Source organism: Mus caroli, unplaced genomic scaffold (genome assembly GCF_978045245.1).
Source record: "Mus caroli unplaced genomic scaffold, Mus_caroli_1 scaffold_8, whole genome shotgun sequence".
Taxonomy (NCBI): Eukaryota; Metazoa; Chordata; class Mammalia; order Rodentia; family Muridae; genus Mus; species Mus caroli.
Window position 1 is genome coordinate 57,022,749 of NW_028227263.1, and position 576,716 is coordinate 57,599,464.

Sequence of the window (576,716 nt, forward strand, 5' to 3'; positions counted from 1 at the left end):
GTTACACGTGAATTTCTGTATTTTCTTAAGATTTTGAATCTACGATTCAGGCATACATTATTTCAGTAGCGAATGTATTTGTGCACTTTCTGGAGGCAGAGGAAAGGCCAAATCTTTCCCCAAATACCCACATTTTTTTAATTTTATCTGTCCCTTTTTAAATTTCCCACTTTAAAATTACTACCTCACCAACATCAAACCCCTTCCTTGCCTTCCCTAGGTCATTGTCCTCACAGAAGTTACAAAACCTGGCATCCCGGGGCTGGAAAGATGGCTCAGCAGTTAACATGACATACAACTCTTGCAGAGGACCCAAGTTCTGTTCCCATTACCCATGGCAGACATCTCAAAATTGCCTGCAATCCCAGCTTTAAGAGATACGATGTATGCTTGGGAGATGGCAGCAGTTAAGAGCACTGACTGCTCTTCCAGGGGTCCTGAGTTCAATTCCCAGCAACCACATGGTGGCTCACAAGCATCTGTAGTGGGATCTGGTTCCCTCTTCTGGTGTGTTCCTGAAGTTTAAGTGTGACAGTGCACTCGTAAACACACATACATAAATAACTCTTAAAAAGAAGAAAAAGATATGATGTCTTTTTCTGGCCTCTGTGAGCATCTGCGCTCATGTGCACATACACACCCAGGGACACTTGTATACATGGAATGGACATTTTAAAATAATATTAAAGTGAGATTTTTAAAAGATCTGCCATTTTACATATTTTACTTAAAAACAAAAGTATAAGTCTCCCTAATCAGAATATAGGCTCTATGTAAACTGAGATTGTTGGATATTCATTTCATAACTTCAAGCCCTGTTGCCTAAGACACCAAGCAGGTGCTCTGGAGGCTGACTTCCAGAGTCTATGGAACAGAATACCTACAGTATTACTTCTCAATGGAGGGATTACAGCTCCTCTTCCTCCTCCTCCTCCTCCTCCTCCTCCTCCCCTCCCTTTCCTCCTCTTCCTCTTCCTCCTTCTCTTTTGCTCCCTCCTCCTCCTCTTCCTTCTCCTCTTTCTTTTCCTGTTACATGGTGTCTGGCCTTTTAAACAGGAATATATTAATTGTATTATTTAAGAAAGCTTTTATAATTAAACATTGGAATATTGTTACCTGGTTGTTGATAAATGGGACTCTGAGAGAAACCACAATGGAAAGAATATGAGTTTGTGGGAGTCAAGCCAAGGAGTCTCAAGAAACCTGGTGGGCTGAAGACAAAATTCCCCCAGTTCCTACAGTCTTTTCTGTCACCTGTTTTTTGTTTTTTTTTTTTTTTCCAGACACTGGGATAAATGCCAAGTCAGGGGTCAATGGCTCACAAAGGGTCTTCTGCTTCATAGTTTCTCATCCTCAAACAGTGGAGCCCAGAAACTCACCCTCATCTTTCCACCCAGCCAGTGTTTTCTTTTTTGCATCTGGTTCCTACTTAGGTTTCAGCCAATTCTTTGTTGAGCCACTGGTCTCTTATATTCCTTGGGAACTGGGCTCTGTTTAGGCCATAAAAGGGATGAAATGCATCACCTGATACCTCTCTATTCAGCTATTGAAGCCATGTCCCAGATGGAGGCCTTGAGGGCCACGCTCTCCCATTGTGGCAGCAGCATCTACACCCAGCCCTTTGAAGACGGCACATGTGAAAATGAACTCGGGGCTTTTGCCATTTTTCTCTCTCTCTCATTTTCTCTCTCTTCTGTTGCTGGTTGCATTGAGTGACCAGGGAGATCCATAGCTCATCTATATGTTAAAGTGTAGCCTGCCCTGGGAACAATAAGGGACAGTGGCCATCATGGCTCAAAAGTTAGGGAACATGGATTCCTACTATTGCCCTACCGTTAAATTGCTACATGATCCTGCTGAGACCAAGTAGATTTTGCCCCGTGTCTTCATTTGTAGACCTTCGAGTTGTTTCTATAGCCCTTACCCAGCTCAGCTTTGTTAATTGAGGACGACAGTGACATCTGGTGGTTCATTTTGAGCCATGCCTTTCATTTCTCCACTGGACAGCCATAGACAAACAAGTGTCTCTCTGGCCTGCTCTCCTTTCTTGCCCCTGGTTCACCCTTGTCAATCATCATTGCCCTCATTTTGTCTCCTGACAGACTCAGAAGAATTCGTCGGCCTTCCTCCACAAGTTGCTTCCAGTCACACTCTGGCAGATGCTAGTAAAGTCAAGGTAAAAACAACAGACATACTCAGGAATGAGAGAACTTCAGCCTTGGGTGTTATGTCAGCTGGCAGGTCAGCTTTAGAGAAGATGTGGATGATCACTGTTAAAGTAGTAGAAGTAGAGATTTGTTTCCTAGGGTCTAGCTTATAAAACTATCAGACTCCAAACTGCTTCATGCTCTGGTTTCACTATGTACAAAATAAGAGAAAGTTGCCTCTGATACTGCCATCAATCTTTAGTTTATTTCATTTTTTCATCCTCTGGATATTTAATGAGCATTGATGTGCACCAGAATGCAAATTTAAAGACATAGATAAGAAAACTCTCAATACCGGGTGTTGTAAGGTAAATGGTGTGAGAGATGGAGACATGGCTCAGCAGGCAGGAGTGCTTCCTACTGAGGTATGTGGATCTGAGCTGAGATCTATAGCACTTGCATTAAAAGCTCAGTGTGTCTGCTCTAGCCTTTATAATCCCAGCATTGTGAGGATCAGAAACTGGAGGACGACAGCTACAGGTGCAGTGAGAGATCATTTCCGCAGAGTAAGGTGGAAAGTCATAAAACAGGCTACTTAGTATCCTCTTCTGGCCTCCATTGGTGTGACTTGGAGCACACACAGATACACACACACACACACAGAGAGAGAGAGAGAGAGAGAGAGAGAGAGAGAGAGAGAGAGAGAAAGAGAGTTCCTACTCAAAATGACTTGTTTACTGGATGACAAAATGAAACATTTAAAAAAAAAGGGAAATTATTTAAAGTGACAGTATAATTCTGTAGGTTTAATTTTTTTTTTCTTAATTTTTCGCTCGATCCTGTTCAAATTCATCCAGGCAAACCTTACAGGTTGTGACGTGTTCAGTGTTTCAGGATGTGATCGAAGCCTCAAAGACTTTACCCTTCTATAGTAAGTGACTCCTTCCCGCCCTGGTTTCTGTAGTCTACTGAGGAATTTCCCAGGATACCTCACTGAAAGTCTTGATAATTCCGGGTTCATGAACTTCTTTCTGTGTGACCCTGATGTCTGTTTGTTTTAGGAAATGCTGTTCCTGCAGCAGATCATGTTCCATCTTAGTGTGTATTCACACTCTCATATGTTTACCAAACCACACCATTCCCCAGTTTCCAGAAACACGAGACAGAAAACAATGGTCCAGGCTATGGAAAAGGAAAGGCTTCTTAGCCTAGCCCATTAGCACCTGCAGCAAAGGAAGCTGTCGGCAGCACACTCAGTTCAGAAAAGCCGGTAAACTCTCTTCGAAGCAAACTTAGTTAAGGCCACAGGAACAGAGGAGCTCCCAGAACCAAGAGGAACCAAAAAATAGATCATCCTCATCTTACTTTCTCAGGAAAAGCCTTCAGGAAGGGGATCATTGGTCTCCTGGGATGGACCACCAGCCACATTAATCAGAAATCTTTAGGGATACTTTATAAATAGGCAAAACACAGCAATGATTGCTGAAATATTCTTCTCTCTTTTATCATGTGACATTGGTCAACCTAAACAAAATCAGTTTCTGAGCCTGGACTCGCTCTGGGTTTGCTGAACTACTTGACACTTGGGCATTGACACTGAGTCTTAATTTCTTCCCTATTATTTCCTCTATCCTCCCTCCCTCCCTTCCTCCCTTCCTCCCTTCCTCCCTTCCTCCCTCCCTCCCTCCCTCCCTCCCTCCCTCCCTCCCTCCCTCCCTCCCTCCCTTCCTTCCTTCCTTCCTTCCTTCCTTCCTTTCTTCCTTCCCTCCACTTTTCTGTTTATATTTTGGATTTTTTTTTGGTTTGGTTTACTAGATCTTGCTATATAGCCCAGGCTGGACTTGAACTTGTCACCTTCCTGCCTTAGCCTCCCAGGTGCTGGGATCAAATCTTGTGCCACTAAGGAGTCTTTAAAGTAGACAGAATGTCCTTGTCAATAATTATTAGTTTTAAATCAGATAATTGTCTAGTGCAGGGCACAATACCTGGTTTTCTAACCCTTCATGCCTGAGTAGAAGAAAATGCTTTAGAGATCTCAAAACTTGATCCAGAGAATTTTCTTCTCATCTTGCTCAGACAAACACACAGACAAGTGATCTGGTGACCTAGATAAAGAGAGACTTGCACCCTGGTTCATGGTTCCCCATGTTTTTCACTTGTTCACTTGATGTTTGTTTGTTTGCCTTCTATCTCTGTATCTCTTGAAATGTGGGGCAAGTAATATGTATAGGTAGAGAAGGCTTAGGGGCTTGAGCAGCAACATACTCATAACTATAAAGCCCTTGAAAGACAGCTAGCTTTAATTTTGCAAGTATAAAACGCATACCTAGTTTTAAATATTTGGCAAAAAAGTAAAATATTGTTAATAATTTTATATTAATTATACAATGAAACAATATATTTCATACCAGTGAGTTAACTGAGATTTAATCTTAATTTTATCCATTTTTTCCATTTGTTTAATGTAATTATTGTAAAATTTTAAATCCTGTGTATAGCTGGATTTCAGTCAGAGCTGAGGATACTACATGTCACTAACTAGGTGAAAGATCATTGAATACACCCTGGACTTCAGGCTCTGCCCTCCACACTTCTAAGGTTGTAAGGCACTTTATAAGTTACAGTATTCTAGGATATTATAAATGTTAGGATGTAGATTTGTTTGTTTTGAATGGAGATTTAGTAAATTACTACTATGAGACAAATACCTTTACATGAATTGGCATTTAGTCTGTAGAATAAATATAAGAAGAAAAAAATGGCTTTCCCTTTGCCAACGAGAAAGAGAATACCTGTAGAAATTAATAGATTTAGCTATGGTGGGTGACCTTGCTCTAAAGAGGCAGAGATAGCCTGGAATCTTCATTTCTAGCTCTCCCACTCTCTAGCTCTTTGTTAAGTTCGCAATAGAAAAATTAGTTCAGGAGCAACCAGGGATACATCCACGCACTTGCCCCTAAGGTGTGTTTTCTTGTTTAGTAGAATCTTACATTGTTGGGAAAAAATCTTACATGGTTGCAAAAGAATGTTTTCAAGAGGCTCCTTGAACACTGGAAAAGAAACCCCCGTTCTTGTCAGCTTTGGTAGATCATTGACGCCTAGTAAAAAAGTATTGAAAGCTTCTAAAGGAGAGAGGCTCAAAAAGTGAGCAGGCAGAGGAGCTGCTGGTGGTTAATTGTTCACTAGCTCTGGAAGACGTGGCTGGGAGGGCGGCAGGAGTGAAACGTTGACCAGCTCTGATTTAGATGCAGGAATGTACTGGGGAGGCAAGGAAGGTCATGGGAGCAGTCGGCACCTGAGACAGCTCCCATGGGCAAAATTCCTGAGAGGAAAAGGGAGTGTGCTCAGAGGGGAGGAAAGGGCCTCTGGCCTCAGAATTCGTTTATTTCCCTAACTCCTATGGTTGTTTCCAGAACTTGATTTAAAAAAAATAGAAATTAAAAAAAAAAAAAGTGGTGAGGTCATCTTTGGCTTTCCACCCCAACAAACTCTCCTAAATTTTATATCTGGAACAGGAGAAATAAAGATGAATTAAGAAGATATTTGCCCTGGCCTCTGAGCCAAACTGAAGAATGGAATGAACTGGCTTAGAGGCCCTTGGACCTGCTGGCTCCGTCTCACCAAGCAGTCTTAGGTAGTTCGGTAAGTCCCTGTATCTCAGCGTACTAAACTGGAAGAGAGCTGTGATAAAGCTTCTCTCCACGTGTTGCTACAGTGGTTAATAGATAAGGAGAAAGCTCCTGGTTCCTTTTTCAATTGATGTTTAGTTGAAAGGTGGGAAAGGCAGTATCTAGCTGTTTAAAATAGCCCAAGGACTCCCACAGCTCCTGGGGGAAGTCTCTGTGATCCATCTGATCCTAGCTCATCTATAGAGCATCTCTCCTCTCTACCTCCCCCTTACCCCCTCCATGCCCCCACTTTGTGGAAGTTTCTGATCTGTGACCCTTCTAGAATCAACATTCTGCATGGTGAGGCTTCCTTAACATTTTTTGAAGTCCCTTTGTCACTCAAGGGAATTACCCTTCAAAGGCCTCCCTTCAAGACAATCCTCCAAGCAGCCTTGGTCCTCTCCAGGGCTTAGAACCTAGTCCCCTGTGGCTGAGCTTGCTAGCCACAGATATAAATTGACAAGGAGCTTGTTGCGTTTCTCTTAAAGTACGAAAGTTTGCTGGCTGCCTGCCTGCCGAGTTTCTGTTATAGAGACTCGGATTAAATTTCTCTTGGACTAGTTTATAAAAGCCCTAGATGCTGGATGGAAAAGTGATTTGCATTTTCTCTTGGCAGGGAATTCTCCAAGTGAGAACAGCGTTGAAAAAACAACTGTTTAACTAGAGCTCCAGCATGGTGATGATGTATGCATGCGTGCTGTGTGTGTGAACATTCACATGCATGTGCCTGAGTCTGGCCAGGCCGATAAGCTTCTTCTCATTGGTTGAGAAACTCCAGAGGCAGAAAATCAAGATAAGGAACAATTTTGTAGATATGATGACCCTACTGGCAACATAGTTTCATGGTTGGGTTTCAGAGTTGATGTTACACTCCCCCACCAATTGAGGCAGATGAGAAATCTTAACCAAATCATCAGAAAGAAAGATTCTTGACCATTCTGGATGTAGGGGGTGGGGTGCTATTGAGAGCATTACAGTAAATGTTATTTCATTTTACTAAAGACCTATTATGTGCCAAATGCTTGTTTAATGTTTACAACTACACAAACTAGGTTTTCAATTTTTTTAGATGGGAGAAGTGGACTCAAAGGTGAAGAGTCCAAAGGTAAGACACTCTCCAACTAGCAGGAGCTAGATCTGAATTACCACCTAAGTATGTCTGTCTCCAGCGATTACTCTATAGCCTCAGCCTGGGGGAGGGGTGTGTCATGCAGTGTTTTGATAACAAATACAACCACTCTTCGTAGCTGTTCAACTTCCAAGGAGAGGTGTTTTTTTAAACTTTGGGGTTCAGTTGGTGGCAGTGTGGAAATCAGTTGAACTGAGAAGTAAGCAGGTAAACAAGGCAGGCACCCCTAGAAACTCCTCTTTTAGTCTACCTTCAAGGCATTTTTCCCCTGTAGTAGCAGCTAAAATCTTTGATGAAAAAGATGCTAAGTTGCATGAAAGCATTCCTGTTACTATCTTTAGGGTACAAGCTAAACATGTCCAAAGTAATTTTGTCTGCCATCTTTTTTGTTTTCTTGAACTATAACCTTATGCTGAACATGCTCTCTAGTGAACATCTTAAACATGGTCCAGAATGTGGCTACCTTCAAAAGGCTTTCTCATATAAATGTTTAGGTTCCCCCTGCCCAAGAAAACACCCATTCTTCTTTTCTTCATAGAGAGAGTTGCTTTGGAAATAGTTACCACAATCCCCTATCTGCTTCAGGTAAAGAATCTTTCTTCACTCTATTATTTCTTGGCTGTTTGCTTTGGCTTTGCACAAATAAGATGCTGACTTCTTGCTTTTTACTGGAATGACTGAAGCTTGACGATTCATCCCATCCTCTCTCCCATCAAAAGAGGAAGACTAAAATGAAGCCAATGTTGAGTCCATTACACTGCATTGTCTGCAACCAGTTTATTTTCAAACCTCACCAAGACACAAGCCTTACATAGAGGGGACCTACATTATAAGAAGTTTGCTCGAGGGAACTCAGGGATAAGAAATGTGGCTGCGCTTCCTAAGAAGGTTGAGAAGTCAAAGCTGGGAAATCAGGACACAGGTGAGAAGAGCAGCTTCCTGGTGCCCACTGTCTCTTGAGCCTGGTTTTCTCTGCATCTCCACAAGAGGCAAAGCCTCTTATTTCCCAAAGACAAAAACTTCAGTTAGGGTTATATTTTTGAATTTTTGTTGATGACTTGAGAAAAGGATCAGACCTTCATAATTAAGACATCTCTACTTTCTTTCTCCCTGGAGAGACCTCCAAAAGGCCACACTCTCCCTCCCTCCATTAGGGTCACCAACAAACCTGTCTCATCAAGAGTTCTACATTGCTACACTACTCGTGTTTAAGCAGGAAAGGCTGATGTGTTTCTGTTCTTTTAATGATTTCCATCCCTTTGCTAGTTTGGAAGTTAAGCAAGGAAAGGAGAGACCCCATATCAGTTCCCAGAAAGTGGTAGTAAGTAGCCAAGTGTACTTATGCATGGTCTCAAACTACTTCTTAGATGAAGACTTACCAGAGTCCCTTAATTCTAATTACGGATTGATACGAAATCGCTGATTGACCTAAGTTGGATGGGTTCATTCAGTCCTGTCAATTTTGCTAGAGGCTATGAGTCACTGTATGTTAACAGGAAGGAACATGACAGAAGAAAATGACCTGGGGCTGAGCAATGAGCAGACAGCAGTCACCTCAAGGTCTTTCTCTCTCTGTCTCTGTCTCTGTCTCTCTCTCTCTCTCTCTCTCTCTTTCTCTTTTCCAGTAGGTAGAGAATTATACCTTAGAGAGAATACAATGTCACAGATTACATATAAGTAAAATTCTTATCTTGGTCAAATGCAGCTTCTGAGGCCCCATAAGCTGGCTCCAGGGTGGACACTTTCCATTCATTGCTGAATAGCATCCCTGTAACAGTGACACTGATAGCAAGGCTGATCTAGGATTGCAGCAATACCCCCATCTCTTTCTTTCTCTTTGTGGACTATTCAAGAAGAGTGGAGTTGTAAAACACTCATGGAAACTTTCCATATATAATGCCATTTCCAAATTCTGAACACTTAAGTCATTCAGGTTTAACCTTAAAGTCTTTGATCATCAACTCAGTTTTTCACCCATTTAACAAATATCTACATTAGCATATAATGTATATGCCCATTATATACCAATGCATGAAATATATATCACATCATGATCTATATTGGTATGTAACTACTTATGTCATTATTATATCAATAGATACATTGGTATTACAGGCCAGTCACTTAAAAATACAACAAATTTTGCCAGATGCTCAGTTGCCACCCTGATAATTGTATGTGAAAATTCACTATCCTGGGATGATGTGGAGATGTTCTTGTTAGGAACTGACCAACAAGAAGGAGGAGCTGAGTCTGATCACCAGATTTAAAAAAAAAAAAAAAAAAAAGCCCGGAATGGTGGTTTGCCTTCCTAATTCTAGCAATCCCATTGCTGAGACAAATGGATCCCTGGGAGTCACTGGGCTGCCAGCTTCCTTACTTGTAAGGTCCAGGCCAACAAGACACTATGATCAATGAGAGACACCATTTCAAAATGAGGTGGATGTCACCTGAATAACAAGTCCTCTGGCCTCCATATGTGTGTGCACACACATGAACAAACTCATCAGACACATGCAGCCAAGAATTCCCATGAACATCTAAACACATGTAACCCATCCTGGGGCTGAAAGATTTCAGGAGTCATAGAAGTGGGACTATAGTTGGAGAGTGAGGATCTTGTGAAGGTGTTTGTACAGCAAAGGCAAGGATGTCTCCAGAGTCACCTTCCTGTTTGATATCTTTATTCTTCCTTGCTCCACAAAATATAAGTAACTCTCCCTGGGCATTTTGCATTATTTCCTTGGGGAAGTGATTTCCGGGGGGGGGGGGTCTGATGGTGGGTCAGTTTTGCAACGTAAACATTTCCTTCAGGGCCTGGTAGCTGAGACATTTTCCAGGAAAATGACAGACACTGATGGTTGATCTGCAGTAGCTTGGTCCATGAAAGCCAGCCACCTTGTATCTTCAAGTGCCATTTACACCTGTAGAATCAGGAGTTGTAAGGTTGGATGAGGCAGGGGCACAGTGTGTTTGGAGGGCAACTGGAGATCAGCGAGCCAGACTGAAAGTTAAATCTTTGTCAAGCTGAGCTGGTACAGCTGGTAAAGATGGAGAGTTGTTCACATTCAGGGGGCTAACCAGAGCTGACGGAGCCGAGGCCACAACCGTACAATGAAGTCTCCATTCAAGTACACCACTTAAAGTTCCAGGAGTGGTGGCCAAGGAGCTGATTATACTTTCTGACTGGCCAGGCCTGCTTGCTTCCACACTAACATGTCAACTGGTCTACTTGTGGACATGTGACTCATCTAGGCCAGTCCAGATCTTGTGGATCTCCTAGTCTGCTCCTTTCACACAATGTCAAACCTCCAGGAATGGAATGACTACTTTTGTAAATATAATGGAACAGAGCCATACATAACTTGAGCCTGCTGCTGACCCATGAAGGGTAAATAGCAAAACTCTCTTCCCTAGAAACAAACAAGAGCAATAAAAAACCATGGAGGTGGGGGTGTGGGGGTGGGTGGGTATTGCACCATCGTTACCTTACCTTTCCTGTAACTCTGTGATGTTTCAACAACTGGTTTCCCCAGTGGTAAAAGCACAGAAGACTTAGTTAACCCTTCCTTAACTTTTTTTTTTTGCTTGAATCTAAATAATGAGGAAAACAGACAAAATACACTAAGTAGCAAGGCCCTTTTTCTAAGCATATGTGATAGCCTTGAGCTGGTAGCAGGCGTCCCTCATTCTGTTCACCTTGCTCTACTATGGTAGGAGGAGAATGAACCACACCAAAGCAAAGGAAGGACACTTTGTTAAAGATTATCTACACAGAGATAATGTTTTTTCTGTTCTCAGACTGCCTAGTGTCCAAACATTCTGCAGCACACATAGGAGAAGTTAAGAAGGTAAACTATGAAGAGGGACGTGAGGGGAACAGCTTTGGCAGGCAACCTCCCAGCCTATTAAACACAAGCTCATATATCCTTTGTAACAGCAGTTTGGTTGCTATCTAGGGGGTATGGTTTTTTTTTAATATTCTCACATTCATTTATTAGAGTTCACATTCATTAGTAGTTATACATGCATGGACATCTATGTAATGTGTATGTTATTGTGACATTTTGCTTATAATTGTAAAAATTGGAAAATAACTTAAGTTGCCATCAGTTTAGCTCTCGATCAGCCATAGAGTAGAATACAGGGACGAAGATTAATTCTGAAGTGAGGATTTGCAAAAGTATATCAAAGAGCAGAAGCCACGCGCAGATGAAAGTGCCAACCTGTGTCATGCAAAGTTTACATGTAACGGTGTTGTCACTACTAAGGAAAGCATAGTAATAGTATTAGCAGAAAACTCATAATTCTATTATTTGTGCTGATACAGTCAAGAGGTAGATAATTATAATCACAATAGTCTAGTATGTGGATGTATACAATTTTGTATAAACATTATAAAATGCCTAGGTGGGGAAAATCAATATCAAAATGTTTGATTTTGTTTCTAAAGATTTGTTGTTTACAGTTTTACAGCAAGCTCTGGCTTTTAGAACCCTTCTGCCCTCTGTTCCTCCACAGCATCCACTGAGATTAAGGTTGTGAAGTTTTTGGTACATGAACTGAACAGGAGCAGCAGTAGATATGCTTAATGGGGGAAGCAAGCAAGAGGACTGAACAGTCTAGACAGGTGTATGGAGGGCTTTGGAGAAAGAAAGGGGAAGGGGAATGATGTCATAACATTATAATCTCAATAAAATAAAATAATTTTAAAATATCTTTACGAAAAGATTTTTTTAAAAATTTAGTTATGTGTATGTGGGAGAGGTACGTGTCCTCCAAGGTCAGAGGTGCCAGATCCCTCTGAAACTGGAGTTACAATGTAGATGTTGATCTATCTCTCCAGACCCTCTCTTATCTTCTTTCTTAAAGTATAAAGTGGAAAACCCATTAAACAACGGGGGAAATTTTGGAAACAGAACTTTTGAAAGAATATCATGTGATAATTCTTAACCACATAAATATAGAACTCTTCGGAAATTCAAATAAAAACAGGCAACTTTTGAAAAAAGAATGATGTAATAAACACTAGGAAAGTGTTCCCCAGGGTCCTCCCAGGAGACTACAAGAAAGAACATAGGTCAGCCTGTAGAGCCTGGGGAACATCCCTAAGAAATTAACCTCAGAATTGGAATGGGAAGAGTAAAATAGGCAAAGGGTAAACAGGTGATGTGAGGCTGTGCAGAAAAAAAAAAAGGATCAGAAAAAAGGGATCCAAAAAAGGATCATCATCAGCAACAGCAGCAGCAGTACTACCTCTCCCACCAGCCCAGAAAGAGCCATCCACTCAAAGAACAGAAAGATACACAGCTGACTGAAACACACACAGCGGCAGGCAGGCTGACAGAGGCTTCAGATGCACAGCCTATGTTTTAGACGCGTGACTTTGTTCTAAGAGCAGCACAAAGCCATTGAAGAGGTGGAAGCTGGGGAGTGATGGGATCAAGGTTACAGTTTAAATGAGCCTAGAGCCAATGAGGGGATGAGACTGGAGGAAGCAAGAGGGGATGCTGACAACTCATAGAGCTGCCAAATCGCTGTAGAGAACGGCTTGGCAGTTTCTTTTTAAAGTTAAACATACATCTACCCTATGACCCAGCAATTTCAGTCTCAGGTTTGTATTCAAGCTAAATGAAAACATGTGTTCACAAAAGTATTTGGACAAGATTTTTATAGGGACAATAATTTGCAAGATCAAAATCTATACAAAAAAACCTGCCAATTTTCTATCAAAAAATTGATAAGCAAATAGTTGTGCATTTATATTCTAGGATACTACTCACAACTCAGCTGCACCATAGATGATTCTTAAATCAAAAAAAAAAAAATACAGCAGCAGTAAGTATATGTCCGCATATACCTCATGATTTTACGGGTGTGAATGTAGTTCTTGTATGGAAAAAAGTAATCAATAGTCATAGAAGTCAGAGGAGAACACTGGCTAGACAAAAGAAAAGGATTGTTGGAGGATGGTAGAAATGTTTTGTGTCTTGTGTATGGCAATTATACAGAATTTGCAATTGTCAGTATTGTCAAGGAGAATAACTGGGTTTGCGCCTTCTATTGTCTGTCAATTAAAAAAAATAGATATTAAGAAAGGCAGGAAGTGAGTTCAACAATTCAGGGAAGCATGATGGTTGCTCGGCTGCCTTTCATGGGGATAAAATAGTGTATATAAGTTAGCAAGCTCTCTATAGTTGCAGTTGTGACGCGTGGCTTTCTGTAAGCTATGGGGCTCAGTGAGGAAGCATGAACTTGGCTTAACCTCACCTATTTCAGACCTCGTTGGTGAGGCTGACCTCCAGAATTCCCCCCTGAAACAGTCCTGCTTGTCTGCTGTGACCATCTCGGGGTGATTCGTCATGATCTCCTGGATGGTTTGTCACAGCTAGCAGGAAATGGAAGCCACTACTGCTGAGATGCATCAGACTGCTTAACCTTGGGGCAAAAAAAAAAAAGAGTGGCGAGGAACTGGTTTTTCTAGGGGTGAAGGGCAGTTTTCTACTGAAAACTGGACTTTCCTCAACCAAAAAAAAAAAAAAAGCATCAGTTGTTGGGCTCCAGTCTTGAATTTACTTATTTATTTATTTAGAATAATTAAAGCCTGAAGGGTACACAGCAAAAAGGAAGCAGACTGTCTGTTCCCAAGGCAGTGACTCTAATGATCAGTGACACCGGCCACCCAGGGTTCAGGGGAATTTGCTTGTAGCTGGAAGCAGATAGTAAATGCATGTGGGCTGCTTGCAATCACATGCCTCAGTAAGAGAGGCTTAGAGAAAAGGCTAAGTGGAAATCCATCGGAAGCTCTCTGAATGGCTGGGCACCAACAGTCTCACCCAGTTCAACACTTTTGAATACATTTTCTCCCAATGTTAATAATTCCACATTTATTTTAATTTCATGGTTATTTTTTCCCTCTAAACTCCTTTACATGAGCAGACAGCGTTTTGTATCCATACCAACCGATACTAAATGTCCTGGTTGTATACTTGGCCATTTAACCTGTGAAAGGAAGACATCCTTTCCCAGGACAGGGTCTTAGACTCCTGATCCTTAAAGGTTATTCCTCCACTACAGTAGACAGATCCATGTTCTACTTTTATTCTCTGATGTCTGCTACCTAATGTTTTCCCCTCGTGGGTTGACTTCTACTATGGTGCCTCTTCTTAATACGAGGTAAGATATCAAAAGCAGACATGATCCGAGACTTTCAGAGGAGCAATGAAAGATGGTGGTGGGTCTCACTGAGTCACCTTTTCTAAAGCATCAGGGCAGCCATGTTGACGAAACTGTTCCTGTCACATCATTATTGCTGTGGTTCCTTTGACTAGGCCCTGATGGTCCCCTGATTTCTACTCATTTCACAGCTTGATGTCCCTATTTTACAAATCCCTTCTGTTGTGTTTTCTAAAAAAGATAGAAAAGGAAAGAATATGTTTGGTAGAGGCGTGGTATGGTGTGGGGGAAGGGTAGCCTCTGTAGGCCCATGCTGAGGCATCCCTTACCCCTCTGAGGTACCAGCCACACAGTTGTGTAGTATAGAATAGAGTTTATTCAGGGAATGGGGAGGTGAGTTGAGGGAGAGAGAGAGAGAGAGAGAGAGAGAGAGAGAGAGAGAGAAGAGAAGAGGAGTAGAGGCCAGCCATGAGACCACGGAGAGAGAAGGAAGGGGAAATGGGGAGAGAGGGGAGCAGGAGAAAGAGGAGAGAGCAAGGAGCAAGAGGGCAAGAGAGAGGAGGGAATGAGCAGCCTCTTTTACAATGAGTCAGGCATACCTGGCTGTTGCCAGGTAACTGTGGGGCAGAGTCTAGACTAAATGGCAACACGTTCTCTTCTACTTATGCTGTGTAAAAATCTATTTTCGTTGCTGAGATTCGAGATGGTATACAGTCCCCAAGCATCTCCTTCCCTGTCTCAAGCCTTCCAAGCAGTGCTCTCAGAAAGCATCTCAGTCACTCGGATCCCACACATCACTTGGGTGACAAGGGTCTTGTTGGACACCTCAGAGAGAGGAGCATGAAGTATGCTCAAAGTAAGAGCAAGGGAGATGCTAAAACCTGCACCTGACGCAGGGCTGCATTGCATGGCTGAGGTTATGCAGTTGCTCCACAGAGGCAGAAGCACTCAAACACCAGGAGTTAAGGTACCCTGATACCTCATGGTAACAGCAGCAGGAGGGAGGTATGGCGAAGGGTATAGTGAAAAACAAGACTTAGTGAGGCTAGAGGGCCAGCCCTAGGTCACACAGCACAGAACTCTGTGATTTGCGTACTGGAATTGGAGCCAGGTCTTATTCGTACCTGGGGTTGCCCCTTTCCACTCCAATAAATCTTCTAGGCAATGAAGAGTAAACCATATGCCATCTCTGCCTTCTAGATTTGGATTTCAGCGTTGCATCCTTGATTTGGAATGAATCCACCTGAACCTAATGATGTAACCAGATCACTGGATTATAAATGTTTTTATTTATTTTTAAAACACAAGGTTTAAAAAAAGAGAGAGAGAGAGCGAGTCCCCAAACCCACTGCAAGGAGAGCTGGCGTGTCCAAGCCTGTTTTGATTTAACTGGAATAGACCCAGCTTGAGTGTAAATTTGAGACTGTTTGCTTATGTCACACTCTATTTTTCAAATTACTTTCACATGTCCCAGTTCACTCATTCCCCCCACTTCTGGATGAGAAAACTGAGGCCTGAGACTTAAAACAACGTGTTCATGTTCAAGTGGCAAATGACCAGCAGAGCCAACACTCTCCCTTTCTGCATACTCGGAGGACAAGGCTCGTGCTAATTAGTGAGGTGACCTGGACTGTGCACTCTGACTATTTCATTTAGTCCCTGGGCTGAGTCAGGTAAACATTAGCCCGCTTTTCACTCCTGCTTCACCTCAGTCTTTCTCTATGTGTCTTTGGATTTTTTCCCCTTAATTATTTTGATTCTGTATTCCACTTCACCCTTCATTCCTCCCCTCTCCCTTTCTGTGTATTAATCTTTCCTTGTCTTCTCTCCTTTTTTTTTTTTTTTTTTTTTGCTTTACTCACAAAAACATTTGTCTGTCTCACATAGGGATAAAATCATGTGACTGAGTGGCCTTTAAGGTCTTGGGAGCAGGGTATTTTCTTATGGATTTTTTATTGTTTAGGTTGTTTTGTCAGGGTAATGAAAAAAGACTCCCAGGCCCCTTATCTCAGGCCTGCTAGAGGGTGCTTGCAGTTTTGTTTTTCTTTCCAAGCTGGTTCCTTACAAATGCATGCCGAAGGTCACTCCCAGGTCCCAGAGATAGTGTTGGGTAATCAATCACATTCAACACAACAGCATCAGCAGATAATGTCAGAGCTGGAGCAAGAAGCAACAGTGGAAACAGTCCTAGGATTGCGCGCTCAGCACAGGTCATCTGATGGGTTGCTTTATGTTCTCTAGAAGTTCTTTGAGAGTCAAAACTATCTTCTAGCTCAGTGGTCCTTCCTCCTTTCTGTTTTTATACTCAAAAACAACAAACAAACAAAAAAACAACTGACAACAACAACAACAACAACCCAATAAATATCCATCTATAAAAAAGGCTTGGGACCTTCACAGGTAATCTCATCATTGCAATTCTGAGAGCAATATAGACCTGTTTAATAGCTCCAAGGGATGGGTCCGCATGGGGCCCTCAGCAATGATTAATCCTTTCAAAATATAAACAAACAGAACCCCAGAAGGAACTCTGTGTTGCCTTTGTGGAGGGCAAGCTTTGCAAGCTCGATTAAGTCACGTCAATTCTCTAGGCTTCATTTTTCTTAACCATAAAATAATGAGCTAGTTTATTTCTTGCACAGTGGTGAGCTCAGCCATGCATGTGTGCTTAGAAGCCAGAGGTCAACCCAAATGTCTTTCTCCACCTTATTTTTTGAGACAAGATCTTCCCATGAACCTGTAGTTCACTACCTCTTCTGAATGGTCTTACTAGGAAGCCTTAGGGATCCCATGTGTCTTTGTTTCCCTGCCAGGATTACAGCACATATCCATCTCCTCCCCTGCCATGGCGGGCAGGGAGACGACTTTTATGTGGGTTCTAGGGATTTGAATACAGGTTCTCAGGCTTCTATATTAAGCACTTTGCCTGTCAAGCCATCTCCCTGGACTTAGTTTACTCAAACTAGCCTGAGCTACATAGTGAGACCCTATTCCAACTAACCAACCAACCAACCACCAACTAACCAACCAATTAATTAATAAGAAAACAACAACTACTTTGTAACTTCTTAAAGTACAGTGTCTGACTAACTAACTAATAACCAACGAATGAACGAAACAACTCCTTTGTGACAGATCTTAAAAGAAATATAGTGTGTGACCTCAGGGGCTTTCAAAATGGAATAGAACAAACGGGTGTATTCAGGTGAAAACAATATCATTTAAAATTGTTATTTCATTTCTTTATTGTGTGTCTGAGTATGTAGGCAGGTGTGCATGCACATGTGTGTACATGCATGCCAGAGAGCACATGTGGCAATCAGGACAACTTGTAGGAGTTAGTTTTCTCCACCTTCTCTGTGGATCCCAGGGACCAAACTCAGATGTCAGTGTTGTTAGCAAGCAAGAGTGAAGATAATCTGTAAAACACAGAAATGTCTCTGGCTAGTTTTTTTAGGAGTCCTCCAGCCTTAAAAGCTGACATATCTGACTTGTTTGTCCTCATTCGAATTGCTTCTTGCACTAATGTATTTTGTTCCTCTTTGATTGCTTGTTTTAAAATTCCTTTTGTTCTTCTCATCCATAAGCAATTATTGTATCAAATACTGTTCAATTGCCATTGCAGCTATAAAATTTAGATAACATAGTAACCAGACCACCATATCCAATAAGAACAGCAAGGCTTAGAGAGTTCAACCTATTCAAGTTCATGCAGCTATTAAGTTGCAGAGCCAGTATTCGAACCCCCAAATGTCGATGTCTAAACTCATGCACCTTCTACTACATGGTACTGCTTCAGGTATACGCAGCCATGCTTCTAAATTATGCACTTTACCCATCAGCAACATAATTTGCAAGACCAGGTATAAAATTAAAGTACGAGTCTCTGGGCTGGCAAGACAGCTTAGTAAGTGACACCCTGAATGACTGCCCAAGTCATTCATCCACGAAGCCATACCTGCCAGTTACAGTGACTTAGTAAATGGTACCTACTGCCAAAGAGGAGACACATCCAAGCAGTGCATAGGCCTTGACTACAGTGACAGGATATTTCAGTGACCAGTTTTGCATGCAGTTTTTCTGATATCCAGTGTGTGTCACCTGAGTGGGACTTGTGGGCTCTGTATGTGACTTTCCCAGCATACTCCCATTGTTTTATTGGGCAATACTAATATTTCCAGTAAAGGGATAACTGACAAAATGTGTGTGGTCAAGAGCACTGGCTGCTTTTTCAGAGGACCCAAGTTGGAGTCTCAGTACTAATGTGGTGACTAACAACCACCCTTAACTGCAGTTAGGAGATCTGACACCCTCTTCTGGCCTCTGCAGGCACTACATGCACCACACACACACACACACACACAGAGTATAAAGTAAAAAATAAATGTTTTTTTAAAAGTTCAGACCACACCCTTATCTTTATACTAAGAGCCTGACGATGAGTACTGCAGAACAAATAGCTCACGGCAAAAATCCTCTTAAAATAAAAATCTTTTTTAAAAGTATACTTGGGGACCTGAAGGTATGCTCTAATGAAGGACAGTGGAATGAAATTTGCTAGACTCTGAGCCTCCCTCCTGCAGCATGAAAGAGGAGGATAACTCCCAAAGATCCATTGAAGATCAAGTGTAGCTGTCTACTTCAGGTGCTTCACCACTGGTATTTAGTCTTCCAACATCACAGATCTTGTTTATGAAAGATATAGACATCTTACCAGAAATAATGGCCACGTGCATGGGAAAGCTTTATAAGCAATTCAAGAAGTCTTGAAATGACTCCAGATCTTTATAAACCCTGTTTTCGATGGTGAGTTCTATAACTATAGAATGACCATATTAAAACTAGATAGGAACTTAGAGCTTAGTCCTCAGGGGGTGAAGGCTGAGGTCATTTGGGATAATAAATTGTTATAAGTGTTTCAGAAGACCTAGATATCAGAGTTCCGACTCTATCATTGGAAGTTGTCACCCCGCAATAGTTTGTTTCTACTTAAACATTATACCAAGTGGAACAATCTCCTGCTACAAATCGCTGCTGCTTGAGCATCAGTGAAAATTTATGGAGCTTTCAGACAAGCCAGAGTGTCAGCTGATGGGAGGTTCTTGTCTATGGGACATACCTAGGAGGCAAACACACAGAAACAGTATAATGTAATTGGACATACTCTGGGAGGCAATGCAAAGGTGGGTGTCACCAATGTTCTCTGTCTGACCTTGGAAAGGTTCCTAGTGCGTGTGCGTGTGCGTGTGCGTGTGCGTGTGCGTGTGTGTGTGTGTGTGTGTGTGTGTGTGCAGAACTGAGAGGAGTTGGAGCTGGTTGGGTCACAGGAAGAAGGCATGGGAAATCTGGGAGACAGATGAACAGCCAGACTTCAGACTGTGGACATCACACCACGAAGTTGAACTTTTAGGAAAAATGTTACCTCTTGCTGGGCACGGTGGCACACACCTTTAATCCCAGCACTTGGGAGGCAGAGGCAGGCTGATTTCTGAGTTCGAGGCCAGCCTGGTCTACAAAGTAAGTTCCAGGCCAGCCAGGGTGATACAGAGAAACCCTGTCTCGAAAAACCAAAGAATGTTACCTCTTGTGATGCATCGTAGATCCTTTCATGGCCACGGCACAGGAGGTCACCTGCCCTGGATAGTCCTCTATCAGGTATGGGAGGACTGTAGGTGAATGAATGAAGGATATCATCTTTGAGATCCCAATCATCCATTTCCTTAAAACATCAGACACTTCCCATGTAAAGCAGTTCAAAATGGCAGGTGCTGCTCAGGCCTTAAATGTGTCTTGAAGATGCCCATGAGATGTCTCCAGTAGTGAGGGACTATTCCCTTCCACTAGCAGACATCTGAATAGGAAGAGACCTTCTCAGATTGTTCTCTCTCTCTCACACAGCATCTCCTTCTAAGAGCTTCACAGTTTTCATCCTCTCTTAACCTACAGCCAGTCTGGCTCTGAGGAGGAAGCATCATTTCACATGACAGGAAATGCATTAGGAAAATGTTTGCTGTCACCTTCCTTCTGCATTCTTGGGCCTTAAGTGTACTCAGAAGTGCTCTCAAGGAGTGTGTTTTCTTCCAAGAAAAGTCATAAGCAAACAAACAAAATGCCTGTTTCTGCCCTAAAATTGTTCTACCTTGCATAACCAGTAGGTGTCAGAAGACTCCTATTTTAAAACAAAACAAAACAAAAACAAAAGCACTTCATAATTACCGACCTAATAATAACAATTTTCCAGTGTTTGGGTTTCTTAGTTTTTTGTTTTTCTAATTCCACAAAAGGAAATATTGCAGCTGTGTGTAACCTACCTCTCCAGAAACATCCTTGACTGACAAAATGGTTCTAATTCCTCTGACTACCCACAAATACTATGAGACCTACTGGGGAGGCTATGGCCAATAGCTTTTTGTTGAAATATCCATGGTAAATTGACATTTTGCAGGAAATTCCATTGCGTTTACACTATTTATTTAATAGAAATAATCTCTGCGATTATTTGCATTTATTTCTGAAGGAGGATGTTTTCCCTTCCTTGGAATAGGCTCAGGAAATGAGTGAACTGTTCAGGAAGTTAGCTAAATGCTGATGTAAACCCAAAAGGAAGATCTGCTGTTGAGGGACAGGGGCGGGGGGCTTACAAAAACAAGAGGGCCTAGGAAATGAGACTCTCATTCATTATGGAAAATGGTATCCAGAATTCTGATTTCAAAGGAAGGGAGAGAGGGAAAAAAGATGTGTTCCCGTGATAAATATCAGAGGATCTGTCAAGCACCTCAGCTTTTACTGATAGCAGCAGCTGGTGAAGAAACTGTTAAGCAAGAAAATCGAGATAGGCAATGACTGGGACTAAGGCTGCATTAAATGAAGGCTTTAATAGGAAATTGTGTCAACTATTCCAGGAAATAAGTCTGGCAGGAAACTCCCGAGTCCTGAGGTGCTGGTGGGTCCCTGAGCACTCCATAAATGAATAAACATTTTCTTCTACCCTAAGGAATCTGTACCTTCTACTAACATGGTGTGCCACAGACCCTTGGCCGCACAGGGGAGTCTCATAGCGCAGCGAAACCCATGCCCCGAGACACTCTGAGTTGGTGATTCGACCCCTGTGACCTTGCATGCTATTAATCTCTAGTTGGCCATTTTGAGTGCACTGTATCAAATGAACAGAGCAAACAACTAACCTCTGAGCCAGAGGAGTACATTTTAGAAGTAAAGTCTTAGTTCACAGGACAGGGTTGCAAAGGACAAGATTGCATCTTATGTGAAAACTGCTGATCACTGACCTCTGTGTCCCTCAGCACCTACTTTTCTGCCTTCACAGTTTTTTTTTTAATCCAAGCTCTTCCTTGAATGTTTTCCAGCCCACAGTCTACACAGCAGCAACAGCAAAGCCCAGAAGGCCACCAACATAGACTTTGCTTGCTTTCCACTGACTCCCCAAAGCCAACCTAGAAGAGACCACCTCCAGGCCCTTTCACAACTTGGCCTCATTTGTCCTTCCCTCCCACTCCAAGAATCTCAGACTCCAGTTATGCTGAAAAGACTTGGTGCCCGGTGTCCCTCCAGGCAACACAGGGTCAAGTTTATTCACACATTTATCATTTTAGCTTGGGTGAAGGCAGGCAGATGGCCGTGTACCCCCTTAAACATCTGTAGAACAATCTAACTGGGGTTCTAGAATTGTGGCATGACAGTATTGACAGAAGCAACTTCCAAAGATACCAGGCAGAGTCACCTATAGAAATTCCCTACCAGGCACAAATGTTATAAATCAACATGTATTTGGAAAAGATGTCCAACTGGAGGTACTTATCAGAATCTAACCATTCAACGTCTCTGACGGCACATCAAGGCGGGTTAGTTTTTAGCTTTCATGCTTTACATGCAGAATTTAGAGGGTCATTAAGAGGAGCAGAGCCAGGCTTCTAAGGGTCACCATGTCTGTTACACTCACACTTCCCTTCCCCTTCTCTCTTCAAAGTTGTGTGAGAAAAAATTGAATGGTGAGATAAGAGCGGCCAAGAAAGGGTTACATGCTGCTGAGTATCCAAAAGCCATTCTCTTATCTAAGCTGAAGCTAAGGCAGTTTGGAAGGTTGTGTCAAGAAGAAATAACATCATGGGTACGGTAAACTCCTTGCACCAATTTGAGGGAGGGGTCAAGGAAGGTATATGTTCCTCACAGCACCTTCCCAGGACAGTGGCTGGCCCATGGTGGGCACTCACTCAGCATTTCCAAAGCAGTGATCTTTCCAGGTTTAAAGCCTACTAACATAAGCTAAGTTTCTTCTCTGTTCATTCAACTGCACTTGGGGACTCAAAGCTAGAGTTTATCTCTCATGGTTTTGTTTTGTTTTGAATCACCGCCCTTCTCCATTTCTGGCCTACTCTCGTGTTGAATATGCATCAGACACTCTGCAAATATTTGTTAGGGCAAAGAAGAAATGGCAAGGAACAGAAACCTAGAATAAGTAACACTGTGTGGTAGGTCTTTATCCTGTAACCCATTTTGAGGCTAGAGAATGTTCTTGAAGGCTAGTGTGCTAGCATCTCCCAAGAGAGTCCTGCCATCCTGGTGGCTTTTGTTACCAGTGATTTTCTTTTGTGAACCTCATGTCACTCAAGTTCCCAAGCCCTGCCTTTCTCACTTGCTCCTCCCCTCTCCTTTTCTCATTTTGCTCCCCTTTTGCCTCTTTCTTCCTCTATAAGCATACTGGAAACCTGTGTTCTCAGACAGATGCAACTCTAGGCTGCAGAAGTATGTAGAGAAACACTGTTGGGTGCTCAGAGGCTGCAGGGGCCCTAATCTAGTGAGTGAATGGATACAGACCATTCCGGGTGGCACAGGAAGGCTCCCAGATTCAAAACAAAGACCAAGACTAATGAAGTGAGAAGGAACAGGGGAAGTGGCAAGCCAGAAGACCAAGGACATCTTCCCAAGACAGAGAAGACAGGAGTTTCATCCTGAAGACAGAACACACATAAGCTAGTTGAAAAGACAGAATAGGCGCTCCAGACAAGGGGGGAGACACACCCATCCGCACATACATGCATACAGACATACAGCTACAAAGGCACAGGCAAGGAGGTGAGCGGGAAATCTCAGTTAACTAGGTCCAGTTTTCCTCTGTGACTTATCACTCCATCACATGGCTCTTACCCTGGCCACTTACAGCCCAGCAAATGGAATGATGCAATCCTCAGGCCTTTCAGGAAATTCAGCTACCCAATCTTTTAATCTCTCATTAGGAAAGTAGCCTGGCCACAAGATTAAGTACATTCTTGGGTGAAAACACGGTTGGATGTGAGGGAGTCAGAATCTCACACAAGCGCTCAACTGTTCCTTGGCCTGCCTTAACCTGGTTGTCCAGAGAAACTGCAACTTTGGTAGGGTGAGGAACAGAAATGGTTCCAGAAAGCTCGCCTTTGGAGAGAGAAACTTAATCTGTCAGGATTAGTAAATACCAGAGGCAAACACAGCCTTTTCTGCTGTTCCTCTGCCCCCCCTGCCCCCCTCTGCCCCCACTTCCCATCTAGCAGAGATCCATCCATACAGGGAAATAAAGAAACTGGGAGTGACACCTGGTCCAGCGAGACTGCCTGTTGCCAGCAGTGGTGGCTTCCAGAATACACACCCACCTTCCCAAGGCTCTTGTTCTCTGATTCCACCCTCTTTTACATTTGTCATAGCCCATGAAAACCCCATTCCTCCCAGAAGCCCTGTCCCCTGTCTCTTTGTTATTATTTATGTAAAGTTAATGAGTCTTATATTCAATTTGTATGTAACTACCATGTTTAGGCACTGTGGCAAAATTTGTGATCCTTTTCAATTTTATTGCCATTTCCTTCTTTCTTTCCCTCCACCTCCAAACTAAGAATCCCTAGAGGAAGCCTTTAAAACTTCCCTCTCAGTGGGGACAGGATTCTTGGAGGGAGGAAGGCCAGCGGAACTCAGGCAACTGATGGACGATGAAATGTAATTCACTAGGTTCTCATTGTGGGAATGTAGGTCAGAATCCTTTGCCATGACAGGCTGCCAATCAGCCGGCCATGGATCTCATAACCTCAGGATGAAAGAACCTGAAGGAAGAGAGCAGAGCTCTCTAGGAACCTCAGGTGATGGCAAGGTCCATTTTGAAGCAGTTTGGATTAAATCTTTGCAGGGTCAACACATTTGCAGAATATAGGATAGATCCTCCCAATTCTACCAACTCTGCTGCTTTGAGAAGGAAAGCTAAGAAGTTTGAGCCCTTCTCTCCGTGTAGTTTATTTCTGTGCACAGAACCTCCAAAAACAGGAGGCTGAGGCTGACCTCTTTGGTCAAGAGTCAGCTCAACTTTAAAATTATGATCGCATGTGAAGGCTAAAAATGGGAAAGGGAAAACTCAGTTCTCAGCACAGAAATGCTGGAAATCCTTAGCCTACATTCCAGTTAGGGTCTTGGCCCTGTGAGCAGAACTCCCACTGAGGGTAGGTGGGTGGGAGATCAGCCAAGTTCATTTTGAACTAGCTGAGTGTCAAGGATCATGGAGTTTACTCTAGAGGTGGCCAGTTTATGGATAAAACTATTTACTGTAGTGATTATGCTTCATAATCCCTAAGAAACAGAAGCTCAAGGCAGGACTCATTATTGAGAAGAATGCCTGCCAGTCTTCACATAGTCTCAAAGAACCTTCTACATTAATGAAATTAAAGGATGGAGTTCATTTCAGTTCCCTAAGGTCTCCATAGCAAGTAATCTCTACTGGCAAATCAAAAACAACAGAAACTCATTCTCATATAGGTTTAGAAACTAGAAACCTGAAACCAATGATTCCTTCTGGAAGCTTCCAGAAGAATCCCTCAGGACTTTCTCCTTCTTGTTTCAGGAAGCCTCTAGCAAACTTGCACGTTTCTTTCTTGACCTATAGCTACAGAACTTCAAACTCTTTAAGTATGTGGCATTTCCCTCTGTGCCTGGGTCTAAGTGTATCTCTCTTTGACAGACAACAGTTATGGGGTTAAGATACACCTCCAAGGTAATATGAGCTTCTTTTTATTTAATTGCATCGACAAAAACCCCCTTTTCCAAATAAGGTGATATTCACAAATATCCAGAATTAGGACTTCAACACATCCTTTGAGGGGACACGATGTAAACCATAGGAATATAAAATGAGACAAAGTCCTAGGTAAAGGAAAAGCAGAATCCCAAGTTCTAGACATGAGACCCTCTGGCCATCTGTCTGCCCTACTGGGTTACTCTTACCCTCTGAAAGTCTTGGTTTCTCTCTCTGCAAGCAACGCTTGCCCTACTTACTCCAAAAACACCCTGGCAATAAAGCAAAGTCGCACATAGTATTTTCTATTGGAAAGTGTTTCTACAAGTGCAAGGGATTAGTGTGAACTCGTTCCAGATTGTGTTGACTTTCCCTGAACTTCATAACTACTTAATAAGTGGGTAATGGAATGAGAAACACAGCCTGACTTACAGGGAAGAGAATTTAAATTACATGCCTCCCTTCATTTGGGTTTGAGATAAAGTTGTAACAGAAATCTGCAGATAAGGAGAGTAATATTACAAAGGCTTGTGCAAAGCTTTTTACTCACCCCCAAGAAGGGTGGTGTTCAAATGCAGCTAAAAGGTGGCAAGCACTTAAAGCAAAGCAAGAGGGATGATCTCAACGGTGACATCAGCAGCTGTCCTGTTTTCTGTGTGGTCCATATTACTGGATCTGATGACAATGTCCTGCTGGTTTTGTTTTGTTTTTCAGTGTTAGGTATCAAGCCCAGTCTCACATGTGCTGGGCAAGCATTCTACTACTGAGCTAGCTACACCTCACCTCCAATGCTCATATAGCTGCCTAGTCCAAAAACTTTTCTGGACAAAGGGATAGAGACCACCCACCTTAGAAAATTAGCCCAAAATTACTCCCCACCCTGGAAGGATAGGATAGACACAAAACAGAACCATTGTGAAAGAGATTTGGAGCTCCAGCAGCAGTAAGAAATCTGTTTTTAAACTTCAAATGGAAAGATGAACACTCTTGGAAATACCAAGGGAGAGAAGGTATCATTGGGGTAACAACTTGAGAACTATAGCTATGTCCAAAGCAACATGTGATCTACTTGCTTTTAGTGACATTAGATTGTGGGGGGTTGATGACCCAGGAGAAATCCCACAAGGAAAAAAATCAGCATGAGCCAAAGAGCTTTTCTCAATTTGCCAAACCAATTGACCCCTCTCTTTCTCAGTGCTGGGCATGTATGCTTCCCGTATACCTTCAAAAACACACCAATGCACACACCAGTTAATAAACAAAACTTTATTTTCCTTTAATACAAAAATTAAATAGCAAGTTTTTTTTAATACAGTGATAAATTAGAAATTTACAGTACAGACATCAATGCAGACACACTTTTGTACATCCTTTACAGGGGGATCTATTTCCTTGGAAATTCAGTGATTTGTTCAGAGAATGTATAGCAGGGGTTTGCCTGGTACCTCTACATTGTCATCTCAATGTCCCCAGGTTGCCTTCTGGTTTCTGGAACTAGTGAGAAGCATGAGGATCCAAGAAAAAGGCAGAGGGCAAGTAGGTAAACTGCTGCACAAAACAGCTCTAACTGTATTTTATATTCTTGCAGGCTGGGATTATTATTTTAGTTCATCTTTCTCATGAAGAACCAAGGGGCCTCATCCTGAGGCCTTCTATAGCCTCACACCATCTCTGTGAGGTAGAAGAAACTCAGAAGTGTCTGGGTGTCCCACTATGGAAGCTCTAGAAACCAACTTACCTCTCCCCACAGCCACAGTCAAGTCAAGGCCTCAGCCTGTTAAACTCTTAGGATTTTGAAACGGGCACAACCTGGGAGGAGAGACAGACCTAGCCTTTGTGGGACAGAGCTGCTGTCACGCTGTTTCAGCTTTCTGGGATGACACTGATCATTAGCTGAACACCTTGGGAGATCCGGCAGGCACAAGTGCTGTGAGGGTGTTGTTCGGAATTCTAAACAAACTCTTTACCAACTGCTTGGGGGACTACAAGGAACTGAGCTGAGCGCTGCATAGAAGGGAAATAAGGCAAATGAAAAGCAAACACAAGTGAGGATGACGAGAGCAAGTGTGATTTTTTTTTTTTAGGAGAAGAAACATATCAGGATGGGGTGGCAAATGATATACTTCCTCTTGGTACTGTGCCATTGTTGCACAGGCTGCACGGTGAAAGGCAGGAACAGAGCACTCTGTCCAGGAGCCAGTGGAACAAGATCTATTACTTGGGGCTTCAGTATCTGATCATTTGTAGGAGCAAAATGCTCTCCCCAGGAGTTCCAAGATCTTTGACCTTGGCATGAAGGGTAAATGATAACCTGGGTCCTTTGACAGACATACTGCAAATTCAGACAGGGACTGTGAAGTCAAATACAATAAGAAGACAGAGACCATTGTCCAACTCCTAGGGCTCATCATGACTGGCAGGGACAGCAACTCTCTCCATTGCCCTCTGTCTCAGGATGGAATTTACACATTAAGCACTCCCTGCCAAAGTCTGTGCCTTCTTGGTTCCCCTTCCTAACTGCCACTATGGGACCCTTAGCAGATACATCACAGGGGTGAGACCTCTTTCAATTGTGCATGTTCTTTGAGGACTAAAGGTGTCAACTTCATCACAGTGTTCCATGGCCCAACTTGGCACTCAATACCAAAGACACTAAATTCTGTGCACGAAGAGCTGAGTACACAGCTGGAAGGGTTAAATAGAACCACAGATCAGAACCTGATAATGCTAAGTCTCTGCTTCTAGCTTTAGGGATACAAAGGTTAGGGTACAAGTGAAAGAATGACAGAAAGGGAACTCTTAGGAAATAGTGTCACCTGTCCCTTGTTTCAGGCCTCTGGGCACCACGCCAGCTAAGCAGCCATCTCAGCAACCAGGAAATGGGTCACCATAAAGGAAGAAAGATATGATCAGCTGAGTAGTTCAGCCAGTGGCTCTGGCCACTTCTACACTACCCAGTTCCTCTGCCCTATGGTTCGGCTTTTATGATGCAAGACCAAGGAGTTTGTCAAAGAGGAGGTTACACAGAGGTGTCCTTCGTTGTGCGCTTAGTAGAATATCTGGAGCTTGAGGACTTTTCTTGAAAATTCCAATCACATGCACTTTTTCCAGACATCAGAGGACAGGAAACAAACCTCACTTTCCCCTCAGCATGCTGCTGTCCTCACATATATCTGTGGAAGTCCCATGGAACAACCCAAACCCTGACCCTGCCATCTCCAAAGCCACAGTAGATGCTGGAGCCAGTCCTTGGGGCCTACTCTGTTTTCCTAGGGAGTTTATATGGAGATTGTCATGAACCAAAGCTGGTGCTTTCTGTCATTAATTTAGAAGGCATCATAGGAGAGACAGAGACTTAGGAAGAGATTTGTGGGAATGATGCGAAGAAGTGATTCAGATGCTTAATGGGCATTGGTAAGGGACTCCCCAGCCATCAAGTTCATTTCCTGGAAACTGGAATCCCTCTCCCCCATCTGAGATAGGAAAGGAAAGACCAGACAACTCTGTGTTGTTGCTAAGACTATTAAACCAGTCTGAACTGCCAGGCCCCTTCGCTCAAACATAACTTCCCCTAAAAAGGCAAATTGCCTGGGAAGATAGAAAAATTGTCAGTACACTAGCTCTAGGATCCAGAATGCAGGTGGCTGGTTTCACCCAAAGGGTTGTGGTTGTCAAGGTTATTGTTGATACATGCTCAGCACCTACTGCTCTCTCTTTGGAGGTTGCAGTTTTGGTCCTACAATCACTGAAGCATTACAAAGAGAAGTGCATTACAAAGTCTGCACAGCAAAGCTAGTCAGCTACTGCTTTGCTCTTCATCCCTTTCCTGTGCTAGAGTCACTACACAACTCCCAAGACACCAAAGCAGAGCGTGAGTAAGGGCAGAATCTGCCCTTGGGTGCACACTCCAGGGCCCTGGACAGCTATGGGAACTGTCTGTAAGCAGTGCAGGCGTGTCCATTTCGCCTCTCATAGGCAGCTCATTCAGGAGTTAAATTGGCCCTTCCATGGACTAGTTCTCCTGCTCCTGGAGCCTTATGCCCTAGTCCAGTCTAGGTACTCAGGCTGCATAAATCACCAGGGGCCACCCAGGTCCATGAAGGTCTTTATCTCACCAGCCTCAAGACTCTCATTTCTAAACACACAACGGGCCTATAGCATCTTGATATCAGATATCTACAGAACTTGCAAAAACAAAGGTTGTGGGGAGAAAATGTAGTCAGAAACAAAGCTCAAACTGAGAAAGAGAGAGAGAGAGAGAGAGAGAGAGAGAGAGAGAGAGAGAGAGAGAGAGAGAGAGAGAGAGAGAGAGAGATTTGTCTATTTGGGATTTGGAATCCATGAAATGTTTCTCCACAAAGTAGGGTTGGATAAAACATTAAGAGCTCTCTTACTAAAAGCATGAATCAATAAATAACTGCAGTTGCTGAAGCAGACAGGCATGAAATACAAGGAGAGCAACCTGTGACATGTACAATGTTTTGTCCCAGAGATCTGGTGATTAAAAGACCTAAGGCAGGTTAAGAAAAAGGCAAGTCACAATTTTAAAAGAACTTCAACTTTTGATAGGTTGCTAGCGGGTACCCCCTTGTGAGGGACTTAAAGCATAAATTTTAAAGGCTTTGGATATCCCAGCAAAGGCAATTAAGACTCGTGCTGTTAGACTTTGCAGCTCATTTCACTCTGTCTACACCATATCCCCTGCTAACCAATCCAGCCTCTGGCCGGCATTCTGGAGGTTCATTAAGCATCATATAAATACTCCAGGCCACACTGCCTCCAGTGAAATCTTATAAGAGCCTTTGCCCATTACTAAGGAACAATTACGCACCAAGTATTTGGATCTGCTGTCCTTAGTTGCCTTTGCAAAGTTGAATAAGTCTCCATTGTGGCAAGTAGACCAAACTCCGATAACATTCTTATGCTACAGGGGGAAAGGCACTATCACACTAAGAATGCAAGTTGACCACAGTTTTAAAGTCAATTGAGTATACTATGTCATGGTCCAAGAATGTGCTTTTAATTGTAATTGACACACACAAATTACACAGTTAATCTGTGTGAATGCAAAGTTGCCAAGAAATTTAACATTTCAGTTCTTCCAGACTGGCGTCTGCCTAGATGCAATCACACAAACTAAAATATTTTAAGTCCCAATTGCTTAACATTGCTTAATGCAATAGGTCTCTAGGGTCGGTAAGGTAAGTCAACTTAGCAAATCTCATTTTCCTCTGAATTAAGTGATTGTCAGAAAGTGAATCACCTTTCCTTTTCCTCTCATTAGGCATGCTGCAGTGCAAAAAAAAAAAAATCCTATAAAAATAACCTTTTTTTTGAGTCATTAGTTTAAAGTGAAGAAAACAGGGGCTGCCTAGAATTAGGGATGTTGAAATTTCAGGAGAGAGAAATCCACTGGATACCTTATGTGTGTTAGTACAGTACTTTTGTTTGCTCAAACAATTCTGTTTTACGACAAAGGCACTGAAGGATTTTGACACCACCTCTTGGGAGTACGCTGCAGAGTTCTAAACAGCAGACAGTGTAGGCCAGAAGATGTTTATGTTAGACCAGCCAAACTATAAAACTCTGCAACACGTCTCCCAACCCAGCATTTCCAGTGTTTATAGATCACTTTGCTATCTGCAAGACCTAGTTACTATTTAAAATTTAAAAGGGTTTTAAAAATTAATCTTTCTCCTTGCATGTTATCAACTCACAGCTGAAATCCCACCCAGTAGGAGCAAACACCATCACCCTGGACTTCAGGAATCTAGGCGGGACCTCCACGGACTCCAAGCTGTGACCTGCTAAGGTGATCAACAATTTGATTTTTCACAGCTTTGAAAACCTCTAACTGGCTTTTCCATTTTGGACCAGTGAAGCCATTGGTCTGCAGTGAAGCCATTGGCCTTCTGATGCTGAGTTGGGTGAGTGGTGGTGGGCTGACGTGGGTGTGTGTGGGCTGAAGTGTTTCTAAGTTTGTTCAAACTGAGATTCACTGCATCACTTCCTTCACAATGAGGAACGAGGAAGCTGGCTAGTCTTATACCACAGTCTCATTGCCTTTCCCTGGCTTCACCCAACCATTCCCCCTCTTCTCTCTCTTTACCTTCCCAGAATTCACCAATCGGTTAGAACACTTTTGCCACGTGTGAAGAGTTTTGGCAGACCAAATCCACATGCCTGAGGTGATGCCCACGAGCAAAGACATAAAAATTTTCAACATTTCGACTGCCATGTTTGAGTCATCTGCAGAATATCGAAAGAGTGCCCAGTTTGAGATTTCATAGAAATAACAGGCAATCACACAGGTTGCAGGAACCGTGTACAGTACTGAGAAGACCCCGATCTTGACCATTAGCCTTTCCAACTTGTCTGTCTTTGTCCCGTCTTTTTGAAGATTGGACCGAATTTTGAATAAGGCCACCAAACCAGCTGCAATGAACAGCGTTCCAATCACCAAATACGTAAAGAGAGGAGCCACCACAAAGCCAGTGAGGGCATCTAGGTTTTGGTTCCCAACATAGCACAAGCCAGTCAGTTCATCGGCATCCACTAGTCTCATAATCAAGATGACAATGGTTTTCACTGCAGGAATGGCCCAGGCTGCGATGTGGAAATAAGAACTGTGCATTTCAATGGCTTCATGACCCCACTTGAGTCCGGCTGCCAAAAACCAAGTGAGTGTCAGAATAACCCACCAAATGGAGCTGGCCATTCCAAAAAAGTACATCAGCAAGAAAATTATTGCACATCCTGTGTTCTTAAGTCCTTCTTGGATGAGAACGGGTTCTGCCGCCTCTTCAAAATCACAGGATATCCTTTCCCGGCCTACAGTCAGCCGAACAATATAAGCAATGCTATAAATATTATAGCACATACTGAGAAATATGATGGGGCGCTCAGGGTAAGAAAACCTGGATGAATCGATCAGGAAGGTCAGCACAGTGAAGGTGGTAGAGATGAAGCAGAGGCTGGCCCACACAGCCATCCAAATATCCGTGAACTCCTTAGCTGAGCGGCTGTACAAGCCAGCATCGTAGCCACACTTGAGAACACAGTTCAGGCTCCTCTTCACCCAGATGTACTGATCAGAATTGCTTCCCACTGAGTGGCACTCTTCCCCAGGCTGGATGGGAGTTTTGTGGGGCAAGGGTACCTCTTCATCACCTGGTCCTTCCATGCACATGTGGTTGTGGTCATTCTGGGGTGGGAACTTGCTGCAGTTCAGGCTGTCCGGCCAGGCAAACCCAAATTCTTTCAGGACTGGTTCACAGCGTCTCTTGACTGAAAGACACATGCCACCACACGGGCCGATGGGGATGTTGATCTTCTCTGTGCACATTGGCACATAAACCGAACAAAGGAAGAACTGGAAAAGTAATGACAAGAACAAAGAAAACAATGAGTGGGGTTTGACCAAAAGCACAGAGCTGAGCGAATGCTTCCAGGCAGTGTACGTATCTACTTTTAAGCCAGCCTACTGGGAATATGTCTGTTTACTCTGACCTCCGACGCTGCTGCCTAATAATCCATCACTTTTACACAGTTTCCTTAGTTGGGTTCCAGTGCTCCTTTTCACAGGAACATAAATGAGGAAATAACTAAAACGTGTCTGAAGAATTACATAATCTTTTTTCATACAACCCTTACAAAAATAAACTTTTAAAAAGTGACTTCCAATAGCTCTCTCCTTCTAGCTACCATTTGAGAGACCTAAAGAGTCTAATAAAGTGACTTGGTCACTTAGGTGATGGATGCTTGGCTTTTATCCTTATTTCTCTGTCGCTTTAAAATATAGATCCTGTGACCATTTTATTATCCCCTAATTTACATTTTAATTTTAAAAAGTCAATCCTGAATTTAAACAGAAAATGTACTAATTTGAGACTCTTGGATCCAAAGAGGAAATATAGGTTGGGGGTCTTTGGTCTCCAGGGATTTGTTTGGCTAGCAATTCCTCAATGATTAATAATGAAGCACAATAGGAAGATGTAAATGTTAAGTCCCTGAAACTGCAATAGCAGCAGGGGAGAGTCCAGTTGCTGTCCTCAATTCCTCCAGCATTGATAAACAGTCTCCTTGGCTCCTTACAGATGTTGTCTATGAAGTCTAGAGTTACAAGTAACTATTTTCCAGCATGTAAAGGGATCCAGTCTTGTCTTTCAAAACAACTTGGCTGCCTCCCCAGGATACATGTAATTAAAAATATATATCCCTGCAAAAGCTGTTTCTCCAACCAACTTGCCACTGATGTCAACCGTGTGCTGTTTCCAGGCTGAGAGTGAGAGGATCATTTCCTAAGCTTCTGTAACTTAGTTTGGAAGCCCTGAGACTTCCACCGGGATATTTCTCCAGCAACAGGTCTAATCCCAACCATCTTCCCCAAACCACAACTCAACTTTTACAGTGACCTATGTAAAAACCCGAGCCTGTAAATAAACCGTATGTCTGTTTCTTATCTCGCTACAGCCAGAACGATAGATTTCTTAAGGTTTCAACCTGGACAACTCTAACCTCCATATTTTTCTTCTTCTTTTTTTTATTAAAGCCACTCAGCCTCACCAACCAAAACATGGAGAGTGTTAAGTTCTTAAAACTTCATTCCAATCCACTCCACACTGAGTTGGCTGTATAAGAGAAATTATAACTATGTTATATATGCAAATTACTTTTCACTTATTATTGTAGGGAGAACTTCTATATCATTACACATTACCAAGGTTTTAACATCTTAATGACTGTTAAGAAAAGGAGGGAAAAAAGAAAAAGAAAGAAGAAGTTCTTCAAATATGCACACTACCTTCCTGGAGCTTTTTTCAGTCCCTCCAAAAACTAAACCTGCCTCCAACGCTAAGGACAAGAAAGAGCTCAGGCCAACCTAACCACTCTTTCCTGTATGACCTCTAAAAAGTGCAGGACGACGACGGCGGGGCATTCTGCAGAAAACAGGCAGCGATGTTTTATTTGGTAACCTACACCCAAAAACACAGGCAAAAAGGAGGTTGATGAGCGACCTGGAAGGGCGAAGTTCTGTCTCCTTATCACTCCTTCCAAGATTTAGGTGCAACGGGCTGCCCTGCCAGGACTCGCCCACCAAGCAGCGGCTGCCGGAATCTTTGGCAAAGATAGCCCTCAACTCCACTGGGGTTAGGGGCTTGGCCAGACATGGGCAGGGGAGAAAAACGGAAGGGCGGGGTGTAAGAATAGGTTCTTTCGCGGGCCAGATGACTTACACAACGTTTTGGCTTCCAGTCTCCAAGAGGGACAGAAAAGTGGGGGGTGGGGTGCGGGTTGGAAATCACTTTCCCAAGAGTTGTACCCTCAAGTTAGGAAGGGAGCAGGGGGCTCGATCTGTCAGGGATTCCAAGGAAGGAGTTTGGGAGTCTCTGTCTACCGAGTCCTCCAGGGATGGGGGTAGGGGCGCCCACCTGCAGCTGGCTGGAGCAGCCGTACTGGATGAGCGGCGTGAAAGTTGTCAGCTGCAGCTCGGCGTCTGTCTGCAGCTCGTGTCCCACTAAGTTGGGCATCTTGGTTACGTTGTAGCCGAGGTTCTGGCACATGGCGATGCGGATGGGGTCGCAGCGCCGCTCCTCCTCGTCCCCGAACCCCAGTGTCGGCCGCAGGAGCAGGAGCAACTGCAGCAGCAGCCCCAGCCTGAGCCCGACGCCTCCAGGCGCCCCCCGGATGCTCGGCCCTGTGCCCCGCCAGGCCATGGCCAGAGCTGCGGGCAGCAGCGGCAGAGGCTGCTCTAACAGACACCCCCAGTTTGCACAGGGGCGCCGGTGGCCGCGCTGCTCCCAGCTCCGGATAGGGAATGCGGTAAGGCGCCAAGGGCGACAAGGGGGCAGCAGTCGCCTCTCCAGCAGTTGTACGAGAATGTGCGGGATATCAGACGTCCGGAGCCGGGGCCGAGGGATGGACTGCTAGGGTCATGGCTGCAGGCGGCGATCCCAGAACTCGGCGCCGGCCGAGTCCGGCTTTTCGGCGAAGCCCGCCTGCACTCTACGCCGCGCTGTTCTCACCGCCCCAGCGCTCTGTGGCGCTGGAGGTTCGCAGGGCGGGGGGCGGGGCGGGACGGACAACGCGACTGTCCAATGAAAGCCCCCCCTGGTCAGAGGGGGCGGGAAGGGGCGGGGCCCCTCTCCTGCTGTAAGGGTCAGGCCCCCGCCCGCGGCTTGATCCTCTCTCCCTTGCTCGCTCCAGAGGCGCCCCGCCCCGCTTGGCTTCCCGGCGCTCGGCGTCCTCCCACCCGGATCCATTGCACGCTGTGGCCAGGCGGCGATGGAGCCCAGTGGCTCCTGCCCAGCCAACCTGCTCTCCTCTTTCAGGTGAGACGTGCTCCCACATCCATGCCCCTTTCACGTCCTTCCCCTTACAGCTGTCACCTCCGGCCCCGTGGTCACCTCTGTATCAAGCAAAATAATGAACACAAAGAACACGGTATTTGGGGTTTACACAGATTGTGGCTTTAAATCCTGGCTGTGTGACCTTGAGCAAATTGCCCAACCTCTCCGCGTCAGGTTCCTCATCCGTAAAGTGACTTGGGAGGATTAGCGATAAAGCCTGAAAGGCTTAGAGCTGGTGCCTGGTACAGCGCGAGTTCGCAGAAAATTTCACCCCTAGCCAGTGGGGCTGGCGCCCCCCCCCCCGGCCCCGCCCCGCACTCGGCGCGACCTGCGCCGGGAGCAGCCGGTCTCCAGCCCCGGTGGGGGAGGCGCTCCGGAGCAACAGAGCAGCCGATGGGCTCGCGCTCCGATTTCCTCACCGTACGAAATGAAATTCCACAGGGGGATTCGAAAGGAAATGAGGCCGGGACGCTCCGTGCTTCTCGGCCCGCCGCCCTTCCTGTCTCGGGGACACGGTTTCTAAATAAGGTTGGGAGGGTGAGAGCGCGGGAGGGAAGAGGCTTGACCTGTGCACCCGAAGCGAGGAAGGCGCACAAGCCACAGGGACGCCCCTTCCCAGACCCGGGACACCCTTCCCCTGCATCCTGCACGTTTTTCGTTCCCGTTCTTGCTCTCCGTGGCACTCTGGGGGGCGGCAGATGTTTCCACCCGTGTTCCAATCCAGCTTCTCTCCTCTTCACCCACAAAGAAAGGACTTTGTATTGGGTCCACCTTCTCTCTGCTTCCCATTTGGCCAGTGGAACTCTCAGCAGGTGATTTCCCAAACCATGTACTTGTTACTTGGTGAGACTAATAGGAGCCTCCAACGGGCCACGCAGTAGGCCAATTTCTGAGTGAAGTCCATGCTCTCCTGTCACATAGCGGTTCTCAGTACCGGAGGTAATGCCTGCAGTGTAGATCATCTAGCACAGTGACCGATGAATAATGCTCGATAATAACTCGGCTGTCACTTTTTGTTTATATCTGGGACAGATCGTGAAATGTAGATCATAAGACTACCCCTTGCGTATCGGTCTCATGCTAAATTCTGAGGATACTGGTAATAAGTAAAGGGATTCCTCCCCTCTCCTTCAGTTCTGTTTGCCTAAGCCCCTGCCTGTGTTTTTCTGAGTTCTTTATGCCTTTCCATTTCAGTTAGTCTTCTGGCACACAGCTGAGGTAAGGTATAAATTGGAAGGATACATGCACTCAAATTTTGTAGCTTTAGCTTTCTTATTGTTGACTGGACCTGGTTGAGGGTAAAGAATGGAATCGGCTGTTTTGTGTATTTGCCTCTGTGCCTGGAACTGGCATATAAAAGCCAGTCATTTCAAGTCATTGTCATAATCTGGTAAAGAATGTTTTGGCCCTTTAAGTAAACTGGGGAACTGAGGCTAAACCAAAGCAATAGTTAGCAATGATAGGACCCACCAAATCAGAGCCCAACCTTTTTGAAGCTGGAGGGCAAGATTCCAGGAGTTCAGGACCAGGTTGAGTCCTCTGTATACAGGTGGCACTGGCTTATAGGATTGCATAAATGATCAGATGAAAAAAGCAGTGACCTATTCATTGTTTGAGAGGAACAAATTAGATGAATAGATTAAATTGATATGTGATCCCCATTTTCTAGGATCACATAGGAGACAAATAAAACAAACACACTGGGCATAGTAAGCCACAGAGAGCCATGAGCAAATTGGAGGTGGAGATAGCTGAGTTTGGAGAGCTACTCAAAGAGATGACCTGCAAGACTGTGAGCTACTTTACAGAGTGGGTTAGGAGTGCAGCTGGAACATCGCCTAGGGCAGGGTGTCAGGGTGTCAGGGTGTGTGTGTGGTTTATGAAACAGTGAACTTCCTGAAGTCAAGGAGGATGATGGGTCTGTTACTCACAGAGTGCCTGGCAAATAGGCAGGACATGGTTGGTGCTGGCTGAAGGGGCACTATTATCGAATCAGTAACAGACTTCATAAGAAACCCTATTCTGCACCAGCGTTCCTTGACTTATACTCATTGTATTTAATTATTTGCAACCATCTGAGAAAGGTCAGACAATCTGACCAAGGTGCCTCACTGTGTAGCAGAGAAGGACTCACTTGCCCATTTGCTCTGGTCTAAACCCTGTGCCCATGTTCCTGTTCTCAAAGAGGAAAACGCTCAGTTCTCAGTCTCGTCTACCACTCAGGATGACCTTTCCTGGGGGGAGGGGGGTCCTGACCTCTTTTCCCAGGCCTGGAATCTCCGCTTAAGCATATCTGAAGCAGCGTGTCTCCTCTGAGAACACATGAAGAAGCCCCCTTTCCATCAGACGCTCGCTCTTCCTGTCAACAGCTTTTCTTTCTAGCCAGGGAACTCATCACAGGTATTTTCCAAAAAAAGAAAGCCAGGGGAATCACATTTCAGTCTGAATGTGGAGAGAAAACAAAGAGCAGGACTTCAAGCTAAGTCTGAATGGCCCCCTGGCCTCCTTCTCATGGAGTTGTTCACACGGTCCATAACCTCCTCTGGTATCAAATACAGTGTGCTTGTCTTTGTTACAGAAAATACTTCTCTGAGGGATTCGAGCAGAGAGCTATTGCCCGGTGACAGGCACAGTGTGTCTGAGAGGAAAAGATAGACATGCAGGACAAGAACCTTCAATTACCCTAAAGTACAGGTCACCAGCCCCTAGTGACTCTGTCCCAAGTGCAGGGCAATTTCCTTGGTCCAGCCTTCTAGTTTTTAGGATGCAAACCCTTTGGAACGGCAACAAACATGACTTCTGTGGGTGGCTGGGCAGCTGGAGGGCTCAGTATTTGCAACCAAATGAGAGGCTGGGATGCTGTGAACTCCTGTGATGTGTTCCGTTTTCAACCTGCCATTTCTGCGCTGATATATTTGTGTAATGGTGCCTGAGTTAAAAGCTCCATTCGGAGGCCAGCAGTTAGGCTAAAAAGAAAAAAATCTACCACCTAAGGGGCTGGGTGCAGTAAACATGCTTTCCCTCCTAGGGAAAACCTCTTATTTGTAGTTCTTCGCTAACCCAATTAAATGTTGAAGTGGTCACCCCAGAGCCTGCTTTTTATTTCCCCAGAAACAATCCAGCTAATCCATATTCAGTAGCTTCTAAGAAAAGTCTTATTCCAACCACTCATGAAGAAACCAGCTTCTTTGAATCTAGACAGAACATTTAGAAATCACAAAGAGCTGTCTTGATAGAAAATGCAAGAGAGTGATTCATTATTACCCTGGTTGGTTTGGGAGGGGAAATTCACTGGGATTAATGCATGTACCTATTGGGAATTTACTATGGCGCCATCAAGCTCCCAATTTACATTGGGAGACACCAAGCCACATCCCATCAGTTTACAAGTAGCTTGGGCACTACATTTACACCCAAACTAATTATAAAACAAAAACATGCATGCTGGGTCAGGTGGAAGAGAACTTTAATCCCGTTCCAAGCTGAGCAATTGTTAGTCCTAAAAGACTAAGTAACTGCTATTAAAAGGCACAAAGTCCCTTCTTAGTCCATTGTGTTATTAGCCTGCATATAATTATCACCACAGGACTCTTGATGCCAGGTAATCAAGACCTGTTCCATCCACCATACTTTTAACAAGTATGAGAGGAAACATTGGAAATTCTTATTAGTGGTAATGATACAGTAAACAAATGGGCACCCACTAATGTCTGTGGGAGGCTAAACTTAATGCAAATGTACCATATGCCTCCCCAGGCTAAGCTCATCGCAGCGTTCACTTTCACAGCATCAGCTCATATATAGTAACTGGTTGTTGTAATTGGAGCTGGGTACTTGGACAAGGTATATAGCCATATACAAGATGGCCCCTACATTAAGGTGTTTAGAGTTCACAGTCACATGAGATCAAAAGAGAAACACATTTCTTTCTGGTTGGTGCTTTTTCTTGGCCTCCCTTAACTTCATCCACTTCCATTGTTATGCACAAAATTCTGTCTGTCTTCTAAGGCTACATACCTTGTTTACTCTGTCTCCATCAGAGGCAGTGCCATGTTCTTCATTGGTCCATAGAAGTCACTTAAGAATGTGGGTAGATATAGGAAACTACCATAATGTAGTTAGGTTCTGCCCTTCCCATAACTTAGGTATGATTCGTGGTGTCCAGCTTTTTTCTGAACTCGGTTGACAATCATTTATCTTTTTAAATTTTACTGTGCCTATTCTTAAACACTCTAAGATGAAACATTTGTCTGGGTTGAAATGATGGTTTAAATTAGAGGCAGATGAGTTTATTTGCTTTAAAACTCTAATATTTTCTTATTACTGGGTATTAGCCATTTGAACATTGTCAGTTAAAGTCATTGAGAATTATATGTAGAACAGTACAGATTAAGGCTATCAAGCTGAGAATGGTGTATGTCAGGGGATGATTTCTTGGTAAGGTTATAGAAAAATGAGAAGGAGAGTTTAGTTTTGAGGAATAAGTTTCCAAGAGACCAAGGGAAGGATGGCAGTGAAATAGTAGTTTCAGAAGTACACTCAGTGAAAATGAAGAAGAAATAAAAATAACCAGCAAAGGGTAACCCAGCTACCATTGTACACAGGCACTAGTGAGAAGATAAAGGGATGTCATATCCTCTGTCAAGGGAAGAGGAGGGACTGCTGTGTCCTGTGAAGTCAAAGCATCTTTGCCATTTTACCATTACCTTAATCTGCAAGCTAAGTGTGACCATAAAACGTGTTTGAATGCAGAACTGATACAGAGTGGAGTTTTATCGATTGGTACTGTGTCACTTTGGCTAAACTGGAAGATTCTTTGGCATATTTCAGGAGTGCATGTGAATGCATGTGTGTGTATATGTGTGTGTGTATGATATGTGTACATGCACACTTGTGTATACATATCTGTGTGATGGTGCATTCACCCATGCATGTGTGCATGTGTGCACGTGTGTGTGAAGGCCAGAGGTTGACATCTGATGTCTTCCTCTATTGCTCTTAACTCCTCGTCTTCCTCCTCCTCCTTGTCTTTCTCCTTCTTCTTCATCTGATGTCTTCCTCTGTCATTCTTAACCTTCCTTCTTCTTCCTCCTCCTCCAACTCTTCTTCCTCTTCTTCCCCTCCTCTTCCCCCCCTCCTCCTCCACCTCCTCCTTCTTTTTCTTTTTTCTTTTTTTTATTCTCCCCCCTGCTCCTTCTTCCTCTTCCTTCTTCTTTGAGACATCGCCTCTCAGTGAACCTGGAGTTCAATGTTTAAGCTAGGTTAGCCAGCCAGAAAGCCCTGGGACTCTTCCTCTATCAGTCCTCTGCCTCGGTTGCAGACTTGCCACCCCAGGCTCTCATATGGGTACTAGGGTCTGAACTTAGGTCCTCATGATTGTACAGCAAACACATTAACCAGCAAAATTGTCTATCCTAGCCATAGGCTTGACCACTTTTCTAAGAATTTCCTTCCCTATATCATTCCAGATTAATGGTGACCCTAAGAAAAATTAGTACGACATTGAAAGTAAAGAAGAAGCAGTTGTTTGATGCTCTGAAAGCCAGGTGTAAGAACAAGACAGCATGAACACTCAGACACTGTCACTCACTTGTTGCCACACCTGTTAGCACGCAACAGCAGCTGGATTTGAAGTTCCTCCAAATGCTAGTAAGTAAGCCCTTCTAGTCACTGTTGACAAAGCCTGGAGGTGGCTAAACAGTCTATCACTGTGAGTTCCATTTTGCCCTGGTTTTCACACATGCCACACCCAGCTTCCAGCCTTTCTCCCTGATTGCAGCCCTGGCTGGTCTTAGGTGGTTTCAGGAACAACAGGCAATGTCACACATGGAGTATTTATAATAAACTCTTTATTCTACCTCACTCATAATTCCCCTGACTAATAAGTATATCTCACAAAAATATTCCTTGAATGTTAATACATGGAAACTGCTCCCCAACTTACAGGGGAAGCTGTAGCAAACACATGTGACTTTCCTACGTGGTATACAGAGGATTAGTTATTCATTGGACCTTAGAGCTTTGACCAAGTATGCATCAGATTTTTCTTTGGTGTATGTATGTGCCTGTAATCTGCCTGTTAGACTAGATCCTAGCATCTGCAGCAAGCATTCAATTGACCGAGGCACTTAGTGATTTTACATATGTTATCTTGTTTAATCCACCATACCTCTAGAACAGATATTAAATCTGAATTACTTCTCTCCATCTCCATGAGTCTGAACTGCCTAGTCTGCTTCTCTGGCTCTGTCTTTGTACTGCTCACCTGTGATTCAGTCTCTATACAAGAGTGAGCTTTTAAAACCAAATCTACAGCTTATATTCCTTTTAGATTTAAAAGTTCTCAGGTTTTTCTCATTGCAACTGGAACAAAATTCAACAGGCATAGAAAGAGAGCTCCCTTTTCAGTGACACTTGCTTTTTTATCCTAAAACTTTCTAAGCTAATACCTAGATGTCTTCTCTGCCTAGAATGTTTCCTGTAGTCCTTAGACAGGTGTCGTTGTCTCCAAGATCTTCCCTGGACATTCATGTCTCACCCTTCCCTTTGACCATTTACTCCTTGACCCCATTTTGCTTCTTTCAAAATTGTTCCTCCCCTCCACTCTGAAGAAACTTGCCTGAGGTGCCACAGCAAATGGCAGAAACAATATTCTGACTTGGGCCCATTTGGCTCTGTGGGGTGTGCTTTATCTATTATGCCCCCCTTCTGCCTTTCTTAGCTTTATTTTTCCTGCAGGTCTTCTATGCACCAAATAAATAAAATACCCCATAGGGCGTTAGAACTGAATGGAACATTTGATAATTAGCGATTTCCTTGTGTAGTCATTACAGTAAGGTGACGACTTAGCAACCTACTGATTGAGGTTTCACAGTATGTATTGCTCAGGTAGGTAGAACAGGGTATACATTGTACATCACTGGCTTACATCCTAGTGATTTCCAGGTATCTTGAAACAACAAAAAACCAAAAACCCTGGTTTTGCTTCAGTAGCCCTTGAGCTCTGAGTCTCAAGAACCTGACGGAAGCTGGATGTAGTGGGGAATGCCTGGAAATGTGTGACTGAGGAGGCTGAGGCAGGAGGAGCTAGACTAGCAGGGAGACCCTGCTGCAGAACAAAGAAAAGGGACTGAATTGTAAATGCCTTTTGTTTCCCTGTTTATCTACTTTGTTGTTGAGAACCCAAACCCATGATGTCAATTCTCTAAATTCTAAAACCAGGCAGAGGAATGCCTTTTAAGAAAATGTTTTTCAGGCATATGCCAAGAAAAGACAGGAGCCATTAGCATCTGATAACCAGAGACCTGAAAGTACATTTCCAGATCCGATGCTGCAGAGCCCTGCTTAGCAGATAAAGAAGCTGGGACCCTATGTGACTCACAGAGCAGGGCTAGAGCCACTGTGTGATTCACGTGCTACATCAGTCTGTCTTTCCTTTACCTCCTTTGGGCAAAGGCCCAGCAGGCTGACTTGAGGTTTCAGACAGTACAGAGAGCTAGTAGATGCATTGCCCTTCCTTGTGTGATAGTACTAATGCCCATACATTCATCCACACACTATGAACCAGTGCCCCACTTACCTGCCTGCAGCGACTAATCACTCTACCTCTGCCATCAGCACTCTTTCTTCTTATCAGAAGATTGTTTCTCAGAAAAGTGCTGTGTTTGATTTCTGCTTCTATGGTTCTATTTACAGCTTCATGTTGGGGCAGGCTAACGAGGTCTAAGTTACAGCATCTATACCCCATCAGGGTTAGAGACGTTGGGAGCTCAGAGGATTTCGGAATTGTTGTTACTGCCGAGGTCACAGACTTTCTTATCTCCCAATTTTGCAGATAAGTGATTCAGAGAGAAAGGGGAGTATCAGATAACTGTCTACATTGCTACTGCTAGGATGACAGCATGCAAGGCCCGATCCGAGGGCACCTGACTTCATGGTTCTGTACTTCATTATGCTGTGATGATAGTATAATGCAATGATATCATACTGACCCAGGAAGAGCATCTTCCACAATGGGAATTAAGAAATTCTATTTCCTTTTCAAAATAAAGGCCTGCCACAGTATCTGTCCCTAAGAAGAACAAAAGCAAACATAATATGTCTATGTCATTCTAATAATTTTATGAGAGTTAAGAGGTGGAAATATGAAATTTCTTGCTTTGGGGTTTAGAAAATGCTATTAGTTCTCCCTAGTTCATTTACATGATAAGTGAAAATGTATATATTAATGGTGTGCAACATAATATTTTCATATATTTATACTTAGTGAAATGATAATCAAAATGAAGCTAATTAATAGATCCATAACCTCACATAATTACCTTTTTATATGTGTATCAAAAATACTTAAGATAACTTATCTCAGCAGAGGTCAGGTATATAATAATACTTCTACTAATTATAGTTGCCATGCCATACAGATCTGTATAGCTTAATCATCTTGCATAAGATCTATGTACTTGCATAATATTTTACCCTTTGACTAACACTTCTCCATTGATATAAACATCACATCTTAGCAATGCTCTCTTTCTGTGAGATTGGAGATCTTAGGTTGCATGTGTAAGTGAGAACATACAGTATCGGTCTCTTTGTGCCTGACTTACTTCACTTGTCACAGTGTCCTCCAAGTTCCTACTTGGAGTGTGACAGGATTTCCTTGTATTTTTATAAATCAGACTGCTATTCCATTCCATATGTGTATGATGTTTTCTTCATTACATTCATTCACTAATGGATGCTTACTTTAATTCAATATTTCAGCTATTATGAGCAGTGCTTCAGTCAATGTAGAGGTATTGATATCTCTTTAACAAACTGATTTCATTTTCATTGGAGGTGTGTGTGGTGTGTGTGTGTGTGTGTGTGTACTCAGTGAGTTTATTTAAGGCTGCTAACATGAGCACAGTGGGAGTTGTTTACTGAAATATAACAATCTATCAGTAGCTATACCACGGACAATAACAACCTCTCCCATGGTATCCATTAACTAATTATGGACCTGGCAAGGGGAGCAACTCGTGAGTCCCCCTCTATGTATGATGAAATATTGACAAACCCAGCTTCTGTAAGTAATCACAGCTTCAGCGAGTTTGTGAGTGCAATGGCCATGCCATGCCCAGAAGACACCTTTGCAGGACACCTCTGCAACCTCTGACCCTTAGTGATATTTTTCTATTCCCCCTTCAGTGATGTTCCCTGAACTTTTGGAGGTAGTACTGATATATAGAATACCAGGTATGAGCTCTGTCCTGTAGAGTAGGCATCAAATCAAATGAGAGGGTAATTGGTTGCCACTATAATTGTCATGCCACCATTGCATTGTTGGGCATATCTTGCCAGCAAGTCATTACTGGAGTTAGCATAGTAAGACTGTTAAAAACTTTTCTTTTCCAGAAGTCTACATAACTCCTTTCAGCACCACAAAGTTAGACAGCAAGGAGGACTGTTTTAGCTCAGTTCCAGCTTGCAAAAAATCAAAATCTTGCAACCCCAGTATGTGGTGTCATCAGAAATAGGGTCTTATGATCATATCCTGGTGGACAAACAAGAGCATTGTTCATTTTATAAGGATTATGCCCAAAAATTCTATTACTCAGATAGATGTCAAAATATTTCCCTAGTGTTTAATAGTTCCAGGTCATAAATTTGACTCTTTATTTAGAGTTTTTGTTTTCTAAATAAGTAAGGATCTCATTTTACCGTTACTATATGTATATTTATATTTTACAATATAATTTATTGATGAGACTTTAATTAAAATTCTTCATCTTTGACTTTTGGAAAACTGATTATGCTTTCAGGAAGTTCTATTTCTATTTAACCTATGAATTTTTTGTTTTTGTTTTCATTTTGAAAAAAAATCATATTTCTCCTTTGGCACAACCCAAATGGCCTGGTGCCTCCAACAGATGCAGAAATGTAAAAGCCTTAAGTCCTCCAATTCCAGGTTATTACCCCTGGGAGTACTAGCTGTAATGCCAACACGGATATACTATTTTGATACTAAACACATTTCTCAGAAACTCAGGCAGCATGCCATTTCACGGAGCTAGTTCCCACGGTGTGGAATCCCCACTGCCGTCCTTCAGCCTAGGCTTTGTTGGCTGTGGAGAAGAATTGCTCTGTTTAGCATTGCCTCCCACACGTGTTGGGAAAAAAATACATTCACAAAATCCAAAAGTTATTTGTCTGTTGAGGCTTTCATCCCTGTGTAAATAACTTTCCCATAAGAAAATTCTGCTGTAGGTCAAAACCTGAGATGGGGATTTGTGTTCAAGTGACTTCTTGAGTGTTGTCGAGGAGAAGGCAAGTGAGAAAAACATATTAAAGCACAAAAAAAGATCTTAGCCTTAGATGATGTCTTAGTTCAGACATGGAGTATGCTGAGGGACCAATTACACTACAGAGTGACTCCCAGGCTGTGGTGAGGCGAGCTCACCTTTTGTAACCCTGACATTTAGTCAGCGATCAGGTGTGTGTGTGTGTGTGTGTGTGTGTGTGTGTGTGTGTGTGTGTTTATGTGTGGGTACAAAGCCTCCTGATCAGGTTGGCTCACACCTTATTCAAGGTCTCTTCTTTTTGGCCAAGAACAATTTTCAAAGAAGGGGATACCTGTCTATTATATTGGACAGCATCTTTCCCAGCATCCGAGGGCACCTGCCTAGGTTCAGTGGTTGGTAGAACAGTCTGAACAAGATACCAACCACAATTCTTATACAAGACATAAAATCTCTTAAACATGACTATTGGTTCACCAATCTTAGAGTTCCCAGAGATGCCTCACTATATATTCCTCTCCACAGACTCAATTAGTGAGTAAATAAAGGTAAAAATTATATAACAAAACAGTCTCATGGTTTATAGTAGCTACAACCAAAGTTGATATCCAAACACAGCACTCTATTTCTGTATTCTTCTGGCTTTTATCGAAATATATAACTTTGAATGTTACACCATAAATCATATTTTATATTCATTTATATTATATGATACTGCCACATAGTTCAAGCTTATAGAATGACCAATAGGTGGCACCAGAAACACCACACTTAACGGCAGCTTAGTTTGTGCAATATGTATTTATGTCCTAAAACTTCAGTCTCTTTCAGCATAGGTCTGCCATATTGAAAAGGGATTCATAACATTGACTCCAGCTCCAAACTTGGTAACTTACAGTTCAGCTATTTTGCTATTTGAGTTCTTTCTATGGAGTACTTTGAGTGGGGGTGGGGGTGGGGAAGGATGATAGGGCTAGTGAATTCAGAAAGAAAACATCTATTCATTAGCTACAGGAAGGAAAAACACTGGAGACCCGCATCCTTTAACTTTGAGGTCTCTTGAGTATATAAATGCTGAAGATTATTAGGAAATATTTGAATAACAGGATAAAAAAGTCAAGGATTCTGCTTCCAAAACATGAACTCTATTCTGCACTAAAAACAGACTTGGATGGCAACCAAGTCGTCCAAGGATCGCCCTTGCCGCTATCTGACCACAGGGTTCCACTCTGGAAAAGGGCTTTGAGTCTGGTGTTCATCATTTTCAGATTTGTTTCTTTTGAAGTTTGCACTTTATTGTTGATGAAGGGAAGTAAAGGAGGAAGGGCACTACCTCTTCCAGATTAGTTTCCTTTTTTGAGAAGTCCAGCTTCTAGCTTCTTTCTGAGAGCACACTATTTATTCTAAGGAGCAGGATGAGTTAGTGGGAAAAGTGCTGGGCTGAGCTGGGCTGCAGAGCACTCTGCATTTGCTGATACCTCCCTAACCATCACTTGACCTTCCAAACATATTAAACATTGGGATACTGAGTCCCAGTTACTCAATCTAGTTTCCATGACTACAAGGTCAAGGCTAAAGCTAGGATGTGCACATCGGCTTGCTCTGCAAGTGTGGATTGATCCTTTCCAACTCACCAGGCTTCAAGTTCATCCATAGCTTCAGGCACCTTCCTGCTAGAAATCAGCAGATTCTGAACAGTACGTGTGGAGTGCGATGTCTTGTGTACTGATTGGGACTGGAGGTGTGGCTTGGCACCAAGGTCAATAGGAAGGGAGGGTAAATCTCACTTTGATAACAGTCCAAGGTGGAAGGTGACACCGCTATTATACAATGTGTTAAACAGCCTGGTTCTCGTGTTTTGAGGGAAAAGCAAATACCAAGACCTGATTAGCCTTTCCTATACCTATCACCAGCTTATTATACTGTGAACATTATGTCTCTGGGAGCTTTGGAATGCCTTTCCAAACGAAATGATTCCAAGCTTTGGAATGCCTCTTTACATGGTATACACCCTGCCACCCTGCTAAGCATTCGTCTCCCTCTCTCCCTCTGAGACTCTGTTAGTTTTGCTCTGCTGTATTTACTCCCGCCGCTACTTTTACTGTCATTGCTACTATTAAAATGGAGCCTTATTATGTAGCCTAGGTTAGCTTTGTACATAGTTCTCCCGCCTCCTTTCTCCAAGTACTGGGATTCCTGGTGTATACTTGCTTTTCCCTTTTGACAGCACAGTTGACTGAATGGAGTTTGTTTTACTTTTTACATAAAAGCTAGAAACCAAGCCTGTGGCACAGGTCAACAGAAGCCAAGCCTGGTGGCAAAGGTCAATAGTCCTAAATACCAAGTCAGAACAATGCCAAATTCAAGGGCTTTCTGGGTTATTTAAGTACGTTTGAGACCAACTCCAGACACTTAATGTGATACTGTCTCAAAACGAAAATAAAAAAATATTGATAAAAAGGGTGGAATATGGAGCTCCATGGTAGAGTGATGTCTAACATACATGAGGCCCTGGTTCCATCCCTAGTACCAAAAGGAAAACACAGTAAATCTGTTCAAGGACACATGTACACTATTTTATTACATATATGTATGCATGTGTGTATGTATGTATGTATCCATATATACATATGTTATCCCTAGTACAAAAAAGGCAGTAGAACTGTTCAAGGACACGTGTGTGTGTGTGTGTGTGTGTATCTCCCCACATCATGAACAAGAAAAGTCAGGACAGAAAAAGAAAGGACAATAATCCTAACTTAGGATGTGAAAGGCCCTCTGCTACATCTATTAGATATCTTATCCCTTCATCTCTGAGATGGGAGCTGTGCTGTGTAACGGTTTTGTGGTCAGGAACTAGAGCCAGACAGACCTGGCTTCCCACCAAAGCCTTGATTCTGCCTTACATGTGACTGGACAAATCTATGTGACCTTCCTAAGCTTTGTTTCTCCACTGAAATAACATGCGTAACATTCTTGGTATTGCTCTAGAATAACTGCTCAGTGAAGGTTAACTAACATCATTGCAATCACTCCAATGAGCAGATCTTATCTACTTTATACTACTTGAAAAAATTCAAGGTCCTAAGAAGTTAGACAAAGTTAGTTTCAAGCCAGTTCTGATGTAATGTTTGGGCACCTGTTATTTCTTTTCCCCAAGAACTCATTTCTATCCTAAGAAACCATTGCCATTCCTCTTGCCCTTTATCCCATTTTGTTCTGGAACACATCGTATAAAGGTCAAAGGAGAACTCTGGAGTCAGATGATCTGCTCCAAGGTCTCTCTATGCTACCTACTAGCTGTGTGATCTTTGAAATTCTTTAACTATGTGGATTAGTTTCTTCATCTATCAAATGGTTGATAAAAACATTTGCCACTTGGATTCTGAAAAAAAAAATATGTTAACACAAAATGCTTATAGCATAGTCTGATGCAATGCAAATGTTCAAGTGTAAATTATTCGTGCTCTCCAGGGCTGGGTGGCTGGCTCTGATTTGTCTGGTTGAGAGCGTCCTGCATCCTTGTGCATCATGTTCGACCTAGGACAAGATCAGGAACACTTTCTTATAAAGATAAGATCCAATTTTTTTGGCTTTGTGGCTATGCCATCTCTGTGAATTTTATTCAGCACTGCTGTTATGGTAGAGAATCAGCCATAGGCAGTCCATCAAGAAATATCTATATTGTGTTCTAACTAAGTTGAAACTTAAACACTGGAATTTATTTGATTTTTCAGGTATTATTAAAATATTATTCATCATGAGTCCTTTTTGCAGGTATTTACACATGACCAAACATTTTATAGTTCATCTGCTATTGAAAAACAGGAGCCAGGCTGAAATGGGTCTATCATTGAATGCTTTCTGATTCCTGGTCTGAGAGGTGAACATATGACCCACAAAAGACAAAGTCCTGTTGGGATGGAATTTGTGCCTCTTCCTTTTCAGCCATGATTGTTGATGGAGAGAGAGATCTGACCTATGGTAGAAGAAAATGAGATGAATAGTAAGAAGAATCAGATCCAAGAAGAGCCATCTAATAGAGGAAGAGACACCTGGTCCTGCAGACTTTACCTCTAAATTAGCTCTATTTTGGTTCCATGTGCCCACACTTCTCCCTCACCCACTGATGGCTAAGTGAGATTTTTGTTCAGTATGATTCAGTTCTGGTACCTTGATATAACTTGTTCTCTTCACACTGTTCACAGTTATTAAGAAACCTTTACTTGGCATTTGCTTGGTACTCACCATGTGCCAGGCTGTTAGTACACGCTTTCCCATGTGATCTCTTTCTAAATGTGTTGACCATCTCAAGTTGGCATTGTGACCATAATTTGACCAAGAACACAGACATATTTGTTGCCAGTCCACTTATCCTTTTTAAGGATGTAGATGGACATTTCAGGTCCCTTTTCATGTCCACCTCAGCCTCCAAGGAAGAGAACTGGATGGGAAACTTTGTCAAGGCACACTTAATCCCTCTTCTGGGAAAAAGGGCATGTCCTGATCAGGAATCCTCAGTGCTCCCTTTGGCCCTTTTAGGCAGTGGGGAGTGGCAGTCCTGGAGTTTTTGCCCAGCTGCCTGGAAGAGAGTGGATGAGCAGCTGAGGCTGATAAACAGCCTGGGTTAATCCAGGTTGCAGCTTGTAGTTCTCTTGCAAGACCCATCAAGGATTTCCCTTCAGCAGTATCGCTTCACAGCAGTTGGCTGACTTGTGGGTCCGGACAGCCTGACTCCTGGCTGTGCGTGCGGGTAACTTCAGCAGGTAGAATGTGGTTAACCTGAGTAGACACATGTTGAGCTCTGAGGGGAGAACAGGAAAGCTTGCATACACAGGGCTTTTGTGACAGAAGCTGAGAAGGAAGTCAGGGGAAATAATTAATCCCCATATCCATTTAACAGTCCTCCTCTGGAACATCAGCTCTTTGAGTTTTGGATGGGAGTCAAAGAGCTGCCAAATTAATACTTTGTATTGGACAACTTCTGTGTCTCGTTCCATTTCTTACTAAAGTAGCTGTCATGGTTTATGCTAGGCACTTAACCTACATTACTTTTAATTATCTCAGCAGTTCTGCGGAGTAGATAGAAAATGTCGCCAACTAAAGAGATGAACAGAGGTTAAAACATAATGAAGACTGGGAGGGAAATCTGCCTCTGTTTACACAACGGTGGGGGAGGCTTGTAAAGGAGAGTAGAGGGCCCTGCTTTACTACTGTCAATTGCTCAGACAGGTCAAGACACCAGAGATAGAAATGAAGCTTCGGGACTACACCTTCTCTTAAGTTCTCTGACTGAAAGGAGCGAAGTTCACTACTCTGTGTTTGCTTGAGGTATCATCAGCACATGACTAATACCAGGCCCAAAGCAGGGGAATCAACACATTTGTGTTGATTGCATGAATCAATGGGTCCATGTGTCTGCTTTTAAAAAAAAATGTCAACACCGAGGTCATGAGCTTAAGTTCTTAACTCCACAGTTAAATTCTTTCTGGAATTCTCACCACTTTTGAAATAAACTTTTATTTATGTAATGTTTTAAATTGTGGTTTGTGTGGTATGCATGTGCGTGTGTGTGTGTGTGTGTGTTATGTGTGTGCATGTGTGTTATGTGTGTGGTTTGTGGTGTGTGTATGTGCTTGTATGTGTGTGTGGTGTGTGTGTATGTGTGCTTGTGTGTGTGAGTGTGTGAGACAATGTGCACATGAGGGAAACAGTGACCAGCAAAGGCCAGAAGAGGGTTTTGGATCTCCTGGAGCTGCTGCTACTGGTAGTTGTGAGTCACACTACGTGGCTTCTGGGAACTGAACTCTACAAGGGCAGTGCATGGTCCTAACTACTGAGCCACCTCTTTAGCCCCCATAGTGCTTTGTACTGCAAGAGAGTAGAAGGTTTCCCAGTTTACAGGTTACTAGTAAGGTACTGGCTTACTTAATGTAACCCAAGTGTCTGCAAGAGTTATGCATCTTCCAAAAGTTACTCTCATAGGCCTTCTGCTCACTCAGCTTTTGTGTGTGTGCGAGAGAACAGGTGCATGAGCATGCTCACGCATGTAGAAGCAAGAGGAGCCATCCACCATGACTTTTGAGACAAAGTCTCTCTCTTGACCGGGAATTAGCCACATAGGTTAGGATGGCTAGCCAGGGAAGCCCAGGATTCTGCCTGTCTGCCTCCTCTTCAGCCATGGAGTGCCAACATGTCCTGTCTTTTTAAATGGATGCCCGAACTCGAGCTATCACAGTAAATTTAAATGAATTTTTGTTTTTAGACAAGCTTTCAATAGGTTACCTTGTTTCCCAGGTTAGATCCAATTCCTCATTTTCTGGCCTTAGCCTTTCAGATAGCCAAGGGTATAGGCCTGAGCCACAGTGTCAGCCCTGGAACTTCTGGAGTATTAAATAGAGGAAAGAATCTGACTCCATGGTTTTCATTCAGGCTAGTGTGTGTGTGTGTGTGTGTGTGTGTGTGTGTGTGTGTGTGTGTTGAACCTTAAGTAGACAGTTACCAAGTTTTGTCTGCTGAAAAAGTTAAACAGAGACCCTTACAATGCAGGCCTTTAACAGGGCTGGTATAAGGCAAGAGGGAAAATTTCAGACAGCAGTGGTAGGGGTGGGGGGGAAAGCTGGAACTTTGCCTAGTCCTTGCTTCACAGGCAGAACCCCGGCCCAGTTCCCTTTTGCTTGCTCTGTGGGGCAAGGCTGCATTAGCAAGCTATAAATTCCACCAGTATAAGTATGAGGAATGTGGAGATGAATGTGAGGAAGTCTTTATTCCAGAGGAAAGGGCATGATAGTGGGCCAGCTGGAGATGGAAGACAGAACAGCTCCCAAGTGTGAGCCAGCAGAGATTTGAAATTAGAATCTCGGCTCAGCCTGCATCTGGATTTTAAGAACTGGTTGTAAGTGATAGGGCTGACGAGTAACTGGAAATAAGTCTTCAGAGACCTGAGGTGACACGGGATTGATTTGTCAAGAAAAATTATTAGTGTATTTATCTGATCATTTGAGACAACCTGTCCCTCTGGAAAGAAAAGCATTTTTGGAGGGAATTAAACTCAGCAAAGAAGATTAAAAGTAGCAGAGGGCCCATAAAGATGAGCAGACAGTCAAGTATCCAGAGACAGCCATCTGGGGTTGCCATCAAAGGCAACTTGATAGAGATAGGGAGTGTAAGCAATTGGCCTACTGTCCCGTGTATTGTAGGTGATGTCCTCTCTTCAGACAAATGATTCCTACTCTGGAACTAACAGAGAAGGATCATTTTCCATTAGGAAATGAGTTTTAGAAAGGAAAACTGTTGACGACTGTTTAGAAGATGTGTGCTAGCTGAACATTTGCTGGAACTTATAGAAGGTCTCTGGGTTCTTGGAACGTTAATAGAATGGCCTCTGCTCTTCCCCACAGTTTGACTAAGTGTAAACAAAGGCTTATGTATAAAGGGAAAAAGAATTTAAGGGCAAAGATCCACACCGAAGCTTGCTTTGAGTGGAAGGATTTAAAACTATGCTATTTAGGGAGCTGAAGAGATGGCTTGGCCATTCAGAGCACTTGCTATTCTTGCAGAGGACCTGGATTTGGTTCTCAGAATCCACATCTCAGCTTACTTGTAACTCCAGCTTCAGGGGAGCCTATGTCCTCTTCTGGCCTCCATATGTACCAGGCATACACGTGGTACCCATACCATGTATTCCTTCTATACCATGTAGACATTCATGCATACACATAAAATTATAATAGTTTAGAAACCCACCAAACTGTTTTCTAGACTTCACCTTGTCACAGAGTACATGTGTAACATCGCACATCCATACACACTAGCAGCACTTGTGCCTCCTACAGCAGTACCAGACCACATAGTAGAGGTGCATGCACATAGTTACATTGCAGGCATCTTTCTAAGTTGTTCTTAGGGAGCTGCACAGGTGACTAGTGATTAAGAACACTTGTTACTCTTCCTAAGGACCCAAGTTTGGGTCCCAGAATGTTCCTAGCAGCAATGCACATTGGAGCCCAGCTACAAACATGCAAAGGACCATCAACAATAAGATGGATAAAGAGTGATGACCAATGTATAACTTACCAGGCACAATATGTATGAAGCAAGCAAATACTGTTTGGTTCTTTTAGAGCTAGAAAGGATGCCTGGTTCATCTGTGTTTGTTGGTAAAAGAATGGAGGTGATGTGGAATGGGGGCGGGGAGAGACTGAGAGGAAGTGAAGATGTGAGGGATTTCTGGGGCGCTGGTTGCTTTATTCCTTGAGCTAGAGGCTTATCTAAGGGCTGTATAGTGAGTTGCACATGCTGGAAAGTGGGTCTTTCTGATAGCTCTTACATTTCAGTGAAAAAGCCAAATATGGAGGCAGGCATTGTAGCACACTCTTCCAGTATGCAAGAGACTGGGGCAGGAAGATTGAGAGTTTGAGACCATACTGAACTACACAGCCAGCTTTAGGGTAGCCTGGTGTCTTAGGGTTTCTATTGCTGTGAAGAGACACCATTGCCATGGCAGCTCTTAGAAAAGACAACACTTCATTGGCTTATAGTTTCAAAGGTTAAGTCCATAATGTTATGGCGTGGCGTGAAGCATGGCATCGTGCAAGCAGCCACAGTGCTGGAAAGGGGCTGAGCGCTTTACATTTAGACCCTTAGGCAGCAAGAAGAGACTGAGACTTACTTCCTTCAACAGTGCTAAACCTACTCCAACAAGGACACAACTCTTTTTTTTTTTTTTTTTTTGGTTTTCGAGACAGAGTTTCTCTGTGTAGCCTTGGCTGTCCTGTAACTCACTCTGTAGACCAGGCTGGCCTGAAACTCAGAAATTCACCTGCCTCTGCCTCCCAAGTGCTGGGATTAAAGGTGTGTGCCACCACGCCCAGCTCAGGACACAACTCTTAATAGTGCCACTCCCTATGGACCAATGGGGGCCATTTTTATTCAAACTACCATACTTGGCTTACACAACACAGTTTTGTCTTAAAAGAATAACAGCAGCAAAATGGAAACAATTCAATGGGTGGAGGGCAAAACAAACTATGGTTCACCCATCACATACTGCTCCATGATGAAAAGAAATAAATTTGTAGCCGGGCGTGGTGGCGTACGCCTTTAATCCCAGCACTCGGGAGGCAGAGGCAGGCGGATTTCTGAGTTTGAGGCCAGCCTGGTCTACAAAGTGAGTGCCAGGACAGCCAGGGCTACACAGAGAAACCCTGTCTCGAAAAACCAAAAAAAAAAAAAAAAAAAAAAAAAAGAAAGAAAGAAAGAAAGAAAGAAAGAAAGAAAGAAAGAAAGAAAGAAACTTGTATCTTGGGTATTTTAAGTTTCTGCCCCCAATGAAGGAGCAAGAGAAAGTACCCAAGGAGCTAAAGGGGTCTGCAACCCTATAGGTGGAACAACAGTATGATCTAACCAGTACCCCGGAGCTTGTGTCTCTAGCTACATATGTATCAGAAGATGGCCTAGTTGGCCATCATTGGGAAGAGAGGCCCCTTGGTCTTGCAAACTTTATATGCCTCAGTACAGGGGAATGCCAGGGCCAAGAAATGGGAGTGGGTGGGTAGGAGAGTGGGAAGGGGAGGATATGGGGGACTTTGGGATAGCATTTGAAATGTAAATGAAGAAAATACCTAATTTTTAAAAAAAGAAAAAAAAAAAGAAACTGTGGATGTGGGCAGCATGGTTGGAACTATGGCTGGAAAGATGACTAAGCCATTAAAAGCACTTGCTCCAGTGCCAAAGGACCCAGCACCAATGTTAGGCAGTTCACAACTGCCCCGAACTCCAGCTCCAAAGGGCTCCAACACCCTCTTTTGGCCTCCTCAGACACCTGCAAACATATGGCATACACACATATACACAGACACACACATAAACTCACATACACATAAATGAAAGTAAAAAAAACAACAACAAAGAAACAAATGTGAATAGAAGTTACGTATTTGGATTGAAAGAGACCATGAAAAAGAGTAGAAAATTGATTTATTTTTGTTACGTAAAATGGGCTTGAGAAGCTGAGTTTAAACCCAAATGCCATCGTGAATCACCTGTACACTGTGGGACGTGGTTTTTTCAATGCCACAATTTTCTGGTCTCTAAACGTTTCATCAAAGTATTGATTGATTGAGATTGAATGATGTATATTAAATGCCTAACATATATGAGATTTCATAGATTCTCTATGTTATGATTTTTTTTTGAGAAATATCTCTCTTTGTAGTACACACTGGCCTGGAACTTACTATATAGCTCAGGCCGGCTGTGTTATCCTTAAGGCTAAGCCTCCTGCATATTAAGACCTGAGATTTGGCTTATGACTCTTATTAAGTGCTGGTCTTGTTAAGTGCTGGTCTAGAACTTAACCAGGCATGTGGTATGGTAAATGCTGCTGGTGGATAGACAGTCATTGTCTTGATCAGACAGACTAGTTAGTTAGGAAAGCTAACTAGAGACAGAATGCCTCCTCTTGCCCCCCTGGGAAGTAGCTGAACAACACAGAAGGGAATCCAGTCCATGCAAAACAGCCTGCTCTTAACTGGACTTAGATCCACCTGGGGAAGTAATTTTGTTTTGTGCAGAGGACACAGGGAATGGGTGCTTTTTTTACAGCATTGAATGCATAGGCGGAACAAGCCTTGGCCAGGATTCCTCCTCAGTTAACTCTGGAGCAACCATAGCACCACCAGAATGATGTTCTGCCAGAAACCTCAAAGTTAGGGTGGTGTCACTCCGCCAGTTCACCACAGGAGATTGTACCAAAACCATGGGCAGGAGCCCACAGCGAACAAATTACAGGACAGAGAACTGAAAGTCCAAGCACTAGCAGAATGTGGAAGAATCTCTCAGTGTTGCTCACTGCTGAGAGAAAACTAGCTACACAGGGGTGTTCATCAGTAAATACTATGGCAGGGTAACAAAATTGCTATAAGCTTGCCAGAAAACTTATAAAATACCCAGATATTTGTTTTTCTAGCCCAAGGGTCTACTGGTTCCTTCTTAATATTTTTCTGCACATTATATCTTTTTTTGGAGGCAGTTCTATTTTTGTGTTTAATGAGTTCCTAAAAATTTTATATGAAATATTTAAAAGTGAAATAATAACCTTACCTATCACATGAGGAATTTTATCCCCAAGAACTAAGCAAATTACACATTTCCCAGGAGTCATTATACATGTTTTAATCTCAAGTTAAAAATAGAAACCTGAATGCTGTATCATATATTTGATTATTTAAAATGTAAAAGCAACATGAATAGGAACAACAACAACTACCCAGACTAGAGGCTGTGGAGGTGGCTTGGGGAGTGTGTTCAGTGAGTCAACACGTGGACCTGGATTTGAATCCCCAGCACACACTTACAAAGTTGATCCTGCTCATGGCATATCTGTAACCCCGAGTTACTGCAGGGTAGGGGTTCTGTGTGTAAGGGGTGTCGGTGTGGAAACAGGCTGGCCAACCAGTCTAGCTGAAATAGAGAACTCTGGATTAAGTGAGAGACACCCTCTCTCAGAAAAAAAAAGTGTAAGAAGAGAAAATAGAGAGAGCAATATAGATCCTCGACGCCGTCCTTCTTTTGCATGTTCATGCACAGGCTAGCTATTTGCTTGTATATGCATGTGCACATACCTGTGCAGGCCCTCCCCCCACCCCCATGCACACGAAAATTACTTATTTGTAGTAATTTTCTACTTCAACTTCTGCCTGTTCTTGGCCAACTTGTAGCACTTACATTCAGTTTGGTTGACCCAGATACTGGGCGAACATATGTACAAGTGCTGAGAACACAAGGACAGGATTAAAAGGGACCTGAGTCAATCCATTGTGGCTATAACTCTCGAACCTTCTAGAACAGCAAAGCCAGTTGTGTGCCTGACCTCTCACCATCACCCCTGAGTAGCCCCAGCTCACAGCAACAGGAGCCCCAGACCTTCCGTAGAAACCACAGTAGAAGAGTTCTCCAAGTATGTGACCCTCTGATATTGAAGGAATAGTGATATCTAGGGAGAGGGCTGAGGCAAATGAATATAAAAGATTCTAAAATGGATTAATAAGAAACAATTAAAAAATACATCTTTGTTAAGAACAAAAATCCACTGAAGCCCTGCCATACTAAAGTAAAGCCATTTTTCTTCTACAATGAGGGGATAGTGGAAGGCGGAAGGGAAAGGCAAACCCAGCAGCCGGCTGTCCTGTGCCCATGCTTTCTAAGTCCCTCCCTCGGTCAAGTTCTCCATGCACTTAGACTCACACCACAGGGACTCTTTCTTTTAGGCCAGCGACCTTTAGGGAAAAACAAGTCTGAACAGGGAGCCCATGCCAGATACCTAAACTTATAAAACTGACAGCTAGGTTCGCCAGGCATAAAACTGAGAAGGAACAAGAACAGACTGAGCAGAGGAAACAGAAAAGAGACTGAAAGAACTACTGATTCGTGAACAAGGAGGTATGTAAGGCCATCGCACTCATAAAACAAAAATAGGAGCAGTCACAACCCAAGCCTGCCAGAGAAATATAATAGGAGCTAGAGATGACTAAAGACAGTTTTCTCCTCTTGTTTGCTTTGCAAACAATAGTGGTAAGCTGCAATAAAACACACACAAGAACTTCAGACAGGAAAAGAAGTGACCTTGCCGGAGCCAAGCTGTGGCTGGCTGGCGGTGCAGCCACAGGATGCCTCAAATTGCTCATTAAGCTGCAAGTGTATGGAATTCCAGATTTGGTGTGGGAAAGGCATTTTAGGGTGGCATGTGTAATGTGTGAAAATTGGGTTGTATAAAAGTTAAATATGTGGAAGTTAAGAGCCATCTGTGTCCACATTCCACTTGGCTGTCCCCAGGGCTTGGTAATATAAATCTTCCATCCTAAACTCAGGGTCACCATAACAATGACTAATTTCTGTATACAAGTTCACCACTTAGTAGTTTATGGAACTACTTACTAGTTCTTCTATTTATTCCTTATCTCAGAAGGCTACTATATCCACAGTTTACTATTGAGCAAAGAAAGGGAACAGACATTTGTGTCTGTAAATTTACAGAAAATGTTTCTCAGAAAGGCAAATTTACAATTTACTTCCCGAAAGATTTTCCATAGATTGTCAATGGCTTAGGACAGTAGTCCTCAGATCTTACTGTGAATCATAATCTTGTAAACATTTAAACACACACACACACACACACACACACACGGCTGTTCTAATATCCTATTTCTTATCTAGTAGGAGCTCTAATAACTTTCTAAGTACGTTTGCTGGTGAGGATATAAGATCCACGCATCAAGAACTATTATTGATGACAAAGAGACTCCTGTCTCTTTGAGGAAAGTGTTCCCAGGTCAAATTGCAAAGTGCCTTTTGTGAAACAGAATACAAATAGCTTTGGTTCTATAAAGAAAAGGATGAGTAATATGAAAATAATTGTAGTAGAATCCCAGAGTTGTGTATAACTCCAGTCTGGAAAAAATTTTTATATACCACAAAGTTATCTTCTACATTAAAATGGAGATGCTTATGTTGTACTAAAGATAATAAAAATAGAAGATGATATTATTACACACTGAAATCTATATATTCTCAGGGGTCTGGGAAGTGTTGATGATGGACATTAAGCACAGGTCTTAAGATGGAGCTGATTTTGAGGGACTGGGAGGAGAAAGAAGGAAACTGGGTGGAATTCCCTCAGAATTGTTACATTGATGGTCTCTGGATCTGGGCTTAGGGGTAATGTTTAGCTCTTTTTTAGTTATATAGGGAGTACATATTATTTATACAGCAAGTAAATAAACCTGTCTTTGAAGGTTCTTAAAGACTCTTAGGTCCTCCATTTAAAGGGAAAAAATACCATTTTCCCCTCTTTAGGCCTCTGTTAAATCCTCTCCCTGTTGTTTAAGCAATCTCTCTGATACAGTTACACACTTCTCGTAACATAATTCATATAAATGTCAATATGGGACTATTTACTAGTCCAAAAGAAGGATTATATCACTCAATCAACTAGTGTTGAATTACCACATTTCATTGCATGGAGGTTGTTATTAAGGCAAGTCTAAACTACTCCCCCCCCATTCCTCTCTCCATCCCTCATATTAATCTAGTTTCATCTCTGTTCCTACAACTCCTATGAATTTTGTTGTGCTTTGTCTATAAACTTCCCCAAAGATACAGGCCACCTTCTGATACCTGTATATAATAAAGTTTCACTTCAGTAAAAGAACTATAAACCTGTGCATGTTGTGGTGGAAAAAAACCCTGTAAACCTGTGCATGTTGTGGTGTGTTGTCTATAGCTTGTATCTGTAGCAGAAGTTCATATTGTGCAGATCTCAGTGTAGGGAAAATATTCTCCCTAGAGGAAGAATAAATAAATGGTTCAAATACTAGCTTCATTTAAACAAACATTTCCAAGACAAACTGAATATAGTGGTTTTGTTTTGGCTATAGATATTTTAACCCAGAAACTGTTTAAAATCATTCTTATATTTATAATGTACTCCTTTGAAAATTAAGCTAATACTGTACGTGAGGTTTACAATTGTTTCCTCCCTTAAAAAGGTCTATGTAGAAGCTGGGTGTGGTGGCGCATGCCTTTAATCCCAGCACTTAGGAGGCAGAGGCAGGTGGATTTCTGAGTTCGAGGCCAGCCTGGTCTACAAAGTGAGTTCCAGGACAGCCAGGGCTATACAGAGAAACCCTGTCTCAAAAAAAACGAAAAAAAAAAAAAAAAAAAGGTCTATGTAGACTATTAGAGATAAAAATTTGTACACATGAATCAATAAGAAACAAATAGTAGACATTGTAAGTAAATGATTTAATGGACCTAGTTCTACACCAGAGGAGGATGGGGATCTGTGGATGTGTTTTGTGTATGCCTACATGTACATTCTGTGTGTATGTGTGTAGAGGTCAACCTCTGGTGTTGTACCTCAGGAGCCTTCAACTTTGGTATTTTTGGGTCTCTCATTGGTTTAGAGGTTCCGTGCCAGTCCTGTAGATCTGCCCATCCATTCTTCCCCAGTGCTGAGTTTATAATTCAAATTCTTTAAATATGAGAGTGACAGATTTTTGGTAGTTCAGAATGCTTGACAGCATAGCCATCCTAACCAAGGCTGTAAAGTTTATTATACTGAAATGAGTCTTGCTTGCTTGTCTGCAGGAAGGAGGCAGCCCCCACCTCTACCCCTCAACATCACCTCTCACCCTGATTCTTCATTTTACAGCTACATGCATGTAGTATACCAACAATCCTGGGGCTAGACCAAGGTAAAATGTTGCTGCTTAGGGAAACATGGCCGATAGGAGGCTTTGGGTTGCAATTAATGAAAGGCTCACATGTACGATGTGAAAAGGAAACCTCCCAAGCCACGAGATAAGAAGTGCTGAGTGAATGTGAGCAGGAGGCTCAGAAGCTCCTCCCCTAGAGTCAGGCTTTCCTCCTCTGACCAGTGTCAGGCTGGAAGTGATGCTGCGTGTCTCGGGCTTGACCACCACCCAGACAAGGACAGGCGACCTGACCCAAGGACGTGACCTGGACCATTGCCTGATTTCATAAGTAGGATTTATGGGATCACATCAATGGGCATTCTTTTATAGAATATCTGTGGCTGTATTTGGATCAAAACAGATATGAGTAGCTACAAGAGAATATGAAAATTCCGAATCAGGTCAAGACAAGAGATAGCCAGCTCACTCACTGCTACTCATTGTTCATGTTATCTGTTTACTGTTTCCAAGGGGCCATTCTTCTATCCCAGCAGTGACTCATGCTTCCACAAGTGTTTATTAAATGTTCTGTCTCTGTCTGTCTGTGTCTCTGTCTCTGTCTGTCTCTGTCTGTCTGTCTGTCTCTCTCTGTCTCTCTCTCTCTCTCTCTGTGTGTGTGTGTGTGTGTGTGTGTGTGTGTGTGTGTATAGACAGGCAAGCAAGGAGCTTCTAACCCTTCTACACCCTCACACTATTCCTGCTGTGACATATGAGATTGCCTCTGTACTTTGTGTGAATAGGCTTTTCTTTTACTTGTATAAAAGGGAGGAAAGAGGAAGAGGAAGAGGAAGAAATATACATGGATACATATATATGTGTGCATGAATATATATATGTGTGTGTATGACTATATGTACTAAATATAGAATACATATAATGACCTTGGGCATTTCTAAACTCTTGTTCCTTGTTCCCAATTTTTGAACGAACAATTCTCTAGCTTCTTCTCTATATTCAGGCTAAGGGTATCTTCTTCATGGGGCTCCCTTTCATACTGCAGAATCCCAGACTGAGAGTGCAAGGTGGAAAGAGAAGAAAGATATGGAATTTGTACTGAGAGTCTGCTGTAAGACAGAAGTTGTGCAAGGAAGCCTACACACTTCCTGTCTTCACATCTGAAGGCAGCTGCAGGCCAGGATGAGTGCTCTTTGTATGCAATGCAGTCTGGGTCAGCAGAGGGAGACTTTGATTCATAATTACTGAGTGTGTCTGGCAGTCATCTGCCAGCTTTCATAATTAGACTCTTGCTAAATGAGATGTTCTTTCTAGCCCTTCTCTTTCTGAGTTTGAAGTCTTAGAAATGTAGAATTAGAGGGAAACTAGAGATGATTCTGAAAAATAATTCACATGAGGGGACACTTTCATAAAAGGAGATGATGCAGAATGTTCATGCTAATCTGAAGAGAATGGCATCAATTTTCTTTGATACACACTTTAGAGAAAACCGACATCTACTGAACATTTTCTCTGTGGCATGCATATTAACATTCACAGTATCCAATGGACTATTATAATAACTTGGTAATAGATCTGGCTTATAAACAGAAAAATCTGACTATAGAGAGTAAAAAACATTAGGCCCAAAGAGGCTGTTATCATTTGTTCCACTTCTTAGGGAAATATATCACTACCTTTAACACAATAGTGGCTCACAGTGGCCTCAAACTTGGGATCTTTCTGCTTCCATTTCCCAAATTGCTGATAGTACAGGCAGGTGCCACAGCAGTTGGTTCTTTTTGTTTTGTACGTAATACTCAGAAGACTGCATCATCTCTAGACTTTACACATCTCTCAGTTGAAGGAAAATGATATGGTTAGCATGTTAGACTTAATTTTATTAGTAAAACAAAGCCTTTCACCTAGCCTTCTTCTCAGACTTATATTTAAGATCAGTGGTTGCAACTGGTCACATGGATACTTACCAAGAAAAAAGGTTCACTAGCACTTCCAAGGTCACCTCACCATAGACTAGATGTATCCAGATAACATCCATGTCTGAGCCACCACCAGGCTTTCTGCCTTCATCTTGCAACACAACCAACATCTGTGTGTATTGTCTCTGTTTATGACCGTTTTCACATTACAATGCCAGAGCTGTGACCAACAGAAGGGCTTCAAAGTTCAATGGATGTACAATCTGGCACTTGCCAATAAATTTTGCCAACTCCTGATTATTTCTATTATTGAACCAGTACCTTTCTCAAGCCAAACTGGGAGAAATTCTGATAGAAAACCAAAAACCAACCAACCAAACAAAAACTCAAACAACAACAACAACAACCACCACTACAACAACAATAACAACAAGAAGCACTGCCATTTAGGCCATTTATTTGCAGCAGTTGTTACTTTTGCTCAGAAAGGCTAAGTAAACACAGAGCATAAGTTGAATAAAGATAATCCCAAGCAAAAACTCAGTGTTCTCCGACTTCACATCTGTCATGGTTTGGATACAAAAGGCTCATGTGCTAAAGGGTTGATCTCCAGCTGCTGGCATTCTTGACAGGTGCTCGGATTATGAAGGTGCTAACAATGGAACAATCATTGAGGAAGTCATTTTTCCTAGGCTATCAGGACTGGTTGAAAGCACTAGGTCGCCAGAGGCACATTTTGAAGAACAGATGTTGCCCGTGGCCATTGCTGTCTCTTTCTTTGCCTCTTGTCCCCCATGAGTTGTCACGTTGACTTCCTTCTCCTCACCTTGGTGTTCTGCCTCACCATGCATAGGGTCCAGAAGCCATGGAACCGAGTGACCATGACACAGTATTCTGAAATTTTGAGCCAAAATAAAGCCTTATTCCCTCATGCTGCCTTCTCATGTATGCTATCCCTGTGGTGAAGAGCTAACTCAAACAATGTTCATTTGACTATATTATATTTAGGGGAGCTTTTCATTTGCAAAGAAACTATAAGATCTGTCTTATAGTTAGTTAAGCCAGAAGATATAAAAATCAGTCCATCTAAATAGCTTCACTAGACAATCATTTTTTTTCATATTTTTTATTGGGTATTTATTTCATTTACATTTCCAATGCTATCCTAAAAGTCCCCCACACGCTCCCCTACCCACTCCGCTACCCACCCACTCCCACTTCTTGGCACTGGTGTTCCCCTATACTGAGGCATATAAAGTTTGCACGACCAATGGGCCTCTCTTTCCACTGATGGCCAACTAGGCCAACTTCTGAATCATATGCAGCTAGAGACACGAGCTCCGGGGGGTACTGGTTAGTTCATATTGTTGTTCCACCTATAGGACTGCAGATCCCTTCAGCTCCTTGAGTACTTTCCCTAGCTCCTCCACTGGGGGCCCTGTGATCCATCCAATAGCTGACTATGAGCATCCACTTCTCTGTTTGCCAGGCCCCAGCATAGTCTCACAAGAGACAGCCATATCTGGGTCCTTTTAGCAAAATCTTGCTAGTGTATGCAATGGTGTCAGCATTTGGAAGCTGATTATGGGATGGATCCCCGGATATGGCATTTTCTAGATGGTCCATCTTTTCGTCTCAGCTCCAAACTTTGTCTCTGTAACTCCTTCCATGGGTGTTTTGTTCCCAATTTTAAGAAGGGGCAAAGTGTCCACACTTTGGTCTTCGTTCTTCTTGAGTTTCATGTGTTTAACAAATTGTATCTTATATCTTGGGTATTCTAAATTTCTGGGCTAATATCCACTTATCAGTGAGTACATATTGTGTGAGTTCTTTTGTGATTGGGTTACCTCACTCAGGATGATGCCCTCCAAGTCCATCCATTTGCCTAGGAATTTCATAAATTCATTCCTTTTAATAGCTGAGTAGTACTCCATTGTGTAAATGTACCACATTTTCTGTATCCATTCCTCTGTTGAGGGGCATCTGGGTTCTTTCCAGCTTCTGGCTATTATAAATAAGGCTACTATGACAATAGTGGAGCATGTGTCCTTTTTACCGGTTGTAACATCTTCTGGATATATGCCCAGGAGAGGTATTGCGGGATCCTCCGGTAGTACTATGTCCAATTTTCTGAGGAACTGCCAGACTGATTTCCAGAGTGGTTGTACAAGCTTGCAATCCCACCAACAATGGAGGAGTGTTCCTCTTTCTGCACACGCTCCCCAGCATCTGCTGTCACCTGAATTTTTGATCTTAGCCATTCTGACTGGTGTGAGGTGGAATCTCAGGGTTGTTTTGATTTGCATTTCCCTGATGATTAAGGATGTTGAACATTTTTTTCAGGTGCTTCTCAGCCATTCCGTATTCCTCAGGTGAGAATTCTTTGTTTAGCTCTGAGCCCCATTTTTTAATGGGGTTATTTGACTTTCTGGAGTCCACCTTCTTGAGTTCTTTATATATATTGGATATTAGTCCCTATCTGATTTAGGATAGATAAAGATCCTTTCCCAATCTGTTGGTGAACTTTTTGTCTTATTGACGGTGTCTTTTGCCTTGCAGAAGCTTTGCAATTTTATTAGGTCCCAATTGTCGATTCTCGATCTTACAGCACAAGCCATTGCTGTACTATTCAGGAATTTTTACTCTGTACGCATATCTTCGAGGCTTTTCCCTACTTTCTCCTCTATAAGTTTCAGTGTCTCTGGTTTTATGCGTAGTTCCTTAATCCACTTAGATTTGACCTTAGTACAAGGAGATAGGAATGGATCAATTCGCATTCTTCTACATGATAACCGCCAGTTGTGCCAGCACCATTTGTTGAAAATGCTGTCTTTTTTCCACTGGATGGTTTTTGTTCCCTTGTCAAAGATCAAGTGACCATAGGTGTGTGGGTTCATTTCTGGGTATTCAATTCTATTCCATTGGTCTACTTGTCTGTCGCTATACCAGTACCATGTAGTTTTAAATCACAATTGCTCTGTAGTACAGCTTTAGGTCAGGCATAGTGATTCCACCATGAGAAGAGTTTTTGCTATCCTAGGTTTTTTGTTAGTCCAGATGAATTTGCAAATTGCTCTTTCTAATTTGTTGAAGAATTGAGTTGGAATTTTGATGGGGATTGCATTGAATCTGTAGATTGCTTTTGGCAAGATAGCCATTTTTACTATATTGATCCTGCCAATCCGAGAGCATGGGAGATCTTTCCATCTTTTGAGATCTTCTTTAATTTCTTTCTTCAGGGACTTGAAGTTCTTATCATACAGATCTTTCACTTCCTTAGTTAGAGTCACGCCAAGGTATTTTATATTATTTGTGACTATTGAGAAGGGTGTTGTTTCCCTAATTTCTTTCTCAGCCTGTTTATTCTTTGTGTAGAGAAAGGCCATTGACTTGTTTGAGTTAATTTTATATCCAGCTACTTCACCGAAGCTGTTTATCAGGTTTAGGAGTTCTCTGGTGGAATTTTTAGGGTCACTTATATATACTATCATATCATCTGCAAAAAGTGATATTTTGACTTCTTCCTTTCAAATTTGTATCCCCTTGATCTCCTTTGGTTGTCGAATTGCTCTGGTTAGGACTTCAAGTACAATGTTGAATAGGTAGGGAGAAAGTGGGCAGCCTTGTCTAGTCCCTGATTTTAGTGGGATTGCTTCCAGCTTCTCACCATTTACTTTGATGTTGGCTACTGGTTTGCTGTAGATTGCTTTTGTCATGTTTAGGTATGGGCCTTGAATTCCTGATCTTTCCAAGACTTTTATCATGAATGGGTGTTGGATTTTGTCAAAAGCTTTCTCCGCATCTAACGAGATGACCATGTGGTTTTTGTCTTTGAGTTTGTTTATATACTGGATTACATTGATGGATTTCCGTATATTGAACCATCCCTGCATCCCTGGGATGAAACTTACTTGGTCAGGATGGATGATTGTTTTGATGTGTTCTTGGATTCGGTTAGCAAGAACTTTATTGAGGATTTTTGCATCGATATTCATAAGGGAAATTGGTCTGAAGTTCTATATCTTTGTTGGGTCTTTTTGTGGTTTAGTTATCAGAGTAATTGTGGCTTCATAGAATGAGTTGGGTAGAGTACCTGCTGTTTCTATTTTGTGGAATAGTTTGTGAAGAACTGGGATTAGATCTTCTTTGAAGGTCTGATAGAACTCTGCACTAAACCCATCTGGTCCTGGGCTTTTTTTGGTTGGGAGACTATTAATGACTGCTTCTATTTCTTTAGGGGATATAGGACTGTTTAGATCATTAACCTGATCTTGATTTAACTTGGGTACCTGGTATCTGTCCAGAAACTTGTCCATTTCATCCAGGTTCTCCAGTTTTGTTGAGTATAGCCTTTTGTAGAAGGATCTGATGATGTTTTGGATTTCTTCAGGATCTGTTGTTATGTCTCCCTTTTCATTTCTGATTTGACAATCATTTTTACATTGATATCGATATTCATTTCCCATTCTGTTCTCTCTTCCATGCATGTGTACATATTTATATATGTATGTACACACACCACACACACACACACACACACACAAGTTAGCTGACCTGAGCTATGGTAGGATTGTTTTCTCCTTTCCTTTATTTTCTAAGTACCTGAACACACAGTAAAGACTCAATGAAGGTGTTATATCCCATCCAGTTGTTAGCTTATATCAAGGATATATATTTACCAAGGATATCATATGTATGTATAATATTCAGGTTTGCCTGTTGCCTTGCACATGAGGCTGTGTAATCATCAGCACATGTATACTCTATACTTGACATATGTGTTACAGCTGGATGGCATCTGACCTCCCATTAACTGGTCCTTTGCAACTACAAATGATTGTGGTTGCAGTTTGAAGGTGACATGGTTGTATTTTTAACTGTGGCCTGGCTGATCCATACCATTTTTATATGATGGGCACAGGATCCCTGTAGGTTGCAGATCACTGCCTTGTCTTGTTTCTATGACTTCATTTGCAACCTTGCAAGGGCATCTCAGGTAGTCAGAGAGCTAAGAGGTATATATTCTGGAACAAAGGAAAGGGTGGCAAAGTGTGTGGCTTTATAAAAATCTGTGGGGAGTTTGTTTTCCTCCTCTCAGCTTTCTCCATGCATCAATCAGAGTGGAGCTAGAAATGTCACTTGTCTACTTCCTGTCCTTCATTTAATCCTTGATAAGCATTCTCCAATGATCTCACCTCTCATGCATGCCTTCTCCTCTCTCTAAGGGATGCTTCCTCCATTCTGAAATGCCCTACACCACTGGGATAACTCTATAAAGCTATGCTTACAGCCAGATTCCTCCTTGGTAGTTGAAAGTGACCCTAATATCATAGTAGATGCATCCTGTGAGTTGCATTTAATTGTCACCCTGTTTGCCCCTTGTATGACTCTATTAGCAAAACCCATGAGGAGTCAAGTGGGGCTTATCCTTTGCAGTCAGTAAGTAATTAGCAAATGTAAGAATAAGGCAGAGGTGAAACAAACAAACAAAAAAACACAGGGTTCCCAGAGTTTCAATAGGTCATGCTAGGGATTTCTAACTCACATTTTGTTCTCTACCACTCTCTAGGAGGGTTTCTTTGCTCCTTAAGCCTCGGAAACTGCTAAGCAGAATAAGAGATTCTGTTTGGAGATCTTATCTTCTTGCCTCCTTTTTGGGTGTCCCTTTTTTCTTCTCTCTCACCAGCCTGGCATTCCTCCTCCATACCTCTTAAGTGCCAGATTCTGTCATCCTGGATGGAGTGCAAAAGCTACAGTGTAATCTCACATTCTTTCAGGGCCACTGACCAGAGGAAACACAAGCTAGCCCGACCAGCCTCTCCTGATGCTGACCAGCCAATGGCCCTGCAGTTTCCTCTGTGTTTAGAATTCCTTATCTGGCATTGCTAGCAAATGCTCAAGCCCACAAGTCAACTAGAAGCTTATCTGTAGGGCTGGAGCTTCAAAGAGATAGCCATACACTGTTCCTTGGGGTCAGAGGCTCTGTGACAGTGTGAGATGGGAGGCTTTTGGGATCAGTCAATTTAACACGGGTAACACAACTCATTCACTTCTTTTGTTTTGAAACAGGGTTCATCTTCCCCTTATTGTACAATCAGAACAAAGGTAGAGAAGTTTTGTTTTTTTTTTAAAACAATTTAGTACATTTGAATCTTGTATTATTTAATAATTTATATTACCTACACTTTGAAATATGTATTTTTTGGACTTTTTAAGTATGAAAATAAGTTGGAAATAATTCCTCAAGATTTTATACTGTTGGGTAATCGAGATTTTAATGGCTGATTCTTGTTTATTGTATGTATATTGTGTATTCACATATATTGTATATGTAGAATAAATTGTTTTATTTCTTTATTTAGCTTGGGTAGATGTTTTGCTGGTTTCTAATAGTTTTCATTTGTACTGTTGTAATGGCCTGATGAGAAAGCCTTTTCCTACATGCAAACTACCTTTCTTAGCTTGAATTTCCTGGAGTGATAAAATGATAGCATAGGAAAATGGCAACGAATAGGAGACAATTTGTCAGAAAGTTTCTTCTCATTTATTCTTCTGCCAAGGATGTGGCATCACCACTGTATTATACAGTTGTCTTATTTAATAATGACCAACAGTTTTCTCATTAGAATTATTATTTAAAAAAATTAAAAAATTATTTTTAAAAATCCATTTATGCCCCTTTCCTGTTTCCATTTCCATTATTTTTTTCATTTGTTTTTGTGTGAACTGTTGATCTCTGTTGATACTACAGGCACACTTTTTTTTTTCTTCCAAATTTGAGGTTTACCGTTGATTTCGATTTGTTTGGGTCATAATTTTTTAAATACTTCAGTTTTATAACAATGTGTACTTCTTCTGTTACTTGTAAACCCAAGTTCTCCCCCTCCTGAATATTTGATGATAATTTTTGTTGTTGCTTGTGTGTTTTGAATCCATTTTTCCTTCTCTGCGTTATTGCCCATTTTCTAAAGCCCAGCCCACTGTCTGGCTTTACCTCTGTCACTCAGTCTTGACCAGTGGGATCTCCACATCCCTCTAGTCACTGTGCTAAATTTAGGAATAAGCTTGCAACTAAATGCAGATCACTGGGTGACACATACAAAAAAACACATGCAAGAATTGCATCATACGCTTATGGAAGAGAATCTAAAATTTCTGCTAGATATGAAAATTGGAGGACGTAGAGTAGAGTTTTACTAAGCCATCCTCCCATCATGCAGATTGTGGGAGTGAAGCTTATACTTGGAGAACAGACCCAGAAGGAGGGATTTGGACTCCCAGTGATACTGTGTAAACCCTTCCATGAAACCCTACTTGAAGACAACATAGCTAGACTTTTTATACAATGAACCAATATTACTTTATTATTTTTTTATTAGATAATTTCCTCAATTACATTTCCAAGGCTATCCAAAAAGTCCCCAATACACTCCCCCCCCCCAGTCCCCCACCCACCCACCCCCACCCCTTGGCCCTGGCATTGCCCTGTACTGGGGCATATAAAGTTGGCAAGTCCAATGGGCCTCTCTTTCCAGTGATGGCCTACTAGGCCATCTTTTGATACAAATGCAGTTAGAGACAAGAGCTCTGGGGTACTGATTAGTTCATAATAATGATCGAACTATGGGGTTGCAGTTCCCTTTAGCTCCTTGGGTACTTTCTCTAGCTCCTCCATTGGGGGCCCTGTGATCCATCCAATAGCTGACTGTGAGCATCCACTTCTGTGTTTGCTAGGCCCCGGCATTGTCTCACAATAGACAGCTATACCTGGGTCCTTTCAGCAAAATCTTGCTAGTGTATGCAATGGTGTCAGCGTTTGGATGCTGATTATGGGATGGATCCCTGGATATGGCAGTCTTTAGATGGTCCATCCTTTCTTCACAGCTCCAAACTTTATCTCTGTAACTCTTTCCATGGGTGTTTTGTTCCCAATTCCAAGAAGGGGCACAGTGTCCACACTTTGGTCTTCATTCTTCTTGAGTTTCATGCGTTTAACAAATTGTATCTTATATCTTGGGTATCCTAAGTTTTTGGGCTAATATCCACTTATCAGTGAGTACATATTGTGTGAGTTCCTTTGTGAATATGTTACCTCACTCAAAATGATGCACTCCAGATCCATCCATTTGCCTAGGAATTTCATAAATTCATTCCTTTTAATAGCTGAGTAGTACTCCATTGTGTAAATGTACCACATTTTCTGTATCCATTCCTCTGTTGAGGGACATCTGGGTTCTTTCCAGCTTCTGGCTATTATAAATAAGGCTGCTATGAACATAGTGGAGCATGTGTCCTTCTTACTGGTTGGAACATCTTCTGGATATATGCCCAGGAGAGGTATTGCTGGATCCTCTGGTAGTATTATGTCCAATTTTCTGAGGAACCGCCAAACTGATTTCCAGAGTGGTTGTAAAAGCTTGCAATCCCACCAACAATGAAGGAGTGTTCCTCTTTCTCCACATCCTCGCCAGCATCTGCTGTCACCTGAATATTTGATCTTAGTCATTCTGACTGGTGTGAGGTGGAATCTCAGGGTTGTTTTGATTTGTATTTCCCTGATGATTAAGGATGTTGAACATTTTTTCAGGTGCTTCTCTGCCATTCGGTATTCCTCAGGTGAGAATTCTTTGTTCAGTTCTGAGCCCCATTTTTTAACGGGGTTATTCGATTTTCCGGAGTCCACCTTCTTGAGTTCCTTATATATATTGGATATTAGTCCCCTATCTGATTTAGGATAGGTAAATATCCTTTCCCAATCTGTTGGTGGTCTTTTTGTCTTATTGACGGTGTCTTTTGCCTTGCAGAAGCTTTGCAACTTCATGAGGTCCCATTTATCGATTGTCGATCTTACAGCGCAAGCCTTTGCTGTTCTATTCAGGAATTTTTTCCCTGTACTCATATCTTCGAGGCTTTTCCCTACTTTCTCCTCTATAAGTTTCAGTGTCTCTGGTTTTATGTGGAGTTCCTTGATCCACTTAGACTTGACCTTAGTACAAGGAGATAGGAATGGATCAATTTGCATTCTTCTACATGATAACCGCCAGTCATGCCAGCACCATTTGTTGAAAATGCTGTCTTTTTTCCAATGGATGGTTTTTGCTCCCTTGTCAAAGATCAAGTGACCATAGGTATGTGGGTTGATCTCAGGGTCTTCAATTCTGTTCCATTGGTCTACTTGTCTGTCGTTATACCAGTACCATGCAGTTTTTTATCACAATTGCTCTGTAGTAAAGCTTTAGGTCAGGCATGGTGATTCCTCCAGAGGTTCTTTTATCCTTGAGAAGAGTTTTTGCTATCCTAGGTTTTTTGTTGTTCCAGATGAATTTGCAGATTGCCCTTTCTAATTGGTTGAAGAATTGAGTTGGAATTTTGATGGGGATTGCATTGAATCTGTAGATTGCTTTTGGTAAGATAGCCATTTTTACAATGTTGATCCTGCCAATCCATGAGCATGGGAGGTTTTTCCATCTTCTGAGATCTTTAATTTCTTTCTTCAGGGACTTGAAGTTCTTGTCATACAGATCTTTCACTTCCTTAGTTAGAGTCACGCCAAGGTATTTTATATTATTTGTGACTATTGAGAAGGGTGTTGTTTCCCTGATTTCTTTTTCAGCCTGTTTATTCTTTGTGTAGAGAAAGGCCATTGACTTGTTTGAGTTAATTTTATATCCAGCTACTTCACCGAAGCTATTTATCAGGCTTAGGAGTTCTCTGGTGGAATTTTTAGGGTCACTTATGTATACTATCATATCATCTGCAAAAAGCGATATTTTGACTTCTTCTTTTCCGATTTGTATCCCCTTGATCTCCTTTTGTTGTCTAATTGCTCTGGCTAGGCTTCAAGTACAATGTTGAATAGGTAGGGAGAAAGTGGGCAGCCTTGTCTAGTCTCTGATTTTAGTGGGATTGCTTCCAGCTTCTCACCATTTACTTTGATGTTGGCTACTGGTTTGCTGTATATTGCTTTTATCATGGTTAGGTATGGGCCTTGAATTCCTGATCTTTCCAAGACTTTTATCATGAATGGGTGTTGGATTTTGTCAAAAGCTTTCTCCGCATCAAACGAGATGATCATGTGGTTTTTGTCTTTGAGTTTGTTTATATAATGGATTATATGGATGGATTTTCGTATATAGAACCATCCTTGCATCCCTGGGATGAAACCTACTTGGTCAGGATGGATGATTGTTTTGATGTGTTCTTGAATTCGGTTAGCGAGAACTTTATTGAGGATTTTTGCATCAATATTCATAAGGGAAATTGGTCTGAAGTTCTCTATTTTTGTTGGGTCTCTATGTGGTTAAGGTATCAGAGTAATTGTGGCTTCATAGAATGAGTTGGGTAGAGTACCTTCTGATTCTATTTTGTGGAATAGTTTGTGAAGAACTGGGATTAGTTCTTCTTTGAAGGTTTGATAGAACTCTGCACTAAACCCATCTGGTCCTGGGCTTTTTTTGGTTGGGAGACTATTAATGACTGCTTCTATTTCTTTAGGGGATATGGGACTGTTTAGATCATTAACCTGATCTTCATTTAACTTGGGTACCTGGTATCTGTCTAGAAACTTGTCCATTTCATCCAGGTTCTCCCGTTTTGTTGAGTATAGCCTTTTGTAGAAGGATCTGATGATGTTTTGGATTTCTTCAGGGTCTGTTGTTATGTCTCCCTTTTCATTTCTGATTTTGTTAATTAGAGTACTTTCCCTATGCCCTCTAGTGAGTCTGGCTAAGGGTTTATCTATCTTGTTGATTTTCTCAAAGAACCAGCTCCTCGATTGGTTGATTCTTTGAATTGTTCTTCTTGTTTCCACTTGGTTGATTTCACCCATGAGTTTGATTATTTCTTGCCGTCTACTCCTCTTGGGTGAATTTGCTTCCTTTCGTTCTAGAGCTTTTAGGTGTGCTAATGTGTGCTCTCTCTAGTTTCTTTTTGGAGGCACTCAGAGCTATGAGTTTTCCTCTTAGAAATGCTTTCAATGTGTCCCATAAGTTTGGGTATGTTGTGGCTTCATTTTCATTAATCTCCAGAAGGTCCTTAATTTCTTTCTTTATTCCTTCCTTGACCAAGGTATCATTGAGAAGAGTGTTGTTTAGTTTCCACGTGTGTGTTGGCTTTCTATTATTTATTTTGTTATTGAAGATCAGTCTTAGTCCATGGTGATCTGATAGGGTGCATGGGACAATTTCAATATTTTTGTATATATTGAGGCTTGTTTTGTGACCAATTATGTGGTCAATTTTGGAGAAGGTACCGTGAGGTGCTGAGAAGAAGGTATATTCTTTCATTTTAGGATAAAATGTTCTGTAGATATCTGTCAGATCCATTTGTTTCATAACCTCTGTTAGTTTCACTGTGTCCCTGTTTATTTTCTGTTTCCATGATCTGTCCATTGGTGAAAGTGGTGTGTTGAAGTCTCCCACTATTATTGTGTGAGGTGCAATGTGTGCTTTGAGCTTTACTAAAGTATCTTTAATGAACGAGGCTGCCCTCGTATTTGGAGCATAGATATTCAGAATTGATAGTTCCTCTTGGAGGATTTTCCCTTTGATGAGAATGAAGTGCCCTTCCTTGTCTTTTTTGATGACTTTGGGTTGGAAGTCAATCTTATCAGATATTATAATGGCTACTCCAGCTTGTTTCTTCCTACCATTTGCTTGGAAAATTGTTTTCCAGCCTTTCAATCTGAGGTATTGTCTATCTTTTTCTCTGAGATGAGTTTCCTGTAAGCAGCAAAATGTTGGGTCCTGTTTCTGTAGCCAACCTGTTAGTCTGTGTCTTTTTATTGGGGAGTTGAGTCCATTGATATTAAGAGATATTAGGGAGAAGTAATTGTTGCTTCCTTTTATTTTTGTTGTTAGAGTTGGTGTTCTGTTTTTGTGGCTGTCTTCTTTTAGGTTTGTTGAGGGATTACCTTCTTGCTTTTTCTAGGACCTGGTTTCCGTCCTTGTATTGTTTTTTTTTCTGTTATTATCCTTTGAAGTGCTGGATTTGTGGAAAGATAATGTGTGAATTTGGTTTTATCGTGGAATACTTTAGTTTCTCCATCTATGGTAATTGAGATTTTGGCTGGGTATAGTAGCCTGGGCTGGAAATTGTGTTCTCTTAGTTTCTGTATAACATCTGTCCAGGCCCTTCTGGCTTTCATAGTCTCTGGTGAAAAATCCGGTGTAATTCTGATAGGCCTGCCTTTATATGTTACTTGACCTTTTTCCCTTATTGCTTTTAGTATTCTATCTTTATTTAGTGCATTTGTTGTTCTGATTATTATGTGTCGGAAGGGATTTCTTTTCTGTTCCAGTCTATTTGGTGTTCTGTAAGCTTCTTGTATGTTCATGGGCATCTCTTTCTTTAGGTTTGGGAAGTTTTCTTCTATAATTTCTTCTATAAGTTGAATATATTTGCTGGTCCTATGAGTTGAAAATCTTCATTCTCATCTACTCCTATTATCCGTAGGTTTGGTCTTCTCATTTTGTCCTGGATTTCCTGGATATTTTGAGTTAGGATCCTTTTGGATTTTGTATTTTCTTTGATTGTCATGCCGATGTTCTCTATGGAGTCTTCTGCACCTGAGATTCTCTCTTCCATCTCTTATATTCTGTTGCTGATGCTCGTATCTATGGTTCCAGATTTCTTTCCTAGTGTTTCTATCTCCAGTGTTGCCTCAATTTGGGTTTTCTTCATTGTCTCTACTTCCCTTTTTAGGTCTTGGATGGTTTTATTCAATTCCATCACCTGTTTGGTCTGGTTTTCCTGCAATTCTTTAATGGATTTTTGTGCTTCCTCTTTAATGTCTTCTACCTGTTTAGCAGTGTTCTCCTGCAATTCTTTAAGGGATTTTTGTGCTTCCTCTTTAATGTCTTCTACCTGTTTACCAGTGTTCTTTTGTATTTCTATAAGTGTGTTATTAAAGTCCTTCTTAATGTCCTCTACCATCATCGTGAGATATGCTTTTAGAACCGGGTCTAGCTTTTCCAGTGTGTTGGGGTGCCCTGGACTGGGCGAAGTTGGAGTGCTGGGTTCTGATGATGGTGAGTGGTCTTGGTTTCTGTTAGTAAGATTCTTACGTTTACCTTTCGACATCTGGTAATCTCTGGGATTAGTTGTTATTGTTGTCACTGTTTAAAGATTGGAGCAGACTCTGTGTTCCACTCACCAGAAGTCTCAAAATCCTGTGGCAGGTGTTGTGGGTAGCTGGCGGGTGTCAGCAGACCCTGTGCTCTAGCTACCCCGGTGCTGTTCAGACTGGAAGAGGCTTGTGGCCCTACTCAGGCCGGATTTCTGCCTCCCCAACCAAAGCAGTCTCAGGTCCCGCGTGATTGGACTGGAGCAGAAGCTGTGTTCCACTCACCAGAAGTCTCAAAATCCTGTGGCGGGTGTCGTGGGTAGCTGGCGGGTGTCAGCCGACCCTGCGCTCTAGCTACCCAGGTGCTGGTCAGACCTGAAGAGGCTTGTGGCCCTACTCAGGTTGGTTTTCTGCTTCCCTAACTAATGCGGTTTCAGGTCCCGCGCCCAATATTTCTTTATTAATTTAAGGCAGATTAAATGGAGTTTACTTTCAGTGAACACCAACAAAGACCAAATGCATGGTATATTACTGCCTATGTTTTTTGTTTTCTAATGGAATTTTGGCCACAGTGTCCTGATCCTGCCATATTTCTCTTTCTGTTTCTGCTGTATGGCAATTTCTTCAGAGATAATACATTTTCTCATATAGGGAAACTCACTAAGATTCAGGAGGTTTCAAAATAGGCTAATTAAGACTCAATAGAGAAAACAACTCAGAAGCTTCAGGAAGTCCCTGAAAATGGCAAATACACTAGATCTCCCCTCTGTCCCAAGCATGTACAAGCTGTAAGGACTGCTAAGATACACTCTTCACCAAGCCTAGGCACGCAGAAGAGTCTCAGATCAGCCAAACAGCCTGGAAGACAGACAAATGAGGGGCTCAGACTGACTGAGTTGCCTGAAAGAGACACTCTCACGCCTATAGAACTGCCTGCAAGTTGTGCGAGAGCTCCAATGTTTCTGGTTTTGGAATTTATCACCCATGCTGGGGTGGGCCTTGGAAATGCAGCTCTCTGAACTATGTTTGCTTCTGTAAGTAATCTCAATAAACTCACTGGTTCAGCAGCAGCTTCCTTCTCACCAGTGCATACGGTGATGTCTTATAGGCAGCAATGCTCGGTGAACAGATGGAGTGTGTTGAATGAGATGTCAGCACATCCCACATTCTCTAAAAGTTGCTTTTGAAAGCCTCCTGTTTGTAAGCTTGCTAAGTACCACTTTTGTCTCTTAATCAGAAAAGTAATCTATAGAAGAAGTTTCAAATATTTGATCTCTCTGTGTTTGGATCCACATTAAACTGGATCTGAGTGTAAATATGTGCTTGGAATGCTCACTGCCTGCTTCAACAAAACAGAACAGGAAGATGTAGCATGGCTCACTCTTGAATCAGTGGCTCAATAAAATGTAATGTTTACTTTCCATCCTTTGTAGAAAAAAAACCAAACCGGTTTTTCTTTGGAGCTTGATTCCTTTCACACAAAGCCACTGACATCGTCTCAAATAAAAGAGGGGCTGAGAAATGAGATGTTTTCCTGGTGATTACCATGAAAACTTGGCAGCGATTCTGTACCGAAATGACCATGAGCTACTGCTATTGTGTGCTGTTTAGGAAGCTTGCTCTTTTCCTTTGTACCCATTAAACCAAAATGTCATAGGCAGAGTTTGGAAACACTTGCAGAACACACTGGGGAAAGACATTAAATGACATCATTGTGGGGACAACTGGCAATTCTTGATGTTTCCTCCTTTAATAACTATTGATTTGGGGTTCCAAGTGAACTAGGGACCATCTTCTGCCACATCATTATTCAAAGCAAATACTAGAGTAATACAGTGGACTGATCATATGACTACCCATGTCACCATAACCCTGACTGTGGCTGAACTTGACCATTTACTATGTGCCAGACACTACCAAGCAGCTGACACATTTTATATCTGTTATCATTCCATCATTCCTTCCATCTTTATCCATGGCATTTGAATACAGTGCAGTAACTTAATGATTGTGTGGTTTTACAGGCCAAAGTAGAAGAGCTAGAATGTATACCAGGTAGTCTTGCTTCAGAGCTCAGCTGTTGTGTTTTATTCGTTCTCAGGATATGTCCACAGATAAGTTGATAAGCTTGTGGTAACAAAAGAATGTGGTCTTTGGGGAATAGTCATCTTTCAAATCTATTGAGATTTTAATTACACTTACATTTGACTTACAGACATGGGATTTACATCTAAGAATGTTTATTGCAACATTGTTTGCAAGAGCAAGAAAGTGCTGAATGTTCATCAATAACTAAAGGTTTACTTAACAGTGATATGATCATATTTGTCTGGAATCTCTTGAATGAATTAGATCTAGATCTATTGACTTGGAAGTTTATTCATAGCATCATTAAGTAACAAAAGCAAATAGCAGAGAACAATATGGAGTGAGAGTCGTTTTTATCAAATAATGACCAAATATCCTTAGTATTTGAAGAAGACAGGGAAGGAAGTAGGTTCAAACATGGTAAGAAAGTGGAGGTGGAGGGAGACAGCTTATTGAGTAAAACATGATATAAGCCCAAGGAGCTGAGTTTGCCAGAACCCACATAAAAGACAGGCACAGTAACACATGTCACAATGCCAGGGCTCTGGGGTGAGAGCAGATGGAGACAGCAGAACCTCCAGAAGCTCAAAGGTCACTTAGCCTGAGATGTGCAGCAGTGCACAGCAAAACAAGTAGTTGTCTCAAGCAAGGAGGGTAAGAACACCTGAGGTTGGCATCCCCTTTCCACAAGTGCCATGGCATGTATACACCAAAACATACATATGTGCACACGTGCCATACAGACATTTACAGATACCCCACACATACTTACACATACAAAAAGATGTGAAAACAATGACTAAAACAACATAGCATCATGGCTAATAAAAATCTCCACTATCTTCCATAGTATTATTGCATGTGCATAGAAATTGACCTTGTCTTCTAGAAAAGCTAGAAAGCAGAAAGGACAATTGTTATTCTAAACATTTATTTACAAATGACTATGTTCAAATGTATTCTTGGACTTTGATCAGTTTTTAATAAGATTTATTTTTTATTATTAAGGATCATTGTCATGTGAAAAGGATTATAAATCTCTATAGTAAAGGGACAAGTCTCAGATCCAGAAGTGGAGTCAGACAAAAATGAAGAAGTGTAGCCAGTTTACTACAACATGGTATCTAAGAAGGGAGGTGGAGGCAGCTTTGCCAAGTTTCAGATTGGGACCCGACTGGTATGAGACTAATGTTCACATCCCTGCTCTGTGACTTACTTAACCTCAGATCATAGCTACCTTGACTATATATATTAAAGTACCCACTAGGGACTCCATAATTTTTGAAACTATGTCTGGCCATTACCATCAATCCCTCTACGTAGGTATTCAACACAATGATGGTGGCATATCTGCATCATCCAGGAACATGTTCTGTGGGGAGATTGCCCCCTACTGCAGAACACACACAGACTCCTTCCTCTCAGAGACCTTCTTTGTGCATAAGCATCTACACATACCACGCCCACTATGCAAACAAACAAATAAAGGAATGTTGTCATTTCTTTTTTTGTTGGGTTTGGAGCCGATATTAGGGGCCCTATCAAATTCTCAGTATCTGCCATGACATGTGAGGCTTTCCACCTTCTGACCCTGACCTAGTTTCTCATGATGCTATTCTACATCCTGCCCTCTCTCAACACAGACACACCACATTTCTGATTGTTCCCAGATCACAGTGTGATTTTGTCAGTTGTTTGCCATCGAGCAAGGCAGTTATTAGGCCTGGAAGTGCCCTTCAAGGATCAACTCAACAGTCATCTTCGTGAAGCCCATACATAGTTCCTTTATCAGAGAGTTCTGAAAATTTTCAGGAATTTCTCTATTTTAGTTGTCATATTACAAGTCTGTAGTAAATTTAGGAAATGGGAAATCAGCAAGGCTAGGTTGAGCTTGCTGCATAGCAAGACTCTGCCCTCAAGTTTTTAAAGAAGTTGTTAATCTGTGACATGAGCCACCTGTGTATTGGTGAAGCCTATGCAGCAATGAATAATGATTGAAAGCAGACAAGAAGAATTACCATAAAGATACAGATGTTCCTGAACTCATAGGATATGACTATATAACTCTGGGAGACATAGTTCTGCTGAAACATATACATGTGCAAACACACATGTATATGCACATGCACATGCATGCATACATGTGCACACATGAGTCTGAGAAGCAAATGTGAGTGACTCTCTTTCTCGAATTGCTTCAAGGGGTGAAGCAATTTCTTTGCTGGAGATAAGATTTTAAACATTTCTAGATACAAAGTCAAAACCACCCCTTCTGTGCATGTGGATCAAAGGGATTGTCATTTTCAGGGCCATTACCAAAACTGTTTTTATTGTGACAGCAATGAATCAGAAAATGTCATTTTGGCTCACAAACTAATGTTGTAAGTGGAATTCCTATTTATCTTAATAGCAAGGAGCAAAGGCATCGTCCAAAATATAGCTATGTTATTATTATCATTTTGTTTGGCACTTTTATTTTTATGACATCTATTAAACGAACATCACAGTATCTATTTTGCCGTGACGTGCCTTAGATTCATCATTACTCAGACCACCTGAGTATCCCTGGACATTGGTTATAGCAAGATTTTGGAAAATGGCAGTCATGGAGACATTAGCAACTGACTTCCAGCTGTTCTTCTGCCTGATACATGGTGAATGGTATTCACATGCCCTTTCTCGGGTCAGTCGCAGGGTAGTATGATTCTTAGTGTATTAGCTCCCATGATTCGTTTCCCCACTTACGATAAAGTGTATCAGAATATAGCGAGTACAGGGTTGCTCTAGAGATGACTTTAAATTTGCTGGACTTCTGCTAGTTTTGAAATAGAGTCTTGCCCTGTAGCCCTGACTGGGTGGCTCGAGCTCTCTGTGTAGAACAGGCTGGCCTCATACTTGCAGTAATCCTCCTGCCTCTGCCCTCCAGATGTTGGGATTACAGATGTGTGTCACCACACGTGGCCTACCTTAAAAGTAAATTACCCATGCTCTTTTCTAGCAGCCCCACTATGGTTCTGTTCAGCTTTGAGAATGCAGTTGGCCAAGGAATTTACTAGGTACTTTAAAAATACAAACTGATGGACCTAACAGTTGCTGCTGGAATATTTGAGGAAGACTCAGTGATGTCTAAATCAAGATTGTGCCCTAGAGGATGGAGAAAAGGGAGTGGTTTGAAGTTTTAAACAAGAGAACTCAGAAGGTAGATGGCTATTGATGGGGAGAGTGGTAAGGAAGAGCAAGGTTCTGTGTGCATGTGTGCACATTAGCGTGGCATATGCACTTGGGTATGCCGGGATGTGTGCATGTTCAGAGTCCAAAGCAAGTCATTGTGTGTCCTGCTAGATATGAAGCTTTCTGCCTCATGCCACTGAGACAGAGCTGGCTTGAATCTAGAACTAGGTTGTTATTCAGAAAACTCTGTCTCTGCACCTCCTGGCATGGAGATCAAAGGTTTATGTGCATGGCGGTACTGGGCTTTTTAGCATGGGTGATGGGGTCTGAGCTCAGGTTAGCAAAGGCTCTTACTCATAGAGCCATCTCTCAGACCAACCTTTGGTTAGCTTAAATGAATGAGGACCTATAGTAAACATTCTTGTAGGAATTGACTGCAGGGAAGTGTTGCTTGGGGGTGAAAAACAGATTTTCTGTTATATAGTCTAAATTCACAGTGGGAATTCAAATGGAGCGGACAAAAATACAGGTCTGGAGAGTAAGGTAGAAGTTTAAATATGTATTTAGGAGTAATTAGCCGTGATTGCAGCACTTGGGAATCTGAGGGAGAGAATGTAGAAATTAAAGCCATAGCAAGACTTACATAGTAAGAAAATGTCTCAGGCAGAAAGAAAGAAAGAAAGAAAGAAAGAAAGAAAGAAAGAAAGAAAGAAAGAAAGAAAGAAAGAAAGAAAGAAAGAAAGGAAGGAAGGAAGGAAGAAAGGAAGGAAGGAAGAAAAGGAAGAGAAAGAAAGAAAAGGAATAATTAGATTAGAAATGATAATTGAGGCAAGGTGGCTGTTTACCAAGTGAAAGTGGGGACAGGTGGAGGATTAGGGTCTGGGAAAGATGAAATGATTGGGCTGGAAGAAGGATCCAGGTAAGAAAGACAGCAGGGGCACTGAGACCCATCCAGAGAATCAGAAGAGGTTATCAGGAAACAAAGGGAGGAGAGACTTCTATCAGAGCAGTAATGGGGATATCAAATACTCAATAGAAATCAAGGGAAACAATAGGAAGTATTCACTGGCCTTGGCAATCAGAGGGTTGCTGAAGACCTTAAAAGGACATCAAAGTACTCGGGCAACAAAAGCAGAACCAAAGACGTGGAACTGCATCCGAGGTTGCATCAGAGTGCAACCTTCTGCACAGGCAAAGAACAATCAACACAATGGAGAAGCGACCCCTGGACTTGGAGGAAAATGTTTACAAACCATATAGCCAATGAGGGGATAATGTTCCAAAACAAATACAAGGCACTTCTGCAACTTAATAGCGCAAATCAAATAATCCAATCTAAAAATGGGCAAAAGACTTGAATAGAAAATTCAAAGAAAATTCCTACCCTTCCCAAAGGTGTTCAGTATCACAAATCTCCAGAGAAATGCAAATCAAAGCTGCAGTAAGACATGATACTACCTGTCTGAATGGTTATTAGGAAAAAGACAAGAGAGCCAGAATGATGGCTCAGGGGCCAAATACTTTCTGTAAAACTCTGGAGATTCAGATCAATGCGGAAGAAGAGACGACCCTATGTAGTTGTTCTGCGACTTATACAGAGGCGCCATGACACTTAGGCACCCATCCAAACACAATCATAAGTGAATGAATGAAAGAATAAGAAAAAGTAAAGTAATCTAACATTTAAAACGGTAAGAGCTCACGGTGTTGGTTAAGGACGCAGAGAAAAGAGAATCCTCGCACACTGCTGGTGGGCATGTGAATTGGTAGAGGCATTATGGAAAAGAGCATGGAAGAATTAAACAGAGGTCCAAAATTAAAGGGAGGGCCACCATATCACTTAGCACTCCCATTTCCCATTTTATTTTGTTTCTAGAAAATGAAATAAATTCTTCAAAAAAAAAAAAGTATGGACTCCCATTCAAATCGCAACAATCTTTACAGCAGTGAAGACTTGACAACGGCCTTCAGTGTCTGCTTTTAGTTGGATAGATTAAGAAACTGTGTCATATATACAATAGACTATTATCCAGCAATAGGAAGGTCAGTGATCACCATGAGCTGAGCACATACGTAGGAAAAAAAAAAAAAAGAACATTGGAGAAAACCCAGTCTTAGCTGCCTTGTCCTTACAGGAGGAGCGGCAGGCGAAGCGTTGCAGGCTTCCAGGTCAGACCTGAGCTGAAAGGAACTCAGAAAGGTACTGTGGCTAAGGTGCCTTCGTGGACTGCTTCACATTGGAAATTCTCTCTCTCTCTCTCTCTCTCTCTCTCCAGATTCCACATGAAAAGTTGTGACTTCCTTGGTTGCACCCACTTGGTGCTAGCTGTGTGCCAAATGATCTGAGAGTAGGGTTGACGGTAAATGGTCTAAAAGCTCCAGGATCTCATTTAGCACCCAAATTATTATCTCTTTAATTTCCTCAGCTAAGGGTACTATCTCCCAAGCTTTATTGGCAGGAACTCAGCATCTCTTCCTCCTGAATTCTTTAAGAATTCATTTCTTTGGTCCAAAGTGGGTTATGACCAAAATGCCAGGTCTGGAGACCAGTGAGATATCGACCCAAGCACTTCAGTGTTCTGTTGTGTCATATTGGGTCCCTGCTGTGTGTCTTCACGGGCTCCTGGGCTTGGGTTTGGTTGATTGAGTTTGGTTGATTAGTTTACTAGTCTCACCTGCCTTTTAGAGGCACGTCAGAGCTCTTTGGACGGAAGCTATGTTTTGATTTTTTTAAATAATTCTGAGAAGACGCTACTCAGATCCAATGCTGTCTACAGGGACTTTACTTGTAAGATTTAACTCCTCAGAGGCCTTTGTCTACAATCAGCATCCTTCATTATTTCCCAGTAGCATGCAGCCTTCTTCAGAAACCTTTGCTGGCCCAGCCCTATGCAGATGGTCCTTCCTTTATAACAAGAGCTTCTTAGAAGCCCTTGTTCCCAATCCATTTGAGGTGATATAACCAGGAACCTCAAACAGGCCAGAGCCTATTTTCCTTTTCTCTGAGCTGCCACTTTGAACAAGTGCTGTGGCCTCATCCATAGTCCACCCTTTATAATATATCCATCATGCATAGTGCCCCTTGGATAATATAGCTCACCACTGACTCACATCCTTAACCCTATCTCAGCTTTCTCTCTACGGGGAATGGGAAAGAAGAGACACATCTAACAAGAGACACTAGATCTCTCCCATTATTCCCTTATTTCAAGCCAGTGGGTTTCTTGCAGTTGCATAGTTTACTGATGTGACTTACAAAGTAAAGATATTCTGTTTCAGTGTGATTTTCTTAAGTTTTTCATGTTCATATTTAGGAAAAGCTTTTTGATTGTCTAGGCACCTCATTATAAAAATAATGACAGCCATCATTTGTTCATCAGACATGGTACCAATAATTTACATTCGTTATCTCATCTCTATTACCAAAGAATTACGAGTCTAATAGAGGTGGTAACATGTGCGGAAATGATAGTCCAATATAGAATGTGAAGAAGATTCCAGAATGACGTACATGGAATGCATCAAGGGAACTCCTAGAGGGCAGGGATCATTTCTACCCAGAGAGATTCAGTCAATCAATATTGTACATTAAAAATTGTGTGCATTTTATGTCTTAGTCTCAAGAATCTCCCAGACTATGACAGAACAGACAAAAGTACAGATCATCCCCAGAATGTGATGTCATCTGGTGGTGGCAATCAAACCCATTTGGGTAGGCTCCTTGAAAGAGGCAAACATGACAGCTACATATGCTGGACTTGTGGTAAAACTGAAGTGGGGATCCCTGGCATCCCAGGGTTACATCTGGATGTCATTATGCTAGCCCTACCCCCCAGGAGAGAGAGAGAGAGAGAGAGAGAGAGAGAGAGAGAGAGAGAGAGAGAGAGAGAGAGAGAGAAGCAAAGGGTAGTAAAGTTCTCCCCTCTTGTCTCTCCTAGGCCCTAATTTGGAAGCCTGTAATGGTAACCAGTCTTCCCTTCCATACAGCTGGCTGCCTTCCCACTGCAGCTCACACTTCACTTTGCTTTCTTTAACTCTGCGTAGTTGGTGACCTCCTCTCCAATTTACCAATTCTGGGTCACATGTCCCTTCTTCCCCCTACAGAGAAGAAACAGCCAGTTTTTGGAGTTCCAAACTTCCTGGACAAAGGCCAAGCTTCCATAAACCCCAGAATATTATTGTGTGAATTAAAATGTTCACATGCTATCAGCCATGCAGTTACTCTGACATTTATTTTGGAAAATATTACATTTGGAAAATGGGAAGCCTTCCAGGGCATTCCTTTACCTTAGGATATCAGTGAACACAAGGGTATTTGGAGATCATTTCTTGCTCAAAAATTCTCAAATAATCTGTATAACTAGACACATGAAATTGCCTTAAGTAACATTATTTAAGGACTCTGGGGCTTTACAAAGTTCCTATAGGGTACTTGTTGAGAAATACAGAACAGAGTCTGCAGTTCTGACACACTAAAGCTAACTTTCATAATGCCTTTGAGTTAATTCCCACTTGGCTCTTGCACATTTCTCTTCCAATCACCGACCTTCCTTGTTGCATTTTATCCAAGATTTTACATGCTTCAAGCTCTGTCTTCCTGACTGCAAGAGGGAAAGCAGCCCAAGTCCTGGAGTGAACCACATCTAAAACCAATGGTTTAGGGGCCCAAGGGCTCCCAAATGTCCATATTTCTCCCTCAAATCCCTTTCTATATTTGTTTCTTCTTGGATTGGTTTTATAATGCTAAAGCTTGAAGAGAGAGCCAAGGGCCTGAGAGCTTACTAACACACCTTGTTCTTTTGAGTGGTTCCATTCCCAGTTATTATGATATGTTTTCAGTGGCTACAATACAAGCAGTGCAAGCAAGATAGGAGCAGACGGCCTTGAGGGAAAAGGGCTTTAGTGTGATCGGCAGAGTGCAGTTCTTCTGAGTGTTCTTTGGGCTTTGAAATTTGATAAAGACTGAAAGTTAGCATTGTTCATCATTTCATTTATGAAAGCAGAAAATCCAAAACTGTGGGAAATGTGCCTGGGGAGGGAAAGAGAAAAACGATAGAGAAAAAGTAGTCGAACGTATTTTTAACAGACAGCAACCATTACCTATGGGAAATGGAAGATAGAGGTAAAGACAGACCCCGGAATTACATAGAGTTCTCTAATTTTTTCCCTTTATGTAATGTGAGGGATAAAATATGATTAAAACAAAAAGCATTTAAAAAGAATAGAATATGCAATTCTATACATTAACATAAAAAGCTAGCCAAAAAACTGTCAAGTTAAAAAAATAGTAAATCTGAAGTGATTTCCTAAGTTCTATGTGGGGGAAGTGTAAATACACTAAGAAACAACTGATGCTAAGCTGAAAAGTGAGGCTCCACTTGTGAGTGGCAATAGCAATAAAGAGTAGTTAACCTCTACGTTGTGCAGTTCCTATACTATTTGAAATTTTAGTTTTAATGTGCACTGATTTTCTTCTGATCAATGAATTGGCTGACTGACAGAGTATTTTGACTTCATTTACTTTGCTCTCAGTGAACTTTCTGGCTTAGTTCTCTTCTCTCTCTCTCTCTCTCTCTCTCTCTCTCTCTCTCTGTGTGTGTGTGTGTGTGTGTGTGTTTGTGTGTGTGTTGCTGGGAATTGAACATATGGCCTTGTGTATGCTGGTCAGCTTTTCCACTACTGAGCTACCTCCCTAGTCCTTCCTGACTAATTTTACTGGACGAATATATAACACCAGGATGATTGGCCTGCGGTGTCATCCCTCAACAAAAATGGTTGTGGCAGAGTTTCATGTTTGATAAAGACCCCAGCCTTTACACCTTGTTTACCTTAAACAGGAAGTTCCTTCCGCTACATGTCCCTCCTGTCTTTCCCTAATAGAACTCCTATTCATCCCGTAATTTTTAGCCATTCGTTTTCCACAACTTGTAAGGTTCAATTTCTGCTTTGTTCCTGAAGCATTTACAATGCACTTCTAATGCCATAGTATTTATAAGGTCTTCAGTTAAAATGTTCATTTCTCCAGCCTTTCCCAATGAAAGAGTTTTAACTCTAGTGAGCTCCAGATAGAGCTGCAATCAGAATCACCAGCAGAAGACTCACCAGGAGAGACCCAGACAAGGCATTATGCTGTCACAACTCGTTGCCTTCTCTCTGCCTCCAGAAAAGGTCTCTTGCTGGCCCCTGCCCGCTTCCCAACAATTAGAGTAGGGTCTCACACACTGTGCATATCCAGTAGTATTTGTAGAATGAACAAGAGATGAATGAATGCCTAGGGTGCCTTAATAAATCCCCTGCTTACCAGGCCAACTCCTAGAATGCTTTCAAGACTAATTTCAAATTCTTGGAACCCATCCTGATCCTTTTTTCAGACCCCCAAGCACTTGAGCTTTTACCTATATGTGACCATCTATTTTATAGTGTCCGTGCTTTTTGACGGATATTATACTTATAATGGAAGATGCTGAGTGTAGACAAAGGAGGAGCTGAATCTTATACGTAAAGTCCCTATAGTCAACATAAGATCTTCTTGCAGAAGAGAACTCACAAAGTCACGCATTTACTTTCTTTTAATCTTTGATAAAAGAATGTCTTGGAAGGAATGAAATTTGGGGGAAGGATTATTGAGGCACAAAAGCTATGGCTTCTCAAGAAGCAGGAATCCTGGGATTTGGAGTTTGGGCTCTTACCTCAGGCTTTCTAAATTCCATTTGTAAGGAAGAACCTTCAGCATGTAAAGGTCAACGAAGAAATGATGCCAGGAGAGTGGTGACCCTGTAGACCACCAAAGATGTCTCTTTAGCTGGAGGCATGAAAGGGCCCCCTGTCTGAGAAAGGAGTGAGAATAGGGCCTTTGTATTTTTAGGGTTAAAATGCAAGGGAAGCTGGTCTCTGGTTGTGCAGTCTGTGAAGTGCAGTCTGGTTAGCATCTGAGTAGCTAACGTGAGGTTTCACAGCTTGATGGTGTCTGAGGGAGAGTGATCCCATTAGATGAAAAGGACTCAGATCAGAATGCTACAGACAAGAAGATATAGCACAGTGCCATTTTCTACTAGGCATGGCATCGAGAGATGGGCTCAGTCATGATGTAACCTCCATACCGTGAGCTGATCTGGCAACATGATCAGAAGGAAGAGACCACGTTTCAGTAACACCACAAGGTATCATTCAGTAGTAGTGGATGCATAGATACAGGACTTAGTTTGAAGTGAAAGCCAAAGAGACCATGTAATTGGTCTGTTCTCAGCAGAGCATCCTCAGAATACCTAGAAGAAAAGGGATCCTCATGAGAGAGAGTGCCTCCACGTTCACCACTCATATGAACATACTAAACATACGATCATAATTCTACCTTGAACTCTGAAAAGTTTACATTGGACCTGTTCCTGTTTCTTCTGCACTGCTTGGTACCTGATGGGACTTGGTATGCTATTAATAAAATATAGGTCAAAGGGCGATGTCCATGAAGCAGTGAATGTACTTTCCATAAATTATGAGACTCCCATAGGGTTTGTTAGATTGCCCAAGCCTTACATTAAATGGCCGCTCAGGTACAAAGATGTATTTTATGGTGCATTCTGGATATGTATAGCCAGTTTTCCCTGACTCCACTACACTGTGATTAGAGATGAGGTCAGGTTTGCCTTGTCATGTCTGAATTACTGTGGTTTAAACTTTCATCTCATCTGATGACAGCAATGTCTTTTATGAGGCTTTTCTTTCACTGGTCTGCTATTACACCTTACAGTTGCTCGTATGTCCCACTCATCCATACTTCCCTGGCCACCTGCACCTCCAGATTCTCACCATTGCTCCATCGCTCTTCTTCTTTCTTCCTACAGTCTTAGACCTGATGACACCTCAGCTATATTGGACTCAGTGGGTGAGGAAAGACATTTGTGTTCTTTGTTAGATATTCCCATTGCTGGATCTGTGTTATAGGATGGACTTATTTTAAAAATGACTAATCAAGAATGCTCCAAGTTCTTCAAAAGCACAGACTGTGTAGCTTGGGATTTTCAAAAGTGCTTCTCTCCCTAGTTCCTCATATTGGGCTATCTGGCGAAGTCTGCTTATCGGCTTCCTTTGGGACTGACCTCCAGTGTATTTTATTCTACTAAAAGTCCCAAACAGAAGACAGAGTGTGTTCCTTGAGTTTCTATAACCTCATTTCCTGCCCACACTCTCTAGGAAGCTCTGGTAATTCGCAGTTCAAAGCCCTGTAGCTTCTGTGGGATCATCACATAAAAGCCAAATATCCTATGGGATTACACTACCAAAGATCATGTCTGAGTGACTCTACCTATGGGATAATAGCAGGCCAGTCTTTATACACCAGGCCTTGCCCAGTCCCATTTGTTTTTATGGCTTTTTATCCAGTGTGAGCTTGAAACAGGAACTGTAGTTTTCTGTCATCCCAAAGTATTCACTTCTGAAATCCCTTGTGAGAAGCTGTTTAGACAGGAAGCCCAAGCATTTCTACTAAAATAAATAGTGCATAGTAGACATAGAAATGGAATATTCTTATTCCAAAAAGCTTAGCTCTCTGGAAACCCATCTGTCAAGTTTCCACTCCGGAAGCATCTGGCTCAGTAAAAGCAGAATCACCTGGCCCATGTAGGTCACTGTCTCCAAACCAAGGGCTTATCTGCTTCAAGATAAATGACAGCTTCCACATCTTGAAAAAGCCATTTGGAGATCTGAAATGAAGAAATATAAGACACTATTTCTACTCGAGCCTTAAAAATAACCCTTGGCCTGTTTTTAGATAGAGCTCAAATTCCAAGTAGGAGGACCATCTATCACAGCAGCCTGCGCTTTTCTAAGGTTATCATTTGTAAAAAGAGTCTAGCTGAAGATCCAGGCAGAAGGAAAGAGCCGCCCCTTTCCAGGGACCACAGCTCTTTCTCTGACACACAAATATGGAACTAATTTTGATTTCTTTTTCTCAACCCATAGATATCTGGCTTGTCAACAATAATTCAAGAAGAATTTTGTGCAAGTTAAAGAGTTAGAGTTAGCCAAATTGTGAAACTGCGATTCTTTGGGGATTCAATTTCTGTACTCATAGGTCATGCAGAATTAGATAAATTTGGAGGTGTAAATATTAGTGGGTTTAGATTGCAGAGAGTGTCAACTTAGATAAATTGGAATAAAAGGGGTGGATTTTCAAAATACATTCCTGAACAGACTTAAGACTTTATAATCAAAAACAGCCAACAAATGCTTATATGTTTGTTTCCATTTATATTGGTTACTAGTTGGCTACTAGCCCAAACAATAAAAAAAGGGTTTTATCAATCATTTAAAATTACCAATAAGGAATGCCATCAGATTAAATTGTGTGTGTGTGTGTGTGTGTGTGTGTGTGTGTGTGTGTGTGTATGTGGGGAGAAGGGGTCAGAGGGCAAACGTACAAGACTTGGTTTTGCTGTTCATGTTGTCGAGGCAGGGTCTTCCTTGTTTCTGCAGCTTTTCTCAGGGCTAGCTAGCCTATGAGCATCCAGTTGTTTCTTCTGCTTCTGCACCCTATCTCACTGTAGGAGTAACTGAGATTACAGATGTAGCCATCACATCTGGACTCTCTCACAGGTTCCAGGGTTATTAGGAGCTGTACTACAAGTATTTTGATCCCATAAGACCTCACCCTGGCCCACATTTAAAAATTTGAAATACAAACAAATATACAGTATAACAAGGAACCCATGGTTCTTTTTTTTTTTTTTTTTTTTTTTGCTCAGTTCCATTCGATCAAATATTTATTAAATTACAAGACAGTGTGCATGTCTGTATAGTATGCCACAAGATGAAAGAGCCAATGTTCATTCTTACTCTTGGCCACTGTGTAGATATCCAAGGAGGGTGGCAGGAAACTGTTGACTAAAATACTGAAATTAAAAGACTATTGTTATGTGGTATTAGAGATGTGGATCTTATGGTATTTTAATCCTATGAAGTTTTAAGTGGGGGTCAGGGTAATGCCTTATTGGATAAAATACTTGTAGTGCAACACTAACAGCCCTGGAACATATTAGTCTCTGCTAAAAAGTACCTAATTCTATACAGAAGGCTTCATAAAGAAGTTGTATTTGAAAGGAATCTTGAAAGGTGAATAGAAAGTCACCAAAAGAAAGGAATAGGAATTAGCTATCTCTCTGGCATCTACAACTGTTAGAAAATGGACCAAGTTTCACATGGGTGAAAACTGGGTCTTACTCAATGCTGTATCCTTTGAGCTCGATTGGTCCTTGCAACACATCAAGTGTTCAAAGAGACTTTTTGCCTAATAGATTGAACAGTTAGAGAGAAGCATAGTTATGAGAAAAACCAAAACCAAAAACAAATAGCACACTGTGGTTTTTTTTTTCTCCTACTAGGAAGTAGATTATACCATCAGCATCATTAGCTCCTGGAAAGGTAGGAGATGTATTTAAGTAAGGAGAAAGGGAAAACTTTACTGAAGAGACAGGTCCACATTTAATCTCGGCCCTGTTGTCAACTCATAATGTGGCTTTGAATAAATGCTTAATCTACAGTGCTTTCACTTTTCTCATTTGAGGAACACCTCTTGGTATATTAGTACAAGAAAAGTGGGGACAATTTAACAGGAAGTGGAAAGAACGTGGCACTAGCCTTTTCCAAATTCAAATTTAATATGCACATTCCAGTTTTACGATAGCATGCTGTGTTGCATACTGGTTATTTCCTCACCAAAATTATAGTCCTTGAAAAGGCAGATTAATAGATGGCCAAAACAAGAACTGGTCCTCTTGGATCAGAAACTGGGATGGAATGAGAAACCAAAGCAGGAAGCTTCATTTCTTCCCATCCCAGAAATGCTGAGTGTGGCCATGTGCACGTCTTACTGGAGTCCTCTAGCTTTCTCTAAACTGGTCATAAAGGGAAAGTGATGGAAAGGAAAGCTACCAATGGAAGGCCAAGGTGTATAGCATTTGCAGAGATTTTTTTTTTTACAAGAAAGCTAATACAGTCATTTAAATCATAGGTATGGGTCATGGGTGTATTGAAACTTTAGGGACCACTATAGATCTCTTCTGATCATACTACTTTGAAATGTATAAAGTAGAATGCTTAGGATAATAAGAGAAATCAGTTATTTAGTTATAAAAATACTAATTTTTATGACATTGCAACAACTATAAGTCATAGAATGCCTGAGAGCTAATTGATGATTTTTTTCCAGACATTTGTATTAATGGTAACATAAATGGATCTGTGACCTCTATGGTGATAATGTCATAGATACTGAAGTGCTGTTGCAATTATTGTCTATGACCAAATGGTGGAAAATAGTAAATCAGATCTAAGCTAGTGAAAATGAGATTGCTATTTTTATTTTAGTGAGCGTGAAGTTACAGCTATTTGACTCCTACAAGATTAGCAAAGTGCTCTTCTGGGTGTGTCCAGGTGTTTCCGGTCTGATATAGGCCCTGAGGATTCTGAATTGATCAGTGGATTAACTCTGTGATGAACTTATAATATGAAGGCATTATTAGGAGCTGGGAAAGGTGGGAGATAAGGGCTACTTGGAGGCATCAGGCCACTCAGGAACTTAGGGCTCTACTGTGCCTTGCCCTCTTCCAGGATACACCTCTCCTTTCCCTGCTTCTTGTCTGCTGAGGTAAGAACCACCTCTGCTGGCATCTGCTCCTTCCAGTGTGATGCTCTGCCCAAGAATGTGGAGACAGGACTGAAACTGTGAGCCAAAAGAAATCTTTCTTCCTATGGCTGCTTACATCAGGCATTCTGTCCCAGGGAAGAGAAAAGTTATGAGTACAGACTTGAAAAAAAGAGGACTCAATAACATTCCATTTCTACTTAACAAAATTCTATACAAGAAAACAAATACTTTTAAAATGTGATGGAGACTTTATTGTAAATTCTAATTCTATATGTAAGCAAATATTGTTAATATTTCAGCTTTGAATGAAAGAAAAGTAAAATATTAATTTTTGGACATTTAATGATTCAGAGCAATAAACATCTCTGACCTAAAAATAAATGAAAGCAAGAGAAATATTTGTAAGTATTGTTGTTCCCTCTTTCCTCCTCTCTTAACTGCATAGCCTGCCTTGTGATTGGATGGGTGATCTGAGAAGGAAAGAGAGGCAGGAAAGGCCAGGGGGATGGAAACCTCAGGCAGCTGTGCACAGACTCTCCAGAGGCAGGTTTCATTGAGCAGCTTATTTAATTGGGAGAAACATAGGCTATTTAAACTTTTGAGGGTGAACAGAGGCTATGGGGTAACTGAACATCATTGGTCCCAGCCAGGGTGTGTTTATGGGGTGCCTTGTTTGCATAAGGGGGAATTCCAAGCACTAATGGACATGACCTTATAAGGGGAAAGGAAGTAACCTGTAACCTGGCCACTGGACTATGTGACCTCTTCAAGTGTCTCGAAGGTGTGGGTACAGGTCTACTGCACTGGGATATGCAGGCCTGGCGCAGGTAGGGAGGAGTCCTTCTCCTGATGGTCTCAGGATGAGATTTCCAGGGTTTAGACATGCCTCGATCCCATGCTTACTCGAGACCTGTTCCACACGGCTGTATGGCTCCCCCAGCCCCATAAAGTATAATGTATAAAAGTTAGAAAAATGACACACATAAAGTGAAAGGTGAGATGCTCTCACATCTCTTTGTATATCCATGCATAATACTTTCAATGATTATGCAAACATGCTTGTAACTATATGCATAAAGTACTCCTTATTCAATGAATGTTATGCAACAGCTTACAATTTTATTCTTTTTATATAATATAATGAATATCCTCCAATATGTGTATGTCCACATGTTTCTCCTTTTGATTTCTTCATTGTTTAATGTTGGTAATTACATCATAATTTGTACATATCTACTTAGGATGAACATATGCATTTTTGCTACTTTTTTGTTTTATAAAAAGGGCTGGAGAATTTTTTGTTCAATATATCTGTAGAAAAATGGTCTAAGATTAGAATTGTTGGACTAGAAGATCCATAGATGTAAAATGTCAATATATCTGCCAAAGAAACATACCAAAAGATTTCTAATTTTCAGCCAGATGAGAAGTAAACACAACTTAAGGGAATTAGATTTTGTTAATTACCTGAATTCCTGCTGCATAAACGAAGAAATCTTCAGAAAATAGATGCTGAATTTTATTGAGAGATATTGTTTAAAGCAATAGCTTGAGAAAAAATGGCAGCTGACTATCTCTTATATTACACTAGTTTTCCTAAAGATCTCCTTCTACCACAGCACCAATCCTAAGAGATTTAGTGAGCAAAGAAATGATAAGCTGTTCATTTTGTTCTTCTTCTGTTAAAAGCAGGCCAGGAAATAAACTCTTGTATATAGTCTTACATTTTACAAGCTAATACTAAAGAGGAGCACCCTGGCCTTTGCTTGATTCTATCCACAATGGAATGCTGATTTATACCAAGAAAGTAAGAGAAGTGAAGATGAATTTGAAGTAGAGCCTGCCTTGGATGAGCTTATGATCATAGAAAGGTTGATTAAAATAATCTAAAGTTATTTGAAACTGATCAACTTGTATTAGTTATAATGATGATTCATTAACAATAACAATCACATTACTCAAACGGATGAAAAATAGTCAACCAAGATCTAGCTGCGATGCAAATGTCTTGATGCTCGTCATTGCTGTTTACAGCAGATATAGTCAGCCTGAGCTTACAAGTCTCATTTCGTCTTCTGCTGGTGATGTAGAAAGGACGCCACACAAAGCAGTTCCTCTTCTACTTTAAAGCTAGGCTGGGGACAAGTGACTAGATTCCAGAAACGGAATGTAAGCAGAAATATCATTAAACCAATTCAACTCATGGATCACAAAAACCAGAACAATGGATGGCATCTACCAAAGTTACACATGTAGCTATTGCCATGAACCAATATCTTTACTGCCTGGTATATACCCAAGAGAAACAAAAGCATATGACTTCAGAATGGCAAACAAAAGCACATGTAGGTCTGGGGATGTAGCTCAGTTGATGGAGTCCTTGTGTGAAGTCTTGGGTTCCATCAGCACAACATACACTACATATGGTGATGTATGCCTATAATCCCAGCAGTGGGGAGACAGAGGCAAGAGCATAAGTAGTGTAAGGTCATTCTGAGTTACTCAGAGAGTTTGAGACTGTGTTAAAAACAATAAAAAACAAAGAAAGAACATTCTCTGCTGATTTATTCATAAGAGCTTCACACATCCCAGAAGGTATAATCTGTTTTTGATACATACATTAAAATTTGCTCAGCAATAAGAATGAATGAACTGTAGCAACACATAGTAATATGCAGTACATTTTGAGTAGAGGGAGCCAGGTACACAAAATTTCAATTTTTGCTTCTGTTAATACAACATTTTAGGAAGAAGCAAAGAAGTTAGAATAGCAGTTTTTTGGGACTGGAGAGATGGCTCAGAGGTTACAAGCACTGGCTGCTCTTCCAGAGGTCCTGAGTTCAATTCCCAGCAAACACATGGTGACTCTCAACCATCTATAAGGGGATCTGATGCCCAATTCTGGTGTGTCTGAAGACAGCTACAGAGTACTTATAAACATTAAAGAAAGAAAGAAAGAAAGAAAGAAAGAAAGAAAGAAAGAAAGAAAGAAAGAAAGAAAGATCTGAGAAAAAGAGATTCTAATCTTTAAAAAAAGAATAGCAGCTTTCCTTTTTTTGTAGGCATATTTATTGAAAAGGGGCAGACAAGAAATTTCTCTGTGGTTGAAAATATTCTTTTATTAATCTGCTTGGAGTTTCAGGAGTAAAGGAATAATTAAAGACTTGCCAGCTTTATTCTGTAGTTTTATATATTTCGCTATGTATGGTAACTGAAAATTACGCATACACACATCATACAGGCAAGAAGAAATATAAAGGAAGAAGAAAGAAAGAAGGAAGAAGGAAAGGGAGGAAGAAAGAAATAAGGGAAGAAGGAAAGAAACAAAATACAAAAGAAGGAGAACAAATTATAGCCCAATTTATACAGGGTAATCCTTGCTTTTTTTAAGCTCTGTGAGCCTTAGGATGTATGTGTTACCTCAGCACTGCCTACACTTTCTTGACTAGCTCAGCAGTTGTCACCTGCAAAGTACACAGGCTGGAAACCTTTGCTAGTGCTATGAGGGAGACCTTATTTCTCCCAGTCGAAGTGACACACTCAAGCTTATAAATGGATGCCCAAACCCAATGCCAATGTATACTGAGAAAACCAAACACACCATCCTTCCCAGGGTCTCACCAGAGACAGAGCTACATAAGAGGCCAGACCACAATGTGAGTCCATTTGGTGCTTCTGTGTTCAGAGAAAGATGAACTTGCTAAGTCAAATGTTTAGTGACATCCATTCAGGAAGGCATGTGGGTCCATTTTTATAGGGGAGAGAGTTTTTGTTGAGTCCGGAACACCTGGGGGCTCAGGGCAATCTCTCTAAATGTGATTCTGTTGTCTTGGTAGCCCCTCCTTTTTGATTCCAATCCTATACTAACACTTTTAGAAATGTCCCTGTCTCTTTAGAGATGTTGCTGACCTCTGACTCATTCCTTCCACACACCTCCTCTTATTCAGTTTATACTCATTTAGCATTTTTCTCTTCAAAGAATAACCATAAATTATCAAAATAATATAGATAGCGGGTATGTTATAAAAGTATAACCAAATATTGTCAGGTTGTTGAGAGTGTTTTAGGCAACTCTTGAAGGCTTGTGAAGAACACCAGAGACTGGAGAAAAAAAAAAAAGAAACCTGCTCACATAGTAGATTTTCCAAACATCATTGCCTCTCAAAATGTGGACTATGGAAACTGTCCAATGGACTTCTGTCTTTGGTTAAGGAAATTTCCAGATAGAATGTTGTAAGTATCTGGTTTTAAAAAAACACATGTATGGTGAGAAAAGAAGCAATACGGTACAAAGAATCTTCTCAATTTTTTTTTTTAAAGAATTTGAGGAGAATATCAAAAATTCTAGGACTTTCTAGTTTAAAACAAGGCAAAACAAGAAAATGGCTATTTTTCATTCCACGTGTCTCTAGATGGTAATAAGTTCTGAAAACAAGGTTTTGTTTAAGGAAAAGCTCAAATCCAGGTATAGTCATGTGGATTCTTTGTCAAGGCTGTGGGAGTTTAGAGATTTTTCTCCCTGGGTCCTTTCAAGTTGGACAAAAGTGCTACCAGGGACATAAAGACATTTTTCACTTAACTCTCAATCCAAGACAGGAAGTGTTTGTTTTAATGTTTCTTTGGGAAAATGTATATTTAATCTTTTAATTTTTTGAAGAGTCTCTTACGGAGGGCAGGCTGGTCTGGTATTTATTGTATGACTGGGGAGGATGATCTGCCCTTGAGATTTCGGTCCTCACAGTCTCATTTCCTGAACGTTGGGACTGCAGGTGTGCACTGCCATGTCCGGTTTGTGTGATGCTGGGGATCAAACCCAAAGCCTAGTGCGTGATAGGCCAGCACTCTACTAACTGAACCACAGCCTCTGCCTACATTAACAGCTTAAGTAATGTCAGAGAGAACGGAGAAAAAAAAGTAGAAAACATTGCTTTAAATAAGTTGATTGTGCTGTGTGTGTGTGTGTGTGTGCATGAAACCATGTTGAAACAAATAATGTGCTATTTGTAACTATTTTGAAAACATTGCATACTTCCAACAAAGTATATGTGAATACCAAATATTGTAGAAATAAAGAAGTACTAGGGTCTACTTAGTACCACAGTTTGTATCATGCTTGTGTCTGAATATATGTTTAATGGCTTCATATATATCTGAACTCATTCTGTGCTGTTAAATAAATGTTCTGCATCACATCTTGAGGATACCTCCATTCTTTTCCGTCGACACCTGCCAATATTGCGAGAGCAACCATTTTCTTTCTTTCTTTTTTAAGATTTATTTATTTATTATATGTAAGTACACTGTAGCTGTCTTCCTACACCCCAGAAGAGGGCGCCAGGGTGGTTGTGAGCCACCATGTGGTTGCTGGGGATTTGAACTCAGGACCTTCAGAAGAGCAGTGAATGCTCTTAACCACTGAACCATCTCTCCAGCCCCAAGAGCAACCATTTTCTTTTCTTTTTTTTTTTTTTTAGCACTGGAAACTACAAAGTACTTTATTTTATTTTTTTTTATATTTTTTTTATTACATATTTTCCTCAATTACATTTCCAATGCTATCCCAAAAGTCCCCCATAGCGCCCCCCACTTCCCTACCCACCCATTCCCATTCTTTTGGCCCTGGCATTCCCCTATATTGGGGCATATAAAGTTTGCAAGTCCAATGGGCCTCTCTTTCCAGTGATGGCCGACTAGACCATCTTTCGATACATATGCAGCTAGAGACAAGAGCTCCAGGGTTCTGGTTAGTACATCATGTTGTTCCAACAATAGGGTTGCAGATCCCTTTAGCTCCTTGGGTACTTTCTCTAGCTTCTCCATTGGGAGCCCTGTGATACATCCAATAGCTGACTGTGAACATCCATTCCTGTGTTTACTAGGCCCCGGCATCGTCTCACAAGAGACAGCTATATTTGGGTCCTTTCAGCAAAATCTTGCTAGTGTATGCAATGGTGTCAGCGTTTAGAAGCTGCTTATGGGATGGATCCCTGGATACGGCAGTCTCTAAATGGTCCATCCTTTCATCACAGCTACGAACTTTGTCTCTGTAACTCCTTCCCTGGGTGTTTTGTTCCCAATTCTAAGAAGGGGCACAGTGTCCACACTTTGGTCTTCATTCTTCTTGAGTTTCATGCGTTTAGCAAATTGTATCTCATATCTTGGGTATCCTAAGTTTTGGGCTAATATCCACTTATCAGTGAATACATATTGTGTGAGTTCTTTTGTGATTGTGTTACTTCACTCAAGATGATGCCCTCCAGGTCCATCCATTTGGCTAGGAATTTCATAAATTCATTCTTTTTAATAGCTGAGTAGTACTCCATTGTGTAAATGTACCATAATTTCTGTATCCATTCCTCTGTTGAGGGACATCTGGGTTCTTTCCAGCTTCTGGCTATTATAAATAGGGCTGCTATGAACATAGTGGAGCATGTGTCCTTTTTACCGGAGCAACCATTTTCAACTCATGTCTTCAAGTCTTTGAATTCTACCAACGCTGTTAGATTACTCCCTTTCCTCCATTTACTATGCCTCTTCTCTGGGGAAACTTTGGTTCCGCTGATGACGCCCAGGGGTCGAGTTGGCTCCTTGCTTCATGTTTCCCCTCCTTCCCTCCCTTTCTTTGAAGAAACAATGAAGGCACAAAGAGAGTATCTACTGTCACAGTCCAGCCCAAAATAACAAATCGCCCATGCAGAGGGAATGCTCACATCCACATTCCTTAAGCATAATGGTAGTGTGATGACAATCCTGTTTTGGAAACCAGTATGATGCTCTATATCTTCTTATACTCTATAAATTAAAAATATAAATTACTGCAAGCAGAATTGCCCAAAATTTTATTATTCTAAGCTATAAAGCCTGTCTGGGTCACTGTTCTATTGCTGTGATGACATACCATGGCCAAGGCGACTAGTATAAATGAAAGCATTTAATTGGAGCTTGCTTACAGTTTCAGAGGGTTAGTCCATTATCATCATGGCAGGAAACATGGCAGCATGCAGGCAGTTGCTGGAGCAGTAACTGAGAGCTACACCTTAGTCTGTAGGGAGAGGAACAGACTGTGAGCTTGATATGAGCCTTTGAAACCTTGATGTCCAACCCTAGGGACAAACTTCCTCAGTCAAAGCCACACCTCTTAATCCTTTCAAGTCATGCCACTCCCTGGTGACCAGCCATCCAAACATAAGAGACTCTGGGGGGCATTCATATTTAAAGATCCCTATTTTGAGGACTTTCTAGTGCAGTGGTCTTCAACCTGTAGTTCATGACCCCCTTTGGGGGGGGGATTTCTTTTCACAGGAGGTTGCCTAAGACCACTGGAAAACACAGATATTTACATTATGATTCTTAACAGTAGCAAAATTACAGTTTTGAAGTGGAAGTGAAAATAATTTTGTGATTAGGGGTTGGCACAACATGAGGAAGTGTATTAAATGGTTGTAGCAGTAGGAAAGTTGAGAACCATTGTTCTAAATACTATCTTGGAGTCTCTACAACAGCAGTAGACATGAGAACCCTTCTTTTCCCGTAATCCTAAGAGCGTGACTCAGATTGTCCCGTAGCTACCCACCTATCAGCACCACTAGCTTTGGCATCAGTGACAATAATCTTGTTCTCAAGTTCCTTTGAACTCTAAGACTCCATTTGATGGTTAGTTAATAAAAAGAAATTGCACATTTTAATTGTAATTTTAAAATATTTTTATCTATTGGTATGCAATTCCTATACCACTTGGCACACACTGTTTTTGTATAAACTATGCAAACTCTATGATCTATCATATTCAGAAGTAACTAATTGTTACCAATCATACTATCATATGGGGTGGTGTGTGTGTGTGTGTGTGTGTGTGTGTGTTGCTGGGAATTAAATCTAGGTCCTCCAGCATGTTAGGCAAGTGTTAAACTACTGAGCCATATCCCAACTCTAACTTGATGTTTTTAAAAGTACCATGCAGTCACCATCAGAGAAGCTTCCTCCTGCAGCAGATGAGAATGAGTACAGAGACCCACAACTGAGTGATATGTAGAGAGTGAGAGACCTTGAAACAGTCACAATTGGGATGCTGTTATCAAACTCTTCCGCTGAGGGCTCAGGGAGTTATGCAGAAGAGGATGCAGAAAGATTGTAAAAGCCAGAAGAGATAGAGCACACCAAGAAATCAGTGCCTTCCAGACACAGCAGGACTGATGTCTGTGTGAACCCACAGAGACTGCAGTCGTTATGCACAGGACCTGCCTGCACACGTTTAAGCCAGATGGGGTCCTGGTGCTGAGAGGGGAACTGGACACGAAAGCCCTCATCCTTAACCCAAAAGCTATCTCCAATTGACAACCGCTCATAAAAAAAAAATTAGTTTTTCCATGGATTCTTACTGGGTATACAAATCACCCTTAAGGGAGGTCCCATGTGCGGCAGTAGATAGCCACCATGAAGCACACTTAATGGTCTTTTTGAGATGTATTGCCTCACAAAACTGTGCATTTTTTAAAAAAAACTTACTTGTCTTTTCCTTATTTATCTTCCCATTTTATGTGTAATGGTGTGTGTGTGTGTGTTTGTGCTTTTTCTTTGCTTGTTTACTTTGTCTGTCTGTTTGATTTATTTTTAAAATTTACCTTTTTGTTTCCAAAGAGAAGGGGGGGGGAGAAGAAAGCATGGAGTTGGATGGATGGGGTAGTGGGGAAGATCTTAGAGGACACGAAGGAGGGAATATGCTGTATGAAAAAATCATTTTCAATAAAAAGAAAATAAAGTGCTGAGGATCACCGTATGATGGTCTCTTATTTATATTTAATATTTTACTTCAAATAATCAAAGAAGGGAGGCTTGTGTATAATGAACTTTGTCTTTCACCTAAAATGTTTTTAACATTGTTTCTTGTAGACCCTCAGGCTTTCAGGAATAGATTCTTGATGTTAGTAAAGTAAGCTTGAGTTGTAATTCCTGTGATTGCTGGCACAAGCTTACGCTGTGTGTTTCTGATCCATGTCCTTTCTGAGCTGGAGAGCTTTTTAAACACAGTGATTATTTTGTTCCCATTTTTGATTCTATATTGGGCATGTTGAGTGGGGTGACAAAATGGACAGCAGATCTTCAGGGAGATCTTGAACTTTGAAAGGGATGTCATACCATTGGGCACTTTCAGTTCTCTCTCATGGGAAGTACATTCATCTGTGGGGAAGAATGATGTGTCCAGATGTTTGAGTAGCCAGAGGCGACTATGGCTGATGCTATTAGTGTCTCTAGTATCTGTTTTGCCATTTTGTGCAGTGATATAACTATCAGCCTTTAGCTGCCAATTGCCCAAGTTGACATCGTGTTACACAAATGTTAGCTGAGATTTGCATAGGCTTACCTAAAAGTTTCTATCTTTTCTTTTTTCCTTTTTGAAAAAGCTAAGGTCTCTTGATAGAGTCCTAGGCTGGTCTCAAATTCAATGCATAGCTCAGCCTGGCCTTGAACTCCAGACCTGTCTGTTTAGCCTTCCAAGTGCTAGGATTACAGATGTGTGCTGCCAGGCACAGCCTGAGAAGTTTTTCTTCCCTCTTCTTTCTCTGGCCCTTTTGGCTAGTGTGTGGATGTCATGTTAGTGAAGTGGTCATTTTATAAGCAGCACAGCAATCAAAGGTGATAGCTAGCAGGGTATTTAACATACAGCTAGGCATCTTGCAGATAGTTTACACCTATCTTATCTGTTAGTTTTCTCACTTCTGGAACATTAGTTTCTTGGTAGTAGAAACACAGCTTTTCCACATCTGTCTGTCCAGGGTTTCAAACAGGGGCTGGAAAATCATATTAGTTTAGTAAATATTGTAGAAGGAACTGGATAAATATGAGAGATTGATCTAAAGGCAAAGCCTTTCTGCTTTAAAAAGTACAGAATTTACAAGTCCAAAGAAAGCAGGTTATTATACACAAGGGCTATATGGCAGGTGGATTGTCATGGCAATCAGTTTTAGATTAAGCTCTCTAGCCAGGCAGGAGTTCTATTGCACTGCAGCTGCCTCTGCTCTGTATGTTGCTTGGGTGATAAGCACTTGTGAAGTTCTGTTGTTAGGACTCTATTAGGGGCTGGCAGGTCTCTCTACTGTCTCTTTCCATATAGCATGCATTTAAACACATCTAAATTAGTATTTTCAAGACTTCACAGGCACAATAGAGCTTAGGAGGTTGAGCAAGTAGCGAGAATGTTGAAGGTTCTGTTGCAACCGTAGGTAGTCTTAGGTGAACCAATGGGACGAGGGACAACAGTGGTGCAAGTGCCTCCATCTCCCAGCAAAGATACAGAATCCTTTTGTTCCACTACCCTCTGCTCTTTTTGGCCAGGCTTTGACAGGACAAGGGCTGAGCTATATAGCCCGACCCAGGCGGGGTCCACCATCACGCTCCCGGTTGTGCTTCTCTGAATCGTGCTCCCATTCGGAAGGTGAAGGTGCTCGCTTTCTTTGCCCGTCCGGCGCCCGCCCACCCGCGGGAGCGCGCATGCGCCTCCCCTCCCCGCCTCCGTCGTGCGCGCCCCGCCCCCTCGCGCTGCCTTACGCGGACGGCCAACATCCGAGGACTCCGGCCTTGAGTAACCTGCTCCCGTGACCTTTTCGCACCCCTCACGCCGAGGCCCGCGCGGCACCCGCCTCGCCCTTGCGTGTCTGCCGCACCCGCCGAACCCTGCGTTCCCCTGACCACGCGCAGCTGCCACCGCCGCTCGTCATGGCGGCCCTCAGCAAGTCCATCCCTCATAGCTGCTACGAGATTGGCCACACTTGGCACCCCTCCTGCAGGGTCTCCTTCCTGCAGATCACTTGGGGCGCCCTGGAGGAGTCCCTCAGGATCTACGCACCCCTGTACCTGGTGAGCAGGGCTGGCGCTGGTGCAGGGCCTCCCGGGGCTCGTTGCTCCTAGGTCAGCTTTAGGGGTGGTGAGAGAGGCCTGGGGGGAGTCCTAGGCGGAAGGAGGGGGAGGGAACCCCGAGGGTGAACTGTCACCGGACGCCTGTTGCTAGGATGGGGATGTGCTCTAGACAGGTAGGGTCAAGTGCCTTACACTTGATCGAGAACCTGGATCCAGAGACTCTGTGATGGAGAGATGTTGGAGCTTTGTATTTATTTAGTCAATGCATGCACACAGTGTCCCCTCAGCCCACTTTACCACCCTCCGGCCCCATTTTCATATGAAAAAGGGTGTTCTGCACCCCCCCCCCCCCCAAGCCTGCTTAGTCACAGATTTTGTCCTTGTTTGAGATGACAGAGATGCCACTGGACGGTTTGTTCTTTCGTAAGTTCCCGGAGTAGATTCCTGGTTTGAGATTTTGTGCGGTGATTTCGTTGAAGGTGTTTTAGTGGCCTGCTGCTGAGGTCATTTTCTTATACAGATTTACATGTAGGGCAGCTTAGAGAGAGTATCTGGAAACCTACCAGTAACATCGAGAACTGATAAAGATATCTTCTCCTAGTGAGTGCCACTGTGTGGGAGAAAATTTCCACATCCTGGCACTGAAGATGTGCAATTTGGCTACTGAAGTTCATTGTCATTTTCTCATTTGTCTGTATGCTGAGAAGGTAGACATCATATTTTGTATGTTTCCTAAAAGTTCGTTCAATACTCAATGAGTGATCCATTCTTATTTCTCATTGAGGTAGTAATTTGGGCTGATGACATCTTTGACAGTATGATTATGTTTGTAACTTAATGGAGAAGTCTAATTTGTAATTATAGACAGAACACAGGAAAAGACAGTGACTCCCTCAGAGGTTGCAGAAGCCAAGTTCCCTTTTCATGATGTAAACTGGTGCTTCCCCACTTTAATGTATTTTGAGGAAACCCCAGGAATCATGTTAGAATGGGATTTCTGATTCAGTAGGTCTTGGTGGGGGCTAGAGAGTACATTTCTGATAAACTCTAATGTAGTGTAGACACTGGGGAATACCAGCCTTATTAAGTGAAGATCTAGAGCATTGGCCAATATAGACGTTTATCTGTATCTATATACACACATTCCCTAAAGACTGTTGTTACTGGCTTTTCTATATGAATGTTGGCCAGCCATTGTTTCATATTTGTTACTATGTTATTATTATTTTGGTGTTGCTGGGATTCTAACCTGTTGTCTTGTGCTTTCAAGATAAGAGTCCTGCTGTTGAACTCTGCCCCAGATTTCTGTAAACATTTATAAATACATTGGACTCTTAAATAGCAGTACAAGAAGACTCTTCTAGTCTGGGGACTTAACTTAGTAGCATGTTCAAGGTCCTATGTTGTGACTCCTAGTTTTGTTCCTCCACCTCCTACCCCTCAGAAAACAAAGGCAAGCAGAACTATTCCAGGCAATTTGTTCAAAAATTACTCTTAACCTCAAGGATTAGGAACTAGTTGAAGTGTTTATAATGCAGTTTCTCCTGAAATCTATAGCATCGTTCATTCATTCATTCGTCACATATTTGTGGAATGCCTGGTATTATATCTACAGCATAGACAACTTACTGATTCTATTCAGTGTTAGGGGAATTTAGGGAAGCAACTGGAGCAGAGATTCTCCTACTCTAACAAGATAGGATTGGTGGGGATCAAGAAAGGACTTGTTTCACTCTTACATTTTCAACTAGATTAAATACTACTTGAGAACAAATTTCCTATTTTATGTTGCTGCTTATCAGTGGCTGTGAAATGGTTAGTGAGAACTGACTTGTATTTTATTTTAAGTAAAGTAGAGATTAGAAAATTTTAGCTTATTTCAGGTACTAAGGCTAAGCAGTAGAATTTGACTTTGGCCCTGATTGTGTGTGTGTGTAAATGTGGTAAGATAATTAATTCACTGGTGACCTCCAAGTCCTGGGATTGCGAATATGCATCATCATGCATGGTTTATACAGCTCAAATGCAGAGGCTTATGCATGCTAGGTAGGCAGTCTACCAACTGAGCTATAGCCCTAGGTCAGAATGTGTCTACAATATGTAATTTTTTTGTCTTTCCTTTCTCCTCCAGTGCCACTCAGGAGTGAAGTTGACTGTAGTCTGAGTTAGTGGAATTTCATTTTGACGTTGAAAATAAGATTGGGCATTTATTCATGGTGTAGATGTGTGGAGTGTGTATCCGTAGAGGGGGACAATAGTGTGACCCCAGGGAGAAATCCAAGAGTTTGTAAAACCAAGAGCCTGTACATTGTCTAAATCCAAAGGCTGGAATGTAGTTGGGAACTATAATTCCTCTTGAACGTTCTGTGTTTGCTTCTTCACACGTTTATCCTCTAGAGCTGCGACTCCATCTGCAGATTATCCTCACTTCATGCATAAGAAAACAAAAAATTAGAGCCATTAGTCTTGCTTCGGGTAGTAAGAAAAAAAGGATAAGCTTATGGTGGTTACAGGAACACATGCTGCCGAAAGACAAGGAAACCTGCATCGTTCACTAGTTAGGAGATGATGTAGCTGCTTTACCTCGTGGTTGAGAGAGGTTTAGCTCACATGGAATCCCACCTGTGCATCACTTGCAGCATGAGCGAAGGACAAATCTCTGTTTCTAAGGTGCTGGAAGATAATTTCCCATGTTTTAGGGCTGTTGTTTGGACTTGGAGTGGGGTGGCAGTGTGTAGGAATAGCAAGTGACATAATAAGTCCCCAATGTGGTGGACTTGCTATTGAAATCCTGTTAGAGCAGGCAGCTTTTATTGAGAACCAGTCCTATGGGGAAGTTGTGAATGAGTTCAGGTATGAATGGGTAGGCTGAAGAGTAGAACAGGAGCAGGGTGGCATTTGGCATCTGCCAGAGAAAATGAAAGGGCAGTTTTAGAGGCATTATTCTCACTGGAAGAATCAACAGGACTGGAGGATGGAGGATGTGGGGACAGCATGGGGACCTGCTGATGTTTATAGGAGTGTAAGTCAGGTGGAAGCTGGTGTCTTCAGTGATAGAAATGGAGACATCTGAAGGGCAGGTGGCTTGCCTGGAAGACTTGAGGAAGTATATTGCGGAACCTGTGAACTGGGCCTGACAGTCTTGTCTCTTGTGCTTTCCTCACAGGACTCTCTTGTTCTCTGCATTTGCCTTCAGGCTTCTTTTCATCTTAGAATTTACCTTCCGCTTAAAACAGTTTTGAAATGTAGACACCCCATTTTTTATTCTGATGAAGAGTTTGTAATTCGAGTATAAAAGGAATATAAAATGCCAAATATGATTCAGTGATTAATACAGTCCACTTTTTGATAAAGAGAAAGATACATTTCAGGAAGTTATAGCAAATCAATTCATATAGTTCTAATCACACAGAGTTCCTCCCCCTCCCATGAGAACTTGATTACATTAAATCCTTTCACTTGGCCATCCTGGGGTTATTTAATGCCTCTAGCATTAAAGTCTCCAAGAATGGCTGTTAATATGAACCATTAGTCTCTAAGTAAATATATTGACACATATGATCTTATCTTAGGAAGTATGGAGTCCCTAAAGAGAGATCAAACTTGAAAAGACGAGATTCAGCGTAGCTGTAAATGAAACTTGGGTCTGTGGCTATGTGTATGAGTGACTTCAAATATACACACGCATAAGTGATAATGACTCCTTATTTTTTTTCCCTTTCACCAAATCAATCATGCATTTTATTGAAACAACCTGCCTCCAAAGAACTATATTTTATTGTTTTTGTTCCTCATCTTTAACTTTTTTCCTTTTTGTTGACATTCACGGAAATGGGCTGAGGTTTTAGTTAGTTAGTTAGTTAGGAGTAGGATTATGCTGCTAAATGGGCTGAGGTTTTAGTTAGTTAGTTAGTTAGGAGTAGGATTATGCTGCTGCAAGTGCAGGTTACTTGACTTTCTCATTTTCTACTTGTAACCATGGGCTAGAGAGAAGGACATATTTCTGTATATATATCCTAACTTTTTTTGATCAATGGTATAGTTTAACTTTGCAATTTCTGTGTTCATTTTTAGCTTCAATAATATATCCAGAGAAGACTGGGTTACTCAAGTTGCCTAGTACTCTTGTATCAGGACACACTTGACTTTGAAGCCCTTTAATAACAATAATAATGATATTTTTATTATTCTATTTATTTATTTGTTAATAGTTATGATTATTACTATATTATTATTAAGATGGGAATCCCAGCATCCAACATTCAACACATAAGTCTTTACAATTTTATGTCTTGATGAATTGTTTACTTTATCAATATGTCATGGACTTTGTCTCTACTGATTAACGGCGGCTTGAAGACTAGTTTATCCAGTGTCAGAATAGCTACACCAATTTGGTTTTGGTTTCCATTCTCATGGTAGACTGATTCATATCTTGACCCTTAGACTATGGGTGTATAAGTGGGGAATGATTTTCCCAACAGATTACCTGGCATGATATAGTTTTTAACCCTGTCAACTGGCCTATATCTCTTTACTGGGGAGCTGCAGTGATTTACAGTTATAGTTATTACTGGAAGACCTTTACTGACCCATATATGTTTGTTGGTTGCTTTTGTGATTGGTTGAATGATTTGTTTGTTTCTTTCTCGTGCTGGTATTGTGGGTTTGCTATTTTATAGTAAAAGATATATATTATATTTAATATGTTTTATTGTATATTTACATTAACATATTAAATATATAACATATATAATAAATTCCATTGACAAAAAGAACTTTGAATATATCTACAGAAATGTAGTCTCCTCTGCAGTTCACATAAAAGCTCTTTCCTGCTGTCATGAAATTTATCTCCATTACCTTTTTAATTTAACATAGTAGCTTTGTTGGAGGTTATTTCATTGCAGGGTTTGAAACGTATTGATTTATGCTTCCTGGTTTTACAGTGGCTAATGGGGGATTTGATGTTTCTCTGATGAGCATGCATTTGTGGGTGAGCTGGTGTTCTTTCCTTACAACTCCAATGGTGTTTCTTTTGCTTTTGTCCTGTGATTATAATATATTATGGAGGGGTTCATCTCTTGTCATGTGTATTTACGGTTCTGGTTGTATTTTCTTATGTATTGTTTCCCTAGATTTGGGAAGTGTGCCCCAGGGTACATTCTGTATGCTGTTAGCTTAGTCTATTTTCCTTATGTTTAATCACAACAATAAAACACCTCAAATAAGGATAAGTCAGAATTCAAAATACTACTAACTGCATACTAGAAAAGAGGCGAAACAGCCCCCTCAAAGAAGAGAAGAAAGAAAAAATGTCCAGTAATTAAAAATATGTGAATATAGTCTTATAGTTTTATGAAAAATAACACAGCTATAACATAAAAAAAGCTTAAAATGTCTTAAAAGGCATTGCAACATTATATTGAAAAAAGAAAGGTATATATAGGACCAAGAAAAGATGGCATGTATATTAGAGAGGGCTCCTTCCAGGTCAGTCTTAAGTGTTGAGGACTGCTGAGTGTGGTAAGGGACAGGGTTGTGTCAGATGAACTTGTAAGGTCTTAACTATTAATAAGACTTATGTTGGTGTGAGCCTGTTTGGAGAAGTGTGTGCTAGCCACTGGTGTTACCCTTTACTTTGTCTACCAGGGCCTTCTGCTGACCAGACTCAACTTTGCAGTCTGTGGGCTTAGCAGATTCTTCCAGCCTGCCCAGACTTCAGTTGTAACCTGGCATGGCCAGGGGTCTAGGTGGGATTGTTCTGCATTGTGTAGGGTATCAGGGAAGCAACCATCACATCAACATCTGTACAGGCAGGTGTCTGCGCACCTTCAAAACTTGCAATGCATCCATCACTCTATTGGGATGTTAGATTTCTCCAATTCCACAGCAGTGAGCCACACAGCAGTTAGTCTGAACCAGAGGTTGACAGGCTACCAGACCTCAGGTTCTGAGCTCTTCTATTCTAGAGTAACTCTCTGCTGAGGAACTTTGCTCCAGGTTCTAAACATGAGGCTGATTTCCTCTAAGTGGTACATTTTCAACCACTTAGGTCAGTCCTGTACATGTCAACGCTTTTTGGCTGGTCAGCATCTGGACTTCTTGTTTTCTGTACCTGTCTCCCCAGGCAGTGTCTCAACCTAGAGCAGTGATTCTCATCCTGTGGGTCATCACCCCTTTGAGGGGAGCGTCACATATCAGATATCCTGCATATTAGATATTTACATTATGATTCATAAAAGTAGAAAAATTACACTTATGAAGTAGCGATGAAATACTTTTATGGGTGTGTGTGTGGGTCATCGCAGCATGAGGAACTGTATTAAAGCATCATAGAATTAGGAAGGTTGAGAACCACTGCCCTAGAGTATAGTACTTAAATTCAGGATCTCACATTTGTGGTGGGTTCCTGTACTCGGGACCCAAATGTAATTCACTTTTTTTTTCTTTCTTTCTCTATTAATTTTTTTATTTATTCACTTTACAGCCTAATCCTAGCTTCCCTCCTTCCTCTCCTCCCAGTCACACCCTTAAACTCCCTCCCCTTACTTTCTCTCCCCTTTTCCTCAGAGAAAGGGAACCCCCCCCCCCATGAGTACCCACCCACCCACCCAGGTATATCAAGTCACAGCAGGACTAAGGACATCCTCTCCCACTGAGGCCAGACAGAGCCGCCCAGCTATAGGAAAGGGATCCAAAGGTAGGCTGCAGAACCAGAGACAGCTCCCGCTCCTATTGTTAGGGAACCCACATGAAGAACAAGCTGCACATCTGCTATAAATATGTGTGTGTGGGGCACTAGGTCCAGCCTGTGCATACTCTGGTTTGTGGTTCAGTTTCTGTGAGCCCCCATGGGCCCAGGTTAGTTTACTCTGTAGGTCTTCTTGTGGTGTCCTTGACCCCTCCTGCTTTCTCATTCCTTTCCCCGACTCTTCCCCAGCCCTGCCTAATGTTTGCCTGTGAGTCTGCATCTGTTTTTATCAGCTGCTGCGTGAAGCCCCTCAGAGGACAGTTATGCTAGTTTCCTGTCTGCAAGCATAGCAGAATATCATTAAAAGTGTCAGGGATTGGTTCTTTCCCATGGAATGTCTCAAGTTGGGGCAGTCATTGGTTGGCCATTCCCTCAATCTCTACTCTATCTTTATTCCTGCATTTCTTGTAAGTTTTGTGGGTTGGTTGGTATACTGGCTGGTTTTGTGTGTCAATTTGACACAAGCTGGAGTTATAACAGAGAGAGCCTTCCTTGATGAAATGCCTCCATGATATCCAGCATTTTCTTAATTAGTGATTAAGGTGGGAGGGCTCATTGTGGGTGGTGCCATCCCTGGGCTGGTGGCCCTGGGTTCTATAAGAAAACACATTGAGCAAGCCAGGGGAAGCAAGACAGTAAGCAGCATTCCTCCATGGCTTCTGCCTCAGCTCCTGCCTCCAAGTTCCTGCCCTGTGTGAGTTCCTGACTTCCTTTGGTGATGAGCAGCAGTATGGAAGTGTAAGCTGAATAAACCCTTTCTTCCCCAGCTTGCTTCTTGGTTATGTTGTGTAGGAATAGAAATCCTGACCAAGACACTTGGTGTCACCTCCCTCCACTAGAAGTCTTGTCTGGCTGTAGGAGGTGGCCTCTTTAGGTTCCATAGCCCCCACTGCTAGGAGTCACAGTTATAGTTATGCCCAAAGACTCCCAGGAGTCTCCTCCAGACCAAGAGCTGCCTCCCCCACCAATTTCTGTTCTCTTTCCCAGCCCTTTCCTTCCTTTCCCCACACCTGATCTCCACCTCATTCTTCTCCCATCCAGTTCCCTCCCTCCATCTTCTATAGATGTCTATTTTATTTCTCCTTCTGAGATTCAAGAGTCCTTCCTTGAGCCCTCCTTGTTTCTTAGCTTCTTTGGGTCTATGAATTGTAGCGTAGTTATCCTGTACTTTATGGCTAATATCTACTTAATTGAGTACATACCATGCATGTCTTTCTGGATCTGGGTTACCTTACTCAGGATGATATTTTCTAGTTCCATCCATTTGTCTGCAAATTTCATGATGTCATTGTTTTTAATAGCTGAGTAGTAGTCCATTGTGCAAATATACCACATCTTCTTTATCCTATTTTCTGTTGAGGGATATCTAGATTGTTCCCAGATTCTAGCTGTTATGAATATGAATAATACTGCTATGAACATAGTGGAGCATGTGTCCTAGTGGTATGGTGGAACATCTTTTGGGTATATGCTCAGGAGTCGTATAGCTGGGTATTGAGGTAGAACTAACTGTTCCTAATTTTCTGAGAAAGTGCCAGGTTGATTGCCAAAGTGATTGCAGAAGTTTGCCCTCTTACCAGCATGCACTGTCACTTGAGTTATTCATCTTATCTTAGCCATTCTGATTGGTATAAGATGGAATCTCCAGGTCATTTTGATTTACATTTCTCTGATAACGAAGGACTTTGAACATTTCTTTAAGTGCTTCTTGGCCATTAGAGATTCCTTGGTTGAGAATTCTCTGTTTAGCTCTGCACCCCTATTTTTAATAGGGTTATTTGATTTGCTGGTATTTAATTTCTTGAGTTCTTTATATCTTTCGGATATTATCCCTCTTTCAAATGTAGAGTTGGTGAAGATCTTTTCCTTCTGTCCTATTGACTGTGTTCCTTTGCCTTACAAAAGCTTTTAAGTTTCTAGAGGTTCCATCAATTAGTTGTCAGTCTTAGTCCCTGAGCTGCTGTTGTTCTGTTCAGGAAGTTGTCTCCTGTACCAGTGTGTTCAAGGCTATTCCCCACTTTCTGTTCTACTACATTTAGTGTATATGGTTTTATGTTGAGATCTTTGATCCTCTTGGACTTGAGTTTTGTGCAGGGTGATGACTATATCTATTTGTTCTTCTACATGTAGGCATCCAATTAGAAAAACACCATTTGTTGAAGATGCTGTCTTTTTTTCCATTGTATGGTTTTGACTTCTTGGTCAAAAATCAAGTGTCTGTAGGTGAGTTTATTTATGGATCTTCAATTCAATTCCATTGATCAGTCTGTCTGTTTTTATGCCAATACCATGGTTTATTTTTGTTTTTTAAATTACTTTTACTCTGTAGTACAGCTTGAAATTAGGAATGGTAATACCTCCAGAAGTTCTTTTATTGTACAGGATTGTTTTACTATCCTGGGTTTTTTTGTTTTTCCATATGAAGTTGTGAATTGCTATTTTAAAGTCTATAAAAAAGTGAGTTGGAATATGATGAGAATTGCATTGAATCTGTAGATTGCTTTTGCTAAGCTGGTCATTTTTACTATGTTAATCCTGCTGATCCATGAGGGTGGGAGATTGTTCCATCTTTTGATATCTTCTTCAGTTTATTTCTTCAGAGACTTGAAGTTCTTGTCATACAATTGCTTGTTAAGAGTTACACAGTGATACTCAATTTTAAACAATTGATTCCTTCCAAGATGGCACCTGGCCACGTGCCACTTAGCTAGTGGTATGCCTGTTTACTTCTGACTTGTTCCTGTGCAGTGGTCATTGTCTCCCCAAGACTGGCTTTGCCCCTGGGCTGGGCCATGCAGCTCCTTTTTCTGGAGAGGCCTTCCTCTCCTTGTGGCTGATGCTTCAGCTCCCCTGCCTGGGAACCTCATGGCTGGAGCTCTAGTCAGGTGTCTTCTTTTCAATCTGCACCTTTTTTTTTTCCTCTCCATCTTCATTCATTGTGGGGATTTCTGAAGCTCCTTTTCTTTTGGGAAGAGTCTGGTTTTTTGCCCTTTTTTTTTTTTACTTATTCTGACACTTTTTCTTTACTGGGTCACACAGATGTTGCTTCTATTACCTATCTTACTCAGTCTTACACTATTCTTTATAATAGTAATCTTTGTAATTTTTACAATTGTGAGAAGATTGATGCTCACTAAAGTTCACTTGTATTCTGTAATTTGTGCTAACAACATATATTTAAATAGACTGTTAAAATTATATTTTAGTACTGGAGGGAGTCTCAGTGGCTAAGAACACCTATAGCTCTAGCAGAGGACTCAAGTTCAGATTCTAGCATCCACATCTGGTGGTTCACAGCCACTTGCACTTCCATTTCTGAGGGATCCAGAGCCTTTTTCTGGCCCTCTCAGGCACTTGTATTCATGTGTACCTAACCGTACACAGACACATGCATACACATAATTTAAAAACAAAATTTTATTTTGCACTTTGGGTGTTAGCTATTACTTCACATATAAAATAAATGGTGTTCCTCACTTTCTGCACCTACCACAGTCCATTATGAAATGTAAGCCCCAGACAAAAATTAAGGACAACATAGCTAGCGCTCATGCTGGTGTAGAGCATAGCACCCATGCTGATGTGGTATTTTAAAATGCATACTTGCACACTGGGAGTATGAATTCTGTAGTGTTCAATACTTAGGAACATTCTCTAAGAAGGACAAGTTGTTCATTAACCTTTTAAAACTATTTCTTAAGCGGGTTCTTTCAGGACTGCCTGACCAGTGTGCTAGATTAGAGAGCTCCTTTGTTGAGTCAAAGTACACACACTCTTTTGCACTTTGGGGAAAGAATACTGTGTTTTCGTTCTCCTTTAGTTATATAGGTCTTTCTTCAGAATATGGAATGTTTGTTCAGTATTTACTTGGACTGTAATATCTAACAAGTTTATGGTTAAAATCTCATAAGCCTGTCTACATTCAGGTCATTATCTTAGGCCTTTAGTAAATATTTAACAAAGAATTGGGATTCCTAGAGATTAAAAAAAAAAAAAAACCAATTTATCAAGCATCCAGTTACTTTGCAAAAGGTTTGAAAACCACCAGGTATGAAGTCAGCTCAGTGATATGGATGGAGGTTTTAAAGGCAGAGGTTTGCATCGTTTCTAAAGAGAAAAAAGACCAGCGTTGGAGTAAATGTTTGGTAATAGGCTCCCCCCCCCCCCCCCCCGAGACAGGGTTTTCGTATGTAATCCTGACTGGCTTATAACTCTCTGTGTAATTCACATTGGATTTGAACCCACAGAAATGCACGTTTGTGTCTGGTATTAAAAGTGTGTTATCACATTATTTTTTAAGAGGTTCTTTAAAAAAATTAAAAACAAAACTAATTAAGAATCTTTGAAAATCATTAAATAATGGAAACTGCTAAAAACTGTCTTGCTTATCTGACCCTAGGAGATCATGGAGTCATAAATTGACTTCACTTGAGGTCTCATTTATGTAGTGTAAGTGAATGACTTATTTTGTCTTTGGCTTCTTATTAAGTCATTGGTGCCTCTTCTTGCTCTGTTACTGTTCATTTGTAAATGTAGCAATGTCTTTTTTTTTAAAAATAATGAGCATATTTATTAACATTCCAGTTTGAGTCCCTTGACCTTGTTTTCCTGAATGACTTCTTGTTATTCTTTTTTTCTGATCTGTCGAGTGCAAAGTACGACTGCCAACAGATCACTTCTAGTTGAGAGTTGAGAGCCTGCTATTGCAGTGAACGATTTCTCAATCCAGCCTTTCCCTTATCAGCTACAGAGTGTAGGTGGCTCAGGGTTACCCCCAGTTGCTCCATAGGTCAGGGAAGAAGTAACATGGATTTGAATCCATATTCTAGATGATAATATAGTATCCTTCCTTCTGTTTTGGAGTCAGCAGATTCTCATTAAAACATGTATTTGTTTGATTAAAAGGAGCTTAGAAGGCCTTTAAATCCTGAATGTTTCTAAACATTACTTTTGTGTGGTCATTAGGAATTCTCTTCAAGTAAGAGTGGTCTACTTGGAAAAATTTATGTACTTCAAAAATATATTTTGAAAATGAAAGTACATTTTGGTAGAGGAACCCTTCTGGTTTCCAGTCCAGGGGTATTGCCCGCCGCTTTTTGTGTGTCCCCCTGGTAAGAACACGCTCAGGGCAACCGGAATCTTCTGCAGCACAAGCTTTATTGCTTACCCCATCAGGAGCCAGTGGAGAAGGGAGCCAGAGAGAGAGAGAGATGGCGGAGCCCCCTCCCTTTTATGGAGGACTGTCCTCCGCCTCGGACGTGTCACTCCCTGATTGGCTGCAGCCCATCAGCCGGAGTTGTCGTCACGGGAAAGGCAGAGCACATGGCGTGGAAAGCTACCCCGGCACATGCGCAGCTTGCTTGTTTACTACTTAGAACACGGGTGTCAGTGCCATCAGCGCCATCTTGTAATGGCAAATGTGAAGGCGGCTCCTTACATCTCCCCCTTTTCTTTTATATAAGAGCAATAGGCCACCCATATTAATGAGAGTGGAGATAGAGGTCAAATCCCCAGTGTGTAAAATAGGGGCTTTACACAAAACCTCCTCCCAGGCTCATCACCCAAAGGGGTCTTGGTCCGCTCCCGTGTCGTTTTTCCTGGGGGAAGGACACTTGGACACTCAACCTTCTTGAAAGATGACATGTCTCCCTAGAATAGGCTCATATATGCCACAGAGCCCTTCTACTGCAGTGCTTAGCCGTGCAACTCTCTCGGGCTGCTGAAGCACACTCACTCTATCCCGTGCAATGAGACTAGCCTCGTGGGGTGCAAGAGCTGAGTGGCCAGCGACCTATTGCTTAAGCATAGATAACCATATATCAGGGGAAGCACCATGTTCTAGAGCTGCAAGCGCCTGGGAAATAACCATGTCTCTCCTAGTTTGGGCCTTAAGCTTACAGACCAATCAAAGAAGCAACACTAATCCACAGCAAAGAACAGCTCCAAAAAATTCCACCCCCACCCATTCTTTAAAGAAGGAAAATGTTGAAAAGATAGTCCTTAGGTCAGGGACAGGTCCAAGTGCGTGGGGCAAGTCTCAATTTTCAAAGGGTCTGTTCAAATTTAGCCGTCCAATTCTGTATCTCCCAATGCTGCTTTCCCTTTGTTGTTGTCGCACTGGACATCACCAAGACGAGGGACATCAGTATTCCCTTGGTCAGTCTGGATTTTTCGGGTGAGTCTTTCTGGTATCCAAAATGGGTTGTCTTCATTCTGTGGAAAAACACAAACAGCTCCCCTGGATCTTATCAAAATAGGATCCGGGCCTTTCCATTTGTTATTTAAAACATCTTTCCATTTAACCATCTCTTTGGGCCTATCTGGCTCTGAACAATGTCGTTCAGCCGCGGTATGGCCATGAGAATCAAGATTTAAAAAATTGAGTGTAAAGAGTGCTGTGGACACAGACACTCTTGGTACTCGGGGTAGAGCCTCCTCGACTCCCCCTTTCTGTTTTATTAGATAGGATTTGAGGGTGCGGTGCGCCCGCTCAATAATACCCTGTCCTTGGGGGTTGTATGGAAGTCCAGTCAGGTGGGTTACGTCCATCTGACGGCAGAACTGTTGGAATTTTTGAGATGTATAAGCTGGTCCATTATCAGTCTTAAGGAGTTTGGGTTTTCCCCAAGCACTCCATGCCTCAAGACAATGTTGAATCACATGTGAGGCCTTTTCTCCAGTTAAAGGAGAGGCAAACATGATGCCAGAGTATGTGTCAATGGACACATGGAGATATTGAAGTTTTCCAAAGGAAGAAACATGTGTAACATCCATTTGCCAGACCTGTAGAGGTCGAATACCGCGTGGGTTAATTCCCACATGAGGAACTGGCAAGAACTCACAGCAGCTTTGACATTGAGTAACAATGTCACGGGCTTCTTTTCTCGTCAAGGAGAAACGGCGGCGTAATGTTTCAGCCGTCACATGAAAATTGTTATGAAAATTTCTTGCAGCCTCTATCGGGGATGTTAGGGCAGCAGCCACCACTTTAGTGGCTTTATCTGCCAGATCATTCCCCAGAGCCATGGGGCCAGGTAGGCCTGAATGGGCTCTAACATGAGTAATATAAACAGGAAATCTTCTAGATAACAAAACTAATTGTATCTGCTGAAAAATATTGGCAACTTTACTGGAAGGCTTAATCACTCCAGCCACTTCTAAAAGATTTACAGCATTAACCATATAACAGGAATCTGACACAGTATTAAGGGGTTCTAAAAAGGTTTTTAAAACTTCTAAAACCACTAAACACTCTACCACTTGAGGTGAATTTTCATTATATTGTTTGGATACTACTTTACCATTAGCCACATAGGCACCTATGCCAGTTTTTGATCCATCAGTATATACCACAACCCCATTTTTAAGTGGGTTTCTTACTGTTATTTGTGGAAACACAACAGATTGATTTTGGGCGAACTGTAAAATTCGATGTTTTGGATAATGGTTATCTATTTGTCCTGAAAAGGAGGTAACTAAAACTGCCCAATCATTAGATGTGGCTGCCAAGGTCTGAACCTGTGCAGCGGTATAAGGTACAATTAAAAGATAGGGATTTCGTCCAAAATGGGTGATCGCTGCTTTTAGGCCTTTAAGGGCGAGCTGTGCAATTGCATCAGGATACCAATTTATTATTTTAGCTGGAGATACATTTGGATGGATCCACAATAATGGCCCATTCTGCCACAAAACTGCGGTTGGCAATTGTGCTGTCTTAAAGACACATAAACTAAAAGGCTGCGAATCCTCAATACGTTGTAATTGTGTATTCTGTAAGGCATCTTCCACCTTTTGTAAGGCCTGGCTAGCAGCTAGAGTAAGAGCCCTAGGGGAGGAGATATGAGAATCTCCTTCTAAAATATCAAACAAAGGCCTTAACTCAGCGGAAGGAATCTTCAAAAAAGGTCTGAGCCAGTTAATATCCCCTAACAGCTTCTGAAAATCATTTAAGGTATGGAGGTGATCTCTTCTTATCTCTACCTTTTGGGGCACAATTTTATTTGGGGACACCACAGAGCCCAAAAATTGTCCTGTATCAGAAATTTGGACCTTTTCTGTGGCTATCTGTAAACCCCACTGACTTAAAGTCTTAAGTAGAAAAGGATATGCCTTTTGTAGTATGGTAAGGTTTTTATGGCATAGAAGGATGTCATCCATGTAAAGAAGCAAAATTAAAGAGGGGAATTGTTCCCTCACTGGCAAAAGAGCTTCTTGCACATAAAGTTGGCACATTGTAGGACTATTGGACATTCCCTGTGGTAAGACCTTCCATTGATACCTCTTATCAGGTTCCATGTGATTAATAGAGGGGATGGTAAAGGCAAATCTGGGCCTATCCCTTGGACACAAAGGTATAGAAAAGAAACAATCTTTAATATCTATAATAATTAAATTCCAGCCACGTGGTAAGGCGGAAAGTACAGGGAGACCTCTCTGTACGGGGCCAAATAAGTTCATTTGCTCATTAATGGCTCTGAGGTCATGGAGCAGTCTCCACTTTCCTGACTTTTTCTTAATTACAAAAATTGGAGTATTCCAAGGTGAGGTAGATGGTTCAATATGGCCCAGTTTTAATTGTTCATTTCCTAACCCTTTTCCCTCTTTATAACCCATCTTTGCCATGATATTTCTTACTTTAACCGAACACCCTCCCGACGGGGCATTCTCATTGGACAAAACAAGGCCCAAATGCTGCATAATATCCCTCCTCCAGAGGTTAACCGGGAGTGGGAGCACATAAGGTATGAATTTTCCTCGCTGCCCCTCGGAGGATTCCCATGTCAAGGCAACAGAGCTTATAGTGGGACATGATTGATATCCTAGGCCCTGTAATGAATGAGATGACTCTGTGGTGGGCCATGCTTTGGGCCACCAATGTGTAGAGATTATACTTTTATCTGCTCCGGTATCAAGGATGCCTTCAAACTCTTTTCCGCTGATCTTAAGGCGGAGCTTAGGTCTATCATTCAAAGATACAACCAAATAGGCAGAATCATTTCCAGAGGAGCCCATTTTCTTTGTCTCAGGTCCTGCAGATTTCTCCCTGGTATTATCAGGGAGGAGCAGCAGCTGAGCTATCCTATCTCCTTTACTAATAGAAAAAACGCCCTTAGGGCTTGAACACAGGACCTGTATTTCAGGGGAATGTTGACAATCCATAACTCCAGGGTGGACTACTAAGCCCTGAAAGGTGAGTGAACCCCGGCCGAGAATAAGGCCCATGGTTCCAGGGGGCAAAGATGGTATAGGCTCCACCGGCACCGGCTGAATACTCATTTGAGGCATTAGTAGGAAATCGGAGGTGGCGCGCAGGTCCACCCTTGTGGGTCTTCCTGGGTCGCCTCTCTGACTGCTTCCTGGGTCCTGACAAACCGGTTCCCATATCTTTGAGGGCCCTGGGACCGAGGGCCCGATAGCCCGTTTTTTTGACACATCAGCTGATTGGTTATCAGGTGGGGGAAGGAATCTGCCCTTTATATCCCTCACAGAGCAACACTGGTCGGCTCTATGATAGCCCTTGCCACACTTAGAGCAAAGAGTGAGGGTCCCCCCCTTTTTGTCTGGAGCTCTACAATCTTTCTTAAAATGCCCAGGCCTCCCACAGTTAAAACATGTCCTCCAATCATTTCTGCCTATGAAGCGTTTTTGGGATTGGAGGATGGCAGCCGCTAAGCCTGCATTGGTGAGAGGTCCCCCGAGCTCTCGACAAACCCTGAGCCAATCCTGTAAGCCTTTATTCTTTCTTGGGGCTATGGCCGTTCGACACTCCTGTGTGGCTTGCTCATAAATGAGCTGTTCTATCAGAGGTGCGGCTTGCTCTGAATCTCCAAAAATACGCTCTGCTGCCTCTGTCATTCTGGCCACAAAGTCTGAGAAGGACTCCTGGGGTCCCTGGATGATCTTTGTTAATTGTCCAGTGGCTTCACCTGTTCGGGAGAGCGCCTTCCAGGCCTTAATAGCCGCGGAGGAAATTTGGGCATAAGCTCCCCAGTGATAATTTGTTTGATCAGCGGTATAAGCTCCCTGACCCGTTAACAGGTCAAAGGTCCAATCTCTCTGCTCTGGAGTCAAAGCAGCAGCATTTGCTCGGGCCTGAGTTTGTGCAGCCTCTTGCCATAGTGCTCTCCATTCCATATATTTGCCCATACTGGGGAGAGCGGCTTTTGCAATCATTTGCCAGTCGGCAGGAGTTAGTGCCATGCCAGCAAGCCTGTCTAACTGCACCAAGGTAAAATTAGCATTGGTTCCATATTTACGGACCGATTCAGCAAGCTCTTTAATCTGTGTATAATCTACCGGAGCGTGAACACGCCCACCCTCGGCTCCTTCAAAGACTGGAAATGCCTGTTGCATCTTCCTTTGTTCCTCTCTTGGAATGAACGAGTCTGCGCACTGCCTCTCTGCGCAGGGCTGACGCACTACGCAGGGCGGGGGCTCCGCATAGGGCGGAGGTGCACTATGACCCTGAAGCCGACTGCCCTGAGGCCAAGCAGCAAGCTGGCCTTTGCCAGTCGCTTTTGGCTTTTTTCTTGACCTATAAGCTCGCATTTCTCTCTCATAACAAGCTGCTTCCTCCTCCAAGTCTGTTTCCTCAGAAGGGCTAATTTCTTCATCTGATTCACAGCTATTAAGAACTGGCTCCTTAAACTCATCTTTTTTCTCCTCTTCCCTTCCAATCTCTCCCCAGGTATTCTTCCCTGACATTAACTTTTCCTTGGGTTCAAGACCCGTGGAAAGGCCTGTATACTTATTTGGCGCACCATGTTTCCTCTTTTTTTCTGCTCTCTCTCCCCGCTTTACTTCTGATAGACTGTCTTGAATTTCGTTCAGAATTCTCCACCCCATCTTAACTGCTTGTTGACATATGAAAAGAAACAAAAAGGCTTTTAACACTAGAGAAAGTTCAAGACCAGACATACCTTGTAAAGCTGTAACGCGCCGTCCGTTCCCCAGCTGAAGAGTTCTGAATCTACGTCGGATCCTTCTCAACAGTCTGTTTCCGGGAACACTTCATTAACCACAGTTCCCCAGCTGATGAGTTCTGAACCTACACCGGGTCCTTCTCAACAGTCTGTTTCCGGGAGCACTTCATTAACCACTCCTTCTCCGTGATGCAGTAGCTCGCGGGTTCCGGCACCATTTATTGCCCGCCGCTTTTTGTGTGTCCCCCTGGTAAGAACACGCTCAGGGCAACCGGAATCTTCTGCAGCACAAGCTTTATTGCTTACCCCATCAGGAGCCAGTGGAGAAGGGAGCCAGAGAGAGAGAGAGATGGCGGAGCCCCCTCCCTTTTATGGAGGACTGTCCTCCGCCTCGGACGTGTCACTCCCTGATTGGCTGCAGCCCATCAGCCGGAGTTGTCGTCACGGGAAAGGCAGAGCACATGGCGTGGAAAGCTACCCCGGCACATGCGCAGCTTGCTTGTTTACTACTTAGAACACGGGTGTCAGTGCCATCAGCGCCATCTTGTAATGGCAAATGTGAAGGCGGCTCCTTACACAGGGGAGCTAAGTTCACTCTGAAAATGCATACGGTGACTTGGTGCTCAGATGCTGTTTTATACCCAGCATCCTGCTGGGGTCATTATGCTGCAGATTGTTTGAAATAACCCAGCCTTTGCTTTTCTTTTCAAACCTGCACCCCAGAAACAGTCGTGCACAGGAGACCATGAGTTAATCAGGATAGTGTGGATTTCTTCATGTGTCCACGGCCTTATCTACAGCCTGCAGAGCGGAGTGTAACTCTTCCCTCAGGCTTCACTTCCTATCACCGTGCCTCTTATCCCATCATTTCATTCGTAAAATATTGTCTATAGTAAGTTAGGAATTCAGGGCTGGAGGGATCTGGGATTATAGGTAAAGGGGGATGCTTCAAAACAGCAAAGTTGTTTCACCTGGAGTAAGGGCTATTAGGTGATATACAGTGTTACTAGGTTTTTAATTTGTTCTAGTTTGCAGGGCTAGGAACACCCCTTTCCCGGGGAAATGATCTAGTGATATGACTGAGTCAGGGAATATATGTGAGGCTTCACGTTTCACCTCAGGAACTCTAGCACAAAGAAATGGAGAAAAATAAGGAATCATTGATTTTTAGAGTTCGTTGGACAATTTCCTATGTCTAATACCCTGGTCAAAAATTTGACTTTTTTTCCTTCAAATTTGATATCTTTTTTATACTTGAAGGCAAAGCAGTAAGAAATGTTACCTTAGACCATATAAATACTGTAGTTAGAGCTGTTGAGAGATGGAAGCCTTCTTCTCAGATCCATATTTTAAAGTGTAGTAGACATATTTAGTTATAAATGCTAGTAAAACCATTTTGAATAACTTCTGTTTCTTTACACTCCCTAACAGGTAAATTGAGGGTTTAGGTAAAAATAGTGAAGTCTTAAGACATAAGCATGTGTGTGTGTGTGTATGGTGTGGTGTGTGGTATGTTGTGTATATGTGGGGTCTATGCACGCATATATAGGTGTGTGTTCTTGTGTATGAATACAGGCACATGCTTTTTACAAGGCACATGAAGGTCAGAGGATAACCTTGGGTTTTAGTCCTTGCCTTCTATGTGGTTTGAGGCATGTAGTTCTTGTTCTTTACTGCACAGACCATGTTAACTGTTAGCTTTTGAGACATCTCTCTATACCTCCCATCCTGCCATAGGAGTGCTGGGATTACAGACATTCACTACTGCATCTAGTTTTACTTAGGTTGTAGACAACCAGTCAGGTTGCAGGCATCGGGTCTCAGATCATCATCCCTATGTGGTAAGCACTTTACCCTCAGAGTCATAGTCCTGACTCACGAGTGTCTTTTAACACTTTCTTTTTCTGGGCTCTTACTGTTTGTTTATCCTAAGTCGTGATTAATTTTCAAGGTTAGTTTTTTTTTTTTTTTCTTTAAACTGGTTGGTTTGGATAACTATTTTGTTATCTTGTTAAAAAAGAGTTAAAGATGTTGTATCTATCAGTTACTGAGGACTGCTGAGCAACCATTAGACCCCGAGCAACCATCTCCCAATCTCCTCACCTCCCGTCCATCTGTTTATTTAGTGTACTCAAATTGAACTCAGGGTCTCAGGGATGCAAGGCCAGCACTCTGCTACTGAACTCCATTGCCGTACCAACAAACGGTGAATTGGTTGGTACTTTTTAGTCAGGACATACCTGTGAGCATCTGTGATTCTTCTGTCCCACTTGCCTGTCCTCCTGGGTGTGAACTCTTGGTTTGTTTGTATCTGCTTTGAGTGTTCAGTGCATTAATTCACATTGTTAGTCTCATTCTTTTTGCTGGATGAACAGTAATGATCAAGCCACCTTCTGCTTCTCATCTGCGTTAAGATGGTTATTGAGAAGGTCATTATTAGAATATTATTGGAAGGGTGTAATAGCATGTCAGTCTGCAGAGTTCTGGGTAAAAGTTGCAGTCATGCACGGTAAAGCCCAGTAGAAGCTAAAGCGACACTTCTGTGTTTTCAAGGTTGACCCTCTGGTGCTAGGGGCATTATCTACTCAGTTTATGAGGGTAATGGGGCCGGGCTTGCCCAGAATCTTAGTCTTGATCATATTTTTGTTTCAATAATGTATCTTATGCACATTCCCAGGCTATCTTTAAATTTTCCCTTATCTTCCATTTAAAATGGAAGTAGAGGAGAGAAGATTGATTAGAGGTGAGCAGGGTGAGGCCTACTGATCACCATCACAGCTTTGTGTATGGTTTTCTTTTATAGCAGGAAGTTAGGATAAACTTTGAGATCTTTTCCCACACACTGTTAATGAGTTGTCCTAGTGTTTAGTCTTTACTTATTTTTACCACATATATTTAGTGTGTGTGTGTGTGTTTGTGTGTGTGTGTGTGTGTGTGTGTGTGTGATGGTATTTGTGTGGAGTCCAGAGGAGAAATTTTGTGATTTGGTTCTTTGCTTCTACCCTATGTATTCATGGGATTAAACTTGGGTCGTCAAGCTTGGTGGCTTGGGAGCCATCTCTTTGGTTCTTATTTAGTTTTTAACAATAAGATGGTTGCCTTTATCGGATGAGGCTGTGCAGTGTGATGCATTTACTGTAAGTTTTACATGATCTGAGTTTTTTTTTTCCTTCTTTCCTCTGTGATAGTGTGATTTCCACCTATATAAATAGAGTAATCATGCCTTCACTAGTTCATGGCTTGCTGTGAGATGCTTGTCAAATACTATGTAAATGAAATCTTTGAAAACAATAAAAAGATGTGTAAATATGTATGTTATTTGGTTTGCCACTTTCTTTTGAGCATTTCAATCTGGCTTTTATAGCTTGTAAATTTTAACCTTATAAGTAGGAATGTTGGAAGCAATTCAGATGTGCGTGTCAGTGATTTTAAAGAGTAGAGTTGGTGTATGTATGTGTGTGTGTACATTTAGTCTTCTTTATTGGTGGATATGTGTCAAGTGTGGATTGAAAATGCACTTACATGTTACAGAAGACATTTTAGTCAACAAGAGAGTGCGTGCATCAACAGCATCTGCCTTGTGTATCCGTGAAAGAATCTTCCACCTTCCAGTAGGGCATTCAGCTAGGGATAAACGTGGGTCTTTGGAGGGATATTTAAGTTGCAAAGTATTTCATTCTGACCTGGCACCCAGAGACTTATTTCCTTCTCACAGAGCTAAATGCATTCCTGCTGTCTCTGAGAGTTCCTTCAGTCTTTCATGCTCTGCTAGTGCTGAAAGTCTGAGACTCAAGGCTCAGCTGGGCCTCTACAAAGGGTAAAAGCAAGGTGGTATGCTTCCAGGATACACAGAGTAAACATTCCTAATCCAAAGAGGAGGTATTCAGGAATAAAACATAGGGATTAGACCAAAGCAAGACTGGATTGGAGCACAGCAGAACCTTACATCTTAGTTCTTTATCTGGCATCTGGTGCCTGTCCTGGTTAGCTAATTTGAAAAGAACAAAGATTATTGACAGTCCTGGTCAAGCATGGTGCCCTTGTGTAGACACCCGCAGCTACACAAACCTTGTTCCTGAAGGGGAGGCTGGGGCTATATTGAGGAAACAGTGGTAGAAATAACGAGACCAAGACGAGATACTGATCAAGGCCCCAGAGTTTACTAAGAGTCTGAGCTTATAAAGGGGTGGGGGTGGGCCCCCCCGCGCCCCCCACCCCACCCCCCCAATGCCAGGCTCTTGATGCTTTGTCTTTAGGCTGCCAGCACTTGGTCTCCAGGCTGTTGCTTATTCAGGAATGTCTCAGGAAGACAGGTTCAGCCTCTCAGAGGGTAGCAGCATCTTGGAGAAGTGCAAAGGTGGGAGAACAATAGACCTGTCTAGGTTGGAAGACTCCATCCTAGGTGGTCTTGTTAACAGTGGCAGAACAGGTCTGAGCCAGCCTGCTCAAGGCTGGGGGAGGCTACAATTCCTCCCTAAATATATGATAAAAAATTAGCTGGACTGGGGCATAAAATTTACTTATGCTCCATGGTCCTGTCTGGGAATTATGGTGGCTGGCAGCCGTGCCTGTCTTGGGACTTTGGTCTTCAATGAACTTATTCTTGTCTGTCATGGAGAATATGTGCAGCTTGCTTGTGTTTATTTGCACAAACATGGCTCTATGGTGTTATTATGAACAAACCATGGCCTCTTGGCATATGCCTTTGTCTTAGATTGAATAATTCAGAGACCCAGTGGTGCATCTTTGGCTGCAGGGCCTCATAGCACACCCTTTCCCCAATCAGACCAAAGCCACAATATGCATTCAATGCATCTCTTCATACTGATGAATTTCTGCCACCTGCACTTGCTGAAGGTGAGTCTGCACACTTGCTGAAGATGGAGCCTGCAGGGAGGTAACTGACCTGCTTGAAAACAAAGCCAAGAGTTGAAAAGCAACAGGATTAAGGCTCTCTGTGGGGAAGTCCAGGTACTCTATTCAGTTGCAAATTAGCAATGGTCAAGCCCAAACTCTGGCCTCCTGGTGTTGGGGAGGGGCTTTGGGAATCAGAAAAGCTGTTACTTCTCATGTAAATAGGTTATGCTCCAAGTTAACTCTGCTGGCTAATAAACATTTTTAGCTTTCTTCATAATAGAAATCTAATATTTGATTTATTACTAGTCCAGTTCATGATTGAGTCAGAATAACTGGTCACATTAAAGGAAAGAGAAGAGTCATTATAACTCCTCCTCTTGATTAATTTTTCTAAGTCAGTTTCCACAGTCTCTATGTTCTCTGTCCCATAAAGTTCAAAAGCTTGAAGCAAGGCAGCTTAGCTTGTTTAGTCATCTGGGACAAAGGCAAGCAAAGGTGGGTCAAGAACATATACCCAATACAGCTTTCTTGTCACCATTGTCAGGGCACTCAGCAAGCTCACAGGTCAGCCTGTTCCATGAATCATTCTGGCAGCTGACATGCTCCTGCAGCATTCTGTGGAGAAAACACAAGCATGCCCTCTTCCCCATATTAAATACCTGTTCAGGATCATGCCATATGCCAATAAGTGGATCCTTTTCATCTCACCTATGCATGAGTATGCCTAGTTTTAAGATACTATAAGACATTCAGCAAGTTCTTTGACATCCAAATTTTCAAATTTCAAAAATAAAAATGTGATTTAAATAATGTGCACAGAGATATAATTCCTCCCCTTCTTTGTTTTTAAAGAAGATATAGTTTTTAAAGTTTCACAATACCTTGTCCTTGAGAATTATAAAAAAAAATCTCAGTAACATGGGTAACATTTGTTGACAAAACATCTCAGATACTTGTCTGTAATAGCCAGTTCCAATATCTGTTTAAATCTTATTTGGAACACAAAGCATAAAAAAATTTAACTTTAATTACACTTTTATTACACTTTTAGTTGCTTCTCTTGTTAAAGCAGTTGCAACTAGAAAGCCTGAAAAGGTATCAATAGTCACATGTGCATATTTTATTTTATCTTTTTTTAAAATAAGAAATATGAGTATCTATTTGCAATAATTGATTAAGTATAAGTCTTTAAGAATTAACATCATTATGTGGAACAGGTAGAAACTGAGGACACTGAGAACAAGTCTTTTGATATGCACATTCTCTAAAAATACCAAAATATTATTTCAAGCCCTTACTATTTTGATGATATAAAGAATGAGATTATATGGGCAATTATTTTTGTGTAAGGCCTATAATCTGCCTGAGATATAAAAGTAGCACGGCATCTCCTGAAGAGGTCTTGTCTAGGCAATCTAGAATGAGTTCTTAAATGCCTAAAAGACAGTCTTTTAAAGGAACAGCATTTTTTCTTATGAGTTGTATATGCATAAACAATTGTAAATTTGAGAATTCATAGTATCTAAGAAATGAACAATTTTAAGCAATTGTAAGCCCTGATATATATACTATTAGTATACAAATTAAAGCTTGATTATTCCCCATTTAAAAATACTGGCTACAGCACACAATTTAATTATCTGTGCTGAAGCAGAAGGAAACTCAAAAGAATAAACATGTGATCCAATCACATATACTTTTCTCCCATAGAAGGGCTATTTTAAATACAGTAAAAGGGATGCATGCATGAATAAATTTACAGAAAATATAAAAGCATGCATAGTAGCAATCTTTAACAACTTATCTTTTGGATAATGATTATCAATTTTACCTAAAAAGTTTGCTATGCAATAGGCCAAATACCAATATTCTGTAATAACCAATTTAATTGCTGTTTGGAACAAGGAACAGATGCTTCCTCAGGTTTTTAAGACACATTTTTTTTGTTGTTGTTGTTGTTTTTCTAAAATACCTTCATGAACTTAATCTTAGAATTCTTTATTAGCACCACAGCAGCCTTATAGTAGGATGTTGAAACTTTACTTGGAGATGAAGAAAGATGATTTTACATTAATGTTCTCTTTTGCCAAAGAATTGCTGTGGGCATATTGAGTAACAATAACTAAAGTAAGCAGCTAATGATTATAATTGATAACAATTAATTATAAAAGCTTCCTCTATTTTCTGCAAAGCCTTTTGTTTTTCACCAGTTAATTTGTTCTCTAGATAACATCCAACAAAGGCTTAAGTCACCTTAAGACTTTAAGGTGAGGTCTTAGCCAATTAACATCTCCTGGAAGCTTTTGAAAATAATTTGAAGTAAGCAAATGATTTTTTATTTCTTAAATTTTCTGTACTTCAATTTTCTAGGATAACTAAGACCCTAAATATTAAAAAGATATTGCCTCTGAATCTTTTCTGGAGCAACAGCTACTCCCCAGAACTTTAAAGTGCATTGTGTGAGAGCAAAGATTTGAAGTAAGCTTCCCTTCAGGGGCATTAGCTAATAAATTACTTTCCATTTAAGAAACAATATACACTGAAAGGTTGAAAGTCTTAGCTTTGTGTATTGAAGCAGAGAAAGAAAAATTTTTTATTACATAATGTAAGGCTATTGCCCATACCTAGAGGCAAAATTTTTAATGATCACAAGCTCATTAGAAGTGAACCCTTTACAATTATCAGGGTGCAAAGGGAAAAAAACAAACTTCCAAATCTATAATAATTTTATATGGCGTAGGCAAGCCAGAATGTAATGCCTCTATAAGTGCTACAGCCTCATTGACCTTTCATATATCTTAAGTTTTAACTTTAATTTGAACAACACCTGGATAGAGCTGCAACATTGTTGTTTACCTAAAAAACAAAACAAAACAAAACAAAAAATTCCCCTGAAGGCAAGGAGAGGCTAGGTCCCAATAACTTTCCACTGCAGGGTTTGCAAAACAAAAGAAAAGGCACACAAGCCTCCCTGAGGCTCCTCTGAGCTTTGCATTAACTCAAATGTAAATATTTCTTAATCTGAACATACTGCCTGAAGCCTGGCCCAAATATTATCTCTCTTGTTGTGAGGAACAATTTGGCTGTCTGTTTCTCCAATTTTGGACAGTCTTTCTTAAGGTGACTTACACTTAAAACATTCCTAATAACTTTAGTACTGTGAAAAAACTGCTTGTACTATAGTCCCCTGCAAGGCAGCAACCATAGCCAAGCTGACTGTATGAGAGTCCAATTTCTACACAAAGACGAATATATCTAGATAGCTCTGTCTTTGCTTTGTATGGCCAGATGGCCGGCCGCAATGAGCTGATTTATAGCGCTCTCATAAGATGATTACTCTTGTAATCATCCTAATTACAATATATGGGTGAGTTAAAAATCTTAAGTTTGCGATCAAGCTGCAAACTGCAGTCAGTGGAACACTGGCAATTTTAACTATAATTTTAAAGCTTCTTTTGCAATGTAGAATATATATATATATATATATATATATATATATATATATGGATATATATATATATATATATATATATATGGATATATATACACACACACATATATATGTAGAATATATATATATATTCTACATATATATATATATATATATATATATATATAAAACTTTTGGTAAGCAAAACCCAATTTAAAACAGTTTATTTTCTTTAAAAATCAATACCAGAAACATCATTTTCATGTTATGAAGTTTGGCTGCCAGTTCATACATATGAATGCATGACAGTGCAAATTTTAATGCTTCATTAAAGAGACATTGTTTTATATCTTATCTCTTATAGGTCTACTTTCTAGGATAAGAATTACATAAAATATTATCTCAATTTGGAAGTATCCTTAGAGGCCTAGTTTCCTGGGCTGATTTATGCTACGTGTTGTTGTTTAAAACGACTCCAACCCTGAGTTACCAGTTTTAAGCTAACTTTTTTGTTACCAATGTTACACCTTTTTAATCATACCCAATAACTTATAAGCCAATACTCTATGACCAAGACATGCAGAGCATATTTATACCTTTAAGACTGGTCAGAAACCAAATGAAGTGGCTACATGAATCTTAGAAATTTTGACCAATCAAAGAATTTTATTTTTTCTAGCTATAATTTCAAGATAAAAAGCTCTTTGCCATTTGCTAAACCCAATAATCACAATTGCAGAGAATTTTCTAGGAGAAAACAACTATCAGCTTATTTGCCTTAGAACTAAGAAGCTGCAGACTCCTTTTTTTAAAAACAGTTTTTTGGCAGGAGCTATCCTGCTGTGAGTTACTCCTGGCTAAGGTGTGGGGCAACTTTTTATCAGCCTCAGCTGTGTAAACTGAGACTGAATCAAGAGATGGATATCCAGCAGATAAAGTTTAACCATTTTTTTTTCTTTTCAACATGAAATATAGAACAACAGTCATTCAGACAACGAAAGAAAAACAGACATGAATTGACAAGTGGACAGATTGGTGCACCAAACACAGACAATACAGAGAGGGTAGATAGCTTGATGTAACCAGAACAAAGGGTTTCTCCTCTAGGGGCCCGAGAGAAAACAGGATGTCTCCAGATTTCCCTCTGTCCCTGGGAGAGTTCCGAAATCTATTTTCCTTCTCTCTTGATCTCTCTCTCTCATGTCATTTGTATATCTAGCATCTCCCTATTTTTTTAAATTTTATTTTACTCTTTTTATTTTATTTTATTATTTTAAGCCCTACTCCTCTCCCCCGATGCAGTTCTTGACTTCGGACAAATGCCTGTTTAGAATTTTTCACTCCCATTTTCCATTGTCAATCCCTAGCTGATATCAGCGCTGGGCCGATGCTGACTCAGTCTAGCCTGTATCCTTTTTGCACCCTTGCAATCAACAGGGTTCAAAAGATGACATTTGTAGCACTAATATTAATGCTGTATGTTGCTTACTGTGCAGGATACATCTTCTTAATCTTCCCGTAGAGTTCCACCAAGACAGTGTTCCCTCAGTTGATCCTTCCGTATTCAGGTATTCAGGTCCCTGTTTAGGCTCCACCTGCGGCTACATGAACCAGGTTCCTGAAGGGGAGGCTTGGGCTGTATGGGAGGAAATAAGGAGACCAAGACAAGATACTGATCAAGGCCCCAGAGTTTACTAAGTGTCTGAGCTTATACAGGCCCATCCTCCGCCATGCCAGGCTCTTGATGCTTTGTCTTTAGGCTGCCAGCACTTGGTCTCCAGGCTGTTGCTTATTCAGGAATGTCTCAGGAAGACAGGTTCAGCCTCTCAGAGGGTAGCAGCATCTTGGAGAAGTGCAAAGGTGGGAGAACAATAGACCTGTCTAGGTTGGAAGACTCCATCCTAGGTGGTCTTGTTAACAGTGGCAGAACAGGTCTGAGCCAGCCTGCTCAAGGCTGGGGGAGGCTACACCCTGGGGTCCATTCTCAACAAAAAGTCCTTAAAACGGACTCACTCTTGCCCATCTTTGAGCCTATGATGACATGGGTGGTGTCCTGCTTATTTCTGAGACGTTTTCAAGGTATTTTCATCCTATTTTCCAGGATACAAAGTACTTGAATTCTTTATAAAAATATTTAAAAAATTTATTTTTATTCTATAAATAAAATAATTCGGCATTTGTCTGGGTATCACATGTGTGCAGTCCTGTGAAGGCAGAAGATGCCTGGTGTCAAATGCTCTGGAACTAGAGTTATCAACCATTGTGACCTGTATAGATAAATGCTGGGTCCTTTGGAGGAATAGCCAGTGTCTTTACCTGCTAATTCATCCCTCTAACTCCTACTTGGCTTTTGCCAAGCCCTGTCTGGCCTTGGTGGGGACAGAGTGACATCATTCCTGCTCCTGGGACAGGGCCCTGGAGTGTCTGTGGCTGCTGTAGGATAAGGCTGTTTTTATTTATTTTTTTTAAATAATAATGTACATATTTCACATTTCTCTGAGGAGTGTCCTCTCTGTTAATGTTATTGACTCCATGATAATCACAGACATGAGTCCAGGAGCTGAAGGTGTGGCTAATGTCTCAGCAAAATGGTAAGCCCTGGGACCTGCAGGACAGCCCTTAAGGCTATAGGAAAGAGATCTAAGTACATGAGTTCAATATATATATATATATATATATATATATATATATATGTATGTATATATGTATAAATATAAAGATGCAATATGAATTATGAGGGACTTCATGAATCTAAAGGAATAAAGACAACTACACTATGAAGCAGTTTGTCAGAAAGAAACAAAGGCAGACAGATTCCTGAGAGTTCAGGGTCAGCCTTGGATAGAGCAAGGTTAGGCCCAGTTGTGATAGAAATGGTAATTTCAGGGCATGGTCCCACCCAACTATTTTATCATCTGTGCTTAACAAAGGCAGACAGATCTCTGAACTCTTTTGCAATGTTAAGAAAAAAATGTATGCTTCTCTTAAGAACTGGCGTAAATTACTGGATTGATACATTAACGACTGGACCTGTGTTCTGTAGGTCATGAGCTAGTCAGAGAATTATTTAGGATAAAAAGAGAGAACTGCTTAGATAATAGACACAGAGACAAATAGACAGACAGACAGACACACACACACACTTAGAATTATTTAGGATAAAAAGAGAGAACTGCTTAGATAATAGACACAGAGACAAATAGACAGACAGACAGACAGACAGACACACACACACACACACACACACTTCTCTCTCTCTCTCTCTCTCTCTCTGAGAGTATTCAAACCTTTCTCCTGTGTTCCCAGTTCTTCAAATGTTGCACTGCCTTGAAATTTTCCAGTAATCTAGTTTATCACCTCTAATCTCAGTTCTCCACAAAGTTTCAGGCATGAGCAATGCCATTTCTCTTTTCTTTTTTTGTTGTGTAAAAAGTTTGGCATTTAGTAATTTCTTGTGGAATCTTCATTCTTATTTGAAAGTTCATCTGCACAGCCATTTCTGTCTGTGTATCTCTCAGTTTATTGTTTTTTTTTGTGCCCCACAGAAGCAGCTACTATTTTTTGCTTACAGTAGTCTATGCCTTTTTTCACCTATCCCACCTAATTGCTTTCCCAGATTCTTCAATGAACCAATTCCATGGTCCTACTCACATCATCTAGGCATGTACACAGCTCCAACCCTACGGCATGATGACAGTTCTCTCTGTGTTTCCATAATAAAACACCCAGACAATCAGCTTAAAATGAGGCAGGTGTATTCTGGTTCATGATTTTGGTGGTTTCAGTGACTGGCTTGCTTGGCTCTGTCAATTCTGAGTCTCTAATTAGGCAGCAAATACATGAATGAGTGCATGTGTCAGAAGACTCCGATCTGATGACAGTAGGAAGCAGAGAAGATTGGAGGGGACTGTATCTTATGTTCTACTTAAAAGCATACCTCAGTGGCCTAAGGCCTCTGACTGGTTCTCATCTTTTAATGTTTCCATGTTCCTCAAATATACCACAGGCTGGGGATTGGAACGGTCATGAGTCTTTGGATGGCATTTAAGACACAGTAGTAATATTCAAGATGCGCTTGCATCTTTAAAACAGTTGTTCTCAATAGGGGGCTGTTTTATTTCCAAAGAGATGTTTGGTGATGTCTGCATTGTTTTGGTTGTCAAAACAAGGGGATGTGGTTGGCATCCTGTCATTAGGAAGGAGGGAACAGGGGCAGGGATGGGGGATAATATTAATTTTATAATGCACAGGAAGGATAGCTCCTATGTGTTAGTAGTGTAGCGTTGCTTTGAGATCTTGCTTTAAAGAAATCTTTATTTAAAAGTGATTAAGAATAGATACAACACAGAATCTGTTACTGTAAACTATTTTATTTTTCCAGAGAAACTAGATTTGTTTACATCTAGAAATGGAGTTATTTTCAAGAGATGAATGATCAACCTGTGGGCTAAAAGTGAATGTTAATTTATGGCTTGTTACTAATGAGTCTAATGCTGTGGTAGGCCCCTTTGAGAGTCAATTAGATTTGTCCATGATCAAATGCTGCAGTGTCAGTGCTGGTATGCTATCTCTATGGAAAATATATGACACTCATCACATAGGGGAATCGTAAATGAATAGCAAGGGGATACAAATGCGTAAAGTGAAGGGCATGTGGCCTGAGTGGATGCTGAGTGACGAGCGTGTTGTGGACAGGGACTTTGAGGCCTCGGGAGGGTATGTATCTGTAGTGCCTACACCTCCAGAGGCCCCGGCTTTACTAAGATCTTCTTAAAGGTCTGGAGGAAACCTTAAAGTTGTCACCTGGCCTCCCAATTTTGTCTCTTCTCTACACTGAGTGGTTGGCTTAGTCTACACCGGCCCTTCATGAGCTCACTCAAGCTGTCGCTGCACCTTGACACATGCTTGTAAATGTTCACAGAGGTGTTTGCTTTTGTTTTAGATGCTTTAATATTTTGTGGTTTTATAACTTAGGTCTGAGGTCCATCCCAGAGCACTTTTTGTGTGTAGAATGTAATTGTATACATATCTGCTCATACCTGATGTTTCCAGTATCACTTATGTTAAAAAAACACCGTAGTTTTTTGCAGAGGAAAAAAGAACTTACAGTGTTACTTAATTTAACTTCTTTATTATTTCTTGATTTATATTTTAAAAAAAGATTTTTATTTTATGTGTATGAGTGTTTTGCCTGCGTGTATGTATGGATGTACATCACAGGTGTGCAGTGTCACTGGAGGACAGAAGAGAGAATCATTGCACCTGGAACTGGAGTTACAGACAGTTGCCTCATGGGTTCCAGGATCCAAACCCAGGTCTTGTGCAGGAATAGAAAATGCTCTTACCCTGAGCCATTGTTCTAGCTCCTTAACCTCTTTAAGAAGTGAGGAAACTGGCCTCTGAAGGACGGTAAGCAAGGATCCTCTATACAGATGGCTGTAGAGTGGAGACTAAAAATTAATTAGGATTCTTTTTTTTTTTTTTTATTATTTATTTATTACATGTAAGTACACTCACTGTAGCTGTCTTCAGACACTCCAGAAGAGGGAGTCAGACCTCATTACGGGTGGTTGTGAGCCACCATGTGGTTGCTGGGATTTGAACTTCTAACCTTTGGAAGAGCAGTCAGGTGCTCTTATCCACTGAGCCATCTCACCAGCCCAAAATAGGGTTTTTTTTTTTTTTTTTTTTTTTGTTTTTGTTTTGTTTTGTTTTTGAGACAGGGTTTCTCTGTGTAACCCTAGCTGTCCTGGAACTCGCTCTGTAGACCAGGCTGGCCTCGAACTCAGAAATCAGCCTGCCTCTGCCTCCCAAGTGCTGGGATTAAAGGCATGCGCCACCATGCCCAGTAATTAGGATTCTTCTATGGTATATCTTTGTGGTTATTGCTATTTCCTAGACATATTTTTAATAACAGTTAATCCTCACTTTTTCACACTTATGTCTTCTCCTTGTTATTATAAATTAGAACATTTTATGTTATGGGATGATATATATATATATATATATATATATACACACACACACACACACATATATATATATATATATATATATATATATATGTATATATGTTATGACCAAGATATATGATGGCAAAAAGAAGAAAATTAAATTAGCAATTTACATACCATTTAGTGATAATAATGCATAGCACTTTAATATCTGTCATATATGAGCCTTATAGTTTTACAGTCTTTTTCCTTTCACATATCTTATTTTTAGATATCACTAGTTTTCTAAAACATTTCATAAATATAAATTAAATTTTAATATAGTTTAGCCATTATTTTATGCTAGGCCTTGTTTTCTGCTAAGTTTTCATATGAACCAGGGAACCTGCATAAGGAATTAGCATAGAGTTATTAGCATATGCAAGTAATTAGCATAGGTGACAGCAGCACATGCACAGCACTAAGGTCTTTGATACAAGAAGTGATACCTCTGAAGGTGTTTGATGATATCACCTGGGTAGGAGGGTTTTAAAAATAACCACAAGGCTAGCTAGCCTAGGTGCTGCTATATTGTTTGCTTAGCCAGGGTTTTAAGCTGTTCACAGTGCAGCCCGCTGTGTGTATGGAGAATGAAAATGGCGTGTTGCACACTGGGAAACTTTTGTGATCACTCTGCCTGGACTCCCAGGCTTCTGGCCACAGACTGCTCAGAGATCAGTGTCTCAGCTACTTGTAAACCCTGGCTGTAAGCTTTGGTTAACAGCACAATGATGATTAGAGTCCTGATTTCTTGAGCTTTGTGTCAGGATTTCCATTCTTTAAACAGACTGACTGTACAGTTTAATACCTATATTAATACCTATATTGTGTAGATGTAAAATCTTCACACTTTACTACTATTGTGGACGTTTAGATTGTGATGGTATTTGGGATTGATTGCAGATGCCGGAGAATAGTCTTTTGGTGAAGAGAGAGCCAGCTATGGAGTTGTTCATCATTTACAGTATTGTCAGCAATGTGTGAGGTCTGTAGTTGTGCCGTGTTCCCACCAGCTCTGTGTCTGGTCTTGCATTTTCTTGATTTGGTGAATAGGTTTCATCAGGTACTTCCTGATAGAAGTGAGAAGTGTTTATTTGTGAGTACTTCTGAAAACGAAGAATCCTTCCTTTGATGCAGATGCAGATTCACTCACACAAGAACGAAATATTACTGATTCCATGAGCTTTTTATCTTGTTTCTTTCAATGGCATCCTTTTGCGAGACACTGCTACAGTATGCAGTAAAAGTACTGCCATTGATGTAGCCACAACAGAACACAAGAAGGGAGATGTCTCAGTTGCTCATAAACAGGGGGAACTGAGCAGGGTGTAGGGGCACACATATTTAATCCCAGCACTCAGGCAGCAGAGGCAGTGGATCTCTGTGAGATATCTACATAATCTTATCTACATAATCTACATAGTGAATTCTAGGGTAGCCAAAGCTACAAAGTGAGACCTTCCCACTTCCAAAAAAAAAAAAAAAATCAGGAGAACCTGAGTTTGGATTGTTACCACTCAAATAAATTTCTGTGCATGGTGCTTTGTACCTATAATCCCAGTGACTGGGAGGCAGAGACAGGAGGACTCTGGGGAATTCATTGGCTAACCAACCAGCATTTCTTACTCCAGGTTCAAGGAGAGACATGTCTGTATGCTTTCAGATGCATACAGACATGTTTAGTTGTTAAGACTACTGGCTGCTCTTCCAGAAGACCTGGGTTCAATTCCTAGCATACAGACAATGGCTCATGGTCATCTGTAACTCCATTTCCTCGGGATCAGGCTCCCTCTTCTGGCTTCCATGGACACTGCACACATGTGGTGCACAGATTATGTGCAGACAAAATATCACTATACTTAAAAAAAAAACAAAAAAACAAACAAGACCTGGAACATTTTTGTTAGGGCAGCCATCCTTGAGTTTGCTCTTTTCTAGCTGTGTTTCTTTGATCTTCTTCACATCCTTTTCCCCTTGGTTTCTGTCATCCAGCCAGCAATTCTTCCTTCCTGTACTTTGTCATCAGAGCAGTGTTATACAAGTACAGGGAGCCATCCTTTAAGATTGGCCTCTTTCTCTTAGCAAATGTTGTTTTATATTACTGTCTTGTGTCTTTTTTCCTTTTAAAAATTTATGTATTTAAAATTTCATATGTATTTTCTTAGGGTTATTCTTGCTGTGATGAAATACCATGACCAAAGATGAGATGGGGAAGAAAAGGTTTATTTGGCTTACACTTGCATATCATAGTCTATCATCGAAGGAAGTCAGGACAGGAACTCAAACAGGGCAGGGTCCTGGAGGCACGAGCTGATGCCGTGCAGGGCATAGAGGGAGGGGTGTTGGTTGTTGGCTTCCTTATCATGGCTTGCTCAGCCTGCTTTCTTTTAGAACCCAGGACAACCACCCCAGGGATGGCACCACCCTCAATGGGCTGGGCTCTTCCTGTCAATCACCAATTAAGAAAATGTCCTACAGCTGGATCTTATGGGGGCATTTTCTCTGTTGAGGCTCTCTCCTTCCTTATAGCTCTAGGTTGAGTCAAGGTGACATAAAACAAGTCAACACACATGTATAGAGGGTATCTTAGTTAAATTCCACTTTTCCATCCAGCTCCCCCTCCCTCCTACAAGATGTATCCCCCTTCCCTGTTATCTTCATGTAGTTTAAAAAAAAACCTACGAATTCCATTTAGTGCTGCTTCTATACATGTGTGTGGGGTTATATACTCGGTCGTGGGTAACTTACCAATGGGCATCTCCAACCCTTAAGAAAAATAATCCTCCATTCCCTCAGTAGCCATCAGCCCCTCAGTCAAGGGCAGGGCATCAACAGCCCCTTCCTTCTCCACGCTGGCTTTTTACATTTCTTGATCTTGTGGAAGTCTTGTGCTCTGAGCTCATGAGTGTGACAACCATGCTGTGCCCAGAGGGCAGCCTTTCCAGCACTCTTCTCCACCTTCTGGTGCTTGTATGCATTCCACTCCCTCTTGCGTGATATTTCTAGAACCTTTGTGGGCCAGAGGGCTTGAAATACAGTCATGGTTATGTATTCTCCACATTAACTGGTAGGTACCCTGTGCAATACAAGGCTTCTCTGACCAAAACTGAGAACAGTGATTTTTGTTTTTTGTGCCTTTAAAAAATTATTTCTAGGTAGTATTTATTCCATAGACATGTAGCAGTTTGTTAAATCACTCACCTGTTGAAGAACATCTGATTTTATAATTTGATAATTATGAGCAAAGCTGTTATAAAACATTTGTATACAAGGGTCATGTTAGCATGAATTTTCAATTCTTAGAGATAAATACACACCCATGATAGCAGGACATGATAGTTTTTCATCAAACTGCCGAACTGTCCTATAGCGTATCTTAATCATATCAGGTTTCTACTAGTAACAAGTGAGTGCCTAGGTTGTCTGAATCTTTGCCAGCATTTGATATTGTGGTTGTGCGTTGTGTGCATTTGTAAGATGTGCGTGTGTGTGTGTGTGTGTGTGTGTGTGTGTGTGTAGGGGGCGGGAGCTCGAGTGCTCTTAGCAGTGCATATACATGTGGAGGTTATGATCAGTGTCAGGAGTCTTCCTCTGTCACCTCTCCACCTTACTTTTTGAGACAGTGTCTTTGATTGGACTTAAAGCTCCATTTCAGTTTGACAGGCTGGTGAGGGAGCCCAAGAAATGTACCCTGTCTCTGCCTTTCAGGGCTGGGGTTACAGATGCATAACACTGGTGTGGTGCCTTTTAAAAACGCCTGGGTGCTGGGATCTGAACTCAGGCCCTCATGCTTGCAGAGAGCACTTTGAGCCATCTCTCCAGCCCTGACATTAGTTTTCATTTTAGCCACTCTAATGGTTGCATAGTGATAGCTCACTGTAATGTAATTAACATTTTCTTACTCATTTGTTTGGTGTTTATATATTCTATTTGGAAAATATCTCTTCTTACCTTTATTCTAATTGGATTGCTTTTTTTACTGTTGCCTTTAAGATTCACACACACACACACACACACACACACTCACACACATTCATATATTAGATGTTAGTCTTTAATTAGATGCAGACTTTATGTTTTCTCCTATTCTGTAGCATATCTGTTGTTCTCCTAATAGGTCTTTAACCTCTTTTACCAAGAAATGAAGTCCAATTTCTCAAATATTTTTTTGACCATCAGTTTTGAAGTCTGAAACCTCTTTGCTTTGCCCCACTGTCTTAAAAATTTCCCACATTCCTCCAAAGTTTTTTTTAGTTTTCGATGTTATATAATGTCTGTGACCCATTTTAATTACTTTTTATACAAAATGTGAAACCTAGCTTAATATTTCTTTCCTCTCTTTCTAATTTGTGGATAGCCGTTACTAACTTATAAATGGCACTGTCTATTGGAACCACTTTCTTTCCTTTGTGGAATTGTTTTTGTGCCTTTATCAAAAATTAGATGTATTTAGTTTTGTATTTTGTTCTCTTCATGTGCTTGCATTGTTAGTATTACACAATTGATCTAGAGCTAGTTTTTCTGCATTTTTATAATTGTTATTTATAGCAATTCTACTTCCTTTGCTTTCTGTGTAAATTACAGAAGTCTAGTTTTGTTTTTATGGAGGTCCCTGTTGAAGTGTGTAAAGAATTGTGTTGGATCTGCATTTCACACTTTGTACAGTGGACATGTAATTAATGAACATGGCTTGTACAGTAGCTTGGATTTTGAATCTCCATAAAGGCCCATGTGTTGAAGACTTAGTTCCCCGACTGTAATGCTATTGGGAGATAGAGGCAGACTTTGGTGGGCCACATGGAAGGAAGTTAGGTCACCCGGGGTCACTAAAGGGAATATTGGGACCTTTGCCCATTCTTTTCTCTCCCTCCCTTTTTGGTTGCCACGTGTTCCTTCTCTGATTGCCTTACTCCACACAAAAGCCACAGAGCAGACTCATGGGCAGAGACCTTTGGAACTAGGAGCTCCAACCTATTCTAGTAAGTTGTTTCCCATAGGTGCCTTGTCTTCGTGCTGAGAAGCTGGCTAATAGCTTGTGTCTCGTTTCTTCACCAGCATCGAGTAGTTCATTCATTCCCGCGTTTTCATTAGCAGCACTTTAGGATTGCCACACTGCCGTATGGATTATGGTTTGTTATTCACCCCCACCCCTGTCGGGACTTCATATACCTAAAGATGGCCCTGGGCTTCCTTTTTTTCATTCTTTCTTTGTATGGCTGGCAGCTGAGTTGAAGTAGGAGAGATGGTCAGTTTCAGAGACTCCGTGGATGAAGTAAGACCTTAGCAGAGGCCACTGGACTCGCTGGCCTCCAGCTTTAGGAAGTGTTATTTCCAGAGAGATTGGGGATGAATGGAGAGGCTGCCATCCTTCCTGCCTCTCCCCAGTGTCTTCCTCTCTTCCACCCCACTAACTCCCTAATCTTGCTCTTCTAACCTTTGTTCCTCTGTACTGTTTCCGAACAATGAACAACGATTTCCGGCTCACCTGTGAGGAGTCTGTTATCAGTTCCGCTCCTCTCCCTCCTCTGAACCTGTGGTCAGCCCACGACACACTCAGTGCAGTGACTCTGCACAGCCCTGTTTTTCCGAGTGCACACATGGAATCGCCTGCTCTACGTAAATCCCTATCGTGAACGCACTATGGTTCTCTTTTGCTTTATCCCCGGTAACATTGCTAGTACGCTCACTGAGTAGTTTCACATCTTGATTTTTATATCATCTCACTGTGCCAGGGTTTTGGTGGTTTTATTTTAATCTAGAAATCATCCCTTTAAATTCAAAGTCTATGAAAACCCAAGCCAAACAGGTTTTAAAACCAAAACTAAATCAAACAAACAAAGAAACAAACACATAGGTTTTCAACTTAAAACATAGAAGTTAATATTTAAAATTACTAGGTGAGTCTCTTATTTTTAAATGTCTGTGGTATTTGAGGCCTTGCCATGTCACCATGGGAGGACACCTTATAGGGGTAGATTCTCTCTTTCTCCCACATGGGTTCTGGGATGGAACACAGATCATAAGGCTTGGAAGCGAGCACCTTTATTCTTTAAGCCCGCTTGTTGGCCTATCATTAATTTTTTTTTTTTCAGGGCTCTAGAATGCCAGAAGTCATTAGCCTGCTTATGCCTCCCCGTTATCCCTCACAGCTGCTATTCGAATCTCTGAACCGTTGCTTAGCTTTTGGTGCCAGACAGAGGTTCCCCGAGATGGTGGGCTGGGCTGGCAATGGCTAATGGAGCTTCGTTGTAGCATGTGATTTTATTTGGGTTGCAATTTACCTTTTCCTTTTGAAACTATATTTTTCATTTGAAAACTTTTATGGCTTTACATGTAGCTACCTTGGAGCTGACTTATCTTGTGATCCATGTTATAATTATATTTGTGATATTTTTAAATTAATTTTGTTTTTATTACACTTACCTACCTTGAAGCTCACTTGTCATGTGACCATGAGATGGTGGTGGTGATGATAGTGGCGGTGATGGTGATGATGTTCTTGATATGTGCCTGCCTTGGAGCTAACTCTATCATGTGACCCATGCTGTCCCTGTTTTTTAACTTAAGTGAATGCAAGCACCTTCTGTTCTAAAACTTTGCTTGTACAGAGGAGCTAGGCAAACGGCATAGATTTTTACTTTAGTCTTTCACACATGCTTTATTCAGTAGCTTCCATATAAGAGCGAATGTAAGTGGAAACAGTTGGTTGGCTTAAGTAACAAAGCCTCCTCCTTTCCAGATTGCAGCTGTTCTCCGGAAGCGGAAGCTGGAGTATTACCTGTACAAACTGCTTCCTGAGATCCTCCAGTCCGCCTCCTTCCTGACTGCTAATGGGGCCTTGTATATTACTTTCTTCTGCATTTTAAGGTTGGTACTCATAGCCACCAATCCAGGTTAAAGAATTTGCTTTGTTGAAATGGAAACAATCTTAGTTCCTGTTGTATTGATGTGGAGAAACACCATGATTGGGGCAGCTTACAAAAGAAGTCATTTAAGGAAAGCCCATGGCCTTGCATGCAGCATCAGCGGGGGAGTCCATGATCAGTATGTCCTGGAACATGGTGGCAGGCAAGCATGGTGCTAGAATAGTAACCCAGAGGGAGGGAGAGAAGAGGGAGGGGGAGGAGGGACAGCAGAAGGGAGAGTGGGATTAAGGGAGAGGGGAAATGGGAGAGTGGGCTTGGTGTGGGCTTTCTAAACCTCAGAGCCACATCCCAGTGACAGGCTTCCTCCTCCAAGGCCACACCCTCCTCCTAGCTTTTCCTAAACATTCTACCAACTAGGAACCAAACATTGAAATATATCAGCCTATGGGGTCCATTATTATTCAAACTCTACAGAAAGAAGGATCTATTGGCATAATTGTTATTCAGGTTACTCTCTCTTTTTCTACTTTAATCTGTGAAATGACATTTACCTACAAGATAATTTGTAAAGTCAGAAGCCTAGGTCTTGTCCTTATGATGTAAATTTCAAAGTATTGGCATGATTATGCAATAAAAACTCTTCAATATATCATTCATTTTCTGAAGCCTATTGTAGTTTTGAAATTGTTGGCCAGGATTTCTGATCAGAAGCAGAATTCAGTAATTCTAGCCTGATATTCAAAGCAAAGTCATGTAAGGTTGGGGCCAGAGCAGACACCAGGCTGGACATCCTAAATAAGCCCCTGGTGTCACCTCCTCCTGGGCAGTGATTCAGGCACGCACTGCTTGCCTGTGCTGCCTGCCTCCTGTGGGCACTGACTGGTGGATGCTCAGACTTTTGAGTGCTGCTCTCAGCAACCCCTCCCTGCTGTTGGGAGCACACGTTTGTATCTGTCAAGTTAGAAGCCATTTCATCTTAGCTTCATCCTTGTGCTGTTTATGGTCATTTTGTATATTTTAGTTAGCATTAAACATATAATTTCCAAACTGTCTCATAGACTTTTTTTCCTTGGAGCACTAGTACTTATAAACAACACATAGCTGAGGTAGGAACCAGCAAGGCTTCATGCTACGGAGAAGATTGCTCCTTTAAATTGACATGGACATGTGTTTAAAGAGCTTGAGCCTGTGAGCTCAGCAGTGGCCCGACTGCCTTGGAGGCTGCTGTTACGGCACGCTCTTCTGTGCACCACCTGGTCAAACAGTGGACGTGGAGTATAATCAATAGAGAGAGGCTGTCAGTGTCCTCTCTGGAGCTGTCTTCCCAAGCCCCCTCCCCCTAGAGCTTATATGCAATAACTTGGTAGATCCTATAAGGAAAACCTACCTATAGGCTTTTTAGGCAAAAGGATTTTAATATCTCATAAATGCCTAAGTTGAATGTTCATGGCAGTTTAATAAGCCCAAACTTCAATTAAAAAGATAAGTTCCCAGATACTTGATCTTATCCCAAAAAGATCATTTCTCAGATTTTTGATCCTGTATTGTCCCAATATCCCTCCTCCTCCTTCCTCGCGCTCTCTCTCTTTCCACATATATATATATATATATATATGTGTGTGTGTGTGTGTGTGTGTGTGTGTGTGTATATACACACACACACATACATATGAATATTTAGAGGCTGGTTCTCCATTTCTTAGGAGCATAAACATCTATGGCAGGGTATGGTGGCACATGGCTTTAATAGGAGCACTCAAGTGGTTGAGGAGTTGGAGGCCACCTGAACTATGTAAGTGAGTTCCAGGTCAGCCTTACAAAATAAGATCTCCCTTCTCAAAAACATATATTGCATGTCTCTAAATTTGTTTGGAAACATAAGCAGCTAAGATATTTTTAACATCTTCAGTACTTTGCAGATCTCTGCTTTCAAGTGACAAATAGTAGTAGATAAGAAATAGTTTCCACATAAAGCTAAAAAATATAGACTATTAGCAAGCACTGTAAGGAATCATGAGGGCGGTAGAGCATGGATGGAATCCTTTTTAGCATACCTCTGGTGAGTCAGGTGGGTGGCACCCACTGAGGTCAGGAGAGGAAGCCGAGGTCTCCTGGGGCGGAATGGAATACACAGTGAAACTGTCTCAAAAAACCAAAACAAATCCAAGCCAAACAATGTCCCAGAACTACTGTATCACAAAGAACACAGGCAATGCTTAGAGAAACTGTTGCTTTTTCCTGAAAATTTCCTGTTGAGTCCTGCCTAGTTCTGGCAGAGAGACAGGGGGTCTGGTCTAGGACCTGGTGCATTTGGGGTACTGTGGGACATTGGGATAGAGACATTTGGGGTATTGTGGGACATTTGGATAGAGAGCAGGTGGAAAAGAGAAAGTTCTTTTAGCGCTAAAATGATTAACTAGGAATTTTATACAAAAATTACAAATTTGAATTTCAGGAAGATCCTTGGAAAATTCTACTCATGGACTCCTGGCTTTGGTGCTGCTCTGCCAGCCTCATATGTGGCCATTCTAATTGAAAGAAAAAGCAGGTAAATTTTACATATCTACATGTTTAATACAGAATAAGTTACCAGGGAGAATTTTATTCTTGCCTATTACTTATTATTGCCCAGGGAGGAAAAATCTGTCCCTACATATTTTTCCATCTTGCAGCTATTTGGTTGGAAATTAATTTTATGTGAACACTATGCTTATTGTATATTTATAAAATAAATATATTATAAATATAAAATACTGAAGTAAAGCAATATAAATATAAAAATAGAGACTAGACATATCAGCTTCTTTTTATTAAAGTAATAGAAGGTTCTGTGATAACAGCCTAACTAATGTACCTGAATATGCAAATTCCAGTGGAAGTCTGTTTCTTTAGCCACACAGCATCCTTGTCATATCTAAGAGAATTAATAATAAATTTTGTTTTGCCATCCAGGTCTGTTCTCTGCTGCAGGCTCATTGACTAACCTGTCATACCAGTTGTATAAGGAATCTTCTCTCTCTCTATGTGCATGTGTGTGTGTATAATATGTATATATACATACATATTATACACATATAATATATATGTATACTATATATATACATACACATACATGTGTATACATATATATGTGTGTGTGTGTATATATATATGTATATATATATATTTTTTTATTGTTAGTCATGTAAAATTTTCCATGTGAACTCATTCATACTATAGAACCTAACATAAATGGTGCAGTCAGAGGACAGTTGATGTTAAAAGCTTTTTCATAAGAGTGTATTTGTCATTACATGGGTTGGCAGAGACCTGGTAGATGTTGTAATGTCTGAAAATTCAAAACCTGTTTTATTCTGCCTCAAAGGACAGCATAGTACAGAGTTCAGGTAGACTCTGGAGCCGGCCTGTGGCTTAATAGTCTGGCTCTGCCATTAACTGTGCCACCTGCTTGTCTCATTCTTCACCTGAAAAATGGAAGCAGTGACATTCTGTCACACTTTCATATAATTTAGTTAATATATGGAAAAAATAATTAGAACAACACAGTTGTCTGTGTGGTAGGTATTCCTTGTTTTGTTTTCCTCGCCTGTAAGTAATAAAAGACGTACTCTGCTGATGACATCTTAAATCAGTTTTAAAATGTGAATTTTGCTTTTGAAAGCATATCAAAAGATATGTGAAACTTTAAGTCTGTTTGTTTGTTTTTGTTTTTCCTTTTGGGTGGGAGATTACTTCTTAGTGCATGGGCAACTCATCAGCAGTTGCAGGACTGAAAAAATGGCAGCCCTTTCTCCATAAGCATCCTTTAATCAGCGTGCCACGATTGACTGTTAGCACCTACGCAGGGTTAGTTTTATACTTATGTGCCCATTTCAGTAGGGCACGTGGCACAGATTCCCACATAACCACCAGAGTCAGCTGTTTGCAGTTCACAATTTCACTTTATTTGCATGTGATTGCACATGTGTACATATGTGGCTACGTGTGCTTATCATGTGAAAGCATGTTGTAGATATTAGTACCCTTTATCTGAAACTTTATCAAGACAATTCTCTGTATAATTGCAAATGCTCCCACATATAAGAAAACTCACAGTTCTTCCTTACTTTTGTGTGTAAGCATTATTGTTTGAAGTTGTGTTTATTCTAATGTTAAAGTTCTTTAGCTTTTAATATTTAAGGCTTTGGATATCCTTACCATTGCTATAAATAATTTATAGATTATGATTATAATAGATTCATTTATGTTCTTTTCTGGAAGTTCCTTCATTATAGGCTATATTACTTCCTTGATAAAGAATTATTTTGCAGTGAGTCTAAAATAATAAAAAAGCCTGTTGCTGTTCACACTATTTTATTGCATCCTTACCCAAGAGTGTTGCTTGCAGAATTTCCTTTGCTTATAACTAATTAAGGTTTTCGGTATAACTTAATTTATATCCAGCAAAGTGGCCTTTAATCCCAGCCTTTAATCCCAGCACTTGGGAGGCAGAGGCAGGCGGATTTCTGAGTTCACGGCCAGCCTGGTCTACAGAGTGAGTTCCAGGACAGCCAGGGCTATACAGAGAAACCCTGTCTCGGAAAAAAAAAAACAAAAAACCAAAAACCAAAAAAAACCCCCCAAAAACAAAAACTCAAACAAATGAGTAGCTTTCCTTTATACAAATGATAAATGTACTGAGAAAGGGAGAGATAACACCCTCCACAATAGCCACAAATAATATACAATATCTTGGTGTAACTCTGACCAAGCAAGTTAAGATCTGTAAGTGTGACAAGAGCTTCAAATCTCTGAAAAAAGAAATTGAAAAAGACCTCAGAAGATGGAAAGATCTCCCATGCTTATAGTTTGGTGGGATTAACATAGTGAAAATGGCCATCTTACTGAAAGCACTCCACAGATTCAATGCAATCCCCATCAAAATTCCAACACAATTCTTCACAGAAATGTAAAGAACAATTCTCAACTTCATATGGAAAAATAAAAACCCAGGGTAGCAAAAATAATCCTCAACAATAAAAGAATTTCTTACTTAAACTGTACTACAGAGCAATAGTGATTAAAAAAAAAAATCACATTATTGATGCAGAAACAGCCAGGTTGATCAATGGAATAGAATTGAAGACCCAGAGATAAACCCACACACTTATGGACACTTGATCTTTGTCAAAGAAGCCAAAATCCTACAGTGGAAAAAAGAAAGCATCTTCAGTAAATGGTGTTGGTTGAACTGGAGGTCTGTATGTAGAAGAATGAAAATAGATCCACATTAATTACCTTGCACAAAGCTCAAGTCCAAGTGCATCAAGGACCTCAATGTAAAACCAGATGCACTGAATCTAATAGAAGAGAAAGTGGAAAAGAACCTTGAACTCATTGGCACAGGGGGAAAATTTCCTGAATAGAACACTAATGGCTCATGCTCTAAGATCAATAATTGATAAATGGGACCTCATTAAACTGAAAAGCTTCTGTAAGGCAAAAGATGTGTGTTTTATGACAAATTAACAACCTACAGATTGGGAAAAAAAATCTGTACTAACCCTACATCCAGTAGAGGACTAATATCCAAAATACATAAAGAACTCAAGAAATTAACATCCGAAAAACCAAATAACTCCCTTAAAAAATGGAGTACATAAAGATATTCACAACAGAAGAATCTTGAATGGCCCAGAAGCACCTAAAGAAATGTTCAAAGTCCTTAGTCATCAGAGAAATGCAAATCAAAGTGACCCTGAGATTCCAAGCACTCACAGCAATCAGAATGGCTAAGATAAAAAACTCAAGTGATAGCACATGCTGGCAAGGATGTGGAGAAAGAGGAACACTCCTCCATTGCTGGTAGGATTGCAAGCTTGTACAACTACTCTGGGAATCAATCTGGTGGTTCTTCAGAAAATTGGACATAGTACTACCTGAAGTCCTAGCTATACCACTCCTGGGAATATAACTCAAAGGATGGTCCACCATACTACAAGGACACAGGCTCCACAAAGCGGCTTATGTGTAATAGCCAGAAGCTGGAAACAACCCAAATGCCCCTCAACCTAAGAATGGATACAGAAAATGTGGTTCATTTACATAGTAGAATACTAATCAGCTATTAAAAACAAGGACATCATGGATTTTGCAGGGAAATGGATGGAACAAGAAAATCCCATTCTGAATGAGGTAACCCAGACCCAAAAGAACATGTGTATGTGCTCATTGATAAGTGGATATTAGCCAAAAAGTACAGAATACCTGGGATACAACTCAAAGGCCATAAGAAGTGTAACAGTCAGAAAAAGGCCCAAGTGAGGAGGCTTCAATCCCACTTAAAAGGGGGATAAAATGGGAGGCAGAGGGAAGGAGGGACCTGGGTAGAAGAGGAGAGGGGGAGGGGAAAAGGAGAACAGGAGAGAAGCCCAGAGGGCAAGGAGAATGAATGGTAACAAACAGCCTTGGGGATGGGGGTGTGCGGTAGGGGGACCCTATAGAAAATATCAGAGCCTTGGGAGGTGAGATACTGTAAGGATTCAGTGGGGGTGACCTTGGCCAAAATGCCCAACATTGGGGACAGGGAACTGGAAGAGTACACTTCTAGTAGTTAGACAGGGCCTCAAGTGGAGGGACTGGGTTACTAACCCACAGTCAAAAATTCTTACCCAGAATTGTTCCTGTCCCAGAACTTCAGGGACAAAAATGGTAAAGAGACTGAATGAGAGGTGCTGCCCACCTTGAGATCCATCTCATGGGGGTGGGGGCACACTGAGACCTGACTCTATTACTGAGACTATGATGTGCTTACAGACAGGAACCTGGCATGGCTGTCCTCTGAGAGGTTCTACCAGCAGCTGACTGAGAAAGATGCAGATACTTACACCCAACCATTGGACTGAAGTTGGGAACCCCTATGGTTGAATTAGAGGAATGATTGAAGAAGCTGAAGGGGAGGGCGACCCTGTAGGAAGACCAGCAGGCTCAGCTGGACCCCAGGGAACTCCTAGAGACTGATTCCATACAAGGGCTGGTTCTGAGGCCCTTGGCACATACATAGCAGAGGTCTGCCTGGTCAGGCCTCAGTGGAGAAGATGGGCTTAATTCTCGAGAAAGTTGAGGCCCCAGGGAAGGGAGAGCCCTGGTGGTAGTGGTGGGGACCAGCCTCTTAGAAGCAAGAGGGAGGAGGAGTGGGGTGAGGAACTGTGGGAGGGGGGACAGGGAAGTGGTGGTGGGGCAATGACTAGAATGTAAATAAATAAAATAATTTTAAAAAGTATTAAAAAAACCCCAATTTTATGAATGAATGAAAAATCCATTCTCTCTTCCTGGGGCTTAAAGAAATTCCTAAGTTCTGTGCTGGTAATTATATAGAATCTATCTTCATCTTGTGGTAGAGTCTCTGGTATTGAAATATTTGGAAGACTTGGCATCGTGGCACATGCCTTTACTGACAGCACTGGGGAGACAGAGGTGGAAGCAAAAGGAGTGTTCTCTGAGTTTGAGGCCAACGTGGACTCCTTAGTGCATTTCTGGTCAGCCAGGGCAGCGTTGTAAGTCCATGTGTAAAACAAACAAACAAAAAACAAACAAACAAACAAACAAACAGATGTTTCATTCACTTTAGCTTGAGTTCTGTCTTATTTTATAGATCACAATCTTTAGTTTTGCTTAGTATGTCTTAACATTTTTGGAAGCAGTTTATGTATCTCTCATTTTGTTTGGTGAAACAATTTAAAAATATTCGTGTTTCCATGAATATGTATATTCACATTATTTTAATTATATCTAATTAATATGTATATTTACATTGATGTTGTTTCTTGATATCACTATCATGTTTGCGTTTTAATTCTGCATAGCATCCTCAGTGAAATACTGTTCCACCCACCTGCTCTTATCTTTTAATGAAAGCAGTGCAGGGCTGCTTTTACCTCAGCCTGCTTCCTCATTGCATCTACTGTGGGAGCATAGAGTGACACTAGGAAGGGGGTATTGCTCTCAGCTCCCTGTAGAGCTTAGTATTCCTATTTTAACTGCACTCATATGTGTACATGTGCAATTCTGAGCAGCTTGTCCTCATGACTTGACTTGTTTAGCATTACTGCTGTCTTTACACAGTAGGATTTCTTCACCACAAAGGTTGCCTGCCCCCTAGGGCACTTGCATGTCTTGTTGAGGACTTGAACAGTTACAGTAATGATATTTTCTTTCTTTTTTTTTTTTAATTACATCTTTTCCTCAATTACATTTCCAATGCTATCCCAAAAGTCCCCCATACCCTCCCCCCTACTTCCCTACCCACCCATTCCCATTTTTTTGGCCCTGGCGTTCCCCTGTACTGGGGCATATAAAGTTTGCATGTCCAATGGGCCTCTCTTTCCAGTGATGGCCGACTAGGCCATCTTTTGATACAGATATTTTCTTTTTAAACTAAGCATCATGCAGTTGATCCATCCAAGTTTCAATCCTTTTCTATTGCTTAGTTTTCCATTATAGAATTATACTGGTGTGTATTTATGATTTATTTATTCTATTATCATTTTAGCCATGAGTGAACATGGTGTTACTTTCCCTCTGTTTTGATATTTTTGAAATTCCATCAGCTTTTGTCATTTGTAAGATGTAACTTTCATACCCTGTTTCAGTACAATTATAGTGTTATTATTGTAAATTTTATTCATCCTTTTAAAAGTATAGTGGTTTTAAGTATATTTATAAATTTGTTCAACCTTCACCACAGTGAATTTCAAGAATTTAATTTTCACCTGCAGTGAGGCCCCTTTAGTAAGTCATACCCATTCCCCAACTGACCCAGTCCTAGCTAGCCGCCAATCAATTTCATGGCTACATTTTTTTCTTCTAAGTGTTCCATGCTAGTGGATTCACACAGTATCTGGCCATTGGTGAGTGATCCTGTTTGCTCAGCCGATAGCTTGGAAGCCAGGCTGTCATGTGCATCTCTGCATCACTATTCATTGCTCTCAGAACACCCGTCCTCTGGAGCTTTAGGCTTCCAGTTGAGAATGATGCTGCCTTAGTCTTGTGTACATTGCTGTATGGACTTGGAGTGTTTGCACTTCCCTGGGGAGTGAACCTAGCTGCAAAATTGTTGGCTTACCCTGGCAACCATGTTTAGCCTTTTGAGGAACTGTTGTTCATTTAAGTGGTACTTGGCGTCTATTCACTCCAGCCATGTAGGGAGGGTCTTTTGCAGAGCGGAAGGTGTGTCTCGGTGTGATCTTGATTTGCATTCCTCAGATGGCTATTGATACCAGACATCTTCTAATTTATATCTTCTATAAAGACATGCCATTTTCTTATTGTATTATTTACATTTTAGCTATTGAATGTGACTATTTTTAGATATTTTGAATGCATGTCTCTTGTATCTGGAATTTGCAAATACTCTACTGTGTTCTGTGCATTCGTCTTACTACTTTCTTGGTCATGACTTTCAGAACACAAAAATATTTTGATTAAAGCTAACGTGTCATTTCTTTTCTTGTCCTTTTTTTCTTCCCTCCCTCCTCCCCTCCCTCCTTCCTTTGACAAAGTATTCCTGCACAGTCCAGGCAGACTTTGAACTCACTGTGTATCCCAGGCTGGTCTTAAACTTGTGATTCTCTTTCCTCAGTTTCCTGAGTGCTGAAGGTGCAGATATGTCTCACCATGTCTGTCTCATTTTTATTAAACTTTTATTGATTTTGTTTTTGGTATCATATTTGAGAAATATGAACAACCCAAAGATGACTTTAGCTCTAACATTTCAGCCTTTCATCTGTTTTGAGTTCCTTTTGTGTGTGATTGGAAGTATGCAGACATAGGGTTTTATATCTCATCTTCGGTATGCCTGTTACTATTGCATGTATGTGCCCTTTATCTTTTGGTCTAATCTTGACTCATGGCATTTCTGAACTCCTTTGTTCTGCTATTGCTGGCACAGTCCTTGGGAATTTCTACAGGAGCTTTGTTACCTGCGGGTGGGAGAGCTTTGTTTCTCTTCCACTCTCCTAGCCCCGATCCTGGTACTAGCAAATGGTACTCAGTCTATTACCATAAACTGTGATACAGTAGGCTTGAGTATATTTAAGTGAGAATTATCAGCTCTATAAAGTTCACATTTCACCCAGTCTGTTGAGAGAAACTTTACCATGAACAGATCATAGTGTTTTTGCCTTATGCATATGTGGTTTTTCTTTGGCCAGGGTTGATAATTTTATATATAGCTGAATTTATCAACCTTGGCAATATTGACAGGCTTTCTTACAGAAGATCCCTTTATGGGGAAGGCTGTCTTGGGCATGAGGCCATCCATGCTGTTGGCTTTTTCTTCGTCCTTACACAACTGGGACAGCATCTAAAGCATGTCTTTAGATATTGCCAAATAGACACCTGGGGCAATTAGCCTTTGAAAACCAGTGATGTGTTTCTGGTCAAATTCAGAGATCTCAGTTTATAATTTGCTGAGAAAAGCGTAAGACCTCTAGCTGTGGTTGGAAATTGTCTACTTCTGTCTTTAAGTCAGTTTCCACAGTGGTTTTTCACATATATCCTGTTTGTATATTTTTCTCAGTATTGGTATTGTTAGTGCCAAGTGTTTTCCTATAGCTCAGATAGTTTGCTTGTTCTGAAGTGCCTTTATCTGTATAGAGAGTCTCATTACCAGTCATGCTAGCATAGCTGCTGCTGCCCTTGAACACTGGCTGATATATGGTATGTGTTTTTAAGATTCAAGCATCTGAGCCTTTGTGTTTTTCATCTATCATGTAGTTGAATTTTTGTTTTTTATTATTTATTTAAAAAATTTATTAGATATTTTCTTTGTTTACATTTCAAATGTTATCCCCTTTCCTCACTTCCGCTGTTACGAAACTCCCCTATCCCATCCTCCCCCCGCCCCCCTTCTCAACAACCTACTTACTCCTGCTTCCCTGTCTTGACATTCTCCTACATTGGGACATCAAGCCTTCACAGGACCAAGGGCCTCTCCTTCCATTCATGTCTGAAAAGGCCATCCTCTGCTACATATGCAGCTGGAGTCATGGGTCCCTCCATGTGTACTGTTTGGTTGGTGGTTTAGTCCCTGGGCGTTCTGGGGGTACTGGTTGGTTCATATTGTTGTTCCTCCTATGGGGCTGCAAGCTCCTTCAGCTCATTTGTTCCTTTCTCTAGCTTCTCCATTAGGGGCCCTGTGCCCAGTCCAATGGTTGGCTTGAGCATCGACCTCTGTATTTGTCAGGCACTGGCAGAGCTTCTCAGGAGGCAGCTGTATCAGGCTCCTGTTAGCAAGCACTTGTTGGCATCCACAATAGTTTCTGGGTTTGATAACTGTATATGGGATGGATCTCCAGGTCGGGCAGTCTCTGGATGGCCTTTCCTTTAGTCTCTGTTCCACATTTTGTCTCTGTATCTCCTCACATGGGTATTTTGTTCCCCCTTCTAAGAAGGACCACAATATCCACACTTTGGTATTCCTTCTTCTTGAGCTTCATGTGGTGGTATGTGAATTGTTTCTTGTGTATTCTGAGCTTCTGGGCTAATATCCACTGATCAGTGAGTGTATATCGTGTATGTTCTTTTGTGATTAGGTTACCTCACTCAGGATGATATTTTCTAGTTCCATCCATTTGCCTAAAAATTCATTGTTTTTAATAGCTGAGTAAATGTACCACATTTTCTGTATCTATTCCTCTGTTGAGGGACATCTGGGTTCTTTCCAGCTCCTGGCTATTATAAATAAGGCTGCTCTGAACATAGTGGAACATGTGTCTGTAGATCAAGGACCTCCAGATAAAACCAGATACACTGAAACTAATAGAAGAGAAAGTGGGGAAGATCCTCGGGCACATGGGCACAGAGAAAATTTCCTGAATAGAACACCAATAGCTTATGCTCTAAGATCAAGAATCAACAAATGGTACCTCATAAAATATCAGAGCTTCTGTAAGGCAAAGGACACTGTCAATAGGACAAAACAGCAACCAATGATTGGGAAAAGATCTTTACCAATCCTACATCCAATAGAGGGCTAATATCCATTATTTACAAATAAACTACACTCCAGAGAATCAAATAACCATATTAAGAAATGGGGTACAAGCCGGGCGTGATGGTGCACGCCTTTAATCCCAGCACTTGGGAGGTAGAGGCAGGTGAATTTCTGAGTTCGAGGCCAGCCTGGTCTACAGAGTGAGTTCCAGGACAGCCAAGGCTACACAGAGAAACCCTGTCTCGAAAAACAAAACAAAACAAAACAAAAAAAATGGGGTACAGAGCTAAACAAAGAGTCTTCAACTGAAGAATATCTAATGGCTGAGAAGCACCTAAGGAAATGTTCAGTGTCCTTAGTCATCAGGGAAATGCAAATCAAAACAACCCTGAGATTCCACTTCACACCAGTCAGAATGGCTAAGATCAAAAACTCAGGTGACAGCAGATGCTGGTGAGGATGTGGAGAAAGAGAAAAACTCCTCCATTGCTGGTGGGATTGCAAGCTGGTACAACCACTTTGGAAGTCAGTCTGGGGGTTCCTCAGAAAATTGGACATAGTACTACATGAGGACCCAGCTATACCACTCTGTGCATATACCCAGAAGATGCTCCAACATGTAGCTGAGTTTTTAAATAGCATTTCTACTTCTATTATATTATTTAGTCCATTAACATCTGATTTATTTACTGATGGATAGGGTAGATATGCTATTTTCTTATTATTTTTATTTTTTGTGTTTTTTGATTATTCATATTATTAGACTATTTTAAGACTTAGATTTCATTTTATTTATTTTTGCTTGCTTTGTCTTTAACTTTTCAGCTTCTCAGCATTAATATTTCATCACCTCATAAAATGTAGAAACTTATCTTGGCTTAGAAGCTGATTGTAGAATATTTAAGTTATAATTGTTTATCTTCTACAGTATTAACATGAGTTGAGCTATAGTGATACCAAAGTCAAAATGTATACGGACCCAGCCAGCGTACCATTGGAGGACAGAAGAGTGGTTGTCAGGAAGTTCAGTGATGGTGGGATGGGTACCCTGAGTATGTTTTTTTAATGCTCACTTTTGATTGGTGCTATTTTAAAGCTTTTTGCTTATATTTCCTCTAAGAGAGCTTTTTTCGTTAGTGTTTCAGTCTTAGTAGTTGTTCACACAAGATTCCTGGCGTTATAGATTATTGTCCATTCTAAATAGTAGTTGAAGTGGGTTTTATTTGTTTGTTTTTGCTTTAACAGCAATAAAATAGTTTTATCTTCTTTTTTAAATTGCTTTTGTTACTGGAAATTTTGGAAAGTTCTACTAAAGTCCTGTGGCAACAGGGCCTTCCCGATGGCTTTTTTCGTCATTAATGAGAGAGTAAAAGGACAGACTGCACAGGAATTTTGCAAAGGACAATTTTACCAGAATTTAAAAGAAAAACCTCAGATTAGGTAAGCTGTAAATCTCAGCAGCTGTTGGGAGAAGAGAGATGGAGAAGAAGCAGAAGACCATATAGTTTAAGTAAGTAGATATGGAAGCCAGCCACATAGCCAGCCAACTACATCCACAGAACATTAGAGAAAGTGAAAAAGCCCAACAAATCAGAGAAAACATCCTTAGGTTCTAGCCAGCATTCAAAAGAAGACTAACTGTAGGACTATGAAAGACAGCCTGGTTCCTGGTTGAGCTAAAGCTAGACTCCGGTGACCCTGAAGGGATAGGAGGTGTTTTGCCTGTTTCCTGGACACTAGGCTCCTGACACAAGGTCTCAGTCCTCCATAGATTTGTGACTATTAGTCATGTAAGGGCCCCAAGCCCCTCCACAGGTAGAGGACATGGCCACAGGTCTTGTAAGCTCAAGACAGATCTCCATTTTAATGAAGTACATAAGGTCCTGGAGGGCTTAGCAATAAGCTCTCTTTCCCAGACACTCCTGCCTGCAAAAGGTCTTTAACCTCAGGCCTGCCCTGAGAAAGGGAGGTACGGTTTTACTCAAGACAATAAATGCCTTAAAACCATGGACTGTCTCTTTTCACCAGTATCTGACGTGGGGAGCAGTGGAGCAGGCCTTCTCTTAAAGAGCTGCTGTCTCACCATCCATAAAAGACCTCTCTAAGCTCCCAGCCATGGCTGCCATCAAGACCAAGCTCAAACCCCCCACCAACAAGCCATGTACTCTCTTTCCCACGTGACCCAGCTGGAGTGCCCCTCTTTTACCCCTTAGCCCCGGGCTAGATCCAGCCCTCGGGTGCCCACTTAGTTCTCAGTTCTTCCAAGGCTCCTAGTGGTTCCTGGGTGCTCAAGAGCCTGAGAGCCAGACAGCCCCCACCTCCTTGTAGGCCCAGGGACTCCCGAGCCAGCTCCAGCAATCCCCAGGACTTCAGACTGTGTTCCCCCAACCTCAGAGAGGTGTCCTGGGCTTCCCCATAGTCGGACTCCCACCTGGTGCGGTCAAAACTCCCATGTCTTACCTTCTTGAGTGGCCAAGCCTTGTGGCAGAGTGGATACTGGACCCCACCTAACCTACAACTAATGAGAAGAAGGGCCCTGTAAGATGGGTTAACCCCACAGAATCTCCTGGCCAGTTATTTGTAGGGACTATGGTCTGGGAAGGGAATTCTTGGAAGGAAATTACATTAGCTCATTAAAAATATTGGAAATATTCCTTTGTTTCTTTAACATGTCTCAGTGTGAACCCACCTTCATAGGAATGCTTTGCCTTCCTGAGAGGTGGCCCCTTATTAATGTCATTGTCCTGCCCAACCACAAAGCTAGGTCTTCATTCAGGCTAGAGATTTCATTCTTTTGTCCTGAAGGAAATATTTTTTCCGTAATGAGGTCTTAACTGCTATTATGATATTACCATATGGTTGAAGAAGGAGGAGGAAGAAGAGGAGGAAGAGAAGGAAAAAAAAAGAAGGAAGAAGAATTTATACATATATATATGTATATATATATATATATACATATATATATATATATATATATATGTATATATATATATAACACTTATTTCATATTTTATGTGCACTAATGTTTTACCTGCTAGTATGTGTGAGGGTATTGGTTCTTGGAGTAGCAGACAGTTGTGAGTTGCCATGTGGGAGCTGGGAGTTGAACCTGGGTCCTCTGGAAGAACAGTCAATGTTCTTAAACACTGAACCGTCTCTCCAGCCCTGCTTTTTGTTTTTCTGTTTTTTTTTTTTTTTTTTTTTTTTTTTTAGGTTTTTTGTTTGTTTTGTTTTGTTTTGTTTTGGCCTAGTGATACCTACTTACCTACATCTATCTATCTGTCTGTCTGTCTGTCTGTCTATCTATCTATCTATCTATCTATCTCCATCCACCCATCCATTCATCCATTCATCCATTTATCTGTGTGTCAGTTGGTATGCACAACTTTATTTGCATGTACAACTTTAAAACTGAGGAAAGTAAATATATATATTATCTCCTTATAAGTTATTTTTCTTTAAGTTTTATTTTAAAGAAATTGGTTCAGTGGTTACCTAAAATTACTCATTTGTCCCTAAAAACGTATATTTTATATATTATCAGTTTATATTTAAGGTTGTAACAAATATCAAGATCCCTAAAAGCTTATTATTAATTTGTAAATATAACTTAAGTTAAACATATTTCAACATCATTGGTTTAGTACTAAAATGAAATGTTATTGTTGTTATTATGGGAGGAAGACAGACTTTTAACTGTGGTTTTAGTTCACAGAGAAATCAACAATGTTCATTCAGGTAGACGCAGCCAGTAGGCAGCCAGAAATGTGATTCGATTTAGGGTGAAGGAGGTGGTGACATGAAATTGGAAGCTTTCCTCTACACTGCCATAGAAAACCCCAGGAAAGAGGCTGTCTGGGGTTGAAGCCTAGGAAAGAATATCTTTGAAAGAGTGGGAGAAACAGGGAAATAGGTTAGGCAGGGATAGTACTTGGGTATTTTATTTGTTGTTGTTTTATTTTGTTGAAGTACTAATATTTGTAGTCTCAGTTTTTAAACTTGGAAACATTTATTGACAGTTGAAAGCCTTTCTCTGATGATGGAATCATGTGATGGTCAGCTGTGTGATCATTTTAGTTTCTACTAGATGCAAATGTAGAAAGTAGATTTATCTGCGTTTTCTCTCTGCATAGTACATACCTATGAATGTGTCTTATGTTCTCCCGTGCCCTCTCTTCTTTCTTCTCCCTGTTCTTGTCCATTTTACTCTGACATCCTAGCCATCCATCAGTCCACCAGTCAGTCCTCCCAGAGTTAAGGGCTCTTTGCCAATTAGTTCCTCCTACCAAGGAAAAGAGGGACACTGAGGTGAGTCCTAATCACATCACTTTGAGCTTCTGAGAGAGCTTTGAAGTTGTTTCCAGGGCTGCTTTAAGAAACATGTGCCACAAAGAACAGGGTTCATCTTAGCTCAGCTGGAAGCCTGGTAACACCTAGCATTACCCGAGGGCTGCTAAGAAGGAGCCTTTCTGACTCTAGGAAATGCCTCCTAGGCCAGAAAGAAGTTGTTCTGATTGTTTTTTTTTTTTCAGAATTGCTGTGGAATTTGCTTTGGTATTTAGTTTGGATAAGTTAATGCAGTATGCTTAAAGATGGATTAACTGAAGACTGCAGTTTCATTTTAAGCATACTTTTTGATTGAGTTATTAAGCAGTAAAATACTTAAGAAACATCTAAGCAGACAGAGCAAAGATAAAAAGGATGTAATATACAAATCAAGGGGCCCTGTGAGTTTGCTCTCTAAGTTCGTGATATACTTGTATTTCTACAGCAAGGTTTTGCCACCAACCTCTAATGTGCTTGTCCTGTTCAGGGAATGGGACATTCCTGTGACCGAAAGGGGTCCTGCACTTGTCCTTTAGACTGAGAGTTTGTCTTACACCTTATATTTTAGAGGACAAGTACTTACACTCCTTTGCCATGTTATACCTCAAATGATTTTCTGAGGTAGTCAAGTAGAGTCTTAATAGAAATAGACTTACACTGTTTGGAAACTGTCATTGTTTCTGTACTATCTCCTTTTCTCTTTGTGAGATGTAAACATGCTTTATATGTGTTGTTAATAATAACATATGTATGTATTTAGAATTGATAAGTTACATTGTTCCTGCTAGGCCCACCAGTAACCTCAGGATGTGCAGTACCCAGTGTCAATCTAGGGGTTGGCTAAAGAACAGTACAGTTCAAAATGCAGCCCTGCTGTTCCTTCATTGAAGTGACAGTAGGGCTGTTGGAAGATGCCACTGTTTAGGCTCTGGGCTAGATGTACTTTTTAATCTGCTGAAGTGTTATACAGATTCTTTTTCCTATAGGTGTGTTGATGCTGTGATTACAGGGTCAGTTGATGTAACAGTGATTTAGTGTAGCTGCTAAAATGTATTGAGAGAGAGAAGAGGGAAGGAGAGGGGAAATGGGAGGGGAGAGGGGAGGGGAGGGGGAGAAGAGACATTAGCAGGGTGAGTGGGAGTTGGGACTGTTGGTATTGGTTTGGCTCTCTGTAGTCTCTGGTCAGCTGCTTAAGGGAAAGATCTCCAATTCTCATGGATTGGCAGGATTAATATACTAAAAATGGCCACCTTGCCAAAAGCAATCTACAGATTCGATGCAATCCCCATCAAAATTCCAACTCAATTCTTCATAGAGTTAGAAAGTGCAATTCTCAAATTCATTTGGAATAACAAAAAGCCCAGGATAGCGAAAACTATTCTCAACAATAAAAGAACCTCTGGGAGAATCACAATCCCCGACCTCAAGCTGTACCAGAGAGCAATTGTGATAAAAACTGCATGGTACTAGTACAGTGACAGACGGGTAGATCAATGGAACAGAATTGAAGATCCAGAAATGAACCCACATACCTATGGTCACTTGATCTTTGACAAAGGAGCTAAAACCATCCAGTGGAAAGAAAACAGCATTTTCAACAAATAGTGCTGGTTTAACTGACTGTCAACATGTAGAAGAACTCGAATTGATCAATTTTTATCCCTGTACAAAGCTCAAGTCCAAGTCGATCAAGGAACTCCACATAAAACCAGATACACTGAATCTAATAGAAGAGAAAGTGGGGAAGAGCCTCTAGCACATGGGCACAGGGGTGAAAGTTTCTGAACAGAACACCAATAGCTTATGCTCTAAGATCAAGAATCAACAAATGGGACCTCATAAAATTGCAAAGCTTCTGTAAGGCAAAGGACACTGTCAGTAGGACAAAACAGCAACCAATGATTGGGAAAAGATCTTTACCAATCCTACATCTGATAGAGGGCTAATATCTAATATATACAAAGAATTCAAGAAAGTAGACTCCAGAGAACCAAATAACCCTGTTTAAAAATGGGGTACAGAGCTAAACAGAGAATTCTCAACTGAGGAAACTCAATTGGCTGAGAAGCACCTAAAGAAATGTTCAATATCCTTAGACTTCAGGGAAATGCAAATCAAAACAACCCTGAGATTCCACCTCACAGGAATCAGAATGGCTAAGATCAAAAACTCAGGTGACTGCAGATGCTGGTGAGGATGTGGAGAAAGAGGAACACTCCTCCATTGCTGGTGGAATTGCAAACTGGTACAACCACTCTGGAAATCAGTCTAGGGATTCCTCAGAAAATTGGACATAGTACTACCTGAGGGGCCAGCTATACCACTCCTGTGCATATACTCAAAAGATGCTCTAACATATAACAAGGACACATGTTCCACTATGTTCATAGCAGCCTTATTTATAATAGCCAGAAGCTGGAAAGAACCCAGATGTCCCTCAACAGAGGAATGGATACAGAAAATGTGGTACATTTACACAATGGAGTACTACTCAGCTATTAAAAACAGTGACTTCAAGAAATTCACAAGTAAATGAATGGATCTAGAAAGTATCATCCTGAGTGAGGTAACTCAGTCACAAAAGAACGAACATGGTATGTCCTCACTGATAAGTGGATATTAGGCAAAGAGGGTGGAATGCCCGCAATACACTCATGGACTACATGAAGCTCAAGAAGAAGGAAGACCAAAGAATGTATGTTTCAGTTCTACTTAGAAGGGGGAACAAAATAATCAAGGGAAGCAGAGGGTGGGAGGGACTTGGGAGGAAGAGAAGAGGGGGAGGGGGAAAAGAGGGGAAGAATCAGGTATGGGAGGAGATGAAGATGTACAGAGGGTTAGGAAATTGTACAGAGTTCACACATCCCATCTCACTTGGCTCTTGGGTACTAGGTTTTGGTGTTTGGCAGAGGACCACTCCTGAGGGTCCTGCAGGGTTTCTTGAGCTGGATCTTTCCAGACAGATGTACAGTGGGAATTTCTTTGCAGCTGTTCATTGTGGCCCCAGGGCCACTACAGCTCCCAGTCCTGTCAGTTCAGCATTGTAGTTTCTTATGAACAAATTGCACAGTTTCTTTTGTACAAAATAACAAGGTAATCTAATGTTTTGATAACATTGCATTTGAATTGTTCTGGCCTTGACTTTTTGGCATGGTAAATCCCTTAGAATGTCTTCTTACTGAATTATGGATCCCCTAGCACAATCAGGATATAGCAAGTGTGTCAGAAGTACCAGCTATTCTACAGGGCTGCTTGAATCTAGACATTTGAGACCTGCCTAACCAATAGGGACTCCATCTCAAAAAGGAGAAAAATCTTTGTTATTTTCTAATAACAAAGCAATATTAACTTAAGATACTTAATGACAAACAAATAGAATCTTACTATGACTTCTTATATTACTAGAATGACCTAGAGAATCAATAGGATCAGCTCAGCACATTCAAAGGAAAACGCAACACAATTTGCTAACATGTTAGTATTAGTGTGGTTTTAGACTCCTGATAATTCCTTTTGATAGATTTTTTTGATAATGGTAAAGTGATTAAAAAGTCAGATCAAAGCTTAATCTTTCTTTTTTAAAAATTATTTACAGGAGAGGGCTGCTCACAATTTATATGGCCAACTTGGTAAGTAAAGGGTTTTTTGTTTTGTTTTGTTTTTCTTTTTTCTAAATTAAAAAAAAAATTCCAAAGGGTTTTCTTTCTTTCTTTCTTTCTTTCTTTCTTTCTTTCTTTCTTTCTTTCTTTCTTTCTTTCTTTCTTTCTTTCTTTCCTTTCTTTCTTTCTTTCTTTCTTTCTTTCTTTCTTTCTTTCTTTCTTTCTTTCTTTCTTTCTTTCTTTCTTTTAAATGGAAGAAGGAAAAACTTGAATTTGAGCATTTCTTGTATATTTCAATGGCTAGGCTAGTGTTGAATGGCTGGGAGAACCTGACACCACTTCATTAGTTTCTGTCAGGGACTTTCACTTATTTGAGAACAGAATCAGCTCACTGCCATCTGCCCTTTGGCATTCTTCTTTTCTAGCTTTAAATCTTTGATGGGTTACAAGTTTGTACCTGTATATCCAGCTCTCTCACCCCCTGTTTAATTCCCTACTCTGCCTGTGCTGTTGTTTTAATGGGAGAAATGAGTTAAGGATGAGTTCTCATGATAAACCTTTTACATTAAAACCTGAGTGTGATATCTTAATCATCTCAGTCTCCAAGACTGCAGGAATGAAACCAATGCCACGCAGTATCATAGTGCACACATAATCCAGATGCTGTTGCATATTCACAACTTAACCTTGTCATAGCATTTTTCTTTTTTTTTAAATTAAATTATTTTATTTATTTACATTCCAAAGGTTGCCCCCCCCCCCTGGTTTACCCTTCCAGAGTTCTTCACCCCATCCCTTCTCTCTTTTGCCTGTGAGAGGGTATTCCCAGCCCCCCTCACATCCCTCTTCCCCTGGGCATCAATCTCTACAAGATGATTAGGTATAGCCTCTCCCACTGAGGCCAGACAATGCAGTCCTTTGCTGTATAAGTTCCAGGTGTCAGACCAGCCCATATATGCTCTTTGGTTGGTAGCTTAGTTTCTGGAAGCTATGAGGGGTCTGGGTTAGTTTATATTGTTGTTCTTCCAATGGGGTTGCAATCCCCTTCACCTCCTTCAGTCTTTCCCCTAACTCTTCCATAGGAGTCTCCAACCTCAGTCCAGTGGTTGGCTGTAAGTATCTGCGTTTGTCTTAGTCAGCTGCTGTCAGAGCCTCTCAGGGGACAGCCATGCTACGCTCCTGTCTGCAAGTATAACACTGTATCAGGAATAATGCTAGATTGGTGCCTGCCCATGGGATGGATCCCAAGTTGGGCCGGTCACTTGATGGCTGTCTTAGTAAGGGTTTCTATTCCTGCACAAACATCACGACCAAGAAGCAAGTTGGGGAGGAAAGGGTTTATTTGGCTTACACTTCCATACTGCTGTTCATCACCAAGGAAGTCAGGACTGGAACTCGAGCAGGTCAGGAAGCAGGAGCTGATGCAGAGGCCATGGAGGGATGTTCTTTACTGGCTTGCCTCCCCTGGCTTGCTCAGCCTGCTCTCTTATAGAACCAAGATTACCAGCCCAGAGATGGTCCCACCCACAAGGGGCCCTTCCCCCTTGATCACTAATTGAGAAAATGCCTTACAGTTGTATCTCATGGAGGCATTTCCTCAACTGAAGCTCCTTTCTCTGATACCTGATAACTCCAGCTGTGTCAAGTTGACACAAAACTAGCCAGTATAATGGCCTTTGCTTCAGTCTCTCTCTAGATTTTGTCCCTGCATTTCTTTTAGACAGGAACAACTCGGGGTCAAAAATTTTGAAGGTAGGTGGGTGGTCCCATCCCTCCATTGAGGGCCATGTCTATCTACTGGAGGTGGTCTCTTCAAGTTCCATCTCCCAACTGTTGGGCATTTTGGCTAAGGTCATCCCCATTTAGTCCTGGGAGCCTCTCATGTCCCAGGTCTCTGGGACTTTCTAGAGGGCCTCCCAGCCCCCAACCTCCACAGCTGCATATTTCCATTCATTCTCCTGGCTCTCTGGGCTTCTCTCATGTCTTCCCCTACACCAGATCCTGCCCCCTTTTCTGTTTCCCTCCACTCACACACCCAGGTTCCTCCTCTCTGCCTTCCATGATTATTTTGTTCCCTCTTCCAAGAGGGATTGAAGCATCCTCACTTGGGCCTTCCTTCTTGCTAAAGTTCATTTGGTCTGTGAGTTATATCATAAGCATTCTGTACTTTGTGGCTGATGTGCACTTATCAGTGAGTATGTACCATGTATGTCCTTTTGGTTCTGGGTTACCTTTCTCAGGACAATATATTCTAGTTCCATCCATTTTCCTGCAGAGTTCATAATGTCCTCCTTTTTACTAGCTGAATAGTATTCCACTGTGTAAACAATCCACATTTTCTGTATCCATTTTTTCCTTTGATTTAAGTTTTATTGTATTATGATGCAAACAGATACATAATTTAAATTTATCTGAATTTGTTAACATTTAAAAACATATTTTGAGTAAATAGACTTACATCACATTCTTCTTTCCCCTTTGGACCCCAACTCCTCTCAGAGAGCCCCCTCAAAACCTGCAATACCTTTTGTTTTTTTTATCATATGCTTTAAAATTTATAAAATATTGTAACAATAAAAATGAGTATTATAAAAGTTGTTTGATATAAAACAACAATCAATTGAACAGCCTTATGTAGATGTTTGTTTACAGGAATACTGAAAAAATATGTTCAATATAATTTTTTAATAACTCCGAATATATTAACTGTATGATATTTTAAAATAATATATCACTATTAGTTTTTTAAATGACCATACATAGACAAAGTCTTTGTGTTTGTTTGTTTGTTTTGTTTTTAGTAGAGCTTAAAATCTTGGCTCTTACTGTAGTACAAACAGAAAATAAGAACAGTGTTTGGACATTGAAGTTTATTGTAATAAGGCATACTTGAATGTCCCTCACATCACCAAAAGATTTTACCTCCATAGTAGATAAGCTAAGAGTTGACAGTTCTGCTGTGCCAAGGAATGAATTGTAAGCACACATTTCCTGCTACAGTCAAAGCTATTTGCCTTGAGTGATTGTCCTCATTCTCAGCCCGCAGGGAATAGGTTGCATTTATTTAAGAAATGGTGTGTGTATTAAGATGCTCTACCCATGAAGTCATTCATCAACTGTTTCAGTGAACAATGGCTATGCTTGCAGGATGGTACAGATGTTAGGTGAGGGTAAGATTCTGGTTCATTGGCTGTGATGATTTTGAAAAACATTCATCTCAGAATCAGAGTAACATAATCCGGGCGTGGTGGCGCACGCCTTTAATCCGAGCACTTGGGAGGCAGAGGCAGGTGGATTTCTGAGTTCGAGGCCAGCCTGATCTACAAAGTGAGCTCCAGGACAGCCAAGGCTACACAGAGAAACCCTGTCTCAAAACAAAACAAAACAAAACAAAACAAAACAAAACAAAACCCAAAATAAGAGTAACCTATAAAGTCCTCTTCAAAATTGATACAATAATCATCAATATCAAGCAAAGCCTTCAGTCTCACTCTTTGTTATTCTCTTATAAGCCACCTCCCAAATTAATTGTCTATATTTCTTTTGACTGTATAAATCATTTTGAAATATGTAAGCTGTCCTGAAAACCATTGTATAGTGTAAAGACATCACATAAACAATCCTACTGATAGAAAGGCTGAGATAGGAGAAGCATGATTTCAAGACCATTATGTGGCACACAGCAAGATGCTGTCATGTACAAACAAGCAGAAAGTGTATATGGATTGTACAGTATTGGACCTGTTTCTCCCATTACCAAATTAGAAAGACCATGGGATGACAGCCAGTACATTTCTAATTCCTCATATTTTTGAATTTCATTTGATTAGAATATGTTGATAATATTAATTTTCATATTAAGAAATATTAAGAAAAAGTGATTGTTACTTCCTGTTAATTTTCTTGTTAGTGGTGGAATTATGTTTGTGTGGGTTTGTTGAAAGATTACTTTCTTGCTTCTTCTAGGGTGTAGTTTCACTCCTTGTGTTGATGTTTTCCATCTATTATTCTTTGTAGGGCTGGATTTGTGGAAAGATATTGTGTAAATTTGGTTTTGTCATGGAATATTTTGTTTTCTTTCTCTATGGTGATTGAGAGTTTTGCTGGGTATAGTAGCCTGCGCTGGCATTTGTGTTCTCTTAAGATCTGTATGACATCTGCCCAGTATCCTCTGACTTTCATAGTCTCTGGTGAGAAGTCTGGTGTAATTCTGATAGGTCTGCCTTTATATGTTACTTGACCTTTTTCCCTTACTGCTTTTAAAATTCTTTCTTTGTTTAGTGCATTTGGTGTTTTGATTATTATGTTACAGGAGGAATTTCTTTTCTGGTCGAGTCTATTTGGAGTTCTGTAGGCTTCTTGTATGTTCATGGGCATCTCTTTCTTTAGGTTAGGGAAGTTTTCTATAATTTTTGAAGATATTTACTGACCCTTTAAGTTGGGAATTTTCACTCTCTTCTATACCTATTGTGTCCTGGATTTCCTGGATGTTTTGGGTTAGGAACTTTTTTTTTTTTGCGTTTTTTTTCCTTCACTGCTGTGTCAACGTTTTCTATGGTATCTTCTGCACCCGAGATTCTCTCTTCTATCTCTTGTATTATGTGGTGATGCTTGCATCTATGACTCCTGATCTCTGACTCCTGATCTCTGACTCCTGATCTCTGACTCCTGATCTCTAGGTTTTCTATGTCCAGGGTTGTCTTCCTTTGTGATTTCTTTATTGTTTCTATTTTCATTTTTAGATCCTGGATGGTTTTCTTCCTTTCCTTTGTCTGTTTGATTGTGTCTTCCTGTAACTCTTTAAGGGATCTTTGTGTTTCCTCTTTAAAGGCTTCTAGTTGTTTACCTGTGTTCTCCTGTATTTCTTTAAGGGAGTTATTTATGTCCTTCTTAATATTTATGTCCTTCTTAATGTCCACTATCATCATCATGAGAAGTGATTTTAGATCTGAATCTTGCTTTTCAGGTGTGTTGGGGTATCCAGGACTTGCTATGGTGGGAGAATTGGGTTCTGGGGATGCCAAGTAACCTTGGTTTCTATTGCTTATGTTATTATGCTTGCCTCCTGCCATCTGGTTATGTCTAGTGTTACCTGCCCTGGCTATGTCTGACTGGAGCAGGTCCTTCTTGTGATCCTGGTTGTGTCAGAACTCCTCTGAGTCAAGCTGTCTCTGTGATCCTGTGATTCTGGTATCCTGTGATCCTGAGATCCTGGGCATGTCTGAGCTCCTGGGAGGCAAGATGCCTTTGGGACCTTGAGATCTTGGTGTGACCAAGCTCCTGGGATCCTGTGATTCTCTGAGGGTATGTTGGAGCGCCAGGGAGTATAGCTGCTTCTGAGTATTGTGGGGCTAGCTGTGGAGTTTGCACCTAAGGCCTGCTCAGGGCGCTGGCTCAGACAGACCAGAAGGAACCCATGCGACTGGTCTGGTGGAGTTCCTGGGAGCCTGGGTCCTGCTGGTCCCAGTTACTCCTGGTGTTGGGGACAGATGTTGTGTCCTCCTCACCTCTGCTCCTCTGATCCTGGGTGCATTGGAGCTCCAAGGAGTGTAGCTGCCTCTGGGAGTTGTGGGGCTGTCTGCGGAGTTGTCACCCAAGGTCTGCTCACGGAACCAGCTAAGACTGATTGGCTCTGAATCCATTCTTTAGTTGAGAAATATCTGGGTTGTTTCTAGCTTATTACAAATAAGGCTGTTATGAGCATATGTCTTTGTGCATAGCTGGTTCTTCAGGTAGAACTATTTCAAGATTTCTGAGGAATCACCAGATTGATTTGCAGAGTGGTTGTACCAGTTTGCAATCCTATCAGAAGAGTGTTCCTTTTTTTCCACATCCTTGCCAGCTGGTGCTGTCACTTGAGTTTTTTATTTTAGCCATTCTGATTGGAGTAAGTTAGATTCTTAGGGTGGTTTTGATCTGTATTTCTCTGATGACTAAGGATGTTGAACAGTTCTTTAAGTGCTTCTGGGCCATTGGAGATTCCTTTGTTGACAGTTCTTTGTTTAGTTCTGTACCCCATTTTTAAATTGTATTATTTGGCTTTTTGGAGTCTTAACTTCTTGAGTTCTTTGTATATTTTGGATATTAGCCTTCTATCAGATGTAGGATTGGTAAAGATCTTTTCCTAATCTTTTGTCTTATTTACAGTGTCCTTTGCCTTAGAGAAGATTTTAAGTTTCATGAGGTCCTGTATTAGTCAGGGTTCTCTAGAGTCACAGAACTTATGGATAGTCTCTATATAGTAAAGGAATTTATTGATGACTTACAGTCTGCAGTCCAACTCCCAACAATGGTCAGTAGCAGCTGTGAATGGAAATCCAAGGATCTAGTAGTTGCTCTGTCCCACAGGGCAAGTAGGCAAAGAAGAGAGAGAGAGAGAGAGAGAGAGAGACTTCCTTCTTCCAATGTCCTTATATAGTCTCCAGCAGAAGGTATAGCACAGATTAAAGGTCTGTACAACCACATCTTTAATCCCAAATGACCTTGAACTTGGAGATCTCCCAGTCTTAATCTTCTGGAATCTATAGCCACTATGCTTCAAGCTCTCTATACTAAGATCCAGGTCAGAAACTTCTATCTCCCAGCCTCCAGATTAGGGTCACTGGTGAGCCTTCCAATTCTGGATTGTAGTCCATTCCAGATATATTCAAGTTGACAACGAGGAATAGCCACTACAGGTCCCATTTTTCAATTGTTGATCTTAGGTGAGCCATTGTTGGTCTGCTTAGAAAATTTCCCCTATACCAATGTGTTCAAGGCTATTTCCTACACAGAAAGACCTGCAGGGTCCATGTGATGTAGGAGATGTCATGTATTAATAAAGCCCAGGCTCTGCAATTGGCTAAATCATAAAAACATCTACTGTAGGAACTTCAGGGTTCTAATCTCTTTTAATTGGAATGAAAAAGAAGTTTCAGGATACTAGGAGAGCACAGACCAATTTAAAGGATTAATTTTTGTCTTTACTCTTTAGAACAAAATATTATTCTGGTCTCTAAGCTCTGTCCATACAGGGACTTTTCCTGTTTTATGTCTTACTATAACCATGTAGTAGAGTCTGACATGAATAGAATTTGATAAATGCATGCTGAGATAACAATAATCTTGTTGGATATAGAATTCTAGACTGCCAATGTCCTAAAGATGGTAATCCCATTTTTTTTTTTTTCTATGCAGACACCTTTTGGAATCTGTTATCAGTCTGGGTTTACTTTATTTTTTTTTTTTTAGGAAATCCTTATCTTTCCTTAGTTTTAAGCATTCCTGTTGAAGAACTCCCCTGGAAAGGATGTATGTAGTTTTGTTTTGAAATCAGAACTTAGTTTGCTTTTTTAGTTGTACCCTGCTTTTCCTTGGTCTCTGTATTTAAACCTTATTTTTTTCTCTGTTTTCTTATTTATTCTTTAGTGCTTTTTCACATTTTCTATCTCTGCTGAATCCTGGTTGTATTTCATATCTTTGCCACAGTTTAATCACTCCTTCTAACTGTGTATGCACACTGGGGTCTGGAATCTAGGGTGTTGTGTCTAATGTGCTGCTTAGTTCATTTCGCATTCTTTTGAATGACTTTTTTTTTTTTAATTTAAAAAGATGATACAAATCAGACATAATAAAACCTGGAAAATCACGTCTAGTAAAACAATCACCTAGCATACATATATTTCTTATTGCTCTCTTTAACTCCGGCAGCAGCCGACAGTGAGGGCCACGCTGCCTTGAAGGTTACTGTGTGTTCCAAGCGGGTCATGACTTCTTAATTCTTCTGTTCTAGGTATCCAAATGCTGTGGTTCTTAGCACACATCAACCCTAGCTATATTTCTTTTTCCATTGCTCATTGTTTATACATTTTCAGTTCCTCATAAGATGATTTTATGTGATTTTTTTTTTGACTAGAACAGATAACATAATGCAGTCTTTACTTTTGAGTTATTGGTCAAATATATTTTTAAAATTATAGGCAGTTTCAATAGTTAAAATTGTAACTGATATACAGGTTTACTCTGTTTCAGACAGTATTAGTTTTAAAAGACAGCAGTTCTAAAAATATAACTGGTTATTCAATTTCCATCAGAAATTAAGACTTCATAACATTTTGATGTTGATGCACTTGTAATAATTGTGATTGCGTTCACATCATTTTCTTGACGAGAGATCTTGTATCTAAGGTGGGTCTAGATCAACACCCGGGTCTCTCTGTATCACTTCCAACGTCTGATATTGGGAAGAACCTTTGTCTTCTGGCTCAGTGCCTGCCATACATTTCTTTCCGTTACCTCTGCCCTTTATTGGACTTGGCATTTTTTTTTTAAAGATTGGTTTTTATTTACATGTTTATGCCACATGTGTGATAGTGTCCACAGAGGCCAGAAAGACAGCATCAACCCCCGTAGAGCTGGAATTCTAGGAGGTCATGGGTCACTATGAGTTGACGTGGGTACCAGAGCTGGACTCAGCTCAGGCTGAAGAATATGGTTTTGTTTCTTTGTTTTGGTGTTTTTCTTTCTTTCAATTCTTATTTCTTTTCCAGAGAGGGTTTCTCAGAGTAATTTTGGCTCTGTAGACCAGGCTGGCCTTGAACTTCGGCATCTGACTGCCTCTGCCTCCTAAGTTTTGGAATTAAAGTCAGGAGCCACCACATCTGGGATAGGAACTTCCTTAATCACTGAGGGATCTCTCACCCAGAATTGGAGTTCTTACAATTCAGAACTAGCATTGTAAATGAAACTCTCTGTAATAGAAGTTCACTAAGGTGCTTTGTACCTCTAATCCCTGTGCTTGGGACACTGTAACAAGAAGATAACCATGCAGTCCAGGCCAGCCTGATGTATAGAGAGACCCTATCTGAGCAACAAGAAAAAGGGGTGCATCTATGTGGACGTTTCTGTTTATATGTAAGAGATGGATGACCTGAGATGAAGGGACATATTTAGTTGCTTTTCCACTGGCTTCAGAGCCAGCACATCATCATCTGTTTCTGGGTACCTACCTTATGCCTACCAGAGGGCTTGTTTTATGGATACGTTTGAGTAGTATCAAAGTAAACTACAGCCTGGGAACTCCTAATTCAGAACCATGTTTCTTTCTCAGAAAGCTATCCAACCCCTACCTCATACTCAGTGTCCATGAACACCAACCACACACACACACACACACACACACGCGCACACACACACACACACACACACACACACACACACACAGTATACCTAAACACCCAACCTCCCCCCCCCCCGCCCCCCCCCACCCCCCCACCATGCAATATAAACAACAGCCAAATAGTTCCTTTCTGAAAAGAGAACTTGTTAAAAATAGCCCTGGGTCTGTCTTTATTCTTCCTCTTCCCTTTATCTGCAGTGTCTGGGCTTGGCTTCTTAGGACATTCCTCTATGTTAGTATGGCTTCTTAGCCTTCTCTCCTTTGATGACGTGGTAAGTTGGAGCAGTCAATAGGAGAGTATTCGTGAAAAGTGCACTTTTATGGACCACTAGCAATCAGTTGTCTGTAGCTGGAAGCAACTGGAAAGTAAATGAATATGAATGCATTTTGATAATCTCTATGAAAATATGTCCTGAACTGAACTAGCAGTAATTGATCCCAAAATGTCTGTGTTGTTCACAAAAAGTGCAGTATGACATGTAAATCAAAATATAATGTTAGTGATTTAACATTTTGTGGTTAAAATACCATAGCTTTGCAGATTTTGTGAAGACATATGACTTTAAGCAAATTATGAAGTTGTTTTCTTAAGACTTGGAAGGGTTCTGTGAAAGGTTGAAAGGGTTCTATACGCTTCTTCTTCTTCCCCTCCCAGTGCTCTTTCTGCTTCCTCCATTCTGCCCACCCTAGTGAAACATGACAGGCAACCCCCTCTGTGGGACCTTGGTATCAGCTCTTCCTAGTCTCCAGTATATTTGCACAACTTGCTGTTTCCTTCTTTGATATGCTGAGTGTAAGGTCTGGCATCTCTGTTCCGCATTGAGTAACAGTCCCCGCATGTGCACAACCCAGCACATGCATTTTATTTGTTTCCCTGTGGAATTTGTCAATATTTGAGGTTTTGTTTTTGCCTTCCTGTCTTACTGACTTCCCATCTGGGCATTTAAGTTTGATGTAAGCTTTGGACATTGCTGTACTGTGACTGGAGATGCACATGACAGGTACTGCTGAGTGGATTTGGTAGATGAAGTGTTTGGTCACCACAAAGAATAATTTACAGGAGGGATTTATTCCAAAGCTTGCTACACTTAACCTATGCTAGTGTGATATTTTGATAAAAGATTATAAATACTAAAAGCTGGTGATCACCTTTCTACTTTGAACTTTGGAGAAGAAGGCCATGAAAATACCTGGGTCATAAACACATATTACTGTTAACCTAGAGACTGAAGCTTTATCTTCCTGCGTGTTACTAAATTTTGTCTAAAGGTTGGGACAAAGAGGAAGAATGAGAAATATTGAGCATCTGCAAGTTAATTAATTTTAGCTAGTCTACAAAACCACTAAAGTACAATGTGCTAGGTGATGTCTTAATTATTTGCGAGAGTGCTATTATGCATTTTGCTGTGTTTGAAGTGGTGCTGCAGGTGATAGGTAAAGAGATGTGAACTCTGTGCCTGGAATGTCTCTGCTGATGTTTTAGTTTTAGCACAGGGTTGTCTCTGTTGACATTTGCATTGTAGAAATGTTCTTTGTGAGCACCCATGTAGCTAATCTTAGTACTAACAAAATTCTTCCCAGTAAGTTTCAGTTGCTAAAATACAAGTTTGTGTGGCTTTAATAATAAGCATTAAATATAGGCTTACAGCAATAGAACTAATATTTGTTTAATTCTCATATATTATTTAACATATACTTAAAACAATACCGTTTTTTAGATTCCCAAATTGACAGTAAAATATTTGTCAAAGGTCAGATTAATAAAAGGCATATTAAAATTATAAAATAAATAATCAAGTATTTTCTCTGCCTTTGTCACAAAAAGTAAAATGATGGAATGTTTTTCTGATGCTAAAATCAGTTATACACGTGAGAGCCACTGCTAAGATTCTGCTTCACCACACTGTACTGTACAACACATGATCTTCCTGAGCTTTGCTTACATGCACTTGAGTTTTCTTTGTTACATTGTTGTGCCAATGACTAAGGTTTCTAGTCTTTCAAGATCATCATATGCATCAGGTGTTTAAGAAATGTCAAGTCTTATTCTTTATTTTTAGTTTAATTCTAAGAAAAATATTTCAGACGTGAAGTTATAAAGACGTTTCCGCAAGGACTCATAGAGGATATTTACTGTCTGAGATTCTTTTAGAACTAATCTAAACTGAAGAGTAAGACTTGACATGTTTTACAACACCTGGTTAGCATATGATGATTTAGAGTGATTTCCAAAAGGAAACTTTGCTTTATAATTTCATTTATGCCATCAGTAGTTTAATGATGTGTGTATTTTAAAGTTATAAAGATGCATATACATATGTGTTTGTGTGTGTGCAGACTCCTACAGTACTTGCTTTTCCATGGCAAGCATGCAGTGCCTTTGATTAAAGCATCTGTATTTAACATTTTAAACATAAGGTTTATAGATGTTGACACAAGTTTTGTTGTAAGACCACTTCAATTTAATTAAATTTAACAAATATTATCAGATGTGCGGGGCACATGAAGATATAAAAAGAAATACAAGAAAGATTCTGAAGTAGTTAAGAGAAACTTGATAGATGGGTCTCTAAGAAATAAGATTAAATTTAAAAAGCAGTGATGAATATTATCTCAAATTGCTCCCCCAAATATTATCTCAAATTGCTTCCCCAAGCCTCTCCTATTGTGCCATGTGCATCAAACATCCATCTAGTGGCTTACACCATGAACTCAAGAATTTAACACTTTCCTTTCCTTTACAGTTCCTTACATCCCACTGTGTGGGGGCTGGGTATTGAACACAAGTCATCAGGCTTGGTGGCGATTCAATGTGTAATTGTGACTAAAGCTTAGGCAATCAAGTACTCATGAAAAATTCTCTGTTGAATGAATAAAGAATAAGAGGGTAGGTATTTTTAGTTCATGTTTTCTAGTATGAGGGTAAAGTGTTTTGGAATGTGAACAAACCTTACTTTGTATTCCAAGAGATTTCTGCTTCTGGTCTGTGTGGCTGCTTGAATAATTTCATCATGCTAGGAACTTACTTTATGGCTGGAGATTGAAATCTGAAGCTAGTAGAAAACCTATTCTGACTGGCTTGGCAGTTTACTCTGGGGTCAGCTGGACCTGTGGTGAAATAACAATGTGTTTTTCCATTGGGCATGTATCATCACATATAATCTTTGTATATCTTTGCTTTCTGCCTGGAGTGGAAAGATGGTCAAATGCACGTAAAATGAAAAAGATGAAATGTAAAGAAACTCATTAAAGTGAAATACGTGAATATTAAAAAAAGGAGATGTAAAGAAGAATTGTATATGGGCTATAAGTAAAAGTTACAAAGAAAAAGAGTACATGAGGTCAGAAAGGAAAGACAAAAACCCAAAACAGCGAAATCCTGCCCCACCTGGAAAAAACAAAACAGAACAGTGGAGAAACAGTTTCTGTCGACAGGGTAAAGAGCATGTTGGGTTGCAATGTTTGTTGAATTGCCCCTGTGGCACCCTTAGGATATGGGCCACCTAAGAGTTTAGGTCGCTGGGCCCTTCCTTCATCAGTAGGTTAGAGCCTCCCTGAAGGAGTGGTTTCATGGAGTGTTTGTTCCCTTTGCTGTTTCTCTGTCTTCCCTTTGCTGTCTCTCTGTATGTCTGTTTGTCCTCTCTGTGATGTGATCTCTTCTGATGTGTCCAGATGTATCCAAAAGGCCTCGACAATGTCAGTTCTTTTTAATTTTTGAGATTATAATTTACTTATAACTTTTTTCCTTCCTCTTTCTCCCTCCAAATCCTCACATATACCCCTCCCTGCTCTTCTAATTCAGTCTTTCTTTTTTTGCACCAATTGTTACTGCATATGCGTGACTATGTGTGCGTGTATGTGTGTATGTAAAAAGAATCTGGTCAATCCATGTCATGTCCCTGTCTGTTTTCAAGGCTGACCATTTGGCTTTGGAAAACCCTTGAGAAGAGCACCTCCCTCCTCAGCTCCCAGCCTTCCTCAGTCAGGCTTCGTGGGCTTTACTCTGCCACTTTTGTCATGTCTGTTGTTGCTGCCCTTGTTCAGCTCATGTGTACGCAGTTATGTTGTGATACATTATGCATGTCGCTTCTGACATTCCTAGGAGATATACTCTTGCAGCTTATTTCCTGACCCTCTGGCTTTTACAGTCTTTCCAGTCCCTTTTCTTCAATGTTTTCTGAGCCTTACATGCAGAAGTATTTTGTAGAGGAATCCTTTGGGACACTGTTCCACATCTCTTCATTTTGTGTGTTTGCTTGTTTTCTGTAGTTGTCTCCAGCTGTTGCAAAGCTTCCCAGCACCTAGACCATTGAGGCAATAAATTTATATTCAGTATAGATGACTAGTTTTGTATCATAACATAGCAAAACACACCAAACGAGGGCTGTAGCGCCTTAATCACTGTGGGTACCACTTGGTGTCCTGTTCTTAACTGGACTATACTTCTCCTTCTCAGAGCAGGAGGGGCAGAGACCTTTGTACTAGCTGCTGGACATGAATGTCTCACTTCTTCATCTCACATTTCCTGATAGGTTTGTCCACTGGAAGTATTGAGGTTCACTGCTACAGCCCATGAACCCCGGGACCTGGTCCTTGGCAGGGAGGGAAGGGTCACCTTTTCTTTTCCCTGTACCGTTGGTAGGAAGAGTTAAAAGGAAACTTAATAGTTTATGTGTATAGTGAACACAGGTTTACAGCTGTGTGTAAAATTTATCAAAATATACTCTTAACTGTGGAGTTTATTCTTGTAACTGATCAACGGTGTTAAAATTTTATTATTAATTTTTTTACAGTAACAAAAGTTCCTGTAGTATCCTAGAGTTTTTCATGCTCCAGCAAAATATAGTCAGCTTTTTGTAATAGGTTTGGAATACTTTGAAATACCAAGCTAGTTATTTAGTCTATATTGTATGTCAGGTGGCTTTTAAATCCTTTGTGTTAATGAGATAAAGAAGCAAACCATGTTGGGATAAATTTACAGGAATGAACAACAGAATGACCTTTTGTGTCGCCTTTCTAATGTCCTGGCACCTCTCCCTTTCTCTTTGTCAGATTATTTAGTCTAGTTTTTGTGTGGAAAATGGTTATGCAAGCACTCCATTTTACATGTTAGATTGTAGCCTCATCGAAAGACCTGCAGATTCATTCTATTTCTTATGGAGAAAACATGGGCTTAATTCATTTCATCTGCATTGGTCATTCATGGCCTCCTTGAAATCTTGGAGCTGTGAATGGAGGAAGTCTCTCAAGAATAGCAGAGTTCTCTGGGATGTTCATTGGGATAGTGCAGTATATGTGGGAGGTTACAGGAGGTTTCCCAACTCACATGGCAGCAACCAGGAAAGACTGAAGTGGTTAGGAGCATGGCTGGGCATCAGATGAATTCAAATTTCAGTTACAACTTCATGTTTCTGAGTTACTGAGGCAATGAATCATTTCCTGGAGAAAGGAAAAGAACAAAAAGTATGTTTGCTTATTTACAGATCAAGAAGCTTTTAAAGGAATATCTCTACCTATATCTGTCTCTGTCTCTGTCTCTGTCTCTGTCTCTCTCTCTCTCTATCTATCTACACAACTATATATGATATATAATGTATGTATATCTCTTATGTATCATATATTATTATACCTTCAAATGCCAAAGTACACCAAAGCAGAAATAATGCATAAGTGGCTAGCATTGCAAAATCAGACTTATAATGCATGGTTAATATTTCAAACAGTTTGCTGATTTCAACATGTTAAAGATGTGCAGTACTTTTTTTGAACTAAGATATTCATCTTTATAGTCCCGTGTTCTTTTACTAAATCTGAATAAAGCAAGTCATTGGTCCTCAACACAAGTTTGGAAGGTGTGTAGACCTGCACTAGGAAGTGATTCTCAGTAACAAGGACTACGGCTATGTTTACTTCTTTATTTCCCTCTCCTGCAGTCCCTAAAGAATCCACAAAATGCTATTGAAGTGTATGTGGGTTTTTTTTTGGGGGGGAGCATTAAGAGAAAAAGTTCAGCTTTAAGATACTTAATACATGAGAATTTATAAATTTGTTTTTATTCTTTCGGATTTCTCTCCTTCCTTTGTAATGTTATGCTAATGATCTGAGAAGTTTGTGTTTGTTTATTGTATTATGCTTCGTGGTAATATAACCCAGTTTATTTATTGCATTATAACATGCTCTTACTATATGTTTTTGCATTTAACATGTCTAAACAACTCTGTTAAATAGATCTGACAGGTTTTCTTATCTTGTACATAGATAAAGAAAACTACTCAGAGGGGTATATGCAGTATTTAAGTTTCTACAGGTCATGTATAAGGCTCAGAAATCTCACGCCTTGGTGCAGGGGTGAGTGGTTGATATAGGCTACTCTATTCTGTCTAAATATTCCTTAACACTTGAGACTTCTAAAAAAATATGTGAGAGCAAGAAATGACTATTAAACAGTCGCAGCACAGAACTTGATTGTTTCATTTATGGCCTTTAATTAAAGTTATATCTGGGGTTCTGGAATGTAATAGCAGTGGTTTAAAAAGTTTTGCACCAGTATACCAGCCTTAGGCAGTCTCATGGGACAGAAACATGGTTTACCTCTGTGTATTAAATCATTTTATGCCACCACAGTCTAAAAGGGAAACACTGCTGACACATTTAGGGATTAAATTATTTCCATCATGTGATTAAACCAAATGGAAAAATAACTTATTTAATTAATGTTCATTTATTCATCTAGCAAATTCCTAAAAACATCTTATTTTGTAGCTCTTAATAATATTCCTTAGTGCTCTTATGATTTTTATTTACCTATTTTGATATAGCTATAATTTACAATATCTAATGATTCAAATATTAAATACTTTATAGATAGAAGAATGGTTTGTGTGTGTCATATTTATTCTCTTTTTGGTGAGATACAAACTCTGTAATTTAATGCAACTTCTTTATTATCTTGAATAAACAAATTATAATACTAAAGTCTCCCCTTGGAAAAATGTGCAGAAAATGGTAAAAACACGAATGTACACCTTAAAACACTATGTTTGATATTTTGTAGGACTTATATAGGGATGATTCATAATATTGTTTAGCTTATCATTTGCTATATGACATGTGAGAAGGAGGAAATGTTATTTTTTTCCCCCACCAGTATTACCTTGTGGTATTTATTGGGATGCCTTAGCAGACTTCCATGGAAACAGTAAGAATGCAAGAGAACACTTAATTACATTACTTAATAGAAATGGGTTATTGCTTGTGGAATTATTTAGATGTATTTTGTAGTACTTAGATTCTGGAGTTTCTAGTACTGGTACATTGTAATTAGTTTTATAAAGCTGTACAATGAAGAAATTTAAGGGATATTGGGTTTAAAGTTTAGGTAGTAGTTTATTTAGAATATGTCTCATGGTAAGCTATCTTTTAATCTCCAAAAGTGATTAAGAAAGAAGATGAAAAAAAAAAAACCACTTCAATTTAATATGTCATTGGATGAAAGTCTAGAAAGTTACAGGATGCAAGCAAGCATTCCTTTTCAGGAAATTTGATCATGTATTTATGAGGGACTGTTTATTTAAAGAAATATAGAAGAAACAAAGTAAATGTTTGCTAAGAAATAGAGAAGGAACAAAGTAAATGTTGTCTAAAAAATGTGCAATGGCAACATAAGCAGAGGCTTGTCTTAGGTTTCTAATCATTTTTCTTGGTAGATGATTAATAGAAACAGTAATATAATAAAAATGTTTCTAATATCTGAAAATGTAGCAGCAACCTGATACAGGCCAAAAGACAGACTAGGAGGACAAGGGGAAGGCATGTCAGTGTGGGCCTAGAGACCACAATTCTGCTATCTCTTTCACACCTACTAGTTTCTACATAACCTAATTACTTGCATCTAATTTGCTACTCTGAGAACGTGGAGGCCCTGTCAGTACTTTCCAGTGCTACTTGAGGGTTCTGTTTCTTTGAAAGATGTCTAGCTCCCACCTCTTACTGGCTGTACAGTGATCTTGGTCATACCATTTTACTTGCTCATTAGTTTGTGAAAATTATGATTTTTGTATTTTATTGATAGTATAAGAAAAATTTAATTATTAAGGAATTAAAATAAATTTCTAATAGTGCCTCATGAAAAGAAACTTAATAACACAGACAAGTCTTGACAGCGGGGCTATGTCAGCCACTGTTTGGTTTTGTTGTTGTATGATGGTCATAGTCTAGTTTGTGAAGTCTTCATTCCATGGATGATAGTGTCTGTATTTTTAGGAAAGTACATACCATGAAGGCATAAAGCATCCTTATATTGAGAGAAACATCCTTATATTTTAATATGGTTTTATAATACCTAAGGAATTAAACTTAATTTACATACTTGAGACACATTTGTTTTAACTCTCCAGGTTTCTTGTCTTTTTATTTGCATAGACATATAATATAATGATAAAAAAGCAGTTGGTGTTCTGTTTTTATGATTATAGTAGTTTGAATGAATTGAATATATGGTTATTGGTGTAATGTAAATTGTAAATGTCTTTCAAGTTTAAAATGTTATATAACTGTAACAAAACCACTTTTCAAGACTTAACAGATAGATGCTTTTAATAACTGCATTTATTCTACTATGGAGGTAGAGTAGAGGAGTTGAGAAATGTTTTTTCATGACAAAGGAAGTGCATATTTTAATTCCTTAATAATAAAATTTTTCTTATACTGTGAGGAGCCGCCCTCACATTCGCCATTACAAGATGGCGCTGACATCCTGTGTTCTAAGTATTAAACAAATAATCTGCGCATGTGCCGGGGTAGTTTTCCACTCCATGTGCTCTGCCTTCCCCGTGAAGACAACTCGGCCGATGGGCTGCAGCCAATCAGGGAGCAACACGTCCGAGGCGGAGGTCAATTCTCCATAAAAGGGACGGGTTTTGCCTTTCACTCTCTGCCTCCTGAAGAAGTAAGCAATAAAGCTTTTGCCACAGAAGATTCCGGTTGTCCTGAGCGTGTTCTTGCCGGCAGGGACAAAAGCTCGGCGGGGACAATAGCTCGGGATATTATACTATTGATAAAATACAAAAATCATAATTTTCAGAAACTATCTTGTAAATATAATTGAGCTTTCCTCCCTAGAAAGCAAACATGGCCAACAAAGAACAATAGGCTAATCAAAGAAAGTGATGTGAGGTGTGCTTTGTTAATTATATCTGCATGTGAAATACAGGTTGTAATACTGGGAAGATGCCATATGACAGCAAGCTTGGCCATTAAGAGGATACATCTTGGAAGGAGATTGTATACTGGTCCATCATTTACTACTTCTGCCTGTTAACCTGTTCCTTCAAGTCTCAATTACATGGTAGTGAATACGTTAAAAGGAATTTTTGAAAATAATAGAAGAAACCAGAGACTTTGATGAAGCTGGAATCTGGAATCCTAATAGTGTTACCAGAAATAAAAATCCAGAGAGGGATAAGGCACATTCAAGTGACTGTTATAAGAGGTTTGGAACCAGTCTTGTTGGAACTCTGAAGAGGCAGTCTAGGGGCTTAGGAAAGATCAGGACACATTAATTAATGGGATGTATCTGGAAGAGTGGAGTCATTCCCCTTAGGGATGGGAGGGAAGAGTTGGATGGTGCAGAAAAACTCCATCCAAGAATAAAAGTATTGAAAGATTTAAGCAGTTGGAAAGTCTCCACCTCCAGCTTGCTTACTTATCTGCTCTTTTCTCATCCCAGTAGAGTGAGGTTTGCCAGTCACCATTCCCAGCTCATGTTTTATTCCAGTTTTCATTTCTTCAGAGGAAAGTTAACTCGATAAGTGCAGTGAACATTTTATTTTACATATTTACATTCAGTCATGTACATGTGATTGTGTGTATCTCTCTAATTTTCACCTTAAACATGAATAATAAGTCAATATTAAGAGACATTTGAAAAAAATCAAACATTACAAAACAGAAAGCTTTTGTTGAGTAAACATTTGATTTTAGAAAGAAACCCCATAAAATCCAGAACTATGCTAATGCCCCTCATCAAGTTTTTAAATAATTTCGAAAAATGATAGCAATTATTAAACAAGAATATAATAAACGTTACAGAAGTAAAAGACATAAGTTCTTAGATATAAACAAAATAATTGATTAGAAACAACCATCACAATGAGGTAGAACAATAAAGCTGAAGTTGTTGCTGTAAACATAGAACATAGGTGGAGATGTGAAACCAAAAGATTATGAAGAGATAAGTTAGACTAGACAGACGAGAAATTTAGTGAAGAGAAAATAAGATGACAGGGAAAGAGTACACAGATAATTGGATATAATTTCCTTGAACGAAGAAAGCCATTAGTTCACACATTGTAAAACCAACTTAATGTTGAACAAGATGAATGAAAAAAAAGAAGACTCATTTGCCACATTCAGGTGGGGTTTTAGAACTGTAGGGGTGGTGGAATCTTTTTGGAAGCATCCAGAGAAAATACAGATGTAATCCAATAGCATCAGCAAGGCCTGAAAGACAGTGGTGGGATGGCTGAAATTCTGAAGGCAGGCAGAGTGGTCTGGATTTCCGTGTACAGTGAAACTGAGTCAAGGACAGGCGTTTTCAGACACTGGAGATTACTCTTCATGAAGTCTGCCTTGGAGAAAAAAATAAAAGTAAAGCCAAAACGCTCACTTAGGAATCCAGTCTGTAATCACAGTACTTAGGAGGCTGAGGCAGGAGGATCACAAGTGTCATCGCAGCAAGAGAGCTATGGTTTATTGCTTCTCTATTTCCTGCCTATGGCATGAAGCTATAGAGTATGTCTTTTGTCACCTTTGCTTTTATATTTCTGCCTTAACATTGCTCCTGCTACTTTTGAGGTCTACAAATTGTGTAATGACTTAAATGTAATGATTCTATTGGAATGATGTTTCTATTAATATTTTGTATCTAGCTCACCTTATATAACTAAATTTAGAAATACTTTTGATTAGAATATTTGTGATTCATTTTCTGGGAGTATTGATTTATAAGAAAATTTTACTTTTATTTTCAAATTTTTCACTAGTGACAAGTTTTATTGTAATCTTAAACATTCACATGTATCAAACCAGTTAAGACAATTCAACTAAATACATCCAAAATAAATGTCATGATTTAATAGTATTTAAATAATTAATTTAATTTTTAAATAAATAGCATTTTTAGTTGATCATAAAAAAGGTAAAGCCTGCCATATTTAAATTCATGATGAAAATGTTTGAGTCTTATTCGAGAAGATTTGAGAGAATGGTATGACATATCTTAAAAGTTTATCAACTTTAAATTTATTGGTACAGAGTTTGTCATTTGAAACTTTTTATCTCATCTCTGTTTATATTTGTGTGTATGTGTCTGTGCAATGCCTACATGCTGCTACTGTGTGCATATGGAGATGGGGAGCAGCTTGCAGGAGTCAGTTTTGTGCTTCTACTATGTGGTTGCAGGACTGAATTTAGGCCTCAGGTGTGTCCGCATTTACCTACTGGTCTAATATATATATATATATATATATATTTTACTAATATAGATGAAATGTGGTTTAAAAAAGAGACTTTAAATTTACTTGCCAGTTGTTAGTCTTAAAGAAATAAATGTTCCTTCCGTGATATGGTTTTCCTCTCTTCTAGTCAGTGATGTATATATCCCATGCATACGTGTGTTTACATATGGCATAAGTACATTCCTTACTGTAGTCTGGAATGTAAAATTCTATTTTTTTCTATATGTGGAAATGACTGAATTCATGTGGGTGATTTTTGGCCGTTACAGCTTTACTATGTTTAAAATAAGAAAACAGTGACATTGAAACCTCCCTTCTCTATTACATGTGGCTTCAATTTGCATTTTAATCAGAGTATGGAAGTCATTACTCTGACATCTGAAACTTTGGTAGCCGTAAAAGTTATCACTCACAGGACAGCAGACATAGTTTATTTTGTGTTTATTACTGGGTGGCCCTCTTGAAACTTTCCCGAACCTAATTGAATCCAGATATTAGAAAATTAAATTAATTATTTAAATACTATTAAATCATGACATTTATTTTGGATGTATTTAGTTGAATTGTCTTAACTGGTTTGATACATGTGAATGTTTAAGATTACAAAGACTTACGGCATATATGCTCAGACATCTACTTGATTGTATTTCCAGAAGATTTCAAGTGGATATATTTTCTGCCTAATTTGTACACAATAAAAGAAATCATTAGTTTTATTCTTTCCATTATACATAGTTTCTTCATAACTCTTGACGTCATATAAATTTATTTCTTAAACCCATCAGACTATTATTGATAATTTCTTTGTGTTTTACTATGCTTTCTGTAAATCTTGCTCTATTTCAAAACTTTAAGCCAATTCTCATGATAAAAGTCTCTAGTTCCTTGTTGTCCGTTCACTTACTTTTTTTGGTCAGCACTACTTGGGCATATATTTCCTTGGTATCCAGCAAGTCTAAGAAGCTGATCATTCCTGCCCTAGGCATTTGAGCTCAGGCCTAGGAAAGGACAAGCCTTTGTTTTTAGATTGAGATGGTGATGTAGGTCATGTGATCTCTATGTCAATGTCAGCTTTGCCAGCATAGGACAGAACACCCCTAGAATATATATAAATGAACGAACATGGATGCATTCCAATAAAACTTTGTTTACAGACACTGAAACTTGAAATTTTCTAATTTTCACATGCCAAGAGAAATAGCATCCTTTTGTTTTGGATTTTTGGAAGTATTTGTGTTATCGTCCAGGGCTGTCATAGCAAATAACCACACACATTAAATGGCTCATTACAAGAGGCATTTATTTTTTCTTGGTTTTGGAGGCTGGAAGCTAAACGCTGTGTGTTGCAGGACCTTGCTGTCTCTGAGGTCTCAGTTCAGTAATCCTCTCTTGACAGCTTCTGGCAACTCCTTCCAAAAATTGCTGTTCTCTGTCTTGTCACTGTATTGTTCTAAATCTCTGTCTGAATCATTCTGCTGTTTTTTTGTTCTATGACTGCATGATTCTGTAAATGAACCCTCTTTCCTTTCTCACATAAGGATATCGGTGAGTCATTGGATTTAGTGCTCAACTCAGTGCAATGCATCTTTAACTTTTATACCTGCAGAGATCCTGTTTCCAGTAATTTCACATCACACGTCCTAGGATCATAGTGTTTTACTTGGACAATATTCAGTCCAAAAGTCAACTTTAAAAATAATATAAAAGCTATTCCTGTGTGTGAGCCTTGCAGAATCCACAAGGGAACAGTCTTGCTCATCTATTTTCTGACTCCTGACAGAGTTGACTTTTATTTATTCTTTCATTAAGCTCATTCTATTTTGGAAACCGGGTAGGAATTAAACTTTATTGAGGCCTTATTGACGCTTTGCTGTGTTTTTAATGTCTTTTATATTGTTGAATTTTCAAGTAGCAGCTTACGAATGATATTACTGAATTAAGTCACCGAGACTCATATTACATAGATAGCAAATAGTAAATCTAAGATTTGAATCCACATTTGAAACCAAATGATGTTAGAGTTTTTCTCTCTTCTCTCTGTGTTGTTTCCTTCTCTAACACTTGGAGTAGGCCCGTGTCCTAGTTACGCATAGCAGCTCTAAATTTCTTTCTGTTCCTGTGATAAAACACCCAGACCAAAGCAGCTTTGGAGAGGAAAGTGTTTAGCGTACAGTTCCAGGTCATAGTCCTTTGCTGAGGTAAAGTCAAGGCCGGAATTCAGAGCCTTGCATCCATGACCTGTGCTGCTGCTTTGCTTTTGCTTCTAGCTTTCTTTTGTTCTTTATAGATCAGGACCTTTTACCTAGGGATTAGTGTCACCCACAAGGGGCTGAATCTTCCTATTGCAATGAAACGTCAAGACAAATCCACGCAGATATGCCTACAGACTAAACTGGTGGAGATAGTTACTTGAGACTTCTTTCCAGGTAATCTTAGGTTGCATCAAGTTGATAATGGCAGCCATTATAATCCATAATTCTTAATATCTTGGTTTAGCTCTTCATGAGGATGATTTCAAGTCCCTAGTGTCTGGGGCCAGAGAACAACTTGTGGGAGTTGGTTCTCACTGCCATTATGGATCCTGGGGATAGATGTCAGGTTCTTAGGCTTGTGTTATTTATATGCCTTTATCCCACTGGATTAATCTAGCTGACATAGAACCCAAATCTTAAAAACAAACAAACAAACAAACACTTCTGTGAGAGTATTTCAGGAGAGTGAACAGAATTTCAAGGTCTTACATGGGAAGAACTCGGCTCATTTTGTTATATTTAAAGTCACTGGTAGGCCCTGACAGAATGGTTTAAAATGAGATTAGAAGAAAGGCAAAAGCCTGATCATATTTAAGACGTTGGTGGCCATGGTAAAGTAGTTAGCTTTTTGGTGTAGGAGACCACTGGACATTAAGGATATAAGATAATGTAATGCCACTTGTATTTTTATAACAGTTATTCCAGCTAGTAAGGGAAGAAATAACTAAGGTTTGTGAACAGTTGTTCTAGAAGCTCCCGGCCCATCTGTTGTCAGGTACTTCTATGAGTTGTAAGAGACTTAAAGCATTTATATATAAGTGTCTTATGAACTAAATTTGATTGAGTTTCACAGAAATTTATTTAGATAAAAATACACTTTGGTTGACATGTAAGATTTATACTAATGTATTTTATTCTTAACAAAACAAATTTTGCAGTCATTTTCTGGAATTTATACTTTTCTCTCTGCCATTTCCACAAGGACTTTCTCAGTTTTCACAAAACAGCAGTGTATTGATATGTGCAGTACACCACACTCCAGCATATCTTTGCATGTAGTTGTAAAAATATTAGAATTACTTTTTTGTTAATAGAAATTATCCTGAATTGTATGCTAGTCCCCAGTCGAAAGGATGTATGAATTATAGCTGGCGTTACACTAGCTGTTCTAACTAACTGTGGAAACACCTGTGAGTGTTAGGTCATGTGAGGGGACACAGGGCAAGAAGGGTTGTAACCCGAGCGCCAGATGCACTTGAGCCACTTTAAGTTCTTTAAAGCCAGAATCTTTTAAGTTAGAACATTTTATGAATGTGATTTGCACTTTTATAATGTAAAGCAATATAGTATGTTAATTCATAGCATCAATAAAATGCTTGGTTATTCATCTTGAAAAATAGGTTTAAACATCTTTATTAGTACTTTATTAAATTTTGATTTTCATAGCTGTTTTTTAGAAGTCTATATAAATGTTTCTTTTTATATATGAAGTAGGATCAGAATGTATTTTTTATTTTGCCCTTATAGTTTAATATCTTTTGTTAAGTTAATGACATCTTTTCATTAAAAGTTACTAAACAGTTATATTACTTTATCATGAGAAAGTTCGTATGTATACTTTGCTTTTTTTTAAAAAGATAAACTTAATCTTGCTAAAAATGTATAGATTTAGAAATGCTATTCATTTAGTCTTTATTAGTACCCTGCATATATATGTGTGTGTGTGTGTATACACATATATATGTGTGTGTATGTATGTGTATATATATATATATATATATATATATATATATATACACATATGCATTGCAGTAGAAAGGAATTTATTGACTGCATTTAAAATACATTTTTTTCATGTTATAAATTGTTAAAGTGAATTCCTATCAACTCTAGAGTGGGAACACTTAATTGGACTAGAAGGGAACATCACATTTAGAGAATATAGGTTTTAATTACTAAGTAGACATATATAGTGTATGTATTTATAACATTTATTTTTGAATTCTAAATTCTTGTTAGTATAATTTATGATGGAAATAGCAGTGATGGCGGGGCAGACTACATGCAAGGGATGGTGGAAGGTCCTGGAGATGGAGACTGACTGGAAGCTGACATCCATCTCAGGACCTCAGGTAGAGGTGGCTGTAGGTGGAACAAGGGGCAGTTTCCATTGCTTCTGCCTCCTGTTTACCTTGTCAAGTATGTAGTAACAAGGTAATCTTGTTACTGTGACTTAAGGTAAAGGATTCTCTATTGCATCGCTATGTACAGGCAGTGAAACAGTCTAGATTAGTGTCTGAGGAGAATGGTGGGCATTGTGTTGAGTGAGTGTGAACTGACCAGTTAATTGCCACAATTGCAAATCGGCTTCAGCTAATACAAACACTGACGCCTCTGTTCCTCCCCTTGCTCTGTGTGGCTGCCGCCTGGCCTGCAGCAGCCAGACTTGGTGGCCCGTGAAGATTCATGGCCTTCAGATTTTGCCACCTATGTATTAGTATTGGGAACTTTACTTATTCTACTCAGAGGCTTCCCTGTTTTCTCTCTCCCCCATTTTCTCTACAATGTGGATCTTGTATAATCCTTTAACACAGTTAGCAGTGAATGGTAGCTTAGTAGAGAAAGTTAAGTAACTAATAAACAGGTATTTATATATATATATATAGGTGACCTTAACACAGTGGTGAGTGGTAATTTAGTGGAGTGTATAGGCCTGTTATTAAGTAAGTAACAAATATGTAAACTTATGTAAAATAAATTCTATAAAAACGGCAGTTTAGCATGTTGCTCTTCAGCCTTCAATAAAGTAAATTTTCTTGAGTTCAAGTAAGGACCCCAGACACTTTTTTCCCTACTGTGTTGGGTCAGATAGGCTAAATTGATAGGTGAATTGTTTCTCCTTTGCCCTTTCAGCATTTATCTCATTTCTGTACCTCCAGGTACTTATCTTTGTAAGTTTCCTATGTTTAGGCATTCTTGAACTTAATGAAAAATGAATGTCTAGTGCTAGAAAGCAGTAATATAAATGTGGTTTCAGACAGTGTCAGAAACAAAGTAGGTTAGAGGAACTGCAAATATTCCCCAATATGTAAAGCAGTCCTAAGCAGAAAGAGTAACACAGAAGGAATCTCACCGTATACTGCAGAGGCATGCCACCGAAACTAGCACAGTGCTGGCCAGCCAGCCAGCCAGATGGATAGACAGATTTCATAGAATAGAGCCTAGAATTTAACTCACACAGCTCCAGCTGTTCAATTTTTAGTAATGTTTTAAAAAACATACATTGGAAAAAGAACAAAAATATCAATGAAGTCAGGTTGGTTAAGAATGTCCTTCCGAGCTTCAATGGTTTTGTCCCTGCTGTATGTCAGTTATTGTAGTGGAGTATAGTCTATATAGTGCTTGTTCCTGCTGCTGTCTAAATCTTTGTGTATTTTAGAGTTTATTTTCTTTAGCTTTAACTCAAATTCCCGAGAAAGCAACTTAAGGGAGAAAGAATTTATTTTGGCTGAGGGTTATCAAGCATTTGTGCAATGGTTAGTTGGCTTCATGTGTTGGGTCTTGCAGTGAGGTAGTATATCATGATGACAGACATGTATGGCAAAGGCTGTGTAGAAGTAGGGAATGGTATAACCTTTAATCGCACCCACGGTGACCTGCTTTTTAAAAGTAAGCATCACCTCTTAAAGTGTTTAACACCTAAAGTAGCATAATCAGCTAAGGACCAAGACTACAGCACCAGAGCCCACTGATAACATTTTATATTTACAGCCCAAATGCAGCCTCCATTCTTAAATGTAGGATATATATTATATTTCCTTTGTAAATTGAATTATTTATTATGACTTATTTCTAGGATTATATTCATGCATAAAAAGTCAGTCTCAAAAGGAAATAATTAGTACACATTTATTTATACCAATATTGATGTTACCTTTGTAGCACCTTGACTCAAAATACCTGACAGAAAAAACTGAAGCCAGGAAAAGCCTGTTGGCTCAGGCTTTAGAGGAAGCTTGGATCAGCACAATGGACAGTAGAAGTACAAGGTGACGTCTTGTTCACATGACAGCAGACAGGAAGTAGAGCTTATGCTAGACCTAGGGCTGGTTTTAGTCTTCAAATTTCTGCCTGTGAGGCCCCTCCTCCTAAAAACTCCATAGCTTTCAAACTAGCAGGAAGACCTGGAGACCAATTGCTGAAAGTATGAGCTTATGGGAGACATTTCTGATGGAAACCAGAGTAACCACTGTCTGCTTAAAAATCAAGAGGAATTATCTAAATACAGTCACCATTTCTTAGAACAGGGGCAGGGGAAGGAGGGAGGTTGTTGACTCGTCATCTAACAATTATTTACTACATGGGTTAAATTTGTATACTTTCAAAAATATTTTAAATGACAACTCAGAGACCACATTAAGTTTTCTGGTTGAGAAAATTCAGTTCTATAATTGACTGAGCTCTTGTTTTGAAAAAGGATTGAAGTAGTAGAACTCTGTGTCTTGTTTTGTGCTTGTCATTTTGCTTGTAATATTATTTTTTGTGATGATTATTTGAAGAAGATAGGATTATAGGGGAAATAGGTTTTTCGTTTGATACATCTTATTATGCTAAAAGAAGACAGGAACATAGCAAGGTACATGATTAGGTCATGTCATACTGAATAGAACATGACAGGACATATAGTTACAATAGTACTCTTCCTTAGAGCCATCTACATTCCTGGAGAACTCATCAGCCCACATCTCTAAACAGAAGTAGCCTTCCTCATAACCTTGGACTGGCCTCAGTCCATTGTCTCCATGTGTAGCAAGTAGTCCCCGAGTTCTGAATGAAAACAAATTATGACATTTATGATGTCTAAGAAGAACAAGTTGATTTCATTAACATGAAAGACTAACAGATTATATTTCAACATTTGAGATTGTTGTAATACAGTTGGGACATATTTATTCACACTCTGGTTAACCACATATCCCAAAACAACCAGTATATGAGCACTTACTCATACAAAATATGAGCAAACTATACAGTATGATAAGTTGTTGAGGGGTATAGATTCAAGTATGCCTTATAAATTTCTCACTTAACAAATGCTGACTTGAACAAAAACAGAGGTAGTGGCAAGTGCAGGGAAGACTTCGTTTGCTTGTTTTCCATTGGGTAGCTCCTGAGTATGCTATTTATTTCCTCAGACTATCCAGTATGCACCAGACAGAGCTCAGCTTCTTTTTTTTTTATTAGATATTTTCTTCATTTACATTTCAAATGCTATCCTGAAGGTCCCCTATACCCTTCCCCCCACCCTGCTCTCCTCCTCATCCACTCCCACTTCTTGGTCCTGTCATTCCCCTGTACTGGAGCATATAAAGTTTGCAAGACCAAGTGACCTCTCTTCCCAATGATGGCCGACTAGGCCATCTTCTGATACATATGCAGCTAGAGACATGAGCTCTGGGGGTACTGATTAGTTCATATTGTTGTTCCGCCTATAGGGTTGCAGACCCCTTCAGCTCCTTGGATGCTTTCTCTAGCTCCTCCATTGGGGGCCCTGTGTTCCATCCAATAGATGACTGAGCATCCACTTCTGTATTTGCCAGGCACTGGCATAGCCTCACAAGAGTCAGCTATATCAGCGTCCTTTCAGCAAAATCTGGCTGGCATATGCAATAGTGTCTGCGTTTGCTGGCTGATTATGGGATGGATCCCCGGGTGGAGCAGTCTCTTGATGGTCCATCATTTGGTCTCACAGAGCTCAGCTTCTTAAGCCGTGCTTACAACCCCATGTATGTAACTGGACATGGGAGCTGTGCAAAATTTAATTACTCAATGACCAAAAAATAATTCAGAATTAATTCACAATGAAGCCAATGTATTTCTGGCAGTTTTTGTCTGTGTTGCCTGTCGTGACTTTCTGATTGTAAACATATAGACTATGCACTGGACATGTCATAGCTCACAACACTTACAGATGCCTCATGAAATGAGTGTGCTCGTATTCAAGTGTATTGTGTTTTGAATCCTACTGTTTTCACTGTATAAAGTTTTCTGCTGTGGCAGAGACATAATGGTTTAATTATGGAAAGTAAAGACTTGTCATATTTGCCTGTCATCATTGCTCAGAATGTAAACATCAAATTAGTGCATCTTTGCATCGTAGTGTGGTAGAGTGTGTAATTTTCAATATCACTGATTGTTGACTTGAGTTTTAGATTATCTTTAGACACATAAGTTGTATTGGGCATGTCATCTGGCTCTAAATTGGAAATTCACATACTTCATACTCAACTCCTCCTCCTCTGTCACCACCACCACCACTACCACCACCACCACCCTCCTCCTTACCATTATCATCATTGTCCTTTGTACATACTATGTTCCCAGGCATGAGCAGCAGCCTCTGCTGTCTGTCTTCTGATTTTGCATCTCTTGTGTAGGAACTTTTGTTAAAAGTTGCCGTGGCGTCTTCTAGCAGGCCTGCAATTAGTCCTAGATAGGGGCCAGTGTTAAAGGTCCTGGAGGTGAACCCTCTGTGATGCTTGCCTACAGGCCCGATATTTCTCTGGAATTCTTCCAGTGACTAAGTCTTTTCATTTTTCTTTTCTGGCTTTATGTAGATATTTAACCAAGAGCTAAGCTTTCTGTTCTATTTTTACCATTTCCCTTGTTCTTACCCCAGTTTTCTTTCTTGGTTTCTTGCTCCTTTTGCTCCTTCAGCTGTCTTCAACATCACTAGAATTCACCAAAGGTTGGGAAAACAAAAAGTTAATAAAAATTCTTGTATATAGCCCACGTTTTCACTCTAAGGATCTTCAGCAATCTTCTGCTCTCATTGCATAGTTTTCTAGAGCCATGAATTGAATGCTAACATTCTCTGGGTGGTTCTGGTACTTGAAAGTCCAGCTAGCTGTTTGACCACAGGTTTTTTTTGGTTGGGGACTGCTATGTAGCAATGGAGAGTCCAACATTGCCAGTTCAGGAATTGGATTGTCCCATCTCACAACATTTTTGTATATTTGCAAGAAAATGTATATCAAAAAGAATTATTATACTAAGAATCTAAAGAACTTTTTACCACTTCTTTTGATTTCTCAGTGCTTTAACAGGGTTTACTATCTGCTCAGTGCCCTAGCACAGGGACAGGCAGACCTCATCTAATAATAGTGAGTTAGAGAGTTCTTCAAGTGGTTTCTCTTACAGAAAATAGGATAAAAGCTCGAGTATTAGAAACAATAGGAAAAACAGTCAAAGGCACATGGGAATTTCCCCCTTCTAAAATAGCTCCTGGCCAGTTTCTCATCCAAAATTACTGAATGAAAGTATTTATAATAATTTACACACGAAGACAATGCTTAAATTTAACTATTAAAGGTACCAATCATTAAGTATAAAATTCTGAAAATATATAATTCAGGATTTAATTAATACGTGACTGGTATTGTTAATTTTTTCAGTTATTTTTGTTCATCTTATATTATGTCTAATTTAGAAGTTATAAATTTCCATAAAAATATGTGAAAGCATTTTATGTGTACATGCACATATGCATACATGCATATATAGCATGATATTCTCTGTAGTTTCATCTGTCTTCTGGAGTTTTAGGACATATCCTGTTCCCTGGGTAGAGAGCAACAAATGGACAGGATAAAGAAAATCCCCTGAGATTACTACTGCTGTTTCTTCTCCATACATTTCTATAGATGTTTTTGACACTCCCACATGTACACACAGGCACATACATTCACAGTCTTAAACTTAGTATTGCATCTAGGATCTATAAGATTGAATTTCTTATCTAGTATTATTATTAAAAAGCAGTCTTTTTTGATAGTGTTTTATAACAAGGATTTGTAGATATCTACCCACCCATAGTCACATAGGAAATGTCAAAAGAATGGCTAGTATTAAACATCTTAAGTGGAATGAAAACTTTAGGAGCGGAACATTTTTAAAAACAATTTTCTGTGAGATAGTTACAAGTACTGACAGTTTTCAACCCCATCCATTTCCCTCCCACACTTGTTAGCACTGGCTTAGGTACAAGTAAATTAAAACCCTTTAGGTAGAGGTCAGAGGAAAGTTACACACTCCAGTGCTTTCCAATAGAACCCAGGGCAGCTTAGCCTTACTGGCAGAATGCTGTTAGATTGAGACATACTTAAACCACTAGTGGAAAGAGGTGGCAAGTCAGTAGATTTGAGTACTAAAGATGAGATTTGGATAAAGTTCATTTGGATATTAAAGAAAAAGAATTTTGTCTTCAAATCATGTCTCCCTAGATAGCTTTCCCTTTTATCTGTGATTTGAGACATAAAAGTAATTTGATCTGGTTTTGAGAAACCATTGTTTACTTTATCTCAAGTGATTGCTTGCTACATCCGCCTTCCATGCTTCCTCTATGAAATCACCTTCCTGAGTTGTCTGGTTTTAACAGAAACTGGAAGATGTATGGCACACTGTGGCATGCCCGTCACCGAGAGTAGAATAAAAGCAAATGCGTCATTGGTGACAGTTTTACAAGTAGATCTTTCAGCTAGTTTTATGTGCTTCAGTAAAATCTATCGGTGAACTCATTGATGTATAATTTATGTTGGGAGTATGTGAACAACTCCTTTCTCAACAATGGTCTACTTTGAATCTCTTATCAAATTATATTGAAATTGTACTGTATTTTTGCAACTTAGCAGACTGTCCTAAAAGATTTTAGTTTTTAAATTTTTTTATGTTCACATTTTGATGTCAGCTCCTCAACGTCCCAGATCTATGTGTGTTGGCTTTTGCATAGGAACTCTAAGGATTGTAACCTCCCATCTAAACAAATGCAGAAAAAGTTGCTCTTATTTACAGATTTTGCTTTACCAGTTAAGTCCAATTGACAGTCCTACCCAGGCCCCATATGCCCTATGTGTAGACTTGCTTTGCCTTCACAACTTTTAAGTTGCCTCCCTCCTTTGTTGTAGCTCTAGATTTAGTCCAACAGCAATGAATGTTTTCCAGCCTCTGCTTGACTTCATTCCTAGGCCACCTCCCTCTCTTCCATCTCCTTGTTTTCCTTTTGCATATGCTATGTACTGTCACCCTGCCTTAAAGTCATTTTTGTCATTCTCCTAAGATTATTCTGTCTTTTTTCAGAGAGAAAAGAGGAGCAAAAGGGATTGGGTAAAGCAGAGATAAAGCAGGGAGTAGGAGGGAGAGCTCAGGTTTATTTATGGTTTCCTTGTGGCACCATTTATAGAGTGCTGTGCATACTTGTAACTCCAGCCTCTGCAGGTTCATTCTTGCTCAGTCTCTGACTCCCTCTGCTCCTCCTTACTTTCTGGCCACCCACTTTCTACCTGACCATTAAAAACTCAAGATGTAGATTTAAAAAAATACTGTGACCAACTCAAAGCCTTAGGTCTGGGCCTGGGTGATAGTTGAGCTGGTCAGTTTATCACTCTCTTGCACCTACCTGCATCACAAAGATGAGCCCTCCAGCACTACCCTGGCTAGCTTGCTCAGTGTTGCAGCCAGCAACAGATGGGTAGAGCCAGCTCTCTTGCTCTCATGCCCTCAGGGCTGGCTTACCTGCCCATGCCAGCAGGGCTAGTTCTAGTGTGCTGCCCATGCAAGGGCTGGCTTGCTCTTGCTCTCCTGACTGCTCAAGCTTGTGAAGATACATGTCTGAGTTTTTAATGGTTAAGTAGAGTCTCCATGACATAGGGCAAAACCTGGGTAACCTCTGGAGAGGAGTCCTAGTGAGGTGTCCCTTCTGTCTCCGACCAGCAGAAAAGAGCAAGGACACAGCGTTCTTCTCAAAGCAGTTTATTCAGGAACCTTTCAATATGCAAGCAGAAATCTCCCAACACGCAAGCTGGAATCTCCCCTAGCCCCCAATCGCAATCCCAATCTCAGTTCATTGGCCTGATCTTGTGTCATGCTGCGCCTCCGCAGCTCTCACGGTGGACATGGCTTATTTTCAGGTGTATGAGGAAGTCAGGTGCAAGTCATAAGACTTGGCTGCAGTCCCGGGCGCCATCTTGGGATTACTGCCACACCCGCTCCCCACAGTGAGGATCCAGTATTGCTAGCGTAGCAGAAGCCAGAGACCTCAAAGTAGACCAATAACTCATTGCAGTGAACATTTACAAGGAAAGAAGTGTGGACAAAAGAGCATATACTGTGGGGCACACGGAGACACACTTCAGCTTCCTTGACAAGAGGTTTTTCTTTTCTTTTTTCTTTTGGTAGTTTGGTTGCAAGGGCAGAGGCCAGGTACAAAGGGTCAGGCAAATGAGTGAGATTAGTCCATTGATGTGAAATTTACAAGGAATCAAGAAAGTTAAATAATAAAAAAGATACTGTGACAGTGTCTATCCTCTCTCGCTCACCTCTGACTTTCTAGCTGTGACTCAGTCTCTCCTCACGTTTTTGGTCATCTTAAAGGATGGATGGCCCTCCGCAGCCTTGTTCCCATTCTCACGGAGGAAGCTGCATCCGTGGGTCAGTTGACATTGCCTAGAAAACGGTTCGCTGATGATCAGATGACTTCTTTGAAAGTTTAAAAACCTTAAAGTTGCATGACTCTGAGTCCTATGCGTGGGGTTTAAATGAATAGCAGGCTGCTCATTTCTTGCCCATGTCCTTGCAGGCAGCTTTTCATTAACTGAATACATTGTGGTCGGTAGTTGTTTTATTTGGGGGTTCTGAGACTCTTGCCTCAGCCTTCTGAGTGCTGGGATTTCCTATGCTCACCATCATTCCCACATTTGCTCTTCGTGATTCCATTGTGGCTGCTGTTGACTTTGTGCTGTAGATGATAGGAGCTTGGTTAAGGTGTTTGCATCATGGAAAAACAGAAAATGTGCTTAAAATAGAATTTAATGATCACTGGATCCTATTCAAATTTACCTTGTAGCTATTATTTATAACCAAGCAAATCTATACTTTTTCTCACCTTCTAATTAGGAAGTTTTCAGTGACTTTTAGGCATTTTTATAAAATAAAGTTATTGGAATTTTATAGGGATTGAATATCTAAATTATTTTGGATAGTTTTAACACCTTAATACCAAGTCTTCCAAACACAAGAACATAAGATGTATTTGCATTTATTTGTGTCTTAAAGTTTGGATTTTGTTGTTTATAGTGCACACTTCTTTTAAACCTCCATGATTAAATTCTTTTGTTAAGATTTTTACTTTTTAATGCCTTTGTAAATGAAATTGTTTCCTTAATGTTCTTTTATGATTTTTGCTGACTTGTAGAGATCAATGACTGGGTTGTTATCTCTGATATTTCCTTTTTTTCTCTCTTTCTTTTTTTTATAATTAGATATTTTCTTTATTTACATTTCAAATGTTATCTCCTTTTCTAGTTTCCCCTCCGAAAATCTCCCCCCCCCCTTCCAACAACCCACCCACTGGTCCTGGCTTTCCCCTACACTGGGGCATAGAACCTTCACAGGACCTCGGGCCTCTCGTCCCATTGATGACAGACTAGGCCATCCTCTGCTACATATACAGTTAGACCCACAGGTCCCACCATGTGTTTTCTTTGATTGGTGGTTTAGTTCTGAGGAGCTCTGGGGGTACTGGTTAGTTCATATTGATGTTCCTCCTATAGGGCTTCAAACCCCTTCAGCTCCTTGAGTATTTTCTCTAGCTCTTCCATTGGGGACCCTGTTCTCTGTCCAATGGATGGCTGTGAGTATCCACTTCTGTATTTGCCAGGCACTGGCAGAGCCCCTCAGGAGACAGCTATATCAGGCTCCTGTCAGCAAGCTCTTGTTGGCATCTGCCATAGTGTCTGGGTTTGGTGGTTGTTTATGGGATGGATCCCCAAGTGGGGCAGTCTGTGGATGGTCTTTCCTTCAGTCTCTTCTCCAAACTTTGTCTCTGTAACTCCTTCCATGGGTATTTTGTTCCTTCTTTTAAGAAGGATTCTTAGCTTCTGGGCTAATATCCACTTATCAGTGAGTGTATATCATGTGTGTTCTTTTGTGATTGGGTTACCTCACTCAGGATGATATCCTCCAGATCCATCCATTTGTCTAAGAATTTCATAAATTCATCGTTTTTAATAGCTGAGTAGTACTCCATTGTGTAAATGTACCACATTTTCTGTATCCATTTCTTTGTTGAGGGACATCTGGGTTCTTTCCACCTTCTGGCTATTATAAATAAGGCTGCTATGAACATGTGTCCTTATTACATGTTGGAGCATCTTCTGGATATATGCTCAGGAGTGGTATTGCTGGATCTTCCAGTAGAACTATGTCCAATTTTAAACTCAGGTGACAGCATATGCTTGTGAGGATGTGGAGAAAGTGGAAAACTCCTCCATTGCTGGTGGGACTGCAAGCTGGTACAACCACTCTGGAAATCAGTTTGGCAGTTCCTCAGAAAATCTCTGACTTTTCTAAATTCCCCCTACTCACGTGTATTTTAAAGTAGATAAGTGGTTTGAATGAATTCGTTAGAAAATAACATTCAGAATAACCAGCAACTTCTGAATTGCATACAAAATGTTGTATTCTGCTAAGGCTACATGTCTCAAAGTGAACATATTTGAAATGCTGGCACATATGGATGTAGCATGTAAAGAACTTGTAGGAACCTTTCACATCAGGTGTTTAAAGCCCGGAGCCTGAAAGCTGCATTCTGGGGATAATTTAGAACTTGTCACTCTTCAAGGTACTGAGTATGTTATTGTATTGTCATTTTACAGTTTTGGTGAGATATACAGTTGTGTACACATCGTACATTTAGTTATTTATATCTTTTTATTTATTCACAGGCCACAGAAACACTATTTAGAATGGGTGTTGCAAGAGGAACCATCACAACGTTAAGAAATGGAGAAGTAAGAACCTTAATATCATTATGACTTGTTTATTATTCTTGCATTAAGTCTTGGTTAGCAGTGTTTACAATATATCCTGTGGGCACGGTATCCTGTGATGCAGAACATTGTACTTGATGTGTACATCCATCATTGCTTCTCCATAGTGCTATCAGAGCTTAGGCTGGAAGTGAATTGCTGAGTCATTTCATCTCTGGCTCCTAATTTCTTTTATAGACATTTCAGTAAAAATCCCATTTGCCCTTTATGCTTGCTTTTTTGTCAGAAGTAGGATTCTCACCCACACCTCCAGTGGAGCTACAATCTGAACTCAGTGCCTTAGACTCTGCCATCCTGACTGCTCTGCTTCCTTTTGATGTTATGCAGAACGGCTACTTATTTCCTGTGACAAAATTTACAATATTTAGTCTTCATTGGCGAGAGAAAGTGGGAGGGGGAGAGATGGGTTTGTTTTGTCTTATTGAGTCAGCTTAGTTAAGTTATAGGCTATAAGTTTTGATGTTTCTATATGTCCCTGGCAGTTAAAAATAGTCTATCACCTGGAATAAATTTCTCTTCAAAAATTAGCAGCCTGATGGCTACCCTGTCTTAATTTCCTCCCTCAATAAGACATATTTAGGTTGCAGATGAATGTAATTTTGTTGCGTTATTCTTTCTGTTTTACTGTAAATGCATAATGATAAAATATAGTGTTTTCAATCCTGGAGTTAAGTCCTTTGTTATTTAATATAGTATTTCTAATTGAGTAAGTTCAATATTTAACAGTGGCAGAGACTAACAGGTAATTGTAAATCTGCCTAGAAAGCTCGACAGTGAATTTCAGTTTTATTAGTTATTTTATGCTCATTCGGAAGGGCTGATATGCACTTTTGCACTTTATCTCTTGTCTTGTAGGAAGGCTTTCTAAGCAGTTATTTGAGTGTGTCAGTATATACTGAGGATATGAACTTACTTTATTGAATGGACAGTAACTAATATGCTGGGTTTTCCAGCCATTCTTCCCTTTTTACTGGCAATTACTGAATCCGACCAACCTGGATTAACACTGGACCAAGTTGTTAAGCACTTTGTCTGTTCTTAAAACCAGTAAAATACACATTAGCTTTTCTATTTTGGGAGCTCTTAAAATGGAATGTGTCATTTTATTAAGGAAATTATTGAAGGGCTTTGAATACTATGTTACAGATTAAATGTAGGAAAGACATTTTGAGCAGCAGAATGCTATGTTGTGTTTTTTAAAGCTCCATGGTAATCATATATGGAAGAAATCTTACTGGTCATATTACAGATAACATGGAGGCTCGGTGAAGTTAGGCATTTTGCCTGAGGTCAAGTAGATAAGAGATAGGAGAGCTCGTATTGGAACTACAATCTCCAAAACCCATTCTTTCCCCCATACTATTTGCTTCAGTCAGGTTCCTGTAGACAAGAGCTTTCTAGTGATCAAACAAGATCCCTAGTGAAAGTATTCGAATATCAAACAATTGTATTTTTGCTAAAACTTCTAAGATTAATCAGCAAACATTTTTATATATTCTAAATTGCTCCTTTTCATGTGTATAGAAAAATATCTGGCTTAGCATAAGTAGGAAAACAAAGTATTTATTCCTTTAGATGTTGAGCTAATTGAATAGTCACTTGTGGCAAAGTATTTGTAAAATCTATATTAGCTTCTTGGCTTAATCATTTAACTTAGAAAGCAGATCATGTTTTGGGTAGGTTTTAAAAAATGTGTTTGTCTGTTTGAATGGTGGACTCTATTCACCTTAGTAAACAGTTATGGGCTAAAAGATGAAACTTTTGATAATGCTTCAGGAAAGCTATCATACTGTATTCTACCATCAGTTGTGTCTGTAAGATGAAAAGTGTACTGTTATGAATTATAAACATCTGTGTTTTCTGATGGTCTTAGGTGACTCCTGTTAAATGGTCATTCAACCCCACCCCAAAGGGCTTGTGACCCTCAGGTTGAGAACTACTTGTCTTTAGACATGCTGAATTGATTAATCTATTGTGCCTCTATTAATGTTTTTGCAGAATTTAAATTAAAAAAACCATCTATTTACTTTAATGAAAAGTCTCACTTTAAAAGACAGTTTTGGGCATTGCATTTGACATATTGGTGGGATTGATTTCCTGACCAGAGCAACTTAGTCATGTTCTTTCATTTGGGAGTCATTTGTTGATGATGCTGTATGACTGACATTCTCTTAGGTGCCTATCATCTGCAAGTGAGCGAAGTTGGGCAACAGCCCTATACTTGGTGAGGATGCGTGCTGATCTAGCAATCACTTCTTTTTATTAGGGAGGCACATAAAGGAATCAGGAAATACCTATTTACCAAACTTCAAAATCAGGTGTAAGCAAGCCTGAGGCTGCAAGTACAAGTCATTTGAACCACAGTGGGATTCAGTTAGTGCTTTGCCAAGGAAATGCATCTTTACCTGCGCCTTTATGATAGGCATGAGCAGGGCCGAAGGGGAAGATTTTGAAAGACAGACACTCTGAAAAGAAGCAAGGTGGAGAGCTCTGGAGAGCCACTGGGGACACACAACTTTAATTGGAGAATCCAGGAGGATGAATGTTTGCTGAAGTAACATTTGTTGAGGGTTTATATTCTAAACACATTATAATAAATCTCATTTATACACCAGAACAGCTTTCTTCACAAAGCATTATTAGGAGAAATGAGAGTGAACACAGATACACAACTATTGATGGGTTTGGGACCCAGTGTATGCCCATGCTACCCAAAGCATTCCACAGACACAACAACAGCAAAACCCAAAAACCCTAAAATACATTTGTAGTCATAGAAAACTCTGAACACCAAAACTTTTCTTGAATGGAATGAAAAAAGCAGGAGATGTACTATTTGACATCAAGTATGCTGCAGAACTACAGTCATCAAAACAGCACATACTGGTGTAAAAACAATATGTAGGCCAATGGAGGGGAGCCTGGAAGTAAACCCACACACTGACAGCCTGGTGATGTTGACAGGGATGAAAGTAGTTCACACAGAAAAGAACAGCCATTCAATAAATGGATGCTGAGATAATGAGGTATTCACTTGCAGAAAAGTGAAACAAGGCTGCCATCTCTCACCATTTATAAAAATCAAATACAAATAGACTAAAGACTTTATTTAAGCCCCCAAACTGCAAAACTCCCAGGATTCATAAGGAACTCCTGAATCAGAAGAGCAAGTCAGTATTGATGGCTTTGGGAGCTAGTGTATGCCCATGCTACCCAAAGCATTCCACAGATGCAGTGAAGTATTTATATGCTAATGACATTCTCCAGAAAACTAGAAAACAAGCAACAACAACAAACCCCAGAAAACCCTAAGATACATTTGGAGCTATAAAAAATGCTCAGCACTAAAAAGTCCTGTCCCCAGAGAAAACCCAGTGAAAACTTAGTAAAATGTGTACAGTGAGTTCTGGTGAAGATGGAGATATGACCCTGACATGCACACTACTGGTGGGAAAGCAGATTACAACCAACACCATGGAACACTCTATGGAGGCTCCTCAGGAAAATGACATGACCCAGCAGTCATTCTCTTTGATATATAGGCAAGGCAAATGAAATCCACATGTTGAAGAGGCATGCACCTGTGTGTTAATTATAGCACTCTTTGTAAGTAACCAACAAATAGAATCCAACAAATAGACTAGTACCTACCTACTGAGGAGTGGAGGAAGGAACTGTGGTCTGTATGTGTCAATGAAAATCAGTAAATCGTTCAATTTGTGACAACATGTAGAGAAGTAGAGATGAGTGACATAACAGACACAGAGTGTTAGGCATCGCATATGTCTCATGTTAGGTCATTAAAAAGTTGATCACACAGTAACTGAGAGGAGACAGATGGTTGCTTGAGGGGAGGGAAGGATGGAAAAGCTTGAACAGTACAGACTAACCTACATTTCAATAGGAGGAACAACAATATGAACTAAACAGTACCCCCAGAGCTCCCAGGGACTAAACCACCAACCAAAGAGTATACATGATGAGACTCATGGCTCCAGGTGCATATGTAGCAGAGAATCGCCTAGTCTGTCATCAATGGGAGGAGAGGTCCTGGGTCCTGTGAAGGCTGAAGGCTCTTTGCCCCAGTGTAGGGGATGCCAGGACAGGGGAACAGGAATGGGTGGGTTGTTGAACAGGGGGAGGGGGGATGGAATAGGGGGTTTTCATAGGGGAAACGAGGAAAGGGGTTAACATTTGAAATGTAAACAAAGAAAATATCTAATAAAAAGAATTTCTGGAATGCTAATGCCAAATAGTGCGACTATAGATAACAGTAATATATTGTATATTTAAAAATGCCACAAGAATCTTGAAAGTTGTTACTGTAAAGAAATGATTAATGTTTGAGAAGAGAGGGATATCTAATTTGATTTAAAAATTAATGCAGTCATGTCTTGAAGAATCACTTTTTGTGTACTCTTTAATATGTACAATTTTTATATTTCAGATATAAATTAAGAATTATAAGAAAATCTAGTAACTATTAATTTTATGCACTTAGCACTATTTTTGACAAGAACTTTTAGGTTAAGAAAACAAACCTTAAATTGAGAATTTCGTATGTGAATATGTCACTGAAGCCATAGTACAGGGATTAGACTCATGTTCTCCTTGGCTTAGGCAGCCTCTTGTCACCAAAACCCTGCATCTGCGTAGACGCAGTTTCTCTTTCTGCGTTTCCTAGTTGTGTCTTGGGGTAATATACTTAACTTCTTACAAATTGGTATTCAGAGTTCTGAGAATGTGCATTAGATGAGGTTTATGGCTCTGGATGGCTTTGACAGTTTCAGCTTCTAGGAAGATGTGTATGTGCTGCCCACCTCATGCATGCAGGTTTAGGTTGCCAGCCTTGCCTGTCCGTGAGAACTGCTTTGAAACGCTATGAACTTGCAAGGCTGGGCCAGTCTGGTGTATACATCTTATTTTTAACTAGTGACTTATTTCAGTTCATAGCTGCCTCTCTAAAACATCTTGAAATGTCTTTCATTTTTTACTTTTTGAACTTAAGAAAGATAATAGTTTAAGGTAATATAAAGAAATAACACAATACAGAGTGTATTTTAAAGGTTTACTACATAGAGAATACAGCCGTATGATTTGTTGCTGATTTGACAAGGTGTTTATGGAGTTTGACTCTGAATCTACTTGTGGCATTTGTCTTAGTGTCATTTCCTGTTGCTGTGAGAAAATACCCTGGAAAAAGCAACTTAAGACCGGATTTACTTGGCTTCCGATTCCAGACTATGTTCCATTGTTGCATAGAACTTAAGGCAGCGGGAACTTGAAATGACTGGTTGCATCACATCCACAGTCAAAGAGAGAGAGAGGAGCTAATAAATACGTGCATGGTAGTGTTCAGCTTCTTCTCTGCCTTTCATTCAGTGCATTGTACAGCCCAGGGAATGGTGCTGTCCACTCAATTAATTCACTTGAGAGCATCTCCAGCTGACCTGTACACATGCCCACAGGACATATGGACAGTCCCTCATGAGACTTCTCAGATGATAGCAATTATGTCATGTTAACAATTTAAAACAAGTTATTCTACTTGGCTTACTAGGGTGGGAGCCTTTCATTTGTAACTTTCTAGGAGCCTGCTTTAATAATTTATTGGGGCTGGCCAGTGGCTCACATGTCCGGGTTCGAGCCTGGAAGTCATCTTGAAATCTGGAAGAGAAGAGGGAGCCTAAGCGGGTTGAGAAATAATAGAACCAAGACATGCTAGTCTGCTCAAGGTTCAACTTTAATGTCAGGGAACACGCCTTATAAAGAAAAGGGGAGAAAGTCCATTCCCGCCAATTCATCCTTGGAGCCTGGAACCAGCTGCAGGTGATGACATGCAGAATAGGGCATAGTTTCCAGAATATCTCTGGGGCCTCTCAGCTGGTAGCAGTATCTTGAAGGGGATCAGCAGCAGTGGTAGTACAATAGAGTGATCTAGGGAGGAAGGCTCCACCCTAGATAATCTCCTTAGTGGCAGCAAGGTCAAGTTCTGGATTAGCCTGCTTCAGGTTTATGGGTGGCTACAATAACTAGTGCAGAATACTCTACTATAGGATAGGCATAGCAGTGAGAATCCCTTGTTCTAGAGCTATGTTTCATGAGTCAGGAGCCTGGAGGATGATAAGGATCTGAGTGTTGGATGGACAAATATGTAGATGGATTTACCAAAGGCTTCTGTGGCAAATGCTGTTTTATTTCTGTTTAAGACAGATAGTAATATAAATATCTTCATTGACATTTTTATGTTTAAGTGTTAGTACTATATTAATTCAAAGATTTGGTGCTAGGATCCACAAGAGAGGGAACTTGCTGGATTTATCCTTCTGGATCTGGGTTACCTCCCTGAATATATTTTCCAGTTTTCATGCATGTTCCTGTAAGTTTCATGGTTAGCTTTTCATTACAGATTAGATGAATTCCATTGTATATATCTACTAGATTTTCATTATCTCTTTCCTAGGTATTGTGAAGAGAACTGCATTGAACATGCCTAAGCAAGTATCTCTCTAGTAGGGTATTGAGTCGTTTGGGTATATGCCAAGGAGTGAGATGATAGATGTATTTTAACTTTGAGAATTTTCCTCATTGATTTCCATAAAGGCTGTACCAGTTTGCATTCTCACTAGCAGTAGATGAGGGTTTTCTTTTCTAGCATCTTCTCTAGCATTTGTTGCCAGCTGAGTTTTTAATCTTAGCCATGATGACTGGAGTAAGACACAATCTCAGATGGTGAAAGAACAAAGCGTTAGTATTACAGACAGGGGTGGCTTTGAGGTTTGATGACAACAGAATGCCAATAACTGGAAGCAGATATTTTTAAAGCAGTAATATTAGACAGATCTAGCCTGTGGCAGTGTAGTAGTGTCTAGCCCTTCCTCTCTCCCCTTTCTTCTCTTGAATAATTGTGTGCTTGTAAGATCTTCGGTGCTATTAAGTTACAAACAAAACTAACCATTTAAGCTTCTAGGATACCTTGTCTACTAGTTGAGCCTAAATTTTGCCACATGAACCTTTTCTCTCAGTGTCTTTTCTGAGATGAAAGCATTGTATCTTGAGAAATATGATCATGTATCTATAAGGCATCTGTTACAATGTCTAGTATGAACTAAATGTGTTAGATTTGTCCTATGCTACATCATAATTATTTTCTTTTAATAGTATGGTTGTGTTGTGATTTTTTCATAGTGTGTAAGTTGAGAGTCCATAGTGAGAGAGTTTAAATGATTTCCTCTATAGTTGCATTAACAACAGTGTTCTGCTCCCTTCCGAGTCAGTCAGTTACTTCCTTCAAAGTCATGCTATTTAGATTGGCATGGACTGTGGTGTATGCAGTATGTGTTCAGTTACAAACTTCCTATACTTACTCAACCAAATCCTGCTGATTACATCTTTGTTTTTATACAAGTAATAAACACGTCAGGAAGTGCAGTGACAGAAGAAAAACTGACGTGCAAAGAGTGCTGTACACAAAAGAGGGTAAAGTTACTGCGTGTTGAGTACCCGGTTCTCCTGAAGTGGAAATGGTTGGTCAAAGGTCCCACTGAGGTGAGACACTAACCTTCCACAGACACGGGCTGCTTCTCTGTTGATCTTATAGAGGAAACTGGATAGCTGCTTCTGCAACATAACCTTTGATTGTTTTTTTTTTTTAAACAGAAATAAAGTATTAAGATACCATATCTACTGACATGGAAATATTCTCTTTCTTAATTTATTAGTTTCTCCTCATTTGCCTGTATCTTTCAAGAGAAGAAAATTAAAAACAAACGTTCTGACCTTTTTAGAATGTTCCCAAATGCCATATTCTGATGGTTCTTCTTTTCTTCTGGACTGATTTCCAAATTATTTGTTTGGAAAGCTGTACAATAATGTATTAGATTTTATCTTATAAAAGTTATACTGTGTTTAACAGGATCCAGAGAAGGACAGATGTAATAGTATAGGTTGGTTGCAGGAGTTATGATGCAGAGAATTCCCAAACTAGTTTCTGTAATGTATTGGGAATAAATGAATCTCAATGACAAAGCAGAAAGTTTGAGGTCAGTAAAGTCTGCTTGTCATCACATCTGGGGATAGTGTTAGTTATCACAACTGAGTGATGCAGTGTTAGTCATCACATCTGGGTGATGCAGTGTTATCACATCTGGGGGGTTCCAGTGTTAGTCATCACATCTGGGGATACAGTGCTGTAGGTGGCTTCAGTAAATGTGGATTTCTATCTGGTTGTATAGAAAACAAATCATGCTATGAGCAACCTGCATGGGATAGGTACTTCGGTTGGTGACTTGTTTATAGTAATGTCTCAGTCCTTTCTTTTCTAATTCTGTTAGTTGGAATAATAATACATTTAGTAGGTGGTTAAAATTTCACTGTTTTACCACCTCTGGCAGACAGTGTATAGTATCTGTTGGAATGGTGTCAAAGATTGTATTTCAGAACTTGAATTTTCATGTTGTCTGACATTTTAAAAAATTTAACCTACTATGAATAACTCATAACTCATCAAATTATATTCAGTGATTTTTCTTCTTACTCTAAATGTACAGAATTTATTTAGCAAACGTTGGTTCAAAGAAGTCCAAGGACTGAACCCAGATTTTAAATACCTTTTCTATACTAACTATGTGTGTGTGTGACTTTCTTTTCTGAAGTAATATACCCTGCCCACAATTCACATGTGACCAGGCTTCTCTGATCCAAGGCTCCAGTGACCTTGCTCTCTTAGTCATCTGAGTAAGCTGAGGGTACAGGTATGCCGGATACTGTAGTCATCTACCATAAAAAACAACAACAACAACAACAAAAAAACAAACCTCATTTACTTAATTAAACAAAACTACTTTTGATTTAAACATAAAAGTCAATGTCTTACACTTTTTCCTTAACCTAAGCAATATCTGACCAACTATCAAATAGGTTTTATTTTTTCAGAAATTGGAAGGATTCTTAAGATAGCATCAGCTTATTTTGATCCTAATACCAGATTTAGGCTAGGAGACTAATACTTTCCATATGGGTATTGCTAGTCCCAAATACTTCTTCTCAGTCAGCTACCCTCTAAACTTAACTTGAATGCATGCAGAAGCAAATATGGTTGTAAACATTAAAACATTCAGGGTTCATTTTCAGTTCTTTGTCTAATGTCAAACCACTTGAGCACTGTCTTCCCACTCCTTTTTCGGAAATGATAAATTGGTATAGTGTGTGAATTTGGTGACTTAAGTGTTAGTTTCTCCATATGTAATGGAGTGTTCTCATAGTAAAACTGTTATTTTTCAGTGTTTATGTATTAAATTTCTTGTTCATAGTGAATCTATAGGAAGATGAAATGTGATAAACACAACTTTTTAAATGCCTCGTGTAATCTTGAAAACGTGATTAGTTTTTAAAATGGATTTACTAATCACAAAAATAGAAATTACCTTCATTGAAAGTATATAATTTAATGATTTAATTTTTAATTTTCTGAAACTAATTAATTTTAATTTTATTAATTTTCTGAAATTCTCATATATATGTATACACACACACACACACAAACAATGTATTTCAGTCATAGCTCCCTAAAATTTCCTCTAACCTCTAACAGATTCACTTGCTACCTCCCCACCCCTTCTCAGCTTTCTTCCCTCTTTATTTTATAGCTCACTGTGTCCAATTTGAGTTGTTCGTATACTCATGGGTAGGGGGCCATCCAGTGGGACTGTGGTCAATGTAACAGGGACCATACCCTTAAAGAAAGCTGACTTTGCCTGTCCCAAAGCCATCAATTCATTAGCTCCCCAGTTGGGGTAGAGGTCTGTGTGTCCTGCCTATTCCATGCTAGAATGGTAGCTGTCATCTTGTGCCTCACAAGCTGTGCTGAGTGTAGGCATGCTGCCATTGTGTCCAGAAGGCACTGTTTGACAGTGATCCTCCTTAGCTTATGGCTCATAATGTCTTTCAATCTTCCCTCCCTCTCTGGTCCCTGAGCCTTGGAGGTGGGTAGAGTGATATAGATGTCCCAGTTGTGGCTGAGCTCTCCGTGGACACTGTAGTAGATGAAAATGGTCCCATAAGCTCACAGGAAATGGTGTTATAGGAAGTGTAGCTTTGCTGCAATAGGTGTGGATTTGTTGGAGGATGTGGGTTACTGAAGGTAGGCTTTGAAATCTCAGATGCTCAAGATAGGCCCAGTTTGGCATTCTCTTGCTACCTGTGGATTAAGACGTAGATATATCATTCCCTTCGTCAGCACCATGTCTGCCTATATGCTGTCATACATCCCTCATGATGATAATGGACTAAACCTCTGAAATGTAACCACTGCCAATTAAATGTTTTTCTTTATAAGACTTGCCATGAAGTCTTCTTCACAGGAATAGACTCTCTAACAAAGACAGAAGTTTGTGCCAGGGACTTAGGTATCACTGTGATATGCTGGACCACATTTTTGTTTGAGGAAATAAGGATTTTGGGACTTTGGATTACAAAACCAATTGAATGCTTTAAGCAGGGCTTCATGGCCCCTTTGGAGCATGGAAGATGGTGCTGAGGGTGATTTGAACTTCTGTGACGTCTAACTTCAGGAGAGGTTTTATGGGAGAAGAATTTTGCTATGTGGCATAGGGACTATTCTTACAATATTTTTGTGAAGAATGTGGCTGCCTTTTGCCATTATCCAGAAAATCTGCCTGAGACTAAATTGATGAGTTATAGATTAATAGCTTTAGCAGAGGACATTTCAAAACAACCCAGCATTGGCTATGTTGGATACTTATTAGTGTTTACCTTTATGATGACCTATAATGAAAAGGAGCAAATTGAGCAAGGAAAAAACCAAAATGTACAGTTCAAGGAGAAATGGGGCACCAGGAAGTGGAGTGTACAAGGGGATAAACCGATTAAAGAAAAACTTAATGTTAGATGGAATAAAGGGCATGGTGACCACTGGGCAAAACCACACCCTGCTAAGCTTCCAACTTGTGAAAAGAATTAAAGAAAAGCTCAGGGAATGATGTGGTGATGTACACCTTTGATCCCAGCAATCTGAAGGTAGAGTTGGAGGCCTGCCTGGTCTACAGGCAGTGAAGGAAACCCTGGAGAACAGAAAGCTGGTGATGATGCAATTGAACAAGGGGGGTCATGTTCCAGTCCCAGCAAGCAGCAGAACTTGGCAGCTTCGGTCAAGTGGTTCTGGCTCTGGAGACAAAGATAGAAGAAAGGGGTTACAGAATCTCCCTGCATGACTAAGGAAAGCCACTAAGGCCAGGCATGCATGTGTCAGGAGTGTCCTTTGTAGAGGTCTAGAGAGGCCATTGTGTGAAGCTGTGAAGTTAAAGCCTAGATTTCCTTGGAGATCTTAATATGGTAGAGATGCCAGAGCCATGGGATGCTTGCCAAGGAAAGCTGCTAACAGGGAGTAGAAACAACCTAAGAGAAAGACGTGTATTGCAGTCAACAAAGCTGAAAGGAATTGAAAGAGACTTTTGCATTAGACTTGGAGATGCAGAGTTTGGAGTTTGTGCAACTGTTTTGGTATTATTTTGGCCCAGAATTTTCTCAGTATGTTCTTTTCTCCCTTTTGAAATGGTAATGTTTGGCAGTGTATGTCCTGTGCCATTACATGCTGGAAATATGTGATCTACTTTTTCATTTTGATTTTTCAGAGGTTGCATGAATTTCAGAAGAAACTTTGAACTTTGGAATTTTAAATAAGTTTGAGACTGTTATAGACTGTAAGGACTTTTAAAGTAGGACTGCATGCACTTTTGCATTATGATATAGCTATAAGCCTAGGCGATCATTGAGTGGAATGTGGTCGTTTGAATGAAAATGGCCCCTGTAGGCTTTTAGGGAGTGGCGTTATGGGAGTTATGGCCTTGCAAGAGTAGGTGTGGTTTTGTTAGAAGTGAGTTACTGGGGATAGGCTCAGATGCTCAGTCTACGTCCAGTGTGACATTGTCTTGTTTGTTGTCTGTGGCTCAAGATATAGAACTCTCAGCTCCTTCTATAACACCATGTCTGACTACATGCTGCCATACTTCCCTGACATGATGATAAAGGATTAAATGCTTGAACTGTAAATGTTTAAAAATTTTTTTTTTTTTTTTTGGTTTTTCGAGACAGGGTTTCTCTGTGTAGTCGTGGCTGTCCTGGAACTCACTCTGTAGCCCAGGCTGGCCTCGAACTCAGAAATCCGCCTGCCTCTGCCTCCCAAGTGCTGGGATTAAAGGCGTGCGCCACCACGCCCGGCCCAAAAAATTTTTTTATAAGAGTTGTCATGGTCATATTGTTGCACAATAGAAACGCTATGACACTGCACTGTGAGCAGTTGTGAATTTCTACATTAATTACTATCTACTCCACAAAATTCTCTGATTAAAGTCTGAGAGTTCTGTAATCCAGCAATGTACACTTAGAGGGCAGTTTGATTCTATGCCTGATAAATAATAGTAGCAGATTTGCTCCTAGGGCTTTTGATCTTCCCTACCATGGGTTCTTGGCCAGGTTTACAATGCCAGGTATGCATTTTCTCCAGTAGACCTTATCCTATACCCAAGTAGAAAGTAGTTGCTAACTTTACAGTATTCACGCCACTCTTGCAGGCAAGGACATGTACCATGCCAGTCAGTGTTGTAGCTCACAGAGTTCACAGCTGGGTAAGACTGTTGGTCCATACCCCTAAGCCGACATAACACCTTCTGGTATTACGAACTCTAGCTAGCCAAGAAAAAGCTTTTTTGTTGTAACTATTTGCTTTCTTTATGTCCTAAGACCAAAGTGTGTGGTGTCTTTAGCCATAGGGTTTTACTCTAAAGCTCTAGTGGGCAACCAAGAACAGTGGCAATAGTCTGCATTGTTTTGGGAGTCTCTGAGACACATTTAACCAACACCTCTAGGGGAAGTAGCCCACACCTGGTATTGTGATTTTCATTTGGCAACCTGTGGCTTCTGGAGGGAACATTTTCCCAGAGTGGGGTAACTCCAATTAAACTTCTATATGAAATGTATATGTAACTTATAAATAGTAGGCATCCACATTCCTTTTAAGTGCATCCGAAGTGTCACTTAACCTCCTCCTCTGCCCCACCTTCCTTTGGTACAGGCTCAGAGTTGTAGAACCACCATCAAATAGTCTTTAGAAACATTTGTCATTCTTAAAAATCCCAGTTGCTTTCAATATCTCCTGCTACCCCAGGCCCCAGGAAGCACCCACTTTTTTGCCTCTTGTTTTGCATTACAACACTGACACAGTCTATTCAGTGTTAGTATCAGATTGTTAGTATCAGAGGACTTTGTACTCCAGAGGGCTACTCACATTTCAAATGCCAGTCACACATCTTAGGAGATACTTGTCTTCTTATGATTGTTCATTTGGAGGTTCCCTCACCTCTCTTGGTTTAATAATCCTGTAGAATGATTTGCAAAATTCTCTATACATGTTATGATTAGAGTTTTAATGTGACATATAGGATAAGAGCCCCGAAACCTTTGCTTTCTTCTGTAGGCTAAGTGATCATCACTCTCTCTACACATCATGGTAGCTACCAACGTTGAGACTCCTCTGTATTCAGAGGTTTCATTATGAAGGTCTAATTGACTAAATCATTTTCTGTGCAATTGACTGGACAACTCAATCTTCACCCTTCCATCTTCGAATGCCTGTTGTACCAGCTGCTGCTACTACTACTATAGGCACCAGCACTACTACCACCACTACTACCACCTCCTCCACCAAGAACAATCTCATTGTAAGAACTGTACTGGCTGTTTTTGTATGTCAACTTAATACAGCTAGAATGACAACAGAGAAAGGAGCTGCAGTTGAAGAAATGTCCCCCATGAGGTATAAGGCATCTGCTCCATTAGTGGTCACTGGGGGAGGGTCCAGCCTATTGCGGGTGGTACCATCCCTGAGTTGGTAGTCCTGGGTCCTTTCAGAAAGTGGGTCTAGTAAGCCATGGAGAGCAAGCACCCCTTCATGGTCTGTGCATCAGCTCCTGCCTTCATGCTCTTGCCCTATTTGAGATTCTGTCCTGACTTTCTCCAATGATGGACTATGATCGAAAGTGTAAGCTGAATAAACCCTTTACTCCCAAACTTGCTTTTGGTCATGGTGTTTGCATTGTGCAATAGAAATCCTAAGACAAAAACAAAAACTCAAAGAATTTCAATAGTTTTTGAAGCCAAGAACCAAGGACAAGTCCAGGAATATTCTTCTATACCATAGTATACAGACTTCTTACTTTCTCTGCAGTTATGGGCAGAATTTTATATGTGTCCTTTTATGTCTGACTTTCTTCCTTGTAATGTGTTTGAGAATTTGTGTCAGTTTTTTTTTTTAAATTTGATAGCATAGCATTTTATTACTTGAGTATTTTATTTCTCTTTTATGTTTTAATGAATAGGATGGTTAGTTTTCATTGGCAACTTGAGTGGCTTTGTGCTCATATAAGAAGTATACCTATCTGTGGAGGCACTTTCCCAGAGAGGGTTTACTGAGGAGATGTACAGTCTGCCCTAACGTGGGTTGCCAGTGGCTCCTGGCTAAGGTCCTAGAACTAATAGAAGCAGAAAAAAAAAAAAAATGGAAATTCAGAGGAGTGTTCCAGCTGTCTCTGCTCTCTGATGTTCTGAGATGTAAACAGCCTTACACATTAGCCACCACTACTGAGAGCTGTTCTAGTCCCTTCTGCCTGGATGCACTCTTGTCTCAAATGTTGAGCCAAAATAAACCCTTCCTCTTTAAGTTGCCCCCTCTCAGCTATTTGGTGACAAAGATGAGAAAAGTAGCAAATGTAATGGACATTGTTTCTAGGTATTGGGAATAGCAACGCTGCAGTCATTGATGTGGATACATTGTTTTGATGTTTTATGTTATCCTAGGTTAATACTAGAGGCGGTTTGCCGGGAATTCTGAGTAACTTACAAGAAAGGTGATCGGACTACTTTGCATTCCCACTGGCAACATCCATGTAGTCAGGAGTGTGGGCGTAACATCCATGTAGTCAGGAGTGTGGGCGTAACATCCATGTAGTCAGGAGTGTGGGCGTAACATCCATGTAGTCAGGAGTGTGGGCGTAACATCCATGTAGTCAGGAGTGTGCGTGTGCGCAGCAGCACTGCATGTGGCAGGGGTTTCTCGTGGGGTGTGCAGTGCTGTGTCCTCATGGTTAGAGATTCATCTCCCAGTGCTGAAGAATTCTTGGCTTTTCTTAGAGCTTTGTTATGGGTGTGCTTTGTGAGATGTTCACCAACTATCTTATTCATTTCCTCCCGTAGGGTTTTTTACTTCAGTTGTAAGAGGTGATTTTCATCTTTTCATTTTAGCATAAGGCATTAAAAATAAACCTGGGATTTGAATATTTTTCCTATATTCTAGATAATGATTTTCAAAAAGACATAGTTCTGAAATTTGATGAAGATTACATTTCTTACATTTTTATGCATAATATTTTGGTGTCATATAAAGAAATGTTTGCCTTCTCCAAGGTTACAGCAGTCTTTTTTTCTCCTTAAAGGGTCTGTTTTGTCTGTTTTGTTTTCCAGTTAGAAATGGGCCTGTGACCCATGCGGAGTCTGATTTTGGATGTTGCGTGAGCAAACGTTTAAGTTTGTTGTTGCTGTTATCATTGTCACTTATTACTATTTCTGCTGCTGCTCTCACTCCTGCACAAGGCGGTCCAGTTTTCCTAAGAGCACTTGTTAAGGAAGCTGTTGGCCCCTATTCATTGCCTTGCCACCCTTGTGAAGATGCAATTGACCATAATTGTCAGGGCTTATTTCTGGAACTTTTGTGGTTCTGATTATGTAAGGTAGAGCAAGCATGATGCTTCTCTCTCCTGCAGATTACAACTAAAATCCCTGGACAGAGCACAGAAAGCAAGTGTTTGAAGTTCCTGAAGACTCAATAGTACTGGAAGGATTAGGAGGTATATCAAAGCTGAAGGGCCACTAATGCTGGAGAATATCTGCCCCACCTCATTTAACTCTCAGCACGGACTCCCGAGTGGCCCCTATTCTTGCTCTGAACAATGGATAGAGGAGTAAAGTGTGCAAGAGAAATCCTGTCTGTGTTCACAGTCAGAGGGCTGGGCAGGAGGGCTCCTCAGGAGTAGCTTGGGTGGGAGATTACTGATCCTTCTTTGCCTATTATTTGAGCTTTGTTTTTCTCTTTTCACAGAACCCCGGGGGACCCTAATCTTGAGTCTATCCTTCTGTAATGGTGGTCCTAATAGAAATGCAGAAATCTACAATTCTGAAATACAAGATTTTTGTTTGTTTGTTTGTTTGTTTGTTGACAAGACAAATTAGAGAAGGGACTTCTGAAATGCAAAGGCACTGGGAGAAAATTAGTTCCAACTTTATTTCTTTTTTTTCCTTTTCTTGGACCCTTGAAGAGGGACATGCAGTTTCAGGCAACATTTCACAGTGTAAGGAGTCAGAATGCCACATTTGTAGACAGAGAGTTAAGACAGGGGACTGGGAAATGAAATACAGGGGAAATAATGGAGGGAAAGGAGGTAGAATAAAAAGATGACCTAAGCCTATCTGTAAAGTATCAGACTCAACCCTGTGATGGGCATGTGTGGAATTTATCCCAGCAAGGATAGTGAAGAGTGGAGAAGCTGAGCGAAAGTGTCACTAGACTCCTTGGGCCCTTGCTCAGGTTAGACCTTAGCTAACATATACGAGGCTAGATTGTACAGCCCTGGAAGAGTTGGGGAATGGACTGACATTAAATCATAGCGTCTAAGTGTAGGCTGTGGAGTTTTTTTGTTTGTTTGTTTTGTTTTGTTTTTTTTTTTTTGAATCTGATAGAGTTGATGGGCCACAGTAACTACAACATTAAGAACTAAAATGGCAGTGAATCCATTCTAAATATTCTTCAACAGGACTACTAGTGTAAAAATGCAGTCTCTAGGATGCAGGCTCACCTTATCTGACATATCAACACATCATCAAGCCTTGTATAGAATAGACTAATTTGACACATGCTATCCATGCGATGACCTTCATGTTAGAATTATAGGACAGCATCCTAAGACAGTGTTTATGATTCTACCATGAAGTCATGGTAGTGTCTTTGAGATGGATAGGAAGACAAGTTCTAAGAAAGTGTAAGAGCCAAATAGAAAATTTTAATTAAAAAGTAAAATAACTCATTGAAATAATTAAAACCTGAGTACTGAGTTTAGTAACCAGTAGGTTTCAACCTTTTGGGGGGTGGTGGAATGACCCTTTCACAGGGTTTTATATCAGATAATCCTGCATATGAGATATTTACATTATGATTCACACCAGTAGCAAAATTACAGTTATGGAGTTGTAATGAAAATAATTTTATGCTTGGGGGCCACTGCAACATGAGGAAGTGTATTAAAGGTCACAGCGTTAGGAAGGTTGTGAACCACTGGTTTAGTCCAAATGTTACATGGAGTTTCTACTTCTGCAAACATCATTAAAGTACAGAAACGACAAGTTGTGTGATCTTCAAGTATATTTCTTTGTCCTTTCCTTGGAGCCTTTGAGAAAGCCTTTGGTCAGTCTGACTGTGCACATGTTGTATATGAGAAGTATGATATTTTTTGTGCTTTCTACTTTATGTGTTAAAGCTTGTAGCTTCAATCTCCATGCCCACCTGGGATGCCAGAGCTATTAAATAGCATGCCTATAAGCAAGTATTGGCTTATCATGTATTGATGTATTCAAGATGCAGTTAATAACGATTATTGAAAGTCAACTTGTCAATTGTTTTTGCTAAATTGACATCTTAGGTACTAGTACCTATGTTTTGAGAGAATATATCAGTTAATTTTTATTATGGAATATTTTATATTAATAAACAGTGTAGAGGATAATTATCCCAAACTCATACTAATCTCACGTTCATTACTACCATCTTATGGACAGTGTCTTGTCCATACCCTACCCTGGTCCTAGGATGTCCCCTAGTAGCTCTGAAGCAATTTCATCACTGAAAACAGTCCCTGCCATAAAATGTTGAGAACTCTCCTTTAAAAAAATATAATCTGTCAATTTTTCTTACATAAAATGTCTTCCATGGCTAGGGGTGTTGGTCAGTGGTAGAGCTGTGTGCTTGGCATGCCTAAGGCACGGGTTCCGTTGTTCTTAGCACCAAAGGAAAAAAACAACAACAAAAAACCCTTCCCAAACAAACAAAACCACCCACAAAACCAAAAAAACCACTCCTTAAAGCCACAGAAGCCCCATTCAGTGGGATCAGCACCATGAGATTGCTGCTTATGCCTCTGCCTCTGCCTCTTTCTCTTTATAGTTTGCTAAAGTCAGAATCCAAACAAGGGCCTGCATTCCAGGTATTCGGACCCTTCCTAAACTCACTTTCATTGGTTAGCTCCCACTTCTTTCTCTCTTTACTTTAGTAGAAATTTATTTATTGAAGAAACGAGACTGTAAAGTTTTTCACAGTCTGATGTTGCTGATCCGTATAATATTGGTTGACTGAGATTTATTTTTGATTTGTTTAAGTTTTTGTTGATAATGTCCTGTGAGTTTCCTGGAAGTTAATTACAGGTGTAACAGTTGGATTAAATTCAGGAGTTTTTTTCCTCTTCCCAGAAATACTTTGTAGCTAGTTTTGTTTGCTTTCACATAGAGTTACATAATCTGTAGTTGACTTTGCCTGTCTCATTAGCAGTGACTGATGACTGCTCCTGTTGAGACATTTATTAGAAATGAAAAATGGAGATTTTATTTTTGTTGTTTTGTTTCTTTCTTCTTCTTTTTATTTTTTCAGTTAGAATACTTGCAGAGAGGGGATCACTCCTCTTTGCTTGCTTTTCATATGGAAATACAGGAGGAGAAAGGCTTAATTCTTCCTTGTTTACTGGTTTTGGAAATGATGAGCTGACTTCTTAAAACCCTACAAATCTATTTTGTCTTTATACAAAAGCATTCACAGTTGGATAACAAGGTATAAAGAATGCTATTATGAAGTTGTAGATTGGCGCATCCCTTTTGTCTTACACAATCTTTGCTTCTTCTTGATCATTAGTTGGGCCTTCCTGGCCAGGGGAAGCCTGTAAGTTAGGTGCTAAGTAAGTACTTATATGATCCTACAATGTTTCTGTAAGACAAATGTTTTCAATCCGTCTTGTGAACTTACTCAGTCATATGCCTCCTTTTGATTGAGGTGTGAAGAGTTAAGAGAAAGTTATTGCATACAAGTGTCTAATAAAATCAGGAGCAGTGTTTACACAGGATGTGTTGAAAAATATCATTAATTCTGTATAATAGGATGAATAGAGTAGTTTTGTAATTTATAGTTACATAGGTCTTAGCCAGAATGATACTGTCCAGATGCTGATGTCTTTATCATGCAGACAGCTCTTAGCTACAATATATACCAGAGGTTATGCAGGAGACCTTCATAGAATTGCTCTGAAGTAAACAGTAATAGATCACTAGGGTTAGCCATGGAAAGTATATATACTAAGTCCACTGACCACACTTTGATTAATGTGTTCACATAGAATGGAATCAGGATGTTGAGTAGAGTTATGGTCTGTCATGAAGTTCTGTGCTTGGGTTAGAATTCTTACTGCTAGTTCTAATATATCCTATTGAGTCCACTGTAGCACACCTGACCCCTTTCCCAGATGCTTCAGGAGTCAGAAGTCCTTAACCTTTACCAAAACCTCTGCTACTTAAACCACTCTGGCTTTGAGCTCTATCAGGATGTGGTTCGTTGTTACAAGTGTAGAAAGACTGCCCAAATATGCTGAGTGTGTGTGTGTGTGTGTGTGTGTGTGTGTGTGTGTGTGTAGTATAAGCTACTGCATGATTTTATGTTTCAGGCTTAATTACTTTGCACTTAGAGTATTTTGTGTTAATTCTTTTGATAGTATTTCGTAACTTTAGATTTCAAAGATTGTTACATTCTTTTTCAACTAGACTACAAAATTGGTTTAAAAAATGTCTAGCCATCAAAATATTTTGCTGTTTCAGCAACATCTTTTTGTGATTAACATAAGCAGGTCATAGTCCTTTCCCCTTCTTCATTCTGACATTCTGTAGGGGGCATATTCTTTCCGTGCCATGTATAGTTAACCTCTATGAGACGATATTATGCTTTTCAATTCTGTTGCTGTTGCCTTTATATGTTTTCATTTAGCAAAAGTGATTACCACCTGTGCTGTATGATAGTTTTCTCAACAAGGTTGTTTGTTGTCAGCTGCAGTCACAGAATTGTACAGTGAGAGTGCGATCTCATGGGCCACTCAGTTGTGGCAATCCATCAGTTGCTGGGCACTGTGGGGTGAGTGTTTCTTTGGAGCACTGCAGAGAGGGGGTCATCTGTGGTCACTGTGCTGTCCCTGTCTCTTCCTTTCAGTTTTGGGCAGAGACCATGGTGACAAACTAAGTCAAGGGCTTTTCTAGGTTGTTGGAGCCGGTGTGAATTCAGCTTTGACATTTTTTTAACCTTCCCTTTTGTGTTGTTTTTGTTTTTAATCACCTTCATCATATCCCCTTTTCTTTTCATGCTTTCATTGCACCGTTGAAATTATTAAAACCTGCTACTTGACAGAGACTCAAAGTGCATGGAAATGTATAGGGTGAGATTTGGTCTTTTTATTTCTTTTATTTACCCTGTGGACTGAAAACACTGTTGACAGTGTGAGTTTGTATTCATCTGAACTTTTAAATTTTTCTTCTTCATGTATATTCATACATTTACGTTACTATACAAAATACATATATGTGTTTTAATAAATATTAAAATGAGCACAAACTCTTCATAAAGTAATTTTTTTCACATGAAGTGAATTAGGTATGTCTTTCTAGGTAGTCTTATGCCAATCTAACCTATTCTTCGTTAACTCTGGCTGTATTATGTAGGACAAATAAACGTAATTTATTTGTTCATTACTCATAGGTACTTTTGTATATTCTTAGGTAGAATAAATATACGGAGGCAGAATTGCTAGGTCAAAGCCTGTTGGCTACTTTTAAGACCTGATAGGACAAATTGCCTTCCTAAGAGTTAAGACATCATATATTGAGAAACATGTTTTCAGACCTTTTTCAATACTGGTACTTTAACCTTTGAAATAAGTTGTTTTTTTATATCCTCTGAATTATATTTTGATTTGCAACATTGTGAAACTTTTAGAAAATACAAGTTATAGTTGCTAATTTTGCTGAAATAAAAAGGTGAATGTGTAACCATGGTAACGCTCCCTCATTAGCCAGGACCGTCTCTGTTATTTGGGATGATGTCTGTGCACATGTATGTTGAATCTGACCTATTCATGCACATTTGCTAAATTGTGCTAATTTGTGGAAATTATTCCACATTTAGTAAACCTGAGAACCTTCTGGTTTAAATTGACCGTGTGATTTTGGAAGATTGATTTTATAATAGCGATAAAGCAAGAAATATATAACGTATCTTCAGGATTTGGTAAAGTGTAATACAGTAGCTCTACTTAAAAAAAAAAATCTGGTCTTCTTTGAGGATTATCTAAGGTAAGGAGATGATCTCTCTAAAAGACCTGTTTCTATTACTCAATCTGCAGATAATCTTTTATCATTTCTTTTCTTTTTTGGGGGAGTGGGGGGTTTGAAACAGGTTTTCTCTATGTAGCCCCAGCTGTCCTGGAACTCACTCTGTAGACCAGGCTGGCATTGAACTCAGAAATCCGTCTGCCTCTGCCTCCCAAGTGCTGGGATTAAAGGTGTGCGCTACCACTGCCCAGCCTGCAGATACATCTTTACAGTGAATTTGATACACACTGTTATCATCAAGTATGAGTAGACGTGAGAGTTGCTTTGTTCCATAATAACATATTTAAAATTTCAAATTTGAAGAAATGACATTTCAGTTAATTGTACTTCATGTAAATGCTGCTAACTTTTTGAATAATAAATGATTAGTATGTGAAATCTTCCTTGGTGGTCAGTTTTGAGGCTTGACCAGTTAGTAACCCTGGCTTCTTGGCTTTGAAATATTCAGATATTTAAAATACTTAATTTTCATTGCTACTTATGGTGTACTTAAGGAACCCACAGAAATCCTGTAAAAACACATTACAAATGCATTTCTGGTATAGAAGCCACTACAACATAAAATAAAATTTATGCAAAATGGTCTATTTAAAACTACAGGATGATGGATATAGCTCAGTGGCAGAGGGCTTCTACAGCATACGTGAACCCTTATGTTCCATACCTAACATTTTTTAAATACAAGTTCTGTGAAGCTGAAAAGTGAAAATATGTTCCTTGTGAAGGAATGAAACAAGTTCCTTTGGGCTAGGGGTGCAATTCCAGATGGCTACCTAACCTGCATAAGGCAGTGCATTCAGGCCACAGCATGTCCCCAATTTGCAAATAACCCCAGAGCAAATGGAACTGTAGTTATACATGTACATTTTTATGCTTTTTATAAAAGTTGAGACTCTAGTATCTTAATGTCCATTTCTCTCTACATATTCTTTTATGCTGGTGACTTCACCTTAACCTCATATTATTTTTTTTAAAGTTTTATATAACCTCATCATAAATACTTTAGCATTGTTTGAATTACAGAATATTTTGGTGCATGTCCTTTTCCTGAGCACATGAAGTAAAATAAATGTGATACAAATTTTGTACATAAGTGCTATTGATATAAAGTGTCACCGATCATGTGTCCACTCTGCTTATGGCCAGCCTTACACTTGAATCTTAGAATCCCTGATGGCTTCTGCACTTTGTAGTCATTGGAAACACATAAGCTTTTACAGTAATGATGGCAGATAGCATGTTTTGTGAGGGTGGCACTAGTCAGCAACATTTGTTTGGAGAAATATTTCTAGATTTTTATTTTTTAAGGAAATTATGAAACCACTAATAAAATTTGATTTTTTTTTGAAAAAGAATTGTTTCCATTTGTGGTGAGTTTATGAAAAACAAGGTACAAATTGACACATATACCATTAAAAAACATTTGACTCATAAGGGATATAATGACTGACATATATTTCTTAGATTTGGGATTGTTTAAAACCACTATTTTAATTAATTTGGGTGTAGTGTATTCATACATGTGTGCTCACATGCACATTTAGAAGCCAGAAGTTGATGTCAGTTGTTCTCCACATCAGTTTTTGAGACAGTCTCTCATTGAACCTGGAACGTGGTGTTTTCGCTATACTGCTTGGCCAGTGATGCTTGGGAACACTCTGGCCCCAGCACTTGTCTTTGAGATGTACACTATTATATCTAGCACTTTATGTGCTTCTGGGTGATGTGAGCTCAGATCTCCATCCTTGCTTAGCAGGTCTGTTACACAGGAGACATATCCCTACTCCAAAGTTAACATACTTTAGATATGCAGGGGGAAAAAGCATTTTTGAGTCTCAAACTTGGGTCTTAGGATTGTCTAATACAAACTGTTTAGATCAATCATTTCTAAAGGTCAAGCAGAGAGCAGCAGACATAAAGTCAGTATTCCTCTTAAAATCAGTTGGACAGAACAGAGAACTGCTGTATAACTGAATATAGTGATAGGTAAGAGAAATGTATTACATAAACTTGGTATGTTTTTATTTCATAACCTTGTCAGATAGGACCAAAGTTGATTCACTCCTTAAATTCTTTCATGGTTGGAGATATCTCTACACTTCAAAGCTACTGACTCCCTGATAAACATGATCTCCATCTTTGTGAATTCTGTCACTGTTAAATCCTGGTGTATCCTTGGCTCTGTCTATAAAGATGCTCCCAAGAAGTGAAAAGTGAAAGCAGGCTTTAATAAGAATCAAGTAAACTCTCATATTCTTTTTTGGGGTGTGTGTGTGTGTGATTTGGTATTTTGAATGCTTGCCATGTAAAAAAATCCATAGCCATCCTTTTGAGTAAGGATGATAACATTTGCATTAAGGAGACTCAGGATCTCTAATGAGGTTGCAGACCAAATTATTGGCAAAGGCTGCAATCAAGGCTTGATTGGAGTTGAATTTGTCTTCCAACTTCAGAAAGCACTTAATTCTTTGTTGACTGTTGTAGAAGGCCTATTTTTTTCTTACAATGTTAAAACATCCACAGTTTTGTCTGAATGAGTCAACCAGAGCTCTGTGATTCTGCTAGTCCCCCAGGCCATCCTGCTCTGGGGATCCCCTGTGTCTGCTCAGGAGGCTGGAATTCCACCAGGGCCGCCATACCCACCTGGTGCACATTGCCTTCTGGGTATCTGAACTCCTTCCGGTTCCTAGGCTTACACCAGAAGTGCTCCCACGCCTCATGCATAAAGCTTAAATAAACATTTGGTTTTAGATTTTCATTGTTTGTCATTTCTTAGTGAAATATTACACTTCGTTATTAAAACGGGGTGATAAACCACAGTGGCTGGAACATGGCTCATGCTTCAGTTTATTGTAGAGTCAAATTGGACTGTGGTAGAAAGACCAGACTGAAGAAACATTGAGGAACTATTAGAAATGTGCAAGAAAAATTTTCATTATAGTTTTCCTGGATTAGAGCCCCCCTTTCTGTGTGTGTGTGTGTGTGTGTGTGTGTGTGTGTGAATGTTTGTTTTGAGCCAGGGTTTTATGTAGATCACATTGACCTTCAATCTTCTGTGTAGCTGAGGCTGGCCCTTCACTCTGATTGCCCAACCCCCACTTGCAGAGTACTGGGGTTATTCCTGAGTGCCTTCCTGTCTGACTTCAAGTTTTCCTCATTACTCCATTTTTCTGGTTTTACTTGCTCACAGGATAGGAAGGCTAATGCAAACATCATTCATTTGCTTTTAAAAATTCTATAAAATACTTTGAATTGTTTATCTTATGGAGTTTTTTTTGTGTGATTTAAAAAGAGTTGTTAAGTTGATTTTTGCTTAGATATTGCTGAATGAAAAAAGGAACTTCCTCACATTTAAGAAAACATTTTTCTTCTTCAGGCAAAAAAAAAAATTGAGTGACTGCCTGGGAAAACTGCCCTTTCTTACACATATTTTTAAAATAAACCTAGTTCTTCCAGAAGGCATCTGACATCTGTGGCCGTTACTCCAGATACTCCCCCTGCTTGCTGAAGCCTGAAGTGTCTTAGTCCAGTTAACTACAGAGTGTGCTGCAAAATTTAACTTCACATTTCCTTTAGCACCAAATACTTCTATACTTCTTCCCAGTGTAATAGATGAGGTCATTGCCACTATTTTTAAAAGTTATTCTTTATTTTTTGAGAGTTCTATATTTACATTATTGTGTTCCAACCTTCCTCCTTCCAACACAATTTCTTCTCAAATTCATGGCCTCTCATTCTTTGAGTATTATCGTTATGTACATAAGTTGTAAATGCCACATGCCATCAGAATGGCTAAGATTTATAAAAAAAAAGATCTGACAGTAAATGTTGGTGAAGATGTAGGGAAAGGGCTGTCATTCGCTGTTTGGTGGAATTGCCAACTGAGGTAGCCACTGTGGAAGTCAGAGTAGTGTTTCAGAAAGTTAAAAATAGATTGCCATCTGAGCCAGCTATACTACTACTCTTCACATGCCCCCAGATTCGTCCTGTTACAGAATAGGGGGGTCCAGCAGTGGCCACTGTGCTGTTAACTGTTGGCTCCTGGAATTCTCTTTCTTAGTGTTTTTATAATTCGTTTTATTTTTAAGCATGGCTGCACTGGCTAGTTTATGTCATCTTAACACAAGCTAGGGTCCCTGGAGAGGAGGGAGCCTCAGTTGAGAAAATGCCTTAAGTTTGGACTAGATGCAGACTTTTAGGGCGTTGGGTGAGTGAGGCCACCTCTGAGCAGATGGTCCTAGGTTTTATAAGAAAGGCAGCTGAGCAAGCTGTGGTAGAAAGCCGCTAAGCAGCACCCCACGCCCTAAGGCCCGTGCATCTGCTTCTGCCTGGAAGGTCCTGCCCTGCTCGAGGTCCTGTATTGACTTCCTTTGTTGATGAGCTGTGATGTATGTGGAAGCCGAAGTGGTTATGCTGTCTCATCACAGCAATAGTAACCCTAAGAGAATGGGATTCTTATTATATTGTCTAGTGTAGTCCCAAAATCCTGGGTTCAGATAATGAATGCTCTTGCCTCAGCTTTCTGTAAATATAAACAGAAACATGATCACAAATGCAATACAACCCTGAAATTTATATGGCTTAGCTTTCTGGCCGAATGTCTGTTTTTTCTTTTCCTCTTCTCCTTCCTCTTTGTCTTGTCATTTGAGTGCAGTCTGTCAGAATGATACATTTGAAATCATTTCCCTGCTTGCACAGAAATCCTTATTTCTCTGTGTCTGTTACTGACAGCCTCTAGTAGCATGGGGTGCACCCTTCAAAGCTAATGTTCGTTAGTGTTGAAATTGAGTAAGATTGGAAGACATTTCAAAGCTGTAGGAAATTTGCCTGTTAGTATTGACATGTTTTCAAGCAGCTTTCATTATCTGCACAAGGTATCTTATGGCTCTTATAGACTTGAGTAGTATGAAACTATTCTATTGGTGAGAATTATTATTAAAATAATCTCCAAATTTCTCTTTCTGGTTTTGGTTGGAGGATAAAATCATGTTATATGAATAATTGTGGCATTATTTTTGGAAAAATGTTTAGGCATTTTTCAGTAAAATGTTTATAATTTTAAGGAGATTTCACAGTGATGAGATTTCTACAAATTATTACCTTAAATACTGGGTTAATATTACAGATTTTGAACAAACTGAACTTACGCTATCATTTAACAAACACATTAAAAAAAAGAAAACCAACCACATGCACAATAGTTGATCTACTCCTGGCCCATGGTGAGGAAGTAACTTAAAGAACTCTAAAGCACCAGCGTGCATGTTTGATTATTGCAGGCCTTGCCAGCCTTCTGCCTTAGAAAGTGATGTTAGTTTACACCAGGCTTAGTACTGGCGGGACGGGACTTCCTTTCTTCTTTTTTTATTTTTTTTTACTTTTTTATTAGATATTTTCTTTATTTATATTTCAAATCTCCTTTCCTTGTTTCCCCCCTGAAAACCCCCTATCCCCTCCCCCCACCCCCTGCTCACTAACCCACCCACTCCAAGGAGAGAGAACCTGAAACCCCAGTCTTAGGAAAGGCCTCTTTAGAGCTGTCAGGAAACATTCCCTGAATACAGTGAGTGTATACACTCTATAGCCACTGACTCAGTTTCTTGAATTTTAAATAAGACAAAAGTCCTGATTGGGTAAAATTTCCAATAAAACCTGACCTCTCAGACTTGAATGCATAATCCTTTATTTGGAAATGTAGTATTCCCTGACCCTTTAAAATATGAAAAAGAAGGTAAAAATTATTACTTGGGAGTTAATTTAAATTGCCTTATGAATATTTGCATTTTTAGAACACATTACTTTTGGTTAAATGTTGGTGATTGTTACAGATGAGAGATTTGCAATCTTAAAGAGGTATTTATGCAAGCAATTCTCAAAACTTAGTACTATTTACTTATAATCCCTAAAGAGTATACCTTAAAAGTAGCCTAAGTGTATTTTATCTTCATATAAATACAATTTTTATTTTTATTAATACAAGCAGAAAGTGCAACAGTTTCATGAGTCTGTATTTTGTGATTTTTTTTTCAATGCAAAAGATTCTAATGCATCTTAAGTGGGAAAGAGTTTGACTCCTCTACAGACTATTATTAAATAATATAACAGGAAAAAATTTTCCAAGCTGCAGAAGAGCTAAATATTTGTGTGCTGGAGTCAGGAATGAAGATGGTGTTCTGTAATTTGACATTTTCAACTGGAGCTCTCTGTGAGTTAATAATTTGTTAAAGTTTTGCTATGAGTGGCATGTAGATTACTTTATATTTGCTTTTACCAATTCCACTAAAATTCTACTTTCTTGTCGTTCATTTGTGGTATGTTTTAATGTGCAGCTTGGTCAAAAGTGACAGTTGGAGCCGTAGGGTTGACGTGAGTCTAAATGTAAACTATAATTTCATATTTAACTATTTAACATGTTTGTAACAAGTTGATTTATCTGGGTTTACATAACTCCAATGCTAATTCAAAGGAAAAATGTAAGAGTCATTTGTATATTATCAGAGAAGAGAGTGGGCATTTGGACTTACTGGAAAAACAATGAAACATAGTAACAAATTGTTTCCTTACTCGTTTTTTTTTAATTTTTAATATTTTTTTATTACGTATTTTCCTCAATTACATTTCCAATGCTATCCCAAAAGTCCCCCATACCCTCCCCCACCACTTTCCAACCCACCCATTCCCAATTTTTTGGCCCTGGCATTCCCCTGTACTGGGGCATATAAAGTTTGCAAGTCCAATGGGCCTCTCTTTCCAGTGGTGGCCAACTAGGCCATCTTCTGTTACATATGCAGCTAGAGTCAAGAGCTCTGGGGTACTGGTTAGTTCATAATGTTCCACCTATAGAGTTGCAGATCCCTTTAGCTCCTTGGGTACTTTCCCTAGCTCCTCCATTGGGAGCCCTGTGATCCATCCAATAGCTGACTGTGAGCATCCACTTCTGTGTTTGCTAGGCCCCGGCATAGTCTCACAAGAGACAACCATATCTGGGTCCTTTCAGCAAAATCTTGCTAGTGTATGCAATGGTGTCAGCATTTGGAAGCTGATTATGGGGTGGATCCCTGGATATGGCAGTCTCTAGATGGTCCATCCTTTTGTCTCAGCTCCAAACTTTGTCTCTGTAACTCCTTCCATGGGTGTTTTGTTCCCAATTCTAAGAAGGGGCATAGTGTCCACACTTTGGTCTTCATTCTTCTTGCGTTTCATGCGTTTAGGGAATTGTATCTTCTATCTTGGGTATCCTAAGTTTCTGGGCTAATATCCACTTATCAGGGAGTACATATTGTGTGAGTTCCTTTGTGATTGTGTTACCTCACTCAGGATGATGCCCTCCAGGTCCATCCATTTGCCTAGGAATTTCATGAATTCATTCTTTTTAATAGCTGAGTAGTACTCCATTGTGTAAATGTACCACATTTTCTATATCCATTCCTCTGTTGAGGGGCATCTGGGTTCTTTCCAGCTTCTGGCTATTATAAATAAGGCTGCTATGAACATAGTGGAGCATGTGTCCTTCTTACCGGTTGGGACATCTTCTGGATATATGCCCAGGAGAGGTATTGCTGGATCCTCCGGTAGTACTATGTCCAATTTTCTGAGGAACCGCCAGACTGATTTCCAGAGTGGTTGTACAAGCTTGCAATCCCACAAACAATGAAGGAGTGTTCCTCTTTCTCCACATCCTCGCCAGCATCTGCTGTCACCTGAATTTTTGATCTTAGCCATTCTGACTGGTGTGAGGTGGAATCTCAGGGTTGTTTTGATTTGCATTTCCCTGATGATTAAGGATGTTGAACATTTTTTCAGGTGCTTCTCTGCCATTCGGTATTCCTCAGGTGAGAATTCTTTGTTCAGTTCTGAGCCCCATTTTTTAATGGGGTTATTTGATTTTCTGGAGTCCACCTTCTTGAATTCTTTATATATATTGGATATTAGTCCCCTATCTGATTTAGAATAGGTAAAGATCCTTTCCCAATCTGTTGGTGGTTTTTTTTGTCTTATTGATGGTGTCTTTTGCCTTGCTTTGCAGTTTCATGAGGTCCCACTTGTCAATTCTCGATCTTACAGCACAAGCCATTGCTGTTCTATTCAAGAATTTTTCCCCTGTGCCCATATCTTCAAGGCTTTTCTCCACTTTCTCCTCTATAAGTTTCAGTGTCTCTGGTTTTATGTGAAGTTCCTTGATCCACTTAGACTTGACCTTAGCACAAGGAGATAGGAATGGATCGATTCGCATTCTTCTACATGATAACAACCAGTTGTGCCAGCACCATTTGTTGAAAATGCTGTCTTTCTTCCACTGGATGGTTTTAGCTCCCTTGTCGAAGATCAAGTGACCATAGGTGTGTGGGTTCATTTCTGGGTCTTCAATTCTATTCCATTGGTCTACTTGTCTGTCACTATACCAGTACCACACAGTTTTTATCACAATTGCTTTGTAGTAAAGCTTTAGGTCCGGCATGGTGATTCCACCAGAGGTTCTTTTATCCTTGAGAAGAGTTTTTGCTATCCTAGGTTTTTTGTTATTCCTGATTAATTTGCAGATTGCTCTTTTTAATTAGTTGAAGAATTGAGTTGGAATTTTGATGGGGATTGCATTGAATCTATAGATTGCTTTTGGCTCTTATAGCCATTTTTATAATGTTGAACCTGCCAATCCATGAGCATGGGAGATCTTTCCATCTTCTGAGATCTTCTTTAATTTCTTTCTTCAGAAACTTGAAGTTTTTATCATACAGAACTTTCACTTCCTTAGTTAGAGTCACGCCAAGATATTTTATATTATTTGTGACTATATATAAAATATCGTTACTCGTTTTTATTAAGATACCTCTTTTAAATCTACTGGGAACAGAGCTATACATTAGATCAGGAACAATGGAGTCCTTGAAAATATTTTTTTAGGGACTCAAATAATAACAAAGGGACATTAATAAGGACACTGTGCTCCTCAGACATCCCTGCCTTGGTTCGCTGGGCTGGTTGCTACCTTTTCCTCTCATTCTTTTCTCCATTGCTTCTTCTGCTGTATCACTCTGTTCTTCTCATCCTTCTCCTTCTCTTATCTCTCCTCTTCTTATCTACTTTTGCCTTGGCCCATAAATACAGCAAATGATTGAAGTCACTACGTGAAGGCACTGTATCACATAGTAAGGACACACACAAGAGTGGTTTGTGGTGGTGGTTGTTGTAGTTGGTTTTGTGTGTGTGTGTGGGGGGGCGTTGTTTTGTTTTTGTTTTTGTTTTTGTGACACAGGGTTTCTCTATGTAGCTCTGGCTGTCCTGAAACTTTCTGTGTAGATAAGGCTGGCCTCAGACTTATAGTCATCTGCTTGCATGCCTCCTGGAGACTGGAATTAAAAGTGTTTACCACCATGCTCAGCAAGTAATACTGTTTTAAAAGATACCTAGCGATGAATATTTCATAAAGTTCCTTGATTTAAAAAAAATATCTTAAACAAACATTGTCAGCCTTTTCTGTTTATTGTGATAGGCTCCAGGGATTGATTGTTCTCAAGTAGTGCAGCCTTACATCTAGGCAGTACTATAGCGATACACAAACGTCAAAGATACAGGAAACACATCATCTTAGCATTTGAGGAGTATTAAAACAGATCACCAGGTAAAGAGGCTTGCTACTATACTTGATTCTTGGAACTCACATGGTTTGGAGGAGAGGACCTACTCCAGAAATCTGTCCCCTGCTTTCTGTATGCATATGAATGTGTATTCATGCATACACTAAATGTTAAACAGCTGTTTAAAGATGTTCTGAGTTAGAAGCCAAGTCTAAGCACATCTGTGTGGTAAGCAGTAATTAAGACTAGCCTTTACAAATCTGAGCCTCTGCGTTGACACTCTTGACCTTAAAGCATCTCTGCTTTACAGAGTGAAACTAAAGACCAGAGGTAGACTGAGAAGCCTGGACACATGTTGATTCTTATCTGCCTTCTATTTCTTTATTTCTTTTTTTCCTTCCCTCTCTTCTTTCCTTCCTTCCTTCCTTCTCTCTCTCTTTTCTTTTCCCTTTCCTTTCCTTTCCTTTCCTTTCCTTTCCTTTCCTTTCCTTTCCTTTCCTTTCCTTTCCTTTCCTTTCCTTTCCTTTCCTTCCCTTTTCTTTCTTTCTTTCTTTCTTTCTTTCTTTCTTTCTTTCTTTCTTTCTTTCTTTCTATTGTGATTTATTTATTTATTTTATGTATGTGAGTACACTGTAGCTGTCTTCAGACACACCAGAAAAAGGCATCAGATTCCATTATAAATGTTTGTGAGCCACCATGTGGTTGCTGGGATATGTACTCAGGACCTCTGGAAGAACAGTCAGTGCTCTTAACTGCTGAGCCATCTCTCCAGCCCCCTGCCTTCTATTTCTTAAAGGTATTCAAATAAAGGAATTTTATCTAGGCATCAATTTCTTAGTACTACTATTTTCTCAATGCAGCACATAGAATCAACCATAAGATCACTTAAAACCTTGTTGCAAATGACTAACAGTGGCCAACCATGAGAAAGTAGGCTGGTTCTTTACCTAAGGCAAATAATTAGGAAGGGAATTACTACAATTCTCTAATGGGAATTCTAGCCAAGTATTAGTAGCAAGTTTTTGTTTGTTTTCGTTTTTAGTGATAGTGTTTTGTTTTTTTTTTAATCCACAGTACAATATCTCAAAGTCTGAAGTTCATAGCAGTGCTGGAAGTCTTTTTAACTATGTTACCACAGTAACAAGTCTATATAGTGGTCTTTCTTAAGTTTACACTAAAAGCACCTATAGAACAGTGGGCATGTGGTAGTTTTTACAGATATTGAACCGAGAATGCAAAAATATTGTCAGTTATTTGGGATCACTTAAAGTCATGCCTTATTTGAAACAAATCTAGAAACTTATGTTTGAAAATACCATTAATCACTCCATTATGAACTTATGTCTAAACTATGGACCTAAACGGTTGTTTGAATTAATAGCTAGATGAAAGTTTTTGCAATAATTTGCTGTTGTCTTCAGCATGTGTGCCACTGGCTGATGTTATGAGAGGAATACAGCTTACATGTTTATGCTTCTCCCATATGTTAATTGCCTTTATGGTTAAAATTTTCCCTCATTGTAACCATTTACCATACAATAGAATCCTTCCGTGTTTGTGTATGTTTCTTGGTAAAAACATCAGTTCAGATAAACTTTGGAATGAAAAAAGGAATGGCTAGCACTGCTTTTGTTCTGTTTTCTGTATTGGGGGGGGGGGGAGTATGAGTCAACCCCTTCTGGTGGAAATTAATTTGTGACTCAGTTCTGTATCACATTTTCTGTTGGTGCTGGTGTCTTCAATGGGATGGTGGCACACTGTTGATATAAATGACAGTTTTATCCCTGCTGTGTTTTGGGTGAGGAGTGAGAAGGTGACCTCAGGCTCTGTTTCCCAGCATGATCCTTGTTCTGTTCTACTTACACTGACATGCTGTAACATCATCTTTGGGAATTTGGACTCTCACTGGATAATGAATTTTAAATTCTTTTTTCAAAGAGCTCTGTACAGAAAGGGACATGTTCAGTTTAAATTACACTTGGTGCTCGGCTAGCATGTGCTTCTTTCTTCCTTTCTAACTATTTGCCTTTAGTTGAAGAACTCTGCTCTTTTGTCAGCACTGAAGACAGAAATTTCTTAAGTCTAGACATGGGGACCTCCTTGCGTGCTAGTACAAGTGGCTCAGCGTCTCTGAATAGGGCAGGTTATAGGGAGTGGTGAGGCAGGGGAAACTCCTGGTACTGACTGCATTGAGACAGTGTATTCATGTCAAACTAATCTAGTGCAGCTGCAAGATTAACTGTGCGAGGAAGCCATAAACAGAGGGAGTTGTCCCCCTCCTCGGAGCTGGTTCCTGCCTCAGCATCCACTCTGGCTCTGCTGAGAACTCTGATGGACCACCATTTGCTCTGCAGAGTGTGCAGTAGGGGCATGGTTGGGGTGCGGTGACTCTGCTCCTCCAACATGACTTCTAGCTGAGGCTGTGAACAAACTGGAGCCAGTCGAAGTAGGAGAATAGAAAAGAAAACAACTTGAGTTTTTTAAGACATAAGAGCATTTGGCCATTTCAATCCTTCTTTGATCACTTTGCTATAATGGAATTTTACTTTAATCTTCAATGTACTTTGCTTCTTTGGCTATGTCTAGTTAATAAATGTTTTAAAGTACTCATAAAATTTGAAATTATTAGTAGTCTTTCTTGAGTACTTGTGTTAAAAGAAATAAAATAATGTTTCAAATTTTACAGCATATTTAATTTTATTTTTAAAGGGAATATTTTACTCAAATATATGTAATTAATATGGAAATTCCAAAGGTTTTGAATTTTGTCTAAAAGTACATCAAATTTTAATAGAAAACAAATATAAATGGATATTTGAATTATTTTAATAGGTTGTTGTGACTCTGTGAATTGAATATTGTTACATGATTTCTCTGAAGTCTTTAGGTTATTTTAGTATTTTCTTGTCCATTAACTGGTCTTATGCTTTAGAGTAAAACTGTTTAAGGCAAAGTTGAGTGGAACACAACAAGGTTCTTTTGTATTTTTTGCCTTCTGCATTGATAGCTTTGTGTTTACCCATTCCCCGTGGAAGGACATCTTGCTTGATTTCAAATCATGGTATTATGAATAGAGTTTCAATAATATCTGCATGGAGATTTTCAGATTATGATCACAGAATCTGTAGGAAGAGTAGTGTCAGTGAACGCAGAGACATGAGGTTGGTTTCTCATGGGCTGTGAATAAGTCGAGTACTTAGTCCTGAACAAAATATTTATGCTATAAGGTTTCAGGAGCAGAACAAGGGGCAGACAGAATATAAGGGCCAGATAGGAACAGGGACTGTGAGATGCTGTCTTCAACCAGTCATGGATCGTGTGTTTGTCTGGTCTGTATATAGTAACTTAGATATTGGTAGGCAGCATGCATATTCTAGAGTTAAATCTGATATCTGAGCAGAATCTGGGTGTGAAGTGGAATTAGAGACACTGCTCTTTCTGTAGAGAGACATAATTATTAACCATGTAGTCAGTTACAAACATCCACAATTACTAATATGTGAAACTGACAAAAGCCCCACAGTAATGGCTTCGCCTCTAACATTGTGTATAGAACTGATATCTTTGTAAGTTTGATACACTAAACTATGTTATAGCCAACTTTTAAAAAGATGAGCTATTTGACATTTGTGATATTAATGTTCTGGGGCCCAAGAGTTACATAGATGAATAATACAATCTCCTAATATCTGTATATCCTAAAATAGAATTTAGCTAAATATAGCATGATTTTGTTCTTGTTTTACCTCTCATCTGCAGTCTGGAGCACATTCTCCACGTCTCCACTTTCCTAGTGTGTTTCTAGCTAAGGGATAGGGATGGGGGAGCTGAGCGCAACAGTGACAACCGTATCCCTGTTCCTTAGAGGATGGATGCTGGGACTCACTTCCATGCTGCTGCTGCTTTCCCCAAATCACTGGGTTTATCTGCCCTGCGGCTATTACTAACTCCAAACAACTGGTTATTTGAAATGAGACATTCTGTGATGTTTTAATTGAAATCACCTTTGGAGTAGCACTTTCTAAAGCGAAGAACTTACAGGAACCTGTTCTGACAGGATTATACTTTGTTCTGGATGCTTGGCGAGACCCAGAGCTGTGTACTCTGGATAATGCTTGGTCTCCCTGTTTAGCAACACAAGAAAGGTATGTTTACATAGAGTTGATGAAATTTGATATTGCAAAGATTTGTCCTGTTCACAGATTACTCCAAGACCACAGAGAAGCAAACAGCAGCACATGTAACTAAGAAACCTTACCTGTTCTGTTCTCACTCGAAGTATAAATTACTCCCATAACTACTCAGTGATAAGAGCTTAGTAATGAAGTAATGAAATAGTATAAGAAGGAGTCTCACAGGAGAGGCCGATTTTACTGTCTTAGCCACACTGTATCTGTTGGCAATATTTCCAAGAAGGTAACCAGAAACATGTTTAAAATATTAAAATCTAATGTTGTTTAAGGATTTTTATTATATCCACACAGTGCATTTAACCCAAATAAAATGTTTAGTGTACCTGAATTTAATATTTTTGGTATTTTAATAAATGCTAATAGTTTAAAAACTCTATAGTAGGTACTATTGTTGTGGGCATTTCAGTTTATCACTACTTACTTTAAATGCTTTACAAATATTTATCATTTTATGAAGTCATCAAAACAGCTCAATAAGTATGTATTTTAATATTCTTTTTATAATTTAAAAATGCAGACTCAAGAGGCTGCTGTGGTTGTACGCAGTCAGGGCTTGAGCATCCGAGCCTCAGCATTTCCCAGTAGAAAATGTTGCCTTGGCATATGAGGTTTTTGATGGAGTTGTGATTTTGTTGTTTCATATAAATAACAAACTATCTTCCCACTACTCTGCTGGTTGTCTACTAATCAACCTTGTACCCATTGACTTCATTGCTAGGAGACCTTAAGGGAGTGTATTAACATCTCTGATAATGTCCCCACTGTATGTGAAACAGGTGTATAATAGCAGTGATTCATGCAATTATTCCCAGGAGACAAATCCCCCTATTTATATAACATTAAGCTTGATGTATAGCAAAGATTCAGTACTCGGAAGTGAATTTTGCTAGTGAAACTGGCCTACATCAAAGCCTTTGGCTTCAAATAAAAGTTCACTTTTGTGCTTGAATTTACTATTGCACATTTTTCTTTCCCACAAGAGACTGTAACTGTGCATCTCTTGACACATTTGTGAAAGACAGTGAACTAAAAGATATGTGTTATTAATCTAAAGAATTGGTTCTCAACCTTCCTAACACTGTGACCCTTTGATACAGTTCTTCATGTTGTGGTGAGCACCAACCATAAGATTATTTTCATTGTTACTTCCTAAGTGTAATTTTGCTACTGGTATGAATTGTAAAATAAATATCTGTTTTTCAGTGGTCTAAGGTGACCCCTGTGAAAGGATTGTTCAACCCTGAAAGGAGTCATGTGATTTACAGGTTGAGAACAGCTGCTCTAACGGGTCAAAATTGTTCTCTTGGGTCTTGAATAGTGTTTAAGTAAAAGACAATTGAAAATCCTAATAATTCTAAGATAACCTTGTTTTATGTAGAAGAATTAGGTTATTCAAAAAAGGGAAAACCAAAAAAATCTCAGGTCAAAGTTCATCAGTACTGAGTGACAGAGAGTTTTCCTAGTATGCATGAGGCCATGGATTTGATCTGTGGTGCCAAGAAGAATAATATAAATATTTTGTTATAATGGAAATGGTGACTTTTCCTTTAGTTTCTTAATTTGATGCCACTGTACAATACTATATACAAAGTAGTTCATTGTACTTTGATCTTGTGTTTACCAATAAATCTTATTGCAATCTTAGAGATCTTATTCTCCAGGAAGAATATTCATTGATAAAGGCTTGTGGATGAGCCAGAGTAGAACTTCTGGCCCCTTACCTTACGTTGGGTAGAATAATCCTATGGTCCTTGGTTTTGTATACAGTTACTGCTGGTGTGATTTTTGTTGTTGTTGTTTGATCAATGAGTCTTTTTGCTTAAACAATAAAGCTTTAATACCAGTATTTTAGGTAATTAGTTTATTTTGGATATGTACGGATAATTACATCCATAAACACAAATGATTTATAGTATTACTAAGTAATTTTTGCTTTAAGATACTTTAGTACACATTTTCCAAATGGGGAATTTACATGCTTCAATTTTATACTTTCAAACATATTCTAAAGCACAGCAATAAAATTTTAGAAATCAGTTACATGTAGCACATTATATATAGTTAAGGGCATACTTACATGTACACAATACATGTGAAAAAAAGAGCTGTCAGTGTTTTCAGGGAAGCATACCATCTATTCCACCATATGTGAGTAGATTTTTTAAATACAGTCAACAGCAACATTGACAGCCTATTTAAGTGCAAAGACAAAACTTGAACAGTAAAAGGGTTAGGGCTTTTGCAGATGTAAAAATGAAACCACTGGGCCTGGAAGTCAGGTTTCAGTACTCATAGTAGGTAGCTCACAGTCACCTGTAACTTTGGATCTAGAGGATCCTATGCCTTCGTCAGGTGTGTTTGGTTATCCATGAGAAATTGTGCATTCTCAACACACAGGCATATAGATATACATATTCATGAAGATAAAACTTTAAAAGTGAAAATAGTTACAGGTATTTTTTTGTGTGTGTGTGTGTGAAGTTTTGCTGGACTTATCTGGAGACAAGAATTAATCTAATTGTTTCATACTCTCAGGGATGGTTTGGTGACTCCTTAACAAAAGGCATATTGAATGTTGAGATGGTTTGTCTGCCCCATGTATCTCTGATCTGCATCATCTTGAATTTTGAAGGGATGTTGTCTTAGTCACTGTTCTGTTGCTGTGAAGAAACATTATAAGCACAACTCTTACAGTTGTGCTTACAGTTTCAGAGATTTAGTTCATTATCAGCATGGCGACACACAGACAGACATGGTGATAGAAAGGTAGCTGAGTTTTACATCCAGATCCTGAGGCAGCTTGGAGTGAAGGAGGGGAGGAAGGGAGGAAAGAAGAGGAGGGAGGGAAGGAGGAAGACATAGAGAGAGGACAAGGAAAGAGAGACGGAGGGGGGCTGACAGATAGACAGACAGACAGAGACAGACTGACTAGGTTTGGCTTGAGCTTCTGCACCTTCAAAGCCCAACCCCCAGTGATATACTTCCTCCACCAAGGCCACAACTACTTCAGTAAGACCACTTCTCCTAATCTTTGTAAGTAGGGTCACTTCATGATGACTAAGCATTCAAAAATACACGCCTTTGGGGCCCACTTTTACTGAACCACCATAGCTAACCAGCTAAAAAATAAGAAATTAAGCTTCGAATTCTGGATATACTAAAGAAGAAGGCAAATTTTAATGTAATAGTTATATAAAATGGATTTCAAACAGCATTGTCTAAAATAGAATTGACTGCTATTCTAAGATGTATTTAAACAAAGATGAACAGTGATCTTCCCTCATCAGTAGATAAGTAGGCATTTAGAAGATCATATGGCTGCATGATGTTCCACATTTTAGTCTGTGTAAGTTCTAAGCTGTGAAGATTAGTTTAGAGCAGTGGTTTCAACTGGTTGAGGCTTTGCTTCTCTTCAGGAAATATCTGTCCAAGTTTGTACATCTTTGGGTTATCATCATTGATGAGGTGAGGCAGGGGTTGCTGTCTAGTGTGTAGACACCAGAAATGTTGTAAACATCCTATGGTGCACCCATAAACCACGCAGGATTATCTACTTCCATTTCCCAGTCATTAGTGCCAAGGTTGAAAAGCAAAGATTAGGAGATTTGGCTGAGTGAGTGACTTAGATGATAGTCCATTTAATCTTTGAAACTGGTCCAGGCTTGGAGTTACTAGGGCAGCTGATACTAACCTTAAGCATATATGAAGTAGGAAATGCTTGAAAATAAATTGTGATGCTCATCAAATTTGTCGCTCTGTGCAACATATGACATTGTGGGGCGTTTGTCCTCCATGGAGTATGTGTGGAGCTGAGAGTAAAACTTTCAGAGTCAGTTCCAGGGAGATTGAACTCAGGCCACCAGGTTTGTGAGGCATGTGCCTTGGCCTGCTGAGACATCTTCCTGGCTTGACAGGACTTTATTGATGTTTCCTCATATGTCTTGTCTTAGTGGAGGGGGGGGAGGGAGGAGAAAGAGGAGAGGAGAGGAGGGGAGGGGAGGAGAAAGGGGGAGAAATGGGGAGGGAGAGGAGGAAAAAGATGAGAGGAGAGGAGAGGAGAGGAGAAGGGGAGAAAAGGGGAGGGAGAGGAGACTGGCAGGACCTGATTGTTTAGCATGCTTTTCACTTATAAAGGTACTAGCTCTTGGGTTAGGGTTCAACCTTAAGGGCTTGTTTATCTTATTTAACCTTAAGATCCTCTCCAATCTGCAGATGTAGTCAGTCTCATTCAGGGGTGAACTTAATAATTGTTAGAGAGGACAAAATCATTCTAAAAAAGACTGATTGACCGCTAATTTTATTTACATATTATTAGCTTTATTTAATGATTGTTAGCTATATTTTTATATTGATCATTAGTTTTATTGACATAGTACCTACTGAAATAAAATAATCATGTGGTAGTTTTACGCCAAAGCTTGGTTGTATAAATAAACTGTTCTGATGTGTGTTATGGTTTAATGACATAACAATCCAAAACAAGAGTGTGTGTCACTGTATTGTACTGGCAGAAAGCCTTTCTTTCAGTCTTCTGTTGCTACTAGGCTCTGAGTAGGCCATTGGAAATTAGGCTTTTCGTAGGTAGTTTTCAAAGCATATAAAAGTCTAAGTTCTAGTGAAATTTTTATAGTAGCATAATTAACAACTTCTTAGTTTTCATTAAAATTGCCAGTTTTGTATGTTTTCTTTTTCTTTAAGCATTAAATCATGGTTCTACAAAATGTCTATTTATATGTTTTGGCTCCTAACTTCATTAATGTGAGTGAAATGTGTGCTTAGGATAGCTCAGACACTGAGGCGGTGTGTACCGAAAGCCACCTGCCTTCCTTAGAGGCATTTTCCATTAAAATATTAATCACACTATTTGTTGTTAGAGACAGAATTTCCATGTGAAAATTTGGCTAACATATATGTGTACCACACTTTTTTGCCATATTCTATATTTAATGCACTAAAAAGAACACATTTAGAAATGTTCTTCAGAAGTTTCCAGTTTCCCAATTAGTCTGCTTTACTGTTACCAATTAAATTTTGAAGACTGAGAAGTCTAGGGGATATCAGTTTCATATTGCATTTGATGTTGTACAGGCTTATTTGTGAGAATTGTACTCTCTGACTTCCAGTCCTCTTCCCAGGGGATTATGTGGAATTGTTCTGGTCTATCAGTACACCACTTGTTCATCTCATTCAAGCTTTGTGTGTGGAGACAGCAGTGTCATTGAGACATGGTGTCACGTGTCCTAGAAATATTCAACAGCTTTAAACTAAGCCAGCCATTAACTTCCAAATTTTGTGGTTACAGGCATTAGCCATCACACCCTGGATCCACAGAGCATTTCCTTTATGAAACAGTTTGAGAGGACTTGCTTTCTCAGTTGTATGATGCCTTTAAATTAGGCATCATAAAATATCTGGGTGAGAAAAATGTGTATAATTTACATTAGAGAATAAACTTAATATTCTTGGTCTTAGCCACAAAGTGTATACCCCATATGTCTGTGTGTCTAATTATGTAAATCTTTATGGTACTACTTTAGACTATAGCCAAGACCAAGTACATAACAATGATAATGGCATTTTTCCTTTTGTGTTTTTTAAAACTTTTCACTGACTCTGTGAGTTTCTCATCATGCACCCCAGCCCCAGTCATCTTCCTGTTCCCTTGTATCCACCCTCTGCCCTTATACATTCCCTCTTAAAAAACAAAAACAAAAACCAAACAAGTGACAACACAAAACACAGAGGAAGCATCTCATCATGGCCATTGTACGCTATCACAGCACACCACTCTGCCAACACATCTTCACTTGTAATGAAACGTTGCTCTGGCTCCAGGCCTCTGGCTTCTGTGACACCATCAATTTTGGATCCTCACTGGGACTCCTCCCAGTTATTCTGTTGTTGCCCTGTGCAATGGAGATCCTGCAGCTTTGGGTCAGCAGAACTCGCCCTTCCTATGCTGCAACAGGTCATCATAGATGATATATTTTGGGGTGGGCCAACTCAAAGCCCTGGGTCTGTACCTGGAAGGTGTCTGAGCTAGTCAGCCTGCTGGCTATCCAGCATCCCACTACTAGGGTAAGCTTCCAGCACTACTCTGGCTAGCCCACCTAATGCAGCCATCGGCAGAAGCAGGGCCAGCTCTCTCTCCTGCTTTCAGGCCATTTCAACTTCTCTGTACTGCTCCATCCAGGGCTGGGGCACACTTTCCCATGGACTACAGTTAGCCTCACACCTTCAAGGCATGCTCACCCACTCTCCCTCCACCATAGCCAGCTTTATAGTGCTGCCCCTCTCTTGAGTGCTACACCTGGTGGGAGGCAGGGCCAGTGAGAAGATGAGATACTGGCATTTTAAAATAAAAACTAATATGGGCATTTTCACAGAGGGATACAGGAAAAGCAAGCTAAAAGTTGCCAACCTACTACTTCATACTTGAAAAGGACACACAGATTAAAGTACTGAGAGAAAGCTGACTGACACCTCTGCCCAGTTCTCCCCATCTGCCACCCCACCCTATGGTGGTGTGTAGTTCAGGCTTGCTGTATTACCTTGAACTTTTGGTTCTTCTGCCTCCACCTCCCAAGTATTAGTAATTCAAACTTGTATCAACAGGCTTGGTTTATGCAGCTCTGGAGTTTTATGTTACATCTCCAGCCTATATTCTACTTTATCTTTTAGTGATATTTTCTGGAGAAATAAACTTAATCTAGAGAACAATTTTTCTCCCCTGGCAGTTTGTAAGATGCTTTTGGGGCTATGATCATATCTATGGAGCTAAAAGATGAGGTGAAAATATTTTTTCAACCTAAAACTTGCCTGTCCTTTTAGACTCAAGTTTCATGAAAAGCTAGGTAAGGCAGGTGTTATACGTAGATTTGTGCGCATATTGTTTTGAATTAATTCGGGGGAATGCTTTCCTTCGGTGCAGAATTATGAAAGGCAGGTGTGTATGTGCATCTGCTTATTCCATTAACCTATATACAGTGAATATAGTTATATATATATATATATATATATTATAGTTAATATAGCTATAGTGTGTTTTTTACAGATATCTTCAGATACCAAAGGCTTATGCATTTGAGTATAGGCAGAAATCAACCACCTTACTACATTTTAGGTCAGATAGGCCAGATCCATTGATGGGAAGGCTTACACCACTCTATGGAAGATCCTGACTGTATGCAGCTGGCATACACAGTGGTAGATAAAGGTCACTTCCTGTCTGTCTCCTTTAATCATTTTAGAATTAAGAGAAGATGATGCTAGATAAATGTGAATTTATACTTGTGCTATGTTGTTTTCTGTTTATTACTGTTTTTACTACTAAAACAAGAGCTGGTAAGAATTGAACTTTCAGAACCATCAATTGTTAATATTTTTTTACACTGTCTTATTTACAAGCCCTTCTTTTGTATGACATTAACAAACCATTCAGATCACTGTGTATTTTAGTATTTAAAATTGATCTCGCTGTGTTGTTAATTGGAAAAGGGGAGAAAGGGTAATATAGTTTCTTAGCTACAAGGCACAGCTCAGAACCCTGGTCTGTTGCTTCCTTTCTGTAACAAGTGTAAGGGGCTGAACTTAGGAGATATCATTACACATCTGAGTCCCATCGTAGGTCAGATTGAGACATTCTATTAGCCCATTTGATTCTGAATTCTAACATGCACTCTGTGCTTTGAGACTAATGCTGTAACTCTAGATTCAGGGGGATGTTGTATAGTATGAAATTTGCCAGCTTAAATATCAGTTTCATGGGGTTTTAATAATTCCCCAAGACTAACCTTGTCCTCAATATTGATCTCTTCTCATCACCACGTACTCCCCGCCTCTAGGCAACTACGATTTTATTTTCTGTAAATTGCTTTGCCTATTTTGAAATTACATATAGAAAAGGCATAGTATACAACACATAGTTTTGGTTTCTGGCTTCTTTTACTTAGAATATTGTTTTTGAAGTCCACCCATATTGAAGTGTAATATTTAAAAAGTCATCTAAAATAGTAACTTCAAAATTGTTTAAATTAATGTCTGTGAACCTTGCAGAGAATTTACCTCTTAATAGTATTTATTTACTTTACAAATATTTTTACACTTTATTTGTATTAGTGCTTTTCCTGCATGTATGTATGTGTTCCATGTATGTGCTTGGTGCTTGTAAAGGCAGAAAAGGTGTTGTATCTCCTGAAACTAGAATTACAGACAGTTAAGTTTCTATATGAGTACTAGAAATTGAACCCAGAAACTACAAACTGCAAGAGCAGTGAACACTCCTAACCATTGTGCCATCTTCCAGCCTGGAAAGCATTTACTGAATATTTATAATGCACTAGTGACTATTTGTTAGGCTTTCTATATATTATATTATTAGCATTTCATGCATGTAGCTTATGTAACTGGCATTATAGTTTTTAGAAATGAACAAATTAAATGATGATTATTTGTTAATTTATAGGAAATTGTAAAATGTAAGGTTAACAGTGTACCAATTCATACTTTATATTTAGACTTACAATATGTGAACTGCTGTAACTTCATCATACTAACCGATGAAAATGCCATTAGCTGGCCAGAGACGTTCAGTTAGACTTTTGTAATGATGAAGGTGGCTTGTGCCTGTCGATTTGTGATGGTGACTTTTCTTCTATACACCTATTAATTGCTCCATATACAGCACTAATATGAATGAGAAAATAAATTTAATATTTTATAGTCATTAATTTTACTTCAATAACCATACTCTGTTACTTCTGACCAAAATACATTAATAGTGATTGTACTTTCTCACTAAACAACAGAACAGCTGCAAATAATTGACAGAATTCATAAACCAATGGTATTAGGCATCAAAGAGCAGGGGTACCGTGATATGAGAAACAAATGGTCTGCTGTATTGTTACCCTAGCTTAATGTTTTGAGATGATTCCCAGTCATGAGGCAAGGAGGAGTCACTAGATGAGGACTCTGTGAATGAGGAAATAAAATGAGCATGTGGGCAGATCACCCTGGACAATCTTGACAGAACAGAAGGCTGGAGTAGAAAGTACTCAGCTCATTATGGATTAGGGCATTACAGAGGAAATACTCAAGTCCCAAAGGTGCACCCTAAAAGATTAGTGGTTCTTAGTTGTGTCCTGGGCATTCAGGCAGTTGGGAGTATAGTTTCACTTCCTATCTGCAGACATTATAGAAAACTCTTAGCGTATGATGTGGTAAAGCACAGGCATTCAGTAATGGCAGAATTCGCTCCACAGCAGTCACTATGCGGTCTGTCCGAAAATACCTTCTAAAAACTTCTGAAAATATTAAGTTGTTCCAAAGTAATTTCTTTGTGTATCAGAACAAAGGCTAAGATTTGTTAGAGCCCAGAAATACCTAAGACCCATCAAAGTGAAGCTCAGGATGCCAGGCATCAAGTAAGGAATTACTACTGAGCAGTGGGAAGCAGGACTTTCTGACTCATAATAGATAATCCAGTCCATACCAGGCCAGAACTGAGAGCCATTTAGCAGACAAGTGTTGCATGAAATATATATTTAAAAAACAAAACAAAACAAACAAACAAACAAACAAACAAACAGGCACCCACACTAGCGCCGGCTATGTTCTAGCATTGAGGTTTCCCCACCAGGATCTCCATGGTCCGCCCAACACTTTCTCTTGCTGCAGATCCTGCTCACATTTCCAGCCATTCATCCCCAGTGGTTAGCTGTCACAAATCCCTGTAACCTGGTAAAATCAAAGCTCTAGAGGCTTGTAATTTGTCAGTAAGATTTATATCAGTAAATTCTCAACCCACAAAATGCCCACCCAATGAACTCGAAACTCAATTGATATAAACAAAAGCTGCACACCATGACGGTGCAAACACAGCCTGCTCATTATTTAATGATCTGTCTAGGAAATTGCCAATACTTAGGGCTCCCAGGTCTGCATGGTTTGGTTCCTCTTCCTTTCCCATAGGTTCTGTCTCGTCTCCTCCTCTCCCTCTGTCTCTCTCTGTACTAGACTCTAGCCTAATCGTTCACCTGCTTACAGACAGCAATCTACATCGAAGGACATTGAGAAGGGTTGTTATAATTAAATCCTATAGCTTTAAAAAGTTAGAACATGGCAGATAGGATAAAACCCAAGTCACACTTCTAGAGGTGAAAAGTTTACCATTATGATAATTGTCAGTTATACATTGTGGAAAAAAAATCTTAATGACTGTCAATGTAAAACAATTTGAGAAAGTCTAAAATAAAACATATAGAGAAAAAAAGAAAAGGAGATTTTCTTTTCAGAATAAAGATGGCATCCATGAATTCTGTGCAAATTTCTGATAGCCTAGTATTATGTAATTAGATTTTCTGATGGAGAAGACAGCAGAGCAGGAAAAAAATTTCCCATTTGTTCAAATAATGAGTGAAAAGTTTCAAGTGTGATTGAGACAGCAAACTTAAATATTCAAGATACTTTATGGAGCCCCATTTCAAACAAGTTGTTGGGGAAGAGGGTCACTGAAAGCACATCACAGTCCACAGTAGAAAGAGCAGTGTAGGAACAGGTCTCACCAAGCTAGAGTTCTATACCCAGCAAGAATAGTTTTCCAAATAGTGGGAACGTTTCAGACACAGTTTAAAGGAAAAGCAATTAATATGTGGTGTCCAGTTTGATGCACAGCTGGGGTTTGGTGACAGCAGTGACATGAAGACAGCTGGGGAGAAAGGGATGGGAATGTTCCCTGTGAAGTTCCTGTAGACGAAATGGTACAGTGTGGTGGGGATGTGGGTTAGAAATTAAAAGCTACTCCAAAAAACATATCAGTATAGGCAGCCAATGAGAGGAAGTAGTACCATTAGTTCAGGTAATAGGAAAAAGGTAAACAAGAAAATAGAAGGGGCAATATTGAAATCAACGATATTTTTAATCTGAATATACTAGTAGGTACATCACATATATAAATAGTCCAGATATTCCAATTAAAAGATAGATCTTTACTAAGTGCTGAGCATGATACTCCATGCCTTTAATCCTAGCACTTTGCATGTTGGATGCAAAGACAGGCAGATCTCTGTCAAAACCATCCTGTTCTAGAGTGAGTTCCAGGCTAGCCAACTTTACAGTACACAGGGAGAGCCCATGTGCAAAAAATAACAAGGCAAGAAACACACACATGTTGCCTATAAGCAATACACTTCATATATAATGATCACAGAGTGTAAAAAAAATGAAACACTAATGAAATAAAAGGGAGACCTCCTGTCACCAAATAATTAGAGAACACCATAGATAAATACCTCACTAGGTGTGATGAATATATTCCTTGCCTTTATTATGCTGCCATGGAGTGTAGTACCCTGTAGAATCTCTGCGAATCAGCATTCATTTACTGCAAAAAGTATCTGCCATCACTTGTCTTTAAGGACCTTAGTTTCTGTGCATGGTGTGTGTGTGTGTGTGTGTGTGTGTGTGTGTGTGTGTGTGTGTTTATTCTGAAGTTCTCTTCAACTACAAACTACTATAATTTGTAATATAAAATATCTTTCATCATCCACACAAAGATGTACATTTAATGATCTGATTCACAGTTTGAGGATCTGGGTTCTTACAGACAAGTTGTACAGGTGTTCATTGTTGAACCTTATTCCCACCCATCTAGTCCATAGGAGTCCTCTGGGCATAAATGTTTGCTAATAGCTTTGTGTGTATAGTTGGCTTTATGTATCAGTGGGTCCCATATCCATAAATTCAACCAACTGCTGTTTAAAATATTAATAAAATTTGATAAACTCTACTGAACATATATAATCCTTTTCTTTTTACTCCCTCAAAAATATAGTCTAGCATCTATGTAGATTGAATTTATATGTTTTACTGCCTACTATAAACAATCTAGAGATGATATAAAATGTGAGAGGATGTATGTAATTCATATGCAGATAGTATGCGATTTTATATAAGATTTTATCATTTATGGATTCATGTATCTGTAGGCTAGTTGGCTGGATTATTTTTAAAATTAGTCTTTCATAGATACTGAAAGAAGATTATACATATACCATATGTGTATAGTATAATTATGTATACTTACAAGTCCGTTACTGTCTTAATGCAGTGTATTTGAGAGGTACATAATCTTTTATGTTGATGTACATTGTAATGAGAGCCTCTGTGTCACTGCATTGCACGAAGCCTGTGATTTAATAGTGGGTATTTTGTTTTTGTCAGGCATAGAAGTGATGATGTCAGTCAGTACCTTTTGCAAATAATCCGTTTCCTCCTTGTTGCAGGTCCTTTTGTTCTGCATCACAGCGGCCATGTACATGTTCTTTTTCAGGTATGCTCTATTCACCAATTTATTTCAGTATCAAATAGTATCTAATTCCTTTCAACTAAAGTATGCCCTCCCGCAAGTCATTATACCAGTAAATGGCATAGATTCCTGCTCACTTAACCCCAGGAGTTTAAAGGACAATCCTACATCATTATTAGTAAACAAACAGAAAGAGGAGAAACATTTTTTTGGAGGAATGTGTTAGTTTGACTCAAGTAAGAATACAAAAGGTGTCTGTCACCTTCCTATGACTAGAGCGGTATTGAAAATGATTCTTTTTTTTTTTTTCTGTTGTAATTCTTTTTTCCTTTAATTGGATATTTTATGTATTTACATTTCAAATGTTATTCCCTTTCCCTGTTGGTTTCCCCTCTGGAACCTCCTTTACCAACCCCCTGCTTCTATGAGGGTACTCCCCCTCTCACTGAGCCACTCCCTCCTCACCACCCTGGCATTCCTGTACACTGGGGAATTGAGTCTTCACAGGACCAAGAGCTTCTCCTCCTATTGATGCCAGATAATGCCATTCTCTGCTACATATGCAGCTGGAGCCATGGGTCCCTCCATGCCTCCATATGTACTCTTTGGTTGGTGGTTTAGTCCCTGGGAGCTCTGGGGACTCCGGTTGGTTGATATTTTTCCTCCTATGGGGATGCAAACCCCTTCAGCTCCTTCAGTCCTTTCTCTACCTCCTCCATTGGGGGCCCAATGCTAAGTCCAGTGGTTGGCTGCAAGCATCTACCTCTGTTTGTCAGGCTCTCAGGAGACAGCTATAACAGGCTTCTGTCAGCAAGCACTTCTTGGCATCAGCAATGGTGTCTGGGTTTGGTGTCTGTATAGGGGATGGATCCCGAGGTGGGGCAGCCTCTGGATGGCCTTTCCTTCAGTCTCTGCTCCACACTTTGTCTACGTATTTCCTTTGGACAGGAGCCATTCTGGGTTAAGAATTTGGAGATGAGTGGGTGGCCCCATCCCCCAACCAGGGGCCTTGTCTGACCTCTGGGTATGGTCTCTACAGGTTCTCCCTCCCCTTTGTTGGGCATTTTAGCTAATCTCATCCCTGCTGGGTCCTGGGAGCCTCTTGCTTTCCTGGCATCTGGAATTTGCTGATGGCTACCCTCAGTTCCCCATCCCCCATTGCTATACACCTCTGTTCAAATTTCTGACCCTCTCTCTGTATATCATCTCTGTCTTCTCTTATACTTGATCCTGCTCCCTTTCTCCCCTCCCTCTCCTCTCTTCCTCCCAAGTCTCTCATACCTCCTCCTTCATAATCTTCACTTTCAGCCATGCGAATTAGTTTGCATTTATAGCCCTCATAGGATACTCCTTTAAGTAATTTTTATTGATTTGTTGATGTTCAGTCATAGCAAGAATGTCGAAGCTTTAACATTTGTCCTTAGTTGATAGAGGCAGCGGCAGACTTGTAGTAAGATGTAGTTTCAAATAAATTAAACATACAAATAATGTAAAGTACGGATTTATTACCACAATATCCTAGCAAATACTTAATAAAGCACAGCATGATAATTTTAATTTAGTTTTACTGTTACAAAACAGAAAATTATGATTTTGTTGTTTCTAGGGAGGGTATCAGATAGAGACAAAGCAATAACGCTGTGTGGCAGAAAGGATTTCATCTTCAAAGAGCTGATAAAGATGCAGAGGATTTTATAGTAGGTCTTAAGTGTTAGACATCATTGGAGCTTTGTGGTATTGAGGGCATGTGTCTCTCTCCCTCCCAGTTTTTCTTTTCTTCCTTTGGATTCTTTGTTTTGATTGAACTCAGAACCTGTGAGTGGCAGGGCACTCCTCTGCACTGATTCGCACACCCCGCTTAGGGTTCACTCTGTATGTGCCCTGCTATTGTAATTTGTAGCACACTGGTTCTTGTGCTTTAATAAATCTAATTTGGTAAGCTGAATTAGAAACCATGAATATTGCTTTTCATCAATTTCCCCATACTCCCTATTTGTGTCATTGACATTATTAGAATACCACTGTAAAAAAACCCCAAACCTTTGTCTGCTGTTATAAATTTGTGTCCTGACTTGTCTGATGATATGCCATACCTATCAGGAAAATCAGTTTTCAAAATGTTGCAAAGTTAGAAGACCCACCTTTGTTGCCATGCATAGGAGTTAGGTGCCATGTAAAGTCAATTTCTGTCTTGTGAAAATCTTAACAGGTCATAAAAGGAAACAACCCTTCAGAAAGGGACTGTTCAGTGTAACACGTATGTTTAATGTTTAGTATTTCTTAGTCATAAGAAGTCTGTGGTTTAAAAGCGTATTGTATATTGAATACATAGAAAAATATCCAGTTTGTTGCCTGGTTGTAGGGAATTATATTTTGAAAACTGTTGCCATTAGCCCAGTATTTTTGGTGCAGAGGGAAAAATCAACCCTATAAATACGTGTTTTGGTGCAGAGCTACAGAACCGTTCCTGCTTCAGTTACAAATGTCTGAGGTAAAAACAACAGTTTAAATACTTTCCAGAAGTCTCAATACAAGGTTTAGGAGCCAAGATAAACACTTTCAATTTTCTGAGGAAAAGGGGCTATTTTTCTCCCCAAAGAAGTTCTGTCACTGAATTTGTAGTGTTCTTGGCAGAAGTCTGTTTGAATAACTCAGCTGAATGGTAAAAATATAGCCCTTTAGAAAGTACTACAACCAAACACAACAGTGTTCTGTGCTTTTCTGTACCCTGGCTTGTGTTTGCAATGAATAGTTATTTTACATGGCATTTAGCAAATCTGATGGCATTTTAATATAAACACAGGTATTTGTGGGCATATTTATTCAATTTATTGTTAGTATTTTAAAGCTAATTGCATAAAATTGGATAATTAAATATAAAATGATATTGTCCTCAGGTCTACTTTTAATGGTTAATGTCTTTTGGCAAGAGGATAAAGGAACATTTTTATGTGCCAGTAAATCATCTTATGTTTTTATCCCGATGTATAACTTGGAAAGACAAAACTGAGACCCATTCAATAAAGATAAAATGTACTGGTATGATTTTTCTTTTTCTTTAAAAAGAACTTAAGGAATAATTTCGTAATTTTTTTTTCTGATGAAATTCATGTCTCTGGTGTATGAATTTACTTAAAAACCAGCACACTGAGTTTGCCATTCAACAATCTGCTCACCGAAACACCGGATGAAGAACTTCACCTTCACGGGTCTCTTAGTAGATTTTTAAATGGTTCTTCACATACATTATCTCGTACATGGTGATTGTGATTTTCCATAGGATTTTCTACAGGCTTATGTTAAAATAGAATCCTGGAATGCTTTCGATGTCTAGGCTGGGGAAAAGTAATAGTTGGCAGTTGTAGTTTTGTTCAGTCTTTTTGCTAGCTGCTTGACTAGTGAAGGCATTTGGATTTTATTGATACTACCTGCTATGGATCCCAGTGGAAATTCAAGTGCAAAGGAGGATGAAGCATGTTTTGAAGGTACTTTGAATGGGTGTTCTTCAAATGTCTCACTAGGCATTCCTGATGTCTTGCCTCTTCTGTTCTACTGCTTAGTCAGCATGCACACATTTGTCCTGAGGGTGTGGTCTGGGGCTGTCAGTGCAGACTAAGGAGTGAGGGGTAAGAACTGATATAAACTGTTTTCTCTTAGGGACCACACATTGGTTATGTCCAAGTATATACTAGTGGGTATATACTTTATACCCACTTTAAGTGGAAGTATAAGTATTATACTTATAATACTTAAATATTAAGTATTTGGAAACAAAAAAGTCACCAGATACACCACTTTGTTCTGGCTGTAGCCTCAGTTGACCCTGAATAGCTTAGGTAGACCTCAAAATTACAGCCATCTTCCCTTGTCAAGCTCCTGTTTGTGATGTCGGATTTCAGGAGTGAAACACTATATCAGATTTAGGATCAAAATGTTTTTATAGTTGAATGGGATTTTTTTTTTATTTGAAACATGAAAGAATGAACAAAAACCATAGTCAAACATCTAGCATTTAATCTTATTGAAAAATAAAATTAGGAATGATAATTAATCATGGGTTTCTCATCATCAGGTGCCTGTGTATGAAATGTTGCTACTCTTTAAAATCAAGTAAACAGCCCCTTTCTTTAATTAAACATAGTGTCACAGAGTAACTTAACTTGTCACAAGTTGTGACTACTAGCTGGACTCCTTCCTACCTTCCCCTGTGGAGGCAGCAGGGAGGGCAGCAGTTTGCTTAGGTGTGGAGCCTGTGAGGCTTAGACTTGGCATAGCTCCTCATCCACACATTATGTAGAATTGTGCCACAATACACAAGTGGTAAATCATCTTCCATATGAGGACACACTGTGTGTGTGTGTATCTATCTGTGTGTGTGTGTCTGTGTGTGTGTGTCTGTGTGTGTGTCTGTGTGTGTGTGTGTGTGTCTGTGTGTGTGTGTGTCTGTGTGTGTGTGTGTGTGTCTGTGTGTGTGTGTGTCTGTGTGTGTGTGTCTGTGTCTGTGTCTCTGGTCTCTGTCCGTTTATATTCCTTATTTTTTCTGCCATTTGTTGAGTTCTGGTCAGGCACGTATAAGAAGCCGTTTTTGTCATGCTCAGGGCATAGATTTAGTGTTTGTATTTAAAGGAGCATGCTGCTGCAGACTGTCTCTCCAGTGAAGGCATTTTCACTAGCTTACCTTTCCGTTCTGGAAGTAGCTAATAGCAAACAAAGAAGTATTATTCTCATTTTTCACTTGTTTTATACAGCTTTTGATTTTGCCCTCTGGGGATGCTTAGGGATCTGGGTCTCAGCTGCCCCATTTGCTTCTGCTGTGACAAGCATGTATGCAGTCCTTGACGATCTGGGACTCATTCACATACCACAAAAGACTGATATTAATACTCAGGTGACAGAAAGCAATGGAGCTGATGTTTGATTTCTGTGATAGTTCATAGGAGCGTGGGCCTTCATACCGGAAGCACAATGCCATCCCAAATTTTGTTTGTTCCTCATATATGAAAAATGCCCCTTGAGTTGCAAAAATTGACATTCATTTGTTGTTGGTAAGCTTCTTTGCAAGGTGTTTAGAGAAAACATCTGTCTGTGTTTATAAAGCACAGAGAAATGGCCAGTGATGCATTGTAACAGCTAACATTCACTGACCAGTTTGTCATTTTAAGTGTGACAGATGTGTCATGAGAACATTCTAGAACTTAATTAGATTTGTTACTATTGCCTTATCTATTTTTCATAATATGTTTTCAGAAAAAAAAACCTATTGGCACACATTTATGTTCACTTCCAGTTTTCATCAGGAACTGACTGCTTTATAAATATATGCACACATGTCTACTGAGGGTTCATTGATGGTAGCTGTGGGTCCAGTGAGGTGGCTCAGCAGGTGAAGGAATTTGCCATGAAGTCTGATGTCCTGAATTCAGTTCCTGCACATACATGGGAAAAGGAGAGAACTGATGTCCAAAAGTTGTCCACAAGTGTACGCTCATGAAATAATTCATTTGTTAAAACTAGCTGTGCCATTTAAGAATCCTGGCTGTTTCCTTTGTACACTGTGAATCTAGCTTTAAGCTCACTAATATAGTCAGTTGACATTCAAATTTAATCTTCCAAAATCTATGGTGAGTTAATTTTTGTTAAATATTCTGTTTTTTAGCTTTGCAGACATACTGACTGTTTTTGTTTGTTTGTTGCTTGCTTTGTATTAAAGTTCATTTTGTTGAAAAGTAATTGGCTAGACCTGCAGACAGCTTTATAAAGCGTGATGGCATGCTGTTTTTCAAAGCTGTGGACTAGTACTTTCGAAAGATGGGTCACCATGGAGAATACAGTTTTACATCGTTATTTCCCATATCAAATTGGGCATAGTACTAACAAATAGTAGTTGAAATATGAAACTTTCCCATAAGAAACCGGAACTTTTCTAACAGCTGTTGTCATGAAAGATGGACTAGAAATTTACTGTGTCTATGAAACACTGGCTGCTGCCATCTTCCTGTGAGTCCTTTTTCGGTTAGAATTCTACTTTCATTGTGCTTAGTACTGACTTAGTTTTTCTTATTCAGTCAAGAATTAAGTAGCTGCCATTCTGTTCACATCTACTCAAATAAAGTTCTGTTTTAGGTAAAAGAACTCTTTTCCAAGCCCAAGCCTTTTGGTTAACTGTCCTTTCTGATAATCACTTCTGAATCTGCAGCTCTGACTCTGTGTTCTCTGAACCTGGCTATTGAACCTTTTCTTTGAATTCAGCATCTCTCCTCAGCCCCTTCTCTCTACTTCCTCTTCCCTTATCAGTCTTTTCTGTGAGAGGGACCTGGCATATCCCGTCTGTAAGGTGAGTCGGCTTTATACTTCTACCATCCATACTTTGATTCTGTGCCCATTTATTCAGAGGACATATTAATTTTAAAGTGCTAGATTACCCTAATTAGGATCTGTCTGTACTGTCCTTGTGTTTGTGGCACCATTGCTACAAAATGGTGCATAAAGCTTGATTTCTGCATAGGTAACTGAAGTGAAAGAAGGTGTAACTTTGTTTTGAAACAGTTAAGCAAGGAATGAATTCAGCAAATCTGGGAACAGATGCTTGTTTGAGTTTTATCATCTTTGGAGGATTTGTAGCTAATGGGCCTTTCTATGTAAAGAACCTATATATCCATTATTGGTGTAAACGACACACAGTATCAGTCTTTGTCTCCTGGAGCTTCACTGAAACTGTTTGCCTTTTTTTTGTGGCCGAGAAGGCCTTTGAATGGAATGGTTTGGTAACAGAAAGTTATATCAGCTAGCTAGTATTTATTGAGTGCTTATTGTGTACAAGGCTCTGTACTAGCTGCTTTATGAATATTCCTGGGATAAACCTTACTGCAACTTAAAGAGAGTAGGTACTGAATTGTACTGCCTTACAGGTGAGGAAGTTGTGTAATGCGAGAATTTGTGTAATGTGCCAAAGACTGCACAACTAGAAACAAAACACAGATTCGAATTTTCTTCTCTTGAACCTCAGAGGCTGTTCTTGTCATTGTTCAGTTAGCTAACATAACCAGTACTTGCCAGTGTTCTAAACCATCACATAAAATATATGGAATATGTTAGCATATTTTTATTGTATGCATATGCTGCGCAAAGCTAGTGGCAACTGGCCTAGGAATTCCATTTGGACCTGTGAGAAGTGTCCCTTCTCTCCATCATCAAGCCTCCTCTAAGAAGGGGGCTAAGAGCTTCTCATTGTCTACACGAGTATCTTCCTGGGAAAGAAATGGTGAGAGACAAATGCCGCAGCACAGTGTGACAAGTGCCCCCAGGCCCCATATTTCCATGGATCATCTGCTAGGAGCTTGAAAGAGCTGATATTTTTCTCAGTTGGGTTATGTTCCTTTCTGTGACTTCTTGTTTTTTCCTCTTTTTGTCCACATTTTTTTTTTAATGGTAGTAATCACACAACATTGATTTTACTTGGGAAATGGTTTTTGGAATGTCCTTTGGTATCTGAAGGGAATAATACCATCTATACATAAAGTATATGGCATGTGATATGTGGTATCATAAAACAGTGGCATGATCATTTTATAATAAATCTGATTCACACTGCACATGTCTCAACTAGGGAGTATGGCAGATGCTGCATTTATAAGTGGTATTTAAAAAGCCTTTAAAGGTCATTTCAGCATAATCATAATTTATCAGAGGTCATGAGACTGGGGCTGAAAATGACTTATAGACAGAGTTACAGCATCAGGATACAGTGATTAGAGGTGTGAATATGTTGAAAAGAAAGGGAGGGAGGCTTAGAGGCATGGTGGAGAGAATCTGCTGTCTTCCTTCCAGACACTACCTTTTTGTCTTTCCTTCTCTTAACATCCAGGTTTTTCAAATTACTTGTTCATATTTGCCTTTTGCTGTTCTTACATGTCACTGCAATGCGATCTCTACCCCTTGAGTCTCCAGAATTTCTCTCTCTGATGCCATCAGAAACAGCCTTCCTCTAGTGGATATTTACCGTTCCTTTCATAGAAGGTCCTTCAGCTACCTAGAGCATCTTGCCCCCTTTTCTTATGACGCTTTCCCTTAGTTTTTCTAAGATGATTCACTCTTGACTCTTCCCTCTCTCTATTCCTTTCTCCAGCTCCCCTTCATTGACTTGGGTGTGTATATATTTGTGTGTGTGTATATATTTGTGTGTGTGTATATTTGTGGTGTGTATATTTGTGTGTGTGTATATTTGTGTGTGTATATATTTGATACTCTCTTTTTGGATCTTAGTGTTTCTCAGTGTTTATACTGTCTTTTGGTAAATTGTACACATTTCTGAGCTTTTACTTATCATCCATATATTAATGATGCCTAGTCTGTCTAGGTCATGTTGGTCTCCTAACTTTGAAAGCCACATTTAACTAGTGACATGGTTATTTTACTGCTTCTTAGACTGTAGTCTCACCAGTTGGACTTAACATCTCAAGTTCAGCATTTCTAGCCCTTCCTGCAACTTTCTGCTTTCCTCCAGATCTCTGTCAGTCAACAGAAATGCCACCCACCAAACTGGAAGTGCAGGTAACTGAATAGCTCCATGTTCTGTCTCTGTCTCCACTGTCAGTGCTCAGCCACATTGACCATGCTATACTTCCCTCCTCCCTGCAATCTGCCTGCATCTGCCCTCCCCTCTCCAATTCCTTTGTAACAACAACAACAACAACAACCACCACCACCACCACCACACAGTTATGGCCCCGTACTTCAGTTTAAATCTATTCTTTTTTTTAAAAAAAAATCTCTTTATTTTAATTTATGTTTCTGCAAATCTCTGCATCATAGAATACACACATGTGAATGCTTGCAAAGGTCCAAAGAGAGTGTTAACTCACAAGGAGCTGTAGTTAGAGGCAGTTTTGAGTCTCCTGATGTGGGTGCTGGGAATTGAATTTAGGTCCCTGCAAGAGTAGCCAGCATTGCTTCTCAACCACTGTTGAGTCTTCTCTCCAGACCCCAACTTTTTGTAGGTAGAATGCAAGGTTCCAGGTAGCATGGTTTCCTGTATGTGACTAGCAAGGCAGACATTTGAGCCCGTTGCCTGTATTTGAATCAAACTTACTTGGGGATCTTGGGTAAGTTACTTATGTTACCATTGTCTCATCTCTTCAATGTGTTTAAAGTAAGTTATTCTTAGAGCCTTTAGTTATAGCTGGAATTGAATGACCATTTCCCTAATGAGTAGTCATCACTCAATAAAGGTAAATTCGTACTGTAATTGTTATCTAACTTAAATAGGTTTTGAAATTCAGTCTATTCTATGTATAGCCTTGAGTTATTTAATCTCGTGTAGCCTGTCTTAATTTATAATGTGACCATAGTTCCTATTTTGCTGATATGTTGATTACCACCCACACAAGGCTTTCAGTAGGTGGTGGATCAAATTCAGTTTTCTCTTTTCCTGTTCAGCAGCATGTTCAGCGTGTTCATATTTGTATATATAAACTCTGCATATTTAATATCATAGAAGTACTGTATTCCACTGAGTGATTCCTGTAAATAAATTCAGTCAATATGTTGTCTGTCCCATGTTAATCTGGTAATCCAGTCACTGACAAAATGTATTTGTAGATAAATCCCATTTCTCTATAGTATTGCATTTGAAGACATGGTACTTCCTTGTCTACATTGTTGCCACCTCAGATTAGAGGCAGCAGTTAGATTAAAGAAATCACGTAATTTTATTCAGAATATAGGTAAAAACAGTTAAGACACACTGTTGAATTCTCTCTATCATTAAATGATGAAATTTCTACATTTTGAAACACACAGTTGAGGCATAGGTGGTGACTTAAACACCCATCAGTGTGAAAGCCAGGGGGGCCTCAGTGACGAGTGCTAGGCTGATGGGAGACCCCACCTCTAAAACACAGGGGTGACAGCTCCTGAGGTTGACAGTGCCTGAGGGTTGACTTCTTGATGCACTAGCACACACACACAAGTACAAACATGCACACATGCACACGCTAAGATACTATACTATGTATGAGACCATATGACATCAAAACTTAAGGTTCCAAAATAAGTCTGCTTTGATAAGCAGACCTGGAACAATAGAAGCTTCCAGTTGTGTATAAGCACATTCCTGCAAGGCAGAAAGAACACCATGAGTTCAGGGCTAATCTGAGCTAACAGTGAGTTGAAGGCTTGCCTGGACTACAGTATGAGACCTTGTCTCAAAGACAAATTGCCATTGCTAATATGTTATTTTAATGCCACATTAAACATCAGCATTATGCACAATAAACAGAAATATGGATGACATAACTATTTACCACCACCCTCTTTTAAGATATTTATAAAGGGAACATGTTTATTCACAGTAGGAAATGAGCTGCTTGCTTCATAAAGCAGTCACTTGTGTTTAGATTAGAACTTTTAAAATTGTAAATTTTACCACACATGAGAAGTGCTCTGTGGTATGTGCTCCTGATTTCTGTTAATAAATAATGTCTTACAATGCTGAAGAAAGGAAAATACTCATATTTCCTTATTTTTCATATAATTAGAATACTTTTAACCAATCAGCATAAATGCTTTTTTTCTTACTAAAAATGTTATTTTTTAAAAAAATATTTATTTTCTTCTAGCATTAGATTTTATTTATTTAGATTTAAATAAGTATATTCAGTTCTGGTTGTACAATGTGTAGATTTCAAGTCAAACTCAGCATTATCTTCTATAATACTAACAATGTAAGTATTCACTATCCAGTCTGTTCTGGTAAAACAAACATAATAGTTGTAAGATGGTAAAGTTTGTTGGAATTCTTGAATTAACTAAATTGCAGGATTATTTAATGTGCATGATTAAAATTCCTGTTACTTAGATATTGTGGAATAAAAAATATGATTTACTTGTACAGAAAAGTATTTTGGCATCAGCAGTTACTGATTAGAACTGGACGCCTTGGATATGTGCAAGCATCTGTGTCCATATGTACCTCCTGGGAAACAGCCAGGCATCTAAAATAGTTCCTGATAGTTCACTTACTTTCCACCGAGAAAGGATTTCACACTGAGGTCAGTTCTGGAAGGGAGAAATTAGAGCAGAACAAATAATATTTAATCGTCATTTTACAACTCAGTAGTGAGAAATCTAGCCGGGAGCCAAGACTTTCCTTCCTACACAACTGCCCTTGATACACTTAGCATCCCATACTCTGGTGGTATGTCTGTTAAAATACTTGAAAATATTGTCTACCAAATTTATTAAGCAGGTATGGAGAAATATCCTGAGTCAGGCCAAGCTCCTGTTATCCATGAGGAATCTGGACTTTACTTTCATTCAGTGAGAGTAAGTTGGGTGCTTTGAGAGCCATCTTATCATATGTCACGCGAACAGAGTACTTCTTCCTCCTCCCTTCCCGTTTTGCACTGAGTCTGTTAGAAGAACAAATTTTAATAGTAGTCTTAAGACCTCCAGAAAATAATTGGTATCGTTGATAAGATAGATAAATGTTCTTTCAGACACATTTAAACATCAGTGGCCATTGTGACATAGTATTTAAAGAAACTGAGAGGCATAATCGATCTAGAAGAAGTATTAGATGGCTTCTATCCTGTTCCAAATCCTCAGAGAGAAAAAGTGACACCATGGCATTCCTCCTTCCGTCTCATCCCTTAGGCTTGTTGTTAGCCAGTGTGCAGAAAATAACAGAGATAGTCATAACACTCAGTTTATTTCCCACTGGGTACCTTCAGTTTATTTAGATGTTCTGTAAGATGCCAGTAAAGACATTTATCTTTTCATGAATTTAATGAGTAGAAGAGTCCTCAACTGTGAATTGAAAACGTGGACCTTTTGATGAAAGATTGGATTGAAAATGGTTCTGTTTTTTAACAGACTGAATATTTTCATGACTCAGAATAATAAAATGGAAATATTTACTTTGAGGATAAGCCAATTTATATATTGTTGGACATAACACAGACCACCCAGGCCTGGACCCTACTGTTTATAGTTACGGATCTTAAAGTCCATATGCTCTAGATGAGTCAGATCTATCTCTGTTCCAAGTAGAAAGGTTTCTGTCTGCAAAGGGCCATGATTTCACCTTCCCCACCCTCGTTCCTTACCCCAGCTAGTAAAATTCTGTCGAGCAGATTATTTTATTTCTGCAAGCAAAGGGGCTTATTTGCAGCTCAGTAATGATAACACTGCTGGGCTTTTCTCGAAGGACAGATGTTTAATATAGTTGGAAAACACTGGAGTTATACTTGCCTTCAAGGCAGTTTTGATGTGTGTGTGTGTATGCATATATATATATATATATATATATTTATGCACATATTATTGTAAAATTTGAGGTCTAGTGTGAAGCTACATATGTGTGTATATGTGTGTGTGTGTATGTGTGTGTGTGTTTATGCACACATATTTGTAAAATTTGAGGTCTAGTGTGAAGCTTCATTTTCCTTTATCCTTTTTACAAAATTTTAGATTTTATTTTTCAAACTTTTATTAGTTCTATTTTCTTTAACATTTCTATTGCGTTTCCTCTTTATGCCCTGAACTGACTTTACTATTCATTCAGATTTATTTTTGTTCTCTTTGAGTCATTCAGGGGTTTGTGTTCCCTTTGTCTTTACTGAATCTGCTTATGAGTAATCATTTTAATTCTCTATATGGGCTTTCATCCAAGTCACTTCCACTGCAATCTATTCCATAGAGGTAATACTGTTTCCACTTTCTCATACTTCTTACATTTCTGTACTGGAACTTGTACATCTGGGATTAGCTCAATGAGTGAAGGGGTGTTTTGCTTTGTTTTGTTTTGTTTTGTTTTGTTTTGTTTTATGTTAGCTCCATTCTTTTAGTTGAGATATTTGCAGTGTAAGATAGTAAAGGATTGAGTTGTTCTGTCCCCATGGACTGATTGGGGTTTTAGTTCAGTAGCTAAACTCCCAGCTCACAATCTTTTTGGAAGGACATTTGGTAAAATCCACTGTAGACTATTAATTGCAGAAGCAGCAACTACAGCTGGACAGGCCCAGTCTGCAAAGATCATAATAGTCAGTTACAGACTCAACCCTTTAACACCACTAACTGTTGGATGAAGGCACAGTGTGAACTCATATAGCTGGCTGACGAGATTAGGAATGGGAGTCTATAGCTAAAGATTAGTATCAGTTGAGAAAGGAATGAGGAGACAAGTAGATGAATGGGTAAAGCTGGAGTGGTTGGTGTTCCCATTAACAGAGTATAAATATTATTAAAGCTGTGGAGAGTTGTAGCTAAGAAGAAGAATAGGGAAGAGAGTGGAAATGAGATAGGAATTAAAAAGTGTATGGGTTGTGTGTGGAATAATGGGATAGTCCATAAGAGGTCAAAAACCTTACAGAACAGTCATAAAACCTAATTAACCATTAAATAAAGAAGCAAAATAACTAAGAGAATTTTTGCAATAGTGCATTTTTTAATTTAAAAGACAGTAAAATGTAAAATAGATTTTTTTTCTTTTTAGAAATTACAGCATCAGTCACAGTGATTCATTTAGCAAACTGAACTGGTGGGGGAGGGGAGAGCAGTTGTGGCTCCAGTTCAAACCTGTTAAACCAGATTTGCTGGCATACATTATCTTGGTGTTTGAACCAGTTACCTTGTGGGTTGAGTTTCTACTCAGCTGTCAGCGGGTCTCAGCTTTTCCTTGGGTTTTCCCAGCCTTCAGCATAGACTGATGCTTTGAGGAAATGTCCAGCCATTATTCTGTATGTAGTGGATGGCCAGCCTTGTACCAGTTGGCTTTCAGTGTCTGAGGTTCTTATGTGGTCATGTCTGTGCTATTGTGTACCATTTCAGCTGGAAATGTTCATTTTACCAGGGTTTTGGCTCTCTCTCTGTCCACTTTAGTATTATCTGTGTTGCTGCAAATCAGGCACATTCTCACTTGTCCTGAGTTCAGCAGTTGTTTCTTAGTTACTACCCTACCTCCCACCCCCATTTTCTTGCCCAGACAGTTGCAAGGCACTTCTTTCTTAGATTAAAGTGTTTCTTCCAAGGTACCCACAGAAAATCTTAGTTTCTTGTTTGTGGATCACAGTTCAGTCTCCCTTCCCACACCCCTTGTTATTACTTGTCTTTGTGCCCAATTCAGCCCTTGGCTGCATTTCCCCAGCCTTCCTTTCTTTGACACTGGTGTTGGGGTAGGAGGATGTGTCTGTCTTCTTGGTAGTCCCTGTTCCCTCAGCACCTTTGTGTCAGAGTCAGTGGGGGAATCTCCTGAGTGCTTCTTTGGGCAGTTCTTTGGTTTTAGCTGTCATCGCTTATGATTATGGCTTCTTGAGCTGACCTCTCATTTATTTCTTGGACCAAGGGAGCTTCTATTTTTCATTTTACCCACAGTCCTTTCATTTGATTTTGTTCAAAGATCTTTTTGTAATTCTTGATAACACTTGACTTCAGGAGTACAGTACTTTCTGCTGCTTTTGTTTGTTTGTTTTGTTATAATTTCAGCTCCATCTCTTCTCCATTGATATTTTTGTTTTGACTACTAATAACCCCTTTAATGATGTGGCTATAAAATAATAGAACAAACCTCTTATTCAGATGCTCTGACTTATGATGGAATTATGCTTTGATAAGCCCACTGTGAAAATATGTAAGTAAAAAAGGCAGTTTATCCAACCTCTGCCATGTTGTAGCATAGTACACTCATCATGGTTCCCATTGCGACTCCAAAGCTCACTGGGAAATAGGGCTCACTGGCCTTACTCAGCATCAAAGGAGCCTTGTGTACTGTCTTATCAGTAGTCAAGGGAAAGATGAAAAGCCAGAATTTGAGTTGTGGTTCATTTTAAATGCTGTAACAATCTAGCATTGTTAAGGGCTGTTTCACTGAGCATAAGTCATTGCTTGGAACTGCAACTAATTTTTTAAAATTGTAATTATTAACTAAGAAAAAAATAAAACACTTGAATACCAAGAGAAGAAAATGCTATAAATGTCAGGAAAGACATTCTAAGGAAAAAGAAAAAAGTACCTTAAAATGTACTAAATGAATATCTACCATAGTCTAGGCTATGATCTTGACCAATGATTTACAGACAACCTCACTGTATTTCCTTCTTGAAACCATCCTCTCGAGTAGTGGTTTTCAACCTGTGTATTGAGTCCTCTTCAGCAAACTTGTATCTCCAACAATATTTTCATTGTTATTCACAGCAATTGTAGCAGCAGAAATATTTCTATGGCTGGGGTCAGCACAACAGGAGGAGCTGTATTCAAGGTTCATAGCATTGACAAGTTTGAGAGCCACTGCTCACTGCACTCTATGGACATTGAGTAACTGGCTTCAACTCGTGCATCAGAGACCAGGCTGCACAGTACAGCAAGACTCCTCCTCCAACTACTTTAAAACGAAAACTAGGGGGGCTGGAGAGATGTCTCAGCAGTAAAGAGGATTGGCTGCTCTTCCAGAAGGCCTGAGTTCAATTCCCAGCCCCACAGGGAGGCTCACAACTGTCTTATAGCATCCAGCTCCCTCTTCTAGTGTGCAAATGTACATGCAGATAAAAATCCACCTCCATTAAATAAATAAATAAATAAATAAATAAATAAATCTTAAAAAACAACAACAAACCTAAACTAAACCTAGGTGGCTAGAAGGATGGGCTAGCGGTTATGAGCACTTGCCGGGGCTGGAGAGATGGCAGTGGTGAAGAGGACTTGCTGCCCTTGCAGAGGACTAGCTCTAGTCCCTGCATCGGGCACCGAGAGTTCATGCACATATGTGTAGACACACATATAAAACACAAAATAAATAAAGTTAAAGGCCTCAAAGGTAATAGGCATGATCAATAATTTTCTTTTGTTCTGTCTGGTTTCTTCTTACTGTTTTACTTTCTCTGACATTGTTTGATAAACCCTGTACATTGGACATTTGAGTTTTGCACTAATTATGTAGAGAGAGATGGTTTGAATAAAATAAATGAAATCAGAGCTTTAAATATGGATATCAGACATGAAGTATGTGCTTTGTACCTTTTGGCTGTTGAAAGAAAGGCTTTCAGACCAGTCTTAGTTGAGAAGATGACTGAGTTTTACTTCCTGAGTTAGAAGTTTTACTTCCAGAGTTAGAAATGCCAGCAGGACTTGCAACTCTGAAAGTTTTGCAACTCTGAAATGAAACCCTTCCCAACTCCTGGTTTGCTTCCCACATCCCTTTAGGGCCAACACAGGCTACTCTGCCAGCTGCTTCATTATAAATCTGTGAGTTATGCCACAGCTTTCAGGAATAAATCCAGCCCTATTTGTCATATCCTCCCAAATGTGGTGTAGAGCAGTTTTGGCCTGCTTCTCCCTCAAGGCTATCTTCCCTGGTGACATGGCTCGGCATATTTCTTCACAGTGGGCTGCTGTGACGTTCTCCCTTCTCACACTGTGCCAAGCTGTTCCCACCTTCATACTTTTTGTTTTGTAACAAGAACCAAAATATACTAAAGCACAAAAGCTCTGTGGCAGAATTCCGTATGAACCCAAGTGTAGAATTCTTGAACTCGCATGCTGTATTTTCAGTTCCATGTCCCTTCATTACAGAAGGCTGGAGATGTTTATGTTACGATAGGAAGGGAATTAGATTCTGATGAAGTCTCCTCCATTTAGAGAATTCTAAGAGGTATCTGTTGTGTTTCTAGGCTAAATAAAATGATTCCTTGTTTGTAGTGAAATACTATTTAAGAAATCTTAGTATCTGTGTTCAGGACCCTACCATTTATCTCCTTGAAAACAGGTACGTGAATATTATTACATTGAACAATTGTATTTCAAAGACTGGAATCATCGTTGTCTGGTGAGCTCAGTGGGGCCTTTTCTGGCTTCACTTGATTCTCCTTTCTGCCTCCTGGGCTCTGGCCTCTGAAGCACGACTTCCCCATTTCTACAAAATGTACAAGTAGAATAAGGTGTGTCTCACAGTCAAGAGTAAGTTCCTGTATTGAAGACTGGCAACCAGTACAGGCTTTTTGAGTCCAAAGCCTGTCTGTCAGACACTTGACTGGTGGGTGAACCCAGGCCTTTGACTGTAGGAATGTGGAGCTCTGACGCACTGTTGCCCAGACTGTGAGAACACATCACTCATAAGATTGGATTTGTGTCTGACAGGATACTAAAAGCTCAGAAACGGTCCACATGCAGATGTATTGGAAAGCAATGGAGTTTTCACCACGGTAGAGTCTCAGAGTAGAAGAACCTAAGCTCCTCTGGATCTTAAAAGTTTTCACCTCACTTCACTTTCCCCATGCCCCACAGAGGTCCCTCGTCATGCAGCAAGGACAGTTTGAAATAGAGTAGTTGCTTTTTTCTTTACTCTATTTTGAAGTATATATGTAGTAGAAAATGGTGAAATTGTGATGAGATGGTTTTGGAAGAAGGAAATAGATGTACTTGGAATTCTTACAAAGTCCTCATAGCTCAGCTTTATCCATCTTAAAGGAGGAAAATAGATGAACCCGAATGGTGTACATGTATGGATGCACATGGAAGCAAGTGTGGAGACACAGACACAATCCAGGTAGCTGCTGCTGCTGCAGGGTGGGGATGGAATCCAGCATGTGTCCTATGCCAAGCATAACTACACCCTAAGTTTTATTATCATCTAAAAATGTTTTAAATCATTTTGGGGGGAGTAGGCTTGTTAATGTTCTATTCTATTTACTTGTTAATTGTTGGATAGTATGATTTTCTTAAAACGACATTGTATGTATATCTTTCCCTTTTGAAGCTAGGAAAGTGAGAGCATTTTTCTAAAACTCACCTATTTAGCAAATGCTGAGTGTAGTTCCCCCTTCATAGTCTCTATACTTAACTCAGAAATGATAATCCACACACAGAAATGATATCAATGTCTCTGGAGCTAGGTAAGCTACCTTGAATTTAAATATTTGAGTATTTAATTCCCTCACTAGTATTTAGTACCTTTATGTTGGAGAGACTGGCAGTGTGCAGCATCCTACATAGAATAGATAAGGAGATATCTTCAGTGCTCTTTTAAATTAAGTATTTCAATCTTTCATATACAAATATAGTATATATTCAATAATAGTGATTTAATGTAAGGCTTAAAATAAAATTGGGACCATATCAAGTTTGAGTGAATCATGAATTTGCAGGAATTTTAAATTGTGAAGCTTTTCATTTTCCATTTATGTATTTAGACTATGTATATGTGTGCATGTGTGTGTTATCGTGTGTAGAAGGCATATCTATTGTATTTCTATCATGGGTACTAGAGATTCAACTCAGGACATCATGCTTGGCATCAGATGCCCCTGCTGAGCCATCTTGCTAGCTCCAAGTTATGAAGAATCTTAAAGACCATTCAATCCACACTCTTTATATATATATATATTTTTTTTTTCAATTTGGAAAGTTCAAGGCTCAGAAACAAATTTATTTTTTAAATTCCTATAGTAAGGTAGGGAAAGGGAATTAAAATGAGTTGTTTGGGGTCTAACCACAAGTCTAAAATGGTAGATGAAGATTGGGATCAGTGAAGTAAGCCTCTCGGCATTGTCCCTAGGCCACATGTCAGTCTACACAGCTAGGGGCAATTCCATCCTTTCTACAGAAAGTCGGGGTAACCCTAAGACTATTCTGAGGGTTGAAGTCCGAGCCTCCAATGAGGAAAACCAAGTAGCAACAGCTGGCTCTCCTTTCTTACGATTGGAATTATAAGTGATGATCTCCTGTCGCCTATGGAACATCTGATAGCTTAGCTGTGTTGAGTGACACTTCAGTTGTAGTTGTAGTTGGCCTCTCGTGTCTCCACTTCTACCTGAGGCAGGTTAGGAAGAGTGGTTGCTGTGTTGCAGTGAGAATGTGTTTTACGTTGTTATGGGTAGCTTTATGAATGCAAATGGCTTTGCTCAGCCAGTCTTGGTGGTGTAGGCAGTGTGACCTCACTTAACCTGGCGGGCTGAAAGGACAAGTCCTGCCTGGGTAACTTAGAACGGATGTGACTAAAACAGTATTTTAAAAGGAGCCTGGTCATGTAGCTCAGTGGTGAGTACCCTCTAGGCATGTGTGAGGAGTGTAAAAACGTATGTTCAGATCCCCGTACTGGAAACAAACAAAACCAACTAAGTAAAAATTGTTTTAATCTAGTTTTTGGCCTGATACACAGCTCTAGCCTTAGCAGACTATAATCATTGACCATTTTATAAAAATGTAATATACATGTGAATGTATATAATTTGAAGTTGGAAAAACTTGCTATGCTCTCAACTTTGGAAAAGCCTCAATTTACAGTACTGAGTTGATATTGTGTAAAAATCAACAGCTTTTCCCACTTTATAGGGTCATGCACCAGGTTAAATGTGTGGCACCTTACCTTCTTGGGTTTAATAAAGCATTGTGTCAATCTGAGGTGGGGCGGGGAGGGAGCTGCAACAGTCCTCTAGCATCCCCTGCTGCCCTCCAAACAGATTCCAGTCCCCTATCACTACTAGCCCCAAATCTCTCCTGCAGTGTCCCATGCTGCAGGTCTGGCCTTCAGAGTCCATCTCTCCAGGGAGACCTTCACAGAGGAAGCTGACCTACTTTGTCCTTCCTTTCCAGGGTTGTTTTCTGATTATCTTCATGGCTTCTTCCTCTCCCTGGGGCTCATTTGTCAATTGTGTCTTACTAAAAGGGTTATTACTCTGAACACTCTAGAGTTTTACAGCTCTTTCCTTTAGTGACTTACTGACTTACCTTGTACTTCATTGTTCTTGTTGTAAGTGCCCTGTACTTGAGGTTGGAGCCTCCCACCGTCCCAGAAAGGTTTCTTGTTCTTTTGCTGTCGTTTTTTCACCTCTGCTTCCCTCACACTAGAAAAATGTGGATCTATTTTCTGTCACTAGAGATTTGGTTTCTTTTTCCTAGAATGTCATATGAATGGAATTATGTCTAGTGTCTCTAACTGGCTGGCCTTTTCTCGGCTTTTTTAAAGATGCTTCCCTTTACGATAATGTACTTGCCCTCTTCATTGTTGAGCACTATTCTCTCATATGGCTCTGTCACAGTTCATGTCTTCATGTGCTGATGCAGGTCACAATTTTGTCTGACAATTAATATTTCATGTATGTCTACTTACAATTTGTAAAGTCACTGTATGCTAAGTTGATTATATATGTATTTCTGAAAGAGGCCTTTAATTATGAACCATGGTAAAATCTATACGGTATTGGTTTCAGGAAGATATTATCTATCTCACCATAAGATTGAAGCCAGTGAGCTTGCTGTAAGTCAAGGCTGTTCACTGTTCCTGACTTTTGCATGTAAGGTAGTAGTGCAATGCTGGCTCAGTCTCTGTAACCGTGATGTCTGCAGTAACAGCAGCGGTGCCAGCAAGTAGCATTTGAACAGTATGAGATAGGCTCTATTATTTAGTTTCAGTTGGAGAAGCCGGGACAGAGTTTAAACAGCCTGCTCATCAGTCTGTAACCCTCTCCTGTCTCTAACTTTATAATTACACATTGACAAATGAATAATTGTTCAAACAAATAATATTTGCTTCATCATTCCTTGGGAGTAGTGTTAATTACACAAGACTGAAGGAAAACCAGCTTCTCCCTCTAAAATGACACTCTTTGTTGTCCTTCCTTCTTCCCAGAGTAAAGAAATGAGGTCACTATCAGTTATATGCACACCATAGAACCCATATTGTAGTTGGTGACATTGAGGGTTTTGGGGACAGGGCAGCCTACATGAATAGTGCTGAGTTTTTTGGTCCTTTAAAAATAATATTACTTACATTTATAGTCAATTAAGTTTGATATTTTATCTTCTTATGTTCATTTTGCTATAGTCTTGACTTATTTTTAGCCATATTTGAGTTTTTATTTAACATTGTTTGATAAACATTAACAGAGGTTATTGTGATTAATTAAATGAAGATTACTCCGTGGCTTCATCTTTTATCTAAGAAACAAAATAAAGGAACAAGTCACACTTTAGATGTTTTTAGTATCTGTTGATTTCAACAGAATTTAGTTGGTAGGTTACTATTTTGGAACCTTAAGTAGATATTACTAATGATATTACATTAAAGAAAATGGAGTAGTTTGAGAGGGAGATGCTGTGAGTCATTCCTATTTCTACATGGCCTGTACCACTTTCTTTCTGTGTCCTCACCACCATGCTGTAGCCATCTTAAACCTCCAGTGCTGCTGACACCCAGTTACCTCTTGATCCAGGGTATCTGTACCCTACCTCTTCTGGGTCTACTTTTGCATTATGTTGTCCCTTGACCTTGATATGGAAGCCGAGGTTGGGTATCCCTCTATCGTGCCTTGCTAGCATCATATTTTGTATATTACAGTTTTCTGTACTATGGTACTGGTATTTATGTGTGTGACTACTTCTCTGGATAGTGACACTAATGCAGGGGAGTGATGCTGGTTGTTCCCAGCACTTGAGGACTTGCATGGTGAAAAGTAATTGTCAGTATTTAAGGTTGAATGAATGCATAAATGATGAAGCAATGCCAGCAATGTCCCAACATGCAAACGTTATGGTCTCATGTCCTTTGCTGGATTGCAGTTTCTGGTAAAGTGGTAAACATGCCTGCCAGCAGTCGCCCCACCTTTTAGACCTGATACAGTCATATTACAATGGCAGTTTATTTCATTTTTAAAACACCTCTGCCTAAGAAGAGGCTGGAGCCCTCTGTTTCTGACTCACATGCTTATGTCCATGTGCTCAGCAGAATGAATAAATTAAAAGAGCCTGTGTGCTGGTTGAGTGCTAGGAGCTGTTGATAGGTATTCAGGTTGCTGATTCAAAACTAAATTGTTTCAAAACCTGAAAGTCAAAATAGACAAGCCCCAGAGTTTCTGCTATAGGAATGAATCCAAGGTACTTGGTGCCCTATTTGGAATATAATTGCTTCACAACTGATAGATTTTTTCATTTTTAAATAGATTACATTTTTCTTTCAATATATTTTTACTAAGTGGTCTATCTGCTGTGCAATATTGTTGTCAGTTCAGTGTAATGATAATGCTCTGAACTGTCTGAAGGACTAAGGAATTAGTAAAGAATCTTAAACTGTACACACAGTGTATGCACAACTGTAAATACCTAATGTGCTATAGAAAAGCCTGTTACCAGAAAGATCTTTTATCTAATCACCCTGCTTGAAATTAGTGCGAGAAACATGGATTGATTAATGGTATCACGTTCTGTAGAAAAGAGGAATTTTGTTTTGAATTTCTTTAAATATTCTAAATAAACATAATTGATTCTCAGCAGTTACATGTTTGGCATTAATAGTAGACAGGTGCTGCTGTTTGCAGACTTGTGTGGTGCCTCCATAGGAAAGCACACATTCCCTCTCCTGCATCCACCGTACCTGGACTTGGGATGTGCTTTGGCTGAGTAATTTAAGTGGAAGTGACTTATACTTAATTAGAAGCAGGAGTCCAGTTTTCTACATTTTCTTTCTTTCTCCTCTTGACAACTCACATTCATTCCAGATGGACATCTTTCTGTCACACTAAGACAAAATAAAGATGGCCACTAGTCTACCAATAGCCAGCCCTGATACACATGTGGCATGAGCATAGAATAAACTTGTTAGAAACCATTGAGATTTTGTTTCTGAAACTTTCCCCAGCCCCCTAGTTCCCAGTGTTAGCATGAATCTGCAGGAGAACCATTTGGAGGATTTCTTGTAACACAAGTTGCAATACATCCTTTGACTCCACTGTTGGAGTCTCCAAATTCTGTGGATCTAGAGAAAGAGTCCACGCCTGCAGTAAGTCAGTGATAGCTTCCAAGGCTTTACATTTCTCATATAGAAAGTAGCTGTTTTGGAGGGGAGGCAGTGCAGAAAGGCAGCCTCAAGTCTTGACCAAAGCATGATTTCAGGCAAATCATGGTTTGAAAGTATGGAGCTGAGCGCCTGTTCCTTTAAGCATGCCCTTTGTAGCATGTAAAGTTTGTGTAGCACCAGCTGAATGACTGTCTTGCTTTGTATCTGTGGTTATCTTTGGACACTTACAGATGCTTATCTCTCTATGGTATTTCTTCTTCACAGTCGGAACTCAAGCTAGAGAGCAGCCATTTGAGATGGACTTCCTGTTGTCTTCTGATAACTAAACTCTTTGGAGGGAGTTTTCTTCTTTGGCATACATTTCTCAATAATGAGAGACTAATGTTAATATTTTCAGGTAGCTGATCACTTTGCTCACTGTGAAAACTCATTTGCTATATTAGTGACATAGATACCAATATATTTGAAATACATTATTATGATCTATTTAAAATATTTTGTTTCATCTTTTTCTCAATAATTATGGGAGGAGAAAAAATTCATAGTATTTACCAGTCTTGAGGTCCTTTAAAATAATAATGGTTATAATTAATTGCATTTACTATAAAAACTTTTATTTCTAGCAATGCTACGAATTTGAGGCACTTGCTAATTTTTTTCTTGAACTTGTGTGAAAAGTAATTTCAGTCTTATTCCTAGTACCTTTAATGTGCCAAGTGTGAGCAGGCATTCCTGGTGAGGAGCCTGCAGCCAGACCCTTCAGCCTGGGTCCTGGAAGTCGCCTTCTACTCCTTCAGGCTTGACCACCACAGCTCTACAGAAATGTATCCTATTGACATTTCTCTTCGGGTGATTCTTGGCTTTAAGCTATTGCAGAAAGCTTGGAACACTACTTTTCCTAGTGCTTGGATTTTAAGCAAAACCCATCGAAGCTTTTCCAAGTTTAAGGAGAAATCTGATTCTGTTGGAGTTGTTGCTGTGCGTTTAAGCCCAACTGTTTCTGATTTGTATGTGGGACACAGCAGACGGCAGTGCACAGCAATCATTTGGAGGTTCACACTTGGTTCCCTGTAAATGCTGCCTGCCTCAGCGGCATTCTTTGGGTTCTTGGGGACCAACCCAATCCCCAGGGTTCCAGGCATGAAATGAGCATTCAAAAAAATATTTATGAGAGTAAAAAGCAGTGTTGTTGATTCACTTGAAGGTGCACAAAGAGGATTTATTGAGATTATTTGGAGTAGGATTGCTCATGGAGAAACAAAACAAACTTTCCTGATGTAACTGCTGTTCTTCTAGCTCTGGACGGCTGTGTATGGCATAGCTTACAGTAAGAACACATGGCTTGCTCTATTTGTCATGTTCAGTGGTATATGGAGGCTGAAACAAAGCTCCACTGGTTTTTGTTTTTATTACTTATTTTAAGTTTTTAAAAAAGATTTATTTATTTATTGTATGTATATGTGAGTACATTGTCGCTCTCTTCAGACACTCCAAAAGAGGGCATCAGATCCCATCCCAGATGGTTGTGAGCCACCATGAGGTTTCTGGGAATTGAACTCTGGAAGAGCTGACAGTGCTCTTAACTGCTGAGCCATCTCTCTAGCCCCACGAAGCTCTAGCTTATTGTTCAAATAATAATAGCTGTAAGGAGAAGGTTCTGCAGTGTCCATTTAGGCATTGTAATGTTTTAACCACACATATCCTAAGTCTGAATAATAACTTTGAAGCAGTCAGCTTAACCTATTTACATATGCACTTATGATTAAGACATTACAAATTTAAAACAAATGTAAAATGCAATTTATTCTATTCCAGTTTTTTGTCATTTGCATGATAAGCAAATGTAATAAAATATACAACTATTGGTCAAATCTCATATTTTGAATTATAATTTAGTACTAAGGTATAATCCTACTTTTGAAAATGAGGTAGAAAATAAACTACAAAGCCTTATTATTTTGCAAGAATAAAAATTTAGTTTATTAAAAACAAACTACTTGAAATTGCATGTTTTAGATTTACTTACTCACTTCTCTTATATAAGTGAGTGTTTTGCCTGGGTGTATGTATGCACACCTTATGTGTGCCTAGTGCCCATGGAGGTCAGAAAGGCTGTTGGCCTTTCTGGAGTTACTGATGGGTTTGAGCTACTGTCTTCCCGCCAGGAACTGAACCCAGATCCGTTGCCTGAGCAACAGGTGCTCTCAGCCACTAAGCTATCTCCTCAACTCCATGAGTTTCCATTAGAATGAGCAGTCATGACCCCCAAAATCTGAGGCATTTAAGTATATGCATTCATTCTTTTTAGACTTTAAAAAATTTCCATTGGATTTATTCCAAATTAATTTGTGGTTTTGGTATCAATGATACAGCAATTGAAAAACTCCAAATTTTGTTGATACATGGCTGTTATTATCATTGGTCATTTTTTTCATAACATCAGATTTGTAAAAATCTCAATATTTGAACTCTGAGCAGTTTCTTTTAAAACCAGTTTTTCTAATTTGTCTTTCCTTTTTCATCTCTGTACCACGTGAGTCATAATTTAAGTCTAAGGTTGGAAGTGATGTTCAGGTACTTAAGGCACGATGCAAAGGTGTCTGCAGTCCCCGGTTGACCAGCAAGTTGCCTGTTGTGTAGCAGATGCTCAGTTAATTATCACTGAGGGGATTAAGGTAGAGTGTGTACCCTTAGCTACGTGTAATAGTTCGGTTTCATGGAAACTGTTCAATGCGTCAGAGCCAGCACAGAGCACCGGAGGATAGTAATTGATACATGATAACTGTCCTCTCCCCATAGTTTGGAGTGTGTGTGTGCGTGTGCATGTGTGTGTGCCTATGTGCATGTAAAAATAATTGAGCCTTATAATTCTTTCAAGGTTGGTTAAAACAATTATATCTATAAACCTTGTAGCTATCAAGATTTTCCTATAACGTGCATTTTTTTTTTCACGAAGAAATAGTGTAAGTGAAATTTAGGGAACATTTTATATTGATTACATTAACTTAACGGAATCGTTGAAAACTAAGCAGAAAAAACAATTTCCATTCTCACTGTTTTCAGTGTCTTGGGGACTGTAGTCTGACTGAGGCAAAAGTGGCAAGTCACACATCCTGCGACCAATGCAAACTATTTTACAACTCTGAAATTACAGAACTATAGAAACAGAACCATCAAAACTCAGATATCATGATATTTATTTAACAAAGCATAATCTAACATTTTCCTAATGATATTTTGAATTCCTTGTAAAGTGCATTTAGAGGAAAGCTTGCCAGATATGTTGCTTCCTTGGCACAAGTTCTTCCAGGGTGGCTCTGTAGTGACCTCTGCTGGTGAGGGCTGTAAAGTACAGCACAGAGTCTCATGCAAGTCGTTTCACAGGAATTAAAGTAAGCTTGGGGGAGAATTGTACAGAATTGTACAGAATTGTTTCTTTTACCATTACTTATACATCTAACTCAAAATTTGGACATTTGATCAAGGATGCTATTTTGATAACATAAGTATTAGACTCTGCTTCCTGAAATGCAGCCTATAGTTCCAACCTGAGTCTTTGATAATAGTTGTATATCTACTGAGATTTTTGCTGCAGAGCTGAAAACCCCTTTCTCCTTTGTCATCATTGGCTTCTTCTTATTACACCTCACATTAGCATAGAGCCTTGCAAAAGTGACTGGGGGCTGAATTGTGTTAGTTTGTGTCGTCTGCACAGACTAAATAGCAAGTTTAGTCACACATGGCTCAATGCATTAGCTTGATGGACAGTTGAAAGTCAAGTGAGACGTTATTTTAGAGAAATTGATGAAATGTCTTTCTGTGTTAGAGCTTATGGATAAATCATGTATACATAGACATGCAACCTGACATTTCTACACCTGTACTTGGTTCCTTATTTGTGGTTGTATCTAGCCTCCTGTGTTTACACACTGTGTAAAAAGTTGTCCCCCATGGTCCCCAGACCTTCATAGTCAGCTGCCTGCAACCTTTACTATCTGGTATTCAGCTCAGGCACATCTCATACTTATATTTCCAAAACAAAGTTCATTTTCTCCCTGAATCCTATACAGTTTCTCAAGTCAGTAGATGGCTATTGTATTCTCTTTGCTTTAACCCAGATCTGTCAGTAGGTATAGAATTCTCTCTTGTTTATTCCACATTCAATCTAGGAAGAAATTTTGATTGCTCACCCTTGACATATATTCACGTTCTTCTCCTTTCCCTTCCAACTGTGGCCACCGTCCTCAGGCCTCTAACTCAGCCTTCCTATCATCTGTTTTCCACTCAGTGGCCGAAATACTTCTCATATAACTTTAGACAGATCCTCCTCTACTGAGATCCTTCCAAAGTCCTTCCCTTGCCCAAAGGTGCCTCTGCATGGTAGAAACTTCCTCCGTTTTCCGTGGCTATATTTCCTACCATTGTGCCACTCACCTCTTTCCCTCAGTTCTAGCAACTTCTCTCTCTGCTGTGTGCACTCAGGACAGCTCTGTACTTGTGGCTTCCAATTGAAATTCCCTCCCTCAGTTCCTTAAAGTTTGGAACTGATAATCATCGTTGCCTTCTTAAAGCTTGACATATTCTATCCCGAAAGGAAAAGCCAGGTCCTCCCTCCCCTGCCTGGGAGCCCCCCCCCCCCCCCATCAATTATTCTGGGTCTTGTACTTTGGAACCTCTCCCGCAAGGTGCATGTCAGATGAGAGTGTGATGTTCTTGTGCCCATGGACGTGTAATGGAACCTAAGCCAGTTCCTGCACATGGTAGATACCCAGTAGGTAATAGACACTTAGATGAAGACTTGATTTGCTCTGCCTTGTTGAAATCTTTGGGTCATGCCTTCCACATTTAACATAGATTCTCAGTAGTGTTTCACAGTTAAGTTAATACCTGCACAATACATTCAGTGTCAAAATGTGGGGCCACATTTTAAAGATTCTTCTTGCAGAATAATTACTTTATTGTTCTTTTGACCCTCAGTTACCTTAACAAACCTTAGACACGTGAATGGGAGAAAGAACAACCCCTTTTGAATCCATGTTAAGACTTTATCAATATGAAATGCTTCCCACAGGGTTCTACTGAAGAGCCAGACTTTGATCATAATGAAATTGCAAACTCATTTGTATACGCCCTCTTTATGCTTGAAAGCTACTTTTTGATGTTTGGTCTGCAATGAAATGTATTGTGCAGAGCCACAAATATGCCTTGCTGACTAGACCAGGTTGTCAGAATCTTTTCACCATTCAACACTGCACAAAGACAAATGGACATCTTTTAACAATAACATCCCAAGACCAAGATTTATTCCCAGATGTCCATAATCTTTTAATTGATCTATTGCTTTCTTTTTCCTAGTCAATAGGTCCCTTGCCCACTCCGTCACCACCCCACCAATCTAGATTATGGGTTTTAAATTTCTTTGAAACACTTTCTTTTGGTGGAAAAACATAAGTTTAAGTAATGTAATTTTCCCAAGCACACGGTTACTTTAATTTATAAATCCCTTTGCCTTCCTTCACATTCTGTGTAGATAGTTATGTCATGTATTACCTAAATGTAAACTTTTGGTTACATTTCCCACTGTCAACATGACCACTAAGTCAGTCACCATGTTTAACTGGCATAAAGCTTAACTGTTTTAAAACATCTTCACGAGGCTTAAATATTTGTAAGATTTTAGGTCACGTACAAATAAAATTTATTTTAAAATTAAGGCAGTTGTTTCATATATTTTCTTTATGGCTTGTCATACAGGTGACGAGCAGAATGAATTATCCACTTACATTTGAAGATGCACTTTTTAAATTTGAGTCCAATGAGACTGTCATTTTGTCATTAATCATTACAGATTTTTTTCAAGAGATTTTGATAATAAATTCTCCAAATCCCTTTTATGACGGATTATATCAAAGGTTCCTTGTTGGTATAACCTTTTTTGCTGAAAGGGCTTTTGAGTATTTCTAATGTCTTTAAGTCTATTTTAAATACTTAGTGTTAATCTGAGAATTTTAATTACAACATAGCCTGCATCTTCCCTGGCTAAAGACAATGCAATTAACAGAAGGATGGGAGGGAGAAATGCTTGATCATTCAGATTATCACTGCCACTACCCCTGTGCACCTGGAATTCTGAATTCGGTTAGTCTGTTAGTCCTGTGGCCTCCATGAGGTAAGGTTGTTGCAGGTCTTAAGCACCCACGAAAGTACAAATGCACACAAGCCTACCCCCCATGGCTGTGTTGTTATCAAAGGAAACCTGACTAAAGCTCCCAAACTGCACAGCAATGATAAACATTCAAGAACTACTATTTGAATTCTTCTCCTTCCAGTCTCAGTCTGTGCCTATCCCATGTTCTCTTCCTGCTTGGCCTTAATCAGTGGCTTTGTGGTATGTTGCAGTGAATTTGAAGCCTTTCTGTGCCTGCTCGGCCCCTTGTTGCACTCCACCCTCTGAATTAAGAGGCAGGAATTGGCGTGGGTGAGATACTCAGAGAGTGCATGTGCTGCCCTACTTCGTAGGGACTCAGCCCACAGGGATCAGGAGGGATGAAGAGCGTCATAGCTGTATTCTAGATCCAGCGGAGCCCTTAGGAGATTGACTTTAGCATCCCTTTCCCCAGCTCTGAGTATTGAGCCCTGAGTTGTGTTCCTATGCCAGAGGAAATCTTTAGTATGCTAGCTGTTTTGTGGAAGGCGACTTGCTGTATTTTTCATTGCTTATGTCATTATCGAAAGTTTTTACACTTTAAACCATTTTTAGGAAGGAATGCTATTTTATATACTACTTTATATTCCAAAACATGTCATTTTATGATTGCGAATTTTTGTTTTAGGTGCAAAGATGGCTTAAAAGGCTTTACATTTTCTGCACTTAGGTAAGTAACATTCTGTCTTTGTGGTGAGAGAAGTTGCAAGTTAATCTTCTAAAAATATTGAGTGTATATAATTCCAATAAAGTTTCGTTAATTTAGTTTTTAATCTGACAGTAGTCATAAAAGTCACAATGTTACATCCTTGAATTTATGGATAGTTTATTAAGTAATTTCTTAGACTAAGTTGAGTTTATGGGTGGGACTTATGGACTGTCAAGCACATGGTCTAAAGTGTTCTTAGAGCATTGTATTTGTTCACCTCATCTATTAACATGGAAATTGGACTATTATATATACTGTATAAGTTACTGTATTAGTTATCACCATTATTATATTTTATAACTCAAAACATCTTAACAAAGTAGACATTTTTTGCAACCACTCTGCAACATTTGTCATATGTTTAATGGAATATTCTACTAACATCTCACCGGACATACTCAGTCCAAATCCAATGTTTTCCCAGTTTGTGTCAGAAGTGTTACTTATTTTATTTTTCAGTGTCCATGGAATACTTGCCTAGTGAAGTTTGGTAGCATGGCATTCACTGCAAGTTTCAGAGAGAAAAGTGTGGGCATGCCTTGGGGACATCATCTTATATGGCCATTCTGAGGAGCTTGCCCATAAGTTGCTCTAGTGCAGGGCTCACACTAGTGCGCATTCAGATCACAGACTCTCCATCTTTTAGGGGATGTGAATTTGAGGCAGAGCTTTAGATAAGGAACAATGAAGAAGATCACTGTTGGTAAAGCTGAATCAAAATGTCTGCTGGGGAATAAAATATTAGTGGTATCAGAGTGTTTAAGACTGAAGGGTCAGGGTAGGGAGAGACTGGTTTGGACTTATTAAGTGGGTAGTAGACACCTAACAGTGTCTGAGGGGGGTGGTTAACAGTGAATTTGAAAGATGAGTCCAGCAGAAGTATATGGGACATTGGATAACAGAGAGCTAGAGGTAGGAAGATAAGTACTGTGATTTGTGGGGTAATGGGAAGGTTCAAGAGAGAAACTACAAGTTAAATGGAAGAAGGTGAAGACCAGTGGACCATTTTCCATTTCCTACAACCTGACTCCCAGTGTAGCACTGAAAGCTAAGTGTGCTAGGGAGGATGGCAGGAAACTGTGTGATGGTCAGTTTCTCAGGGCTTAGTGGTAGAGCACCTGCCTGGAATGTGGGAGGCCCTGGGTACAATCCCCATGGGGGTGTGCGGCGAGGAGGGGAAGAAAAGTTGTAATAAAACTTTGATAACTAGACTTCTGAAGCCATGATCCATGGAAAATGGTTTACTTTAAGGTTTTCATTAAGAGATATATGAGAAAAAAACCTTTCCTTTGTTCTTAAATGATGATGAAGCATGTTTTAAAAACTGAAAGTCAATGACAAAACCAAAAGATGATTTCCTGAAGAGATAACCTTGCCTCAGTTTCCTAAGATGCCAACCAAATCTTTAGAAAATCTTGACGATACTTGAGATAGTGTTGTATCCCTTCTTCACATGCACTTTGAGTCAGGGCTGAGTTTGGAATGCTTGTGCTTAACTTTTTCTGGGCTATAGGACAATATTCTAGAAAAATGCTCATTGTTACAGGAATTCTTGTTAAACAAGGTTGTTAAGCATTGCAGATGTTTCTGCCTTTCACAAGTCAGCCTTCTTCCTTCTGTCCTGTCAGCCATCCTCTCAGAGATGGGAAGGCATCAGTGAAATGTGTGGCCATTTCCTGTCTTATTCTCTACCTTTATTCCTATCCACAACTTGGAAAGTAACAATGTTAGTTCTGGCTGAGAGATACAACCAAAAAAATCCAGTCTCCCCTTTGTAATATCAGCACAATTTTAATTAACTGTCCTCTCCTCAGCCTCTGAAGGCAGAAATACATCTGACTCATTCATTGTTGTATTCTTGACACAGTACACATCTGGAGACAAAGTAAAAACATAACCAAATAAATACTGAGTGAATGTTATTCAATTTTCATACGGTATATACAGCATTTATATGGTATATGCCCTTCAACTAAACAGGGTGGATTTCATTTTATATTGCATTTATTGTCCATTGATTACTCCTAGATACTTAAAGATAGCACATAATTCTAAAACAAAAGCTAGATTCTGTTTTAATTGTCAAGTTTCATTGCTAGAGAGTAATGGGTTAATGTACATTGTTTTTAGAGGTTTCCTAAAGTGTTACCTGGCATGAATTTCTATTCTGCACCTTCCCATCATCCCCTGTCTGATTGTTGTTACAAATGCATATAATGAGATTATAGCCTGTCAAAAAATTCAACATTCAACATTAATTACAGAAGGGAGGGAACAGAAAAGTACTTGTGGTGGCCAAACTTAGCAAGTATGACTTCCTGACAGTGGTAAAGTTTATGAGAAAAGAATATTCAGCGCTTGATAGGTTTGAGGGTATTGGCCATAATGGAACATAGATGGACACAAATAGATACAGTCACCATCAGCCTTGAAGGAAGCGCCCATCCTCGATAGATTGTGATTACTCTACCACAAACACACATTGTTTTATAGAGGATAAGTCTCCTCCATCCAATGCAACCATTCATAAAGCAGCAGAGTTTAATGTCCCCAGGCCAGACTCAAGCAAAAAGCTTTAGAGCATAAAACTTGACTCTAATTTAGCACCTGTAGTTTAATGCATCCTACCTGTAAAAGAGTCCATAAGCTATAAAGATATCATCCATTCAGTATTTATTTGGTTATGCTTTTTCTTTGTCTCCAGATGTGTACTGTGTCAAGAATGCAACAATGAATGAGTCAGATGTATTTCTGCCTTCAAAGGCTATAGAGAGGACTGTATTAATTAAAATTGTGCTGATATTACAAAAGGGGGACTGGATTTTTCAGTTGTATATCTCAGCCAGAACTAACACTGTTGCTTTCCAGGTTGTGGATAGGAATCAAGGCAGAGAATAAAGCAGGAAAACTGCCAAGAATACTTACAAGATTAAAACAAAACAAAACACCCCCAAAAGCCAACTTCTGTAATAGAGCAAATTAAGTGCTAAGTCATCATTTTCCTGATGGCTCCCCCACCCCCATGAGAGGAGAGCAGTTGGCAGTACAGAAGGAAGAAGGGGACTTTTGAAAGGCAGAAGAGGAATATTTAACAAACATGTAGGAAAGAAAGATGCAGACAGCAGCACTAAAGCTGGTTTACCTGCAGATCTCAGCCTGCTGAAGGTAAGGGCAGTCTGGTTGTCCAGTGTTAACTCAAGAGGCTGGTGAAGTTCTCTGATGGTGAGAATATCAAGTTCTGATCTACACTTTATGAAGCTTCCTCAGGCAATTTTAAGGAGAAAGTCTCTGCAGATAGGAATAGAAAGGCACTGGAGTAGCTGGAGGCAAAGGGGAAGGACCCTGGGAGAAGAGTCAGTGCAGGTGTTAAAGAGGCGTGGCTCAGGGTTATGACATTAGACTCCACAGCAGTGACCTTCCTAATGCTGTGACCCTTTAGTACAGTTCCTCAGGTTTTGGTGACTCCCAACCATAAAATTATTTCATTCTACTTTATAACTGTCATTTTGCTACTATTACAAATTGCAAGTAAATATTTGATTTGTAGGATATATTATGTGCCCCCCCCCCCACAAAGGGGTTACAAACTACAGGTTGAGAATCACTGTTCTAGACAACTTTCTATTTGTTGCTGACAATGTGAATCTTATACACAGGGCTGTCCTTTATTCAAACTCATGGGAAATACAGTACCTGTAATATTACTGTGGGATTAAGTGACATAACATTTATGAAATGCTTGTTGACTCTGTGCCAACATTTTCAATTGCATTGTTTTGACAAATGATCATCTCCTATATGTATTTGATTTTTCCAAAGGAAAAATAAGATTGACATGTAATAGGTATATTGCATGTTGTTACTATATTCATTCATTCATTCATTCATTCATTCATTCATTCATTCATTCATTCTTACGATGTTACAAACACTTGATGGCAAAGAAAATGGACAGTTTCACAGTCCCCACTCTTTAGCCAGGGATGCATACTATTCAGATGGTGCTTATTGGGGGTGCTTCATAGGGCTGTTAGGCTACAGGTAAAGGACTACTCAGTCACTTGCATAGAGACAAGGACAGCTTCTCCAGGGAGTCACCTGTACTGTGAGATCATCAGCACTGGCCAAAAGGGCAGTAAGTTCCAAAAAACATTAGAGAGACTTCCTAGTTTTATCTGGTTGCTTATATAGAATTGAATGCAGACCTTAAACTTTCTAGCCACAAACACAAATAATGAGCAGATTCTTTTGTGGTAAAAGCTCCCAGGGCTCTCAGCTGCCACGTGATGGGAGAAAAACCCTTTGCACACCCAGTTTGACTCGGAAAGCTAAATGTTTTTCTGAGTATGCCAGGGCAGGATGGGCCAGTGGTTAGTTATAACAGTGTTTTGATTTTATTTTCCAAATACTGAAGTTTTCTTATTTTGTTTACACCGGTCTCAATCCTGGAATATTAGTGAAGAATTATTGATCTTCTCTCTTTGAGTCAATACACTAGATATGGATAGACTTTCTGAAACTCCTGAAGGTGGGGTTTCTTTCGGTGGTAAGTTCAGCTGTTCTTTGTATCAGCAATGACTCTTATGGTGTAGTTAGAAAGAGCTGTGAAACTTTTGAGATAGCTCCCTTCCCCAGTGTTATCTAGTGGTAGGAACTCTTTCAATTGCATTGTTTTGACAAATGATCATCTCCTATATGTGTTTGTTTTTTTCCAAAGAAAAATAAGTAGATTGACATAATAATAGCAATAATGGAATTTAAAATTTTCTAAGGAAATATGAGAATAGGTAATTTTGGTTGTTTCTATTTTATAGTTACCACTGTTTTACTGGGGACCCAATGTCCTTTCATGTGCAAGTGACTTTACGTAAGGCCACTGCTCATCAGTAAGAATGCTGCTGTAAGTGAGGGCGCAGGGAAACCACAGAACCAAGGAAGGAAAGGCAGGCTTATTGGGGAATTTCAGGGATGAGATGGCTGTCTCTTGGGATGGAGAGGGAATAGCATAAGGTAGGAAAGCCTTGGTTTTAAAAGGAGCAGGTAGCTGTAAACTGGAGTCTGTAATTGGAAACAGCCTGGCAGTTTGGAGTAGCAGTGGGGAGCGTTTGTAGTCAGGAGAGCCAGGACCTTTGCTGTGTGTTATAGGAAAGTGCTAGCCAGGACCTTTGCTGTGTGTTATAGGAAAGTGCTAATAGAGAGCTGGAGGCCCCATTGCTGGAGCAAGTGTAGGGGAGGGAAGGGAAGGGAGGTGGTTGCACTTCCTGACAGACAGTCATTGCTTCACAAGCACCGAGGCATGCCCCCTGTAGGTCTGTCCTCTAGCACTCTCTGTTTACCTGATCAGAATCCAGCCCAGCTGAGCCTGTCATTCTGGGGTTTGGGGGCACAAATCTCAAATGTTTGGGCCTAACTGTTTGGACCTAACAGCCATGTGGTATAAACTTAGTTTCACTCTGAATGAGAAACTTTATTATGATTGATTATGAGAAGTTATAATTATGATCAACCTGTGGATCCAGACTGACCTGATTCTCTTGAAAAATTCAAAGCACACTGTAACACCTTTAAAAATGTTCTAGCTTAAAGATTGCCTCATAGAAGTCCTATAGTATATTGTAATTGATTAATTTGATTTAAAAATATCATCATGTCAAGAAAATTCTTTGTTTAGAGAATATTATTTTGTGTACGTTGTGAGAAGAACTATTTTAACTAAGAAGTTAAACTGTAGTTGTATGTAAACATGGTTTGTTTGTTTTCCTGTGGGCAAGGACGACTAACTCCGTGCTCTGTCCTCCAGGTTTATCGTGGGGAAGGAAGAAATTCCCACACACTCTTACTCACCAGAGACAGCATATGCCAAAGTGGAGCAGAAGAGGGAGAAGCACAAGGGAACGCCGAGAGCAATGAGTATAATCGCTCTGGTTCGGACTCTCGTGGACTCCATGTGAGTGCTCTGTCCTGTGCTTCACCTATCCCTGTCTCGTGGTCACTGTGTATCGTAAGGCTTCCTTTTTCTCTTCAGGAAATGATGTTACTCTTTTGTTCCCAGCAATGACTATACCTAGAGTTTATAGAATGCAGGGAATGGCAAGGGGATGTTGCTCATGCTTTCTCATTGGGTACCGCATCATTACATGCCTTTAAAACAGAGTTCGTGGAGTTGGAACCATTTTCTGTTCCTTCTGGGCAGAGTTAAGGAGGCTGGAAAGGGAGGAGGCCGGAGACACTGGTGCATGCTCAGTGGCCGTGTGGACTGTTAGAAAGAGAACAGTTGCTGAGAGAACCAAGATGATACAGGAGTAAGGACAGTCTTCAAGTAAAGGGTGTTCTCCAGCAATGACAATCCTCTGGGCTCTGGGATGGAATATTTATTTGTATATTATACAGAAAAATAAGTCTTTACATTCTGAATATTCATTTTTATATTACCACAGACATTTAATAAACTAAATTCAGTGGTTTGAAGTTATGCCATCAGCCCTTGAAGCAGTCATGGCAGCGATGTTAGAACAGAGTGAGTGGGCGACAGTGAGAGGAAGTGCGTGGGAATTTCCTCCTCCCCTCCAATAAACCTGAAGGACAGAGATGGAGGGAAAAAACCCATGGTTAAATATGAACACAGTTTAATTTCTTAGTTAAAATAGAAAGCCTGCCTGCCTTCCCCTATCATTTGCCTCTACCAGCTTGTGTCTCTGGAAAAATGGTTAAAGTACCATGCGTCACAAAATCCTTGTCATCTGTGGTTGGCACTTGTGGAATTGTCTGTTGGGCTCTGTAGACATAGGTGATAATCACATTTGGCCAAATTCATTTTTTTTGTTTCTTTGTTTTCATATTAGTCTATACTGCAAACAGAAGATGGGGACACAGAAAGTATAAAGGCAGAAACAGGTGTGGCAGTGAACTCAAGCAAGTGTAAAAACAGGCTTGGATTGCCTGCGTGAAGAACAGTGTAGTTCGCCTTAATGGGAATAACTGAATGTAGCAGGGAGAGCATGAGAGGACGAATGTGCATGGCTCGTGAGGGCTGGTGCGCGTTCAGCCTTGGCAGGCCTTGCCCGAGCAGCTGTACTCAGGTAAAACCATTCGAGGATTATATAGAAGCAACCCTAAACGTCTGGGAGTAGCATTCTAGGACACTGGAATCCACTCTGGGTGACCAGGGACAGCTCTCATGACAGTACTGATGACATTGGCACTTTGCTGATGAAGCAGTTCTGGTAGTAAAACCTGACATGTAGAAGAGTGATAGTTTGCACAAGGCAGGCCGACTTCTGTGGCTCACCTCTGGTCAGCACTTCCACATGGCCAGATATGGCATATCATTCCCATGACATCAGGCTGAGGTCGGAATGAGCTTGTGCCATCGAGTTTGGCCAGGAGAAACTTCCTGTGTAACTCAGCTGCAGTGCAAAGATTGGTTTTCGAGAGGTCTTGCACAGGGCTGGAGACGTACAGAGCCAGAACATTGCTCTACGAGCTGCTTGCTGTCGTTTGAACCCAGGGGGAAGTGTGGTACTCTCCTCACAGACACAGTTAACTTGTCTGGAAGAAGCTACAGTGACTGCCGACTTCGCAACTTGAGCCCCTCAAAGAAAAGGAGTTCTATTGAGATGCATGTTGGTTGACGTACATTTTTATACTGAGGATAAATGAGGGGTCGTAGAGTCGGTGTCCCACATGAACAGTAGTCCTGGCAGAAATGTTTATATGAAACTCCAGACTGTAAGTGCTTTACAGTTAAGTCACAAATAACCTTTGAGTTCCCACATGATTCCTATTTCCATATTTATTTTAATAACTGAATTTTGAATTCCGACACTTTATCAGGTTTCTTTTCCAGATGTTTCCTCTCAAATATAATTAAGTATAAATTCCTATAACCTGAACACATTCTCATTATGATTTTGTTTAAGGACTGACTTCACGGATGATTTATGGTCATCATACTCTGTAACAAGAGATTTAAAGCTCCTAAAATTTCGTGGTGTATATAGTAGACAGTGTAGCCATATTTTTCATATTCAGTCACAAAGAAGTGCCAGTATCGTCTCCCTGCTCCACAGTGTGTCACTTGATCTGCAGTCACATGTTTTGTACAAGGTGTTAGCAACAAAATTAAAGCAACACTCTCTTAGCTCTGCTTCTGTAGGTCTTACAGAAAGCTGTGACCATTTAGGGGGAAAGTGGGATCTTTTTCTCCTTTACTGCTAAGAAATTTTTATATAGGCTTGCAACACACTCACGCACAGTGTATGCATCCATAGGCACACCCAGAGATGCATACATATGCACACATACTTTAATTAATTATGATTAGTGTTGTCTCTCTGGTCTGATTTCAGATGCAAGCATGGACCAAGGCACAGATGTTGCAAGCATTATGAAGACAACTGCATTTCCTACTGCATTAAAGTGAGTCTACAAAGGCGTCTCCCTGATTTTTGTCAACAGTTGCTGCTTTAAACCCAACATTAGTTTCTGTAGTAATTTCTAAGCAAATAGAACAGTCCACATCGTTCTGCTGCCATTTAATTTGTATTTGACTCAGATTACTAGAGCTTGCCTACAGATCAGCATTAAGGGAGTTAACTGTGTCCATTTACACAGATTCCCTAGTCTCTAGGGTACATGGGCATTTTTGCAAAACCACACTTCTTGCCTCCTGACTTGTCTCTCATCACTAGCTCTGGAAAGAGTGTCTGGGGCAGGTGGCACCATCTGCTCTAAGTCCCTCAGTTTTGAATGGTGCTCACAGTCCCAATGCTTTTTAAGAAGTCACTTATTTCTTACAAGGTCTGATTTTTTTTTCTTTTTTTTGTGGGGGAGGGAGATTAGTTGACAAACCTCAGATGTGCAGTTCTCTCGGCATGGTTATGGAGAATGTAGGTACTTTCCCACATCAGTGCTTATAAGTGGAATGCCGAGACTCAGTGTTGATAGTGGCATTTGCCCAACTTCCTATTCATCTCAGAATCCTGAGAGCCGTGTCTAGGGCTAGCAACAGAATACATTTTCCTTGTGCAGTGTCCAGATTTGATTTCCTGCCTCATTTTCAAGCGGGAGATTCTGTCTGAGAACTGACTTAGTCTATTCAAAGGGAGAGTTCAGACAGGGTTGGGAAGGTGATACTGAGCATTTTCTAGGAAAAAAAACCAAAAAACAAAAAAAGACAGAATTGACAAGCAGTCAGAAACCTAGTGACTCTTTAAAGTATGTTCCAGTGTTAAGGACTTAGCAGTTTGTGAAATATGTTAAACTGTCTGGAGACACGTGGGAGAGAAGTTTACATTATGAAATTACTCAGAAGTCTCTTTTGCTTGTTTTTGGGTTATCTATGTAACCCTGGCTGTCCTGTAACCCTTGGCTATGTACATTTTGAGCTCTCAGAGATCTGCTTGCCCCTCTCTCTGCTTCCTGAGTCCTGGGATTAAAGGCTAAAATACTGAAACTTTAACAAGGTGTCTCTCATTGCAATGGAGCTTTGATTACACCACGTTAGGCTACAACCCTGATAGATATTCACATTAATTACATTCTTCTCAGCTCACTCTGCTCTCAGCTGTCTCAGTAGGATCCTGTTCCTGCCCACTTCTGTATTGGATCTGTGCTTTCTGTCCAGCCTGTGTGACATCTTTCATGAAAGAATCTTCTCTTTTGCATCGACTTAAATGTCACACAGTCAGTAGCTTTTCTTTACTATCCAGTCTAATACAAGTTTCTTTAGTGGCCAATTACTTCCTTCGTGACACATTGTAATTTTTAATTATTATATTACTTTACTCATTTGGTTTCTCTTTCCATATAAGATTGTAAAGCGCCACAAAGACAAGAACTTGGTCTTGCCTGCCATGTTCTCACAGCCTTGTAATCCCAGTATATAATAGATAGCCAGCAAATATTGCCTGAATGCAGAAACATATTGATTTTATTTTTTGAAAACTGGGTGAAAAAAATTAGTCTGTTTGTTCTTCCTGAGCCACTAGCATATCACAGAGATAAAAGGACTGTTATAGTATTTAAAAAATACTGGGCAGTTCCAGTGAGTCAAACTCACAGGAATTCACAAATGACTGGCCTATTTCATGGTCATGCGTTCACCAGGCTTTAGGAAAATCAATCCTTACTTTCTTGTAGCAATTCAGTTTTTCTTTTTTCTAGAAAAGAAAATTGTAATTGGAAAATACAAGTCTGACTTTTTGGAACATAGCATGCAGGCCAAGGTCCCAGCTCTTGGGTGGGGATACAGTGTTGAGTGTCTTCAGGCTCAGTTCGCTTCAGTGCAAAGCAGCATTCCTCAGTTTAGCTTCATGCAGTTACCTAGATAGAATTCCCATCTCCTAGAAATTTCTTTAACTTGGTTTATACACACACACACACACACACACACACACACACACACGCACACACTCTCACACACACACATATACATACATACACAGACACACACACAGAGAGACACATATATACATACATTCATACACACACACTCACACACACACACATATACATACATACACAGACACACAGACACATATATACATACACACACACACACACACACACACACACACACACACACCAGAGCTTCAAACAGTGAAGTTATCTTCCATGCTTGTACTGATGATCAGACAGTTTTCTATTAAAATTTCCTAAGAAAGGTGACTTTGTCCACTGCTTTTTTGGAATTTCCATGCTTGTATCCCTAAAACCCTGTGGTTATTGTCAGAAGAAGGTAAAAAGATGGCTTTGTTTCTAGGGCTTCATCAGAATGTTCAGCGTGGGCTACTTGATCCAGTGCTGTCTCCGGATCCCCTCTGCGTTTAGGCATCTGTTTACAGAACCATCCCGGCTCCTCTCTCTTTTCTACAACAAGGAGAACTTCCAGCTGGGGGCTTTCCTTGGATCTTTTGTTAGTATATACAAGGTAAGCTTATTCAAAAAAGAAGGAAGTGAGAAGTGAGTAAGGCCGGGGTGGAGAAATTGCTCTGTAGTTGAGAACTTCCTGGCTGCTCTGCCAGATCCTAGTTGGGGTCATAGTATCTGCATGCTAGGTCACAGTCATCGGTAACTTCTTTTCCAGGAGGTCTGGTGCCCTCTTCTGGCCTTCGTGTGCTCAGGCACATACATATGTGACATACACATACATGCATCCACACATGTAGGCAAAAGTCATACACATAAAGTAATGACTAAATGCTTAAAAAGAGAAATGAATGGCACGGCCATTGTTAGAGTAAGATGTGTTCTGCTTCAGCTCTTGTTTTATTGGTGGTGCTTTCTAGAATATTCCTACTATCTTGGCCTCACCAAGTATATACAATGTATTGTGAATTCAGGAGGGAAAAGTTTGTTTAGAATTTTACTTAATATGTTTGACTTTATATCCATATTGCATTTATTTATATATTTTTTTCAGAGACATATTTTCTTTAGTTTTCAGTACATAGACATTCGAAGAAAATGTGTACTTCCTAAGTAAAATCTAATAATATTCCAATTTTTTAAAAACACATTACAGTTTGGTTCCTCATTTTAGAATACTTTTGCACTTTCTAGCAGTTGATAGGATTTGGCTAACACTGTAATGGTCTTCTCTTGTGAGTGGCGGGTTGCTACCTTTTTTCCACTCAGTTTCTGTCCTGCTGTCTAAAGCGGTGAATCCTCATTACCTATGCTGCCGTTGCTTGTAGTATGTGCTACATATGTCTACATATGTCTTGATATGTCGGCAAGCCCCTCAACACATGTATAGAGCTCTTCCTTGACACGGAACATTGCCACCACCTACTCTTTAGTGGAGACACTAATGTGTTACTCATTACACTGAAGTGTTTTGCTATCTGAATTTTAGTTTGTGTATTTAAATTCAGATTCTAGGTGATAAATTGTTCAGTTATGAATATGACTTAACTTTTGAATTTCCCTTATTTTCATCTTTAAAATTGGGTTTCTTGCAGATTATATATAATTGGTTCTCTCCCACATTGAGATAAGATCTTATATGGCCCAAACTGGCCTTGAGTCCCACCAATCGCCCCATATCAGCCTCCCGAGATTGGGACGTGCATGTGAAGTGCCATGATTTACTTGTGGTGTCTAGACTCTATGTGTCAGTTGTGTACAGTGTGGTCTATCGAAGGTCTCTGTAGTTCTCATTAGTTATTTTCTATTCCGTCGTCTTCCTTGTTACTCCCTCCATATTTTGGTTCATTTATTTTTATTGGTTTCATATTATTGTTCCTGCTGACTTATCTTTAATATTTGTTGTTGTAACTTAGTGATCTTAGCATTCAGAATATTTGTTTTTTTCTATTTATCATCTCAACATTAAATAGTATTATCACATTATGTACAATGTGAAAATATTAACACTGTGCACTGAATTCCTTTTTAGCCTTTGTGCTGTGTATTAATCTTTAAAAGCTTAAAATTCTACAGCACATAGTTTATATTTTGCTTTATAGTCATCTTGTTCTTTAGAAAGCCAGAGAGTGGGGATTTTAATCTTTAGATCATGTGATTTCTATCGCAGCTACTGAGCTCTGTTTTGGGGGTGAGAAGGCAGTTTAGGCAAGGTGTCAATGTGAACATGGCTGTGTTCCAGTAAAACTTACCACATTATAGGTACAATTTCATAGAATTTTTAGAACATAACTATTATCTTTTTATTTATTTTTATCCATGTAAATAATAATAATAATTATTATTATTATAATTACTAATTTTTAAAAGAACTTTAAAATCTGGCACAGTAACACATGCTTCTAGTTACAGCTACTCTGGAGACTGAGGCAGAAAGATTGATGGAACTCTGGCAACATAGCCAGGCCTGCTGTCAAAACAGAACCCAAACAGAGAAACAAACCAAAGCCAGGGTTACCTCCCAAGCCATAGGAAGCCAACCCGTGGCCATTTTCATCTAAAAAGCCATAATTTGTTGACTCTTGCTTTGGCTGACTGAAGATAAGGGACACATGTCTTCTAAATTTACCCTTTTCTCCATTTTCGAGCACTCTTTGTTTCTTTATATAGAACTGAGCTTTTGCCTAGCATCACCTTCTGCTGGCTGAGGAGTAAATGACCTTCCTTCTTTCCTTGTCGTCTGTGTCTGCTGCAGGTGAATTGTCTCTTTCATAGCCACTGCTGAGAACCAGCATCTGTGGGTCTGGTATCCTGACTTGACAGATGAGTAATTTCTCCGGCTCCTTTGCTTTGTTAAGATGGAAATGACTCTTGCCGCTAGGTCCTGTCTTTTGAGGTACATTCATGGGCAGGCTTTTGAGAAGCAGCACGACAGTGGGACATGTGATCTTAGTAAGTGTATCCAGGGCTGCAAGTGAACTTCCCATCACAGGGCCAGCTCTCTCACACAGGATCCGGTTGCTGAGAGAATCACTCAGTGCAGCTTTTGTTCTCATGCACTTTTTTTTCTCCTCAGAAATAATGTAACCAAGCTCATTGTGTCCCCTCCTTACTACAGGGCACAAGTTGTTTCCTGCGCTGGATCAGGAATCTGGATGACGAGCTGCATGCTATTGTGGCTGGTAAGTTAGCAATCAAAAGAACGACCATTGTTGTAGCATTGGTGGCAGGATGAGGTGCAAGCCTGCAAAGCCACCCAGTTTTTATTTCTTCCTGCATTGTAATCATGTCCCTGCTGACGCACTCACCAGTGGGAGAAGTTAGATGGATCGAGGCACTCTTGCTGTCTGGTATTTGGAGTTGGCAGTGTAATAATTCAGGTTGTTGTAATTGCCAGAAATCTTAGAGGACGTGTCGTAAAAGTACCCAAAGACTCGTTTAGACAATTATATGAAAGTTATTAACATGAAGTCCAGTTAGAATTCTTTAAAACTCTATTTTTACCACTGGAAAATGATATTTAAATTGTTAAAAGGCACTCAATTTTTTATAAAAGTAAAAATGAAAGATTGTTTTTCAGGGTGAAATGTATGTACTGCTTAGGTTAGCTTAGTCTGTAGGATTTCAGCCCCAGCCCTCTAGTTTTCCACGTGTATAGCAAAGGTGATGACAAGCACAGTAGTATAGTGACCACCCTGAAAATAATTTGAGTTGTAATAGACAAGAGAGTATTCCCTTTGAAGAAAGAACCAATACCAATGGCTTTTACGTTTATGTTTAAAGTAGTGTTGGGCAAGACCACAGCTCTTAAAGTTAGGGTTTCTTGTTAAAAGTAACTCATGCTATTTGTTCTCCACCTGAAGATCATTGATTCTACTTTTAAGACATGGATTAATAATGCCTTGCTCCACTCTAATGTCACTGGGCTGGTTACTGTTCTTGTGGGTTTTTTCCAACTGAAGGCAATGCAAAAGCAAAATTTTTCCTATTTAAGAGAATTAACATTTCTGATGACTTAACCACAAAGGGATAATTTGCAACCTGATCAGTTTTTCCTTGTCATTTCAGGGTTTTTGGCAGGTGTGTCGATGATGTTTTATAAAAGCACAACAATTTCCATGTACCTAGCTTCCAAGCTGGTGGAGGTAAGCATGGATCTTATGCCTGAGAAGTTCCCAAGCACTCAGGGTTTGCAGGTGGTGCGGAATTGCTTCAGTTGCAAGAATGACTGCTACCAAAGCAAGCTCTGGTTCCAGCCAAGTCCTGACAGTCAGCTTCCCACTTACGTTTATTTTCCTTTACACAGAAAAACACAGAATCCACCATGCCCATGAGTACGCATTAGCATCTAGACAGTGTCTTCATGTGTGTTCTGCCACCCCACATGCCATATTGTGTCTTTCCACCTATACAAACTCAGGAGAAATGCTTCTTAAAAGAAAATCCATAGTACTGCCAAAGTATGGCCCCATTCCTTTTTTTTTTTTTTTTTTTTATTTAAAGGCCCATGAGTGATTTGTTTTCATCCTCCCTGGATATCTTACATGCATGTTTTTGCCATCCTTTTGAGCCATTGTAACAATGAAGCTGTCTTAATTTTTGTAGTTACCCCTTCTCCTCCTCCCTCCTGTTAGGTGTTCTCTCCCTCCGCTCTGCTTCCTTTCTTTGATATTTAACTCCTGTCTTTCCTGTTAACCATTAGCTAGATTCAAAGCTTACATTTAACCTTTATTTTCCCAGGAGTGGGTAGGGTGCGGGAGAGTCATGTGTGTGAATATCCCACTGTATCATGTTCAGAAGTGTGTGCACGTCTTTTTGTTAGCTCCGAGCGTTGATAGGGCCAACTCGACGCTCCTTCTGCGCCTCTGGCTCACACTCTGTGCAGGTGTCAGTGATGATCACTCAGCCTCACCAGTCCCTTGAGTTACAGAGTGCTGCAGAGGCACAAGCATGGGTCCCAGCCCCGGGAGGTAGAGGCAGGCGGTCGGGAGCTCAAGGCCGAATACATCCATTGACATCAGATGAAACTGGTATTGAGATGTCAGCCAAGCAGTGGTATGCTTCTCTGTTCTTGTCTCATCAGTGTGTAGATCTTTCTAGCAAAACAAACTGGCCTGGACAGAGTGCTGACGACACTTTAATGACAGTTGAAAGTATTAATCATCTGCTGTGGTTTGTGAAATGAATTTAAATGGAGTACAGTAACCAATTTTCCATGGTTGAAGTTAATTTTTATTAAAATGCTATACCATGCTATAGGAAACCCCCCTGCACTGTCGTCAGCTTTCCATTGCTATGGCACATATGTGAGGTAGATAACATTTGAAGAGAGAAAAGTTATGCTGGCTCATGGATGGTAGCCTTCAGCCTGTTCTAACCGACTATGCCTTTGGCTGTACATCATGTGGGGAGTGGGTGGAGCACAGCTCTTACTTTACAGCTGGGAGTGAACTGAAGGAGAAGGGAGGGGAAGTTTCCTAGTGTCCTCTTCCAAGGAATGCCTCCAGTAACCAGAGGTCTCCACATGGAATGTTCTTCCCAGTAACAGCACTCTGAGGACAATCTGTTAGCATTGGGGTCTTTGAGGGATATTTTAGATCTAAACTTTGGCATGTATAATTTTTTTTCTTGGAACTTACAAATAAAATGTGTTTCGTGTTCCCATTACTACAGTAGGTGCTAGTGAGCATAAGATGCATACACTAGGGCTCCTGCCCTTCACTGACTTAGAATGTGCTTCAGTACATATGCTTAGTATGCACTGATATTTAGGAGCACTCAAGTATTGAAAGATTATAAGATAACTTCTATTTAACATTTATGTGATGCTATCCACATATTATACTTTCTTCAACATGAATATATCTGCCCTATGATAATTGCCTTTCATGTTATTTTGGAAATAATGATTAATAAAGTGATTGCACATCCTGTTATCTAAGTTGTACCTATGTGTGTACTCTACAGGTTTTCTATATCCCAGTTGCTGATACATACACCTTCCTATTTCTTTCTCCGTATATATTTCTGATTGATAAATATATAACGTATTTTCCTGTCATTTCTTCTGTTTCTTTTTCTCATTGAGTATGGTAGCAGTTGTGTGTTTATATTTTTTTAATGTCAAAATAAAAAATTTAATTTTGGGGATTAAATTTTAACAAGGTGAATTTATGTAGCAAATGTGAGAGCTGCAGAAGACCACCAGAGGATGAGGGGGCTGTGGGTTCCATTTGCTGTCCTTGGTGGAAGCCTCCATCCAGTAGGAACTCTAGAATCTTAGCTGCCTTTCCACATGCTTTCCAGTTTCCCTCAGCTTTCAGTGTATCAGAAAACCTCTTGCCATGAATTTCCCTTGTTCTGAATGTATAGCCAATATCTGTTCTGTGTCTCCTGCATGTTATGTGCGTGCATGCGTGCATGCTTGAGTACCTGTGTGTGTGTGTGTGTGTGTGTGTGTGTGTGTGTGTGCACGTGTGTGTATGTTGTGTCATGTCCCCCTCTGACATAGCCGTTAAGTCTTGTGGATGTTGAAGTGTACTCCTCCTGCTTGTTTACTGCCATCCTGTGACAAGCTAGAGCACTAACTAAAAGCACAGCACTAGGGAACTTTGAGAGCAACTTGAAACATTAATGTTTTGCTTTTAAAATCTCAGTGAAAATTTGTTTCAATTCTGATTTTATTTAATTTATTAGTTAATTTTATTATATCATAAATGTATTATTCTATGACAATTTTGAGTTTAAAAATGTGATACTTTGAGAAACATTCCAAATAGTTTTCAAAGTTCTCCTTGGTCATATTCCCTTTGTTCCCTGGGAGAGCCAAATAATACATAATACATAATTTACATTTATATAAATATCACATGTAGTTATGCCGCTCTCACAGCTCTCACCAGAGTGCAGGGCATGTGTCTACTAACCTTAAATTGTATTCACTTCTAAATTCCTTTCTCCTAACACTGGGCTCATCATAGTTCACATCAGGAATAAACAAGTCTAATGCAAGGAAAGACGCACTTAAGCATTTACAAAAGCATCTAAGGATAAATGACATCAGTGCGACAGAAACGAAGTACTGTTGAGTTCCACACACAAGAGCATCCCTGCTCAAAGCTGGAGTTTGGCGTGAAGGAACGAAGGAAGGAAAGGCTGACTTAGAACACTGTTGTGGAAGATGTGAATGCTTGAGCTTTAGAGGAAATACAATGATTCTGAAAGGCAGAAAATATACTCATGGAACTCTCTACTGAGTTCTGTTTTAATACTGCTCAGTTTTAAAATACAGTCTAAACTCTTGCTTTATGCTTGATTTTCAGACAATGTATTTCAAGGGCATCGAGGCTGGAAAGGTTCCCTATTTTCCTCAAGCAGACACTATCATCTATTCCATCTCCACAGCAATTTGTTTCCACGCAGTAAGTACAGTTCTTGGGAAGAAGCAGGCATTTCTACTTCTGCTTTACATTAAGCCAATGGTGGTGGGAAATTGAAGCCTAGCAACACCTTTTTTTGTCATTTCCTTCTTAATGGTCTATTTTCTCAGCAGAAGACCTTGCATGTCTGAAAGCACTGAACATGTTAATGGGCCAGGCCTTGTTTAAAGAGCAGACCAATATTTAATGTCTAAATAGAACACAGGGATAAGTGAATTCCTAGCCCTGTATTGCAGGGTGAGCACCTGATACAGTCCTTGCTTGCTGGGGAAAGCTACCTCAATATATGCGAGGGTGCGGGTGCCCTCTGAGACACTGCAGCGCTCCTCGGGAAGGGAGGGATAAGTGAGTCTGATCCCTCTGTGGTTCGTATTATCATTTTTGTTTTCTGTCTCTGTGTTAACGACCATTGATTGCTGAGTTTGGGCGTAAGAGGAGCTTTTGCTTGCTTTTCCCCACAGTGATGGTGTCAGCTTGAAGCTCAGTAAAGTCAAATTATCAGCTCGCTAATGGCCATCCATGCTTTCTGATAAAGATGGCTATTCACTGACTATCATCTCAAAAGCAACATGTCTACTTGAAAGCATATTGACAAAGATAGATTCTTGAGAGTGATTTAAACAAAAGCAATTTTTATCACTACAGTTTTAAAAATGCAGCAAACAACAAAAATAGAGATAAGAACTACTATATTGCTTAAGATCACAGTGTTGCTATTTATTAAAATAACTATCTCATCGATCAACCTCAGGCTGTCATGGAAGTTCAGAACTTGCGGCCATCTTACTGGAAGTTCCTTCTAAGGCTCACCAAGGGCAGGTATGTGACCAAGTTGATTTTAATGTTTATAACAAATGAATAACTTCTATAAGGATATTATAAATGTCTTTGTCCCTTGAGGGAATGTTCTTTCAGTGGTAAATTAGTTATTTATATGTAAATCAATATGTTCAACATAGTAAGAAAAAAAATCAGATCTGAGTTAAAACTAAATATTTGACCCCTTTGCCTTATAATAGTTTAGACATTTTAAATATTCTAGATTAATGTGCTCACCTGCTAACTACCAGTTTTTTCAACAATTAGATAATCAGCATTTAATCTTATCTCTGAATCTTTAAACTCCTTTTTTTTTATTTAAAATATCAAGTTCAAGTTGGAAATATATGTCAGTGTCAGATTTGCCTAGTTTTTGCAAGGGCCAGCTCTCCTCCATGACTCCAAGGCTGCAGGTGGTGACAGGCAAGGTTACCCCTTTAATCTTAATTGAATTCTTTTGGAGAGTTTGACCTAACAGACATAAGCTGACTGAGTTGGACTTCAATTCTGGTTACTTTTACTAAGGGAAATACATTTACTCTCACAATCTTAAGTTTATTTTGTTCTTTAATGACATGATAATTTATATGCCATAGTCTGTTCTGTGTTGCTATGAGAGATTGCCTGACACTGGGTAATACACATATTAAAAAGGTTCATTTGACTCACGATTCCTGTAGCTGGAAGGTACAAGCAGCCCATCAACAGGTTCCATGTTGGAATTCGGTATATCAATTCTGGCCAGTGATTTAGAATCAATTTCAATCTACTAACTTCTCCAGAAAGGAAGTAATTGTGAATAAGAACGGAGACCTACAATCCTTCCCCCAACAATTCCATAAGAGTCCCCAATCTCCAGCCAAAGTTTAGCTGTGAGCTACCCTCTCAGGAGAAGGGAATAGGAAATGGGAGATGGTCTTGGGGGTGGTGGTGGAAGAGGACAGCATTTAGAATATAAATAAATACATAAATATATAAGTACATACATACATGCAAACATAAATAAATGAATTTTTTTTTAAAAAGTGAGACCTTAAAAGCTCTATCCTGTGCACCAAGTAAAAGTGTTCTTACCATGCTTTATCTCTAGGGTTAGATGATGGTTAATATAAGGTATATATTTTAATCACTACATCTTTTTTACTGTGTTTGTGTCCGTGTGTGTGCAGCAGAGGTTATAGAACAGCTGTGGGAGTCAGTCAGGTGTCTTGCCATCATGCGGGTTCTAGGGATGAAAGTCATGTCAGACTTAGAAACAAGTGCCCTTACCTAGTGAGCATCTTGCCCCTCCATGACGGTGAGGGTACTGTTTACTCTGTTGTATTAGTTCTCTCTGCTGTCTGCCCATTAGTCATTACCTATTTGCGTATTTGGATTGTTCTATTCTCACTGTGAGACATTAAAGTCTCAGATATGAGAGCAGTTATACTTAACACCCTTGCCTTGTGGTAAGTGTTAAGTAGTTCCCTGTCAGTATTCTGTGATTTAATTCATCAGAAAAATACTGATTAATCAAGTTTTACATTTGAAACCACCTAATGTATAGAGCTCTAGATGTGTCTGAAATACTAATTGAGGGCTGTGGTTTTGCCTTGGGGATTATCTTTTAAACGATAATCCTGCTCAGTGACACTTGGTCATTCGGTTGCCCATGTAACATTGGAAACTGCCACTGAATTTCAGAACTTTTGCCTTGCCAATCCAACCTGAGTTTGCATTTCCTGAAAGCCAAATCCGAGGAATTGACTGGTGTCTTTCATGAATGTCTTTACCAGTTTCTGTGCTGTCTTTTCCTCCTCAGATTTGCACTCATGAACCGAAAAGCCCTGGATGTGTTTGGTACTGGCGCATCTAGAGAATTTCACAACTTCATCCCCAGACTAGACCCACGGTACACAGTTGTCACACCGGAGCTGCCCATAGACTTTTCCTGAAGATGACTATAACTTATTGACTGTGTCTCACCATTTTCTCCTGAAGAGTTAATTATGTTCAACACAGAAGGGGCCCAAGCTGAACCTCAGTGTTACGTCAACGAGAGATGCTTTTTCTTTCTTTTCATACCAATCAGAAATACAGAAGCTTTTTAGAAAGGCGTTGCTTAATAATTAAGCTTCCTCTGTAGCCAGAATCTCATTCTGGATCATGTAGTGTTGACATTACGATATATTGTTGATTAAATTATGTCCACAAAGAATATTGAATAATCTATGTAGAAATATAATAAGAAGAGTATACTTAAAAATTACTTTAAAAGATATCTTTAGTTCATTCCAATAGAATTCTTGGTCAAAACTAAGAATATTTCTTCACTTTAAGATTTGCAAAGGATCACGGGTATATGGATTCAGTCCGTGATCTTTATGCTTTTGAATGGATTTCTGTAGCTATGGGGCATTGGAGATGGGGCATTGCTGCTTTGCTGTGGAGCAATGTGGAGAAAGTGGCCATTCTTATTTCAGGGATACAAACGTGGGTTTCATACCATTTGAGCCAGTGTCATGGTGGTACCCATACTCTTTTGTTCAGCTCTCAGTCCTGTCTCTCTTCGAGACCAGATGGGCTGGTTGGCAGCCTAGTGACCTTATATGATAATAGCAGGTTAGGAACAAATGGAAACCGACAGGTGCTGCTGTAAAGAATATGTCTCAGTGTTCACAGGAGTGTTACACTTGAATATTGTCAAGCAGACAACCTAAAAGCCAATCTTCACACCGCCTATAGGCAGATTGTATTTATTTTCACCACAGTGGCCGTGCTCTTTATAGCTCGGTTTGAATGCCATTGGTTAAGATTCTATGGAACAAAAGAGCTTTGGGCCAGTTTGACAGTTGGTACCCCCTCTAGTGCCTCATCTAAATGGGGTGTTTTATGACTAAAAAATGTGAAAATGCAGTGATTGTTGGGAGTTCATCTCTCACTAATTGGATTCCTGTTCCCCTGCTTCCTGTTCATTAACCAGTTCACGCCGGAGTTAAGGGACAACAGATCGTTGGTGCTGATTATAGAAGCAGTCCTGGACAGCTGACTGAAATATGATCACTTGGGTTTTCTGGGGAAAGTTGTACTTTTCTAAGTTAATATAGAAGTCTAAAGTGGTTGTGATGTCTACAGTTAATGTAATATATAGGAATTATCTTTAAATATATAATTTTGTTGCTAAAAAGGTTTCAGGCCATTGTAAGTTATGCAGTAGAACTTGTGTTGTGACAGGAATTGTAATTCAAGACATTAAAAATACTTAACCTCCCTTATTGAGTTGCATCAGCACTTGTATTTCTGTGTAACCCTAGCCTTGGTTGTTATGGTAAATTGAGTCCCTACAAAGAGACAGACTCTAGTGCCATCATGTAACAGAACCACTTGAGTTTGCTCAGAATTTTGCGTTATGATTAGCGTTCTAGAGTGGACTTACCTGCTTGATAACACGTTGAAGGGTCATTTTGGGTCTGGACGTCCACACTGATTAATTAATTAATGCAGTTTTAGGTTTTTATTCACTGGAATCGAACTGATGATTAGTACTGTGTTTCCCTTTGAAAATGAAGTATTAAAGCACTGAGAACGCCTGGCTACCTGGACCTCATTTTCTCCTCTCAGGTTTTATGTCTGTTGCGTTTTTCTTGTCAGGTTAAAAAAATCTATTTTAAGCCACAAGTCATTCTTTTCATTGACGTCAAAAGACTGTGATAATGATTAATCCTATCAGAATGTGCTAAAAAATGTTTAGTAAAAATCTTGCTGGTCAAAAAGGTGCATTTCTGTGAGAGATATTTTTAACAAATTACACTTGTGTTTTTATTTTATGAAAAATGTAATAAGCAACAGCTACCGTGAAACAGAATATAGCAGTGAATGTCCAGCTCAGAAGGATAGCGCACTGACTTGCAGTGACGATCGAGAAATACAGTTTGAACTCTTGAGGACAGTGTGCTTGTTCAAGCAAACAAGAAGAAAACTAGGCGTTTCTAAAGACAGTCTGTATCTTTCTACCGCTAACTAATCAGGAATTGACTGACAGCTCCCTGTTATCATAAATAAAGGCAAATAGATCTCTCTATATCAAAACAGGTTTTTATTTCCATTTTGCTTTTTCAGTTCACTTACATTCTGAAGAAATCATGTCCTCAGCCAGCTTCTACCAGAATGGAATATCATAGATGGTACTCCATTGGTCTTTCCAGTATCTTTATAGAGAACAAAAAACAGTGCGTTTGGAGCAGCCATGATCATTTCATGTCTTAGTAAAACTGTAGAAGTGCCCCAAGTAAAGGCTGGGAAGTTTGAGATTGAGCAGTTATCATGGGTCTCTTTGATTCTTATCACCTTTGCATCAGATTGTTCATTCTGATATTCACTGCTGAACACTCCCTGATCTCGTCATCTTTTTTCCTAAAAGCTGTGTTAGGCTCCTTGCTTTAAGGGTAACCTCTAAACTACAAGTGACTCTGAGATCAGAGGTGGATAGCATCTTGGCCTCAATACAGCACATGTACTAAGACTTTAGCAAGACAGAGAGGGCATCACATGTACACTTGCAATGGATATGAATGCTGATACCGGACACTGAGAGAAAGCCTGTTACTTCTAACTGAAGGAAAGAATCCATCCCGGACCTGAGGTTATCCTCTAGCCCTTTGATATGTTCTTTCTGTGTCTGCGTCACTGCTGTTGGCTTCTTTTCACCTCTCTCTGTCTTGCCATGTCCCTCTTTCTTCCATTCTCTTCCACTCACCTTTCTTCTCCCCCACCCCATCCATCTTGTTTCTCCTCCCTCCATGGAGCTTTAGAATCATTATTCCTGACATCTGCCTCCCCTTTGCCTGTTTTCTGCTTACTGATATTACTCTTTGCTGCTTGGGCTCACGGAGATCTTTGGTGTTCAACTTGTCTGGTGTAGGAATAGACATTTCTGGACATACTTAATTTTTTTTAAATAATGCTACACCTCTTAGGTAGGATGATATGAAAGGTGACTGCATAAATACAGCAAGAGCAGTTTCTCTGTACACAAGGCCTTTAAGTCCAGAGCAGTCTCTTCTTGATAACGTCCTGACATTGCTTGACTGTGGAATGTGCTATAGCTATACAAAAGGGGCAAGAACCAATGTCTTACTTCCTTTTGCTTTCTTGTTCTTTTCCCGTAAGTCTGCACTTGGGTGCCTTAAGTGAGATAATGTACTGGACTTTACTTTTTGTACCTAAAGACCTAAATTCCCCTGTAAGACACAGACACACACCAGAATGAGCATTAGGCCAAGTGCAAAAATAACAGAACCTTCTGCTCTGGTAGACTGTGGGAGGTAGGGTGTCCAAGTCTTGGTGCAGGCTACAGGTACTCAACAAGTATTTCCCTGTGCTTCTTAGAGTCACTTTTTCACTGTGGCTTGAAGAGTCTCGATCTCTGAATGAAACTATTATCTCAAGTCACCCTGCAGATTCATTAATATGAACCACTTAATTTCTGAGGCCCATTTCCTTAGTGCCTTAAAACCCTTCTCAATCATTCAGCAACCTTTAAGAGAGTTTTCTTTTCAGATTATTTGGTAACTACAGTAAAGGCTTAGTACAAAGAATTAAAGCATGGTATGTGCCATGTGGTTTCTCAGAATGGGCCAAGTAAGAGGAGAGCAGAAACACACAGCTCAAGCCTCACTCTCTTCTCCTGGTCCTTCCCAAGGATGGACTTGGCTCCTTATCCTTGGCATTTATTTCTTCAGGGTCTTAAAGAAAAAGACAAAAGAGGTGCTATTTTTGCCCGATAATTTCAGATCAAAGGTGAGTTAAGCATTTGTCTTAATGTATGTGCATCTGTGAGGCTTACTGGAGATTTTAGATCTTTAGGAACAAAAGATAGAGCTCAATACGTTTTCTCACTTGGTCTTGTTGGGACCTAAAGCTGTGTTATTCAGTTTATAGGGAAGTAGGGTAGGCATGGTGGGTACCAGTAAGACCAGCATTCCAGAAATGGAGGCAAGAGAGGGAGGAGACTAAGGGCAGCCTGGACTGCGAAGTGAGTGAGACCCTATCTTAACTTAGGAAAAGAGGCGAAGTGAGACCCTATCTTAACTTAGGGAAAGAGGCAAAGGAAAACAGGTGCTTTCTCTCCCTGCCACCTAGAGGTAAGTTGAATTCAATCAAAGTGAAAATGCTTCATCTTGTTTCTGTAACATTGATTGTCTGGTAACAAGGCAGTCTGTGATGGGGAAAGCGGGAGAGTGTTTTTGTTTTTTGTTTGTTTGTTTGTTTTTAAATAGAATCATTAAAGTAGCAGCCATGCCTGTAAGTAATTACAAATATGCACCTTACTGTAATCCAGTGGGTACTATCAAGGTGCCTTGCACCTTCAGTATCTTCTGTGTGTGTGTGTGTGTGTGTGTGTGTGTGAAAGAGAGAGAGAGAGAGAGAGCGAGCGCATGTAATGAATAATTAGCCCCAAGATGCTTAAGGAAAACGGCTATTTCTTCATTAATATGAAAGCAAGTAAATGCATTTAGGGCATTTTATATGAATAGTCTTAAAGATTCTTCATTTGAAATTTAATTTGTGATATAGATAAAAATCTGATATGGATTTTTTTTTTAATTTCTGCTATACGCAGAAATAAAGTTTCATGAAACCCTGCATGAGCAGTCTTTCAATGACAGTCATTGGTGCACACTGGCACAACCCCAAGAGAGCCAGATAAATGCACCTAGGAAATGGAGGTATAAGTAAGTCACTAGCCATCTCTCAGTCCCAAATTCATATAGCAGACATAGGGTTGCAGTCACTGTCAGCTCTCACCTACTGATTGCACCTACTGATGTACTCTTCCCTTCTGGATGGAACACTAGTTCATGGTTGGGACAGAACCATTTCCAGCCCTTGAGAGTAGGTGGGACTGTGCTAAAACACTCTCTTATCTTGTCCATTACTTTTCCAATCAGCTTTTTCTTTAAATGACAGTGCAGCTCAGTTTAGGCTAATACGATGTAATGGAACTACTGGGATACTTTAGAGGAATTTCTTATTTCAAAGGAAGCCCACTTTACTTTTTCTCCTGTTCCACATGAATGGCAGTTAATGGCCTCTAGATGGTGATGGCAATCTTGTCAACATTAGATGAGAAATACCAAGACCAAAGCCAGCAGATTGAATATGTCAGAGAAGAAGAATGGAAAGAGTACACTTCCTGCATGACAGTGTTAAGCCAATGACTTGATACCAGTGACCATGTATTTCTGAGCATTTTGAGGAAACTGACATCAATCCATTTGTGGTTCCATTATTCAAGAATTCCATTATTTGATCTAAGCTGTTTCTGATTCATGTTCCTGCTTCATCTCTCATCATGTCCTTCCTCTGCCTTTCATCCCATCCTCTGCTTCTGAATATACGATGCTAATTATGATTTAGTAATGATGCTTTAACCACATCAGCCCAAGAAGACAAGACATGTAGAAATATAATTCAGCAAAACCGACAAAGTCAAACATACATTGAGACTGTTTAGGCAATACCAGAAATTCTGGATGTTTCTGCCACTTTATTGTTAAACTCTGACACCAAAATGAGATTTGAGTTCCGTTGCAGTGAATCTTCCTGTTCCAGCTTCATTCCTAAGCCTAGCTTCTATGTTGTCTTCTGTAATTTCAACTCTTAGTTTTAGGAGTTACTAATTTGTTCAGATTAATTTGTCTAAATGTGTGAAAGATTGTGAATGTATGCACATTGTATATTTAGGAACATGTATGGAGGCCAAAAGAGTGTATTGGATGCGCTCTGTTCTACACCCATTCCTTTGTGGTTGAGTCACCATGAACCTGGGACTCAAATTTCAGTAAGCTTCAGTGACCCTGCTGTCTCTACCCAGCTCTGAACTCTCATTAAAGATGATTCCAGAACACCAGCCCTGGGTACAGGGACCCAGCCTAATCTTTATGATTGTGTGGCAAGTGCTCTTAACCATCCAGTCATCTTTGCAGTCATTTGCTCACCACAGATTAATCTTTTCTGGTCAAGATGGCCCCATGAATGGTATCTTAAAGTCTAAGTTCTTAGTGTATCTTTTCTCATAACTGATTTTTCATTCATTTCATTTCATTGCAGTGGTTTTCCATGCAAATATTCTGGACAGATCTGACTTTTGGAATGATGTCAGTATATTCTAGCCATGCTGGAAATGCAAAGAAACTCCAATTGGATCAGCACCACCTGACAATATGTTTTTTCATCCTCCGGACGACTTCCTATTCCAGTTGGGATTTGGGAGTGGGTTCTCGGCAAACTAGACAGTATCACTGAGATAGTTTTTAGTTCTGCATAAACATTTTGTTTCAGGCCTACACCGCTATATACCAAACCTGCATGTTTGGCAATTGGTCTCCCGTCCGTACAGAGTGAACTTCTGCTTTTCATGGATGCTAGTGCATGCTCTCTGCAGCTTAAATTCCCACTGGAGGGGCTTCAGCTGCAGCAGCCAGAGCACATTCAGTTTGGACCAGTTTAGCTCATAGGCTAGCTGTGCCTTCTTTATGCAAGAAGCCCTTGGTAGCCTTTGACCTCAGTCTTCCTGCAGCCCTTTGTCCCTTCCAAAAAAACACATTCCATTTCATTCTGATAAGTGTGTTTTTATCCTTGCTCTGTAAGTTGTGGCACCTATATTTACTTTATCCCCCTCTCCCGTGCCTATGGAAGTCCCTATATGGGAGTGGCTTAGAATGAGAAACAGTGTTCTCAGCAGCTGCCTATTGACTGCTTGCAAACTGTGGCATCTGTAAACCAAAAATCTACCCTCGAGTTATCCCTATAAATGTCTGCAAAATGTTATCCTTACAAATGGCTTTGTAAATATTCCAGAAATTGGCCTCTACTACTATCCCAGCAGTAGTTGGGGCCAGTTTGGCTTTGGGTTTGAACAAATGATTTGTCATCTGTTTCTGTTGTTTGTTTGTTTTTCCTGATAGAGTTGGAATTCTGGACTGTCCCCTCCTTAAAAGCTGCCAAATCTAAACTAGAAGTAGACAGGGGAGGACATAAGGCCCTCCCGCTCAATTTCATAAAATTCGCAGGAAGTTTTCCCAGAATTCCTTTGTGTTTGGCTTCTTAGCACAGTGCTGTTTAGTTTTTCTTATGTGACAGAATCTTAGAAGATAATGGTTCCAATCACTTGACCAGATAGCCTGGTCTCTAACAAGTAGTTTCCCCAAACAATCCGTTTTAAGGGGAAAGGAAGGAAATCAATGTTAAAAAAAAAAAAAAAAGTCAATTCTCTAGCCTAATTACAGGAGATGGCCAGTTCAGGCTCTGAATCATCTATTGCCACAAGTCTTAGCTAGGGTCACCCATATAGGTTTTTTGGAGTTTCCATTGTCCTAGGTGTCTAGCTTGTCCCTGAAATGTCTCCTAATTCCAGTTGTCTCTCCTGTGCTCATTATTCGTCCTCTGTCCATCTGATCCCTCCTGTTCCCGTCTCCAACCCCACCTCCCCTGTCCCATCTACCCTAGTTGTCTATTCTAGTTTCCCTTCCCAGGGAGATTCATTTGTTCCCCATAAGCCCTCCTTGTTACTTAGCTTTTCTGGGTGTGTGGACTTTATAGCTAATATCCAAAGAAAAGTGAGTGCATACTTTTTGTTTTTCTTTCTGGATCTTGGGATGATTTTTTCCATTTCCACTGATTTGCCAGCAAATTTCATGGTTTTATTAGCAGCTGAGTAATACCCCATTGTTTGAGAGTATCACATTTTCCTTCTCTGCCTCAGTTGAGGGACATCTAGGTTGTTTCCCGTTTCTGGTTGTTATGAATGAAGGTGCTATGAACATAGTTAAACAGACATGCTTGTGGTATGATGGAGCATCCTTTTATATGTTCACAAGAGGGGTATAGCTAGGTCTTGAGGTAGATAAATTCCCAATTTTCTGAGAAACTACTATATTGATTTGCAAAATGGCTATTCAAATTTGACCTCCCACCAGCAGTGGAAGAATATTCCCTTGTTCTATATTTGCCAGCATGAGCTGGCATCTCAAGAGTCATCCTAGTGGAGGGATTGGGATAGCAATCAAGCCAGAACACCCTTGAGTTACAATTTGTTGTGCCTACAAATGTGTGGGGATAAAAGATGATGCAGAAATTGAGGGGGTGACCAACCAATGACTGGTCCAGTTTGAGAAACAGGCCAAAAGAGGAAGTCCAATTCTGACAGTGCCCAGAGGGCTAGGAACTAGAGCCAGGACAGCCAAGAGACCCAGGATAGAACCAAACACTTGTGAGGAGTGAATGAAATGATTCCTAATGCTATTCTGCTATGCTCATAGGTTAGTGCCTAGCCCAGTTGTCATCAGAGAGGCTTCATCCAGCAACGGAAGAAAACAGGTGCTGGAGTTTCTGTCATGGACTTTGCAACCTCCAGAATCATCACTCAATACATTTTTTTTCATCACAAATTTCTGCTCGTTAACCTAGTCTATCATTTCGAAAAGAGCTGAAATACAGACTAACAAATCTCAGGGACGAACACTATTAGAGGCACTGAATTTTTAGTACAACTTAAAACTCCTGGTCCATCTGTGTATACAGGTGAGGTCCACCAACAGCAATAAATAGACCAGCTTTCAGTAAATGGGGACTCTTCCTATTTGTTCTATAAGGCCAGTATTCTCTCAATATCAAACTGAATTTAAAAACAAAAATGACAGTACCTTGTGACTAACTGGGACATCCCCAAATTCCAAAATTGAAAATCAGCCAGTTGGAAAAAAATTAAGATATATATATATATATACACACACACACACATCTTATATATATATATAAGATATATATATATATCTTAAAAAATTAAGATAGATATATATATATACACACAAATATATATTTGTATGTATCATGCACAAATATAAATATATACATATTTGTATGCATATGATACAGTAGGGTGAATTACCTTCGGATTCAATGATCATATATGAGTCAGTAACATGAATCAGATATATACATATATATATACATATATATATATATATATATATATATATATATATATCAATAAGGCAGATATACATATGTACATGCCAATTCTAAAATATAATTGGACATGAAACTCTTAAATAACCAAATTTATTCTGACAAAAGTGAAGCTAAGAGGGGTAGGCACCTGGACTTAAACTCATTATAAAGCTTTAGAAGAAGTGCGCCATTCCATTGCTTATGTGAAGACAAACTGATCAAAGAAACGGCATGAGTTCAGTGTCCAGTTGCTGAATCATTGTAGTGTTGTGCTTCATTAAAGGAAAAGCCAATCTTCTTGTATATGTGTGTGCTAGTGATGTGCCAAGAAAATGATCTTGAGCCTCATTGCAGACAACCACAAAATTAATTTTAAAAAATACATCTAATTCAGGAGGTATTTATAAAGCAAAATGTAAAACCTAAAATAATAAGCTGACAGAACAATATAAAGTCTTTGTAAATGTAGGTTAGTTAAGCAAACATTTCTTGAATAAGACTTATTATAAAATAAAAATCTGTTGAGTTACAGCAGCAGTTCTCAGACTTTCTAATGCTGTGACCCTTTTATTCTTCATGTGGTAACACCCAACTATGAAATTATTTTCATTGCTACTTCATAACTGTAATTTTGCTACCCTTATGAATTATAGTGTAAATATTTGTTATGCAGGATGGTCTTAAGTGACCCCTGTGAAATGATCACAAACCACAGGTTGGGAGCCACTTAATTAAAGACATGGCTTGGTGTTCTGTGAACCTAGTCTTTGGGTTATATTACTGTTTGTGTAGATTCTGGGAGAACCTGACATTTACAATTGGAGATTATACTGGGGCAACCACACTCAGCAAGTCATTTTGGAGTGAAGCTTCAAGCCCTATCCAGACATCCATCTTAACTGTATAAATAAAAGGTTTTGGGCCCATAACACGGACACTCATGAGGCCTAATTCACATCCAGGGGTTCCTAGAATGTCATATTTTCAGTGAACTTGCTTCATTTTAGCATTTCAGTCCCCTTTAACCTATTCTACATACTTTCTAATTCTGTACACTCAATATCATTACAATAAATGATTGGCTTATGACATCTGCTCTTTCATCAAGGAAATCATCACTTTACTCACTGACAAGTCCCTAGCATCTGAGAAATTCTTGAACATAGTAGGTGTTTGGTAAGTCGTTAATAGAATTTTCATTTGTGTAAGAGTTATCAGCTCCCTGGTGTAACTGGATATCTGCATATAGAAGAATGCAAATAGATCCATACCTATGCACAAAGCTCATGTCCAGGTGGATCAAAGACCTCAACATAAAACCAGATAAAGTCAATTTTATAGAAGAGAAAGTGAGGAGTATCCTTGAACACATTGGCACAGAAGACAATTTGTGTTTTCTGAACCAAATACCAACCACTCAGACACTAAGGTCAACAATAAATAAATGGGGCCCCATGAAACTGAAAAGCTTCTGTAAGGCAAAGGACATTGTCAATAGGACAAAATGACAACCTACAGGATGGGAAAAGATCTTCATCAACCTTACACCTGACAGAGGGTTGTTATCCAAAATAAAAAGAACTTAAGAAATCAGACACCAATAAGCCAAATAGCCCAATTAAAGATGGGGTGCAGAGCTAAACAGAATTCTCAAAAGAGGATTCTAATGGCTGGGAAGCACTTAAATGTTAACACCCTTAGTCATCAGGGAAATGTAAATCAAAACGACTCTGAGACTTCATCTTACACCCATCAGAATAGCTAAGATCAAAAACTCAGATAACAGCTCATGCTGGCAAGAAAGTGGAACAAGGGATCACTCCTCCATTGCTGGCTTGTACAACCTCTTTGGAAATCAAATTGGCAGTTTCTAAAAAAAAAAAAAGGAATAGTCCTACCTCAAGACCCAGCTATACCATTTCTGGGAATATACCCAAGATGCTCCATCATACCACAAAGACACTTGCTCAACTATGTTAACAGCAACTTCATTTGGCAGAAACTGAATAAAGCCCAGATGCCCCTGAACCTAAGAGTGGATTACAAAATGTGGTACATTTACCCGATGGAATATCACACAGCTAATAAAAACAGTGACACCATGAAATTTGCAGGCAAATGGATGGAACTAGAGAAGATCATTCTGAGTGAGGTAACCCAGAAAGACAAACATGGCATGTACTCATTTATAAGTGGATATGAGACACAAAGAACAGAATAACCATGCTACAAAACATCCACAGACCCAAAGAAGCTGATTAACAAGGTGGGCCCAAAGGAGTATGATTGAATCTCCCTGAGAAAGGGAAATGAAATGGACATCAGGGGTGGATGGAGGGCGGGGGAGGGATCTGGGTGGGAGAGGGTGTAGGAGGGGGAACAGACAGGATCAAATGTTGGGAAGATGGTGAGAGAACTGGAATTGCGTGGGTGAGGGCTCATCTCTGGGATGAGTTAGAAACCTAGGACAATAGAAACTCCCAGGAATCTATGAAAGTGACCCTAGATAAGACTGCTAGGAATAGGAAATATGGAACCTGAAATGACCACCTCCTGTAACCAGGCAAGAATTCCAATGGAGGGATGAGGACATCATCCCAGCCACAAAACCTTCAACCCACAATTTGTCCTGCCTACAAGATGTGCAGGGATACAGAGGGAACAGAAATTGAGGGAATGGCAACCAATGACTGGCCCAACTCTAGATACATGCCATGAAAGATAGCCCACCCATGACACTATTATATTCCACTATACTTGCAGACCAGAGCCCAGCATAACTGTCATCTGAGAGGCTTCACCTACCAGCTGATGGAAATAGATGCAGAGACCTACAGCCAAGCATTAGGCGGAGTTCTATGGAAGAGGTTTATCTAATAAATACCAAATGAAAGCCTTTAAAAGGAATATTTGATTTGCTCTGCATTTGTATTTGTATGTGCTTGCACTCCTGAGACCACAGGCATGCACAGCACACACGTGCCACATCACAATTGTAGAGGTCAGAAAAGAACCTTCAAGAGTCACTTTTCTCCTACTGTGGGTTCCAGGAATCACCCTCAGGTCCTCAGGCTTGTTGGAACAAGTACTTTTACATGCTGAACCTCCCCTGTGGCTCTCGAATGCTTTTAGTGTGATTGCATGATCCTTTCTATGTGACAAAAAAAAATAATAGTGGGAAATTAGGATTACCAAAGATAAGGAATTAAATTTATTGTTTATCACAGATAAAACCCCAGGGTCATTTATTCTGGCTTTTAGGCAGAACATCCAGGCGCAGGGTTCCCAGGACCATTTAAGTGCTGTCTGGAGAAGTGAGGCTTCCAGCACATTACTCAAGGGAACGGTGGTGTGCATAACACAGTTTTCCATGAGCATGTACTTTGGAGCGGAAATTCCAGCACAGAGCTTCTGAGGTCTCAGCTGGAAAGGACAAAAGTGTGAGAGATGGATGATTCCCCTCCAATATGGCTTCTTCACTGATCTGTAGCATTGGCTAGGATGCTTGGAAGTCCCGCAGTTCTACTGAACAGTCAAAAGGATTCCTCAATTTCGCCTTTTCCTGCAGTGCAGATTTCTTCTTTGACTACTTGGTTAAGCAAGTCTCAAAGCAGGTCCTTGGAAAGCCATGGAATATTTCTGGGGTTTTTCTAGCAAGTCTCAAAATGGCTGATGATCACCTCTGCTGTGTTTGCTTTTTCTAAGCAGTCACAAATGAACCCCAATAATTAGACTGAATTTTAAAGTGCAAGTATAAACTTGTCACTGTATTGACCTGTGTTATAGTACACAACAGAGAGAGAAAGAGAGAGAGAGAGAGACAGAGACAGAGACAGAGACAGAGACAGAGACATAAAGAGAGAGGACAATATGACACCTGGGCATATGGGTGGAAACGAGATGACAATACAGCTCACACATGGTCAAGAAGGGGTGGTGACAAGGTGTGCACAGAGGAAATTTTCTGTAACTATAGCAACTGGGATGAGATGTTTGGATTCCTGGGCATGCATGATATATTTCCAGCTCTCTCCTTACCTTCTGTTTTGAGTCAGAGCCTTTTTGTGTTGCCTGGACTCACCCAGAATCCACTTGGTAGCTAAGGCAGCCCATAAACTTCTGTTTCACCTTCCAGTCTCCAGAGAAGCTCAGATTACAGGCGTATGGTGCTGTGTAAGGTTGTGTTAAGTGTTCAGTGCAGGAGTTTGCCAAATTAAGAGATATGAAGGGTTTCTGATGAAGGGGTTTCTAGACCTGCTACAATGAAAAATTACAGGCTTATTCTCTAGGGCTCACCTGCTCCAGTGTCTTATGATCAGGTTATTAATATTTTTATAAGAACTATTCTGAATTTTCATGGGATGAGAGAAACAGTTGTTATAATGTTAAGCTGTGGATGATGAATTTGTGCTTCAAATTTTCTTGCGATGTTTACTGACTACACCCCAAAGCACATGTTTCCTTTTCTCTCAAGCTTGTCACTTGCCCTCTCTTCCAGCCAAGTGTGGCTTCACTTCCCTCCCTATCACTTAGACAGGAGTGTCAACACTGTCTTTATATCCCATGGACTGCCAATATCCTGTCAATTCAACTTCTGAGACACCTTGTCTCCTGTATACCCTTGTTATACTTCAGAATGAATATTCCTCTAAGAAAGGGGTTGGGTATGAACAGACCTGGACACATAACAGGTTCATAACAGTAGCCCTTGAATTACCTTGTCAGTGGAATACATTTTTCTTAATGAATCTCCCTGTATGCTTGCCTTAAATAGATTTTAGAAAACAAAAGCAGAATAGAACAACTTATCTACAGCCTTCATTCATTCATTAGCCCTAAGATGTCCAAACTGAAAACTTTGTTTATATCACAAGCTATCCTTCATGCTCCATTGTTCCTATAAATTAGCCATCTCTCGCCCATACCCACCAGACATGCAAATGCCCATCCTCACAGTTTCCTGGACCCACTGTGGTTTCCTTGTTCTATCTATGCCTGTAATGTTCTTGTTGTTCTCATTTTCTGAGGTCTCCCCTGCCCTTTACAACTCCAATGCATGTTAAAAGAAGCTCCTGAGGTTCACAGGTTGTCACCTCTTGGGCTCACCTCTTGGCTTACGAACCTGATTTGCCACCCATGTCTTATATTTTGGCCAATAATAATATCTTAGCATAATTCTGCTGAAGGAAGAAACTGTTACTTAGTGAGTTGAATCTCTGTGACTCGTTCAGTGCACTGCACAAAGGGAATACCCACACATGGGGGAGGGCTGGATTGTTTCTGATGGTGAGGATGAGTGTATTGCAGTTAATATGACTGTGATGACAAAGGCCAGCATCAGTGAAGCCGAGAGAAAGGAGAGTGAAGGGCTTCTGGGAAGAGATGTGGTGTGGGCATTGTGTGAGCATCATCAGAGTCACCCTGAAGCCACTATGATCCCCTCTACACAAATGCTTCCTGAATCCTCTGGCTGTGATAATGTTGGTTACTCCACATCTGGCCACCAGGTGACACCCGTGCTCTACCAGTGCTGACCAGGTTGAATTTTCAAGCTGCTGCTTAGCAGGCTGCAAGGTAAACTGCCCTGCCTGATAAAGGGTCAATGAAACATCATTGTAGTGTCCTGAGTTGGGCTCCAGGGGCCCCAAATCCTAACCCCCCACTAGTCTCTACCTATCTTCAAATGGCCTCCATGGAGGACTGTCTGCCAGTCTCCACGCATTTCCATCACAGTGATTTCTCTTTGCTGCTTCCTGTGGCCAGTATGGAAGAAAGTACTGAGGAGTTCTGAATGTCAGCTCCCACAAGACAAAACTGAGCTATCCACTCTCTCAGGGCAGGAATTAGCCCTTCCACACTTACATGCTAAGAGTTACAGATTGTCTTCAGGCACTCAACCCCATGCTCAGAAATCACAAACATTTTGCCTGCCACTGGTGAACCATCCACTGTCCACATAGCAAGTAGCTTGCCAGAAATGGCTCTTGAGCCATGAGGAGGATAATCAGGACAATGTGCTGTGAGGCAGGTGGGAGGGGTTTTCTGGCAGATGAGCTAGGGACCTTTGGGGCTAGGCAGCCCATTGGAGCCATCAAACCTCTGGAATTGTCTTGAGTTGATTGCCCAAGCAGAGGCTTCTCTCCTCTAGGGCACTAATCACCAGTTCCTGCTCTTAAGTTTTGGCATTCTGTTTGTATGGCCGACTTCCCGGGTGAAGGCTCATGGGGGATTCACTTCACAAGTAGATGTATTCCTCTGGTTGGTTGTGAGCTTGTAGAAATAGAAGGTTTAGTTTATCTGTTTTAATTACAAGATCAAGGGACAATGGTTAGAGCCCTCACGTCACTCTGTATTGATGTATTGTAGAATTTGTTTCTGTGTATGTGTCTGGAATACATGATGCATTTGGGATATTGATATAATCTTTCTTTGTCTAACACCTGAGAACACTTGTTGTAGGGGAGGAGCCAATCTAGGCAGCTTCTGCCTGGTGTTGAGGAGGCAAAAGATAGGGGAGACTGGGGTAAGGAATGGTAAAAACCTATTAGAGTACAAGGCATAGCTAGGAGTTGATTCTTCTCCACTGGACCCACCTTCTCGATTAAAGAACATAGACAGAGCATAAACAAATCAAGAGAAGATGCTAGGGCCCACAGTAAAAAGCCGAGACAGAACTTTGTGCTGCAATGATTCTGGCTCATGAATATTGGTACCGGCCACCTTAGAGGTCTAACAATGAGTGTTGGCTTTTGAGGTGAACGCCAAAACAACACATCGGTAGAGGCAAGGCCAAGTGCAAAGGGGAGGGAGTACAAAGGGGAAGGAGGAGCAGCTAGCACAGGAAGGAGATGGGTAGAACTCAGGGTCTGCCAGAAGAGGCATGGCCTCAGGATTTTCTTACAGGTGGATCTTGAAGTCCTTGGTGGGAGAGCTGAAAGCTGATCTCAGAATCTGTTGTTTACTTGTGAGCTGAACGGATCCTACTATAGAATGTATTCTGGAACAGTAGTCAATTGACAGTGTTTCCTTCCAAACCTTTGTCAGGACAAAGGGCCATTAAGTCTTAAGACAAATCCTTTGTCTTACATGCCTGTCCCTCAAATAATGCTGGCTTTGGGGGATATAGTTTCCATAGCCCAACAAGTTGTCTAGTGGTCTTTTGAGATAGCATGCCACTGCTTTGGAATATTGGGGACCAAGGAGCCTAGAAAGGGGAATACTTTTCTGTACTCATGACCCAGGCAGCTCCTTGGGTGATACGTGGCCGCATGAAATGACATGTGAGAACTTTGCCAAGACTCAGTCACCAGTGCTGCCAGAACTAAACCAATGCCCTCATTCATGTCACCATGGGCAACCCCCATACTCTAGTCCTCTCCTGGATAGGTCCAAGGCTGTCCTGAGAGGAGCTCAAGCTGCCAGGAACACTTCTGCTTCAGGACAAAGAGTTCTGCCTCCAAAAACTCAGCCTCTTCTTCAAAGAAAGCATTATCACACTCTCACAAAACATGCTCAGACATGAAGCAATTTGCCAGAGCTCAAGATATATGAGTATAGGCCACAGCAGCGAAGGCAACTTGAAGCACCTTTGAGTAAAATATCAGGTATAGAGTTCTCAAAATTTGTTGCTTAAGCATTATCTCTAGGGTCAGAGGCTGGGCTTGCTCTCACTCTGGGGAGTGCTGGTTACCTGGACATGTTTAATGCCTGGACGACCCTTGAAGTCAAGTCTCTCCTTCCTCTATTTTCAGTTTCTATTCATGTAGTTTAGGCCCCTTTCTCTCCAGGGCAAAACAAATTGTTCTTTTCAAAGGTCCACATCAGCCAGTGGCTTTGTGTTCTTGTCAAACACTCTCATCTCTGCCCTAGGTGTTTGTCAAGGTGCTCCCCAGCTGAAAGGTAGGATTTTGTTGTTTGCTTTTTGTTGTTTTGAGGCCAGCAGTTGAGATACAATTTTCACCTCCTAACATCTATTGTCATAACAAATTCCAGAAATATTTTCATTAGTTTTGATGTGGGGGACATTTTTGAATTAGGGGAAAAAACTCAACATAGTAACAGATACAGTTATAAAGATTGAGAATGACCTGTAAAGAAGGGATAAAATTATCTAAGAATCTAAGCAGCTCTTTCTGTTTGCTGTAAATGAGAAACAAGTACACTCTCTATTTAACACCTAAGCTTCCTTTATAGCCAGGGCCTGGTGGTAGGAGGTCTCCTGTAGCTGAACATCCACAAGCAAAGGGTCCTGTATAGATTGAAGTTGGGATTCACCCTCATGTGCAGGGATCCAGAGGACTCTGTCCTCTGACCACTGCCACCTCAAAATTTTAGTAATTTTGACTACCAGCAGTTACAGGGCCCTCACTGGAGTGGGACTGATGATATTCTCTCACAGATGAGGGAAAAGTGGAGGTCATTTGGCCCTCACTTGAGATTGTAGCCACCTATTCCCATCTGTCCTCTCCACCCGCTACATTCAGTCTCTCCAGCTGCAAGCAGTCTTGGGGAGACTGAATGTAGCATAGGAAGTGGAAAGTTACCAAAGGGTGTTCCATCATAAAGCTTTCGTGAGGTTTTATGCTGGGATGGGGCTTTTCAGTGATGTCCCTTCTTTTGTGACAGCTTCTATGGTAATTATTTACCAGTACTTCTGTAAGTAGTTCTCATGAACCCATTGGTTCACCAAACTAAACATAGAAGCATCTCTTTAGTACCTTAGTTGGGGCGAATAGATATTTGTTCACCTCTTCCCAGGCAAAGCTACAATAAGGCAAGCAACAAGTATGGTGGAGCAGCTAGAATCTGGAGACACATAAGAGATGTAATCATTGCAGACAGAAGGAAGAAAAGAAGCAACGATTGAGTCTCCATTGACTGGATCTCAAACTCTGGCAAGCCTGAACCCTCTCTAAAACTTCATTTTCTTAATGGAATGGGAATAGATACCCATCTTAAAGGGAAGTATAAAGACTTAATGAAAAAAAAAAAAAAAACAACAGAAGGCTGATGGAAAGAACAGGATAAGAAGCCAGAGTCTGCTCAGAGGTTCATAGGCCTGGTACCAGCCTGTATTTAGTACTGGACCCCTACTCAAAGTGGTCTTTATGATTTCTCCCAAATGCCAGAAACAACAGCTTCATGTCTCTGCTAAGTTTACTTACCATAAATGGGGAAGCACAGAGTGAGTGTCTTCCACCCAGTCATCTCCCCACAAAGTTGAGGTTATTATAGAAAGGGGCATGGTAACCCCCACTGCAGCACCCCATCCTGCTCCCTCTCAGCTGAGAGAGAGAGAGAGAGAGAGAGAGAGAGAGAGAGAGAGAGAGAGAGAGAGAGAGAGAGAGAGAGAGAGAGAATGAATTTGGCAGTACTGGTAGTGCCTAAGAAGGGCAGGTGCAGTTGATGATGAGAGACTATAGGGCTATGCTTGTTAACTTTAGAAGCTTGACTTTATAGATTACAGTTTTGAGTTCAACCACAAAGAACCTGAACGTAAAGAAAAGGAAGCTTGGCATTGTCATAACTGAAATATTTACTACCCTCTCATACTTAATAGCCCTTTCTTCTCTCACTTCCCACTGTTTCCATGTTGGCCTTTTTATTGCCACTGTGGACATAATGATTTTTGCCACTTTTTTCTCCCTGACGTGGAGAAATCAGTGGGCCTGACATACAGAAGCATTTGAGTTCAAGTTTGATACTGAACAAATGAAGACTTAACATATGGATGGATAGGAGCATAGTTGGGAGGTTAGAGATCTAACAGACAAATGGGTTCTACTGGTCAACCTTCTCTTCATTCGTGATGATATTCACACAGCTGGGCCTGGAAAGGCAGAAGGTTGGTTTTGCTTTGTATAATTCAGCAGGGTCTTCACCTAGAAACCAAGGGCAAGGTCTATTTCCATGACAGAGTCCTTGCCTAGGACATTCAAGACCCTGGCCTCCTTACAAAGTATGAGGCTCCAAAGGACACATAGACACATAGGTGCTTTATGAAAGCCAGGGCCTTGATACATAGGATCTCCACTGTGGGAAGAGGGGAAAGCATCCACCTCCTGCTTCACTTCTGTACTCCTCCCCACTCTCTGACACTCAGCGTAGCCCTCTTCCTCTCTCCTCCCCACTGTCTGATACTCTCTGCTGTTCAACATAGCTCCTTTTCTATCCTCCCCTCCATACATTTCCCATCCCATTCACATCTCCCCTCATACTTGCCTTCTTTCACATTCTTCCTCACCCTGACACCTTCCTCTCGTCACACACAGTCTCTCTCCTTCCCCTATGCTCTTCTTCTCCAGAAACATGTCCTCATATTCCGTGTCCCCAATGCCTACTTCTCCACACCCTTCTGCCCTTCCCACATTCATCCTCCTCCACTCACCCTCTTCTAACAATTACCCTGCTCAATTCTCTCTGCCCTGTCTACATCTTCCCCCATCACCGCACTCTACCCACGCTCATTCTTATTTCATACCACCATCCTCCCGCTGCATGCACACACCCACACACACCCTCCATCCTTCATAAATACTCCCACTCCCTACAAACCACCATAGACAGCACCTTCAGTTTCCAACACACTTACCTTCTAGATGAAGAACAGATTCAGTGGGAACTGAGGTAAGCAAAGTGATGATTAAAGCTGATTTTGAACATGTTGAGTTTATGACAGAGTATATCAAGCTAGAGGGTACCTGTGGAGATGATGGGAGAAATCTCAACTATCAATTACAATTTGGAAAAGTTGCTGCATGATTATAGTTTATTGTTAGGACTTATATTTAATTACTAGGATTAAAAACTGGAAGAAACACTGGCTTAAAAAGGATGAAAATTTATTGTGCTTAACATTAAAGGATATTGCATTGAATCCATGTACTGTTTTAAGAACCAAGGAACATGTTTCTGGCCCAGCACTTTAATATGTAATTTCCTGCCTAGAATGCTCTTATATTCAAATATAGCTGTCAAAACCTTGGTTATTTAAACACTCCACCACTGGTCACCAACATCTGTGGTGACTTCTTCCCACCATGAATGAGTTTTCCATCAGATGCTTACTGGATGGCCTGCATTAAGTTAAATTCCTGTCTTCTCTATGTAAAGTCAGAGTGAGGTATACCTGTGATGTTTGGTCTTAGTAGTCTACTTGCTTGGGCTAAGGCATCTCTAGGACCGGTGCGCTGTTGATATGATTACTGGTCTGAAAGGATCATCAGTCTTCATGGACAGAATATGTGAAGACTTCCTACCATGGTAGAGGAGTAAATTCCTTATTTCTTCCAATATTCCTCTTCTGCTCTCTGGAGGGACATCCTCCATTCATTGTTTCTCAGGTTAACAGGGCTACTATTGTTCTGCAGTTCATTTTTATATAAATTAGTTGAACGTGTCTTCTAGTGGTTGCAGCCTTGCTGGCAAGGAGCCAGTGCTATCCCATTCAATAGGAAATGATATATTCATGCAGCTCAATAGAGGCTTAATTTCAGCTCTCATTTGCTCCTCAGTTGGGTGTTTGAACTCATGCAGTGCACATCTATAGGTGGCCTTGAAACTAATTATTCCCTTTCTGGGGAGTTCTCTGTTCATAACCATTGGACTGAACAGCTTCAGTGGCTCTCATCTGGTAGGTGCAATTTCATGGCACTCAATGATATAGGAGGCATCGTGCCACCAGAGAGCCAGTATATGTATAGGTTGGCCCACGAGTACTATATAGTAAGAGGTGAGCCTAGGAATCCAAAGAAATCAAAGGGGTTAACGAGTGTGTTAATACTGCCATTGCTGTAACAAAATACGTTTTGTTTAAAGCAGGAAAAATGAATTTTTCCTTTTGGTTTTAGAGGTTCTATTTTATGATCACTTGGTTCTGTATTTCTGAGTCTGTACTGAGGCAGTACAGGATACCTAGCAGTAGGAGTATGTGGTAGAGGCCAGTCAACTCATGGGGAGTCTCACTGGAGGGAAGGAGAAAAGGAGGGAGGGAAGGAGGGAAGAAGGGAAGAAGGGAGGGATGGGCAGGAAGAGGAGGAGGAAGAGAGGACAAAATGTACTTCAAGGACTCCAGGGACCTCTTTCCTCCATTCAGGATTCACATTCCAGAGTTCTATAATCTCACAGAAGGGTACTCAAAATGTAAATCCAGCACTGGATTGATCCAGATTGATGGAGATGTCAGGAACTCATCATGTCCATGAAGCCCTTCAGCTGGTGACTGGATCCCAATATGTGAGCCTGTGGTGGTACATTGCATAATCAACCTGTGATAGCTAGAAATCACTAAACTACTAGAAGTCACTAAAAGAAACAGCTTTAAACTTTAAAGTAGTTTTGGTTTTTTTTTTTTTAACTACTAACATGGAAAAGGTAGAAGTGAGATCTCAGAAGATAGAGAGGTCACACTAAAATGGAGAGAAGAGATTGTCAAAGCGGGACTCATCAGTATGAGAAGAGAAGGTTACCATCAGGAAGGGTGGAAACAGACATGGCTATTCACTCTGATTGAACCTTAATCCCTGGACAGCAGTTACCTCACATTATTTCAGAGCCTTCGGATGAGGAAATGAAGAAGAGTGGTACTGTTGCTGCCTTTTGTCCAGATGAGGGTTGCTACCTCTTCCCCCATCCAAACAGATTCCTGCCTTTTCCTTGAAGGACCTTTTATATTGCTTTATGTGCTAATTGCATATGATATTTCTTAGGCTATGTTCTGATTCTTTTCCTAGCTCCTTCTTATAATTTTTTTTTGTTTGTTTGTTTCCTGTCCTGTTGAATGAGACCCTCCTTGTGGTGATTGTGATCTTGGAAGTTCCTCTGTCCTGAAATTTGCTGTGTTTATGTAATCACTGATTTCACTTTTAAGCATCTTTCCTCTGTTTTGTACGATCTTTCACAGCCAGCATCACCTCTCCAATTATGCATCCACAGCACCCAGTTTAGCAAAAATGGATGCTAAATTGACTTGACTCTGTGGTTGGATTTCAACCAAGTATTGAAACACATAGTAAGCAGCCACCTTGCACTTGTGAATAAATATCTGTATGTTTAGTCTCAGCCAGGGTCACCTAAGACAAAAATTCCTACTTCAGAGCCCATGCCACAGCTGCCTTGTGAATAGATACTAGAGTTACAGTGTTCTGAGTTCAGACATTAGACTTACTTATCAACATTTATTTCAACCTTAAACAACTTCTTTAATTATCTGAGCCTTGGGTCCTTATTTGTAAAATGGGAGTAAGTAATATGTACTTCATAAATTTGTTGTGAAGATTAACATGAGAGAAAGCCAATGAAAACAGCTGGCAGAATATTACACAGAAGCTCAACAAATGTCATGGTCCCTTATTTCCACTTTAGGTAAGCTATGATTCAACTCAGGACAGTACTGGCTAAAGTTGTTGTGATTTCCAATTGCAATTATTCCCACTGCACCCCTTTATCCAAATTGGCATCCTGATTGGGATGATATATTACACTGTTACTCTATTAATGTGCCCTGTTGTGCCATCTAGATTACTGCCAACAGTATAGACCTGACTTCTGGTAAAATGACAGCTGGGGACTTTATTTCCAAATTGGACAACACAAGCAGATGAGAAAAGCCTTCTTGGGACCCTGAAAGCCATCATCCAAGGTAGGTACATTTAGCAACAACCAATATAGTTAGTTTTGCATGTATTTACATCTAGGTTCAATTCCAAAATGTCACAGGCCACCAATGGCAGACAGAGGTTTTGCTTGGCAAATGGGAGAGAGACTTGTGGTACTACTCTATGTTTGTTTATTTGCTTGGGTGCTTGCTTGTTTATTGGTTGATTTATACAGGATTTCATGTAGTCCAGATTGATCTCAAACTCACTGTGTAAATGAGGATGAACTTGAACCCATAACCCTCCTGCATCCATTTTCCAAAGGAGTGCTCCGTAGAACTCCTTGGGTTTAAAGGACTGACTCCATTTCCTCTCATCTAAGCTTCCCTTCTCTCTGGACTCTCAGTAGCCTGTTTACATATTCCTGCCTGGAAGAAAAATTACTTCCAATCAGCAGTTGATCAACCTTTTGTCTCTTGGTTTTTACTTTTATTTGTGTAACAGCTCTTAGGTTAACACACTGCCTCTTTGACTATAAAAGAAGCATCCTTCTAGGATTATAGTTTTAATATTTGCTGCTACCTATGACTATCTTCAATTTCTTATGAAGGGACCACATCTTGCTATGCATGAATTAGCCCAAACTGCTATTGCACTGAGTGGTTCAAAGGCTACTCAGTCCTCTATGGCTTCTATGAACATAGGGCTAGATTCATCTGGAAGTCATTTTTTTTGGGAACTGGGTGGCCTTGGCAGGAGATTTCTCAATAACTTTGTGAAGATTTCTTTAAACTTATGTCAGCAGAATTGGCCATTACTGTCGGAAAACTGAACCATTAATTTTCTAAATGAGATCCTCCTGATGAAGGCCAATATTGATTTACAATGTTTAATGAGAAAAAAAAATCACATCTGTTCTGGTGATAAAGAAGAAAGAAAACTTGGATGAATGAAGGAAAAACTGAAGAGCTATTTGAGTGAAGTAAGAGGTATCTGTCCACTTATAAATTGTATGCCTAGTTGGCACATTTGACTTAGGCAGGTGTGATGGTTTGTATATCCTTGGACCAGGGAGTGGCACCATCTGAAGGTGTGGCCTTGTTGGAATAGGTGTGACCTGGTTGGAATGGGTGTGTCACTGTGGGTATGGGTATAAGATCCTCACCCTAGTTGCCTGGAAGTCAGTCTTCCACTAGCAGCCTTTGGATGAAGACATAGAACTCTCAGCTCCTCCTGCGCCATGCCTGCCTGGATACTGCCATGCTCCCACCTTGATGATAATGGACTGAACCTCTGAACCTGTAAGTCAGCCTCAATTAAATGTTGTATTTTATAAGACTTGCCTTGGTCATGGTGTCTGTTCACAGCAGTAAAACCCTAACTAAGACAGAAGTGTACCATGAGTCTAACTTGGACAGTATCTCAGGGACTCCTCTGTCTTGCATTTTACTGTACGGTTTTCTTAGGATAGAAACCATTCTAGGTGTTTCTAATACAAAGAGGTCTAATATAGGAGATTAGATATTGAACAGTCTGGTGATTTTTTCTTTCAGGAGATAGTAACAAAGTGCTCAGGTTTTGGAGTGTCTTTCTTGTTTCAGCAGCTACAACTCCAAGGTGACAGGTTCTGATGATCATCCTGAACTGTGGTTACAATTAAAAGCTTTATAACACCCTAAGGGGTTGTTCTTAGGGTGATATTCCTAATGTCTGCCTTCTGTCAATGCTCACATGCCTATACATGATGGTAAAACAAAAAATTCTTTCAAAACTCACTCAAGAGTCTTTCTTCAACAGAACTAGTGAAGACCCATGCTAGAAAGGTATCCTGGAAAAGGGGTTCCAGAATATTCCTCTTTCTGGACAAGATGAAGATCCTGATGAGTTGATCACAGATAATTTTGCACATAGATCTAGTTCATCCATCCATCTATCCATTCATCTATCCATCTATCTGTCCATCCATCCATCTACCCATCCATTCATCCACTCATCGACTCATCAAAAATTACTGCGATGCAGCTTTGTACCTGAGTCTTCAGTTGTCCCTGTCTTCTACAACTGTTAATATAGGTCTTTTCTGTATTCTACCACTTGAACCACTATTCTGAACACATAGGTAGATATACCTTGAGTTCCTGTTACCACAACTTGTATACCTTGCCTGCTGTTTTCAGTGAAAAAAAAATGAAGAGAAAAATACAACATATATCTTTGTCTATGCTGGTAGATATGTATGTATATGCTATATATTCTTTAGTATTAGAATGGCTTATTTTACCATTGTTTTGATAAAACAACTTACAAATATTTTGATTTATTTTTACTGTTACTTTTCATTTTATATTTTTATATATCTTTATGTTACTTTTCTTGATATTATTTTATGAATATTTGAATGCAATTAAATTATAAATTTGTAATAGGTGAGGAATACATGAATGGTTTCATTATTATTTAATCACTGTTTTAGCAGTGGATGTTTAGATTGTTTCTGGTATTTGTTACTGTTTAATTGTTCCTTTTCCTTTGGAAGTTGGCTGTTAGCCTGGCTTTTGAGGATGTTTGGGGTTTTTCCCTCTTCCTAACCTTGATACGGGCAAGAGGTCTGGTGAGTATTGTTAGTATACAAAACCACTCTCTGCTTTTGTGTCAGGCTGGAAATGTTTGCTCCAGCCCAGCATGTTTTTGCTTTAGTGCAGAGAAGAGAATCCAAGCCTGGGTGACAAGAGGAAGCTGGGCTTCCAGTCTTTGCTCTGCCATTTAGCTTCATGAGACAAGGAGAATGTGACCTCAGGTCCTTGAGCTCTGCTTTCTCTCATTCTTTGGCTGTCTCCAGCTCTGCTTCTTCACATGCCTCTCCCTCCTGACTCTTCCTGCAAGTGGTTAGTGACTCAGCTCGGTGTTGTCCTCTTTTTCTACACCTCCCTGCCTGGACCTGTGTCATTTCTACTTTCTCCTCATGCAATGCTATTCTTCCCAACTCTGAGATGATGTTGGTGTAGTCAAATGTTTATGTTGATGATATCCCCTCCTGGTACTATTTTGATTCCTTCCTGTTATAACATGGAACTGTGGCTTACACCTTCTGTTCTAACATGCTTCTCCCATGAAAGGGCTGCTAAAGCTCTGTAGGTGAAGTCCAAGCAAAGGTTTTACCATACTGTTTTATGCTCACTGATCTCCTGATTCCCTTTGGCACATATTGTGTGCCACCCATCTATAGCACATGGTAGGTACTCCATGTTGGTGGAAGAAGCAAATAAGAGTGCACTGCCAAGAGCACGCTTGCTCCTCACTGATAAGTCTGGAGTTGGCAGAGTATGCACAAGTTCACCTTCCTTGATTGAAAAACAGGAAAGTGACTTGTGGACATTTCCTTTCTCTTCATGGCAGCACAGGATGCACATGTTGAGTGCAGGGTTCCAGGGTTTTGCCTTATCAGCGATACCTATTGCTAGCATCTCTTGAACTGTTAATAAGAGCTTTTCCTTTGGGATATCTGACAGAAGAATCCAGCTCCATTCTGCGGGATCTCTCTGTTGGCCCTGTAATGAGTTTTACCTGCATTTCTCTGAAGTCCTCTGAGGATGTTCCTCATTCACAGTCCTTACACTTCAACTCTCTCTGACCTTGTATCTTATTTTAAACCAAGACATTTCCTGGCACACCTCCCTGCCTGGAAGAGGATGTAGAAACAAAAAGATCCTCCGTGGTTGTCTTTTCAGGTAAATTTTATCCACATTTGAACAAAGAGAAAGAAAACATTTCAAGAAATTTATTAAGCTGCCGAAGAACAAGTGAATACATGTTATGAGGAATAAAAGAAAACGTGAGGTTCAAACATGAGTCTGTTCAGATTCCTTGTTAGTTCACAGCACTGGTTTTTCAGGCTAGGTTCTTTGATAAATACTGTCTTACATATTACTCCTGTTTCTATTGCTATGCCAAATACCCTAATGTAAGGCAATTTACGTGAGAAAGGGGACTTATTTTGGCTTATACTTCAGGTTCCAGGTTCCAGGATCCAGGTTCCAGGTTCCAGTCCATCATTGAAGGAAGGTCAGATTGAGAATATAAGCAACTTGTTACATTGCATCCACTATCAAGAGCAGAGTGGAACAAATAGACCCCCACTGCCCACTTGCTTCCTGCCTATACTCAGCTAACTTTCTTCAGGTCAGGGTCCATGCCAGGAAACACTACTTTCTACATCAATTAACTGTCAAGGCAATCTCCCACAGACATGTTCACAGACCATCCTGACTTAGACAATTTCTCAGCTTGGGTTTCCTTTTCAGGTGATTCTGACTTGGGTCAAAATTCTGGTTGGTTAAAACTAACCAGCATAAATATATTAGTACATATTTAAATTTACCCTTAAAAAACCCAATGAGGCAGAATATTAGTACTAAGATGAAGAAACAGGGACACAGAGTGTATGCCATGAGGTCAGAAGACTAGCATAGGACTTAATTATATTCACACTTCTTATTCCACAGCTTGATGTTCCTTCACTCACCCAAAGTCCCAATTGTGTACAAGTTATCATGATGTACTGATGCCCCAATAGAAATAACTTGAGACAGCTTTCACTTGTTACCCAAGCCCTAGAAAGAAGATTCTGTGAACACTGCCTCACTCTTCTGAAATCTCTGTCAGGGAGCCCTCAGCCCAGGTTCTTCCCGGTAGCTTTTGAAGCTATTGTTGACTAGAATACTGACTAATGTTGACTAATATACAGGTAGAATATTTTATCCCTAGGTTTTCAAAGTATGCAGATATTTAGGCAGGCTTAAACTAAGGGGAAAGGAAGTCCTGTAAACTATTCAAGAAAAATGTAAATTAGTGCAGCCAATATGGAAAACATATTGAAGGCTCCTGAAAATAAGCTTAAAAATAGAACTATTGGTGATATAGTTGTCTCACCCCTACATACAAACTCAAGGGAATCAAAGTCAGTACACATGATAGATAGATATGTTCATATATAATTCTGATGTTATTCACATAATAGCCAAGTTATGGAATTAATTCATGTGCACATTAATTGATGAATAAGGAAAACATGCAGATATATACAATGGAGTATTATTTATCTGCAAAAAGAACAGAATAATATGGTTTACAGGAAATGGATATAACTGGAGACTGTCATGTTAAGTGAAGTAAGACATAATCAGACAAATATTGTATGTTTTTCTCTTCTATGTGAGACCTCGATAAAAGTAAGATGTGATAAAACACACACACACACACACACACACACACACACAAAACAACCCAAGAAAATGAGGATCTGGGGCTGGTGAGATGGCTCAGCGGTTAAGAGCACTGACTGCTCTTCTGAAGATCCTGAGTTCAAATCCCAGCAACCACATGGTGGCTCACAACCACCCATAATGAGACCTGATGCCTTCTTCTGGTGTGTCTGAAGACAGCTACAGTGTACTTATGTATAATAATAAATAAATCTTTGGGCCAGAGCGAGCAGGGACTGAGTGAGCAGGGTTGACAGGAGCAAGCAGAAGTCCTAAATTCAATACCCAACAACCACATAAAGGCTCACAACCATCTGTATAGCTACAGTATACTCAAAATAAAAATAAATAAATCTAAAAAAGAAAAAGAGGATCTGTTAGAGAAGAGAAAGGATATCAGAAGGAGGGTGGTGGGGTCATAAGAGAAGATAATGGAGAGGTGAATATTATTAACAGACATTTCATGTGCATATGAAATGTTACAATGACACTATTTTATCCAGCTTATAAATGTAAATAAATATTAAAAACAACCAAGTGTGGTAGCATATATTCATAAATGAAAGGTAAAAGGAAGAGGATCATGAAGTTAAGCCTTGGGCACATGCCAAGTTTAGGATTAGCCTGGGCTACACAAGACCCTGCCTCAAAACAACAACAATTACAAATATTTAAATTGAGGAGAGGATAGGGATGCCACAAGAAAACCAAGAGAGTCAACTAACCTGGACCCTTGGGGCATTCCAGAGACTGAACCATTCATTAACCAAAGAGCATACAATTGCTGGACATAGTATGTACTAGAAGAGTAGCTTGGTCTTCATGTACATCCCCCAGTTACTGGAGTCAGGGCTCACTCTGACTCTGTTGCCTGCCTGTGAATCCTGTTCCCATAATTTGGTTTCCTTGTCTGGCCCTAATGGGAAAGGATGTGGCTACTTCTTCAGTGACTTAATGTGCCAGGGTGTGTTGATACCCATGGGAGACCTATCCCTTCTCAGAGAAGGGATGGGGGTTTGGGAGAAGGGGGGCTGTGATCTAGATGCAAATGAATGAATGAATGAATGGATGGATGTAACAATATAGCCCATCTCATCCATTTACCTCAAAAATATTTAATAGCTTTTATGAAGAAAATGTGAATAAATGATGAACTAAAGTAATATTATATTTCTCTCAAAATAAAGATGATTCACAAACAAGATAGTATACACTTAAATAGTGTGCATTTGAAATATGGAATATAAATATAAATATTCTTTAATAAAGGTGCTGAAGAAATGATCAAGCAAGAACAGTATTGATAATGCATGCCTTGAAGTGCTTTCCTACAGGTATCTATTTCATTTGTACTTCATTTTCTAGCTATTTTTGAAAACTTTCCCTTATCCTGATGAAGTTGTCAGCATACACTACAATATTAAGAAGAGACTTTTTGTTTGTAATTAAATTATAGTCAAACATAGCCAGTCATTCTAACTGTTCATATATCCATTGATACCTATTGTACACTGATTTTCAGTATAAATCATTTAACCTTCATTGGGGAAACTTCTCCACTCCTTGAGAGCAGATGTAAGAGAAATGCTTGAAGAATTATGGGAGAGAGATGGACTCTTGCAGAGAGATGGGAGGGAGCCTGAAAGTCTCTGCAGGGCTGTCTTCCCCACTCATCGCTGGTGGACAGTCATAGGAGCCAGGTAGAGGTTTTGCCACCTTAACAACACTGTGGAATTGCAGCCCACAGTCTGCTGTGGCTCTTAGTCCTAATGAAAGAAAAGAAACCAAGCACACAGATACCAGGGATTTAGTCTAAGCAATCGGCCTCTCACAGCTGGTACATGGCTGAAGGAACTCTGCATGCAGTTTTCTTCTGTTCCATTTCTGTCCTTAGGTCAGAGAGCTGAACTGATAAGGACCTAGAGGTCTCATGTCATCTGACATCAAGAAATGGCTTGGTTAAGTGAATTTCGTAGTCAAGCAGGAAAGTAAATCTTTGTTCATGGTGGTTTTACATGCTTCTTTCACTAATTTCCAAGTCACTTGCTATATATAAGTGTGTCTTGAAAGAATGACATTAACACAGGAACCAGACAACATCTGTCCCAGCCCGAGGCAAGAAAGGTTCTAGAATTAGGCATAGCTGTGGATTTGGAGATATCGCAATACAGTATAACCTACCTGTTGCTACATACATATTTCTTTTATGCTTACTGGGATTCATTGGATCATTTTCCAGTGAAGGAAATACAAGAGGAGTATTTTTCCCCCCAAAAGAAAAGTTCTTTATGTTCAGCCAGCATTCTGAAGGTGTAGTGCAGAGAGGTAGTGTTTCTTGAGCAGGAAATCAGATCATGGAAGGCTTTAGGTAAGAGGGTGGTTAACCTCAATCTTTCCTAGGAGTTCTCTTGATTTACTTCTAGGATGTTAAGCAGAATAGTTTGCCTGCACATACTTAGCCTGTGATAGTTATTCTTAGTGTGCTCCTTTTAGTAATTCCAAGCGACAAAAAAGCAAGGGGCTATAGAGTTCATATCAAGGCTTGCTTTAACACATAAAAAGTATAGCTCTTCACAGTTGATGGCTCCTGGTATAACAAGGGAATGGGAGGGTGAGGAGTGGGAAAGGACTCAGTTATCTTTAAGGATCTGGTCACTGGGAGTTTGACCATACTCTAATGAGTAAACTGGCAATACAAATTGTACTTGATGCTTTCTTTTTTTAATTAAAAAGTATTGGGGTGGGGGGCCAGGGTGAGAGGATGGACCTAAGAGGAATGGGAAGCAAGTGTGACATTCCCAAAAAACCAATAAGAATACTATGTTGGGGGGGGGAGACACAGTTCAAACTTGTATTCAGGTATTCTGGGTCCTAGGAGTGACACTGTGATGTGCTGTAAACAGTTTCACTACCAGTTCTCAATAAGTAAGTAAACAGGTAAATTTTGCTTCCTACCACTTTCTATGGTGTAAGGATGCAAGTACTTTCACCATGACCAACTTCAAGTTACTAACATCAAAGCATTTAACTCAACAAGGAGGTTAGGGGGCATGAAACTGAGGCTATGAGCTGGTTGCCATGTCCCCTTTAGCACATAGTCACCCATACAATAGAAACAAGTCAGATATTTCTATAGGGTAGATGCTGAAAGCACTGGATTATTGAGCTAGATAAACCTTAATTGTTTGTCAGATGTCAATCCCTCTTTTCATTCTTTTTCCTTCTCCAAGTCTTTACTGCAGCTTTGAGTGAATACCTTTTTTAACCCAGAGGAATTAAGGTAAGGCAGAAATCCTCCCCACAGACAACACCAGCAGTCTAATGATAAAATCATCAATAGTAATGGGTCATGTCTAGAAGCACAGAATCCATGAAGGACCAAGGGCTGTCCCTCCTATTTCCAAAAGCCTTTTCCATTGTTACTTCTGATAACCGAAGGGAGTTAGAAGGTTTTCCCTAAGACGCTTTGAAAATATCTCTGAGATAATTAACCCTATCACCATCCTCTTTCCCCCAGCTCCTTCCTTAATCCCTACATTATCACCACTCTTGTTTTCCATTATTATCAGATTTCCCTTCTCTGTGTGTTGCTGCCTGTGTGCAAATTATCTGGGGTCTTTGAGGAAAGTGAGATGTCAACTCCAGGAATATGTGGAAACTCACAAAGGCATTTAGCCAGCCTTTAGGCTGATGATTAGGTTCAAGATTTCTGAGTTTTTCTCTAAAGTGAACTATGTACTCACATACACACACATACATACATGTGTGTGTGTGTGTGTGTCAGAGAGAGAGAGAGAGAGAGAGAGACAGAGACAGAGAGAGAGACAGAGACAGAGACAGAGACAGAGAGAGAGAGAGAGACAGAGACAGAGACAGAGACAGAGAGACAGAGAGAGACAGAGAGAGAGACAGAGACAGAGAGAGACAGAGAGAGAGAGAGATACAGAGAGAGAGAGAGAGACAGAGACAGAGACAGAGACAGAGAGACAGAGAGAGAGAGACAGAGAGAGACAGAGACAGAGAAAGAGAGACAGACAGAGAGAGAGAGAGAGAGAGAGAGAGAGAGAGAGAGAGAGAGAGAGAGAGATGAAAAAAGGGTCTATAGTAGATAGGAGACACAGAGCTAACATTTTTCAGTGGTCTCTTTCTGTATTCCCCACAGCCTAAGACTTAAATTTTAAAAGTTATCTAGAAAAAAATAGACAAATTAGCAAAGGAGCCTATATATAGATAGCAAAGCATAAAATATTTATCATTTTTTTCCTTATACAGGGTAACTTTGGCATTCTCTGCTTTAAGGTCAAGTGAATCTCAGCACGTGTTGAACAAGGTCAAGTATATCTGAAATGCTAGTCCATGGTCCAGATGCTGGGTGGATGCAGTTGTGACAGGCAATTAGGCAGCACTGTTATGTGTATCATATTTAATCAGAAGCCTAAAAATACTGTGAACATTTTTCATCTACATGAAGACTTGGCACATTTAACATGCTAGCATGCTCTGATAATCTCTAAGAGTGCATAGAGTATTTCTCATTCTTGTTAGAACAGAATTCCCATTTTCTTTATTTTTATACAGCATATTTGGGAATTGGTGTGCGATGGAATATGCTCGGAGGCATTTCTCTATAGAAATTAATTTCAGCCCAGATTTGACAATCTGGTTCACTTGAAATATTTGCTGTCCTTTAATAGATTTCTTTATTCTAGTCAGCAGAGCTATTCCTTTTCCTATACCCCATGCATTTTGCCTACTCCTTCAGTCTTCCTATTGCTATCTCCTATAAGCAACCCACCATTTCTTTCATCAATCACTGTCTTTCCCTCCACAGCTCTTAGAATGTTTAGTGCCTGTTCAGGAAAATCTCTACTGTCTGAAACTCTTAAGAAAGGAAGTGTTCCAGAAAACAATATTCTCTGGAAGTCTATGGGGTAACAATTTTTAAGATGGAAATGTTATTTAGCATAATTTTCTAGGACAAAACCCCTTAGAAATATATTGAATAATTCAACAAATAATTAAAAAGAGAGTATTAAATGCAATTTAACCTTATTTTTATAACATGCCACTGGGGGGAAATCATTCCATAGAAAGATGAGAAAAAAATCATTTTTTTCAACCTCAGTTCTACCAGTAATGAAGTAGGAACCCTGAGAAGTTTGAGCTTCTACTCTGCTGTCTAAGAAAACATGGTATTTTGACAGATGTTCTTCAAGGTTCCTCACAGCTCTAACACTATGTCTGGGATGTTTTGATTGCAGAAGTCTAGGAAAAGTTTCAGTAAAGGGAGACAAAGTGCTCAATTCTATATTAGATTTATATCTGATTATTTCTTGTTTGAATACATATACCTATTACTGCTTAATAGTGATTACAATAAAGTTTTTTCAAAAACATGATAGTTGATGCTAGATTCTATTTGGTTGACAAAATTCCTGTCTTCTCACAGCAACAGATTAAGAATCAAAGGTTTCTCTAATCCTGTTAAGTGCATTTTCTTCTTCATGACTGAGTCTGGCAAGCCTTTGATCATGGACTTGGGCAGAGTATTAGTATTTTCATGCCCTCAGGAAAGCCTCAGCTGTCTTAGGCATTCTCCCCCAGAGGTCTCTCAAATCTGATTTGATCACTTTTAATTTACTTCCTGGACAAAGCTATTGACTCTGAGAGTGGGAAGGGTTCCTTTTAACTTCACGGGGAAGTCATGAGCTCCAGTTTTGTGGATTTCTATTTACTAATTGATGCCATTGGCATGCAAGCTGCATGCCATTCTTCACTACAGTGAGAAGATAATTTCTTACTTGACCTCTAAATCCTCCCATCAACTTTAACTTATTTCTCAGCATGAGTTGCTCTAGAAAGTTCCATGTTCTCCTCAGACTTCAGCCCTTTCATCCATCTCAAGACATAAAGGACTCATGTTTTTCTTCTTCCCCACTTCTAAGCTCCTAAACCACCAAAACATTCTTTCTGTTGTATTAATTATTTAAATATTACTAGGATGATTATCTGTAAGATACTGTGACCCAGGGATAGTCAACACACTTCAAGGGACTCCTTCTTTAGTGGGGAATTAGAAGGATGGGCACACCCATGACTATGTACTTGACAATTCTGCAAGCATAAGAGAAGCATTTACAACACTTGAAGATGATAATCAAGTAAACCTACCAGTAAAGAAGAAAATGCTAACCTGAGGCCATGAAGACAAGTGGACAATCAGTACTGTATTCAGAAAGAACAATATGTGGAAACATGTGAAGTTATAACAAAGGGTGGCATCATTCCAGAGAGTAGGAGACCAGAAGGAGGATATGGAGTAATGGTGGAGAGAGAGGATATGCAAACCTGGAAACTCCACTGTCTTCCCTCCTGCAGAGCCTATAGTCTCTGGGATCTTTAAAAATGCTTTGTAGATAATTCTGTTTTATTATAAGGGATATTCATATCACATCTTTAACATCACACACACATACACACACACACACACTGTCACTCACTCTGCTTTATCTTGTACTTTCTTGTGCTCTACACTTCATTTTCAAAGTTCTTAGAAAAGTGATTACCTTACTTCCTATTTTCTCCATCCCAGTATAGTATGGCTTAAGAAAAGAAAAGAGAGAGTGTGTATATTTGGGTGCAACCTCTACTGAGTACACCAATCCATAGGCAGAAGCTTATTTGCTATTGTAAGAGTATTTGCAGGCAGGGGCTCTGGGAGGCAGTTTGGTTGACCCTAAGGACAGAGCCATTATGAGTGGCATGTTTGTATTTAAAAAATAGCTTCTGGGAACACCTTTACCATTTCTGTTTTGTAAGACCACAGTGACAAGATAACCATTCAAACCAGGAAATAACCTCACCAGACACTTCATCAGCACTTTGGTCTTGTGTTTTAAAACTAAGAAATAAATCTCTGATCTCCACAAATCACTCCGCAGTGTTGTGCTGCAGCAGCCAGTATGGGCGGAAGCACCACCTGACTTTTAGTATTCTAATAGAAATCCTATGAGTCCATTTTCTTTGGTTTTCACAACTGTGAAATTTTAAGAATGCCATTTTATTTTCTCTGTTATTTATATTGTTTTGGCAGCTCATGAAGGTTTCTTTTTTTTTTTCTCTGAATATGGCTACACGTAGCCTGTTTTAAACCTGAATGAAAAGTTTCTATGGATGGAAGAATGAAAGATCATGTGCTTCCACAAAGAGAGAGAACCCAGTGTTGATCTGTAGTCTGGTTTAGATAGGGTTTATCCAGCTCTCCAGACATTAGGTCTTCTTGGGCCCTGTCTGCATCATCTGCCTTGATTGTCTTATTGATATACCATAAAAGCAATGAAACCAGGAAAACAAATGTGTTGCTTTCAGTTACTAACATAAGTACTGCTCTTCACACTCAAAGAGTTGAAGAATGGGGAAGTGATAGAATGTAGTTTATGTTCAAATCCTCTGAACCTGAAATGTGTGGTTTCCTGTCTGGTGGCTTATACAGCATAGTGCAGATCAACTAGTGGTTGACTTGAAGCAGTCTCTGGCATGCTCTCCGTGGTTCCTCATCACCTCTCCAGCATAATGGCTCAGAAGTGGGGATGGCTTCCAATATGCCCAATATCTTCTTGTACCACATAAATCATTGCCATTATAGAGTTAATAATGGTGTCAGAGATTTTGCATTTTTCTGCAGAAGTCACCACTTCACTGACTGTCAGACTGTTTTGTGTATTAGAATCATTTATACTTTTAGAGTATAAAAATAAATAACTTCATAAATCTCTTTATGGTGATTGGACTGAGGCCTATGAAAGGGAGTATGTTCATCTCTTTTATTTTCCCATTGAACAACCATCCATTTTTGGCACTAAATAATTTCAAATACTTTGATCCAATTGGAACAGATATTGGTGGAAACTTTTTAAGGGAATATGGAATCCTGACTTCTTGGAAATTACATAAATGTTAAGATTGCTAACTCTTAAGCATACTTTGGGGAATAACCATTTGAATTGTACAAATATTCCTATTGAGAGAAAAATACTTAAAAATAAGCAAGATACTTCCCAAATTGTCTAATGGGTTGGTTTCTGGTAAGAGTTAATAACTGGATCCGCAATAGCATCATGTCAATCTCTCAGGGGCTGCATGAGGCTGTTATACTTGTCCGGAACCCCTTACTAATTAGAATAGGGGCAAAATATATTGTAAAATGGAAACAAACTGTCACCAAAGGGGGCTTGAGAGATGCTGAAGGGCAGGTTAGAGATTCTCCACCCTACCTAAGCTGGCTAGTAAGATGGCAATAGTGGGTAGGCCAGACATCTGGGAGGCATGTTGGAGGTGGATCCAATTGTGAGGCGGGAAGTCCAGATGAACATAGAGTTGGAGCTGCCTGTGTCTTAAGAGTTGGAATCGCCCTTCCGGTCCGACCAGCACCAGGGTAGCTAGGGCGCAGAGTTGGCTGACACCCGCCAGCTACCCACGACACCCGCCACGGGATCTTAAGACTTCTGGTGAGTGGAACACAGCATCTGCTCCAATCCAATCGTGCGGGACCTGAGACTGCATTAGTTAGGGAAGCAGAAAGCCCGGCCTGAGTAGGGGCACAAGCCCCTTCTGGTCCGACCAGCACCCGTGTAGCTAGGGCGCAGAGTTGGCTGACACCCACCAGCTACTCACAACACTAGCCACGGGATCTTAAGGCTTCAGGTGATCCGGCCACCCTCCTGGCCAGAGGACAGGTCTCCGCCTGGCCCCAGAGCCCTTTGCCTCAGGAGCCATCCTGGTTCCGGGACTCCACTGAATTTAGTCTGCACAGGTGAGAGTGTGCACCACAGAAACTGACAGCTTCTGGGATAGGCGGGAGCCACAGAGCCTCTGAGGCAGCGCCCTTTTCGGGCCCCAGTCATCCGGCCACCCTCCCGGCCAGAGGACAGGTGTCCGCCCAGCCAGGAGACCTTTGCCTCAGGAGTGGCGGGAGCCATCTTGATTCCTGGACTCCAACGAACTTAGGAACTTAGTCTGCAGAGGTGAGAGTGTGCACCACAGAAGCTGACAGCTTCTGGGACAGGCGGGAGCCACAGAGCCTCTGAGGCAGTGTCCTTTTTGGGCCCCAGACATCCGGCCACCCTCCAGGCCAGAGGACAGGTGTCCACCCAGCCCAGGAGCCCTTTGCCTCAGGATCTGTGGTAGCCATCTTAGTTCCGGGAGTCCACTGAACTTAGGAACTTAGTCTGCAGAGGTGAGAGTGTGCACCACAGAACCTGACAGCTTGTGGGACAGGCAGGATCCACAGAGCCTTTGAGGCAGCGCCCTTTTCGGGCCCTAGACATCTGGCCACCCTCCAGGCCAGAGGACAGGTGTCCACCCGGCCCGAGAGCCCTTTGCCTCAGGATCAGTGGGAGTCATCTTGGTTCTGGGACTCCGCTGAACTTAGTCTGCACAGGTGAGAGTGTGCACCATAGAAGTTGACAGCTTCTGGGACAGGTGGGAGCCACAGAGCTACTGAGGCAGCACCCTTTTCGGGCCCCAAACATCCGGCCACCTTCCTGGCCAGAGGACAGGTGTCCACCCGGCCCGGGAGGTTTTTGCCTCTAGATTGGCGGTAGCCATCTTGGTTCCGGGACTCCACCGAACATAGTCTGCACAGGTGAGAGTGTGCACCACACAAGCTGACAGCTTCTGTGACCCGCCAAAGAAACACAGCTTCTGGGAAAGGTCCTGTTTTGGGCCTTCATCTTCGGCCAGGAGGAGGTCCAAACACCAGATATCTGTGCACCTTCCCTGTAAGAGGAGAGCTTGCCTGCAGAGAGTGCTCTGACCACTGAAACTCAGAGGAGAGAGCCTGTCTCCCTGGTCTGCTGATAGAGGCTAAGAAAATCACCAGAAGAACAATCTCTAAAGAGACAACTATAACAACTAACTCCAGAGATTACCAGATGGTGAAAGGTAAACGTAATAATCTTACTAACAGAAACCAAGACAACTCAATCATCAGAACCCAGCACTCACACTTCCCCCAGTCCAGGGCACCCCAACACACCGGAAAAGCTAGACCCGGATCTAAAAGCATATCTCATGATGATGGTAGAGGACATCAAGAAGGACTTGACTGCTCAACAGGTAGAAGACATTAAAGAGGAAGCACAAAAATCCCTCAAAGAATTGCAGGAGAACACTGCTAAACAGGTAGAAGACATCAAAGAGGAAGCACAAAAATCCCTTAAAGAATTGCAGGAAAACTAGACCAAACAGGTGATGGAATTGAATAAAACCATCCAAGACCCAAAAAGGGAAGTAGACACAATAAAGAAAACCCAAATTGAGGCAACGCTGGAGATAGAAACCCTAAGAAAGAAATCTGGAACCACAGATGCGAGCATCAGCAACAGAATAGAAGAGATAGAAGAGAAAATCTCAGGTGCATAAGACTCCATAGAGAACATCGGCACAACAATCAAAGAAAATACAAAATCCAAAAAGATCCTAACTAAAAAAATCCAAGAAATCCAGGACACAATGAGAAGACCAAACCTACAGATAATAGGAGTAGATAAGAATGAAGATTTTCAACTCAAAGGACCGGCAAATATCTTCAACAAAATTATAGAAGAAAACTTCCCAAACCTAAAGAAAGAGATGCCCATGAACATACAAGAAGCCTACAGAACTCCAAATAGACTGGACCAAAAGAGAAATTCCTTCCGACACATAATAATCAGAACAACAAATGCACTAAATAAAGATAGAATACTAAAAGCAGAAAGGGAAAAAGGTCAAGTAACATATAAAGGCAAGCCTATCAGAATTACACCAGATTTTTCACCAGAGACTATGAAAGCCAGAAGGGCCTGGACAGATGTTATACAGACACTAAAAGAACACAAATTCCAGCCCCGACTACTATACCCAGCCAAACTCTCAATTACCATAGATGGAATCAAAGTATTCCACAACAAAACCAAATTCACACATTATCTTTCCACGAATCCAGCCCTTCAAAGGATAATAACAGAAAAAAACCAATACAAGGACAGAAACCACGTCCTAGAAAAAGCAAGAAGGTAATCCCTCAACAAACCTAAAAGAAGATAGCCACAAGAACAGAACACCAACTCTAACAACAAAAATAAAAGGAAGCAACAATTACTTCTCCCTAATATCTCTTAATATCAATGGACTCAACTCCCCAGTAAAAAGACATAGACTAACAGACTGGCTACACAAACAGGACCCAACATTTTGCTGCTTACAGGAAACCCATCTCAGAGAAAAAGATAGACACTACCACAGAATGAAAGGCTGGAAAACAATTTTCCAAGCAAATGGTAGGAAGAAACAAGCTGGAGTAACCATCCTAGTATCTAATAAAATTGACTTCCAACCCAAAGTTATCAAAAAAGACAAGGAAGGTCACTTCATACTCATCAAAGGTAAAATCCTCCAAGAGGAACTATCAATTCTGAATATCTGTGCTCCAAATACCAGGGCAGCCACATTCATTAAAGATACTTTAGTAAAGCTCAAAGCACACATTGCACCTCACACAATAATAGTGGGAGACTTCAACATACCGCTTTCACCAATGGACAGATCATAGAAGCAGAAACTAAACAGGGGCACAGTTAAAGTAACAGAGGTTATGAAACAAATGGATCTGACAGATATCTACAGAACATTTTATCCTAAAATAAAAGGATATACCTTCTTCTCAGCACCTCACGGTACCTTCTCCAAAATTGACCACATAATTGGTCACAAAACAAGCCTCAACATATACAAAAATATTGAAATAGTCTCATGCATCCTATCAGATCACCATGGACTAAGGCTCATCTTCAATAACAAAATAAATAATAGAAAGCCAACACACACGTGGAAACTAAACAACACTCTTCTCAATGATACCTTGGTCAAGGAAGGAATAAAGAAAGAAATTAAGGACTTTTTGGAGTTTAATGAAAATGAAGCCACAACATACCCAAACTTATGGGACACAATGAAAGCATTTCTAAGAGGAAAACTCATAGCTCTGAGTGCCTCCAAAAAGAAACTAGAGAGAGCACACATTAGCAGCTTGACAACACACCTAAAAGCTCTAGAACGAAAGGAAGCAAATTCACCCAAGAGGAGTAGACTTCAGGAAATAATCATACTCAGGGGCGAAATCAACCAAGTGGAAACAAGAAGAACTATTCAAAGAATCAACCAATCGAGGAGCTGGTTCTTTGAGAAAATCAACAAGATAGACAAACCCATAGCCAGACTCACTAGAGGGCACAGGGATAGCATTCTAATTAACAAAATCAGAAATGAAAAGGGAGACATAACAACAGATCTTGAAGAAATCCAAAACACCATCAGATCCTTCTACAAAAGGCTATACTCAACAAAACTGGAGAACCTGGATGAAATGGGGAAGTTTCTAGACAGATACCAGGTACCAAAGTTGAATCAAGATCAGGTTAATGATCTAAACAGCCCTATATCCCCCAAAGAAATAGAAGCAGTCATCAATAGTCTCCCAACCAAAAAAAGCCCAGGACCAGATGGGTTTAGTGCAGAGTTCTATCAGACCTTCAAAGAAGATCTAATCCCAGTACTTCACAAACTATTCCACAAAATAGAAACAGAAGGTACTCTTCCAAACTCATACTATGAAGCCACAATTACTCTGATACCTAAACCACAAAAAGACCCAACAAATATAGAGAACTTAAGTCCAATTTCCCTTATGAATATCGATGCAAAAATCCTCAATAAAGTTCTCGCTAACCCAATCCAAGAACACATCAAACCAACCATCCATCCTGACCAAGTAGGTTTCATCCCAGGGATGCAAGGATGGTTCAATATACGGAAATCCATCAACTTAAGATGTCAGAGACCATCCCGTGAGAAAGTGATCCCTTCTCAAATCTCTTTAACAAATCAAATGGCCTTGTGCTAAGAGTTGGTTCCCACCCCCCTTCCTCCTTATTCCCTTCCTAACACCTAAGGCTGTAAAGTTGAATAAAAGTCCCCTCTTCCTTATCTCTTCCTGAGTTCCCATGACATCCAAGGACATGAGCTATGCCTGAGCCCAGCCTGACACCCAAGGCTGTCAAGGAGGATCTATGTTCCAGAGATAAGATGCAGAGTGCCCGCAAGTTTGGCGCCTGACCTCAGCCCCCATGTCAGCAGATGCCCACTTCTTTGTTCTTTGTATAATTCTCCCTCGACCCCTCCCATATTCTCCGCGATGTATGCTTTAAAAAGAAGGCACCTCAGCCTAATAAATGAGACCTTGATAGGTACAATTCTACTTGGTCTCCGCCTCTCTTTCTTTTCCTCCCATTTCCTTCCAGGTTCGCGGTCCCCCTCGCACCCACGAATAACTGAATCCCGCGGGACGGGATAAGTGGCGCCTAACTTTAAATTCAACGTTTATAAAAGGTCAATCAAGCTGTAGAATTTATCAAGACATTACGATTTGACTTGCCTACTTTATATAAAGTTATAGTGTACAGAGTTTGCTTATATATATGTGTCTTTTCCTTGTTCCAAACAGCCATTAATTTAGTTATTGCAGAATATTGATGTTTGATCTATTACATACCATCATATTAAGTAAAATTAATAGTCATTATCTTAAAATAAGTTAAACAATGTTTTTATGCATGCTCCTATATCTTCTATAAATTCATGCATGCATGCATCCCATTTACTGTGTTTAAAAAATAGCCTTTATATGAGAGAAAAGTATATGTGAATTAAATCACATACATATCCTATTTCAGCACAGATAATTAAATTGTGTGCTAAAGATGGTGTTTAAAAATGTTGAACAATCAAACTTTAAGTTGTATATTAATAGTCATATTATATCCCAGAGCTTGCAATTGCTTATGCGACTTATAAGAAAAAAAACTGTTCCTTTAAGATGACTGTTTTTAGACAGTTAAGAAATTGTCTTGGGTTGCCTAGAAAAGCCCCCCAAGATTTGCTTTTATGTTGTAAAGGTTTACATAAAGCTTTAACTGTTAAAGATTACAGATAGCTCCTAAAAAATACAAACTCAAGATCCTTATAATTATTTGGGTTTTAGACTTACTGATCAAGCTGCTTTTCTCTAGAAGATAGTTATTCTCAAAGCAAACTTAAAGACTTTCTCTTATTTCTGATTATTAAATAAATAAATTATACACATGTGACTATAATAACTTTTCAAGAATTCTAGTTACAAGCTCTCTTCAAGAGAAACAATTAAAAGTTTAATTAGTCACTGTCCATGTTATATTAAAACCAACTATAACAGTCCAATATTTAAGTGGTTTTGTCAACAATTTTATAATTCTCAAAGACAAGGTATTATATAACTTTAAAAACTCTATCTTCTTTAAACAAAAAGGGGAGAAATTATACCCCCATACACATTATTTATACCCCCATACACATTATTTAAATCATACTTTTATTTTTAAGAATTTTAAAATTCAGATGTCTAAGAACTTAATAAATGCCTCACAGTATCTTAAAACTAGACATAATCATGTCTAGGTGAGATGATAAGGATACACTCATTGACACATGGCATAAGCCTGAACAGAAGGTTATTATGGGGAAAAGAGGGCGGTGTTTCTGTTTTATCCACAGAATACTGCAGAAGCATGCTAGCTTCCAGAATGATTCCTGTGACAGACTGACCTGTGAGTTCATGAGTGCCCTGGCAGTGATGACAAGAAAGCTGTGTTAAGTGCACAGAAAAAGAGGAATCAGAGAGAGCAGCCACTTACAAACAAGATGAAGAAACTTTCTATCTTCGCCATGGGCTACAGGAAGGAGAGCCAACCTGGTGTCAATTTGAGGACAACTATAAATGAGGACTTGTGAGGCAAAGAGACTGCTACAGTGTATTTAACAAGATTTCATCAGAGACACTGTTTTTGGCCATTCAGGCCAACTCCCCTATAGCTGTAAAAGCTTTTGTACCTTACATATATGCTATATTATTAGATAATTTTAAGAGTTAAGATCACCAATCTTGACAAGTCTTTTCATATTCATTTTAATTGTTGTCAATTAACTAATTATGTAGATCCTAATTTAGATAAGAAATTTGCTGTTATGATTTTGTTAAAGAGACTTACATATGTTTTGCTGCCTGTTAAAATTAGGAATTGATCCTTAGTTTAAAAATCTGGGAATGCAAACTTAAAAAAGGTCATATGAGCAATTTTAAGATTTACTGCTTTAATTGCAATTTTAGCTTCAATATCTACCACAGCTTTAGATCAACAGCTGCATACTGATCATTTTGTTAATGATATGCATAAGAATATTAGCAACTTATTGTAGATAAAACATTAGAGGCAAAGGTTAATGTCTTAAAAGTAGTGGTCTCAACTATAAGACAAGATATAACAAATATTAAGGTTACAAAGACAAAAATTTCAGATATTAGAAGAGTGTTGTTTTTACTCTAACAAGACTGGCTTAGTTCAAGATAGCATAGATAAAGTTAGAGCTAGTTTAATAGAGAGAAAACGTAACAGAGAGAAACAAGAATATTGGTATAAAAATTGGTTTTCTACTTCTCCTTGGGTCACCACCTTACTTCCCAGCCTTTTGGGACCTTTCTTAGGTATTCTGCTGCTTTTGTCTTTTGGCCCCTGGGCCTTTAAAAATTAACCAGTTTTGTTAAGTCACAGATTGAAGCTGCTCTAAGTAAGCCGGTTGGTTGCAGTCCACTACCATCATCTGGATATCCAGGACTCAGACGAAGAAGATCCTCCTCCCACCGAGCCAGAAACTGCGACTCGTCTCCAATTTTCCACCCTTGCTGGTAATGCAGAGTCCCCTTGGTTCCTTAGGTTTTGGAGACAATAGGGACAAAGAAGGGTGACCTCCAGCTCCTATTATAGCTTAAGAGCCACAAATTGTGGCGTTACAATTGACATAATTCTTGTAGAGGCCTTACTGAGTCTGAGGTTGATAATTCTCCTATGAGAACTGCACAAAATTCAGAATTGTGCATGCTGGTTCGTTAAAAATTCGAATCTGGTATGGACCCAGCATGGGTGCAAACTAAGTATTGCAGGGGAAGGTCCATATAGACCATTTCTGAGTTCCCTGAGAGACAAACCCGGTTTGGAAAGAGGTTGGTATCTGATTTCAGTTACAATTAATAAATTTTCTAAGGCTCTGCCTCGCCTCCCCAAAAGATACCAAGAGCCACAAGTGTGGGTCTGTGACAGCACCCACGGGAGGAATCGGGTCAATGTCCCCCAGCCATGGTAATGCCCGCTCATCTAAAGATGAAGAGATTATTTGATCACCTCAGTTAAGTGTGGCCTTATTAAATTTAATTCAGAAGGGGGAGATGTCAGAGACCATCCCGTGAGAAAGTGATCCCTTCTCAAATCTCTTTAACAAATCAAATGGCCTTGTGCTAAGAGCTGGTTGCCACCCCCCTTCCTCCTTATTCCCTTCCTAACACCTAAGGCTGTAAAGTTGAATAAAAGTCCCCTCTTCCTTATCTCTTCCTGAGTTCCCATGACATCCAAGGACATGAGCTATGCCTGAGCCCAGCCTGACACCCAAGGCTGTCAAGGAGGATCTATGTTCCAGAGATAAGATGCAGAGTGCCCGCAAGTTTGGCGCCTGACCTCAGCCCCCATGTCAGCAGATGCCCACTTCTTTGTTCTTTGTATAATTCTCCCTCGACCCCTCCCATATTCTCCGCGATGTATGCTTTAAAAAGAAGGCACCTCAGCCTAATAAATGAGACCTTGATAGGTACAATTCTACTTGGTCTCCACCTCTCTTTCTTTTCCTCCCATTTCCTTCCAGGTTCGCGGTCCCCCTCGCACCCACGAATAACTGAATCCCGCGGGACGGGATATTAATCCAGTATATAAACAAACTCAAAGACAAAAACCACATGATCATCTCCTTAGATGCTGAGAAAGCCTTTGACAAAATCCAACACCCATTCATGATAAAAGTCTTGGAAAGATCAGGAATTCAAGGCCCATACCTAAACATGATAAAAGCAATCTACAGCAAACCAGTAGCCAACATCAAAGTAAATGGTGAGAGGCTGGAAGAAATCCCACTAAAATCAGGGACTAGACAAGGCTGTCCACTTTCTCCCTACCTATTCAACATTGTACTTGAAGTCCTAGCCAGAGCAATTAGACAACAAAAGGAGATCAAGGGGATACAAATTGGAAAAGAAGAAGTCAAAATATCACTCTTTGCAGATGATATGATAGTATATATAAGTGACCCTAAAAATTCCACGAGAGAACTCCTAAGCCTGTTAAACAGCTTCAATGATGTAGCTGGATATAAAATTAACTCAAGCAAGTCAATGGCCTTTCTGTACACAAAGGATAAAGAGGCTGAAAAAGAAATTAGGGAACCAACACCCTTCTCAATAGTCACAAATAATATAAAATACCTTGTCGTGACTCTAACTAAGGAAGTGAAAGATCTCTATGATAAGAAATTCAAGTCTCTGAAGAAAGAAATTAAAGAAGATCTCAGAAGATGGAAAGATCTCCCATGCTCATGGATTGGCAGGATCAACATTGTAAAAATGGCTATCTTGCCAAAAGTAATCTCCAGATTCAATGCAATCCCCATCAAAATTCCAACTCAATTCTTCAAGGAATTAGAAAGGGCAATCTGCAAATTCATCTGGAACAACAAAAAAACCTAGGATAGCAAAAACTCTTCTCAAGGATAAAAGAACCTCTGGTGGAATCACCACGCTTGATCTAAAGCTGTACTACAGAGCAATTGTGATAAAAACTGCATGGTACTGTTATAACGACAGAGAAGTAGACCAATGGAACAGAATTGAAGACTCTGAGATGAACCCACACACCTATGGTCACTTGATCTTTGACAAGGGAGCTAAAACCATCCAGTGGAAAAAAGACAGCATTTTCAACAAATGGTGCTGGCACAACTGGCAGTTATCATGTAGAAGAATGCGAATTGATCCATTCCTATCTCCTTGAACTAAGGTCAAATCTAAGTGGATTAAGGAACTCCACATAAAACCAGAGACACTGAAACTTATAGAGGAGAAAGTAGGGAAAAGCCTCGAAGATATTGGTACAGGGTAAAAATTCCTGAATAGAACAGAAAAGGCTTGTGCTGTCAGATCGAGAATCGATAAATGGCACCCCATAAAGTTGCAAAGCTTCTGCAAGGCAAAAGACACCGTCAATAAGACAAAAAGACCACCAACAGATTGGGAAAGGATCTTTACCTATCATAAATCAGATAGGGGACTAATATCCAATATATATAAAGAACTCAAGAAGGTGGACTCCAGAAAATCAAATAACCCCATTAAAAATGGGGCTCAGAATTGAGCAAAGAATTCTCACCTGAGGAATACAAAATGGCAGAGAAGCACCTGAAAAAATGGTCAACATCTTTAATCATCAGGGAAATGCAAATCAAAACAACCCTGAGATTCCACCTCACACCAGTCAGAATTGCTAAGATCAAAAATTCAGGTGACAGCAGATGCTGGCAAGGATGTGGATAAAGAGGAACACTCCTCCATTGTTGGTGGGATTGCAAGCTTGTACAACCACTCTAGAAATTAGTTTGGCAGTTCCTCAGAAAATTGGACATAATACTACCAGAGGATCCAGCAATACCTCTCCTGGGCATATATCCAGAAGATGTTCCAACCGGTAAAAAGGACACATGCTCCACTATGTTCATAGCAGCCTTATTTATAATAGCCAGAAGCTGGAAAGAACCCAGATGCCCCTCAACAGAAAAATGGATACAGCAAATGTGGTACATTTACACAATGAAGTACTACTCAGCTATTAAAAGGAATGAATTTATGAAATTCCTAGGCAAATGGATGGACCTGGAGGGCACCATCCTGAGTGAGGTAACCCAATCACATAGGAACTCACACAATATGTACTCACTGATAAATGGATATTAGCCCAAAAACTTAGGATACCCAAGATATAAGATACAATTTGTTAAACGCATGAAACTCAAGAAGAACGAAGACCAAAGTGTGGACACTGTGCCCCTTCTTAGAATTGGGAACAAAACACCCATGGAAAGATTTACAGAGATAAAGTTTGGAGCTGTGACAAAAAGATGGACCATCTAAAGACTGCCATATCCAGGGATCCATCCCATAATCAGCTTCCAAATGCTGACACCATTGCATACACTAGCAAGATTTTGCTGAAAGGACCCAGATATAGCTGTCCCTTGTGAGACAGGGGCCTAGCAAACACAGAAGTGGATGCTCACAGTCAGCTATTGGATGGATCACAGGGCCCCCAATGGAGGAGCTAGAGAAAGTACCCAAGGAGCTAAAGGGATCTGCAACCCTATAGGTGGAAAAACATTATGAACTAACCAGTACCCCAGAGCTCTTGACTCTAGCTGCATATGTATCAAAAGATGGCCTAGTAGGCCATCACTGGAAAAAGAGGCCCATTGGACTTGCAAACTTTATATACCCTGGTACGGGGGAATGCCAGGGCCAAAAAGTGGGAATGGGTGGGTAGGGGAGTCGGGGGGGGAGTGTATTGGGGACTTTTGGATAGCATTGGAAATGTAAATGAGGAAAATACCTAATTAAAAAAAATCTTAAAAAAAAAAAGAGTTGGAAGCACTGGTCTGAGGAGATAAACCTAGTTATGGAAATTTTCTCTGAAATGAGACAAGATTATTGTTGGGTAGTGCAACTGAGAGAATTAGTACTGAGAAAATCAATGTGTAGGTGTTTGATGTCTATGAAAAGAAGCAATAAAGTCTGTAATTTCAAGGCTTTTTGGAGTTTTTCAATGTTGGAATATGGAATATACACTGGCTAAAATAGAGTTTAAGAAGCAATTTTGGAAAAGACACCAGGTAGGAAAACAAATATTACGAGGAACCAAAGATATAGTATGTGGGATTCTGCTTCTAAATGTTGACAAGATGTGTAAGAATTCCTTTATGTGTATTATTTACAAAGAATAAGCCTAGGACTTCATTGAATTTTAGCAGAATAACGTGGGACTGGCTAACCCCTGAAACATAGTCTAAACACAATTTTTTTGGGGACCTTTTGTTTATTTGTCAGTAAATGGACAGTGTTTTATTCAAATATTGCTTAATATAATTTTGAAAATAATTCTATGTTGACTGAATTCTTTTAAAATATGAGAAAGAGGAATATATCCAGTTTCTTATTAAGTTGGAATTTAAATTAGAATTTTAGTCTGAAATATGTCAAGCTTATATTAGACTTAAAAATCCCAGAACAATAAAGCCCTATCACAACTCGATAATCCTAGAGTAATTGACAGCTGCTCCTGGCATTCTTCTTACTGTATAATTGTAGTGAATCTCAGAAAACTTACACTATCCAATTGCCTTTCAAATTTCTCTGTTATTATCTCTTTCTTGGTAGACGCACACACACGTGCACGTGAACACACACATGGTTCGGTTGAATAAGCATATAAGGAAGGTTCATGAATTGCATTGAGTTGGTATATCTTTTGAGTGTCTTTTAATCTATGGGTTTCCTTTTTTTTTTCCTTTAACATTTATTTATTGGGACCATCAACATGGTGCAGCTTGTAAAAGCACTTGCTGCTCAAACCTGACAACCTGGTGGAAAACTGATCCCAGGGTGGAAAGGAAGGAGAGACTAGAGTCCCACACACGAGTACCTGAACCCTCCCACATGAATACAAAATATGCAATAATAATGAATAAAAATAATAGAAAGAAAAATTGTTTTCTGAAGAGATTGAGTCATTTGTCTTGTGGAATCAAATGACTTTAGGGGCTTGCATTCCCACAGTATCATGAGACCTGATCCCTGTCTCCTCCCTTGAGTTTGTTCAGTAGGTAGAACTAAATTTTGATAAGTGATTCAGATTCATAATTATTAAAATAAAGTTACTTTATTGGCAGAGTTTACTTTCATTTGGAAGTAATAGCACCTGGTCTCCCCCTTGGTGATAATAGGGTTTGGGTTTGCAAAAGCTGTCTGGATAAAAACCACACCAAGTTTTTTTCTTTTTTTAAATAATTACTTTTATTTTATTACAGTCAAGCCATTGCCCCCCTCCCAGTCCCACTCCCACAGTTCCTTATCCCATTCCTCCTCTGTCCTGTTCCAAGAGGATGTTCCCTCTCCACCAGGCCTCCCCTGGAACCTCAAGTCACTGGATGGTTAGGTGTGTCTTCTCCCACTGAGAAGTTCTCTGTTGGGGGCCTTAGACCAGCTCCTATATGTTGTTGCCTGGTTGGTGGCTCAGTGTCTGAGAGATCTTAGGGGTCTGGGTAAGTTGAGACTGCTGGTTTTAGTTCTTAAATAAGAAAAAAACAGCTGGCTATTGGGTGACTGTGTGGTATTCGTTAACTTGGTTCTCACAGTTATTTTATAATAGCGAGGTATTACAAGTAAGAATCACAAGTGCCTGCCAGGTGTATGTGTGCACGGGTGTGTGCTCAATGCCCCCTCCTTGGGTCAGCAATAGTGCGCTGAACATATTCTTCTTTGTCTTGACTTTTTTATTTCAGTTAATATTAGAACTTAGAAATCATTTCACAGCCAACTTAAGAAATATCCTTTGTCCTTTAACCACCTGAACACAGTTATGTGGGTGCACCAGTTATTCAGTTGATCTCCTTAGTACAAATTTAATTTTAAGTTATAATCTATTTAACTTCAAATCACATACATACACATGCAAATACATACACAAACATTTATATCCTGTGTATACAGATACATTTTTAATATTTTGTCAGTGTGTACTTGACTTTTTCTGCAAGTAGTATTACTACTTCAAACTATAATTATTACTTTGTTGTATATTGCTAAGTTCTTCTACCCAAGGCTTGTTCTATTTTCTCCTTCCATTTTCCACAAATGAAAAGATTTCAAATCAAACTTTTGACTGTTTGACAGTGTGGTAGGTGAGAGATGAAATCTCAGTCTAGTTTTAAACTTTTCTTTTATGAAAGAAGATAAGTGTATTTTTGTGTTTCAAGACCACTTTGCATAAGTCTATCCATACGTCTAGCTCCAGGAATAATTTGAAATCTTCTGAGCTCACAACTGTGACAGTTACTCTTATATACATCAACAGGATGTTTTTTAAGAAATACTCATAGAGATGGTCAACCCTTATTTCTGGATGTTCTATGAAAGTTCTTCTAAATGATGTAGGCACTAGAATCCTCAGAATGGCTAAGGCAGTTTCACCTTTACACATGTGTGTGGGCAATATGTAGAGTTCTTTCCACATAGGACAAAGGAGCAGATAGTGAATTCCCTCTCTCTGTCTGATCTGGGGAGTTCATTTTCTATGGAGCTCTTGGTTCTTAAGCCTTCTGACACAGACCAAGCTATACCATCGACTTTCTTTATTTTCTGGTGTGAAGAAGACATAACATAGGACTTCTCACTCTCCTTTATCACATGAGAGATTTCTATAACATGCTTTCTTTTACATATCTACATAGCTTCTGCTGGCTTTTTTTCTCTAGAAAATCCTGACTAATTCTGTTTGTTTTTCCACCCACTTCTGTGATATTCTAGATGTATTCTCTCTTTTTTCAATTTTAATTTTTTTTATTTATTTACATTCCAGCCATTGGTCCTTTCCCTGGCCTTCCTCCCACAGTTCCACATCCCATTCCTCCTCCCCTTTGCCTCTGAAAGGGTGCTTCCCCATACCAGACCTCCCCCTTCCCTGGGGCCTCAAGTCTCTTAGGATTAAGTCTATCTTCTCCCACTGAGGCCTGCCCAGGCAGACCTCTGCTATATTTGTGTCAGGGGCCTTATACTGGCCCATGAATTGTCCTGGTTGTGGATCAGTCTCTGGGAGCTCCCTGGGGTCTGGGTAAGTTGAGAATGCTGGTCTTCACATGGGGTCACTCTTCCCTTCAGCTCCTTCAATCCTTCCCCTAATTCAACCATGGGGTCCCTGACTTAAATTCAATGGTTGTGTGTATCTGCTTCTGTTTTGGTCAGCTGCTAGTAGGGACTCTCAGAAGACAGACATACCAGGCTCTTGTCTGTAAGCACATCATAGTATCAGTAATAGTGTCAGGCCTTGGTTCTCCAGAGATGGATCCCAAGTTGGGCCAGTCATTGGACCTTCTTTCCTTCAATCTATTCTCCATTTTTGTCCCTGCAGTTAGTACTTTTAGACAAGAACAGTTCTGGGTCAGAAATTTGACTGTGGTAGGATACAACCCACAGACCACAAGTGTAGAAAAGCCCAAGTGAGAATGTTTCAATTTCACTTAGTAGAGGGAAGGAGACAGCTATATCAGGGTCCTTGCAGCAAATGCTTGCTAGTGTATGCAATGCTGTCATTGTTTGGAGGCTAATTATGGGATGGATCCCTGGATATGGCAGTCTCTAGATGGTCCATCCTTTTTTTCTCAGCTCCAAACTTTGTCTCTGTAATTCTTCCATGGGTGATTGTTTCCAATTCTAAGAAGGGGCAAGGTGTCCACACTTTGGTCTTCGTTCTTCTTCAGTTTCATGTGTTTTGCAAATTGTATCTTATATCTTGGGTATCCTAAGTTTCTGGGCTAATATCCACTTATCAGTGAGTACATATCATTTGAGTTCTTTTGTGATTGTGTTACCTCACTCAGGATGATGCCCTCCAGATCCAACCATTTGCCTAGGAATTTCATAAATTCATTTTTTTAATAGCTGAGAAGTACTCCATTGTGTAAATGTACCACATTTTTTGTATCCATTCCTCTGTTGAGGGGCATCTGGGTTCTGCATATGTATCAAAAGATGGCCTAGTAGGCCATCACTGGAAAGTGAGACCCATTGAACACGCAAACTTTATATGCCCCAGTACAGGGGAATGCCAGGGCCAAAAAAAAAAAAAAAAATGGGAATGGGTGGGTAGGGAAGTGGGGGGGAGGGAGGGGGGACTTTTGGGATAGCATTGGAAATGTAATTGAGGAAAATATGTAATAAAAAATATAAAATAAAAAAAGAAGAGGGAAGGAAATAATCAAGGGAGGCAGAAGAATGGAGGGACCTGGGTGTGAATGGAAGGGGAGAAGGGGAGGGAGTCAGGAGAGAAGCCCACAGGGCTAAGAGAATGAATGGAGAAAAGCAGCATGGGGGAGGGGGAGGTGGTGGCTCCCTCTAGAAATTACCAGAGACCCAGGAGGTGAGAGACTCTAAGGACTCAATGGCGGTGGCCTTAGTCAAAATGTCCAACACTGGGGAGAGGGGACTTCAAGAGCCCACCTCCAGTAGATAGGCATGGCATTCTCTTCTTGATCCTTTGCCTTTGGCTTATTCATGGATATTTACTAACTCAAACGTTCAGTGCCTAATGGTTTTGTTTTGTTTTTCTATTGTTCTTTCACTGTTGCTCTCTTTTTTTCTGCCAATTACATTCTCTCTCCACTCTGGCTCATTTGCTCATTGGATTTAAATTTTCCCTGAGTAGGCTTAGCCAGTAACCTCAACATACCTTTTTTATTTTTTATTTTTTTAAATAGATTTTGACAGGATGATCACCTATCTAAACATAACCTTCTTTGGACTAGGTACTCACTTATAGTTCCAGAGGGGCTGGTGAGAGTCTGAAGTTCTATAATAGAAGGTATGGACACATAATTGTAATGCAGTTCTCAGGAGAAAGATGTGTACAAGGCTTTTCGGGGTTGGCTTGTGCAGTCTAAACATGAAAGTAAAATATTATAAAATTAACATGGTCATTTCACAGACCAGGAGACTGCTAAGTACACTGATGTCAAAGCCAGGTGTCTCTTCTGGGAATCAGGACTTAGAGTTGAGGACAGTTCATTTAGATTCTGTAATACTGACTCTTGCTGATAGCTCATGGATGTTCTGATACGGCCCTTTGATTTTGAGCTGTCCATATTTTATACAACAAGTATAAAAACCACACTTATACCTTAGTGAAGAAATGTCCATCAAAAAAGCACTTTTTCTTCTGTAGGGTTCTATATGAATCTACCATAATTTATTGACCAATGTTTAATCCAATACAATTCTAGATTAAAAATTAGCTCTAGTTTTCTTCTATTTTGTTAATATTGGACTGGGATAATTCTTTTTCTGTGCTGCATGTAGAGCATTAGATATGAAAGTGTGCTGTTTACTGTCTTCTTTTCATTCCTGTCAAGTTTCCTTGACCAATTCTTCTTCTATCACCCCTTTTGTTGTAGTTATTAATGTCAAATTTTTAATATATTGTATTTTAGGGATAAACTTTTAATATTTCATCTGTTTGTTAGTTTTTCTGAGTGTAGTTCTTAACCATTGACAGTTTTGTTGTGACTGGTTATTTCTTTAAAAAGAAAATCTTAAGTTTTCTGGTGCTAGGAACCAAGTATGACCTAGTCATGGGGAATATAGCTACCCCTGAATGCTTCTAATCAAACTTTGCTCACATCTGATTTCCTTGGCAGTTTTATGCTTTGCTAACACTGTAATTCTTTAGTTAGTTCTTACCCACACCACACTTCGGCCTTTAGAATTTTCTCTTTCATTAGCTTCAGGGTTATATTTCTTTGTCACTATTTTCTGTCATTGTTTTCATTATAAACTGGAGAAACAGCAATCATATGTATTGTTATAGTTTCTCTGAATAACAGAAAATATGCAAAGTACAAAGTCACAAGATTTTAGTGAGTGTGGGGGAAAACATTCCACATGTCTGGGGAGCCTCCCATGGTAGTATCTCATGTCCTTAACATGGATGGGCCCCATGATACTTTTTTTTTTCTTTCTCCTTCAAATAATTTGTGGCCAGAGGACCTTTGCTTTATAAAACTACAAAGAAAGAAAACAGAATATCATCCTGACTTCATGGCTAAGAATCAGAAAAAAACATCTACGGAATGTAAGCAGCCTCTCCTGCCTGACTTTGTCAGGGGGACAAGCCCTTAAATTGCTGACCTTGGCTTCCACCGTCTATCTTGTCTTGGGACTTGAGCAGGGGCTGCAATGGAACAATCTTTCATCATCTTCTGGATCTATCCAAGTTCCCCTGTGCTTGGAGCAGGTCCCAGGCATTTCTCCATTTCCCCTACAGAGCAGAACCTCCCTGTAGGCTTTTCTTGTCTAGACTCCAAGGGCTGTGTGTCAAATAAGGCTCTTGGAAGTCACCATCCCTTGTTTCCCAAATGTCTCTAACTTCAACTTTGCAAATAGTTTCATTAGGTTCAAGTCAGTCCAGGAGTGTTATGAAGGCCATGGTGTCCGGTGGGATTTGCATCATCAACACCATAGGAACATGTCTAAGCACTGGACAAAAACAAATGAAAATGACCCTACAGTTGCTGTCAAATTTTATAAAGCATTGAGCATCAAATGTTGATTCTAGCTGTAGGAGTTTGTAGAGATGGTCCACAGTGTTGTCCTGGCATGACCTTCCCTGTGTCTACCTTTAATGAGTTATGGCGAGTACAGAACTGAGCTACAGCCTTCGTGATGATGTTCCCCATGATTGAGCCTGAGAGAAAACATCACCCTTTTCTCATTTACCATGGAAACATGAGCTTTACATGTCTGATCTTCCCCTAAACTAGTAAGCATTGGCTGGCTGCTGACTCTTTGAAAGTAGACTTAGTTGTTCACTTGCTAGTTTGTTCTGAATCCCATCTCAGGATGCCTCCGTTTGCATTTGAACTTGAACGTTCATATAGCTTCTCAGACACTGATTAGTGGATTACTTTTGGCTACAGCTCAGGTGATTCTGCTGGCATAGGATGGCTCCTGGTAAAGATTCTCACACTGTCTCCTGCAACACTTTGATAGCCATATCCACTGAATTTACCTGAAATTTCATGTGGGACTTTTGTCAATAATAAATGGTTTGCCGAACCTTTTGTATCTAGCGTGTATGTTATTGATACTACATTTTTTTCATGTCCACTGGAGTAGGAAAACAATAGATTGGAAACTGTGTGAGCCAGAAAGACATACATATGAACTGGTTTACCACATACTAGCTTGGTGCATATATTTCTGTGTGCTTAACTAAAGTAAAGGTTAAATGAACTATGGTGCAGGACTTATGAAGACTGAGTACCATGATGTCTGGTATTTTTCTTCTCTGGCTGTAGTCAATAATTCATGTCTATTACTTCATAGCTCTTTTTTTTTTATTTTTTTTTATATTTTTATTACATATTTTCCTCAATTACATTTCCAATACTATCCCAAAAGTCCCCCATAGCGCCCCCCACTTCCCTACCCACCCATTCCCATTCTTTTGGCCCTGGCATTCCCCTATATTGGGGCATATAAAGTTTGCAAGTCCAATGGGCCTCTCTTTCCATTGATGGCCGACTAGACCATCTTTCGATACATATGCAGCTAGAGACAAGAGCTCCAGGGTTCTGGTTAGTACATCATGCTGTTCCAACAATAGGGTTGCAGATCCCTTTAGCTCCTTGGGTACTTTCTCTAGCTTCTCCATTGGGAGCCCTGTGATACATCCAATAGCTGACTGTGAACATCCACTCCTGTGTTTGCTAGGCCCCGGCATCGTCTCACAAGAGACAGCTATATTTGGGTCCTTTCAGCAAAATCTTGCTAGTGTATGCAATGGTGTCAGCGTTTAGAAGCTGATTATGGGATGGATCCCTGGATACAGCAGTCTCTAAATGGTCCATCCTTTCATCACAGCTACGAACTTTGTCTCTGTAACTCCTTCCCTGGGTGTTTTGTTCCCAATTCTAAGAAGGTGCACAGTGTCCACAATTTGGTCTTCATTCTTCTTGAGTTTCATGCGTTTATCAAATTGTATCTTATATCTTGGGTATCCTAAGTTTTGGGCTAATATCCACTTATCAATGAATACATATTGTGTGAGTTCTTTTGTGATTGTGTTACTTCACTCAAGATGATGCCCTCCAGGTCCATCCATTTTGCTAGGAATTTCATAAATTCATTCTTTTTAATAGCTGAGTAGTACTCCATTGTGTAAATGTACCATAATTTCTGTATCCATTCCTCTGTTGAGGGACATCTGGGTTCTTTCCAGCTTCTGGCTATTATAAATAGGGCTGCTATGAACATAGTGGAGCATGTGTCCTTTTTACCGGTTGGGACATCTTCTGGATATATGCCCAGGAGAGGTATTGCTGGATCCTCCGGTAGTACTATGTCCAATTTTCTGAGGAACCGCCAGACTGATTTCCAGAGTGGTTGTACAAGCTTGCAATCCCACCAACAATGGAGGAGTGTTCCTCTTTCTCCACATCCTCGCCAGCATCTGCTGTCACCTGAATTTTTGATCTTAGCCATTCTGACTGGTGTGAGGTGGAATCTCAGGGTTGTTTTGATTTGCATTTCCCTGATGATTAAGGATGTTGAACATTTTTTCAGGTGCTTCTCTGCCATTCGGTATTCCTCAGGTGAGAATTCTTTGTTCAGTTCTGAGCCCCATTTTTTAATGGGGTTATTTGACTTTCTGGAGTCCACCTTCTTGAGTTCTTTATATATATTGGATATTAGTCCCTTATCTGATTTAGGATAGGTGAAGATCCTTTCCCAATCTGTTGGTGGTTTTTTTGTCTTATTGATGGTGTCTTTAGCCTTGCAGAAGCTTTGTAGTTTCATGAGGTCCCACTTGTCAATTCTCGATCTTACAGCACAAGCCATTACTGTTCTATTCAGGAATTTTTCCCCTGTGCCCATATCTTCAAGGCTTTTCCCCACTTTCTCCTCTATAAGTTTCAGTGTCTCTGGTTTTATGTGAAGTTCCTTGATCCACTTAGACTTGACCTTAGTACAAGGAGATAGGAATGGATCGATTCGCATTCTTCTACATGTTAACAACCAGTTGTGCCAGCACCATTTGTTGAAAATGCTGTCTTTCTTCCACTGGATGTTTTTAGCTCCCTTGTCGAAGATCAAGTGACCATAGGTGTGTGGGTTCATTTCTGGGTCTTCAATTCTATTCCATTGGTCTATTTGTCTGTCACTATACCAGTACCATGCAGTTTTTATCACAATTGCTCTGTAGTAGAGCTTTAGGTCCGGCATGGTGATTCCACCAGAGGTTCTTTTATCCTTGAGAAGAGTTTTTGCTATCCTAGGTTTTTTGTTATTCCAGATGAATTTGCAGATTGCACTTTCTAATTCGTTGAAGAATTGAGTTGGAATTTTGATGGGGATTGCATTGAATCTGTAGATTGCTTTTGGCAAGATAGCCATTTTTACAATGTTGATCCTGCCAATCCATGAGCATGGGAGATCTTTCCATCTTCTGAGATCTTCTATAATTTCTTTCTTCAGAGACTTGAAGTTTTTATTATACAGATCTTTCACTTCCTTAGTTAGAGTCACGCCAAGATATTTTATATTATTTGTGACTATTGAGAAGGGTGTTGTTTCCCTAATTTCTTTCTCAGCCTGTTTATTCTTTGTGTAGAGAAAGGCCATTGATTTGTTTGAGTTAATTTTATATCCAGCTACTTCACCGAAGCTGTTTATCAGGCTTAGGAGTTCTCTGGTGGAATTTTTAGGGTCACTTATATATACTATCATATCATCTGCAAAAAGTGATATTTTGACTTCATCTTTTCCAATTTGTATCCCTTTGATCTCCTTTTGTTGTCGAATTGCTCTGGCTAGGACTTCAAGTACAATGTTGAATAGGTATGGAGAAAGTGGACAGCCTTGTCTAGTCCCTGATTTTAGAGGGATTGCTTCAAGCTTCTCACCATTTACTTTGATGTTGGCTACTGGTTTGCTGTAGATTGCTTTTATCATGTTTAGGTATGGGCCTTGAATTCCTGATCTTTCCAAGACTTTTATCATGAATGGGTGTTGGATCTTGTCAAATGCTTTTTCTGCATCTAAGGAGATGACCATGTGGTTTTTGTCTTTGAGTTTGTTTATATACTGGATTACGTTGATGGATTTCCGTATATTGAACCATCCCTGCATCCCTGGGATGAAACCTACTTGGTCAGGATGGATGATTGTTTTGATGTGTTCTTGGATTCGGTTAGCAAGAACTTTATTGAGGATTTTTGCATCAATATTCATAAGGGATATTGGTCTGAAGTTTTCTATCTTTGTTGGGTCTTTTTGTGGTTTAGGTATCAGAGTAATTGTGGCTTCATAGAATGAGTTGGGTAGAGTACCTTCTGTTTCTATTTTGTGGAATAGTTTGTGAAGAACTGGGATTAGATCTTCTTTGAAGGTCTGATAGAACTCTGCACTAAACCCATCTGGTCCTGGGCTTTTTTTAGTTGGGAGACTATTAATGACTGCTTCTATTTCTTTGGGGGATATAGGGCTGTTTAGATCATTAACCTGATCTTGATTCAGCTTTGGTACCTGGTATCTGTCTAGGAACTTCTCCATTTCATCCAGGTTCTCCAGTTTTGTTGAGTATAGCCTTTGGTAGAAGGATCTGATGGTGTTTTGGATGTCTTCAGGATCTGTTGTTATGTCTCCTTTTTCATTTCTGATTTTGTTAATTAGGATGCTTTCCCTGTGCCCTCTAGTGAGTCTGGCTAAGGGTTTATTTATCTTGTTGATTTTCTCAAAAGCCAGCTCCTTGATTGGTTGATTCTTTGAATAGTTTTTCTTGTTTCCACTTGGTTGATTTCACCCCTGAGTTTGATTATTTCCTGCCGTCTACTCCTCTTGGGTGAATTTGCTTCCTTTTGTTCTAGTGCTTTTAGGTGTGTTGTCAAGCTGCTAATGTGTGCTCTCTCTAGTTTCCTTTTGGAGGCACTCAGAGCTATGAGTTTTCCTCTTAGAAATGCTTTCATTGCGTCCCATAAGTTTGGGTATGTTGTGGCTTCATTTTCATTGAACTCTAAAAAGTCCTTAATTTCTTTCTTTATTCCTTCCTTGACCAAGGTATCATTGAGAAGAGTGTTGTTCAGTTTCCACGTGAAGGTTGGCTTTCTATTATTTATTTTGTTATTGAAGATCAGCCTTAGTCCATGGTGATCTGATAGGATGCATGGGACAATTTCAATATTTTTATATCTGTTGAGGCCTGCTTTGTGACCAATTATGTGGTCAATTTTGGAGAAGGTACCATGAGGTGCTGAGAAGAAGGTATATCCTTTTGTTTTAGGATAGAATGTTCTGTACATATCTGCCAGATCCATTTGATTCATAATTTCTCTTAGTTTCACTGTGTCCCTGTTTAGTTTCTGTTTCCATGATCTGTCCATTGGTGAAAGTGGTGTGTTGAAGTCTCCCACTATTATTGTATGAGGTGCAATGTGTGCTTTGAGCTTTACTAAAGTTTCTTTAATGAATGTGGCTGCCTTTGTATTTGGAGCATAGATATTCAGGATTGATAGTTCCTCTTGGAGGATTTTACCTTTGATGAGTATGAAGTGTCCCTCCCTGTCTTTTTTAATGACTTTGGGTTGGAAGTCAATCTTATCAGATATTAGAATGGCTACTCCAGCTTGTTTCTTCATGCCATTTGCTTGGAAAATTGTTTTCCAGCCTTTCATTCTGAGGTAGTGTCTATCCTTTTCTCTGAGATGAGTTTCCTGTAAGCAGCAAAATGTTGGGTCTTGTTGGTGTAGCCAGTTTGTTAGTCTATGTTTTTTTATCGGGGAGTTGAGTCCATTGATATTAAGAGATATTAAGGAAAAGTAATTGTTGTTTCCTGTTATTTTTGTTGTTAAAGTTGGCATTTTGTTCTTGTGGCTGTCTTCTTTTAGGTTTGTTGAGGGATTACCTTCTTGTTGTTTCTAGGGCGTGGTTCCTGTCCTTGTATTGGTTTTTTTCTGTTATTATCCTTTGAAGGGCTGGATTCGTGGAGAGATAATGTGTGAATTTGGTTTTGTCGTGGAATACTTTGGTTTCTCCATCTATGTTAATTGAGAGTTTGGCTGGGTATAGTAGCCTGGGCTGGAATTTGTGTTCTTTTAGTGTCTGTATAACATCCGTCCAGGATCTTCTGGCTTTCATAGTCTCTGGTGAAAAATCTGGTGTAATTCTGATAGGCTTGCCTTTATATGTTACTTGGCCTTTTTCTCTTACTGCTTTTAGTATTCTATCTTTATTTAGAGCATTTGTTGTTCTGATTATTATGTGTCGGGAGGTATTTCTTTTCTGGTCCAGTCTATTTGGAGTTCTGTAGGCTTCTTGTATGTTCATGGGCATCTCTTTCTTTAGATTTGGGAAGTTTTCTTCTATAATTTTGTTGAAGATGTTTGCTGGTCCTTTGAGTTGAAAATCTTCATTCTCATCCACTCCTATTATCCGTAGGTTTGGTCTTCTCATTGTGTCCTGTATTTCTTGGATGTTTTGAGTTAGGATCTTTTTGCATTTTACATTTTCCTTGATTGTTGTGCCGATGTTCTCTATGGAATCTTCTGCACCTGAGATTCTCTCTTCCATCTCTTGTATTCTGTTGCTGATGCTCGTATCTATGGTTCCAGATTTCTTTCCTAGGGTTTCTATCTCCAGTGTTGCCTCATTTTGGTTTTTCTTTATTGTGTCTACTTCCCTTTTTAGGTCTAGTATGGTTTTGTTCATTTCCATCATCTGTTTGGATGTGTTTTCCTGTTTTTCTGTAAGGACTTCTACCTGTTTGATTATGTTATCGTGTTTTTCTTTAAGGATTTGTAACTCTTTAGCAGTGTTCTCCTGCAATTCTTTAAGGGATTTTTGTGCTTTCTCTTTATTGTCTTCTGCCTGTTTAGCAGTGTTCTCCTGTATTTCTTTAAGTGTGTTATTAAAGTCCTTCTTGAAGTTCTCTATCATCATCAGGAGATATGCTTTTAAATCCGTGTCTAGCTTTTCCGGTGTGTTGGGGTGCCCTGGGCTGGGCGAAGTGGGGGTGCTGGGTTCTGATGATGGTGAGTGGTCTTGGTTTCTGTTAGTAAGATTATTACGTTTACCTTTCGCCATCTGGTAATCTCTGGGGTTAGTTGTTATTGTTGTCACTGTTTAAAGATTGGAGCAGAAGCTGTGTTCCACTCACCAGCAGTCTCTAAATCCTGCGGCGGGGCTCGTGGGTAGCTGACGGTACCCCGGTGCTGGTCCAGCCGGAAGAGGCCTGTGGTCCTACACAGGCCGTTTTTCTGCTTCCCTAACTAATGCAGTCTCTGGTCCCGTGTGCAATTGGATTGGAGCAGAAGCTGTGTTCCACTCTCCAGAAGTCTTAAGATCCTGTGGTGGGTGTTGTGTGTAGCTGGTGAGTGTCAGCCGACCCTGCGCCCCAGCTGCCCCGGTGCTTTTCTGACCGGAAGAGGGTTGTGGCCCTATGTAGGCCGGATTTCTCTCTCCCCAACCAGAGCAGTCTCAGGTCCCGCGTGATTGGACTGGAACAGAAGCTGTGTTCCACTCACCAGCAGTCCCCAAATCCTGTGGCGGGGGTCGTGGGTAGCTGGCGGGTGTCAGGTAACCCTGCGCTCCCGCTACCCCGGCGCTGATCCGGCCGGATGAGGCCTGTGGCCCTACTCAGGCCGGTTTCTGCTTCCCTAACTAATGCAGTCTCAGGTCCCGCACAATTGGATTGGAGCAGAAGCTGTGTTCCACTCTCCAGCAGTCCCCAAATCCTGCGGCGGGGGTCGTGGGTAGCTGGCGGGTGTCAGGCAACCCTGCGCTCCCGCTACCCCGGCGCTGATCCGGCCGGATGAGGCCTGTGGCCCTACTCAGGCCGGTTTCTGCTTCCCTAACTAATGCAGTCTCAGGTCCCGCGCAATTGGATTGGAGCAGAAGTTGTGTTCCACTCACCAGCAGTCCCAAAATCCTGCGGCGGGGGTCGTGGGTAGCTGGCGGGTGTCAGGCAACCCTGCGCTCCTGCTACCCCGGCGCTGATCCGGCCGGATGAGGCCTGTGGCCCTACTCAGGCCGGTTTCTGCTTCCCTAACTAATGCAGTCTCCACTTCATAGCTCTTAATACATTTATTCCTTACCCTGTTTTACTTTAAGGAAGTAAAATCATTTAGCATTAATGGCTAAATAACTTGCTATATTCATTGAGTTTCTGAGAACACAACCCAGAACTACTGATTTCTAATGTTGTTGTAGACGTTTGCATGTGACTCATATGTTCCATTTGATGAATTCTGAAGTAGAGGACTGCTTTTAGGCAGGAGACCACCATTGAACATCAGCTGTATGTTACCCAAGTGACAGTATGCAAGGTCCTCAGAGGCTGACTTTAACTTCTTGAAAGAAGAAGGACTTAAATCTATGAATGTTGTGGCCTCCCACCAGACTCACTGATATCTGATGAAGACTTGTGCCTCCAGGCCTGGCTTCCATGAAACTCTTGAGGGGTGCAGCAAACATACTGGGTACCAGCCCAGGCATTGAAGCTGGTCAGAGTTTGAGTACTAGATTTGCTCTTTTCTCACTAATAGCTTCCATAATCTTGAACAATTTTTCAAAATGCTCACATTTTGAAATGTAGCTGGCATAATACCACCCACCACAGATATTAAAGGGTAAAAGCAAAAAGCCTGTGAAATTTGGTTCTAATCTCTGGGACACTCTCTATAGACTTGCCCTAGTTATTCTTTGTTACAATTTTTATATTGTTTGAAATTGAATTAATCAAATCTACTCTTGGCTTTACAAGGACAGCAAATGTGAATGTACTGAAAACCAAATGATTTGAATGTAACAGTAAGCTGTTGAGACAACAAGCACGCTCTACTGTGCTTCTTTGAGTAAACATGTTTATTGTAGGCCTTCGGGGTAATATACTTTCCTCACAAACCAGGAGAGAGTCCCTGACAAAATTTGGTTAGAAAAATCACAGCTATTGTCATGACATACATAACAATGCTATTCTCCTTGAAGCAAGACCTTGCAGTGTAGTGTAGATTAGCCTCAAACTCAGGATTCTCCTTCAGTCTCTTAGAAAATTCCTTTGAGACAGGGTCTGGCTGTGTAGCTCAGGTCAGCATCAAATTCATGGAGACCTTTTTGCCTCTCAGACTTCTGAGTTCTAGGATTATAACCAACTGCCACTATCCTGGCTCACACACTAAAAGAATTTAATAGAAAATTTATTACAAACAAATGTAAACATATACCTTAGACTGGTCAGAGCAGAGGATGTGGGTTTAAGCCACTCAGATCTCCAGTGCCTGAAGAGCAGAGTTTACAATGTTTGCGGGTATGAGATAAAGGAGTAATTCAAGTTTCCAACTTGGCACCAAAGAAGAAGGTGAAGTTGGGGCCTTCTCTTCAGCCTGGGCAATGTGGCTAAATGGAAGGGGAAGGAGATGTTTGAAAAAAATCAGTCAAACAGAAAATGGGGTTGTGTTGGGTATGGTGACCCATTCCTATAATTAAAGCACTCAGAAATCTAAGGCACAATGAATCACAATGAATTTAGGCCAATGTAAGCTGCATAGTGCATTCTAGGATAGCTGAGGGGACCCAGTGAGACCTTGTTTCAAAGAGCAAAAAATAACAACAACAACAATAGCACAAAATGAGACTAGAGTATGTGGCAATTGGTTATGAGGGACATAAAAAATAAGTACCACTCAGGACCATGTCACAGAACTGAATCACTGCCCTCTTGCTGTCATTAATGTGTCAGAGTGTCGACAAAGACACAAATGTCCCATGCCCTAGCAATTGGTATGGAGGGTGGACAACAGACAATATTCCCATCCCTTTGCTTTTATTAACTCATAAAGAATTATTGAAAATGTAAATGACTTTCCATTTCTTTTGTGATACCCAAGATGAAACTGGTGGCAACCTAAGTAGCCAGGGACACACACTGAATAAGGGCCTGTTCCTGTAGAATCATGAAGCAAATGATTATGACAGTATTGTGTATTGAGAAATATGCTTAATGTTTTGCTTGGAGAAGTAGAGTTTTGTGAAATTCCATAGCCAGGGTGACAGCAGAGGAATTAAAGATAAAGCAGGAGTGGAGATAAGAGGAAGCATTCAAAAGATATGAGCAAAGATAAACTGGAGGATGGAGACCAAGGGTAGGTTTGGATTAGAAAGATGAGGATGAGTTAAAAGTGGTGGAATTTGGTAGTAGAGTAGACATGAGAGACAATGACAAGAGTAACAGTAATGAGATGACACTTACTTCTGGTAGGGGATATCTGAATGGAGAGAGAAGCCATTCTTAATAGTAGAAAATTCCCAAATAGATGCAGGCTGGTATGGACTAGGTGGATTTTTTGGATATGTTGAGGTTGAGGTACCTGTTAGTCATTTAATTTTGAGATAATACTTGGACGATGTGCTTCTGGGAGTCATATGAGCTGGGATTGGAGCTTCTGTGGGGATCTGTTTACCTGGAGAGGGTGTGCAGAGAGTAAGAATGTCCAGGATAGTATCATTAGGAGCCTTTCTAGCTTGCTCCTTCTTAGCTCTGCATTTCTCTTGTGGTAGAAAGGGATATGGAGGAAGATTTTGTATGTGGTCAATGTCCAGTGTTTTCCACAGCTACTCTCCATCATATTTTGTTGAGACAGGGTTCTCAGTAAACTTAGAGCCCACTGATTAGGCTAGAGGAGTTATCAAGCAATTTCCTGGAATCCACCTTTCTTTATTTACAAGTATTGGGATTACAGAAATACACCCTTGCTCTTGCCTTTTACACGGGTGCTGGTGATATGATTTCAGGTCTTTATATGGAGAGCTCCTTCAAGATTGAGCAAATTTTGCCAGCCTGACTGGTCCTGCCCTCTTCTATGCTGGTGAGAGCATTTTAGCAGAGCTCTTATGCCAGTGGATAAAGTTAGGCTGATAGCTATCAATGGTTCTTCTTAATTGAGCCTTCTTGCCATGATAGTCCTTAAGACTCTTAGTAATGGGAGACAGTAAGCTTGAACTGCATCTGTAACAAGGCTAGGCCTCAAGTGGAGGGGTTGGGATACCAACCCAGCCACAAAACCTTTAACCTACAGTTTGTCTTGCTTACATAGTGTTCTAAGACCAGAGCCTTAGCATAATTGTTATCAGAGAGACCAGAGAGACTTCATGCAGCACCTGATGGGAGCAGATGCAGAGACTCACACCAAAACATTAGGCAGAGCCTGGGAGTCTTGCACAAGAGGGGGAGAAAGGATTGGAGGAATGAGGGAAGTCAGGGACACCATGAGAACACAACCCACAGAATCAACTTGAGTAAGAGAGTTGAGATCAGGGAGCCTTTATGGGTTTGACCTAGGTCCTCTACATACATGTTATGGCTGAGTAGCATGTGCTCTTGTAGGATTTCTAACAATGGGAGCATGTGCTATGATTGACTCTTTTTTTGCCTGTTTTGCTGTTCCTACTATGGGGTTTCTTCATCCAGCCTTGATGTGATATGTGCCTGATCTTATTATAGCTTTTTAGGCCATGTTTGCTTGGTGTCCTTAGGAGATCTGCTTTTTTCTGAGGTTAGGCAGAGTGTGTGTGTGTGTGTGTGTGTGTGTGTGTGTGTCTGTGTGTCTGTGTGTCTGTGTGATATGAGGGAAATGGAAGGCTGGGGGGAGTGGAGGGAAGGAAAACTACAGTTGGAATGTAATATATGAGTGAAGAATAAAAATTAAAAAGCAAAAGATTCTCTCTGTCTCTGTCTCTATCTGTCTGTCTGTCTGTCTGTCTGTATGTCTGTCTGTCTGTCTGTCTCTGTGTGTGTGTGTGTGTGTGTGTGTGTGTGTATGTGCCAGAATGTGGGTGCAGATGTGTTTTTCTTCTTTAGGTTTTGCTGGTGTGAGTTATTTATTGCCTGTGTTTTTGTGGGTGTAGTTAACCTCTTCGGGTTGGAGTTTTTCTTCTAGTAACTTCATCTAGGCTGGTTTTGTGGATAGATATTGTTTAAATTTGACTTTGTCATGATATATCATGTTTTCTCCATTCATGCTGATTGAGAGTTTTGCTGGGTATATGTGGGAAGCCACAAACGCCATTACAAGATGGCGATGGTTTCAGTAAGCTGACGCCCATGAATATGGGTAAACAATCAATGTGCGCATGTGCCATAGAGTTTTTTGCTGAGTCACTGCCTGGCCTGAGGCCTATTAATGAGGTACTGAAAGCATAACCAATCAGGTATAGACACGCCTCTCCTAGGCAGTGCCATTTCTGGGTCTCCAAGTCTTTCACCTATGCAGTCCGTGCTCTCCCAATAAACATGTTGCAGAAAGATCCTGTTGTGGTGTCTTACTTGCTGGCGAGTGGGCATCTACAAGTATAGTAGTCTGGGCTGGGATCTGTGATCTCTTAGAATCCACAGCATATCTGTCCAGGCCCTTCTGGCATTTAGACTCTCCATTGAGAAGTCAGGTATAATTCTAATAGGTTTGTCTATAAAGGGCTGCTACTTGGTTCATTTCTCTTGCAGCTTTTAATATTTTTCTTTTATCTGTATGTTTAGGATTTTGATTATTATGTGGCACAGATACTTTTTTTCTGGTCCATCTAATCTATTTGGTGTTCTATCTTTGTTTGTGGGTGTTTTGTTCCTTGGCTTTTGTTTCTACTTTGGTCTTCTGGTCTTTGTGGCCTGGATTTCTGGTAGCTTGTATGACCTCTGATCTAGTAGCGATCTATGTTCAAGTTGGGGACTGGATTTATGGAGAAAAATTCTGGAGTTTGTTATTTGGTACAGCAGGGGATCTCTGCCTGAGTTAGAGAATGGTATAAAAAGACAGGATTGGGGACACTGAGTGAGTGGAGGAAGACTGCCATTGGGCTGCCTATCTGTGATTGTGACCATTGATGTGATATTTGGTCAAGCAGGGAGTCTCTGCCTAAGTTTGCCTATTTGTTTTTCTGGCTTGCTTGGCCTGCACCTGTTCTTCAAACTGTCCTGGCCTAAACCAGTTCTTCTGAGTAGCATGGCCTGCACCTGGGCAGATGAATTCTGCAGGAATTGGGGGCAGGGGTATGGCAGTGGGGTAGGATGGGAGGGCAATGGAATGGGTCTTTGGAAATCAAATCTAGGATATAGGGAATAGAGGAGGGTTCACAGGCAGGCAGATCAATCATCTGTTTTTCTGATTGGTTTGGCTTGCTCCATGCAATGGAAGCCCTTCCAAGTTGGGGCTAGGAGCACAGCAGCAGGAGGGCTCACAAGTGGGACAGAGTAGTGGTGCAATGGAATGGGTCTGTGGGGATTATAACACAGTTCAAATTAGCTATTGGAAATTATATTTATAGAATTTTATGATGTAAAGGGATGTTTTTGGCCAAGTCTTTTAAGGTTTAGTCTGTATTCTTGGAGGGAGGACCTTAATAATGAACCCAAGGCTTCTACTGCTTTCCAATCCTGGTCTGTGTTTATGAATGAAAGGAGTTGCCAGACTGTGGAAGTGGAGCTCATCCCATGTTTTATGTGTTGCTTCATCCAATCAAGGTGCATTGATGCCTAGATTCTCTTCAAGGACATCTTAAGGACAGGCTTTCACTATTGCTTCTTTAGCTTGACTAGGAATGCCAAGACTCAGGCTATATAATGTTCAAGAAGCACCTTCCTTTTTGAAAACTCGCTCTTCAGGGATAACTTTATAATAAAAAAAGAAATTCTGCAAGAAACATTTATGTCACTTGATTATTCTTTTTAAATAGTTGATATAGCAGGTAACATTTTTAAAATGAATTGTTAGCATTTCTGGTTGTTTGCCTAAGTGCAGTTCATCAACTCTGGTGACTCCAGGGAGGATTTTGTGGCATAGAGAGTTATGATGGATCCTTCAGTCTCTTCTGTCTCTAGACAAAGCTTGTTTCCTCCTCTACACCCTGCCACCTGTCACTGTACAACATGTTCATGCCTGGGATATTGTTACTGTCAACCTTTTTTGTTTCTAATATTAAAAGTGCATTCCTTGAAGACAGGGACCATAGTTCTTATCATTCACTTGTCTTTGCTTCCTATTCAGTCCTTTGGAGAGAGTTTTCCTGTTTGTTGAACATGGTAGAGCATTGATGGTTCAGGTAGGCACAGATATTCCTAGTTAGATCATACCTGACTGACGTTCAGTCTCTCTAATTTTACAAATCTAGTCCTATGCCTTCTAAGTCTTCTTGTCTGGATGGCAATGGTCTTGACATGTGAAGACATCATCTGAATATATGACAGTTGACACCCAGGAGGATGATAGCATATGAGCTGACTTTCCTGTGAGTTCAGACTGTTGGGTCCTAGCCTTTCCCCTAATTGTAAGGACTTATTGCTGAAGACAATACCTATCCAACTCATTGAACCTGAATAAGTGAGCTGGTGTCTACCTAGACCCCTCATCCCTATGGAGTAGAGGTCATGGTACAGGAAGAAACTCTGCATATGGCCAAAGGAGACAGGTAAACACCAGCCCAGCTATAAACTCTTTGATCTATAATGATGACCTGCCTACTAATTGCACCTGTTCTAGAGCAATAGTGGCATAAATTTGTAGGAGTAACCAGTATCTCATTGGATTTAATGCCCACCCCAGGAGACCAAACCCATCCCTAACACTGCTCTCATGCTCTCAGCATCTCCAAAAAAAGGGGGGGGGCTTGGTGGGTATGGATTTAACTAACTCTCTGAAAATACTTTCCCAGGCCCAAGGATAATGTTTGTTTAAGAAATGATCTTAAGACTTTGGCATGGCCTGCTGTTGGTCAGCCTGATTTCAAGAAGAAATGGTGCTAATCTGAGACAGTGAAGAATGGGCTTAGACAACAGGACATTTAAGCTTCAGAAAAAAAGTCATTATTCCTTATTAAAAAAAGTCTTATTCCTACTCTGTACATCTTTGGTTATAAGTAAGTAAATAAATAAATGAATAAACATATAAACAAATAAATATCAGTCAATACTTCTATCAGTTGATGAAACAGTAGAAGATCCCAACTACAATTGCTGGTGGGCCCCCACCCACAATGTGTATGCTTTCTCCCCAATAGGAATGCTGAGCAGGAAAGTTGAGTATTGATTGTTTTTTGATAATCTCCTATTCTGAGAAGTTATACAGACTGTTGGTGATTTTCCCAAAGTGCCTCAGCAGCTGCCAATCACTATGTACTGGAGCTTCAGACAGCAGAAAGTCTCATTGCTTTTGGCTCTATCTCCACTCTTACCTTGTACAACTTTCCCCATTGCCACTGGGTTCCTGGACCCTGTCATGTGACTTCCCAAGTATTTCTCACTTCAGTGGCTCTCCAACTTGCCACCCATACAGAAGCAGCGAGTTCTTTTAAAAACACCAATGACATCACATTGTGTGTAGTCACGCATCCTTCCAGTTCTGCAGCTGGATGCCAATTTCTCTCTCTCTTTTTTTTTTCACACAAGAATGATGGCACACAACCTTTCTCCATTTCTTTGCTGTACTGATACCTAGGTTTTGACAGACATCAGTCTGGACATACTTTCTTCAGATGGTTAATCTTTGCTTTTTGCTCCTGAATGTCCTCCTTTCTAATTTTTTTCTCTCAGGGTATGCTATGTTTTTCCTCCAGGGCATATATTAACATCTGTAATTATAGTCATTTGTTGATTTACTATTTATTCTTCTTCCATACTCTAAGCTCTGTAAAAACAGGGACACTATCAATCAACTGTATATTTAGGCAGCACCTTGGCAACTCTATACTAAATATTGACCAAATATTTGTTCAGTGAAAGAAACTACAACCATTTATCTTCAATGTAATGAAGTAAATGGGCTGAAGTGAGGGCTTAGATATGCCATGCCATGTAAGAGAATTAGGAGAAAGCCAATGTAACTTTTTTTTTAATCTGCTGAATTATATAAGGGCCAAGGATTGGTCTTTAGATGAGTTCTATCCCTGGTGGAATTTACACGTAATGCAGCATACGTGGTTGATTCACAAGAATAGATTCAACAGACTCCAAATCAGAAAAGAGAAAAACAAAAATGAAAACAAAAAGCAAAATTAAGATGCCTAATAAAGAGGTCATCTTGGGTTTCAGAATACCAGTGCTATTGACATTTTCATTTGGACAATGATTCAGTGCAGGAGCTTTTTTATACACTGAATCCTGGCTGCTAGCAATTAGATACCAGCAGCACACTTCCAGCTGAGACAATCAAAAATATCCCCAGATATGGCCTAATGTGCAGGAGTGTACTAGAGATTACTACAATAGAAAATGGCTGCCCCAGGAGAAGTGGCAAGGAGCTTCCAAGGCAGGCTTAGATACTAGATCTAGTGCTGGATGCAAGGAGACAACGTTTAGGTTAGGGGCTTTCCTGTCTGGACCTCCCTGAAGGTTTGAATGAATCCCAGAAGGCAGGCCTTAGGTCACTACTGATTAGTATGCTTTTGACGTATGCACTTGTTCTGTAACGACCCTCCATGATAGCTAAGCCTAACATGGAAAGCACTGTTTCTGTCCAGACTATAGGAGCAGTTGGTTCTGTTCCATACAGGTTGAGGCATTGTGGACATTGATTCAATGTAATGGATCCTTTGTGGAATAGTCAGGATCTGGGGTCACACTGGCTGCCTCAAAGAATCTGAAGAATACAAAGCATTCCTAGGGATTATATCCTCGACCCCTCCCAAATATTTAGAAGGAAGACTAGAGAATGCTCAGAAGGATGCAAAAAATTTGTAATGGAGCTAATGGGACTGATGGAGCTCACATACCTGTGAAACAGATAATGCCATTAGCCCTGCGCTTTTCAATTTACAAAGTGTTCATCTTCACCTGGAGGATTCACCAACTCTGCAAATAAAATTCTACAGAGAAATTAATAGCCACCCTGTCTCTGACAGGATCTCACTATGTAGTTCTCTCTGTCTTGAAACTCACCATGTAGATCAGGCTGGTCTTGAACTCCCACAGGCCCACCTGCCTGTCTCCAAAGTGCAGAGATAAAATGTATGTGTGTGTGTGTGTGTGTGTGTGTGTGTGTGTGTGTGTGTGTGTGTGTGTGTGTATGTGTGTGTGTGTGTGTGATTCTTATCAGTATATATTTTACAAATAAATCCATTGCTGAAGCCACCACTTTCAAGTCTAGAGGCAGGTCCATGACTCCAATGCAAACTGTGAGGTTTCCTGTCCATGAAATCCCCTATCAACTTTTCAGTTAGGACATTTTTATTCAGTTCAAGTTGCAGGATGGCTGTAGAAAAGGAATTCACTCAGCTTAGTGCCTCTGGGTGATTTTTCTGTTTTTTCTTTTCTCTCCCCTTCTTCTCTTCTTCTCCTCTTCTTGTATTTGTGATCCTCTTGCCTCAGCCTTAAAAGGGCTGAAATACAGGTGAACCCCTGGGTGATAGGCACGTGTCACCACATTCTGCCTGTTTAACTTCTTTAAAATACTTGTATTAATTCTTTGAAAATTAAACACATATGCATGATATATGCTAAGCATATTAATTCTCATAAATCCCCCCAACTCCTCCAAAGTTTAAGCCATCTCCACCTTCTTACCTTCTTACCCATCCCTACTGATTTTTTTTTTAATACCCCACTGAATCCTATTTGTTCTGGCCACATACTCCCAGGGATGGGGCTACCCCTGGAACAAAATGTGGTCATCTTATCAGGGTTCCCACCCTTAAAGAAAACTACACTTCTTGCTTCAGAAACCACCAACTGTCAGTAGCTCACTAGCTGGGAGTGGGGGTGCACAAGCTCCTCTTCTGTTCATGCTAGAATGTCCACTGTCTTGATCTTGTGCAGCTCTTACACAAACAACCACAGACGCTGCGAGACCATGGGGGCGGGGCCACAGTTCTAGCTGCTTAATGCTTCTTATTTTCCTCTTCTCTAAGCCTTTCTAATGCCTACTTATTTCATCCTGGATTATAGTTTTATCTCCCTGCATCCCTCAAGACTAGATGAGGCTCTGGCATTCTTCTGTTTTTCCCTTGACACACACTCCATTCCTGTACTTACCAGCATTATGCTGGTCTTCAGGATAGGTGGTAAATGCTTGAAAACTTAGCTATTGGGCCTTTTGTTAACAATTCACGTTGTTGTCTGTTGGAAAGATGGAGGAGATTTTTTGTTAATCTTCTACCCATGTTCTCCAGAATGTATGTTTTAAAAGGCAAAGACTGGAATTGTTTACTTTACTGTTATGCTGATGGTAATGTAATAATGACTCATATGGAGTAGATACTAAATGCCTTTTGAATTATCTTCTCTTAATACCTCTTTTGAAAAAGAGTAGTGCTGTGTTGGTAAACTTGGTAAGGAGGTGTAATTAAGTGCAATGAGTGTTTCAGTGTTTGTCAGTAGCTGGCTGTTCAAAAGAATAAATGTAGAAAGTGAGTAGTCTTTTCAACTAACAACTCAGAATGAGAAAAATAAATATATAGTTATGGTAAAACTTGTGCATTAATCCAACCAAGAAATTTTATGCCGTTATCTTTCTATGGATTTATTCAACAAGTATGTGTTGAATTGTTTTTCCATGTCATGATAGTCAAGGGATTAGTCACATAAAGATGACTAACGTTTGGACTCTGGGCTTGAGAATGTTGCCTAAGTATCTAGTTATGCATCTAGTATGCGTTCAACTTTCTTCTGGAGCTGGCGCTCTAACAGATGAGAAACCTTGTACCTGCCCTTCAGAGGCAGTGGCACATAAGACATTACCCACTAAGCCAATAATAAAAGCTATTATGACTGAGTTATAGAGTGTGCGGGATAATGGTTTTCTAGCTAAGATATGGGAATGGTCATGGAAGACTTCCAGTGTTGTCTAAAGGTTAAACAGGCTCAACCATTAAACATATAACATAGTCTGTGAGATCATATTATGATGTTCCATCTACCATTAGAGATGTAAATATGTGGTAAGGCATGTTTATGGTGACAGCCCCTAGTAAATCAATGTCAGTGAGCTCTTCTGGCAAGAGTGCTGACACATTCTTCCAGGGTGAGACACAAGCAGAGAAAGCAATAAGAAACAAACCTGGAAAGGTAGGCCAGAGTTCCACTATACTGGCTACAAATGCAGGGCTTAATTGTGTCCCATTGTTCTGGGATACCATGTGCCAGCAGTTTGCCCTTTGACTTGATATGAAGTTCAAATTCTGCCTCTTTTTGTAAAGCTTCCCTGTCTACTCAAGGCAGGCCATAGGGCTGCTTCTCTCCATTCATCAGATAGGTTCCCTCAATTAAAATTCTCAGTGAATTATATTGACATGGCTTTTGTGGGTCCTTGAGGACTTGGAAAGCACTTTCTCCCATGAGTCTGGAGATTTCAGGTGAGATCTTGGTCCACAGAAGGTGCATGTTGTTGTTGTTGTAAGTAGCTGCAGAAATTACAGGGGACAAGGGTACCCTTCACTTTTGACATCACTGGTAATTTCTAGAGACCCGGAAAGAAAGAAGAGATGTGAGGGAGCATATATCTTTAAATGTAGTATTGGATCTTTGGACAGTGGATAGGTGCATGCAAACTAGATGAAGGACAAAGAATCCATCCCTTTTAATCTAGTGATGGATTTGAGGGTATTTAGGGTAGGACAGTGACACCTAGTGGTAAAAAATCCAGTTCCATCCTACCCACCCCAAGATGGATCATCCTTAGGGTTTTATGACTGATGTCACCAGCTGACATCTGTAGCAGTGTGTGTGCTGCTGCTGGCTGCCATTGGACCTCTGTAGTTTTCAGGATGGATGGTGAGTACTTGGGAAACATAACTATTATGTATTTGCTAACAATACACTTAGCTATTGGTTGGCTGGGGAATTTGTTATGCTCTTCATACAACTATATTACATATTGAACAAGAAGTAGGAGAAGGATGAGGATGAGAAGGAGGACAAGGAGATGAAGAAAGAGGAAGAAGAAGACATTTCCTGCAAAGGTAGCTGAAGGGAGGGAATGTTTGTTTTTGTTCCATTAGTTTTGGGTCTTGTGTTGAGAAAGAACATGTTGGCATGACAAATGGCAGAAGCTACTCACTTTGAAGTCAATATGAAATACACACACACACACACACACACACACACACACACACACACACAGAGAGAGAGAGAGAGAGAGAGAGAGAGAGAGAGAGAGAGAGAGAGAGAGAAAGAGAGAGAGAGAGAGAGCGATTGTATTCCTGAACTACTCCTGCTCCCTTGAAAAAAATATTCCATCCGTATCATCCCCAGCCTAAGGGATGGTGACTTCAGTGTTCTTCCATTTTATCAATCCTCTTCATGACAAGTCTCCACAGAAACACTTAGCCATGTGCTTTTCTAATCTCATAGTTCCTTCCTAACCTACTCAGCTTGACAATAAATATTAACTGTACTAGGAAGGAATTGGGACCTGGTACAAAGAGAGAAGCCTGGAAGGGGTGCTGGTGGGAGATTCCCCAGAACGTCTACCAAGAGATTATACATTTGTGTTAGTCTCTTTCCATGGTGGGGTACCACCCAGAAATGTCCAAAAAGAATAGTCTCATGCACCTGTGACCTACATGGTATGGAGATTGGGGACCTCTTGAAAAACCCAAGTGGCTTTTCTCTTTGATTCTAGGTTTTCAAATGTATTCTTCTTCTCAGCATAGCTGTTTTGATTACTGTTTTTTCTGTTGATTTCTTCTGAAGCAAATTTCCCAGCTTTAGCTTCCCAGCAGACAGTTTCAAGCTCTCCTGTGGCTGGAACAGGTAGGAAGCAGCTGTCTTCTGCCTCCTGAGAATGGAGACAGTTTACTGTCATCCAAAGTGGTTCTGGGACAAAGATGCTCCAGAGATATGATCTTGTTCTCTGACTAGCATCCTCTTCTGCAATTTGTTATTGGGTATTTATTTTATAGTTTTAAAATTCTTAATTTTATAGAGTACTTTTTAGAAGTGTTTCCCAAAAGGTAATCATTTCAAATGCAAACTAAGGCATGAAGAAAGAGATAAAATGCAAAATCATTTGTTATTCATTGTAATTAACAAACACATGCATATTATTATTTATATTTATGTTTATATTTATATTTTAACAACACTTGCAAGTTCTTAGGGAGGGAATATTTTCTGAGCCTTATGAGTTTTGTACTTTTTAAGTACTTTTAAAGTGCCACACTAAACTGTCATGCATGGACAGGAGATTAGCCACAGGCTTTTTTATTAGCCTACAAAAGTATAAATTAAAAATTGATATTAAATCTCTAAAAGCATCAAAAATATTTTACAGTTATTTTTATGTTTTAAATCTAAAATTTTGTTTCAATTTATTTTCCCTTAAATATCCCGAGCTTTTGTTCCCGCCGGCAGAAACACTCAGGACAACCGGAATCTTCTGCTGCAAAGCTTTATTGCTTCTTCAGGAGGGAAGACCCCAACCCCAGAAAATGGAGTCCTTATATAGTCCTCAGCCATGGTGTTTCAGCACCTGATATGGCGTGTCAGCTCCTGATTTGTTCCTCGCACATCACCCCACTATTATGTCCGTAGATAGGCAGTGACTAAGCATGAGTTCACTCTCACACTTGCGCACAAGGCTTGTTTACTAGTTAGGCACAGAGGAGGCCAGCGCCATCTTATAATGGCGATTGCTCGCTGCACGCACGGCTCTCCACAGCGATTGCTCACGGCAGGGCTCTCCACACTTAAATATGAGCTTGCAAATAGAAACTTTAAAAGTGTTGATCAACCATTATTTATAGTCTTGATTATCTCTGAGAGTGGATGATTTCTAGAGTTTTATGCTAAGGATCTTACAGAGCCTAGGAAAATGTGCACATCTTTCCCTTTGGGACCATATCATAAGATATTGTGAAGGCTGCCGCAGTCACCTGATTTCGGGAGGCTACAGGATGACTCAGACACTCTTGCCAGAGGCCTCGCTCTCTAATTGCAAACTCAGGTCACACAGTGATTATTTTCCCCAACAATAATACAATTTGCTCCTTGGTAATTTCTTGCCTTTGCTTATGAATATAGAAATAAGGAGTAACATTTAAAATATATGGCTCAATAGGTAGATCTTTATCATAAATGTGTGGAACTGGGTCAGAAAGAGTTTAAGACACACAGTACAGGTTTGGATACATTTAAAACCAGGTCTGCTTCCTCCAAGAGCTCATGACCACAGTTAGTTTGATGGGTCTCATTTCCAAGGTTTTGCAAGATCCACTGTAAGCCTTCCAATTCATCACTACCTTCAGAAGAACCAACTCTGCTTACACCTGAGTCTTGGAGCTTCAGCTTACAAAAATTATGAGAAAATATTAAGTATGTTGTCATAGAGAATTGATGGAGCCACATGAAGGGAGAATGAGATACAATCACATACCCTTGGTGTGTGCAGAAGTGAGTATGAACTAACAGAGTTAGGGATTGTTGTTAGACACCCTTTTGGGTTGAAGTGTATGCTCCTACCCTGACTTTATATGTTGAAATCTTAACTCCTAGCATCTCAGAAGGTATTTCTGTAGCCAAAGCAAGAGCCTGGGGCCTTCCAGTCCATCACTATCTTCAGAAGAACCAACTCTGCTTACACCTGAGTCTTGGAGCTTCAGCTTACAAAAATTATGAGAAAATATTAAATATGTTGTTCAAGTCACCCAACTGCAGATCTAGAAAGCAAATACAAATGTTCTGGAATAAAAGTACTCTGACAGAGCCATGGATATGACAGTATCATTAAGGATGACCTTTTGGAAGTGAGAGGATCTTCTTCTGCCTAGACTGAGGCTCCACCATTGATATATACTTACCAACGACTCAGGGCAGGAAGAGCCAAGTTTTCTTTGTAAGTCTGTCACATTTCTGGCCCAGGTACATCCTTACTTTCCTGCTTTCTGATTGCCTGGTTGTTAGGCCATTCTTTCTGACCTGAACTGCCTAGCCCTGATAGAAAGAGATTTTTTGTCAGACGTACCTTCACTAATGTTCAATACTTTGCTTTCATACTTTGCTTTCTATTGGAGTATGCTTTTGAATATATAAATAACACTACCTTAGCTTAAGCCACCATCTACTTCTTTTAGGGGCAAATGGGTAGTATACATATTCTATATAGAATTCCTCTGAGTTTTGGTGGAAGCAAAGACTATTGTCAATCATCAGGATGCTTGTGGAAGAAACCATCTGTGTTGAGTGGAGGAAAAGGCTATGCTGGCCATGCATGGGTAACTATGGGAGGCCATAGAATAGGAAAAAGGCAGATTCAAATTCCCTGGCTGGGAAAGAAATATTTCATGAATGCTGACTAACTTAGAATGGCTGCATGTATGGATTTATAAGCTTTTCTGGATGTGTCTTTGGAACTGTCTCAGTCATCTTATAATAAAACACTTTACATTTGGGTTAGAAGCATAGCTCTGGAGGAATGAGTATCTTTTTACAACCATGAAGATAGGTATTGCCAGATGATCTGCAAAGGTGTTATCAGTTGTCCACTGCTAGTCTGTGCTATGTTCCCTTTGGCTAGTGAACTCATAATCACTTTGTGGTTTAATCAGGAAACATCCCTGGGATCTAACCCCTATATAATTATTCAGCATGTGTTTGGATATATATATATGAACTTATATTTAAAAATATCCTTCTGTAATTATAACATGGACCCATATGTCTACATTGATATTATATAACATTACAAATATATAATATATAACATATGTTATATTACATTTACATTATATTACATAAGACACACCATTGACTAATATTTATTGAACATTTTCCCTGTTCCAGAAAATGAGCAAACATGAAGCACACATACATCAAAGACATGCCTTTTGTTCTCAGAAGTCTATTTTTATGGGAAAACCAAACTGATAACAGATGCTTACTGTAAAATGTCATAATCATTTGTACAGAATTAGGCCTAGGAGGTCTGACGGCATTGAATCTGCTTTTAGACTGGGTTAGGATTGGGTTTCAATGGAAGTAATTTTGACTCCAATATATTTAGTAATATCTATAGATATTTTTATTTGTCCCATGTTGGGAGGAATCTTTGTACAATGCAGTGGGTTGAAGCCAGAAATGTGTCCTGCTAAACATTCTTTAGTATAGAGCAAGCACCCTACCATTTGACCCAAATGAACATAAAGATTACAAACGTCCTACGGTTTGACACTGACCAGGCAAAGCAGGGAATTGGTGATGGGAAACTTAACTCAGAGCAGAGAAATCAGCAAATCTAAAAGACTAGAGAGAATGGCGGCCATATCTGATGATCTGTGCATGAAACCTCGTCTAAGTGGGATGGGAGGAGGCCAGCGAAGTTGAATAAGTTGTGGATGGCTGGTACCACATCCTGGACTTCTTCCACAAGTCTAGGATGAGGCACTGGAAGCTTGGTGGTTTATTGCTTAGCAAATCTGGGATTTAGAAATATGACTCTAAGAATGAGGGATGCTTTGGGGTACAGAGGCAGGACCTGGGATGGTTTAGGCTTCTTAAAACAAAATTTCTGAAACCCTAGTAAATTCAAGAGCTGAGTGAAAATGTCAGGTGGAAATGAGGTTGGAGAGAACCAGAGGGAAGCCAGAAAGGCTAAGCAAGCTGCTTAATGATACATGGAGCCTCTAGGGATACCTAGGAACCGGGGCAGATGATTGTGAAGATAATGGTGTCTAGTAGCAACTGCTTTATGTCCTGGGTTGCAGAACCAACTGCTGAGATTTCCAAACACCACTCATGATAGAGATTTTCTCACTGGTGGCAGGAACAGTGCAGCTCCTATTACTAGGATAAGTATTATTTTACCTCTTGTAATGAGCCCAATCCTGTTTTAGGTAATCCCATTGAGGAAATCCTGTTTTAATTAGGATTTCTATGCAGTGATTATGACCAATGAAACTTGGGGAGAAAAGGGTTTATTTGGCTGACACTTCCACAGCATTGTTCTTCATTGAAGGAAGTTAGGACAGGAACTGAAAGAGAGCAGAAGACTGGAGTCAGGAGGTGATGCAGAGGCCATGGAGGGATGCTATTTCCTGGCTTGCTCTCCATGGCTTGCTCAGCCTGCTTTCTTATAGAACTCAGGGCAATCAGCATAGGGAAAGTTCCACCCACACTGGACTGGACCCTCTCCAATCAATCACTAATTAAGAAAATGCCCTACAGGATTGTTGACTGTCAGATATTTTTTATTGAATATTTTATGTATTTACATTTCAAATGTTATCCCCTTTCCAAGTTTCCCCTCCAGAACCCCCTATTCCATCCCCTCTTCCCTGGCTTCTATTAAGTTGTTCTCCTACCCATCCACCCACTCCCACCTCACTGTCCTGGCATTCCCCTACACTGGGGAATCGAGCCCTCACAGGACCAAGGGCCTCTCCTCTCATCAATGCTGGACAATGCCATCCTCTGCTCCATATGCAGCTGGAGCCATGGGTCCTTCCATGTGTACTCTTTGGTTGGTGGTTTAGTCCCTGGGAGCTCTGGGGGGCTGGTTGGTTGCTATTGTTCTTCCTATGGGGTTGCAAACCCCTTCAGCTCCTTCAGTCCTTTCTTTAGCTCCTCCATTGGCATCCCTGTGCTCAGTCCAATGGTTGACTGTGAGCATCTGCCTCTGTATTTGTCAGGCTCTGGCAGAACCTCTCAGGAGACAGCTATAACAGGCTTCTGTCAGCAAGGCTTCTTGGCACCTGCAATAGTGTCTGGGCTTGGTATCTGCATATGGGATAGATCCCAAGGTGGGGCAATTTCTGGATGGCCTTTCCTTCAGTCTTTGCTCCACACTTTGTCTCCATATTTATTTTAGGCAGGAGCCATTCCATCCCCTAACCTGGGGCCTTGCCCAACCTCTGGATATGGTCTCCATATGTTCTCCCTTTCCTTTGCTGGGCATTTCAGTTAATCTCATCCCTATTGGGTCCTAATCCCTATTGGGAGCCTCTTGCTTTCCTGGCATCTGGGACTTGCTGGTGGCTATCCTCAGTTCCCCATTCCCCATTGCTACACACCTCTGTTCAAATTCCAGACCCTCTGTATATCATCCCTGTCTCCTCTCATACCTGATTCTGCCCCCTCCCCCCTTCATATCTTTTTCCCAAGTCCCTCCAGGCATTTTCTTAAGTGATGATGATTTTAGCTTGTGTCAAGTTGACATAAAACTATCCAGCACAAATTCCCAACATTTATCTTTGAAAACTTGGATGGAATAAGATCAACCATATAGATAGTATAATAGGATTGCAGTAACAACCCATCTCTCCATTCAGTGACTTATTACTTCTCTTAGGTTTTCAGGCAGCTGAGTAGCTTTACTGGTGTTGTCTGGGTTCTTACACAGGTTTGGAGAATTGGCAGAGATAATCCAGCTTTGTCCTATGTGGCCTTCTTATTGTATCTACAACATAGTCTTGTAGCAACATTAGAAGGATCAAAAATATCATGTTGTCTGATTGGCCATAGTAAGCCGCATTGTTAATACTAGAGACAGAGTGAGCAGTGATCAAAGGCTCTAAGGGCTAGTATTTAAAGCCATTATAACATTTTGCCACTTCGATCAGTAGTGACTGCAAAGATTTGAGCTGAAAATTTTAGATACGAAGTGTGCTTCTCTTTTACCAGATTATTTTATATTGGGAATATTAAAACATCATAGAAAATATATAAATTATAATTTTGTAGCAATTAAAAATATTTTCATGTATACCATTTAATCAAGAATTATAGGAATCCTGGGTAGACGAGATGAGTAGCATTTCTAAGCAAGGATATATCTGTAAATATAATGCACTAATTTCCTTAGTATGTAAAGAATGTTTAGGTGTTACTAAGTAAATGGCAACTAAGTAGAAAAGTGGGCAAAGGCCATAAATAGAAAATATATTGAAAGAGGAATGAATTGTATACATTAAGCAAAGTTGCATTTTGAAGGGAAGGAAATGCAAAGAGTAAAAAGTGAGATACTTTATCAGATTCATGAAGACTTTGAGGTGTCATGGTGCCCAGTGTTTCTTGGGGACATGAAGAAGGGTTCAAAATAGAAATCCCTCTATGTTGCTAGTGGCATAATCAAGTAGTGAAATGTAGTTAGAGAGTTATTTTGGCAACGATGATAAAAATACACATGTGCAATTTGACTTGGCAATTTTATTTTTGGAAGTTTTTCCTAAATATGGAACACAAGTTTACAAGGATATGCACAGGGATGTTCACAGCAATATTGTTTCTGTAAGTGAAGGAATGAAAGTTATGCAAGGCATTTTAGAACATGGGTCAAGGACACTGTCTTTCATAATGCTATCCTTTATTACATACGGCTAATATACATCAATCAACAAAAAGTTCTGTCAGATTATGTCCAATGTGGAATGTAGGTGTCAAGGACAGTTGTAGTAGAAATTAATGATCCTTGCTTGGGGCTTCCACCTTACCTTTGGTTATTGAATCCCTGGAAGGAACTACACTTACAGCCTTCATATTTATAATATGTCTTAAGCAACACAATATCTGGGCAGTTGCCTACCCTCTATGTTATTAGAATCTACTTTTATATTGATAACCCTGAGTTTTTACTATTTTCTACAGGCAGTGACTGGAGGGAGTAGGTGGGTTAGGAGTCAGCTGGTTGGAGGAGGAAAGACCAGAAGGAGGAAGGAGGAAGAGGAAAGAGGAGTAGGGGGAGGAGAAGGTGGAGGAGAAGCTGCCATGAGGGGAGAGGAACTGTGAGCACATGGCCTGGAGAAACTGCAAGTATCTGGGGTACACAGTTGGGGAGGTAGCCAGGTAGAAGAGTAGATTAGGGGTGACCCCCAGTAATTGTCAAAGCCAATTAAACTAACCAGAGTTCAAGTCGCATTTATTTGTAAGCTAGTCAAGGATAAGCTTAAATTGTTCATACTGCAGACAGCAAACTTCATCTCACTGCTTTGACATTGAATGATATATAAGAGATCATGAGAAATGTGTAGTAAGTCTGGCAATGGAGTGTGTTTTATTTATGTAAAATAAAGATATGGCCACTATCATGCCAATCTAGAAGGCTTTTTGTAGTAACTCATGGTTGATTGTGAAGGAAAAAAAAAAAAAGTAAAAGCATAGGAGAGGAAAGGGGCAAATCTACTTCTAACTTGATTTTTCTTCTTGACTATTTGATTCTTTCCCCGTGATCCTATGCTACTTTTATGTAAGGAAATTGAACAAAACCAGAAAACACATAGGGAAGACATTATTAGACTCTCCCTTTCATAGATGTATCCCACCTTCACACTCTGTTTCCTCAGCCAGCAATTCTTTTGCTATCCTCATGTGCATTTATTAAGACCTTGATCTTTCTTGGCATTGGTACTTAAGAATGCCTAGGAATTATTTCCAAGAAAACCCATCTCCTACTAGTTGTTGTTGGTATAAGCTCCCAAAGGGCATAGCTAGGGTCTTCTTTCTAATTTAAGTGTCAAGTCACTTAAAATTGTGATTTTAACTAAAATCATAAATTTCCTTAGAAGCATTTTTATACCAAAGAAATAAAGGTTGCTTTTCTTTGGTTAAGAAACGTACCCCTGAAAACTGGCATTGGTGAGGCTGAAGTTAAAAAGCAATTTCCCTTGCCCACAAATGAATATGTTGTCCAGTGCATAGACTATTTACTGTTCCTTCCCCACCTCTATGTATGCAGTCTGGGACCTCTGCTCTTGCCTACTTTAGTTAAAGTATCTGAAGGGTTGTGATGGATTCCTGCTCTGTTTACCTGCCCTGTGAGGTTTCTTTTAAAGTCTGGATAAATTCAAATAAAGACAGAGCATTCATCATCTGGGTTTCATTTTTCAGTGACCTGTGCTCAAAGCAGATGTTCCTAGCCTCTTTCTCACTAAATATTGACAAGTTACTGACCTTGTTTATCATTGTGCCTCGGGCAACATAGTGCCTTGGCAGTGTCACTCAGCATAAAACCTGTCAGCCTCCCTGGAATGGAGAGATATGAAAACATACCTTGAGAGGCACACACACATACATCCACCAGTGTTCTGTAACTCTTAGAATTATCTGGGAAGAGAAATATTGTTTCTGTGGTATTTCTGAAACAACAGCAACAGAAAAGGATGTATGTGCCAAATACAATCACGAAGAAATATTAGACAAATGTGAATTGAGGGAGCCAATGAAATAATTTTTAAAAAGTAAAAGTCCTGAATGAACTCAAAGGCTGAAACACTGAGTGAAGTAAAGAGATTGATGGAAACAACATGCCAGAGCTCTAAAATGGCTTCTTTTATGATAATAGTCCCAGAGGACCACAGTCTCCTTGCTACCAGCTTTAGAACATTTGGGTGATTTATTCTTAGTGTCATTACTGGCCCTGGGATAGCCACTGGGCTGAAGAGAGGAATGGGAAACTCCAGGAATGACTGACTGTGTGTGTAGATGTTGGGTTTCTAAGCAGGCATAGAGTCCTGTTAGGACATTGGTTTGGGGAGGACTTTTTAGGATCCCTAAGGTTGAGCAAGAAGAAGATAGACACAGTTTCAACTACTGAGTCTCATGTGCCTGCTCCCTCAGACATGTTGAACAGGTTGTCACCCAATCTCTCAGCTAGTGACTATGGGTTGACTTTCAAAGCCAGATGTTTCCTTGGTGATAAAACTACAAACTGTGTGACAGAACTAGCAAGGAGATTCAAGTGTGTAAAGTAAGTTGGTATGTGGACAGAGGCAGAGGTGTGTCAGGGAAGACATAGAGACAATGAGCATGCACATGGGAAGATCCCATCCTGATTGGATGAGTCTTGTAGAAGACTTTCTGAATGAAGACTTTAGAAGAAACAATGCCTATACTTAACACAGAATGTTGGATTTTCATCAAGTAGGACATAGTAGGAATCTTCTAGCAGGTAAATAACATGGTCAGAGTTGATAGTTGATATCCCCCAGGCTCTTACCATCTGTGATACTATTTTATGATTGCTCTTTTTTTTGGGCTGGTCATAGGCAGTCACATTATTTGGAAAGACTGGGACATGTTAGAATAGGTTTGGGCTTATTGGAGGAAGTGTGTCACTGGGGATGGCCTTTGGCCTTTGAGATTTCAAATTTTCAAATGCCCAAGCCAGGCCCAATCTCTGTCTCTGTCTCTGTCTCTGTCTCTGTCTCTGTCTCTGTCTCTGTCTCTGTCTCTGTCTGTCTCTCTCTCCTCTCTCCTCCCTCCTTCTTCTTCCCTCCTCCTCCTCCTCCTCTTCTTCTTTCTTCTTCTTCTTCTTCTTCTTCTTCTTCTTCTTCTTCTTCTTCTTCTTCTTCTTCTTCTTCTTCCTCTTCCTCTTCCTCTTCCTCTTCCTCCTCCTCTTCCTTCTTCTCCTATTCCTCCTCCTCTCCCTCCTCCCCTCTTCTTCCTCCTCCTCCTCCTCCTTCCTGGCTGCCTGTGGATCTGGATGTAGAACTCTTGACTCTGTCTTCAACACCATGTTTCCCTGAGCACCTACAATACTGGAATAAATCTCCAAAACTGTAAGCCAGCCCCCAATTAAATGGTTTCCTATATATGAGTTTCTGTGGCCCTGGTGTCTCTTCACAGCAATAGGATAATAACTATGACACTGGCCTTAAATTCCTTCCAGACAGGTTGGTGCCTGGGGGTGGGGGTGGGCACAGACTGTGGTTTCAGGGTTTTGGGTGATTCTAGCATGATCTTCTGGCTGTCAGAATACCAGATCTCTATGATGTAAATGCCATGGATGGACCATGAAGTTTCTATGTCCTCAAGATAGGAGGGTTCCCCTTACTGAATGTGGCGTAACTGCTTCAGACTGAAGGGAGCCCTGAGATGCTGCCATGTCAACAATAAGAAGTCTGAGTTGTCAGGATAGGTGATATTAACCTAATCTTATTTGGACAGGGTATCCTTGACGCAGACTACCACAGAATTGCTCCATGTTTGAAAGATCTGTTAGGTTCCCTTGCTAGATGTCTGGTAGTGAGTGCTAGATGGTAGAGGAGAGATGGAAAGTGAAGAAAAGGCACTTTGGACAATTTGGTAAGCTGCCGGCGTTAGTTTGGGCAACACAAAAACCAAAGAACAGAGATTTATATAACTGAACAAAGCCATCCTTTTCAGGCCAACATCGTGACAACAGGACAAAGAAACAGTAGGACTTGAAGCTGGTAAGCCTGGGTTTAGAGACCAGCCAATCCGGGCCATTAATCTGTGGAATCCTGCTGTTCTATTAAATTGGACATACAATCTAATGTGCCCTAGAGGAGTATCATAAGGTTGTGATGGTTAAAATGGATTATCAACAGGACAGGAGCTAGAATCACCTAACTTGGAAGCTTGTGATCATGCTTGTGTCTGATTATTTAAGTTAATTGAGATGTGAAGATGTACCCTGAATGTGGGTAATACCATTGCATGGGCTGGAGTCCTTTCCTTTCCAAGTAATTCCGGTCGGTATTTTCTTAATCATATGAATAGAAAGTAAACTAGAACTGCATATTCCATCTACTGTTTTTGTTTACCTAGAGAACTCTGACTAAGACATGCCTACTTGTTTGGAAAGTACACAATTTCTGTTTCGTTGAGAGGTTTACATCTTAATTTCTTCCAATGATATTTGAGCACCCCAGATGGCAAGACCAGTGTCATCATCAAGTTGTATTTCTAATACCAAAGTCAGTGTCTGACACAGAACAGATTTTGATAGAGGTTTTTTAAAGGTGATACATAATTGCAAAATGGCTTTATATGTGGCCCAGTCTCATAATGATAGAGCAGACATAATCATTGTTTCATAAGAAAACCAACCTGAACTATTTATTTGAAAACTTCAAGTGAGCAGAAATGCATGGCTTAAAATATTTTTCTTTGTATATAAACTTATATAATTAACTTTATTAAATCTCGAGTTTCACAGTCAAAGGACTAAGAAGAAATTTTATTTTTTCAGTCTTTCAGTTGAGGAAAAGCCTGGGAGATTTGATTCAGCTGTAGTCCATTCAAAGAAAATCTCTGAAGCTTGGGGCTACTCACTTCGAACAATGACCTGGAGAATGCAGTAGAGTGTTGTAAACAGGAGGAGGAGAGAAGAGGGCAAAAAGCCAACAGGACTCAAGAGTCATGGAGCAGAGGTTGCAAGATGTGGTAAGATGTGACAGGCAGGTTGGGCTCAGTTTAAAGGGCTTTAGCGGCATGGAAGCAACTTGGCATTCACTTTTACAGGAAATAATAGGAATAACAGGAAATTTCAGTAGGGGCTTCATCTGGGGACCAGTTTGATTACATCTTCTTCGAACTAAGTACAGGAAGAAGTGGGGATAAAAATGAAAGGAAGAAACCATTGTTAGATTTACATGAATTTCCATTCTCAACTCATACCCACTTTAGTTCAAAAGAAGTTTGAAATGAAAACAAAGGCCATAGCACAGGAAATAAGCAAAATGATTGGCTGACAAAGTTCACTGTTCGACTGATGCTGAGTAGGATAAGGGTGGGACTGAGGAGGCCCAGTGCTGAGTCCCTGTTCTGTCAATGAGATGCTATGTAATTAACTTGGCTGAAGTGTTGCATCTCCTATACCCTGATAAACTCACAGTTATCAAATGGTGTCATAGGAAGTGATGGGAGAACCCCAAAATGCTATGGAAAGAACCCCTTCCTTTCCAGTATGCATTTCCCAATGGCACCATAATTAAACTCTGTCTAATCCCTGATTACATCACCTTTCCGGGAAGAATTCTACTGACTGTTGGACTCATCCTTTCTGAAAGTCGCATCAGAAATTAGTGCTTGGGGGTAAGCTGAGTGGCGGCTGTCCATGTTTTTCTGTCACCCTATGTGCTATCCAAATCCTTTCCATTCACACATACTCTGTGGGTTGGAGTCACTGACACAGATCATGTCTTAAGAATGAAGACCAAAGTGTGGACACTGTGCCCCTTCTTAGAATTGGGAACAAAACACTCATGGAAGGAGTTACAGAGACAAAGTTTGGAGCTGTGATGAAAGGATGGACCATCTAGAGACTGCCATATCCAGGGATCCTTCCCATAATCAGCTTCCAAACGCTGACACCATTGCATACACTAGCAAGATTTTGCTGAAAGGACCCAGATATAGCTCTCTCTTGTGAAACTATGCCGGGGCCAAACAAACACAGAAGTGGATGTTCACAGTCAGCTATTGGATGGATCACAGGGCTCCCAATGTAGAAGCTAGTGAAAGTACCCAAGGAGCTAAAGAGATCTGCAACCCTATAGTTGGAACAACATGATGAACTAACCAGTACCCCAGAGCTCTTGTCTCTAGCTGCATATGTATCGAAAGATGGCCTAGTCGGCCATCACTGGAAAGAGAGGCCCATTGGACTTGCAAACTTTATATGCCCCAATACAGGGGAATGCCAGGGCCAAAAGAATGTGTATGGGTGGGTAGGGAAGTGGGGAGGGTATGGGGGACTTTTGGGATAGCATTGGAAATGTAATTGAGGAAAATACGTAATAAAAAAAAAGGGCTGCCAAAAGTAAAAAAAAAAAGAAAAATTTCATCTATTGCTTGTATGCTTAAATTTTACTTTCCAAACTCAGAGATTAAATATCCCCATGCAAAGAGTTTCAATTAATCACCACAGAGATCGAGTCACCAGAGGCAATGACAACATCTTCTGGATACTCCTGGGTCTTCAGCTGCTATCAACATCCTTTTCTTCCCCCGCTAAATGCAAACATTTATCTTGTGTGACCAGACTGGAATGATTCTCTAGTCTTTAAAGATTTATCACTGGCCAGCTCAGAGACAGTGTATTATTCACATGAAATTTATTCCTGCTCCTAGTATTTTTGCCCTTAGTCTAAACTAAGAGAACAATATTTTCCTCTACTCAAAAAGAAACAACAACAACAACAATAACAAAAAACTTTGGAAAACTGGTGAGAAAGAAATGAGAGTTTGTCTTCTTTTCTTTCTTATTTATTTTTTCTAGTTTTTAAGACTTGGCTTTGAGCTCATGCACTTGGACAAGACAAAGAGTCTGGGTTTGGTAATTAGTCTACTTAATTAGGCTTGCCAATTTAAATCATCATCATCATAATAATAATAATAATAATAATAATAATAATAATAATTTGGTTGTGTATTTGTACCAATTTCAATTTGTACCAACTGAGAAATCAGTTTGTAAATTGTAAGGCATGTGTAAATGTCACATGTCCATAAATTTGAAGGAGAGTGGGAAGCAGTATGGGGAGGGTTTGAAGGGACTAAAGGAAAGGAAGTAAACTTGTAATTTTAATCTCAAAAGAAAACCCTAAAATAAATGTCACATATCAGAATTATTCAATGGCATGGCATGCATTATAGTCTCTAGGGGATTATACCTTTTTCTATTCTTTCTGATCTGTATGCATATTTATTATTCTTTGACTTAAAATATGTATTGAATTCCTATTTCAGAACAGCACTATACCAGAGTCCTAGCTGACAGTGAATGCGACAGGAAATTGCTGACAGTTTCAAGGTAAAATGAATTGTGAAGTAAGAAAAAAATAGTATTAATATCTCCTCAGAAAATAAGCATAACTTGATGTGGGTTGTTCTGAGGAATGAGGCAGTGTGATGATTCCCTATCTTAGTTGGACAGTAGAGTCTCCTGGGGAGCCTGTATAAATACAGCTCCTATTCAATCTATCATGTGTGGAAATAAGCTGGGATATCTCTGTTCTGGCTTTGCTTTCTGTTCTTTAGAAGAAAACTCCCTTAGAGAATTTTCAGCTAGCTAGCTGTCAGTTCCTTGCTAGGGACATGGCTACACAAATTGTAGACCCAGAAGCACAGTGAAGATGGTGCCGAGTGAAATGTGGCTGTGGCCATAAAGGTGGATCTGGCAGATATCTACAGAACATTCTATCCTAAAACAAGAGGATATACCTTCTTGAGAGCTTTCTAATATCACAAGGTGAGGGCGCTTCCGAAATTTCCTTCCTGATCTGAGCATAGAGTAGCTCCATCCCTCAGGACCTGAAAAACCCTACATTTAACCATTTGATATTCTTCCTTTTTGAAAATTTCTTTTTTTCTTGTAAAGATGGCATTCATTGTTTTTATTATAATAATATATTTGAACAACCTTTTTTTTTTAAAAATGACAAGAATACTGTGAAAAGTACCTAGATGTTACATAACTGTGAGATGGCTCCTTTTTTTTTCCTGTACACATGCAAGCACACTAATGCTTATCTATTTTCTAAATCAGCAATTTATTGGTATAGTATTTGTGACATCCCATTTTTGTTCTATTTGATATTGTGTTAGACACTTTCTCTAGAAACTTGTTTATTTTTTCATTTATACATATGTTGGCTTGTCTGTATATAGGATTTCCACCTGTTAGCAGGTTCCAATAGAGACCAGAAGAGGGCACTGGGTCTGGAGGCACTGGAGTCATGGGTGACTGCACATCAACCAATATGGATGCTTGGCTTTGAACTCAGGTTGTCTGGAAGAGCAGGAAACTCTTTTAATCACTGAGCGATTTCTCTAAGTCACTGCATTAAACATCTTCTTGACATGAAATTTTTGTTTTGTTTTGTTTGTTTTGTTTTGTTTTGTTTTGTCTTGTCTTGTTTTTCGAGACAGGGTTTCTCTGTATAGCCCTGGCTGTCCTGGAACTCACTTTGTATGTAGACCAGGCTGGCCTCAAACTCAGAAATCCTCCTGCCTCTGCCTCCCAAGTGCTGGAACAACAACAAAAAAATGGATTAGTCCTATTCACAGTTGAGCATTCAACCCTGAGGTTAACAAATATGTAGTTTTAAATAGCTGGCCCTGGTTAAACTCATTGAGTCACAAAACAAAGCAAAAAGATATGGATGTGAGAAAGGACTTGTAATGGGCAGAAGGAGAAACAGTAGTGAAAGGAAAATGAGAGAGGGAGGTGCCAGTAGTCAGGAATGACATTTATTTATGCTTGTAAAATGGATAGGATAGCCAAAGTGCTTTTAATTAAAGATAAAAATGTATATTTGTTGAATTCTTTTGTTGTTTTGTTTTATTTTGCTTTTTAAGATAGACTTTCTCTGTGTAACTTTGGTTTTTCTGGAACTCGATCTGTAGAGGGGGCCGGCCTTGGACTCACAGAAGTCTGCCTACCTTTGCTGGGAATAAAGGTAGGCACCACTACTGCATTGACCTTGTCTATTTTATTTTTTAAACTATAATGTTCTGTTTGGCAAGGACATATAAAGAGCTTGGTGGTCCTTTCCTTTTTACCCCTCACAAAAAAGAGAAACTCTAAACAAATAGGAAAAAACCAACAGTGTTTCTTAGGCTCAGCTGAGAATTGAAGTTTCAAACATGAAGAGATTGGGAATAGAACGAGTCTTCCTTGCCATCACTTCACCAGAGCCAGAGCTGCAAGTGAAACGTCTGGTAAGAACATTTAAAAGGTAGTATAAACAGATTCCTGGAGGTTTAGTGTAGACTACCTGGAAAGTTCAAAACTTCTAAAGACTCAGTAGCTTTGGGATCCCAAAATTTAACAGTTGTTTTTTATTTTTAAACTTCAGGAACACCACTGGTTTCTTTCTGTGCACGCTGTGGGGAGGTGGGGTGAGGGGTAGGGATGGGGGACAGGGGATGGGGGAGATGCCTATCTCAAATTACAAGGAAAAGGGGAGAGGTAGGAAATACTCAGAGACAAGGCCTGCATTCCCAGGGAGTCTTTTTTTTTAACCAGAGTTTGCTTTGGGGGAGAAATACATCCTTTTTGCCTAGAAACAAACACTTCTACAAATCCAACAAACACCTCCAGAGGTCATGGACCAGTGATGAGACCCACTAAAACCCTGACACTTAACTGCACTGTCATAGGAGACTTCTAGATTCTAATATTTTAGCGTCATAGTAACAGAATCCAAGAAAATAAATGAAGTAGAGCTGCCTTCAAGAGTCAGCCTCTAGGTTAAGAAGGAAGGAACAGGGAAAGGCAAAGGCAACATGCCTCAGACCACAGGGAAACTTACATTAGAAATCAGTAGCAAAAAGGTACATGCAGAAACCCCGAACAGTTTAGTGGGATATTAAAAACCACAAAACATGCAAATCAAAGATGTCTCCAGAAAAAATATTTTAAAAATATCTTGAAAATGCAACTTATCAAAAATGTCAAAGTGTTGTAAAAACAGTGTACAGAGAGAAATGTGTGGCAGAGGTCTGAACATGGAGAAGAAACTCAAAGCAGGACTGCTAGGACACATACAGTCCAAAACAGGGACAAGAGCAGTCAATGCTGGTGAGGATGAGAGGAATAACGTTTCTTATTCATTCCTGGTGAGAACATAAAATAAGATAGCTGTCTTGGATGACAACTTGATGGTGGAGGTAAGTGAAGATACTCTTGACATCTGATCCTTGCTAGTTATGAAAATGATTTGAATCACCAAAACTTACCTGCTTAGAAAATCCACAGTTTTTTATAGCAACTCTCAAGACATCCTCTAGTAGCTGTGTATCAGTCAGATTCACAGAACCCAGAGAGAGAGAGAGAGAGAGAGAGAGAGAGAGAGAGAGAGAGAGAGAGAGAGAGAGAATGAGAGAATGAACCAGATGGCCCCCAGGCCTAAAAATTCCAAGCCAAAAAGGTGGAATCCTTTCTGTTCTAAATTCTTGATAAATTCTCCCACAAGACCCCTGCTGGATCCCCGAAGGCTTGTTATCAGTGAAGGTTCTTTCACTGTTGGCAGTAGTCCACTTCAGAAGCTTGGGGGTTAACTCTAGCTGCAACTGCCTGTATTGGAGAAACACCCTGGCCCCACGTGGTTCCCAGCAACTGCTCATACAGAATGCTTTAGTAACAGTTCCAACTCAGGATAGCTCTTCTGGGAAAACCCCTCAAGTCCATTCTTCCCCTGGTTTGTAGGAAGTCATTCTAGTTGTGATATGCATTGTTAAATATTAAGACAGTCTCCAACTTCTGCTTGCCCACAGCGTAAGGCTCCTCTCCTATGCTTCTTATCGCAATTAATATTTCTGAAATGAATAATTACTTATATCTCTCTAAACCATCATTCCCTTGTCAAGAAGAAGCCATCTGGCTAATCTTTGTATTCTTACAGTTTAATAGAGTGTAAGGAACCTAGTAGGTATGTAACACTTATTTCTTGATTAAAGGAATGCATTTTTTATAGTTACCCTATTAGAGTTCCTAGTTGTTATTATACCAAATAGATTGAATAGTAACAAAATAGAGTAAGACTTGTTTCTCTCTCTCTTAAAAATTTTTGAGAAGAAGGGCAGCATTTAACTTATGTACAAGCTATATTACATCAAATAGGCAAAACAAGCAAAAACAAAAACAAAAAAAGCAAGGCGCACAATGTGGTCTGCCCTCCTAACTTCTGTCTTTGTCTTTTACTATCTTTTCAAAAGTATAGCTGTACTACCTGTGTGTCAAGAACATGTGAGTTAGAGGGAGGTGTTAAATGCCAGAGCCCAGGGTGGCCTTTTCTAAGTTGCAGAAGACTAGAAGAAGAGTGGGAACAACTGTTAGAGGTTGATTTCTCTAGGCTGCTTCCTTCCTCTACAAACTCTCTGAGTGGCAATGTGTGCTTCTCCTATGCCTGTGCAATCCTGCTTGTTTTCAAATTCCTTCTGATCAGACTTCACTCTATGGATGCTGAATGCATCGTGAATGATCTAATATAGATAAGTAATGTATTCCCCTTTCCTCAAAGAGCTTTATAGCTTTCTGATATTTTCATACAGACAAATTCAGTTTGATCTCTAGGTTGAGAGAGGGCAAGCTTATTTCTGGGCCCAAGTGTGATGTTTGAAGGAGCAGGGAAGCTTCCCCAGGCTTGCTTTCCTCCTTACAGATTTTCTTACTGTGGGCCTTGATGGGAAATAGAAGAGAGCTCTCCAGACAGTCAAAGCAACAGGCCATATCCCTTCTCAGTCTTCTGTTCCCTAAGCTGCCTCTCTTCTATCCCTTTACCTCTCTGTATCCTGCAAAGTTTCAGAACCCCTCAATATTTTATCTGCACTGATTTTGATCTCATGAATTGAAGCCTGGAGGTTTGGGTACTTTTTATTTCTTCCCATAACACAGGCCTATGAATATCCTATATCTACAAAAGCTTTTCTTGTATGAGTATAAACTGTCAGTATATTTGGTTCTTGTGACAACCAATGTATAATTGTGATGTTTGTTGCATGTATAAACCACAACCCTTTCCTTTTGTGAATTGCTATTGATTTCTGAACCACAAGTATAGGAAATTAACATTTACACTTGTAGGACCTACCTTGTTAGATACGTTCATCGCCTAGTCCCAAGCTATTTTAATATGTTCTGCCACAAATCAATCATCCTTTACATTGATTATGCCTCTTATTGTTCTATATTAGTAGGTTTTGTAAGTCTGACATTCAAGATGGGATCAGATATGTTGAAGAAGAAACAATGTCTTTATCAAAGAAGCTTATAAAATCAAAAGGATTTTATTTGTACTTGGGCTCCATGTCCATTGACAATTGGCTAGGTCTCAATTTCTTGCTTCCTTGGGAGTCAGGATGGGTAAAACCTTCACCTCCAATGAGGTCAATTAACATGGAAGAAGGAAAAATTATTCTGGGAGGTTTTTAAATCAGTAATTAAAAGTAAAACATAACATGTTAGCCTAAGGGTGTTGGGTGGAATGTTGCGTTTTAAAAGATAAATGTCCTCTCTAGACTCCTGCATTTAACACCTGGTCCCCAGTTGGTGGCACTGTCCCAGGAGTTTATGGAACTTTTAGCATATGGAGTCATTGCTGAAGCAAGTATACCCTGGGATAGGCTTTGAGAGGTGATAAGTTTGCCCCACTTCTAGTTTGCTCTCTGCTTCTTATGTAAAATGTGGTTGGTCAGTCAATATTCCTGTTCATTCTACCATATTGACCCCACTACTATGAACTCCAGCCTTCTGGGACCAAAGTGCACATTCTTCTCTAACTTCCTTTTTGGTCATGATAATTTATTCAGGAATCGAAAAAGGGCTTAACATACTTTTCCTCCTTAGCTAGAATAATTTTATGTCCTTGCCAACTACATGGAGGTTAGAAATTGTAATTCTATCATGTAGTCATGAACTGTGCCAAGGAAAATCACAGTGTAATCTTTATGCATAACAGTTAATAAAAACCATTTGCTACATAAAACAAAGACCTAGGGAGTGCAGTCCAGAAGATTTTAAGAAGCACATAGATGCATTAATCAGCACTCAGCGGAACAGGTTATTCTAGTGAGGTATGGTGTGATTGCATCTCCTTTCACATGTTATCATTATTTACAACACATTCTGAGAGATGAAGGTAATGCTTGCTCTCTGTCATGCAAATATCTTAACCTTTTTTAAATATGAAATTTTGTGTTTGCTTTACCATTCTGTAACATTCTGAGGACTGAATGCATGTGTCCTCCTGGATTCAAGGTTATTCTTTTTCAGTTTAGAAATAACATCTAGATTTAAAAAAAGAAAGAAAAAAAAAAGAAAAAGAAATCCCTATAATCGAAAAATTCTAAAAAACTCTTATCCTGTTTATCTAATCCGATAATATGTTATTCTGTCATTTATTAGTGTTTCTACAACCCTTGCAGCTTACAGTGATTATCAATTCTGTCTGTAGATCACCCTTGGATTTCATGAGACAAAGACATAGGGAAGAAGATATAGTTTACAGTGCTGAACACGTACGTACAAGAAATTAAAAAAACAAAACAAATGTATTAGCTGTTTTTCTTTTGCTCTGATGAACATCATGATCAAATGGGACTTATGAAAGAGTGAGTTTATTTTGGCTCTCAATTTCAGGCAGGGAGTCTAGAATAGCCAGCAAGGTATTGTAGGTGATTGAAGCAGGAAGCTGAGGGATCATATATCTAACCACAAGAGGAAGTAGAGAGCAGAATGGTACATGGATGCATTCTCAAAGCCTGTCGTCAGAGATGTGCTTCTTCCAGCAAGGCTATCCCTTTAAAGAGTCCATGTCCTCTCCAAACAACATCATCAACTGGAGAATACATGTTCAAACAACCAAAGCCTATGGAACACATTTGCCACTCAAATCAGCACACCAAACAAAATAGAATATTATCTTTGAAGAACATGGTGGACTTCCTGGCAGCGAATGCTAGGACAGTGAGCTAGGAGATTGTGTCACTGTTTCCAGTTACTCTTAGCTTTATTTTTAAAATTTAATTATTTTACTTATTCAGTTTACATCCTGCTCACTGCCTCCCCTTTCCCACAATCGTTCCCCCATTTCCCCTCCCCTTTTCCTCTGAGTGGGTGGGGGCCCCCACACCTTGGAATTTAAAGTCCCTGGGCAGTTAAGTGCTTCCTCTCTGTCTGTCCCGCCGAGGATAGAAAAGGCACCCCAGGTGGAAGAAAATATGCCACATTCAGGCAACAGCTTTAGGGATAGCCTCAGCTTCAGTTGTTCTGGATTCAAATGAAGACCAAACTACACATCTGTTACATATTCACCTAGGTCCAGCTTTTTTTTTTTTTTCTTTTTTCTTTTTGGTTTGTAGTTCAGACTCTGAAATCCTCAAAGGTCCAGGATAGTTGTGTCTGTTGGTTTTCGTGTGGAGTTCATATCCCCTTCAAGGCCCACAATCCTTCCTCCTATTCTTTCGTAAGAGTCCCCAAGCTCTACCCACTGTTGAACTGTGGGTGTCAGTATCTGTCTGAGTCAGCTGCTGGGTGGAGCCTCTCAGAGGACAGCCATGTTAGACTTCTGTTTGCAAGAATAACAGAGTATCAGCAGTAGTGTCAGGAATTGGTGTTTAGCCATGGGATGGGTCTCGAAAATGGGCCAGTTATTGATTAGCCATTCCCTCAGTCTCTGCTCCATCCCCCTGCATTTCTTGTAGACAGAATAAATTTTGAGTTGAAACTTTTGTGGGTGAGTTGTTGTCTTTGTTGCTCCATTGGGGTTCCTGCAAGGCTACAGGAGGTGACCTCCTCAGGTTCCACATTCCCAATGTAGTGAATCACAGCTAAGGTCACCCCCACTGATTCTTGGGCACCTCCCTTATCCCAGGTCTCAGTTTCATCCTGGAGATGCCTGCCCCCACCTCCTCACTCCTGTCAGTTGCAGGTTTCCATTTATTTTCATAGCCACCTAGCCATATCTCTGTCCTTCCACATACCCGATCCTAAACATCCACCCCTGCAATTCTCCTCCCATTCCTTCTTCCTTTCCAGTTTCCTCCATCCATCTGCCTTTTATGGCTATTTTATTCCTCCTTCTAAGTGAGATTCAACCATCCTCACTTGTGCCTTCCTTCTTGTTTAGCTTTTTTTGGGTCTATGAAATGTAGCATGGTACATGTATTTTATGGCCAATCTCCACTTATAAGTGAGTACATACCAAGCATGTCCTTTTGCATATAAAAAGCGTCTGCTAATGGTAAGACATTATCCTAAATCATCATTGATTTCTAGTAGTAAATTCAATGTTGGCAATAGAAACAGTAATGTTTGTGAACTAGGAAAACTGACTTCAAATTAAGGGGACAAAGAAGAAAGCAGGGATGAAAAAATGAAGTTAACCCAAAGGAGGGACTTTGATGAAGACCCTGTTTCTTAGATAAATAGCTCTGTTGATGTAGGTATCTGTGTTGAGCTTTGAGAAGGTAGGATATCATAATCTCAAAACGGGCCCAGGGTGGACTCTGGATGCTTTGTTATAGAAAGGGTACTAAAGTCACACTCTTAATAAATAGCCCTGTCATGCACAGACTCTTTTTTCATTTGAGTAGGGAGGAAACCAGACAGCGAGTGCCCATCCAGGACCAAATACGATCCATTTGATTGATTGCAAATGGCTCATTAGAACTGGACGAAAGGGCCTAGAGGGTGGAGACCAGGCTTTCTCTCTCTGCAAATAACACAAGATGATAAAAGATGTTCTGCCAAGTTCCTTGGAAGTTGTCTTGTTCAGAAAAATTCCTTCAGAGCTCTCGTCATCATGCTTTCCCGTGTAATTGGAACTGTGGGATTGAGCTACATTAATCACCATTCTGCAGTAAGGTACAAGGGGCAGAAGTGACTGAAGTCTCAGAACTGATGCTGGAAGAAATGTTGCCTTTAATAAATGTGTGGGAAGAAACAAAACGATCCAGGACAGCAGGAGGGATTCAGTACTCATCTGAAAACAAAATCTCACCCATTATTCTTACCCAACGCCTCTCAAATCTTCGTGGGTGTCTCTCTGATTGACCTGAACTCTCCCTGACACACCAGTCTCACCCCACCTTATGCATGCTTTGATCTTCAGGGCAAACTCTTGTCTGTCTATGAAGGAGCACACTAGGAGCTCTGTTTCATTTTTTTTCTGACAGTGTGATTTCCATTCTATCACCTATCTCTATCTCTCTGTCTTTCTCCCCTACAAGCTTTCAACTGCACTTGTAGAATTCTGATTTGGTATCTTTGGTGCCTGATAGTCTGTCTGGTACGAGGAGGGTACTGAATCAATAATTAATGAGTGACTACATTTATTTCTACAATCTCCTTTTCCTCCATTTTTAATTTAAGGTAGACTCTGCACCAGATTCAGTTTTCCTTCCATTTACTGAGCTCTGCAACCATTTCTAGAATTCTAGAATGACTCCAAGGCAGGAATTTTCACAGAAATCAGGTAGTCTCTTTTCCAAATTGCTGTTTGCTTCAAAGGAAAATAAATCAAGATAGGGTCTCGTTATGAAGCCCAGGCTGCTAATAAACTTGTGATCCTTCTGCCTTGGTGCGGCAGTTTGCTTTCTTGAGGGATGAGCCAATGTGGAATGTGTTCTCTGCATTATGCAGAGTTGCTGATAACCACATGGAAGTCTTCATGGTGAAGGCAGAGGGTAAACAGGAGAGCATTAATAGTGCAGCACACCACTGCTCAGACATTTGACCACAACCAGCCTGGGTACCACAATGATTTGTGGTTTTGATCATATCTTAGCTAAGGTGATTGCTTTCAAGCAGAGGTGAGTTTTCTTATTTGCTTCCAATGGACCTGATTGAACTAACAGCTTTGCCAGCTGATGGCCATTTTGGGTATGCCTCTCCCTCACTAGATGCTTTCTAAATTGTGTCTCCACAGAGAAGAAGATTCTACAGGAAGAGTGGTCAGCTGACTCTGGAAGCAAATGCTCAGGGTTTGCTTTTCATTGAGAGATGTCACTTTTTCTGCATGTACATTATACTTCTTATATTTACAACATTGCATAGATTAGATATCTCTGATTCTTTTTAGACCTAGAAAACATCTTATATTTCTAGAATTATTATTAAAAAGAGTAAAAATGAAGAGAGGGAGAGGGGAAAATCAAAGTATATTGTCAAAGAGATAACCAATTCCTGGTGCCATTCTCTCTTAAGCAGGCCATCATGTTAAGGTTTACAATTGACTTTCAAATGTCTGAGAGTGCCTACTCATTCTATTACAATTTCAGAGAGATCTTCTGGCAATATTAAAGCACAATACCAACTACCATATATTCATGGTTATGATCTTTTCAATCTCCAGTAGCGACTTTTCTTTTGTTCTAAATGAGGAAATGGAAACTGGAAGTATAAAATATCATGTATTCCACATGCTTTGAGGACAGAGCTTAGAGTCAGGCGGCCCTCTGCTCACATTCAACTTTAACACATATTAGCAAATTCACTGAAACTTGTACGCATCAGTTCTTTCTCTGCAAAGTGGATATAGTAACTATTACCTTATAGTACTGCAGGTGAAGAAAAGCAAGACCAACATAGTCTGATCTTCTCCTCCATAGCTTTTTTTCCCTTTTGTTTTTGGTTGCTATGGGTTCTTGTAGACTAGTTGTGGAATGTGTTTGAGAATCATGCCCACAAGTTCATATGTTTTAATACTTGGGCCCTAGTTGATAGAACCAGTTGGGAACTATTAGAAAGTGTGGCCTTGCTGAAGGAGGTATGCCACAGACTCAGGTTTTGAAGCTTTAAACCATACCCACCACTTCCAGTGTGCTGTCTGCCTCCTACTTGTAGATTGAGATGTGAAGTCCCAGTCATTAATTCTACCCTGCCTTTGTGTTAGCATTCTGGACTCTAGCCTGTTGAAACCACAAACCCAATTAAACTTATTTTATAAGTTTCATTTTTCATGATATTTTATCACAGAGATAAAAAAGTTACTAATATACAAGTCATTGGCTGCATCCCCTAAATACATTAACCGTTTTCATCAATTTTGAGATAGGGCTCTTGCGTACAACTAGAAAGACAGAAAGGCAACTTTTCTGGGTTACTTCTGACAGAACTGCATTGCCAGCTGCTTGCAATTTGGCCTGTGCACCCTTTCCCACTATCTGCTCTCCTAATTGTGTCCTAATGTATGTGTCCTTGGAGTTTGTATCCATAAAATTCTCCATGTCTGGCCATCTGATTAGCTGGTGTGTGTGTGTGTGTGTGTGTGTGTGTGTGTGTGTGTGTATGTGTCTGCCTTCACTGTTTGTAGGTTCTCAATACTGGTTGCTTATTGACATTAATGGGTAGGCTGCTAATATAGTCCAAATCTGACTTGGGAGAATCTAATTTGGCAGCACCCAGAATCTGCATTTAAAAATCCTTTTTCCTCTGGTTTGTGTAAATATTCTGGCTGTTGACCACACATGTCCCAAAGACCAAGTGTGTCTATAAGATATCCTTTTAGTATGACTGTGTGATGACGTTCTAGTTCTAAGTATCACCAAACAGTGATTTGACCGGAGTCTAGCCATTCTCTATTCTACAAACACAGAAGATAAAACCCAGAAAACGATGGCATTTTCATGCTATTCAGCAAGTCTAATGGTCCCTCCCCGGTTTCCCTGAGTCTAAGACCAAGGCCTTTCACTTTCAGCAAAGTCAATCAGGATGTCCACTCATTTGCTAAGGTCAGGAGGTGGACTGACTTAACATGACTTTCATGCCTTGGGGTATGACTATGAACATAATTTGGTAAATTCAGATGAGTATTTCCTGATTCTTAGTAGGCTTGATGGAAGCCAGGGCTTCTGATATGAACTCAGAAAGGAGGAGACCTTCTCTTTCTACATGAGAGGTGAGGAGACGGGACAAATATGATAAAAATTTGCACCTCTGGGCCACTGCCTTGGAGAAGATTGATGTGCATTGTGGAGACTTTTAGGAAGATATCAGGAAACTTTCACTTGGGGCAGGAAGCTCTGAAAAGTTTTTCATGTAAACTGCTTTACTTTAGTTTGCAAGCTCATGAAAATGTCATCTCCTCCAGCAACTTGACTATTAGAGCACAAAATGCTTAATTAAATAGAAATATTGAATTAAATTCACCTTTGTTGATATGCAAAGAGGGTTTATTCCCTTGAATTTATTAAAGCACTAGTTGAATGGGAATGCAATTAAAATCTAATATTAAACTCTTGGAGTGGATCAGCTCAATCATAAGAAAATTTAACCTGTACATTGAGTGTCTTTATATTACAGTCTCCCATGCTAAAGGAAGACTGTACACATTGTCCCATTCAGTATTCATTGGGAATATTTTCAAACAAGGTCATAGAGTCTAATTTCCAAGATCTACAAACTGCCATGCCTTGAAATATTCACTCTCTTGTTCATTTAACAAATGTTTGTGGCTTCCTGCTGAGTGTTCTAAGTTCCTGTGCTTATTACAGCCAGAAGACTGGAGTGACTCTTCCTTGCCCTCACTGTGTGGTGGAAGGCAGAAAGTCAAAGTGAATTATAATGCAGCATGTTTATTTGCTCCTCTTGAACTGTATTTAGAGGCTAAATATGCACAGAGAAGAGGGTTAGAGGCCTGTGCAGTGCATAGCAACCTTACTGCACTAAGCAGAGCATGGTGAAGTCATTGCAGCAGTAACAACACCTAGAGAGGCATTAGGAATGACAGCCACATACACTTCAATGTGTATGCTGTGTTGAATTTTGAATGTAGTAAGGGAGCATGGTGAAACAAGCCAGAAGCCAGAAGGAATGCACAATGTTAAAGTCTAATACTTTCAGGCTCACAAACTTACATCTCACTCTCATGATAATGAGGAATCAGTCAAGAAATAGGGATACACATAAGGATTGCTTGTCTGTCTGTCAATCTCTCTATATCAGTTTGTATTTCTTTTTATTTCTTTCAGCTCAATTTACTGGCTTCTATAGTTGATAAAAACAAAAAGGTAACATTAATGAATCACATTAGGGATGAGAAGCAAAAACTGACAGGACTTTCCAATGCTTATCTCTATTTTCCTTCCCTCAGAATGATGGCACTAGCCCCTCTCATTTAAAACACCCTTTCCCATGTGGTCAAAGATCTGATGAGTTAATTTGCCATTCTGTGTGTACCAGTTATAGGAGAGGAGTTGAAGGAGAGGCCTTGCTTGGACCAATAGATCTTGGCAGTTTGAATGAAGTTACACCACTTAGGATGGTAATGAGATAATGTTCTCTCTAAGAGCCATAGACGATCTAACAAATCCCCCAGTGCCAGGCATGTGACACTTCCCTTCAAGGGTAGGTCAGAGAAATCCAAGAGACTTCTAAAATAGGCTGTAGTTGTTGTCCTTGATTGCCTCCAAGAACTTGGAAGGAAGATTCTATTTCTGAAGACAGCACATACTTTGAACATGGCTTGGAGGAATTGAGCTGGGACTGGCTTGGAAGTCTCCTCCTTGAGAACTGTCTTTCATGTTAACTAAAGGTGCCCCACAATATGCACAGAAGGAAAGGCAATTAATAGTCCTGTCCAGATGTAAAACCTATGAACTGCAACAAAAGCCAGCATGGTAAGATATTCTCAAATGTACAATGGTGACACTTATATATTGGGAACTCACCAACAGCTATCTAATTGGACTTAAGGCTTACTCAATAAGAAGAAATCACACTTGATACTATAAACCATGACAATTACCTGTGGCTGGTGAGGCCATGGACCCTAGAGCAGAACCAACTACTACCATTTTCCTAAATCAATATAATTTCTAACTTCATTGTAAATACTTGTCCTTATTTCTTATAGTCACAGACAAGTGTAGCTCTCACCCTCATTAAAGAAGCATCTTTTTGAAGCAAAAAGGAACGATGACAGAAAGCCACAGCTGGTTATAAATGCTAAGAACAACTGGCTGTGGGATGTCCAATCACTTTGATATATACCATATCTATGCCTAAGGCTCAGGGAACATTGTGGAGAGAGGATAGATAGTTTTAAGAGCCAGAACATCAGGATGTCTGTTGTGAGATTGTGTCTTCTGTATACAACAGGGAAGCTACACCCAGTAAATTTCAACAAAATGGTCACCTGAACAATGACAATTCTAGTTGACATGCCAATATGGATGAGGGACTCACATTAGATCCAACTCCTAGATGAAGAACTACTGGTAAATAATGAGAGAGGGGGAATCAGTCTTCTCCAGGGATGATTCCCCAGATACGTTACCCAACATTAAGTGTTCATCCCTAAACACATAAACATATAAGCAACACTAAGAAGGCTCAGATGGTTTTGTTTATACAGAGAGATATGCTTATATGTGTAATACTAACTAAAGAAGACACATTAGAGGGGAAGTGGCGAGGCATGCAAGGAGTTGCAAGGGGAAGAGGGAGGGGTGTAAATGGTGTAAATACAGTACAGAAAGATAAAAAGAAAGATAAAAAGTTAGAGGACTCATGAATTGTGCTAGTTGGAATGCAGGAAACCCAGCCCTCATCTCAGGGTATGTCTGAGTTGTGATGAGCTCATTCAAGACTCCCTAACTCTTGAGCACAGTGATTGTGGTTAGAGTGAGTGTAGTACCTCAGTGAACCAAGCAGAGTTCTACTTGGGAGCCCTGTGTGTGTAGGCTTGGTTATAGAAGGTCTACATCTAGATTGGGAGATGATTTTCTGGCTCACATAGATCTCTGCGATTGGAAGGGAAGGGTTTGATGAATCTAATAGGACTAAGTGCTCCAAAGTCTCTCCCTCTCTTCACATTGTCAAGTTGTCTGTCTCTGTGTTAGTTTTTCAGGAGCTTTTCTGATGTGGGTTAAGTGAGTCATTGATTTGCTGATAAAGCAGTATATCACTAGGAATCACTTCATTGCCTGTTCTTCTAGTCGACCAATATTAGTAGGTTTTCCTCCAGATACATTAAATATCTATTTTCATGTTCTTGGCCACTTTAGCCATGTCAGGAATGGGTTTCATTTTATGGAGTGGGTTTTTAAATCCAATCAATAAGAGATTGTTTACCTCTGTAACATTTCTTCCTGGATTGATCCAATACATCTTGCTGGCAGGTGTCTGTTGTAGGTCACAACATTTGACGATATTACTTATTATTTTCTCCCCCAGTATAGTAGAAAGGACCTCCCAGGACCATGAACCCTAGTCAGTTAGGCACTGGCTCAAAATCTTTGTGTTCAATGACGTAAGGAAGTACTATCTTCATCAAAAGAGTCCTACCATTAGATTGTGGAATAAGCAATATTCTTTACAATAGCCTGTGGGTTTTTCTTTTGGGAGGGGGTGTCTAAAGAATCTCTTTGGCCAGAGACTCAATAAGATGCAGTCCATTCCTGGTACTGGATGTCTTACTTTGTGGCATAAGATGTCTAGTTGGGGGCATTGCCTGTCCCATTATATGGTGACTGCATTTAGGTTGTTTCATATATATATCATATGAACTTTCTACAGTAGTAGGTTTCCATATGTTTTTTCAAGTAGCCTTTAGTGTTATTTGTCCCTCCCCACATTTCTTTACCTCTCTCTCCCATTCTTTGCTCTATTAAATCCTCCTATTATAGTTTCCCTCTTTTGTCTACATATCAATATATTCTATTTCTCCTTCCTTCTGACATCCTCTTCTCTTACCTGGTCCCTTACTAGGTAACCAACCTCTGTGGTTCTTCAGATTGTAGTGCACATATTAAAGGATTAAAAGCTAACATCCACAAATAAAAGAAAACACACAATATTTGTTATTTGGAATTTGGGTCACTTAAGATACTTTTTTTTTTTCTAGCTCCATCAGTTTACCAGAAAAATTTGCAAGAGATGAGTATTCAATTATATAAATATACTATATGTTTTTACAGCTATTCATCAGTTGATGGACATCTACAATATTTCTAATTTCTGGCTTTTATAAACAGAGCAGCAAAAACCATGGTTGAGCCAGTATCTCTGAAGTAGGATGTAGACCTCTTTGGGTATATGCCCAAGAGCAGTATAGCCAGATTTTGAAGTAGATCAATTCCCAGCTTCCTGAGAAATTGCCACACTGATTACTACAGAGGCTGAAGAGGCTTGTACTCCTACTAGGTTTTCCTTTCCTCACATCCTTGCCAGCATGAGCTGTCATTTGTTTTATTGATCTTGGGTATTCTGACTGGTGCAAGATGAAATCTCAAAGTAGTTCTAATTTGCATTTCCCTGGTGGCTAAGCATTTCTTTAAATATTTTTTTTTCCAGCCATTTGTTTCATCTTTTGAGTACTCTCTGCCTTTGTCTGTTCCTTATTTTCAAACTGGGGACAGGAAGAATAGTGAAAGTTGTTTGCCTGTATCTCAGCCCAGTTGTCCATGGGTTGTCCCTGGTAGAAAGTGTTTCCTTGGATTTGCTGCTGACACAAAGGAATAGAGAAGGCTAGATGAGAACACTTAAAGGGTTAGTAGGAAAGAGCTAAGTTGAATTTGCATAAAGAGGGATAGGGCTTTGAGATCTGTAACACTATCTTATAAAGTATTGTTCCTTTTTTTTTTTTTTTTTTTTTTTTTTAGATGAAGAAAATCCAGGCTCAGAGATACTAAATGGCCCATGTCAGGATGCATGGACAAATGTAAAATCTGGGCTTCAAGTTAGTCTTAGTAACATCTGATTCTAAACCTCTGCTGCCTGATTATTTCCACTGATGTGTGGCTTAAGGATCTGCTTATGGCTTTGACATTCCTACATGACACTATTCTGGGAACATTGTCATTCTACCCTTACAGAATTAAGGGTGAGGGCACCTATAAGTATCCAGCTTCCATTTTCCCTATTAGAATTTACTCATTATCTTAATATTAGGTTCTTTACACCCTTTCTAAGTAACTCAGGAACCATGAATGCTGCCTCACTAGCCTGCTTCTGACCCATCCTGGGATGGGTCCATTAATCTCCCAGGTTCTGAGGGAGGACGTGACTGCCACAGACTACAATTCTTAAGAGACAGTAAAAGAAACTGAGAAGGACATGACTGGAATTAAATTTCAGTGTGTCGCTCAGGACAGGAGGAAAAGCAAACTGGTTTCTTTATTAAGTTTCTTCATTCAGTGTATACAGGGAATATTCAGTGATGTAATTTGATAATTCATACTGAGGGTCCTCATTGTCAAAAACAGAAGAGCCTCTAGGGAAAGGAGGGAAGGAGCCAAAGTATAGTGGGTGTATGTGTTTGCATGTACATTTTGTATTCTTATGAATGATTCAAGTTACACCCAACTTTCATGGTTAGTAAACTAATATTTTAGTTATGAACACTAAAGATTAAAAACAAAATGTCTAATCACTATATTTCACTTGCTACTTTTACTGGTAAAGTTTTCTTTTATTTATAAGAATGGATTGTAATTTGAACTCCAGCCTGCATTTTATAGAGTTCTAAATCAATTTCCGCATCATGATTTTAAAGGTAATAAAAGATTACAATATTTCATGCAGGCCTCTCTGTTTTGATGATTATGGTTTGAGGATCCTCATTTCCTTTTCTGAGCTATATTCTCCTTTGTCTTATGTCCTTGAGGAAGTTTACTTTTGTACATTAACATTTTCACTGTCTGAAGGTCAGCACACTTGTAGTTCTTTTGTTAGATTGTTGTTAGATGTTGTTTAGATCTGTCTAGGCTGTAAAAACACTGTTATCACAAAAGAGTCTTATACATTTGAACTTAACAAATATTCAACCAAAGCAGTGAACTATGGTCTTGTTTTATTCAACAGAGTCAGAGATGTCCTTTATTGCTAAGTGGGAAATGGGTTGTGGTGGCCTTACCTTTCCTCTATCTTTTAGGCAACATCTAAATCATGTCTCTTTTGTAGTGAGATTGTCTCTTGATGATAATTCATATTATTCTTTAATACAGAAAGAATACACCACAATGTGACCTACATTTATCTTGTGATTTTTACAGTTAGAATTTTCTTATCTGCATCTTCCACTGCACTCTAAACACTAAGGGTTAAGGCCAATTCACTTATTAAAGTTTTTTTTTTTAAATTTTTTATTGGGTATTTATTTTATTTACATTTCCAATGCTATCCCAAAAGTCCCCCACATGCTCCCTCCCCCACTCCCCCACTCCCCCACTCCCACTGTCCACTTTGGCCCCGTCGTTCCCCTGTACTGAGGCATATAAAGTTTGCACGACCAATGGGCCTCTCTTTCCACTGACGGCCGACTAGGCCATCTTCTGTTTCATATGTAGCTAGAGACACGAGCTCGGGGTGGGTTGGGGGGCATTGATTAGTTCATATAGTTGTTCCATCTATAGGGTTGCAGATCCCTTCAGCTCCTTGGGTACTTTCCCTAGCTCCTCCATTGGGGGCCCTGTGATACATCCAATAGCTGACTGTGAGCATCCACTTCTGTTTGCCAGGTCCTGGCATAGTCTCACAAGAGACAGCCATATCTGGGTCCTTTCAGCAAAATCTTGCTAGTGTATGCAATGGTGTCAGCGTTTGGAAGCTGATTATGCGATGAATCCCTGGATATGGCAGTCTCTAGATGGTCCCTCCTTTCGTCTCAGCTCCAAACTTTGTAACTCCTTCCATGGGTGTTTTGTTCCCAATTCTAAGAAGGGGCATTAAAAAGAATGAATTTATGAAATTACTAGGCAAATGGATGGACCTGGAGGGCATCATCCTGAGTGAGGTAACCCAATCACAAAAGTACTCGCACAATATGTACTCACTGATAAATGGATATTAGCCCAGAAATTTAGAATACCCAAGATATAAGATACAATTTGCTAAACGCATGAAACTCAAGAAGAACAAAGACCACTTATTAAAGTTAATTAGTAAGGTCAATATCTTATTCAATGCCTAGTACATTTTCTAAAACCCACTTAAAATTACTAATATTTATTTGAGTGCTGACTATGTGGTACATATACTAAATAATTTACATTCAACTTGGTATTCCAGCAGCAACATATAAGATTGGGTACTATTAGTATATCGATTTAAAAGACTGAGGGTAACAAGCATTTTATATACCCACTAAAGTTCACACACACAAGACTGTTGTGTATATATTTTTTCTAAGATAAAACATTCCCCTACTTAAGGGAGGAGGGATGCTCATAAGACTCTGGGAAGCTTAGACAATTAAAAATCTCACAAGGCTATATAAAACAGACATTTGCTTCTGAGGGGACAGATACTCTGTTGAAGCTGCCTGGGAAACGGGCATTGCACTCCAGGGATGCAACCTTTGTAAGCTGTTATCCACACTGGGGTAGATAACCATTGACTCACCCATACTTCTGTAAGAGACCCCTCATTTAAGTCTTGTAAGTAGTTTTGGTAAACTTACTTGCTCACTTATCTCCAGTTGGGTGGAAGTATTTCTTTACTCTGTCACTGATGACCCGCCTGGGGTGAATACAGGTTTGTTCATGTCTTCCCAGTCACACAATGTCACACAATAGAACCCATAGGTGATAAGGTAGGGAACAAAGCTACAGAACTGTGCTTTTATCCAATGCTAATCTAATTAAATGTTTTAGTGTTAATTCAGTTTGAGATTAAAAAGACTTATTAGATACTTCAGCAGAAAGAGACACAAGTCATTTTAGATAAAGAGTGAGACAGGTACAGATTTGATAGGACGAGCAGTTAGGAATCCTGTCTCACAATGTGAGTGTTTGGAAGAAGAATAGGAGACACCAAGTTCTTTGTTGACCTAGGAGTTCAGACTCAAAAGGGGGTTGCCTTTTTTGAAGAAGCAGTGAATACCTATTAAGTGCTCATGGTGGGGGACAGTCCTGGTTACACGAAGTCAGTTTATGAGTGCTCTTGAAAAACCATACTGTAAAGAAAAATAGCTTGGTTGAGCACAGTGTCATGCATCTATCCCGAGCAAACCATGTGCTTATGCAGACCTGAAGCCTACATATTCTCTTGGACTAAAGACTTACAGTGGTGTCAGGAGCCCTGCAATAGAATCTAGTTCTGCCTTTCTGAGCTGGGAGGGAGGGAAGTTAGTTCTCAGCAGGCACACTGGAGGAATATCCTATCCCCCAGAGAAGGAGATGTGCCGCCTGGCTTGGCACTGAGGCCTTCCCCCACCGCCCAGGGCCACTTCTGTGCAGAAGTCATGTCTGTTTCCATTTCTCTCATCCATTAACCCACACGAGGTGCTCCATGGCTAATTGAATTCACTAGGAGGCTGCCTTCTCTGATTAGGTGTCCTGCAGCCTGAGTGGGGAGGAGGAGGAGAGCAGGCAGCGAGGCAAACATCTTGGCGAATGCGATCCAATCTGCTGCTAAATTTAATCTGTACATTTCTGGTTTCTATTCTCATTCACCACCTGCAGGGCTGTGTTTAAAATGCTCCTGACATATCAATGAGGCAGGCAGCCTGGCAATACCAAGGCTGCCCAGTTCCTCTTTATTTTAAATAGTTTCATGTGTATATCACCAGGCCACACCTTTCCTCCTTTCCTCTATATTGGTCTTTCTCCATTATGTGAAAAGACAAGGCTGCAACATCTGGCTTCAGTTGCAGCCTCTGAAAAAGATTTAACAATATCAGGTCTCCCTCAAATTTTCTGGGTCGGGAAGAAAATTTTTGGCCTCTGGAAGTGTCAGTTTTGGAACTATAATTTTATATCAAATCCATAAATCTGCCTAAATTTTGCATGATAAAATTTTATCTCAAAATTTACATTGTAAATTATAGTTAAGTCACAGATTTGTAGATATATAATTAAGTATCTACAATTTTGGTTGTAAGAAGTCATTTGGTATTGAGTGACCAATGTATTTTTCACTGTCAGTCCTTGTATATCTTTAGATACAAGATCTATTTTATCTTTCTGTGCAAATGCTTGCATCTATACATATGTGGGCATACATGTAGATGCCCATGTAGACTAGGTAAGGGCTGAGGATCCCCTGGAACAGGAGTTGTATGTGGTTATGAATTGTTTGTTATGGAAATCAAACTCCAGTTCTCTGCAAGAGCAGCAAGTGCCCTTAACTGCTGACCCAAACAGTGGTTCTCGACCTTCCTAATGCTTTGTCCCTTTAACACAGTTCCTCATGTTGTGGTGATCACCAACTACAAACTTATTTCTTTGCTACTTGTAACTATAATTTTGCTACTGTTATGGATTGTGGTGTAAATATCTGATATGCAGGACACTGGCCTGTGACCTTGGTGGGGTTGAGAATCAGAGATTGAGGACTACTCCTCTAGTCTCTTCATACCCCTTCTTTTAGGGCTCAGTAAAGCTGATGATCTTAAGTACCATGGCCACAATAGCTGACAGATGACAGTGGTCATAGGTGGCCTGAACTGGGGGATGAGAAGAGCAGTGGTTTATTGTTTGCCAGTCATTTTGGAATTTCCTGAAGTGGAATCAAAATTATTGTTGTATGACCCAGAGCACAGGCTACGGTGTGATCAGGGCCCGTCTAAGTACAGCTTTGGTTTGACGGTAACAGTATAAACTCATAACTACTATTTGAATACTTGAAGGGGCTTTGTTGTGTTTCAGCTGGACTAAGCTGAACTACATCCATTTTCCAGGGTTCCTCATACAGTGTATGTACCACAGCTGTAAAGCCAGGTGAGATTTAAAGCTACAAGTAAATCTAGTACTTTATAGTTCACATATGATTGCTATCTCTTGGCTCACCTGGTTGGTGGAGGTAGAAGGCAACTGATCTACCCTTCCTTGGAACTTTTCTTAGCTTCCCTGATTGCTGGGCCAGTTGTGTTTCTTTAACTCAAAGAAGAAGAATCTTTGAAAGATCCTCATACCATCAAGATCAAAATAAAAAATGTGACATGAGTTGTTGTCCATCTTTGCGAATTCTAGCTTGGTTTTTCTCTTCCCACATTATATCTATCTTCTCTTTCTGACAACCATCATCAAGGATTAGATCCACCAACATATAAAATAACAACCAACTTCCACACTTGTATCAGATCCAGTTTCTTCCACAAGCTCCTATTTGCTTATACAGTATTCTGTTATTCTTACTGAATCTTAACTGAAACATTATCTACTTGTTACTGCTGTTGAAATGAAACGAGGCATGTAAAGTGCACAGTACAAAGCCCAGGCAACATTAACTGCTTGATAGGCATTTCTATTAGACCCCCAAAAGATGGACATAAATTTGACTAAAGGAAATTTAAATCCAGCACTTGACACAAAGCCTGGCACATAGCATACACTCACTTGACATCCTTGACTGTTTTTCATTACAGGAGAGAAAAACAAGACTATATGTGGTGACACATGGGAGTTGAGGGGGAGGTGGTGGAATTTGTTGAGTAACAGGCATCTATATTTAATAATACCATTTACAGAAATGCAATCTATGCCTCTGAGGATCTAGTGTAGTCACCTAGGGCAACACTGTACACTCCAAATTGAAGTGATGGACGAGTATGTTCCTTTGCACAGTCAGATACCTAATAAGTGTGTTCAAACGAAAATAGATGTTTCTATGGTACTGAGACTAAATCCACTCTCTTCCTGTATTTGAACACTCTAATAGGTTTCTCTCCAGAACATCTTTTCCCACACAGTCTTCCCAACATCGGTGAATTGCACCTTCATCCTCAGTCACCACCTGACTTGCAGTTGACAAATGTGTTGAACATTCTCAGCTACTCTGATATGTGTAGCCCAAAGGTCACAAGTTGGATGTGTCTACTTATAACATCCGAGACTTGAACTGAGATGGTTGAAGTAAACAGCCAACAATGGCAGAAGGCTATTCAGGTACCTTTGTCTCCTTGTGCCTTTCTTCTGCTCTCCTCAGCATGGATGGCTCCAGAATAGCTAATCTTCTCATATGGCAGATAAAGTTTTGAATAGGAAAGGGTTTCTAATGGTCCCATGGAAACTATAACATTCTTCCTCACGGCCAGCTTCTGTGGCCTCATATTAGCACTGACACCATATGCTATTGGTCATGCTAATCAATTCACCTAGTTCAGATTCAAATAGAAGGAAAATGGAACAAATGGTAAAGATTTTGTCCCACTTCACCCTACTGTTTTAGAGTCACTAGAGGAAACAAGTCGTAGGCACCAGCAATTCAGACCTCAGCCCTGAATCTTTTTTACACCTCTGTGGCACCTGCCTTCTTGACTATTTCTTTTTTTAAATTTTTTTATTATGTATTTTCCTCAATTACATTTCCAATGCTATCCCAAAAGTCCCCCATACCCTCCCCCGCACTCCCCTCCCAACCCACTCCCACTTTTTGGCCCTGGCGTTCCCTTGTACTGGGGCATATAAAGTTTGCAAGTCCAATGGGCTTCTCTTTCCACTGATGGCCAACTAGGCCATCTTCTGATACATATGCAGCTAGAGTCAAGAGCTCTGGGGTACTGGTTAGTTCATATTGTTGTTCCACCTATAGGGTTGCAGATCTCTTTAGCTCCTTGGATACTTTCTCTAGCTCCTCCATTGGGGGCCCTGTGATCCATCCAATAGCTGACTGTGAGCATCCACTTCTGTGTTTGCTAGGACCCAGCATAGTCTCACAAGAGACAGCTATATCAGGGTCCTTTCAGCAAACGCTTGCTAGTGTATGCAATGGTGTCATCGTTTGGAGGCTAATTATGGGATGGATCCCTGGATATGGCAGTCTCTAGATGGTCCATCCTTTTGTCTCAGCTCCAAACTTTATCTCTGTAACTCCTTCCATGGGTGTTTTGTTCCCAGTTCTAAGAAGGGGCAAAGTGTCCACACTTTGGTCTTCGTTCTTCTTGTGTTTCATATGTTTTGCAAATTGTATCTTATATCTCGGGTATACTAAGTTTCTTGACCACTTCTGATTCAATTCGTCTCTCCTTTCAGTTTCTCACACACTTCTTACCATGTCTCTGGCTACTACTCAGTTGAAATTGCCAAGTTTCATTGGTAGCTGAAGATGAAAGTGTAATTCACTGGTGTCCAGAGGACTGTGTGAGAAAAGATGTTTTGGAGAGAAACCATTCCTCTGCCTTGTTCTTCCCTCAATAGTTCTGTCTCAGTAGAGCAATGGAACAGAGTTGAAGACCCAGAGATGAACCCACACACCTATGGTCACTTGATCTTTGACAAGGGAGCTAAAACAATCCAGTGGAAAAAAGACAGCATTTTTAACAAATGGTGCTGGCACAACTGGCAGTTATCATGTAGAAGAATGTGAATTGATCCATTCCTATCTCCGTGTACTAAGGTCAAATCTAAGTGGATTAAGGAACTCCACATAAAACCAGAGACACTGAAACTTATAGAGGAGAAAGTAGGGAAAAGCCTCGAAGATATGGGTACAGGGGAAATTCCTGAATAGAACAGCAATGGCTTGTGCTGTAAGATCGAGAATCAATAAATGGCACCTCATAAAGTTGCAAAGCTTCTGCAAGGTAAAAGAAACCATCAATAAGACAAAAAGACCACCATCAGATTGGGAAAGGATCTTTACCTATCCTAAATCAGATAGGGGACTAATATCCAATATATATAAAGAATTCAAGAAGGTGGACTCCATAAAATCAAATAAACCCATTAAAAAATGGGGCTCAGAACTGTACAAAGAATTCTCACCTGAGCAATACCGAATGGCAGAGAAGCACCTGAAAAAATGTTCAACATCCTTAATCATCAGGGAAATGCAACTCAAAACAACCCTGAGATTCCACCTCACACCAGTCAGAATGGCTAAGATGCTGGCAAGGATGTGGAGAAAGAGGAACACTCCTCCATTGTTGGTGGGATTGCAAGCTTGTACAACCACTCTGGAAATCAGTCTGGTGGATCCTCAGAAAATTGGACATAGTACTACCGGAGGATCCAGCAATACCTCTCCTGGGCATATATCCAGAAGATGTCCCAACCGGTAAGAAGGACACATGCTCCACTATGTTCATAGCAGCCTTATTTATAATAGTCAGAAGCTGGAAAGAACCTAGATGCCCCTCAACAGAGGAATGGATACAGAAAATGTGGTACATTTACACAATGGAGTACTACTCAGCTATTAAAAAGAATGAATTTATGAAATTCCTAGCCAAATGGATGGACCTGGAGGGCATCATCCTGAGTGAGGTAACACAATCACAAAGGGACTCACACAATATGTACTCACTGATAAGTGGATATTAGCCCAGAAACTTAAGATACCCAAGGTATAAGATACAATTTGATAAATGCATGAAACTCAAGAAGAGAGAAGACCAAAGTGTGGACACTGTGCCCCTTCTTAGAATTGGGAACAAAACACCCATGGAAGGAGTTACAGAGACAAAGTTTGGAGTTGTGACGAAAGGATGGACCATCTAGAAATTGCCATATCCAGGGATCCATCCCATAATCAGCTTCCAAATACTGACACCATTGCATACACTAGCAAGATTTTGCTGAAAGGACCCTGATATAGCTGTCTCTTGTGAGACCATGCTGGGGCCTAGCAAACACAGAAGTGGATGCTCACAGTCAGCTATTGGATGGATCACAGAGCCCCCAATGGAGGAACTAGAGAAAGTACTCAAGAAGCTAAAGGGATCTGCAACCCTATAGGTGGAACAACATTATGAACTAACCAGTACCCCGGAGCTCTTGACTCTAGCTGCATATGTATCAAAAGATGGCCTAGTCAGCCATCACTGGAAAGAGAGGCCCATTGGACTTGCAAACTTTATATGCCCCAGTACAGGGGTACGCCAGGGCCAAAAAGTGGGAGTGGGTTGGTAGGGGAGTGGGGGGGAGGGTATGGGGGACTTTTGGGATAGCATTGGAAATGTAAATGTAACCACACAGAATATCCTTGGATGGCCCTCATTCATACTCTATGCAGATCACTCTCCAGTGTCTTCTTCTGGCTCAGTTCTCTTCTCTAACCTTCAGCTCCATTCAGGAAAACTGGCTAGAGACATACTTGCCTAATAATCTGATCTAAAGTCTAAAGAAAAGCTAGGAAAGGAAGGTCACTTGGTCATTAGACATCTTTAGGAAGGGAAAGGGAACCAGAGGTAATACTCGAGTCATGGGTAATTCGGGAAAATAAAAAGACAGTGATTTGGTGTGGGTGTTAGCCTGAATGGAGCCCATGCATGCTGAATGGCATGTTATCTAATGCCAAGGAACAGGATTAACAGGAGTTCCACAGAATCTCCAAGGGAAACCTGCACAAGTTCATGCTCATCCATTTTTTTTTCCTGAAAACTTACTATTCTTATCTTTGTGTTAGAGGGGTGGTACAATGACCAATTTGGTACTTAAATGAAATTGTGGCCCTGTCTGCTCTTTTTGCTCCAACATCGAATAATCTTTAAATCCTGTGGATTATGTGTTGATTTCATTCAGGCCTCTCCCATCACTTCTACTGTGCTAGACAGGCTCTGACCATAGACTGTCTGGGATCTTTTGGAAGCCTCTTAATTAATTTTCCAGTAACTGCCGGGCTGTCCCAGAATGGCCCATGTAAAATGCAAATGTGATCATATTACTCCTTTCTACCTTTGAAAAAAATCTTTCAACTATTTCTAAGGCCCACTGGATGAAATCCAATTGCCTAATAAGGCTTGCAAGGCTGTTCATTATCTATCGCCTGACTTCTTCCCAGTTTGCTTTTTCCAATCCTGCCCATGTACATAAAGCTTGAACTGTACATAACACCATGAAGTCTGTTAGCATTCCTGTTCCACTTCCTCCTGCTTTTCAAATGCTCTTTTGGCTTCACAGCCCAGCTAACTCCTCCCATCCCTCCTCCATATCACCTCCTCCCAGCCAACTCCTCTCATCCCTCTTCCTCATCACCTCCTTCCATATAACTCCTCTCATCTCTGCTCAATATCACATCCTCCCAGATAAGTCCCCCCATCCCTGCTCACATCACTTTCTCCCAGTCAACTCTTCCCATCTCTGGCCACATCACCTCCTCCCAGCTAACTCCTCCTATTCTTCCTCCACATCACCTCCTCCCCAACTCTTTACTGATTTGACAATCTGGATTAGACCCTCCTTTCCTGGGCACACAAACTTCCTTGATGTTTGGATTATATTTATTTTTATAGATCCATAACTGAGCATATAGCTTTCTACTTTACACGGGAATGACAAAAGGTATTTCCATGAGTGGATTCAGAGTGGTTTACCTTTTCCCTTCTTTAAAGATCCGTTCAGGAATCATTCTCTAGACAATGTACTATTTCTTCTCACATTAATTTAATCACTAACTGAATACTTTGTTTGCCCCAGTAGTAATAATATAACATAGCATCATCCATTAATAATTATGCAATATATTAATATGATGCTAATAATAGCAATAGAAATATCAGCTGAGTATTTGCCTATGTGCTTGTCCATATGGTAATTTCCCTACCAGTTACTGGAGACATATAACCTCTAGTTTTTAAACACTATACCTGTCACTATGGAAAGGCATAATTTGTTCTTTCACAAACACATGTTGAGGTTTATTGCCTCTATGCAAGGATATTGAGAGATAATAGATCTCTAACATCTGGAGCCTGGTGGCACATGATTATGTTATGGGATACCAGTCTTGAAAGGAATTAATTATTTCTCACAGGATTAGCATTGTTTCCATGTGATTGGATTGTTATGAAGTATAGCTACTCCATACACTTGGTTTTTTCTTCACATGGTTTCCAGTTTTTCAGCCCTCTGTGACATAGTCGTGAGGACCTCACTAAGATGCAGAACCAGTGTCATTTGAATTTTCTAGTCAAAATGATCCTGTATTAAAGAAATGTATTTTCTTTATAGTTGTATCAAAACAAAGTGGATTAATGTACCTATGAAGTAATTTAGAAACAAAAATTCAACTTCAAGGTATGATGCTGTGTTTAGATGGGATATGGGATGAATAATAATGGCAATATTTTCTTGAAGTTAATAGTCTCGAGGGACAGACATTGTACTAACACTTCCAGAAATAATAGCAACAAAACAAATATTTGCCAAGCTTGTTATTTATTAGGCATTATTTTAAGTTTCACCAATTTACCATTTTTTATTTAATCATTATAAAAAACCTTAGAGTAAGTGGTCTGCATTCCATAGAAAGACATGCCATAGTTTAGTGATATTTTGAGACTTTCCTAAGATCTCAGGCAGTGAGAGAATGCAGGGATCTGAACTCTTCAACCACCTGACTCCTGTCTAGTGCTATATGTGCTTATGAAGAATAATAGGACATGTTTTCAGAGCATCATAAGGGGAAAGATTCCAGGGTTGAGGGTGGAGGGTAGGCTTTCTAAGAAAAGGTGCACCAGAGCTGGAACTTGAAGGAAGTGCTGAAGCAGGAGTGTTTTAGACAGAAAGTGTAAGATAAGACCCTTTGATGTCCCTATGTGGACTCTTGGCAGACTTTTCTTTTTACCACCCTTAGTGTGCCTGTCAAATACTTTAACTATGGTTTTGCTTTCTCTTCCTGTCTCTCTCTGATTTTGTCCCTGTCTTTTTTTTCTGTTGTTATATCTACCTTTCTCTCTCTTGCTCTATTCCACTGAGTTTAATTAAAATAATTTGCATATGGATGGGTAGAGCATTATTTACATGGTAAATGGGTAAATGGCATGGGTAACTTATCCTTGGCTATACCACTGAAAAAAATGAAGTTTCTTTCCCCAGCCACCTTTAACTGTCTGTAGTGTGTCAGGGAGAGATAGAGCTGCATCAATCCTTCCCTCTTCTATGGTAGAATGCTGACTCACCCACTATTGTGCAGGATATGTGTAGGTAACCATAGTTGCAGTGAATTCCTGTGTGCAATGGCCATACCATGGCTAGTAGATGTTGTTTCACAACACACCTACCATCCTTTGGCTCTTTCATTCTTTCCACCATTTCTTCCATGGTATTCCCTAAACCTTGGAAAAGATAAAGTAAATGGCCCCTTTGGGACCAACCACTCCATTATTTCTACCCTTAGCACTTCAACTAGTTATGAGTCTCTTCATTAAGCTCCACCTGCTGCAGTAAGAAGCTTCTACTAAAGCTGAGAGTGCCACTAATGCATGGATATAAGCATGTGTATTTGATGCATCCTCTTAGCAAATGATATTAGTGAATTTCCTCTAAAACTTATGATCTTTCCAGGCATTTGTGCTTGACCATATTTATAACATCATGCATGAGTTCCTTCCTATAGAATGAGCTCTGAATCCAATCTGAAAGTGGTTGGTTACTCCTAGAATATTCATGCATTGTTGTACATCTTTCACAGACTTTACAGCTAGGTAAGACTGTTGACGAAGTCATCTTCCAGCAGTGGGTCTTGCTATCAAGTTCTGGTGGGCAAGTTAAAGTAATGGCAATAACGTATATTGCTTTTGGAGCTTTAGGTGTCTTTGTGACCAACTATACACATATAAGTATCCCATATCACTGCGATTTTAATAATAGTAATCTCCTCAATAATTTGTCCTCGTAGTCGTCGTCATCATCATCATCATCATCATCATCTGTGGCTTCTGGAAAGAACATTTTTCTTCATGTAGCTTATCTTCAAACACATTTTAAATTATAATTTAAACTTATAAAGTAGCAAGTTTGCGTATCACTTCTTTTTTATAACCTTGGTGTTGGCTTATCCACTCCTGAGTCCCACTCATCTCTTTTCCCAGTCAAACCTCCCCACTTTAGGTATTTCCATTTTGGCTTTCATCTCTCTTGTGTTCTATTATGGGCCCTCCCTTAAAGCTTTCTTAGCTCCCCTTCTTCCTGATAATGGTCCATTTCTTTCTTCCTGGCCTCTATGTACACTTCAAGTAAACTATACTACTCTAGCACATCAAACTGAAAAGTAGGGTGAAGAGAACATAACCAAGAATAATGATGACAATGAAACAGAAGATGCAATCTGTTGAATGCTCTTTGACCACAAAGAGACAGATGCTGATGTGAAGGCAGACATTTTTGTGGCCAGCTTTCTTTCTATGGTACCTTTCTACCATGGTGACTTATTCTCTGGATACTTCCATTGTTCTTTCAGGATCTAGGAACAAGTTTAGCCATGGAACCTGAATCTGGATAAGGTCATCAAACTTTGAAGTTTCCCAGTGTCTCACTAAGAAATAACAACATTTGTCTAGAAGCCCTTTTTATTGGAATATCCCCAGGTAAATTTCTATTAAGTGAAGTCTGTGTTTTCCCTATTACAAGCCAGCAGGTGTCACACTTCACCCAGAAGAACACAGTGCATCTGTAGACTAGCTGCTGACTCTCCAAGGAATTCTCAAGGGCAAGTGTAGACTGTCTTTTTATCCTAATTACTTATCTGGTTAAGCCCTAGATAATATCCCTGCCCACCCTATACTTAAGTATATAGCAGATAATGATAAAGACTTCCACTTCTTTGTTATGAGACAGGTTAATCTCTCATTGACTAGGGCCTTCTCATTGACTGGACTCACCATCTGCACCGTAGTATCTTTGCTTCCTAGATCTACCTTTCATTTGTCCGAGGGACACTTTTGGCTGACCTTTGCTTCTAGCTTTTTTCAGTTTTATGACTAACAGAGCCAGGTCAGGTTCCTATGTCTGCTCTGCACCTTCTTTATAGAGCTTTGATTTTTCATTTTCAACTGTAAAGAAAAAAAAAAAAAAAGCTTTATCTCCCCTTCCTAAGAGTTCACGAGTTTTGTCTGCCCAATTTGCCATTGCCAAATAGGGATAGCTGTCTTTCCTTTTCTTGCTATTGTTGATCCCATCATAAAGTATCTCATGGTGATAGCACAGCTGTGATACTGTTACTGGGGAGGATAGAATCTCTTCGGAGGGTCTTAGTCTTATATATAAAAGATTTTAAACCTGGCTCAGAAAAAAAAAGCCACTTTTCTTAGAACTAGAGGGAAGAACAACCAGGCAGTCAAGCTGGACTTCTTGGCAACTTATGGAAGGAGGGGAATAAAGAAAGAGAAAGCTATGCTTCTGAGCTATAGAGGTCAAACAAGTAGGCAAGCTCTGGGAAGGGAGTCTGGGAAGAGCCAGGTGTGTGATGACTTTGGGAAAGGTGTTGGGGGAGAGAAACTTCCCAGTGTCAGTGCAAAGGAGCATATGGTTTTGGTTTGTGTTTGAAAAGGAAGACAAAAAGAGAGAAAAGAAAAGGTGATACTTCCTGACTTTGAATGAAAAAGCAGGCAGGTTTCGCATCATCAAGGCTCTATAAATAACTGCAGTGAGGAAGGTTCTGTGGGATGCAAGAATGTCTCTCATTAAGGGGATGATCTACCATCTTTTAAACAGGCCTTCCTTCGGGTGCACCTTATTCCTTCAGTTCTTGAGTTTCAGCTTTTTGAATGGGCTCTTTTCCCTTTTCTGGTGACTGATGGGCCTATTCGGATAGGGTTTTTTTGTTTTTTGTTTTTTTTTGGTATGTGTTTATTTAATGGGTGGGAACAAAGTGCTTCTTTATACTTTTATACTCTTTTTCTTTTCTTTGTTTTATAATGTCATGTCTTCTCCTAGCATTAGAACTAAACCTCAGATCCCATTCTGTAATTTAGCCCAAAATTACATAACAGAGTAGATTAAAGATTTTTTTTTAAAGCTTAAAATATAAATCTGTAAAGTAGTCATGCTCATGCGTTACCTGGTGGAGACTGCTTTGTTAATGGATCTCAGTGAATTCCTGCCGCCTTGAATTTCCCCACTTTTAGATGGAATTTTAAGGAAGGACACTTGTGATATTTTTCTCCTTTAAAATTAACACATTACCAGGGAACCCCCGAGGTGTGATCCAACGCTGATTATAACTAGGGAAAGATGTCTATCCTCATAGACCTCCAAATCTGCTAATATCTAGCTACCCAAGATGGCCAGCAGCTCAAGAACAGAGAAAAATCAGGAAGGCTGAAAGAATGCGGGGGAGGCCAGAGAGTGGAGAGTTCAGTAGTTGGGGCTAAAATACTCATGATTTATGGACTGTTGACTCTCATTTACTGGAAATCCAATGTGAGAGTGTGCAAGTAGGCAAGGGAGAAATGAATCAGGTTTTAGCTGTACAAAGCTAAGAATCCACATCTAGGTCTCAAACACCCAGATAATTTGGTAGTATGCTGATCATATTACTTTAAGATTTAAGGTTGGGAAGATAGTTATAAAGATAAAATGCTCACCATATAAGTAGGAAGCCCTGAGTTGTATCCTCAGACCCCATATGAAGGGTCAGGTGTGCTAGTGGATGTTTTTAAGCCCAACCCTGTGAGGGTGGAGTTGGGGAGGGAGAACAGGCAGATCCAACCAACCTAATCTTTGATATCAGTAAGATACTCTGTCTAAAACAACCAACCAGCCAATCAACCAATCAACCAAAGCTAACCAACTAAATAAACAGCTAACCGAACAAACAATAGGCAAACAACAAAACCATGGTGGCTGGCAGCAGGGGAACAACATTACAGGTTCCTCCCCAACAAGATTGACCTAATATATTTTGAAGAGTTACATAGGAATGAAAGGAGGAGGGTAGAATTAATTATCAAATGCTAGTGACTTCTGTAGATGCCTAGCAAGCATCTCATGGCCACACACTCAGATAGGAATTCATTTGCTGTCAAGAAAGAGAAAACTCAATTAGTAGTGAAGTTAATGCTGAGATATTATTCCCACATTGCAAGGAATGAGGTGACTAGACATTCTTTCAGCGTCTTGGTATTAAATCCTATTTATTTAGATTTCAATGTTCCATCACAGGAGAGCTGGAGTCCAGTCCACCATAGGACATGCTCATCTCTGTGCTCTGTGAATTGCTAGTGTCAGTAGTCCTAAATTCCAGCTCCGGAAACCCTTCTAAGCGCGAGAGAAAAATCCAGAAATGTGGAAAATTGTGTGCTTCTTTTAGGAAGCTGATGTTTCCTGTGGTGCTGCTGGGTGGAGGAGGTGGGGAAGGAAGGTACAGAGAGGAAAAGGCAGCAAATGAAAGCCTTGCTTTCTTCTAAATAGTTGCTAAACAGGGCTGCCATGCTGCTCTCGGAGGGAGGGGGCATCTTCTAATGGAGAGAGAACAAAATGACCTGAAAATGTGATCTGTTAGGCAGGAGCAATTGCCCTATGCAGAGTGCCAGGCTGAGGGGCTCTCTGCTGGTTCTTAGGCTGCAAGCTGACAGGCCGCAATTGATGAGGAGCAACTGTAGGAAATAAAAGGCTTAGTTAAGTTTGACTGGATGATGTTTCCCACAGAGCCGGAAACGACAAGCAGTGATTTCCTCTCAATCACGCCTCAGGTGACTCTTTTAAACGCACATTGTGCCTGTTGCTATTAAAAAGGAAAAAGGAAGAAAAGGGAAGGAAGGAAGTAAGTACAGAAACAGCCAGGCAGACTTTTCTGGGTACTGAAAACTATCCCTCCCCTGCGATGTATTCACTTGTGGGACAATGGGCACGACATTCATATGGAAGTCAGTGGTTGACACCTCGGCTCGTGGGTCCTCACCTTCCACCTTGCCTAGAACAGTCTCTTGTTCACCTGTGGGCATGTCAGGCAGGCTGGTTCCTGTATTTACAGAGACTCCGCTGTCTCTGCCTTCCGTCTCACAGTCAGAGGGCTGGGATTACAGATGCTCACATTGTGCTCATCTTTATGTGGATTCTGGGGACCCAAACTCTGGTCTTCATGCACTTTACTCTCTGTGCTATCCCCAAGCATCCAATCTGACTCTCTAAATGCTTTGTGGAAAACCTTAGTTGTGAAATTTAAGTCCTGGGACAGAAACTGGCAGAGAAAGATAGGCCTGACATACAGTCATCTGAGATTCCTCGCCCTAGGAGGGAAGACTTCCATATGTGTGCTGTGATATATACATGCCCACTGTCTCACACATGAATACATCACACACACACACACACACACACACAGAGAGAGAGAGAGAGAGAGAGAGAGAGAGAGAGAGAGAGAGAGAGAGAGAGAGAGAGATATTCTTTTAAATATCCAGAAAAGTCTGCCAGATCTCCTAGGACCTCAGGACCTCAGCCTCATTTATCTCACAGGTGGGCTCTAGGACCATGCAGGAGCACAGGAGTGTTGACTGTTTCAGACAAAGGCCATCCCACCTACTTAGGCTCTCTAAAGAGGGCCAAGGGATACTTTTTCTTAGTTCTACTTTAACTTTGTGAAAGGTTGCTCATGCTGGAACTCAGGAAGTTCATTCCTTCTTGAGAGATATCTTAGATGGAATGAGGCCTTCTGTTTTTATTTCACTAACACATGTTGAATGAAAATTGGGGGCCTTTGATAGGCTAGGACAATGGCAGGATATGCAAACACCAGAGAAGTGATATGTGAACTACACACACACACACACACACACACACACACACACACACACACACGTTTCAGAGAATTTGGTGTAGGGGATTTATTCTCTCCTCTTCCTTTAGTTTTTCTTCTTTTCTTCTTCTTTTCCTTTTCCTTTTTTCTTTTTTGGGACACTGTAGCTCCAGCTAGTCTCAGAGTCATGGCGACCCTTTCTTCAGCTCCTACTAGTGTGCCAGATGTGAGCCACCGTGCCTGGCTAGAGAAGTTGTTTTCACAGACTCTTTGAACATTTTGTGGTTTCAGGTTTGCATACAGGGCCCTTCCCAGTCTGGCTCTAGCCTCAAAGCTTTCCACTCTTTAGAAGAGGATTCTAAGATTTAACCACTTTTCTGTCTTCTGCACCTCAGCGCTTGTCAAGATTTCATGCTTCTGGGCTTTGCTTTTCTCTCTGCCTTGAATCCTTGAGTAGCATTCTTTTCTTGGTATATACGTTTGACACTCAACTCAACTGTCACACTGTCACTCCTTGGGGAAGCCTCCTGTCACTCTTCAGTCATTCTTCTCTTTGGCTCCTTCAGGGCTTCGCTTTTGATGCTTCTCAAACATTTTACTCAAAGGAAAGAAAAGGAAAAAGAAAAAGATTGCCTTGGGTGTTGTTTTAAAATAGCTTTCTGTGGCTCTCTCACCTCTCAGATGCTGTTGTGGTTTGGATTTAAAATGGCTCTCCAAAACTCACAGGTTGAAACATGGTCCCCACTGATGTACTGTTAGGAGGGGGTGGGTGAAGTTGAAGGAAGTAGGCCATTAGGAGTGTTTTATCCTCGTCACAAATTCTCCTTTCTTTCCCCTCTTTCTCTATTCTCAAGTGACTATCAAGTAAGCAACTATGTTTCTTCCCCTGTCTGCTGCCTTACCACAGACTCCCAAGGCAAGGCAGCCAGATGCCTCTGGGCATAACCTCTGAAACCACGAATCAAAACTAAGCCTTCTTCCTTTCAAGTGGTTATGCCTTTATATAAAGATGGAAAGCTGACAAACACAGCTTCCGGGTAAACTTGTTTAGGGTGATATTAGAAACAGCCATTTTAAGCAGAACCCCAAAGGATCTCATCTACCTTCTTTCTAAAATCCCTTGGCCCATCATGGGTTACGGAGGGAAGGGAGAAGATGGTCATCCTTTGAGAACTGTTCGCCAGCATGATTGTCCGTTGGAACTGCTCCCTTTTCCATATGATTCTACTACCTCTGCTGGGTGCAGAGCATGATTCTGGAGCCCAGCACACAGCACTCGTTTATGATCGTACAGAATAGGAGGAAAGGTTATCATGTACTGATTTTATTGTTGTTTCTTTCACCGAGAAAGGACTGGAGGCCTTGGAACATTCAGCTGGCACTCAAACATTGAGTCTGGCAGTTATGGATCAGAAGGGTTTGTTTGGAAGGGGAAAAAGAACAAAGACACTTGGCTGGGTTTTTATTTATTTATTTTTGACTTTTATCTTTTCTGTTCTGTTTATGCTTCTGAAGATCTTGGCTGTTTCCACCCTCATCCTTAGAGGCAGGCAGACCTTTCAAGAGTTTGCTACAGGCCTTGCTCCTTTTGTTGTAAGCACCTCAAGTCCCATGCCATTCTGGATTCCAAATCGATGAGTAAGTGAATACATGCTTGTTAATTCTTAGTCCTAATTGACACTGAACCAAATGCATTCAACTCTTCTCATCACCTGACCCTAGAGATCCAGATGCTCTTAGATGGTGATGGGCAGAGGAGGGATAAACACAGTGTTCACCATGGCAACACAGAGCTATGTGCACAGAGATGATAGGAGACTCCAAGAAGGAAGGGAGAGTATGGATGAGGGTAGTGGAAGGAGAGAGGTGGAGACGGGAGGAAGGGGGAAAGGAATGAGAATATTGCTTTAAATTTTCTCTCAACACAAAAGCACTCTTGTTCTTCGGTAGCTTCAGCCGTATTTTCTGCTGATGTGATATGGTCGGCACATCCATTTCCCATAACCAACCCAGTTTATTTTTAAATACTTGGAATCTGATCCTTGAAACCTTTGACAATGACCCACTCCTGTGTCTAGATATAAGTAAGGACATCTGGTGTCCCTTTTTTTTTTTTTTTTTTTTTTTGCCACTTGGAGGTTTTACATCGAACTTCCATTTAGCATCTTACCTCCATACATTCAGGTTTGTTTTCTCTTCATTCCTGAGCTGTAGTTGTTCCTTCTGCCATTGATGGCTCATATATTACTATCCAATCTTGGTCTTTAGTCAGAGTATACTGATGAGAAAGACTCAAACACATTTGTATCTCAAAGATGACAACAGGATTCCTTTTCCACCTTATAATTCCCGTCTTAAGCCAAGCTTAACAAGTGAGACCTTCTTAATAACACTTTGAGTGGCAGATTTCAGTGAAATATGAGCTCAAGTCAAGTTATTCTGCTTCACACACTGTCTGGAGAGCAAAAGCCACATCTATTATATGCCAAATTGAAGCAATAAAAGTCAGCTCTGGTTGACTTGGCCAAAAGACACATTGATCCCTGCCAGTATTATCAACCAATCTGTCAATAAATCAGCCAATCTATCAAACCTGTGCATCTTCACTGACTGACACAGGATATCCATAAGACACCCTGTTTTGAAGGAGATGCTAAGGGGGAAACTACAGATTTACAGTCAGATGCATTCACCTTGAAGCTTGCTCCACTTCTTCCTGTGACAGTGTAAGGCAGTTTACTTAACTCTCCTGGATGTGCAGATGCCTCATCTTTAAGATTATCTAAATAGCACTGACCAGAGGATCTTAAGAGTGCTGTAACATATACTCCCCATAGTGAATGGTCCCCCCTCCCCCTCACTCCACCATAATTAGTATCTAAAGTTGCATTAAAACGAAAGAGGAGGAAGTCTCTTATAATATCTTGTTCAAATCTATTTTCCCTTAGTGCTGTCAGTCAATAGCCATGTCATGGCCATCCCAAACGTTGATTGCTCACAGTCAGTAAGTTAGTGCTGTTAGCTCGAAGTTAGAAGATCTGTGTTCTTAGGTAGTTTAGGCTTCATTTTCTCAGCTATGAAAGAACAGATTAATCTCTGATCACAGATTGCTGGGAACTCTGCATTGAAAAAACAGTTGGTAAAGAAAAAGTATGTAATTGCAGGACCCTTACAGAGGAAGGTTATAGAAGAAAATGACTGTATTCAGCCTGCGGCCAACTGAACTATCCTCCTAGGAAGGCAGGGATCTGGAAAGAATTTGTTGTGTTCTGCTAATCAGAGAAACCAGAGATGAATTATTCATTGAGTAATTAGCACAAGCCTTTTTACAGAGTCCTTTAGTGCTGGCTGCTCAACATACTGTTGGTGGATCAACCATATAGACATCATCTGGATACTTAAATGAAAGATCTCAAGCTTTTTCTAGGATTCACTGAATTAAAAAAAAATTCTACATCTTAACAGATTCACACATATGTTGAAGTTTGGCTTGTACCAAAATCTAGGAAGAACATTTAGAAAAGCAACTTTTAGTCTGGCTTCTAATTAGAGCCATACTCACTATCCCAGTATACACCTAAGTCCTACTTGTCAGTTGACCAAGATGAGGATATCCTCAAGGCTTTGGCTTCTGTGTTAGTCTGCTTTTGGGCAAGGCATTCCTTTCAGCCTCTATTCATATAAATGAATTCAGTTTCAGATGAATGATAATAGATTTGTTTCATTAGCACCATTTGACAGTAATTGGTTCAGTGGAACTGAGGATAAGGAAGAATGGCAGGGGAGGCAGGGAAGACTTAGGGGAGGGATGTCTTTCCATATGGTTCCTCATGAATGTGCCATTATAAATCTTACTGCTACTCAATATGCTAAGCATACTGAGAGAGGTTAAGTAGCTAGCTATCTCCATGCAAGGGGTAGAGCTGAAATTTAATTGTATGCCTGTTTGACTTTAAGTAGCACTTTTCACTATTTGCTCTAGTCATGACTGCTGCTTGGCAATGTGTGCAAAAGGCTAGAAGCTCAAAACAAGTATTCTGCAAAGGCAATGGTGCCTCTGGGTCAAAATTCCAGACACAGTGAGCATCTTTTGGGTATATGCCCAGGAGCTTTTTAGCTGGGCCTTCGGGTAGAACTATTTCCAATTTTCTGAGAATCCACCAGATTGATTTCCAGAGTGGCTGTACAAGTTTGCAATCCCACCAGCAATGGAGGAGTGTTCCCCTTTCTTCACATCCTTACCAGCATGTTCTGTTGCTTGTTCTTGATCTTAGCCATTTTGATTGGTGACACGGTGAGAAAGTCCTGCCACTGGTGAGGGGTGATTCTATGGATGAGGAAGATACCTTCACCTGTATGTCTATTGTCACCTCCGATGTTACTTAGTGCTAGGTGAGACATGGACCTTTTGACAGCATGCTGGCCTTAGGGAAAGCAGACTTCTCATCTAGTGTCTTAGTTTGGGTTTCTTGTGCTATGATGAAACACCATGATGAAAAGTAAGTAAGGGAGGAAAGGGTTTATTTGCCTTATAATTCCACATTGCTGTTAATTATTAAAGGAAGTTAGGACAAGAACTCATAAAGGTTCAGGACCTGGAGGCAGGAGCTGCTGCAGAGGCCATGGAAGGATGATGCTTATTGGCTTGTCCCTCTTGGCTTGCTCAGACTGCTTTCTTATAGAACACAGAGCCACCAGCTCAGGGATGATACCACTCACAATGGCTAGGTCCTCCTCCATCAATCATTAATTAAGCCCTACAGGCTTGCCCATAGCCCAATCTTATGGAAGCATTTTCTCAATTGAGTTTCTTCCTTCGTTCCTTCGTTCCTTCCTTCCTTCGTTCCTTCGTTCCTTCGTTCCTTCCTTCCTTCGTTCCTTCGTTCCTTCGTTCCTTCGTTCGTTCCTTCCTTCCTTCCTTCGTTCCTTCCTTCCTTCCTTCCTTCCTTCCTTCCTTTCTTTCTTTCTTTCTTTCTTTCTTTCTTTCTTTCTTTCTTTCTTTCTTTCTTTCTTTCTTTCTTTTTCTCAATTGAGTTTCTAAAGTGACTTTAGTTTGTGTCAAGTTAACACAAAACTATCCAGCATACCTGGTACCTCAGAGATTCCAAAGTAAATGCTCTAGTGGAAAAGACAGGAGCAGGGTCTAATTGTAAACTGAGCCTTGGAAACCTATTAGCTTCTGTACTACCACACATTCTATTTGGATTAGAGATAGATCCCAAACATGCCTAGATTCAAAATGAGAGGACATAGTGTGACAGGACTCGCAAAATTTCCTCCATCTTATATTCTCACTGAGGCTATTACAGGTTTAACTAGTATTTGATCTCCATGATGGAATATTCCATGGAATAGTGCCAAACTCTTTTATAGGAACCCAAGGTTACAATGCTCTACTGACTTATCTTAGCCTGTTTGTGTTAACCCTTTACAGATAACCACTTTTTTTTTTTGCTCCTGCAAAGCTCCTGCCACCTAACCTGAAGCTGTAGAGCAAGAGGCCAAGACATGGTTTCTGCCTTTAAAACCCTGTATTCTGAACACTCTACTTAAGGACACACCTAGGTACTGAGTGGAATAAAGAGTTCCAATTTTGCTATAAACTGTGTCTAGGCATTTACCTCTGGTGGGCTTCCTATGACAAAAGATTCCATCTCTAATGGGAAGATTTTTAAAGACCAGGTAGCCTTCTTTTCTATTTATGTATAGTTTTTCTGGATACTTGTGGAATGTAGGTTGATGGGTGATGGTGCTTCATTTGGATTTATAACTATTGTTGCTACTGTTGGCTAGGTATAATTGTATCTAGCAATAAAGTAACCAGTAAGGTAATGGATCAGCTTCAGCTCCAGCTCCAGCTCTATCCCACTACTGGCTTGTTGGTGTGTTCCGGTTAGGCCTGTAGGCTTTACCAGAGTGAATAGAATTCCAAATCTATGGTCCCCAGTCCCAGGAGATAGAGAGTCCAGTTAGAGATGCCAGTAGAGCGTGAAAGAAGTGAGGCAGAGTCCAGAAGTGAGATCTGGAGAAGCTTGTGTGTCTCAAAGAGACACCAGGTTGATGGTATCTGGCAGAGATGTTAGAAAGCTCATACTTCCTTATTGCTTTCATTAGTATTTGGGTGTTCATACTTTCTTGACATGATTTTCATTGACAAGACTTCAATTTTGTTCTAGATAGTTCTACTTCTTCACTGATTATATTCAAATGTCTGAGGAGAAATAAAATATCTTGAGACACATTAGAAGATATGAGGAAGAGGAAAAACCCTGGAATGGAAATGTTCAGAGTTTTATGAACATGGAGATAAGTCTAAATGAAGTTTATCCAGCTTCATTCCAATGGGTTCCAGTAATTTTCTAAATAGCTTATCTGTGGCTATCTGGACCTGTAAACAATTCTTTAAATCAGGGGCTCTCAACTTTTCCAATACTGTGACCCCTTAATATAGTTCCTCATGTTGTGGTGACCCCCAACCACAAAATTATTTTTGTTGCTACCTCATAATGGTTATTTTGCTACTATTATAAATTGTAATGTAAATGTCTGATATACAGGATATGTGACCCCCCCATGAAAGTGTTGTTCAGGCTCCAAAGGTGTTGCTATCTACAGGTTGAAAATTGCTATTCTAGGGGGCTGGAGAGATGGCTCAGTGGTTAAGAGCACTGACTGCTCTTCCAGAGGTGCTGAGTTAAATTCCCAGCAAACACATGGTAGCTCACAACCATCTATAATGGGATCTGATGTATTCTGGTGTGTCTGAACACAGCTACAATGTACTCATATAAATAAAATGAATAAATCTTTAAAAAAAAGAAAATTGCTACTCTAAATGCTTCCTAAGTTTGTAAGGAAGTATCTCAACTAATGCACATTCAGTTTAATAAAGGTCAGTCTTATCAGCTTTATATGAGAACAATTCATCCAAGAAGATAATAGAAGATAAGATGACAAGTCATGCTGATAATAATGGTAGTGAATGTAACCACCCTGAAAGGTCCATGCAGCTGTTACTAGATACTCTATCTTCTATCTGTTGCCCACTGTATCCCAGAAAATCACCAATCTAAAGCCAAATAGGAGTAGTGCCAGCTGTATTTGAAGACCTTATTCTTTTCTGCCATCTGAAGCAGAGGAGTGAGAAGAGTGCAGCATGCATTGTCTTTCCATGTTTTAATGCAGAGCTTTAACAAGGAGGCAGGTTAGAAGAAACATCATCAGAACTGGATTTGATGAGAGCTTGCTGGCTCCCGAGCAAGGAAGGAGATCAAACTGGAAAGTGAATTGACCCACAGCGTATATGCGTATAGGTATGTGGGTGTGTTGCAGAAAGAGTGGCTGTCAAAGCTTGTGTTTGCCAGTTTTTCCCTGAGGGAGGAAACATGTTCTGAATCACAAAGCATCTAAAACATTTTGACAAAGGGGCCAGGAGGAGGATCTGTAGCAGAGGCAAAATACTCTCCAGTTGACTCAGATATTGTGCTCTGGCAGGCTGCCACCCTCCTCTGTATTGATGTAGATGTGTTTCTTGCCTAAGGTGACTCTTAGTCATCAAAAGAAGAGCAAGAAGATGCTGCAAAGTTTGAAGTGAGTATGATAGAAATGCTTGTGCAGGTCATATGGAGTCATAGGTGATGGTCAGGAGGAACCATGACAAAGTTCTGTTTCTATCTTGGACCCTTTTATTTCACACACCCTCTCTCTTCAGACTACATAGAATTCTCATTGGTCTGTTTTCTTCACTTAAGGAATACCTTACTTCATATAGAACAGCTGTTGTCAGGAGATGGTCAGGACCTTGTGTGTGTATTGGTGGCACACTGCAGTGGCAACAGTGGTGGGGTGGTCTGAGGTAGTAGATTGAAGGCCTACAGCCTGAGTTTTGTGTGCATGTGTGTGTGTGTGTTACAAAATTGGGCCTAAACTTCTTGCTTTCTGGTCAGATCTTGAGCATTCTAGAGGCCCTGAAAGTTAAGAATGACTAATAGATGCTGTAGATTATTATATAAGTTAGTCTCAAATGGTGTGTGACATTTCTTGTCACATATGACTGTCAATTGCCTGAAACTTCTTGACATAAGGGAAAGAACTGAGACTGTGGGTAGGTAACCATTCATTTCTGCTCCCTCACAGTGGATAGGATCTGCCTTCATTCCTTGATTCTACCAATTCAAGGCCATCAATTCTTTTCTTATGCTATCCCATTCTCATCCAGTTCAGCAATCCATTTCCACTCTTTCTGTGTCATTCTTGTCTACGAATTGTATTTATTTGTAGAGATATAAATTTATTTTCTACTAAGGAAGAGCTCTCCCTCTGGACTAACCACCTTGGCAGCCTTTCCATCTCATAGTGGGTGAAGATGACTCCTCACAAATGCTTTTCTTTGGAGATTTATCAACTGCCATCCTCTTACCTTCTGAAACTCACTCTTGTTGTGATTCCCAGTATTCCTTGGAACTCTCACTGGACTTTTCTTTTTTAAGCATACATGGAGGAGAGAGTCCCTGGAGGAAAGCCAGCATCCTGGGCTCTGGACAGTTCTTATTTTTGTCTAAGCAAGCAAGCAAGCAAACAAACAAAAACAGCAAAACTCAAGAAATATTATTATCACTATATTACTTGTGTTAACTAGTCTCTGTGTTAGGTCAATGAATAAGAAGCTCTGTTACCTTGATCTAGACACTCCTCTTTTTGGGTCTCACTTTTCATTTCCTGAGTAGTAGGTAGTTTGACTAAGTCAGTGATTCTTGGGTACTAGATTGTAAGCCAGGAGTTAAAGTCATTAGAAGGAGACTCTGAGAAGTAGGATATTGTAGTTGTTAAGGATAGCACAGGTGAAGATCTTTTATTATCCACTGTGTGATCTTGAGCAAGTTTCTTTACCTTCTGAGTCTGTTTCATGAATGAATGGCCCAAAATACTTACCATACATGACTTCTATGAGAGTTAGATGATTTCCTATAGTGTCTTCTTCAGTTTGAAGAGTAGCTACTGAGTATCACTGAGAGTGCTATTATCTGAGTGTTCTAGCAGGAGTGGAAGAGACTTGAACCCAACCTTCCTGGCTGAAGAAGTTTTAAACAAGGATGTCCAACATTTTTGATATTGCAATATGGCATTGTCATCTATAGATATGCTGGGCTGTAGTCATGGCATGCTTGTCCTGAAATGGTATATTATACCACAGCACATACACATATATTCTAGTGTGCCTGATGACAGACTCTTTAAAATGTTTACACAACACACACACACACACTCACACACTCACACATTTGTAGTGATGGGGATCAAACCATGTCCTTGTACATAAGAAAAGAGTAATTCACCACTGAGCTACACCCCCATGACATCCTCCTCTTGAATAAATTTGACACAATAATAGAAACTACCCATACTGAATCGGAGAGAGAAATGGAAGAATGGCATGATTTATGGCACATGCATATTGCCCAGTGTTTGCTGTGGTAATTTGAACATGAAATGTTCTTCATAGGTTCACAGGTTTGAACCCTTAGTCCCCCCACTGGTGATACTGTTTGTTTCAGGAGGCTGTGGAATATTTAGAAAGGGGAGCCGCATTGGAGGAAGTGGGTCACTGGGGTCTGGGGTAGATCTTGAGGCTTTATAGAGTAGTCCCACTTCTTGTTTACACTCTGGATCCTGAGTGTAAATGGACAGGAAGTATCCTGCAGCCATCGTTCCCTGACGGTTGCTCTGTGTTCTTCACCACAACAACCGTATCTCTCTCGGGTAAGTCAAAGTAAACCCTTTCTCTCTTAACTTGTCTTTGTTAGAGTATTTCATCACATAAATGATAAACTAAGATTTGTACTATTGTAGTCCCAAACAGAACAAGTATGGGGTGTGGGTAAAAAAAATTTAAAAAGATAATAGCCAAAGAAGCTTCAAATTTCCTGAGCACTGTAAACATAAAGAACTCCAAGCTTGAAGAACAAAGACAACTCTGGAAAGACACTCCATGATCAAACTGCTCAAAAGGAATGACGAAGAGAAAAACCAGTCAGCAGATACTAGATGCGTTACACTGAGAGGAACAGAGACAAGGAATGTTGCAGAACTGTCAATAGAAAGAATGCAAGTAAGAAGGTACGGGCGTCACAATGTCAAAGCAATGTCAAAACAACAACAACAATAACAACAATGAAACTCAATGTGGAATTCCATACTCAGAGAAAATATTTTAAAAACTGAAAACGATATTGTGACTTCTTCAGACTGAACTAAGTTTATCACCAGCTGACTTGCACTATAGTAAACACAGGAAGTCCTACAAGCAGCAGCAGGCAATGGAAGCAGGTAGAAGTGTGGATATATACAAAGGGATGAAGCAACTGCATAGATGTATACAAGAGTGTAAGACAGTTTTCTTTTTATTTGCATTTATTTAAATGGCAACGGCTAGACTAAAGGTGGTAGAGTGTTTATATTACATGTCTAAGTAACACACGTGACAACAGTAGCAACAAGGCCTAGAATAGAAAAACAACTGATGATGTATAACTTTCCTAAGGAAAAAAATGTACATGCACCTACTTAAAAGATGTTATTTGAGGGCTGGAGAGATGGCTCTGCAGTTAAAAGTGTTTGCTGTTTCTTCAGAGGGTTAGAGTTCAGTTCTTAGCACTTAGATCCTGTGTCTCCCAAACTCCAGGTCTAGGGAGACTGGTGCCTAGTTCTGGACTCCATGGCAACAAAGGCACACACACACACACAAACACACACACACACTCACATGAACACATATGCACACCCACATGCTCACATTCCCACATGATAACATATACCTTTTAAAAATGATACACCCTGTAGAAGAATGCGAATCGATCCATTCCTATCTCCTTGTACTAAGGTCAAGTCTAAGTGATCAAGGAACTTCACATAAAACCAGAGACACTGAAACTTATAGAGGAGAAAGTGGGGAAAAGCCTTGAAGATATGGGCACAGGGGAAAAATTCCTGAATAGAACAGTAATGGCCTGTGCTGTAAGATCGAGAATTGACAAGTGGGACCTCATGAAACTACAAAGCTTCTGCAAGGCTAAAGACACCATCAATAAGACAAAAAAAAAAAAACACCAACAGACTGGGAAAGGATCTTCACCTATCCTAAATCAGATAAGGGACTAATATCCAATATATATAAAGAACTCAAGAAGGTGGACTCCAGAAAGTCAAATAACCCCATTAAAAAATGGGGCTCAGAACTGAACAAAGAATTCTCACCTGAGGAATACCGAATGGCAGAGAAGCACCTGAAAAAATGTTCAACATCCTTAATCATCAGGGAAATGCAAATCAAAACAACCCTGAGATTCCACCTCACACCAGTCAGAATGGCTAAGATCAAAAATTCAGGTGACAGCAGATGCTGGCGAGGATGTGGAGAAAGAGGAACACTCCTCCATTGTTGGTGGGATTGCAAGCTTGTACAACCACTCTGGAAATCAGTCTGGTGGATCCTCAGAAAATTGGACATAGTACTACCGGAGGATCCAGCAATACCTCTCCTGGGCATATATCCAGAAGATGTCCCAACCGGTAAAAAGGACACATGCTCCACTATGTTCATAGCAGCCCTATTTATAATAGCCAGAAGCTGGAAAGAACCCAGATGTCCCTCAACAGAGGAATGGATACAGAAATTATGGTACATTTACACAATGGAGTACTACTCAGCTATTAAAAAGAATGAATTTATGAAATTCCTAGCCAAATGGATGGACCTGGAGGGCATCATCTTGAGTGAAGTAACACAATCACAAAAGAACTCACACAATATGTATTCATTGATAAGTGGATATTAGCCCAAAACTTAGGATACCCAAGATATAAGATACAATTTGATAAACGCATGAAACTCAAGAAGAATGAAGACCAAATTGTGGACACTGTGCACCTTCTTAGAATTGGGAACAAAACACCCAGGGAAGGAGTTACAGAGACAAAGTTCGTAGCTGTGATGAAAGGATGGACCATTTAGAGACTGCTGTATCCAGGGATCCGTCCCATAATCAGCTTCTAAACGCTGACACCATTGCATACACTAGCAAGATTTTGCTGAAAGGACCCAAATATAGCTGTCTCTTGTGAGACGATGCCGGGGCCTAGCAAACACAGGAGTGGATGTTCACAGTCAGCTATTGGATGTATCACAGGGCTCCCAATGGAGAAGCTAGAGAAAGTACCCAAGGAGCTAAAGGGATCTGCAACCCTATTGTTGGAACAACATGATGTACTAACCAGAACCCCGGAGCTCTTGTCTCTAGCTGCATATGTATCGAAAGATGGCCTAGTCGGCCATCAATGGAAAGAGAGGCCCATTGGACTTGCAAACTTTATATGCCCCAATATAGGGGAATGCCAGGGCCAAAAGAATGGGAATTGGTGGGTAGGGAATTGGGGGGCGCTATGGGGGACTTTTGGGATAGCATTGGAAATGTAATTGAGGAAAATATGTAATAAAAATATAAAAAAAATGATACACCCACATGCTCACATTCCCACATGATAACATATACCTTTTAAAAATGATATGCTGTGCAAAACAAATTTAACTGTACCTAGAAATATTTCCCTTATTTAAGTATCAACACAAACCAGACTAAGTTGTACAGCCTTATCCCAGGACCAAAAAATAGAAACTACAGGGGAAATTCCTGAATAGAACAGCAATGGCTTGTGCTGTAAGATCAAGAATCGATAAATGGCACCTCATAAAGTTGCAAAGATTCTGCAAGGTAAAAGAAACCATCAATAAGACAAAAAGACCACCAACAGATTGGGAAAGGATCTTTACCTATCCTAAATCAGATAGGGGACTAATATCCAATATATATAAAGAACTCAAGAAGGTGGACTCCATAAAATCAAATAACCCCATTAAAAAATGGGGCTCAGAACTGTACAAAGAATTCTCACCTGAGCAATACCGAATGGCAGAGAAGCACCTGAAAAAATGTTCAACATCCTTAATCATCAGGGAAATGCAACTCAAAACAACCCTGAGATTCCACCTCACACCAGTCAGAATGGCTAAGATGCTGGCAAGGATGTGGAGAAAGAGGAACACTCCTCCATTGTTGGTGGGATTGCAAGCTTGTACAACCACTCTGGAAATCAGTCTGGTGGTTCCTCAGAAAATTGGACATAGTACTACCAGAGGATACAGCAATACCTCTCCTGGGCATATATCCAGAAAATGTCCCAACCGGTAAGAAGGACACATGCTCCACTATGTTCATAGCAGCCTTATTTATAATAGCCAGAAGCTGGAAAGAACCCAGATGCCCCTCAACAGAGGAATGGATACAGAAATTATGGTACATTTACACAATGGAGTACTACTCAGCTATTAAAAAGAATGAATTTATGAAATTCCTAGCCAAATGGATGGACCTGGAGGGCATCATCTTGAGTGAGGTAACAAAATCACAAAGGAACTCACACAATATGTATTCACTGATAAGTGGATATTAGCCCAAAACTTAGGATACCCAAGATATAAGATACAATTTGCTAGACGCATGAAACTCAGGAAGAATGAAGACCAAAGTGTGGACACTATGCCTCTTCTTAGAATTGGGAACAAAACACCCACGGAAGGAGTTACAGAGACAAAGTTTGGAGCTGTGATGAAAGGATGGACCATCTAGAGACTGCCATATCCAGGGATCTATCCCATAATCAGGTTCCAAACGCTGACACCATTGCATACACTAGCAAGATTTTGCTGAAAGGACCCAGATATAGCTGTCTCTTGTGAGACTATGCCGGGGCCAAACAAACACAGAAGTGGATGCTCACAGTCAGCTATTGGATGGATCACAGGGCTCCCAGTGGAGAAGCTAGAGAAAGTACCCAAGGAGCTAAAGGGATCTGCAACCCTATAGTTGGAACAACATGATGAACTAACCAGTACCCCAGAGCTCTTGTCTCTAGCTGCATATGTATCGAAAGATGGCCTAGTCGGCCATCACTGGAAAGAGAGGCCCATTGGACTTGCAAACTTTATATGCCCCAATACAGGGGAATGCCAGGGCCAAAAGAATGGGAATGGGTGGGTAGGGAATTGGGGGGGGTATGGGGGACTTTTGGGATAGCATTGGAAATGTAATTGAGGAAAATACGTAATAAAAAAAATAAGGAAAAAAATATATATAAAAAGAAAGAAACCTGTAGCTCTGAGAGGGTCAAGCATTGGATCTTGCTGGTGTTGTCAGTATATACAGTGTTGGAAGCATGCAGTTGAGGTTGAAAAAAAATTTGAGTTGAGTCATGAAACTAAAATACCTGTCATTGCAAGCTGTGTGGAGCCCAATTTTCAAAGAATTGAATTGTAAATTGCTGAATATAGTAATTATTGTAGCAGATGTACAGTAATTAGTTTGGGACATTAAGATTTTTGTTTTGGGAATTTTTAAATCTCTTCCAAAAGACAAGCTCTGTGTGCACAGAATTTTTCTTGAACTCCAGTATTTTCAATGTTAAATTTCCTTTAGTGAGCTAAGGTTTTGCTCTTCAGTGAGCAATGCTGGGTAAAGAGATTTGGCTCTAGAATCATAATGAGGTGCATGGAACACATATGCGTTATACTGATTTTCTAATGTAATAGCTAACTCATATGTTGCCATAGTAGCTAAGCAAAACTTCAAAACCATTCTATCACATTATTCATGGTCTCAAGGAATCGGATAATTTAGAACTGACATCCCAGGTTTGACACACCAGTTATTTGCAAGGTTTTGGTTTTCTTATTTATAAACAGAAATGTTTAACTTATATTAAGTAATAAATGTGAGAGTTCATATGTTTAAGCTAGTTGATTTGCATTGCTCACACCCCAAAGAGAATTTGCTCAATCTTTACAAAAGCTCTGAAAAGTAAAAACCAGTATTGTAGCATGTTCTTTGAAGGTTTCTTATAAAAATTGAAGATATTTTATCTAAGCAAAACTTCAAAACACTCTAAATCCTTGGCTATTAGCTTTTTGTTTGTATTACTTCAGAAAATACAATTGGTGTGTTTACTATCATCTAATATGATCTAGAATTAGTCTAGAGATGCATTTATTTTTCTTTATTTTTTTCTTCTATATACTACTTTTTCCTAAAGAACATTCATATCATAATATATGATATGTTATATATTATATATGCATACACAAAATATGTTGTATTTTATATTTTATATATACATATTCATAAACACACATACAAATATATTCTCCTTTATGAGATAGAGTCTTTCATACTATGTAGTCTTGTCTGGCCCGAACCTTAACTCTATGGCCCAGGTAGGCTTTGAACATGTGGCCATACTCCTGCTTCTGCCTTCTGAATGAATTTTGGGGTTATAGGTGTGAATCACTTATGATCTTAGCCTATCTACTATGTTTTGGTTTTTATCAAGGTAATTATAATATTTGTTATATTAGAAATATGTGGACTAATTATTTTTTTGTTTAACTAGCCCTTCAGTTTTGTACATATATACTACTGTTATTTTCTTTTAAAGAGATTGCAGCAAATGTTTACATGTGCATTTCTTTGATTTTTGTGTATAGATTCATTTATTGATAAATACATTGTCAGAAATTGAATTGCTAGACCACATTATAGGTACAGTATAGTATCATCTCATGAGAGGTTTTCCTTATATTTTCTATATTTTTTATCATAAAAATATTCTTTTTCCATAAAGAATTTTTATGTAAACATAGTTTGTGCCTAAGTAATCACAAGTATCCATAAGAGGAACAAATTTAGCTTTTGGTCTATAACTTACAAGTTCACAAGGTGTCTTGGTGTGTGTTCATATAGGGAGAGCACCCATCTGTTCTAGGTTTTCCAGTAAACTGTTACAGTATTCATTAGATATGGCTCAAAAAAAGAGGTTCAACTCTACACAAAGATCTATTAAAAGAGAACAACATGATGATGACATGAGTTTGCTCTTCTTGTCACTTGAATACAATATCTGACATCATTCTTCCCACAACTGAAGCAGACACAGGAAAAAATATATGATTCAACAATTGGAAAATAGTTGAGATTTGTTATAGAATAGATATATACAATGACTTCATTCAATTCTCTAGAAGAAACCATATTTGGAAAATTTGCAGTTTAACTTAGATCTTAAAGACAAATAAGAGCCTCAACACTTTAATAGTTAAGTAAGTGAGAGACTACCAGATTTTATATAGGGCTTATTTTAACTAACATGAATTTACATTTAGAATATTGGTGTGTTAAATTTTAAAAGTTCAAGGAGAGAATTTTGATCTGTCAAATAAAGCTGTTAAGTACTTACCACTATTCTTTGAACCATGTAATTAAGACATTTTTGCTAACTGCAGCGTGTATACCTTTTGTATAGGTGGTGATGATGATAAAAGTTGTGATGTGTGTAAAATGAATGAATCTAAATATATAGGTGCTTTTAGTGTATTTTGATGATATAGTTATAAATGAAATATGATACTATTTTTTGTTTTTGTTTTTTCTGATAGAAGTTATTTTGCATTGGGCATTTTATTTAATTTCAAATGTTATCACCTTTCTTGGTTTCCCCTCTGGAAACTCCCTATCCCTTCCCCACTTCTGATTCTATGAGGGTGTTCAACCACCCACCCAACCACTCTTGCCTCCCCACCCTGGCATTCCCCTACAGCCTTCACAGGACCAAGGGCCTTTCTTCCCATTGATGCCTGACAAAGCCATCCTGTGCTACATGTACAGTTGGAACCATGGGCCCCTCCATGTGTATTCTTCCATTGGTTTAATTTCTGGGAGCTCTGGGGGTCTGGTTGGTTGATATTGTTGTTCTTTTTATGGACTTGCATACCCTTTCAGCTCCTTCAGTCCTTTCTCTAACTCCTCCATTGGGGACCCCATGCTCAGTCCAATGGTGGCTACAAGCAACCACCTCTGTATTTGTCAGGCTCTGGCAGAGTATCTCAGGAGTCAGCGATATCAGGCTCCTGTCAGCATGAACTTCTTGGCTTCTGCAATAGTGTCTGGGTTTGGTATCTGTATATGGGATGGATCCTCAGGTGGGGCAGTCTCTGGATGACCTTTCCTTTAGTTTCTGCTCCACACTTTGTCTCTGTATTTGCTCACATGAGTATTTTGTTTCCCTTTCTAAGAAGGACTGAAGAATCCATACTTTGGTCTTTCTCTTTCTTGAGCTTCATATGATCTGTGAATTATATCTTGGGTATTTTGAAGTTTGGGGCTAATATTCACTTATCAGTGAGCGCATACCATGTGTATTCTTTTCTGATTGGGTTACCTCACTCAGGATATTTTCACGTTCCATCCATTTGCCTGTGAATTTCATGAAGACATTGTCTTTTAGTAGATGAGTAGTACTCCATTGTATAAATGTACCACATTTTCTGTAACCATTCCTCTGCTGAAGGACATCTGAGTTCTTTCCAGCTTCTAGCTACTAGAAATAAGGCTGCTCTAAACATAGTGGAGCATGTGTCCTTGTTATATGTTGTAGCATCTTTTGGGTATGTGTCCTGGAGTAGTATACCTGGGTCCTCAGGTAATACTGTGCCCAATTTTCTAAGAAAGCACCAGACTGATTTCCAGAGTGGTTGTACCAGCTTGCAATTCCATCAACAATGGAGAAGTGTTCCGCTTTCTCCACATCCTCGCCACCATCTGCTGTCACCTGAGTTTTTGATTTTAGCCATTCTGACTGGTGTGAGGTAAAATCTTAGGGTTGTTTTGATTTGCATTTCCCAGACTAACGATGTTGAACGTTTCTTTAGGTGCTTCTCAGCCATTCAGTATTCCTCAGTTGAGACTTCTTTATTTAGCTCTGTACCCCATTTTTAAAAAATAGGGTTGTTTGGTTCTCTGGAGTCTAGCTTCTTGAGTTCTTTGTATATATTGGATATTAGCCCTCTCTCGGATGTAGTAGGAATAGTAAAGATCTTTATCCAATCTCTTGGTTGCCATTTTGTCCTATTGACAGCATCCTTTGCTTTACAGAAGTTTCTCAATTTTATGATTTGTTATTTTTGTTGATTCTTTATCTTAGAGCATAAGCCATTGATGTTCTGTTCAGGAAATTTCCCCCTGTGCCATGAGTTCAAGGCTCTTCCCCACTTTCTCTTCTATTAATTTTAGTGTATCTGGTTTTATGTGGAGGTCTTTGATCCACTTGGACTTGAGATTTGTACAAGGAGATAAGAATGGATCAATTTGCATTCTTCTACATGCTGACTGCCAGTTGAATCAGCATCATTTGTTGAAAATGCTGTCTTTTTTTCCATTGGATGGTTTTAGCTCCTTTGTCAAAGATCAAGTGACCATAGATGTGTGGGTTCATTTCTGAGTCTTCAATTCTATTCCATTGATCTACCTGCCTGTCTCTGTACCAATACCATGCAGTTGTTGTTGTTGTTGTTGTTGTTGTTTTTAATCACTGTTGCTCTGTAGTACAGCTTGAGGTCAGGGATGGTAATTCCACCAGAAGTTCTTTTATTGTTAAGAATAGTTTTCACTATCCTGAGTTTTCTGTTATTCCAAATGAATTTGCAAAGTGTTCTTTCTAACCCTATGATGAATTGAGTTGGAATTTTGATGGGGATTATTTTAGCTTGTTTCCCCAGTGACTAACAATTCCTTCAGTGGTCTTGGGTACCTCAATCTCCTCCTCCATCCCTTCATGCTTTCTTGCTTTCTCTCCTCTTTCTCCCTTTCTCTTTATTAATCTAAAGTATGATATAGGAATAGTGATTGAAAAATCATAACATCATAGTTTTGGAGAAGAGGAATCAGAGCTTTTAAAATTATTATTTTCATTTTCATTTTTTAATCCTTTTTACACTCCATACCAGACTTCATACTCCTCCTGGTCTCTCCCTGGCCACTCGCTTTCGCATACTTGTCTCCATCTCCATGAGGATGTCCCCAGTCCCCACCTCCACCCTACCAGACTTTTTCTCTCACAGAGACCAGATTAGACAGTCCTCTGCTGTATATGTGTCAGGGGGCTCATATCAGCTTGTATATTTCTGTCTGCTTGGTGGCTCATTGTCTGAGAGATCTTGGAGGGTCCAGGTCAGTTGAGACTGCTGGTCTTCCCATGGAGCCTCCTAGTCCTCTTCAGCTTCTTCAAGGTTTTCCCCAATTCAACCACAGGGGTCCCCAGCTTCTGTTCATTGGTTGGTTGCTAGTATCTGCATCTGACTCTTTCAGCTGCTTGTTGGGCTTCTCAGAGGACAGTGATACTAGGCTCCTGTCTTCAAGCACACCACAGCATCAGGAACAATGTCAGGGCACCAGGCCTCCCCTTGAGCTGGATCACAATTTAGGCATGTCACTAGATCTCCTTTCTCTCATGCTATTCTCCATTTTTGTCCCTGCAGTTCCTTCAGACAGGAACAATTCTGGGTCAGAGCTTTTGACTGTGGGATGGCAACTCCAACCCTCCACTTTATATTCTGTTCCTCCACTGGAGGTAGACTCTACAAGTTCCCCCTCCCCACTGTAGAACACTTCATTCAAGATCCTGCCTTTTGAGTCCTGAGAGCCTCTCAAGTCCCAGGTCTCTGGTACATTCTAGAAGATCCCCCCGTCCCCACCTCATGACTCCCAAGCTTGCCTGTTTCTATTCTTTCTGCTGACCCTCAGGGCTTCAGTCCTGTTTTTCCCCAACACCTGAACATGTTTCCCGCTTCCCCTTCCTGTCCCCTCTCTGACCACGGTCCCTCCCTCCCTCTGTCCCTGTGACTGCTTTCTTCTCCCTCCCAAGTGGGATTGAGTCATCCTCACTTGGGTACTTCAGCTTGTTAACCTTCTTGAGTCCTGTAGGTTATGTCCTGGGTATTCTGTACTTTTTTGTTGTTGTTGTTGCTAATATCCACTTATTATTGAGTACATACCATGCATGTCCTTTTGGGTCTGAGTTACTTCACTCAGGACGATATTTTCTAGTTCCATCCATTTGCCTGCAAAATCATGTTATCTTCATTCTTGATAGCTGAGTAGTAATCTATTGTGTAAATGAACCACATTTTCTGTATCTATTCTTCCATTGTGGGATGCTTGGGTTGTGTCCAGAAATCACAATAAGGCTGCTAGGAACATAGTGGAACATGTGTCCCTGTGGCATGGTGGGGTATCTTTTGGGTATATGCCCAAGAATGGTGTAGCTGGGTCTTCAGTTAGAACTACTTTCAATTTTCTGAGGAACCTCCAGATTGATTTCCAGAGTGGTTGAATCAGTTTGCAATTCCACCAACAATGGAGGAGTGTTCCTCTTTCTCCATATACTTGCCAGCATCTCCTGTCACCTGAGTTTTTGATTTTAGACATTCTGATTGGTGTAGGGTGGAATCTCAGGGTCTTTTTGATTTGCATTTCCCTGATAACTAAGGACTTTGAACACTGCTTGGAATCAAAGCTTTTTAGTGGCATATTTCAAGTTAAAAGTGAGTAGAAAGTATTCATGTTCTGGTCATTTTCTGAATAAATTAAACCTAGGGATGCTTATGCCTACATACAGACACATGTAGAAAAAGTCACATGTGTAACAGAGAAGAATAGATAAAAACTACAGGATAAAAACAGATTTTCCCAACACACAGGCTCACACATACATGTGTGTGCCTATGCACATGTGCGTGGGCACACACACCGGGCACAGGCACAGGCACAGGCACATGCATATGAGTGGGAGACATTTATTCCTGCCTTTCTATTTCCTTATTGCTTCTCCCTCTTTTTATAAGCTGATTTGGATTGGATTTTCACTGCTTGAAATCAGAGTGCTATTTCAATAACTGTATTGAGCTAGCAGCCATCCAGACAGAGAGGTGGGTATATGGAGCTAACCTTGGAATAACTGACTTCTTTTTAATTTAATTTCAAAGTAGTATGGATATTTAAGGATCGAATCACTAGGCACTTTGGAAAAAAAAAAGCTAGGCTTTAGTTTCTTTGAAACCTTTTAGCTTTGGGGAAGAAGTATAGATGCTTCAGACAGGGAGTTTGACTTATAAATAAGAAATGAGCAGGGAGCAGTGATACCCTTCTACAGTGCAGAAACTGTGTCTTGTAAAGGAATAAAAGGAATTAATTTAGAATCCCAGGCTTTCCGCTTTTCATCTGCTCCCAGAAATGGAAATATGATTGAATACATTAGACAGCAATAGTACAGATTATAAGTAAGATGAGTCTGAGGATAAAGTTTTTTCCTATCAACTGAGAAATAGCTTCCTCATTTCAGGGAGGGTGATAGGCACCAAGGGACATCATGTTTACTTGCAGTACAAACATCTGCCACAGTTCTCTATTTTTTTTTTAAATCTTTCAAACCACATGCAAATGAGGCTATCCAAATAGAATCTCACCCCCTTAGCATCACGTAAGTAGACCTCTACATTAAACAAAACATGTTAACCACATAGAGATTAATATGTGTCACATCAAAAATCTAGAGTCAATATGCTTTAAAGACCAACAATTTCTGTGTGGCCAAGGTACAGAGATGGACCCACACTAGTTCTAAATGTTTTGATTGGTCAGCTTTTCAGATTTTGATTTCAGAGTTTGATCTAGTCTTTGAGTGACGAGGAGTGTACTATTTACTAATTTCAAATTGTTAGGCACTTGTGTGTGAGTGTGTGCATATGTGCTTGCACACACACATGTAGAGGTCCAAAGAAAACCTCAGGTATCATTCTCATTCACTTTATCCAGCTCCTTAGAGCTAGGCCTCTCATTAGCCTGAAGCTCACTAATTAGACTATAATGGTGGGATAGCTGGCCCCAGGGTTGCTCCTATTTCTACCTCCTCAGTGCTGGGATTATAAGAGCACCCTGGCATTTCATCTTTGTGTTGGAGATCAAACTTAGGTCCCCATGGCTATGAGGAAGTGCTTTATTGAATGAATTATAGTCCCAGGATCTGTAAGGTATGTTTTAACAAATGACTCACCTCATGCAAGTGTATTAATGACATATTTTTATGTGTAAGTAGTGTAGAATATGAATAAAGCAATTAACAATGACTTCACCCCCCAACAATTACATAAAGAGAACCAAAGATATATGATTCAGAGCAAAGACATATATGATTTTACCATGATTTTATAACCTTCTACTTCATGTTGAGAAGTGATCTAATAATATTTTAAAATGGTGATTATGTGGGCTTCTCCTCTTCCCATATTATCTAAATAGTGCATGAAGCAAAATCTTTACATGGCAGAACTGTAACAATCAGGGCTTCTTCCAATGTCTGTCAATATATCCTAGGCCCAGAGAGAGTTACCCTGAAAATACTGTAAAGGATGGGGACTATTTTCTCCTGGTACATGCTAAGATGAGGGCCAGCTGATGGATATGATTTTAAAGAAAAACAAAATTGCATTTAGAATGAATATATTGCAAGTGAGGAGTCCTGAGAGGGACAAGAGCAGGGCTGAGTAGCTGTGTCTGTGCAGAGATACGTTGTGAGCTCTTTGATGCTGCCATTGTCAAACCCTTATAGACCACTCATCTTGTCTTTTGGCTTTTAGTTTTTAGTAGCTTTATTGTGCTATAATTGGTGTATAGTAATTAACACAAGAAATATACAATTGATTAAGTTCTCATTTAAGCAAATCAATATAAATCTATGAACACAGTTCTAATAATGAGCAAAAACATATGCCTTGGAAATGTCCTCAAACACCTGTGTAGTTTCTCTAACTGGATCCTTTATTCTCCCCTTACTAATTATGGATGTTTTTCTCTTTGCATTTCTGTCAATGTTTGCTTTATATTTTTAGAATTTTTAGAGATTTTACCTGTCTACACATCCAGGGTTTTTATACCCTTTATATGAGTCAACCACCTTCATATTATAACCTGAATATATTTTTCTGTATGCTTTTATGATTCATGTTTTATCCTAGGGGTTGAGAAATTTGGTTATAATGTGCATTAGAGTAATTTTCTTCATGCAGAAAAATCATTGTGGTTTTTTTGACTCTAGAAATTTATACTTTTTGATGTTAGAAATTTATAGTTTTCATCACTTTTAGAAAAATTTGTTCATAAATCTTCAAATAGCATTTCTCTGTTCCCAGATTTTATTACATGTGCTGATCCATGATCCTGAGTGCTCCCTACCCTCTCCCTTCCCTCCCCATTCCTTTTTCCTGTTTGTCTTCCTGCTTTTCTTTTCCCTTCTTTTCTTCCTCGTCCTTTCAGTTTCCCCCCATGCATTTTTATTTCTGTAACTTATTTGGATTGTTTCTATTGCTACATTGTCCAGTTTGCTGCTCTTCTCTTCTTCGGTTTTTAAATGCTTTCTTTTATTCAACTAGAGTGTTTTTTATGTGGTGCAGTTGAGGTTTTAGTTCTAGGAGAACAATTTTGGGGTCTTTAAAAATACCTTCTGCTTTTCTGCTTGGCGTTTAGCATATGGGGAATAGTTATAGCAGCTGTTCCCTTTGCCTTTCCTGCAGACTTTAACATTTATTTTAGTTCTGTGTGGTTGTGATTAATTGATTTCTCTTCTCATTATGGGTTTATTTTCCTTCTTCTTTGCACGTGTGTTTAGATGACAGATGTGAATTTTTTACCATATTGGATGCTGAATGTTTCTGTCTTTCTGTAAATGCCCTTGAAGTTAGTTCTAAAATGCAGGTTGTTTTGCTTGAAGGTGGTTGAATCTCGATGAGTCCTGCTTTAAAGACACATTTGGTGATGTGCTTTGATCAAGATAATCATAACTCCTACTGATGATAGATTTCTTTATTATATTATAAGTAATTTGCTGTGACTTTGCAGCTGTGCTGTGTGTGTGCTTGTGAAAGTCAGGTGCTGCTCCTAGTACATTTGGGAGTTGCTTCCTTCAGTCTTGGGCATTTGCTCACAGGCACTAAATATCTGCAGGGAAAACTTTGCAGAAGTCTGCAGGGTTCTTTTTTTTTCTTTTGATTCTCTGTTTTCCAGCTGCCTTGGTCCCCAAGACTCTCAGTTTCACTTCCTAAATTAAATTCATTTGCCAGGCATTCTTCCTCCTTTGTTGGCCATCTCAGAATGGCAACAATAATAGTTCTGTCCTCAATTATCTTCTATCTCTGTCCTGTTTTGCCTGCTTTCTAGTGTCTAAGAACTACTGTTCCTATATTTTTGCCTATTTTTAAAGAAAACATTTATTTATTTTATTTTTTATGTGTGCTTTGTCATGTGAACACATGAATGTGGGAGCCTGTCGAGGTCAATAAGGTGTCATATGCTCTGGAACTGGCATTACTTATGATTGTAAGTGTCCAAATAGGTTCTGGGAATTAAACACTGGTCCTCTACAAAAGATCACAGTAGTTTTAATCTCTAAGATATCTTTCCGGCCCTCATTGCTTATTTTTTTTTTAAATTAAATTAAAATTTGATTGTTTGGATTGTTTGAATTTTCCTGTTAGTTGAAAAGAATCCATATCTTGGGGAGAAGGCATTCTTTAGGGTAGTGTTAGAAACACTTTGAGTGTTTTAAGGGTATCGGGTGAGTGGCATCTCTTCTCCTTTTAGGATGAATTAGGAGGCAGTTGTAGATTCAGTGTTATTGTGTTACAAGGCCAGCATCTTTCTAGTAAAGCATCCCTGCTTTATTAGAGAAAGCAACTGTCAATCAGCTTTCTGTCCTTGCACCAGATCCTGACTGAGATGCTGAATCTATAAAGAGAAAGGGTTTATGTGCATAGTTGTAAGGGATACAGTTTATAATGGGGCAATACATTACTTTCAGGCCAGAGATAAGACAACATTGAATTCATGGGATGCATGCTGGAGCAGACACTAACTGCATGGCCACTGGTGAAGGGGTCAACATAAGAAAGGAGACCGGACTGGGAGATCTTTTTTTCTCCTTGGCCCATGTCTGGAATGACCCACAGACCTCCCACTAGACCCTGTCTTTAAGATTTCTACAAGCATTTCATACAGGAGCTTGTGAGGCCATTAAAGAACCACACTCTAGCACTAAATCAACTTTGTAGCCGGTTTGCTATATTTCATCTTGACTTAGCATATCTACCCACTTATTTGCAGGCCAAACATATAGACCAACCTAGATAAACCTTAGAAAATGACATAAAAGATATTGAAAAAGGCTTTGATGGAACTCCTCAAAAACTTTCCAAAGAGTAGGCGCCTTCTTCCTACTCTAAGCTCAGTGTAATTTCATTTCTTTTCTATTTTTCATTTCTCCTCCCCATCTGTCTGCCTGTCTGTCTATCTGTCTGTGTCATGCACATTCGAGTATATGCATGTTTTTACACATGAGCAGACTAATGAATGGGTGAGTGTGCTTGTATATGGAAGACTAAAGTTGATGCCAATTATCAATCAACCTCACTAGCGCTTTCCTTTCATTCATGGAAGCAGGCTCTGTCAAGCTTCGTGCTTGTTGCTCTGGCTAGTGGGTTTCCACAACTAGCCAGCAGTTTTGCCATTTCTGGGGATCTAAATTCTAGCCCTCTTGCTTGTATCGCAAGCCCTTTAACCACAGACTAGTCTCTACATCTTGAGTATAGTTTCTGAAAGAGGTATTTCTTCTACGAAATGTCCAATATGGAAACTAGAGAGGCAGGTGTGAAAGAAATAAGGATAAAGGAACTAGGAATTGGTGGTACTTTGCTTTCTCGAGAAACTTTAGACAAGCTTTCAGTCTTATTTAAAATTAAAACATTGAAATGCAGGGCAGGGCGTTGCACATGACAGGCAAGTGCTTTTTTTTTCGAGACAAGGTTTCTCTGTATAGCCCTGGCTGTCCTGGAGCTCAGCTTATAGACCAGGCTGGCCTCAAACTCAGAAATCCACCTGCCTCTGCCTCCCGAGTGCTGGGACTAAAGGCGTGCGCTACCACGCCTGGCACAAGTGCTCTTTTATTTAACATTGTTCCTAGGCCCATACTCTATTTCTTACTTGAAGCTGCTCTACAATCGTCAGTGGATTTAGTTTTTATCTACACCATATTCTATTTATCTTTTACTTGTTTTGAGACAAATTCTTCTTATTTAGGCCAAGATGACTACAAATTTATTACTGTCCCACCTCAACCTCTGAAATGCTGGCATTAGAGGTGTATGCCACCACGCATGGCATTTGCCTTTCCCTCTCTTCTTGTGCAATGGGAATGCTTGCTTATGAGACACATGAGACTCTTAAAGCCTTATTTTTTCACCTCCACAGGATCATAACCAGATTCCTGATTGTGTGAGTGAGGATTTTGATGCTCTTAAGTGCCCCTTGGTTACCTACCTGTCTATGGAGACACAATCTTATTGTACCTGAATGTTGAAGTTCTCAGACATAGTTGCTCATTATCTATAGAAGGAAATTACTAACATAGTGTATGGACCCAGAACCTTTTGGTAATGTTCTAGAAGGTTTCTTTCTAGAAGGTTCTTCTTGTACTGCTGATGTATTTAGTAAGGAATCTGGAAAACACCCTACAGTCTGGCTCCTGCCTTAAACTCAGTGGTGATTTCCTTGCTGTCTGTTATCTGTCCTATTGTCATTCTCAGATCTCAGAAGGGTGAAACACATTCTTCTTGCCAAATGCTTGGTAATATAATGTAAGCAGAGAGCTTTGAAAAGCTCAGTAACAATAACCCCTTGATTCTTTTCATCTCAGTTAATTAGGAATCGGCCAGAGGCTGACAATTGCCTAGGCTTAAATTTACCTTTGCTTTGGAAAGGCTTCTTCCTACATAGTGAAAATTAATTGGGTAAACAGAGTGTCAGGTAAATAATGGGAGAAAAGAGCTGGAGGAGAAAGAAGCATTTAATTGCTCTCATGATAAAAGCAATCATTTACAAATGAACACGAAAAAGTTAAGAGTAGTGAAGAATGGAAAAAGACCGTTTTCAAGTGATTGTCCTGGCACTTTCCTAACAGCTATGGAACAGAAACATAACAGTTTCTCTCCCCAGGGCCTTGGTTGTTTCAAAATCAGAAGTCTTTCTCCATGGTATTTTGTAATTTAATACAGTTAGAACAATTCAAATGTTCAAAGGTTTTCATTAAGCCAGGCAGCCTACCCAAATGCTTTGATATAAAGCTCTGTTCTCTAATAGTTCACATGGCTATATCTGCTGTAAGTTGTGCAATTCCATTTTGTTTCTTTGCTTTACCATAATCTTATCCAGAACTGATTCTTTTCATCCAGACAGGTCTCAGACTCACAGATAAAGTTCCAACTTCTAGGCAAGCTGTGAGCGATGATCTTTCAGTGTCCGCTGCCTCTGTCCTGCTAAGTCCTGATCAGGTGCTGGGAGCTGGCTCATTTATGCTGTGTGCAGTTCCAGATTGTTCCCCATTCCCTCAGATGAAGTGTGTCTGAGCATGCTGTTGCCTTGCATTGCTTTGAGACTGAACCAATGTCCCCACTCTTAGTAGAAGTGGTGGTTTTCCTGTAGAACTTAAGCTCATTAGACAGAGCTTATGACTCTAAGCCCTCTGCAGCTGCCTTTATCTGGTGCTTTCTTAGTTGTGGTCACAAGTTATTCCTTTATGTTCTGTGATAGTCTATGGGCAGAGGGTTTGTCTATTTACCTTTGTATTTCTGAAGTTCCACACGGGTTATGAAGAGGTTCATGGCATGGATCAATGAAAATAACACTGAAGGTAATAAAAGGGCAATTTTAAAATTGTCTGATGCGAAGAAGAGTATTCTCAAATTGGAAACCTTGCCAAGGTTATACATTGAGAAAATGATATAGCAGAAACTTAACATTAGGGAATGGTCCAGGACTGTGTGAGTGCCGTAGTCTTCCTCATTACACATCTACTGCTTCTCACTGAAACTAATTTAAATCGCCTCTTTCTAGGGGCCCATTTTCTAGGTAATTTTTGCAGCCTATGGATTAGTGGCTTCCAGAAGCACCTACAGAAAGACCTGGAGCCCAAGGTTACAGAGCTCATGGTTTTGTCTCAACATGTCCCATTCTAGGCCCTCTCATAAGTTCCTGTCTGTGCCTATCAAAAACATAGAGGGAGAAATGTAACCATCATGCTATTTATATACAAAATGATTGATTACTGACAAGATGATGAGACTGCAATGACTACAAAGTCAAGAAAAATGAGCAGCTTCTCTGATCCCGTGCAACCAAATCTGCACTGGTCCTTGGGAATCACTGGTATACACAGAGCAAGTTGTTCAGTTTTAGAGATGGCTCAAGACATTCATTGTCATCAAGTCTCCTGTGGCTCAGCTGCTAGGCTTGATCCAAACCTCATGTCAGAAAATAAGCCTGTCCTCAGTATAGTTGTGACTTATCAACACACAAACTAAAGACTGAGATTAGCCATGAGAAGTAGGGAATTCTAAATAGTGATTCTGGCTTCTCTCAAGTCAGAGCACATTTAGTCAGTGCAAAGATTCTTCGGATATTTGTCAACAGAGAGGTCAGCAATTTTCTGTTAAAATGGTCCCTGAAGAGCATGCTTTTCTATAGAAAATACAAGGTGAGCAGTGAGAGGTTCTTTGGTGGTAGAGTAATGGGAAGAGATCCATCTTCTGACAGAAGATCCATCTTTTGACAGAATTATCAGCATTTGTTTTTTCTTTTCTCCTTACCCATTCTTCTTACCTTCCCATTTTATAGTATTCTATACTTTTGTTAATATTTTATTCTTATTTAATTTGATGTGCAAAGCAACATGCTGGCCTATGTGTAATTCGTATTACTCTGAGCTCTGACTTGTACAGGTATTTGAAAACTTTCACCTGAGCAAAGTGAGGGAGATGGTGAGAGTGAGGGAGAGAGATAGAATGGATGTTGATTCTGATGGTTCACTGGCTAAAAGTAAAGGAATGCTTATGTGCTGTTCTGTAAGCATGTGGTAAATGAGACTAAAGTTCATAATGAAAGGGAAGGGCAAGAACCTTCAGAGTGACTAGTTAAAACATGGTGTGCTCAAGATGAGCCAAGAGAGTAAGAACACTAATGTTTAGAAACTGACAGCACCAGGAGTTAACATCCAGCAGCTAAGAGGTCTTTTAAGGCTTTTTTTTCTCCATTATTGCTTATGTTTGATAATGAAGAAGGAAAGATTAAGGTCCTTAAAAAGCACTTCCTTTTTATTAGTTGAGATTTTAATGCATGAATATATGTTTTGACTAAATGAATCCCTCCTCTTGAATTTCTTTCCTATACCCACCACATTTTCCTCCTAAATTCATGTCATCTTTTTAAAAATACAAAAAGTTCCTGATCCTGCCTTCCTTTTCTCCACTCCTCTCCCTCCTTTCTCCTACCAGGTTTCCTGGGGGGTGGGGAGGGATACAGGAGAGAAGCTCTAAAGGCCAAGAGAATGAACAGAAATACAAAGATGCAGAGGGTGTATGGGGGTGAAGTGGGGTAAGGGGGAAAGTCCCAGAGACCTGGGATGTGAGAGTCTCCCAGGACTCAATGGGGATGACCTTAGCCAAAATGCCCAACTGTGGGGAGATGGATCCTGAAGAGACCACCTCCAGTAGATAGACAGGACTCCCAGTGGAGGGATGGGGTCACCAAGTTACCTTCAAAATTTTTGAGCCAAGAAATGCAGGATAAAAATGGAGCAGAGACTGAGTGAAAGGTCATCCAGTGACCAGCCCAACTTGGGATCCATTACATTGGCAGGCACCAAACCCTGACACTATTCCTGTTGCAGTGTTGTGCATGCAGACAGGAGTCTAGCATGGTTGTCCTCTGCCAGTAGCTGACTGAGGCATATGCTGATACTTACAGCCAACCATTAGACTGAGGTCAGGGTGTGACCCTATGGAAGTGTTGGGGGAAGGGTGAATGAGCTGAAAAGATGGCAACCCCATAAGAAGACCAACAGTATCAACTAGCCCAAACCCATGGGAGCTCCCAGAGACTAAGCCACCAACCAAAGAGCATACATAGGCTGGTATGTGCCCCTTATGTCCCAACATGTATACCAGAGGACTGCCTTGTCTAGCCTCAGTGGGAAAGGATGCACCTAATCCTGTAGAGACTTGATGCCCCAAGGAAGGTGAATGGGAGAAGGTGAGATGGGGATGGGTTGGTGGAAGGAGCATTCTCTCAAAGGATAAGGGATGGGGGATGGGATAAAGAACTCTGGGAGTGTGTGTGTGTGTGTGTGTGTGTGTGTGTGTGTGTGTGTGTGTGTAGTATAAGTGAAGTTACCCAATACTGGGGGTTTAAGTCTCTGTCAGACACCATAGACTATCAAAAAAACCAAAACCACACCCCCAAAAACAAAAGACAAAGCCAAACAAACAAAAACTTCCCCCAATAAAACCTCCATACTCCCCCAAACCTATTGCATGTATGGGTTACCTCTTTTCTAGCTGTTGGTCAGTGAAATTCCATGAAGCCGCCTGAAACATTAGACACCATAGTCATTTCTTAAAGACACCACATACTAGAACCATAGAACATGGAGAAAACATGGTACTGATCTTGAAGCTCCATAATCACTGGCTAACCTTTATGTTGTTGGAAGATTCTTTGCACCAATCTAGGGAAGAAAAGTAATTACCAGTTTTACCCATCTGTGAGCTCTGCAAACTACAGTAATAACTGGCCTGGCAAGATATGTCCATGGGTATATTGGTGCCATGAATGCTCCAGAAGTAATCAACCACTCTTTTACAGGACTTAAAGCCAACTCTACAAGAAAGGACTGATGCCTGCTGTTGTCAACCAGACTCAAGCACTACCCTTGGCTAGGTCATAGGCCCCAGGAGAGAACCTAACTTTAGCCTCTCTGGTATGTACTAGCCAGGAGGGCACTGGTTATTTGGCCAGGGGTCAGTGTTAATATTGGTGCCCTTCCAATTTGAGAACATTTTGCTGGACAGCTGTGCACAATGCAAACTTCAGGTCATTGTTGCTACTCATGGTAGAACCGTCTGGTATCAAATGCCTCATCTGCCACACCCTGATGTAGCATCTCACATCCTCCAGGCTTATATTCAAGTATCTGACTTTGGTTTCTGCCCTTCTTGTTTGTTAATAGACAGCACTGCCCATCAGAGAGCCTATTACTTCACTCCTCCATGTGTTCCTTCTTAGACCACTATTCCTCCCTGACTTAGATGTGGCTTTGACTAATCTCTAGGAGGGTTTTACAACCCTCAATTCCAAATACATATTCCTGAAGTTGAATTTTAGCAGTTATTAGGTTCTTATCCAGAAAAACAGGACACCAAAATATGCAACATCTCAGTTTAATGTAATAGGAACATTTTCCCACACAGAGTAAGTAGATTATGGCTTAATATAAGCCCCGGGGGAACAGATGGAATCCTAGGGAGAAGTCCAGATTTGCCCTTGGTGCTAAAGCATAGCCAGCACATCAGGAGGGAGGCATTAAATTTTTAAACTGTTTACTTCAACACAATTATGGGCACAGATTTTTAAGTGAGGTTTTTTTTGGGGTCTTCAACATGGTTGTGAAGGGAAACCTGAAAACACTTGACCACTTTTCTAAACAGCTGGTAGAATTTAGACTCATAGCTAAAGAAAGCTTTTAAAACATGAAAGCTGTTGCACAAAAGTCTCTAGTTTCTGACTTCTTTGTCTTTTTGTAAATTCTAGGATGATTTACCTTTACCTACAACTGGACATGACTGTGGGTCTCTCTCTCTCTCTCTCTCTTTCTCTCTCTCTTTCTCTCTCTCTCTCTCTCTCTCTCTCTCTCTCTCTCTCTCTCTCTCTCTCTCTCTCTCTCTCTCTCAAAAGTCAGGAGGAGGAGGAATGGTTTGGAAAGAAGGCAACAACAGCCAAATTCATCAATAAGAGTCGGCTCTAGTTTCCTTTCTAGTGTTGATAAAGTTCTCTGACCAAAAGCTACTTATGGAAGGAAAGGATTTATTTGGATTATACTTTCAGGCTGCAGTCCATCAATGTAGGAAATCTGAATAGAAACTCAAGCATGGGCTTAAAGCAGAAACCATTCATTATGTTTGTTGTCTCACTCAGAGACTCAGGATTAGCCAGTGTTCTTATATAGCCCAGGACCACCTGCCCAGGGAAGAACATTACCTACAGTGGGCTGGGCCCCCTATATCAACTATCCAGTAAGACAACCCATCACAGGCATGCCAATCTAATCTTGGTAATTCCTCAAACTTCTACCATGACTTCAGGTTGTGTGCAGTTAAAGTTAACTGTAACACAGCCACATAGGATGATGCTTGTGTCAGGCACTTATTAGGTGTTTGGCTTCCACAGATTCACTATCTTGTTTAGTCATCACAGCAGGTATGGGAGACAAGCATTATATGTTCTGGAGATGGGCTTCAGCTATGTTATACAGTTAATTTTCCACAAGAGATAAGATAAAAGCTAGCATTTATTGATTTGGTGTATAACAGGGCAATTTAAAAACATAGGCCAAATTCAGTGTGGTAAAGTTTTATAGGGGAAAGAGGCATTTTTTGTATTTTCTTTGTAAAATTGTATAAGTAGATTCATATTGCATTTTGTGAGGAGGTAGTTTTAAATCTGTTATTCAAAGAAATATTTCTTGGTAACAAAGGTGAGCTTGAAGACCCTGAATTATCTTAGCTACTAGTGGTCAATATTTATACTAAGCCAAAAACAACTGCTCGTAATTCTAGGAATGTTTGTTTGTCTTTCTGCAATAATATTGCATCCAATTAGCATCTTCAACACTTGCCCTTGTCAAGGGACTTTTATAAGACAAATAGAGACTCATTTTTCCATCGGTAGTTTGGGACAACAACATTAATTCATGAAGGTTTAAGTAAAAGGAAATAGAGCTTACTTAATAATTCTTATACATGAAGAAAAATTTGGCACATGGATAGAATAATTGTTGCTGGTCTTGAAAAGTTTCAGGTGTAGTATATGTGTGTGTGTGTGTGTGTGTGTGTGAGAGAGAGAGAGAGAGAGAGAGAGAGAGAGAGAGAGAGAGAGAGAGAGAGAGAGAGAGAGAGAGAGAGAGAGAGAGAGAAATGGATTTATAAAATATTGTGAACTACCATGTGAGTGCATTGAACCCTATTTCTCTGGAAGAGCAGTATATGCTCTTATCAGCTGGGTCATCTCTCTAGCATCTTCGCTCGCGATTAAATTAAACTAACAAAATGAATTTTTTTCTTGATTGCTGCCTATTACACAAAGAAGCTTTTCTGACCAAAGTTAAGAGTGTTCCAATCCTATGGATATATTTTGAAGACAATGACCATTTAGCAAAACTGCAATAGTAGGTTCTATCCCAGGGCCCAGGACCCCCCCAGCCATAGACTTTTAAGCAGTGTGACAGTACCAGATATGCTAGTCTCTCCTGCCGAGCAAGTCTCATATCCAATCAGAAAGCAGTTGGTTAGCTCACAACAGTTATGCTACCACAATACCAGCAGTTGCAATTCTCCTGGCGTGTTGTTACTGTAGCATGCTGGGAATGATGCTGGGGAAAACCATTTAATGTCTCTCTCTTCTTTCCCAGCCACCTGCATAGCTCTCTTCCTAGCACTGTAAAATCTAACCAGCAGGGAGGAAGTTTCCAGGTCAGTTTGAGATTGAGTTTTCTATGTCCTGTAGCCAAAGTGTGTGGTGTCTTTAGCAAAGTAGTCTTACTTTATTGAATGAAAACAGATCTGTTAGGCAAACTCAGTGGAGTGGTTAAAACTAAGGAATAAATGGATTTGTTGATTCAAGTATAGAAAAATTAGAAACCTTTAAAATTTTTTACCTATGTGTTTTATTTGTACAAAAACTGTTTTTAAGACTAAATGAAGCAACAATAATTAGAGATGTTGTAAACATTCTTGATTTTTATGCTAATATTTGGACCGTATCACTCACTATTTAATCTTATCCATTTGCTTTTTTATGTTGCATATCATTTATTTATATTTCTTTCCAAACAGAGATTTAACATTTTTCAGAGTATCTAAGCTTTACACATTCTGTAATAGCAACTGTACACATACTCAATGTCTCCTATATGTCAGATATGATGCTAATGCTATGCAGACTCCAGTGACTTACACAAAATCCATCTTCTCCAGTCTCACTCTCAAGTAAGTTTCATGATGTAGGAGGCTTTGTTTCTATTAAGCCTTGCATATTTAGACAAGGCAGAGAAAAGTCAAACAAGAAGAAATAATGTAAGTATTTTCAGTTTTTAATGACTCTGTTAGTAATATATTATTCACAAGCAGGCAAACCATGGAATTTTCCTATGTCCTTTGAAAGTACAATGTTGTACATAGAGTTGTTGGTATAGAATATATAGTGAGTGGGGCTTTGAAATTTGTTTCAAGATCAAAAAGATCAATCATAGATTTAATTCCTTCTAAAGTAGGAAGTTTTATGGTGTTCTCTCCATGTAGACACATTACACTCTTGCTTTTGCTAAAGCCTCATCCCTGGAACATGACAACCAAGAAGTGATAAACAATACTGGTAAAATGAAGACGACTAAAGTAAGAAGTTGATGAGAAGGTAGGGGAGGAGCTGAGGATCCGGTATTGTCCAGGACACTTTTTTTTTTTTCTGTAGTGGATAATGGTATACATCCCTTTGAGGGACATCAGCAAGAGAGTGGACAGAAGACCGACTGAACAGACTGAGGACTAACGGCCTGACTCCCTTGTTAATCAGCCATATGAGTTTCGAGATGTTGATCTTAGTTTCCTGGTCCCCTGATATGAGGGTCACATGAGATGATTTCTGCGAGTGTCTCTTCTAGCCTTCCCAGGTATCCTATAATGTCAACAATATTTACAAGTACTAATATAGGGAAGGATGAGATGAGGTTGTTTTCATTGATAATCATAAGTCTTCTTTTTGAAATATGACATTGTGTTTACTAGAAAGGACACACAAAATACTCTTTCACATTTTTTAATTAATAAGATTGCAGCCTTTCTGGAAGACTTGTCTTTTCTTACTAGAATTCTTAATAAAAAGTATAGATCTCCCTATTTTGGTGCAGTATAAATTTGTTTTCTATAATCAGACATCTTTGCTGGTTTTGCTTGAGTTAGTCAGATATTAAAAATAGATCTAACCAGGTATGTACCAGGTTCTGAGTTTGACTTCTCCCCTAGTAACACACACACACACACACACACACACACACACACACACACACATGCACGCATGCACATGCTGGACATGCCTGTTATTGTTCTCCAGTATATAGCAAAGGAATATCATAGAACAAATATTAGACACTAAATTACCAGGACAACGAGCCTTTCTCTCTATGATACTGAATGTCTTGAGATTACTTAAAATGATACCATGGTATCAATAAGAAAAGGAAATCTGGAAAAGCCACATATTTTAATTAGGTATCTATTGGTCATAAGATGAATGAGGGCAGTCCATTTTAGACTTTTGTTTAACAAGGCAGTTAAGCTGAAAGGCTTGAAAAAGTTTCTCTGAAGAGAAAGTTGTAGAAGGATACAGGATGGAAATGCCTGAATCAGTAAGTGAGGAATTTCTGTTGCTATGCTGCCTTGGGTAACAATGTATGAAAACTTTTAAGAAGCCATAAAGAGGACTGAATGTGCTTCTTACATGATGGGAAATAACTTATTGATGAAACAGGACTTGTAACTTCAGTGGATTCTACCAGCCAGATCTAAAATTTTAAAAACCAGACAGGACTGAATACACTAATTACTAAGCCACACTGGTCCCTAAAGTGTTGTTGTGTTTGACATTGTGTACAATTGTTGATTTTAGTGATCATTAAAGTAGTGGAACATTCTAGCAAACCCAGCTTTGTAGTTGTATTGATGAAACCAAACTGTCTAGAAAGATTTGTTCTCCTAATTTGTTTCTTCTGTTTGTTTCCTGTTAGGCTGAGGGAGAGATGTGTGGATATTCAACCCCCCTTTGGCAGCTCCCATAAAAAAAGAATAATTTGCAGCGAATTGTGGTGTGCTTAACAGGAATCTACTGTGCCTGCATTGAACATATTATTCAGCATGTCATTTTGTAATGCTATTAGTTGTGGTAGTAAAAGCCTCATGTTCTTACAGTATGGGGTTGCATGCAATGGATTTTAATCATCTAGACAATCTGCAGATGAAAAGGTAAAATAGAATATTTCTTAATTCTCAGGTCCAACATACTTTATAGATCCAAGTATGTTAGATTCTGAAGTAGAGCAGAAGGAGGGTTTCACATTTGACTGAAGTGTGAGTTCTCAAGGCTCACGCATTAATCTTTGTCTTGTGACAATAGCCTTGTCAGCACAGCAGTCAAGGTACCATGACTGTCAGTCAGCAACAGTAGTGCTAATATTAGTCCTAACAGAATTCTAGCTCTCATCTATGCATGACTGTCAGTTTCTTCTTGAATTCCTCTTTTAATGGGGCTGGAAAAATAAGTCTGTCCTAGAGCCTAGCCTTTTCCCTTCCAGGAACTTTGCTACTGTCATCTCTACTGTTGAATCCTAGGAGTGACCTTTTGAACCTCTGAAGTGGATTTTTTAATATATAGAAATCTCAAATCCTTTTCGTATGCTTGAGCTAATCTCCATGAGATTCCTAAATTGAATCCCAAGTCCCCGAACAGTTCCTCAGTCCTCTGGTAGGACCCAGCCCCATGTAGTCAAATGTGCTCTTACCAGGCTTAGAAGCAGAAGCTGCAGCTTTGGAACTATAGCTACAGCACAGAACCACTCTTAATGCTGGTGGCAGCTACATCCATTTCCTGGAGGAAGCCATCGACCAATTTCTGCAGCCAATGGTAGAAATGGAGTCTGAGAGCAGGGGCATCTTCCTTGGGTACAGCCAATGGCAAATTTGCAATTTTATTTCTAGATACAAAGACTCCCAGACAATTCCTGATCATTCTAGTGATAAATCAAATTTATTAAAAATGAAATTTCTCTTGTTTGTAACTAAGAACCTTATGCAAAAATGTTGAAAACTGGTTCAAATAAACCATCTCTAAAGTGCTTTGGTTCTTTTAGAATGCATCTATTCTTCTTAGTACCTACCCTCTGATCCTTGGTTTAACAGGGATGTAGCTGTTGTTTGTTTTAATGATCCGAGTTCCCCTTTGTGTATGCAGTACAGTGCAGGAAACAAGGACATTTCTCTGTCAATTTATCTGCTTTACAGGCTAGCCACAGTAAGAGACACATCCACTCTTATTCAGATACTGAAAACTGCTTAATGTGAAGATGAAGCCCTATGAAAGCCCCCCTCCCTCCTTTTTTTTGGGGGGGGAAAGCCAAGCTTCTACCTTGTTTAGCATTGTTTTAAAAGTCACAAATTGATTTAAAGAGAAACTTTGCTTTTAAGTTTTACATGCAGGTATATATTGCTTGTTAAACACATCCCCTCCATAACGGCCCCCCATCCTCCAGTTTCTCATCTCTCTGCCCTCTCTTTTATCTCACCTTCTTCTTTGTCCCTCTGCAACTCTTGGACTTGTCCATTCATGTCATATACACATCTGTAACTTCATGACTATATTTAAAATCTAGAGACCACAGAGGAGGGAAAAACACATATTTGTCATTGTAAAACTGGCTTATTCAGTTATTATGATGAACTTCAGTTGTTTTCATTTTCCTCCAAAGAGCATGAATTCATTCTTTTTTTATGGTTGTGAAATATATATATATATATATATCACATCACATTTTTCCTGTCTACTCCTCTGTTGTTGGACATCTAGTTTGGACCATAATGTAGCTAATATGAATAGTGTTGCAGTGAAGATTGATGCTCTGCTGTCTCTGTAGTATGTTGACTTGGAGTCCTTTGGGTGAATACTCAGGAATGGTACAGTTCAATCAAATGGAAGATTTATTTTTATTTTTTGAGAAGATGCATAACAGTGTTCATAGTGACTGGACTAGTGTGCATTTCTACCAGTGGCATTTAAAGATTTACTTTTGTCCAGCATTTGCTCTTATTTTTTTCCTCTGTGGTGGTCGTTCTCCAATTCACATTGAGTGGCTAATAGTGCACATCCCCTATGCATTTTATCCACCTCTCCCTTTATTTTTACTCTTTACTGTCTTGGGAACCATTGCAAAACTTTCTTAATAACAGGCTTGACTGAATTTGTTAGGCACCACTGTGTCAATTATATCCTTTAAGAAGCATCAGGCTTTAACTGATCCCAGCCAAGTATTGTCAAAGTGAAGTTCATGATACTGACAGTAGTGATGAACATTTTGCATTTCAGTTTTTCTAATTCCCTGCCAAAGTCCCTTATAGGAAGGTGCTACTCACTGCTGCCTTGCTTCTTTTGTGTACAGCTATGAAAGTATTTTAGTTTCTCATTTAGGTCCCTTTTCTATAGTAATGAACAGTAAACCTTTTTTTTTTGTTTGGTGGGTTGTAAGATCATCTGTATTCCACAAATATTTCCTTTAAAAGATGCTTTCTATTTTATATTTAGAGTTAAATATTCTGCCCAATTACATGAGCAAATTTTTACTTTAAAATTTATCACCATGTTGTCTGTCTGTCTTATTCTATGATTGTAGTTCCATGCACAATTTGGCAAAGATATCAAGGGGATGGCTGCATTTATATTACTATTTTAATATATAACCAAATGTTAGCATTTCAAAATCCCAACCCCCACCAACTGAAAGGAAAGCAGGTTATTACTTGGATGACACGGTACAATTTCACCTCAGTGTCCTCTCTTAATTAATTTCAAGGTACAACCCAAAGGGACCGTGAAAAGGTGAAATGAAAATAAAACACTTCAAGCCTGTTCTATTTTTTCCCCCTGAACTCAATATCTCCAAAATTGGAAGTCAGAATCCAGGTGTTAGCATAGTATTCGCCTCGGGAGATGTGAGAGTAGAGGTCATACTGTAGAATGCCAATAAAGCATGAATATTGCATGAGGGATTAATTGCTCAGAGCATGTGAGAATTATGACAGTAATATGCAGAGTCTGAGCAATCATCATTGTGGGAAAATGGTTGCATGTCTCCAAACACATGAGTGCTTTAAAATAGTGATGAAAAAGATAATAGCTTCTTTCCTCATGAATGGTAGAAGACATTACAGGGGGACATAATCAGCAATAGGCTGCATTATGACACTTCACCAAAGTTTCTTACAGTTTACATTTGGAAGAATATAGTAATTGAGTCTCTGTTTAAAGAATAACCAAGGGATACCATGAGGCGTGTCCAGATTTAGTGGCTTACTGTCCAGTCAAGTTTGCTTATTTTGTGGATTTATAATGATAATGTTGTACATTGAAGATCTACTTTATCATCCAAAGCTTGAGGCACAATTAAACCTTAAGTACTAAATGGTAATTCAATTATGTTCTTTCCATCCTATTTGCTATGGCAGCAAATTGAAATCATTTGTCTTGGAACAGTGTTTTTGCTTCTGGGTGGGGAGGGGGACATAGAAAATGCTTCCCCCTTTAAAAAAAAAACCCATATCACATCCTTCCAGGGGGTATATGAAAATATTTAATGTAAACTTATAATTTACCACTAGGAAGGATAATACTTTTGTCATGTAAATCATGGCAAAAAAGCTGAAGGGAACTTTTAGGCTAATGGAACTATACAGACCAATTCTGCCCTCTCTGTCTCCCAGGGTTTCCATTATGGAGAAGTGAAGAAAGTTTCAAAATACAAAATGTTGAAGCTGAAGCTCTGGACATGGGAGGAAAACATCACATTTAAGAGCAGGGTTAGGTTTTAAAAAAAAAAAAAAAGAAGGTAGAATCAGATTCCAGTGACAGGAGTTCTGAGTGGCAGATTCCAATGACGGGGTCCTGAGTGGCAAAACTCACATGGATATCATGATTATCCTTCAGTTTACTGGGGAATTCCAGTTAACAGAGACTTTCTGAACAGCTTACTTAACAGAAGATATACTTCCTCAATTTGGTTTCTCCTTTTCTTTTGCACAGACTATTTTTGGTAGTATATAGAACAGACCTTTATATAATGGCCTGTTTGAGACTAGAGGAATTCTTTATTGTACTGCAGAATTCTATTCCATTTTCTGGGGCATGAGAGAGGAATTACCAGAAATATGTAGCCCTTTTAATTTGCTTTTGAGCAATCTGGGATAAGAAAGTGTTCACTAATGCATGGAATCTATTGCATCTATTTTCCTTTACACTAAATGTTTTTCATTCATCTCTGAATTTTTCACTAACCTTGTTAGAAGATATAACATTCAAAAGTTCCATGCAAGTGTTAAACACCCTTGGTTTTGAAGCTGGCATGTTTTAAGTTGACAAACATGATCTAAAGAATCTCAGAAAAGGAAGCAGAATTTGCAAGTCATGTAATCATCTCATAATTTGAGGAGTATTGGTTTTATTTTTGTTTCCATTTCAATCCCAATATCTCACACCAACAGTGATTTTATATATATATAATTCAATATAAGATTAATAGTCCGGGAACTTTTTTCAGCTGAGTTCACAAGCCAGATGTCACATTAACTCTGAGAATATATATATTTTAGGGAATATAGGGACATTTTAGAGGTTAAGACTACTTGCTGCTTTTGCAGGGGACTCAGGTTAGTTCTTAGCACCCACTTGAATGGTCACAACTGTCTGTCACTCTAATTCCAAGGGAACTGATACCCACTTCTGGCCTCTGTGAGTAGTGGGCACTGGGTACACATGTGATGCACATATATACATATTAAAAATATTATATTTTTCTTTCTTTTTCTATTTTTATTACATATTTTCCTCAGTTACATTTCCAATGTTATCCCAAAAGTCCCCCATAGCGCCCCCCACTTCCCTACCCACCCATTCCCATTCTTTTGGCCCTGGAATTCCCCTATATTGGGGCATATAAAGTTTGCACGTCCAATGGGCCTCTCTTTCCAGTGATGGCCGACTAGGCCATCTTTCGATACATATGCAGCTAGAGACAAGAGCTCCGGGGTTCTGGTTAGTACATCCTGTTGTTCCAACAATAGGGGTGCAGATCCCTTTAGCTCCTTGGGTACTTTCTCTAGCTTCTCCATTGGGAGCCCTGTGATACATCCAATAGCTGACTGTGAACATCCACTCCTGTGTTTGCTAGGCCCCGGCATCGTCTCACAAGAGACAGCTATATTTGGGTCCTTTTAGCAAAATCTTGCTAGTGTATGCAATGGTGTCAGCGTTTAGAAGCTGCTTATGGAATGGATCCCTGGATACGGCAGTCTCTAAATGGTCCATCCTTTCATCACAGCTACGAACTTTGTCTCTGTAACTCCTTCCGTGGGTGTTTTGTTCCCAATTCTAAGAAGGGGCACAGTGTCCACACTTTGGTCTTCATTCTTCTTGAGTTTCATGCGTCTAGCAAATTGTATCTTATATCTTGGGTATCCTAAGTTTTGGGCTAATAGCCACTTATAGGTGAATACATATTGTGTGAGTTCTTTTGTGATTGTGTTACTTCACTCAAGATGATGCCCTCCAGGTCCATCCATTTGGCTAGGAATTTCATAAATTCATTCTTTTTAATAGCTGAGTAGTACTCCATTGTATAAATGTACCATAATTTCTGTATCCATTCCTCTGTTGAGGGACATCTGGGTTCTTTCCAGCTTCTGGCTATTATAAATAGGGCTGCTATGAACATAGTGGAGCATGTGTCCTTTTTACCGGTTGGGACATCTTCTGGATATATGCCTAGAAGAGGTATTGCTGGATCCTCCGGTAGTACTATGTCCAATTTTCTAAGAAACCGCCAGACTGATTTCCAGAGTGGTTGTACAAGCTTGCAATCCCACCAACAATGGAGGAGTGTTCCTCTTTCTTCACATCCTCGCCAGCATCTGCTGTCACCTGAATTTTTGATCTTAGCCATTCTGACTGGTGTGAGGTGGAATCTCAGGGTTGTTTTGATTTGCATTTCCCTGATGATTAAGGATGTTGAACATTTTTTCAGGTGATTCTCTGCCATTCCGTATTCCTCAGGTGAGAATTCTTTGTTCAGTTCTGAGCCCCATTTTTTAATGGGGTTATTTGACTTTCTGGAGTCCACCTTCTTGAGTTCTTTATATATATTGGATATTAGTCCCTTATCCGAATTAGAATAGGTGAAGATCCTTTCCCAATCTGTTGGTGGTTTTTTTGTCTTATTGATGGTGTCTTTAGCCTTGCAGAAGCTTTGCAGTTTCATGAGGTCCCACTTGTCAATTCTCGATCTTACAGCACAAGCCATTACTGTTCTATTCAGGAATTTTTCCCCTGTGCCCATATCTTCAAGGCTTTTCCCCACTTTCTCCTCTATAAGTTTCAGTGTCTCTGGTTTTATGTGAAGTTCCTTGATCCACTTAGACTTGACCTTAGTACAAGGAGATAGGAATGGATCGATTCCCATTCTTCTACATGTTAACAACCAGTTGTGCCAGCACCATTTGTTGAAAATGCTGTCTTTCTTCCACTGGATGCTTTTAGCTCCCTTGTCGAAGATCAAGTGACCATAGGTGTGTGGGTTCATTTCTGGGTCTTCAATTCTATTCCATTGGTCTATTTGTCTGTCACTATACCAGTACCATGCAGTTTTTATCACAATTGCTCTGTAGTAGAGCTTTAGGTCCGGCATGGTGATTCCACCAGAGGTTCTTTTATCCTTGAGAAGAGTTTTTGCTATCCTAGGTTTTTTTGTTATTCCAGATGAATTTGCAGATTGCACTTTCTAGTTCATTGAAGAATTGATTTGGAATTTTGATGGGGATTGCATTGAATCTGTAGATTGCTTTTGGCAAGATAGCCATTTTTACAATGTTGATCCTGCCAATCCATGAGCATGGGAGATCTTTCCATCTTCTGAGATCTTCTATAATTTCTTTCTTCAGAGACTTGAAGTTTTTATTATACAGATCTTTCACTTCCTTAGTTAGAGTCACGCCAAGATATTTTATATTATTTGTGACTATTGAGAAGGGTGTTGTTTCCCTAATTTCTTTCTCAGCCTATTTATTCTTTGTGTAGAGAAAGGCCATTGATTTGTTTGAGTTAATTTTATATCCAGCTACTTCACCGAAGCTGTTTATCAGGCTTAGGAGTTCTCTGGTGGAATTTTTAGGGTCACTTATATATACTATCATATCATCTGCAAAAAGTGATATTTTGACTTCATCTTTTCCAATTTGTATCCCTTTGATCTCCTTTTGTTGTCGAATTGCTCTGGCTAGGACTTCAAGTACAATGTTGAATAGGTATTGAGAAAGTGGACAGCCTTGTCTAGTCCCTGATTTTAGAGGGATTGCTTCAAGCTTCTCACCATTTACTTTGATGTTGGCTACTGGTTTGCTGTAGATTGCTTTTATCATGTTTAGGTATGGGCCTTGAATTCCTGATTTTTCCAAGACTTTTATCATGAATGGGTGTTGGATCTTGTCAAATGCTTTTTCCACATCTAACGAGATGACCATGTGGTTTTTGTCTTTGAGTTTGTTTATATACTGGATTACGTTGATGGATTTCCGTATATTGAACCATCCCTGCATCCCTGGGATGAAACCTACTTGGTCAGGATGGATGATTGTTTTGATGTGTTCTTGGATTCGGTTAGCAAGAACTTTATTGAGGATTTTTGCATCAATATTCATAAGGGATATTGGTCTGAAGTTTTCTATCTTTGTTGGGTCTTTTTGTGGTTTAGGTATCAGAGTAATTGTGGCTTCATAGAATGAGTTGGGTAGAGTACCTTCTGTTTCTATTTTGTGGAATAGTTTGTGAAGAACTGGGATTAGATCTTCTTTGAAGGTCTGATAGAACTCTGCAATAACCCATCTGGTCCTGGGCTTTTTTTAGTTGGGAGACTATTAATGACTGCTTCTATTTCTTTGGGGGATATAGGGCTGTTTAGATCATTAACCTGATCTTGATTCAACTTTGGTACCTGGTATCTGTCTAGGAACTTCTCCATTTCATCCAGGTTCTCCAGTTTTGTTGAGTATAGCCTTTGGTAGAAGGATCTGATGGTGTTTTGGATGTCTTCAGGATCTCTTATGTCTCCTTTTTCATTTCTGATTTTGTTAATTAGGATGCTTTCCCTTTGCCCTCTAGTGAGTCTGGCTAAGGTTTTATCTGTCTTGTTGATTTTCTCAAAGAACCAGCTCCTTGATTGGTTGATTCTTTGAATAGTTCTTCTTGTTTCCACTTGGTTGATTTTGCCCCTGAGTTTGATTATTTCCTGCCGTCTACTCCTCTTGGGTGAATTTGCTTCCTTTTGTTCTAGTGCTTTTAAGTATGTTGTCAAGCTGCTAATGTGTGCTCTCTCTAGTTTCCTTTTGGAGGCACTCAGAGCTATGAGTTTTCCTCTTAGAAATGCTTTCATTGCGTCCCATAAGTTTGGGTATGTTGTGGCTTCATTTTCATTGAACTCTAAAAAGTCCTTAATTTCTTTCTTTATTCCTTCCTTGACCAAGGTATCATTGAGAAGAGTGTTGTTCAGTTTCCATGTGAAGGTTGGCTTTCTATTATTTATTTTGTTATTGAAGATCAGCCTTAGTCCATGGTGATCTGATAGGATGCATGGGACAATTTCAATATTTTTGTATCTGTTGAGGCCTGTTTTGTGACCAATTATGTGGTCAATTTTGGAGAAGGTACCATGAGGTGCTGAGAAGAAGGTATATCCTTTTGTTTTAGGATAGAATATTCTGTAGATATCTGCCAGATCCATTTGATTCATAATTTCTGTTAGTTTCACTGTGTCCCTGTTTAGTTTCTGTTTCCATGATCTGTCCATTGTTGAAAGTGGTGTGTTGAATTCTCCCACTATTATTGTATGAGGTGCAATGTGTGCTTTGAGATTTACTAAAGTTTCTTTAATAAATGTGGCTGCCTTTGTATTTGGAGCATAGATATTCAGGATTGATAGTTCCTCTTGGAAGATTTTACCTTTGATGAGTATGAAGTGTCCCTCTCTGTCTTTTTTAATGACTTTGGGTTGGAAGTCAATCTTATCAGATATTAGAATGGCTACTCCAGCTTGTTTCTTCATACCATTTGCTTGGAAAATTGTTTTCCAGCCTTTCCTTCTGAGGTAGTGTCTATCTTTTTCTCTGAGATGAGTTTCCTGTAAGCAGCAAAATGTTGGGTCTTGTTTGTGTAGCCAGTTTGTTAGTCTATGTCTTTTTATTGGGGAGTTGAGTCCATTGATATTAAGAGATATTAAGGAAAAGTAATTGTTGTTTCCTGTTATTTTTGTTGTTAAAGTTGGCATTCTGTTCTTGTGGCTGTTCTTAGGTTTGTTGAGGGATTACCTTCTTGTTGTTTCTAGGGCGTGGTTCCTGTCCTTGTATTGGTTTTTTTCTGTTATTATCCTTTGAAGGGCTGGATTCGTGGAGAGATAATGTGTGAATTTGGTTTTGTCGTGGAATACTTTGGTTTCTCCATCTATGTTAATTGAGAGTTTGGCTGGGTATAGTAGCCTGGGCTGGAGTTTGTGTTCTTTTAGTGTCTGTATAACATCCGTCCAGGATCTTATGGCTTTCATAGTCTCTGGTGAGAAATCTGGTGTAATTCTGATAGGCTAGCATTTATATGTTACTTGGCCTTTTTCTCTTACTGCTTTTAGTATTCTGTCTTTATTTAGAGCATTTGTTGTTCTGATTATTATGTGTCGGGAGGTATTTCTTTTCTGGTCCAGTCTATTTGGAGTTCTGTAGGCTTCTTGTATGTTCATGGGCATCTCTTTCTTTAGATTTGGGAAGTTTTCTTCTATAATTTGGTTGAAGATGTTTGCTGGTCCTTTGAGTTGAAAATCTTCATTCTCATCCACTCCTATTATCCGTAGGTTTGGTCTTCTCATTGTGTCCTGTATTCCTTGGATATTTTGAGTTAGGATCTTTTTGCATTTTACATTTTCCTTGATTGTTGTGCCGATGTTCTCTATGGAATCTTTTGCACCTGAGATTCTCTCTTCCATCTCTTGTATTCTGTTGCTGATGCTCGTATCTATGGTTCCAGATTTCTTTCCTAGGGTTTCTATCTCCAGTGTTGCCTCATTTTGGGTTTTCTTTATTGTGTCTACTTCCCTTTTTAGGTCTAGTATGGTTTTGTTCATTTCCATCATCTGTTTGGATGTGTTTTCCTGTTTTTCTGTAAGGACTTCTACCTGTTTGATTATGTTATCCTGTTTTACTTTAAGGATTTGTAACTCTTTAGCAGTGTTCTCCTGCAATTCTTTAAGGGATTTTTGTGTTTCCTCTTTACTGTCTTCTACCTGTTTACCAGTGTTCCTTTGTATTTCTTTAAGTGTGTTATTAAAGTCCTTCTTGAAGTCCTCTACCATCATCATGAGATATGCTTTTAGATCCGTGTCTAGCTTTTCCGGTGTGTTGGGGTGCCCTGGACTGGGCAAAGTGGGAATGCTGGGTTCTGATGATGGTGAGTGGTCTTGGTTTCTGTTAGTAAGATTATTACATTTACCTTTCGCCATCTGGTAATCTCTGGGGTTAGTTGTCGTTGTCACTGTTTAAAGATTGGAGCAGAAGCTGTGTTCCACTCACCAGCAGTCTCAAAATCCTGTGGCAGGGGTCGTGGGTAGCTGGCGGGTGTCAGCCGACCCTGCGCTCTAGCTACCAGGTGCTGGTCCGGCTGGAAGAGGCCTGTGGTCCTACTCAGGCAGGTTTTCTGCTTCCCTAACTAATGCAGTCTCAGGTCCCGCGCGCAATTGGATTGGAGCAGAAGCTGTGTTCCACTCACCAGAAGTCTTAAGGTCCTGTGGTGGGGGTCGTGGGTAGCTGGCGGGTGTCAGCTGACCCTGCGCCCTAGCTACCCCGGCGCTTTTCTGACTGGAGAGGCTTGTGGCCCTATTCAGGCCGGATTTCTGCCTCCCCAACCAAAGCAGTCTCAGGTCCCGCGTGATTGGACTGGAGCAGAAGCTGTGTTCCACTCACCAGCAGTCTCAAAATCCTGTGGTGGGGGTCCTGGATAGCTGGCGGGTGTCAGCTGACCCTGCGCTCTAGCTACCCAGGTGCTGGTCTGGCCGGAAGAGCTATTTTTCTTTTTCTTTAACTTTTTTTAAGTTGATGAGAGTCCCGACAGTAAATGATCTCTAAAAAATGTCAATTTTGTTTTTCTAATTGTTAGAAATGCCTCCTTGGATATGGATATAAATCACAGTGAATGCTCTTCTATAATGCAGTAATGCCTGGTGTGGAAAGACTCTACTCATGGCTGCATTCTCCAGCTTAGAAATGATTGTGAGAAATACAGAAGCCAGGAATATCAATAGACAAAAGATCAGAATCCCAACATGAAGACCGTCAAACAGATATTGTTTATGTACTAAGGAGAAACAGAGCAATTTAATATGCCAGGTTGGAATCTAGTCCAATATTTACTACCAGTGTTCTAAAGGATGATAATATGTCTTTAAGGAGAAGAGAATGTTTGGGTGACAAGATATGTAACTCTCTACCATCTTGATAGAGTCATGACTTCTAAGCACTTATTGAGATGGACATTATGGCACAAAAATGAAGAGTTAAATTCCACTCTCCAGTACACATGTACCTGCGTATGTCAGATCTTAACAGAATAAACTGGAAGCTAGCCCATGGTCTGGGGAAAGTTCTAATGATCCAGACACACAGTGTAAATTGCAAAGCTTCTGTAAGGCAAAAGACACTGTCAATAAGATAAAAAGGCCACCAACAGATTGGAAAAGGATCTTTACCAATCCGAAATCAGATAGGGGACTAATATCCAATATATATAAAGAACTCAAGAAGGTGGACTCCAGAAAATCAAATAACCCCATTAAAAAACTTGGCTCAGAGCTAAACAAAGAATTCTCATCTGAGGAATACCACATGGCTGAGAAGCACCTGAAAAGATGTTCAACATCCTTAATTATCAGAGAAATGATAATCAAAACAATCCTGAGATTCCACCTCACACCAGTCAGAATGGCTAAGATCAAAAATTTAAGTGACAGCAGATGCTGGCAAGGATGTGGAGAAAGAAGGACACTCCTCCATTGTTGGTGGGACTGAAAGCTGGTACAACCACTCTGGAAATTAGTCTGGCAGTTCCTCAGAAAATTAGACATAGTACTACTGGAAGATCCAGCAATTCCTCTCCTGGGCATATACCCAGAAGATGTTCCAACTTGTAATAAGGAAACATGCTCCACTATGTTCATAGCAGCCTTATTTATAATAGCCAGAAGCTGGGAAGAACCCAGATGTCTCTCAACAGAGAATGGATACAGAAAATGTGGTACATTTACACAATGGAGTACTACTCAGCAATTAAAAACAATGAATTCATGAAATTCTTAGGCAAATGGATGCATCTGGAGAATATCATCCTGAGTGAGGTAACCCAATCACAAAAGAACACACATGATATGCACTCACTGATAAGTGGATAATAGCCCAGAAACTTAGAATATCTAAGATACAATTAGAAAAACACATGAAACTCAAGAAGAAGGAAGACCAAAATGTGGATACTTTGCTCTTTCTTAGAATGGGGAACAAAATACCCAGGGAAGGAGTTACAGAGACAAAGTTCGGTGCTGAGATGGAAGGAAAGACCATCTAGAGACTTCCCCATCCGGTGATCCATCCCATATACAACCACCAAACCCAGACACTATTGCATATGCCAGAAAGATTTTGCTGACAGGACCCTGACATAGCTCTCTCTTGTGAGACTATGCCAATGCCTGGCAAATACAGAAGTGGATGCTCACAGTCATGTATTGGATGGAACACAGGGTCCCTAATGAAGGAGCTAGAGAAAGTACCCAAGGAGCTAAAGGGGTCTGCAACCCTATAGGAGAAACAACAATATGAACTAACCAGTACTTCCCAGAGCTGTGTCTCTAGTTACATATGTAGCAGAGGATGGCCTAGTCGGCCATCAATGGGAGGAGAGGCCCTTGGTCTTGCGAAGGTCATATGCTCCAGTACAGGGGAATGCCAGGGCCAGGAAGCAGGAGAGGGTGGGTTGGGGAGCAGGGCTGGGGGAGGGAGTAGGGCTTTTGGGATAGTATTTGAAATATAAATGAAGAAAATATCTAATAAAAACTGCCTTAAAATAAAAAAAAAGAAATGCAGTTTTCATCATACTCATTTGTAAAACACTATTTGACTAGCAGTAGATAGGCTATCTTTTTTATATACTTAGAATATTACAGAATTTCATGGGGAGCAGGTAATCAAAGAATAAGCAACAAAAGCATATGAAGGAAATATAGAACTAGACTGAGAAAATTACCTAAGATACTTGCACTTACTTAAATATCCTTTACTCAATATTTGTAAAGAATTGAATTTTCTAATCTCAGTTTTATTAGGATTTCATTTTGGTGAGTAAATCCATGATGAACCTTTAACTTAATATTCTATTTCAAGTTATTTTCCTGTAACATGCATAAGCATTCCCAACCAGGTTTTGTTAATGTGAATATGCTGTATTTGTAACAAGAGCTAGACTGTCTGCTCAGAGACCGGAAAGGCGCCCAGGAAGGTCTTTGTTGGCATCTCCGAGGCAGCAGCTCACTGCTGTCAGCAGCATTTTGGGTTTAACCGTTTCCCATTAGTAGTAAGTCTGGGATGGATTTAGACTCTGACAGGGTTCACGATTAAGTGGTTCATCCACTATTTTGTTCTCGGTGCTTTCCAAAGGCTTAATTAAACATAGACTATCAAGGAGGGAATAAATCTTGTTAATTCACACAAGTCTAAATAAGAATAAATTCTTCTTGTTCTTAGTGAAAATAGTGGTGAAGAGAGTGCAGTGGGAAGGGATGTGAAGAGCCCCTCCCCCAACTAATAAGAAGAGCAATCATGCATGCATAGGGTACTGATGTACTTTAGGTAAGTTTCATCTTGACCAGCACTTCAAATACATCCAACAGCATTAATAAACAGAGAGTGCAATGTGTCATTCAGCTGCTATTTGTAGCAAATGAGTGCTGTGTGTTTATTTGCCGTCATCATGTAATAAAGAATTTTACTCCTAGGGAGTGATTTCTCTCGAAACGTGGTAACAACTTCGGTTCCCCCACTACAGATGAATCTTTAACTGAGTACACACAATGACTAAATGCAGTCATGTAGAGAAGGGCAGCTACACAGCATAGTATGGGTGGCTATAACACCACACTTTCTCAAGAGGGCGATGAAAACAAGGAGAAAGTCACTGTGGTTCCCAGAGTGATTGAGAGCTGCTGCTTTTCTGAATTCTGAGTTCTGCTGTGCTGTGCTATGCCACACAGCCAGAGCCCAGAACATCAGTCATCCCACCTGTGTTGGGCACACAGTGGACAGACTGTAGCTTCTTTTTTTGTTACCTCCACATCCACTCTCTATCTGAAATCCCATCTCCCTGCTTCTCCGCTCTCTATCTGAAATCCCATCTACCTGCTTCTTCTCTTTTCATTGAAAAAAAAAAACCAAATATATTTCTCATAATCATATTTCATTTATTGCTTATATTGTATTGATTATTAGAGTGCCTGGAACAAAAATGGTAGTTGAACATTTGAAGAATTAATGATCATGGTATTTTACATAAATTATACCAGATAAAATTTGATTAGTAATAATACTGCAAAAGTGACAACAAAACCCTGTAATGCCTACATATGTTAATAGGCACTCTGAATAAATTTTTCTTCAAAGAGACTTAGCAATGTGGTTGTAGCTATTTATACTTAACTGTTGAAAAAATTGGATTCAGAAATTAGGTGATACATTCAAATTAATGAAGGTAAGACAAAAGAGACATCTCTGTTGGGAAGGATAGATAAGTAGTGTATTAAATATATTATTTCTGCATTACCTATTGAATAATATAAGGTTTCATGTAACATATTAATAACTATTTATTAAGCTGTACATGTTATATGTCACTATATTTAATATGACATGTTATATATGTACGGGAGGCACTGCCACTGAGACATGGAGACACACCTTTCTTCAGAGTATCTCAGACCACTGCACACACATACACACACATTAGAAAGAGAAAACTCTAAAATTTCTTCTTACAAGTTAGTGTAGTATGTTCACACTAAGAACCCCTAGTTTGAGGTGATGTGCTTATACAATTCAGGGTGTAGATACTCTCTCACTATAATTTGAGTGTAGTAAGAACAGAGATTTGTCCTATTCTTATATTTGCCAATTCGTGTGGAATATGCTAGCATGACAAAATCATCGCTGAACTGTTTGCTTTCTCTTAGAAAACCCAGCCTAGGTTTTTTGCCTGGGGCTTGAGACTGGAGGAAGGTGTAGGCTTAAAAGGAAGCTTTATTGAACTGCACTTGAAAATTTTAAAGTCCAATATGAAACAGCAATGAACCATGTTAGAAAGGGTGATGTTTTATTTTCTGGTCAAAAATAGACATAAATTAACTTTTTAATGGGAAAGAAATGTACTAGTGAAAAAGGTTATATGTTCATATTTTGCAATCTAGTCATACATTCAGTTATTAGATTTTAAAATACTAATTAATGAATTATGCCTGTGGAGGCGAGGAAGGGTCATTGATCCTCTGTAACTGGAGTTATAGGCTCTTGTGAGCCTCCTGATATGTGTGCTGGAAATTGAACTCAGGTCCTATACAAGAACAGTGAGAACTTTTAATCACTGTGCCTTTTCTTCAGCTTCCAATTCTTGGGATTTTGAAAATTATTTTCCTTGTAACATAATTTTTGCTGAAAGCCAAACCTAAGTGACAACCTTGAAGGCAGGTGGTTTGGGAAATTATCCTAGCAATAGAAGTGAATGAGGAGGGGAACAGATGAATGGAAAAGGGCAAAGGCAAGACCCTGGGGCCAAGCAAATGGCTACTGTTAAGGGAGACTATGTGCTTTTATTGTCAAAACCTACTTAATTGCCATCTACTCAGAGAAGAAAGAAGCACTCAACCCATCAGCTCACTGCACAAAGATCAGGATTGATTCCATGTGATATTGAGTGTCCAGTAGTTTCTCTCTCTCTCTCTCTGTGTGTGTGTGTGTGTGTGTGTGTGTGTGTGTGTGTGTGTTCGTTTAAGGGATCTGACTGAGACTAGCCTGGATTAGCTGTCTTGCTGCGACAGTGTCTGGGAGGTGAGATAAACCTGAGAAATCTTCCAGTGACATGGATGGAGTGCCAGATACATAAGAATAGTTAAAAATGACAAATTCGTGGTCACAGTAGAAAAAGTAAAAAACTTTATGCATAAGGAAGTAATGGAAGTTGTCTAGAAGAAAGATTGCTTTAATGGTTAATATTAATTTTCTATGTAAGATCTAGAATCATCTAGGAGTCAAGGTGCCTGGTGTGCAGAGAAAGGATTATCTTGATTAGTTTGAGATGAGAACATTGGCTTTAACTGAGGGTAAGGAGATTCCATAGGAGAAGGCTGGTAGAGTGCTCAAGTTCATAGTTCTCTGCTTTCTGACTATGAATAAAGTGTGACCAGGTATCTCAACCCTAGCTACCAGAGTTTCCCAGCCATGATGTAGTGTGCCAAGAAACTGTGAGCAAAATGTTCCTTTTTTGTTTCGTATGTTGTTTTTGTTGGGATTATTTTTTTCACAACAATGGAAAAAATAACTAAGACAAAAAGTAAACCATGACATTCACAAAAACAATTAGACAAATTTTACATTTAAGATATGGAAGAAAGAATTTGTGAAAGTAGTGCTTATATTTTCTAACAATTGATAGAAATTAATTCTTAGCCTTAGAATTTTATACTCGGTTAAACTATCTTGTTAGAGGCAGTGAAAATGAAGTCTTTTTTAGGCCTACAAAGATCAAAACCATACTATCTCATGGAGGATAAGTTGATAAGTTGAAAAGAAGCTAAATCTCACCAGAAAAAAGAGGGAGGGTAATGTGATAAACAGAGAGAGTGATAAAGCTTAGCTACTGACTATGAAAATGTTAACAGCTTATGCTTATTTTTATATTAATGGAAATTTGAAAGCTTTAGCAAAAGTGGACTTGAAGTATAAATATATTAATAGCTCTATAATATTTGAGATGTTGGTAGATATACTGAAGGTATGTATACTCCAGAAGAGTACAAAAGCAAAGAGTGCCTATTAAAATTGAAAACAAGAATTTTAGAAGAATTTGGGGTGAAGTGAGTGGAGTTGGAGAGGGAAATGAGGGATATAAATATGGTACTTATGCATCAAATTCCAAGAAATAAAAAAATAAAATAAAAAATTGAAGAATAGTTTCAAGGAAGATGAGAGATTGTATTTAACTAGCACATATCCACAGTGAGTTGTATCTATTGGTCTTTGTTTTGTGAACACAATTATTTAATTCTTCATTTTATAGTCCAGGTTGAGACGTTTTTTGAGAAGGAAGGGTCCTAACAAAGGCAGGAAACAGTTACATATGGAATCATGTTAAAAACAATGAAGGAAATCATCTTTCTTCTGCAGAATTCTAAACAATTTGGGTCTTCATAACATGTTTATTCTTTTTTCCTCCACTGTTTAATCTATCTATAACTCTGCTGTACTTCTTCATATAAGGCTTTTTTGAATATCCACTTTTTTTAAAACTTCAAATATAACTACATCTTTACCCCATTCTCTGTCCTCTCTCTATACTCTCCCATGTTCTCCCTTTCCCCCTCTCAAATTGATGGCCTCTTTTTATTATCATTGTTGTATATGTGGATATGCATATGCATAGATACATAAATACAATCTGCTGAATCTGTTTGGTGTGGTTTGCGTATGATTTCAAGGCTGAGCACTTTGTTGGATAATCCATTAGGGCGCTCATTTCTGGGAGAGGCTATTTCTCTCTTACTTAGCAGTCATCGGGTGCTTGTAGTTCTTTGTCTATGAATGTGAACCATGTGATTTTTCCCCTTCCATGTTAACATGTTGGTTGATATTATCATTGCTCATGTCTTGTTTAGTCAAAGACATTATTGAGATGTGAATGAATACTTTCTGTCACTTTTAGGAGACACAACTAACTTCACAACAGACTTCCCACTACTCTGTATTCTTTATCCTTTCTACCCTTCCTCTGAATTGTTCCCTTAGCTTTAGGTACAGTAGTTATATTGTGGATATGCCCATCTGGGATGGAACCCACATAATCTGATGGTCTATGCATTACAATCTTTTGTAGTTTCCTGTAGTGCTGTCCAGTTTGCTTTAAGGAACAGCTTCTTTGATGAGGAGTGAGAGCTACATTTATTTTTGGGTATAATAAGTTTTAGAATGTAGGTAGAAAAATACTAGTCTCGTAAACTGACAACAGCGGGTTCTCATATAAGACTCACAATTGCACCAGCTGTAGGCAATTGACTAGGTTTCTAGTATTAGACATGATTTCTTTCATATTGGGTGGGACTTTAGTCCAAGTAGGCAAATGGTGGTTACTGTCAACATTGCATCTTTAAGAATATCTTTAATTTATATTGTTGTTCCTCCTATAGGGCTGCAAACCCCTTCAGCTACTTAGGTCCTTTCTGTAGCTTCTTCATTGGGGACTCTGTGCTCCATCCAATGGATGGCTGTGAGCATCCACTTCTGTATTTGTCAGACATTGGCTTAACCTCACAAGAGATAGCTATATCAGGCTCCTGTCAGCAAGATCTTGTTGGCCTCCACAATAGTGTCTGGATTTGGTTGTTGTTTATGGGGTGGATCCCCAGGTGGGGCAGTCTCTGGATGGTCGTTCCTTCAGTCTCTGCTTCACACTTTGCCTCTGTAACTCCTTCTATGGGTATGTTGTTCCCCTTTCTAAGAAGGATCAACATATCCACACTTTGGTCTTCTTTCTTCTTGAGTTTCATGTATTTTGCGAATTGTATTTTGGGTATTCCAAGCTTCTGGGCTACCTCCAGAGCTCCCTGGGACTAAACCACCAACCAAAGAAAACACATGATAGGGCTCATGGCTCTAACTACATATGTAGCAGAGGATGGCCTAGTTGGTCATCAATGGGTGGAGATGCCCTTGGTCCTGTGAAGGTTCAATACCCCAGTATAGGGGAATGCCAGGGCCAGGAAGTAGGAGTGGGTGGGTTGATGAACAGGGGGAGGGGTGAGGGGATAGGGGAATTTTGGAGGGGAAACTAGGAAAGGGGATAACATTTGAAATGTAAATAAAGAAAATATATAATAAAAAGTAAATTTAAATATTTATTAGATATTTTCTTCATTTACATTTCAAATGCTATCCTGAAAGTCCCCTATACCCTCCCCCCATCCTGCTCCCCAACCCACCCACTCCACTTCTTGGCCCTGACATTCCCCTGTACTGGGGCATATAATCAAAAAAAGTTTAAAAAAAAGAATATCTTTAATGCTAGTCATTGTTATAGTTCATTGACATCAAAGCTGGATAGAATTATTGATTAATTTCCTCACTTGGTTGCTTATACAGTAATTTTTGATTATATGAAGTATAGGCCACAAGGAAGCAAGCATCCTTATATAGTCTACTTTCTTCTTAGAGATAAAAATGTATTCAGTCCCTAGGACTTCCTGTTAAGAATAAACAAAAATACTGACACATATCTATAACCATCTTTTTATATAAGATCTAAATTGATTTCCTTTGGTCTTAAGCCTATTCAGTTTATAGGATTTGAAACGGACTTGGAATAAAATCTTGCTATTATCCTTAGTATACATACAGAATTTGGAATCATTTCATATCTGATAGTTGCTCTGAATCATCAGGGAAGAGTCTGATCATGTTGGTGAACCATAGGGTCTGTCTGTGGATTCATTCTCACTACTTAAATGTTTTCTTTCTCAACTGCAATGTGAATCATGTCACAATGCCAACCTTTATTTCTCTAGGTAGGAATGCTGAATTCTGTGATTTTTATACACTGCCTTCCAACTGCTACATAAACTGGGATAGCGTTTTATCTTCTCTTGTTTTTCTTAAATTTCTCAAGTTCCTGTGGTTTAGAAAGAGAGGAAATGTTTCTCTGCACGAATGGAATCATAAGAAAAAAATTACTTTTATCTTCCATTATTCTATTCTCTGGAAGAAAGCTTGGCAAGTCTCCTGAAGTCTCTAGGACCTGCTGAGCCCAATCGAGGGTGTAACCGTGGTGGACAATGACTATTTTCTCAGTCCAGATATGAGTGTTATTAGTTCATATCTCTGCAGAAGAGTTAGATAGGAAGGAATGAAGCTCCCTGACTTTTTCTTTCTTTTAAAATCCTTTTCCCCGGGCTAAGCCCCAATATGTCGATGCCACTTACAGAATGAAGCAAATCCTACCAAGAAGAAATAAGAAGCCAATAAATGAAGTTTATCATTATGGAAGTAACAATACAGGGTGGTTATGATACAAGAAAAATCTCTGTTGCTTCCTAATGCCCTTTGGGTCATATGCTGTGGATTTGATTTTTTAAACTTTTCTTGGACTTACAGTCATATTTGCAAAATTACTTACCAATGAAAACTATTATTTTGTGAATATGTCTTATTCCTATTTTGACTAAAGGTTCATGTGGGAGAAAGACATTTTCCTTTGCCTATAATGAAAATACATTATTAGCATTCAGTTTCTCAGTTGTGAGTATGTGTAATGAGTTGATAATATAACAGATTTCACCAAAATTTTCATCAACTTGGGTCTTTCTTTTATTTGATATTAGGAAACTGTAGTTTATGATGGTGATGCCTAAATGCCACCATCTGAAAAAGCTCCCTAATTCTCAGAAACTACCTCTGGAGCACTTTTATAAACCTAAAGTCTATGCTAGAAAGTCCTGTCATTCATTCTTTCATGTTATAAACTCAGTCCACCAGAGTCAGCACAGAGAAATACACACCTTGCGATTCCAGTGGGGGCAGAGGAAGATAGATTTCCCTGGTAGGTTCCCCCTAAAAGAAAAGCAGTAGTAAATGGCACACTGAAGTTCACATTGCAAAGACAGTGTATAGTAGGGGTGAGCATCAAGTGCATGCATTAAGAGACCAGAGAAAGCACCTACTAAGTCTGTAGAAATCTATTCCTTTATGATTAACTTTTGTCTCCCATGAGAGCCTACAGTCTTCCACAAAGTCAATACATTCATAGCATGATGGCAATGTCCTTGGTGTGGATCAAAGTTGGCAGAAAAGGAAACTAAGGCATGAGCAGGGATTACATCACAATAGACTGAACATTTGCAAGAGACAAAGGAGGATTTCCCACACATTACCATATCTTAGAGAAATCTGTTAGACTCAACAAAAATGCTTTCACTATAGTGTAAGGACTCATGAACATCTTCAGACAGATCATTTCTCTAGGACTGAGCCAAAAGTAGGACTCAGCCAGATGCTGAGGAGTGAAGGCTGACAGAAGATGATTCAGAGAATTGAACTCCAAAGTCAGAGGAAAGGGGTAGAAACCATTCCCCAGAGTGAAGAGAGTCGCTATGGAAGACTCATTGTTTCAGAAAAAAAAAAAAAGAATTGAATTTGTAGTTTACATGAGCTTCTTTCTGATGCCTGGAGTCACCTTGTAAACATAAGGCTGAAGTTGGCATGCACCCAGCTCTGGAATATGCAATTTTATGAGACAATATTGTCTAAGAAGAGGTTTTTGAGTCTTGACAAAATTTGCCAAGATGAAGAGCAAGATGACCTATGGTAGATAGCAGTACCTTGGAAGACAAGTGGTAAACTTTGAGTGTGTTCCCTTACAGATCATGTGCTGGAAGTTTTTGAGATGGTAGAGTATCTTTTCTTTAAAAATTATTTATTTTATTTTTGAAGCTATAATTACATCATTCGCCCCTTCTCTTTCCTCCTTCCAATGCCTCCAATGCAGCTCCCTTGTGCACTTTCAAATTCATGGTGTCTCTTTAATGAATAGTTTTTGCACCATATATGGTTCCACATACATAGTCCTACATATAAACTCTCAGTCTGTATAATGTTACATGCTACATTATTTGCCACATATGTCAATGCTCCACTTTTCAGGGGTGATCATGTGGCATACATGCACAGTTGATGGACGAAAGACTACAAGGTTTGAACCCTACACACAGAATGGTAGGCATATAAAGCATGTTGAGTGCAAGAGAAATAGTCTTACCTGGGGAAGGGACAGCAGAGCTTTTTTTTTTTTTAAATAGGAGATAAGTTTTATTATGATTTACACTTTCAATCCACGATTGCTTGGTTCAGTTGTTTGGATCTGTTGTGGTAATAGCATGTGGTCCAGAAGGCTGGTTCACAGTAGGCACCCTAGGGATAGGGAAGAGCTGCAGTCCCAATCTCTTTGAATACCATACCTTCCAAAGACCTACTTTTTCCCATGGATGGCACCTTCCATAGTCCCTACCACCTGCCAATAAGCAGGGTACACGTTCAGGACAGCAGAACTTTTAAGCAGGGCAGTATAACTTCTTATTTCCGGCAACTCTATTGCATACTTTTTTTTCCTTCCAAGGAGAGCCTCATTCGAGACAACAGTGAGAAATGTGTAGGTCATCCTTCCCTCCCTGCCCCAGATGCTGCTTTCCTAGTGAGATGGCTGAGAAGGAAGGAAGAAGTTCTAGGATCCCATTGCAGAACATCTTCATTTTGAGTTTAAAATTTAACATAATATTTGGTTTAAAATAGGACTTTCAGTTGTTTTAAATTTGGAAATAATTGAACTTTTAAAATAATAATAACTCAAAAAGCTCAACAAGCTGAAGTGTCCAAGTGAGGATGCCCCAGTGCCACTTGGGAGAGAGAAGAAAGCAATCACAAGTGGGGATGGAGGGAAGGACCTGGGAGGGAAAGTGGACAGGGTTGGGGGCGGGGGAAGTGTGAGGGGAGAAGGAAACCTGATCTGGTATTGGGTGAGGGAAAAGGACTGAAGCCCTGAGGGCTAGCAGAAAGAACATAAACAGGCAACCTCAGGAAATAGGAGGTTGGGAGACACCCCCCCCCCCAGAATATACCAGAGACCTGGGAGGTGAAAGACTCCCAGGACTCAAAGGGCGGGAACTTTGATGAAATGCCAGACAGTAGGGAGAGGTAACTTATAGAACCCAACTCCAGCAGGAAGACAAGACATCAAGTGAGGGATGGGGTTGCCATCCCACAGTCACATCTCTGACCCATAATTGTTCTTGTCTGAAAGAATTACAGGGATGGAAATGGAGGAGCCTGAGGAAAAGAAGGTCCAGTGACAGGCTCAAAGTGGGATCCAGCTCAAGGGAAGGTCCCAAGGCCTGACACTATTACTGAGGCTATGAAGTGCTCACAAAAAGGCATCTATCATGACTGCCCTCCTAAAGACCCAACAAGCAGCTGAAAGAGGCAGATGCAGTTATTTGCACACAACCAATGGACAGAAGCAGCTGACCCCAGTTGTTGAATTAGGGAATGCTGAAAGAAGCAGAGGAGAAGGGTGATCTAGTAGGAGGACCATCAGTCTCAATTAATCTGGACCCTTGAGATCTCTCAAACACTGGATCACCAAACAGCATATACCAGCTGATATGAGGCCCCCAACACACATATACAGTAGAGGACTGCCGGGTCTGTGTTCATTTACAGATGATGCACTGCTGCAGACCGACCTCACTTGGGTCCTTGATCCACAGGTGAAACTTAGGTTCTGGTGGTTACAGGCAAGCAAACAGACACGGACACAGAGAGAGTGTGTATCTGAATGTAATTTGTCAAATCGAGCATCAAACTTTTAATACAGAAGAAAATAGGGAATTTAGGTGACACAGTCTTGTGCGCGTCCGACTCGACCAGCAAGAACGACGCTGCAACAGGATCCTTCTGCACGCGTTTATTGGGAGAGCTTGATTGCAGAGGCGAAAAGACCCTCAGCCCAGCCCTGGTGCTGCTTTATATAGGCCTAGGAGAGGCATGTCTCACACCCGGATTGTGTTGTGTTTGGTTGATGCTTACAACCTCATTTGCATTCCTACATCTGATTGGTTACTTTCTCTCTTATCTGATTGGTTACTTTCTCTCTTATCTGATTGGTTACTTTCTCTCTCTTCTGATTGGTCAATTTCTCTCTCTTCTGATTGGTCAATTTTGGTCAATTCTCAAAACCTCATCTTGGCAAAAAACTTTCCTGCCTATGTATGCGTGGTGGCCAGCAGAAGCCTGTGCCACTTTGCAACGGCACATGTGGCTTCCCACAACATAGGCAAGATACAATGAGGTTACCGGATGCTTAATGACTTACACAAAACAGAGGAATGCAAATATAAAGACTGGCAGGAACTGGGCAATAAAACAACTGAGACAAAGTCAGCTCTAAGGTCAGCCATATTCTTAGAATCCAGGTGTGAGGTCTTTACACTGCCGGGGCAAGGGCTTTCAAGCCCAAGCCATAGTTCTAATTAGGGAGTTCCGCTTTAGCTAACCTTCTCAGGAATAATACAATATTCTAGTTCCTCCTCAAATCACAGCCCAATTTACTTCCTAAACAATTGTACACTCCTGTATATATGAGTGGCTCAGCTTTTATTCTAAGTGATTGTGTGTGGGGACTTTCTACTATAAAGTAATGTAGTCTGCCATACATAACTATAATAAGAATTCTAAACTTCCTTTGCTAAGCTTGCCCTGAGATTTATAACTCTATGTAGTAGATAGTAATGCCTGATTTCTCTCACTATCTCTCTTACAATACTAGAGGCAGTTCTGAATGTTACTGAATAGGTAACATTCTTACTGAATTCCAAGGCCAGGGTCAGCTCGAGGACTACCTAGGGCATTGGTGAAGGCCAGGAAGCAAACTCTGATTTTGTTTATGTTTTTGGCAAGTCATTGCTTGGAGGGACCTATAATAAAACAATACTGAAAGAAAGCACACAAATCCATTCACAAGGACAGGTTTGGAGCACTCGTTATATGGGATGGAATGCCATGGTTCCAGGAGACTAAGTTTCAGTGAACTTTTCACCTCGGGACTGCGTCCAGGTTTCTAGGCCTGTCAAGAGAGTAACTACTGGAGTGGGTGGAGCAATGCACCTAACCCCCAAGAGACTGGAGGCCCCAGGATGTTTAGAGGTCAGGTGGGGTGGTGTTTGGGGGCATCCACATGGAGATGGGGTGGGGTGACGAGGAGGTGTGGGATGTGGAGCAGTTGGAGGGTGGGTAGGTGGGTGGAGCGGGAATGAAATATGGAGTGTAAAAAATAAATTAAAAATAAAATAAAATAAAACAAAAAAATATTAAACTGAACCTCTCTTACTTATAGCCAATGCCCCAATTTGTCTTTCTTTCTTTTATTTGTTTGTTTGTTTTTGAGACAGGGTCCCTCTGTGTAGCTTTGGCTATCCTGCAACTTTTTATATAGACCAGGCTGCCTCAAACTCACAGAGATTCATCTATCTTGGCTTAGTTACTGGGATTAAAGGCATGAGACTCTACTGCTGGGTCATATTTTCATATGTTTTAAGTTGATTTTTATGGTGAACATTCAAGGAAATGTGTTTCACTTCAGCATTTTAAACACATGTGTCATTATACTTTTTATTTGTCCCCGCCTCCATTAGCCTTTCTCTGCCTGGCTCCTTCCTCCTGAGAAATTCTAGTTTCTTTTCTTATGTACATGGATATTTATCAGTGAGAAGTCTGTGAAGAAAAGGCAGAGGTACATAAGGATGGGGAGAAAGGTAGGGAATTGTCTGGTGCTATTTGTCCCCTAAACCTTTCCAGCCATATTTTTACATTGTTCGGGAAGAGAAATGTTACCCACATGAACAATATTACTTCTTTCCCACCTTTGTGTGCTTCCATCTGTCAGCATGTGCTGTTCCCTGGTCTGGAATGATCAGTCTGTCCTCATCACTGCCATCATCCACTCATTATTCATGGCCCTGTTGAAATTCCACTCCCACTGAAAGCCTGCAAAGGCTATAGCTGAATGTCATCCCCCACTTTCAGGTCATATTAATTTTTGCCCCTCTTGTTTTCTCCTAGTACTCGCTTCATGGTCATTTCTCCTTAGCTGTACATGTTCAGGGCAATCCTGTGACCTCTGAAGCCACAATCTGATTTTGAGTTTTTAAATACCCTTCCAGTTGTCAAAGCCACTGTCATATTGTTTAATTTAAATAAGTAAATATGATTAAAGATTTTTTCTTAGAGCTAAAAATGTTGCAGTGCCTACATCAATTGTGAACCTTCATACAGACACACTTTGACCTTCTGGGAACTTTTAGAGCAGTTAATTTAATTCCCTATGGTTGTGGAGCGACTGTCCATGCTGAGGCAGACCATTATTTAGAGGCAATAAAGTCCCTCTCCTATCAGCTGCCTTTATAGCATGGTCAGTAAAAACCATCCTTCTTCACTAGTGTTGCAATGGTTTCAGGGAAGACATGGGCATTATTAATAAGCCTTTCAAAGGGTCACAACAGCTTTCTTATGTAAGCAATGATTTGCACTGCTTTCCAAAAACAGTTTCAATTTTTTTCAGAAAGATTTATATCTGATTCTCTCTACTAAATTATCTGTGCCAGGCATTGACTTTTTTCTCACTCCACAAGGGCCTAGAAAATTGTAACATAACTCTTATTTTCCACTTCAAGAACGAAATCGATGGTCATGTTAGTGGTTTTGTCTGTTTCTATAAGACAGAGACTGTCATCTCAAAGTCTGACTGGCAAATGAAAAGGAGCACAAGATCCATGAATGACAGTAATAGAATCAAGGTCTTACCAATGGAGCAATGATGCAACCATCTGCCAGAAATAACAATAAAAATCTAACTCATTAGGGAAGGGGGAGATTAACTCAAATTACTAGGCAAATGGATCTGTTGATTGTGCGTCAAATAATTGAGAAAAGACAATGAAGAGTAACAATTCTAGTGACTGCTTTAGTAATACAGTGTAGTGATTTAAGTGAGAAGAATTTATTATTTATGTTGGGATTTTTACATCTGCTTTGCCTTAAAATCAGTCATTAGATGTTGGCTTATATCTATCTACTCCATTTGAGGCACTAGACAGCCTAGCTGGTGGACCTTTACATGAGCAGCATACTAGAAGACTATGTATCTTAAAGTCAGACTGTATGTAAATATATCCAACAAACACTTTCTGTGACTCCCATGCATTAAACATATGTTCTAAAAAGAGTAAATGAGTTATACTCATCAGACACAAAAATGAACATCTATTAAAGATTTTGGTTTAAGTAGTAAGAGACTAGGCAGGCAGGTACGGAACAGAATCAAAGGCGTGTTTTACAAATGTGTCCGTGTGTGCAGATGTGTATGTGTGTGTATATAAATGGATTATAAATAACAGAAAAATTTTCATAAAGGTGAAAGACAATTGAACTCCTACTGAAAAGGACAGTGTCTTATGTCAAAATATAAGAATAGTCTGTTTGTGTATGTGTGTGTGCCAGTGTGTACATTGTGTTGTGTGTGTAATGTGGAGACTAGGAGTTGATGTTAAGTGTCTTCTTATCCCTTACTACATATAGGGATCGTCAATTCAGTAAGACTATCTGGTCTGGAATTTCCAAGAATCCCCCCATTTCTGCATCTTAGCACTGGGATTACAGGTGTGTAGTGTCATTTCTAATTTTTTTCCCCTGTGCATCCCAAGGGATTGAATTCAGGTGTACTTGTGGGGCAGGCGTTACCAGCTCATCTATCTTCCCAGCCCAGGAATTACCTTGCATTGATGTCAGTTTCCTGTGGTTGGCAGTTTTAAGGTATCTCAAAGACAAAGAAAGGGCAGATCAGATAATCTGAATTGTCACCCTCTGAAAAAGACAACGTATAGTTTTCTATAAAATATAATTTGCTTTTCCTTTTTCTATGAAATAAATTAAATGGAATGTAGCTTGCTTAGTTTTACAAGAAGCAGAGATTCTGTGGGTCATCTGTGTGAAGAGCTGAGTAGCAGACTGCTTTCTCCTGTGGCTCCCATCAACTGAGGCAAATTTAAAACACAGAATGGACTCTTGTGAGCTAATTATTTTGTGAGATAGTTTTCACAATGTTATAATACATCTCTACCATTGTTATAGTCTAATAGAGAGTGAAATTATGAGAAGAGGCATAATTGTTTATTTGTAATGACCATGAACATTGTTCAAAGAACTCCTGGCTAAACTAAAGAGGAAGAAAGACCTCTGAAACACAGCTTTTTGATTTCTGATTACAAACTTCTTGCAAATAGCCAAGATTGTATCTATAATAAAACATGAATGAGCCCACTATATTTATTAATATTTGATACTTTGGCTGAGATTTTAGTGGAGAAATGTCATATATATTTATTTTTATGAACATATATACAAAGTGTAAAGTCCCAGAATTTTTTATAAAAGACAAGATCTTACTGTATAGATCTGGCTGCAAAGGAACTCACTATGTAGACAGGCTGGCCTTGAACTCACAGAGATCTGTCTGTCTATGCCTCCCAAGTGTTGGAATTAAAGGCATGTGCCCTTGTACCTATCTGTCTTTTGTTTAAAATATTTCAAAACTCATTAGAAATATTTGAATGTTATCAGTGCTACCATATTGCAAAGCCCCAAAGGCAACAAATATCTCCCAACACTGAACAATTAATACAGTTTTTTCTAGTTCAAAGAACTAGAAAATGTTTAAGATAATCTATGCAGTCTTTTTAATCCTTAATATTGGGGCTCTCCATTTGATTTTCATAATCATCATTATTACCAATAACATTTATTCTCATTACTGTGTTAATTTTTAAAGAAATTTATTTTCTTACTTATTTACAATAGATTTTAGGGACACACTTTTTATACTTAGAGATGGCAAAACTCCACTTGCATGGCACTCACTAAGAAACTCTCAGAAAGAAAAAGGAAAAGTTAGTACAGAGTCTAGAATTGTTGGCCCCTTCACCGCCATGTGCATTGCAAAAGGTATTCATTAAGCTGTATCTAGTGATTCATTTTTATGGTGCAGTTGATTAACACTGAGGGGATTCACAAACAACTATGAGAGGCTGCCACAGTGGGAGACATCTATTAAACTCAAATATCTGTAACAGAATGTCAGGAGACTGGTGAACTGATGCTTAAATTACATGGGCACCTGGAAGTAACCAAAAAGGAGAGTTTATACTCACAGTAGCTTGGATGGTACAACATGATGAGGTGTTTTTTTGTTTTTTTTTTTTTTTTGATATGATAAACCCATGGTCAAGCAGAGAGCTGTTTCTCCCCAGATTACATAATGAAGTTCAGATTTTTCAGATGGGCCTTTGTGTTCTCCCTTTATCATCCCAAGTATGGTCACTATGGCACTATTTCTGTAGTTTGGATACTCAATAATTCCTTTAGTTTCTCTTGGAAGGTCATTTCTTCCTTGGCTTCCGTGCCTTGCCTTGTGACCAGTTTGCATGATCCAGGCTTAGAATTGCTTTCACACTCTGGCTCCCTTTCTTTCCACTGCAATTATTCCTCACAACACCGATAGCATTTCCTGCTTAAAGTTTCTATTAAATGATGAGTGCCATGCTCTCTGGTCGAGTCAGCTTGACAGGCTGAGGCTTGGAAGCTACCCACGAGGCAAAAGAGTTTCACAGAAACTTGCTCCTGGAGTCTGGCGTTCTCTCTAACCCATACATTAATTTTCCATTCCCGAGTTAGTCTAGTGTATGGATCCACGTGCTCTCTTTTAGTATTATCCTATTATAAGTGCCTTTTAAGATTGAATTCTGACATAGCTAAAGCCTTCCGCCAGTGTTCCAACAGTCCTAGAACATCCTTGAGCAAGACCATGGGCTTGAAATTCAGTAAGAATGTTGCTATTCACTTACATTCAGAATAGCCTCTGGTACTACACTATCACTTTGAATAAAAGCTAAGTTACTCCCTTACACAGGAATTTACCATCACTAAGGAAGAAGGAAGTTTCAGACTTAAGGAGAAACCAGAATAGATACTTAGAACTATGGCGGAGTTACACCCATACACACATATTTACAATGGCCTAAGGGGAAGGTGGACTATACAATAGACTAAAATAGGAACTATGGCAAAGGCACGAAGCTCTTGACCATGGCTTCTAAGATATAGTGAATCTTAGGTGGAGCCCTTATTGATCCCAGTTGTTAACAATGAATTCTATCCCAGGTGGTTCCCGTTAGACCTTCTGTGTTTGCATTCTTCTGTTTTATGTACGAATCCAGTAACCTTTGTACCTTGCAAGTATGTCACCCAACTTCCTTATTGTCTTCTGTATAAAAAGTTTGATGCTCGATTTGACAAATGACATTCAGATTCTACACAACCTCTACTGTGTGCATCTGTCTGTCAATTCATCCGACGCTTTGCCCACCTGCGACTAGAGACCCGTTCCACGCAGGCAAAGGGGCCCAGAGGGTCTGCAGCAGATGAGGAAAAAGTAACTAATCTTCAACTCTTAGTTTAGCCGAGCAAGCCTTATTCTCTTTAATCCAATGCTATCCCATATCTTTTCCAGTTTCCTTTTATGAACATAGGAAAGTCAAGAAACCAAACCTCTGGTAATTATTTCCACCAGTTAGCCACAATTAATAAGAAAATTAACAAAATTTCTAAACTTTGTCTAGTGAAATAAAACACCTAACTTTTTTCTGCTTTGCTTTCTATATCAGAACACAGAAGGTCTTATATAAAATTTTATATTTGTCAAGAGTGGGGAGATGGCTCAGCAGATACATGTATTTTCTGTTCATACAGATGTCCTGGACTGGTTCCTAGCATGTGGTTCCCATGAAGTGACTCATATCTGTCCAGAACTCCAGTTCTAGGGTCTGTAGCAAGCTTTTCTGTGTTCTAGGGTCTGTAGCAAGCTTTTTTGTGTTCCAGTTGCTGAAGAAAGCATATGGTACAATTCATACATTTAGGCAGATACTCATATACCTAGTTTTTAAATTTTAATTTGTTCTTCTGAGAAATTTAGATTTTTCTCAACACAGCAAACTGCAGCTCTATGCATTGTTCTACAGATGAGCCAGTTTCATTCTTCTTGGCAGCTGCACTATGCACCCTGCACATGCACCCTGCAATATGCTGACCTGCATGTTTATGCCATATTTCTCTTATCCATCACCTGCCAATGAGGATTGCTGATGCTGAGTCTACAAAGTGGCTGTGGTTAATGGCGCCACAATGGACGTGCATATGCAGCTGATGTCTTCTTTGTAGGCTTAATTTCTTTAGGTATGTATACAGAAGTGAGGTAGCAGGATCACATTAGTTCTAATTTTAATGTTTAGTGTTTAATGAGCACCTCCATACTAATTTCTATAGGGTTTGGATTAATTTACAAATATTAAATGCTTTCTTTTATGTGCATAATCTAGTGCTTTAAACAGTGTATGATGTGACATACACATATGAAAACTGATAATTAAATTTATTATTTTGTATAGGTCATGTATGCTAATAAAATGAAAAATGCAATCAACTTTGATATTTTGTGTATTTTCACTTTTAGATTTCTCATATCAATACTCAGTAGAAATCAGTTCTTATCCCTGCTAAGTTTCTGACTTTTCACCAGAGGTTTTTTTTTTTTTTTTCCTTAACTACTATGGCTCAGTTTCCCCATATAATGGTTAACAATATATTCTTTGAGTGATTGTAGGGAAGTCTGTTATCTTTGGGTTAGTCCCACTGATTTCTGAGAAGATTTGTCTTCATTCAAGACAATAAGACAATAATGCTATAGCCATGTTTAGATAAGACCTTCAATTCTTTAACTGCCATGCACAGGACACTCTGCTACTTTATTGATTTGAAAATAGATACTAGACGTAAGCATGGTACATGCTGTTGTCTACACAGGATTTCCTAGTTTACAGCATAGATATGGCATTGATTACAATTGACTTGTATAATCTACTGGAGATCACTATCAATAGCACATGTATCCTTTAGGTATGTGTGCTGTGCAGAATAAAATACTTTATTAGTGCAATTAAGAGCAACTATATAATTGCTCTTGAGCACACTGGGAATTTGAACTGGGAGATACAAATTTAAGCATCAGCATCAGTGTTTATGTCTTCTGTTATGAAAATAACATTTTAGTTTCTGGAAAATTTTGTTTTTTTTTTGTGCAAGCAAAATAATTATAATACTCACTTCCTATATTTGATGGGAGCATCACTCAAACCGAAATACTTTCTATTAGATTGTTAAACAATTGTTAGAAAGTTTATTTCTTATGGAGAAATCCATTTATCTAGTCAATAAGAATGGCACATGAATAATTCCTTAGCGTCTGGAACTGCTGTGAGTCCCAGGGATTTATGGAGAAAAAAAAATCTCATTCCTAAAGCGACAGTGGCAATGTTGTACTCATGTGCCCTGTGAGGAAAAATGGGCTCAGCTGTAAAATTGGCTCTTGTTAACTCAGAACTCTAGGTGTTTCTTCCTCAGACACTTCCTTTCTGCCCTTGCTGCATTTTAAAGGGAGTTTTGTCTTTAACACAAGGGTTTTCCTTCTATTGCTGTCACTTTTGTGAAGTTGTACAATAAAAATAATTGGACTTAAAAATTTACATTGTTAGTAAGTATGCAAACTAAAGTAGAGTTGTTTACACGTGTGCATTTCTACTAAAGAGCTTACCAGTTGAAATTTGTTTGAGGGAAAGTTGTTTTTTCTTTGTAAACATTATCTACAACGTGCAAACACCATAGTGTTATTTATTATTTAGCTGTTGTAATTTATTCAATTTTTATCTCCAATGGAGGTCTTGTTTTCCTTACATGTGATAGATATTTCCACCAATACAATTCTTTTAAAATCATATTCTTTTAATATATGATTTTAATTTCTTTTAATTCTTTTAAAATCATATTCTTCCTTTAATTTATTTTCTTAGAGTTATGACTCTCCATCCAGCTGTATTTCTGTGTCTAATTTTAATTGTTTGTATTCCATCTACTTTGCTTCAGTCACAGATGGAAGGAATTCTGGAAAACCAATCAGTTTCTCTGCCTTTGGGCAAGAAAGAGCCAAACAGAACTGTTTTATGGGATCTCCACAGAGAAACCTGAAAAAAAAAATGAGAGAAAGAATTACATGCTCTCAGGCAATGGTTGCTTTAAGATAAAAACTTTCAAGTATACTTTGATTTTTCCTTGTTTTGGGGAGAAAGTACATACATTTTCTGGCAAAATTAAAAATCTTCATTTGATTGCACCAACCTCCAGTGCTCAGTCTTCCTCTATCTTCCTGAGAAATTTACTCTTCTAATCAGTAGTTGTCTCAATACTAAGAATTATGGAATTTTCTTAGGCTGTAGGCTTGAATTTACTATTATTCCTTCCTGAAGACAGTAAAATCTAGATGACTCTGCAGATTTTCTCTCCTCCTATTTTAGAAGCTTGCCCTTTCCTGGGGTGATACTTTTCTCAGTGCTCTGCTTGATGAGGCAAGTGTGCCCATGACCTTCCTGAACTGTTCTGCCTACAAATTGTCAGAGTTCTTCCTGAAACTTTCTTTTTTTGTGATGCCAATTGTCTGTACCTTGGTCTTCTGACTGCTGGATCCCTTGATGGCTTCTCAACTCAGTGAGGCTCTAGAGCTACTAAGTTTATAGGTTTCTGAGATACACACTGCAGGCTCTCTCCCAGTAGTAAACGATATTGCCATATGGTTTATTTACCTGGTTTCCTGATGTCAGAGAACAAGGTACCGATAAGCTTCTTAGTCAATGTCTGAAGATTTATACATTTTACTTATTCATTTGTCTTTCTAAAGATGGGTGAGTAAATTTAGTTCTTATTTCATCACATTCAAAAGCAAATATCTGGGTTATGACTGCCAATGGCAGTAATGGTACTGGTACTATATAGCAAGCTCTGGGATTAAGTGGTTCAAAAACAGTAGGGATGTTTATCATTTTCTTCTCTCCTGGAAGGATGCATCTCTGGGCTTCTTCCCTTGTGCACTACTTGGCTTTCATTACTGGCCGTGTCCTTCTTTTCTTATTCTCCTTGCCTTTAGCTCTTAGTAGCAACATATTCACATTCATTTGGTGTCTTAAAAGAACCTCCAGGCAAGCAAGCAAGCAAATAAGCAAACATCCTCCCCCCCCCATCTACAGTAAACTTGAAATTGATTTTGCTTATTTAATAACCACAAGAGTACTGTAGTTATAGAATTTTTGTTTTGTTTTGTTTTGTTTTTTGTCAGTGTGGTGCAAATTGAGTTATCTGAGGAGAGGGAATCTCAATTGAGAAAATGTCCTAATTACTTGATCAATGAATGCTGTAAGAGGGCTCTGTCCACTCTGCATAGTGCCATCTTGGTCATATGATCTGGGCTGTATGGGAGAGCAGGATGAGTATGTCATGGGGGGAGAGAGAGATAGTAGGTAATGTTTCTTCATACCGTATACCTGCATCTAGGATTCTGCCTTGCTTAATGTCCTTCTTTGGCTTCCCTCAATGTTAGACCATGATATATGCAAGCCAAATAAACTTCTTTCTCCCCAAGATGCTTTTGATCATGGTATTTATCACAGCAACAGAGAGAAAATTGTGAAATATGCATAAAGTCATCTTTATCTGCAAACTTTCCCTTTTGACACTGAATTAATAACCAGGTCAATTATTCAATCAGCAGATATTCATTGAACTTCTACTATATTTATGTAATGAAAACTCCCTAGGCTGTCTCTGGAGGCAGAAAAGAATGTACACATATTCAAGACTACTAAAAAGGAGATATGAGGTAAAAGGAAGAAAGAGAGTAGTGAATGGATTCTTGGAATTCAAGAGAAAAAAATAGTTTCATATATGGAGTGATTATGGTTGGATTGAGGACTGACTATGATCTTCTAATGGAAACTGCCAAGTTGCTCTTGTGTTTATCTTCTTCTTACCCCCAGTTAGAGTGTCATACCTTTAGATTTTCATAACTCACTTAGAAGTTTATGTAAAAATTTCCCCCAGGTTTTGTGCTGAGTCACCAACATAAGTGGGTTCTTTCTTTTAAAAAAAGTTATTGCTTATTTAAATGTGTATATAATTATGTGGTTTTTTAATATCACTAGCATCCTGTTATATTAAACCATTTATAGTATCATGTGTTAGATCCTCCATAATGTCACTATCTATGTTCTGGTTTTCTTTTTCTTATATTTTTCCACATCCTCAATAGGTCATGCATGGAGAGATGCACATGCTAAAATTTGAAGAAATGTAAGTTTCTAGTGATTACTGTGGATGATAAAGGCTACTTCAAGAAAAAACATGTTTCAAGGGCACATGGTTTCATCTGCCTAGTTTCTGTTCAGAATATGACAAAATTGGTGAAACAGCCCAGCATGAGCAAACTAAGTCTCCAGAAAAATCATTAACGTAGTAAATGTATATGCTGCATGTGAAAAAATGGACATCAGTCATACACATGTATCATTATATTTTATTCTTATATAATGCACCCTATTCTTATATGATCATTATTCTTATATAATGTCTTTCCTCCCACCCTCACTAGTCCTGTTCTATGCAGCAAAAGCCCTTCTTTATATTTAATCTCTAGGACATGACATTGTTCTCTGTTTTTTGCCCCTCCTTTGACCTTGTCCTCCCTCCTCATAGTCACCTTTCTACTGCCATGCCATATTCTATCTATCTATCTATCTATCTATCTATCTATCTATCTATCATCTATCCAATCTTCACATACACACACATACACACGAATTTAAATACATTCTGCATACAAGAGAACATGATGTTTGTTTTTCTGAGTCTGGTTTTTTTTTTTTTTTTTTTTTTTTTGCTTAACATACTTTTTTCAATTTACATTCACATTCCTGCAAATGTTGCTGTTTTATTTTTCTTTTAAATCTGAATAAAATTTCATTGTGCATATGTGCCACATTTAATCTGTTCTTCTGTTGATGGATGATCTCTAGGTTGGTTACATATTTTGGCTAATATAAATAATGAAGCAATAATCATAGATGTGCTACAGTTTCTGTAATGTACAAAATTAGAGCCCTTTGGGTAAATACCCAGGAAGGTATATCTGGATCTTATGGTAATTCTAATTTGCAGATTTGAGAGCTCTATACTGAGTTACAGAGGGGTTGCTCCAGTTTCCATTCGAAGCAACAGTGTCCAAGGGTGCTTCTATCTCTACCTTCTCCCAGCATTTCCTGTTCTTTGTTTTCGTGATGATAACCATTCTGAATGAACTGACTTGGAATCTGAAAACATTTTAAATTTATATGTCCATGATGGCTAATGATGTTGGACACTTTTCCAAATGTCTATTAAATCTATTAATCTATTTATTTGTTAGATGATTCACCTTTTATTTTGGTGTTTACTATGTTAAGAGAAAGATCTTATATGGAGGCCCTTGATCCCCTTGGACTTGAGCTTTGAACAAGGAGATAAGAATGGATCAATTTTTATTCTTGGATCAATTTGCATTCTTCTACATGCTGACCTCCAGTTGAACCAGCACCATTTGTTGAAAATGTTTTCTTTTTGCCCACTGTTATGTTTTTGGGTTCTTTGTCAAAGATCAAGACATCATAGGTGTGTGAAGTTATTTCTGGGTCTTCAGTTCAGTTCCATTAATCTACCTGTTTGTTTCTGTGAAGAATTTAGTTGGAATTTTGATGGGGATTGCATTAGAGACCACCTCCAGTAGATAGGTATGGACCCCAGGTGAGGGATGGTGCCACCCACTCATCTCAAAGTTTTTAACTCAGAAATGTTCTGGTACATTCCTCTGTTGAGGGACATCTGGGTTCTTTCCAGCTTCTGGCTATTATAAATGAGGCTGCTATGAACATAGTAGAGCATGTGTTCATATTACCAGTTGGAACATCTTCTGGATATATGTCCAGGAGAGGTATTGAGGGATCCTCTGGTAGTACTATGTCCAATTTTCTGAGGAACCTCCAGACTGATTTCCCGAGTGGTTGTACAAGCCTGTAATCCCACCAACAATGGAGGAGTGTTCTTTCTCCACATCCTCACCAGCATCTGCTGTCACCTGAATTTTTGATCTTAGCAATTCTGACTGGTGTGAGGTGGAATCTCAGGGTTGTTTTGATTTTCATTTCCCTGATGATTAAGGACATTGAACATTTTTTCAGATGCTTCTCAGCCATTCAGTATTCCTCGCTTGAGATTTCTTTGTTTAGCTCTGTGCCCCATGTTTTAATGGGGTTATTAGATTTTCTGAAGTACAGCTTCTTTTTTTTTTTTTTTTTTAAAGATTTATTTATTTATTATATGTCAGACACTCCAGAAGAGGGCGCCAGATCTCATTACAGATGGTTGTGAGCCACCATGTGGTTGCTGGGATTTGAACTCTGGACCTTTGGAAGAGCAGTCGGGTGCTCTTACCCACTGAGCCATCTCACCAGCCCTGGAGTACAGCTTCTTGAGTTCTTTGTATATATTGGAAATTAGTCCCCTATCAGATTTAGGATTGGTAAAAATCCTTTTCCAATCTGTTGGTGGCCTTTTTGTCTTATTGACAGTATCTTTTGCCTTACAGAAGCTTTGCAATTTTATGAGGTCCTATTTGTTGATTCTTGATCTTACAGCACAAACCATTGCTGTTCTATTCAGGATTTTTCCCCCTGTGCCCATATCTTCAAAGCTTTTTCCCACTTTCTCCTCTATAAGTTTTAGTGTCTCGCCAGGTGTGGTGGCGCATGCCTTTAATCCAGCACTCGGGAGGCAGAGGCAGAGGCAGGCAGATTTCTGAGTCCGAGGCCAGCCTGGTCTACAAAGTGAGTTCCAGGATAGCCAAGGCTATACAGAGAAACCCTGTTTTGAAAAACCAAAAAAAAAAAAAAAAAAAAAAAGTTTTAGTGTCTCTGGTTTTATGTGGAGTTCCTTGATCCACTTAGACTGGCACTTTGTACAAGGAGATAAGAATGGATCAATTCACATTCTTCTACATGATAACCACCAGTTAAGCCAGCACCATTTGTTGAAAATGCTATCTTTTTTTCCACTGGATGGTTTTAGCTCCTTTGTGAAAGATCAAGTGACCATAGGTGTGTGGGTTCATTTCTGGGTTTTCAATTCTATCCCATTGATCTGCCTGTCTGTCGCTGTACCAGTACAATGCAGTTTTACCACAATTGCTCTGAAGTACAGCTTGAGGTTAGGCATGGTGATTCCACCAGAGGTTCTTTTGTTGTTGAGAATAGTTTTTGCTATCATAGGTTTTTTGTTATTCCAGATGAATTTGCAAATTGCCCTTTCTAACTCGGGCATTTACACAGTGGAATACTACTCAGCTATTAAAAACAATGAATTTATGAAATTCTTAGGCAAATGAATCTAGAGGATATCATCCTGAGTGAGGTAACCCAATCACAAAAGAACTCATTGATATGCACTCATATTAGCCCAGAATTTTAGAATACCCAAGATACAATTTGCAAAACACATGAAACTCAAGAAGAAAGAAGACCAAAGTGTGGATACTTAGTCCCTCCCTAGAATGGGGAACAAAATACCCATGGAAGGAGTTACAGAGAGAAAGTTTGGAGCTGAGACGGAAGGAAGGACCATCAAGAAACTACCCCACCTGGGGATCCATACCATAATCAGCCACCTAATGCAGACACTATTGTATATGCCAGGGCCAGGAAGTGGGAGTGGGTGGGTTGGGGAGCAGGGTGGGGGAGGGTATAGGGAACTTTCTGAATAGCATTTGAAATGTAAGTGAAGAAAATATCTAATAATATTTTTTTAAGAAATGTTCTGGTCCAAAGGAGAGATAGGGACAAAAAATGCAGTAGAGACTGATGGAAGGGCCATCCAATTCCCACCCAGGGGATCCATGCTGTCTGCAGACACCAAACCCTGAAACTGTTGCTGTTGCCAAGAGGTGCTTGTTGTTAGAACTCTGGTGTGTCTGGTTTTTTGGAGGTTCTGCCAGCATCTGACCAATACAGATGTGGATGTGAATGTGGATGTGGATGCTTGGAGCCAAGCATCAAAATGAGCGTAGGGACCTTTGTAGGGGACCTGGAGGAAGGACTGGAGGATTGGAGGGGGATTGCAACCCCTTAGGAAGAACAATGTGGGCTGGCTGGACCACCCTGAACTCCCACGGACTAGACCATCAACTAAGGAGTGTACATGGAGGGATTAATGGCTCCAGATACATATGAATCAGAGGATGGACTTGTCTGACGTCAATTGGAGGGAGGCTCTTGGTCCTGTAGAGGTTTAATGCTCCAGCATAGGAGAATGCTGGAGTGGTGGGGCAGAGGCAAAGTGGAGGGGGGAGAGGGGAATGGAATGGAAATTGTGAAGGGGTAACCAGGAAAGGAGATATCATTCGAGATGTATATGAATGGAATGATTAATGAAAAAAAAAGAAGAAGAGGAAGGTCAAAAGAAAAAACAAAAACAAAAAACTATTTCTGTGTTTAGCTTTTAGACTTCTTCATGGATTTTATAAGCTAATACCTTGTTGGATGTATAGCCAGAACATTTTCTTCCATTCTGTAGGCTGTATCTTCACTCAACTAACCATCTCTTTTGTTATATAGAAACCTTTCAATTTCATGTAATTCCATTTGTCAATTTCCTGGAATATTAGAGTCACTTATGAAAAGTTCTTTCTTTTAATTTGATGTGTCTTTTTTCTCTTTGTTCTCCTGGAAGGTTCATAGTTCTGATTGTTATAGAAATATCTTTGTTCTAATAATGCACACACAGGAAAGAATGTAGATATAAAAAATAGTACTTTATTGATGGTAAGGCTCAGATGGTGTATGGCTGGAAGAAAGACAGGAAAATGTTTGCTGTCAAAATTTAAATTACTTCAGCTAAAATTTTATTAGTATCTGATATTTTTGGGCAGAAATTCAACAAGAAGTATGACCTTGAAGGTGGCACTTTTAGATCAAAGCCTTCATGACAATAAACAAGAATTGGTAGAAGGCTCACTGATGAGGTCATAGTAAAAACTGGAATTACTGCTTATTATTTGTCTTAATCCTTTCTGCTTTGGGGCTGACAGTTGTTATCATTTGTTTCTTTATGGTATTTATAAAATAGGAAAAAAAATGAAAAACAAGAAAGAGATACTAGGCTCAAGGACATTGAACTGATGTGATTTAGGTGAGCTTTCTTTAAAACATTAACGGAGATAAAACATAAATTTAGTAAAATCCAGAAAACACTCAAGAGGCTGTGGGCCACACTACTCCTGGTGTAGGGCACAGTTGCACGGGCTAACAAAATGCCATCCTCATCACAGATGGCAATCTCATGGGGAGATGAAGACCATAAGCAGTGCAGTGTAGAGGGCACTGGTTGAACTATGGGAAGGCACATGTGTGGCAGTGTCTGTCCTGCTTTTTCTACATCCATTATAATCCATAGCTGTGTGAAACTGACTCTCATGCACTGTCCTTTCACTATTGGCTTTAGTACCATGGGAAAATTTTAAATCAAAATGGAAATAGCAAAAGTCATCCCACATTTTTATGCTTTTCAGGGTTCTAATGTTTTCAGCAACCTCTGTGTTCACAATTTAGCCTTGGGACATGTGTTTTGGCATTAAATTTTAAATCTACATATTTGAAAAATGAACAGTAACAAAATTTTTTTTATAAAGAGTTCAGTTTTTAGGATTGTATTGTCATTGTGACTGAAGAGAGTATTCAACTCCCTATATTTGTACTTTATGAACAAATAAAGCAACATTTTGTTTGTGTGTGTGTTTGTTTGTTTATGGTGAAGTTCAAAAAGGTGCAACTCAGGGCTTAGACTGGCTTTGAGAAGTCATTAATTTATTCTACAAATGCATTTTGACCTTTTTTGTCTGGTAGTGGAGACACAATATTAGGTGAGGGCATAGTGCCAAGTTGTCTTAAGCTATTTAAAGTAATTTGATACTGCTTCTCTTACAATGTGCTTCAACTATTAAGCATTCTTTATTTTAGATATTGCAAAAGAACAAGTACCTACCAACCACAAATGCCATAAAATATGTAAACTTCCCCACCCAGACCATCCCTCTTGGTTCCAGGGATGGAAATGTCATCATCTACATCTTTGCTGTGGTTCATTGTGGCTTTTGGCAGACATGGCTGCTCCATTTGTTTCCTGTCTAGGATTTACAATTCCTTTGATGGAGCAGAGCCTAAGGCATCTATGAAAATTTGAGTTGGGTTTCCCTTATTTGTCAACCAATTACTTTTTTCTACTGAACCGGTTTCCTGGCAACCCCAGGTTGCAAATTAATGAATAAAATGAAACACCATCTTTTAAATTAGAACCGCTTGAACAGGTTGACATTTTTATTTTTATTTTTTTTTTGGTGTCTGAAGTTCCTATTTGGAAGAAAAATTCTTCATATAGAATCTCTTTTTTCCAAACTTCCGTGGACTTGAGATACAGTCAAAATATAGTTACTTTCTAGTGTACAGCTCTAACACACGATCATTTCAAAGACCAGATGAACTGAGCACTTTGGGTTTTGACATAACATTATCCTAGGGACAACTGTGTTTATAAGCTATTCTCATTTCGAGTCAGTGATGCTCAGTAAGCAGGAAGAATGCATTGTGTGAGCACAGTGAGTGAGAATGAAGTGGAGCAAGTTATCCACAGCTGCTCTTAATGCCCAGATTACCCCAAACCATACAAGTTGCCATCAGCCGGCAGAAGGCTGTACATGTATACCCAGGCTCTCCTGAAATCACCTGCAGATGACCATCCCACATCTCTGTTTTGTTTGGTAATTTTTTTTTCTCACCCCCCCACCTCTGTTCACCCTTATCAGTGAGCTCTCTTCCCAATAATGAGTTCCATGGGGGCAGGGGGAGGCGCTGTAGAACTGATCAAGGAAGTAGACTCAGTCCACTTGTACTACCTTTTGCTTATATTAAATTCATTTTGCAGCTACTGTGTTGTTAGTGGCTACCCATGTGGCATCAAGAACAAAGGTCTTTTTTTTTTTTTAATGTGAAAATGCTGTCTTGCTGCATTGTAATCATTAAGACTAAGAATGCTTAAGCCATCACTTGTATGTCAGGAATGTGTGCAAAGCATGTAAGCAGCTGTGGCTGTGGTTGTCCTGCCATAGGTGGATTATGTGCCTTCTCAAACTTCTTGGCAGCTGTTTGTGTCTTCAGCCCACAAATTGAGAACTGCAGCATTGCTCCAACATTGCTTGCTATTTTTTCTTTTTTCTTTTTGTTTCATTTTAGAGCTTTTAAATAGCTAACAGACACCATAATGTTTTAGTTGCAGATCTATGCTAAGTAAAGCATGCCTAACTGATAGAGGCAATAAAAAACCAATGATGGAAAAGATGTAACCAGTCTGTTTTGATTCAAGTTACACATCACTATTTAAGCACCACTGGGTTTAACTGTAAAGATGACTTCTGTCTTGGAAGCAATAAGTGTGATTACACTGTGGGTTGGTGTTCCTGTGACCAGCTGTGGAAAGCTATTTGCCACCTGCTCGGCTGACTGGACACTTCCTCTACTCTTGCTCTTGTTGTCTGAGGCACTGCTAACCAGCTGAGAACTGAGCACTCTCAATTGACTTCCTGAAGATCCTGCAGGTCACTTCTCCATAGAAACTTTTCTGGGAAGAGAGGCATCTGATGTTTACTTAAGCTGAGAAGGTTAGGCTGATTCCATGACAGGCTTCACATTGGCGGTTAAGGAGACTAGACCTAAATTTCTGTTTCCAAGAACTGGGCAGTTCCAGGCAAGTCCAGGGCTCAGAAGCTGCCCCACCACCTGGCCTGAGGCAAAGACAATGGGTCAGTAGCAGTTTCCAGACCTCCTCAGCAATTTTCTAGCCCCCATACTCCAGTAATGGAATGTCCTGAGAGATGGACCCAAAAGATTAACATAGAGGTCACTTAACCTGGCATTCCCTATTGTGCTTTAAATCAGGCCTGCAAGCTCACTTGGGTGTCTATTTTGTTAGTGGGAGATCCCAGCATGCTGGACTACTGCAGAATAAAACACTCTTTGTGTTTACATACTATTTGTGTCTGGGGCATCATTCTTCAGTGAATAATAAACCCTTACAAAGCATGTGTACTTAATTTCATTAGATTTGAACTTGATGTCTGGCTTAATTTAGTTTTGAGTAATAAAACTCTATAGCTTCTTTCCTGGCTTGGATGTGTGTTGGCTCAAGGAGCTGAGTTGGTTAAATGTCAGTCCCTACCCCCATACTGAAAATCCCAGAGCAAGGATTCCGTTTTTGTCAGACTATGAATATTCTCATGCTGGGTTGTGTATTCAGAGTAGCCATCCTCCTCTATTTTCATCTGGAGGAATTGGGTTCTTCCCTGACAGCTGAGCAAAGCATCATTTGGGAAGGAGCCTGAGTAAAAGTGATAGGGAAGAGTGGAGAGAGATGATAACACAGGGGTGCAGGATCCACAGAGGTCAGAAAAGCAGTGACAGCAGATCTGTGGATACCGCCATGCTGCTGCCAGGATTACTTGGGCTTGTAGCTCTGGGTAGCAGGAATCATTCTCCATTTTTAGAGGAACCAAAAAAAAAATTGATGACTACATCACATTTAAATGTCCCTGTCCCATTATATCCAGTTGAGATCCATCTACATTAAATGACTATACTATTTCAGGAGGGCATGATGTGTAGAAACCGCTGTGATTGTCTGAGAATGACAGTTAATACTTTTTAATTATAAGAAGATAGAATTTGATGTTCTTATCTTTTTTTTTTTGGTTTTTTGAGTCAGGGTTTCTCTGTGTAGCCCTGGCTGTCCTGGAACTCACTTTGTAGACCAAGCTGGCCTCGAACTCAGAAATCCGCCTTGTTCTTATCTTATGTGACCCTGGTCAACAGGAGCCCTTTTAGCAGGATAAGAGAGGTAGCATCTGTTGATGAAGTTGATTTAAAAATAGTAAAGGTTGGATTGCTTTGTGGATACCCTACTCCAAAGATTTTATAAGTGCTGAGCTTTTCTGGACAGTAAGTTTTTAAATCAAGGAGGAGTTGGAGGTTTGTTTGTTTGTTTGTTTGTTTGTTTTTAATCAGATTACATGGGCATAAACCCGTGTTTATCTCCACTTTATAGAAATGAGGTCTAGAGAGAGAAGTAACTGACCCCAAGACTCATGTGACTATCATAAGGGAGCACTCAATACTGTCTGAATTTAGGAGAATTGTGAGAAACTTTGAAGTACAGAATATAATTGTTCTCTTATATTGCTTTTCCATTCCCTCTCAAGGAAGAGCACATTTTGAGTTAATGCTTTTGTTGGATCTTAAGCCCTAGTCAGTGATATGGCACTGAAGCAGCACTGCTTTCTGCCAGATATTTATGAAAAGCAAAGTCTTCTATAATAAAGAGCTAAGCAACTGGGAAACAATAAGTGTATTCCCAAGTAGGCTCACATAACAACAAAACGCAAGTCAGTTCTACAAATTTGCATAAAGTTTAGATAATTTGTAGGAGGGGAAAGGCACTGACATTGTATGTGACTTCCACTAGAGGCTGTGTGTGAAAGCTCCTTGAGTGTGACCTCCTCTATGCTCTGGGCTGGGCATGGTCCATTCTCTGTGCTTGTACAGAGGAAGGAAAGCAGAATAGTAATATATGGAGCATGGAATGCCACTTTGGGTTATGTGTAGGATTAACAGAAGAGACAGCTATAGTTCATGCCCTGGATTCCACAAGAGTTGACCAGAGTTTTCACTTTAGCAGTGCACAGGTGATTTGCATTGGAACACCATATATTAATGAGTATTCCAGGAAGGAAGAACCAGAAATTGCTGTTAGTATTAAATCACAATTAGAAAATGAATCCAATAAGTGGTATACATTCTCTTCATATTATTTTTGAAAAACTAAAGTGGAATACATTGTTCCAAATACATTCCATGAGACCAGTATTACTCTATTATCAAAATGAACATGCAAATATCAATGTAATCTATACTAATATCCTTGAGGAACCTGATTAAAAAATCCCCAACACAGTATTAGATAACCAATCAAATAGTACACTGATGTCATGACACAGTTTGATTAAATGAGTCTATCCTGGCATGTAAGGATGCTTCAGCAGATGTCAGTCAATAGCTGCACACCACATCAACAGGAGGCAAAAGCCATTTAAATCATAATAGCTGCAAAATGAATATTTAGTTAATTCCAAATTCCTCACAATAAAAGCAATAAACTTACCTAGATACAGAAAGAGTATATCTGTACATGATGAAGCCTCCTTATGATAGGACAATAGCTCACATTATACTGACTTGTATATTGCCTTTGTAGCAAGCATGAAACATTTTGGTGTTGAGTCGAAAGGAATCATATCACAGGACAGGTGCATTAAGCCTGCTGATCATTTTTCAGAATTGCCAATTCCACATAAACTTGAGAAGTGGTTCAATGGTCCTTTTCATAGAATAAAATGACTGGTACCTTATAATTTTAGCTATATAGCGAGGCATGTAAGGAGTGCAAGATGTTCACAGAAGATTGACTCCATCACTAAGGGGCTGCAATAAACTTTACTGTGCCATTGTTACTTTGCAAATCAGAATGAAGTGAAATGATGGTGAAATGAAATGATGGGTCTAAGCTTATACTTATGATCTGTGATGCTTCCAGAACAGAAATGAATTTTCCCAGGTCATAAGGGACACTCTCTTCCTATATTATTCATTTTTATATATTGGCCCTACAACTTAAAATCACCCAATAGGATTTCCTCTAGTTGATTTTGTTCTATATCCTCCCAAAAGAGTGACATGATGTCATGATATCAGACATAGAAAACACTTGTTGAATGCTGGCATAGCAAAAAGACTCAACAGAAGAGTGTTAATCCTTAAGCACATCCAGGAACAAGTGAATCTGTGTCACATTTCCAGGGAGCCACCATTTTTGGAGAAGATGAAACTGGGTAAGAACACAGGCCCTGGACTTAAGAATGTTTGGGTTCATTTCTCATTGGACTCATGATTCCTGTTAAGTTATCTAAATTGTATGAACCTTAAAATTAAAACAAATTTATGTGTTTCATTTTTAAAACAATTTAATTAGTTATCATGTCTGTCACACAAATTAGATGAAAATGAGTTAACTTTTTGAAGTACTTTGTACATTGACATGTGTTGTGGTTTGACAAAGAACTTATGAAACCGGCTCCTGGATTTATATACCCGGACCTCAGTGGGTAGTGCCATATAAGAAGGTTCTGCATTTTTTTTAATATTTTTATTACATATTTTCCTCAATTACATTTCCAATGCTATCCCAAAAGTCCCCCATAGCGCCCCCCACTTCCCTACCCACCCATTCCCATTCTTTTGGCCCTGGCATTCCCCTATATTGGGGCATATAAAGTTTGCAAGTCCAATGAGCCTCTCTCCATTGATGGCCGACTAGGCCATCTTTCGATACATATGCAGCTAGAGACAAGAGCTCCGGGGTTCTGGTTAGTACATCATGTTGTTCCAACAATAGGGTTGCAGATCCCTTTAGCTCCTTGGGTACTTTCTCTAGCTTCTCCACTGGGAGCCCTGTGATACATCCAATAGCTGACTGTGAACATCCACTCCTGTGTTTGCTAGGCCCCGGCATCATCTCACAAGAGACAGCTATATTTGGGTCCTTTCAGCAAAATCTTGCTAGTGTATGCAATGGTGTCAGCGTTTAGAAGCTGATTATGGGATGGATCCCTGGATACGGCAGTCTCTAAATGGTCCATCTTTTCATCACAGCTACGAACTTTGTCTCTGTAACTCCTTCCCTGGGTGTTTTGTTCCCAATTCTAAGAAGGTGCACAGTGTCCACACTTTGGTCTTCATTCTTCTTGAGTTTCATGCGTTTAGCAAATTGTATCTTATATCTTGGGTATCCTAAGTTTTGGGCTAATATCCACTTATCAGTGAATACATATTGTGTGAGTTCTTTTGTGATTGTGTTACTTCACTCAAGATGATGCCCTCCAGGTCCATCCATTTGGCTAGGAATTTCATAAATTCATTCTTTTTAATAGCTGAGTAGTACTCCATTGTGTAAATGTACCATAATTTCTGTATCCATTCCTCTGTTGAGGGACATCTGGGTTCTTTCCAGCTTCTGGCTATTATAAATAGGGCTGCTATGAACATAGTGGAGCATGTGTCCTTTTTACCGGTTGGGACTTCTTCTGGATATATGCTCAGGAGAGGTATTGCTGGATCCTCCAGTAGTACTATGTCCAATTTTCTGAGGAAACGCCAGACTGATTTCCCAAGTGGTTGTACAAGCTTGCAATCCCACCAACAATGGAGGAGTGTTCCTCTTTCTCCACATCCTCGCCAGCATCTGCTGTCACCTGAATTTTTGATCTTAGCCATTCTGATTGGTGTGAGGTGGAATCTCAGGGTTGTTTTGATTTGCATTTCCCTGATGATTAAGGATGTTGAACATTTTTTCAGGTGTTTCTCTGCCATTCGGTATTCCTCAGGTGAGAATTCTTTGTTCAGTTCTGAGCCCCATTTTTTAATGGGGTTATTTGACTTTCTGGAGTCCACCTTCTTGAGTTCTTTATATATATTGGATATTAGTCCCTTATCTGATTTAGGATAGGTGAAGATCCTTTCCCAAATGTTGGTGGTTTTTTTTGTCTTATTGATGGAATCTTTAGCCTTGCAGAAGCTTTGTAGTTTCATGAGGTCCCACTTGTCAATTCTCGATCTTACAGCACAAGCCATTACTGTTCTATTCAGGAATTTTTCCCCTGTGCCCATATCTTCAAGGCTTTTCCCCACTTTCTCCTCTATAAGTTTCAGTGTCTCTGGTTTTATGTGAAGTTCCTTGATCCACTTAGACTTGACCTTAGTACAAGGAGATAGGAATGGATCAATTCGCATTCTTCTACATGTTAACAACCAGTTGTGCCAGCACCATTTGTTGAAAATGCTGTCTTTCTTCCACTGGATGTTTTTAGCTCCCTTGTCGAAGATCAAGTGACCGTAGGTGTGTGGGTTCATTTCTGGGTCTTCAATTCTATTCCATTGGTCTATTTGTCTGTCACTATACCAGTACCATGCAGTTTTTATCACAATTGCTCTGTAGTAGAGCTTTAGGTCCGGCATGGTGATTCCACCAGAGGTTCTTTTATCCTTGAGAAGAGTTTTTGCTATCCTAGGTTTTTTGTTATTCCAGATGAATTTGCAGATTGCCCTTTCTAATTCATTGAAGAATTGAGTTGGAATTTTGATGGGGATTGCATTGAATCTGTAGATTGCTTTTGGCAAGATAGCCATTTTTACAATGTTGATCCTGCCAATCCATGAGCATGGGAGATCTTTCCATCTTCTGAGATCTTCTAGAATTTCTTTCTTCAGAGACTTGAAGTTTTTATTATACAGATCTTTCACTTCCTTAGTTAGAGTCACGCCAAGATATTTAATATTATTTGTGACTATTGAGAAGGGTGTTTCCCTAATTTCTTTCTCAGCCTGTTTATTCTTTGTGTAGAGAAAGGCCATTGATTTGTTTTAGTTAATTTTATATCCAGCTACTTCACCGAAGCTGTTTATCAGGCTTAGTAGTTCTCTGGTGGAATTTTTAGGGTCACTTATATATACTATCATATCATCTGCAAAAAGTGATATTTTGACTTCATCTTTTCTGATTTGTATCCCTTTGATCTCTTTTTGTTGTCGAATTGCTCTGGCTAGAACTTCAAGTACAATGTTGAATAGGTATGGAGAAAGTGGACAGCCTTGTCTAGTCCCTGATTTTAGAGGGATTGCTTCAAGCTTCTCACCATTTACTTTGATGTTGGCTACTGGTTTGCTGTAGATTGCTTTTATCATGTTTAGGTATGGGCCTTGAATTCCTGATCTTTCCAAGACTTTTATCATGAATGGGTGTTGGACCTTGTCAAATGCTTTTTCCGCATCTAACGAGATGACCATGTGGTTTTTGTCTTTGAGTTTGTTTATATACTGGATTACATTGATGGATTTCCGTATATTGAAACATCCCTGCATCCCTGGGATGAAACCTACTTGGTCAGGATGGATGATTGTTTTGATGTGTTCTTGGATTCGGTTAGCAAGAACTTTATTGAGGATTTTTGCATCAATATTCATAAGGGATATTGGTCTGAAGTTTTCTATCTTTGTTGGGTCTTTTTGTGGTTTAGGTATCAGAGTAATTGTGGCTTCATACAATGAGTTGGGTAGAGTACCTTCTGTTTCTATTTTGTGGAATAGTTTGTGAAGAACTGGGATTAGATCTTCTTTGAAGGTCTGATAGAACTCTGCACTAAACCCATCTGGTCCTGGGCTTTTTTTAGTTGGGAGACTATTAATGACTGCTTCTATTTCTTTGGGGGATATAGGGCTGTTTAGATCATTAACCTGATCTTGATTCAACTTTGGTACCTGGTATCTGTCTAGGAACTTCTCCATTTCATCCAGGTTCTCCAGTTTTGTTGAGTATAGCCTTTGGTAGAAGGATCTGATGGTGTTTTGGATGTCTTCAGGATCTGTTGTTATGTCTCCTTTTTCATTTCTGATTTTGTTAATTAGGATGCTTTCCCTTTGCCCTCTAGTGAGTCTGGCTAAGGGTTTATCTATCTTGTTGATTTTCTCAAAGAACCAGCTCCTTGATTGGTTGATTCTTTGAATAGTTTTTCTTGTTTCCACTTGGTTGATTTCGCCCCTGAGTTTGATTATTTCCTGCCGTCTACTCCTCTTGGGTGAATTTGCTTCCTTTTGTTCTAGTGCTTTTAGTTGTGTTGTCAAGCTGCTAATGTGTGCTCTCTCTAGTTTCCTTTTGGAGGCACTCAGAGCTATGAGTTTTCCTCTTAGAAATGCTTTCATTGCATCCCATAAGTTTGGGTATGTTGTGGCTTCATTTTCATTGAACTCTAAAAAGTCCTTAATTTCTTTCTTTATTCCTTCCTTGACCAAGGTATCATTGAGAAGAGTGTTGTTCAGTTTCCACGTGAAGGTTGGCTTTCTATTATTTATTTTGTTATTGAAGATCAGCTTTAGTCCATGGTGATCTGATAGGATGCATGGGACAATTTCAATATTTTTGTATCTGTTGAGGCTTGTTTTGTGACCAATTATGTGGTCAATTTTGAAGAAGGTGCCATGAGGTGCTGAGAAGAAGGTATATCCTTTTGTTTTAGGATAGAATGTTCTGTAGATATCTGCCAGATCCATTTGATTCATAATTTCTCTTAGTTTCTCTGTGTCCCTGTTTAGTTTCTGTTTCCATGATCTGTCCATTGGTGAAAGTGGTGTGTTGAAGTCTCCCACTATTATTGTATGAGGTGCAATGTGTGCTTTGAGATTTACTAAAGTTTCTTTAATGAATGTGGCTGCCTTTGTAATTGGAGCATAGATATTCAGGATTGATAGTTCCTCTTGGAGGATTTTACCTTTGATGAGTATGAAGTGTCCCTCCCTGTCTTTTTTAATGACTTTCGGTTGGAAGTCAATCTTATCAGATATTAGAATGGCTACTCCAGCTTATTTCTTCATACCATTTGCTTGGAAAATTGTTTTCCAGCCTTTAGTTCTGAGGTAGTGTCTATCCTTTTCTCTGAGATGAGTTTCCTGTAAGCAGCAAAATGTTGGGTCTTGTTTGTGTAACCAGTTTGTTAGTCTATGTCTTTTTATCGGGGAGTTGAGTCCATTGATATTAAGAGATATTAAGGAAAAGTAATTGTTGTTTCCTGTTATTTTTGTTGTTAAAGTTGGCATTCTGTTCTTGTGGCTGTCTTCTTTTAGTTTTGTTGAGGGATTACCTTCTTGTTGTTTCTAGGGCATGGTTCCTGTCCTTGTATTGGTTTTTTTTCTGTTATTATCCTTTGAAGGGCTGGATTCGTGGAGAGATAATGTGTGAATTTGGTTTTGTCCTGGAATACTTTGGTTTCTCCATCTATGTTAATTGAGAGTTTGGCTGGGTATAGTAGCCTGGGCTGGAATTTGTGTTCTTTTAGTGTCTGTATAACATCCGTCCAGGATCTTCTGGCTTTCATAGTCTCTGGTGAAAAATCTGGTGTAATTCTGATAGGCTTGCCTTTATATGTTACTTGGCCTTTTTCTCTTACTGCTTTTAGTATTCTATCTTTATTTAGAGCATCTGTTGTTCTGATTATTATGTGTCGGGAGGTATTTCTTTTCTGGTCCAGTCTATTTGGAGTTCTGTAGGCTTCTTGTATGTTCATGGGCATCTCTTTCTTTAGATTTGGGAAGTTTTCTTCTATAATTTAGTTGAAGATGTTTGCTGGTCCTTTGAGTTGAAAATCTTCATTCTCATCCACTCCTATTATCCGTAGGTTTGGTCTTCTCATTGTGTCCTGTATTTCCTGGATGTTTTGAGTTAGGATCTTTTTGCATTTTACATTTTCCTTGATTGTTGTGCCGATGTTCTCTATGGAATCTTCTGCACCTGAGATTCTCTCTTCCATCTCTTGTATTCTGTTGCTGATGCTCGTATCTATGGTTCCATATTTCTTTCCTAGGGTTTCTATCTCCAGTGTTGCCTCATTTTGGGTTTTCTTTATTGTGTCTACTTCCCGTTTTAGGTCTAGTATGGTTTTGTTCATTTCCATCATCTGTTTGGATGTGTTTTCCTGTTTTTCTTTAAGGACTTCTACCTGTTTGATTGTGTTATCCTGTTTTTCTTTAAGGACTTCTACCTGTTTGATTGTGTTATCCTGTTTTTCTTTAAGGACTTGTAACTCTTTAGCCATGTTCTCCTGTAATTCTTTAAGTGAGTTATTAAAGTCCTTCTTGATGTCCTCTACCATCATCATGAGATATGCTTTTAGATCCGTGTCTAGCTTTTCCGGTGTGTTGGGGTGCCCTGGACTGGGCGAAGTGGGGGTGCTGGGTTCTGATGATGGTGAGTGGTCTTGGTTTCTGTTAGTAAGATTATTAAGTTTACCTTTCGCCATCTGGTAATCTCTGGGGTTAGTTGTTATCATTGTCACTGTTTAAAGATTGGAGCAGAAGCTGTGTTCCACTCACCAGCAGTCTCAAAATCCTGCGGCGGGGGTCGTGGGAAGCTGGCGGTACCCCGGTGCTGGTCCAGCCGGAAGAGGCCTGTGTTCCTACTCAGGCCGATTTTCTGCTTCCCTAACTAATGCAGTCTCAGGTCCCGTGCGCAATTGGATTGGAGCAAAAGCTGTGTTCCACTCACCAGAAGTCTTAAGATCCTGTGGCGGGTGTTGTGGGTAGCTGGCGAGTGTCAGCCGACCCTGCGCCCTAGCTACCCTGGTGCTTTTCTGACTGGAAGAGGCTTGTGGCCCTATGTAGGCCGGATTTCTGCCTCCCCAACCAAAGCAGTCTCAGGTCCCGTGTGATTGGACTGGAGCAGAAGCTGTGTTCCACTCACCAGCAGTCTCAAAATCCTGTGGCGGGGGTCGTGGGTAGCTGGCGGGTGTCAGGCAACCCTGCGCTCTAGCTTCCCCGGCGCTGATCTGGCCGGATCAGGTTCTGCATTTTAAAAAAGTAGAACATTGATTGAAGAAATGTGTTGGCTGGGATTGGGGCATCTAGGAGGTTTTATAGCCCGATCCCAGTTCCTGTTCTCCGTCTTGTTCCTGAGTACAGATTAAATGTTAACAGTCTGCTTTCTGACTGATACACCAACCTCATGCTCTTACTCCCATACCTTCAGTCGTGACAGATTTTCCCCTATGGAAGTGTAAGCCAAAACAGCTTCTTTCCTATACTTTTTTTCTTTTATCACAACAGCAGAAAGCAGTACAACACAAAACTTAGAATAAAGTCTCTGAAAAGTTCTGCACAAAGAAACCCATCTAGATTTAGTGTTTCTCAATTTGATGTTGACTATGCACAGTAAGTTTATTTTTATTTTGGATTATGCCCCCATGATCACATACATGCATTGCTCTGAAAGATACATTTAATAAAAAGAATGTACTGGTCAAACAAAAGGTCTTAGTGTCATTTACAGCTTGTAAGAGAAAGAATTAAACTCCACAGGAAGGACCTAAGTTTCCTTCATTAATATACTTGAATAAACATCCAAAACAAGAAGAGCTTGACTTTTGTGTTCTTCTTAAACGCTGGCCATGTTTCTGTAGCTTCTGAGATGTCTTAAAGCACCATGACTGTGTTCCACCAAAGAGGTTGATTTTATTTTGTGACTGCAGGGGAAATGTTTCTGTCAGCATGCCCACTGAGTCTTTATTCAGACAGTGTGTGGGTGAAGATCTGCACAGACATTCTACTTCCTAATGTGGAGTGCTTTTCAGAGACTCAGATAAATGTAGGTGGGATGCAGTAGCGAGGTGTATTGGATGCCATTGACAATGCAGAACACCTTGTCTGCAATTTAATGCATCCTGCTGGCTTTCGATTTGGGAAAGAATCTTTCTATTTAGAAAATTTATAGTTGAGGACAGAGTACACATGGAAGCTTTTGTCAATACCTATGAAAAGAGACTCATTGAGGCTAATGAGTACTGACTTGTGGTAGCTAATTACACACTTATCTACCTAAGCTCACATTCAGTTGGACCTTGTTTATAAGTTGAATTCAGTCTTGGTGGAAGTTTTCAGACAAAGAAATCTGCAGTGCTCATAATTAAATTCCACACTTCTGTCGGCTGTTTATCACACATCTCATACAAGAACCTCAACTATGTACTGTTGCTTTGTTGCTTGATCGAACTGGAATCAGCAACATTGTCTGTGTTGCCCACCAGACTTGGAGCAAAATCATAGTTCAATTTCATCTAGCTTGTTGGTGGCATCCATGCTGGAGTTTGTTTCATAGATGAATTAATGATAATGTGAATCACTTATGTATGATGCATTTCTTCTGTGAGAAATGGAGGAAATCATACAGGCACGTGCTTTGTATTGTTAAACATTGTGGTCAACTCCGTTGAAATGCTTTTTTTTTTTTTTTTTGGATTGCTTTACAGTAATTAGAGCAACTCCAAGGGTAATTAGTATGCTATGTATTTTATCCCTAGGGCAGACTTTAACTGATTTCTCTCCCATCTCTCTAATAGCTGCTAGGTGGAGGATATCAGAGCTAAATCTAATTGCTTTCCAAGATTACTAATACTTCCCCTTCCCTCAGGGTGTGGAGGGAAGTGCTTCACCTTAGTAAGTACTGAAGTTTCACCTTTATCAGGTCCCTGATTACTCATTTAGATAGAATATTTCGTGTCATGAAGTACTTTGGAATCTGGACAAAAGAGGAAGATGTTAATATTCACTATGAGCTGGAACTGGCATTTTGATATTTATTATTGAAGGTGCACATGTGAATTACATGTATGTGTAAGGATGCTGCCATTACACACATGTGACATCCAAAAGACAACTTTGTAGAGGCTGTACCATTTCAGTCTGTGGGTTCAGGGAATTCAACTCTGATACTATAATTGCACATCATTACATACACATTCATCTTTGCTTCTAAAGAATGCCATACTCATGCTTAGCTTTCAGTAACCCTGTAGAGAAATTAATAGGAGAATTACAATTTCCTTCTAGAATCTCTTTTCTTTCTTTTGCTATTGTCAAGTTTCCTGAAAATGCATGTCATTTCCATTTTGGAGAAGTATCAATGAGAAAGTTGTGAGTTCACAGGAAACAAACTTGAGAGGTTGATGTGCCAGACCTTTGTTTCTGTGAATATATTCTTGCTAAAAGAACTTCATGATGATTTCTATGCTTTTAGAATGCCCATTGACTGCAGAGTTCCATCGTCTCGGACCCAAGTACAATCCCACCTATAGTATCTAATTTTGGTGTGAATTTTAACACATTAGCATGTCTCTATTCCAAGATTTCCTCATCCACAGCACGAAGACAGTAGTATCAACCTCATATTTCCATTGTGTGAATGAAATGGGGAAATTGATACAAAATCAAAAGGAAATGGACTAGTTATATGAATGCCGAATCAAATGACCTCTCACTATAACAGAATTTCCATACATTCAAAACTTCTGTGTCTCAATCATGACCTCTAGGAGTTGGGATGTAGTAAAGTATGCTCTCAGAGCACAGAGAAGGTCTTGACAATTCTTTTCATTGATCCTTTTAAATGGCCTCATCTAAGACCAGTTCTTCCCTCCAATTCTCTGGATTTCGCTATTAAAATCATAGTTTTTCTCTCCAAAACTAGTCCACAGTTTTGGTAACCCTCTTTCTGCATAAGCTCCATTTTTCTTTTCTGGAAGCTACTTGACTCCTCTTCAGTATGTCTCCCTTTCATTCCTCTTCCCTGAATATAGCTTTTGATAGAATCTTTCTCATAACAAAACTCATATTCTTATGGAAATTATATCAAGATGATATCACCAAATAGTCAAGGGCAAGTTACTAAGAACTTCTGGCTTTAATTCCAAGTCTTGTAAATTGTTAGTAATATTTTATTTCCTCCTTTATAAATTAAGAGTAAATATTTACATGATAAGGATGTGATAAATTCATGACTGTGAGCTGACTGATAAATAGTGGGTTGTGAATTAGGCATCATTTTAACTTACAAAGTTACCTGATGGTAGTACATGAGAAGAAAATGTTTTAAAGCATTTCACACAATGGCAGGACAGAATAAAATATTTAGGGAACAAGCATGATTTTTCCCCTCTAGATCAGTTGCCAAGGAGATAGAAGTCATTCTTTGGTCTTGATTCTTTTCCAGAAGGAAAGTATTTCCATAGTTTGTCTAATAAGTAGGTGTTTTCTTTTAACCTGCCTGCCTCTGCCTCCCGAGTGCTGGGATTAAAGGCGTGTGCCACCACTGCCCGGTTTGATACATACTCTTAACCATCATCTTCTATGGTCTACCTTTGAGAAAAGAGAATGCTCAGCTCCTCTTAGGAGCCCACTAATGCTACTTATACATTTGTCGAATTTCCCCTCATTGGGAGATATTTATAGTTTCACTATGCAGTATTAACTGAGAAGAAGAAATGCAATCATTAAATCTGCCATACTAGTTTATATTGAAAACTGTCAGTCGGACAGTGGTGGTGCACGTCTTTACTCCCAGCACTTGGGAGGCAGAGGCAGTTGGATTTCTGAGTTTGAGGCCAGCCTGGTTTACAGAGTGAGTTCTAGGACAGCCAAGGCTAAAAAGGTAAACCCTGTCTAAATAAGAAAAAAAAAAAAGAAAAAGAAAGAAAAAAAGAAAAAAAAAGAAAAGAGAAAAAGAAAAAAAAGAAAAAGAAAAGAAAAGGAAAGGAAAAGAAAAGAAAAGGAAAGGAAAGGAAAGGAAAAGGAAAGGAAAGGAAAGGAAAGGAAAGGAAAGGAAAGGAAAGGAAAGGAAAGGAAAGGAAAGGAAAGGAAAGGAAAGGAAAGGAAAGAAAAAATTGGTCCAATTTAACTGGCCACAAACTCATTCCTCTTACTTGCTTAAAGGGGTTTTTTGTGTTTTTCCGCCAGAACTATGGAAGCTGTGGGATTCTGCTTAAGCACGCTAGTCAGAGCACTGCGGAATTTGAACATGGCTTTTGCTGACCTTTCCTTCCCTTACTGAAGAACTGTAACCTTTCCTTATGTCCTCACACACCAGTCTCAGGTTTATAAGCCAATCCCTGACCACGTAGAATGTATAGATATTGTTGTTTATAAAGTAAGTACAAAACTGAATAGATGCTCTTTGCAGTCTGTACTTGAAAGGTTATGTGCATGAGACTGGTAAAAGGTTATATTTTACAGATTCAACTTGAGGCTTACATGTTTCTTTCTTAGGGACTTTTTAATCTAATCTGTTTTTCACCAAATAAACGTTCTTAGAGACAAACTGACCTTGGGTGAAGGCTTCCTTCTACTATTTCTTTAATGCACACCCTTTGAAAAGACCCTTCACTTCTCAAGCTTATTTTTGTCATTTGAACACCCACGAGTGGGGCAGGGATGCCTTGTACCTGTGAAATGTCATTTAAAGCCACTTTACAGTCATCTTTTCATTGGACCATTTCCATAGCCCACTTTCGTGGAGTAGTTTGTTAGCAGAGGCAAAGAGTAAAGGTCTCAGCCTCCATTTCTATGCCTAGATGGCTGCTGGTAAAAAGGACACAGGTTTACACTTTTAACTGAAATTTGTACCTCTTATCTAACATCTTAAGCTTTTCATAGCTGCTCTGAGTCTCAGTTACATAGTATGAAACAGCCATATAAAATACATTACTCTTTAGAATAATGGCTCTCCAAAGATACCTACATGATTATTAGCAGAACCTGTCAAGATACCAGTCTACATGACAAAAGGGTCTTCGTAGATGTGATTAAGTCTAGGATCTCAAGATGGGAAGAGTATTCAATGTGATTCTGTTTAGCCTGACATAATTGCCGGAGTCTTTAGGAAAATAGGATAAACAATCAGTGGCAAAGGAATTAGAGACTGAAATAATGCAAGATAGATGTCATGAGCCAAGGTTCGTAGGGACCTCTAGAAGCCGGGAAAAAATAAACAGGCTTTCTTTTGCTGACCCAGGAGGAACACAGTTTTATTGATAGTTTGACCTAAAGGTCTTCTGACCTGTGGGGACGATAAAGAACCTGGCAATTAATGACTCTTCACAGTTTTTAATTACTGTACAGTTTTGTACATGCATATAATGATTTTAGTGACTTTTACCCCCTTTTGCTTTCTATGTCTCTCTCTCTCTTCTTATTCCCAAATGGTATTCTTGGTTCCATGTAGTTGTGTTGATACATATATGTACAACCTATGGGACACATTTTACACAATCATTATACCTTATGCATTTATACTTTATATTTGTGTACAGCTTATGTTATATTTATGAACTACAGCATCCTAAAAATGCAAACATTTTACGAATAGAGAAACTGAGTTAGGCTCAACTAGGCAGAGTTAGGCTCAGTAACCGTCTCAAAGCCACATAGCTATCTAGCTAGGGATGGCAAACATGGCTTTGTCTGTTTGCTTCCTCAACTGAAGAACGGAGGGGAAGACCAAGTACAGGACCTGTCTTCTATTCCTACCAGACTGCTCTGGTCTTGAGATCTTGTCTGTGCATGAGACCACATGGCAGGTCTACTTCTCACACTGCAAAGTATCCCGTTGGAGATGCACCAGGAGATGAGCCTTCTGTAAGAGTGCATGACAAGTCTCCTGGCCTAGCATCTGAGTTCTCTGCATTCCTGGCATTACGAACCATGACCTTGGATGCTTAGTCATGGTGGGACAGCTGCGTAGTAAGGTGACATGACAGGAGCTCTTCTGCCACCTGTGCCCTGTCTGTCAGCTGCCACCTGCTAGGCCAGCCCCAGGCATATCCGAAATGAATTCAAATAATCTGAGGATGACAGAACATGACAGGCAGGTGAGTAGGGAAGGATGTAAGTGACATTTAGAGGCCATTTTCTTATAGGTGCTAATGAAATACCATTTGAACAAAGGGGAATTTAGAAAGCATCTATAGAGTTTGGCCCATACAGCCTTCTGCAGTACATGGCAAAGTTCCTATTTCTTCTGCTGTGTGTAAGAGTGTCTCTTAGCCTGTCCCTGTGTGACATGCAGCAACTACCCTGCTAAAGCTTGCCTCTCACATTGACAAAGACTTCAGAACGATGTGCCTTCCTGCTCCCAGGATCAGAGGAAGCCCCCTTGCCTCTTGTCTGTGAGTTCCCACCCCAAGAACTGATGTGCCAGCTCTTGCTCTTGTGTTCATTCCAACACTTTTCCTCCTTTGGAAGCCACAAATTACCCAGCAGGGCCTCTGTGGCAGAATGATGGAGCTGGACTGGTGTCTGTCCTCAGCTGGGCTGACTCAATAAAAGTGATAATGAACACTAAGCAGAGTTTGAAGAACGAGTAGAAAAATTGCTGCTATTGATATTTCTAGCAGCCATCGGCTATAAAAGCATCTGTAAGGGCGTCTCACTCAGGGCAGATCCCTTAGAGACAAACTGTAGCAGCAAAGAGAGCTCATACTTGAGTTGTGTCAAACAGTGGCTCGATATATACTATCTGCTTTTATTTCTGAAAACAAAACAAAAAAAAAACCCTAGTCAAACAAAAAACAAACATAATGAATCTCATTTCATAGATTAAAAAAAAGTAAATTGAGATGGGTTAATTTCATTGACCCTGATCTCCTGATCTTATAGTAGATTTAGAAACTGAATAATTTTTTGAGCTGGTTAGTAAAGATGTGTGTGTGTCTGTTTCTGTGTGTGCGTATTTGTATTTATGTGTGTTTATATGTGTGTATGTATGTATGTGTGTATGTGTGTTTGTGTGTATATGAATGTGTGTGTATGTATATGTCATATGTTTGTATGTAAAGAATATATGTATACATATGTGTATATGTGTGTATGCATGTGTTTGTGTGTATATGTTTGTGTGTGTGTATGTCTGTATGTTTGTATATGTGTCTGTGTGTTGTGTGTGTGTGTATGTGTTGAAATCTAGGGCTTCTGCATGCTAGGCAGGTGTTCTACCACTGATTCACGTTCATAGGTTACAACAACGTTTTGATAGGGATTGTCAGTGTGTTTGATTTAGGAATATGTGGTCGTCACCAGTATGTGGCTTTGGGTCTATTTCTGACAATTTCAAGTAAAAGCATAGTGGAGCTGAGTCCACTGGGAATTGATCCCAATAACAGAAGTAGACACCAGCATCCAACTTTCTACCTGTAGCCTGTTCTTCACACTTAATTACTTTGCTAAAACTATTTAAGTCCTTGGCTCTATACAACAGTTAATACTCTTAGGTCCCTGTAGTTCTACCATATGTGTTCCTCATTTGTTTCCTAGTCCACCAACTTCACCAAGACTATACACATGGCAGACTAGCTTTTGTTACTTTATTTGTTTTGTGTGCCTGTGTGTATCCTTTTGTTGATGTGCTTATGCTATGGCTAGTATGTAGTCAGAGGACAAGTTGCAGGGGCTGGTTCTTTCCTTTTACTCTGTAGGTCCTAGGAATTAACTCAGATCCTTAGATGTGCAGTAGAGCCCTTTACCAGCTTATCCATCCCCCTGACTCTATGAAAAATTTGACTGACCAAATAGTTTGAAGGAAAAAGATCCAGGAGACACGATTTTTCCATTTATGATCCTGTATAACATTTTTATGGTGAAATGCTTTTCAATTCACATTTTCAGTCTTGATTTGTAAGTTTTATTTCACAGTTATGTAAGAAACCTGCATTATTTATCAGCCTTGCAACAGAGCCATAGTGTTCATTATTTTAAAATCATAGCCAGGAAGTTCTGGCTTTCAGGTAAGAACACAGGCATTTGGAAAGAGGGAATTCAGGGTCATGCAATTAATTATTTTTGGAACCAGGACTTGAAGAGGTAACATCCATTTCCTACACAAAAAGCATCATTACAGTTCATAGGCACACAAATCACTTTGTTTAATTCTTGACAGACCTAAATGGGTTAGGATGATTGAGTAACTTGCCTATATAAATCCTTTTTAAAGAGAAAGAAAAACAACAACAACAAAAATCCAAACCAAAACAACAAGAAGAAAACAAAATTTGGTTAGGTCTTCTAAGCCTACAGCCCTGATTTTGGAGAACAACCTCTTTTGAGTTTTCTTCATCAGTTATTTTACTATTGTATATTATTTGTGCAAAGTAATTGCTTTATAATGAATTTACATATGCATGGTGTCTTCGAGTGTTTCCTTATACAGTCTTTTCTCACATTACCATTTTTACTTTTTTATACAAATAACTACAACTTTTACTTTAATACAAGGACAGACATTTTTTTGTGCATTAGATATTTACAACTTCACCTGAATTGCTGATATTTTGTATAGGGTAATAAAGAGAATCAGTTTTATAATCTCTGTTATCAGAGTCCTGCTGTATTCATTATCAGCTGTTCTTCCATTGCTTTTGCACTGTGCATTATATGAAACATGTTCACATATGCTATTCTGTTGGATGCTTTGGACAACCCCTAATTATTTGTGTTGTCTATCTAATAGCACTGAAGTCTAAGGAGCTTCTCTGTCTAAGGTCCCATAGCCCAAGGTCAGGACACTAGGAAACTTAGGGACCCAGACCAGCAAGATCATATCTATCAGCTCCCTCCTTCCCTATTCAGACGGTGTTCCTACACTGGCTCCTGAAGCAGTGTGTGCAGGAAAAACTGGAACATCTACAGGACAGGACGGAGGAAGCAGGTATGCATACCTCTAGCAAGCATCTTGGTACCTGAATTCAGCTGGTTCTAGTGCAAGATGTACCGTGCTCTGCTCAATACTTTTAGAAAACACTAGCTTAGGACTCCTGACGAAGCACTGGCCAGGTGAATGTAGTGATCAACTTAAGTAAAAAGCCAAAGACTGGGGACCTCAAACAACCTAACTTAATTTTCTCACGGCTCCAGGCTAAATGTCCAAGGTTAAAGTGTTTAAAGGTTAGTTTTGTGCAAAGGCCTCTCCCCTTGCCTTGCAGATGACTATCTTCTCTTTAAACCTGTTCTTGCCTTTTCTCTGTGGCTGTGCACTCTTCATGCCTTGTATGCTTCTCTCCCTTGGATTCCAACAATGTTGGATTAGGGGCCTGCTCTTAATGATTTTCAGCTCCAAATAAATTCACATTGGAGGTTAAAGGTCAATGTAAAATGTTGTGGAGGGACAGACATAGCTTCTTGGCCTTTTAGCAAAGATTAAGTGAGAAATTTGGGAGAAGAGCAAACTCAGTCTTTAACAGTGGGCAACACACATTTGAGACACATCATATCCTGTTCACAGCCAACATGTCCTTTCTCGATGCTTATTTAAACATCTTCTACAGCTGCCAAATTTCTGAGCGTGGATGAGTTGTTTTGAAGCCTGTAAGTTGCATTTCCTTTCCTCCCTAAATATTGTGCTTACAAGCACACAATTTACAAATCTAAATGAGAAAGCAAGAAGGAAGAAAGGCTGCCATAAACCTTCGAGCAAAAGGAAAAATGTCTTCGGTGAAATGAAAATGAGGAAGCTGGGAGTTCTCTCTCAGCTGGAAAAATCAATTGTTACCTCGACAGCCCTGACAGTGAGCTAGTTGTAATCAATTCTGTTAAAGTTAATTATACCTGCGTGAATTCCACTCCAGCTCACTGTCAAATCTATTATCGGTATGGTGAGTTATGGGTGCCAGCTTCTGAACTGAATATCAATGATTGCTGGAATTAAGACCATTATAAGAGGTTTTTTAAAAAAGTAGTTCTGGAGTTCTATAAACTGTCCAGGAAGCCAGTTAGCTTGTTGTGTCAAATCACTCCCAAGAGATGGCTTATTAGAGTCTACATGGATGTGCTGCCTGCCCTGGAGGTTGAACAAAGCACAGAGGAAGCAGGCAGGTTTGGCGCTGTCTGACTTTGATTAATGATGCCAGCATTCTTTCCCTGTCATCTTGCTGTTTTATTCTTGTATTCTATCACAGACTTACCTCAAGTGGGAGAACTTCTATTGAACATATTTTGCTGTATGCCTGACTTTTGCTCTTGACTCCAAAGTTTCAGGCTCTAGGTTAGTCCAGTAGGCGAGGCTGTGAAAACAAGCTCTTTTCTATGATGATTAAAACCAAACCAAACTAAAACTAACCAACCAAACAGCAGCACCCCCAAAAACAGAATGCTTAGGCCTTTCCTGGAATGCTAGGTTGAACACTGCTTGATTAGTTCTCTGATAGCCTGATGACCAAGTTAGTTTAGGTATGTTTGTCCTACTACCTTTAACATGCAGGCACTGATCTATGTAGCCACATCTGGCTACCAAATCACAGTCAAACTCTACCCTGACCTGTTGAACACTGCAATTACAGGCCTCTATAGAACTGTGTCCATCTGAGTATTGACTTTTTAACTAATGTTTGAGAGTATTCAAATGAATACCAAACTCAAGTAATACCTTTTCCTATAATTTCTTGCAAAACCATTTTCTTGTATTAGAAAATAGTTGAACTATATTTCATAGCTTATTTTTAATTGTCATAGGAGTCTAAGTTTGAGTTTTAATCACCAGAAAGTGGATCAAAGGTTCCTATAGAAATATAAGCTATCTAGTCAAATTTAATAAATACACACATTTAGCAAAATGTGAATATTGTACCTACTTCATGTGACATACTAAAAATAAATTGTTATTCATATATAATTTAGATTTAAAAGAGTTAAAATGTAACCAAATTTAAATTTAAATGAATAGAGGATTCTTCCTCCGTATTTTTATTTGTTAAGTAGGAGGTAGGATGACATGCTCCTTATGTAGTCAACGCTTAGAAGAGCTATCCATATGGTATCCTTGTGACCCTTCCCGTTTGAGCTGGTTGAATGGAAAAATATACAAAATGATTTTGGAGTCATCATTTGAGAATGTCTGAGCCATGATTCATTTGGGTCATTTCAGGAATTGCTTTGTTCTGATTCACTGTGGTCTGCATGGTCATCTACACACCTGTTCAGCTTTCCTGGCTGCCTAAGTGAGAAAGAAAAATTATCTGCTGCACCTGAAAAACTATAGTTCTTGGGTCTATTTTCTTCAATCCTTCACCTGACCAGCTAGCACACTTACCATATGGCAGGGCCTCTCTTATGAAGCAACAATTAACTCTGCACACAGCCTCTGGACACACACCTCATAGGGCTCATAAGGCTCAGAACTTCCAAGCAACTCCCTAAACTCTTTACCATTGATGTATTAAAAATTTCTAAATATTTTATTTGTAAGGTCCATTACTTTTTGGAGGATTTTTATGGTTATTTGTAAATCTGAGTGATGAGTATTCCTTATAATATTGATAGTCATTTTTTTGCTGAGTCTCATTTTTTTGGATGAGATAGAGATAAATACTTAGGAAACATAATTTACTAAGACTGCCATATGAAAATGGGATCTTGAACACACCAATGCCATGGAACTAAGCCAGATCCATAATCAAAAAAAAAATCATAGTCTGAGTGTATACCACTCAGAAGTGGGAACACTATGTCTGCTGTGTTCAACTCCTAGAACTGTAGGGGGAAATTTCAGTTTAGAAATATATCAAACCAAAATTCTCCAAAATGAAATCATTATTTGGGCTGGTGAGGTGGCTTGAATGGTCGTGGGGTCTGGCTGCCACCAAACCTGAGAATCTGAGTGTGCTTTCTTGGTAGCTGTGCATTTGCACCATGGCACCTTGCCTCCAAAGATCCATAAACTAAGAGAATGTGTTAAAGAACTCCTAACAAAGAGTGCTCAAGATTTGATAGCTTCAGGAAAATCATATGACTCATTGAAAAGAATTATAAATGTCATTCCTTTCTAAACTGTTCAAAAAATTGAGAAAAAAACACTTCGAAAGAAAATTATTATAGTATATACAGCAGCAAAATAGACACCAGGACTGCTCTGACAGAATTTACAATACCCAGGAATAGTGCTTTCTAAATGATGATGAATAATAGGAAGCTGTTTTAAGTGTAGGAAACAGAAAGGATTATGAAGACATAAATGAACTATGTATAACAAGAGCAATTAATAAAATATTAGAGGTCAGAAGAGGCCTTTCTGGATGCTGGTTTGGCTTAGCAGAGGAGGGTAGATGAAGGCAAGAATGCTCATAAAGACTCAGAAGCAGGGAGGAACAGTCTTATCCTATAGGCATTGAGAGGCAGGTATGGCTACAGCTGAATGCAGCCAGAGAAAGATTTGAGATGCATGAAAGGAAGCCTCAGCTCAGTTGAGAACCATAGAGGGAAAAAATCAGGAGTGAAAAAGGGAAAATGATTTCTAAGAAATAGTCACCATTGTATAACTGGAGAATTACTGGTAATCTGATTGTGTAGAGTCCTAAAATGCACTAGTTTCTTTATGTGTTGGTATAGCAATAGCTATCATTTATCATGTGGCTGTTATTTCAGACATCTTTAAATGTGCTTTGTATGTGCAAATTAATTTAATTATTGTTGTTGAGTAACCTCAGGGACAGAGAGGTTGTGAAAGTATTAGCAGGTTGTTCAGGCAGTTAGTGGCAGAGATGCCTGTTCCAGAATTTAACCTTAATCCTGTGCTCCAGTGCTCATGGCTTTCTAAGGTGGCAGGCTAATGATACAGAAGATAAATGACAATCAGATGGTTCGTTATCTTCATTTAGTCATTCCTCAAGTATTTGTTGAATTTTAGATTCAATGTTAGATATGGTTATTGCAAAGTCAGCTCTCAACTGAGATGGAATGAGAGAGATGGCAAAGTCACTAAAGTTCTTGCCATACAACCATGAAAATCTGACTTTAAATTCCTACCAACCATCTGTTTTAACTGGTCATAGTGGCACAAGCCTGTAATCTTTGGGCTTGGGAAGCAGAAATCGCTCCAGATTCTTAGAATTCACCTGCCAGCCTGCCCAAACAAATTGGAGAACTTCAGTGAGAAACCCTGTCTCAAATGATAAGACAAAAAGAGATTGTAAAAGACCCTTGTTAACTACTGACATCTGTAGGGAGGAACAGTGACCAAGCAAGTAGAAGGAGCAAATCACTCCTTGAAGGGATCACTTGCTCCGGTTTCCTCCCCAGAATCCAAAAGAGATCCATACCTAGCATTGGTTGAGGTCCTATTTCATGTGAACTTTCCTTCGATGAGAAAGGGCTGAGGCCTGCTTACAACTGGGCATTTTTACCTAAGGGACCGTTCCCTCCCATTGGTTAGATGGAGGGACACAATAACCTCTCAGTGGCAATTGCCTGATCTGCTTCTGACAAGGAGGCAAGATTGTGTTTGTGTTTTCTCCCAGGACATAACTGTGCCAAGAGAGGTGTTTGCCCGGGTACAGACCAGAAGGCAATGAAGGAGCCAGGAGAGGACCAGGACCAGGAAATGTAATGTACATACTGTGTTTATTTCTTCAGCATGGGAGAGCTGATGAACTCTTTGGTGTCCCTAGCCCCATTCTTTTGCCTTATGGCAGTTAACTACCTGGTCTACCCTGTTCTTTTCTCTTCCAATGTGAATTTGGGTTTGCCCTTCATTGACTCAATCATGAGTACTACATGATGATTAGAAGGTACCTGGCCCACAGAGGAAATTCTCTGCTTTACCACCAATGTCTCCTCCAGCAGCCCTGTATCCAGCTACACAATATGACCACAGGGACTTTCATGGTAATCTAACCTATGGCACCATGTTAGGCATGGAACTTCACATTCCCCTTACTGATTACAAATCCCCAAAGGATCCCTCAAAGCATATCACATCCACTGTTGCCTTGATGCCCAAGGGTTCCTCAAATGCCCACTTTTGTGGGATATCTTATCCCTTGGGTGCACTGCCAGCCTGCAGTAGGTGTAAGATTTGCTGGGTCCTGCCCAATATTGCCACCTAACCTCACACTTGGCATGTGGAGGAGGTTAGCTCACACAATGCTTCCAATATTACTCTCTATGTTAACAGAGATCCCATTCGATTCCAATATATTAGCCCATTATGAGTAATTGGGATTTATGTGTCCCCTCTAATTGTCTTGATTTATGCTCCCTTTACTCTCTTAAAAGGTGATTATCTCTTTAATGGGATATATTTTCATATAAACTGGTTGGTGAAAATATGGACTGGGGAAACCCCCATGAATTCGACCATTGGCAGTCAAGTTGGCTGGATAGCAACCTCAGTCTGTGTCTGATCTCCCTTTTTCTTTCTGGTCACCAATATCTCCATTATCAGAGACAGCCTTAACTGCTTTAATGAAAAATGTCTCCTGATCACCTGCTGGATGGAATATTCAACGATAGCTATCCTGATGAGGGTACCAGCTGCCATTTGGATGTCCTTGGTAAATACCACTCACTTTCATGATGTCACTCTGATGACCCAGACTCACTTACAACCATTACACTGGGGGAAAGAAGGCTTTTGGCAGGGATTACAGCTGCCATCATTTCAGGCATTGCTGGGGAGACAATAACTGCTCTTGCCTTGACCCAGACAATTACTATGGCAGATACTGTCAACATGGCAGGCGGCTGAGATGCTACAGGTATAGGATGTGCTAAATGAACATCTTTATCAAGCCATCCACATTTTACCACAACAGATTGAAATACTGTCAGAAGAGTTGCTCCTTGTTAATGACATGCCTCTATTGGCCTGCGACCCCAGGTTTCACTCAATCTGCCTAACCCCTTACTAGGTACATAATACCACTGAAGCTCAACAACAATTGGCTCAATATATTGAAGGTACCTACTCAGACAAATTTCTTAGCTATTCTGTGCTGTTAAGGGAGAACATAATCAACTTCAATGTGACCAGGACTCTCTCTAGATGCCAGGTTCTTAGGGAAAATGTGGGACAATAATAAGAGGCTGTTTGACCCCTATGAAGGGAGGAATTGTCATACCAATAATTATTTTGTTTACATGTTTAATTATGCACAGCACTCCATAAATAAGGTAACACTCCAGGTTCTGATGGCTCTTGAAAATCCTGATTGCAGCCCCTCCCCAAGGAAGTGATCAAAGCCTGGATGGCAGAGATCCATGAGACCACCATGTAGGCTGTTCCCTTGTGTGACATACCTCCAAAGTGATGTCTCTTTGAGGGCTGGTAGTCAATGACAGGTGAGATCCTGGAAGACAGGACAACCTAAGACATTTACAGTCCAGTATATATTTTTAAACCTTCAGAACACTTCACTTTGTAACATCGGAGATCCACTCAATCCAACGGGGTTTCTAACCTCAACACTATGTTTCAGTATATGTTGTGTTGTTCTCAAATTTGGAACTTTTTTTTTTTTTTTTTTCGAGACAGGGTTTCTCTGTATAGCCCTGGCTGTCCTGGAACTCACTTTGTAGACCAGGCCGGCCTCACACTCAGAAATCTGCCTGCCTCTGCCTCCTGAGTGCTGGGATTAACGGCATGTGCCACCATGCCTGGCTTAAATTTGGAACATATTAGAAACAACAGTTGAGTTTTAATTGAGTTCATTTTTTTTTAAAACTGGCTTAGACCTGGAGGCTGTCCACTGTTTAAACTATGCAGTTGATTTTGATGGAGAAATACTCCGTAGTACTCTGTACTAAATGAATTTATCATAACAATCATTTAGAAACATCTTAAAAACCTAGTCTAGTTTTGCCATTCACTACTTCCTAGTGTCCTGACTAAATGACCTAGGATTTGTTGGGCAGAAAGCAAGAGCCTGTCTTGTCAAGAGCAACCTTTATGAGTCAGAGGCTGGTGCCTGCAGAGCCATACTTGAGAATCATCCAACTGTTGCCAAACATAATAGTGAAAGTTGGATTTATGAACCACATCTCACTGGTCCAGGAGAAAGGGCAGAATCTAGGTATGTGATAAAGAGTAGAAGAGTTCTCCCATGGTATCTGAAGATAACTTTATTACTGTGTTGTCTTAAATATGTTTTTCCATGTCCTTTCAATAGAATGTGGTCTGAGATCAATAGAACCTACATAGACATACTAGAAAGGCATCGTGGGACTCTTCCTTAATTTTAAAAATCTCTAGGTAATTTTCCTGGATTTATATGAATGTTAAAGAATCATCGCTCCCTCCTACATGGCCAATGAACTGTAATATTTTTGAGGGCATTGAGTAGGATTTATTAGGTTTATTGAAATAATTTAAATAACCATATTTATTGTTTTAAGGCAGAATTTCATTCTTACTGCAAGCTGGTCTTAAATTATTTTAACTAATTAGTTACATTTGCGTGTATGAGTGTTTTGTTATGTGTACTATAAGCTGCATTGCTTGAAGAGGGCAGAGGAGGACATTGGACCCTCTTGGAAATCTCTTCAGCAACTTTATATTATGCTCATTTTATGAATGCAACCCAGGGCTTCGTGAGCTTAAATATTCCTTTGTACTTCAGATTTACTGATCTGTTTTTAAGACTGCCATTTACTTTACTGTCTTGAATATCTTCTTGAATATCCAACAGCATGATAAACATAAGAATGGGTTCAGAAAATTTTTACAAGGCAAAGATTCTTGTAATAAACTAGAAATATCTTTATGTCAGAGTATGTTTCAAAATAAATATACTCTGAACTAGAGAGGTCATAGTGGTAGCTTGTGAATGACAGGGTGAGAGTAGTGTCCGCAACCCCTGGCTTTTTACCCTAGGGCTACAGTGTCACCTTTTATTATTGCTAATGCCTTATGTTGCCTGTTACAAAGATAGTTTCTTAGAGCTCTCTGATTTCAATGCCCATTCTAAAACAGAGCCAAATAAACACTTTGGGTAGAAAACAGCTTTAAAATTTACCTGGGCAGAAAATTACCTTCAATAGATTATATTTAGAGTCACCATATGGCTTCTAGTTACTGCACAAATAAAAGAGAGCAGGGGACTCCTATTCTGAGTCCCTGATCACCCTATCTGTTTTTTTCAGGTCAGCCAACTGGGTAACTGCTGGTCTTTTTAGGTTTCCATAAAATATTTTCCAGCTTTAAACACATGGTGAGTTTTTTTGCCCTTTATAGCATGTAGAAAATTGTAGACTTAAAAAAGAAAAAAAAAACAGTAACAGGTAATGATGTCTTTTTTGTCTGACCAATCATTAATATAACATTTGTATCAAATGGGGTAAATTTCTTGATACATCCAAGGCTGCTCCAGTTGGCTGCACAAGGCTAAGTGAGTGATAAATGAAATGTGTACACACACACACACACACACACACACACACACACACACACACACGGTTTTGTTCTCAAATTCTGAACATGATTTTCAGTTGTATAGAATTGTTCTTTTTTAACCTTTGTTTTTCCCATTTTGTTTTCTTGTTTTTTGTTTTTTTAATGAAAGCAAGCAATCAAGTTTAAAGGTCTAAAACAAGAAATTTAACATGAGACTGAGAGCCACTGCTCTCTCATTTTCCCCGTGTGTTTTGAAATTCTCCAAATAAATATGGCATTTGCTTTGATTTTGCTCCATCACCAGCAACATTCTGGTATATAAATGAGAGTTTGACTTTCCACTGTTTCTTTTAAGCGAAGTTGAAAATAATTAATATTAATCTAAGTGAATTTAAGGAATGGAAGGTCTTGCTAGTAAGCAGGGAAGGAGATCATTGTCACCGTGCTCAGGCTTGGAGTTTGTTGACTGTGTCACAAATTTTAAAACAATTTAACTTTTTGTCTTTTCTTTTGAGACAGATCGTTATGCACACCAGACTGGCCTCCAACTCCAATAACTAGGCTGACTTCTGATCCATCTGCTTCTACCATCCAAGTGCTGAGATTTTTAAGTGTGTACTATTTTTAGATGTACAGTTATGTGATACTGGAAGTCAAACCCAGGGTCCCCAAAACGACCCCTTAATGTCTGTCTTGAGTCTTTTTTAGAGTAAAGCCTATTTATGCAAAGAAATTTACCTCAATTTTCCTTGGACCTAAGGAGATGTTTATGTCACTGAAAGCCTAAGAAAGTGAAAACAACCAAAGGTGTCAAGTCTTAAAGATATAGGCCCATTATTTTGGTGAGTTTGTTACTCAAATGAGAAAATGTTAGACAGTCCATGAAGGGCAGATAGGTTTTGCCAAATGAAAAACATGAAAAAAATAAAGGAAAGGAAAGAAAAAAGCAATGCAGTAAACAGAGGTGGAGTCGGGTTGGAAGGGGGGCTTAGTATTCGGGAAGCATAGGAAGTGGCTTTTCTCTTGTTTAGAGAAACCCTCTGGGGCTCACTCGGAACATGCCAATCAGATGTCACACTAAGTACAATAAGCTTTGTTATCTAGGCTATTTGTTTTCCCAGTCTGCAGAAAGCTCAAAGTAACAATATAGAAAACACCAATGAGGCTATTAGAGACTGGAACATTGACAGCAGCCAGGAAGGATACCAACACCTCAAAGGCAGAGAGTAGAAATCTGTGACATGCAGGCTGAAGAATTTGAAAAGCAGGGAAAGTGAGAGCATAGCAGCAGAAGAAAGGACAATAGCCAAAGTAGTAACTAGGATTCTTAATATTAACCTAAGGTCTCCAGTATTTCCATCTTATTTCAAGAAGACAGAACATAATATGCTAAGAAAAGCCGCAAAATGAAGTGTTTTGATGCTCAGTGGGAACCTTTTATTCATCTGGAGAAGTCACTGACGTTTTTCCCCCCCTAGCAGTTTGCTTCCATATTTGATAAATGGTCGGACTCATTGTTCATGTTAGGCATTGAGATATGAACTGAAAATACACCAATTAGCAGAACATGATGTACTGCCTATTTTCATGTTTCTAAAAGTTTAATGTTTTAAAAAATTTATGTGTAAGGATTAGTTTAATGACATTGTGATATCCTAGGTTATTCCATTAGAACTGACACAAAGCTAAAATTATACCATGAAGAGGCTCCATGTTTTATGAGCACAGGAAGCAATCAAACATGGTTCAAGATGTCCACACACATTGAGGCTCAGCACTTGCAGAACAACTAAAAGAAAGAGGGACACAGGAGGAGGAGCAAGCGTTTTGTAAATAAAGGAAACTGAGTGTTTACTATGATCCTATATTGGGACAGTCCATGAATACTTAGTTGAGTCTAAAAGAAGCTAAGTTATCAGAGCAAAGAGAGAAAGTACTGTCTGGGAACATGGACTTGGGTTTCCTGGGTCAGGACCAGAGAGACAGCAAACAACTACTCCACAATAGTAAGCCTTGATGACACATGCCTTAATTTGAAGCCAAAGGAAAACCTTTGGAGGGCAGTTTAAATCATCTTAAGGAGACTACTTTGGGGAAATATTGGCAGGGAAGGGTAATGGGTGGGTAAGAAGATCATAATTCAAGTAAGTGATGATTGTAGTTTGTATCACTAGATTGTTGAAAGAAAATGAAAAAGTTGGTTAAGTTCTAGAAATATTTTAGGAAATAACCATGAAATGTGATTCAATTAGCATGAGGAAGAGAGAGACTTGAGGGTCACAGTTTCAATAAGTAAGAGTGTTTTGAAGGGGACCACATTGGGGACTTGGGCATATTGTATTGAAGAGGGCTTGGAGACAGATTCTCAGCCCCTAGGTCTCAGGTTAGTAATCACTGCTTATTAAACACTGGAAGGGGTATTGGTCATTCTCAGTCTAGGTTAGAAGCTGGAGGTTTCTACAAACACCCCTGTAAACCTCTGTTATTTACATATCCCAGTAGGAATGTGAAGTCATGCTAGTCTTTTTATGTTCTGTGTGCCAATTCTTTGCTGTACATGTTAGAGAGGTAACAACTGTGTCTTGAGTGTATGATGGGAGATGAGGTCTCTCAGAAGTACTTCAGAAGACCGAATCAAACAACTCCTTCCAAGTATGGGGAATCAGTTGTAGTGATCTTTCTTTGGGCCTTAGGCAGATGTGCATTGGTGAAAGTCAAAACAGAAGAAAAGCACATGTAACTGAAGACTATTTACAAAAATGTTGACTGTATAGTACAACTTAGAGTTAGCATAGTCAAAAAATAATTGGCAAAAAAAAAGTTCATCTCTTGTAATTGAATGGAGTAGGGAGTCTTGGCCTTTGTTGATGGGATTACCTAAAGTGCAATGACATCACTATTCCTTCTCTTTCTGTGACCCCATACTCAGCAGAATTCAATAGGAAGCCAGAGGGATTCCTTGAGGAAATCAATGCAAATCATCCACTCTGATGAAGTATAAGATAGAGAAGTATCTTGGAAGGCAAGGGAGAATATTTAGCATACACAGAAGGTAAGATTTTAAATTGTATATCTTATAATATATAATATATGTAACATAATAATATATGTAATATGTAATATAATTAGATCCTTTTCTTGTTCCCTATCCTTGTTTCCTAGTTCTCTCTCAAATTCTTGACCTCTTTTTCTTGAATTTTCTTTAATTTTGTGTATATATATATATATATATATATATATATATATATATATATACATATCTGTGTGTGTGTGTGTGTGTGTGTGTATTCCTATGTTTAGAAATGCAACCTGATAAGTGAGTATAATAGTGCTTGAATGTGTATGTTTTTGAACTGGTGATTTGTTATTATGTAAAAATAATTTTTATCAAAGAACAAATGCTTCCTCAAGAGATTATCCCAGGTGATTTTATCCTCTATCGCTTTCTGTAGGCTATTTGCCATATGTAATTGTTGTCCTGGAGACTTACTGCTGAATAAATTCACCCTTTCTAGTTCTTTTTGAATACTGGCTGGCTAATTCAACTCAGCTGTTCTGGCCCAAAACTCCTTTTCATACTGACTGATTCAAACTGACTTCTCTTGGCTCCTCACTGAATTTCTCTGCTTGGAAAAATGCCCTGAATTCCATGAACTGATCTGTGCTAACTGCACAGACTGTAAGAAATGAATGAATGGAACTCTATGGAACTGCAAGAACTCAACTGAACTCAACTCCATTCAACTGACCTGCACCAAACTGCACTGAACTAAACTCACCTGAACCCTACTGCATTGTCTGAACCCTACTGACTTGCACTCACTGATATGCCCTACACCCATAACTCTTTTTCCTGTCTGTTCTTGTGAGAGCTGGGAGTATCCTCCTATCTCTGACTCATTCTGTCCAATCTTTCTCTGATCTGTCACTTCCACATGGCTGCTACCTCCTACAAACTAATTTTACTTTCATCTTTTGGCATTACAAGTGTGTGCTAAGGGCAAGTCTGTATTCCAGTGAGAAAGATTAAATGTATGTCATTCTAGCTGGTTCCCTTGGTCTATGTCTGAAATGCATGATGTGCACAGAAGGTAACATTTAATCTTGACTTGAGGGCTAGAATTTAAAATTTCTAATGTACAAATGGGAAATAGGGCTTAATAAACTTACATGGAATGCTGAAACTGAAGGTGAAGAAGGCTTTGTGGAGCTGAGTAAAACACCTTCAATACTCCATAACATTTCTTTTTCATTATTTATTATTGCACACTGGACTCACCAGAACTTTTTTATTTACTTGCTAGCTATGAACCTCAGACTTTTATTTCGGCATATGGGGACTATATTTAGCTACTTGATAGGGCTGATGGAAGGACCCAATGATAGAAAATATATGTGACAATTTCTTCTATGTGTTAAAGCACAGGGTGTAATAAAGTAGAGGGGAACAGAAGATAGTAGTTAATAAATGATTGTGGAAATTACTTTTTGGCCTCAGTTTAACTAACATCATAATTAGATGATAAACCATATATTAAGAGGTTTTGTTTGCAGACTGAATGAGCTAATATAGAAAAGACTCTAATATAAAACACCCAAGAAAAGACGATTATTTTATCCACTTCTTCTTCTTTCAGTTAGTTCTACAAGATATTACGAGTTACACAGCTCTGTATTTTCTATAGTGTGTGTAGTCACATTATATATTTCATTACCCCCTCATGTGGTACACTTGACATTTGGCTTGGTGTGGATTTGGATTGTTCTTTTAACTCCCCTAATTATTGTAGATATCTAGTGTATTGTGAAATGTAGTATATTATCATGCATTATAGGAAACTTCTAGAACTTTATTTTACTCAAGTAACTAATGAAAGATCATTAATGTTTGCGACAGTTCTATGAATATGGCTATGTCTGTAATCAAGAACCATGTAGTGAAAAGCCTTTTATGGATCAAATAGCAAAACGTTGGGGTGGGGGCTTGTGTTTTTCACAGAGAATGAAAATACCAAGTAGTTCAAAAGGAGAAGTAGAAGCAAGGTCTGGTTTATGATGAAGTGAATGTAAAATTTAGCATGCTCAACCTCCTCAGTATTTTATATTAATAGTACTGTACTACAGCATTTTAAAATGGAAATAAGCAATTAATTAAAAAAAAAGAACATAAATTTGAAAGGCAGCAAGACTGGCTTATGGGGGGTTAAGTGAAGAAAGGAAAGAGGTAAATTATGTAATTATAATCTCAAAATATAAAATAAATAATTAAGAATAAAAATGCAACATAAATGGGAAAAACTAAAAAGCAAAGTGAACAAGAACAACAACAAAGTACTGAAAATCACTATATTGTGTCCCAGAGTTTTTTCTTTGGTTTGTGCTAAGGTTCTATGAAACCGGGGTCAGGGTTAGAAAGAGGAAATAACACAAGGTTGTAAACAAGGGACACCTTCTCTTTTTCTTGGCACTGTTTAGCAATGCCTGAGAGTCCCACTCCATGGGATGTTTGGAACTGTCAGTCCCACACTGTTTATAGATGGGTCCATCATTTATAAAGCAAAGACATAATTGGAAGCAAAACAATTTGCATCTACTTATGGGCAATTTGCCCAGGATCTTCCAGAATTCAGGGTGAAGGGTGTTAGAAAGATCTCAGTGATAGAGAGGCTACACGTGGGCTTATTAATGCAATGAGCACAAGCCATCTGGTCAAGGACAGGTGATTGTTGTCATCAGCAGTCTATTGTATCATTAGTTTCAGAAAACAGACTTTACTTTGTCACATTAAATCTGAGACTCATGGCTAAGGAGAGCAGAAATATTTGTTGTTCTTCAGTATTGCTGTCCTGTTCCTGCCTGAATCTGACAGTGGCAGTCAGGGATTGCTTACCATGAATTCTTTGTCACACAACCAACTGTGCAAGCACTACAAAGTTTATCAGCCCACAGTGCATCTGCTATTCAGGCCACTTTATAAACTGCATATGGTGTCTGTGTACAGTGGTGTATGCATTTCATGTACCCGTATTGGGCACCTGGGTTTATAGCAGTGACATTTTTGCTAATGAAAGTTGAGCATTTTGTTGCATGTGTGTGTTTTGTGTGAGCTGTGAATGGTTATGTAGGTTTACTTCTGTCTTTTAAAATGTTCAAACAGGAAAATCTTTGTAATCCTAACTAAATTGGTGACTTTCATGTCCCTGAATTATAGCTTCAACATTTGTATTAATTCTTTCTTTAAATGGTTTTAGAACTTTATTGTAGAAAGGCAAGCAGAAAGGAAAGAAGGTAGAAAGAGAGAGAGATGGGCCATGGCCACGTGGAGAGAGGGGCAAAGGGAGAGAGAGAAGGAGGGCTAGAGAGTAAGAAAGGTGAGAGTTTAAGAGCTTGTATTAATTCTTAATGTTGCTGCTGTGTTTTGTAGTGTATAGAAAAACCACTTCAAAAAAAAAAAAAAACCAAAAACAAAGAATGATTAGATAAAAAAAATGGAATGGAGATATGGGAGTAAGATGGATGTAGCAGGTGAGTGTGGAAGATGAGAGGAAGTGATGGCACGGACTCCTAATTAATGGGCAAGAGTGTTTGAAAGGTTCCCTTAGTGTCCTAAGAGATTATGAATATTATGAAGCACAGGGAGTCTTATGGAAGAGTTGGGAGAAAGATTGAGGGACCGCAAGAGAACAGGGACTCCACAGGAAGACCAACAAAGTCAACTAACCTGTACCTTTGGGGACTCCCAGAGACTGAATCATCAACCAAAGAGTGAGCACGGGCTGGACATAGGTTCCCCCCCTCATACGTAACAGATGAGCAGCTTTGTCTTCATGTGGGTCCTCTAAACAACTGGAGCTGGGGCTTTCCCTGAGCCTGTTGCCTATCTGTCTGGCTGTGGGTCCGGTACCTCTAAATGGACAGTCTTGTCTGACCTCAGTGGGAGAGGATGTGCAGGGTCATGCAGCAACTAGATGTGCAAAGTGAAAGATTATAGGGCTGGGAGCTGAAGAGTTAGGGGATTGGGAAGGTGGAGGTGGAATGATGAGGTGTGGGGAGTTGACACCCAGAGGCAGATTTCCACTTTTAAGGGGATTGGAGGGATGACTTTACATGAGACAGTATTGGGAGAAGAGGAAGGGCTGATATTGGGTTGTAAGGTGAATAAATAAGTTTAATAAAAATTATGAGGTTATAATAGAACACTGTGTATATGCTGAGGGAGATAGCTTATACATCGTATACACCTGTCATTACTGTTCAGTAATAGGATTCTAGAGATTGTCGATATTAGGAGGCTGCTCTATAATTTTAAGGCCTTTTTTTCTTCAGTAAAATATAACACAGGATTATTGATATACTAGTCTTAATTTGGAGCATGTACCAGGGGCATAGGTTGTCTTCTAGCTATTTCTTTTTGGTAGGAGATCATGGGTCTAAAATGAGTGTTGGAGAATATGAAAATTTTCTAAAAGCAATTTTCAGGTTTCTTTGATCCAGTTGCATTTTACTGAGTGTCCACTACATCAGCAATGGCAGGGCAGAGGCAGGGCCAAACAGGTCTTGCTGAGTCACCCCCAATCCAGAAGTGACTGAGACACTTAGGAAAAGAAGCCCACAACTTTGTGCTCAGAGTTGACTTTTTAAAAATTAATTATTTACTTTACAACCTGACATTTACATTCCCCCCTCACTCCTCTCCTCCTAATCCTTCCTCCCCACTTCCCCTACCCATTCACTCTTCCTTCCAGTAGGGGGAAAGGGTCCCAAAGGCAGGCAACAGAATCAGAGACAGCTCATTCCTTCTGTTAGAAGTCTTACACAATGAACAAGCTATACAACTGTTACATATATGCAGAGGGCCTAAGTCAGTTCCATATAAGCTCCCTGTTTGGTGGTTCAGTCTTTGTGGGACCCTATGGGTCCAGGTAGTTGATTCTGTAGGTTTTCTTGTGGTGTCCTTGACCCTTCTGGTTTCTACAATCCTTCCTTCCTCCCTCCTGTAATGTTTGGCTGTGGGTCTCTGCATCTGTTTCTATCAGTTGCTGGGTGAAGCCTCTCAGAAGACAATTATGTTAAAATCCTGTCTGCAATTACAGCAGAGATTCATTAAGTGTCAAGTGTGGATCCCCTCTCATGGAATGGGCATCAAATAAAACCTGTTAGAAGTAAGCAGCAAGTCCCAAGCAAATCACACCACAGCAGCAAGTCTCACATGGAAGGTTTATTGGGAGGGAGAAACAGAGGCTGTGTCTGGGAGATGGAGGAAAGAAGATGGGTGGGGAGGGGCTGGGGAGATTGAGGCTTTTATTGGGCCATGACACCTGTACAAATCAACAGACCCAGGAGTGATGCTGTCATCTCTTGGGCTACTAGAGATAACATGTCTTGTCGCCAGGTCCCTGAGAGCTGGCTGTAAAGATGCCTGATTGTCGTGATGTCACTTCTAGCTGTCCATGGATGCCTGATTGCCAACAAAACCAGTCACTGGTTGGTCACTCCCTCAATTTCTGCTCCATTTTTACCCCTGCATATCTTATAGAGAGGGCAAATTGTAGGTCAAAGGTATTTTGACTGGGTTGGTGTTCCAATCCTTCCATTGGAAGTCTTATCAGGTTACAGGAGATGGCTGGTTCAGGATCAATATCCTCCATTGCTAGGAGTCATAGTTAGGATCACCATCATAGATTCCTGGGAGTTTTCATGGTATAGATTTCTTGATTTTTAATCATGTGTAGTAAATAACACAAACTCCAGGGAGAAAAATTTCCCATGGGTTTTGTGATCCTTTTGACATCGTGAGCAGAACCATTGGTTATGTTTATAGCAGGCTGTCATTTCCCAGAAGGCTATTCTGGAAACAGCTTCAGAAGACAGGAGTGTAATTTGGGCATGCTTAATCTTTGCAAGGAGACAGATGCTCCTTGGACCATGGGATAAGCATCTTTACTATCCATGATAAATATTCTGGGTCTTTAAGCTCACAGGTGTGCTATAAGCACACCCTATGGTGAGTGCAGGTGTCCCTGTTATCAGCTCATGAAACTAGAGTTGATAGAGCTGACAAAACTGCTGATACTCCACCTACTACTATTGCTCTGATTACCAAATAATGATCCAGTATATGTGTAAACTGTGGAAGAGGAATGTCTTACATGAACGTCTTATTTAGCTTTCAGACAGATTCGGATCTTGGCCTTTCACACCCTTGACCTAGATTCAATTTTAAATCAATGTGAATTCACAGGTCATATACTTTACTTTTGTAGTTGGAATTGGAACTTGGTTTTTGTCATGTAACCAAAATAAAATCATATGTCTTGCCTTCTCTTTGGTTCCTTCTAGGAGTATATTTTAATTAAAAATATCTATGGTGGGAAAATGGAAGTTTGTATTTTTACTGTGAACCTCTATTTCTGGTTTCTTTTTCTGCCATTCGGGAAGACAGTGGAGACTTTAACCATGATACTCCCTACTCCCTCATTAATTCAATAGAGCTGTAGGAGGAGTATATGAGGTATTGATCCTGTGGGTTAGGGGCAGGTCAGATAAAAGAGCAGCTGGTTCTTGCCTTTATCTCTGGTCAGAACAAAGAATGTATGGGTTTACTAATATATATTTTAATTACAAATGACAAAAATCACCTGGACACCTACGAATAAGTTTCTCTATGAGAGTTATCTCGATTAGGTTGGTGTGTGTGCATGTCTGTGAGAGTTTCTTGGTTGTGTTGAAGTGGGAAGACCCATTTTTAAAAAAATCTACTTTATTGGCTTTAATTTTTTTTGTCATTTTTATTGGATATTTTCTTTATTTACATTTCAAATGTTATCCCCTTTCCCAGTTTCCCTCCCTCGTGGAAACACCCTATCACATCCTCTGTCTCCCTGCTTCTATGAGGGTGTTCCTCCATCCACCTACCCACTCCCACCTCCCTGCCCTCAATTCCCCTACACTGGGGCATTGGAGCCTTCATAGGACCAAGGGCCTCTCCTCCCATTGACGGCTGACTAGGTCATCCTCTGCTACATATGAAACTAGAGACACAGCTCTGTGGGGTACTGGTTAGTACATATAGTTTGGGTGTTTCTCGGCCATTAAATATTTCCTCAGTTGAAAATTTTTTGTTTAACTCTGTACCCCATTTTTAATAGGGTTATTTGGTTCTCTGGATGCTAAGTTCTTGAGTTCTTTGTATATATTGGATATTAGCCCTCTATCAGATATAGGATTGATAAAGATCTGTTCCCAATCTGTTGGTGGCCTTTTTGTCCTATTGACAGTGTGCTTTGCCTTACAGAAGCTTTGCAATTTTATGAGGCCCTATTTGTCAATTCTTGATCCTACAGCACAACCTATTGGTGTTCTGTTCAGGAATTTTCTCCACCCTGCTCATGTGTTCAAGGCTCTTCCTCCTCCTCAATAAGTTTCAGTATATCTGCTTTTATGTGGAGTTCCTTGATCCACTTGGACTTGAGCTTTGTACAAGGAGATAAGAATGGGTCAATTTGCACTTCTACATGCTGACTGCTAGTTAAACCAGCACATAAAACCAGAGACACTGAAACTTATAGAGGATAAAGTGGGGAAAAGCCTTGAAGATATGGGCACAGGGGAAAAATTCTTGAATAGAACAGCAATGGCTTGTGCTGTAAGATTGAGAATTGACAAGTGGGACCTCATGAAACTGCAAAGCTTCTGCAAGGCAAAAGACACCATCAATAAGACAAAAAGACCACCAACAGATTGGGAAAGGATCTTTACCTATCCTAAATCAGATAAGGGACTAATATCCAATATATATAAAGAACTCAAGAAGGTGGACTCCAGAAAATCAAATAACCCCATTAAAATGGGGCTCAGAACTGAACAAAGAATTCTCACCTGAGGAATACCGAATGGCAGAGAAGCACCTGAAAAAATGTTCAACATCCTTAATCATCAGGGAAATGCAACTCAAAACAACCCTGAGATTCCACCTCACACCAGTCAGAATGGCTAAGATCAAAAATTCAGGTGACAGCAGATGCTGGCGAGGATGTGGAGAAAGAGGAACACTCCTCCATTGTTGGTGGGATTGCAAGCTTGTACAACCCCTCTGGAAATCAGTCTGGCGGTTCCTCAGAAAATTGGACATAGTACTACTGGAGGATCCAGCAATACCTCTCCTGGACATATATCCAGAAGATGTCCCAACCGGTAAGAAGGACACATGCTCCACTATGTTCATAGCAGCCTTATTTATAATAGCCAGAAGCTGGAAAGAACCCAGATGCCCCTCAACAGAGGAATGGATACAGAAAATATGGTACATTTACACAATGGAGTACTACTCAGCTATTAAAAAGAATGAATTTATGAAATTCCTAGCCAAATGGATGGACCTGGAGGGCATCATCTTGAGTGAGGTAACACAATCACAAAGGAACTCACACAATATGTATTCACTAATAAGTGGATATTAGCCCAAAACTTAGGATACCTAAGATATAAGATACAATTTGCTAAACGCATGAAACTCAAGAAGAATGAAGACCAAAGTGTGGACACTGTGCCCCTTCTTAGAATTGGGAACAAAACACCCATGGAAGGAGTTACAGAGACAAAGTTTGGAGCTGTGATGAAAGGATGGACCATCTAGAGACTGCCATATCCAGGGATCCATTCCATAATCAGCTTCCAAACGCTGAGACCATTGCATACACTAGCAAGATTTTGCTGAAAGGACCCAGATATAGCTCTCTCTTGTGAAACTATCCCGGGGCCAAACAAACACAGAAGTGGATGCTCACAGTCAGCTATTGGATGGATCACAGGGCTCCCAATGGAGAAGCTAGAGAAAGTACCCAAGGAGCTAAAGGGATCTGCAACCCTATAGTTGGAACAACATGATGAACTAACCAGTACCCCGGAGCTCTTGTCTCTAGCTGCATATGTATTGAAAGATGGCCTAGTCTGCCATCACTGGAAAGAGAGGCCCATTGGACTTGCAAACTTTATATGCCCCAATACAGGGGAATGCCAGGGCCAAAAGAATGGGAATGGGTGGGTAGGGAAGTGGGGGGGGGTATGGGGGACTTTTGGGATAGCATTGGAAATGTAATTGAGGAAAATACATAATAAAAAAAAGTTGTTGAACAGATCAACTGAAGAGCTAATAAGATTAAATGAATAAATAAATAAATAAAATTAATTTAGAAGTCTTCTGCAAAGCTGTGTGCACTCGCCACTAACATCCATGTGAAGATTTCTCCTACTTATGTACACCAAGAATAAAAAAGCATATTGAAGCATTCTGTGATTCTGAAACGCAGCGGTCCTGAGGTTTACCTTATTGATTTCTTAAAAATAAATACAACATCAACCCAAAAAAAAAAAGCTGTCTTTTTTCACACTATATGGTTTTAGTTCCTTTGTCAAAAATCAAGTGACCATATGTATGTGAGTTCATTTCTTGGTCTTCAATTCTATTCCAGTGATAGTCCTGCCTGTCTCTGTACCAGTACCATACAGTTTTGTTTTGTTTTTATCACTATTGCTCTGTAATACAGCTTGAGGTCCTTAATGATGATTCCCCCAGAAGTTCTTTTATTGTTGAGAATAGTTTTCGGTATCCTGGGTTTTTGGTTATTCCAAATGAATTTGCAATTTGCTCTTTCTAACTCTATGAAGAATTGATTTGGAATTTTGATGGGGATTGCATTGAATCTGTAGATTGCTTTTGGCAACATGGCCATTTTTACTATATTAATCCTGCCAATCCATGAATATAGGAGATCTTTCCATCTTCTGAGATCTTCTTCAATTTCTTTCTTCAGAGACTTGAAGTTCTTGTTATACAGATCTTTAACTTGCTTGATTAGAGTCATGCCAAGGTATGTAATATTATTTGTGACTATTTTGAAGGGTGTTATTTCCATAGATTTTTTTCTTAGTCTGTTTATCCTTTGAGTAGAGGCAGGATACTGCTTTGTTTGAGTTAATTTTATGTCCAGTCACTTTGCTGAAGTTGTTTATCAACTTTAGGAGTTCTCTGGTGGAATTTCTGGGGTCACTTAAGTAGACAATCATATCATCTCCAAAATATCATTTGATATTTTTACTTTTTCTTTTTTAATTTGTATCGCTTTGACCTACTTTTGTTGTTTAATTGCCCTAGCTAGAACTTCAAGTACTATGTTGAATAGACAGGAAGAGTCAGCAGCCTTGTTCTAGTCCCTGAATTTAGTGAGATTGCTTCAAGCTTCCCTCCGTTAAGTTTGATGTTGGATACTGATTTGCTGTATATTGCTTTTACTATGTTTATGTATGGGCCTTGAATTGCTGATCTTTTTAAGTCTTTACATGAAGGGATGCTGAATTTTGTCAAATGCTTTTTCAGCATCTAATGAAATGATCATATGTTTTTTTTTCCTTTGAGCTTGTTTATGTAATGGATTACTCTGTATTGATGGATTTCTATATATTAAACCATTCCTGCATCCATGGCATGAAGCCTACTTGATTGTGGTGAATGATCTTTTTGATATGTTCTTAGATTCAGTTGGCAAGAATTTTATTGAGTATTTTTGCATCAATGTTCATAAGGGAGATTGGTCTGAAGTTCTCTTTTTCTTTGTTTGGTCTTTGTGTCATTTAGGTATAAGTGTAATAGTGGATTCATAGAATGTATTGGGTAGTGTACCTTCTGTTTCTATTTTGTGCAATGGTTTGAAGAGTATTGCTATTAGGTCTTCTTTAAAGGTCTAATAGAATTCTCCACTAAACCCATTTGGTCCTGGGCTTTTTTTGGTTGGGAGATTTTTAATGACTGCTTCTATTTCTTAAGGGGTTTTGGGACTGTTTAGATGGTTTATATGATCCTGTTTTAATATTGGCACCTTGTATGTGTCTAGAAGATTGTCCATTTCATCCAGATTTTTCAATTTAGTTGAGTATAAACTTCTGTAGTAGGATCTGATGATTTTTTGGATTTCCACAGTTTCTGTTGTTATGTGTACCTTTTGATTTCTGATGTTAGTAATTTGGATATTGTCTCTGTACCCTCTAGTTAGTCTGGCTAATGGTTTATCTATCTTGTTGATTTGGTTCTCAAAGGAGTTGGTTCTCAAAGAACCAGCTCCTGGTTTTGTTGATTCTTTGTATAGTTCTTCTGTTTCTATTTGGTTGACTTCAGCCCTGAGTTTGATTTATTTCCTGCCATCTACTCCTCTTGTTTTTCATCTACTACTCTTCTTTTTGTTCTAGAGCTTTCAGGTGTGCTGTCAACCTGCTAGAGTAAGCTCTCTCCAGTTTCGTTTTGGAGGCATTTACAGCTATGTGTTTTCCTCTTTGCTTTCTTTGTGTCCCATAAGTCTTGGTATGATGTGTCTTCATTTTCATTAAATTCTAAAAAGTCTTTAATTTCGTTCTTTGTTTCTTCCTTGACCAAGTTATCATTGACTAGTGTGCTGTTCAGTTTCCATGTGTATGTGTGTTTTCTGTTGTTTTTGTTGGATTTTAAGACCATCCTTAGTCCGTGGTGATCTGGTAGGGTGCATGGTATTATTTCAATCTTCTTGTATCTATTAAGGCCTATTTTGTGGCTAATTATATGGTCAGTTTTGGAGAAGGTACCATGAGGTGCTGAGAAGAAAGTATATTTTTTTGCTCTAGGGTAAAATGTTCTATGAATATCAGTTAGATCTATTTGGTTCATAACTTCTGTTAGTTTCACTGTGTCTGTCTTTAGTTTCTGTTTCCATGATCTGTCCATTGCTAAGAGTGGGGTGTTAAAGTCTCCCACTATTAATTGTGTGGGGTCTGCCGGGCAGTGGTGGAGCAGGACTTTAATCCCAGCACTCGGGAGGCAGAGGCAGGCAGATTTCTGAGTTTGAGGCCAGCCTGGTTTACAAAGTGAGTTCCAGAACAGCCAGGGCTATAAAGAGAAACCCTGTCTCGAAAAAAAAAAATTGTACGGGGTGCAATGTGTGCTTTGAGCTTTAGTAAATTTCTTTTATTAATGTGGGTGACCTTGCATTTGGAGTATAGATGTTCAGAATTAAGAGTTCATCTTGGTAGATTTTTTTTCCTTGTCTACTATGAAGTAACCTTCCTTATCCTTTTTGATAACTTTTGTTTGAAAGTCTATTTTATTTGTTATTCGAATGACTACTCCATCTTGTTTCTTGGGACTGTTTGCTTGGAGAATTGTTTTCCACCCTTTTTCTCTGAGGTAGTGTTGGTCTCTGTCACTGAGGTGCGTTTCCTGTATTCAGTAAAATGTTGGGTCCTGTTTACATAACCAGTCTGTTAGTCTCTGTCTTTTTATTAGGGAATTGAGCCCACTGATGTCTAAAGATATTAAGGAAAAGTGATTGTTACTCCCTGTCATTTTTGTAGTTGGAGGTAGAATTATATATGTGTACCTATCTTCTTTTGGGTTTGTTGAAAGATTACTTTCTTGATTTTTCTAGGGTGTAGTTTCCCTCCTTGTGTTGGTGTTTTTCATCTATTATCCTTTGTAGGGGTGGATTTGTGGAAGGATATTGTGTATATTTGATTTGTTTTGGAATATCTTGTTTTCTCTGTCTATGGTAATTTAGAATTTTGCTGGGTATAGTAGTCTGGGTTGGGTAGAGTAGTTGTTTATGTTCCCTTAGGGTCTGTATGACATCTGCCCAGGATCTTTTAGCTTTCATAGTCTCTGGTGGGAAGTCTAATGTAATTCTGATAGATCTGCCTTTATATATTTCTTGACCTTTTTCCCTTTGTGCTTTTAATATTCTTCCCTTATTTAATGCATTTGGTGTTTTGATTATTATGTGACAGGAGGAATTTCTTTTCTGGTCCAGTCTATTTGGAGTCCTGTAAGCTTCTTGTATGTTCATGGGAATCTCTTTCTTTAGGTTAGGGAAGTGTTCTTCAGTAATTTTGTTGAAGATATTTACTGGCCCTTTAAGTTGGGAATCTTTGCTCTTTTCTTTTTTTTTTTTTTTTTTCAGGATGGTCAAGTCTCGGGATTCTTTTTTTTTTTTTATTTTTAAGGATTTATTTATTTATTTTATGTATTTAAGTACACTGTCACTGTCTTCAGACACACCGGGAGAGAGCATCAGATTCTGTTACAGATGGCTATGAGCCACCATGTGGTGACTGGGAATTGAACTCAGGACCTCTGGAAGAGCAGTCAGTGTTCTTAACCGCTTAGCCACCTCTCCAGCCCCATAGGTTTACGTTTTTTTTTTTTTTTATATTTTTATTACATATTTTCCTCAATTACATTTCCAATACTATCCCAAAAGTCCCCCATAGCGCCCCCCACTTCCCTACCCACCCATTCCCAAACTTTTGGCCCTGGCATTCCCCAATATTAGGGCATATAAAGTTTGCAAGTCCAATGGGCCTCTCTTTCCATTGATGGCCGACTAGGCCATCTTTCGATACATATGCAGCTAGAGACAAGAGCTCCAGGGTTCTGGTTAGTACATCATGTTGTTCCAACAATAGGGTTGCAGATCCCTTTAGCTCCTTGGGTACTTTCTCTAGCTTCTCCATTGGGAGCCCTGTGATACATCCAATAGCTGACTGTGAACATCCACTCCTGTGTTTGCTAGGCCCCGGCATCATCTCACAAGAGACAGCTATATTTGGGTCCTTTCAGCAAAATCTTGCTAGTGTATGCAATGGTGTCAGCGTTTAGAAGCTGATTATGGGACTGATCCAAGGATACAGCAGTCTCTAAATGGTCCATCCTTTCATCACAGCTACGAACTTTGTCTCTGTAACTCCTTCCCTGGGTGTTTTGTTCCCAATTCTAAGAAGGTGCACAGTGTCCACACTTTGGTCTTCATTCTTCTTGAGTTTCATGCGTTTATCAAATTGTATCTTATATCTTGGGTATCCTAAGTTTTGGGCTAATTACCACTTATCAATGAATACATATTGTGTGAGTTCTTTTGTGATTGTGTTACTTCACTCAAGATGATGCCCTCCAGGTCCATCCATTTGGCTAGGAATTTCATAAATTCATTCTTTTTAATAGCTGAGTAGTACTCCATTGTGTAAATGTACCATAATTTCTGTATCCATTCCTCTGTTGAGGGACATCTGGGTTCTTTCCAGCTTCTGGCTATTATAAATAGGGCTGCTATGAACATAGTGGAGCATGTGTCCTTTTTACCGGTTGGGACATCTTCTGGTATATGCCCAGGAGAGGTATTGCTGGATCCTCCGGTAGTACTATGTCCAATTTTCTGAGGAACCGCCAGACTGATTTCCAGAGTGGTTGTACAAGCTTGCAATCCCACCAACAATGGAGGAGTGTTCCTCTTTCTCCACATCCTCGCCAGCATCTGCTGTCACCTGAATTTTTGATCTTAGCCATTCTGACTGGTGTGAGGTGGAATCTCAGGGTTGTTTTGATTTGCATTTCCCTGATGATTAAGGATGTTGAACATTTTTTCAGGTGCTTCTCTGCCATTCGGTATTCCTCAGGTGAGAATTCTTTGTTCAGTTCTGAGCCCCATTTTTTAATGGGGTTATTTGACTTTCTGGAGTCCACCTTCTTGAGTTCTTTATATATATTGGATATTAGTCCCTTATCTGATTTAGGATAGGTGAAGATCCTTTCCCAATCTGTTGGTGGTTTTTTTGTCCTATTGATGGTGTTTTTAGCCTTGCAGAAGCTTTGTAGTTTCATGAGGTCCCACTTGTCAATTCTCGATCTTACAGCACAAGCCATTACTGTTCTATTCAGGAATTTTTCCCCTGTGCCCATATCTTCAAGGCTTTTCCCCACTTTCTCCTCTATAAGTTTCAGTGTCTCTGGTTTTATGTGAAGTTCCTTGATCCACTTAGACTTGACCTTAGTACAAGGAGATAGGAATGGATCGATTCGCATTCTTCTACATGTTAACAACCAGTTGTGCCAGCACCATTTGTTGAAAATGCTGTCTTTCTTCCACTGGATGTTTTTAGCTCCCTTGTCGAAGATCAAGTGACCATAGGTGTGTGGGTTCATTTCTGGGTCTTCAATTCTATTCCATTGGTCTATTTGTCTGTCACTATACCAGTACCATCTAGTTTTTATCACAATTGCTCTGTAGTAGAGCTTTAGGTCCGGCATGGTGATTCCACCAGAGGTTCTTTTATCCTTGAGAAGAGTTTTTGCTATCCTAGGTTTTTTGTTATTCCAGATGAATTTGCAGATTGCACTTTCTAATTCGTTGAAGAATTGATTTGGAATTTTGATGGGGATTGCATTGAATCTGTAGATTGCTTTTGGCAAGATAGCCATTTTTACAATGTTGATCCTGCCAATCCATGAGCATGGGAGATCTTTCCATCTTCTGAGATCTTCTATAATTTCTTTCTTCAGAGACTTGAAGTTTTTATTATACAGATCTTTCACTTCCTTAGTTAGAGTCACGCCAAGATATTTTATATTATTTGTGACTATTGAGAAGGGTGTTGTTTCCCTAATTTCTTTCTCAGCCTGTTTATTCTTTGTGTAGAGAAAGGCCATTGATTTGTTTGAGTTAATTTTATATCCAGCTACTTCACCGAAGCTGTTTATCAGGCTTAGGAGTTCTCTGGTGGAATTTTTAGGGTCACTTATATATACTATCATATCATCTGCAAAGAGTGATATTTTGACTTCATCTTTTTCAATTTGTATCCCTTTGATCTCCTTTTGTTGTCGAATTGCTCTGGCTAGGACTTCAAGTACAATGTTGAATAGGTATGGAGAAAGTGGACAGCCTTGTCTAGTCCCTGATTTTAGAGGGATTGCTTCAAGCTTCTCACCATTTACTTTGATGTTGGCTACTGGTTTGCTGTAGATTGCTTTTATCATGTTTAGGTATGGGCCTTGAATTCCTGATCTTTCCAAGACTTTTATCATGAATGGGTGTTGGATCTTGTCAAATGCTTTTTCCGCATCTAAGGAGATGACCATGTGGTTTTTGTCTTTGAGTTTGTTTATATACTGGATTACGTTGATGGATTTCCATATATTGAACCATCCCTGCATCCCTGGGATGAAACCTACTTGGTCAGGATGGATGATTGTTTTGATGTGTTCTTGGATTCGGTTAGCAAGAACTTTATTGAGGATTTTTGCATCAATATTCATAAGGGATATTGGTCTGAAGTTTTCTATCTTTGTTGGGTCTTTTTGTGGTTTAGGTATCAGAGTAATTGTGGCTTCATAGAATGAGTTGGGTAGAGTACCTTCTGTTTCTATTTTGTGGAATAGTTTGTGAAGAACTGGGATTAGATCTTCTTTGAAGGTCTGATAGAACTCTGCACTAAACCCATCTGGTCCTGGGCTTTTTTTAGTTGGGAGACTATTAATGACTGTTTCTATTTCTTTGGGGGATATAGGGCTGTTTAGATCATTAACCTGATCTTGATTCAACTTTGGTACCTGGTATCTGTCTAGGAACTTCTCCATTTCATCCAGGTTCTCCAGTTTTGTTGAGTATAGCCTTTGGTAGAAGGATCTGATGGTGTTTTGGATGTCTTCAGGATCTGTTGTTATGTCTCCTTTTTCATTTCTGATTTTGTTAATTAGGATGCTTTCCCTGTGCCCTCTAGTGAGTCTGGCTAAGGGTTTATCTATCTTGTTGATTTTCTCAAAGAACCAGCTCCTTGATTGGTTGATTCTTTGAATAGTTTTTCTTGTTTCCACTTGGTTGGTTTCACCCCTGAGTTTGATTATTTCCTGCCGTCTACTCCTCTTGGGTGAATTTGCTTCCTTTTGTTCTAATGCTTTTAGGTGTGTTGTCAAGCTGCTAATGTGTGCTCTCTCTTGTTTCCTTTTGGAGGCACTCAGAGCTATGAGTTTTCCTCTCAGAAATGCTTTCATTGCGTCCCATAAGTTTGGGTATGTTGTGGCTTCATTTTCATTGAACTCTAAAAAGTCCTTAATTTCTTTCTTTATTCCTTCCTTGACCAAGGTATCATTGAGAAGAGTGTTGTTCAGTTTCCACGTGAAGGTTGGCTTTCTATTATTTATTTTGTTATTGAAGATCAGCCTTAGTCCATGGTGATCTGATAGGATGCATGGGACAATTTCAATATTTTTGTATCTGTTGAGGGCTGCTTTGTGACCAATTATGTGGTCAATTTTGGAGAAGGTACCATGAGGTGCTGAGAAGAAGGTATATCCTTTTGTTTTCGGATAGAATGTTCTGTAGATATCTGCCAGATCCATTTGATTCATAATTTCTCTTAGTTTCACTGTGTCCCTGTTTAGTTTCTGTTTCCATGATCTGTCCATTGGTGAAAGTGGTGTGTTGAAGTCTCCCACTATTATTGTATGAGGTGCAATGTGTGCTTTGAGCTTTACTAAAGTTTCTTTAATGAATGTGGCTGCCTTTGTATTTGGAGCATAGATATTCAGGATTGATAGTTCCTCTTGGAGGATTTTACCTTTGATGAGTATGAAGTGTCCCTCCCTGTCTTTTTTAATGACTTTGGGTTGGAAGTCAATCTTATCAGATATTAGAATGGCTACTCCAGCTTGTTTCTTCATGCCATTTGCTTGGAAAATTGTTTTCCAGCCTTTCATTCTGAGGTAGTGTCTATCCTTTTCTCTGAGATGAGTTTCCTGTAAGCAGCAAAATGTTGGGTCTTGTTTGTGTAGCCAGTTTGTTAGTCTATGTCTTTTTATCTGGGAGTTGAGTCCATTGATATTAAGAGATATTAAGGAAAAGTAATTGTTGTTTCCTGTTATTTTTGTTGTTAAAGTTGGCATTTTGTTCTTGTGGCTGTCTTCTTTTAGGTTTGTTGAGGGATTACCTTCTTGTTGTTTCTAGGGTGTGGTTCCTGTCCTTGTATTGGTTTTTTTCTGTTATTATCCTTTGAAGGGCTGGATTCGTGGAGAGATAATGTGTGAATTTGTTTTTGTCGTGGAATACTTTGGTTTCTCCATCTATGTTAATTGAGAGTTTGGCTGGGTATAGTAGCCTGGGCTGGAATTTGTGTTCTTTTAGTGTCTGTATAACATCTGTCCAGGATCTTCTGGCTTTCATAGTCTCTGGTGAAAAATCTGGTGTAATTCTGATAGGCTTGCCTTTATATGTTACTTGGCCTTTTTCTCTTACTGCTTTTAGTATTCTATCTTTATTTAGAGCATTTGTTGCTCTGATTATTATGTGTCGGGAGGTATTTCTTTTCTGGTCCAGTCTATTTGGAGTTCTGTAGGCTTCTTGTATGTTCATGGGCATCTCTTTCTTTAGATTTGGGAAGTTTTCTTCTATAATTTTGTTGAAGATGTTTGCTGGTCCTTTGAGTTGAAAATCTTCATTCTCATCCACTCCTATTATCCGTAGGTTTGGTCTTCTCATTGCGTCCTGTATTTCTTGGATGTTTTGAGTTAGGATCTTTTTGCATTTTACATTTTCCTTGATTGTTGTGCCGATGTTCTCTATGGAATCTTCTGCACCTGAGATTCTCTCTTCCATCTCTTGTATTCTGTTGCTGATGCTCATATCTATGGTTCCAGATTTCTTTCCTAGGGTTTCTATCTCCAGTGTTGCCTCATTTTGGGTTTTCTTTATTGTGTCTACTTCCCTTTTTAGGTCTAGTATGGTTTTGTTCATTTCCATCATCTGTTTGGATGTGTTTTCCTGTTTTTCTGTAAGGACTTCTACCTGTTTGATTATGTTATCGTGTTTTTCTTTAAGGATTTGTAACTCTTTAGCAGTGTTCTCCTGCAATTCTTTAAGGGATTTTTGTGCTTTCTCTTTATTGTCTTCTGCCTGTTTAGCAGTGTTCTCCTGCATTTCTTTAAGTGTGTTATTAAAGTCCTTCTTGAAGTTCTCTATCATCATCAGGAGATATGCTTTTAAATCCGTGTCTAGCTTTTCCGGTGTGTTGGGGTGCCCTGGACTGGGCGAAGTGGGGGTGCTGGGTTCTGATGATGGTGAGTGGTCTTGGTTTCTGTTAGTAAGATTATTACGTTTACCTTTCGCCATCTGGTAATCTCTGGGGTTAGTTGTTATCGTTGTCACTGTTTAAAGATTGGAGCAGAAGCTGTGTTCCACTCACCAGCAGTCTCTAAATCCTGCGGCGGGGGTCGTGGGTAGCTGGCGGGTGTCAGGCATCCCTGGGCTCCCGCTACCCCGGCGCTGATCTGGCCGGATGAGGCCTGTGGCCCTACTCAGGCCGGTTTCTGCTTCCCTAACTAATGCAGTCTCAGGTCCCGCGCAATTGGATTGGAGCAGAAGCTGTGTTCCACTCACCAGCAGTCCCAAAATCCTGTGGCGGGGGTCGTGGGTAGCTGGCGGGTGTCAGGCAACCCTGTGCTCCCGCTACCCCGGCGCTGATCCGGCCGGATGAGGCCTGTGGCCCTACTCAGGCTGGTTTCTGCTTCCCTAACTAATGCAGTCTCAGGTCCCGCGCAATTGGATTGGAGCAGAAGCTGTGTTCCACTCACCAGCAGTCCCAAAATCCTGCGGCGGGGGTCGTGGGTAGCTGGCGGGTGTCAGGCAACCCTGTGCTCCCGCTACCCTGGCGCTGATCCAGCTGGATGAGGCCTGTGGTCCTGAGTGGATGAGGCCTGTGGTCCTACTCAGGCTGGTTTCTGCTTCCCTAACTAATGCAGTCTCAGGTCCTGCGCAATTGGATTGGAGCAGAAGCTGTGCTCCACTCACCAGAAGTCTTAAGATCCTGTGGTGGGTGTTGTGGGTCGCTGGCGAGTGTCTTTGCTCTTTTCTATACCTATTATCCTTGGGTTTGGTCTTCTCATTGTGTCCTAGATTTCCTGGATGTTGTGGGTTAGGATCTTTTTGCATTTTGCGTATTCTTTGTCTGTTTTGTCAATGTTTCCTAAGGTACCCTCCTTCCCTGAGATTCTCTCTTCTATCTCTTGTATTCTCTTGGTGATGCTTGCATCTATGACTCCTGATCACTTCCTAGGTTTTCTAACTCCAGGGTTGTCTTCGTTTGTGATTTCTTCATTGTTTCTATTTCCATTTTTAGATCTTGGATGGGTTTGTTCATTTCCTTAACCTGTTTGATTGTGTTTTACTGAAATTCCTTAAGGAATTTTTGTGTTTCCTCTTTAAGGGTTTCTACCTGTTTACTTGTAGTCTCCTGTATTTGTTTAAGGGAGTTACTTATGTCCTTCTTAATGTCCTCTATCATTGTCACGAGAAATGTATTTAGGTCCAAGACTTGCTTTGACAGTGTGATGGTATATCCAGTACTTGCTATGTTAGGAGAATTGGGTTCCAATAATGCCAAGTAACCTTGGTTTCAGTTGTTTATCTTATGGATGTCTTCTGCCATCTGATTATCTCTAGTGCTCTCTGCCTTTGCTATATCTGACTGGAGACTGTCCTTCCTGTAATCCTGGTTGAGTCAGAACTCCTCAGAATCCAGATATCTCTGTGATCCTGTGATTCGAGGATCCTGTGATCCTGAGATTCTTGGTGTGCCAGAGTTTCTGGGAGTTAAGCAGCCTCTGAGACCCTGAGATTCTGGTGTGACCCAGTTCCTGAGATTCTGTGATCTTGTGATCCTGGGTGTGCAGTGTGCCTAGGAGTGGAGCCTCTTCTGGAAGCTGTGGGACTGGCTGCCAAGTTTGCACCCAAGATAAACCATGACTGACTGGATGGAATCCAAGCACTGGTTTGGTGGGGTTCCTGTGTCCCTGGATCCTGATGGTCCTAGTTACTCCCAGTGATGTTGGAATAGATGTTGTGTTCTACTCACCTCTGATCCTAAGATCCTGGGCGTGCTAGAGCACCTGGAAGTGGAGCCTCCTCTGGGTGGGAAGACTCATTCTTCATGGGGGCAGCAACATTATCTGAACAGAATATTCTGCACTATAAGAGTAAAGAGAACAACCAGAGTACTACCATGCCTTCATTAATCTATTTCTCTCTGGGCTTGTCTATGAATGTAATAGGACAAGCCTTTTCAAGTTCCTGCTACCTTGATTCCTCTCCAGGAGGGGTTGTAAGCTAGGATTGTGAGCTGAATAAACCCTTCTTCCTTGTGTTGCTTTTATCAGGACTTTTTAAAATCATAGCAATAGTAAATGAAACCTGACATATCTCAATCAACTTCTTATGACCAATTATTTAGTCTTATACAGCTGTTATGTGAAGATTTGTACTGTTAGCTCAGTATGTCAGTTGTATCTTTCATATGTGCAGTTCTTTAAACCTCTTAACAAAAATGTTGTTATCTTCAATCATAGAAATAATACTGAGAGAGAAGCAAAGCTTTAAGATTAGCAGAATCTTTCAGTTGTGCAGTTCCAAAATTAAAATGCTAATCAAGATCTACTGTCTTTCTTCTTTCTGTCCACTGATTGTGGGTCTGTTTCTCCACAGTAACAATCTTTCTCATTGGATTTCTGGAACCTATGCTTTTTATAAGAAAATTTATGTGTAAAGCGGCAATCAGCATACAGACAACTAAAACGAGTAACAGTCTTGATAGTTCATAGGAAAGCAACTCAATCCATGGTTCATTCAGCTGGTAGTGATAGGTTCTCTTTACTTCTAAAATCTCTGACCATCTCTGCTCTCACTGATCTGTACCCAATGAGCATGAGAGTTAAGTATTTTATAAAGAAAATCAGAGAAGGGGGGGGAGGGTAGGAAGGGTTTCCTTTTCTTTAAACTAAATCAAAGTTTAAGGACATAATGAGTCACCATGTCTAAGCTAAGCTCAGTTAGTGACTTACAAGTTCAGAAATAAAGGTGAAATTGCTTCAGGTAGGAAGATCTAAGCACTGCCCAATGTAGTCCCCAGCCTCATCTCCATGGGCTTTAATGAGCTCTCAGAGCACAGTGAGAGAAGACTCCCAGATTCCAAACTGTGTGATTTGTCACAAGATTCCAAACATTGTGTATCTATTTTCATTAAACACTACAAGCCACTCTGCCAATAAGTAATATAGCCAAATTTCAAGGCTACTTAAAATTTATGCTCTTTTCACTTGTAAAAAGTAATATTTTTTCTATAAGTTATTTTTTCTCACCACATTAAAAGACACAACTCTTACTTAGAAAGTCTAATACCACACATGTTCTCTCTTAGTTGTAGTTCCTAACTTCAAATCTTCTGGTGTAGGAATATAACCTGGAGTACCTGCAGAAACCAAAAAGTAAAAAGATACTATTATGATCATGAGAGGGGAGCTTTAGAAATGGTAATAGTAGGATATAAATGCTATGATATAAGGAACAGGAAAAATGAAAAAAAAAGGGGGGGGCTTTATCTACAGATGAAGAAGGGAGGGGAGAGGGATAGAAAATAAATCAAGAAACTGTCCAGTATCAGGCATGATAAATCTGCCTTTGAGTTGTTGGTCAGGGGAGTCCAAGAGACCCATAATATATTATAGGTTTTTGATATTGCCCTTGGATGCTTCCCAAAATTCCAATGTGAGTCCTAAATGCTGAAGATATCATGTACTTCAAATTGAGCTGAATCTGGCCTAAAAGCCTTTTCCCTGAGGACTAGCTGTTATTGTATGAAAATATGTCATGAAATATGGTAAGAGAGAAAAGAAATAAGTAGTTCTCAGGTATGATGCCTGTGAACAATAACAATGATGAAGTCAAGATATTCCCAAAGGTGCAGTAGTGGCACTTATACCCTAGTGCTCCCCCAATAGCTCTCTAATACAGAAAGCTACAAGTAGTCAATAGGAGAACTACTGACTATGTATTATCCAGTCTTAATTAGTATATCTGAAACACAACTCATACCTAGGGCTCAAGGTACATTGAGGAAGAAGAGGGAGAGATTTTAAGTACCAGATAATTAGGATACTTGCTGCAAGTTTGTGCCTTTTATATAAGAAAGGTAAGCTGCATCTTTCAGCTCTCAACAGTATGGTTGCCTAAACAAGAAGAGCAACAGTAAATTGATATGCCAGTGTGGATACGAGGTATCTCACAAAGCTACACTCCTATATGAAGGACTACAGACAATTAACGGCTGCTGAGAGAGGAAGACACAGTCTTTCCCAGGGATAAGCCTGCTAATTGATTATGTAATACCAAATGGTCAGAACTGAGATTATTTAAGAAAAAGATGCTAAAGATTTCAGAGATAGTTGGGAGGCACCGAAGTGTTTTGAGGGGGGAATAAATAATGTAAACACAGCATATACATATTATATATATATATATATATATATATATATATATATATATAATATACCCTTTTAATTCTGTATCCTATTTGCAAGATGGTACAATGAGTTTAATGTGTTTCATTCCTGGTACTTCTCAGTGTGTACTAGTGTTATTACACATGTAATAACATGTAGGGGTGGTTCTTCCCTAATTGGTTCTTGATCTGTCAGTAAAGAAACCATGAGCCAATTGCTGGGCAGAAGGAATAGGTGTGACTTCCAGGTCCCTGGAGTCAAAAAGACAGATGTGAAATCTCAAATGGAGTGGCCACACAGGCTGCTCCTACAGGCATGAAACTGGGATGTTTAACTGGGACTAGATGTAACTGAGCAACTAAAGTTGAGGGCAGGTGGAGAGGTGCAGAGCTACACATATTGATAAGATCATGCTTCTCCAGGCAGGGGATAAGTAGCACCCAGCAATTATGCCAGAGAGGCAAGTTGAAATTGAACAATTGTGTGTGTTTGTGGTTTTTTAATCCATGGATTTAATGGAAGCTGGGTGGGGGTGGTAGTGCAGCCTGTTCCTGGAGCTTAGGTGGGGTAGCGAAAGCTACATGAAACAGGAACACATTTTGGTAAGGCAATTATGGCATTAAATAAGGACTTGATGCTTGATGTGAAGGGCTTCCGGTCTAAAATATCAAATTGAGTTAAAAGATCAAATATGAAAGAAAAATATTCATTTGGGTTGTTATAAAGATTTTCTAGAATGCAATGAAGAAATTCTCTGTGCCAAACAGGCAAAGATCTCTGTGTATTTGGCTTATAATTATCTTTTCTTATAAGGGGAAAAGCTGGTCTTTTTCTTGTCAGCAGAACACTGTGAGGCCTGGTGGAGAAACAGTCCTGGAGCTGGGGCAGATAGGGGTTAGGAGCCAAAACAGTGAATTCTGTATGTCTCATGGGGTTGGTGAAACTGTTACCATATCTTCCAGGTGAGTCCATACAGAAGCCATACTTTAAGAGCAGAACCATTCTCCACCTTCTTAAAGAAAGTTTAAAGCAAGCATTGCTGGAATGGAACTCAATCATCAGTGACACATGTATTTGGTAATATAAGACTCATCATGCTGAAGGAAGACAACCAAATGTGGATTCAGCAAGCCACAGAAAAAGTGTACTTTGTATGAGGTAGATAAGGAAATGTGCCTGAAAAGTAAGAGGAAAATGGAAGAGAATGATTTGATTGTGATGTTAAAAAGAGGAAATAAAGACGTCAAGGCATCTACGCATTGACTCAGGACATAAAAACAGAAAATGTGAGTGAAGTATGGATTACTTTTCAGAAGAGAGTAAGCCAGACATATAAAACCAACTTCTTCCATTGTACGATATGCAATACTTGAATTTTAAAAGAAAGATCATTAAATGCATGAATAGCAGACTGAACATTGCCAAAGGGAAAAACCATAGTTGAATGCAAATGGAAAATTAAGCAGAACATGTGTGCAGAAAAGAAATGCCAAAGACATAAGTGGAGGCTAATGAAGATGAAAAGGAACAAAACAAGCAGGAAATAGTAATATGTAAATTCTTCAGCATATTAAATGGATCAATAATTGGCTGTCCATCATGTTACATGATTTTAATCTCAGCAATCAGGCAGAGGCAGAGGCAAAGACACTGGCAGAAGCAGAGAGGCAAAGAGGCAGAGAGGCAGAGGTAGAGGCAAGTGGACCTTAGTTCAAAGCCAACTAAGTCTATGTAATAAGTTCCAGGACAAGCAATCAGGGATCAGGCTTACATCATGAGATCTGCCCCCTCCTCACTCTCTCTCTCTCTCTCTCTCTCTCTCTCTCTCTCTCTCTCTCTCTCTCACACACACACACACACACACACACACGCACAAATAGAACTGATTTATTAAGGAAAACCTAGAGCAAACACATATCACCACATGGAAAATGGAAACATAAGAATCACTTATAACAATTCTGTACAGTGAGCAGAAAATCAAGAGCCAGTAGGTTGGAATTATTTGATAAAACTGGCAAAATATATAAAACAAATTGTAAAATAACTGCCAGAATAAGAGTTCCAAAAATTGTGTTATATTCATCAGGTAAGATAGTCTTACAGTTTCTATACTTTATAACATAGAAAACATGAGTATAGAATGTGTTCTTTGGTGAATTATATTTAAGGTATCAAATAGAAACAAATTAGGAAGAAACTATAATCATCCTGTTAATTCAGTTTTGTTTAACCTTTAAAATAAGTTATTCTAATTAAGTATATAGGCAGAATTTAAGACCAAAAATTATGAGCTTTTTCATATAGGTGAAAAATGTACTAAAATATCTAGTACTTCATTATATTCAAAACTCTCAACAAAAAGGGAACTGAAGGGAGCTTGACCAGAAGCAGGTCATGCATGTGAAACCTACATCTAATACACAAATGATAAAATATATAAAATTAGAAAGTATAAATATGATCCAATGCTATCATGGTAAATCAATATGTTGCTGATAGTTCCAATGAAACAATTTAGGCTAAGAAAATAAACTTATAAGAAAAACGTAAGCACATTGTTAGGCCGTGTGCTTGCATATATTAAAATATTTGAAGGCATAAAATTAGCACAAGAAATAATAAATGTGTTTAGCAAAGATGTAATTCCCTAAAATCAGTAAAGTCATTTTTACGAAACAGCAAAAGTAAGAAGATGGAATTTAGATAACACAATTCAACTAGCTTTATCAAATGGCATCAAATACATGAAGTATCTTGCAGATGTACAAACATTTCACAATAAAAAGCAAAAACTAGACTTAAACTATTCAGAAAGTCTCTAGGAAATTGAGTAATGTGCTTTATACAGGAATCAAAGGTCTAAGAACTGCGAAGATGACAAGTCCTCCTTAAAGACCCTCAGACAGGCAATGACTTCACCAGAAACTCCATGTAAGTTTCTGAATAATAATTTCAACCAGATATTACAATTTTTTTTAAGAAACAAATGATCTAGGATAGGCAAAACAATTTTTTTGGATAAGATGAATAATGTTAGAGAATTGAAATTGACTCAAGACTCACTATACAGCTATTGTAATCAGAAGTCACACATTTATGACCCATATTTATATGGGTAGACACTAACAAAGTTGCCTAGGTAATCTAATGTGGGCAGAGTTGATCATTTCAGAAAAAAATGCAGGAACATCTGGATTCTGGTGTGAAAAATTAATACAAGCTGAAAACTAAAACTAGCCTTGACTGCCTATCAATAATGAATGGATAAACAAATATGGCATAGTCTTCCAATGAGTCACAACTCAGAAATAATGTGGGGTAGCAACTGTTTAATAGGATAATCAAGAGAGGCAGACAAGAAAGAGTGCATCTAATTCCAATTAGGTAAAATTCCTAAGTAGTAAAATTATGTTGTTGTGGACTTTTCTGTGGAGTCATAGCCATTTGCTTAAAAGGCACAAAAAAGGATCATTCTAGAATAGTGGAAATGTTCTGTGTCAATGATACAAGTGACTATTGCTACCAAAATCTTCCTATCCACATATTCTTGGAAACCCTATGTTTCTTGTGTATGTAATTTATATTTTTTTAATTAGGTAATTTCCTCAATTACATTTCTAATGCTATCCAAAAAGTCCCCAATACACTCCCCCCCCCCCCAGTTCCCCACCCACCCACCCCCACCCCTTGGCCCTGGCATTCCCCTGTACTGGGGCATATAAAGTTTGCAAGTCCAATGGGCCTCTCTTTCCAGTGATGGCCTACTAGGCCATCTTTTGATACAAATGCAGCTAGAGTCAAGAGCTCTGGGGTACTGGTTAGTTCATAATAAGGATCCACCTATGGGGTTGCAGTTCCCTTTAGCTCCTTGGGTATTTTCTCTAGCTCCTCCATTGGGGGCCCTGTGATCCATCCAATAGCTGACTGTGAGCATCCACTTCTGTGTTTGCTAGGCACCGGCATTGTCTCACAAGAGACAGCTATATCTGGGTCCTTTCAGCAAAATTTTGCTAGTGTATGCAATGGTGTCAGCGTTTGGAAGCTGATTATGGGATGGATCCCTGGATATGGCAGTCTAGATGGTCCATCCTTTCTTCACAGCTCCAAACTTTATCTCTGTAACTCTTTCCATGGGTGTTTTGTTCCCAATTCCAAGAAGGGGCAGAGTGTCCACACTTTGGTCTTCGTTCTTCTTGAGTTTCATGCGTTTAACAAATTGTATCTTATATCTTGGGTATCCTAAGTTTTTGGGCTAATATCCACTTATCAGTGAGTACATATTGTGTGAGTTCCTTTGTGAATATGTTACCTCACTCAGGATGATGCCCTCCAGATCCATCCATTTGCCTAGGACTTTCATAAATTCATTCCTTTTAATAGCTGAGTAGTACTCCATTGTGTAAATGTACCACATTTTCTGTATCTATTCCTCTGTTGAGGGGCATCTGGGTTCTTTCCAGCTTCTGGCTATTATAAATAAGGCTGCTATGAACATAGTGGAGCATGTGTCCTTCTTACCGGTTGGAGTATCTTCTGGATATATGCCCAGGAGAGGTATTGCTGGATCCTCTGGTAGTATTATGTCCAATTTTCTGAGGAACCGCCAAACTGATTTCCAGAGTGGTTGTACCAGCTTGCAATCCCACCAACAATGAAGGAGTGTTCCTCTTTCTCCACATCCTCGCCAGCATCTGCTGTCACCTGAATTTTTGATCTTAGCCATTCTGACTGGTGTGAGGTGGAATCTCAGGGTTGTTTTGAGTTGCATTTCCCTGATGATTAAGGATGTTGAACATTTTTTCAGGGGCTTCTCTGCCATTTGGTATTCCTCAGGTGAGAATTCTTTGTTCATTTCTGAGCCCCATTTTTAAACGGGGTTATTTGATTTTCTGGAGTCCACCTTCTTGAGTTCCTTATAAATATTGGATATTAGTCCCCTGTCTGATTTAGGATAGGTAAAGATCCTTTCCCAATCTGTTGGTGGTCTTTTTGTCTTATTGATGGTGTCTTTCGCCTTGCAGAAGCTTTGCAACTTTATGAGGTCCCATTTATCGTTTCTGGATCTTACAGCGCAAGCCTTTGCTGTTCTATTCAGGAATTTTTCCCCTGTACCCATATCTTCGAGGCTTTTCCCTACTTTCTCCTCTATAAGTTTCAGTGTCTCTGGTTTTATGTGGAGTTCCTTAATCCACTTAGATTTGACCTTGGTACAAGGAGATAGGAATGGATCAATTCACATTCTTCTACATGATAATCGCCAGTTGTGCCAACACCATTTGTTGAAAATGCTGTCTTTTTTCCACTGGATGGTTTTTGCTCCCTTGTCAAAGATCAAGTGACCATAGGTATGTGGGTTGATCTCAGGGTCTTCAATTCTGTTCCATTGGTCTACTTGTCTGTCGTTATACCAGTACCATGCAGTTTTTATCACAATTGCTCTGTAGTACAGCTTTAGGTCAGGCATGGTGATTCCTCCAGAGGTTCTTTTATCCTTGATAAGAGTTTTTGCTATCCTAGGTTTTTTGTTGTCCAGATGAATTTGCAGATTGCCCTTTCCAATTCGTTGAAGAATTGATTTGGAATTTTGATGGGGATTGCATTGAATCTGTAGATTGCTTTTGGCAAGATAGCCATTTTTACAATGTTGATCCTGCCAATCCATGAGCATGGGAGGTTTTTCCATCTTCTGAGATCTTCTTTAATTTCTTTCTTCAGGGACTTGAAGTTCTTATCATACAGATCTTTCACTTCCTTAGTTAGAGTCACGCCAAGATATTTTATATTGTTTGTGACTATTGAGAAGGGTGATGTTTCCCTAATTTCCTTCTCTGCTTGTTTATCCTTTGTGTACAGAAAGGCTATTGACTTGCTTGAGTTAATTTTATATCCAGCTACTTCACCGAAGCTGTTTATCAGGCTTAGGAGTTCTCTGGTGGACTTTTTAGGGTCACTTATGTATACTATCATATCATCTGCAAAAAGCGATATTTTGACTTCTTCTTTTCCGATTTGTATCCCCTTGATCTCCTTTTGTTGTCTAATTGCTGTGGCTAGGACTTCAAGTACAATATTGAATAGGTAGGGAGAGAGTGGGCAGCCTTGTCTAGTCCCTGATTTTAGTGGGATTTCTTCCAGCTTCTCACCATTTACTTTGATGTTGGCTACTGGTTTGCTGTATATTGCTTTTATCATGGTTAGGTATGGGCCTTGAATTCCTGATCTAACCAAGACTTTTATCAAGAATGGGTGTTGGATTTTGTCAAATGATTTTTTAGCATCTATCGAGATGATCATGTGGTTTTTGTCTTTGAGTTTGTTTATATAATGGATTACATTGATGGATTTCCATATATTGAACCATCCTTGCATCCCTGGGATGAATCCTACTTGGTCAGGATGGATGATTGTTTTGATGTGTTCTTGAATTCGGTTAGCTAGAACTTTATTGAGGATTTTTGCATCAATATTCATAAGGGAAATTGGTCTGAAGTTCTCTATTTTTGTTGGGTCTTTATGTGGTTTAGGTATCAGAGTAATTGTGGCTTCATAGAATGAGTTGGGTAGAGTACCTTCTGATTCTATTTTGTTAAATAGTTTGTGAAGAACTGGGATTAGTTCTTCTTTGAAGGTTTGATAGAACTCTGTACTAAACCCATCTGGTCCTGGGCTTTTCTTGGTTGGGAGACTATTAATGACTGCTTCTATTTCTTTAGGGGATATGGGACTGTTTAGATCATTAACCTGATCTTGATTTAACTTTGGTACCTGGTATCTGTCTACAAACTTGACCATTTCATCCAGGTTCTCCAGTTTTGTTGAGTATAGCCTTTTGAAGAATGATCTGATGGTGTTTTGGATTTCTTTAGGTTCTGTTGTTATGTCTCCCTTTTCATTTCTGATTTTGTTAATTAGAGTACTTTCCCTATGGCCTCTAGTGAGTCTTGCTAAGGGTTTATCTATCTTGTTGATTTTCTCAAAGATCCAGCTCCTCAATTGGTTGATTCTTTGAATTGTTCTTCTTCTTTCCACTTGGTTGATTTCACCCCTGAGTTTGATTATTTCTTGCTGTCTACTCCTCTTGGGTGAGTTTGCTTCCTTTCATTCTAGAGCTTTTAGGTGTGTTGTCAAGCTGCTAATGTGTGCTCTCTCTAGTTTCTTTTTGGAGGCACTCAGAGCTATGAGTTTTCCTCTTAGAAATGCTTTCAGTGTGTCCCATAAGTTTGGGTATGTTGTGGCTTCATTTTCATTAAACTCCAGAAAGTCCTTAATTTCTTTCTTTATTCCTTCCTTGACCAAGGTATCATTGAGAAGAGTGTTGTTTAGTTTCCACGTGTGTTTTGGCTTTCTATTACTTATTTTGTTATTGAAGATCAGTCTTAGTCCATGGTGATCTGATAGGGAGCATGGGACAATTTCAATATTTTTGTGTATATTGAGGCTTGTTTTGTGACCAATTATGTGGTCAATTTTGGAGAAGGTACCATGAGGTGCTGAGAAGAAGGTATATCCTTTCGTTTTAGGATAAAATGTTCTGTAGATATCTGTCAGATCCATTTGTTTCATAACCTCTGTTAGTTTCACTGTGTCCCTGTTTAGTTTCTGTTTCCATGATCTGTCCATTGGTGAAAGTGGTGTGTTGAAGTCTCCCACTATTATTGTGTGAGGTGCAATGTGTGCTTTGACCTTTACTAAAGTATCTTTAATGAATGAGGCTGCCCTTGTATTTGGAGCATAGATATTCAGAATTGATAGTTCCTCTTGGAGGATTTTACCTTTGATGAGAATGAAGTGCCCTTCCTTGTCTTTTTTGATGACTTTGGGTTGGAAGTCAATCTTATCAGATTTTATAATGGCTACTCCAGCTTGTTTCTTCCTACCATTTGCTTGGAAAATTGTTTTCCAGCCTTTCATTCTGAGGTAGTGTCTATCTTTTCCTCTGAGATGAGTTTCCTGTAAGCAGCAAAATGTTAGGTCCTGTTTCTGTAGCCAGCCTGCTAGTTTATGTCTTTTTATTGGGGAGTTGAGTCCATTGATATTAAGAGATATTAGGGTGAAGTAATTGTTGCTTCCTTTTATTTTTGTTGTTAGAGTTGGTGTTCTTTTTTTGTGGCTTTCTTCTTTTAGGTTTGTTGAGGGATTACCTTCTTGCTTTTTCTAGGACGTGGTTTCCGTCCTTGTATTGGTTTTTTTCTGTTATTATCCTTTGAAGGGCTGGATTCGTGGAAAGATAATGTGTTAATTTGGTTTTATCATGGAATACTTTGGTTTCTCCATCTATGGTAATTGAGAGTTTGGCTGGGTATAGTAGCCTGGGCTGGAAATTGTGTTCTCTTAGTTTCTGTATAACATCTGTCCAGGCCCTTCTGGCTTTCATAGTCTCTGGTGAAAAATCAGGTGTAATTCTGATAGGCTTGCCTTTATATGTTACTTGGCCTTTTTCCCTTACTGCTTTTAGTATTCTATCTTTATTTAGTGCATTTGTTGTTCTGATTATTATATGTCGGAAGGAATTTCTTTTCTGGTCCAGTCTATTTGGAGTTCTGTAAGCTTCTTGTATGTTCATGGGCATCTCTTTCTTTAGGTTTGGGAAGTTTTCTTCTATAATTTTGTTGAATATATTTGCTGGTCCTGTGAGTTGAAAATCTTCATTCTCATCTACTCCTATTATCCGTAGGTTTGGTCTTCTCATTTTGTCCTGGATTTCCTGGATATTTTGAGTTAGGATCTTTTTGGATTTGTATTTTCTTTGATTGTCGTGCCGATGTTCTCTATGGAGTCTTCTGCACCTGAGATTCTCTCTTCCATCTCTTGTGTTCTGTTGCTGATGCTCATATCTATGGTTCCAGATTTCTTTCCTAGTGTTTCTATCTCCAGTGTTGCCTCAATTTGGGTTTTCTTCATTGTTTCTACTTCCCTTTTTAGGTCTTGTATGGTTTTATTCAATTCCATCACCTGTTTGGTCTGGTTTTCCTGCAATTCTTTCATGGATTTTTGTGCTTCCTCTTTAATGTCTTCTACCTGTTTAGCAGTGTTCTCCTGCAATTCTTTAATGGATTTTTGTGCTTCCTCTTTAATGTCTTCTACCTGTTTAGCAGTGTTCTCCTGCAATTCTTTAAGGGATTTTTGTATTTCCTCTTTAATGTCTTTTACCTGTTTAGCAGTGTTCTCCTGCAATTCTTTAAGGGATTTTTGTGCTTCCTCTTTAATGTCTTCTACCTGTTTACCAGTGTTCTTTTGTATTTCTTTAAGTGTGTTATTAAAGTCCTTCTTGATGTCCTCTACCATCATCGTGAGATATGCTTTTAGAACCGGGTCTAGCTTTTCCGGTGTGTTGGGGTGCCCTGGACTGGGCGAAGTGGGAGTGCTGGGTTCTGATGATGGTGAGTGGTCTTGGTTTCTGTTAGTAAGATTCTTAGGTTTACCTTTTACCATCTGGTAATCTCTGGGATTAGTTGTTATTGTTGTCACTGTTTAAAGATTGGAGCAGACTGTGTTCCACTCACCAGAAGTCTCAAAATCCTGTGGCGGGTGTCGTGGGTAGCTGGTGGGTGTCAGCAGACCCTTCGCTCTAGCTACCCCGGTGCTGTTCAGACCGGAAGAGGCTTGTGGCCCTACTCAGGCTGGATTTCTGCCTCCCCAACCAAAGCAGTCTCAGGTCCTGCGTGATTGGACTGGAGCAGAAGCTGTGTTCCACTCACCAGAAGTCTCAAGATCCTGTGGCAGGTGTCATGGGTAGCTGGCGGGTGTCAGCCGACCCTGCGATCTAGCTACCCAGGTGCTGGTCAGACAGGAAGAGGCTTGTGGCCCTACTCAGGCTGGCCTTCTGCTTCCCTAACTAATGCAGTCTCAGGTCCCGCGTGCAATTGGATTGGAGCAGAAGGTGTGTTCCACTCACCAGAAGTCTTAATATCCTGCAGGATCCAGCTACCCACGACCCCGCCACAGGATTTTGAGACTGCTGGTGAGTGGAACACAGCTTCTGCTCCAGTCCAAACTAATGCGGGACCTGAGACTGCATTAGTTAGGGAAGCATAAACCGGCCTGAGTAGGGCCACAGGCCTCATCCGGCCGGATCAGCACCGGGATAGCTAGAGCGCAGGGTCAGCTGACACCCGCCAGCTACCCACGACCCCCACCACAGGATCTTAAGACTTCTGGTCCGTGGAACACAGCTTCTGCTCCAATCCAATTGCGCGTGGGACCTGAGACTGCATTAGTTAGGGAAGCAGAAAACCGGCCTGAGTAGGACCACAGGCCTCTTCAGGCTGGACCAGCACTGGGCTACCACCAGCTACCCACAACCCCCGCCACAGGATTTTGAGACTTCTGGTGAGTGGAACACAGCTTCTGCTCCAATCTTTAAACAGTGACAACGACAACAACTAACCCCAGAGATTACCAGATGGCGAAAGGTAAACATAATAATCTTACTAACAGAAACCAAGACCACTCACCATCATCAGAACCCAGCACTCCCACTTCGCCCAGTCCAGGGCACCCCAACACACTGGAAAAGCTAGACACGGATCTAAAAGCATATCTCCTGATGATGGTAGAGGACTTCAAGAAGGACTTTAATAACACACTTAAAGAAATACAAAGGAACACTGATAAACAGGTAGAAGACAGTAAAGAGGAAGCACAAAAATCCCTTAAAGAATGGCAGGAGAACACTGCTAAAGAGTTACAAATCCTTAAAGAAAAACAGGATAATATAATCAAACAGGTAGAAGTCCTTAAAGAAAAACAGGAAAACACATCCAAACAGATGATGGAAATGAACAAAACCATACTAGACCTAAAAAGGGAAGTAGACACAATAAAGAAAACACAAAATGAGGCAACACTGGAGATAGAAACCTAGGAAAGAAATCTGCAACCATAGATACCAGCATCAGCAACAGAATACAAGACATGGAAGAGAGAATCTCAGGTGCAGAAGATTCCATAGAGAACATCAGCACAACAATCAAGGAAAATGTAAAATGCAAAAAGATCCTAACTCAAAACATCCAAGAAATACAGGACACAATGAGAAGACCAAGCCTACGGATAATAGGAGTGGATGAGAATGAAGATTTTCAACTCAAAGGACCAGCAAACATCTTCAACAAAATTATAGAAGAGAACTTCCCAAACCTAGAGAAAGAGATGCCCATGAACATACAAGAAGCCTACAGAACTCCAAATAGACTGGACCAGAAAAGAAATACCTCCCGACACATAATAATCAGAACAACAAATGCTCTAAATAAAGATAGAATACTAAAAGCAGTAAGAGAAAAAGGCCAAGTAACATATAAAGGCAAGCCTATCAGAATTACACCAGATTTTTCACCAGAGAATATGAAAGCCAGAAGATCCTGGACAGATGTTATACAGACACTAAAAGAACACAAATTCCAGCCCAGGCTACTATACCCAGCCAAACTCTCAATTAACATAGATGGAGAAACCAAAGTATTCCATGACAAAAACAGGTAGGACCACAGGCCTCATCCGGCTGGATCAGCGCCGGGGTAGCGGGGGCGCAGGGTTGCCTGACACCCGCCAGCTACCCACGACCCCTGCCGCAGGATTTTGGGACTGCTGGTGAGTGGAACACAGCTTCTGCTCCAATCCAATTGCGCGGGACCTGAGACTGCATTAGTTAGGGAAGCAGAAACCGGCCTGAGTAGGGCCACAGGCCTCACCCGGCCGGATCAGCGCCAGGGTAGCAGGAGCGCAGGGCTGCCTGACACCCGCCAGCTACCCACGACCCCCGCCGCAGGATTTTGGGACTGCTGGTGAGTGGAACACAGCTTCTGCTCCAGTCCAATCACGCGGGACCTGAGACTGCTCTGGTTGGGGAGAGAGAAATCCGGCCCACACAGGGCCACAAGCCTCTTCCGGTCAGAAAAGCACCTGAGCAGCTGGGGCGCAGGGTCTGCTGACACTCGCCAACTGCCCACAACACCCGCCACAGGATCTTAAGACTTCTGGTGAGGGGAGCACAGCTTCTGCTCCAATCCAATTGCGCGGGACCTGAGACTGCATTAGTTAGGGAAGCAGAAACCAGCCTGAGTAGGGCCACAGGCCCCACCCGGCCGGATCAGCGCCAGGGTAGCAGGAGCGCAGGGTTGCCTGACACCCGCCAGCTACCCACGACCCCCGCCACAGGATTTTGGGACTGCTGGTGAGTGGAACACAGCTTCTGCTCCAGTCCAATCACGCGGGACCTGAGACTGCTCTGGTTGGGGAGAGAGAAATCCGGCCCACACAGGGCCACAAGCCTCTTCCGGTCAGAAAAGCACCTGAGCAGCTGGGGCGCAGGGTCTGCTGACACTCGCCAACTGCCCACAACACCCGCCACAGGATCTTAAGACTTCTGGTGAGGGGAGCACAGCTTCTGCTCCAATCCAATTGCGCGGGACCTGAGACTGCATTAGTTAGGGAAGCAGAAACCGGCCTGAGTAGGACCACAGGCCTCATCCGGCTGGATCAGCGCCGGGGTAGCGGGGGCGCAGGGTTGCCTGACACCCGCCAGCTACCCACGACCCCCGCCGCAGGATTTTGGGACTGCTGGTGAGTGGAACACAGCTTCTGCTCCAATCCAATTGCGCGGGACCTGAGACTGCATTAGTTAGGGAAGCAGAAACCGGCCTGAGTAGGGCCACAGGCCTCACCCGGCCGGATCAGCGCCAGGGTAGCGGGAGCGCAGGGTTGCCTGACACCCGCCAGTTACCCACGACCCCCGCCGCAGGATTTTGGGACTGCTGGTGAGTGGAACACAGCTTCTGCTCCAGTCCAATCACGCGGGACCTGAGACTGCTCTGGTTGGGGAGAGAGAAATCCGGCCCACACAGGGCCACAAGCCTCTTCCGGTCAGAAAAGCACCTGAGCAGCTGGGGCGCAGGGTCTGCTGACACTCGCCAACTGCCCACAACACCCGCCACAGGATCTTAAGACTTCTGGTGAGGGGAGCACAGCTTCTGCTCCAATCCAATTGCGCGGGACCTGAGACTGCATTAGTTAGGGAAGCAGAAACCAGCCTGAGTAGGGCCACAGGCCTCACCCGGCCGGATCAGCGCCAGGGTAGCGGGAGCGCAGGGTTGCCTGACACCCGCCAGCTACCCACGACCCCCGCCGCAGGATTTTGGGACTGCTGGTGAGTGGAACACAGCTTCTGCTCCAATCTTTAAATAGTGACAACGATAACAACTAACCCCAGAGATTACCAGATGGCGAAAGGTAAACGTAATAAGCTTACTAACAGAAACCAAGACCAGTCACCATCATCAGAACCCAGCACCCCCACTTCACCCAGTCCAGGGCACCCCAACACACCGGAAAAGCTAGACACGGATTTAAAAGCATATCTCCTGATGATGATAGAGGACTTCAAGGAGGACGTTAATAACACACTTAAAGAAATGCAGGAGAACACTGCTAAAAAGGAAGAAGACAAAAAATAGGAAGCACAAAAATCCCTTAAAGAATTGCAGGAGAACACTGCTAAAGAGTTACAAATCCTTAAAGAAAAACATGATAACATAATCAAACAGGTAGAAGTCCTTACAGAAAAACAGGAAAACACATCCAAACAGATGATGGAAATGAACAAAACCATACTAGACCTAAAAAGGGAAGTAGACACAATAAAGAAAACCCAAAATGAGGCAACACTGGAGATAGAAACCCTAGGAAAGAAATCTGGAACCATAGATGCAAGCATCAGCAACAGAATACAAGAGATGGAAGAGAGAATCTCAGGTGCAGAAGATTCCATAGAGAACATCGGCACAACAATCAAGGAAAATGGAAAATGCAAAAAGATCCTAACTCAAAACATCCAAGAAATACAGGACATAATGAGAAGACCAAACCTACGGATAATAGGAGTGGATGAGAATGAAGATTTTCAACTCAAAGGACCAGCAAACATCTTCAACAAAATTATAGAAGAAAACTTCCCAAATCTAAAGAAAGAGATGCCCATGAACATACAAGAAGCCTACAGAACTCCAAATAGACTGGATCAGAAAAGAAATACCTCCCGACACATAATAATCAGAGCAACAAATGCTCTAAATAAAGATAGAATACTAAAAGCAGTAAGAGAAAAAGGCCAAGTAACATATAAAGGCAAGCCTATCAGAATTACACCAGATTTTTCACCAGAGACTATGAAAGCCAGAAGATCCTGGACAGATGTTATACAGACACTAAAAGAACACAAATTCCAGCCCAGGCTACTATACCCAGCCAAACTCTCAATTAACATAGATGGAGAAACCAAAGTATTCCACGACAAAACCAAATTCACACATTATCTCTCCACGAATCCAGCCCTTCAAAGGATAATAACAGAAAAAAACCAATACAAGGACAGGAACCACGCCCTAGAATCAACAAGAAGGTAATCCCTCAACAAACCTAAAAGAAGACAGCCACAAGAACAAAATGCCAACTTTAACATCAAAAATAACAGGAAACACCAATTTCTTTTCCTTAATATCTCTTAATATCAATGGACTCAACTCCCCGATAAAAAGACATAGACTAACAAACTGGCTACACAAACAAGACCCAACATTTTGCTGCTTACAGGAAACTCATCTCAGAGAAAAGGATAGACACTACCTCAGAATGAAAGGCTGGAAAACAATTCTCCAAGCAAATGGCATGAAGAAACAAGCTGGAGTAGCCATTCTAATATCTGATAAGATTGACTTCCAACCCAAAGTCATTAAAAAAGACAGGGAGGGACACTTCATACTCATCAAAGGTAAAATCCTCCAAGAGGAACTATCAATCCTGAATATCTATGCTCCAAATACAAAGGCAGCCACATTCATTAAAGAAACTTTAGTAAATCTCAAAGCACACATTGCACCTCATACAATAATAGTGGGAGACTTCAACACACCACTTTCACCAATGGACAGATCATGGAAACAGAAACTAAACAGGGACACAGTGAAACTAAGAGAAATTATGAATCAAATGGATCTGGCAGATATCTACAGAACATTCTATCCTAAAACAAAAGGATATACCTTCTTCTCAGCACCTCATGGTACCTTCTCCAAAATTGACCACATAATTGGTCACAAAACAGGCCTCAACAGATATAAAAATATTGAAATTGTCCCATGCATCCTATCAGATCACCATGGACTAAGGCTGATCTTCAATAACAAAATAAATAATAGAAAGCCAACCTTCACGTGGAAACTGAACAACACTCTTCTCAATGATACCTTGGTCAAGGAAGGAATAAAGAAAGAAATTAAGGACTTTTTAGAGTTCAATGAAAATGAAGCCACAACATACCCAAACTTATGGGACGCAATGAAAGCATTTTTAAGAGGAAAACTCATAGCTCTGAGTGCCTCCAAAAGGAAACTAGAGAGAGCACACATTAGCAGCTTGACAACACACCTAAAAGCACTAGAACAAAAGGAAGCAAATTCACCCAAGAGGAGTAGACGGCAGGAAATAATCAAACTCAGGGGTGAAATCAACCAAGTGGAAACAAGAAAAACTATTCAAAGAATCAACCAATCAAGGAGCTGGTTCTTTGAGAAAATCAACAAGATAGATAAACCCTTAGCCAGACTCACTAGAGGGCACAGGGAAAGCATCCTAATTAACAAAATCAGAAATGAAAAAGGAGACATAACAACAGATCCTGAAGACATCCAAAACACCATCAGATCCTTCTACCAAAGGCTATACTCAACAAAACTGGAGAACCTGGATGAAATGGACAAGTTCCTAGACAGATACCAGGTACCAAAGTTGAATCAAGATCAGGTTAATGATCTAAACAGCCCTATATCCCCCAAAGAAATAGAAGCAGTCATTAACAGTCTCCCAACTAAAAAAAGCCCAGGACCAGATGGGTTTAGTGCAGAGTTCTATCAGACCTTCAAAGAAGATCTAATCCCAGTTCTTCACAAACTATTCCACAAAATAGAAACAGAAGGTACTCTACCCAACTCATTCTATGAAGCCACAATTACTCTGATACCTAAACCACAAAAAGACCCAACAAAGATAGAAAACTTCAGACCAATATCCCTTATGAATATTGATGCAAAAATCCTCAATAAAGTTCTTGCTAACCGAATCCAAGAACACATCAAAACAATCATCCATCCTGACCAAGTAGGTTTCATCCCAGGGATGCAGGGATGGTTCAATATATGGAAATCCATCAACGTAATCCAGTATATAAACAAACTCAAAGACAAAAACCACATGGTCATCTCCTTAGATGCGGAAAAAGCATTTGACAAGATCCAACACCCATTCATGATAAAAGTCTTGGAAAGATCAGGAATTCAAGGCCCATACCTAAACATGATAAAAGCAATCTACAGCAAACCAGTAGCCAACATCAAAGTAAATGGTGAGAAGCTTGAAGCAATCCCTCTAAAATCAGGGACTAGACAAGGCTGTCCACTTTCTCCATACCTATTCAACATTGTACTTGAAGTCCTTGCCAGAGCAATTCGACAACAAAAGGAGATCAAAGGGATACAAATTGGAAAAGATGAAGTCAAAATATCACTTTTTGCAGATGATATGATAGTATATATAAGTGACCCTAAAAATTCCACCAGAGAACTCCTAAGCCTGATAAACAGCTTCGGTGAAGTAGCTGGATATAAAATTAACTCAAACAAATCAATGGCCTTTCTCTACACAAAAAATAAACAGGCTGAGAAAGAAATTAGGGAAACAACACCCTTCTCAATAGTCACAAATAATATAAAATATCTTGGCGTGACTCTAACTAAGGAAGTGAAAGATCTGTATAATAAAAACTTCAAGTCTCTGAAGAAAGAAATTATAGAAGATCTCAGAAGATGGAAAGATCTCCCATGCTCATGGATTGGCAGGATCAACATTGTAAAAATGGCTATCTTGCCAAAAGCAATCTACAGATTCAATGCAATCCCCATCAAAATTCCAAATCAATTCTTCAACGAATTAGAAAGTACAATCTGCAAATTCATCTGGAATAACAAAAAACCTAGGATAGCAAAAACTCTTCTCAAGGATAAAAGAACCTCTGGTGGAATCACCATGCCGGACCTAAAGCTCTACTACAGAGCAATTGTGATAAAAACTGCATGGTACTGGTATAGTGACAGACAAATAGACCAATGGAATAGAATTGAAGACCCAGAAATGAACCCACACACCTATGGTCACTTGATCTTCGACAAGGGAGCTAAAAACATCCAGTGGAAGAAAGACAGCATTTTCAACAAATGGTGCTGGCACAACTGGTTGTTAACATGTAGAAGAATGCGAATCGATCCATTCCTATCTCCTTGTACTAAGGTCAAGTCTAAGTGGATCAAGGAACTTCACATAAAACCAGAGACACTGAAACTTATAGAGGAGAAAGTGGGGAAAAGCCTTGAAGATATGGGCACAGGGGAAAAATTCCTGAATAGAACAGTAATGGCTTGTGCTGTAAGATCGAGAATTGACAAGTGGGACCTCATGAAACTACAAAGCTTCTGCAAGGCTAAAGACACCATCAATAAGACAAAAAAACCACCAACAGATTGGGAAAGGATCTTCACCTATCCTAAATCAGATAAGGGACTAATATCCAATATATATAAAGAACTCAAGAAGGTGGACTCCAGAAAGTCAAATAACCCCATTAAAAAATGGGGCTCAGAACTGAACAAAGAATTCTCACCTGAGGAATACCGAATGGCAGAGAAGCACCTGAAAAAATGTTCAACATCCTTAATCATCAGGGAAATGCAAATCAAAACAACCCTGAGATTCCACCTCACACCAGTCAGAATGGCTAAGATCAAAAATTCAGGTGACAGCAGATGCTGGCGAGGATGTGGAGAAAGAGGAACACTCCTCCATTGTTGGTGGGATTGCAAGCTTGTACAACCACTCTGGAAATCATTCTGGCGGTTCCTCAGAAAATTGGACATAGTACTACCGGAGGATCCAGCAATACCTCTCCTGGGCATATATCCAGAAGATGTCCCAACCGGTAAAAAGGACACATGCTCCACTATGTTCATAGCAGCCCTATTTATAATAGCCAGAAGCTGGAAAGAACCCAGATGTCCCTCAACAGAGGAATGGATACAGAAATTATGGTACATTTACACAATGGAGTACTACTCAGCTATTAAAAAGAATGAATTTATGAAATTCCTAGCCAAATGGATGGACCTGGAGGGCATCATCTTGAGTGAAGTAACACAATCACAAAAGAACTCACACAATATGTATTCATTGATAAGTGGATATTAGCCCAAAAACTTAGGATACCCAAGATATAAGATACAATTTGCTAAACGCATGAAACTCAAGAAGAATGAAGACCAAAGTGTGGACACTGTGCACCTTCTTAGAATTGGGAACAAAACACCCAGGGAAGGAGCTACAGAGACAAAGTTGGTAGCTGTGATGAAAGGATGGACCATTTAGAGACTGCTGTATCCAGGGATCCGTCCCATAATCAGCTTCTAAACGCTGACACCATTGCATACACTAGCAAGATTTTGCTGAAAGGACCCAAATATAGCTGTCTCTTGTGAGACGATGCCGGGGCCTAGCAAACACAGGAGTGGATGTTCACAGTCAGCTATTGGATGTATCACAGGGCTCCCAATGGAGAAGCTAGAGAAAGTACCCAAGGAGCTAAAGGGATCTGCAACCCTATTGTTGGAACAACATGATGTACTAACCGGAACCCTGGAGCTCTTGTCTCTAGCTGCATATGTATCGAAAGATGGCCTAGTCGGCCATCAATGGAAAGAGAGGCCCATTGGACTTGCAAACTTTATATGCCCCAATATAGGGGAATGCCAGGGCCAAAAGAATGGGAATGGGTGGGTAGGGAAGTGGGGGGCGCTATGGGGGACTTTTGGGATAGTATTGGAAATGTAATTGAGGAAATTATGTAATAAAAATATAAAAAAAAAAAAAAAAAAAAAAAAAAAAAACAAATTCACACATTATCTCTCCACGAATCCAGCCCTTCAAAGGATAATAACAGAAAAAAAAACAATACAAGGACAGGAACCAAGTCCTAGAAACAACAAGAAGGTAATCCCTCAACAAACCTAAAAGAAGACACCCACAAGAACAGAATGCCAACTTTAACAACAAAAATAACAGGAAACAACAATTACTTTTCCTTAATATCTCTTAATATCAATGGACTCAACTCCCCAATAAAAAGACATAGACTAACAAACTGGCTACACAAACAAGACCCAACATTTTGCTGCTTACAGGAAACTCATCTCAGAGAAAAAGATAGACACTACCTCAGAATGAAAGGCTGGAAAACAATTTTCCAAGCAAATTGTAGGAAGAAACAAGCTGGAGTAGCCATTATAATATCTGATAAGATTGACTTCCAACCCAAAGTCATTAAAAAAGACAGGGAGGGACACTTCATACTCATTAAAGGTAAAATCCTCCAAGAGGAACTATCAATCCTGAATATTTATGCTCCAAATACAAAGGCAGCCACATTCATTAAAGAAACTTTAGTAAAGCTCAAAGCACACATTGCACCTCATACAATAATAGTGGGAGACTTCAACACACCACTTTCACCAATGGACAGATCATGGAAACAGAAACTAAACAGGGACACAGAGAAACTAAGAGAAATTATGAATCAAATGGATCTGGCAGATATCTACAGAACATTCTATCCTAAAACAAAAGGATATACCTTCTTCTCAGCACCTCATGGTACCTTCTCCAAAATTGACCATATAATTGGTCACAAAACAGGCCTCAACAGATACAAAAATATTGAAATTGTCCCATGCATCCTATCAGATCACCATGGACTAAGGCTGATCTTCAATAACAAAATAAATAATAGAAAGCCAACCTTCACGTGGAAACTGAACAACACTCTTCTCAATGATACCTTGGTCAAGGAAGGAATAAAGAAAGAAATTAAGGACTTTTTAGAGTCCAATGAAAATGAAGCCACAACGTACCCAAATTTATGTGATGCAATGAAAGCATTTCTAAGAGGAAAACTCATAGCTCTGAGTGCCTCCAAAAGGAAACTACAGAGAGCACACATTAGCAGCTTGACAACATACCTAAAAGCACTAGAACAAAAGGAAGCAAATTCACCCAAGAGGAGTAGACGGCAGGAAATAATCAAACTCAAGGGCGAAATCAACCAAGTGGAAACAAGAAGAACTATTCAAAGAATCAACCAATCAAGGAGCTGGTTCTTTGAGAAAATCAACAAGATAGATAAACCCTTAGCCAGACTCACTAGAGGGCACAGGGAAAGCATCCTAATTAACAAAATCAGAAATGAAAAAGGAGACATAACAACAGATCCTGAAGACATCCAAAACACCATCAGATCCTTCTACCAAAGGCTATACTCAACAAAACTGGAGAACCTGGATGAAATGGAGAAGTTCCTAGACAGATACCAGGTACCCAAGTTGAATCAAGATCAGGTTAATGATCTATACAGCCCTATATCCCCCAAAGAAATAGAAGCAGTCATTAATATTCTCCCAACTAAAAAAAGCCCAGGACCAGATGGGTTTAGTGCAGAGTTCTATCAGACCTTCAAAGAAGATCTAATCCCAGTTCTTCACAAACTATTCCACAAAATAGAAACAGAAGGTACTCTACCCAACTCATTCTATGAAGCCACAATTACTCTGATACCTAAACCACAAAAAGACCCAACAAAGATAGAAAACTTCAGACCAATATCCCTTATGAATATTGATGCAAAAATCCTCAATAAAGTTCTTGCTAACCGAATCCAAGAACACATCAAAACAATCATCCATCCTGACCAAGTAGGTTTCATCCCAGGGATGCAGGGATGGTTCAATATATGGAAATCCATCAACGTAATCCAGTATATAAACAAACTCAAAGACAAAAACCACATGGTCATCTCGTTAGATGCGGAAACAGCATTTGACAAGATCCAACACCCATTCATGATAAAAGTCTTGGAAAGATCAGGAATTCAAGGCCCATACCTAAACATGATAAAAGCAATCTACAGCAAACCAGTAGCCAACATCAAAGTAAATGGTGAGAAGCTTGAAGCAATCCCTCTAAAATCAGGGACTAGACAAGGCTGTCCACTTTCTCCATACCTATTCAACATTGTACTTGAAGTCCTAGCCAGAGCAATTCGACAAAAAAAGGAGATCAAAGGGATACAATTTGGAAAACAGGAAGTCAAAATATCACTTTTTGCAGATGATATGATAGTATATATAAGTGACCCTAAAAATTCCACCAGAGAACTCCTAAGCCTGATAAACAGCTTCGGCGAAGTAGCTGGATATAAAATTAACTCAAACAAATCAATGGCCTTTCTCTACACAAAGAATAAACAGGCTGAGAAAGAAATTAGGGAAACAACACCCTTCTCAATAGTCACAAATAATATAAAATATCTTGGCGTGACTCTAACTAAGGAAGTGAAAGATCTGTATAATAAAAACATCAAGTCTCTGAAGAAAGAAATTCTAGAAGATCTCAGAAGATGGAAAGATCTCCCATGCTCATGGATTGGCAGGATCAACATTGTAAAAATGGCTATCTTGCCAAAAGCAATCTACAGATTCAATGCAATCCCCATCAAAATTCCAAATCAATTCTTCAATGAATTAGAAAGTGCAATCTGCAAATTCATCTGGAATAACAAAAAACCTAGGATAGCAAAAACTCTTCTCAAGGATAAAAGAACCTCTGGTGGAATCACCATGCTGGACCTAAAGCTTTACTACAGAGCAATTGTGATAAAAACTGCATGGTACTGGTATAGTGACAGACAAATAGACCAATGGAATAGAATTGAAGACCCAGAAATGAACCCACACACCTACGGTCACTTGATCTTCGACAAGGGAGCTAAAAACATCCAGTGGAAGAAAGACAGCATTTTCAACAAATGGTGCTGGCACAACTGGTTGTTAACATGTAGAAGAATGCGAATCGATCCATTCCTATCTCCTTGTACTAAGGTCAAGTCTAAGTGGATCAAGGAACTTCACATAAAACCAGAGACCCTGAAACTTATAGAGGAGAAAGTGGGGAAAAGCCTTGAAGATATGGGCACAGGGGGAAAATTCCTGAATAGAACAGTAATGGCTTGTGCTGTAAGATCGAGAATTGACAAGTGGGACCTCATGAAACTGCAAAGCTTCTGCAAGGCAAAAGACACCATCAATAAGACAAAAAAACCACCAACAGATTGGGAAAGGATCTTCACCTATCTTAAATCAGATAAGGGACTAATATCCAATATATATAAAGAACTCAAGAAGGTGGACTCCAGAAAGTCAAATAACCCCATTAAAAAAATGGGGCTCAGAACTGAACAAAGAATTCTCACCTGAGGAATACCGAATGGCAGAGAAGCCCCTGAAAAAATGTTCAACATCCTTAATCATCAGGGAAATGCAAATCAAAACAACCCTGAGATTCCACCTCATACCAGTCAGAATGGCTAAGATCAAAAATTCAGGTGACAGCATATGCTAGCGAGGATGTGGAGAAAGAGGAACACTCCTGCATTGTTGGTGGGATTGCAAGCTTGTACAACCACTCTGGAAATCAGTCTGGCGGTTCCTCAGAAAATTGGACATAGTACTACTGGAGGATCCAGCAATACCTCTCCTGGGCATATATCCAGAAGATGTCCCAACCGGTAAAAAGGACACATGCTCCACTATGTTCATAGCAGCCCTATTTATAATATCCAGAAGCTGGAAAGAACCCAGATGTCCCTCAACAGAGGAATGGATACAGAAATTATGGTACATTTACACAATGGAGTACTACTCAGTTATTAAAAAGAATGAATTTATGAAATTCCTAGCCAAATGGATGGACCTGGAGGGCATCATCTTGAGTGAAGTAACACAATCACAAAAGAACTCACACAATATGTATTCACTGATAAGTGGATATTAGCCCAAAACTTAGGATACCCAAGATATAAGATACAATTTGATAAACGCATGAAACTCAAGAAGAATGAAGACCAAAGTGTGGACACTGTGCCCCTTCTTAGAATTGGGAACAAAACACCCAGGGAAGGAGTTACAGAGACAAAGTTTGTAGCTGTGATGAAAGGATGGACCATTTAGAGACTGCCGTATCCAGGAATCCATCCCATAAACAGATTCTAAACGCTGACACCATTGCATACACTAGCAAGATTTTGCTGAAAGGACCCAAATATAGCTGTCTCTTGTGAGACGATGCCGGGGCCTAGCAAACACAGGAGTGGATTTTCACAGTCAGCTATTGGATGTATCACAGGGCTCCCAATGGAGAAGCTAGAGAAAGTACCCAAGGAGCTAAAGGGATCTGCAACCCTATTGTTGGAACAACATGATGTACTAACCAGAACCCCGGAGCTCTTGTCTCTAGCTGCATATGTATGGAAAGATGGCCTAGTAGGCCATCAATGGAAAGAGAGACCCATTGGACTTGCAAACTTTATATGCCCCAATATAGGGGAATGCCAGGGCCAAAAGAATGGGAATGGGTGGGTAGGGAAGTGGGGGGCGCTATGGGGGACTTTTGGGATAGCATTGGAAATGTAATTGAGGAAAATATGTAATAAAAATATTAAAAAAAAAAAAAAGATCCTGTGGCGGGTGTTGTGGGTAGCTGGTGAGTGTCAGCCAACCCTGCGCCCTAGCTACCCATGTGCTGGCCAGACCTGAAGAGGGTTGTGGCCCCACTCAGGCAGGTCTTCTGCTTCCCTAACCAATGCAGTCTCCGTGTATGTAATTTAAAGATGATGTTACTTTCAGTTACAGATAGAAAGCAGGTTTGAAACGAGTTTAAGTCTTTCTAGTTGCTAAAGGAATAAAATACACAGTATACTTTATAATTTACCAGATCTTGAGACTACTAATTTCAAAGTTGTGAGACATGTAGGTAAATGAAGATTTGACAGACTGTTGGTAGTAACAGAAGTCACTATTGTTGGCATTCTGTCTAAACTCCACCCCCACAGATACCTGGCAACAGCCAGGTATGCTCCTCCCCACAGATACCTGGCAATAGCCAGGCAGGCCTGGCCCTACAAAGGGGGCTGCTTACCCCCTCCTGTCTCTCTTATGCTCTTGCCTCTCTCTTAAATCTTGCTCCCCCTCTCTCTACGTGGTCATGGCTGGCCTCCACTTATCTACTCTCTCTTTCTCTCTTTCTTTCTCTGCTTTTACTACTCTCAGGGCTATACAGAGAAACCATGTCTTGAAAAACCAAAATAAAAAATAAAAATAAGAGTAAAAATAAAAAATAAACTCTATTCTATATGATACTATTGTTTAGCTGGTCTCTAAGGGGAGAGATTAAAAATTAAGCAGTGTGAACATAGAAAAACACTAACAGATTGACTTTATTTATTATTGCTTTGTTAAATCTTCTTTGGTCTTTCTCGATACAATTTTGAGAAGTTATGGTGCTTGTGGTCATACTCAGTGAATCTGCATTTCTGGTCAGACCAAATTTTCAGTTATAAAGAAATCTGTTGGATTTTAAATAAAAGTTTCCAACGCATGCACATCACTCTTCTATTTCAGTCCCTTTTCCTCTACTTCTTTGCCTGGTAGAGCTTCTTTGGTGGATCTTCTTTGCTGTTTCTCTACATCAAGACTGATCCATAGCTCAGCTATGGAGAGAAGAAATCTCAGTACAAGTCATTTAACTATTTAAACACAGAGTGTAGGGTTGTCCCCTTGGTAACTGAAAATCAATCATGATGGGACTATTTGTACTCGAGGAAACTGTTAGCTGTTTTGAATTAGGATTTTATTCTCTATGACTACAAGCTGGAGGCAAGTAATGAGGAAAGACATGGTTTTGGTGTTGTATCTCGCGCCCTTTTCCTTTTTCCTGCTCCTTTTTCTGGGGAAAAAAGGGACAGAGTCTTAGAAGATAAGGAAAGAATGTGTCACTTAACTGGCAATATTCCGTTCTGGTCGTTGATGCTGTCAAAGTGGCTGCCATCTGTTGCTGGCTTTCCTTTAGAGAACTATCATAGAGTCTTAAAAATCCCTGCTGGATCTCCACTGTACTCAGCTCTCTGCTAATGATGCTAGGTTACTTGGCTGAACTTTTGAGTCTCTTTTTATAATTTAACCCTTGCAGTCATGGCCATAGCTTCTTCCTAATAAGGTTTCTTTGCCTGGTAGATCTTCTTTGGCGGGTGTTCTTTATTGTTGTCCTTTTCATGGAGAACAGGTCAATCTCCTTTTCTCTTCATAGCACTGATGTATGAGTCCTCATGCATTTTGTCTACAGCAGAAAAGAGAGTTGAGACATCTGTATTCTTGTCCTTTTTTATTTATTCCCTCCATATCGAACTACTCCAGACACTCTAGAATTGCTTTAGATAGATTTCTATGTTTAAAATGATCTAGCACAGTGACTTTCAACCTTCCTAATGCTGCGACCTTTTAATATAGTTCCTCATGTTGTTATGACCCCAATCATGAAATTATTCAGTTGCTACTTCATAACTGTAATTTTGCTACTGCTAGGAATTACAATGTAAATTTCTGATATGCAGGATATCTGATGTAGATTGCTCTAAAAGAGTTGAGACCCACAGATTAAGAACTGCTGCTCAATCATCGAAAAAAAAAAAAGAACTGCTGCTCAGGTCATGAACAGAAAATATGTCTGCCATCACTTACTGTATGTAAGAGGGCTCTGCAATGCTCCTGAGAGTTTCCTCACTGCTGCTCTTCCTGTGGCCCCACGATGAGCCCACTGACCTGTCATCATACTTGCTGGAAGGAGAATTTGTCCTGCTTATAGTATCCATGAATTGTAATATTCTGTGTTCCACAGATGGGAAAACTGAGACAAAAGAAATTTAAGCAACTTGCACCAAGTTAAGCAGCAGCTAAGTGGCACTGCTGAGATTTAGCCAAATGTGATTCAGCTGCACAATTTATGCTTCTGCTCACAAACCTCTGCCTCCCCTATGAATTAGTAGGGAAAGTATGTACTTGTATATCAAGTATGTCAAGTAGGCTTTTGTCAATATTCACTGACCACCTATAAGGCTCCAGGATCTGCACCAAGTACTTTATATATAATAGTTCTCTAGGAAAGTAGCTCCAGCCTTTTCAAATTTGTAGTTAACAAATATGCAGTGAATACATTTTTTCTCTATGTCCAATCCCAAGGTCATGGTATTTTTAATCCTACTATGATATTAAATTGGGATGGTTTAGGGTATATATTCATTTTTTGCTGTTCTTTATAGTAACTACATAAGAGAGAGAGAGAGAGAGAGATGGTATCTGGTAGGCAAGAGCTCTGATAGGCAAATATCCAAGGATTCCAAGGATCTCTTCTAATCAGAATAGAAAAGGTGAGTTTGATAGACAGTGAGCTACCAACGCTTTGCCAAGTGCTGTTGAAAGGTTTCTGCACAAGTTAGGGAAAGGTGAATTTCCAAGATGTCCATGTGTCTGCCAAATCAATATCTTTCAGAGCCCAGCAAGGGGAAGGCAGATTCTTCAAGGAGGTCAGACTTCCCAAGATTCCCTGAAGCTTTCGGGCAGTGCTCTAAACTGGCATGGATCCATGAATGCTGGAGGAGGGCAGCAGGAGAGTGACTGACCTTTTTCCACTATGTGATTGAAGAATGAGATGGAGTGATTATCCATGAAAGTAATCTTTCCCAAC

General features: G+C 40.0%; 2 protein-coding genes across 3 annotated transcripts; one reads left to right on the plus strand and one right to left on the minus strand.

The window, feature by feature from the left end:
• Window positions 1-26,408: 26,408 nt before the first annotated feature.
• On the minus strand, window positions 26,409-35,336 carry Fzd4 (frizzled class receptor 4). Its single transcript, XM_021167654.3, has 2 exons — window positions 34,593-35,336; window positions 26,409-32,533 (listed from the first exon to the last, which is right to left on the minus strand). Exons 1-2 carry the CDS (start codon window positions 34,875-34,877, stop codon window positions 31,205-31,207), a joined length of 1,614 nt encoding a protein of 537 aa, XP_021023313.1. The 5' UTR covers window positions 34,878-35,336; the 3' UTR covers window positions 26,409-31,204.
• Window positions 35,337-35,394: 58 nt separating this feature from the next.
• On the plus strand, window positions 35,395-297,793 carry Tmem135 (transmembrane protein 135). Of its 2 annotated transcripts, XM_021167719.3 has the most exons (16): window positions 35,395-35,492; window positions 40,979-41,159; window positions 142,431-142,558; window positions 145,013-145,105; window positions 162,453-162,486; window positions 198,161-198,226; window positions 245,852-245,898; window positions 275,488-275,529; window positions 281,369-281,515; window positions 283,917-283,986; window positions 286,331-286,498; window positions 289,055-289,118; window positions 290,005-290,081; window positions 293,259-293,357; window positions 294,127-294,194; window positions 295,996-297,793. In XM_021167719.3, the coding sequence occupies exons 2-16, from the start codon at window positions 41,154-41,156 to the stop codon at window positions 296,126-296,128; spliced, it is 1,242 nt and encodes a 413-aa protein (XP_021023378.1). In that variant the 5' UTR covers window positions 35,395-35,492; window positions 40,979-41,153; the 3' UTR covers window positions 296,129-297,793. The 2 variants fall into 2 exon arrangements, with proteins under 2 accessions (XP_021023378.1, XP_021023380.1); XM_021167721.3 differs by lacking the exons at window positions 35,395-35,492; window positions 40,979-41,159 and adding an exon at window positions 103,411-103,735.
• Window positions 297,794-576,716: the final 278,923 nt, after the last annotated feature.

Excerpts from the sequence above, each read along its gene's own strand:
- Fzd4 (XM_021167654.3), bottom strand. The coding sequence starts at position 34,877 with ATGGCCTGGCGGGGCACAGGGCCGAGCATCCGGGGGGCGCCTGGAGGC. Across the intron at positions 32,534-34,592 it reads GCTGCTCCAGCCAGCTGCAG|TTCTTCCTTTGTTCGGTTTA; the intron begins GTGGGCGCCCCT and ends TTACTTTTCCAG.
- Tmem135 (XM_021167721.3), top strand. The coding sequence starts at position 103,595 with ATGGCGGCCCTCAGCAAGTCCATCCCTCATAGCTGCTACGAGATTGGC. Across the intron at positions 281,516-283,916 it reads CGGACTCTCGTGGACTCCAT|ATGCAAGCATGGACCAAGGC; the intron begins GTGAGTGCTCTG and ends GTCTGATTTCAG. Across the intron at positions 294,195-295,995 it reads CTAAGGCTCACCAAGGGCAG|ATTTGCACTCATGAACCGAA; the intron begins GTATGTGACCAA and ends TTTCCTCCTCAG.